This window comes from Anabrus simplex, chromosome 1 (genome assembly GCF_040414725.1).
Source record: "Anabrus simplex isolate iqAnaSimp1 chromosome 1, ASM4041472v1, whole genome shotgun sequence".
NCBI lineage: Eukaryota > Metazoa > Arthropoda > Insecta > Orthoptera > Tettigoniidae > Anabrus > Anabrus simplex.
The window spans coordinates 953,687,917-954,264,632 of NC_090265.1; the positions used below are offsets into that span (position 1 = coordinate 953,687,917).

General features: G+C 40.5%; 2 protein-coding genes across 2 annotated transcripts; both read right to left on the bottom strand.

The window, feature by feature from the left end:
- Positions 1 to 3,306: 3,306 nt before the first annotated feature.
- On the bottom strand, positions 3,307 to 82,993 carry LOC136857793 (vesicle-associated membrane protein 7). The gene is made up of 4 exons (XM_067136727.2): positions 82,612 to 82,993; positions 35,726 to 35,930; positions 14,415 to 14,570; positions 3,307 to 5,383 (listed from the first exon to the last, which is right to left on the bottom strand). The coding sequence occupies exons 1-4, from the start codon at positions 82,791 to 82,793 to the stop codon at positions 5,240 to 5,242; spliced, it is 687 nt and encodes a 228-aa protein (XP_066992828.1). The 5' UTR covers positions 82,794 to 82,993; the 3' UTR covers positions 3,307 to 5,239.
- Positions 82,994 to 154,036: 71,043 nt separating this feature from the next.
- Positions 154,037 to 431,694, bottom strand: LOC136857598 (pyrokinin-1 receptor-like). Its single transcript, XM_068225112.1, has 3 exons — positions 430,947 to 431,694; positions 183,281 to 183,501; positions 154,037 to 154,552 (listed from the first exon to the last, which is right to left on the bottom strand). Exons 1-3 carry the CDS (start codon positions 431,692 to 431,694, stop codon positions 154,037 to 154,039), a joined length of 1,485 nt encoding a protein of 494 aa, XP_068081213.1.
- Positions 431,695 to 576,716: the final 145,022 nt, after the last annotated feature.

The window sequence follows — 576,716 nt, forward strand, 5'->3', positions numbered from 1 at the left end:
TGTATGTTTTGAAGGTAATAGTTACATTATTTAGGTAAGATACACTAGTATATACAAAACATCCCAGCTACATTTAATTCAGTATAACAGTTTTCTTTGAAGTTATGTTGCAACTTGAACAAATCAAAGAAACAACTAAGAATATTTTCCCATTCTGTTTGTTTTGATGCTTAATACAACAGCTGAAGGCAAGATAATTCAGTCTTTGGCACTCTACAAATCACATCACATTAAGAAAACAACTTTGAGATGTTTGGCTGGGAAATGAAGACAGACATCTCAGTAAATATAACTGTAAATCACTTCTGTTCACGTCAGACTCCATCTATGATGTGCAAATATAAATTAAAACAGGGATGTGTCAGCATCACTATCTTCTCAGCAAGGTAGCCACTGAATGTAGGATTCTTAAAATGAAGTCATAACTCTATGATAAGGATTCCACATAAAATTGGAGGTCATCCATCAGCAGTCAGTTAACTATAAACTTGCCTGCTATTTTTTTGTTTGACTTAAAAATATAGGTCCCTGTTGCTCAACAACATTATTGAAATATTTCTGATTTTGTGGGTTATGTATAGAGAGGTCCAGAAAAATGTACACACTCTGATAGTTAATATCTTTGGAACAAAATGACATATCGTTGCATTTCTTGCACAGTAGCACGGTCCATTGTTTTCCCAACAGATGATGGTCACGTGAATGGCGCACGTTTTCCAGCAGATGACAGTGCAGCAATGAATGAAGTTAAGATTGCCGTTTGAGCAACGCAAGGCCATATTGAAGTGGTACTGGAAGTAAGAAAACATGATGGAGGTACAACGGCAATAATGTAATGTGTATGGAACTCAGCAACCAATACGTACAACAGTTCATCGTATTCGGGATAAATTTGAAGCCGACTGCCCTGTTCGGGATGTGCATAAGGAAAGGTCTGGTGGACCGAAAACACAAAGTCCAGCTTCCAGCGCTGCTGTGTTGCAACATTTTACCAGGTCACCTAAAAAGCTGTGAATCAGGGTGCATGAGAAAGTGGGTAAGCAGATCAACCGTACGATGAATTCTGAAGGCTGCAAAGTGTACATTCCAAGATTGCTGCATGCTATGAACGAGGACGACCTGGATCAAAGGATGGAATACTGCGAGTTGCTTCGTGAGGATGAACAGTTTGCAGGGATGGTTATCTAGTCTGATGAGGCGCAATTTAAACTGAACATTACTGTAAACCGCCACAACTGCATGTACTGGTCTCCTGAAAATACTCACGTTCACGTGGACAAACATGTTAATCTGCCCGGTGTTAATGTGTAGTGTGATCTCATCGTGCGGTTTGATTGGTCCAATCTTCTTTGAAGGTACCGTAACTGGTGAGGTGTATCTTTACATGCTGCAAAGATCGATTTTATCTGCCATCCAAGATGGTATTCTGCCTCACTACCACAGAGATGTCAGAGCCTACTTCGATGAAAATCTACCTGGACGATGGACAGGTCGAAGAGGAGCTGCTGAGTACCCACCATGGTCTCCAGACCTTACACCTCTCGACTTCTACCTATGAGGGACCTTGAAAAATTAAGTTTATCAATAGAAGCCAGCTACAATGAACGAGCTACAAGAAACCATCGAGGCGTCCGGTGTGGTTATCACACCAGCAACACTGACAGCTGTAGTTCGGTCAGCAATTCAGCGGCATCAACGTTGTTTGGCTGCTAATGGGGGTCACTTTGAACACATAAAATAACCTTCTCCCCTGTGTAAAAATTGTAACGGTGGGTCATTTTCTTCCATTAATATTGACTGTCAAAGAGTGTCTACATTTTTCTGGGCCCCTCTGTATTTGTACTATATCATTGCAATATATCTAGATTCTGGGTTTATGAATAGAAATGTATGAAATTTTAGTTATTTAGAGTTCAGAAAAGTTATCTATGCTCTTATTTATCATAAATACTGACTTGATCCATATCTGTGGAAAATGAATCTTTGTGCATATTACAGAGATAATGAAATATAATGCTAAAATCAGGGATAGTTGTATAATGAAGTGAGCCAGGTCCTCGGCCCACTTCCTCTGAAGATAGTTTTACTATCTCAGTGCCAGAAACCTATGAGATGTTATATCATTCTGTATGTTGTTCTATATGAGGTACAGAGACATATATATTTATTAAAGTAAAATTTATGACTCCACCTATTCAATACAATATACTTTTGTAATGCAGTTGCTTACATTACAGTTTAAACTTTATTTGGTATCAGTTTCGACCCTGTTTGGGGTCATCATCAGCTATAAACATTCAATTATACAATTCAGTCGAAAGGTCCTAAAACAATACATTTTTAACATGACATTTTAGTTAAAATAAACGATTATGACACTGTCAAGCTTAAAAGTTAGAAGATAATGAGGCACAGAGATGATAAAAGCACATGTGTTTTAGTATTATGGCAAATTTAATGCCGTTACAAATATGATAAAAGTTCATAAAATAAGTGCTTCCGAACATGCTGTTGGAGAAGTGTTCATGTATTTCTAGGTACTAATTGGTCCACTCCACACACCGCTATTGCTCTGCAATGAACTGAGAAATCTTCATCAAGCTTCTTACAACTTTTATTCGACCTTTACGCGCTTGCCTTCAGTATCTCAGACCTCTACTCGAAACTCGTCCAAGGATATGTTTCTAATTTGTTTACATTATATGTATGACTTATCTTTTTAGTGTCAGCAAGGCCATACAGCTGTTAGAACTTATTTAAAAACATTTAGCACCTAAAACCTATTGGTTTTTACTTTAGTGTCATAAAAATGCCATGCTCTGAAGTACTCGTGCTTGTTCACGTCATGTGCATAACTTAACAGCAAGGTCATATAATCACCAGAACTTACATAAAAGATACGTTTTTTTAGACCAATTAGTACCTAGAAATACATGAACACTTCTCCAACAGCATGTTCTGAAGCCCTTATTTTACAAACTCTTATCATATTTGTAACGGCATTAAATTTGCCATAATACTAAAACGTGTGCTTTTATCATCTCTGTGCCTCATTACCTTCTAACTTTTAAGCTTGACAATGTCATAATTGTTTATTGTAACTAAAATGTCATGTTAAAAATGTAGTGTTTTAGGACCTTTTGATTAAATTGTATAATTGAATATTCATGGCTACCAACGACCTCGAACAGGGTCGAAACAGGTACCAAATAAATTTCAAACTGTAATATAAAAAACTGCATTACAAAAGTATATTGTATTGAATAGGTGGAGTCATAAATTTTACTTTAATAAATATATATGTCAGTTCAATCAAAATGTAGTTTCTAACCCTTAATGAGGTACAGGGAGCCAAAGAATAACATTTTCTGTTCCTTATGACTTTCTTTTTTTCTTCAACATATAGCTTTTTTTTCTACATCAATTACTGCAAATAATGCAATCATTTTTAAAATGTGAACATTTTTGAGCACCACCATAATTACATATTTATCTTTTTTTGAATAACTGAGAATATTTAACAGAAATAACTTCTGAACATATTTTAATATTAGTTAAGGTACTTTGTGTTCCATAATTACAGTAATTTTTATGCAAAGAAATAGTGTCAATTTAAACTTTACCTAACACCCAACTGACAAAAGTTATATACGTATATACAGTAAATGGTAACTTAATGCAATCTGCAGAATTAAATAAAATGTCTAATCACCTGCAATATCATTTGTCATTGGTTATAACAGTAATTAATGGTTGAGAATGGCTCTCACAGTATTAATATCTGATAAGATGACACTGGTAGAATACTGGTAGAGGCTTAAAATATAAATGCTCAATGTTACTGTAAGTTCATATTAACACAAAACTACAACAGAAAAGAGAAGAAAATAAAGTTTTGTAAATGTAGATTTTCCAACACTGTCATTCTGACTTTGCATTAGTGGTCATATTAAAAATGAATAATAATAATAATAATAATAATAATAATAATAATAATAATAATAATAATAATAATAATAATAATAATAATAATAATGTGGAATTATGAACTTGGTCCCCTCTTCCTATTCATGATACTGGATATTTCAATCGAGAATCATGTTGTTCTGTTTAAGTCTCAACTAATGTTCCAAGTATGAGGCCTGTACACAAATTTACCAAACTTTGAAAATACTGAGTATTAAGTGGCACTGCATTGTGGTATCCTTCCTAAGTAACTAGCTATATGCTGTGCATTTCTGAAACAATTATTGCTCAGTAGCTGTTAGTTTGAGAGAATGCAATTGTTGAGATGTCTAAATATTACGAGCAGCGTATAGACATTCGGTACTGCTTCAAACTGGGGATAACATTCATGGAGACATAGCAAATAATGAAGATGAAAATTCAATCATCACAGTGGTGTGAAAAAATTTGCCGAGACCAAAGAAAGTGTGGTAGGTCAGATCATATGTGGAAGAGTTACTGATGTGTTTCTTTTTTTTCCATCAGCGGTGTTGTGCAATGAATTCCTACTTGAGGGTCAAATAGTGAACCACTGGTATTTTCTCGAAGTCTTGAGGCATTTGAGAGAAAATATCAGGACAAGAAGACCACACTTGTGGATAAACAACTCCTGGAACCTCCACCATAACAATGCACCAGCTTACATATCACTGTTGATTAGTGAATTTTTGATGAAGACAACTGTGCTTCCCCATCTATCCTTCTTACCTGAAATAGCCCTGGGAGACTTTTCTATTCCCCAAACTGAAATTCAACCTGAAATGATGACTTTTTCAGTCAATAGAAGAGATGAAAACTAAACTGCAGATGGAACTGAACGCGATCCCACAAATTACGTATCAGAACTGCTTCCATAAGTGGAAACAGGATTGGGAGCATTGTATTAATAGAGGAAGGGAGACTTCGAAGGTAACAATGCTAACTAGGCTGCAGGTTAGCCCCGAAGAGTAATTTTCAAAATTCGGCTATTTATAGAACAGGCTTTTTACATATTAGTTCGGCAAGAGCATTCTTAATATGTTGAAGTAAAAACTGTACAGTCCACATCAGTCACCTTCTCTTAAAAATGATATTTCCAGGAAAACAGTCCTCAGTTCAGAACACCAACTCCATTTTCTTAAAATAGATGAATAACGTAATAATAGTTGATTAAGCAATCATCAAATTAATGTTGAACTCTTTTACTGTTGGCAGTACTTCATCTCAGGAAAAAATATATTTCTCACTGTGTAGATCATAGAGGTATCACACCTGTAGCAATGAGGAGTGCAAAAGTTAAAATAATCCCTAAAAAACTACCGATAATCAGCCACATTTTAAGATTTTTGCATTTTGCTCTTGCGTGTACCTCCCTTGTCAGTTGTCGAAATCCTGATCCCTGCAAGAAAGAATTAGAATTTGGAAAAATCAATAAGAAAAGATAAAGAAAAGAAAAGATAAATGTACATAAATAAGAGTAAAACAGTAATGTAAGAATCAAGTAATACACAGACAGTTAACCCTCCAGCCCAGCCATTTTCTTTTCATTTCCTTGTAAGACCCAACAGCATTGGATGGACATGGTTTCTAGTACCTTCCTTCCATCTAATCTTGTGATAACTTAGTGTGCGTTTGCACTTCTATGAAGTTGGATCTGTCAGCAAGAAATTGAGACGAAGCTCCCTTCCCAAAAATTGACCAGCAATCAGCTTCAAAGTTCCGCATTAAACTCAATTTAGGGCACTTTAAGCAAGCTCAAAATAAATAACAGATTACCTGGAAGGAGTGAAAGAAATAACATTCAACAACAACTTGAACAGTGTCATGAAATCAATCATTTTTAAAACCTTTTAACCGGAAGACAGACAGACATATTTAATGTAACAAAGTGAAACTTTTAACAACTATTCCAATGGATAGACATAGTTTTTAAGCTGACCAACATGTAATCATCCAGTCTCATTTCATTAACCCGTTAACCCCACATTGTTTTAACATCATTTTAATTTAATTTGTATTAGGTAGTCTTTAAGAGAATCAATGTACTTGCAAATAACGTGTTCAAAAACTTAGCGATTCACCTAAGCTTAACAACAGCTGAAGATGTTCCCAAGTGAGAACGAAACATGTACTGTTTACAAATAAAACTTTGCTAAAAGGCAAATGAAAAGTATCAAAAAGGTGGAAGATTTATAATTATTGTAACTTTCTGTGATTAGATTTTGAAACAGAAAATGAAGCTGATTATTTGCAATTGGAATCATGGACTGTCGCACCCTTTCAAATACTCCCTGATGATGCTGAATAGTTTCGCAGAATTTCTTCATCTGGGTTGTCTTCTACATAAACCAATTGCTTATGGTGCCCCAGAGATTAAAAATCCAAAAGATTGAGTTTGGGGGAACATGCAGGCCATGGAACTGGTCCCCATCTACCTATTACCTATCTATTTGTCATGGTAGATACCAGCTCATGCATCTCGAACAATGAGCCTAAAACAAGCTGGAGCCCCATCATACATAAACCACATGTTTTTGTTATTTACAGTGGCATATCTTCTAATGTCTGGAAGAGAGGTTTGAGAGGTTTGAATAAAGTCCCTCTAGACATCACCTGTAAGACGGGCTGGGAGAAAGTGTGGACCTACAATTTCAGCCCACACATTAGTTCTAAACGGATGCTGATGTCTAGCCTGAACTGTAGCATGAAGATAAAATGACAAATGTAAACAATTCTCAATGGCAACATATCGCTATTTACAGAAGACACAATGACAGTAAATGAAGGTTTTCAAAGGTCCACCTATTCAATACAATGATATTTTATTGTGAGTCAATCACATGTCATAAGGGTACTAGTTTTGGCATCTATAATATGGCATCATCGGCCCTAGATGCAAATTGAACAATTCCATATACAGTAGAAGTACGTTATAGCGAGAATTATTAACAGAAAAAAATTTACTCGCTATAACGGACTGTCGTTATATCCGATTTTTGTATAAAAGTCGGAAAACCCTTCATGCACATTACAATCGGTATGAAACGGCAATCATTTTGTTCAAAACTTGTGTTTCCGCAGATGATATCCAAACTACGGCTTACTTGTTTGTTATTTTTCGTAATCCGATACTACGTGAAAGTGTATGTTTAATTTCATTCTAAAAAAAATATAGTACCGTATTTCTCCGAATCCAAGATGAACCCCATTTTTTTCCTTCAAAATTTAAATCAGGCTCAAAAATAAGTTTTTAGACTATTTTTAGACGCCGGACATTGATTTTCGTCACGCCGTATTTCTTGTTTTTTGTGGCTGCACAATTATTCTTTATTTTCGCGGGTTTAAGGACCATTAACTTAACATTGGCATCATAATACCGAAAAGAACTCGTTGAAAATACAACGACCCATCAGGAAATTATTCTTGCTGTCTACAAAACTTACTTTTACGCAGCGTCAGATATAACCGGCTACCGCTACACGCACGTCTCGCTTGCCGGGTTCGGCCAAATTCAGCGGCTAGCGATGTATAGGTCTAATCGCGAACGTTGAAAGTAAACGAACGAGTTTAATGCGCCACGGTATGGCCCTTCCGCCCTTGCGTTTTTCGTGCACATACCTCACAATTTCATCTTCGACTTCTTTAAAGCGTCCTTGTTGCGGACCACTAAATGCATTTTTTGTACAGTACGCAATTTTTTAGCTCTTTGTCTTCACGCTAACGCCAAATTCTGGCTTTAGTTAGGCCTATGCCGTACGTTCTTGCGGCTGCATATTTATTTTACATTTTCGAGTGTTTAATAAACATCAACTTAAAATTGGCATCATAATATCGACTAGAACCCGTTGAAAATTTGCCGGCAATACCTTTTCCACGTATCTTTACAATACGACTATCCATCACGTAAATATTCCTGCTGTCTATAAACCTTAATTTTACTAAGCGTCAAGTACAATAGACGCGTTATGACTCTGCCACTGAGTAGCCATGGCTTTTCTAAGAATTCGAAGGGTCGCATGGTTTGATGCCATTCTGCAGATTTGAGAAACACACAGCCACTGCACAACCGGTTGTCGCGGCTAGCGATGTGTAGTAAAGAGGTGGTCGTTTATTGTCAACGAGTTCTGTGCACGTGTGAAAAGAAGCAGCGTGGTTACCGCGGTAGTTGCCAGTGGTATCAATTAGCTTACTGTTCGGCCGCAAATGCAACAACCCTTGAGTTTTCGCATGATATTCTGAGGAAAAAAGTCTTGGATTCGGAAAAATACGGTATCACTCCAGAGATTTCTGTGGCAAACACCTCAGCTTTCTTCTTCAAACAGCGTCACCTAACCGTATATGTAGCCTATCATGAAAACATATTTAAACGCACGTAGAGAAATAACCTCCACGCGAAAAATGTACATGTAAATAGCCGTAACTAGACGCGAGAAGATATGAAATATCCTCTGAAATCAGTGATGTAGTCTGCCATATCTTGAGGTGTATCACATTCTTACTTAATTTCCGTATATTACATTAAAATGAAGATATCGTTTACTTCGGTATTTTTAACGAGTTAACAACTGCTATCGGCCACGTTATTTACGCACTTAATATGAAAACGTGTTATCCTCTTTCATTTCAATTTTCTTTAGAGAACAGCAGTCGATGGGCGTTACTAATCAACTCCAACATCGCCTTTGAATGTCAACAAGAGAGATCGCAAATGCACAAAGTGAGAAAACTATACCGTACCGCAGATGAACGATCGCATTTTGTTGCAAATGTTTCAGTTTTCTTATTCAAACAGCGTCACGTATCCTAACTTAACCGTACTATACGTATGATGAAAACACACTTCAAGCGCCAGTAGAGAAACTATAACTTTCTCGCTATAAATTTTCATAATAACCTTTCCGTAATTTAACCAGACACGACAAAATATAAACTAACCTCTGAAATCAATTAAGCACTCTACCATATCTCGAGGTTTATCCCATTCTTACTTAATTGCAGTATTTAGCCTCAAAATTAAGCGGTACCGGTAGTTTAGTCAGCCTTAATTTTTAACGAGTTAACAACCGTTATCGGACACGTTATTTAACTTACGCATTTATTACGAAAATATGTTCTCTTTCATTTCGAATTTTCTTTACGGAACAGCTGTCGGCGGGTATTACTAATTGACTCCGACATAGCCTTCGAATGTAGACGAGATAAATCGCTAGTGCACAACGCGAGGAAACGATGCCGAAGGTAATCTATCGCATGCAATATCATCGCTGAGGTGTATAAATATTGGTAACGGAAAAAATCACGCGCGCTTAATCGCTCGTAATAACGGATGCGCCAGTGATAGGGTTCTCGCTGTAACCGAAGAACGATACACAGTTTAATATAGGAATTTTGAAGGGACAGAAAAAAGTCGTCGCTATAACGGAGTTCTCGTTATATGCCGCACTTGCTATAGCGGACTTCTACTGTACATACTTAAATCAACCTAAAACACATTACTAGCATCTATAATGATGCATGAAATGAGTTAAAATTATGGTACAATTGAAATGTTGTGGTGTAAAATTCATAAAATTTTTATGTAATGTTGTGTAGTCCAGCCTGTGTATGTCCAGGTTAAGTGAAATCTATACTATTTTTATGTTGTCTATATGAGATGGCACTTCTTCACTTGAATTAGGTGGTTCCAAAGAAGTTTAATTGGTCATATGAAGATCGTAGTATGACTTGAGATTGAGATTCCCAGTTCAGTTTGAAACCTGAGGAAGAAAATATGAAGCCAAATTAGGCGGGGAAGATGGTGGAAGCAATGTATGGAAATGACTAGAACCATTAAGTGTTAACGATTAACTCACCTTGAGCAGCATGTTGAACGTATGTGTTAGACTGACGGAAGGAGCCGGAAAAATGTGTATAGTAGCTGAGGTGGGTAGTGGGAAGAGGCAAGGAAGCAAGGGGAAGGAAGGAGGCGGAGCACCTGCGGGGGGGATGGAACTATGGCAGGGCGGAAGGGTGGGGTAGTGGGGGTAATTAGCAGGAATGTGTATTACGGATGATTTGGAAGATCGAGTTGTTTTTCGATAGTTTGATGTTTTTAAGCCAGTTGATCAAAAGATCAAAAAGAATATTGGGTTTCTCATAGATTTCACTTAGGTTGTAACTGGGGTTGAAATACTGATCACAATTAATGTAACCACTTTCGATAATATTCATGATGGGTCCCTTATTTGCAGTTTGAAGAATTTCCATGTCTTGTTTGATGTCAGTGAATTTATGATTAAGTGTCATGCATATGTTGACCTATGGCGGAGAATTTATTGTACCTCATTGCATTGATTTGTTCTGAATGTCTAATCGTAAAGCTACGTCCTGTTTGACCTACATACGAGCTGCTGCATTCATTAAATTTGAGTCTGTATATTCCAGATTTGGAGTAAATGTTGGGGGTATTAATTGATGCAGATTTGTATAAAATTTCAGAGGTTCTGTTGTTAGTTCTGAATGAAACAAAAACAAAATGAAAGATTTTGGAACATATGTGTATGTGACCTTTTCTTCTTTCAGTGTAAGGAACCCATTCCCAAAATTTGTAAAGTATTTTAGAATCACCCTGTATCACCCTGTGAGGGTTTTTTTTTTTTCCATCACTTATGTTATGCTGTTGTATTCCTCTTTTCCTTTTGGCTTGTGCTCTGGCATAGCAAATTTGAATGTTGCGCCTGGAAGTAACAAAGTAACCTCATTTTCGCGGAAAAAAAAAATTCTCCGCCAATCTGATTGCACCATCGTTCTTAACACAAAGAGCATTTTTGATTTCTTTTGTCGGTATAGTTCTCACAAACCCTGTCCTCAGCAGGATTGAAAACCTTGACTGACATTTTACTTAAAGTTCCATTACTATCAACAGTTACTTTATATACTGAAGGATAGGAAGATGAAAAGGAACATGTAATAAGGTAAATATAATAGGTCACTGTGGGAACAGAGAGGTACAGAAAGAGGGTACAAGAACAAACGTTAATTCTGTAAGTGCCAAATATCACACTTGCGATGCATTGTGTTGTTGCTAGAATGCCATGCTGCAATTATATCCAGAATAATTTATTGTGTTGTTAATATTTAAGTAATTCATTCATACTGAATATGATTTGATAGCTGAAGGTTTAGGTTTTTCATACTTCATAATACTGTAACAGTAAATGAGCTGTGGGAGGCATGGTTAACCTGCACGGCCAGCTATTCTTTCATATCCTTCGGAGGTTGACAGTAACTGTGTAATAGTTCATAGCTTCCCATTTTCACACCACGCAAGTCGCTGGGGAAACTGCAGAGTCCACCAAGACATCCAGCACTCTTATGGCATCAATGATGAAACAGGAAACTTATTGGTTGATTGGAAGAAGGTAAGAGAGTGTTGGCGTAGCTACTTCGAGAAGATCTCAACTGAGGAATCCCCCCATCCACCAATCCCAGTCATTGCTGCTGTGGAAGGACCTGTCAGAGACATCGATATCGAAGAGGTCAAGACTGCTTTAAAAGAAATGAAGCCGGGAAAGTTACTGGGCCAGACGATCTTCCAGTAGAACTTTGGTACTCTCAACATTGGGATGCAGCAGGATGGTTAGCACAACTCTTCAAGCAGATCATTAAAGAGGATCGAACACCAAACAATTGGCAACGGAGCATCACCGTACCCATCTTCAAAATGAAGGGGAGCCCAACTGAATGTGCTGATTACCGATCGATCCGACTTTTGTGTCACGTGATGGTGTTCGAACGGGTTCTTGATAAAAGGATACGCAAGATCGTTAAGCTCTCCAGAAACCAAGCTGGATTTTTGAAGAATTGTGGCACAACCGATGTAATCCATGCTGCATAGCTCTTGGTTGTAAAGCATCGTGAGGAGAACAAACCGATCCATCTAGCTTTCCTGGATCTTGAGAAGGTTTTTGATCGCATACCATATGACCTCACATGGGTAGCACTGTGAGAGCATGACATACCAGAATACCTAGTCAACTGGGTTCAGCTGCTTTATGTAGACCCACGGAGCTATGTTCAGGCCGCCGCAGGAGCATCCAGTGACTTTCCCATCACCGTCGGTGTTCACCAAGGTTCAGCACTGTCACTGCTCTTGTTCATTCTAGTGATGGACACTGTAACAGCAGATCTGCACGGTTCTTTGCCATGGACACTTCTCTACGCAGATGATGGTCATGTTGGCCTCTGAGACCCAGGTTGATCTGTAATGCTAAACCCAAGAATGAAGCGATCGGTTGGCGCAATGCGGCTTGCGCCTAAATAAAAAGAAGACTGAATATATGACGTCAGATCCGCAAGCAATCGGAACCATTCAGGTAAATGGTAAGGACCTGCCGCGAGTGGCTCCATGACCACTGATGATCGACTTGAAGAGGTCGATGCAAGGATATCCGCAGCCTGGATGAAATGGAGAACAACAACCGACGTCACTCGCAACCGGAGGATGAAATATAATCTCAAATCAAAAATCTGTCATTCTGTCATCCGACCTGTTGCACTGTATGGTTGCGAATGTTGGCCGACTATGACTGCGAGCATCGACTGGGTGTCATGGAGACTAAGATGCTGAGATGGACAGCTGGCGTCATTAAACTGGATCGTATCTCCAATGAATCCATCAGGGAGAGATTTGGCGTTGCACCAATTCAAGAAAAAATGAGCGAGAGTCGCCTATGATGGCTTGGACATATACTAAAGGCAGATGCTGACTCTATGGCAAAGGCGGGTTACAAGTTAGAAGTCGCTAGAGGAGACGAAACGACCGAAACAGCGATTGGCTATACCCTTCACAAAGATATGAAGAGCATCAATCTCCACCCGGACATGGCCCAGGACAAAACTAAATGGAGACAGCGAATCCCTGTAGCGGACCCCACTAGCAGGACAGGCAAATGCTGAATTTAGAAAATATGTTACTAAATCATTGCAAAATCCTCTAGCATTGAGGGTAGTATACTTGGTATTCGCAGGGCAAAAACACTAAATGACAAGGACAGTCCACATCTTCACACACTGGTGTTTTGAAATAGATGGGCTCTCTCCTCAACATTCCAGTTATGTTTCATTATTTACATCAGTTATTTTATATATAGATGGTCAGGAACATTAAACTAAACATACAATAGAGCAAACTTATCCAACCACATCAAGACTGAAGATCAGTCAAGATGGCTCCTCAATGAATGTTGATGCCTGCCCTCCTGATGAAGCTGGGAAGCCGAAACAAGCTCGTCGGAGGCTGAGAAGAGATGGTTGTAGATGAACTGGGATTGATGAGGAGAGAGTCTATCTATTTGAAGATGGTAGTGTATGAAGATGTGGAGATTGTTCTTGTCCTGCTGTGTTTTCTTGTTTGTCATTGTCTCCTATTTCTTTTGGTCCCTCTTCCCACACTGATTTGCCATCGTGTTTGTCCTCCCTTCCTCTCTCTCTCTCTCTCTCTTTCTCTCTCTCTCCGAGAATTGTAATGGGATAATGGGAAGTTGAGACATTCCTCTGTGCACCAGAATGTTCCTTGGCTGATTTCCTTTTCCTATTAAAATGTGAGATGAATTATATCCAGAGTTGAGAAGTAATTTAGCACAAGTAATCAAATTACTTGTAACAAATACGTTTTTAGTAATTTTTACTTGTAATTGTTACGTTTCACAAAATGTAATTTTTAGTTGTAATTTATTTCTTGAAATAAAATTTTAATGGTTACATTCTAGTAATTGATATGCATCACATCAAGAGATTGGTAAAATTGCAGCCCCAGTAATACTCGCAAGACGTTACACCAGCCAAAGATACAGTTTTGTCATGAATTCATCCAGAATTGCCCAGCATTTGTTATTGAGTTTATGGTGGCAGATGATGATAGTGGAGCTAATATTCACTGGTGTAGTTTAAAGGATATGTATGGGAACGAGTGTGTATCACATACTACAGTGTTCAGATCATTTCATCACGGACAAGAAAGGACGTGCCAAAACCAGGTGAGGTGTAGGCCTAGTGGGGGGGGGGGGGGAAAGGATAAAGAGATGCCGGTTTGTAGAGACACTGTTCAAGAATGAATCCACTACCAATCATGGACGTTGATCTTTCAGGATATCCGTCATCAAGTGGCCACTTGGACACTAACTTGTTTGAACTAACAAAGTGACTATATTTAAGCAGATATATATCACTCATACATCACTCTTTACTTCTTGTATGTTCACATAATCCAAAAAATAAAACATTACAGGAACCAATAGAAGTTTCATTTTATTTGGGCAATTCTTATAAAATATTTCTTGGGTAACTAGAACTCAACCCAATTACTTTTATTTTGTTCATTTCCCATCAATAAGCATATCAGTATTCATGTGTTATGCTACTTTACCTACAAAATATAATTTGATACTTACATGAGCTTCTAAATCTTCAGTTTTGGAAAGCAAGTCTTCCAGTTTTTCTCCTCTGTCAATTATTTTTTCAACATTTTCCAGCATAACTTGCTTTACATCTTCTACTTGTGATTGAAGTAAAGACATTTTATCTCCTCGTCCACTGTTAAACTCATGCTAAAAAAATATCAAACACATGAAATAGAATATTCTGGTTATTTGATCTTGGATTAGGTAATTGTAAATAGAAGCAGCAAATACATTTTAGTAGCCCAAATACAGTAATATCAAGCACTAAAATATCAAGATTTCCCTGCTAACATGTAAGCATTTAGTCTATAAATTGCTTCTTAATTACCTTGAACAGAATGTGTTTTAGATGAATTAAGTTTAAACCTAATTCAACTACAGTAAAATAGAGTTTGTTCCATTCTTTCGAGGTAATGGAGACAAATGAATAAAAAATGAACTTCAAATTTGCTTTTTTTGCTCTTTCCTGTTTGCTTTGCTTTCACTAAAATCTTGAGGTTTCATATGATAAGTGAAGAACAGTTCCTTTCTTCACACACACACACACACTCTCTCTCTCTCTCTCTCTCTCTCTCTCTCTCTCTCAAACTAAAATGGATTAAAGGTTTCATCATAACACGGAAATGTTAATTCAGGTGTACCTCACCTTTTCTTCTTTTTGGCCGGCCCTATGATCTACTGGTAGCACACTGCCTCTTATCCAGAGGTCTTCAATTCAATTTCCAGTCAAGCCATGGAATTTTACCTGGATCTGAGGGCTGGTTTGAGGTCCGCTCGACCTACATGAGATCAATTGAGGATCTATGTGACAGTGAGATAGTGGCCTCGATCTAGAAAGCCAAGAATAATGGCTGAGCAGATTTGTTGCACTCACTGCACATCATCTCCTAATGTGCAGGCCTTGGACTAAGCAGCAGCCACTTGGCAGGCCAACACCCTCAGGGCTACAGTGCCACATTATTTTTTTAAAATATTAAGTTAGTACATATCTTTCTAAGATATAAAAGGCTTCATTTTATTTTCCTTTGTTTTTCAAATTTATTTGAGGTGGTAGTAACTATCAATTTGAAACTTGGCATGTTTGCTATCTGCTTTACGTCGCACTGACACAGATTAGATCTTGTGGCGACGATGGGACAGGAAAGGCCGAGGAATTGGAAGAAAGCAGCTATCAACTATCTCCCAGATGCGAGCTCACAGCTGCGCGCCCCTAACCCCATGGCCAACTCGCCCGGTAATAATGTTTGCAGATTGACTAGAGAGGTTGAGATGTATCATGGCTTAGCTCAGAGGCTTGCAGATTACAAGGTGACACATGTTCAGTGTGAGGAATCCTCTTGGTCAGTATTCTTGGCTTTCTAGGCCAGGGCCACTATCTCACCATGTGATAACCCCTCGATTACTCTCACGAAGGCTGAATGGATCTTGAACAAGCCCTCACATTGAAATAAAAATCCCTGACCTACGTGAGAATTAAACATGGGGTCTGCAGGTCAGAGGGAGGCTTATTACCCTGGACTATAGGGCTAGCTATAACACAATTGACTAAAATCAGAACCCCAAAAAGAAGTCCTACAGTGATCTTTATTTTCACAGGAAGTGTACAATGGACATTACCAAGCAATCCACCCACCCACCCACCCACCCACCCAGATGCGCAGGTCCCCCACGGCCGTCATATATAAAGATGAAAGATCTGCACTAGGCAAGCCGAACATGTTCTAGGACTCTCCTGGTATTAACCTTTCAAGTGGTACACATTTCTTTTGAGTAGCTACTAACACAGTGGCACATTTTCCATAAGGTACTGGGAAATAACATATACTGAGATACTCTTGTGTAGTATGGTATTTTTATCAGGTTCAAAAAGTACAGAATATGTATCAAGCTGTCAAAAACGATCATAGTACGAAGGGCAAGGCATGTGGCTCACTGAGGAAAGCAATGGGAACTTACAGTGAAATATTTTTAATTGGTCAGATATTTTCATCAGGTTGAAAAAAATAAAGTCTCACTTTCAAGCTATTAAAATGATTACCATACCAAGGGCAATTTCAACGTAAGTCTCACTATCAGGTGACACATCACTCTTCGAATTGTCACTGTGTAATAAATCAGACAGTTCTTCTTCTTGCGGATGTTTCCGAACTCCGCTTGCATCTGCCATAATGCACTATCTACCATTCTCACCAGCCTGGCGGCTGATACTGGCTGCCAGCTGGGTGCAGAACGAAAACATTTTGCCCGGTCACGTGGTTTTAGGAGAGTGCTGCTGTAGGCAAAGTTTGAAACAGACATACATGCACAAAGGAAAGTGATCTTGGATCCTATGATGGAATAAGTTGTCATACTCATCGCCAAAAGACATTTACAATGTGATGATGGAATATTCCGTCATGGCCACTTAGGAAGCCATACGGCTATGATGATTTATTCTGTCATTACTCCTTGAAAGGTTAAAAGATGTACAATAAGTAAATAGATAATAATGGGCATTACTGAGTAAATTATTAATATTTCAGTGTCCTACACTCCTAGTGCTTCATGATGGTAAGTGGAGAGGCCACCTTTGACATCTACAAACTGCTGTATATGTTGAGGGACTGAATCAAATAATGCCCAGTGACATAAGCATTCATCCACTCCCAAGATTTGCTGGTGGATAATTGTACCACTACACTCATCATCAGAACAAGTCGTAGACATTTTTAGTGGGAGATAAACTGGGTTATCTTGCAAGCTAGGGTGGTAGGGGTAGGCTGTTTTCATGGAAAAGGGCACACACACTGGCACTGCATTATGTGGTCTGGTGTTGCCTTACTGAAATATGGCTTCGAGGGAATCTTGAAGATATGGAAGGATGACCAGACCCAGAAGGATGTTAATGTAAGTGGCATTCTTCGCTATACTGTAGTGGTACTGAGTTGCACAGAAGGCGATCTACTATTGTACCCATTGGTACCCGAGACTAGAATGCCACATGTTGATGCAGTATGTCTGATGCAAATACATATGGCCAGATGTTTCTCTTTATCATCCGTGAACACACATCCTGCCATTGTTTTCACTAATTCATCAAGCGACTCGTGTAGTAACTTGCAGAGTGGCTGATATGCATTCAAGTCCAGACTATTATAAACAGCAATATATTGTAACTGCCGACATGGGAAAATGAGCAATAGCATGTGTCAACACCATTAATAGTGCTGCCCAATCGACCAAAGGCTGACAATCTCCCAGCATGGTCTGCTTCCAATGACCAGATCTGTTTATGTATTAGGCCTAACTTGGTACTATTCCCTACACATTCCGACTATGACACACATGCTGCATCATACCCATTGAGCAATGTCTCTGCAGGACGCGTTGCAGTTTCTTGTGCTGAGAATGTAACCTCTGTTGAAGTTGCTTATGTTCTTGTATGGTTGTTGCACTGGAACATTCTCACTGCCTGTTGACCATCAGCTGACCTTCCCAATGGGCCACATGACCCTTATCACAACAATGAAATGAAATAGCATATGGCTTTTAGTGCTGGGAGTGTCCGAGGACAAATTCAGCTCACAAGATGCAGGTCTTTTGATTTGACTCCCGTAGGCGACCTGCGCGTCGTGACGAGGATGAAATGATGAAGACAACACATACACCCAGCCCCCGTGCCAGCGAAATTAACCAATTAAGATTAAAATTCCTGAACCTGCCGGGAATCAAACCTGGGATCCCTGTGACCAAAGGCTAGCGCGCTAACCATTTAGCCATGGAGCCGGACATCACAACAATGACAAACAGCGATAGGTCCTTGATGCTATGTTGTCTAATAGACAGACTCAATATGCATGGACAGACTACACTGCAATGCCAATTAGTATTTCTTCAGTATTACCTACAGGCCGGTCTCCACTGATTAACATTTAACACCAACATGTTAAATTGAACATGTTACAATTGACATGTATAATGTGATTGCATCTTCCAATTGACTTTGCATGTTAACTCAGAATGTTGAGGTTACCACTTTTAACATGTTGGCGTGTTTTCTGCTCCAAGTCTGCACCATGTCAAGTCAATTCATTGTTTGTGAGATGTCGCCACAGCTTCGGCAACTTCCGTGCTGTTTCCATTCCAACGGATAGCCTAAACAATGCAAACGACGTACTTCTCGTGAAGTAGGATTGTAGTTACAACACTCCGCAACACTCATTTTCTTTGTTATAAGATACAAATACAGTAAGCACACATGTCATTCTCTCTGAACTATGTTGTTGTTGTTGTTGTTTGAGTCATCAGTCCATAGACTGGTTTGATGCAGCTCTCCATGCCACCCTATCCTGTCCTAACGTTTTCATTTCTACGTAACTATTGCATCCTACATCTGTTCTAATCTGCTTCTTATATTCATACCTTGGTCTACCCCTACCATTCTTACCACCTACACTTCCTTCAAAAACCAACTGAACAAGTCCTGGGTGTCTTAAGATGTGTCCTATCATTCTATCTCTTCTTCTGTCCAACTCGTTGGCTGAATGGTCAGCGTACTGGCCTTCGGTTCAGAGGGTCCAGGGTTTGATTCCCGGCCGGGTCGAGGATTTTAAGCTTAATTGGTTAATTCCAATGGCCCGGGGGCTGGGTGTTTGTGCTGTCCTCAACATCCCTGCAACTCACACACCACACATAACACTATCCTCCACCACAATAACACGCAGTTACCTACAAATGGCAGATGCCGCCCACCCTCATCGGAGGGTCTGCCTTAGAAGGGCTGCACTCGGCTAGAAATAGCCGCACAAAATTATTATCTCTTCTTCTCATCAAATTTAGCCAAATCGATCTCTTCTCACCAATTCGATTCAGTATCTCTTCATTCGTGATTCGATCTATCCATCTCACCTTCAGCATTCTTCTGTAACACCACATTTCAAAAGCTTCTATTCTCTTTCTTTCTGAGCTAGTTATCGTCCACTCTGCACTATACCGGTACTAAAATTTATAGTCAGAAATGGAGTGGAGCAAGGAGATTACTCTGGACTTAATGATATACAGAAAAAACTACTTGTAACTCAGAATTATTTAGAAATCAGACTTACACAATACATCACATATTTACTGAAAAACCAATGGAATAGATCTACATGTGTAAATCCTTGCAAATAATAAATACATTAAGACAGAAAATATTATTTTGAACTTGGTCCAGCCTTAAAAAATCAGATAGTTTGGCTTGTTTCACTTTTTTTGCATTAAGAGTATAAACTTCCTTTTGCAAACTTAGTAATGAATTCAAAGCATTTTCACTACAACTTTTTGCACTGATGTAACGCCCACACACATCAATTGCACTTAACACTTCACTCAGTTCAGGTGTTTCAAGATTCTAGTCATTATCTCCATCTCCATCACTGTCACTATCGCTTGTAGCTGGTCCATCACCACCGCGTTGTTGGCATACATCAGCAATAATCTCTTCATTCGGTAGTTCTCCACATACAGCCAGATTATCATCGAAATGCACAAAAGTATCGAATTCTACACCCTCCGGTAGCGTTAGCTCATTGCAAGACAAAACTTCGTCCCCATAATCATCATTAGAGGCAGCCTCTTCTAGTAACACACCAGCTTTGCAGAAACAGCTGCTGATTGTGAAGGATGACACCTGCTTCCAGGCAGCCGAAATAAAGTCCATGGCTTGTAGCAAATTAATGGAGAGGGGTTCATTTCCTGCATCACTCAGTATTATTAAATGTTGAACCAGCATTTTTCTACAATGCACTTTGAAATTTGCAATGATGTCCAAATCAAGCGATTGTAGAACACTGGTACAGTCAGCAAGGAAAAATTCCACTCGGACATTCTCTAGAACAATTTGAGGTGGATGTGTTGCACATTTATCCGTAAGAAAAAGGATCTTTTTCTGTTTCTTTTTCATTTTAATGTCCAGTTTTTTTTCAACCATTGTTCCATTAGAAACATAGTCATCCAAGAATTTCTGTTGAATTCATTTTCCATAGGTTCTGTTTTTGCACCCTTAAAACACCTCAGATTCTTTGATTTTCCTATCACAAGTGGAGGAAGTTTGTCAGATCCATCTACATTTATGGCAAGTAGTACTGTTATATGAATTTTACTTTTCTTCCCTCCATGGCATGAGTCACCTTTTTCAGCTAATGTTTTATTAGGAAGGAGATTGTAGAATAGGCCAGTCTCATCACAATTGTAGATGTTTTGAGGCTGATAATCGCTTATGATACCTGGAAGAACCTCTTCTTTCCAGTGTTGCACCATGACATCGTCCACAGCTTTTGCATCACCGCAAATTGTTCTCCCTGTGATTTCATAACTATCTTTAAATCCTTGCAACCATCCTGATGAAGCCTTGAAATCAGCAGTGATACTTATCATTTTAGCTAAATCTATCACCTTTGTTTTCAGCATGTCACCACTAATTGGTAGAGCTGCAGCCGCTTTTGCTGGAACCATGTGAAAAGTGCTTTCTCCAAATCTATGTACCTTCCTTCTTGCTGACGACTGCACTTTGCTGATTTTGAACCCAGTTTTAAGAACTAATCCAAAATAGTGTTTATTTTACTGATGACTGTATATAGCGTGGCATAAGCAATCCTTAAGTCTGAAGCAATTTCAGTTTTTGTTTTGCGTGGATTAGCGTCCATTTCTTGAATAAATTTTACTTTTACATCTACGGGTATAAGTTTTCCTTTTTCTGCTCTCCATGGCTAATCAAAAGCAACTGAATGACAAAACTACTGTTCAACAGTAAACACCAGATACTGGCAGCGTGGACATTTTACTTCTCCGTTGTTCCCACGAAAGGAATTCCCATATTCAAACAAATTTACTGTACATTTTTTTGTTTCTGCACCGAAACCGCCCACTTTGCTTGTAATGTATCTTAATCTTTGGTGGCATTGTGAAGGTCAAAAACGACGAAGGTAGAGGAGGAGTGAGATACAGAGTGAACGGGACTCGCTCGGTTGGCCTTTGTTTAGCCGCCAGTAAGTAAGGATCAACAATGTCACTCAGCGAAACTCTTCATGTTCTGTTTCAGCACCAAAACCTGACCACTCCACTTCCGCCTATGCCAACAAAGAGAAAACATCATAAATACAGTAGTTTCTTTTAAAAAAGCAAGTGATCATTACAACTACCCAAAACTCAGCTACATCACAGTCTAATATATACAGTTGCGAAACTCTGATGATATTTTTCATCTCATGCGACTACATCGCTCCAAGCGGCGAGGTAGAGGCAACTTGCTAGCAGACAACAGGGAACGAATTACCACTACAGACTAAAATGGTCATAACTTCTGAACCATTCATGCAAATAATGTCCTGACAAGGTTGTTGTAATCCTCATGAAATAGTGGAGGAGGTCAAATAAATTATTTCAATGAGGAATTCGAGGATAATATCGAAATATTTATTTAATCTTAAGGAGTTAATTTTTCTTTACCACGGACTATAACATAAAATCGCTTCTAGAGGAAAACCGGTTCGAAATAGGTATATACCATTGTGGACTTTTTTGTAGAGGTTTCTATGCTCTACAATTCTTATGCTTACTCTTGGGGTTTATCATTGACGGTTCACGCAGCGTAAGCCAAGAAAGCAAGCGACCGACCGACATCGAACCTGCCAAGTTGGGCTAAGAAGGCCAGCACTCTACCATGGTCGGTCACTTGCTTTCTTGGCTTATGCTGCCTGAACCGTCAATGATAGATCCCAAATGTAAGCATACGGATTGTGGAGCATAAAAACCTCTACAAAATAGTCCATGATGGTATATATCCATTTCAAATCGGTTGCCCTCTAGAAGCGATTTTATGTTATAGTCCGCAGTAAAAAAAGTAACTCCTTAAGATTAAATAAATATTTCGATATTATCCTCAAACTCCTCATCAAAATAAATTGTTTGAACTCCTCCACTATTGCATAAGGATTACAATAATCTTGTCAGGACATTACTGTAGTCACGTCCTAGTTCGTGAACCATGGGCAATGGCTGAGTGGCCTAGTAAGTGGTCCTGAGAGTCGGGATGCCAGTTGCTATGGAATGGGAGTGGGCATCTCGGACATATTCTGAGTCATGGCCCTCCTTGTGCTCAGGCGGCTAGGACTATACAATTCACCGGTGGTCCATAACCCGTTAGAGGAGAGATCCTCACTTGGACTATGTGCAAGTAGGGTAGCATCCTGCTTCATGAATTTACCGAGCTCAGAACATTTTAAGCAAGCCTCGGATCTATGGGAGTAATGGAGTCTCACTCCCATTTGACAGGCGAGGGGCTCCTTGGAAACAACTTGGCGAACGAAATGGAATTCGATGGGGAGCTATCAATATTAATGGGGATTATGGAAGAAAGAAGGTAGAACTGGCCGAGTCAGCAAAGAGGATGCATCTGGATGTGCTAGGAGCAAGTGATATTCAGGTAAGGGGAGATAATGAGGAAGAGATAGGAGATTATAAAGTATACTTGACGGGTGTTAGAAAGGGAAGGGCAGAGTCTAGGGTAGGGCTCTTTATCAGGAATACCATTGCACGCAACATAGTTTCTGTTAGGCACGTAAATGAGCGAATGATGTGGGTAGATTTGTCATTTGGAAGAATTAGGACAAGAATTGTGTCCGTGTATTCACCATGCGAGGGTGCAGATGAGGATGAAGTTGACAAGTTTCATGAAGCATTGAGTGACATCGTGGTCAGGGTCAACAGCAAGGATAGAATAGTGCTAATGGGCGATTTCAATGCGAGAGTTGGGAATAGAACTGAAGGATATGAAAGGGTGATTGGTAAATGTGGGGAAGATATGGAAGCTAATGGGAATGGGAAGCGTTTGCTGGACTTCTGTGCTAGTATGGGTTTAGCAGTTATGAACACATTCTTCAAGCATACGGCTATTCACCGCTACACATGGGAGGCTAGGGGTACCAGATACATAATAAACAATATCTTAACAGACTTTGAATTCAGGAAATCTGTTAGGAATGTATGAGTTTTTCGCAAATTTTTCGATGATACAGACCACTATCTGGTCTGTAGTGAACTAAGTATCTTTAGGCCTAGGGTAGAGAAAGTAAAATCTATCTGCAAACGAATAAGGGTAGAAAATCTCCAGGACAAGGACATTAGAAGTACATGGATATGATTAGTGAGAAGTTTCGAACAGTAGACAGTAAGCAGGTTCAGGATATAGAAAGTGAATGGGTGGCATACAGGGATGCTGTAGTAGAAACAGCAAGGGAATGCCTAGGAACAACTGTGTGTAAAGATGGGAAAAGGCGAACATCTTGGTGGAATGATGATGTAAATGTAAAAAGAAGGCTTATCAGAAATGGCTCCAAACAAGGGCCGAGGCAGACAGGGATTTGTATGTAGATGAAAGAAACAGAGCGAAACAAATAGTTGTTGAATCCAAAAAGAAGTCATGGGAAGATTTTGGTAATAACCTGGAAAGGCTAGGTCAAGCAGCAGGGAAACCTTTCTGGACAGTAATAAAGAATCTTAGGAAGGGAGGGAAAAAGGAAATTAACAGTGTTTTGAGTATTTCAGGTGAAGTCATAATAGATCCCAGGGAATCACTGGAGAGGTGGAGGGAATATTTTGAACATCATCTCAATGTAAAAGGAAATCATCCTGGTGGTGTTGCAAACAGGCCAAGCTCATGGGGAGGAGGAAAATGATGTTGGTGAAATTATGCTTGAGGAAGTGGAAAGGATGGTAAAAAAAACTCCATTGTCATAAGGCAGCAGGAATAGATGAAATTAGACCTGAAATGGTGAAGTATAGTGGGAAGGCAGGGATGAAATGGCTTCATAGAGTAATAAAATTAGCGTGGAGTGTTGGTAAGGTACCTTCAGATTGGACAAAAGCAGTAATTGCACCTATCTAAAAGCAAGGGAACAGGAAGGATTGCAACAACTATGGAGGTATCTCATTGATTAGTATACCCGGCAAAGTATTCACTGGCATCTTGGAAGGGAGGGTGCGATCAGTCGTCGTTGAGAGGAAGTTGGATGAAAACCAGTGTGGTTTCAGACCACAGAGAGGCTGTTAGGATCAGATTTTCAGTATGCGCCAGGTAACTGAAAAATGCTACGAGAGGAATAGGCAGTTGTGTTTATGTTTTGTAGATTTAGAGAAACGTTAAAATTGAATAAATGAAAAAGAGGTTCAACCTATTCAATACATAAGAGAAAGAAATGTAGTGATTACATTCTTATTTAATAGTAATTAGAAATGGGACTGGTTTCGACCCTAGTCCAGGTCATCGTCAGCCATTCAAAACAAAAAACATGAAAAACAATGCATATGAAAAAGAAAAAGATTAAGTGAACTCTGGATCGGTATAAGATGAAATATAAAATGATGATGGGGGTAGAAACTGTGAGTCACTTAAAAGAAAACAGTACGTAATATTATAAATGGTAGTACGGCACACACAATGATAGGTAAAGTCTCACAATGTTTATGAACAGTGGAAAACGGTCAAATGGGTCAGTTTTTACACACCGTCAGGTACAAAGTCACAACACTATCGAACAACATATGAAGATCTATAAATATGTTGAAGTCGAAGACGAATAGATTTATAGAAGCAAACTGCCAGTTCCCAGTGATCAGCGCAGCACACTCAAGGTCATGCGCTGTGGTCTCGAACGCCAAAGTAGAATGGAGAATATCCTGAAGATCCAGTGTTTGCCTTGGTTGTGGGAAGTTAAGTACGTATATATAGATATACACAACGCAATTCAGTATAATTGAATGAGTAATTGTGCTCCTGATGAGTTCTTGGAAAACAGTTGACTTGAAAAAAAAAATTGTAAAGAGAAAAAAATATAGTAAAAAGCGCAATATCAGAAAACAAATGAAAACATATATGCACAGTGCGCTATTTTTTAAAATGAAAAAATTTAGGTCATGATTGAAGTAGTCGAAGTTGGCGCAAGACAAGAGTTAAAATTTGAATGAGGAGAACCGAAATGAAGGTAGGTTTTTTTTTATTAGAAAAGGTAGAATAAATTAATAGAGGAAGAGTGATAGTGAAATAAGAGAAGAATAAAAGAAATTGAAGTTAAATGGTGTTGAGGAAGGATAAGATAGGGAAATGAAGGAGGGGAAGTTTAGGGTGGGTTAGGAGGGTGGGTTATTGGAGGTAGAAAATGTGGGTAGGAACTTTGTAAGGCATGGAAAATAGAATTGGGGTTTTGGAATTTGGAATTTTTGAGAAGAATTAGGAAGTCGAAAAGGATGTTGGGTTTTCAGAAATGTCGTTTAAATTGAAATTAGGGTTGAAGTACTGGTCAAGGTGGATAAAGCAATTTTCAGTAATGTTTAAGAGGGGGCCTTTGTTAATGATTTTAAGTATTTTCATGTCATTGTCAATATTGGTGAAACTATGCTTGGAGTCTTGTATGTGTTGTCCTATGGCGGAGAATCTGTTGTATTTAATGGCGTTGATATGTTCAGAGTATCTGATATTGAAGTTGCGGCCAGTCTGTCCGATGTAGGAGGAATTGCAGTTGTTGCATTTGAATCTGTATACACCAGATTTAGAAAAAGCATTAGACTTATTTAGAGATTTAGAGTTGTGTAAGATATCAAGATTTCTATTGTTAGTTCTAAAAGAAATTTTCATGTTATGCTTTTTAAAAATATTAGTTATTTTATAAACATCCTGAGTGAAAGTGAAGGTGGAAAAAGCAGTTGCTTTTATTGTGTCTTTAGATAAAGTGGTTTTTGGATGGTGTTTGAATTTGTTGATGGTGCGGTTTATGAAGGAGTTGTTAAAGCCATTGAATTTAGCGATGTTGCGGATAGTGTTTAATTCATTATTTAAATCTTTCTTGGACATAGGGGTGTTGAAGGCACGAAAAATTAAGCTGTTATAAGTAGCACGTTTATGAGCTTGAGGGTGCGAAGAATCTTGTCGTATTGTGGTTGCTGTTTGGGTTGGTTTTCTGAAAATTTTGTAAGATAAAGAAGAAGGATGTCCAGTGATAGTTAGGTCTAGAAAATTAAGAGTTTGGTTGTGTTCTGATTCGAGGGTGAATTTAATGTTGGAGTCTTAAGTTGTTGAGATGAAGAAGTGTAGAGGCTGCGTTGGTTGATTCCTCATTTAAAATTACTAATGTGTCATTGATATCTGGCCCAAAAGAGGATGTTGGAGAAATTATTATTATTATTAATTTTTGTGTTTTCTAAGAAGTCGAGGTAAATTTCAGCAAGAATGCCAGAAGCTGGTGAGCCCATAGCCAAGCCATCTTGTTGATAAATGGTGTTGTCAAAGGTAAAATAATTATTGTTGAGAACTAATTTTAAAATAGACATGAAGTCTTGAATTTCAAGTTTACTTAGGTTACTGAATTTGTTTAGGTTGTTGTTTATTATGGGGAATAATTTGGAAATAGGAATATTAGGGTACATGTTTACAATGTCAAAAGAATGAAGAGAAAAATTTGGTTGGATTTCAAAATTCTTTAATTTGTTGATTAGATCAGAAGTGTTTTTGATAGATTTGTTGGATAAAAATCGATAGTTTTTTAGTAAAAATGTTTGGATGAATTTAGAAGTGTTGTATAGGGGACTGGGTCTGTAATTGATTATTGGACGGATGGGAATGTTAGTTTTGTGAATTTTAGGGAGGGCTTTGGCAGTGGGTAGTCCTGGGTTCATGTTTATTAATTTAGTTTTTTCTTGATCTGTGAGGAGAAATGAAGCATTTTTTTAAAGTATGTTTGTGTAGGCGTTGGATTTTTGTGGTTGGGTCTTTTACTATAGAAAAAGAAGGGTCACTGAAAAATTTTTTGGTTTTATCTAAATAGTCAGTTTTTTCCATTATGACAGTAGTGTTGCCTTTATCAGATTTGGTGATAATGAGATTATTGTCATTGATTTTCTTTTTAAGATCTGAAATGATTTTATTATCATTAATTAAATTATTATTATTATTATTATTATGAGAAATGTTTGTTATTGTTAATGAAGTTTTTTTCGAGTTTTCTTTTTACTTCATATCTGATTTCATCTTGTTCACCTGTTGGCATTTTGTTAATGGCTATTTCAGATTCAATAATTAAATTGGTGGCTACATTGAAAGTGTTGAGATTGGGCCAATTGTGTTTGAGGCCCTTCGAAAGAATTGAGTTTTCAACATCACTCAGAGTTGTTTTAGATAGATTTACAATGGGAGGATGGAATTGTTCAATAGTTTTGGAGGGTGTGTTAAGGTTCTTAAACTGAAATTTATGTGAAGAAGAGTTGTTCTTAAGAATTTTGAGTTTTTTCTCTAGGGTTTGTTGTTTAATTGACAGTACATGAAATAATTTATTGTCTACTTGAGTTAGGAAGAGGTTCCATTGTACACTCGGGAGAAGATTAGTAATTTCTAGATGTGTTTCGTATAATCTGTTGTTTAAAAATGATTTTTTCTTGTATAAGAAACAAATTTCGTTTTTTAACCAAATTTTGTTGGTTATTCTTTGGGTATTTAACATGTGAGAAGAAATATTTTTTTCTGGTACAACTCTGAAGAAATTTGGGGGTAAGATTGTAGGATATGCATTGTTTCAGGAAGTCGATGTCTTTTCCTAATTTAGCGATCTTGATCTTAAGGCTCATATAAGAGAAGGCTTTTTGTTTAGCTTGGTTAGCCTGTGCATGTAAAGTCCAGGTCATCGTCAGCCATTCAAAACAAAAAACATGAAAAACAATGCATATGAAAAAGAAAAAGATTAAGTGAACTCTGGATCGGTATAAGATGAAATATAAAATGATGATGGGGGTAGAAACTGTGAGTCACTTAAAAGAAAACAGTACGTAATATTATAAATGGTAGTACAGCACACGCAATGATAGGTAAAGTCTCACAATGTTTATGAACAGTGGAAAACGGTCAAATGGGTCAGTTTTTACACACCGTCAGGTACAAAGTCACAACACTATCGAACAACATATGAAGATCTATAAATATGTTGAAGTCGAAGACGAATAGATTTATAGAAGCAAACTGCCAGCTCCCGGTGATCAGCGCAGCACACTCAAGGTCATGCGCATATGACAGGGTACCGAGGGAAGAGATGTTCACTGTACTGGGGGACTATGGAATTAAAGAAGGTATAACATGGCAGGGAGGGATTCAGTTAGGTGGAAATGTAGTAAGCAGTTTGGCCTATGCTGATGACTTGGTCTTAATGGCAGACTGTGCCGAAAGCCTGCATATCTTGGAACTTGAAAATAGGTGCAATGAGTATGGTGTGAAAATTAGCCTCTCCAAGACTAAATTGATGTCGGTAGGTAAGAAATTCAGCAGAATTGAATGTCAGATTGGCGATACAAAGCTAGAACAGGCGATAATTTATAATGTCCAATAACGGACCATTATATTGGTATTACAGATAGGTCTTACGGCGACGATGGGACAGGAAAGGGCTAGGAGTGGGAAGGAAGTGGCCGTGGCCTTAATTAAGGTACAGCCCCAGCATTTGCCTGGTGTGAAAATGGGAAACCACGGAAAACCATTTTCAGGGCTGCTGACAGTGGGGTTCGAACCTACTATCTCCTGAATACTGGATACTGGCCGCACTTAAGCGACTGCAGCTATCAAGCTCGGTGAATAAAACATTTATTAGCTTGTTAGAAATAGCAATAGGTCAAATCAGTTCATTCATATGAACTACTTTTCTCATTTATACTCTTTACTGTGAAGTGTTCAAATGAAGTAGTTAGTTCAGGGTCGGGATTTTAACCTTAATTGGTTAATTTCACTGACATGGGGACTGGGTGTATGTGCGGTCTTCATCAACATTTCATCCTTATCATGACGCGCAGGTCGCCTATGGGAGTCAAATCAAAAGACCTGCATCTGGTGAGCCAAACTTGTCCTCGGACACTCCCTTCTAGACACACCTTCTAGATAATAGTTGACAGGGTCAAAGATTAAGAGATAGGCTGTCTCATATGAAGAAGGAAATATGTGTAAGAACACAGTTGACAAGTAGGATGGGTCTGGGAATGAAGGGTTAATGGATGATGCAGATAGTAGGAGGGGGGAAGAAAGCGAGTAATAGACTAATCAAATGAATTGTGAATGTTATGAAGCGTGAGAACTATGAAGTGTTTGAACTACCAGTTCACTGAATTTGAGTGGTTAGTTCACACTTCATAAGAGTGAAGCATACATTCTGAACGACTCATTCACGAGCTACCCATCACTAGTAAGGAACACTTTTGTCAAAGTTCAGCCCTTTAGCTTTGTGGGAAGTGAGTGATTTATTGATATTATGTTAGGGTAGTTACTCCAATTTCATCAGGCGGCAGCCTCTCACGGCAGGGTTCCGTGGTTAAAATCCTGGTCACTCCATGTGAGATTTGTGCTGGACAAAGCAGAGGCGGTACAGGTTTTTTTCTGGGTATTCCGGTTTTCCCTGTCATCTTTCAATCCAGCAACACTCTCCAATATCATTTCATCTGTCAGTCATTAATCATTGCCCCAGAGGAGTGTGACAGGCCTCGGCAGCCGGCATAGTTCCTATCATCGCCGCCAGATGGGGCTTCATTCAATCCATCCCTGACCCGGTCTATAACTGGAAAACAGGTTGTAGGTTTTCATTTACTCCAATTTCATCCCTCTTTACCAGCAAACATCAGAATAAAACATTAACTCTCAGTAATTAGCTTGTAAGAAATTCTTGTGCCAAATTTCAGCCCTCTAGCTACATGGGAAGTGTAGGAATTAATGATACTGTAATTTGGGGAATTATTCAAGTTTCACCCCTTTAATCACATAACATCTTCACTTTTCCTAATTAGCTCATGAGAAACATCTGTGTGAATTGCAGCTCTCTTGTTTTATGAGAAACGAGTGATTAGTGACATTGTGTTTAGGGTAGTTACCCCAACTTCACCCCATTTTTACCAAAAAAAAAACTTTGGAATAAAACCCATTTGATTCTCCTGATTAGCTTATAAAGGAACACCTGTGCCAAATGATATCCCTCTAACATTGTGGGAAGTGTATAATTTAGTGATATCGTAATTAGGGTAGTTACCTCAATTTCACTTTCGTTTGCCACAAAATATCCAAATGAAACATTAATTAGCTTATAAGAAAAACTTATGTCAAATTTCAGCCCTTACCTTTGTGGGAAGTATGTGATTTAGTTATATTGTGATTAGGGTTTTTATCCCAATTTTTACCCCTTTCATCATTAAACATGGGATTAAACCTCTTTTCTTAATTACCTTATAAGAAAAACTTGTGCCAACATTTAGTCCGCTAGCTTTGCGTGAAGTGTGGAAATCAATAATATTGTAACTAGGGTAGTTGCATGAATTTCACTCCTTTAATGGAAAAAATCACAATGGGAACATTTTCACATTTCCTAATTGGCTTTTGAGGAACATCTCTGCCAAATTGCAGCCCTCTAGATTCATGGGAATTGTAAGAAATAAATATAGGGGAGTTAACCATTATTTTACTCCCCCTCCCTCCTATAATAAATAATCATAATGAAACATCCTTACTTTCCTTAATTACCTTACAAGGAACACCTATGCCAAATTTCTGCTCTCTAGCCTCGTGGGAAGTGTGAGCAATATTGACGAGTGAGCTAGTCAGGAACATTTTTATATATAGAGATAACCTGGGGTGGGTGTTTCAGGACGGATTCTATATGTTAGATGCAACATATGGCTGTAAGACACATGATAGCCATTGCTACAGGTTTTAAAGGCGCTAACCAGGTAAATAATAGGACAATGGATCTTTCTTTCCTTTTATTAGTGGATTTACCTTTCAGGGAAACCTCTCCACTAAGTTCTGGTATGCTGCTGACAAATATAATTTTCTCATTCTTGCTGTAGCATGGCAAAGAGTTAGTTTTGTAGGTCAAGTGGGTCTGGTACTCAAAGCTGCAGCTTGTCCCAGATTTTACCCTGTTAGAGTTTTACCCTATTAGGTTACAGTCAGGGCTTAGAGTAGGCTAGTTAAAGAGGTCTGCCTGATTTTCTGCTAATCATGGCATAGATGACCTTGCTTCACTGTAAGAAACATTATTGTGCTGGTATAGAAAAGGGCCTTCAATTTTCCTAATTAGCTTATGAGGACCATCTGGGGTGAAATGCAGCTTTCTCGTTTTGTAAGAATTAAATATTATATTTAGGGGAATCAATCCTATTTTACTCCCCTTAGTAAATGAACATGTTGCCTTGGTGCCACAGTGTGGGAAGTATGTTATTGATCAAAATGTCTGTACAGATACAATCAATTAAATGATCTCATAATGGAATCTTTCTTCGAATAGTGAAAAATTTATCACACAGAAATTCTAACAGTTACCAAAAGATTCTAATAGACATATTCTCGTTTTGGAAGATTCTCAAATATTAGATGTCTACCACAAACAATTGGTATCACAAAAGTAATTACAAAATCCCTGCAGTCAACCGCAGGTGTTGGAGATCTTCTTCACCAACAATACGAACAGGGGCTGGGCATGGAGCTATCAGATATGAATGCTGTTCTTCCACATTTAAACAGTCTGAAAGATATACATGACTAAGTATACACACATTCATTGCATAATCTGATATACTTGAGTTTAATTCCTATTGAGGATTTGAATGTGAGGCCTGTCAATGGGTGTAAAACTCCAGGGCATTGATGGACAAAATATTTTTCGGCCTTAAGCCTGTACATTTAGCTACGATTGCTACATAAATAATCCCTTTTCATCAGTTTACGAGTAACTGGCAAACTGTCGATTTCAATTATCAGCTTAGTTCTGGAAATAGTTCTGATGTACTTGTCAAGAGCAGCATGAATGACTCTCAATATGACATGAAGGAGCAGTGGCAAGGAAGGAGATAGGGGTGGCAATAGCGACAAAAAGAGTGGGAACTGGGCAGATATAAACACTGTTGAGGGGAAATGCTTTTCACGTTTAACCCTTAGCGGTTGAATAAGTCTGGCTGTATGCAAGTCTACTTGTCATTATTTGTCTGGAAATTTGTCACAAGGCTACAATATTTTTATACTAGGCTGAAACTGAAATAAAATATTTTAATTGATTACATGTTTGCTAGAAATATAGGATTCAGTTCTCTCACTTGTATTCTCTGTATAATACCAGGTGCTTACAATTAAACTTTCCCTACTTAACTATCTCTCTGTGTATCACATGAAGAGGACACGTAATGTGAATGTTACCAAAGCCGTAGGGAAGAGAAATAATCCTTTTGTCGCCATTGCCACCGCTATCTCCTTCCCTGCCACTGCTCCTTTATGTCATATTGTGAGTCGTTCATGCTGCTCTTGACAAGTACACCAGAACTATTTCCAGAACTAAGCTGATAACTGAAATAGACAATTTGCCAGTTACTTGTAAACTGATGAAAATGGATTATTTATGCAGCAATCATAGCTAAATGCACAGACTTAAGGCCAAAAAAATTTTTGTCCATCAATGCTCTGGAGTTTTACACCCATTAATAATCAATAAGCAGTTAAAATCTTTTAATGCATTGCCATATCATATAATAAGCCTGGATTTTGTGGACATAGCATCCATTACACTATAAAGTGTGCTCAAAATGGTGTCCATCTGTATCTATGACAGTCTGAAAGCATAGGATAGCTTGCTGCACAGTTGTTTAAAGCATCCCCTTGGGTATGTGCCAATGTTCCCCTGATAAATTCTGTCTTTCAGATAGTCTCAAACCAGAAATCACAGGACAGCCAATCATTTGGAAATGATCAGCTAAGAATTTAATCATACCAAATGTATTATGGAGAAGCTCTAAACTTGACAAATGATGCATGGTGCAGCCCCATACTGCATAAGAACAGTTTTGTTCAATGCATCTCTCTTGTAGGGCAGGTATCACATGTTGGTGAAGCACAATGCAGTAACATAGGCCAATCATACTTCACATCCTGGGACCTTGAGTGCCAGCCTCTTAAAAAAAAAAAAAAAAAAAACTATGAAGCCACACCATGCAGTAACATGTTCATAATGCAGAGGAATTTAATGTACATTTATTAGAGGCAAAGGTCTCCAACTCCGCAGTTCTGAGTGTTCACTTCTCCATTAAGAGAAAAATGTGCTTCGTCACTTCATAGATCATCCAAGGCCAGGTCTCTTCAACTTCAACCCTTACGAGAAAGCAATGAGTGAAGTCAACATGTTCCTGTGTGTCCTGTGGTGTCAGCTGTATGGTAAGAATGTGTGGATACCACTTAACAATGGGACACCTTTTGAACAGTGGATCATGGAACGTTCAGCTACTATGACAGTTTGGACTGCTTGATGATCATTGGTTAAGCTCAGCACTGTCTTCTAGAGCAACAGTGATTTCTTCAACCATCTGTTGTGCAACTGGTCGCTGGCTTCTTTCCAGAGTTACAGCCAGCTCTCCACTTCATTTGAATGCCTTCACCACGTTTCACAAAGCAGGAGTTGAAAGAGGGCTCCTCCGTAGTCCTTTCAAGTGGCGATATTCTTGAAGTCCAGCTGCAGTATTGTTGTTATCCTGATAACGGAGCTTCACGGAGAAAGCCCTGTTCTTGTCCAAGCCCATGTTGCTCTTTAACGACTGCAGTGCTTGCTGGTCCAAGAGGATATCAATACCGATGTGTAATAATGGCACCTGGTGGTTGGTCAGTCATGGTATTAAAGGAAGCAATGAACCATGCAAATCTTGTAGCCTATAATCTGTACATTATAACTGCTGAGTTTAGTATGAGGGTGGATTAAGTAGAGGAAATGTAATTGTAACCACCTGGTAGATCTCTATAGGTCAACGCCCCAAACAAATAGCATTTTTTTTTTTAAATCACCTGGTACAACTCAAAGCAAACACCTTCACTGGAGAGGTTTTGAAAAAAGTGGGTGTCCCTTTGTTACTACACTCAGAGCACATTTCCTTGGTCATTTTCTGTGTGTGGCTAGTTGGAATGATGCGTTCCATTTAGTGGCTCCTCGTCTCAGCACTATATCAAAGGCTATGAACTAGTATTTTATAGATGTGATATTGCCCAAGAGTTGCTAAAAGCTTATATGCTGCTGTTATTGGCTGCTACTTTTAGAATAAAGATACATAGGAAGAGGTCTGACATATTGGCACAAGAAACCGTGATGTTGAAACATGTATAACGTACAAGCGCAAAGGGTTAAACTCTCATAAACATAGATGATATTACCATTAAATTGTATTGTATGTTTAACCCTTGTCCTGCTTCTCTACAGGGTTGGGTATGAAGCGAGATGAATCTTCGTTGTGGGTTTTTATGACTGGATGCTCTTCCTGATGTTAACCTCAACAGAGGAGTTAACGAGATATATTATAGTAGGAACAGAAAGGGTGAAACCCAGTGCTGGCACATAGCCTACTCCTGTCGAATAACATGAAGGGGTCTGCTCAAGGCTTAACATCTTCATCCAACAGACGAATCACCATCAACAGTGTCATATGCTCTTACTCCATATGAACACTATGGAAAGGTTTGGAAATGAATCCAGTCTTTTGGCATGCAATCTAGACATCAGAAATAAATTATTCAGTGATAATCAGATCTGCAAACAATAAATTACAGAACAACAGTTTACATCAGACATGACCTACTCTTCACTTGACTGCAACAAATTGAACACCATGTGGAGTTAGTTTGCTCTCAAGCACAGGTCAGCCAATGGGAAGGCTGTGTGGGCAAATGAGAGAGCAAGTGATAGTTAAAAGAGTAATATGGTCATGACGTGAGAAGTGAGACCAAGCAATATTTGCTCAAATGCAGCCGTCATTTTGGCACTTGAAAAGTTTTTGAAATAATCTGCACTGTGTAGTGAATATATGTGCTGTCTCAAATGTGTGAAAGCCTTTGGACAGACACACACGAGGACACACCACAGATTTTATATAGAGAGATATCTTCTCTAATACTTTACATCAGGGCAAGATTGAGACAGAAAGATTCTGATATGGACACATGAAGAGAGAGTCAGAGAATAGAATACTCAGGACACATGAGATGGATATACAAGGAAAACAACCACGAGAAAAACCAAGGGACAGGTGGCGGAAAGATGTAGAAGAGAGTGTTCAGAAGAGAGGAGGGAACTGGACCAGTTTCATAACAGAGAGGTGTGGAAAGACAGGAAAGATGGAGCGGGCTAAGTTCCAAACAGACCCAGCCCATAAATGGAAACTATTCATGATGATGATGATGATGATGATGATGATGATGATGATGAGTTTAGTAATCTTTAATATTTAGGAAGTTTCTAAATGCTTACCATGAATGAAGCTAGGATGGGTCCAAAATCTCTATCAAATTCATTTTGTGCTGCAGTTGGACTCCTACTTAACAGGCTTGGAATTTCATAAAATTTACTCTTCACACTTTCAAGAAAATTAAATGCCAAGAGCTGACTCCCTTTTTCAGGGGTGATGCAGGTATATGTCCAAGAATCATTGTCAATCAACATGTGGATCTGTAATCTAAATATATACAAATACAGTTAGTTTCATACTGCACACCTGTAGGAGATAAGGTTTAGAATTAGCAGCACACACAGAACAAATATATACGGTAGGTCAATTTACAATCTGAATATGCAGACCACTGCTGTTTGTAACTTTATACAGGTGAAAGGAACTCTAGCACTGAATATTAAAGATATTTCTCCAGGAGAAATATTATTTAAAAATTTCATAGTACATAATAGAGTAAACATATTTCAGTTATTTTTGTGTATACTTATATGGTATTTGTACAGTTAATTTTAAAAGCTTTTTCTTGCAAATTCAAAAGATTTAAAATATCAGTTTATTGGCAGTTTGTGTTTGGAAGCATGACCACACCAGTGTTCCTATAATGATCCAAGACTGATTGGCCATGCAGGTAGTTTACTGGATAGCAGCTGGAACAGAACAGAATTTCATTACGGTTTTTCAAAAGTAGATAACTTTTTGATTAATGCTTTCATGGTCCAGCATAACAGACAGACTAAGCTTTTGCTGTGCAAAGGTAGTGCACTCCTTATGTTTTGTCAAGACTTTGCTCTACATCCTCAGAAGAGGAACTCGCCTAACCTAGACTATACGTCTTTTCACGAGAGTTTAATCCTGATGTAAACATGGTATGTCCACGCCTCCACCAAAGAAAGAGTTGTGATTCGCTGAGCATGTAGTACTGACCTCCACTCCACCAACGTCTCATGTTCGGACGTACAGGGCTGCGCATCACATACGATAACAGTGCGAAGATCTGAACTTCTGAATAAACAACTAAACCTGGATTCTGTTCACGTAGTTTATTGAACACATTCACAATGCACTGCCTATGGTCACTTCTGAGCGGTATTCCTCTTTTGTGCTTCACTACACGTGATGATCTTACCTCTTGCTCCATTTCTCTCACTATGAACAATAACACTGACTGCTGCTGCAAGATGCAACACCTTATCTCCACGATGTACAGCTTGGGACTTTCCCTCAATACGAGAAGACTTCCTGTATTACACCACGCCTTGTGCCTTCATTTCTCGTTATTTAATCACTATTTTATATTTAAAAAAACATTTATACTGGTATATATGACAACCATTTGATTACGTACTCTTCCAAACTCTCTAAATGTAATGAACTAAAATAAAATCAAATTAATGCCACGTACTACTTTCCTTCGAGCTCGCATACAGTCAAGTGAGTGCGACGGTTGCTTCTCCAATCAACTACGTCTATGTCCACGTGCAAAGGCAACTTGCTCTGCCTAGTTGTTTACACCAGGATTAAACTCTTGTGAAAAGACATTTCGACTGTTCTGTTCAAGTTATATTCCGAATAGAAACTATTTTTGCTTGCAATGCTTTTGGCAACAAAAATTCTACTCTGTACTCTTAACAACTAGCTGAAACCCATCAAGACACGACTGTCAATGGGGTAAATATTTATTGAATAATTTCCTTATCTGCAACTCTGCTTGTAATTTATATTTTTACAATTTTATGTTTTTAATTGGCATAGGACAGAACATATCAACAAGAACTACCCAATGCTTTTTAACATGTGAATTTTAATATCTTGTATACTTCATCTTACGATTATGGCTGAAGATGTCCCAATGGGATGAAACATGTTCTATTTTACTAAAATAATGTTATTCTGAACAGAATAAAAGCAAGTGTATTGTAAAGGTGGAATTTTTACTTGAAAATACCATAACTGCGATGACAAATGCAAACTGGCAACGTTCATTCTCCTCTGTGCCTCCATGCATAGATATGTCCATCATGATGCTGTACACAGAACTGAGATTCATCTGAAAAGATGATGCTACGCCACTCCTATGTCTATGGTCATCATTCAGTGCACCACTGTAGACACGCCCGTCTCTGTTGCCGTGTCAAGGGAAGCTCCAACGATGGTCGCAGAGCTGACAGTCCACGATGCTGTGGACGTCATTGCACTGTGCATGTGGACACTTGTCATGCTGAAAATGAGCCAAGTTCCTGACTCAGGGTACGTGACGTGGCTGTATGGTCCCACAACGCTGCGCGGACGATACGTTTGTCCTCTTGGGTGGCCGGTGAGATCCAGCATGGCATTCTGTATGGCTCTCCTGAATCCATCGATTCCATATTAGCATGACAGTCATCAGATCCTGACAAACGCGAGCAGCAATATCATGGAATGATGAACTGCAGTCCCAACAGGCCACGGTCACATTCTGACATGTGCTGGTCGGCATATATCTTTCTAATACGAGGCAAATGACCTTTACAAAAAAGAACCAGCGTTCAAATGAAACTTCTGACTGTAAAACCTGCTGTGCAATCTTCCCTTTTATACAGACTGTATATATGATCTGCTGTGCGGAAAGGGACCCAACGTCAGCAATGGAAATTTTACAGCAGAGCTGAACAAAAGTGTCTGGAGTGTAAAAATTGCATTTCTATATTTTGACTTCTTGTGCTACTTATGGGTCTTCTTAACAAACTAAGTTATGCAGCAGTTTGATCCTTTGCCACTCAATGTCATGAAAACTTTGTACAGTTAGTAAGAAAGTTAATGAAAGCTGTAGTTGCATTTTTCTCAAAATTCAGTTTTCTTAATAGCAACAGTCAATAATTAATATCTTCTGAAGAATTGCACCTAGAACCATGAAATCTTTTAAAAGGCTCAGTATCTTTTGCCAAATTTTGAACCAAGAAAACCTCAAAAATTAAAATTCCAACTTTAGGTCCCTTTCCGTGCAACAGGTCACATCATATGGCGTTCCTTTTACCTGCTTAGTGAACATGTGCTGAAATGTTGATCATTTGCATATCCCAGTATGTAGCCGGCACCGCAGTTTAGGGATACCATGCCTGCCTCTTACCTGGAGGCTGCGGGTTCGATTCCCGGCCAGGTCAGGAATTTTTTACTGGATATGAGGGCTGGTTCGAGGTCCACTCAGCCTATTTGATTAGAATTGAGGAGCTATCTGACTGTGAGATAGCAGCCCCAGTGTAGAAAGCCAAGAATAACGGCCAAAAGGATTAGTCGTGCTGACCACACAACACCTCGTAATCTGCAGGCCTTCGGGCTGAGCAGCGGTCATTTGGTAGGTCAAGGCCCTTCAAGGGCTGTAGTGCCATGAGATTAGTTTTACATTATTTTTATATCCCAGTATGTTGTAGCTTTCATGCAAATTTGATGTTTGTTGCATGCTGCCTTCATTGTGTAGCAATTTTAATGGTCAGCATTGTATCTAGAAGTGAAAAAAATATAAATTTTGATACGTGAAAAGGAGACATAGAAGGGTTGGGAACAAAAACATCTTTAATGGCTGGTAATCAGGTACCAATTACTTGACGGCCAGTGTCCTTGTTAAAATTAATTTCTTTTTGTGTGCATATTTCTGTCTATTATATATATAAAAGCCCAAAGACCCAGAAAGCAGAAATTAGAACACTGATTCATCTTTTGCCCTAAAAGTACATTAAGAAAGGATTTCTCAAAATTCAGCTTCTGTCCTAGATTTAGGCTCCTTGCCACAATAGCATAGGCCGATATTGTATAAAATCAAGTTTGTCATATGAGGACGATACAAAGATCATTTTAGTCCTATGACGTGAGGAAAAAATCTCGGAAAGTAGAGATATTGTCACCACACTGCCACTGCTCATCAAGTTCTGGAGAACAGATATTAACAGATTCACGAACAAGGTGATCAGAAGTATTACAACAACTGCTTGGGCAGATGGCGTAAGACATGCAGAAAGACTATATTCTGTGAGAGAAATTCATGGTGCTCACTGTCAGTTGTCTCATTTATAGCAATACGATCAGATGTGCTTCTTCGTGCTGCTGTCTCATTTACAGCAATGCAGTCAGATGTGCTTCTGGCATTCTATCAAACAGCTTTATGCTGTCCATTGAACTAACTTTTATTCTTCATACACATCTTTTCTTTGTCTATCTTCCAGGGTGTAAAAAAATCAAAATCAATGGTTTTTTATTTAAATCAAATGTTTTCAATTTTACTTTTTTACTAATATTTAATATTATTTTCAGATTCATGCTAGCATCATTGTTCATTAAGTACATAACATAATGAAGGATCAATGTTTTGATGTTTTGAATTGGGGTATGATATAATAAAATACATATTTTAAACCAGTTTTTCTGTCTCGTAATTTACTCTTTTAAATATAAAACAGAAAATAGAAACTATTCTTTTCATCAAGCCCATTTCTAAACTAGTTCATCTTCAGCCACATTTACAGCTTCCTTATTGAAGTGCTTATCCAAAAGCACCAGCTTAGAAGCTTTGTCTACAGAAAACCTGTTTCTTAACTTTGAATGGACACCACCAAACATAGAAAATACATGTTCTACACCTGCAGATGATGGTCTAACTGGTAAGAGTTGCATTACTTTGCCTATTGCCAATGACATTTTCTTGAGATTTCCACCACTGCAAAGCAGACACACCTGGCACCACTTCATCGGTGAGCATCGTCGGAAAGAATGGTTTAAATTTTGCTTTGATATTTCACAAGTATTGATAAAAATAAAGTTCTCCCATATTTTTCCTGGGCAAACTGAAATGTACACTCATGCTTGGATGGATGTGAAACATTCTGATTTGATTAATACTGAATGAACAATAAGAGTCAGAAAATCAGGTGCAGCCAATGCTTGATAATAACATTTTTCAAACATATTAGTATTTGTGTCATTAATTCCAGATCTCCTTAACACTTGTAATTCCTCCAAGTCATACTGCAGTATTTTATCACACTTGCACTGCTTGCCCAATGGTACAGTCACTTCTTTGGGTTACATCGAGAGCCAGTGTTAAAACTTTTTCAGCACTTTGCTTTAGTTGAAGATCATTAACCTTTCTTTTAAAGAAATCTTGAATCTTGTCTCTCCTTTCTTTACAAATCTTCACAAGAATTGGCCAGTTTTTAATGTAAGAATCTTCACAATTGGTGGCCAGTTCTTAATGTAAGATTGAAGGCAGTCAGACAAAGCATTCCACCAAACTTCCTCAAGCAGGATTAATAACTGTCCTCCTTCACTCCTAAATTTTGCATTGGAAAAATGATTATTGCAGAGGTATGTCACAATTTCTATTACATGTTCCTTTATGTTTTTGAGGTGTCCTAGGTAAGATTCTGGAAGAGAAGATTCAAAATATGAGCAGAACAGTCATATGTAATTCATTACATGAATATCTTCCCTTTCTTTCAGACCACTCTTTTTTGCCATATTGCTTGTCTGTAATGAAGCTTCTCACATTATACTTTAATTCTTTCTCACAACTTTTCACTGAATTTATTGAAACTTCAATTAAGTAGCCATGTGTATGGAGATAAACAGATGTATCAACTGTGTTGAACAGATGTACGTCCCCATTTTCACTGGTCTAAAGTGACCACACAATGGGCTCATAATGGCACATTTGACCGTCCAGCTAAGCTCATACAAACTGTATTATGAAATAAATCCTTAAAACATTTATCTCTCTCACTTTGATAAATTTCTTCAAGAAGAGGTCATCCTACCGTAGCAGATGATAGAGTATAGCCTGGTCGCAACATACTTGCAAGTCTTCTGAATTCTGAATGATTAATGGAGTGGAAGGAACTGTTTGTAACATAACATAATTTTGCAACCTGTTTATTAAAGTCCCCTTTTTGATTTTTCACTAGTTTAAACAACAAAGTGACTAATCTGACCTTGCTCAATTTTTAGAGATGGTCCCTCACTGGATAGCTGATTTGCAATTAATGATCTCTTCTGTATTGATGCTGAAAGTGAAACCACTGGATCTGTGTCTAAATTTTGATCTTCATTGTCAGATGCTGCAGTATCAACAGTTTTTCTTCAAAAAATGTACACTCATACTTGAATGGATGTAAAACATATTATGATTTGATTAATACTGAATGAACAATGAAGGCCAGAAAATGAAGTGCAGCCAATGCTTGATAATAACATTTTTCAAACATTTTCAACAATTCCAAACATGAGTGATTGGTACCAAACCACTACCCAATAGACCACAAGCAATAAAACAATAAGAAAGCAAACTGATTTTAAGTAGTTAATTTTCATATTAGTTTTGAACAATGGACAGCAGGTAATAAGATGAGAGTAAGTAAACCAACTGATTTTAATTTAAATAATCTCACCCTACTATTTTCTATCCTTTATTCTTAATACTTTTCACCTTTTCAGTCTCATTTTGGTCACAATGCTGTATATGTAACTTTATTCTAGCAACTAATCCCTGCATTTCTAAACCACATTATTTGCATTTAGCCTTCATGCCCTTTCCACTTGAAGTGAAAGTTTTTTAAATCCTCCCCATACTGAATCCAGTTTTCAGCCTGAATTATACTCATTTTAAGTTAAAAGCAAATTTCTTGCAACACTTTTACAAGTACAGTACAACACATTCAATATAGAGACTCTTCTATTAGAAAATTACTTAATTCTATGACAAATCAACTGGGAAACAAAGTAGGTAAACAAAAAACTTGGGAAATGAGTTCAGACAACTTACCTTTCCTCAAAGTACACAAATGTTTCATATGTGTAAAAGATACTTCCACATAAACATTACATGTTGTTGTTTGAGTCATCAGTCTATAGACTGGTTTGATGCAGCTATCCATGCCACCCTATCCTGTGCTAACCTTTTCATTTCTACGTAACTATTGCATCCTACATCTGCTCTAATCTGCTTGTCATATTCAAACCTTGGTCTACCCCTACTGTTCTTACCATCTACACTTCCTTCAAAGACCAACTGCACAAGTCCTGGGTGTCTTAAAATGTGTCCTATCATTCTATCCCTTCTTCTTGTCAAATTTAGCCAAATCGATCTCCTCTCACCAATTTGATTCAGTATCTCTTCATTCGTGATTCGATCTATCCATCTCACCTTCAGCATTCTTCTGTAACACCACATTTCAAAAGCTTCTATTCTCTTTCTTTCTGAGCTAGTTATTGTCCATGTTTCACTTCCATACAATGCCACGCTCCACACGAAAGTCTTCAAAAACCTCTTTCTAATTCCTATATCAATGTTTGAAGTGAGCAAATTTCTTTTCTTAAGAAAGCTCTTCTTTGCTTGTGCTAGTCTGCATTTTATGTCCTCCTTACTTCTGCCATCGTTTGTTATTTTACTATCCAAGTAACAATATTCATCTACTTCCTTTAAGACTTCATTTCCTAATCTAATATTTCCTGCATCACCTGCCTTCGTTCGACTGCACTCCATTACTTTTGTTTTGGACATTTATTTTCATCTTGCACTCCTTACTCAAGACTTTGTCCACACCATTCAGCAGCTTCTTGAGATCTTCTGCAATCTCAGATAAAATAACAATATCATTGGCAAATCTCAAGGTTTTGATTTCCTCTCCTTGGATTGTGATTCCCTTTCCAAATTCCTCTTTGATTTCCTTTATTGCCTGTTCTATGTAAACAATGAAAAGAACAAACTGCAGCCTTGCCTCACTCATTTCTGGATTGCTGCTTTTTTCCACTGCTTTTTTTCCAAAGTCATCGATTCTTATCACTGCAGACTGATTTTTATACAGATTGTCCTTCTTGATGCGATCCTCTAAGATCAGACGTAAAGTCAGGATTGCTTCACGTGTTCCTACATTTCTTCTGAAGCCAAATTGATCTTCTCCCAACTCAGCTTCAACTTGTTTTTCCATTCTTCTGTAAATAATACGTGTTAAAATTTTGCAGCCATGCGATACTAAACTAATGGTGCGGTAGTTTTCACACCTGTCAGCACCGGCTTTCTTGGGAATAGGTATAACAACATTCTGCTGAAAATCGGATGGGACTTCTCCTGTCTCGTACATCTTACACACTAAATGGAATAACCTTGCCATGCTGCATTCTCCTAAGGCAGTCAGTAATTCAGAAGGAATGTCATCAATTCCAGGTGCCTTGTTCCTATTTAGGTGTCTCACAGCTCTGTCAAACTCTGACCTCAAAATTGGGTCTCCCATTTCATCAACATCAACAGCCTTTTCTTGTTCCAGAATCAAATTATCTACATATTTACCTTGATACAACTGTTTGATATGTTCTTGCCATCTTTCTGCTTTGTCTTCTTTCCCTAGAAGTGGCTTTCCATCTGAGCTCTTAATATTCATACACCTAGATTTCCTTTCTCCAAAGGTTTCCTTGATTTTCCTGTATGCAGCACCTACCTTTCCCAGGACCATACAACCTTCAACATCCTTGCACTTCTCCTTCAGCCATTCTTTCTTAGCTACCTTGCACTTTCTATCCACTTCATTCTTTAATCGCCTGTATTCTTTTCTGCCCTCTTCATTTCTAGCATTCTTGTATTTTCGTCGTTCATCAATCAGGTCTAGTATCTCCTGAGTTATGCACTGATTCTTAGTTGATCTTTTCTTCCTTCCTAACATCTCTTCAGCAGCCCTACTGACTTCATTTTTCATGACTATCCACTTTTCCTCTATTGTGTTTCCTTCAGCCTTTTCATTTAGCCCTTGTGTCACATGTTCCTTGAAACAATCCCTCACACTCTTTTCTTTCAACTTGTCTAGATCCCATCTTTTTGCATTCTTTCCTTTCTTCAATTTCTTCAACTTCAGATGGCATTTCATGACCAACAAGTTGTGGTCAGAGTCCACGTCTGCTCCTGGGAAAGTTTTGCAATCCAACACCTGGTTTCTGAATCTCTGCCTAATCATAATGAAGTCTATTTGATATCTTCCAGTGTCTCCAGGTCTCGTCCACGTATACAGCCGTCATTTGTGGTGTATGAACCAAGTATTGACAAGGACTAAATTATGATCAGTGTAGAATTCAACCAGCCGACTTCCTCTTTCGTTCCTTTGTCCCAATCCGAATTCTCCTACTGTATTACCTTCTCCTCCTTGGCCTACCACCGCATTCCAGTCTCCCATCACAATTAGATTCTCGTCGCCTTTTACATATTGTATTAAATCTTCTATCTCTTCAGATATTCTTTCGATTTCCTCGTCCATCTGCTGAACTAGTAGGCATATAGACCTGCACTATTTTGGTGGGCATTGGTTTGGTGTCTTATCTTGACAACAATAATTCTTTCACTATGCTGGTCATAGTTGCTTACCCGCTGCCCTATTTTCTTATTCATTATTAAACCAACCCCTGCATTTCCCTTGTTTGATTTCGTGTTGATAATTCGGTAGTCACCTGACCAAAAATCCTGTTCTTCCTGCCAACGTACTTCACTTATACCAACTACATCTAACTTTAGTCTATCCATCTCCCTTTTCAGATTCTCTAACCTACCACAACGATTCAAACTTCTAACATTCCACGCTCCGACTTGCAGAATGTCAGTGTCCATCTTCCTGATGATCGCCCCCTCTCGTGTAGTCCCCACCCGGAGATCCGAATGGGGGACTAGTTTACCTCCGGAATATTTTACCTGGGAGGAAGCCATCATCAGTACATCATTCATACAGAGAGAGCTGCATGTCCTCGGGAGTTAGTTACGGCTATAGTTTTCCGTTGCTTTCAGCCTTGTAGCAGTATCAACACAGCTAAGCCATGTTGAGTATTATTACAAGGCCATATCAGTCAATCATCCAGACTGCCGCCCTTGCAACTTCCAAAAGGCTGCTACCCCGCTTTCGATGAACCATTCGTTAGTCTGGTCTCTCAACAGATATCCATCCGATATGGTTGCACCTTCGGCTCGGCTATCTGCGTCATTGGGACACACAAGCCTTCCCACCGCGGCAAGGTCACATGGTTCATAGAGGAGGACATTACATGTATGTCATGTAATACCATTTAGCTTCACTTTTCACTTCAAAAAGCAGTTAAGTTTCAATTTTTATCAATACTCGTGCATTAAAGGCAACCGCAGAAACAACCACGGCTACATTCATTTAGCTAACATCCGACCCACATGCCAGAAGAGCTCTATTTATATGTGATGGTATTCTTGCCGTGCCAGTGAATTTGGTTATTATTACGAGTTTCTTTCTTGCTAATATTTCGTAATTTAGCATTAATGAAATTGGTAGTCTTTGTTTTGGTGTTCAGGATGTAGTTAACTGTTGTAAGTGAAACATTTCATTTGCTTTTACTTTAAATTTCAAACTTATGTCTCGTAGCCAACCAGTGCAAAACTGACATACGTAATTTGCATACGTAATTTCCTTATGATTGGACAATGCCTTCCCGGTGCATCATTTCTTTTGTTATAGAGTGTCTTTTTACCAAGTTGGATGAAGGCATGCTATGATTTGGCGTTTCAAACTAGTGTCGTCGTTTCTGACTTAAGCACTGCTTGCACTTTAAGCTCTATTTACAGTATATCCATGCTAGTTCAATCTTTTTATCACACAGAATATTTAAGAATATTAAAGAGTCCTTCGGGGAAAAGGAAACATTTGATAATTACTCATCTGGGCAACGTTGTACGCTGTCTCACTTTCGAGTTTTCTACATAAGAGAATTTCTTGATATGGCAAGCATAAAGTTAGGATTTCTTTTCTTTGCTACTTAAAGTATCATAAACATAATTTTTCAACAATTCCAAACATGAGCGATAGGTACCAAAGCACTACCCAATAGACCACAAGCAATAAAACAATAAGAAAGCAAAATGATTTTAAGTAGTTAATGTTTATATTAGTTTTGAACAATGGACAGCAGATAAGATGAGAGTAAGTAAACCAACTGATTTTAATTTAAATAATCACACCCTGCTATCTTCTATCTTTTATTCTTAATACTTTCCACCTTTTCAGACTCATTTTGGTCACAATGCTGCAGTTGTTCTCCCAGGGCTTTCCTAGAGCTCCTGTATGCCGTAGTTCCTGTAATTCATAGCTGACTATTTTCCTTTTCTTTTTTTCCTATCTATCTCCTATACCTAGAAAAGCACAGACAAGATTCTGCGTGTAACTGTCTTATTTACAGGAGTACAATAAGATGTGCTTCTGCATTTTATCATACTGCTTTATTCAGCTCAATGAAGTAAGTAAATAAATAGGCTAATGTAATTTGCTTTACGTCCCACAAACTACTTTTTTTATGGTTTTGGGAGATGCCGAGGTGACAGAATTTAGTCCGACGGGAGTTCTTTTGGTAAATCTACCAACACGAGGCTGACTTATTTGAGCACCTTCAAATACCATTGGACTGAGCCAGGATCGAACCTGCCAAGTTGGGGTCAGAAGGCCAGCGCCTCAACCATCTGAGCCCCAGCCCGGCCCACTGAAGTAACTTATTCGTCATACACATCTTCATATTTTCTCTTCTTTTATTTTATTCTTAATACTTCCACCTTTTCAGACTCATTTTTGGTCACAACTCGATAGATATTCTACCACATTTTCCTTTCTGTTTATCTACAGCTCCTGTGTACTGTGGGTCCTTTCTCATAGCTCTATTTTTCTTTTCATTTCCATAACAGGATTCATTAAGCAAGGTGCATGCCTTTGCTGGCGAGATGTAGTGTTTACAGTGCACTATGTCTTCTGGTATGGGCTAGAATAAATTTGTTACTTTCATAGATCTGTCTCAGTCTCATCCTTGGCTTTGACAATATGAAAGTGACCAAGGTATGAGCGATGCTAGTAATACCATTTCTTGTACAGCCAGTCCCTGTTATGAATGGTGTGAAAATATCGCTCATAGGGTCGGTTGGTGTATGCATTTCAGTGGGCTTGGCAGACTGATATGTAATAGCAACAGCTGGCTTGGTGAGGAAAGCAAAGGGAAACTACCTCACTCCTCATTTCCCTAGTACGCCTCTTCAGTGATGCCTAGGCCATCTATGACAGCTAATGGTGGAGCTGTTGAGGATCCAACCAGCCTTAGGGCTGACGACTGAACATACATACAAGCAAGGTGCTCACTGCTATTGGCAGCGTAATTGTACCTCACTGTGTTGTATCTACAAAGGGAGATGGGTTCTCTTTTTTCTACTCCCTATCTTAGTGTATGGCACTGACTCGCTGGCACCTCAGATGCAGTTTAGTGTCGCACAGCACATTTTTAACAACTGGCAATGGTTTCAAAAGTGTTTTCTAATAATGTTATTTGTTTTACGTCCCACTAACTACTCTTACGGTTTTCGGAGACGCCGAGGTGCCGGAATTTAGTCCCGCAGGAGTTTTTACGTGCCAGTAAATCTACCGACACGAGGCTGACGTATTTGAGCATCTTCAAATACCACCGGACTGAGCCAGGATCGAACCTGCCAAGTTGGGGTCAGAAGGCCAGCGCCTTAACTGTCTGAGCTACTCAGCCCGGCTAAAGTGTTTTCTATGATGCTGTGTGGGAACATGTACAAAACCAAGGTTTAAGTACTAGGCTTACATGTCCCTTCCCACCTATCTCCCACTCACTGCAAAATTTTGACTGCTAATGATATATACCCTTACCATCTGGTGGTATTTCATGAAGGGAATGTGATAATACAGCCTGAAGAGCCTGTTGAGGGAAGGGCCATATTAAGTTTTAAATTTTCTGGTCGAATGATGCCATCGCATTTTGAACCACTCATGCCTCGATTCTTCTTCTTCAACAACAACCATCAGCTATCACTAGCCCTGTCCTTACATCACTTAATGTAATTCGCCCTGCAAGTTTCTTTGTCCAGTGCACTGCCAATGAATTTCCTTTCACAGCTTACCATCCTCTTCCTAAAAGCAAGTGTCTTCTGTTGTACTTGATGACTGAATTCTCTCTCTGACTCAAAAAAACAGTTCAAAAGTTCCATCATCCAATGAAAAACAAAGAAGAAATAAGCACCGTGCTAAATTGAGAAAATTTCATGGAGCTTAGCCTACTGACTGGCTGTAGGCCAGAACTTCCAAAGGTGAGTGTAGGCAAGAGAGCCTTCCATTATAATGAAAACACCCCAACTCGACTGTGACTGGCAGTAGGCAAGGGGGCCTGCCATTATAATCTAAACTCCCAAACTCGACTGTGACTGGCAGTAGGAAATGGGGCCTGCTATTGCAATGAAAACTCCCCAAACCGGAAATGATGTACAGTATAGCGACCTCCCTGTGATGTTTCTCAGATAACGCTAAGAACAATGCAATCTAATAAAATCTTCCTCAGAAGATGTCTATTGTTTTACCTAGAATTTCACAGCGAAGCATGGGTACACTTATATGGATTAACGGTTGGATCATCTCGGAACACCACACCATGACCAAAGATAAGGTTTGGCAAGCTCTTGCAGATTTGTCTGGGTGGTTAAGACTAATATTCCTTTTATGTCTGCAGATGTGAATCCTAATACACTGGCATGTCTGACCAAAGGACACCTTGCCAGAAGTGCAGGAAATTTGGTACATTCCAAGATGGTGCACTCTACACAACACAACTACATGAGCTATGCAATTACCCTGACATATCAGCAAGTAAACAGTCTGTTTATAATTTAAGGGTTTAATTTTAATTGTGAAGTTGTATAATACCAAAGTACTATGATGCACCATGAATGAATATATGTAGAAGTTTGAAAAACAAATGTGTGAATTTCCAGCCAGTTTGGAGCAAGCCATGGCTGCAGGTGTGACTAGTGCTGCCAACCCCGGCGACACTGTAATCAGTCTTGCATCAGACTTCCAGGACTTCAGAGAAATTATATCTGCGGAATTAAGTGAGATGAAGAAAGAGGTAGGCCGCCTACAAAAACGTCTAAGTCGCCAAGACATTGGACTTGACATGGCACTTTACAAAGGAAAAATTAAATGTTTCCTCGTAATTCAATACAAAACATAATTCCATCATTAGATGAAGCAGAAAAATTCAAACCGAGCCATCTTCAGTGAAATAAGGGGGAGGGGGGGGTTAAAGTAATCTACATAATACAAGCTAAAAATGTGCTAAAACAATCAAGGAACAAAAGAAAAACAAAAGAGACATGACAGAAATAAAAACAATAACAATATACAACATTTACATCACTAGATGGAGCAATAAATAACTCGCCAGAGACAAATTCAGTGAAAAAAGGCTTAATATAAAACATAATTGAATCCAAAAAGTGTGCTAACCATAAGAAAAGAAAAGAAAATAAAATAAATGATACGGACTGAAACAAAACAATAAGTGCTAATAGTGAGGTTGTGGATCTCTCAGTCTACACATTTTTTTGGTTTGATAACAATTCAAAAACAAGACAAAATCACTGTTTTGAAGCACCATCAGCACGAATGGCTAGGAGGGGAGTGAAAAAGCTTGAGAAACCAAGTGTGAGAGGAGACAGTGTGCCAGGTGAAATGTATATGTTAAGTGATGGAAAAATGCCGATGAATTTAAAATTTTAGAATAGAAGCATTCTCAGTTTCTTCTCAATTTAGTGGTCCCGTTCTCGAAGATTGTTTCCAATGTTGGCTAGTGTGTTTGCCTTATTTTAAATGGTCGGAAAGGCAGCGAGAAAATAGAGAAGCTGTGTTAGAGAGGTAACAGGTGCATGGTAAACTGTAAGTGACCATAGTGGAAACCGTCAATAAAGTTCCAATCTGTAATGGAAATGTGCGAGAAACTTGGGCTGATAAGTAAAAAATGTAAAATGGGTGTGAAGAAATATTTAAACTTATAGTACTTAAAAGGTGGTTGTCCTCTCGAACTGGCCTGGCCTTCTCGAAGTTAACGGTCCCGTTCGTACGATCGAGTCTATTGTTGGCACCGCTGTGTTTGCGAGGATGGGAGGAGCGGAGGGGGAAGGAGGTGCAGGGCTGGTGGGGAGAGGGTGGGGAGAGTGGTGGTGAGTTGGGGAGATGGAGGCAGGGTTTGTTTTTATTATAGAAGTTGTGACAAATATATGGAATGAATGTTTCAAGTAGAATGTTTTTTTTTTTTTTTCATTGATTTCATTTAAATTGTGAGAGGGGTTCATAAACTGATCTAAATCGATGTGGATGCTGTCGAGAACTTTATATCTTATAGATATAACAGGAGACACAAGATTACCCTAGAAAAAAATTCCGCTCCTAAAGAAAAGTTTTCCACGTTCACTTTCAATAATAGTAGCATTTACTAAATTTCTAACATAAAAAAAAAAAAACCATCAAAATAGCGATTAGAACCTCCCACACCAACTCCAAACTCATTTTCAATCCACACACTGTCAACAATAACAACATTAATAATAGATATTTGAACTCCAAAGTTTACAAAATCAGAACGCCAATCCTGTAATTCCAGCTACATAGGTCAAACAGGCTGCAATTTTGTCATAAGTTATGCCGAATATCGCAACGCTCTCAAATATAATAGTTTTTCAGCTATGAGTGAACATCATAAAACATCCAGCCACGAATGCGCATCAATAGATAACGATCTTAAGATGAGCAAAAAGGCACCTTATTCAACGTTCTCGAGAGCATCCACATCGATTTAGATCAGTTTATGAACACCTCTCACAATTTAAATGAAATCAACGAAGAAAAAAAAAAAAGTACTTGAAACATTCATTCCACATATTCATCAGAACTTCTATAATAAAAATAAACCCTTCCTCCATCTCTCCAGCTTGCCACCACTCCCCACCCCCTGCACCCCCCTTTCCCATCTGCTCCTCCCATCCTCGCAAACACAGCTGAGCCAACAATGGACTCAATCGTACGAACGGGACCGTTAACTTCAAGAAGGCCAGGCCAGTTCGAGAGGACAACCCCCTTTTAAGTACCGTTAAGTTTAAAGATTTATTCACACCCATTTTACATTTTTTACTTATCAGCCCAAGTTTCTCACACAACCTCATTTCTTCCATTACAGATTGGAACTTCATTGACGGTTTCCACTATGGTCACTTACAGTTTACCATGCACCTGTTACTTCTCTAACAGCTTCTCAATTTTGTCGCTGTCTTCCAGACCTTTTAAAATAAGGCAAACATACCTAGCCAACATTGGAAACTATCTTTGAAAACAAGACCGCTAAATTGAGAAGAAATTGAGAATGCTGCTATTCTAAAATTTTTAATTCATCGGCATTTTTTCATCACTTATCACCAGGGAACGGATTTATATGTACTAATAATTATTGAAATGTGTACATATATAGTTATTTTTATTGAAATATGGAATTATATATGGACTTAAAATTACACATACAACATTAATTTCTATTTAATATCAAAGTTCGAAGAAGCTAAACAAAGTAGATCTACATGCAACATAATGTTGCATTTCTCATTTTAATATATTTGAAGAACACACAATCCTTTATTCTCAATTACCAAAACAATGGATTACAAAATGTTCTTTTAAGTGCAGGAGAGTGAATCTTCTCCTATTATCTCTAAGGACAGATTTATGTTGAGTGAAACTGCGTTCAACATTGGAAGAGCTAATAGGGGCACAATTCACTTTCACAATATCTGCTGGGGTTAATTCCAATGTTAATTTTACACTTAAATCTCCACACAGCATTGCAGAAACCTTTGTCATTTCTTCATATCCAGGATTCTTTGAAAGTACAGTGGCCATCTTCATGTTTGCTACATCTGCAACTTTACCTGTACCACGATTTAGTTGTTCCACAGTTTTATTCACAATTTCACAACTTTCAGAAAGTGAGAGATGCGAGTTTTGGAGCCTTTTCAGTGTTTTTGTGATGCATGAAAAATTATGCTGAATGTAACATAAGTATTTCTCACACTTGTATCGCAGACAACTGTTTTCGCGGCTTCAAGTGAGGCTGCATCTTCAGAGTCCATGGCATGCAAAACGTTCTTAATACAGTCTATATATTCAACATAATATTCAACCGCTTGCAACCACGTACCCCACCTAGTTAGAATCGGCTTCGGTGGCAATGGAATCTCTGGGTACATTTCTTTCAAAAGATGAACTCTTCTGTGGGCTTTGAGAAAAACATTTTTCACTGAGTAAATCAATAAATCTACTTCGAGGTAACTGCCTCTTATCACTTCTGCCACACGATGAAAGGCATGTGCTACACATGTTAAATGAGTCATCTTAGGATATACAACACATAATGCTTCTCCGGCTTTTATCATATAAGGTGCGGCATTGCTAATAAAAAGTAACACTTTATCACACTTAACGCCCTGTGGCCAGGGGATACCCATAGCCTCATTGAACAGTTTTGCTATAGTTTTGTTATTGCACTTTTCTAGAACATCACAGTGTAAGAGAATCCGTTTACAATAATCTTCGCTTAACAAACCAATGATTACGTTGCCAATTAGCTTGCCTTCTTTGTCTGTTGTCTCATCAATGGAAACCCAAATTGGACCGTCTTTAATCTCTTGCCTTATCTTACGAACAGTTTCATCATATATGGCTGAACAGTACGTTTTTCTGAACGTTGACTCATCCAGGATGGATCGTTTAGTACATTTCTCGAGGAATTCCCTGAAGCACTGATTATTCAATTTGAAGAGAGGTACGTCAGCAGAGATGAGAGCACGGCAGAGATCGGTGTTGAACTCGGACGTTACACTGGAAGTTGCTGGTTGTGTCGGAAACAACTGTCTCTGCTTGGAATCTCGTTGTTTGTTAGCCTGGTGTTTACTGGTTGAAACGTGCTGTTGCACAAAGAACCTTTGAGTAGATGTCACTGTACAATGACACAAATTACAAAATAATATCTTACTGTCAGTTGATAAACCATCTTCTTTAAATTCTGATATATAACTTTTTAATTTTAAACTGGTTGACTGAGCTACTTTAGGCATATTGTAACAACGTTAATATCTTCTATGAATATCACTATACAACTGCACACACTTAACGTACAAGAACACTATGATCCATCTCACTGCTAATTCAAACTGTAAATGACTGGTAGTGAACTAGATGGAGTTATGAAGCAATCAAAGGAAATGCCAGAATTACGAACTAATCCGGAAACCACTAGCACATCGTCGATGAATGAGATTTCCCTAGTTACAAAATTACGTCACAGACACAGTCGATGTTATGTAATGCAGCTTATCAGGTAGTCACGGTACTGACCGGCTGATCTCCACCACTTCCGGGCTCAACCCCTCTCTTTCTTCGCACCGCTTATCAGCTTATTTTATCAGCCCAGACGTAGACATGCATGATAATGACCTCCACACCAGTTAAAATATAAATTTTTTGAATGTAGATTTTTAATTTATTTCTCCATTATTGAGAGGACTACTTTTTAGTCGAAATATGGACTATATTGATTTTAATGACGAAGAATATGGAACATATGTGCTAAACTCCAAAATATGGAAAAATATGGAAAATGAATACTCCATTTTTCAACTCCACTCGTCATGATTCGTAAAGAAAATGCAAAATATAATTAATTTTAGCTTCCTAAAGAGATATGTATTTACATATAAATCCGTTCCCTGCTTATCACATACATTTCACCTGGCACGTTGTCTCCTCTCAAACGTGGCTTTCAAGTTTTTTTCGCTCCCCTCCTAGCCATTCGTGGTTATGGTACTTCTACAAAGACAGACTGTCGGCCTGAATTTTCAACACAGTGATTTCATCTTGTTTTTGAATTATCAAACCAAAAAAATTGTAGATTAACAGGTCCGCAATCTCACTATTAGCACTTATTGTTTCGTTTCTGTCTGTATCATTTATTTTCTTAGGTTTAGCACACTTTTTGGATTCAATTATGTTTTATATTAACGCTTTTATCACTGAATTTGCCTCAGCGAGTTATTTATTACTTCATCTAGTGATGTAAATATTGTATATTGTTATTGTTTTTATTTCCGTCATGTCTCTTGTTTTTCTTTTGTTCCTTGATTATGTTTGAGCATATTTTTAGCTTTTATTATGTAGATTACTTTAATCCCCCCTTACTTCACTGAAGATGGCTCAAATGAGTCAAAACATGTTTGAATTTTATTGCTCCAACTAATGATGGAATTATGTTTTGTATTGGATTATGAGGATACATTTAATTTTTCCTTTGTAAAATGAAAACCATCAATACGGAATGATTGTAATTATCTTGTAATTGACAAGGCAGAACAATACAGCAGAAGGAACTCCCTCCACCTCCACAGTGTAAGCGAGACCCTAAGCGAGGATACCTATGCTGTGGTCTTAGAAACTTTGAAAAGCAAGCAACTAGATGAAACAGTTACGATGTGCCTTCTCAATTTTGTTTTTTATTAGATTTGTGTGTTTGCTTGTGTGTGTTTGTGTGATGTGTTAACTAGTCAGCAGTCTAGTTCATCTGGAAATCTAGGTAAGATTTCTGCCTTAGTTCAAGCATGTCCGTTAGCCAGTTAATTACGGGACCTCTCTGACAATGACCGTAGTTCTAACAATAGCACTTCATTCCAGCCCACAGATGCCAGCAGCTTTCTGAAACAAAAACTTTCACTGTATCCTCACACCCTACAGTGTTATCATTTGAAGAGCCTAAGCTTACTTGCACATTTGGATGAAATTAAGGGTATATTTAACGAAAATTGCATCCACATGATAAGTGTCGGTGAAAGTTTTTTGACTCCTCAATTCCAAATAGCATGGCGGACCTTGATGACTATAATCTCCATCGTCATGACCACACCAATAAGAGGGGTGGAGGTATTGTTCTTTACTGTAGAGACTACCTCAAGAGCAGTGTCATTTGTTCCTCATCGACTGGTGAGTTACCGAGGACAAGTTCATGTTCGTTGAAGTAACTGCGAGTGGACAGAACACACTTATTGGAATAGTTTATTGACCACCTAAAATATCTTATATCGTTAAATTTGAAACGTATCTCCTTAATTTGCTGCCAGCATATGAACACGATATAATATTAGGGGACTTCAACATAACACTAATTTACTTATCAAGATTATGATACTACAAAATTAGAAGACTAGTTTTCCTCATGTGACATGACCATCCTTCCCTCTCACTTGACTAACCAATTCTATACTGTCTTTCTTTATTGTAGACTCTACCTCAATACCTTAACTGACCTTAAAGTGACTACTAACTCTCAGAAAGATGTAATTTGTGGACAAATTTCGGTACTGGCGATGTCTACTCACGACATATTTCTCACTTATTTTCTTTGTATTCCAAAATATAAACCTAGATATGTAATATGCTGGAATATAAAAGATGAAAATGAAAATCCACAGCCTGTTTCCAGTCATTCGACCAGGTCAGGAATGGAATAAATGACGCCCCATCTAGCGGCAAGGATAGGAATTGTGCTGGCTACCGAAGCCTGTCGCACTCCTCTGGGGCAATGATTAATAAATGACAGATTAAATGAAATGATATTGGAGAGTGTCGCTGGAATGAAAATGACAGGGAAAACAGGAGTACCTGGAGAAAAACCTGTCCCGCCTCCAACTGACTATGAAAATTATAGAATAATTAGGAATAAAACAAAACAAATGATACTTAATCTTAAATATGTTCATGAATCAGTAAGTAACTTACATACGGCTAGTGCCTGGAAGCATCTCTAAGCTATGGGAATGAGGGAAAATAACCAGGTACTCAACATTCCACTTGACAAGCTGAATGGGTATTTCATGGAAGACAGTGTTCAGTCTAATCTGCTTAATAGACCACATGCAGATAACAGCCCATCACTTGTCCCTCAAAATCACCCCTGCTTTGCCTTTCGTACAGTCAGCACTACTGAAGTTAACGAAGTCTCATATGATATTCCTATCACTTTTACACATTTGTGCTGTTCTCCCCATTCTCACCCATATTTTCAATTATTGTCTGAAGCATGGCATGCTACCAACAATTTGGAAGTTAGCTAATGTAACCCCACTTCCTAAGAGTCCAGGTTTGAGACTCCTATTTGATTACCGTCCCATATCTATTTACCCTACTCTCTCAAAAACACTAAAACAATTGGTATAAGTTCAAATACAGGAATACCACCCTTCTAGATCTGCTGCAGTCTGGCTTTAAGAAGGGCTATAGTACAGCAAGTGCCTTGATCAAAGTGTCGAGGGCATCAGACAAGCAATGGATGAAAGACAAGTGACTATACTGACACTCCTCAACTTCAGCAGTATTTTTGAGACAAATATCCAGATATTGTTAAGAAGAATCATTTGGTACCGAAGTTTCAAAATTTTTCTGCTCATACCTAGCAGATCGTAAGCAATGTGTTATAGCTCATGATATTACTTCACAGTGGCAACTCACGAAGGCAGGAACTGTATAGGATTCTATCCTTGTCTCTCCTATTTGCCCTCTATATTGGTGATATATCCTCTAAAATAAAATATAATAGGTATCACCTTTATGCTGATGACCTCCAAATTTACTGCCACGTTAATGCAAAAAATATATCGAACGCAATAAGAGATATTAATTCCGACCTTCAACAAATCTGTGTGTAAGCCAGTAAAAGTTTCTTTTCAACCCTAAACAAACGCAATTATAATTGGTTCTCAGAAATTACCATGTATAAAAATGATACTATTCCCCCGGTGTCATTAAATACAACTGTAATCCCTTTCAACAAGGAAGTGAAGAACGCAGGTAGGACCCTTGACAAACTCTTGACTGGTCTACACATGTAAGAAATACGTGTAGAAAGATGCATGTTACACCTTTTCAAATGACATAAGGACATTTTTCCACAAGACTTAAAAATAAAACTTCTCCAAACTCTGATACTACCAATATTTGACTATTGCAACATTGTTCTCGATGTGACTCACGAACAAACTACGAAACTTAACAAGCATTGAACTCTCGTCTTTGATTTGCTTTTAACTAGAGTTATGATGATCATATAAGCCCTAGCTATACAGCTCTTTCCTAGCTGAAACCCGACAGGCAACGGAAGTTTCATATACTTAACGTTGATATAATGAACTCTAAATAAAAATCTTCCCCCAATACATTTTTTAAATAATTCCATTTCTTGTCCTCATTACATAATTGTAACGCTAGATCTTGCACTTCCTTCGCAATTCCCGTCAACCACTCTTCAATGTATAACAGATGCTTCGTTGGCTGGATCATCATCATCATTCTAAACCATCTTCAGTTTTCCGGGTGTGGTATATGAGCCTCCTCCATCTCATCCTGTCCTTGTACCATTCTTCCTCCACCAACTTGTCCCAATCATGACCTCTCAGCAGTACATCGTTCTTAACTAAATCTATCAATTTCCTTCGTGGCCTTCCCGCGGGTCGTCTTCCTTCTACTTTTCTGTCAAATTCCTTCCTTGCAGTTCTGTTTACTGGCATCCTCTTCATGTGACCAAACCACTTCAGTCTTGATATCTGAATCTTATTGAGGGTGATGACTTTGGAATTCATTTCCAGCTGCCGTCAGGAGTTCTAAGACAATATCAACATTTTAGACTGCATGCAGAGATTACCTGCTGAATATTGTATTACTACATTTATTATTTTTATTCTTATAGTGCAAATATACACAATTATGTATTGTGTTCTGTTTATATATTAGCTTTTATTTTTCAGTTGTATTTTACTTGTTTTTCAATATGATTTTTCTTTCTTTTTTATGCTACAGATTTCTTTTATTTGTTGAGCTTCGCTTTCTTTCTGTTTTATTTGTTCTCCAAATCTGTTATTTAGCTTAGTAATCTTTGATTTCTTTAATATATGTATTATTCTGTAATTTATCTGGTTAAATGTAAGAGAGGGCCATGAGCCCAAACTTCTCCATTGCTAAAGTCTATCTAACTAACTACGTAAATAAATAAATATATATAGTAGTAGGGACATTTTGTCCTTGTTTGAACCCAAACATTGTCAATATTTTAAGACAGTGCCAAAAACAGTTTTTACCTGTGCTTTTAACTCATATTATTAATTCAGTAGATGATATTATGAAGGGAGGCAGACAGTTCCCTTCACTTCCTCATTCTGTAATGGTTGCTTATACTTCCTCCTGGGATCCAGGACTCAAATTTGAACATTGTTGTAATCCTTACTTTTGAATGTCATTTTTAATGCATCCTCTTCCTGAATACCAGATGGCACTCAAATATGGTTTTGTACTGTGATGAGTGTTATGAGAATAGGTGTCCACTTTTGTGTTACTTGGTGATGAAAATCTGCAGAGAGATGATAATTTATCTGTTTATCCTTTAAAATCGAAAAAGGTTGATAGATTTATTTATTTATTTATTTATTTATTCCTGACTTACATTTGTGGCGAAGTTAGGGCTCACGGCCCTCTCTTACACTTAACCACTATAAACAGAATTTAAAAATGTAAACATAAAAGTTAGACATAGAAATTCTAAAAAGAAATAATACTACAAACAGATAATTCTAAGACTACCGGTAAGTTAGGCCTACATATCAGTACAGCAATTAATGTGATAATTACTAATAATAATCATAACAATATTAATAATAATAACAATATTAATATTAATAATAATAATAATAATAGTAAATGAAGAAAACCCATTCACACAACATACACACAATGACTCACACAACTCAGTTTTATGTTACCAGGAAAAACTTTCTGCAGGCAGATTTGAATTTATGAGAGGAAGTAAGGTGCCGAATGTCCATTGGGAGTGTATTCCAGAGTCTCGATGCGGTAACTAAAAAGGATTGATTGTAGGAATTGGTTCGACTTAGTGGAATTTCAAGTAAGGAACCAGAACGGGTACTAATTTCATGGAATGAGGAAAGGAAACGAAAATTAGAAGAGAGGTAAGTAGGAGTGTTCGTCGAGAGCACTTGGTAAACAAGTGTCATTAGGTGATAATTCCTTCGTTCATTTATGCGTAGCCATTCTAATGTTTTGAAATATGGTGTAACATGAGTGTCATGTCGCAGTTGGAAGGCATATCGTATGCATGAGTTTTGTGCTCGCTGAAGTCTCAAAGCTTGTTCAGCATTTAGATTGACTAGTACTGTATCACAGTAGTCTAAAATTGGGAATAGTAGTGCTTGGATTAATTTTAATTTAAGTTTTTGAGGAAAAGAATTCTTGTGATGTTTCAGGGGATATAGAGCTGCATGAACCTTTCTACATACATTTGTTACGTGTTCATTCCAGGTCAGATTCTCATTGATGGAGATTCCAAGATTAGTTACATTTTTAAGGTACGGTACAGCAATGTCATTGATTATGATTGGAGGAGGATTGATATTGCTTATTACATGTAATAATTTAGAGTTTCCTATGATAATACTTTGTGTTTTACGAGGATTTAGGAGTAAGTGGTTGTTTTTAGCATAGGCGGTAAGCCTTTCAATATCCGAATTAATGTGCTGAACTGTTTCATGTAAATTGTTTGTAGTGGTGTGTTTGTATATCTGCATATCATCAGCATATAAGTGGTAGTTGCAATACTGAAGTGTGGAAGATATGTCATTAATATGCAAGACGAACAGTAAGGGCCCTAGAACAGACCCTTGAGGGACACCGGATGATTTTACAGCCCATTGGGATCTTTGATTGTTTACCACTACGCACTGGCGACGATTTGTAAGGTACGACTCAAAAAAATTAAGGGCTATCGGGCCGATATGCAGAGAGCGTAGCTTGGATAATAGTATGTCTATATTTACCGTGTCGAACGCACTACTAAAGTCAAGGAGTGTCAGTATCGTCACCTGCCGTTTGTCCATTGCTAGTCTTATGTCATCTGTTACCCGAAGAAGTGCAGTCGTAGTACTGTGTCCCTTTCTGAAGCCAGATTGCAATGGGTCAAAAAGAGAATGCCTGGTTAAGAATTCTACTAGCTGCTCGTGTACAACTCGTTCAAGAACTTTCGAGAGAGGGGGAAGAATCGAAATAGGCCGGTAATCAGATGGCGCATTTGCTGTGGTACCGGTATGCTTTAATATTGGGGTTACTAGAGCATCCTTCCATGCAGTTGGAAACGTCCCGGTGGTGAGACAATGGTTTACAATGTGGGTAATAATTGGTAGGACCGCGCCAATAATGTTTTTTATAAAGCCTATTGGGATGTTATCTGCTCCTTTAGCTTGTGACTTAACTGAATTTAAAATACGCTTTACATCATTTACACTGACAGAGTGAAAAGAGAAATTATTTTCGTTTTCTGTAAGGTCACTGATTATTTTATTTAGATTGATATAATTTTGAGGTTGAGATTCCTTTATTGGGTTAGTTACGAAGTGAGAGTTAAGTGTATCGAGAGATATAGTTGGCATATGTGGCTCTTTGCATTTTCCAACACCCATAGCTCGAAGTTCATTCCAGGTTTCACGTGCATTTAAATTCCGTGTTACATTTTTAATGTGATTAAATTTGCTATTGCGAATTAATTGCTTTGTTCTGTTACGTAAAAGACGATATTGTTCGAAATCTAATTCATTATTTGTTTCCTTGTATCGGCGGAACATTGCGTCACGGCGAGCCATTGTTGCTGGTATAAATGATCATGAAGCTGTGTTTGTTGTAGTTAAAAATAAGTGATATAGAAAGGAAAGTTGTAAAAATAGGCCTAATAATAATAATAATAATAATAATAATAATAATAATAATAATAATGATTTTATGTCCCACTACTAATTTTACAATTTTCAGAGACACCAAGATGCTGGAATTTTCTCCTGCAGGAGTTCTTGAATGTTCCAGTAAATCTACTGACATGAGGCTGATGTATTTTAGCACCTTCAAAAACCACCAGACTGTGCCAGAATTGAACCTGCCAAGTTGGGCTCAGAAGGCCAGCGCTCTACTGTATGAGCTACTCAACCTGGCCAAAGTAGGACTATTAGGTAATACCATATGGTTGATAAGAAAGGCATGGGACATACAAAAAAAAATTAAAAAAAAAAAAGCAATTAAGATCAATGGAAAATAAAAATGTGAACACCCTACGGGATGGGTTCAAAGCAATTATTGACGAGTGTGAAAACAGGTATGTACTTTTAAAAGTGGGAAGGAATGCTAAGGACTTGTTACATTATAACAGGGAAATAAAGCAATTACGATGGGTGTGCAGATTAGAAAGAAACAGAGTCAGGAAGTCGCAGGAATAAGGATAGGCTGAAGGATTTTATTAGGAAATTGAATTTAACAAAAAAGCCAGTTAAGGATAACATGATGGCAACATAATTAGCAGCTAAGTGAATTTTAGGGAGCAATGGAAGGACATGTATAGATACTTTAAGGCAGAAACAGGTTCCAGGGAGGATATTCCAAAGTCGTTAATGGATAAGGAGAGTGTATGTGTGGGGACTTAGAGAAGGAAGAAGTATTCAGTCAGCAGTATGTAAAGGTACAGTAAAACCCCAATTAACCAAACTTCACTTAACCAAAACCTGGCTTAACCGAAATGCTCTGGCAAAACTTTATTTTAATATTATGTTTTTACCCTCTCGTTCTTAGCCATCAATATTAGTAATTCTCTCGCTATATGTACTGAGAGCTACTAGCCAAACCCTATTTTTATATTATGGCTTATGCTAGAATGCACGTGTAGCATAAAACAAAACAGTTTCTTACCCCCTGGTTTGTTCCATCATACATTTTTTCTTGAACAAGCAGGAATTTTTCTTACTGTATTATTATTATTATTATTATTATTATTATTATTATTGTATTTCCTTTCGTCTAGAAAACCAAGAATAACGACAGAGAGGATTCGTCGTGTTGACTACATGACACCTCGTAATCAGCAGGCCTTCGGGCTGAGCAGCGGTCACTTGGTAGGCCAAGGCCCTTCAGGGCTGTAGTGCGATGGGGTTAGGGTTTTTACTGAATTAGTCATCATTAAGATTATGTAAAAGACTCCGACCTTGATAATAGCAGTTCTGAGAATCGAGTTACAGCAGATGATTTATGTAATTCATTGGAGGTAAGATTGATTTCGAATTGTTATTAAAACGCTGTACCACATGCTTTAATTACAGTACTGTAATAAAATTACTCTATACAGTATTGAGTTCAGTAGTAACAAAAAATTGTTTAATTATTTCAGATTGCTTTGCAATTTGTTGCACAAAACAATGAATCTACACCAGCTGATGTACTGTTGATTAAACGGTGGTGCGACATAGCTGTACGACAGCGCTGCACCAAGAAAATTCAGAAGAAAATACGAGTGACATTATGTAAACATTTTAATGTTGATATACAGTATGCACCTTTGCTTAACAGAGATTATGCAATTTTATCTCGACATTTAACTTCCGAAAATATTTACCATGCGTCATCTGAAAAAACGCGTCAACCAAAATGGCTCCACCCCCTTTATTTAGGATAAACGGGGTTCTACTGTAGCTGGATGTAAGAATAATGTCCAGATGGAGAAGTCGATTAATACTGACGAATTAGTGAAATTTACCTATAATAATAAAGACATTTACAAAAAGATAAAAAAGTTGAAAGCTAGAAAGGTAGCTGGGATGGATACGATCTCTGGGGGTGAATATATGGGTTGGGATATAGTGTCATAACTGAAATACTTATTTGATTCCTCTTCGCATAAAGACGTGATACCAAATTAATGGAAAGTTGCAATAGTAGCCCCAGTGTACAAGTGATGAACATAAAGCAGATAATTACATGCCAGACAGCTTGACATGTGTTTATACGCTCTGGTAAAGCATTCTTTCAGATTATATAAAACACGTTTGCAAAATTAGGAACTGGTTTGATAGAAGGCAGTTCAGGTTTAGAAAAGGTTATTCCAGTAAAGCTTAACTTGTAGGATTCCAGCAAGATATAGCAAATATTTTAGATTCAGGAGGTCAAATGGACTATATCACTATTGACCTATCCAAGGCATTTGATACAGTAAATCATGGCAGATTATCGATGAAAATGAGGACTACTTGACTAGACAAAAGCATGGTTGAATTGGTGGCGAAATTTCTAGAAAATGGAACTCAAGAATTACAGTAGGTGAATTGTTATCTGATCCTGTAATGATTAAGAAGCGAACAGTGTTACTGGACCTTTATGTCCTCTTATATACATAAATGACTAGCTGACGTACCCGTGCTTCGCTACGGAATTCTCAGGCAGACACTCGCTCTCCACTTGCCTTTTTTACATCCTCAGAAAGACTGTCTTAGTGGTTTTCCCAACTGAAGTCAACATAGGTCATTACAATGTCAGTAGGAATGTAGTGATCGATTAAAAGCAATGTTATCATATAAAATACTTGATCAAACGAAAACCCGCACATATTCTCACTTTTAACGAACAGTACTATGGTGCTGATCTAACAGTCCAAAGTTCCAGTGCTGGAATGACCAGGCCACAGACACCCGCGAACACTCCTCTGCCATTATTCCGCATTATTCCGTTAAATGTGCACACTGTTCATTCCAATCAGTGCCTCAGAGTAAGGATTGAATAGCTGGAATGCTATGATGAACCAGTGTGTTACATACTAGTAGTATCAGAAAATTTATGAACCAGAGGAATGGCATGCTAAAGAAGAGAGAGACCAACCTTGATAGCTGCACTCACTTACATGCAGCCAGTATCCAGTATTCAGGAGATAGTGGGTTCGAGTCCCACCATCGGCAGCCCTGAAGATGGTTTTCCATTTTCACACCAGGCAAATGCTGGGGCTGTACCTTAATTAAGGACACAGCCGCTTCCTTCCCACCCTTTCCAGTTCCCGTCCCATCATCACCATAAGACCGAAGACCTATATGAGGTACGTTTCGAACTGTTAGTGGAGAGATGGTGTGGAATGGCATAAGTAGACAAATAGGCTGCTTTTAAAAAAAATCAACTGGCTTTATGTCGCACCAGCAAAGGTAGATCTTATGGCGACGATGGGAGAGGAAAAGGCTAAGAGTGGGAAGGAAGTGGCTGTGGCCCTAATTAAGGCACAGCCCCAGTATTTGCCTGGAGTGAAAATGGGAAAACATGGAAAAGCATCTTCAGGATTTCCAACAGTGGGGTTTGAACCCACTGTCTCCTGATTGCAAGTCCATAGCTGCTTGCCCCTAACCACATGGAAATGCTTTTGGTACGAATAAGCAGAGTTTTTAAAAGTAGGTAAGATTATAATATGAAGATAAAGTTGGAATGGACAAATGGGGACAAATATTCATTTATAGGATGAGTAGTTAGGGACTGGAACAAATTAACAAGGGATATGTTAAACACATTTCCAAGTTGTTTGAAAATGTTTAAGAAAAATCTAGGTAAACAACTGATAGGGTATCTGCCACCTGGGTGACAGAGCTGAATGCAAATCATTGAGGCTTGGTTGATTAATTGACTGAGGTACAAGCCAACTACTAACAGCAAACACAGTGTTTAGTGCATCCACATCAGCTTGGAGAATGTGTAATACACTTTTTAATATGTAAACTGTTAGTAATATGTAACACATTTTATTTTGTGATTGGCTAACCAGTGTGCCCTAATCCTGCACCTTTTCTTAATTATTTTCCTAGGGAGTGCCTTCTTGTTAGTTTGGCCTCAGTTCTTAACATACAGTAAGTGATCTTTGGGTTTACTGATGCTGTGAACTGAGATAGTCATAAGCAAAATAGCATACAAACAACTTATTTTGTGATGTACTGTTGTAATGGTGAAAATAGCTGATTTTGAATGTTCACTGGTTATTTTTTACTGAAACTGAATAGAGGGTATAGAATTTGTTTGGTCTAGATGCTTCATTTTATCCAATATACCAAGGTAATGGAACCATAATTATATTACATGTTTTGTAGTATTAGTAAGCATTTCTAAACGATGTGTATGGTTATGCATAATTGAATAATATAAGGGGCAGTCAAATGAAAACCAAACACCCATTTCGCGCAATCTGGTGACAACACTGTTGTTACCTATCGATACTGCCATCACTGTCGTAAGAACTGCATAGTGACAACTTACAGGTGGATGCAGTTGTTGGGTTATGTCTTTGTTGATGCGCTGACTGGTCTAGTGTGTTCGTCCAGATGTAGAAATGGAGGCAAGCAAAGAAGAGCAGAGAAGTGTGGTTCATTTTCTGAGTGGATTCCGCATCAATTGACGGAGGGACAAAAGATTGATAGAATGGAGTCATGTCCCGAGTGATCTGCAGCGGTACCACGAGGAAGAGTATGCATTTCAGTCCCGTATCGTCAGAGAGGACAAAATGCAGTGCCACTATTTCGAGCTCGAGAGGAAAGGGGAAAGCCAACAATGGAAACATAGCAATTCTCTCCCACCAAAGAAATCCAAAGCTATTCACACAAGTTCTGGTAGTCATGATGACCTCCTTTGACTGCAGGGGCCCTCTGCTTGTCGACTTCTGAGCATGGAATCACAATCAGTGCGCAGCGCTATGAAAACACTTTGCAGAAATTGCGACGCGCCATAGAATCAAAACTCCCTGAAATGCTGTCGGATGGAGTCATCCTGTTGCGTGATAATGCTTGCCCCATAATTCCAATCTGGCAGAAAATAAACTTCAGTGATTTGGGTGTTAAACACTTCAACATCCTCCATACATCCCTGATCTATCACCTTGTGATTTTCATATTTTTGGTGACCTGAAGCAAGACATTCGTGGACGTCAGTTTCATTTGGACAAGAAATTGCAAGAGTGGATGTGGATCTGTTAGCGAGCTACGTTTTTCTACAAAACTGGAATTGATTGTCTCGTTTCCCAGTGGAATAAATGTATTAACACTTTTCGTAATTACTTTTGAATAAAACCATTCCATGGTCACGTTGTAGCAGGGGTTCTGTTTTCATTTGACTGCCCCTTATAATTCAGAACTCAGGCAGTATGGTTTCAAGAACGTTTATAAGCATAAACGTTATGATTATGTTTCCATAGAAGATGGTATTTCATGTAATAACTGATGATATACCAATACTCGTAGTTACTAGGCCGTCAAGAACTGAAACATGGGATGATGATGATGCTTGTTGTTTAAAGGGGCCTAACATCTAAGGTCATCACCCCGCAACATGGGAGAATCGGTCTAGAACTTTGAGAATCTCAAGATCACTGCCCATCTCTAGTTTAAAGTTAAGAATCATTTAAAATACGGCAGAAGAGCTGAAAATGTAACTAGAAGAAGCTGAATGTATTGTTCTCTGAATGTGTGAGTTAATAGATTCTGCTAGGTCAGTCATCACATTTGAACATCAGCCTCAGCTCTTTTCAAGTTCAATTGGCTGGACACTGAAATAGTGTCTGCTTTTAAAGAAGCTGTCGTCTAGTCACTTCTGTGCCTCAAATTCAGTTTGAGTTTGCACCTAAATCCACTTGTATTACTAGATTCTGATCATGCCTTCGGAGATCTGCTACATCTACCGGTATCTTTTCTATGAAGAATATATTCCTTGCTTTATGAAATAAATCTACCCAGGGCAGGTTACAAGCAAAGTAAATGTTTCCAGTTAAGGGATTAACAATAACAATTTAAAAAGTTAGAAAGATTCTTTATATATGCTATCTTTATTTTAAAAGAATTACTAGAAAATGTTTAGGCTGCTGCTAGACTACAAGGCCTTTACATTTTTCAAGAAGATCCAGTTTTTAACAACTTCAGGAACTTAGAAATATTACTAATATAACTTATAGTCAAGACCTGTTTCTTACTGGTATAATTTCTCTGAAGACAGGATGCAAATTTAAAACAAAATACACAGAACATGTTAATGAGCATGTTCTAACTAAGGGGAGTAAGTACTAGAAATACATTTAAGAGAATAGTCTTAATAATGAACTCAAGTTACATAACATGAAGTACAAGGCAGTTTTTTATTTCACTGATCTCCATTTTTCATTCTTTCTTTCACGTGAACCACTGTTATGTCTTTTCCTTTCCTCCGTGTCAGAGCATGTTGTGCTGTTCTCACCAGAAGAATTGCAATTATTTCTGTTGACAGCAGAAGAGCTCTGAGTTCTTCCATCACTGAAGGATTTATCCCTCTGATTCAAGTCTGATTTTCTCAGTCCACTTGTACTAGATTCTGGTCTTGCCTTCGGAGATCTACTACGTCTACCGGTATCTTTGACACTACTCGAGGGCTTTTGTAGTCTTCTTTTATCCTTCTCCTTCTTGATTCTGTTGGCATGCAAAGTGTTTACTAGCATATTATTCAAGAAACGCTTATTGGTTGGTGCTAGAGGACACTTCTGCCAGCCTAATGCTCCCTGTACTGAAGCTCTAACTGCTCCTCTCTTGGCTTCATTAAGGAGTTCTTGCACGGCTATTTCATCCAGGTTTGTTGATTCACTCATGGCTGACACTCCCCCTCATAAATGAGAAAACTGGGAAAAGACAAACCAATATCACTTTTTTAAATCCAAATGTACTTCTAATTACAGTCAATTCATTTAAGAAAATGTACAGAATCAACAGGTTTCATTCATTCTAGACAGATCACTTAATGCATAGGGATGATTATAACCACAAAATATGTTCAACTCAATGATTAAAACTATACCTTGAAGTCATTATATAAACAAGCAGAATATTCACCTATGTGAAAAAGGTTTGAAGGTTAATATCACTTTGTACTAGGAACAAGTTATTTCCAAATATTACCACACGATTGTTTCTTAAATAAATTAAAAGTCTAAGTATATTAATTTCTCTGCTGTTAAGAATTCTTAGAATAGTTTCTAAAATAACATTTTTCTGACTTCAAAACACTATTAAAAGCAGGCAGCTTTCATAGTTCTCTCCTGAGATGGCCGCATTTCAATCAGCATTACCTACATACGAATAGTACAAATAATAATGCTGTATGGCCTCTGGAGAGGCCTGTGCAGGTCTTTTGAGTGGACTCCTTACAGGCAACCTGTGGGTCTGCAAAGATGGGGTACCTACTTATGATTAATTCTAATGTTAAAGACACGTGCGCACACACACCCAGCCCCAAAGGCATTGGAATTAACCAATGAGGGTAAAAATCCCCGACCCAGCTGGGAATCAAACCCAGGACCACCTGGACCAAAGGCCAGCATGATAACGATTTAGTCATGGAGCTGGACATAGCAATAGCTAAGTCATGCAAAAAAATGGTGTCCACTGCATGGACAATGTTGATGGTGCACAAACCCTACAAGCCTAGCAAGCATGTTCAGGCACTAGGTAAGGTACTAGGATGATTTGATAAAAGCAAATCATGTGCTGGGGGTGGGAGGATCTCTAGAAATAGTGCTGGGCAACGTAAGCTGTACAGCTCCTCGAAATCAAAAGCATATTTTATGATTATCAGTTGTGGCAATAGGTACACAAATTATCTGAAATAATGGCAGTGATCAGATACTGTACGTGATGTGCAAAGTAGAGAATCTACTAGCAGAATGGCGATGCCCAGCTTTGAAGTCACACTAACATCACAACAGAGGAGAAAAGGTACACAAGACCTGACAGGAAAATGACCTGCATTCCCCTCTACTTCCTCTCCACCACACAGCACATTGTATTTGTAGAAAAATACATTCAATTTTTATTCTTAAATACTTCCCAGAAATGAAACTGAAGCAAGATATTTGTAAATATAGGTTTCACTTTTCATCTAATGCCCTATCTCCATCCTTTACAGCATACTGTGAACTCATGGAGCTTAAAACCACCAGACAAAGTTTAACCAGACTCCATATACCAAATTTCACTCAAAACCGCCCAGCTGATTCCCCACAACAAGAAAGGCAGGCAGGCAGGCAGACTAACATTTTAAAAAAAAAATCAACTGAACCCCAATTCCAACTTTCTTGTGACTAAACTAATGTAAAAAGAAAGTGAGGACACAGATGGAAGTATTCAGGCAAAAATATAATTTTATTTATATGGTTAATAATAAAATTTTCAACCTTTATATTGCAAACTGTCAATGTTGAGTACAGTTGATCTCTACATCACTAGGTTTATCCAGAATCACAGAAAATTCACTGTGTTTCTTGGATGACAGCAGCTGCACAGTTTTATCTATGCCAGTTCACATAGAATTGTTTAATTTAGAAGAATTTCAACTTTCTCAGTCCTGTCAGTATCATCTCAGCTTTAAATGTTCAGAGAGAATTATGAACAAGATAACTAATGAGCTGTTGAAAACAATGGACTTCTCTAAGTGCCCTGCCACTTCTTGGTGAATTCAAGGCAATCCAGTTTATTTAATAATTGTGAGGACTTCAGATATCCAATTCTTCTTCTTCCAAATGTTTAAATGTCTCACCGACTCTGTTAGATCCTTTGGTGATGATCGGATAGGCAAAGGCTAGGACTGGGAAGGAAGCAGCCATGGTTGTGAAAATGGAAAACAATGGAAAAACATGTTCTGGGTAGCCGATAGTGGAGTTTGAACCCATAATTTCCTCACATACAAATTCACAGCTACATGATCCAAACCACCTAGCCAAGTTGCCTGGTTATCCAGATGTTATTAGCCTGAAATTATCTTTTAGTGAGATTTGTCTTCTTTGTGTGGTAGACCCATAAACACTGGACTTGGTATATTTAACTAGATGAATAAAAATTCATTGCCCTGTTTTATAACATGTATTTAAAATATGTCATTTTAGGATGTTTGTGTGTTTATATTAAGATTTTTGACCAATATTTTAATAAGCCGGTTATAAATAACACTGACCTGCAAATTCAAACGTTCCGATCATTGCATGAAGTTTACATAGTGATCTTTTATATTTCGGGCATGCTGATTCTGGAACCGAAGTCAGTTTTTCCCTATCACATCAGGATTTTGTGCAAATTCAAAATGAAAATTTGATAAATATGCAGCACGCACACATGCAAGATTACTATTATCACATGTAAAGAACGCTTCTTTTTTATTATTTTCACCCATCTGAACACTCCTATCTTACACTGGTATACTTATAAACATAATATAGAGATATGTAGTGTATTGTGTTAACAGATCTGTAGAAAAACACAGCCAAATGAACAAAAATTTACCACGCATTAAGCCTCATAACGTACTGCGAATGGTAATTCTGCGGTTACAATTTTAATAATAATAACTTCATTTGTTTTTACGTCCCACTAACTACTCTTTTACGGTTTTTGGAGACACCGAGGTGCCGGAATTTAGTCCCGCAGGAGTTCTTTTATGTGCCAGTAAATTTACCGACACGAGGCCGACGTATTTGAGCACCTTCAAATACCACCAGACTGAACCAGGATCGAACCTGCCAAGTTGGGGTCAGATGGCCAGCACCTTAACCACCTGAGCCACTCAACCCGGCAGGTTTCAATTTTATAATGTCCTAACTTAGTATAAGAAACTTCTTCACCTTGCTTTTCGTGTGTGAGGAGTAGTTGGACCTTCTCTCTTTAGTAACGAGCAGTAATCTGCCAGCATGTTTTTGTTCCATTTACCTTGATACCTGCGTTCCATTTCCTGTAGACCCTGATGGAATCTTTCTCCTTGCTCTTTGCTCAGCATTCCTAGGTTCTCAGAGAAATACTCCAGATGTGAATGTAACATGTACACTTTCAAGCTCATTTTGCAGCCTAAATCTTGGAAAGAAACAATCTATCCACCATTTGTTTGTAGTCTGAATCCTTTGTGTTTCCAAGAAAGTTTTTGACCACATTCCGGAATGCTGTCCATGCCGATCGCTCTGCAGCACACATAATGTCTTCAAAATTAGCATCGGAAAGGAGTTTCCTGACCTGTGAAAATACCCTCCTTGATTTAGGAATTTCTGATGCCTGGGAATCTATGACACAGGTGCTGAAAACATTCATCTTCATTGTTTAGGGCCTTAATGAATAACTGCTTCATAATCCCTAGTTTGATATGAAGCGGAGGTAAGAGTTTATTTTGCTTTTGTGAACAAGAGTTTCTTGTTTTATGGTTTTCGATCCTACAATCTATTGTCTACGTGGCCATTCTTTTTGAGTCCAGTGATGTAAACTTGCTCGACTGTCACACTCGCATAGAAAGCAGGAGTGCTTTGTGTAACCTCCTTGTAAATCTAACAGAATACCTATCACTTTGAAATCACCACACACTTGCCACTTGTGTTCCTGGTACTTCAGTTTACACAACAGTATTTCCAGATTTCCATGTGTTTCTCGCATAATAACTGAATGAGCAACGGGAATGGATGCAAGTTTGTTTAGAGAGTTTTAATGGATTTAACATCAATACCATCAATAAAATAATAGGAAAAATTGGTAAGAAACAAATGTTCCAAATTAGTTCCAGAATTACATATAAAAACCAAAACTCACAAAGTTTACTTATAATAATCCTAGCACCTATCAAATAACAAACTTGTTCAAGAAATAAGATTTCCAAATAGCTTTTTTTTGACCAGCAATACTAATCGCCAATTGTTCTTTTATCATCGTTCTGTTAATTCCAGAAATGATCGATTCTCTGACTCAGGCATTTATAGGCTTACCTGTAACCAATGTGAAGCTACCTACATTGATCAGACAGGAAGTAGCTTCACAACTCCGTGCCTTGAGCATGTTAACGCAAAAAAAGTACTGTAAATTTTCTTCTATGAGTAATCACATGAGCAAGGCCGACAATTCATTTATTTCAATTAATTAATCTTATGGAGGGTCAGTAAGGGCAACCTTATGTATGTACTGTATGTATGTGAAAACTTATTCATTTCCTTGGATTAATTGTATAACAACTTTAATCTGAATGATATTCCAGAAAAAAGAAGTCTGTTGTTTGTTCTAATACTTTTTTCTTTTCTAAAATTACTAGGCAGTAAGAAACTAAGAAACCTATTCCACATATTTCCCTTATGAGCGCCACTCTCCCTTCCCCTCTCTCTGCCCCTCCCACCCCACCCGTGCCTGACAAAGTCCCCATGCGAGGAATGACACGGCCACGTCACTTGAGGGGTATCAGCCGTAAGGAGTGACAAGAGGGTTAAGTGTACTACCTATATTGCCTGCGAACATTTTTAGAACCTCCTCCTCCTCCAGGCACATGTTTTTAAATACTGCATTTTATGCATTCCACAGCAGTCCAAGTTACCGGTACCTGTAATAATCCAATGTAAAATAGTTGTTTTTCCTTCAACTTTGAGGAATTCCCCCCTCTTAAATTAGGATCATCTGTCTCCACAAGTATATATGTGTTGTCAGCAAGAACAGCATGAATGTCATGAATAATGAGTTCATATTAATCAAATGCAAGGACAACTTTACCTTAAGGAAAGACTAAAGTTTATTTTAAACTAGCTGATGTACCCGTGCTTCGCTACGGAATTCTACATTGTATACAGAATTCTAGATTAGGTAGTGTGCATGTTGCAAGCATGATTGTATGAAATTTCATAGCTCTTAATGTTACCCTAGAAACGCGATGACTGAGCTCGATAGCTGCAGTCGCTTAAGTGCGGCCAGTATCCAGTAATCGGGAGATAGTGGGTTCGAGCCGCACTGTCGGCAGCCCTGAAGATGGCTTTCCGTGGTTTCCCATTTTCACGCCAGGCAAATGCCGGGGCTATACCTTAATTTTTTTTTTGCTAGGGGCTTTACGTCGCACCGACACAGATCGGTCTTATGGCGACGATGGGATAGGAAAGGCCTAGGAGTTGGAAGGAAGCGGCCGTGGCCTTAATTAAGGTACAGCCCCAGCATTTGCCTGGTGTGAAAATGGGAAACCACGGAAAACCATTTTCAGGGCTGCCGATAGTGGGATTCGAACCTACTATCTCCCGGATGCAAGCTCACAGCCGCGCGCCTCTACACGCACGACCAACTCGCCCGGTATATATATATATATATATATACCTTAATTAAGGCCACGGCCGCTTCCTTCCACTTCCTAGGCCTTTCCTATCCCATCGTCGCCATAAGACATATCTGTGCCCTGAAGATGGCTTTCCGTGGTTTCCCATTTTCACACCAGGCAAATGCCGGGGCTATACCTTAATTAAGGCCACGGCCGCTTCCTTCCACTTTCTAGGCCTTTCCTATCCCATCGTCGCCATAAGACATATCTGTGTCGGTGCGACGTAAAGCAAAATAGCAACAACAGAAACACGACGGGGAAGTCACCAAACATCTTTTCTCATATGAAGACTGAGTTAGGGAATTCTCACTGTAATGGTAGACCCGCTTGCATACCATCAGTCACAATCAGGTTGGGAAGTTTTCATTATAATGGTAGGAACTCACTCTCCACCTGCCTTTTTAAAATCCTCAGAAAGACTGTCTTAGTGGTTTTCCCTACTGAAATGAACATACATTACAATAACGTCAGTAGGAATGGTGCGATTGAAAGCAATGCTTTCATATGAAATACTTGATCAAATGAAAAACCATTTTCTCACTTTTAACGAACAGGACTAAGCTGCCGATCTAAAAGTCCAAAGTTCCAGAGCTGGAATGACCAAGGCGCAGACTGCCGTGAGCCGTGAACATTCTTCGTCCCTCTTCGGCGGGGAGGCGGTCGAATAGTGGCGACCCCCAGGGCAAAAACTATGCCCTTTTACTAATCTGTTTTCTTGGAGTACCCGATGAGTCGGAAAGTATCAATTCACTACACTGGCAGCGGAAAAATCTATCTGACTTGGAGGCAAATTTTTCCTCCAAGCCAGAAAAGAAAACCCTTCTTTGCTGCTAATTTCGAATAAAATTAATGTAGAATTAAATAAAAATGAAAAGGAAGAAGCGGCTCTTTTCAGGGTTGAGTTATGAGTATTTAGTGAATTATGGTGCTATAATTTGGAATAGCCCTAATTGTTATTCAAGACCAGTGCATACTACTACTACTACTACTACTACTACTACTACTACTACTACTACTACTACTCTACTAAGTGAGCCTCTGCCTTAAGAAGCTATGCCCACCTCTGCCTTAAGAAGCTATGCCCACTGCTCATTCAAAACAGCGCGTCAGAGTAGGGATCGAACAGCTGGAATACTATGATGAACCAGTGTGCTACGTACCAGCTGTATCAGAAAATGTATGAACCAAAGGAATAGCATGCTAAAGAAGAAAGTTTTCTAACTCCCTGGCTATTTCCCGCCAATATTCAGTCAGGCTATTATATTCACTACGCAGCAGTAATCCCATCTATCGGAGTTGAGAGGCAGAATAAGAGACAAAGAACATCACAACAAACAATGGTCAATGTAATGTTATTGTTGATCAATGTTATGAACTTTTGATATTGTAACCCTTCACATTTAGTTTTCTTTCGACTCTGAAATACCACTCTTATCATAGTCGGTACGTTAAAACTGAATAAAACATAAATGATTGGAAATTCTCTATAACCTTTGTTTATGTAGTACTTTTCGATAGAACCAATAACATAGGTATTTAACAATTACATTTTAGGTGCCTCCCCCTAACTACAGTTTCATCCACGGTGAATAAAATTCTTTATAACTTAGACTGTAGTTTCTTATTCCCTGACTCTATATACTGGTTTTCATTAAATTATGTTAACACATTTTCTCTTGACTCGGCGTTGATATGGACTTCACAACAAAAATACATATTCATGAATATCTGTGTTACCATAGCCGGTATGGTCGGAAATTTAATTCTATATAACTTTGGTTATGTAGTATTTATCGATACGACCACTAATAATATAAATATTTGAGAATTACATTTTAGGCCTTCCACTAAACTACCATTTCACTCAGGGTGAATTAAATGCTTTATAGTCTAGATTGCAGTGGCTCATTCTCAGACTTTGCATACCAATTTCCAATGAGTTAGGACCACTAATAATGCAAATATTTAAGAATTATTTTTAGGCCTTCCCCTAAACTACCATTTCACTCAGTGCGAATAAAATTAATGATAGCCTAGATTGTAGCGACTTATTGCCCGACCTTTCATACCAATTTTTATTACGATAGAACCACTAATACCATAAATAATTGAAAATTAACTTTTCAGCCTTCCCCTAAACTACCATTTCCATCAGTGTGAATAAAATTATTTATGGCCTAGATTGTAGCGACGTATTCTCCTACTTTGCATACCAATTTTCATTAAGTTCGCTTTATTCGTTTTCTAGTGATGTGTGTACATACAGACAGACAGACAGACCGACAGACATTACGCAAAAGTAAAAAGTGCATTTCCTTGTTACTATGGACATGACAGATACAGAAATACCATTCTTTTCAAATTCTGAGCAATGTACAGACAAAACTCTTATTTTCTATATATATATATATATATATATATATAGATGTAATATGAAATGGAGCCAATGGTGTTTTCCTGTTCTTCAGACTAATCATTACAGTAGTTCTGAACACATTAACAATTTTTTTTTTTTTTTTTTAACAAGCTGCTTTATGTTGCACTGACACAGATAGGTCTTATGGCTACAACAGGACAGGAAAGAGCTAGGAAAAGGGTAGGAAGCGGACATGACCTTAAGTAAGGTACAGCCCCAGCATTTGCCTGGTGTGAAAATGGGAAACTACGGAAAACCATCTTCAGGGCTGCCGACAGTGGGGCTCGAAACCACCATCTCCTGAATACGGAATACTGGCCACAATTAAGTGACTGCAGCTATCGAGCTTGGTAAACACAAATTTTTTTTTCAAGTGTACTCAGTGCAGGCTTGTTATGTTTTAGGAATTTTACATGTTTGACTATTCTGTATTATCTGTTAATGTCTGTTATGTCTACTTCAATTTAAACTATTAACAAGCAGCTGAAGATGTCTCTCATGAGATGAAACATGTACTGCAAATTTTTATCATGTAATTTAATCGCCAAGTGTGATCACACTTGTATTGGAAAGGTGGAAATCCTCAAGTCTTTTATTCTAGAGTATGTGGTATATTTTGAGATGTCAGTGGAGAGATGGGGTGGAATAATAATAATAGTAAATGAATAAGCTTGAGTGTAGCTTTTAAAAGTAGGAAAGATCATAAAATGAAAAGGAAAATGTGGGGGCAAATATTAATTTATAGGAGAAGGGACTGGAATGAATTGTCAAGGGAAATGTTTGATAAACATCCAAGTTCTTTGAAAACTTTCAAGAAAAAGCTAGGTAAACAACTGATGGGGAATCTGCCACCAGGACAATAGCCCTAAATGCAGATCATTGATGACTGACTGATCGACTGATACTAATGTTATCTGTTACCAACTGAACACAAAATTACCTATTCTATTTTGAATTTTTGTGTATTATTTGCATTTTGTTCTTTCAAATCTCATCTTTGTCAGAATTAAATGTTACAAATTTAGTGATAATGTAGTTCAATTCAAGAATGTTCACCTATTTGTCTGCAGAAATGAAAATGAATCATAGCTAAATCCTCAATATAACAATAAAAATTCCCTCTACAACAATACTTTCCTCTGGTTCGCCCAGTATTGTATCAAGATTTAACTATACTGAAGTAATACTGTTATTTGTTTAATGTCTGTTCTACCTGCCAATGGGCATAAACTCCAGAGGGCCGGTAGTTTGTATTTCAGGAGTTCAGTGTTGGAAGTCAATAACATGAAGTTATCACATTTAGAACTGGTATACACAGGGCCACTTACTGGCTAACACGCACCACAGCAGTTGTGCATGACAGCCACTAGAGTGCTTCTATGTTAGATGTCTGCCACATCCACGAGATTTGCTCCAGTTGAAGCAAATATGTCAACGACAGGAGCAGTTCAAGAAAGAACAAGTTAATGCTACCCCTATAATTTTTATTGCGAGCAGTAACTTGCAACAACTAACCAAATTCTGTTTAGCAAACCTTCCAAACTTATTAATAAATCATTTATAACTAACCAAATTCTATTTGCCATACCCCCCAAACTAATAAATCCCCTTGTTATCTGCAGAGAACTTACATGTCCATCTGTACAAACCTTGTTAGCACCGTTTGTGCTATGGGAGTTTTAGGTAGCTAAGGGGTAGGTGCAAGGGGGGGAATTTTGCAAGTGTGACTTTGCTTGCATATAGTATTGTGATGTGTATACACCATGACATTCCCCAACAGCTATGCTGCTACATTAAATTCATTTGATCTTGGACCTCAATTTTTCAAGGCACTCAACGAAGCAATACCAGGTCGTGCCAAACATCCCGTTCTGTAAAACTTCAACTGTTTTTCAACATTACAGCATTGTAGTAGGCCTACGATGACTTCATGTGGTAATGATATTTGCCACTGTTTTGCTTATCGTCCTCCTTGTAAAGTGCTTAACAAAACAGAAAAAAGCTTTTACAAGTGTATAGAGATGAATTTGAGAATTGGTTTCCAGTCACAAACCTTTTATGAAGGCTGTTACAGGAGAAGAGTTTAAGAGGCTCAGAAGACCAACACAAACACAAACAATTGTAATTTTAATAGGATTTTCAATGCTGAAAAAAGTGCAGTTGTGAGGTCAGGAATACTCTGGGTTTTTTTTCCCCGATGTGTTTTGATCAATTTGCTGTGAGCAAGGAAGAGAATGGATTATTTCTCCAAACAGGTGAATTGCATATTTCAGTTTTGAACAGTAAAATATTTAAAATATTTGTCAACTCAATAGGCAATATAGTTTGACTACCATTTAACATGTAATTTTGGTGCATTTTTGTGAAAGTAGTGTAAATTATTTTAATTGAAAGTATACAACCCCCTTGAGTCACTGGCCGGCAATGGTCAAGTAAGGATGACAAAGTTGTCCATGTTAAAATGTAGAAGTATTGTAAGGAAAGGAACATAATTAATTCTAATAAGAATGTAATCATGGCTAAGAAGTTGAGTTTGTTGATATGGCACAAACATTCTCTTGTTTCTGTGCTTCCCTGACAACCAAAAGGCCTTTGATTGTGTTTTGTGGATGAAGTTGTGTATTCTAGAGCAAATGGGAATTCTGTCTCATATCACTTCACTTATACAGTATACAGCTTGTACAGTAACAACTTGGGCAAAGTAAGAGTGGATCATCCAACTTTCAAAGTTTCTGCAGGTGTGAGACAAGGATGCATCTTATCACCTCAGCTGTTTAACATCTATGGTGAATATACCATGAGACATGCCCTAGACAACTGGGAAGGAGGATTCTCACCTTCTGGGAAGAGAATCGATAACCTACATTTTGAAGATGACACCGCACTTATAGCCAGTACGCTAGTGTACAAGAGCTTGCTGAGATAATTGATCGTGTACAACATGAAAGTCACAATCTTGGATGGAAGATTAATTGGAGCAAGACAAGACAATGATAAAAAGTAAACTAGTGTCCTCATCCTGAGGTGGTGCAGCTCTTTTCAGGAAGTGAAGTGCATGTCCATTTCATCCACATACCAGCCCTCCTGCTTCTTAAATTTCTGGCAGTACCGGGAATTGAACGCAGGCCACCGAGGACGGCAGCTAATAGTGCTAACCATTACGCTATGGAGGTGGACAAAACGACAGTCAACAAAGATGCAGAGATTAAGATACCACAGCATCTAATCAACCTTCAAAGAGTAATCAAGGATACAGGTAAGTTAACCGAGAAGAAGAAATTTAGCATTGCATCTTGCTGGAATGTATACCTACAGCAAAATTAAAGATGATCGGACAAGAGAGACCAATTACATTGAATATGAAGAAAAGACTAGTCCAATCACCTGTTTTCTCAATCTTCATGTATGGATGCAAAACTTACACCATGAAAGCTACACACAGAAACTAAAGCAATGCCTTCAAATGTGCTGCTGGAGAAAAAGTTTGCAAATACCATGGACAGTCAGGTGAACAATTGATTCAGTCATCCAGAAAAATGGAATACAAGACAGTCTAAGCCAAGCTGTGTACCAAAGAATCCTGCAATTCTGGTATCATTATGAGGAGAAAGGATGGCGACCTGGAAAAGATGATTGTCCACGAAAAAATTCACAGCAAAAGGTCTTGGTGAAGAGTCGTTAAAAGAAAGATGGGCTGATCAAATAAGAGAGTTCACTAACTTACCATAGAAAGAGAGAGAAAGAAAGAAAGAGAGTGTATATGTACCGCTGAACATTCTGCACTGAACAGAGTTGGCTATAGCTGCAAGCTTGCATTCAGGAGAGGTTGAATTTAAATCTCTCAGTCTGCGGTCCTGAAGATGGATTTCCATGGTTTTTCACACTAGACAAATGCTGGATCTCTACTTTCATTAAGGCCACACAGCACCCCGATGGTCTGGCACCTTGACGTGGTGGGGAGGCTTGCAGGTCTCTGTGATCCCAAGAGTGTCCTGGTGGAAGCTTCAGCTCCTGGCAAGGGTCACCCAAGCTGGTAAAGTCGAGGATGAGGGACCAGATTAAATGACACACTGCACCTATATTCGGCCCCTTGCCAGGGTTATGGTAAAGTCTTCAACAGCAGCTGCAGCAGATAAGGGGATCTTCAGAATTGTGTAGTTGGAGAAACAGGCACTCCACTCTCTTGGGGAAATAGAAACTGCTGCCTTGCAGAGAGGAGGGATCCTCTAACATTAAGGCAAAAAACCCTAACAGAAAATTAGCCTGCTTGGAAGCTTAGGTGGAAGCCCACCATCAATCTCAGGTGTTGTGGGCTAATAACTTACACACATTAAATTCAGTAATTAAAGAGACATTTATGAAGCATAGCTAGACTGATTCTAAGTTTATGATCTTTGGTCTGAAACATAAAACATGAATAGGATGTTGGAAAGTGACAATGTTGAGAGAGATTATGAAGATTAGTTTTCACACAGGTACGTTGATTTACAATAAATACTACAATGTTTTATTTACACTATGGTTTAATTTTACTGGTTTCTGTAGCACCAGATTTAAATGAAAATCCACAGCCTGTTTCCAGTCATTTGACCGGGTCAGGAATGGTATGAATGAAGCCCTCTTCTAGCGGCGAGGATGGGAACTGTGCTGGCTGCCGAGGCTTGTCACACTCCTGTGGGACAATGACTAATGAATGATTAATGAAATGAATTTATATTGGAGTGTGTTGCTAGAATGAAAGATGACAGAGGAAACTGAAGTACCCGGAGAAAAACCTGTCCCACCTCCGCTTTGTCCAGCATAAATCTCACAGAGTGACCGGGATTTGAACCCCGGAACCCAGCGGTGAGAGGCTGGCATGCTGCTGCCTCAGCCACGGAGGCTCGACTCCAGATTTAAAAAACTGTAATGATAATTTATAGGAATTTTCAATTAAATAAACTATATCAAAATTAATACTGGTGGTAGCAATAATTTTATAACAAAAAATTCCAAACAGATGAGTTAGGGGAAAGATGACAACTCTGTTTACTCTTATTCTTTGCCATGTACTTAGCAGGGGTGTGGGATGAGATAGCTTTTATTTAGCGTGATATTAAGACATATCGCTCACTATACTTTCCCAAGCCTAGCCCTAGCCTATTTCATTGCCATGGAAAAACCTCTACAAATTTGAGCAATGTTAAACTAATTTTTTATGGTATAAAAAAGTTCTGAAATGATGGACCAACAATATATGATGCAACAGTTTTGCTTTGCATGCAGGGAATGATCACGGAGGGCAAGCTTAAACTACATCCATGGTTTCTTCCAAAAGTCTTAAAAAATACATTCATTGACATAAGATAAACTTGCTTAGAGAATCATCTGAGATTTTACATCCTAGATCTTTTAAAAATTTATTTATTTAGACTTTCCCCAAATGGAGATGGCCCCTGAGGACAAAGTATAGCTACAGAAAGACAATATGAATATTAAAAGTAATTGTGAGTTGTTTAGCACATATGACATACTGTATGTTGTTGCATTAAAAAGTTTGGGAGATATGGTTCCTCAGGATTTGGACAGAAAATTTCAAGGCAGTCACTGAAATTTCTTTTATTAATGCCAGATTGAGGTTAAATGATTTGCAGAACTAGACGAGAAAGAGGAATGGTTCCTCTAGCACCAACCATTAATCCTATGACATCCATATCATCCAACTGGTATTGCCGTTGATAGAATTGGATGGTAGGTTCATAGGTTGTTTTCTTTTTCTCATGTACCTCATTGGGTTGTGTTTCGGATGTCTCAAATCCATATGCCTTTTTTTTTTTTTCTTTCAGAATTTTACATCATTTTCCATAGGCAAAAAAAATAGAAGTCTCAAAAGGATTCTCTAAAGCACATATGTAATAAAAAAATCAAGGTAGGTAGTAATCTAACCTACAAACAATACAATTTCCAACACACTGTATTGTAACATTTACAGGTACAAAAAAAAAACTGATCGAACCTATCAAAATAATTTGCACTGCATCGTTAATCAATTAGGCCAACACTCTCTTACCCAAAATAATTGCCTGAACTTTCTGAAGTGAAATTTTATTTAAAAGTCTAAGTGGGAGGGAGACCAGTGAACATTTCCAGTGAAGAACTTAACAAGAAAATAAAGCAAGTTTTTTTTTGACATATTACTACGAAGATAATTAGCCATAGGAGCAATCAGACTGGGATTTCTAATCAACATTAAAACTAAAAAACAAACTGTAATCTGTACGTACAACTTGACTGGATACAACAAAGAATAAGTTGCAATGGAACAACTAAACTTCAGAACACCCAACACCATAAAATTATTTTGATGGGTAGTAAAACAAGTCTTGTTAAAGGAAAATGAATGCTGAAGCAAAATAATCTTCCTCAAGCTAACATATTGATCTAAATGCAAGGAATGTTGTACACTAACCCTAGTATCCCAAGTGGAGACAACAAAAGGAGTAAATGCTAATTCAAACTGTGTCCATACCAATAAGGCGATTCCTCTGCATGAGAAAAGGTAGAATGGTTCAAGCTTATGAAGTACATGCCATTCCATGCCAAATATTCTAAACTGAGATAATGGTAATTTTACCTGTCAATTGGAAATGACAACTTCTTGTTCTTGGGGCCTTCACGAAGCTGTTCCGTTAATGCATATTGAAGGAAATACTGTATAGTATCAGTGAAATTATCCGTATCTATTTGATGTGAAACTAAAGTGTTGTCATTGTAATGAATACAAGCAAAAAGTATTTGAGTCCGTAATGTTCCCATTGCAGCTTTCTTTGTAGCATTGACAACAATAATCTGCTAAATTATACTGCACGCATTCAGAGCGGATACTTTCTGATAAACTTCTCCTAACCTTGGAAAGATACTGTCTATCATGATAACGTACGTCACGAGCGCTCCAAATTTAAATGGTGTACGGAACACATAAATTCGTGTTTCCCAGCCCTGTCAATCTGCTTAAACAGCTGATTCTAGCTACGGAGGTTCCAATGATCTCCGAATGAAGGCAGCACTTGTAACATTCTACTCACGGTCAACTAGATGCGTCGCTCTAGCTAGCTCCTTACAGGCCATGACAATCGGGTCCACGCACTGTAATCGGAGTAGTTACACAGCTCGACACGTAGCGCTGGCAGTAGAAATGCAAACTTCTTTATGGAAAAGATATTGACTTTGATTGCCGATTTATCGTAATTTAGAGTTATGGAGAATGTTACATAGGTTAATACTGTTCAAATGATTAATCTTAAAGGTTACTTACGTTGATATTTGCCAAAATAATGTCGTGAAATGAAACTGCGGAAAGATGGAGTACCGGTAGTCCAGCTGACGTTCTGATATTGGCTCTGATTGCCGATTTATCTTAATTTAGGGAATAAAGGAGTATGTTACATTGACTAATACGGTTAAAATGATTAATCATAAAGGCTGCTTTCATTGATATGTGACGTTCCTTAACTGCGAGGAATGATAGTAATCGTTTTTATTATCGTGGCATTTAGACATATAGCAGAACTTGCCTCAATACTTTTATCTTCTGATGTTAACCTTGAGATTAAGAGTCATTGTTCAATTACAGTTTTAAAATTCTTCAAGTGCTGCTCTCAGGAAGGGGGCTGGACAAAACTTAAAAATCCTACTTTTTTCTAAATTCGTTGTAGGCTATGGATAATGTTACCGTGTTTTTGTGGTAGTTATGCATGAAAGAAGGTGCTGGGTGGTGAATAGGTCTCAAGCTACTAAAGTGAAATTAATTTTAAAATTTAACAAGGTTATATTTTCTTTTCAAAATTAGGTAACAACAAATAGAACAGGTACTTAGTAGCCGAAACACGATTGAAAAATACATTTACATAGGTACCCCATTTGGGGCTTCAAAAGTCAGAAACATAATTCTTGAGCAATGAGCCCAACCTTACAATGAACACCATACAACAAAGGGGCCGAAAACCCCCAAACATGCCAGAAACATTTGCTTCCAATTACACCCAAAAGCCTCCTTGAGGCAGAAACACAATTTTCAAGAAAGGGCAACTTCCCCCTAAAATACAAGCCTATCATAGGCCACTCCGAACTCCACCTTTAAGCTGTCCTCAAAGGGCATATACACAGGGGTAAAATACCCAACCTACTGAGGTCTGTTAAATTACAAGAAGGTTAATACATGACCTCTAAAATACAATTTGAGAGGAGGCGAACTTGCACTCCTAATACACTTTGCTTAAGACCTACTTGGCACTAGGCCGTTAATACAAGGGCTAATCCCATACTACAGAGGTGACTTAATAGCAATTTACATTACATTACGGAAGAATTGGTTGAGAAAAATAAGTTCACCTCAAGACGATGTGAGTGGGAGCTCGAGAGGGTTAAGCACTCTCTATCCCGATATGTGGTTTTAAAAGAGAATATATGAAAAGAGTAGTTACATTTTAGGAAAAGGTTACATGGTTGAACGCTTAGAACCCGCCCCGAAAGTTAAACTGCTGAGCTAGCAAAGAAAGAAGTTATTAATCGGCCATTACCTTGTTGTTGACCGCTGCCGAAGAAAGAGGCGCTTCCCGCCCCCTGCTATGTACTTAACACACTGAAAGATGGAACAGAAGTGGCGCAGAGACCCAAAAATCAGCAGCTTATATCCTCTCGTGGAAGGTTCTAGGCGTTAGGGGAATGAAAACACCCGCCCACAATTATTTTATTGGCTAGGTTACAGAAACATATCCAAGTTGGGGGGAAATACATCGGATTGGTCGGAAATTACTAAAAGAAATTCGGGATTGGATAAATCTAAAACAAGGGGAAAAAGAGGGGTATACAGCCAACTTAAACAATAACAGAAAGAAATTTAACAAGAAACAAACATTTGAAATAAAAATTTCTCCAACAAAATAGTTCTTTGACTCCGCACTAGGGTGCACTATTGTTGATCTTCAGTAGTGTCCTCTAGGAGAGAAAGTTTACACTTCTTACTTCAGGCGAAACAAAAACACATCAAAAATGACACAGTTCAAAAACTCAAAATTTTCCACGTGGTGACATCTTCTGAGAAGGTAAAGAATTAACAGCGTAGATAAAGTTCAGCCCTCCTCCAGCAGAGGAGTTTCAACAGGCGCACATTTTAAATTAGCGGCGTGGAGGTGTACCGCCCGGTACAGACCTCCCCCCCAAAAGTTCCTCCAGGGGTGACACATGAAATTGTTTGAAACCAGGTCCAAGTTATGCTGTGGATATGAAGATTGATTGCAGAAGCATTTATAAGATTTCTTAATTTGGTTTGATTCAGTTTCAACATTTGTTGTTGCAGGTGAAGTACAGTCTTTATGTTTGTAGAAGTTGAGTTCTGAAGATAAACTTTTAATACTTAAAAGTGATGAAAAATTGTGCATAGTCCACCAAATATTGCAGTTAAATTCCCAAGTGTAGTCATTACTTATAGTAACTGTTCATGTAGTTGATGGTGATGAAGTGGGATGGCCAGACCGGCCGTTGCGGCTTGCGTCCAAAGGAGGCCGCTCGGACCCCTCAAGTACCCTGAGATACCGCTCGCCCGCACTATGAGGGGAGCAGAGGTGTTGAAGCACGCCGCGCCCGCGGTGAACATATACAGGCTGCGGGCAAGTAGCAGGTCGTGCGCCGCACATCAGCCTTGGCCGGGAGGAGAGCTCCGGCTCGCCGTGCACACGTCGTCCTCGCTGGGGCCGAGGGGGCCCGTCCTCGGACCCAGTTGCTGCACGGCGCCGCGCGGCTGCGGGGGCACTGAAACATTAAAGCTAGGCGGCAGAATATTGTTGGACCATCATCATTTTTTTTGAGGGCACAGGCTTGGTGAGGAGGTTGAGGGGTCAGCGGCGTGCAGATATCCATGGCATTTACTCAAATCAAGCCACAGTGTGTATTGAAGCAGGAGACGGGAGCGTGGTAATGGCCGAGGCAAGGACAGAATGGCAGTTTAACGGATCGGGGAAGGTTTTACACGAGGCTTACATATAAGACCAAAATATTATAGAAGGGGCAGAAAGCCTTAAAAGTTGAACTCAAAAAAAAATATAACCTTCATATTCCTTTCAAATTATATGAAGCAAGTTGACACAAAATTTACACTGGTTTCACCTGTGACAGGTGAACCCTAAATATCCTCTCGGTGGCTGGATTGCTTACTAACAACGTAACTGGCGTAAGAAAATCGAGAATGATACAAGGCCCATGAAATCTGGGGGCAAGCTTGCCCGCGGGAACAAAATTCTTGACCATCACCTGGTCACCTACCTTCAAAGTGGTGGGTCTCCGTCCACGATCATACTTTTCTCTAACCATTTCATGAGATACCTTAAGATTGGCTTTAGCCTTCTTCCAAAGATCTTTAATATTATCCGGATCTATTGTCTCGGGTAGAATGTCACTCAGAGACCAAAGGTTAGAGAGCGGCGTGTTGGGAATAAACTTGAACATCAAGGAAGCTGGAGTGAACTTATGAGATTCATGAACCGCCGAATTCAAAGCAAAAGCTAACCAATGCAGGGACGTGTCCCACCTGGAATGATCTTCATGATGATAGGCAATAAGTGCGGATCTGAGATTACGATTAACCCGTTCAGCCAGAGATGGTTGAGGGTAATAAGCAGAAGTAGTTACATGAGAGATGGATAAGTCAAAACAGAATTTACGAAATAAGTTAGATGTAAAAGCCTTAGCATTATCAGATACAATATATTGGCACGGACCAAAAGAAGCAAAAATAGAATTTAAGCAAGTAATGGTAGACTGAGCGGTAGCCAGCTTAGTCGGAAATAACCAAGAAAATCTGGTAAAACCATCTACACACACAAGGATGAACTTGTTGGCATTACCCTTTGACTGGGGGAATGGTCCTACGTAATCAATATACAGGCGTTCCAAGGGGCGCGACGCTTGCTGAGAAGACAAGAGGCCTACCTTGGTGGACATGGTTGGTTTACTAATCAAACAGGATTTACAAGCCTTTACTAGTTCACGGATTTCACCGTCCATACCTTTCCAGATGAACATTTCACGAATCTTTTCACGAGTTTTAAAAATTCCAAGATGCCCCCCTAATGGGGTCTCATGATAGTACTTGAAGATCATAGGCACAAGAACAGCTGGAACGACAACCTTCATCATCTTGTCATGCCTCGAAGGGCAACATAAAACACCATTCCTCAGAACATAAGGGACAACATGTTCCCCAGAAGAAAGGGTTTCCATTATCGGAGCCAGCGTCGGATCTTCATGTTGGTATTTCTCGATATCCCTATAGAGCATGGGGGCATCAGTTAAAATGGCATTAACATCAAATAGTGTGGACTCGGGAGGTGATGAACGGTCGACCGGTTCATGGTTCTCAACGTCGTTTGAAAACATACGGCTGAGTCCATCAGCAACAGCATTTTCAGTACCTCTGATATGCCTGACATCGAATTGGAAGGCAGAAATACGGATGGCCCAACGGGCTATACGACCAGTACGACGCGGCCTACCTAAGACCCAGCTTAAGGCTTGATTATCTGTCTCCAGGTCGAATTTAACATGTTCCAGATAGAGACGGAACTTCTCTAAGGCGAATAAGACTGCCAAACCTTCGAGCTCATAGATGGAATACTTGGCTTCTTGAGCCGACAAAGTCCTAGATGCATAGGCGATGGGTCGCCTCCCTAGTTCAGTCTCTTGAAGAAGGACTGCAGCTACTGCTGACGACGATGCGTCGGTTTGGACAATGAATTTCTTCGAGAAATCAGGCATAGCAAGTACAGGGGCATTACAAAGAGCTAATTTAAGGTCTTCAAAAGCGGCTTGTTGAGAAGGTCCCCACTCGAATTTGATGCCTTTCCTACGAAGAAGGTTTAAGGGCGCCGCTCTATTAGCGAAGTTAGGAATAAACTTCCTGAAGAAATTCACCATACCAATGAACCTGGCGATACCTTTAATGTCCTTGGGAGGTTTAAAATCACGAATGGCCTGTGTTCTAGAATGATCGACTGCTACACCATCAGGTGACACAATATGCCCTAGGAAAGACATAGAGGGTTTAGCAAAGGCAACCTTGGACAACTTAACCGTTAACCCAGCCTTACGAAGGCGATCGAGAACTTCTCGCAGATGATCTAGATGTTCTTCAAAAGTCTCTGAAAATACGACGACATCATCCAAGTAGTGATATAAGTACTCAAATTTGATGTCGGAGAAGACCCCATCTAGTAGCCTAGTGAGTACAGCTGCTCCGGTGGGGAGCCTGAAAGGCACGCGTTTGTATTCGTATAAATTCCAGTCCGTGGCAAACGCTGTAAGGTGTTTAGACTCTTCGGCAAGGGGAATTTGATTATAGGCCTGATTCAAGTCCAAGATGGTGAAGAACTTGGCTTTACGAAACCATGAAAAACAAGAATGAAGGTCAGGAAGGGGCACAGATTGCAACACCACCTTCCGATTGAGAGCCCTGTAATCAATGACAGGCCTGAAGCCTCCTTGGGGTTTCGGGACCAAAAAAATAGGCGAAGAATACGCTGACTTAGAGGGCCTAATAATACCGTCCTTCAACATCTGATCGATGATTTCTTTCAGAGCCTTCATTTTAGGTGGAGATAGCCTATAAGGTGGAAAACGGACAGGAATCGAATCCGTGACCTCAATTTTGTATTCAATAAGGTCAGTAACACCAAGAGTATCAGAGAACACCTCGGGAAATGACTGACACAGTTTGCGAATACTATCAGCCTGCTCCTCAGTTAGATGTCTAAGGTCTAACAACATCTCATCCTGGGTAGGCGAAATAGACGAACATGACACAGAATTACACTTTAATAGTGGGATTTTACAATTAGAAGCAAATTTGAATGTGCACGACCTAGACTGGAGATCGAGCACAAGACCAGTGTGAGAAATAAAGTCAGCTCCCAATATAATGGGGCAAGACAATTGCTTGGCCACAAACAATTTAACTTTCCATGTAAACTTAAAAATACGAATTTTGACCAGTAAGGAACCTAGAATTTCTAATGGAGATGAATTAGCCGATACGTATTGAACAGGAGAAGAGACATAGTCAGGAAGTTTACAAACCGTTTTCAATTTAGAATACCATTCAGCCGAAATAATCGAACAAACACTTCCTGAATCTAAGAGAGCTGTTATAGGCTCGTTATTTAACTCAATCTTAAGAAAAGGAACAGGTGCGGGGGTATCCGCCGCAATCCTAAGACATTCTTTAGGGCATTCAAAAGATGAATTTGAAGGCTGATCGTTCTCTGAATTTACAACCTGTTTACCAGGGGCTGAGTCTCGGGAAGATGGATTAGTCGACTCAGCCGAAGCCACTAGTCACTTTTTATTATTGGCATAGGTAGAATTTGCACCAGAAGTTGAGCAGGAGGGGGTGCTATTCGAGTTTGGGCAATTCTTGGCGATATGTGAGAAGGCCCCACATTTAAAACAGCCTTGTGCTGAACCAGCTCCATTATTTGCCCTACTACTTTTGACCAATGGACATTTATTGCGAAGATGGTCAGGCGACCCGCAAGCATAACATTTACGGGGTGTGACTGGTCGGCGAGGTGGAGGCCGAGTATTACTAAACGAAGGAGGGGGTTCTTTTGCCACACGCAAGGAATCGGCGTACCTAACTCCTTCCGCTGAGACGGCCAACGCTTCAAGTTCAGAGAAAGTTTGCGGGCACGCCGCGAAACACAAGTATGACCTATAAGATGGTGAAATGCCTTCTACAATAGCCTGTACAATCTGATCTTCAGGAAAATGAAGGGCAAACACCCTAGTGTAAAACTTAATGTCCTGTATGAAATCAGCCAAGTTTTCATCCAAGCGCTGTACACGATAATAGTACTTGTGAATAAGGGAGGACCTGGCCCTAGCCGGGATGAAATTAGCTAGCAAATGGGCATGGAAATCCTCAATAGATGATTGCTCGGCAATGGCTCTTACGATTTTACCTGAGAGAATACCAATAGCATACGGATAAATAATTTGCAAAATTTGACATGGAGAAAGAGAAAACACAAGGGCATGATCCTGAAATTCAACTAGAAATCTTAAAAATGAAATTACATCACTGGTGGTATTAACAGAAAACTTAGAAATACCTCTGAGCAACATTGCCAATGGATGAGGCAAGCTGCTAAACCCAGGTGACATAGTAGGTAAAGGTTTCAATGGCAATGAAGTTAATTCAGAACGGATGTTACTCAATGATGCACGACGTTCAGATTCGTTGTCCAATGGGGCAGGGATAGTTTGAGCAGCAACGGTTATCCTATTAACTTCTCCCTTGGGAGGCGCTTCCTCACCACCTGCATTCCCTATGGTGGGTTGATCAGATTTGGGAGGAACTTCCCCAGTCAACAATAGAGTGACCTTACTAGATAATTCGGAAATATTTTCCAGGAGCGTACTAGCTTCCTTCCTCTGAACGTCATTCAGTTTTAGAGACAACAGATCGTTAACCCTATTCGAAAAATGATATAGCCTGCCTTGCACACGCTTAATTTGATTAGGAGACGGATCATTTTCATCAAAAAAACTAACTACAGAAGCTAGCCCAGTAATATTCTCGACGATCGTGGAAAGAGAGTCATCAATTTCTTTCTCTCCCAAATTGGGGATGGAAATGGGCAAATCTAGGGACTCTCTAAGCTTGTTAGTGTCTACTGCAACCGTGCCTCCAGATTGCACATTTCTGATAGTTAATTCATAGATCAACTCCTCTTTGCGCAAATAATTAAGATGGAGAACATCGCGAGGGCCGGGCATGGTGACAGAACAATTTTGAAAAACTCAAAAAATTCCAGCAACTGGGAAAATAGTTAGAGTTCGGAACAAACAATATTTAGCCGTCAAAAGGGGCTAAATTGAGACCCATTCAACCACGCTCTGCTACCACTTGTTACCGTGTTTTTGTGGTAGTTATGCATGAAAGAAGGTGCTGGGTGGTGAATAGGTCTCAAGCTACTAAAGTGAAATTAATTTTAAAATTTAACAAGGTTATATTTTCTTTTCAAAATTAGGTAACAACAAATAGAACAGGTACTTAGTAGCCGAAACACGATTGAAAAATACATTTACATAGGTACCCCATTTGGGGCTTCAAAAGTCAGAAACATAATTCTTGAGCAATGAGCCCAACCTTACAATGAACACCATACAACAAAGGGGCCGAAAACCCCCAAACATGCCAGAAACATTTGCTTCCAATTACACCCAAAAGCCTCCTTGAGGCAGAAACACAATTTTCAAGAAAGGGCAACTTCCCCCTAAAATACAAGCCTATCATAGGCCACTCCGAACTCCACCTTTAAGCTGTCCTCAAAGGGCATATACACAGGGGTAAAATACCCAACCTACTGAGGTCTGTTAAATTACAAGAAGGTTAATACATGACCTCTAAAATACAATTTGAGAGGAGGCGAACTTGCACTCCTAATACACTTTGCTTAAGACCTACTTGGCACTAGGCCGTTAATACAAGGGCTAATCCCATACTACAGAGGTGACTTAATAGCAATTTACATTACATTACGGAAGAATTGGTTGAGAAAAATAAGTTCACCTCAAGACGATGCGAGTGGGAGCTCGAGAGGGTTAAGCACTCTCTATCCCGATATGTGGTTTTAAAAGAGAATATATGAAAAGAGTAGTTACATTTTAGGAAAAGGTTACATGGTTGAACGCTTAGAACCCGCCCCGAAAGTTAAACTGCTGAGCTAGCAAAGAAAGAAGTTATTAATCGGCCATTACCTTGTTGTTGACCGCTGCCGAAGAAAGAGGCGCTTCCCGCCCCCTGCTATGTACTTAACACACTGAAAGATGGAACAGAAGTGGCGCAGAGACCCAAAAATCAGCAGCTTATATCCTCTCGTGGAAGGTTCTAGGCGTTAGGGGAATGAAAACACCCGCCCACAATTATTTTATTGGCTAGGTTACAGAAACATATCCAAGTTGGGGGGAAATACATCGGATTGGTCGGAAATTACTAAAAGAAATTCGGGATTGGATAAATCTAAAACAAGGGGAAAAAGAGGGGTATACAGCCAACTTAAACAATAACAGAAAGAAATTTAACAAGAAACAAACATTTGAAATAAAAATTTCTCCAACAAAATAGTTCTTTGACTCCGCACTAGGGTGCACTATTGTTGATCTTCAGTAGTGTCCTCTAGGAGAGAAAGTTTACACTTCTTACTTCAGGCGAAACAAAAACACATCAAAAATGACACAGTTCAAAAACTCAAAATTTTCCACGTGGTGACATCTTCTGAGAAGGTAAAGAATTAACAGCGTAGATAAAGTTCAGCCCTCCTCCAGCAGAGGAGTTTCAACAGGCGCACATTTTAAATTAGCGGCGTGGAGGTGTACCGCCCGGTACAGATAACATAAGCATTTTAACTCAAACATCTTTAAATTTTAATTTCGATGTATATAGTTTCAGATTACATTTCATTCATATCCTTCACTAGAATTTTAAATACCGGGCGAGTTTTATTTCCAGTTTTATTTACAGTACAGTCTCGTTAATCCGATCTAATTGGGACCGGAGCCTGTTCAGATTACGAAATTTTCGAATTAAGCGGAAAATATTTTCTAATAATAATATTATTGTGTTTACCTCCCCTAATTACTTTTACGGTTTCCGGAGACGTCTAGGTGCCGGGATTATCTCCCGCAGGAGTTCTTTTACGTGCCAGTAATATTACTTACACGAGGCTGACGTATTTGAGCACCTTCAAATACCACCGGACTGAGTCAGGATCGAACCTGCCAAGTTGGGGTCAGAAGGCCAGCGCCTCAACCGTCTGAGGAAAATAGTTTCTACACTGTAATTTGAAATGTCCATTCTTTAGCGGTTACATTAACAAAATACTGTATATAATTACAGTAGGGTAGTCAGGGGCGAAACGTCAGGAGAGACAGGGTAGACAGCGTGTACCCTTAACATTTTGTGAACAAAATATTGTCTAGTTAATTCAATTACTTTTTAAAACATTAAACATTTCCAGATTCGTGACATTATTGTATTCCCTGCTTTACTTATTTTCGGCAATGCTAAGGCTCGCGTTAGTTACACCAAATACAGTAGAGACAATACGCGACACTTACGGACTTAGCCCTGTTAAAATGAGAGACAATTCGATGGTGGCGCTCCTAGTGACTTGACCTGAAAAGTCACGCTATATTCAAATATCAATGGAAATGCATATACAAAAATGGATAAATAAATTTAGTCTAGAAAGAAAGTATTATTGAGATATTAACTTCGAAGTTGCTAAATCAATTCTGGATAAATGGATGAATAATTATTTAAAAGGTTATTATTTAAAGACTGAACATAGACATATAAACAAGATGTGAAATGGACTGCTGTGAAATGGGTTGACCTTTCATTTATGCATTTTTTTTTGCTTTAGCATTCCTGCCTGAACTTTTACGGTTAGATTTGTCTTTTTTTCTCATTGTATCATCACATTAAGACACCCGTCAATAAAAATATCGGCACATTCCTTACACACATGATGCAATGAATTAACATTTAGAAGCAGGACAATTTTCCTCTTAATATGAAGCCTTCTAACAGAAAGAAAATCTATAAAATCCCGGCTTTGATCTGAGAAGAGGGATAAAAGAAAGGAAAGTATGAAAATGTTGTCGATAGTGATGCTTTGAGGATATTTACGTACAATTACAGTAAAAATATAACATACCCTTGGCTGTATAGTTTAGGATTTTTAAAGTCGCTGGCCTGGAAATGATCTGAACAGATCTTATAATTCTTATATAAGCGTAACTTCCGTTCTTTCTTGTACACCTTATCCAAATCACTTCTGTGACATTTCAAAACCCACAGATCACACCTACAACAACACATCGGTATTGAAGGTTAACTGCTGCACTATACAATAAAATATGCGTATTATATTTTAAGCCAGTTAAAATATGGGTCGAGCTGGTCAGAAGATTATGAAGTACTATAAAAATCTCTTTGTCACTGGAAGAATATATATGCAAACACAATAATACTTGCATTTTCTTGTCACGACTGTAGCGAAAGAAAGACCGCGCATTCTTCTCTACTTCATAGTTACTGCAGCCAAACACAGCACATACCCTTGCCCTCATGTTGAGAGGAGATATCAAGGAATGACACACGCTACTATTTAATTATGTCAACTCACTGAAAACGCATAAATAACACTAAAAACTTCACACACACATACACGTGCTCTTATGACAGAATCAGTAGTTCTCAGGTCTACCCGCTAGAGAGAGCTCTAATAGCTGTCCCCCGATATCTCGCTGAGTGTCGTGTATTGCTCTACTGTATTTGGTTATACGAAGTACGTAGGCGAAAGTAGACGCTGTCCATTCTGTGTATTTCCCTTTGATTTTCAAAGCTTTCAGATAAAGCAACACTAACGCTATATTGTACCGTACCCAAGGGTAAATACCCTCTAGGACGATGCCTCCATTCCTGTATGAACATCCGACTAACTCAGGGTTGGGCAGAGAGTGGGTTGGTTGTCGGTTGGGTCAGGATAAAAGTCGAAGTTCTACTCTACATATAACACTAATGAGAAACAATCATATGGGGTAAGATGAATTTATTTATAAATATCCCCAAATCATTCTACTTGAAAAATTAATAACATCAAATAATAAAATAGGATTATAAAATTTCAAAAAAAAATATCTGAACATTTACAACGTTAATTATTTAAAGAAAACAAAATTTAAAATAAAGTATCAAGCACAACATTGAATACTTGTATACTTTCAAACTGATCTTCTTCTAATTTGTCCATATTTCATGGGATATATGTTAATACGTGTACGCATACACTGCTATGTAGTTATTTCGCATGGAGTCACACTCTAACTCATCACAACGATACGGTTATGAATTTATTTTAACTCGAGAGTCGCCAGAAAAAAATTCTAACGTTAAAGAAAATTACAATAAAAAGAAAAGTTACGATGAAAAAGAAAAAACTAAGACGCTATGGGACGTGATATGAACTATGTAAAATACTAGTGGCATTTCCTACTCTATATTTACAACAAATTAAATAAGCGACACTAAACACATCTATTTACATCGGATAAAGAGAAAAGTCTTACGTGCTACACAGATTCTACGTGAATCGCGGTTCACCACAAAGGATCTAGTCAGAACTAGATTGACCACCAATGAAATTAAGCACTCGGGCTGTTCCCCACTAAAACAACGAGACAAGGTATTCAAACAACGGGATACAATATACAACATCATCCTGAAAGGGAAAAACATATAAATGGCCACCAATATCATGTAGAAAGCAATGGGCAGCATTGCCTCCTTCTGCTGCATTTGAGCGCTCAACAGCGCGATCATCCGTCATGTATTTCCGGATAGGCTGCGAGCTGAAAGGAAATGTTGAACTCAACACTGTACTAAAGTATGGATTCTGCCTCCCAAGATTGTCACAAGGAAATACCATCTCATTCGCGCCGTCTAATACAAACACGGCCAATATATCAGCTTGCAATGAGATAACGTCTTTCGTCGGCTATACGGAAAGTCACGTATAATCATTCCTTCCTAGCATGCTTTTACCATTTAACACACATCAGACTCATTAGTCTGGAATTAATTCCGTCAATTCTGATAACAATATACTCTCAGAAGACAATTGGCAGGTACATATCCACTGCACATTATTCTCTCACATATCAGGCATGCAATCGGCCTGCATAAACACTTTACCGGTATCATTCCGCATGCAATGTTATTTCTCATATCTCTTATGAATCACATTGGCCTTCTACATTATGAGATCCGGTTCGTTTCCTGTGCTAATCATTGGGCAAAAACAGATTCCAACCTAAATTCGAAAGATCCTATTCTTTCAACGTCGTTATGCAGCTCATTCGGACAGCTTCGGAAATACCATGCGTCATGCAATTAGCTACACCTGTCTCCCTGAATAACCAAAATAAAATGACGTAGTAAATGTATAACTTTAATCTTGGATGAACTTGTCAATCTAATTCTCCTAGCATTTATATATAAGGAAAACTCGGAATATGCATAACTGAACAACAAACTAATCCTAACAAATCCCTCATTATCCCAACTATCTAGTCATAAACCAGAATGAAAATGAAAAGTACATAGATTATTCTCTTATCCGTATATACAACAATATCAAAATGAATCAAACACATGCCGTCATGCTTACTTTGCATGAAATAAAAACCCTATCTAAACTGCCCTAGTACCTTAGCATAATTCATATAACATTCTATAATTAACACATGCATCCTATCTTAAATTCATGGCGACTCCCGGGATACAGCTTCAACATGTGGAAATGCACTTCCTTCTTCCATAAGCGAAGCCATCTTCTTGCTGAAAAGTTATTTACACTGGAACACAGAAAGCTTGGGATGAATATCTCTTCACCGCTCAATGCTACACGTGCCGAACAACCCTTTGTGACAAAATGATCCAAACACACTGACACATTAATAATGCAAACTTCCACTTTAAGGGTATATACACAGTTTTGAGAGCGGCACGCGGTACGCTACGATAGTTCCTCGCGAAACGCGGCCGATACGAAAATGTGAGACAATGGCACGTCTCTCCTGCACTTGCTCCACTGCGGCTAATTATCACCGTATATGTTGATTTTATATTATGAAATAATGTAATTTGCAATTTACTCTGGAACAGTTATATCTTCCAGCTGCACGACTGAAACACTTGTTTGAAATCATATACTGTTACTGGTATAACACTTCAATATCCGCGATCAGAATACACTTCTGCACTACCCAAGCTATTCGATCAAAATCAACTTCCACACTCTCCATACTATCCAGTCAGAGTGACGCTCTCCAGAGCTTGGGTACTGAGGAAACCTCGGTAACGCCGTTTCAACTTTGGGTTTCCCGGTTGTCTAAACAAACCACCAATCAGATGTATGATGACACAATATCAATTATAATATATTTATGAAACACAGTTCAAACAATAGCAAATCTCTTCCTCTAATTATTATATAGTATTTCTGATTATATTTTACTTCTAGACCTATGGAAAACCGATGAATGACAGAAATTAACTCAGGCAACTATACACGTTGGTCAACCTGGGAATTAAGACTTGGCGCGATGTAGACTCCATACTTGCCAAATCCTCACGTTCTCATTGGCCGAAATATTGCTTGGTCATCACCTTGTATACGTGCCGATCCTTCCCAACGCTTGGTTACGCTAAGCTATTCTCACGGTCACAAGGAAGTGTTAGGCAATATCCAGCGACTTGATGTCTCCATCGATTTCCTGTCTCAGCTATCTTGGGATTCAATACTTTAACATTTCTAACTGTAATTTATATGAATAAAAATGTATATATATTTTGTCAAATAATACTCTGAATATTTCTTATGAGCCGGCAGATTACGGCTCAATATGTAAGTGCTGACTGTGGAACTATGACTTTCCTCTAGCGAGATGTCTCCGCCCAGTAGACAGACTTACCAGCGTCTCTTCTTGCTCTCATTGGCTAGTATTTGGATCTCTCTTATAAAGGTGCTCTTATTGGCTACCATCTCAGACATGCTTTTAATGTTATTAATTTGAATTTACTTTATAATAAGACACGTCTAAAATAAATTAATAACATTTAAATACGAAGTATAGTAAACTTACACCTAATAAATGAATGAAAGCATCAAAACCCTTCAAGTACATGCATTTTCTTGCCTGCCAATATTAGTTGCGGTATTATAACCCCAATAACTATTGGCTTCCAGTCTTAATAAGATACTCCAGAGTACGCATACGAAAAAATTGCTTAACTTGATGCTGTATATTCCGTTAAAGCCAGTTTCTAGTGAACGCGCTATGAGTGCATTCAAATGAATTAAAACGTTTTTAGGAATTGGATGACCAACCAAAGACTGTCTAACTTGGGAACTCTAGCTATAGAGAAGACATTTCTGTGGAATCTTAGCAAGTCGCCTGACTTCAAGACGAGAGTAATAGATATATTTGCCGAAATGAAGGACAGGCGGATTAAACTCATTTACAAGAATATTGTTTAAGGTGACTTGTAAGAACAACTATTTATTTCTTATTTCTCTTATTAAATCTACATAACAATGAAATATATTGCTATTTTATTCTGAAAGTATGTTGTTATTTGACAACTCCCGTGGCCTATTTCGTCTATATTAAAAAGTAAAGCAAGTGCACGTAGGGTTATAGGTTGTTATAGTGTTTGTCTTATTTTCAGAGTCATTAATATAATACTGAATACAGATGTATGCGTCGAAAACAAAATTCCATATAATAATATGATTAAAACAGTTTAAATAAAAGAAATCTCTGTCTACCCCCTTACTTAGTTCACGCTTCGCCACTGAGGGTATTTAAGAACCCGTAGAGGAGAAAACGACTAAAACTGGGTTAAAACTTGTCTCCTAAAACTGTTGAAATACGGTAACAGGTTACACTTTTGCATTGTGCCTAGGATGCGAAGAGCTGCTTGTGATGTTTATTTAATAGTTCTGCCACTCTCTCAGTGGTAGTGCTGCAGAACGTGAACACGTGACTCACAGCAGCACGCCACAGTTGTGAATGTCTCTGGGTAGGGATGGGTCCAGTTAGTTCATTTGCTCGAACTAGTTCATTAGATACCGTTCATAGCCTTGAGCCGTTCAAATGAACTGGTTCAAGTGAACGAGGTAGTTCATGACGTGATATAGGTCAAGAAACAGCCCTCGCGGCATTTCGTTCAAATGAACGAGTTAGTTTATTATGAGTATGAACAGAAAACAGCTACACAATGCTTCCATCCGTCTGCCTAAGTAAAGAAATGGTAAGTAAGAGACAGAGAGACATATAAGCTTTCTAATTTTGTATAACTCCTTTTCCCCCAGTTGAGAAGTGTGAGTGATGTGCTGTTACGTGACCATTAACACGTCATGCCATTGGCCATCCTTGTGCGAGCTTATTTGTCGTTCAAATGAACGAGGTAGTTCATTTGTGCTGTCTGCATGGAAACATCTCTCGCGGCAATTCGTTCAGTGAACGAAGTCGTTAAAATGAACGAGGTAGATTATGATGAGCATCTTACAATGGAACATCGACAATGGTTAAGTCACCGATCGCGATGAAACTTGGAAAACACATTGAGGTACAAGTAAAAACGATGTCGGCATCAATTTTGGGTGCCAACATTCATTAGGGCGTTAACTACGGGACCTAAAAGTTGTGGCATTTCAAATTCCGCGTGATCAGCGACGAATACCTGCTGGCCAATGCTAAGCTGGCATACTGCGTGCCTGGAGACACGCCTCTGCACCCCCTCCCCTACACACCTCCGCCCCTCCTTCTGGTTCGCCACCGCATGATTACTTTCTCACCGCGCTTGCCGGCTGCTTAGCTGTTGAACGGGGCCGGCTCTATACTTTGCTTCTTTTTGTACTTTAATTATTGAAATCCTTTAAATAACGTTCCGTTTCACACATAATAATAATAAATAACCTAAACTAATACACCCATTTTTATTCAAATGTTATATTTTCATTCCTGCTAATTCCTGTGAATTGTCACATTCGTGGGTTGAACTCCGAGTTAAGTACCACCGGGCGTGGTCAAACGTGGGATGGGGTACCGCGTCCTACCTACGCTTACATTTACTTCTAAAACGCCTTAAAGCATTCGGTAGTGTCCTATAGAGTGGACATACATATGGAATTAAATTAAAATCACCCACCACTAAATAAATCTCCCACCTTTAAACAACGTTAAATACCATTTTATGTAAAGAAATTACGTGCTCGGGTAGAGGATCTCAATAAATGTAATGAGATTCGGTACCTCGGGATATCAAAACCTGGTTATAGGTCCGTATCTTCTTTTTATGTCCCCTTCCCCCCACCCATTTTGTGTACGCTATCAGTTGTGTCATAACGAAACGGCATCGCCGACGACAACAACAATAATTATAAACTCCGAGTTTGAAACTACTGGTATTTTCCGTAATGTGTACTCTGGTATAAGGAATAGGCCTATAGGTAGAATGTTTTTATTTGTGCCTTACTAAACGATTTATTTATGTTTTGCAGTGACAGGCACAGCACATTTCAATTGCAGCAACGGTTTTCGAATATAAATAAATTTAATGCATAGGCAACTTTGATATGAGTATGACATGGAATGTAGTAAAGTTTGACGTAATAAGAAAAGCCTTGAAGAATAAATACTTTAATTAAGGCCACGGCCGCTTCCTTCCAATTCCTAGGTCTTTCCCATCCCATCGTCTCCATAAGACATATCTGTGTCGGTGCGACGTAAAGCAAATAGCAAGCATACCTGTAGTCTTACTATACTGGTACTTTTGCGTTATAGCTGACGAAGGTGTATGTATTCAACAAATACCGATATTAAAGTATCACACTACAGTTTTCTGGGTATAATGGCAGTTACATACGCAAAAAGTTAAATGGCTATTGCATGATCTGGTGCAACAACAAACAATTACTAGGCAACACAATAAATGACTCCGTATACATTACATCGGGCAAACTCCCCGTCAATAACTGATAGTAAACAAAAACAGTCTTTGGTCTATTCGAAACGTTAAAAAATAGTGAAAAGAAAACTGAAACAAAACACAGTTAACAACAGGCACCATACTTTTTTTTTGCTAATTGCTTTACGTCGCACCGACACAGATAGGTCTTATGGCGACAGTGGGATAGGAAAGGTCTAGGAGTTGGAAGGAAGCGACCGTAGCCTTAATTAAGGTACAACCCCAGCATTAGCCTGGTGTGAAATTGGGAAATCACGGAAAACCATGTTCAGGGCTGCCGACAATGGGATTTGAACCCATTATCTCCCGAATGCAAGATCACAGCCGCGCGCCTCTAACCGCACGGCCAACTCGCCCGGTGCAAACGTTTTCATAAACATTTCAGAAAACCTAAACTGACTAATACAAGGTGGAAATTACAAAGGAGAGATATGAGGAAGGCTGATAGAGTACGCAAAGTGTAGCACCGGTTCTCTTCGACAGCTAAGAAGACGGGCAGGCGCGGGAAGAAGGGAAACGTGCGGTGGCGAACCAGAAGGTGGGACGGAGGTGTGTAGGGGAGGAGGTGCAGAGGCGTGTCTCCAAGCACGCAGTGTGCCGGCTTAGCATTGGCCAGCAGGTATTCATCGCTGATCGCGCGGAATTTGAAATGTCGCAACTTTTAGGCCCCGCAGTTAACGCTCTAATGAATGTTGGCACCCGAAATTGATGCCGACATCGTTTTTACGTGTACCTCAATGTGTTTTCCAAGTTTCATCGCGATCGGCGCCTTAACCATGGCCGATGTTCACTTGTTAGCAAAAGCATAGCGGCGCGAATTAGTACGGATATTTTACGATAAATGGTGCTTGCCTAGGTCTTCGTCCTACCTTAAAGCTTCTTTAAAGGTATTTAAAGCTCGGCGGTTAGAGGGGCGTATGAATCAGCTGTTTGAGAGAGAAGAAGCGATTTACCTGTTTTATCCACGGGAAAACATTTCTCTAAGATGTTAATTGTCATTTTTAGCTGTTAAAGACCTGGGGAAGACGATTCCTATGGAAACGTCCTGTTAAATAAGGAATGTTCCTGAATAACTAATATTACAATGTTAGATATAAGTCTATACAAGTATTTACTCTATAAAACCAGTGTTTTTCCTTATGCCTGACACTACACTAATCAGAGTGGGATGTGTCAGGCCCTACCCACTGACCCTAGGATGTATGCAGGTGTTTTATCAGAAGCCCGTTAACTTTTGATATGCTCTATTGGTGTGTAAAATCTAATTCCCTTAATATTTCAATTAATATTACATTGTAATAACGGGAGTAATGACTGAAATTATGATTTTCTATAGTTTTATGTCGATCACCACCTAATTTTAACCACTAGTACATTCATCTCATTTTAGACATCATTACACATGGGGCAGGACAGATAGTGACCGAGAATAAGAATCGTCTCACAGGAAAAAAGGGTTGAGTAATATCTGAACTGTTTTACGGCCCCCATTTATTGTTACGGTTTCCATGGACGTCGAGGTGCAGAAATTCTATTCCGCAGGAGTTCTTTTACGTGCCAGTAAATCTTCTGACAAGAGACTGTCGTATTTGGGCACTTTGAAATTTATGAGCGCTTTCTATGTGGTATGAACAATTTTAACATATGTTGTTACTTTAGTTGATTTTTCTTCTACGCAATACACTCATCTTAAGATAACCCATGCGTACTGAATACAATACCGTAGTCTCGTGTCGGTTACCATGTGATAATATGATTTTACTACTCTGTTCCAAGTGCGTGTGATTTCGTTATGCCTCATTTTGTTGACATTGATTATTTTATGTGTAGACAAAGTATTTATTTTCCAGTGCCCTTGTATAATTCCCACAACTGTCGTGTTTTATAGAACGCTTACAGTACGTAAGTGCCAGACTATAAACACGTTTTTAATTTTTTCGTAACGTTTTAAGAGGTAAACCAGCGATATTATCACCCCATTGTGTGTATTGTGGAGAGTATCTTGCATAAGACCGGACTCGAAATAACACGAGCTCATTTATAGCTAGCAGGCAAGTACCGGTACGACATTCTGCGAACGTGGAATTTGACTGTCGTCTTTCGGAGCTCCTAGCACGAACAGAAAACAAGTACCCAATGCACAGCGCCGCCGCCAGTTGAGAAGTGTGAGAGGAGATGTGCTGTCATGTGATCATTAACACGGCACGCCACTGGCCATTTACGTGCGAGCTTATTCAGTCGTTCAAATGAACGAGGTAGTTCATTTGTGCTGTCTTCATGGAATCAGCTCTCACGCCACTTCGTTCAATGAATGTTAGATATAAGTCTATACAAGTATTTACTCTATAAAACCAGTGCTTGCTTAGGTCTTCGTCCTCTTACATGCCGTATGCTTGCGTGAACGACCCGTTCAAATTATTAGCTGCTGGCTTTGTCTCAGCTTGTTAGAAGCGCTATACTGTGATAAATTCGATTAAGTCAAGGCTTGAAAATGGCAAGCAAACGAAAGCACAGGTCTTGTGCTCTTAAAGAAAAACTTGAAGTGCTGAAGCGGTTGGATAAGGGTGACAGTGCATCAAAATTATCTGTCGAGTTTGGTGTTGGAAAAGCTACGATTTCCGACTGGAAGAGAAACCGTTCTAAAAATCGAACAGTTTTGCACAGCATCGTCAACAGACATCCTTAAAATCCGCCAAACATCAAAAGTGTCCAAATTCGATAAACTTGATGAAGCGTTTTATTTATGGTTTTCACAGGAGAGGCAAAAAGGTACTCCGTTAAGTGGACCTATTGTTCAAGAAAAGGCGCGTCATTTAAATACATTAATGAATGGAGGTGTTTCATTCGCTGCCAGTACTGGATGGTTCGATAGATGGAAGACAAGGCATGGAATACGTCAGCTATTAATAACGGGAGAACAGTCATGAGGTGATCATGCCACTGCAGAAGATTACATCAGGGAATTTAATGACTTGGTAGCATCAGGAAATTATTCACCGCAACAAGTGTATAACGCCGATGAAACGGGTTTAAATTTCAAGGCCCTTCCCAGTAAACGCCTTGCGTCTGCGGAGGACTCTCGTGCACCTGGGTTTAAGATGAGTAAGGAACGTGTTACTGTATTAGCGTGTAGTAATGCTGCAGGAACAAATAAATTGCACCTAATGGTTATCGGCAAGTCAGCAAAACCAAGGGCATTTAAAAACTGTAACATGAACACTCTTCCGTTTACTACAGAAATCAAAGGAAGGCATGGATGAATGCACAAATTTTCAAGGAATGGTTTGAAAAACAGCTTGTTCCCTCAGTAAAAACTTTTAGTGTAAAAAGTGGTTTGCCTTCTCGGGCATTGCTTTTAATTGACAACGCTCCATCGCACCCAGCAGTGAGTGAATTAATTTGCAGTGAAATAAGAGCGATTTTCTTGCCTCCTAATGTTACGTCGATATTGCAGCCAATGAAAAATGTAAAACTTGTGTATAAACGGAAACTCTCAGGTACGTGATTGAGAATGACAGTTCACTTAGTATTCTTCAAAAACTGAATAACGTGAATGTAACGGACATGGTATACTGGGGAGCAGAGGCATGGGAGGGTGTCAGTGAGCAGTTCATGAGGAAAACGTGGAAGAAATTGTGGCCGAGTCTCGCATTTATCGAGAGTCCAGTGAAAACGTCTGCAAATGGCAATCTCCTTGAAATCGTTCAGCAACTTCCTGGGTGTGAGAAAGCCGATGAAAATGACATTAGCGAGTGGATAAAAGCTGACTGTAATCAATTACAGACGAAGAAATTGTAGCTATGGTGGAGAAACAATTTTTTTTTTTTTGCTGGTTGCTTTACGTCGCACCGACACAGATAGGTCTTATGGCGACGATGGGACAGGGAAGGGCTAGGAGTGGGAAGGAAGCGGCCGTGGCCTTAATTAAGGTACAGCCCCAGCATTTGCCTGGTGTGAAAATGGGAAACCACGGAAAACCATTTTCAGGGCTGCCGATAGTGGGGTTCGAACCTACTATCTCCCGAATACTGGATACTGGCCGCACTTAAGCGACTGCAGCTATCGAGCTCGGTGAGAAACAATTTGGAGTTGATGAGGAACAGAGTGACGACGGAGACCACAATGAACAACTAGTGTCACATTCAGATGCCGCGGCCGCCTTAGAACTTGCCGTACGCTATATCGAGCAATATTCCGCTGCTACGCTCACTGACGTGATGTTTATGATACGCTGGTTTAACACTGCATCTTCGAGTAGGTTCCAATCACTACAGCAAATGAAACGAACAGTCTTTGTAAAGATAAACGACCAGTGACTGATGGTTTATGATGTGTATTATGTTTACATTAAGTTATTCTAGTAAAATGTTACTAATAAAATACTAGTAACTCTTCATTCTATAATATGTTCTTTCATTTCAATAAGGAGATTTAAAAAAATGAATATTTCAGTTCGGATTAACCAGACTTTCGGATTAATGGGGTTCGGATTAACGGGACTCTAGTGTATATTGTTTTGCTGTCGTAAGTGTTGGCAATGTGTTCGCAATGAGGTGCTTATTGGCTTGATAATTTGAGCTGATAAGCCTAGTTACGCGCTAGTGAGTTTAATTTTTTATTGTGTAGTGTGGTGATTATTTTTTAGTTGTGTTTACAGCCCTTGGAATTTGTGATATTATTGTGCACCTTTTTGTACTTTAAGCAGAAATTTTCTACAAATAAGAACAAATGTAATGAGTGGCTCAAAGTGTTTTTTCGCTGTAACTTCGTCCTAAACAAGAATTTTAATTTATGCGCTAATTCGTATTTTTTAATGGTGTAGTGATTTGCTTTCCTTTAACTATGTTTGGAAATATTCGAATATGTATTTCTGTGTCCCTTTTTGTATTTCGAACAGAAAAAAAGAACAAAGGAACACTATCATTTCACGAATTCTCTGTAGATCAGGACAAAACTACGGAGTGGCTCAAAGCAGTTAGCACTTTCATCTTAGTTTTCCGTTTCTAATTCGGGTATTTATCTTCTTTCTTTCTTTCTTTCTTTCTTTCTTTCTTTCTTTCTTTCTTTCTTTCTTAATCTGTTTACCCCTCCAGAGTTGGCTTTTCCCTCGGACTCAGCGAGGGATCCCACTTCTACCACCTCAAGGGTAGTGTCCTGGAGCGTGAGACTTCGAGTCGGGGGATGAAAGTGTGAAGGGTGACCAGTATCTCGCCCAGGCGGCCGCAACAGCTATGCTGAGCAGGAGCCTTGTGTTGTGGATGGGAAGATTGGAAGAGATAGACAAGGAAGAGGGAAGGAAGCGGCCGTGGCCTTAAGTTAGGTACACAGCTTCCTGTCAGTGACTAGGAGGCCAGCGCTCCAACGGCATTATGGCGAAACTTTCCAATTACAGTTTATGCTGGGCTTCACAAGCGATTGTGAAGGCCGGTATACGGAGCGCAGCGAGGGATCCAGTCGGCCGTGATTCTACTAGTGTTGTATAATAGCGTAAGGAACGGTGTTACCATATCTTAATCTTACGACAAAGGCGATAAAACGTCCTTTTCCCCAGACCTACTTACAAGTTCTGGTAAGTGTGAGAAAGGTTGGAATTGGAGTTTAGGATTATTTCTCTTTCTTCCTATTACCTTCCTTTTCAGTAGGGGATGCTGCGATCAAGACGTGGGCTACCATTAGACTTAGGTTACCCCTTTTCGTCAAGCCTTCAGCGTTTTGAGCTGCAGCCAATAGCCTACGGAGAAGCTTGCTGTGTTGTTAAGGCTGCTTCACAAGCTACTGACCTGGTCCCTGCTACTGTCAATGAAATGAAATGGCGTATGGCTTTTAGTGCCGGGAGTGTCCGAGGACAAGTTCGGCTGGACAGATGCAGATCTTTTGATTTGACTCCCATAGGCGACCAACGCGTCATGATGAGGATGAAATGATGATGAAGACGACATATACACCCAGCCCCTGTGCCAGCGAAATTAACCAATTAAGGTTAAAAATCCCGACCCTGCTGGGAATCGAACCCTGGACCCCTGTGACCAAAGGCCAGCACGCTAACCATTTAGCCATGGAGCCGGGCTGCTCTGCCCCTAATCAGTGGAGATGGTAGCCTAAGGTTTAACAAATGAAAGTCCGGGTTCAGTTTTCAGAATCAATCCCATCATACTGCTAATTCTCTGGCTTGGGGACTGGGTGATTATGACGTCTCCGCCATTAAATGTATCTTGCCTTTACAATGTATGGCCGAGTCGTATCTTGGGAATCTAGGAAACAACGGGCAGTGTCATTGTCCTCAACGGATGCTGAATTTATGGCCTTGAGTGAGGCTTCTAAAGTGACAGTGCACTTACTAGGACTATCACGGGAGATAGGCATTAACAGCGTGTCGACTGTACAGCTATACAACGACAATATTGGAGCTCAGAAGCTTACTGGAAATTCTGTTTTCCACTCTCGGACTAAGCATATTGATGTGCGACATCATTTTGTACGGGAGGTTCTTTCACCTGGGGATATTCGTCTCGAATACTGAGAATATGCCTGCAGACAAATTAACCAAGGGACTACCGAAATATAAGCACTGGAAGTGCTTAGAATGTCTGCTTGTCAGAAGACTGAAACGTTGAAGCTGGAAACTGGTTCAGCTTTCGAGAGGGGTGTTGATAACGTCTACATACATTATGTTCATAAAAAACAGAACACCTTGAAAAACTAGAGATGGGAAGTTCATATTCACAGGACATGTTCTTTAGTGTGCTCTGCACAAACGATTTACATTTCAGTCACCTAGTTCAGCATATGTCCTGTTGCCTAGTAGGCACTGGGTCCTCCATGGTCACTGATAACTTATTCCAAGCGTGATTGCATCATGGGGTATAGCAATCCATGCTGCATTCACATGGTTCCACAGTTCATCTTCTGTGGTTGGTATTGGGTCAGAGTGCCGCAACCGTCGCGTCACCATATCTCACACGTTTTCGGTTGGTGACAAGTCCGGCGATCGGGCGGGCCAGGGCAACACTCTGACATCCTGTGACAACAAGAAGGCACGTGTTCGTGCAGCAACATGTGGTCGCGCCTTGTCCTGCTGAAATATGGTGCCTGGAGTGTCGTGCAGAAAGGGTATGGCTACGGGTCGCAGGGTGTCATTCACGTAGGTCAAACTGGTCACAGTGCCCTGGACACGCACCAACTGTGATTTGTGGGTGTACCCAATAGGACCCCGCCTTGAGTTGGCGCTGGATGTCTTGTGCGAATGCAGTCAATGTAATACCTCTCCGCCTGTCTGGACCGAACCAAAATGTGGCCTTCATTTTCAAACAAACATACCTGGATTCGTTCGAAAACACTATCTGCTGCCATTCCTATCCACAGTGACGTCGTTCCATACACCACTGCAGTCCAGCATGTTAATGTACATTAATCAAAGGTAGGTGGAGAAGTGGACGATGCGCTGGTAATCCAGACCGTAATAAAAGGCGATGGATTGTCATTCCTGATAGTGTACGACATGTTACACTGTTTCACTGATGAGCCAGAGCCTAGGAGGACACAGATCTGTCCTGCAATGCCATTCGGATGTGGTGTCGATCTTCTCGGGGGGGTGGTCTAGGTGGCGGAACCAGACCCATGTCGTCTTGTTCCACGGCCTTCTGTGAACAATTCTGTACCCACCCGTTGCACTGCCGACGCACTTCGTCCCACACGAGCAGCAATTTCCCGGATGGATGAATCACGTTCTCTTATGCCAATAATGCGCCCTCTTTCAAACTCACTCATTGGACGGTGCGGTTCTCGCAAACGTCTGAGAGGCATCCCGCACGTCTTCTCAAGTCACAATAGTTCATTACCTTCGGTTTATAGCGACAACGAGAGCCCTAGGCACATTTTACCAGTCGGTGGTAGTGCGCCGAGATATCGATGTGGACATTGAACCTGAGGGCCGACATGATTCAGTAATAATCATTCTTCAGAACGTACTAACGCACATGTCCTGTGAATAAGAACTTCCCAACTCTAGTCTTTCAAGGCGTTCTGTTTTTTATGAACATGAGTGTATATTCTTATGACTCTGGCTGAGCCACCATCAAGTTGCGCCACCTACACACTACGGTTTCTTTTTCCATTCTGACACGTCACGATTATAATCTCCATGTCTATTGTTTTCACTGTATCCATATGCGATTTGCGTATGTAATAAATAATGTCATTCTAATATAAACCCTGCTGACCTTATTACTTTCCGAAACATCGCGCCTTTTCTACCAAAAATTATGGCATATATCTGTTTCACAATGCTAATATTGCACCCTTTGAATACTTACAGCATGAGTGGGGTCTTGTTGATGTTACCTTGGTGCTCTTCTATACTTACAAAAATTGGTCCTTCCTCTTCACCTCAGGGCGCAGTATGTCCACACGTCAGTTCTTGGGTGCAAGAAGGGTCCTAATTACGGCTAAACTATAGAACTGAAATAGGCTCGTCTATTTTAATTATTCATTGAAGAGCTGGAAATTAGAGAGATAAAATGGGATAAATTAAAAATGGAAAACTATAACCTGTTTTCCAGTCAGTGAGCGAGTCAGGGATAGAATGAATGAAGCCCCCATCTTGCGGTGAGAATAGGAATTGTGCCGGCTGCCGAAGCCTGTCGCACTGCTCTGGGGCAATGATTAATGACTGAAAGATGAAATGAAATTATATTGGAGAGTGTTGCTGGAATGTAAGATGCCAGGGCAAAACGGAGTACCCGGAGAAAAACCTGTCCCGCCTCCACTTTGTCCAGCACAAATATCAAATGGAGTGACCGCGATTTGAACCACGGAACCCAGCGGTGAGAGGCCGACGCGCTGCCGCCTGAGCCACGGAGGCTTAAAATTAAAAATAATGAACTTAAAAAATAATGTCCGCAATAATATTTTCGGCAATTTAAGCATGACATTTCTTAAAAACTCAGAAATTCTGTAATTTGAATATAATAGAGTAATTCACAAGTACATTAATTGGAGTGGTACAGAGAGCGAGAGGGTTTGCTTCAAATGAAGTTCGAATTTTGTAAAAACTGTTTGTTTTATTGTGAAAATTCAAGTTCATGTCACCTCAGTAGAGAAGAAGATGAATTGGGCGTGACCTTTCTCCGTCTTGTGGCTGGCGATGTCTCACGTTGATCCGCTACTCTTCGTCCACACAATGGATCAGTCCTCGGCACCATGGAACCACGTGTCCTCCAGCGAAGGAAGCTCTAGTAGTTCTAGAAGTTCTGGATGTTATTGAAGATCTTGGGGGTCTAGGAGGTCTAGGAGTTCGGTTCGTCGAGATCACTCACTCGGAAGAGTAATGTGAACACACGTTTGTAAGCCGTTGGACGTTTTAATCTGAGGTGTAATTTCTGTACAGAGAAAATTAAATGCAACGATGAACTTGAAACAACTGTTTCTTTAAGACCAGTAAACTGTTCAGTTGGGAGAGTAGAGAAATTAACTTTTATGCGGTCGAATGTCAATGGAATTGAACTCGCAACTAGACTTTTCACTTGAAAAAAATAAAGCAGTAAACTTTCATACTGCCGAATGTCAATGGAATCGAACTCGCAAAATAAATTTGTCACTTGAAAAGTAAAGCAACTAACTTTTATGCGGTTGAATGTCAGTGGAATCGAACTCGCAATTAAATTTAAAGTACGTGACACTTGGCACAGAAAATAATTCACTTAAGTTTTCAAAGAATACAGCACAATTGTTTATAGAGTTCTACCGCTTGGCGATTATTTGTACAAGTATTTACACAGTTTATTTAACAGTGAATAGCAATGTTAGAAGAACTAAATGCTTTGCTTGTGAAATTAGTCTCGTTCACACGCACTGTCACGAATTATAATGCTGGAAAATACTTTGATAATGAAATTCTTTCTGTTCACAAACAGTGCTAGGTTTATTCAATCATTTAGAAGTAGTTAAGACTTGAGAAAACACAAGTCCTACTGCACTTGTTCCCTAGTCTAAGTTCCCTAGCTGCGGAAATATTCAATCACCTTGAAGTGTTTAACACTCGAGAAAATACAAGTCCTAATGTGCTGTTACAGAGTCTAAGTTCGCTACCTATAGAAATATTTCAATCACTTTGAAGTGTTTAACGCAGGAGAACCCCACTGTTCTGAGTTTAATAACTGCAGAAAAATATCAATCACTTCTCGTAATTTCGAAGACTGTCACATCGCGACGCGGACTTCCACTAGCCGACTGTGTGGCTAGACTGTGTTGTGGTATTTTCGGGGCGGGGGCGAAGCCCGCTTTCCCCGCGTGACCATCGACTCAATCTACATGCGTCCGACATGCTATTATTTCTAAGAAGAAAGAGAGCAGGGAAAGAGTGGGAAGTGATACAAGGAGTATCTGCCGGTTTCCGAGTGAACTCGCTACCACGGCAAGCCTGTTTGTACGTTAGACGCATTACTAGGCAAGGTTTATGTTGGTAAGGTGGTGTTAAGGTGTGGTATTGAAGGGCCAGGGGAAAACCACATAGGCAGAAAAGTGAAAGAGCCTACATGTAAAACTTGACATCTTTTGATAGCACATGCAAGGATGTGGGCTGGAAAAGTCCAGAGGTTGTGTTAGTTGAGAATAGGTATCATGCACCAGTCATGAACCGTAGTCTCGCCATTCCAGTCGTTAGGGGATCAGTCCGCCTGGGCATTGCCGTGTCCAGCGCGGGCCTTGCGTAAAGTATCACTAGGGCCCACCGCACAGCGCAACCTCCTTGGGGTCCCTCGTACCCAGTCTCCGATCCCGGAGAATGAGGCCAAGCCCGCCTGGAGGGGGTGGGTCATGACGCCGGACCTCCTTTCTCTCTGCCCGCGCCATGGCCCGGTAAACGGGCCAACTGCGGTGGGAGGCCGGGTGGCCCCCCGCACAGTTGGCGCACACCGGTGCCTCGTTACGTGCTGCACAGGACGTGTAGTGGTGATCACCCCCACAACGGTTGCACCTCACTACGAGCCCACATCTCTCCTGCCGATGGCCCCACCTCAGACAGCGGAAACTCTGCAAGAGCTGTTGAGGGGGACGTTTCAATCTCACCTGACTGCCGCTACCCGCTGAGGTCCTCTCCTGATTGGCTCCTCGGTAGACTGCTGTCCTGGAGCAGGCCTGGGTTGCGGCTGAGCGACCCTCTCCTGGTGGGGGCGTCGTCTTCTTCCTCATTGTCCGGGGGTGTCGTCCTCTTCCCGGGGGTGGGGTCTCTTCTTGGCAGGGGAAGAGGCCTCGTCCTGGTGGCCCTCCTCCCGGCCTGGTGACCCAGGGGTTGCTGGTGGTCCCACTGTAGAGACGGCGTCTTCCTCCTCCTGGCTGGTGGCGGTGGCGTCAGTATGTGCCGACACTCGACTGCGTTCCTTGTTCTGTGGGGCGCACATCGATGGCTGCACCTCCACTGAATCGCTGACGGGCCGGGCCTGGATAGCAGCTTCCGAACCTCAGGGGGCATCCTTCTCCACTGCTGTGCTGCCATCTGCCGTTCGGGGAGCTCTCCTGGATTGCGCCCGGGTGATAGGCCCTTCCTGGTAGGCCTTGGTATGCGTCCACTTCGAGAAGGCAGTCCATGGAGGAGCGATCTGCGTCCACTTCGCAGTGCCGTGCCGCTCGGCCTGGGTCGCACAGTCGCTGCGCCATGGGGTGGCATGCTCCGCCTCTTTGGTGGCGTCGCAGGTCTCCTGCTGGGTGGCTTGGACTAGGTCGGTGTTAACCGCCCTATACCTTAGCCTCCTCAGCGTCTGGGTGATGGCCTCCCTGGTCTCCGTCTCGGTTCTCCTCCTGAGGGCGCCGGCGTTCATCCCTGGCACGCCGTCCCTCCCTGGTAGACGGATGACCTGGAACAGAATAGAGAGCTCCTTCTCTGCGTCGCGCATCCGCTCCTGGTCGTGATGCCTGATGACGAGGCCTCCTGGTAGGAAGCTCTCGACGGACATGGTCGTCGAGATGATCCTGCCTCCGTGGTGAGGCCGCCGCATTCTGTCCAGGACCAGGCCCCGTTCAGAAGATACAGGACGCTCCGGTCTGTAGTACACGAGCAGCGCCTCGTACCCCGGGTTCGTGAATCCCTTGAAGAAGAAGCCGTTAGGGAGTGGGGGGTTGCACCCGTCCCTGTACGGCTCCGTCTCCACCTCGATCTCCGGCGCCTTCTGCTCCAGCTCTGGCTCAGGTACCGGCGTCTCCGGCTCCATGTTGCTCTCCTGTGCCGGTGGCACTCCGCTGAAGAAGCTTCGGACCATGAGCCCGAACTCCCTCGCAACTTCTTCGGGCGTCCTCTGCTCCATTTGTCTGCCTTCTCTGTTGTCCGCCGTGATCTTCCTGAAATAAATCTCCTGAAATAGAAGGTGAGCACTGAGAATTGCTCAGCTCAGACAAAAGCTCTTTCCGAAGTGTCTGTGTCGTGTTGAAATTCTGCTCCTCTTTTATACCCAGATCGCGGAGAGCAAAGCCAGGTTCAAAAATTTGTGGGCGGATATAGGGTCATGTAACTTTTCGTTGTGATGAAAGTGTCTATTGAGTATGAATTAAAAGTTACTGCGAGGTTTGGAAGTTAGACCATATATGTGTTTAAACATATGTGATTCAGTAGGATAGATTTTACTGCAATAACGATCATTAAGCACACTTCAAAACGTTCATGGAGTTTGGACATGCTTGTTCTGATCATCTTTAAAAAAAAGTAACTTTGAAGTATGGTAAGTGACTTAATGTGTTATAATGGATTAAAGCTTCAGTGTTTAGGAGACCCAAACCTTGAACGAGCGGATGGGGTTCTAACATCATAAGAAATCCTAGGTAAGAAATTCATTTGGTCCGGACCTGCTTGTTCGGTATTTATTACGATTTGTTGTTGTAATTTGAATTTGTTCTGTAATATTCTGTGAGAAGAGTAGCCATGCAGAAATTAAATGATCATACCGATGGGCTGACTTGAAGATGTTCTAACACATGTTGGAATTATTTCTACCCCGAAGTCTGGTGTGCCTTGACATACATTCAGGATAATTCGCAGAAATGTTACCAGACAGGAGAAAACAAACGGAGAATAAGATTGGCACGCAGCCCAATGTAAGCTAGTGTCAATCTCTTCAGATTTCTTGTGACATGAATAGTTCAATTTATGGGCTATATCTACAAACAGAAGAAGCAGATCTCATTGAGATGGAGGATCATTTTTTTTGTAATCTGATGTAATGGATATGAAGTAGAAAGAAATCAGGTTAGGAGGTTCTTACTTATGTTTCTTTGAACTGTTGGAACTAAGGAGAAAATGCAAAATAAAAATACGCAGCATCGAGTACATCGGAAAGTCGGGGGAATAATATCAACTATGAATATTGAAAGCTTTTCGACCAGTAGGTTACGATGAGGTTATCAATTTCATCTTCTTATTGACAGTAGCGAAGCTATTAGTTAATGAATGGGTAGGCAGGAAATCTTACCTTAAATTTTTTTGTAGGGTAGTTCCAAACTCGGTTGGCCCCGCGGTGTAGGGGTAGCATGCCTGCCTCTTACTCGGAGGCCCCGGATTCGATTCCCGGCCAGGTCAGGGATGTTTACCTGGATCTGAGGGCTGGTTCGAGGTCTACTCAGCCTACGTGATTACGATTGAGGAGCCATCTGACTGTGAGATGGAGGCCTCGGTCTAGAAAATCAAGTATAACGGCCGAAAGGATTCGTCGTGCTGACCACACGGCACCTCAATCTGCAGGCCTTCGGGCTGAGCAGCGGTTGCTTGGTAGGCCAAGGCTCTTCGGGGCTGTTGCGCCATAGAGTTTGGTTTTTAGTTTAAAACGTCAAGTTTCTTGATTGCAAAATGGTCAATCACACGGTCCTTCAATACTTGATCACTCATCAATTCCTTCACAAGCTTTTTCTCGATAGAAATGGTACTAAGACTGCTGACTTTCATTGTTCTTGTATTACGCAAGTATGTCTTTATCCTCTTCAGAGTGCTCATACTCCTTTCCAGAATATGAGCTCTTTTTGCGGATCTGATAAAATATGAATGAAACGCTGTCAGATTGTGAATGAGGAGCCTGACTGATTTTATTGTTTTGGAGCAATGCAGAAGAACGAGGTTTAACTTGTGGGCATAACAGTGTAGAAATATTGCCCTTGGGCAAACTTGTTTAACGCAATGCTCAACACCCCCATGCTTTCTTGGCATTGACATACGACCTCATCAATCACTCCCCACTTTCGCAGAATGTCGACAATTAATTCTGATAAGCCTGATGCGGTCTTATCAATCGAAATATCAAGCCTATGAATATTTCTGTGGGACCCTGTTTTGAGCAGAAGCGGAATATTACACTAACACATCTGTTTGATACTTTAAGGTCTCATCTGTCTGAATACGAATGAAATCACAAGAATCTAAATCTGCTTTGATTGTCTCCTGAATTATGGCAGTTTCAGACTCAATTCATTCTGTATTTCACTTGATCTGCCTTTAAAGCCCGATGTGGACTGGAGATGATTTCGAATGTACTGGTCCTCTTTCGAAAGAAGATCTAACAACTCTAGGTAATTGCCCCTGTTGATCGAGTCTTCCCCTTCAAAATGACCTCGAAACCCAAGCTCCTGTTTCCCAAGAAACACACAATGTCAACAAGTCTCTCAAGAAACCGATTTTGTTTCACGATTTCGTTATGTTTAACGGCTTGAATTCTTGCAATTTCAGATAAAGAATTTTCTATCCTCCCGCGCCCGGTAAACGGAATTTCTCTTCATTCTGAATACGTCTATTTGAATTTTGATGCTTCTCTGCTTTTCTAAGAAAGGTTTTTGTAACGATTACCCTATTTAAAGTCCATTCCTTTTAACCACCAAACAAAACACTCTTAGAACATAAAAGCTTCTTGCTTTCGGAATAGGCTGTTAATCATGAATATCGTGTATACCAAGGAAATTGAAATTTTCTCGCTACTTTACAGTCAAAATATACTTAATGTCCAAATTAGGCATACGACTTTTGTTTCTGGCTTCACACTTCTCTTCGTAAGTCCAAGATGAGAACGGTTTACGGTTTAAAGTGTTCAAAAGACTCGTTACGTTCCCGAAGGGGCCTACTTCACTCTAATGAGTTTCAACTTGAAGATGTTAGTCTTATTTTACACAACTAACAGTCCATGTCTGAATGATCACAAATAAAGCCAATAATGCATTGATTGCCTACTAATTCAAAAGAATAACGCACAATTAACAATACGGTATTTTACTGTCTCCTTCGAGCAGGGAGTTTCTGCACTCTCAAATAGCAGACGAGGCATGCCTCTCTGAGGTCTAGATCTTAAGCTGCGTTTACACTAGCGAAATTCCCTTGCTCAAGTGGCTCGGGTGTAACTTACTCGTTTCGAGTGAAATTTCGCACTACCCAAAATAGGGCGCAATTCAGAACGAAAAATAGCGCGAGTGGGGCTAGCCGCCTTCGACAAGTCTGAAAGCTTCAGTTCTAGTTTTGCAGCCAACATGGAAACTTGTTTTGTCTCTCGAGCCACTGCAGGCGCGTTTTAAATCATATCAGTGTCATTTTTGATCAAAAAAGGGAAGAAGGAAAACGGCGCCCTCGACTATGGTGGAGCAAACAATTATTCCTTGGAAGAAGTCAATATGGAAACAGCCTTATGACAGAAATGGTACAGGAACCCAATGATGATAAATTAAGAACTTCGACCGCATGAGTACTCAAGATTTTGAACAACTCGTTTCACTGATCAGTCAAAAAGTTGGAAAAAAAAGACACAACATTCAGAGAAGCAGTAACAGTGAGAGAAATGTTGGCGGTCACACTGCGTTTCTTAGCAACTGGTGATTCGTACACAAGTTTGCAGTATTTATAGAAATAGGAAAGTTTAGTTGAGAACTAATTTCCTTCCGCGCATCTTCTCTTTTATTGCGATTGAAATAGTTTTTTTTTCGGATTCCACATAAAATCTCAATTTTTGTAGAGCTCGATGAGCTGCAAGCACCGTTCTTGATTCATCGCTAGCGCAACTATGGGGACCACGTTTACACTGAGAGAAATTCGATGAGCGAAACAGTTTGATGCGCATATCAAAAAGAGATTATTGTTGATTTAACACAATAACAACAGCGGACAATTTTTTTACGATATTTATGTTTAATCGTATTTCTTAGGGTAGGCATTGCCTCAAATGACTCCAAGTAGTTTCGCCACTGCTTATTGGTTAAGTTTGATGATTTCATACAGCGTTATGTTATATGTTATATGTTATATGTTATATAAATGTCAGAAATTGTAAGGCAAATACGAGGCCGAAGTTTAAAGAACTCATACAGTATTTCAGTCCTGTAAGTGTTATAGACTATGTTTCTTCAGCTATTTTTTTAATTCATGAAAAGGAAATACGTAAGGAATGGAAACAGAATTTTCATACATTACTCTATGTTTTTTGATTTCCTTTGATTTTCTTTTGAATTAGCAATCCCAAACGTACTTCGAGCCGGCTCTTGCAGTTATGAGATTGTGCATTTTTCCCAAAGTCGTTTGAAGGGCGTCATTCGGCGCGACGGAAGGTGCGACAGAATCCATCGTTCAGGAAGGCCATGCTCATTTTGACGTATAACAGCCAAGGTGTTGTTGAGTACTACCACACATTTCCTCAGGGCCATCCACGGCAACATCCGGCACTGCTGAACGACGACGACGACGACGTATGCTTCCATGATAACACTGCAGCCTGCACTGCGGCTCTCATCAAGGACTTAGTACAGGAGTGGGGAGGGGAGTTTAAGAACACCTTCCTTATTCGCCAGACTTTGATCTCATTCCGGAACTGAGCAAGCAGTTGTGTGGGATGCGCTTTGCAGACAGAGTGGCCATCGTAACGGCATATCGGTGATAGGTTGTGCTCTTGACGCAACCAACACTGCCGATGGTACTGTATTTCAACGCCTTCCCCATCGATATAAACGATGGTAGACATCCTGTAGGACTATTTTGAAGGGTGCGGGCTGTTCGAAAAGCATGTCTGTGTTCAGTTTGTACTTAATAATATAGTACAACACTGCCTTCTTTGTATGTATATTTCGATAACCCCCCCGTCATTAGCTCCTGCATCCCGACCTCATTTGATGCTAGCATTGAGAAGCACATAGCCTTGCCCTCCTATGAACATTGCGGATTTCCCGTGTCGGAGCGTTATCGGACGATATAACACTTTTGCCATGACTTATGGAACGACCCTAATCATTTTAATTAAAAGTCTTCCATGATCCTTGCGATGAAGATGTTGTTGTTGCTTGATATAAGGGTCTTAACCTTTATGCTTTCAAGGTAACGATCTATCGGTACCCACGTTTCCTGCGAAAACTGACATGGTAACGATCCATCGTTACCGGCTTTGTTGTTTTTATTTCGTTATTTACATGCCAGATAGCAGCATTTTGCACGGAATAAGAAGAGCAAAGTTTTAACCCACGCTATACTCCGCGGGAACTGCCGACAATCCGTATTTATCGATATTCTTAGAGTTTAAAAGAAATGCTCACTGGAGTTCGGTGTCTTGTACGTCGTGGTTGGCGGCAAACATGCGAGTATTTCTCTCTGTTTTAGTTGATGATACTGATTATATAGTGAAATTAAGCAGTATCATATGCATTATATTTTGTTTACTTGCTAGTTCATTAATTAAATAGTTTTCTTAGGTAATTAGGTGCATATTGTAAGCGAAGTGTTAGAAATGCCGTGGTTACTAGAGAAATATCTAGAGAAATATGTATACGTACTTACGGGCTGTAGGCAGGACTCCCTTATGATGTATTCCGCTGTTCGTGCTGTCTTTTGTTTCTTTCTTGAGGTCCAGGGCTAGCACCAACGAATGGGAGTGCAATATCTGTGAATTCTCATTATCTTTGTCCATGTGAGTAGCGCGGGCAGTTCAAACAGCAAACCAATAAACCAATAAATATATTACTTTTTTGTTTAAAGGAAAATAGCATGATTCCTGGACCAATAAATACCATATCATTTAATGAATGAGTTAGGACACAAAACGAATGAGCAACATGAAGAAAACGACACCTAATTGATTGAAAGAACTTCAATGAGCAAAGATATCACACACAAAATTGTTAGACAAACAAAACACATACGGAAGCGCTGCGACGTAGCAGAAAAAATAGTTGTGAGGTAGTAAAGTATGTATCCATATTATTCTCTACAATTAAAATATTTCGTATTGTACTATTTCTTAATTTACCGCAGATTTTACACTTTATTTGAGTAAAAGCAATTATTATCTTCCATTTGCGGCGAATGTTACAGTGACATTTCCTAGATATCTTTGGTCTACATAACCCCTAGTCGGATATAGTTCATTTAGTTTAGGCCTAATTATTTATCGCGTTCGACATGGCGAAGAGTATTCATTTAGCTGATGATATCACTGAACATCTTGACAATTATGACAGTGATGATGTTTCTTTGTTCGAATCAGAAAGTGTAGATGACGATTAAAATCATCCAGCACCTCCAGTAAGAAATGTGTAATTTCAGTGATACATCACTTTACACAATTTAATCTATCCTTGGATCTAATGCACATAGAATCTTGATATATACCATGATAGTAAAAAATAATATGACCTTTCTAATAACATCAATCACAAACTTGTGCATTGAACACAAATTCTCAGAATTACTTCAACATTTTCAAAATCTGAAACTTGTAACTTTGTTTCCGCATTGTTATTTTCTTAAATTGAACCCTTCTGGTTTAGGGACATGACTTACATGCAGTGATAGTAAGTGATATATACTCTATAAGTTTACAAACTTTCATATTGATATCTTTATTGGTATGCCTTGCATGTAAGTTAATTTAAAAAGAAACGTGTTGGCAAGTTCGCATATTTGGTACTTGAAGCTGCTGAAATACGTCACCTTTGTGTCCGTAGATTTGCCTGCCCGTAAATAAACTCCTGCACCTCAGCTTCTCCGAAAACTGTAAAAATAGTTGGTAGGACGAAAAATCAATGTGTAATAGTTTTCACACATCCATTAGCTGAGAGGCTGAAAGTGAAAGGGTTAAGACCAACGAGCTAGACTCCTCTTTCTAGGTCGTTGGTTAAGACATAACCAGTGGGCCCTGCATATGTTTTCTTCATTTTTTTTCTGAGAGGTTGCAAATTTGATGACTAATTTTCTTAAAAAAGGAACTTAAAGAAAAATGCATGTAGATTACAATAAATATGGATAATAGTTCTTCAATTTCTATATAAGCTTCAAGTGATACTTTATTAACAGAATAGGCCTGTACAATGGCATAGTTAAATAATGTGATTCCATGTAACTTAAAGCCTGTACTTGGAACTTTGAAAGATTTGCTTACAAATTTTTAATTTTCTGGCACCACCAACAGAATAATCACCAGCAGCCAATGGAGGAACATAGGCCTACTTCATTTACACGGCAGTTCTTTCCGGTAGGTAAGCCCTCTGAGAACCACATTCTATCAGAGCACGCAGAGAGCACGCAAGAGTTTGTACCTTACCATTGTGTTCTAGTCTAACCCTACGAGTCTGCAAAAAAGAAACATTTTGATCTGCTGTTGCTTGTGTACCTACTGAGAGTTACAGCTCCATTTTTGCTTTAAATCTTCCTGTCATTAAGCTTCACGTCATCCTTTGTGTTTCTGTACACTGGGCACCTCAACATTGCTGTACAATTAATTGAGCGATGCCCATTTTTTAAACAAGCGAAACTAATTTTTTATCTGCTTGCCTCTCAGTCTCTTACGCTTGTAATCTAAATTCAATTATTGGTCGAAATGACGCTGCTTATTTTCATGACGTTTTCAAAATAAATGATACAATCTACTTTACTTCCCTCCAATTTGCTTGTAAACTAAACGTTAGCAGAAGGTAGCGGTTATCTTCAGACTTTCTAACGTTAAATTTATCAATGTCCGCCTCTGTGGTGTAGTGGTTAGTGTGATTAGCTGCCACCCCCGGAGGCCCGGGTTCGATTTCTGGCTCTGCCACGAAATTTGAAAAGTGGTACGAGGGCTGGAACGGGGTCCACTTAGCCTCGGGAAGTCAACTGAGTAGAGGTGGGTTCGATTCCCTCCTCAGCCATACTCGAAGTGGTTTTCCGTGATTTCCCACTTCTCATCCAGGCAAATGCCGGGATGGTACCTAACTTAAGGCCACGGCCGCTTCCTTCCCCCTTCCTTGTCTATCCCTTCCAGTCTTCCCATCTTCTCACAAGGGCCCTGTTCAGCATAGCAGGTAGGCCGCCTGGGCGAGGTACTGGTCATACTCCCCAGTTTTATCCCCCGACCCAAAGTCTGAAGCTCCAGGACACTGCCTTTGAGGTGGTAGAGGTGGGATCCCTCGCTGAGTCCGAGGGATAAACCAACCCTGGAGGGTAAACAGATTAAGAAAGAAAGAAAGAAAGAAAGAAAGAAAGAAAGAAAGAAATTTATCAATCTTCCTTCCTTGAGACAAATAAAAACCAATCTGGGAAATAGTTACTATTTTCTTCACCTTCCAGTTCCCATTTAAGGAAAACACGTAATGCTTCCTAATTTATCTGCATGGTTACCTATTGGTTCTGCTGTGACAGTCGACTGATTCCTCATCCAGACGCGCAGAACTCCCTCAAAGGAGCAAGACTCCACCAACGGAAAAACATAGTCCCATAATCGGTATCCTGCTCGAGCAATCGATCTAGTACTTTTTTTTACAACCTGCTTTACGTCGCACCGACACAGATAGGTCCTAATGGCGACGATGGCATAGGAAAAGGCTAGGAGTGGGAAGGTAGTGACCGTGGCCTCAGTTGAGGTACAGCCGCAGCATTTTCCTGGTGTGGAAATGGGAAACAACGGAAAACCACTTCGAGGTTGGGAATCGAACCCACCTCTACTCAGTTGACCTACCGAGGCTGAGTAGACCCCGTTCCAGCCCTCGTACCACTTTTCAAATTTCCTGCCCTGATCACCCCCCCCCCCCCTGGATAGCCCAACAGGCGTGTACGTTACTCGAGGAAATATCTGAACTAAACTCTGTATAATAGGCAGGAAGGAAGATGCACAGTTACTGGAAGGAGAACTAAGGTCTTCGTTGGTAAAATTCAATTTATTCACTGCGGCAAGGAGAAAGAAATAAGCGGAAAATATTACACAAGAACGAGGAAAATATTAGGGTCTAATGATCCTTCAATGATAACTTTACCGTTCACTTGCAATCGGGTAAGTTATTTGGAATGGAGTTGCAAATATGTACCTGTCATTGTAAGTTGGTCGTCCTGACCGTTTGGTATGTATTAACAATGTATAGAAGGATAATGCACCACACACATTTAATAATATTCCATAACATCGCGATTAACTAGCACACATAAAACACGAACATAAATCATATTTCCAAAAGTAACACTGTTTCTATATATGAGCAAAGTTACGATAAGAAAACGACGGAATCAGAACCTGCGACCACATATGTGAGACTCCTATTTGCTTTACGTCGCACCGACACAGATAGGGCTTATGGCGACAATGGGATACGAAAGGCCTAAGAATGGGAAGAAACCGACCATAGCCTTAATTAAGATACAGCCCCAGCATTTTCCTGGTGTGAAAATGGGAAACCATGGAAAACCAACTTCAGGGCTGCTGACACTGGGATTCGAACTCACTATCTCCCGAATGCAAGCTGATAGCTACGTGACCCAAACCACGCGGCCACCTGCTCGGTGCACCCTTTCCTCCAGCACCACTAGTGACACCAGTGGATTGTAATGCTTTCAACTTGGTCTCGAATTTGTCTTATAAAGCAGCAAAATCAGCGTGCGACTCGTTGGATGAATGGTCAGCGTACTCTCCTTCGGTTCATAGGGTCCCGGATTCGATTCCCGGCCGGGTCGGGGATTTTAACCTCATTGGAGGGTCTGCCTTAAAAGGGCTGCATCGGCTAGAAATAGCCACACGAAATTGTTATAACAAGGTCAGCCTTCTATTTCATGTCTGCGGCATTTTCAATGACAATATTTTAAAGCTCCCTCACACAATATTTAGTCTATAAATAATCTCGTCCAAATATATTCTGGACGAATTCTGCTGCCTTTCGGTAGTTTTCTACAGGCGGCCTCACCTGCTATGCTGAACGGCGGCCATGTGGGGGGATGGGAAGATTGGAAGGGATAGACAAGGAAGCGGGAAGGAAGGGGTTTTGGCTTTAAGTTAGGTATCATCCCGGCATTTACCAGGAAGAGAAGTGGGAAATCACGGAAAACCATTTCGAGGATGGCTGAGGGGGGAATCGAAAACCCCTCTACTCAGTTGACCTCCCGAGGCTGAGTGACCCAGTCATCCTACCACTTTTCAAATTTTGTCGCAGAGCCATGAATCGAACACGGGCCTCCAGGAGTGGCAGCTAACCACACTAACCACTATACCACAGGGGCGGACTTGCTGCGGTTTTCAACATTCCATAAAGCATTTTCTAGAAAGGTTTATATACCGGTTGAGTTCACTGCGCCTGACATTTTCTGATTTTAGGCATCCCAATTAACGTCACTGATGATGTGATGGTCGATTCTCCATTGCCGCACACCAAGCAACAGTCGCCGTAACCACGTACTACACCATGCGTCAGGTATTTACACAATGCATCAAACTGTCATACGGTTATGTAAAAAGTACGTGCCAATTATAAGCTTTCAGAAGGGTATGGAATGAACGCTAAAAGCGATGGCATACTGATAGAAAACGTATGCGCATTTGTGAAGCGGAAGTAGTAAGCTTTCTGTAAACTGCTGGCGGGAGTCACTGTGGTGTCATAGGGTAAGTGGGGCGCTGCTAATACAACTGCGGGTGGTTGGTGGGTTCGAATCCCACTTGAGCTTGATAATTTTATTTGCATTTTGTACTTCGAGAGTCATTCACAAAGCCAATGTGACCAAATACCCCCACGTCGTGGGTTATTTATTTATTTATTTATTTATTTACTTATTTATATATTTAGGTATTCTTGTTCTTAATCGATTTACCCTCCAGGTTCGGTTGTTCCCTCGGACTCAGCGAGGGATCCCACCTCTACCGCCTCAAGGGCATTGTCCTGGAGCTTCAGACTTTGGGTCGGGGGATACAACTGGGGAGAATGACCAGTACTTCGCCCAGGCGACCTCACCTGCTATGCTGAACAGGGGCCTTGTGGAGGGATGGGAAGATTGGATGGGACAGGCAAGGAAGAGGGAAGGAAGCGGCGTGGCCTTAAGTTAGGTACCATCCCGGCATTTGCCTGGAGAAGTGGGAAACCACGGAAAACCACTTTCAGGATGGCTGAGGTGGGAATCGAACCCACCTCTACTCAGTTGACTTCCCGAGGCTGAGTGGACCCCGTTCCAGCCCTCGTACCACTTTTCAAATTACGTGACAGAGCTGGGAATAGAACCCGGGCCTCTGCGGGTGGCAGCTAATCTTAAATGTCATTTACAATACGTTATTTTCATCTATACGTTCGGAGCTATCAACGGCTTTGGTCAGAAGCTAACGGTCAAGAAGAGTGGATGTGTTGCTAGTTTTCGCTATTAATACGATTAATCTTTTCTGTATTCCGTCCGTGAACATTTTGTTCCACAGTTTGTTTGGAGTTTCCGTGGTAATTTGATACACCTCGGCTTTTCTTCATTCAGTCTGTGAACATTTCGTTCCGCTGGCTACACAGTCGAGTTGATATTGTGGGATAGGATTGTTTTTAGTTTTTCTGTTAATTTTATGCACCTCGGCTTTTTAAAATTCCGTCTGTGAATATTTCGTTGCACATCAACGATGCAACAGGACACATAAACCACTTGGATCAGGGTAGGAATCTGTCATGAAATTCGTGATAACTGGCTCATTACATACAATTAAGCGGAATAGAAGGTGAATACAGCGAGTACATAATTAATGAAGAAATGTCCCACCAAAATTTGTTGTAGTTATATATTTTATAACAACAGAGAAATCGTTACAAATTATTGGGCCAAACTGAGGACAATGAAACCGCGGTGTTTATTTGCACTTCCCCGGTTTTTTTCAGCGAGCAAGATTGACGGGCAGATTAACAATTCGGTATCACAGAATTTTACGATTGGATCTGGGGCGCACATACAATATACGAAAAATTACGTTTGAGCCCAAAGATGAACTTGCACCATACCAGTGATTTTTAGGACCTCTGAAATGGTGGTGGTGATTATTGTTGTAGGTGGAAGTAAAATTGGGCAACCATCCTCTAATAACACTTATCAGAAGGAAAATCTAGAAGAGGTCTGACACTTCGAAAAATGAAGGTATCGGCTGAAGAAAGACAATGGCTCTGAAGGGCGTGAAAATGGCCCCTTAGGCCTCGACACCTAATACCGTCGGGGTCGAAAAAGAGCAAGTGTAGTCCAAGGGAGGTTGAATAGGATATATGAAAGTGAGGAGCCTGGCACTTGTAACTAGAAGCAATGCCAGGACTCAGCCAAGGACCCCGTGGTCTTCCGACAGGCAGGGGATACCATGGGCATAATTATAACGCCCCCACTCAGAGGGGTTGACCTTGAGAGTGGAGCTAAATTCCATGAATGTCTATCTCACTTGGACCACGTCGGCGCTTCCTCGATTTCACAAAAATGAGCTGCCGATTCAGCCCCAGCGTCGGTTTTCATTTTGTGCCTTAAGTGTGAGAGTACGTGTCGTTCACCGAGAGTCTTTGCTTGATACAAGAACTTTCGCTGTTTCAATATGAACGGTAAAAGAAGGTGTCGCATCAGAGGACAGAAATAGTTTCCAGAAAATGTATGGGAATTAAAGTTACAGAACTGTTAATTTGCTGAGTAGAAAATGTTAATTGACGGTCGCATGTAAGAACTTGGAACGCTGAGATAAACAGTTATAATAATCAGTGAACATAATTTGTCGCGATAGTATGAACTATATTCCAAAGAAGTTTTCAAGCGCATAAATATGCTTACCCGTACCAGCTGAATTAGGAATGCGGGTTCCATGTTCGAGGTCCATCCCATCATTAGTACTATTATTTCAATTCGGAAGTGCCGGAGTTGTTTTCACGGGAACGATCACTGACAAATACATTATTCTTGTGTAAGAGAGACATCGTACCAGTGCTGACGGAAGCAATCACTAGTATGGGGTTCGACGTCAACATAAATTTTAATTTCCAATATGGTGTACTAAACTGCTCGCAAGGTCCGTCATGAGGTGGGAGTCTCCGGGAATGGAGTTCTGATAAGTTCCAGTCATGTTTTACAGTAATTATGTTAAAAAGTAACGTCCGTACCAAACCTGTATATAGTTGTACATTAATGTAAATTTGCAAGATTATTTTATTTCTTTAGAGTGCCTTATTAGACAAATAGAGAGGTAATTTTGTGTGTAAATATAGCTATCACGTTAAGTTTACAGTAATGTGCGACTTTTCTTTAGTATTGATAATTTAGTTGGTTAATGTGATTATCTGTGTTAGTAGGGTCGCGAAGGCCTACCCTCAAAGTGAACTAGGGATCTTTGGGGAGATAGAAGGCACTCACATAAATAACGTATAGTGTACGTGATTTTTCTGGCGTGTGTGTGAAGAATTTAACGATCTGCTGAGCATGAAAATGAAACTTATGATTCCCTACAGGAATTAGTTAGAGACCTAGCTCGCTGAGTCTTCATTGTGATATTTGCGTGGTTATAGTTTCCTTTATTGAGGGCGTTGGGCCCATATTGTTAATTTAAAGCATCTGTGAAATGTCCGACTGCATGGATAAATGGTTAGCATACTGGCCTTCGGTACAGGCGATTCCAGGTTAGATTCCCGGCGGGGTCGGATATTTTAACCTTCATTCCATTGGCTCGGGGTACGGGTGTGTGTGACGTCTTCATCATTAGAATTAATCACAAGTAGGGTCCCATCCTCACAGACGCGCAGGTCGCCAATACGGCATCAACTCGAAAGACCAGTACCAGGCCTCTTCGGAAGTCTCACACTATTTTTTTTTCGATGAGATTTTGAGAGGGTAACATTAGATCTTAGAGCTTCGTAACCCGTGGAACCTATTTACGAGAATGAGAGAAATTTGAATGAAGGTGTAATACTGGCATGTATACGCTAGTGATTTGATGAAAAATTGAGATAAAGAAAATGAAGATTACTGGCCACGTGGTATTTCACTCGGAAGGATACTTCAGAGTAATTGGTCCGCTGTGAGAGCGATGAAGCTACCAGTTGAGTTATAAATAGTTAAAAGTAAAATTTTCGGTCAAGCGACATACAGCCAGGTAGCGAGGATGGGACTTCTTCCGTCGTAGCTACAGAGTTATGGTCTTGGTTGGGCGACATCTAGTCAACGCTCCAGACAAGGTTTCAGGTGGATCATTGCGTTTTTATTTCACGGTCATCTCTACAGGGGAAGAATGTGGAAATAATGTCATCCAAGTGCACAGCCACAGTTTCTTTAGTAGGGTTCCGAAGTAATTAGTAATGGTCCACCTGGCCGTAAGTTCGACCCCACCTGCTTCTTTATGGAGAGACACTGTTTTATATTTATGCCTGCCTTCTATTTCAGATTCCAGTGTGGTGTCATTTATGTGTTTTTATACTGCCTTACCATTCGTGTTTACATTTAGTGTGTTGTGTGTGTGTTTGTCCGTGGGCCCAGTCTCACATACCGGGCGAGTTGGCCGTTCGATTAGGGGCGCGCAACTGTGAGCTTGCATCCGGGAGATAGTGGGTTCGAACCCCACTGTCGACAGCCCTGAAGTTGGTTTTCCGTGGTTTCCCATTTTCACACCAGGAAAATGCTGGGGTTGTATTTTAATTAAGGCCATGGCCGGTTTCTTCCCATTCCTAGGCCTTTCCTATCCCATCGTCGCCATAAGAACTATCTGTGTCGGTGCGACGTAAAGCAAATAGTAGTCTCACAAATGTGGTCGCAGGTTCTGATTCCGTCGTTTTCTTATCGTGACTTTGCTCATATATTAGAAACAGTGTCATTTTTGGGAATATGCTTTATGTTTGTGTTTTATGTGTGCTAGTTAATCACGATGTTATGGAATATTATTAAATGTGTGTGGTGCATAATCTTTCTGTACATTGTTAATAGATGCCAAACGGTCAGGACGACCAACTTACAATGACAGGAACATATTTGCAACCCCATTCCAAATAACTTACCCGACTGCAAGTGAACGGTAAAGTTATCATGGAAAGATCATTAGACCCTAATATTTTACTCGTTCCTGTGTAATTTATTTTCTCGCTTATTTCTTTCTTCTTGCCACAGTAAATAAATTTTAGCAACGAAGACCTTAGTTCTCATTCCAGTAAATGTGATCTTCCTTCCTGCCTATTATACAGAGTTTAGTTCATATTATTTCCTCGAGTAACGTACACGCCTGTTGGGCTATCCAGGGGGGGGGGGTGATCAGGACAGGAAAGGGTGCAATACATACATACATACATACATACATACATACATACATACATACATACATACATACATACATACATAAATACATACTATCCGCACACTATCTTGGTGCATTTACATCCTAGTGCTGAATCGGTCGACCTCGGCGATCTTCGAGATTCATACTGGCAACCTTTGAAACACAAACTATGAATCGCTTAAGCATCGTTGTGCGACATCTGGCGTAAACTTTACGTACTGGTACTGTTGTTGTTTACACATCAAAGTCAAAGTATAGAATTCATGCTAGGAACAAGATTCGCATCGAGAGATATGTTTTATAATGTTATATAATGTGTATGTGACATAGTTGTTGGCTTAAGATGACAACGGTTTAGAAATTTCATATCGATCGATCATATTCTCGATTCAATTCAGATTTCATTTTCATTCAGTTGGCAGAACCAGGCAGCACTATCGATACCGGGACAGCTCCCTCCTTACTCCTCACCCCGTACACAAATGCATCAAGATAAAGTGTGCGGACAGTACATACATACATACATACATACATACATACATACATACATACATACATACATACATACATACATACATACATACATACATACATACATACATACATACATACATACTGAACCATACTGTTCATTGGCCAATAGTATAGATTTTAGTATTGGATATTGGGATTACATAAGACCACCCACGAAGTCATTGTCTTATAGTATATTTCATAAAAGAGTCCAGAAGAAGCGTTCTTCTGTGAAGTGAGCTAGAGCGTCATTATGAGAAATCTCCAGAACCTCATTAAAGGGAGTTATGTCCCAAGCCAAGCCTCTTAATGAAGATTGGGGACGCTTCCCGGATCCCGGCAAAACTTACATTAGGAGGGAAGAAAGAATTAAGTTAATATCTTTGGTTACGGAAGAGTTGCATTGGATTTGATACAAGAATTGCAACCTGCATAATTTCTGCTTTATTTTGATATGCATTAGGGCTGCAATCATAAATGCATTCGTTAATTAGAGTACTTGACGTGCGTTGTGCGGGAAAACTTCGAGTCGCGGGCGCGCGTATCCTGCACGCGATCAAGCGGCGTGGTTACGCTAAACTGGATTATAAAAACAAGGCCGCCTGGCATATCAGTCCCATTCTTTGACCAGAAGGCTGCTTGAACGAGTCGTCATACTGCGTGTTGGTACTGAGAACAACGCTTTGTCTTCGAGCTGCACATACAACTAGTACTTCTGTATCTGCGAGGAAGTAAGTAATCAACTTGAATATTCAGCTGAATTCTTGATTTTTCCTGTGTTGATATGCTATGGTGAGATGAGGTACTGCCTGTAAGAGACTGATGAACTAGTAGCTTCATATTTCTGTGAGGTCAAGTTGCAACTGACGTAAGGCTAGAATAAATATAGGCTCAGGGTAATTCAAGCTCTACATGTTGTCCGAGTGAAGGGATGAAATAACAGTGACTAAGAGTAGTGAAGAAACTATTGTGTACCAGGTTTAAAATTCTGAACAAGACTTGGTCAATGTAACGTGTGAGATACGATAGTAGTGGAAACAGGCATCGAGTTTGGACAGTCTGTAATAAATGAATTTGTTTTCAGTTACCCCTGCATCAAGTCAGAACGAGCTTTCACATCATCATTTCGAGGAAGCCACAACCGGAGCTGAAGCCAACACGACAACGGGCATCGATCGAGGAACGTTGGGAGTACGTGATCAGCGCGACGTCGAAGGGGACATCTTCCAACCATCTAAGGAGCTGTACGAAGGAGTCACGCAAGAAAGAATGTCTCCAAGTGGTCAACAGTATCTGATGCAAGCGCCGCAGTCTGTCATGATGTGGTAAATTCAGTGGTCCACAGGGAGGGCCGCTCCGTCATGTCATCAATCACATAAGGTCAGAGCTTTCCAATTCTGTTTCAAGCATGTCATTTAAATTTAGATAGGAATAGGGGGCCGTCAGTCAACAGATTAGTTATGGTAGGAATTTCTTGGTAATATAGAGCTAGGCCTCAAGCTCGAACCCCGTACATTAGGGTAGATGATTGTTTGTAGATTCGTTGTTGGTGTGTTTATATTTCCTTTGATAGTATTATATTAGCGTACGTGTTATCTTTATGGGTCAGGTCGAACTCCTTTGGTCATAGTAGTTAGTCTAACAGGCAGGCACTTTTTATTATGTCGCGTTCAGGCATTTGTCTCTGCAGACGTAGATGTGTATAGTTGTGACCAGGATGTAACCCGTAATTCACCTAGCTTCACTGATAGGGCGAGCGAGTCCGAATATTTGAGAGATATGAGCATTATGCATGTAGCTGACTGTATGTATGGATATGAGAAAGCCCAGCACAGTTGAGAGTATATTGGATGTATTGGAGATGCCTTATTATGGCCATGTGACTATCGCTTAGTGATTTGTGTTTTTGTAGTACCAAGGTTGAGCCCATGGGAGGCGGAAGTAAGATTTGTGATATTGCTGGTGATATTGAGATGAGGGCGGATAGCCCAGGTGTATTTAAAAGAGGGCTTTTAGCAGCAGATTACGTGAGGTGTTTTTGAAAGGCGAGATTTCTTAGCCTGCAGCCCAGCTGAGCTCGTAAATTATGTGGACTGTCGTTTGTGAAGTGGTCGGAGGGTGAGGGTTGTTGTGCCTGACGCTACAGTCTTGATACTGGGTTATATTGCCGTCTGCAGCTTGTCGAGTGTGTGAAGGGGAGGAGACGACCTTGATGTTTTGAAAGCAGGGAGAGATTTTTTTAATGTTCTATTTGTTGTACGTTAATTTTAACACTGGCCCGTTTGATATTGACACCTTGGATATGTTGGTTGTGTTCTTTTTATATTGATGGTATATAAATATTATACGCCTTACTCTTCGTGGGACTAGGGTTCGTAACCGAGTCAGGACACTGTACATTATGTGGTGATATTTGTTTGCACCGGGGTTCGATGGTACGAGGCATAGTAAATTTTATGGGAATTACTGTGAGATGTGTATTTCAGCAGATATCCGTTTTTCTAGATTTCGTTACTTACACAATTGTAACATGCTTGTTACAGCACCGCTGTTTCGTGAAGGCAGTGAACTGGTTGACATCGGCTCAACGTTATCTTTACCCACGCATTTTGAAAGCTCTTATATTTGTAAATAGATTCTGTTTGTGAAATAAACCCCTATTTGTTAAACTTTGAATGCAGCGATGTTTTCTGTTAGATGTTTTTATTTTAATTTAGCTGGTTCTTACCTGATTAGTCACATATCCTAGTGTTTTATCTTTATGTTGCCCATTGATCCCCATGTTATCCCTGAGAAGAGCGCTTGTATCCGGCTGAGTAAGGATGTGTGTTCAGGTAAGACTATGTGCACCAGCTCACGTTTGTGAGAGTTCTTTCACTACTGTACCCTGGGTTCGAGACCGGCTTTCGCCTGGCCGGAACTCTAGGGTCCTGTAGGGCACATAGTATTTATGGCGCAAGCCAACGTGTGGCTCGATAGTTCCGTAAATGAGGGCTACCCAGACATAGTAAATATAGCGCCATGGTGTTAATGACGCCGAGCAACTTGCGGCCCGATATTTCAGTAAAAGGGACCATAGCGAGATAGTAAACATGTCGCAAGACATCTGTGGGGCCTGATATTTCTGTAAATGAGGGTTACCCAATAATAGTGAACTTGGTGTGGCTAACTGAGGACCCGATATTGCAGTAATGTGGGTCATACAGCTTGTTTTATTATGCCGTCAGGTGATGCTTGATATTTGTGTAAACGAGCTCACACAGCCAAGTTGTATTTTGCTGATGTTCTCCGTAAATAGGGCTATAGGTCATAACTTGTGTCTATAAAGGCAGGACCTGATATTTCGGTAAATAAAGGTCGTGCAAGGCTTGATTTCAGGCAGATGTTATGGCAGCTGCATTCAATTATGTGTAGTGCAGGTATACCAAGTTTGGTCTTTGATCTGTACTGTTAGCTTAGTGATGTATTAGGAGTATCTTGTTGAGACATGTGATGTTGTATGACTGCCAGTTCAGAGAGGTATTTCGTGACTTATATGTCCATTGGTCTTACGATTAGAATATGGATATTGCAGGTGATGTTGATTAGCGAGGATGTGCTGATTTAGTGGTTACCGTGGAGTGATGGATGATATTCGTGTGGGGATTTGACCTGTAGGGTGTTGTGTTTAACAGGTGTATAATAATATAGCTTTGTTTTTGCATGTTGAAGTTTTTGCTGTTTTTGTGACATTTGTGGGAGAATTTTGTGTTTGTGTTGTATATATTTTGTATCATAGTGTTGTGCTGACGGTTACCCTATGTTTGAATGACATGATGTTATATTGAGGTAGCCTACTTAGGCTTTGGAAGTTCGAGAGTTTAGCAGTTAGGAACATTTTTGATAAATAAGAAATTGAGGGAAATTGATAGTACTTGAAATTTAATCGGTGACATACGGAGCGGTTTTTCCGCCGGACATTATGACGAGTGAGTGCTGAATGTCGGTAGACATAGATGAGGTGCTGAGGCACCTGAGCGACCAGATAAAGGTACAGTTAATGGCGATTAAAAAGGAACTTAGGGAGGATATAGGAGATATTAAAGGACAAGCGGATAGGACTAGTGAGCTATTAAATGAACAGGGTGCCAAAAGCGAGGTACAGTTTGTGGCGCTTGGTGAACGTTTGAACGAGCAAGTCAGTATAAAATTTAAAGAACAGGAAATTAGGAACTCGGAACAAGTAAAAGAACTTAAAGAACACTTAACCGAGCAACTTACGGAAAAATTCGCGGAGTCCGAAGAAAAGGTTACACAAACCATGACCAAGCAACTCACGGAAAAATTCGCGGAGTGCGAAGAAAAGGTGACCGAACAATTAGTACTCACAGAGACACGGGTAGCGAACCAAATAACTGAGCTAAAGGAACACACTAGCATTCGTTTGGAGCAATTGGCCTCTGAAAATGAAGCGACTAGGGAAACCATAGCAGAATTAGATACGGAAATAGAAAACGTACGTCTGTGCTGTGTCACCACGACCGAGAAGTTGAGTCAACAGGTTGAAGAATCGCACAGAACGGTAGAGAAGCAAATTCGTGAAGTAAAGGACAGTATCGAAGGAATAGAACAGCGTATGGAAGAAAAAGACAAGGAGACTCAGTCTGAACTAGGAACATTTAAAGAAAACCTGGTGGCAGTAGTAGTCCGTATGGACCATACCCAAGAAGAACTAATAAGAATAGAAGAAAAACTAGAGGCTAGGACTCAAGAAGTACTAGACAGATATGAGAAGACGACCGAAAAGAATAAGGCTAAGATTGCTGGACTAGAACTGAGTTTACAACAGACTAGGAAGGAAGTCAGCGCTGAGGTCCAGGGTTTGAAGAATTGCCGAGAGCGGGAACAACGGACAACTGAGAAGCGAATACAGGGGTTAGAGCATGAAATGGAGAATATGCGTGATAAGTTGGGCCAATTGAAACTCGAGGAGGAAAACGGAGTAAAGAAGCGGAAGCTGAGTAGGACTCACAGCCCGATAGAACGCCAGTATGGTGGTGACAGCCTGAATGAAAGTCAGGATGAGGGACATGAACTCTAGGGTCCTGTAGGGCACACTTGATACTGGGTTATATTGCCGTCTGCAGCTTGTCGAGTGTGTTAAGGGGAGGAGACGACCTTGATGTTTTGAAAGCAGGGAGAGATTTTTTTAATGTTCTATTTGTTCTACGTTAATTTTAACACTGGCCCGTTTGATATTGACACCTTGGATATGTTGGTTGTGTTCTTTTTATATTGATGGTATATAAATATTATACGCCTTACTCTTCATGGGACTAGGGTTCGTAACCGAGTCAGGACACTGTACATTATGTGGTGATATTTGTTTGCACCGGGGTTCGATGGTACGAGGCATAGTAAATTTTATGGAAATTACTGTGAGATGTGTATTTCAGCAGATATCCGTTTTTCTAGATTTCGTTACTTACACAATTGTAACATGCTTGTTACAGCAACGCCGTTTCGTGAAGGCAGTGAACTGGTTGACATCGGCTCAACGTTATCTTTACCCACGCATTTTGAAAGCTCTTATATTTGTAAATAGATTCTGTTTATGTAATAAATCCCTATTTGTTAAACTTTGAATGCAGCGATGTTTTCTGTTAGATGTTTTTATTTTAATTTAGCTGATTCTTACCTGATTAGTCACATATCCTAGTGTTTTATCTTTATGTTGCCCATTGATCCCCATGTTATCCCTGAGAAGAGCGCTTGTATCCGGCTGAGTAAGGATGTGTGTTCAGGTAAGACTATGTGCACCAGCTCACGTTTGTGAGAGTTCTTTCACTACTGTACCCTGGGTTCGAGACCGGCTTTCGCCTGGCCGGAACTCTAGGGTCCTGTAGGGCACACAAGACTGTGACGTCAGGCACAACAACCCTCACCCTTCGACCACTTCACAAGCGACAGTCCACGTAATTTACGAGCTCAGCTGGGCTGCAGGCTAAGAAATCTCGCCTCACGTAATCTACTGCTAAAAGCCCTCTTTTAAATACACCTGGGCTATCCGCCCTCATCTCAATATCACCAGCAATATCACAAATCTTACTTCCGCCTCCTATGGGCTCAACCTTGGTACTACAAAAACACAAATCACTAAGCGATATTCACATGGCCATAATAAGGCATCTCCAATACATCCAATATCCTCTCAACTGTGCTGGGCTTTCTCATATCCATACATACAGTCAGCTACATGCATAATGCTCATATCTCTCAAATATTCGGACTCGCTCGCCCTATCAGTGAAGCTAGGTGAATTACGGGTTACATCCTGGTCACAACTATACACATCTACGTCTGCAGAGACAAATGCCTGAACGCGACATAATAAAAAGTGCCTTTCTGTTAGACTAACTACTATGACCAAAGGAGTTCGACCTGACCCATAAAGATAACACGTACGCTAATATAATACTATCAAAGGAAATATAAACACACCAACAACGAATCTACAAACAATCATCTACCCTAATGTACGGGGTTCGAGCTTGAGGCCTAGCTCTATATTACCAAGAAATTCCTACCATAACTAATCTGTTGACTGACGGCACCCCTATTCCTATCTAAATTTAAATGACATGCTTGAAACAGAATTGGAAAGGTCTGACCTTATGTGATTGATGACATGACGGAGCGGCCCTCCCTGTGGACCACTGAATTTACCACATCATGACAGACTGCGGCGCTTGCATCAGATACTGTTGACCACTTGGAGACATTCTTTCTTGCGTGACTCCTTCGTACAGCTCCTTAGATGGTTGGAAGATGTCCCCTTCGACGTCGCGCTGATCACGTACTCCCAACGTTCCTGGATCGATGCCCGTTGTCGTGTTGGCTTCAGCTCCGGTTGTGGCTTCCTCGAAATGATGATATGAAAGCTCGTTCTGACTTGATGCAGGGGTAACTGAAAACACATTCATTTATTACAGACTGTCCAAACTCGATGCTGTTTCCACTAGTATCGTGTCTCACACGTTACATTGACCACGTCTTGTTCAGAATTTTAAACCTGGTACACAATAGTTTCTTCACTACTCTTAGTCACTGTTATTTCATCCCTTCACTCGGACAACTTGTAGAGCTTGAATTACCCTGAGCCTATATTTATTCTAGCCTTACGTCAGTTGCAACTTGACCTCACCTGACCTTCATCAGTCTCTTACAGGCAGTACCTCATCTCACCATAGCATATCAACACAGGAAAAATCAAGAATTCAGCTGAATATTCAAGTTGATTACTTACTTCCTCGCAGATACAGAAGTACTAGTTGTATGTGCAGCTCGAAGACAAAGCGTTGTTCTCAGTACCAACACGCAGTATGACGACTCGTTCAAGCAGCCTTCTGGTCAAAGAATGAGACTGATATGCCAGGCGGCCTTGTTTTTATAATCCAGTTTAGCGTAACCACGCCGCTTGATCGCGTGCAGGATACGCGCGCCCGCGACTCGAAGTTTTCCCGCACAACGCACGTCAAGTACTCTAATTAACGAATGCATTTATGATTGCAGCCCTAATGCATATCAAAATAAAGCAGAAATTATGCAGGTTGCAATTCTTGTATCAAATCCAATGCAACTCTTCCGTAACCAAAGATATTAATTTAATTCTTTCTTCCCTCCTAATGTAAGTTTTGCCGGGATCCGGGAAGCGTCCCCAATCTTCATTAAGAGGCTTGGCTTGGGACATAACTCCCTTTAATGAGGTTCTGGAGATTTCTCATAATGACGCTCTAGCTCACTTCACACAAGAACGCTTCTTCTGGACTCTTTTATGAAATATACTATAAGACAATGACTTCGTGGGTGGTCTTATGTAATCCCAATATCCAATACTAAAATCTATACTATTGGTCCATGAACAGTATGGTTCAATACATACATACATACATACAAGAGCGCTTCAAAAAATAAAGAAGAGCTCGCATGAAGAAATTTTAATTTATAGGCAGATACAAGGATACACATTAGTAAGACACTGCTGTTCAGCATAATCTCCATTCTGGCTTCTAACGCTACACCAAGGCATCAAGTGCTTTCTCAACGGAGCGAAGAGATGGACATTGCTGGGTGCCAGGTCGGGGCTGTAGGCGAGGACGGTCCAGATGGTTGATTTCCTCACCAGTGGAGTGACAGAAAATGCCGCCAATTACTGTGAGAGACTGGGGGTGTTTGCGGATAGCAATTAGCAGAAAACGACGTGAACTTCTCTCAACAGGCGTCGTGGTGCTGCACGACAACACTAGACCACACGCAGCCAACAGAACGAGTGAATTGTTATCGCTCTACTGGTTGGAGGTACTAGACCATGATCCTTATAATTCAAACCTGGCACTCAGTCATTTCGATATTTTCAGGCCGTTGAAGAAGCATCTGTGTGGTAAGCGATTCAACGACGATACGGCCGTTCAGCATACTGTCATGACGTGGTTTCGAAGACTGGACGCAGATTTCTTTCACAGCGAGATCGATGTCTTGGTGTACCGTTGTTCGGACAAAAACGGTGACTATGTTGAATAGTAATGCGCATCAGTGCCCTATTACTGTGTATCCTTTACAGCTGCACGTAAAAGGAGCTTTCTCTGTGCGAGCTCTTGTTGGCTTATAGTTTGAAGCTTCCTTAGACAGACAGACAGACAGACAGACAGACAGACAGACAGACAGACAGACAGACAGACAGACAGACAGACAGACAGACAGACAGACAGACAGACAGACAGACAGACAGACAGACAGACAGACAGACAGACAGACAGACAGACAGACAGACAGACAGACATTGAACTACTGTAGTGACCTCTAACATCATTATCCGTCGCATTACCAAACGGGGTATTCTGACTACCCCAGGGTGATCTTTTTCCCTGTAAAAATCTTATCTGAAGAGCTACATGTGGTTTCATGACTTTGTACTAAAATGACTAAAATTTAATTTACACTCATGACTGACCAAAAGACCGAGGCGGTAAAGGCGCGCTCGGTTCGCCCGGAAGGGCGTGGGTTCGAATCCCCGTCAGGAAGTCGTAACATTTAAGAAATGAGATTTCCACTTCCAGAGGTGCATATGGCCCTGAGGTTCACTCAGCCTAGACCAAAAATGAGTACCAGGTTAATTCCTGGGGGCAAAGGCGGCCGAGATAACGAATGGTGGAAGCCTTTACTTTCCACCCCTCCAAGGGCCTTCATGGCCTGTGCGGAGGTGACTTTGCTTTTTGACTGCCCAAAATGTTTTGTTTGGTTTTTAGTTATTACGGGATATATTGGTGGGGTTGTGAGACTTCCCCGCTTGGTGTGAAATGTCTTATCTCCTTCTTTGTCATAAATGGAAGTTTTACGAAATATTTATCTCTTCTTCTTCTTCTTCTCCTTTATCTGTTTACCCTCCAGGGTCGGTTTTTCCCTCGGACTCAGCGAGGGATCCCACCTCTACCGCCTCAAGGGCAGTGTCCTGGAGCTTCAGATTCTTGGTCGGGATATGCTGAACAAAGGCGTTGTGGGGGGGGGGGGGGAGATTGAAAGGGATAGACAAGGGAAGGAAGCGGCCGTGGCCTGAAGTTAGGTACCATCCCGGCATTTGCCTGGAGGAGAAGTGGGAAACCACGGAAATCTACTTCCAGGATGGCTGAGGTGGGAATCGAGGCCGAGTGGACCCCATACCCCTCGTACTACTTTTTAAATTTCGTGGCAGAGCCGGGAATCGAACCCGGGCCTCCGGGGATGGCAGCTAATCACACTAACCACTACACCACAGAGGCGGATAATATTTCTCTCCATCTTAGTTATTTAGTTTTTACATTGTTGAATTTTATTCTACACCCATTATTTAGCTCAAATACGTACAGTGTTATCTATTGTTTCCGTTACTGTGGTTGAGTTGAATTAGACGTTCGCTGTTGTGCTGAAATTATATTATTATAATAGGTTTCAACTGCAAGTAAGGATGCCGTAAAGATTATCTACAGAGGGGATTTTGAAAAGTCTAGACAATTCCGATGTCAGAGACAATACTAAATAAAGTTATTTATTTAAAATAACAGAATCTTAAAAAAGTACAGTAAATCACAAAATTGTACTGGGGTAGTCAAAATACCCCGCTTGGTAAAATAAAGGTGTCGAAAAGCTTGGTAAAGGGAGGTTTATACTGCATGGAAAGTCGTTTGGTCAAACAAAATTATCATTTTATAACATACAGAAAAAAAGTAACTTTCTTGAATAGGGAAATATTGATTTTTTGGGGGAAAATGAAACAAATTTAACATTTTGAGTTTTATAGTTTATTTAAATGCTCAAAAATATAAGTGATTACATTTATGGCACTAGTACAGAAATACGTATAATCACATGGTAATATTTAACAAAATGATTGCACTATATTTTACATGAATATGGTGGATGGAAATACCTTGTAATAGATGATGTCCAGTAAGACCGAGAATGGAGTAGAGAATGTGAAATGATTGTGTTCGTTTGCTTGAGAGAAGCACGTAGTTTGTGTATATCACAGCAGGTGTTTCTTTTATTTCCTATTGTGGTAAGCATTTTGTTATTCTCTTTGATAGTCGCCCTCTCTGAGGGTCGAGCACTTGGTTGTTGTCCAAAAGGTCGTGAGCTCGATAACTTGTACTCTTAGTCTTTGTAGGCGAACGTCCAATTTCGAGTTATTTGTAAGAGAGTATAGAATGTTTAACTGAGTGTGAAGCGACTCCTTATACAGCTATCTGAGGGCATAGATTAGAAACACAGTACACTGAGTGTACTTGAGTGTCCTTCGAAATAAATCTTTGGCCACTGTGAGCGTTATAATTCCTTTTCTTACCTAATGTGAATTTCAGTGAAAAATTGCTCACAGAGAAGGAATCTATGTTCGAAAGGTACTGTTGAAGATGGAATTGGTAAACGTGCGTAAGAAGATAATTCTTTGGCACATGGGGTGGTGGAAGCGGTAATTTTCGGATCGATTTTCCATTTTTTTCTCCATTTAAACTCTAGCAACATTTACTTTCTTTATAGTTTTATGACCACTATCTTATCATCATTTTAATACGCTGATTTACGAAGGATTCTTTATTGAACGTCATTTAGAGTTCAATTCTAAGCCTCCTCGGTATCATGTTAAAATATTGCTTGAGGCAGAAACTAAATATTTAGTCAAGTGCTCATAAAGAAGTTAGTTTATGGCAATGATCATCAGCTTTCCGTTTTTGTGTAAAAAACGCTCATGAGGAGGATACGATAGTACCAGGGAGGGAAGGTGTACATGTACCTTGTTTCAGAACCATTAACCCTTCTTTAAGCTTGTAGCATTTAGTTCAGAGTAAAATATTTTAATAACACATCAAGAGAAATTAAACTCAGATAATCCTGAATCATTTTTTGAAATACAAGTTTACAGCGATATATCTCAGGCAGAAAACACGACAGAGGAATGACTGTTACATAGTTGAAACAAACGGACTTGTTTTATCAAACACCAAATGCTAGCAATATTTAAGAAATGTTTCCCAAAATAATGAATGAATTTACCCGTTTATGATATTTATATTCCTGGTCTAGGAAGCCAAGAATAACGGCTGAGAGGATTCGTTGTTCCGACCACACGACACCTCGTAATCTGCAGGCCTTCGGGATGAGCAGCGTTCGCTTGGTAAGCCATGTCCCTTCGGGGCTGTTCCGCCATGGGGTTTGGTTTAGCTTTGTACGTTATTTATTCCTTTAGAAGGATGTTAGGATAATCTGGATTAACAGACACGGGAGGAAGAATATTTAGTAGACAGGGTTGTTCCGCTCCAGCGGTTTGCTTTTACGTTTGCATGTTGAAACCCCGAACCTATTGAGGTCTCTGAAGCTGAGCATCGTTGGACATCTAGCACAGGGGAGAGCTTAGGAGCGCTTAGGAGAGCTTTCCTGTTAGACTAGGACCGATCTCTGGATTGATCAATGAATGATAATGATTATTAACCTTTGGTACATACTCAAGGGGAATTTATTTACAAGTTTTCACTTAAGAAAATATATCTTGGAACAAATTTCTGAAAAGGACGTTGCAGAACCAGGCCAACGCTCAATTTTCAGCTTTGTTTCTCCCTCCATGCTGGTCACTGGATACCGTATTCAAAGAATACTTCAGTCCACTACATAATTCTTGAAATGAAAAGTGGTCCATTTCTTTATGTTCCATTGCCTCTCTTGTTATATAAGTTGGTCGTAATTTGATGTGCATCATTTTATGGACACGTTCCTTGTTGAATTCTACATCAATTTAAACCAACATCTTTGGTATAAATTTTAATACTTGTAGTTTATGAGATAGACAAATCTAAAGTTGGGGATTTAAGACGGCTTTTGTAATAGGAAATGTTAGTAGAGTCAAGTAACACTTGCCAATTAGGCCTATATCTAGACACGTAATTCGTCAGAAAATTAACAGCAGTCTGCGAAAATGGTGGAAATTTTATCTCTTGTTTAACCCTTAGAATGCTGTTCAAGAAACTGTTTGTCATTATCAACGCATTCTGCTGGTTACGGCGGTATCATCAGGACGCAGTCCTTAGAGTTAAACATATTCTCTTAGTGCATCTGAATGGCTGACAACTGAGCACACATTTCTTCCAGTAACATAATATTTTAATAATCTCCCATCTGACCGACTTGTTGAACTTCTAACTCAGAATCGAAAAGTGACTTTGAAGACATTCCCACTGGTCTAAGCACGTATGATACAGGATTCTTCATCGAAAATATATATATTTTTTACAGCTCTACACATTTCAAAATTCTCAGAAGACAAGAAAACTGTTATTCATTGAAAATATAAATAACCGTATATGACACTGAGCAGATGGCAGAGCGGTTTGGGTGACGTAGCTGTCAGTTTGCATTCGGGAGACAGAGGATTCGAACCCACTGTCGGTAGCGCTGAATATGATTTTTCGTATACTCCCATTTTCACACCAAGGAAATGCCGGGGCTGTACCTTAATTAAGGCCACGGCGGTCGCTTCCTTCCCACTCCTAACCCTTCCCTATCCCATCATCGCCACAAGAGGTATCTGTGTCGGTGCGGCGTAAATCAAATTTTAAAAAATGTTTATATGAGTCAAATGTAATTTCATATGTACAATATGGAGCTAATTCTTCCAGGCCTTTTCGTAATTGTCTTGGGACGGCACATTATGCGTATTTAATCCAGTGTTACTGTCGGGTTCCTTTCCCGACGTCAACCCTATGTGGAGGGAAGAATTCACCATTGCGTGTTGGTTTTGTAATGTAATGTGTTGTACGTAAATGGAGATGTGTATAAAGACGAACACAAACACCCAGCCTCCGAGGCAGGGAAATTAACCAGACGCGATTAAAATCCTCTATCTATCCGGTAATCGAATTTGAGACCCTCTGAACCAAAGGCCACTACCTGACCCTTCAGCCAAAGAGATGGACTTCATATAAAACATGGATCTACATAATCACACAATACAGTAGGATGGATTCAAATGACCCAAAGCCATGATCAGGTACAGAGGTGAGAACAATAATTCAGAATAGAAAATAATAATTCATAACAGACTTACCGCGTGTGTTAACGCGCTACGGTTATGGAGCCACGCTCTGTATTCGGTAGACGAGTGGGTTCGAACCCCACCGTTGACTATCCTGAGAATGGTTTTCAGTGGTTTCCCACATTCACTTCTAGTCAAATGTCGGGAAAATTCCTATTCGTTGGCTACAGCCGATTCCTTCCACCTTTTTACTCATTTTAATTCTATATCATTTCTTCTTTATTAGTTCAACTGAGGTTGGCACCAGGAAGGGCATCCGTCCGTAAAACATGTCATGTCATTTCTCCCGATCTCAGCCCCGACTACGTATCGGGAAACTGGACTAAGGATACGTAGAATTGTTTGCTAATCTGGAAATAATTGGCACTCAAAAGGTTAATGTTGTTGTAGCAAACTGAAAACTTGTGAAGACTTTTGTTAACATTTGTGTCTTTCATTCCAAGTTGCACTGATGCAGCCCGTTGCTGTTTCCCTAAAGTACGAGGGCTATAAATAAAGTAGCAGCAACGTAGCACAGACACTCGCAGATCGGCCATACGCAAATAGGATGTGGGAGCGGTCACGTGGCGCTGTTGTCGATGTGTACTGTACTATGCATTTGAGGGGCATCCCGTTGGGAGTGTTGTTGCTGTGTGGCGTTGAATTGAAGAGTGTCGATTTCACCGCTCTAAAGCATGTTTTCAAAAGGTGATCAGCGTTCGTGGATTAAAATCGAAGTTGCCTGCGGCAAAAGATGCATCAGAATGTTATCGAGGATTACATGAAACCTGTGACGAGAAAACGTTACCATATAAGATGGTTGCGCGATGGGTCTAGGCGTTTCGTGCGGGTCGGAATTAGACTGCAACGGTGGCACTGGGAGGTCTTGGAATACCCTCCGTACTCACCTGACATGAGTCCTTGTGACTTCGACATTTCCGAAGTTGAAGGAACCCCTCTGAGGCCGCCGATTTCCTGACGTGGGATCTCTACTCCACGAAATAGGGCGCTCCGTCGCTGTCATCAACAGATAACGCCTTGCCAACGGTCCCCAACGGCTTCCCGATATTTGGCAAAAGGTAATAGACATTGCGAGTGACTACATTAAAGAAATGTAATACAATTTTACTTTTTAGTTCATTAAATATTGCGTTCTATCAATATCGCCGCTATTTTATTTACATCCCTCGTGTCTCTATCTCCCGAGCCATCAGAATTTGTACTAAAGTACATTGAGTTAAGTAGATGTTGAATTCAATAGGAATATGTTATTACTATAATTAAAATGATGGCCATTTCTTGCATTCTGCATGAAGGACTCGATTTCACCATTCATAAAGTGTTAATAATAATAATAATAATAATAATAATAATAATAATAATAATAATAATAATAATAATAATAATAATAATAATAATAATATTATTAATCATTTATGGCCTCAGCTACCGCGTGCAGACATTTCAATTTGGCGCCATCTAGCTGCTGCTCGTCAATTTCGACGTTGCGTTTCACTCTAGGTCTACTAGATGGCAGACCGAGTAAACCGCAACCGCAACCGTCTATGGTTGAGATTTAATTAATTTTGTCGGGTAAACACCAAATGTGTCACCAGAGATCTTTAACATACCGACATCGTACGACGTGGAGTGTCGAATGGACTACCTCTGCCGGGTTTGAACCCGCTATCTTGGGATCCGGAGGCCGACACTCGACCACTGATCCACAGAGTGTTAAAACAAACCCAAGAACCACTTTTCATTTCGAAGAGCATATTTACTCTATAAAGTCATCAATATCCTGAATTTGGTAACATCTAGACGATGGTTTGAAGGCACAAAACTATATTCTATTAGTACGTTCACTCTTATTTTTAATCTCATTGACCAGGACAGTGCAGAATAGTAGCGGCAGCAGGCCCAATTGGAACTGGAAGGGATGTGCGATTGTTTGTTTGGTCTCTTTGGTGAAGATTTCTCGTCAGAAAACTGTGGAGGTTGTTTAGATGATTACTACTCTCTGTAACACTTAAATTCACCCCTTTCAGTGTTCTGAATGGCACTGCTTAGACTACTACGTATGTATAACCAATACATAAGCGAGAGATTCCTCCAGGAACAATGGAAATGTCTTACTTATAACCTACATGGTATTATTCTTATTCTTATTATCTGTGATTAGGTAACGCCTCTTCAATCACTACCGATCTTAACACAGACCAGAGTTACGGAATTTTGACATGAAAAAATATGACAGTATATCTACTCACACAGGTCTCGCGCACTTTTGTATATTAATCGACTGCGTTGGGATTCAATCTCACAAACCTTGGGAACAAGAGACGAGCACCTAACCACCGTATCTATGAAAATGGTCTCCTAAACATGTAATAATAATAATAATAATAATAATAATAATAATAATAATAATAATAATAATAATAATAATATGTTACCACTTGTGGATTTTAAAACATTTTTTATTAAATGTGTACAGCAATGGGTTCATCTCCTTTGCCAACCCACGCAGTGCTGCTCTGCTGACCACGATATGGTGCTTCTAAGTGAGTTCTTAACTTCCAATCATCATACCTTTCAGAAATTCACCTATATATTTTTCCTATCGGACTGATAAACTTTGCCTTCTTCTCTGGAGAAATCTTTCTGTCCTGCTATATATATTTCATATTCCTATATTACAGAGAAAAGTACTGCTGAATATGTGCTACTGGATTACTTGAAGTCAACCCCTGTAGAGAACAGTCTCACAAATTGTATTTCTTTACATTTAACATGAGCAACACAAATATGTAAACAGTGACACCGAATCATTAAATAAAGTTGGTGTCAACATGATTCAGTGTTACATGGAATAATTTCGGAGTGTAGGCGTACATAAATAGATGCGTAACTATGATTTTGACATAAATGGACTGCAAAACTGATCATGATCACGAAAATTACAAATAATGATTACACTTAAGCTCATTAAGTCTTTAGACATTTTCAATCGTGAAATTATCAGCATTTCGTCCCAATGATTACAGTACCGTACATAAAACTCACAAATGCAGTAAACATACGTCTTATTATTATAAACTTACTCAGTAGCGGCACCAACATTTTTCATTGTAGATCACGGTGGGGGAAGGTGGGGGTAACAAACATCAAGGAGAAGTGGTACTGACTATCCTTATCCATCTCCTGCTCTTAAAGGAGTGTTGCCTGAATGTATGAGTTCGATGAAACGAGTGAATTAAACATATATGGTTCAACTATATACGGTAAACTATTATACATAAATGTCTCTCACCTCGTTGGAGAAGATAGCTTAGAGATATATTACCAAGAAGACGCAATGAATACACATGCACACTATTAAACTCTTATGAAGCGTGACTGTCTTTAGGACTCTTTAAGGGACAATATCAATTAACGTTGCCAGATAATTCTGTATTGTCATATACCTAGGTTGTTTGTCTGTTAGGTCATCAGCCCAGAGGCTGGTTGGATCCTCAAATAACACCACCAAAGGTTATGCGGTTATAAGGAAACCCCAAAAAACCAATGGCAGCACCAAAATGAGGCGTACTAGGCAAGATGAGGAGTGAGGTAGTTTGCCATTGCTTTCCTTACTGGATCAGAAAGTAATATTGCAGCACGACTGACCCTATGAGCAGCACCTTTCATAACACTCAGATGCATTAGCCATGCTCTGAATGTCATTACTCAGCACTACCCATGCCCCAGCAACTTCCATAATGTCACAGCCATGGATGTTGACTGAGACTTCGATGGAAGCTACACTTTACTCTACCGGGCGAGTTGGCCGTGCGCGTAGAGGCACGCGGCTGTGAGCTTGCATCCGGGAGATAGTAAGTTCGAATCCCACTATCGGCATTAGCCATGCCATGCTCTGAATGTCATTACTCAGCACTACCCATGCCCCAGCAACTTCCATAATGTCACAGCCATGGATGTTGACTGAGACTTCGATGGAAGCTACACTTTACTCTACCGGGCGAGTTGGCCGTGCGCGTAGAGGCACGCGGCTGTGAGCTTGCATCCGGGAGATAGTAGGTTCGAATCCCACTATCGGCAGCCCTGAAAATGGTTTCCCATTTTCACACCAGGCAAATGCTGGGGCTGTACCTTACTTAAGGCCACGGCCGCTTCCTTGCAACTCCTAGGCCTTTCCTATCCCATCGTCGCCATAAGACCTATCTGTGTCGGTGCGACGTAAAGCCCCTAGCACAAAAAACAAAAAAACAAAACACACACACTTTACTCTGGCCTGTGCCAAGAGATGGATGCTATGTAACAGAAATATACAAAAACTCAATAAAATTAATATTAATATTAATAGTGCGACATTAAACAAGTAGCAAAAAATAATAACAGAAAAAATATTGAGATGTATTTAAATTTATACGGTGCTTTTTCATTATCTCACGAAAGAAGAAGAAGAAGAATAAGAATAAGAATAAGAAGAAGAAGAAGAAGAAGAAGAAGAAGAAGAAGAAGAAAGGGAAGACGGTCGAAGCACGATGACAAAGTAATCAAAGTTTAAAGGAATTCAGGGAATTATCTTCCTTTCTTTCTCTGAAAACAAAGTACCTGACAAATTTAAATAAAAATAAGTCTTTTTTTGGGCATACCTACGTCAGTAGCGCACGTATTCAAAGTCTTGCCTTGTTTAGAGTGTGTATGAGGGGACGAGTGATAGAAAAATGTGGGATGGATAAGGATAATTTTAATATAAATTACGTTCTTCAGCCTGTTGGAGCCTCTACTGTTTACATATACTTACTAAACTAGTAAATATATGGTTACATACTTTTATATAAATATATAACACATATAGCACATTATTAAATTAAAAGCATAATGGAGTAGACATGCAAAGCATTTAGGAAGGGAATATCACAAAGAAGGCAATTACTTGTTTATTATGGAGACGATAAAAATGTTCATAATCCAAGTAGTTGCTTTTCTCTGCCTTCCTATCATCACAAGCATATGATGAAGGTATCATAATAAAAAGCAATGTGATGTGCCTTCATCATTACTACATTAACTGCAAACTTAAATTTTATTTAAGTAATGCATAAATAAACATCTTACTGTAATTATCTTACTATCAACGAATCTGCAACATTTGTTTCCAGTCTTGAAAAATATACTTTCTTGATATTCTGGACTTTCTTTTTATCCGTACTCCTCTGTTATCTGACATTAAAGGTACACATATACGTAATTTTCATGTCAAGAACAACATTGAAAATAAAACTACAAGTTACAATAATAATCATCATAATTTTACAATTTGAAAAAGAGGAAAGTAAGACTCGGCCCATTCAAATATTTTTTCATCAACATTTTAGGCTGATGGCACTACTTCACATGAAATTGAGAGAACTGGGAGCATAGGAACATTTTGGACACTAAATTCAGTATTATATAATAAAATCATTTTAAGGAGACCAAAGAAACTCGTCTACAATTCCTTGTTTTACTGTATGGAGTAATACAAAGCAAACTCGTGTCCTCTTCCCAAGGTGTTGCAACTATTTTCAGGCACACCCCCTATTCAGGAGAGCTGCATGTTCCATTTTAGTCACATACTAGCCCTTATACCTTTCTTACATCTGTAGCAGTAACGGGCATCGGACCAAGGCCACAGAGAAAGACAGCGGAGGGGGATGCTGTGTGGATTAGAAGCATATACAATAAACAGTCAACAAGTGAACAAATTAATAGCCGAATAGATAGACTTTTGGAGATGAAGGGCTAGAAAATATAATATATACTTTATTGAGGAGGATTCCTAATAAACAAATGCATAAATAATACTAATAATAATAGGTTAGCACTAGTAAAATTTTGTATTGCCATATAGTCATTAATTTGTTTAGGTCATAAGCATGAGTTAAGCTGAAGGTCAGAAATGACATTTAATAATAACCAATGAGAATACGCCTATTCATGTTAACACATTTTTGGAAAAGAGATGAGTCAGTTTGTTAAAAAAAAAGAGGCTAAGTTGTCCTTACGACGGCTTAAACTGTACTTTCCTTTCATTAAATAAGTCAGGAGAAATGAAGAAATTTCGGAAAGGAGGCCGAAATTAGCCAGGGGATGCTTTTAACAAGTAAAAGTAGTTGCTTGGATTTTAAGTGCATGCTATTTTTCAGCAAGCTATGTTCAGTTCTGTTAGAGAGACCGGAAGGACTGATTTCAAGACATTCATGTCCTTCATAACCCGTTGTTCATGATTGTTCTAATGCAGTAAGCCCTACTGCGAAAACAACCAAGTAAGACCATCTTTGTACAGGCCATGAAGGTCGTTGGATGAGTGAAAAGTAAATACTTCCACTATCTGTAACCTTGGCTCTGAGTGGGATGGGGTAGTTGGCCCTGTGCACGACTGCCTTTGCTCCCAGGAATTAAACTGGTAGCCTACTTAGTTTTGGTGTTGGCTGAGTGATCCTTTCCAGAAGTGGACATCTCGCTTCTAAGTTCTTCAAATTCCTGACGGGCGTTGATTCCATATCTTTTCAGGTGAACCGAACACGCCTTTACAGCCTTGGCTAGCCAGCCTATATTATGGAATAATGGGCAATGTAAAATGTTCCTCAGAGAATACGCCACTGTGGTCTAGAGCGGAAATTTAAAACGAGTTGTTCGTTTCCTCTATGAATTAGAACGAAGGAATTTCTCAGGCTGATAACGAATTTTGAGTAACATTGTAATTACAATAGGCCTACTTGTAGATCAAGAATTTAAGTTTTGGAAGACGACAATCTAATTAAAATTATTAAAGACTGGGATTTTATTTAATATTGTCAGTTCTCAGTAAGAGTTTCCAGTTACATTTTATACAGGGAATGAAGCTGGAATACTTCCCATACTTTACTTGTCTATACTTGAGGTTTCTCCCTTAAGGACTGGGATCAACTCTGCATGCTCTAAAAGAAAACCCGAACAATAATATTTTAATAAAACATTGGTCTGTACTGAAAGAAATGGATGGCTTTTTTCATATCTGTGTCACGATTATCTGGATTTTACATGCTATGAAATCATTCTCGCTTTTGATGTAACGGAATAAGTCAGGCTACAGCGAAAGGAATACACCAGTTCGCCGAGGAATAAAGATGAGAAAGTATAATAACGTTTTAAGGCCTGACATTTTAAGATGCGTCTTCCTACCGAACATAATAGTTTCGGCCCCTTCATATAGTGTCAAGTATAATATATCAAAATATTAATTTTCGGAGATTAAAAGTTGATTTATGAGAAAAATATCTTTGGACTGCAATTCCCTCGTTTAAATCATATATTTTGTCTGAGAATTCCGTTTAAAATGGGGAGAAATGATGAATATTCTACACAAATATACAAAGTTAGGGTGGCCGAGCGTTGAGAGGCAAGTTCCGCGCTACTGGAGCTCCAGCAGAGCACATCTACTGCTCCAGCGGTAGAAAATGATTTGGAATTCATGTTTGTGAATACTGATTATTACCATGTTGCCATTGATGCTTTCACGATCCATACTTATAGACATGATACTGTCACCAGATGGCTCCCCGGACGTGGCACAGCGCTGAAGTCCTGCGCCTTTCCCTGCGTGGTGACGAAAGCGCATAATACGGAGTATGAAATATATACATGATAATATGCTTCTCCTAATAGCGCTGTGCTACGTCCGGGGAGCCATCTGGTGACGAATGAACGTACCATTTCCACTTCTATTGAAAAATGAACACCTACAACCTGTTTTCCAGTCATTGACCGGGTCAGGGATGGAATGAATGAAGCAGATATGGGCTATTAGTACGATGGGGTCGCCACTCCCAAAGTGATTTATTTATGACTGATAGAAATGAAAAAGGAGAGTGTTGCTGGAATGAAAGATGACAGGGAAAACCGGAGTACCCGGAGAAAAACCTGTCCCGCCTCCGCTTTGTCCAGCACAAATCTCACATGGAGTGACCGGGATTTGAACCACGGTATCCAGCGGTGAGAGGCCGACGCGCTGCCGTCTGAGCCACGGAGGCTCCTTCCACTTCTATTATAACGCCTAAATTTCAAAAAGTCATTGTTTAAGAAGCCTTTCTCGTGGACAGTCGAGATTTTCTTCTGATGACTCAGAGCACAGTTCTCTGCGAAACGTAAAGAATTTCACCTTATTTTCTTGGCACGGCATAAGCCCAAAAGCATATATATACAGTATCATGGTCATTACCATGATGATGATGAAGAGGTTCACCCCTTCATGTCACAGACCCATTTTACATCGACTTAACCTTGAAGATGTTTACATATGTATAGAATTAAAAGTGAAATATCAACAATAACACTTCAAACCTGTACTGACTAGATATTGACATAAATGTGTCTTATGGCCGGGGGACATCTGAAAATTAGCATACCGAGCTCGATAGCTGCAGTCGCTTAAGTGCGGCCAGTATCCAGTAATCGGGAGATAGTGGGTTCGAGTCCAGCCCCGAAGATGGTTTTCCGTGGTTTCCCATTTTCACACCAGGCAAATGTCGGGGCTGTACCTTAATTAAGGCCACGGCTGCTTCCTTCCATTTCCTAGGCCTTTCCTATCCCATCGTCGCCATAAGACATATCTGTGTCTGTGCGACGTAAAGCAAGTAGCACAAAAAAAAAAAGAAAAAAGAAAATTAGCATCACATGATGTGTAACGGATGTGTAACCGTAGCAACCGTGCAGGCTGTGATATTTAACGTATGGATTGATGGCCAAACAATGTTACCTAGCAACCATGCAGACAATGTCTTATAGCTGGTGGACATCTGAAATTAGCAGCCGTTGACGGATGGCCATGACCGAGAGATATGTTTATGATCAATTGAATGGATGAAAACCATAACGGTATAAGTGACATTTAAAAAAATGAGTTAAGTACAGGATGTAATTCCGGGAGGATGTATCTTTTCACCTGCAAAGCGATACAAGTGATAGCGGCAATATTCTGCGCTCTAGTGATGGGTTATATAACTACAAATAGCATGCTTTATATGAGGGTTAAGATGTTTAAATGCCTTTTTCTCTGAATGACCAACATGCTACTTACACCGATATGGTTTTCATCCATTCAATTGATATTCTTTTTTATTTCGACAAGATCTATCAAGTGGTACATATTCTACGTCAAAACTAGCAGCCATGACCCCGAAACAGCCCCGTTTGAATTTCTTCTAAACGATTCCATCATTATTCGAGTAGACATAACTCTTCGTCTTCCACCCCCTGTGGGTGGGGGCGGTAGAATAACACCCGCGGTATCCCCTGCATGTCGTAAGAGGCGACTGAAAGGGGCCTCAGGGGCTCTGAACTTTGAAGCGTGGGTTGGCGACCACGGGGCCCTCAGCTGAGTCCTGGCATTTCTTCCACTTACTTGTGCCAGACTCATCACTTTCATCTATCCTATCCGACCTCCCTTGGTCAACTCTTGTTCTTTTTCCAACCCCGACGCTATTAGGTTTGCGAGGGCTAGGGAGTCTCACATTTTCACGCCCTTCGTGGCCCTTGTCTTCCTTTGGCCGATACCTTCATTTTTTCGAAGTGTCGGACCCCTTACATTTTTTTTCTCTCTGATTAGTGTTATATAGAGGATAGTTGCCTAGTTGTACTTCCTCTTAAAACAATAACCTACCGAACTCGATAGCTGCAGTCGCTTAAGTGCGGCCAGTATCCAGTAATCGGGAGATAGTGGGTTCGAGCCCCACTGTCGGCAGCCCTGAAGATGGTTTTCCGTGGTTTCCTATTTTCACACCAGGCAAATGCCGGGGCTGTACCTTAATTAAGGCCACGGCCGCTTCCTTCCAATTCCTAGGCCTTTCCTATCCCATCGTCGCCATGAGACCAATCTGTGTCGGTGCGACGTAAAGCAAAAAAAAAAAAAAACCAATAACCACCACCACCATCTTCCTTCTTTGTTAACAAAGACCCATGAAATCAACAATACAAAATCTCGGGAAAAAAAAGACATTGCTGAAGAGGCACACTGCAGTATATCAGGAGGAAAATGAAAAGAAACTAATTGTAGTGATAAATACCTTTCCCTGCGTGGTGATGAAAGCGCATACTACGGAGTATGAAATGTATACACGATATTATGCTTCTCCCAACAATGTGAGATACAGAAAACAAATCAAATCTATGGCACTTACAGCCCATGGGGAGCCTTGGTCTGCTAAAACGACTGCTATCCAGCCAAATCACCAGCAGATATTGTACTGTCTCACCTCAGCTGTATTAGCTTGGCCATCTCAGTTACCTCTCCTATCAGACAACTTATAGTTGGTCTTATAAGGATGAATGAATCACGTTCTAGCTCTCAATACAGGATTAAAAACCTTGAACGACTAGAATCCAGGGCTTCGAGGTAAGATGCGAACAGCACGGGGTACATCCATACATCCGTATTTGAAAGATAAACCAATGTATAGTTTAGTGAATTTGAATACATTCTGAATTTTATATTCTACTTCTTATAGGAGGAGGTGATTTATACTTAGTAGAGATTTTTATCTGATAATAAAATGAGGTAGAGGTATTTCCGTATAGATTTCGAAGTTCCATGAAATGTTTTCTCGTAGGATTAGAATGTTCGGTGTCGGCCATTTTGGTACGACATGGTAGATTTAAAGATTGGTACCGCACTGAGTGATTCAACTGGTTCTCCTTCAAGACACGAGGCTATTGTTTCAGTTTAGAGATAGACTCAGTTTGAATGCATTTGAGTGTGGGTAAAAGTGTCAGCATGTAAGAGAAATACCACTGGACACTAGTAGCTAGGAAAGTTACTCTTGTTTGTTGGAAGACTGTCTGTTTCGGAGTTGTTGAAGGCTCTAATTTATTCTATATGTTCGTTTTCTTCAAATTATACGAAGTAGGATTATATTTCAGATAACTATTTTACGTAGAATACACTTTAAAAATAGGGATTTTGATCGTCTTGCACGTGTTTCTGATCCAGGTTATAGTAGGAAAGTTTTGAACGGAATATTCTTTCGTTTTTTTGCTAGGGGCTTTACGTCGCACCGACACAGATAGGTCTTACGGCGACGATGGGAGAGGAAAGGCTTAGGAGTTGGAAGGAAGCGGCCGCGGCCTTAATTAAGGTACAGCCCCAGCATTTTCCTGGTGTGAAAATGGGAAACCACGGAAAACCATTTTCAGGGCTACCGATAGTGGGATTCGAACCTACTATCTCCCGGATGCAAGCTCACAGCCGCGTGCCTCTACGCGCACGGCTAACTCGTCCGGTGAATATTCTTTTAGAAAGTATTCATTTCCTTAGATCTTCAGCACATCTCATACCCTATGATATATGGCTTTTAAACGTTGATTTATACGGCACTTAATTTTGGCGTGTACTGTACATCCATGAAATGACTTTCGACTAGATTTATGGCTAGCATAGTAAAATCTTGTTGTAGAAAATGAAGCAGTTAATTTATTTCAAAAGTAACTGTTCAGAGCTGCTCTCTTGTTGCTGTGCCCAATCACCAACAGCGAAGTGCGGATAAAATGGTCTTTGCTTCCTCCCAGATAATAGCGATTAAGTCCCAGACTTCATATGTCGGGAGACAATTTGAACTTGGGGCCCGAGAACTTCTACAAAAACCTCATCGGGGCTTGGTAAGCCTATGTTTCATAGTCCGGAATGAATTTTACTTCTGAGATCATTTTTCGTACCGGAGTTAGAGCTGCATCATTCCCAGGTGACTCCACTGTGCTCGGAGCTTATTTCTGAGGGATGAGGTACTACTCAAGTTAGAGATACCAAGAGGGCATCATGCCCTACACAACTCTATCTGTGCTGATTGAGTTCACCCATGTACAGTGCCAGCTCGGCGCCTACGAATTCCATTTCGTCGAGGTCTTGCAAACTGGAGTTGCTGATGGTGTTGGTACTCTTGGCACTGTCTATACTTCCGTGGCTTGCCCGGACTGGTGTCGAGTTCTGCACGGCCACGGTGCCATTGCGCTGGAACGCTTTAAGACGTCGGGCAAGTGCCTTGATAGCATCCCGACGCGGCTCCGGCGTAGGATCAGAGACGCTCGCACGACCCAGAGATGTGGTTGCAGTCGCCTGACTTGATTCAGAAGCGCCTCTCTGTCTAAAAAATGCATCGGAACGGTAAGGTGCTGGCTCCGAGTGGTAACGACGTCCAGGCAGCAACCGTGGGGCGGTGGGCAGCGTCATGGTGGAGAGGGGTCGGTGCTTCAGATGAGACTGTTTGGGCAGGGGACGAGACAATACGCTGTAAGTCCGGTGCTTCATCGAACTGCTTCGTCCAAACCCACAGTTGTCCATCAGAGTTTTCTGCAACATACACCGATAATTAGTTGAAAAACAGTACATCTCTTTCAAGAAAATCAAATCAAATCAAATCAAATCAAATCAAATCAAATCAAATCAAATCAAATCAAATCAAATCAAATCAAATCAAATCAAATCAAATCAAATCAAATCAAATCAAATCAAATCAAGAAAGCAAATCAATCTTCGTACTGGCCATGAAGGCCCCTGGAGGAGTGAAAGGTAAAGGCTTCCAGTACCCGAAATCTCAGGGTAGAACTTTTAACCCTGTTCTTGGCCACCTTTGCCTACAGGAGTACTCATATGTCGTGTGGGCTGCGTGAACCTCAGGACCATGTGCCTGGTCAGAAGTGAACATTTCTTAACTTCTAGACGGTAGAATCGAACTCATGCCCTTTCGACTGATCCAACCACGCTTTACCTTCCACTTGTCCAGGGGCTATCATAGTCTGTACAGACTAGCAGATGGCTTTGTCGGATGAATGGGGAACTTAATGGAGAGAGTTTGTTGAAAAAGTGTGAAATTATTTTGGATGAAGTAAGAAATAATAATAATAATAATAATAATAATAATAATAATAATAATAATAATAATAATAATAATAATAATAATAATAATAATAATAATAATAATATAATATACTACTACAAATACTACTACTAGCCTACTACTACTACTACTACTACTACTACTAATGTTATTGTCTTTACGTCCCACTAACTACTTTTACGGTTTTCGGAGACGCCGAGGTGCCGGAATTTAGTCCCACAGGAGTTCTTTTACGTACCAATACATCTACCGACACGAGGCTGACGTATTTGAGTACCTTCAAATACCACAGGACTGAGACAGGATTGAACCTGCCATGTTGGGGTCAGACGGCCAGCGCCCCAACCGTCTGAGCCACTGAGCCCGGCACCACTACTACTGATAATAATAATAATTTTCCGAGCTCGATAGCTGCAGTCGTTTAAGTGCGGCCAGTATCCAGTAATCGGGAGATAGTGGCTTCGAACCCCACTGTCTGCAACCCTGAAGATGGTTTTCCGTGGTTTCCCATTTTCACACCAGGCAAATGCTGGGGCTGTACCTTAATTAAGGCCACTCCTGCTTCCTTCCCATTCCTAGGCCTTTCCTATCCCATCGTCGCCATAAGACATATCTGTGTCGGTGCGACGTAAAGCAAATAGCAAAAAAAATTTAACGCCCAAAAGTATTATAAAATAAGAAAACAAATTCCATGGCACTACAGCCCCGAGGGGCTTTGGGCTGCCGAGCTACTCAGCTCGAAGGCCTGCAGTTTACAAGGTGGGTTTGCAAGAAGAACAAAACAGTCGTTTTACTTTCTTGATCAGTTCATAAGGGAGATATAATCAAGAACGGGGTTCGTGATTACTCTGTCGCAGCACCACGCTAGAGGTCAGAGGAACTACAGTATGTTACTTGGAAACTGGGAGAGTTTCGCCCAACTTCGGTCACGGAACTGTACCGTACAATACATTCGGAAATTGTTCTCATTTTGACTCGGTTTGGTTGAGATGTATCCTACTACATATTACTGCCATATGCTTCCGGAGAAAATACTATCTCGACTTGTCGTAATTAACCTGTGAATTGAGCTACGGAACTTCTGTAAATCATGGAGAAAACATATATTCCATTGCATAATGCCGTTTGAAGAACGAGTACAGATGCATGTTTTTAACCGTTATAGTGATCCGACTCGTTGACTGAATGGTCAGCGTACTGGCCTTCGGTTAATAGAGTCCCGGGCTCGATTCCCGGCCGGGTTGGGGATTTTAATCGCCTCTGATTCATTCTGCTGGCTCGGGAACCGGATGTATGTGTCCGTCCAATACTCTCCTCATCATATTCAGACAACACACTAAACTACTAACCACCACAGAAACAAGCAATAGTGATTACAGCCTTCGATATAAGGTTGGCGTCAGGAAGGGCATCCGGACGTAAAATAGGGCCAAATCAACATGTGTGACGCAGTTCGCACCCGTGACCCGACAGGTGTGGGAAAAAGCGGTAGCAAAAGAAGAAGAAGTGATGAAACCTCTGGCTTAGCATGCACGCGTGCGTAGCGCTCACTAAACCGGTAAGAATGGATCTTTTCACTCAACCCGTTGAGTTGTAAAAGGTGGAACTAAAAGTGGTTTTAAAACGTTCGAAAAAACCAATTTTCTTCCTTCCTTCTTTCTTTCTTAATTTTTTTTTTACCTCCTGGGTTGGTTTCTCCCTCGGACTCACCGAGGGATCCCTCCTCTATCGCCGTAAGGGCAGTGTCCTGGAGCGTGAGACATTGGGTCAGGGGATACAACTGAGGAGGAGGACCAGTACTTCGCCCAGGCGGCCTCACCTGCTATGCTGAACAAGGGCCTTGTGGAGGGATGGGAAGATCGGAAATGATTGATAAGGAGGAGGGAAGGAAGCGACCGTGCTCGTAAGTTAGATACCATCCCGGCATTTGCCTGGAGGAGAAGTGGTAAACTACGAAAACCACTTCCAGGATGGGTGAGGTGGGATTCGAACTGCCCTCTACTCAAGTTGACCCCCCGAGGCTGAGTGAACCCCGTTCCAGCTCTCGTACCACTTTTCAAATTTCGTGGCAGAGCCGGGAATCGAACCCGGACCTCCGGGGGTGGCAGCTAATCAGGCTAACCACTACACCACAGAGGCGGACTAAAATCAGTTGTATAATTTAAAATATAACGTTTTTATTTGCTCCAATGGTTTTTGTTTTTGGAATCCTCCCGAAAAATCCTGACCCGCTCGAAGAAAGATGCTGGGCACGACCTTATCTGAATATAGATTGAAGCAATGCATCACACCTATGATTGTTTTGGAAAATTGATTTAGATGTCATATCTCACTGTACTGAGTAATCACATCGTAAATCTAGTGTATATAACTGTATCGTACAGTCCTGATGCTGCTCAGCCCGAAGGCGTGCCGTTTACAAGGTGGAGGAACGAATTGGACCACCAGAAAATTGAGGTCAATGAAGAATATTAGGTTCAAGCAGCGATCAACTCTACACGGTGTGGAAGACTTTAAACCGGATGATTAGTGGGTGTGGACATTAATGGACATTTTAATGGCCATGTTACATTGGTGTAAACTGTTACAGGCTTAGTTTATGATTCATTACATTTTTTTGATTCCCAAATGGGGTACCTAAATTTATTTGTTTCTTTTTTCTGAAATAACCAAGGATTACTATATCGTCGTTGCCGGGACAAAACCTCCTATGTGCTAATATTTTTGGAGATATACTGACCCGCAGCACATACATTATGAAGAGCGAGAATGGCTTGACAGTAGGCACACAATATTTCTCCTTAGATAACAGTTCTAAGCTAAAATATTTCACATAGGAGGTATTGTCCCGGCAGCGACGATATTCTTTTTCCCATGCCGGGTTGAGTGGTTCAGGCGGTTGAGGCGCTGGCCTTCTGACCCCAACTTGGCAGGTTCGATTCCAGCTCAAATAGAGCCTCGTGTCGGTAGATTTACTGGCCCGTACAAGAACTCCAGCGGGATAAAATTCCCGCACCTCGGCATTTCCGAAAACTATCAAAAGTAGTTAGTGGGACGTAAAAACATTATTATTATTATTATTATTTCGTTTCGGCCAACTAAGGACCACGTCATTTCAACTGTTTCCCTTGAGCTTTAATGTTGGTCCAGTATTCCTTCATTCGTATACGGTGTTGCTCCTTTCGCTCCTCCGTCCATGCCTTTCCAGTTTTCATCTTCGGATTTGGTAGGAGATCCCAACCTCCTGCAGATCTTTCTGTACCTCACTGAACCATGCCCCCTTTGCCTTTTTCTCTTGGAGGAAAGTGAAAATGCGTTTGGTTAACCGTGTTGAATTCATTCGGGCCATGTGTCCATAAAAAGTAATCTTCCTTTTTCGCATCACATCAGTTATTTTCTCCACATGCGAGTACAACTCCTGGTTGTGCCGTCTCCTAAACTCGCCGTTGTCTTTGACTGGACCTAAGATTTTTCTCAAAATCTTTCTTTCCTTGACCTCCAATTTCTCCATCATGCCTTTTTTTTGTTCATGGCGAGACATTCCACTGCATATAGAGCCTCTGGCCGGATAACAGTGCAATAGTGTTTGCTTTTTGCATTCAGAGATATAGATCTTTTGTTATATACATTTTTAGTCAGATGGTAAACCAATTCCATTTTATTCATGCGTGAAGAAAAAGCTTCTTTTTCGGACAAGTTAGGTTCTATCCATTCATCAGGATACTTAAATTTTTCAACTCGCTTGACTTTTCCGTGAGTCCCTTCTAGCTCACTTGGCGCCAGTTTGATGTTTGTAATGAATTTCGTTTTCTCAAAGGAGAATTGGAGCCCCGCCTTAGCAGCTTGTGTTTGAAGCTGGTTGATCTGCTTCGTGGCCACATCCAAGGAATCAGCGAAAACCGCGAGATCGTCTGCAAATGCTAGACAGTCAATTGAAAGATTCTTGTTCTTGTGGCCTAGTCTGACTCCGCTTTCGACTGCTTCATAACTCATTTCTTTGCGCCATTCACGGATCACTTTCTCAAGAACGCAGTTGAACAACAGAGGTGAGAGACCATCTCCTTGTCTAACTCCTGTCCGCATTTTAAAGGCCTCTGAAATCTCTCCTCTAAACTTCACTTTTGAGATGGTGTTGGTGATAGTCTGTTGGATGATCACTCTTGTTTTACCGTCCAAGCCAAATTCCTTTAAGATCTGAAGTAGGGTAGTTGTATCAATTGAATCATAGGCCTTCTTAAAGTCGATGAACGTTACTACAAAAGGCTTGCTCCTTAGTTTAAGATATGAAAGGACAGATTTCAGATTCATAATCTGCTCCACACATGACCGTCCTTTCCTGAAACCTCCTTGGTAATCACCCAGCTCTGGATCTAGCTGTTCTTCTGCCCTGATTTGAAGAGCTTTCGAGAGAATTTTGTAGGTTATAAGTAGGAGGGAGATGTCGCGATAGTTGTTAACATCCAACTTGTCGCCTTTCTTATGAAGTGAGTGGATTAGGGCAGATGTCCAGTCACTTGGAAGTCTTTCAGTGTTCCAGATTTCATGTGTGATGTCCGTTAATTTTTCCACTGCATTGTCACTAGCAAACTTCCACAATTCAGCTATTATCGAATCTTCACCCGGCGCTTTATTATTCTTCAAGGATTGGATAATCTGTCTGACTTCCTCTTTCGTAGGTGGACCTGAATCTCGGTGGACTGTTGTTTTATCTTCAAATGTGAATCTGGACATTGGGGCCTCGCAGTTAAGAAGGGATTCGAAGTATTTTGCAAGGATACGGCAGTTTTCCTTGTCGTTATGGGCTAGGTTTCCATTGGAATCTCTGAACTGTAGGCTCGGTGGGTCGTATTTCCTCAAGTTGCTTTTAAATGTTTTATAAAAGTCACGTGTATTGTTCTTCTTGAAATCCTGCTCAATTTGAGCCAGCTGGTGTTTATCAAAAGCACGTTTAACGCTGCGGATGGTTTTTGCTGCACACTTTCTCTCATTCAAAAAGTTTGTCCAGTTGACTTGGTTCTTTAACGAGTTCCATTTCTGCCAGGCGAAATGTCTTTGCCTTATCGCTGCATCGCATTCACTGTTCCACCAAGCATGCTTTCTGGGGTTAGTAAGCTGAACCGTCTCTTTAGCTGTTTTGACCAGGGCCTCGCGCAGTTGTTCCCAGTTCTCTGCATCCACCGATTGTAGTTTCTGAGTGAACTCATGGTTAGATCCTAGTTTTTCTCTATCAAATCTTTCAATCATTTTGGCTCGAACTCTCATTATTATTATTATTATTATTATTATTATTATTATTATTATTATTATTATTATTATTATTATTATTATTTTCATATACGAAATACTATGGTCGTCTGACAAGAAGACACGTGGTTGCGGGATAAGAGGTGCGAGGGGTAAACATCGCTGCCGCATGTGCGCCTATCTCAAGTCTCAAGGACTGACAAAAAACATCTGTTCGTCCGCGGTGAATCTTGCGAAATGAGTTGCTATTCAGAAGGTTCAAAGTGGTAGTGCAATTGTGCTTTAGTTGCACATGTAGCCTACTATAATTATAAGTTCTGCATAAGAACAAATTAATAGTGAATATGCAAGTGTTTCAGAGAGTTCGAACTGCCTGTCACGACGAATGTTTGTAGCTTAGAGTGTAGTATCTGTTACTCGTGCCCGACTTCTCGTGGGAAGCTTATTAGCGTAGAGAAGTTCATATTCTGATTTACGTTTGGATCTCATTGTCCTATTCTTCTTCTGTTGTATATTTTCTCACTCCCTGGTATGTAGGAGAGTGAGGGATGTGCAGAACACGTGGACTTGGCCCAGTTCTACAGCCAGATGCCCTTCCTGATGTCAACCCCATGCGGAGGGTTATATTCACTATTGTGCGTTTCTGTGGTGGTTGGTAGTGTGTTTTGTTGTGTTGTGTGAATGAAGAAAATGTGCATTGAGACAGACATGAACAGAGCCAGAGGAATTAACCAGACGCTGCTCTAGTTGTACTTCCTCTTAAAATAATAATAATACCGAGCGAGTTAGCCATGCGGTTAGGGATGCGCAGCTGTGAGCTTGCATTCCGGAAATAGTGGGTTCGAACCACACTGTCGGCAGCCCTGAAGATGGTTTTCCGTGTTTTCCCATTTTCACACCAGGCAAATGCTGGCCACGGCCACTTCCTTCCCATTCCTATCTCATCCTCGCTATAGGACATCTGTGTTGGTGCGACGTAAAAGAGCTTGTAAATAATAATAATAATAATTAATGTTAGTATATCCGGCAGAAAAAAGGACGTTGAAGAGTGGCAGTCTTGCAACACTGTAACCACATGTAGGATAACTCTGTCAGCACACGGCACTCGTATTGTACAGTTGGTGCAGCGGATACAGTTTTGGGTTATTATGCAGGAGGTCGAGGGTTCGATCCTGGGTTGAGGCGTATGTTTTTCATTTCGTAAATGTAGTCCAGGTGGTACGGTATCTGGCATCTTAATCGTCAACAGCGATTGCATAGGGTCCTCTAGAAACCATTTGCACTTACATACTACGATCCTAGAAATGGACGAACAATCGTTTTCATTGGTCAGCTTTGAAAGACGCCCTTTCTACGTCGTGGGCGTGAATGTATTCGCTTGGCGATTAAGATACCAGATACCATACCACCTGGACTACATTTATGAAATAAAAAACATACTCCTCATCCCAGGATCGAACCCTCGACCTCCTGAATGCTAACCCAAAACCTTCTCCAATGCACCAACTGTATAGCACGACTAACGCGTGCTGACAGAGGTAGTTACCCTACATGTGGTTACAGTGTTGCCAGATTGCCACTCAACGTCCTTTTTCTGCCGGATATACTCGCAGTACGAACTTCTGTGTCAGACATTTTTTTATTGCTGGTATGTGAGGAGTCGCGCGAATTTCGCTTCACCCTGCATGTCGTCTGATTTCAGTGATTTACGCCATGGAGGCTATTATATGTCCGCCACTGTGGTGTAGTGGTTAGTGTGATTAGCTGCCACCCCCGGAGGTCCGGGTTCGATTCCCGGCTCTGCCACGAAATTTGAAAAGTGGTACGAGGGCTGGAACGGGGTCCACTCAGCCTCGGGAGGTCAACTGAGTAGAGGTGGGATCGATTCCCACTTCAGCCATCCTGGAAGTGGTTTTCCGTGGTTTCCCACTTCTCCTCCAGGCGAATGCCGGGATGGTACCTACCTTAAGGCCACGGCCGCTTCCTTCCCTCTTCCTTGCCTATCCCTTCCAATCTTCCCATCCCTCTACAAGGCCCCTGTTCAGCATAACAGCTGAGGCCGCCTGGGCGAGGCACTGCTCATTCTCCCCAGTTGTATCCCCGACCAAGAGTCTGAAGCTCCGGGACACTGCCCTTGAGGCGGTAGAGGTGGGATCCCTCGCTGAGTTCGAGGGAAAAAGCCAAACCTGGAGGGTAAACAGATGATGATGATGATGATGATGATGATGATGATGATATACTCTAATTGGTTTCGAGTATCACCTCCAAGATTCATTTATAGACTTAGCAATAGTTGGGAGTCATTTTAGAATAAATATAAAAATTCCAAAACAAGGCAGCATCGATTTTTGTGCGTTAATTTTTTTTTCAACCAGCGCTAAGATGGTCAATTTTTCCTTGTTCCTGTCATAGGTCTCAATGTGAGCTATCGGCATCAGAAATGTGTTCTTGGATGCCATCCGCAGGGTGCAAATGGGAAAATATCAGAGCCGGTGAGTTTGACGTCGATTGCTCGCCCTGAGACCTTGGGCCATACATGACAAAGACAAATACAATTCAACAATTTTGACTCTGGTTTGAAAAAATGAAACACGCAAGAAACCGTTGCCCCATATTTTCGGAATTTTTATATTTATACTAAAATGGCCTTCCGTTCGTTCGTTCGTAATCACCTGCTGTGCTGAACAGGGGCCTTGTGGGGGGATGGGAAGTTAGGAGGGATAGACAAGGAAGAGGGAAGAAAGCGGCCGTGGCCTTAAGTTACGTACCATCCCGGCATTTGCCTGGAGGAGAAGTGGGAAACCACGGAAAACCACTTCCAGGATGGCTGAGGAGGGAATTGATCCCCCCCTCTACTCAGTTGACCTACCGAGACTACTACCACTGTTGCCGACAGAATGTCGTCCCTATACTTTGGAGCTTTTAGTATGCCCTAAACAACCACAAGGGATGTACCATAATCTCGTGTAATGCTACCTCAGAACAACGAACCGCCACCTTTCTGTGCACGTCGGACACAGGTTTTGGGAGGTGAGGTATTACATGGTTCCCTCAAAAAAGTCTGCGATTTACTAGATTAGGAGATATGCGGCGTTCCTTAGAGAAAAGCACCCTGCGTCAGTCTTAGATAGTCGGTTCATCATGATGTATATCTTTGCGGAGTATATTCCGGCACTTCAGTGTCTACGAAAACCGTTAAAGTGGGACCCAAGACCAAAATTATTATTATTATTATTATGATTATTATTATTATTATTATTATTATTATTATTATTATTATTATTATTATTATTATTATTATTATTAAGTAAAGAGTAGTATCGTACAAACATTATATAGGCCTACTCTCTACAGTATATCTTACCATCCAATATTGGGAGGATGGAGATTTTTTGTTTGCATGTCTTAGACTCTATCTCCGAAATCCTTGCATATTAATAAGAGCATTTTATTTTATTTTGGATTTTCGGAATATTGCTTTAGTCCAAGATTATAGTATTTCTTCAGCTTGTGTCAGGTATTACTCAGCTCGCTAAAAATACTCTGGTTCATTTTGTGTTTTGGCCGGGGTTTTAAGATTGGATGTCCTTCCAGATTTCAGGTGATTTTTCGGGTAAAATGTTACAACGTCGTATTCAAATATCGCCAGTCTGTTGCAAATATACCAGCTAAGACCTCTCGCGGTGTGAAATTGATATATCGAGTATTAAAGATTGTCTAAATGTTGATGGCGATAAGAAGGAATTGAGTGAAATGTAGGATTGAGGAAGTAGTTTGTGATCATTGTTCTCGGAATGCTCGTGTTCCGGGAGCGCCTATTATTTGCTGTTTTCATGTGGCCTCATTACTCCTGGAGATGAATTTATTAGGTGTTTTACTCCTTGCGGCTACAAGAGAGTCAACAACGCGCCAGTTGTCATGGCGACGGTCACCAAGCAATAACGTGCTCACCCCAGCTAATCTAGATTAATTCCAGATAATTTCCTCCATCAGACTGTCTGTATCAATGAAGACAGACTTTCTCTCACTCAATTGAGCATCAATTACATTGGCGGAAGTGGCTGAGGGCAATGAGGTGCACTTGAGACAATCCAAGGGTAGGTAAGGGTCAGCAACTTAGTTTATCAATGGCCACACCACCAAACTGAGCTTGGATCTGAAGACGGCTGTGGACACAGCACAGGCTACTATGTCAGAACTTATTTTGTGTAAGTCTAAACGTAGGTTTCCATATCCAAGTCTTCAACCTTATTCTGATTCTAATTTGAAATAATAATAATAATAATAATAATAATAATAATAATAATAATAATAATAATAATAATAATCCGCCTCTGTGGTGTACTGGTTAGCGTGATTAGCTGCCACCCTCGGAGGTCCGGGCTCGATTCCCGGCTCTGCCACGAAATTTGAAAAGTGGTACAAGGGTTGGAACGGGGTCCACTCAGCCACGGGAGATCAACTGAGTAGAGGTAGGTTCGATTTCCACCTCAGCCATCCTCGAAGTGGTTTTTCTGTAGTTTCCCACTTCTCCCCCAGGCAAATGCCGGGATGGTACCTAACTAAAGGCCACGGCCACTTCCTTCCTTCTTCATTGCCTTTCTTTCCAATCTTTCCATCCCTGAACGAGGCCCCTATTCAGCATAACAAGTGAGGCCATCTGGGCGAGGTACTGGTGCTCTTCCCCAGTTGTGTCCTCCGAACCAAAGTCTCACGCTCCAGGACACTGCCCTTGAGGCGGTACAGGTGGGATTCCTCGCTGTGTCCGAGGGAAAACCAACCCTGGAGGGTAAACAGATAAAGAAATAATAATAATAATAATAATAATAATAATAATACCGGGCGAGTTGGCCATGCGGTTAGGGGTGCGTGGCTGTGAGCTTGCATCCGGGAGATAGTGGGTTAGAATCCCACTGTCAGCAGCGCTGAAGATGCTTTTCCGTGGTTTTCCATTTTCACACCAGGCAAACTGTAACTGTAACTTAATTAAGGCCACGGCCGCTTGCTTCCAACTCCTGGGCCTTTCCTTTCCCAAAGTCGCCATAAGACCTATCTGTGTTGGTGTGTCGTAAAGCCACTAGTAAAAAAACAAATAATAATAATAATAATAATAATAATAATAATAATAATAATAATAATAATAATAATAATAATAATCTTCGTTTGGCCTCAGCTACGGTATTTTAGATATTTTTATTTGACGCCATTGAGGCTTTTTGCGTTGTAACGGTTCAAATCCCGTTACAAGATGATATCTGTATTTTTATTATTGTATGATTTTATCTGTATTTTATTATTATTATTATTATTATTATTATTATTATTATGTCAGTATTATTATTATTTTATCTGTGATATTGTTACTATTATTGTAATTATCAGTTTTATTCAATTCGATTTTGCAATTGCCTGTTGCTTGCAAGATTGTACTTAGATGTATGCATATATACGTATGTGTAGAATAACACTCAATACCTGTACAGTGAGAATTGTTGTATATATCAGAGATTGGATGTGACGTTGGTGCATTGTGCAATATTGTTGGCGATTCTGCCAAGTCATCGCCACTCCATGGCTACGTCATCGTATTTATTTAGATATGCGCTCAGAGAGTCAGCCGCTCCGGGCTATTTCACCACTGTCTGTAATATCTGTCGCGTAGGTGGGAGTATGTCATTGTTATTTCTGGAGATTACGTAGCTGTGTCAACCAACGTCTATAAAAGGTGGGTGCATATTGTAGCGTCAGTCATTACTTAAACGGAAGCAGTACAGTGAAGAAGTCTACTAGATCAAGAGGCCTTAGTTGGTCAGTCAACGAGTGTGAACGAGAGATGGTGAAGACTCAGTGAGCCATTAATTATTGGTCATTGAGAGAGTGAGACCAAAAGGTTGGTCCGTCACTTAGTGGAAGACACGGACGCAAGGGCTTACCATGAAGTCAGAGAGGGCAACCCTGGACCTGCCAAGAGGTAATACCATATTGACTTACAAAGAAGTCAGATGATATGGAGAAGAAGCAGTCACAAGGATGTATCACCAAGTTAGGCGTGACACATCTACAGTAAACACCAGATCAAAGGATTACGTCGTAATTACACTAAAAGTGTTGAAGGTACAGTCAAGTGAATCAGTGAGGGAAATATTTCGTATAAATTGTTAAATGTCCGGTCAAGAAGAATTCAAATTCATGCCTAGTTTCTTTCAGTTGCAATGTCATAATTTCATATTCTCATCTGTTTTATCGCAACAAGACTCACTATTTTTTGATATATTATTTCAAGAATATATATTGTTCTATCAAACGAATTTATAGTTTCATTTCATTGACAGTAAAATATCTTAACCTCAAAATTAATGGGGAAACCGAACGCCAATCTCCTTTTCCCAGAACTTATATGGTATGTTGTCAAAAGTAAGCTTATTACCCCACACCCTAGAGATAGTCAAGAGTCTCATTCTATTATTGCTGCACTGAGTGGCAGCTGGCGCCCTTCAAATAACGTATGTGTAAGTAAGCAGGTAACAAGTAAGTGTGAATACAAGGTCCGACGAGTGTGTATTTTATTTAATGAATGTTAATTTCCATAATTTCCATATTAAATTCAGATTTATATGTTTCAAAAGCTAGTCACCAAGTTAGGAAGTACGTACAGCGTGTTAAGGGGATCTAGGTGACAAAAATGGCCATGATTATAACTGACGTTTAGAAGAACCCTTGCTGAACAGGAATGTGTATAGTTTATCTATACTAATACTGTATATAGAGAGACTGTGAGTTTGTGGCTATGTAACGGGAAATCTCAGAAACTACCCGACCGATTTTGAAATTTCTTTCACCGTTTGAAAGAGAATATCATTCCGGGTAACATAGGCTATGTATCATCCTGGAATATCGAAGGGTTCTTGTGAGAACCTTGATTTAAGGAGAAAATTGGCAGCAATAATAAATCTCGAAGTTTTTATATTTAACTGTCTGTTTCTTCACGTAAAATCTACTTGACTGCTGGATCTCCAATTTGGTAAGCTCATAACTGAAATGAAATGGCGTATGGCTTTTAGTGCTGGGATGTGTCCGAGGACTTCGGCTCGCCAGGTGCAGGTCTTTTGATTTGTCACCCGTAGGCGACCTGCGCGTCGTGATGAGGATGAAATGATGATGAAGACGACACATACGCCCAGTCCCCGTGCCAGAGGAATTAACCAATTATGTTTAAAATTCCCGACCCTACCGGGAATCGAACCCGGGACCCCTGTGGCCAAAGGCCAGCACTCTAACCATTTAGCCATGGAGCCGGACAGCTCATAACTGATATATTTGGTTAAAACATAGGCTACTTCATATCAGGCTATCTTTTAAGTGGGTCATGTAGCGAAAGAAAATGTGAAGCAAGCCAGAGGAAAGAGTACACTCGGAACCATTAAAACTGAATACGCTGCCTAAACGGTTAGTTCTATTGAATAATAAAGCGCACCATGCGTACCTGAAATTCGATTTCCCAGAAAATGTTTATATGAATTTTTTTCGTATCTCTAATAGTTTTCGAGAAAAACATGCTTTGCTGTTTTCCGGAGCACACTTTATCTTTGGTCTCTTTTTCTTGGTTTCTTTCAAGTAAAAACTATTTGACAGATCGTGCTAAAATTTGGCAAGCATACAACTGGATCCTTTGGATAAGATATAGTGTACTCATTATTACAGGGAAATAAAATGTAAAGCAAGTCATAGGAAAGTGTACGCCTAGGACCCTTAAAAATGAATAACCTGCTTAAAGTGTTAGTCCTATTGAATAATGGAGTCAGCGAGTGCACTTAAAATTTCCTATTAAACAGTTTCTAAGCATTCCCTTCGTAATTATAACAGTATTCCAGACAAATATGTTTTTCTGTGCTTTATTATCACACTCTCTTGAGCGGGCCATGTAGCGAAATAAAATGTGAAGCAAGTCAGAGGAAAATACTACGCCTGGGTTACTTAAAACGTGAATAAGCTGCATGAACGGTTAGTCCTATTAAACATTGGAGCAGAGCAGTATACTTAAAATTAGATTTGCCAGAACAAAGTTTATATGAATTTTCATCGTAACTCTAATAATGAACCTATATCGTCGCCATAAGACCTATCTATGCGCTGGGACATAAAGCGAATTGAAAAAATGAATAAATCTATACGGTATCTATCTATACTAATATATACGGTAAAGAGAGGCTGCGAGTTTGTTTATATGGAATAGGTAATTTTAGAAGCTACCGGGCCTATATCGAAATTCCTTTCACCATTTGAAGGATAATGTATGTCTGGGCAACACAAGTTATGAATCATCCCGGAATACCAAAAGGGTTCCCTGAGAACCGTGATTTAATGAAGAAGGTAGCAGCAATAATAAATCTCAAAGTTTGTATGTTTGCCAGTCTGTGTTTATTTACGTAAAAACTACTTGACTGCTGGATCTCCAATTTGACCAGCTTATAGCTTTGGTTAACACAGAGCCTACGTACTATCGAGCTATCTTTTAAGTGGGCCATGTCGCGGAAGAACATGCGAAGCAATTCATGGGAAAATATACCTAAAATACGCTACTTAAACGGTTCGTCCTATTGAGCAACGGAGCGCAACAGAAATTCGACTTGCACATTTTTTGGTCGATTTTTGTTCGTATCTAATAATTTCTTACAAAATAATGTTTCTGTTTTGGCGCATATTTATGAGGACTGGTCGAATAAAATAAGCCACAAAATAGCGGCGCCCACTAACCACCTGGTTTTTCTTTACTTTTTGCAGTAATAAAGTTTAATTAATTTCGTGTGGCTATTTCTAGCCGAGTGCAGCCCTTGTAAGGCAGACCCTCCGATGAGGGTGGGCGGCATCTGCCATGTGTTAACTGCGTGTTATTGTGGTTGAGGATAGTGTTATGTGTGGTGTGTGAGTTGCAGGGATGTTGGGGACAGCACAAACACCCAGCCCCCGGGCCATTGGAATTAACCAATAAAGGTTAAAATCCCCGACCCGGCCGGGAATCGAACCCGTGACCCTCTGAACCGAAGGCCAGTACGCTGACCATTCAGCCAACGAGTCGGACAGTAATAAAGTACAAACCATACACAACTGACCTGGCCGGGAGTCGAACCCGGGGCCTCCGGGTAAGAGGCAGGCACGCTACCCCTACACCACGGGGCCGGATTATAATATAGAATGAGTGTCTGCCATTATAAAGAAAACTGCCCTACTCGATTGTGACTGGCAGTAGGCTTCTATTTAAGGAGAGTACACTAGCGCCGAGTGTAAGTCTATCTTATTCTGAATGTCTTTGATTGACAAGGAACTTCAATAGATTAAACAAACCACGAACCAAAAACAGAAACACAGCTGGTCAGCCATCACGGCATGGAGATTCACTGCACGATAGCCTACTCCAGTAATATAATATAATATAATATAATATAATATAATATAATATAATATAATATAATATAATATAATATAATATAATATAATATACCAAACCAAACCCAAACCCCATGGCACTGCGGCCCTTGAAGAGCCTTGGCCTACCAAGCGACCGCTGCTCAGCCCAAAGGCCTGCAGATTACGAGGTGTCGTGTGGTCAGCACGACGATTCCTCTCAGCCGTTATTCTTCGCTTTCTAGACCGGGGCCGCCATCTCACCGTCAGATAGCTCCTCAATTCTAATCACGTAGGCTGATTGGACCTCGAACCAGCCCTGAGGTCCAGGTAAAAATCCCTGATCTGGCCGGGAGTCGAACCCGGGGCCTCCGGGTAAGAGGCAGGCACGCTACCCCTAAACCACGGGGCCGGCTTATAATATAGAATGAGTGTCTGCCATTATAAAGAAAACTGCCCTACTCGATTGTGACTGGCAGTAGGCAAGAGGGCTTGTCATCCTAATGAAAACTTTCCAACTCGGTTGTGCCTGGTGGTAGGGAAGATGGCCTGCCATTGCGATGAAAATTCCCTAATCCGGTTTTCACATGAGAAACGTCGTACGGCGAATTCTCCGTCGTGTTTCTGGGGTAACGCTAAGAGCTATGCGTTAGACTTACTCACAACGTGTACACTACTTCACCTAGAATTCTGTATACAGTGTATAATTCCGTAGTGAAGCACGGGTACATCAGGTAGTTTATATATAAAATATAAATTTCTCCCAAGTCCATTTAAATGGACCAGAAAGTGTTATTGCAGCACGACCCGCCTTTCACAACACCCAGACGCGTTCCAAATGTCATTACTCAGTACGACCCATGCCTCAGCAGCTTCCATTCTGTCACACCCAAAAATGAGAGTGAGACTGCAATGGAAGCTACCAATTTGGCTTCTGCCAAGAAACGATGCGAAGATTCTGCACCTATCCAGCATTTTCCTGGAGAGTGTCGAATACTTTCTTTCTTAATCTGCTTACCCTCCAGGGTTGGCTTTTCCCTCGGACTCAGCGAGGGATCCCACCTCTACCGCCTCAAGGGCAGTGTGCTGGAGCGTGTGACATTGGGTCGGGATACAACTGGGGAAGATTACCAGTATCTCGCCCAGGTGGCCTCACCTGCTATGCTGAACAGGGGCCTTGCGGGGGGATGGGAAGATTGGAAGGGATAGACAAGGAAGAGGGAAGGAAGCGGTCGTAGCCTTAAGTTAGGTACCATCCCGGCATTTGCCTGGAGGAGAAGTGGGAAACCACGGAAAACTACTTCCAGGATGGTGAGGTGGCAATCGAACCCACCTCTACTCATTTGACCTTCCGAGGCTGAGTGGATCACGTTTCAGCCTTCGTACCACTTTTCAAATTTCGTGGCAGAACCGAGAATCGAACCCGGGCCTCCGGGTGTGGCTGCTAATCACACTAACCACTACACCACAGAGGCGGACGTGTCGAATATTGCGGGAGAAAACTACACCCAATACAGTCACATTATTAAAGTATACGGTATTGGAGTAACTGAAGGAGGTCGAAACTAGACCCATTTCTTAATGATTTAAAGATTCAAGCTCTGGTGGCCCTTAATTTACTACTACTACTACTACTACTACTACTAGGTTGAAACTAAATGAGTTTAAATAGAGAAATAGAGAACTGTGAAGGCGCGTAGTCAATTCACAGACGCTTGTAGACTGAACACTGAAAGGCATAACAGTCTATGACGAAGATGTACGTTTACGTTCTTTGTCGACACCTAAGTATGAAAACCTTGTAGGCCCGATTTAACTAACTTTTCAGGAGAAGCAAAGAACTGCTTTTCTTTAGAGTTAAAAAGTCTCTCTTGGTAGTTCTTTTGGTAATTATGTCGCACAACATCTTAGAAACATGCATGTGTTGACAACTTACAAAATGTTTGCTTAATACTTCTATTACTGGACATAAGATATTTCCATACGTTCATGGTTGTGAGTTACTAGTTTTTTTTTTTTGCTAGTTGCTTTACGTCATAGGTCTTATGGCGACGATGAGACAGGAAAGGGCTAGGAGTGGGAAGGAAACGGCCATGGCCTTAATGAAGCATTTGCCTAGTGTGAAAATGGGAAACCACGGAAAACCATTTTCAGGGCTGCCAACAGTGGGGTTCGAACCTTACTAGGTTTTCATCAGACCTATACGTAAATACATTTTTAGAGACCCTAGTGTACTGCACACTAAACCCTGTCAACTCAGATATATGTCGTTTACGAACTAATCGGTGGAGGGCAGTTTAAATCTGTTTTCCTTTTTCATCATTGAGAGGCTTGGAAAGAAGGTTTTCACATTTTCGTCCAGATATTACTGTTTCAGAAAAAATCTGACTTACCATATTTTCATTCTTGTGTGTCGTCGTGTTTTACAATGAGAACAATATCAGAAACGATTTTGCGCATATATATCACAAATGGTTATTTTTGACTAAAAATGAGCTATACAACAGTGCTCAACATATTTTTCCTATACTTATGTTATAAATAAATTTTTACAATAAATTAAACTTTGTGGTAATATGGGTATAACACACTTTAAATTACTCTTCTGCGTAGGACAACTGTAATAAGTTCCATCCTAGTTCTCTCTTTAGCTTGCCTCATATTCAAATTCAACTTAAATGCCAATCACGCCAATAGATTTGACGTGCTACAGTACTTAGACAGACAGACAGACAGACAGACAGACAGACAGACAGACAGACAGACAGACAGACAGACAGACAGACAGACAGACAGACAGACGGACAGACAGACAGACAGACAGACAGACAGACAGACAAAACTGAAAGTGAAAATTTTGTAATATTATTTGAAGACTCTAAAACGTTAGAATACAGAAAAATCGTAGGTTAGCCCAGGATTTGAATCATTTTTTTAGCCTATGCCTGGTATTTCTGGGGTAACCGGAATTATACACATCATCCGAGATAAAAGTAAAGTCATCGGGCGAGTTGGCCGTGCGGTTAGGGGCGCGCAGCTCTGAGCTCGAATCTGGGAGATTGTGGGTTCGAACCCCACTATCGGCAGCCCTGAAGATAGTTTTCCGTGGTTTCCCCATTTTCACACCAAGCAAATGCTGGGACTGTAATTAAGGCCACGGTCACTTCCTTCCCAAGCCCTTTCTTGTCCCATCGTCGTCATAAGGGCTAACTGTGTAAATCAACTTGTAAAAAAAAAAAAAAAAAAAAAATTCCCTTCCTCTCCTTCCCATTTTCTAATTTACTCGTGGTCATCTCCAAAAGTGGGTTAAACCTAGTTTTACGGCCGGATTCCTTTCCTGACACCTGTCATGTGTTGAGAGATAACTCCTTGGTAGTCGTAGTTTGATTTATTGTGTGTAAATGGAGATATGTACAGTATTACGACCAACACAGACTCACAGACCTCAAGTCAGAGGAATTAGCCAGATGCGAATAACATTCCCTGTCCAGCTGGAACGAAATCCGAGCCCCTCTGAACCGAAGGCCATAACCACGTAGTACAATACAATGCAGTAGAAAAATAAGACTTAAGACCTGAAAAAAAAAACACGTTTAATAACGTCTTTTATTTGAGTATGCGGGGGCCTTCATCATGAAGGATGGAAGAACCCATTAATAGATTAATACGGTAACAGATTTGCAGCGCAGGGAGACAGCATCATTCCTTGAAGGGACTTCATGAGCAAAACGGAAATGTTATAGTTAGCGACGTTAACCTTTTATTAAAACCGCAACTAATCTTGGAGGGGGACTAAAAGATATAAACTGAAAAATAGGACTGTGAGAATGGGGTTAAAAATTCATCCTCCACAACATTAGATAGAATCTTTACAGCTGACGTGGTTTGGACGCGTGCATCGAATGCAGGAAGATTCTTAAGAAGATGTGGTACTCTAGACCAGAAGGGGGCTGATTAGAAGACCAAGACAAACGCATAAGGAATATGTAGAGAAAGCACCAAGATGAAGAGGACGTGATATGAATAAGACAAGAATTCTGTTCAGGGACCGTGTAAATTCGAAGGCCTTCGGTATAACCTCTACGCCTGACAGTAGGAGAGGACCAACTTAGCAAAGTACTGTATTTTCAATTCTTATGAGTCTTAACGTGTTTCTTTTTTTACAAGTTGCTTTACATCGTACCGACACAGATAGGTCTTATGGCGACGATGGAATAGGAAAGGGCTAGGGGTGAGAAGGAAGTGTCCTTGTTTAAGTTACAGCCCCAGTATTTACCTGGTGTAAACATGGGAAACCACCAAAAACTATCGTCAGGGCGACCGACAGTGGGGTTCGAACCCACGCACTTAAGTGACTGCAGCTACCGAGCTCGGTAACGTTTTATATACATTTATGTTAAGGACAAGACTACTGAAATATTGACCAAGAAAATAATAAAAGAGCAAAACAGGAAAACCAAACGAAAGTGAGATATATGTACCAGTAGATGCTTTAAAACATGGGACACATAGTGAGATCTTTCTTTTTTCATGTGTGGCCACGCCGGTGGTTTTGAAATGTAAAATGCACTGTTGTCATAATCACTGAAGAATATCTAAGGGCAGAAAAAACAAAATAGTTAAGTGCCCTCATTTATACACAGTAGAATTCCATTAGTCCGGCCTCCAACAGTCCGGAACGCCCGATGGTCCGGCACTATTCCAGGATTTTTTTTTTTTACATTTGTGACAGTTAAAGCGCACGGCACGGTTCGAAACCACCCTGAAGTATCCACTACGCGTCTGCTATTGTTAGACACAATCGGCTTTGTTGACTGTCACCACACACAGGTTCAGTTCATTGTTTTGATAGCGAGCCCTTTTCGCTACAGTATTTTTTCTTGCGATCTAGCCGCAGAGTCCCTAAATAAATTCATGACTTTCGCTGAGTGCAATACTAATTACAATGCCACTGAACTTATTGATTTACATATCATCAGAAATAACTTTTACGCCAAGATATTCGAGATTTTTAAAAGTTACACTAAAATATTGTAAACTGAATGTGTTGAATGAAAAGTTGGTGATGTCCTAATTTTGAGCTAAAGTTATTGAACTAATGATTCTGCTGATCAACATTTTACTGCAAAACGCCGTGTTGCAGCTGTTTTCGCTGTACGCCTTAACCTACATCGTAGTGAGAGGTACCGCCCGATGGTCCGGCATTTTCGGTAATCCGGCACCGGGCCGGTCCCGAACGTGCCGGACTATCGGACTTGTACTGTATTGAGAAGCGATGAGATGGGGCATCACACGTCAGTAATCTTAATTCTGAACTGTCAGAAATAATGTTAATGCGTATTCACCTTGCTGGTTGGATAACAACTGTGTTATCCACTATCTCTAGGACTTTCTATCTGACTTCGAAATGTCAGTAGATCTGTCGAGTAAATTGGCACTAACTGTGGTGGCATTCACTGTGCTGACTACTCAACCGCACTGTTCAATAAAATCAGCAGTCCGTGATGCATAGAATATAACGAGGAAAGTCTGAAGCTTACCGGATAGAACTGCAGCTGAAATTACCCTCAATGATCGGTTTATGTATGTGTATGTTTAGTCCTCAGCCCGAAGGCTGGTTGGATCCTCAACAGCTCCGCCATCAGCTGTCATAGATAGCCTAGGCATCACTGAAGAGGCGTACTAGGGAAATGAGGAGTGAGGTAGTTTCCCGTTGCTTTCCTCACCGAGCCAGAAGTTGCTATTACATATCAGTCTGCCAAGCCACTGAAATGCATGCAACAACCTACCCTAAGAGCGATATTTTCACACCATTCATAGCAGGGACTGGCTGCAGAAGGAATGGCATTACTAGCATCACTCATACCTCAGTCACTTTCATTTTGTCAAAGCCAAGGATAAAGCTGAGACAGATCAATGAAAGTAACAAGATTGCTCTAGCCCATACCAGAAGACGTAGTGCACTGTAAACACTAGGTCCTGCCAGCAAAGGCATGATATCAAAAATTAATTTTGTGCCTTACTAAGTAATACTCATACGACATGTTACTATAATGCAGGGCCTCTCAGGGTGCATGCGCTTGGTGCAAGCACTGTGCACGGTGCAAAAGATGACTGCGCTTGGTTGACCAGAGTGCAGACCCCGCTCGATTTGGAGCAATAGCGCTGTCTCTCTTTTTCCCCACGCCTGTCTCGCTCGCTCTCCTTGTCTCTCTTTTCCTCACTTGCTCCGTAGCGTTCCAAATCCGAGCCGAGTTGAGACGAGTTGAGCCGAGCTTAGCCGAGTAGCCCAGAGACGAAGCGTTGGTCCGAGCCGTGCCGAGCGGGAGCGATGTACAGTGCACGGAGCTCTTGTGCCTCCATTTGCACGCGTGAGATTTTGGGCGTTTGAGAGGCCCTGCGGTCTTAAAACCAAACCGTTGAGTGCTCTTCGTCAAAATGGCACGACCTATTCATAAAATACGAATGTCCAACCGTAGCGGACGACTATAATGTGTGTTTTTGGTCTCTGACTGAGGTATTTTTTTGGCTATCTAAAACATTACTGTATTAACAATATTGTTCTTGGCAGGTTCGATCCTGGCTCAGTCCGGTAGGTGCTCAAATACGTCAGCCTAGTGTCGGTAGATTTACTGGCACGTAAAAGAACTCCTGCGGGACAAAATTCCGGCAGCGTGGCGTCTCCGAAAACCGTAAAAGAGTAGTTAGTAGGACGTAAAACAAATAACATTATTAACAATATTGTTGTAGAAATGACAGTCTTGTTGTAGGCATAATTTTGTATTTAAAGGTATGTTTGGAATGTGAGAAATTTGATACTCTGTTGGCAATCCACAATGAAGTTAAGAGTGATAGTGGCAGCTCTCTGAAATGCAGACCTCAAAAACACAAGAAAAACAGGACTAAGGAAGGAAGACAGAACTACTTTGAATTATGGAGGTCCTTCAGGATATAATTCACGAGGTCACTACTTCAGATATTCATTACTTGCGCAATATTCCACTTAAAGTTTTGTACAAGTTAATTCTTGCTGAAAGACTGCAGTGCGCCGGCCTCTCATCCCTGGGTACCGTGGTTCAAATCCCGGTCACTCCATGTGAGATTTCTGCTGGACAAAGCGGAAGCGGGACAGGTTTTTCTCCGGGTACTTCGGTTTTCCCTGTCATCTTTCATTCCAGCAATACTCTCCATTATCTTTCCATAGCATTTATCAGTCATAACAATCATCTTGGGAGTAGCGAGCCCATTGTACTAATAGCTTATATCTGTTTCATGCATTACATCCCTGACCCGGTCAGAGACTGGAAAACGGGCTGTGGGTTTTCAATTCTTGCTGAATGTGGACCTGTATACTGAGAATAAGCAGTAGTGAATTATGGTAGTCTATTTACTGCTTCTAATGGTTTTTTTCTTGTCCGACTCGTTGGCTGAATGGTCAGCGTACTGGCCTTCGGTTCAGAGGGTCCCGGGTTCGATTCCCGGCCGGGTCGGGGATTTTAATCGCTTATGATTAATTATTCTGGCTCGGGGACTGGGTGTATATGTCCGTCCCAACACTCTCCTCATCATATTCAGACAACACACTACACTACCAACCACCACAGAAACATGCAATAGTGCTTACATCCCTCCATAGAGGGTTGGCGTCAGGAAGGGCATCCGGCCGTAAAACAGGGCCAAATCCACATGTGCGACGCACTTCGCACCCGCGACCCCACAGGTGTGGGAAAAAGCGGCAGGAAAAGAAGAAGAATAACGTTTTTTCTTATAGTTTTGCCTTATTTAAAGGATTGAGGAATGGAATTTTTCACGAGCTTGCTAAGTGTATTATGTACAGGAAAAGAGTGGCTGTTACGATAAACGTGCGTTGCACCGTTTATCTGTTTTGTGTACGTGTTGTCACACAAAATGATTTGATGACACGTTACGTGATAACAGGAAAAGGTGATCTTGGCAAGTCGTTCATTTAGGGTTCTATGTCAAGAAACTGAAAAAATTATACAGATGACCAAGTAAGCATTTATTATTATTATTATTATTATTATTATTATTATTATTATTATTATTATTATTATTATTATTATTATTATTATAATAGAAAAGTGAGCTTTCCAAAGAAATTATATTAATTCACATCGCTTCGTTTCCAGGCCAACTTCGCTGTACGGAAGTGAAATCTGGGTGGACTTACGACATCCTATTCATAAGTTGGAAGTAGCAGCCTTGAGATTAGCGAGAAATGATTGCTGGTGCAAGAAGGTTGGAGCAATGGCAGGAGGGTAGTCGTAATGAGGAGATAAAGATTAAGTTGAAAATGAATTAGATGGAATAATAATAATAATAATAATAATAATAATAATAATAATAATAATAATAATAATAATTCCGTTTAAATGTTAGTAGCTTGATGAAACCCGTGTACGGCAGAACCTGAGAAGGGGGTGGGCGGCGTCTGCCGTGTACAGTTAACTGTGTCTTAATGAGTGGAAGGTAGTGTGTGGTATGAGGAATATTGAGGATATCAAAAACACCCAGACCCCGAACTAAGGGAATTAACCGATCAAGAATAAAATTCCATTAAGCTATTAGACTGTAAGATAGAGCGAATTAGTGGTGAGTTTGACAGTAATTTAACCCTGAAATTCCATGACCCTGCTAAGAATCGAACCCGGGACCCCAATGACCGAAGATCAAGATGCTGATCAGTCAGTCACGGAGCAGGATAATTCGATAGATGAAGGTGAGCATATGACTACTGTTTGATAAACCATCCTCTTACCTTTACTTTAGGGATTATGTCTTTGCTTTTTACCTCGCAGACCCCGAGTTCGATACCCGACTCGCATAAAGACTTCAGCAACATTTATTTGAGAGCTGAAACGGGGTTCACTGTGTATCACAAATACAACTGAGGAAATATCCGTTATGAAAAGCAGTGAACTTGGTCGCATTTGCTGAGAGAGAGAGAGAGAGATCCCACTGACCACGTGTTACTACTGGGCAGATTTTATTCTTAATTTGGCCTTTTTAGGTCCTAAATAAAAATAATCCTACCATTATTCTTATCTGTTTGTATTAGCGGTTGCTTCCACCTTATACTGTACATGAAATATTCGAAGTCCAGCTAACTTTGTACAGAAAATCGTTAACAGCAACTGAAACAACCGTGTTCGTTCTTCCCAAGAAGGATAATGATAAGACATATTACTGGTGAGAAGTTGAATTTGTAGACCTGCTTGTAGCTGAGGGCGAGTCATGAACCCCCACTCTTGCAGTTTCCTCACTCTTGCAGTTTAAACTATATATACTGGACGCGAGATTTTATTGTCTCATCTATATACAAGAGCTGTTAACGGTAAATAGCCAGCATAAATTTATTGGACGATACTGTTCGTATATCAGCTCGCAGTCACATTAACATCTGATATGTGGCAGACTCTACAGAGAAATCGATAGACTGTCGGAAGATGTATGAATTGGTTGTACTGGACAATTCGAAAAACGATAAATGTTAGCAATTTGCACAGTACTGAGATCGGAACTTTAACACCCATTAAACCGTGAAATATAATCCTCTTATACTGTACATTGATACTCACGTATACATGAATAAATAACTAAATAACAAACAAAATAAATAACTAACTAAAAATAAAGAAATGAATAAATAAATACAAACTACATATATAACTGACTTTCTAATAAATAAATAAATAAATAAATAAATAAATAAATAAATAAATAAATAAATAAATAAATAAATAAATAAATAAATAAATAAATAAATACATAATACCTTGGAGCTGGAGAGATGCAGGAAGTATGATATGCAAATTATCATTTCAAGGACTTAAGTGATGACCGTTGGGAAGAAACCTAAGAGGCCTGAATCCCAGGTCGGGAATACAAAACTGGAACAGGTAGATCATTTCAAGTATTTATGATGTGTATTCTCTCAGAATGACAGTATACAAAGTCAAATTGAATCAAAGTGCAGAAAACCTAATACTTTGAGCTCGCAGAGTGATCTATGGTATTCTGTAAGACAGAAGTGAGTACTCGGCCGAAACTGTCTTTACATAGGTCTGTATTCAGATCAATTTTTATGTATGGGAGTGAAAGTCGGGTGGACTCAGGATGTCTTAATCATAAGTTTTTGTTTGTTATTTACTTTATGATGCACCAATACAGACAAGTTTTATGGTGTTGATGGGATAAGGACGGGTTTGGTTTGAGAAGGAAGTGACCGTGGCCTTAATTAAGGTAATTCGCCTGGTGTGAAAATGGGAAACCACAGAAAAACATCTTCAGGGCTGTCGACAGTGGGGCTCCAACCCACTATCTCCCGGTTGCAAGCTCACAGCTGCGGGCCCCTAACCGCACGGCCACTCATCCGATGATTACAGGAGGTTACCCTGATTGAAGAGATAAAGGGTGGGAATAACCACAATGGATTAAGTTGTACTCATAAATTGGCTCGGTTAGCGAGGTCATGTGAAGTGCCTAGGAGAATAACGGATTCAGTCATGGAGAGTAAGAAAACTGTAGGGAGACCAAGGCGACAATAATAGACTCAGTTTTAAATGATCGTATTATAAGAAGGGTGGAACTAAATGAGGCATCAGGGCTAATTTGAAATAGAAAATTGTGTGTATGAATAATAATAATAATAATAATAATAATAATAATAATAATAATAATAATCTATATCCATGTGGGGTTAATACAAAGGAACTGAATAGCTAAGGTTGTAGAAAGATAACAAAGAATTAAAGAAGTGCATATTGTCCTTTTATTTTGATTGAGAATGTTCTTGGATTTACTATCTGATATGTGCGTTACTGCACGATAATGTCACATGTAACCACAAAGGCCCTGAAGAACACGTGACATCAGCAACAATTTCTTTACTCATCATGAACAAACAGAAATGTGATATCAGTGGATTTAAAGATTTGTGAGTGACAATTTGGCCAAAGATGAAGATGTAGATTTCTAGAGCAGGAGTATGGAAAAGCTAATCGTGTGCCATGATAAATGAACACTTTCTGTAATTATGTGGCGATGTTTGGGTATGATAGATAAACAAGCCCACCTACGTTTAACCTGAAATGACATAAGCAAAGAGCGTAGCAAGGGTGTGCGGTGGCCAGTTTTTGCTTCACTGTCAGTAAGGATGGAAAATGGATAATTCATTATTTGAAAATAAAAAATAAAAAATAAAATCACACCATTTTCAGAAGAAAGCGAAAGATAATTACAAGATAATTTACAAAATGTAATGTTATCTTATGCAAGGTAAGGTAAGGGTTATTCTGCCCGAAGGCAGGTCGGAACCTCCGCAGAGGTGTTCCTGAGCTGGAGTTTACGTGCGGTAGGGTGGCCAGTTCCTTTCCGCTCCTCCATTCCCTTACCCTCCCCACCAACAGCGCGTGGCAACCCACCCAACTCCTGACCACGCCCAATGTTGCTTAACTTCGGAGATCTCACGGGATCCGGTGTTTCAACACGGCTACGGCCGTTGGCTATCTTATGCAAAGAGATATAATTTGTCATGTATAGCAAATCGGGAAGAGCCTGGATGAGTAATAACTTACTGTCAGACCGGATAGTAATCTCCTTCCAAATTTGCCTGCTGAAGAATGAAGTAACATTCTTTACAAACAATTAAATTACAGAATATCAAATATAGAAGGGGAAGTTTGGCAAAAGACGTTTTAGGTTGCAGGGAAAAACCATGCAAATCTTTTGTGCAATGTTGTTGTACGTTTTTTTTTACAGTTTGTTTTACGACGCAAAGACCGACACAGGTAGGTCTTATGGCGACGATGGGACAGAAATGGCCTATTAGTGGGAAGGAAGCGGCCGTGGCCTTAATTAAGGTACAGCCCCAGCATTTGCCTGATGTAAAAATGGGAAACCACGGAAAACTATCTTCAGGGCTGCCAACAGTGGGGTCCGAACCTACTACCTATCTCCCAGATGCAAGCTCACAGCTGCGCGCCCCTAACCGTACGGCCAACTCGCCCGGTTGTTATACTCTCCTATCGGCACTTACGTCTCCAGCTCGGTAATTTAATCTTCCAGCAGCTCACCTTATGAAGACTACTGGCATCAGTATTTAGGCAGGGCTATGCCAACCAGAACCATACTGCTGGTCATTGCCATCTGGAAGTCTGTTTAAAATCTCCCGGCTCCACGTCTTCCGATATGCGCTCGAAGCGACGTGGACGCGGGCCAACCCAGCAAATTAAACTTTACTCACCTCGAGTTTCAAATATCTGCCTCTCACCCTTTCTCTTTAATATTCTGAGGTTTCTGAGAACTCGGAAGGAGGAAAAGTGAGGAATTCTTGGTGGAGCTGAAAGAGATACAAGTCTGTTCTGTGTTTACTTGTGCACTGGAAGTTGTTGAGGTTGATAAAGATACAAGGCACGCCATGGCAATGTCCAAACGAAGTAAGATTTACTGAAGAAGAAAATTTCGTTCGAATACTAGAAATACGATTCTGAAGACAGTTGTGTTGGCCGTGACATTGTATGGAAGTGCAACACGAATGACTGTTTCAGAAACTTGGTAAAGATAACACAGGGCATTGAAACTTAATTTTACAGAAGAATGTTGAAGGTCAGCTTTAGAAACGAATGTGGGGGTGGGGCTGAAGGTGAGGGAGGCCATTAGATATGAGCTGATATAGGCTTCAACGGTAGCCTCTAGATAAAAAGATTCACTTAGTGTAGAGTGTCATGATTGGCTGTACATATACTAGTCTATGTTCTGACAACCGGAGCCAGGAATTTAATTCACTAAGTTAGAATATAAACGAGTAACCTCCGCGGCTCGGGTGGCAGTGCACCGGCCTCTCATCGCTGGGTTCCGTGGTTCAAATTCCGGTCATTCCATGTGAGATTTATGCTGGACAAAACGGAGGCGAGACAGGTTTTTCTTCGGGTACTCCGGTTTTCCTTATCATCTTTCATTCCAGCAACACTCTCCAGTTTCATCTGTCAGTCATTAATCATTACTCCAGAGGAGTGTGACAGGCTTCGGCAGCCGACACAATTGTTATCCTCGCCGCTAGATGGGGCTTAATACATTCCATTCCATTCCTGACCTGGTCGAATGACTGGAAACAGGCTGTGGATTTTCAAATTAGAATATAAACGAGTATTAGCTATCCTCTTGACGGTTTTGCTATGGCATTTGCATAGATATTTGCGATACGATCCGTGATGACTCCTGCAACTCTCCCTACAGAATCGTAGTGCGGTCAAGAAGGTACTTGATACTCGTTTATATTCCTTTTTTTTCTATTGGCTTTACGTCACACCGACACAGATTTGTTTTACGGCGACGACGGAATAGGAAAGGCCTAGGAAATGGAAGGAAGCGGCCGTGGCCTTAATTAAGGTACAGCCCCGGCATTTGCCTGGTGTGGCTCGAACCCACTATCTTTTACTGCATGAAATTCAAGGCACTAACTATGGCTCGGACTTTTTTTTACAAAAGCTTAATGACACTAACTAGCTACATACCTTGAACGCCTCACGAAACTTGTGTGACATAATGTGGTACAAGACTGGGTTGACAGTAGTTGACAAGTAGTAGAGCACTCCGGACACGTAGGTGAGGACGTGGTAGAGAGTGTCCACCACAGGGCTAGGCTTATTCGACTCGGACTGATCAAGGTAGATTGCTAGAAGGCGCTGAGCGTGGAACGGTGCCCAACAGATGAAGAAAGCGACCACTACAGCCACTGAAAACAGACACAAACACAGACCAACAATTTCAATATTTTTTTGTTTATTTTTTACATTCGTAACTAGAAGTCAGAATAGGCATTGTTCATACAACAGGTAGTGATAAATGTGATCGCTTTAGCCCTAATGCACAGCATTGCATACCTGCAAAGTAGAATTTACTTGTTTGTTTTTACGAGTTCAAGTGTGCAATTAGTTCTACCTTGCAGACCAAATCGCTAGGTGTCGCTAATTGTAATAAAGAAAGTGAAAAATCTTTTATTTTAGAATTTTTCTTGCTAAACAGCTGGAGTGGTGTAAACTTTAAACAACTAATGTAAAACAATCAAAATGTTGTTTACCTCAGAGAATTCGTGAGCAAGGACATCCCCAAGACTGAAATGTGACAGTGGCTACAGTGAACGTACACCTTTACATGATAAATTTATTTTGACAGGCCAATAAAGAATATTTTTCTGATAATAATGTAATACTTTTGAAATTACATCTTCGGATCCGTAACGACGCAAATATTTTTAAAAAACTTAATAATTTGCATATATATATATTGTGTTATTGTTCCCCTGTTCGATAAAATAAAATGTTACCACTTAAATTAAATGACCTATAATGTTTAGACAGGCCATATAATTCAAGTGGTAACACTTTACTGTATTGAACAGGTGGAAAATACATATGTACATTCTTATAAATGTATGTTAAAAATTCTTCATTACATAGAAACACTTCCTCGATTTAGAGGTTGCCTGAAACAACGTATACTTAATACTGTGTAATGGAGAAAATAAATTAAAGTCTAATGAATGAAGTGATAAATTGCGCCTTTAAGGGTTAGATATACATTAGATAAATATTCTTTTCGTATACAGCCTGACACTGTAAAATGAGAATATCCGGTCACACACAGTGAACCAGCATTCGTTATAAGTAGGTCAGATAACTCGGTTTGATATGCCTGCCCTAGTCATATTGTTTTCACTACTCTTTTCAATGGTTTTATGAATATTTAATAAGAAGCGCGTTATGGTAGGCCGCAGTTCGTATTCAGAATTCATCCATTCTGACGGCATGATGCTCTGTGGTAAAAATTCGCTTTTTTATCATGCATTTCTTGATATAAAGCTTGGTATTGTCGTAGAATGCAATGGCATTTTTAATCGCAGTGTTTCTATATAGAACGGCTGTCTTGTGAGCTCATAGGTTAGTCTCGAAGGATCGTTTTCGGCAGGTAGAGAACTTTTTATCCCCCTGTGGGCGGGGGCGCTAGAATAACACCCACGGTATCCCCTGCCTGTCGTAAGAGGCTACTAAAAGGGGCCCCAGGGGCTCTGAACTTTGGAGCGTGGGTTGGAGACCACGGGGCCCTTAGCTGAGTCCTAGCATTGCTTCCACTTACTTGTGACAGGCTCCTCACTTTCATCTATCCTATCCGACCTCTCTTGGTCAACTCTTGTTCTTTTCCGACCCTGACGCTATTAGTTTTGCGAGGGCTAGGGAGTCTTTCATTTTCACGCCCTTCGTGGCCCTTGTCTTTCTTTGACCGATATCTTCATTTCTCGAAGTGTCGGATCCCTTCAATTTTTCCCTCTGATTAGTGTTATATAGAGAATGGTTGTCTAGTTGTACTTCCTCTTAAAACAATAATCACCCCCACCAGATAACTTTTTAAGATACATGGCCTTCATTCTTTCTAGTGTACCTAGGTTATCTTTCGATAGGTGTTCCCAGATAATGTCTAAGTCGTATGTCATGATGGGGTCTGTTTGTACGTATATATTTTTTTCTTTTAGCTGCACGTAAGTTATTAGGAACGCTCTGCCATCTGTTGAATGTATTTGAAATCTGGGAAAGGTTAGAGAATCAGAGTATCTAGCAGGGAATAGTTTTCTTCCGTGATAAGAGGAAGTGTATTACTATCTGACTTGACAGGTAGTAATCAAACATGGCTGCATGCAATGACATTACTAAGATTGAAAATCATAAATATCAGAATATTAACGAAAGTGTTAGTCGCTTAGCAACCTGCTAAGTACAGAATGTATAGCGGGTTAGGGTAGCCTGCTCCTGCAATTAACGGAGTGATCGTTGAATGTTTTGATTTTATGATTACTCAAAGTTGACTCAACTTAGAGACCTATTAGTGTCTCATGATTCAACGGTAGGTAATTCCGGAGGGAATAAAACAAAAATGAAGCAAATCGGTCCAATAGAACGGACGGACGGATTTTCCAAAGCTGTTTTTAGTAAACTCTTTTAATATATATATTATAATATGTGCAGTGATTGGTAGTTTGATGTGCTGTATGCAAAAGAAAAGGAGTGTATTTAGACAAACAGCCGGATCCTGAACCGGAGAAATGAACTAGATGCGACTAAAATCCTCAGTAGCGAGCGAGTTAGCGCGCAGCTGTGGGCTTGCATTCGGGAGATAGTGGATCCGAACCCTACCGTTTTCCGTGGTTTCACATGTTTACACCAGGCAAATCCTGGGACTGTACCTTAATAAAGGTCACGGCCGCTTCCTTCCCACTCTTAGCCCTTTCCTCTCCCATCGTCACCACAAGACCTACCTCTGTCGGTGCGACGTAAAGCCAATTGTAAAAAATGAAAATCCTCAGCCTTGCCAGGAGTGGATCCCGGGTCCTGGGATGATCACTCAGGGAAGGAGCCCGACAGGAGTGAAGTAAACTCTTTATTTTGTATTAATTCAGGCTAGGAGGAACATATATATATAATACTCAGGAACATGTGGAACGTACGTAACAGGATATAATACTTACGTAAGTGATGGCCCATAAAGAGACATTTATAGTACACTTGAGCTGGCTAAAATTAGGTCTTAAAGCTCACGTTATGTTTTGTGCAAGAAAACTGCAGTAATTAAGCTCAACAGTTTATTTTCTCCACAATCTCACAGAGCTGAAGTTGTTAAACCTCATTTACATACAGTATGTTGTTTTTTTGACCTACAGACCTCAGTTCTTAAATAAATTAACGGTTTCAGAACTGTCCCCTTTTCCTGTAGTTCAGATTATTATGGATCCCTACACGACTTCTGCTACGGTTCTGGCAACTGTTGGGAGCATCACCAAACCAAAAGCAAACCACATGGCCCAACAGCCCCGAAGAGCCATGGCCTGCGAAGCGACCGCTGATCAGCCCGAAGGCCTGGAGATTACGAAGTGTCGTGTCGCCGGCACGACGAATCCTCTCGGCCGTTATTCTTGGCTTTCTAGACCAGAGCCGCTACTTCACGGTCAGATAGCTACTCATTTGTAATCACGTAGGCTGAGTGGACCTATAACTAGCCCTCAGATAGAGGTCAATATCCCTGACCTGGCTGGGAATCGAACCTGGGGCCTACGGGTACCCTTACACCACGATTCTGGCTAAAAAGTGCCTGAGCGTAACAGAGTTTCCTCAAAATCTCTTCATAATAAATAAATAAATAAATAAATAAATAAATAAATAAATAAATAAATAAATAAATAAATAAATAAATAAATAAATAAATAAATAAATAAATAAATAAATAAATAAATAAATAAATAGGTCTAAATACAAAAATACTGCATTAATATTTACTGTTATAAGTTATGACATATGGCTGTTCAGAATTCATGTGCATTTTTGTTTATAAATTAAGGTGTATATTTAACATTACACATTTCTGAAAATACGCTTGTATTTCCTTACAAATGTACAAGCTGCATATACGATACATGCATAATATGGCGCCCAATGTTACTTAGGTCATTAGAGCTCTGTTTAAGGTGATCGTGATTATTACGTAAGCTTGTAAATAGGTAGCTATTTTCAAATTGTAATTGTGTTGTCAGTTTCTTTAATTTTACTAACTTGGAGGCTCAAATTGATGGGAATAACGTTTTTATTAATCAAAACGATGTTGATGGGTTTAGGTTTAGTTTTTACCACGAATTGCTCCAATTCAGGTACACAAGTTGTGTTGACGTCTAACGTTCACTCTATAGAAAGCTGAAGATGACTTTGAATGAAGTTGGAACTCGATTATCTGAAATGGAGTATTTCATGATAAAAATTACATATAAAATCCGTCATTATGAACGAAAACCACAGAATGTCTGCTACAACCATTAAATTCAAACGATGCTGTTTATCTGCCGTAGTGCTTCGTGGAGTTAGTGTAGCTTTATCTTGCTGAGCTTTTTCATGTGTATGTGGTTACAAGTATTCCACAACTTAGACATCTCAACTCTGATGACTAGAACAAGATTTAATTGAAGACCACTGTCCTAGAGACTGCTCGATTACACTAATTAACTTATGCTCAAAGCAAGACGAGAGAAGCCTACTTAGTATTCTTGACTGTTGCCAGACGTGCTTGACATCGCCGAACAGGTATTTTAAAATTAATAGACGTGCTCTTCTTCCTTCCAAGTATGCATAAAGTATAAGACAAAGTTAAAACTTAGACCTAAGTCTTTCCTAATTATCTTACATGGTTCACTGAAATGGGAACATCATGAGGTTAGTTGATATTCGAGATGCTTTGCTGATGCCAGAGAGTTCAATAAGGTAATTATTTAAACTTCTTTACTCCTTAAGGTACTAGTATACACTAAAAGTAATTTTGTAACTTTTGTCAGGCATTTTCAGTATTTTAAAGACGATTAGGTCTAGACAACGTAGAATGATTTACTGTTTGCGAAACATGAAGATTTAAGGGTTAATTAGTTATTACTAAACTCATGAAAAAACAATTAGTATTTGCTCGCCTTGATGAACCTAATCCTAACACCCTTTTAAATGAACATTAATTGACATATTGTTCCTTGGGGATATTCTTTTATGTGACTACTTCTGGTTTTAAGATATTTAATTTTACTGTGTTAGAAGAAATATGTGAGAGAGAAATATAAATATCAAAATTAATACAATATTTATTATGCATATAAACAAATAAAATTGTGCAATTTTATTATCAATTAAATAATTTTGAAGTTCTATTAATATTGCATACATACATACATACATACATACATACATACATACATACATACATACATACATACATACATACATACATACATACATACATACATACATACATACATACATACATACATACATACATACATACATACATACATACATCCTGCCATTAATGTTTTCACGGCCCGTACTTATAGACATGATACTGTATAGCTTTTGGGCTTATGCCGTGTCAAGAAAATAAGGTGAAATTCTTAACGTTTCGCAGAGAACTGTGCCTTGCGTCCTCAGAAGAAATCTCGACTGCCCACGAGAAAGGCTTCTTAAACAATGACACCTGGTTGCCAGCCATTAAGAATTTACGTAGGTGGTTCCCTTCCCGGTCCCTTCACTATTGTTATTTCGTCTCAGTGTTTTCCAAATTCGTACGTTCCTCGTCGCTAGGTGTTTCATTCCAGGCTTGTGTTTATATCATACACTTGTCAGTGTCATATGTTACACAAACACGTTATGTGAACTGCTTAGACTGATTGTGATGGTTCTGTCAGCTTCCGCTTCGATCGCTAGCGTTGTGTTACGTCCTGGGGGCCATCTGGTGGCAATTGAATGCACCAGTTCCACTTCTATTATAACGTCCAAATTCAAAGTGTCATTGTTTAAGAAGCCTTTCTCGTGGACAGTCGAGATTTCTTCTGAGGACGCAGAGCACATTTCTCTGCGAAACGTTAAGAATTTCACCTTATTTTCTTGACATAGCATAAGCACAAAAGCCTATACAGTATCATGTCTATACATACATCTTCATTATAGAATGTTATGTCTTCCAGCGTTCAGTCTGCGATCCTCCGTGAATTAACTAAACGCCTTCAAAATCCTCTATTTCCACCTAGCTCTGTGGTTGCGTTTAGTTCCATACTTCTTATCTGTAAATCATTAGAAACTGAGTCTATCGTCGTCTTGGTCTCCCTCTACTTCCCTTACCTCCACGACCGAGTCCATTATTCTCCTAGGCAACCTATCTGCCTCCATTCGCCTCGCATGGTGGTACTACCTGAACCTGTTTATACGTACCATTTCATTCATCGAGTTCATCCCTTACTTAGCCTTTATCTCCTCATTCTGAGTACCTTCATGCCATTGTTTCCACCTGCTTGTACCAACAATCATTCTCACACCTTTCATATCTGTTACTTTTAATTTATGAATAAGATATCATGAGCCACCCAGCTTTCATTCCCGAACAACACTGTTTGTCTGAAGGCAAATTGGTGTAAAGATCGTTTCTTCCGGGAGCTGATTTCTTTCTTACAGAATATTGCTGACCATAACTGGGAGTTCACTACGTTAGCTTTGCTGCATCTTAATTGAATCTCACTTATTATACAGTACTACCATCCTGGGAGGATACAGATCCTAAATCATGAAATAATCTACCCGTTCCAGTTTTGTATTCCCAACCTGACATTCTGACCTCTTAGTATTCTTCCCTACTGACGTCACTTTAATCATGGAAAGGTTTATTTACATATCATACTCATTGCACTTATTTTCATGTTCCAAGATTAAATTGCAGACTTTCAGCACAGTCTATCATTAAGACTAAGTCATTGGCATAGGCCAAGCTGCTTACGACATTTCCACCTAATTAAATCTCTCCCTGAAACTTTATACCTTTCAGTAGAAGATCCATGTAAACTTTAAACAACCTTTGTCTAACCCTTGTAAGTACCTTGAACGAAGAACTCATTCTACCATCAATTCTCACAGTAGCCCAACTACTGTCAATTTGTACTGCATGCCTTTGATTGATATATCCTCATTCCCATAATCCCTCACTACTGATAACATATTTTCCCACGGTACTCTGCCTTATTCTTTCTTTAGATCTACGAAACATAAACATAACTGTTTATTCCTGTCGTAGTATTTTTAAATTACTTGGCGCATACCAAAAATTTGATCCTGAAAGCCTCTCTGTGGTCTGGAACCACACTGGTTTTCATCTAACTTACTCTAAACCTTTGATTCCAACCACCTTGCCAAAAATGCCAGTTAAAACCTTGCCTGGTATGTTGATCAATGAAATACCTCGGTACTTATAATCCTTCATGTTGCCTTGCTTATAGGTAGATGCAGTTACTCAGTGACGTGCATTGGGATGTAGCAAGGGAAACACTGCTTCAGTGCCCGATATTCCCTTGAAATTCGTCATTTTATATTAGTTATTTGTCATATTTCCTATTGTCTGAGCGCTCAGTTTTCGTCTCCTCCGCGAGTAGAAGCTCTGCTTCAGCTTGGGCTAGAGGTAACACAGAGAAGATATAGCGTGTACTCCTACAAGTCCTATACCCGCAAAGCATTGCCTGGTATTCAACAGTTCGAACTGAAGCATGCATCACCTCGTTTCCAAGACGTCCTAGTTCCTTTCGTCATAAAAAAGTAGCAGCAGACAGCAAGCACAGTCTGAGGGCGAGAACCCGAGAACAACACTGACTAGGGGGTGAGGAAACTTTCACTTCGAACCACATGAATAGGCCGCACCCCGTGACCCAACCACGGAGCGGACAACTACTGTAGTAGCAAGTTTATTCTGTGAGTGAGTGAACAGTAGTGATACAGTATCTGAAGCGTACAGTATTCATTTTGAATTTGTGAGCGTGTGTTATGTAAATCAATGGCCAATAGTAAGTGTTTGATTCAGGACCTAATAGCCCGACCATTTTCAACACGCTCATTCTCAGAAATAAAGTGAAATTATAAAAAAATGGTAGACCAACACGGAACTCCCCAATAATTGAGAAGTATAAAACATTCACGCGCCATCTTCCCGTAAATTCGTATGAGAAGCATGATTTGCTAGTTGGTAGTACATAATTAAATGCTGTTTTCTGGTGGAATTGTCTATTATTTGCAGCCGATAAGAACACAAGCTGGACAAATACTGGTTTCACGCATTTAGACAATTTAAAAAAATCTATAACAGGTCATAAAACGACAGTGGGACACTTAAGGGCATCCGTATCTCCAGCGACATTCGGAGAACTCCGAATAGAAACTGCATTAGATACGCTACTGGTTTCAGAAGACAATCGAAGGGTTATACAAAATCTCATCTTATTATTGCTGTCTGTTTTCTAGGGAAATAAGAGTCATCCTTTAGAGGTCACGATGAATCAGAATCATCATATAAATCGCGGCAACTACGTAGATTTACTTAAGTACACGGCAGAATATGACCCGTTGTTGGCAAACCATTTAGAAACAGCGTTAGTGTACAAACGAATTCCCAACAGAACTCAAAATGAACTGATTGACGCCATTGCATCTTCTTTGTTAGAATAAATTAAGTATGAACTAAAATCGGCAAATTTTGTAGCTGTGTTAGTAGACGAAACGACAGATGTTTCAAACAAGGCTCAAATGTCTCTTGTAATGAGATATTTGTATGAGGGTGAAGTAAAGGAACGATTCACAGGCTTCAATGATTTAAGCTTTGATCGCAGAGCTCCAGCAATAGCCGAGATCATTAAACTATCCTTAACGGATTTCTAAATGAATCACAAATTAGTTGCTCAGTCCGCCATGGCGTAATGTTTAAATGGGGTACACGCACTGATAAGAGAAACTCATCCCGATGCTTTATTGTTGCTTTATTCATTGTTATGCCCATGTTCTGTACTTGGTATGTCACAAAGTGTCCGTGTGATACCTGAATGTAAGGTACTTTTTAGTGCATTGAGTGGACTTGCTTCGTCTTTACGAGATCTCCAAAATGAGCAAAATTTCTCGATGAGTTTTTGAAGTGTAGGCTTCCAAGAGTTTCACCCACAAGGTGGAATTATTCTTCTAAACTCGTAAATACAGTGTCGAGGTACAAATATTAACTGTGTGATGTGCTCATTGCCATGCTAAATAATCCACAGAAGTATAACCTGATATTCTTGTGCCCGTAGCCGGTTTTCTCTCTTAATTAGAAGATTTTACTTTCTGTTTCTTAATATCTTCGACAAAATTTTTACTTTCACAGATTTCTTTCAGCATTCTTCAAAAACAGTCATTTGACAGTGTACTATAGGCAGAAAATCGCTGAAACTCATCACATTGCGAATCGTACCAACAAACTGTTTCTGATGTAGGAGATCCTTCTAAAAGAAGAAATATAAATTTCAGGCGGATCTTCTTCGAAATTTTTGAAAATATTGGTCATCATATTCAAACCCGATTCCAAGGTCATTATAATTTGCACTTTATAGACATTCTTTCCAAAGAAATTTTAGGACTACAGTAAAATGTTTCCTGAAAATGAATTTACAAGTCTGCTGAAATCATATGGCAAGCAATTTTATAGCATCCGGCTGAAAAATGAATTAATCGTGCTATATGACAGCAGTGAATTTCACCAAAACAAGGACTTTTTTTAATTGGCTAAGTTGATAAATAGCTTTCCTGCTTTGTGGTCAAGTTTCCCCCAAACCACCCTTCTTGTGCAATTAATATGCACAATTCCCGTGTCTAGAGCGACAGTGGAGCGATTCCTTTTTGCTATTAAAAGAATAACATTTTATTCAAGGAATACGACGGGGGAAAGAAGATTAACCTACCTAGCACTAATGTCAATCGAATCTTGACTGTTGGTGAAAATCGGACAATGTGGAAATTTCTTTGACAGAACTGTCAGCTTTTATGCCGGCAACTTCGTTAACGTTAGATGAGTTCACTTTTTTATTTATTTTTAGAAGATGATTTAAACTTAAAAAAAAAGCGTGGATGTAAATAATTTCATGTGGCTAATCCAGGGTGGTACAGTTTTTATAAGGTAGACCCTCGAAGAGTGTGGGCTGCATCTTTTAGTGAATATTCTGTCTGTAACTGTGATGGAAGGAAGTGTTTAGTGCTGTGTGTGACTTGTAGATAGGAGAAAAGATTTTCATGACGTCACAAACAAGTCCCCGAACGATGGGAATCAACCATTGAAGGGAAAATTCCATGGTCCGGCGGGAATCCAACCCAGGTCCCTTCACTCAGAAGGCTAACACACTAACTGCTCGGCCATTGCGCCGGACATCATAGAGGTGAACATATTGTGATTAAATGTCATCTATATATTGGATATCAACCGGAAATAGGATATACCACACTCACAGTAACCTTCTGTGAGTACAAGGGCCATGCTATCATCTCAGTTGGAAGATTTTTAAGCAAAAGCTGTTAAAAAAAGGATTCACAGGAAAATAGTTTTATCGCTCGCCGTAGTTTTATAGTAGGCAGTTTATGTCTTAACTTATTCTTTCATCACATTTTAAACAGATATATCCTAAAATTGTGGCATTGCACTGCATGGACGTGTCTTAACACATTGTTTTATTATATTAAAATTAATCACAATTGTTATTATAATAATTATTATACTATGCGTGCAGTACTGAATTGTACTGTTGTGAATACGACTTCAAAATATTTATTTTTAATGATTATTATTATCATTATTATTATAGTGGGTTGGGTTGTAACGGTTCAAATCCCGTTACAAGATGATATCTGTATTTTTTATTATTTTATCTGTATTATTATTATTATTATTATTATTATTATTATTATTATTATTATTATTATTATTATTATGTCCGTATTATTATGTTATCTGTGATATTGTTACTATTATTGTAATTATCCGTTTTATTCAATTCGATTTTGCAATTGCCTGTTGCTTGCAAGATTGTACTTAGATGTATGCATATATACGTATGTGTAGAATAACACTCAATACCTGTACAGTGAGAATTGTTGTATATATCAGAGATTGGAAGTGACGTTGTTATATTGCTATACCACTGGCGATTCTGCCAAGTCATCGCTACTTCATGGCTACGGCATCGTATTTATTTAGATATGCGCTCAGAGAGTCAGCCGCCCCCGGCTATTTCACCACTGGATGTAATATCTGTCGCGTAGGTGGGAGTATGTCATTGTTATTTCTGGAGATTACGTAGCTGTGTCAACCAACGTCTATATAAGGTGGGTGCATATTGTAGCGTCAGTCATTAGTTATACGGATGCAGTACAGTGAAGAAGTCTACTAGATCAAGAGGCCTTAGTTGGTCAGTCCACGAGTGTGAACGAGAGATGGTGAAGACTCAGTGAGCCATTAATTATTGGTCATTGAGAGAGTGAGACCAAATGGTTGGTCCGTCACTTAGTGGAAGACACGGACGCAAGGGCTTACCATGAAGTCAGAGAGGGCAACCCTGGACCTGCCAAGAGGTAATACCATATTGACTTACCAAGAAGTCAGATGATATGGAGAAGAAGCAGTCACAAGGATGTATCACCACATTAGGCGTGACACATCTACAGTAAACACCAGATCAAAGGAATACGTCGTAATTACACTAAAAGTGTTGAAGGTACAGTCAAGTGAATCAGTGAGGGAAATATTTCGTATAAATTGTTAAATGTCCGGTCAAGAAGAATTCAAATTCATGCCTAGTTTCTTTCAGTTGCAATGTTATAATTTCATATTCTCATCTGTTTTATCGCAACAAGACTCACTATTTTTTGATATATTATTTAAAGAATATATATTGTTCTATCAAACGAATTTATAGTTTCATTTCATTGACAGTAAAATATCTTAACCTCAAAATTAATGGGGAAACCGAACGCCAATCTCCTTTTCCCAGAACTTATATGGTATGTTGTCAAAAGTAAGCTTATTACCCCACACCCTAGAGATAGTCAAGAGTCTCATTCTATTATTGCTGTACTGAGTGACAGCTGGCGCCCTTCAAATAACGTATGTGTAAGTAAGCAGGTAACAAGTGTGAGTACAAGGTTCGACGAGTGTGTATTTTATTTAATGAATGTTAATTTTTATAATTTCCATTTTAAATGCAGATATTCAGATTTTACAAGTTAAATGCAAATTTTTATGTTTGTAAAATTAGTCAGACAGTTAGGAAACTCACAGGGTATCCAATTAGTTGTTTTTTAACGCTATTTATTAGGGGCGTCGACCCAAGAAGATCTTTTGACCCTACTTTGCACCATATATGTTCCGAATCTGCGTGTACTTGGAAATGGCGGAAGTGTAAAGTGTTGAATGTGAGGAAAGGAACTTTAAGGACGACACAAACACCCAGTCCTCAGGCCAGGGATATTAATAATTTACAATTAAAAACCACTGACCCGGCGGGTAATCGAACCCGGGGCCGCCGGCTGATCCAATTAGTACAGTGATTCACTAGTATCGAGCGTCACCGAAATCCACTGAAATTACTGCTTTCATCCAGTCAGAAAGTACTTTACTAACATTTAAGGCTAAGCCATTTCATCCCTACCTTCCTACTATATTTCACCATTTCGGTCAATTTTAGTCTATTCGAAATAATTTACGACAATGGAGTTTTTTAACCACACATTCCACTTCCTCAAGTGCCGAACAAGTGGCTGCTCGGTTTGCGTCACGTAGCTATAAGCTTGCATTCGGGAGATAGTGGGTTCGAATACCACTGTTGACAGCCCTAAAGATGGTTTCCCGTGGTTTTTCATTTTCACACCATGAAAATTCCGGAGCTGTACCTTAATCAAGGCCAAGATCTATTCCTTTCCACTCCTAGTCCTTTCTCCTTCCATCGTCGCCATACGATATATCTGTATATCTGTGACGTAAGGCAAGGGGTGAAAACAAAACAAAAAACATCTCCTCAAGCGTTTCCTAAAAATCATTGTCCTCCTCCCTATGAGCTCCGTTGTTCGCAACGTCAACAGAAAGGATTTCCTTTTACTTTCATAATATTTTTCAAAACATTCCTTCCACCTGTCCAGTGATTCCCTGTGATCTTCTATAAATTCACCTGATTGATCCAAAAAACTATTAATATACGATATTTCTAAGATTCTGGATTCTAAAATTCCAGAAAGGTTTACCCTGCCGCTTGACTACTGTAAGTCTTTCCGGTTTGTTACCGAAATCTTCCCATTACTTCTTCTTGGATTCAAGAATCATTTGTTTCGCTCTGTTTCTTTCATCTGCATACAATTCTCTGTCTGCATCAATACTTGCTTGGAGCCATTTCTGATACACCCTGTGTTTACGTTTAGAAGCTGCCCAAACTTTACCATTTCACCTAGATGTTCGCTGTTATCGATCATTACACACAGTTGTTTCTAGGGAATCCCTTCCTGTTCCTATTAAAGCATCCCTGTGTACCACCCATTCTCTATCTTTATCCTAAACCTGCTTACTGTCTGTTATTTGGCACTTTTCACTAATCATATCCATGTTATTGTGTCTACTTTCCTCGTCCCGGAGGTTATTTACACTCTTTCGTCTGCAGACATATTTCACTTTATCATATTAGGACTAAAGATACTTAACTACAAGTTCAGAAAATTAGCCGTATCATATAAAAATGCCGGATATACTCACACATACCAGCCAGATTACCTGAATGGGAGGTTGGTTATGATGTAATCTATTATGGATCTCGTGCCCCTTCCCTGCCGTGTGCAGCGGAGAATAATCTGATGCTTGAAGAATATATTCCTAACGGTTCATCCCATATTAGTACAGAAGCATAGTAAAGGCTTCCCATTCCTAGTAGCTTCCATTCCTTCTACACATGAATCCATCACCTTCTCATTTCCTCTACTTATGTTTTCAACTCTCGCATTGAATCGGCCATTAAAACTATCTTATCTTTGCTGTTGACCCTAACTATGATGTTACAGAGCGTTTAATAAATATTATCAATCCTCATTTGCATCCTCACCCCTGACGGTATGGGGTGGATTAGGTTATCGAGGAAAAGCAAATCGTTCTTTTCCCTCAGGCTGTACGAAATCCACAAACTATTCGTATCAGCAACTGGAGAGGAGATTGGTACGAGTCCCGGGTATTCCAACAAGGCAGTGAACCAATCCATCGAGCTAAATTCACCAAGTAGTGGTTTCATCACAAGCGTGTTAATGTAATTTTGTCCCGCGTCATTTTCCCAGACCTTAACCCTACGGTCCTTCGCAGGACTGTGTTGAAGGAGGTAAGCAGTGTGCTAATGTCAAGGAACTGAAGGTATCTTCATTTCTGTATGGAAGAAGATTATTATCTCTGTTATAGAACATTATGGAGAGTACAACTGGCCGTACATTTAAGGTAGCTGTGAAAAAATGTTGAATTTGCACTTATGAGCATTTGAATTGACGGCAACGATGCGGCCTGGCATGGACTATACAAGTTACCAGAAGCGCTGGGGAGACATACTAATCCATGGCCACTGCACAGCCTCCCATAATTCAAGAAGAATGGTATGAAAAGTGTCCAGGGCACGCACATCCATCTCGAAAGCATCCCAGATGTGCTTAATGGAATTGGAATTGAAGTGCTCATGAAACCAGTCAGTCACAGTTCGGGAGCGATGGGCTGGGACATGGGTTTGCTGTACGGACAAGTCACCTACAGGGTGCTGAAGGCAATCACAGGTTTGGACATGATCTGTCAGCAGGTTCCCGTAATGTTTGACGGCGAGGTACGTAGTCAGATGATTTCATCCCTCGTCAGACGGTTGAGGCGCTGGCCTTCTGACCCCAACTTGGCAGATTCGGTCCTGGTTCAGTCCGATGGTATTTGAAGGTGCTCAGATACGTCAGCCTTGTGTCGGTAGATTTTCCGGCACGTAAAAGAATTCCTGAAGGGCACAATTCTGCTATCTCGACGTCTCCGAAAACCGTCAAAAGTAGTTAGTGGAACGTAAAAAAGTAACAATTTTATCATCATCCACCACTACCACCACATGCCTGAACTGTACCCTGCTGGCAAGAATAATTTTTTACCTCGTGTGGATGACGATGCGCTCGTACCCGGCTATCGATATGTGCCAACTGGTACCTCGACTCTTCTGTCCAGGCGACCATTTTCCATATTTCGAGCGTCCAATGGCGGTGTTCCTTTCCCCATGTGAGTCGTAGTACCTTGTGTCGGGTGTTGAGCAGAAGTATCCTAGTTATTCTGTACCCCATGGCGATGAGATGATTCAGGATGATATGGCACCTCACACGTTGTTCACAGTTGAACGGACGAGTGATCTGCTGGACTGTGGCCCGTCTAGTCGCTCTTACAATCCGAGCTAGCGGACGGCGACCCCTGTCATCAACGCACGACAGCTTGCCCTGGAAGCGGTGGTTTTGCCAGAATCCACGTACTCACGGTACACTCTTGATACGGTGATCCTTGGAAAGTCCAATGGCTGCACGACTTCAGAAATAAGTGTGACGCCGACAATCAGGCCGCAATCGAATGCGCTGAGGTCTCGTGTCTTACCCGTCCTATAGACAGGTGTTACTCATACGGCCCGTACGAGGTCTCACGTCCTCGCTGTTGCAGGCCATGCCCTTCTATTACGTTCGCCGAGTCGAACTCAGCGCCTTTTCTCCACTACGGCAGGTATCTGTAATTCAATTGCCCATGACTGAGTGACCTTATCATTTTGTTTTCAGATTTATGCTAAAAGGTTATTCTACATTATTTAAGTGTCTTCTTAGGATTATAAACCTTTGTTACGAGGAAATTTACATATATTTTGTTTGTGGTTTCTTTTAATGAAAACATTGTCGTTAAATTATCTTATCATTTTTCAACACGTTGGTACCTTAAGATAATGTGAGAGCTTAGTGCTTCGACAGTTCATACATTAGCTTTCTGTTAGAGAGGAGCAAATTCTTATTCCCGATAGAGGCATGGTTTTTTCCCCCTATTACTTGGTTCAGTCAACTGTAAATATATACCCTGTAGGGATTTTCTTCATCCGATGAATTCCTCAGCGGTTAATAGCCGTTCAACACACTCGTTTGTTGCACGAAAACCCTCTGCGCGAGGGAGAGAAAATACATTCATGATATCCGCTACTAGCGGTAAGAGACGAGTAAATGGTCCAACCTCTCCCTCAGGAGTTCTCAAACGGTGACCACGGGACCGCTAACCGACGATTGCATTTAGTTGTACTAGGCTCCTCACTTTCTTCTTTCTTTCCAACCTCCTTTGGTTCTCTTTTGTCGTCGACAGTATTCGGACTAAGAGACGGAAGGAGTATTTCATTATCGTTATCCGCAAAAGAGAACGGAAAGGCCACAATTATTCGGCGGTAATATCCTGGTAGACAGCAGATGTATATCAGTCGGAGCTTTCGTTTGTAGAAGTTTCTCTGTACACGTTAAATGCTCGTCTAAGCCTTCTTGATATGACTTGCAAGAGATATTTCCATTTAATTAGATGAAACATGCCTTTGTTTTGTACGAGTATTTATTTACCGTCATGTTCCTTTGTGTGTTAGACCGCGGGCTATTTTTGCGTGCCGTCACTCTAAGAAACCCCTGTGGGTGTCGGTCTGACACATTGCGCGGGGTGCATCCATCTTCTGCTGTATATCTTAAGAGAGCAAAGCCATATATAAATCTGAATCATTTTCATCTCTTTATACACATATAGGGGAAGTATAATTGGAGAACGAATGACTTCGTTTCAATATGACTTTTAATAAAATACTGTTACGTGTTTAACACTGTTTTGGAGTGCCAATGACCTACGCGTGTTAATGTGTCTACCTAATACGACAGAACAGTGTATAAATCACAATGCTTCGATTAATTCTGTCACCTCAAAAGCAATGCAAATGCATCTTGGAGGAGTGCAAGGTGAAGGCTACCACTCACTACCTGTAACCTCGGTAGGCTTACTTAGCGGGACAGATGGTTAGCTCTACGACCGGCCAGCTTTTATTCCCAGAAATTAACCTAGCACTCATTTTGGGTGTAGGATGTATAAATCCCGTGGGACAAAATACCGGCATCTCGGCGTCTCCGAAAACCGCAAAAATAGTTAGTTGGACGTAAAGCAAATAACAATGAATTATTTTTTTCGCTAAAAGTTTCCTCTTGTTCTTCTTCTCCTTCTTGTACCATATCCTCGCACAAAGACATGAATTCATTTCCTCGTTTGAACTAGGTGTGTATTGAATAAATGCCAATTCTATTATTTCGTTTAACAGAGACACCGAGGTGCCGGAATTTTGACTCGCAGGAATTTTTTCACGTGCCAGTAAATCTAACAATATAAAGCTATTGCTTTTTTTTGCCGTTGGTTTTTACGTCACACCGACTCAGACAGGTCTTATGGTGATGACCGGAAAGGGCAGAGCATTAACTAGCGTGTGGAAATGGGAAACCACGGAAAACCATTTTCGGGATTGCCGACAGTGAGATGATGCGAGTTTCACCAATAGGACGAGTCCTCTCAGATTTAATTACTGCGTTGATGGGGTGAAAGTTTCTTATGGTGATCACTGTAAATACCTAGGTGTTAATATAAGGAAAGATCTTCATTGGGGTAATCACACAAATGGGATTGCAAATAAAAGGTACTGATCTCTGCTCATGATTATGGGGGTAGCAGACATTTGCACTCAAGTGGTTTAGGACAATGGACGCCATGTTAGAGGACACAAGGAGTAAAAATGACACTGAAATCAATCACTACTGATTTGCATTTAGGGCAGTCGCCCAGGTGACAGATTCCCTATCTATTTTTTATCCTTTTCTTAAATGTTTGCAAAGAAATTGGAAATTTATTGAACATCTCCCTTTGTAAGTTATTCCAATCCCTAACTCCCCTTTCTATAAACGAATATTTGCCCCAATTTGTCCTCTTGAATTCTAACTTTATCTTCATATTGTGATCTTTTGCTACTTTTAAAGACACCACTCAAAGTTATTCGTCTACTGATGTCCTCCCACGCCAGTTCTCCACTGACAGCTTGGAACATTTAAGGGTTGCAGTAAGGATGTAAAGAAAAGGGCATATAAATCTCTGGTAAGACCCCAACTAGAGTATGGTTTAGAGTCCTGCATTGTCGCGTTTCGCTCGAGAATGAGCAAGGGATCAGTTTGTTGGCTGGTACACCGCTAGATGGAAGGAGTGTGCGAGGATTTTTCACCCGCTAGCGAATTAGGAGCGAGTGACGTTCGTAACGAGCAAGGAACACTCGTGGTGATAGTTGCTCAGTCAACATGGAATGGGAAACTAAAGAGGTGGTGAAGGATAAACTCGGAAGTCAGGAATACAAATTAAGGAAGCCAGTAGGCTTCAAAAGTGATGTGTGGGAAAAGATTTCGATAACACTTAATCTTGATGGTAAGCAGGTAGACTATGTATCCGGTAAACAGTATTCTTCATTATCCTGGCCAGAGAGAAGGCGTAACCTTCTAGGTGGCCCGCCCCTGGGGAATGAAAACATCCCCCTTAGTCCTTAGTCTTCATTATGGACGTATAATGTTACAACACCACATCTGAGGTCACACGTTAGAGGGACGTAAATTCAGTAATATTACCATTGAGTTTACAAGTCTGTAAAGTACGTGTCGACAGAACACAGTGTACTGTACCACAAGCTGTTAAAAATTGCTTACGCAGAAATGTGTAAAAATGTGCACTTCTGATTGATGTCCTTTTAGTATCGTGTCGCGTGATGGCTTTCGTGAGATGTCCCAAGAACTAGTAAATATTGGTCCACAGTAGGGAGGAGTATATGCGGATGATATTCTACCCGTTCTAAAACCATCTCTCATAATAGAAACAAAGGCCGCTGAAATAAGTGCGAAGATGTTCATGAGGTTGATCCTAAATGAACAATGAAAAACCTTGTCTTAGTGACCGTTTTCCCAGCCAAGAGAATAAACTAGGGACAGTATCAGAGAGGAAATCAAAGACAATCTCATCTAACTGGGAATAGAGCCTAAACTTACACATCTGTTCCACGTCCGATCGAGGATCAAATATTTTCAAGGCCCTTGAATTTTACTTAGTGTAAGCATATTATTATTATTATTATTATTATTATTATTATTATTATTATTATTATTATTATTATTATTATTATTCTTATTTGAAATTTGTTTTACGTCGCACCGACACAGATAGGTTTTACGGCGACGATAGGAGACGAAAGGGTTAGGAGTGGGAAGGAAGCGGCCATGGCTTTAATTAAGTTAACAGTCCCAGAATTTGCCTTGTGTGAAAATGGGAAACCACGGAGAACCAGCCTCAGGGCTAACGACAGTGGGGTTTGAACCCACTATCCACCGAATACAAGCTCACAGCTGCGCGACCCCTAACCGCACGGCTAAATTGTCCGGTCAAATTATTTTTAAAAGTGCATTAATTCTTTATCAATGCTACTTTTTATCCTAGGGAATAATTTAATTTACGTTCGGTGTAGTGTACAAAAATAATAAAAACACTTTGGGTAACTTATATATATGTTTAAACAATTGCAATGCCAAACAGTATATAACAAAACTGAATTAACTGAACAGAAGGAACACAATTTACTATTTTATTTCGTTGTTCAGAGTTTTAATTCATATATATTTTATCCAGATGCATTGTTTAAAATTATAATTATTGTTGTTTACAAGATGAAAATTACCTATTTAATGTTCATTGATTCAGTATCTGTAATACGAAAATGGCACCGAGTATAAATTATCTATATAAATAAAGTTGTAGGGGTTCCGCTTGTAACTTTTTCGATGACTACTGATAAATAAATCATAATAAAAATATATAAATAAAATTACTCAAAAACTTAATAAAATTAATAAGCATAATTAACCGAAATGTCCGTAGTATGGGCGCCAGAGTTCACCAGAATGGATCCCTCGAATTTAGATAAGAGCATGATAGACTTTATATCCCAGGGCGTGTACATAATGCTGCGTACTGGTACATCTGCTGCAGGCCTTACCTAACCTCCTGAAAACGACTAATTAGATAGGAACTGCACCTAGGTTTATCAATAACACTGATTCTAAAATAGCTAACTATATTCTGAACAAATTCCGTGCATGAGCACCTCATCAACATACAACATTATACATATAATACACACATAAAATATTGCTGGAAGACTCCATATTTACAACAACAACAATAATGAAAACCGTGGGAAAACGAAAGCGAGAACTAAGCTACCATTTGTAGATGGTCCGATGAACAATGTACATGTATGAAGATAAACACCCTTCACTGTCTCTATATCAATTCGATTTACCGATTCACATAATCGGCAGTTATCACATCACACAGATACTGTACCTTGTACTACTGTGTTCACATATTTTAACACTTGTTGTAAAGATATATACACACGTCTGTCGATCCTCAACATATAAATTTATGGAAAGTCTGAGATAGCTTTCACCAACATATAATGCTAGGCCGCCACAAGTGCTACAATAGTTAATGCGTAAGCACTCTCCACAATCAGCCACTTTCCACAAACATAACAAGACTACGCTCCACGAACGTTTGAAGTCCAGTCCATTGCAGCCGTGTCACTCCAGTGCCGTGTATCAGCACCACTTCCTTCCCGTACAGTGCGTCAGTTGTAGTTGTAGTTATCTTCCTTCTCGTTCCTTTACAATCACCTCTACAATCACCCTTACAATGTCTCTTACCATGTCTCCCTGGTTGCTGCCGTATGATCAACCTTTATAGACATCAACATCCCCCTCCTCTCAGATGATACGTCTGGATTGGTGCTTGCCAGCCCATCATGGGTGGTCCTCTTCTCAAGCCCAAGCCCTGAACTACTTCTTCCTCCCAAGACAATAACAAACTCTCGGAAGTTTTACATGAATCACCAAACTTCCCTGGTACAACAACAAGCTCATCTCATCAGGCTGGGATATACACATGACTCATGAATTTTCCGACACAAGTACATCACAACAAGCACTGGGGCAGCCATATGACTCATTCAAATTACCAGAGTTATTAAAGCAATGTTTTCCCACTCATGCAAAACAAATTACTCATACCTACATATGTGGATATCTTCCAGCTTATAAATATAAATGACAAAACATACAAATGAAATACCGATAATAATAATAATAATAATAATAATAATAATAATAATAATAATAATAATAATAATAATAATAATAATAATAATAATAATAATAATAATAATAATAATAATAATAAATCGAATACTGACAATAATATCTCTACCTTCTACATATAATTCGGGGGTGTGATATATGTACTATCACATAACGCCCCCTTGGTGAATCGATGATATCATATATTATGATTCACCATAAAACAGAACTTCATACATAACCTTATAATGGCATAACTGAACACATAATTTACTGTAATAATGATATATACATTGCGTCTACTGCATTGTATTCGCACACACGAAATACAATTTGTCCAAACAATAATAATAATAATATGGCTATATACACACAACTCTGATTGTTTCATATACCATTGAACACAATCCCTTCTGGCTACTGTACACATAACTCATAATTGATAATATATACATCCAAGGTGCAGATCCTATCTCTTATATCTGCGAAGGCTATAGATATTAAATGTCCCAAGAACCTTATTTTCAGCGGTTAGGAGCCTATAAGCACACTTGCCTATACTACTGTCCACAGTATACGGACCCTGATATAAATGAAAAACTATACATAAACTTAACATTGGCATCGATAAGCGAGGAATGCGTACCGCAATAAAATCTAACTACGTCTAGAATACACTATCTCACACACAAACATTCATACCATCCAGTCACACAAGAATCATACAAACTTTCATTCGGAACATTCATAACCAAGAAATCCCTCTTTCTGAAATGCGCGGGAATCTCACTACGTTTACTCTTCCACAAAACCAAAATTAATGCAAGCAAACAAATCACATACTTTTTCACACATTCCACATCGATATCACTCAGCACGTCATTCACACAACTCTCAGAATTAAATAAAACATTACACACTCGCTTGGATAGACTTTCTTTCATCTCACGCACACTTCCATTCTCACACACGCTCACTCTATTACTGGAATTCTTACCATAATACACTTTGAATTTGCTATCATTACTACTTAATGACTCAACAATTAATCCATCTTCACCACCTTCCATATCAGCTCCTACTTGCACCACTTTCATGCCAACAACACTGCTACTTTCGACTTTCTTATCAGAAGTTTCATTAATCTCAAAGTCACCATTTTCACACATAATGGACCTAACTTTACTCTCCTCACATACACTTAAATCAACAAAAACATCCTCATGATGTATACTCCGTGAACACTTTTCACTCACAAAACAACCTTCATCAACTTCACAAAAAACTTCACTTTCAATTTCAGAAACTTCCACAAGATTATCGATCGCAACACCGCTATTACCATCACCACTAGTACAAAGTAAGACATCCGACACAGCTTCCTTACCTTCATCACGCCCCCTATTCTCAAAATCTCCCTGAACACAAAACACACGGTCATACAATAATTCCTCTTTCACGTCTACCTCGTAACTTACCTGTTTCGTCACGTGAATAGGAATTTCGGTATCGGACTGCCTATCTGACCCAACTAAGAAGTCCGATTCCGGTTTAAATTACTTGACGTGGACTGTTCACTATTATCATTTCTCGGCACTTGATCTGGAGGTCTTTGATCCGTACGCCCCCTACTTTCTGATTCCCCTTGATTAGGTCTTCTGCCAAAATATTCCTGGTGATTAACTCCCTGATTAGACTGTCTGTTTCCCCTTCCGGAATTAACACCCTGATTCTCTTGCCTAGAATGACTGAAATTCTGATTATTCCTATCTCCCGCTACCTGATTACCTTGTCTCCCATTATCCCCGTAATTTCTACCTTCACTTTGCCTAGTCCTCCCCTGCCCTTCCAAAGCATCAAACCTCTCTAACAGCTGCTCTAATTCCTTAATTGTAACAATATTCTGCATACATGCAGCTAATCCGACCTTCTCAGGAAAATGCCTCAACATCTGGCGGTCTGTATCTCTCTCCGATGCTAGACCTTCAATATTCTGGCTGATCAGAACATGCGCTAAGAAATACTCCGTCATAGATACACCTTCCTGAGGTTTATACTTGCCAAATAGCACGCGATCTCTTTCCCTTCCCTGAATAGCATCACTCCAAAATTTAGAACTAAATTTCTCCCTAAATTCCTCCAAACTCGAAATACCCTGTCTATAAACTTGAAACCAGGATCTCGCTTCTCCAACAAATGCAATATCCAACATCTCATCAACCATACTCCACTCGATCAAACCATCGTCAAGATTCTTTGAAAACCGTTTCTCCACCGTCTTCAAGAATTCCATCGCATTAAACTGCCGACCATTAAACTTGGGTAATTCAGAGTCCTTCGTACAAGATACGTACCTATTACATATGCTGCTACCTACTTGGATTTGACTGATCTCCTGCCTTAACTTTACATGACATGCTTTAATTCCTTCTTCAACTACCATTCTGGCATTTCCTTCTACTGACTTGAGATCTTTCTCCAATTTCTCAGTCTTTTCATCTATTCGCTTCGCTAAAACATTCTGGCTGGTTTTAATTCTATCTATTTCTTCGACTTTATCTTCTACTATTTTTATTCTCTTATCACATTCCTTGCTGTTTTCAACAAATTCCTTCCTAACAACATTAAATCGGCATTCGATTTTCTCAGTCAATTCCAAGCATTGAGATTCAACCTTATTATTGACTTCCTGAATTTCCCTGCTTTGATGGTCAAACTTCTGGTTCAATTCATCTATTCTACCATTCACAGCACTACTTAAACTATCAATTTTACTAGACAATTCAACACTCACTAAATTTAACTCCTTACTTTGATTCTCAATCTTACTGGACAGTTCCGTACTAACTGAATTTAATTCACTATTAATACTGTATATTTCATTACTTAAAAAACTCAATTCACTCTTCAACTCTTTACTCTGACTATCAATCTTGCTAGATAATTCAACCTTATTATTATCGATTTTACTGGACAATTCATCACTCTTACTATTAGAAACAACACTCTGATTATCGATTTTACTAGACAATTCAACATTATTATTATCGATTTTACTGGACAATTCACCCTTCAGCTCATTAAGTAGCGATTTAATCATACAGAGCATTGAAGACTCGCCTTGATCCCCTACATTCTGAGTTTGAGACGGATTACTCGGTTCCTCACCCATCGTTGCCAATAGATCCTTCCTATTATCAGCCATTATGCTACTCTCACTTAAATTAGATAAACTCAATGTGGTGGAATTCTTTTGCCTTCTCTTCTCCTGATTCTTAGTACCAGCAACTTTAGAAACCTCTCTACTTCTCAATTTTATAATACTGGACTCGCTACAACATTTCTTCATACTCCAAAATACACATGAAACATATAAAACACTTCACTGACATAGTTTGCAGAATTCCAACCACACCTGACAAGTGCACCTATGCTTATAAGCCTAACAGATGTACCAATCATTCAGCCACACGTTGGGAAGCCAATTGTAACTTTTTCGATGACTACTGATAAATAAATCATAATAAAAATATATAAATAAAATTACTCAAAAACTTAATAAAATTAATAAGCATAATTAACCGAAATGTCCGTAGTATGGGCGCCAGAGTTCACCAGAATGTATCCCTCGAATTTAGATAAGAGCATGATAGACTTTATATCCCAGGGCGTGTACATAATGCTGCGTACTGGTACATCTGCTGCAGGCCTTACCTAACCTCCTGAAAACGACTAATTAGATAGGAACTGCACCTAGGTTTATCAATAACACTGATTCTAAAATAGCTAACTATATTCTGAACAAATTCCGTGCATGAGCACCTCATCAACATACAACATTATACATATAATACACACATAAAATATTGCTGGAAGACTCCATATTTACAACAACAACAATAATGAAAACCGTGGGAAAACGAAAGCGAGAACTAAGCTACCATTTGTAGATGGTCCGATGAACAATGTACATGTATGAAGATAAACACCCTTCACTGTCTCTATATCAATTCGATTTACCGATTCACATAATCGGCAGTTATCACATCACACAGATACTGTACCTTGTACTACTGTGTTCACATATTTTAACACTTGTTGTAAAGATATATACACACGTCTGTCGATCCTCAACATATAAATTTATGGAAAGTCTGAGATAGCTTTCACCAACATATAATGCTAGGCCGCCACAAGTGCTACAATACTTAATGCGCAAGCACTCTCCACAATCAGCCACTTTCCACAAACATAACAAGACTACGCTCCACGAACGTTTGAAGTCCAGTCCATTGCAGCCGTGTCACTCCAGTGCCGTGTATCAGCACCACTTCCTTCCCGTACAGTGCGTCAGTTGTAGTTGTAGTTATCTTCCTTCTCGTTCCTTTACAATCACCTCTACAATCACCCTTACAATGTCTCTTACCATGTCTCCCTGGTTGCTGCCGTATGATCAACCTTTATAGACATCAACATCCCCCTCCTCTCAGATGATACGTCTGGATTGGTGCTTGCCAGCCCATCATGGGTGGTCCTCTTCTCAAGCCCAAGCCCTGAACTACTTCTTCCTCCCAAGACAATAACAAACTCTCGGAAGTTTTACATGAATCACCAAACTTCCCTGGTACAACAACAAGCTCATCTCATCAGGCTGGGATATACACATGACTCATGAATTTTCCGACACAAGTACATCACAACAAGCACTGGGGCAGCCATATGACTCATTCAAATTACCAGAGTTATTAAAGCAATGTTTTCCCACTCATGCAAAACAAATTACTCATACCTACATATGTGGATATCTTCCAGCTTATAAATATAAATGACAAAACATACAAATGAAGTACCGATAATAATAATAATAATAATAATAATAATAATAATAATAATAATAATAATAATAATAAATCGAATACTGACAATAATATCTCTACCTTCTACATATAATTCGGGGGTGTGATATATGTACTATCACACGCTGTCTGTAATTTCGTTTCTTTTGCCAACTTTCCAGATATTTATTAGTTTTATGTCAACTCAAGACCGGATCTGTGTTTTTCATTTTACGTGTCTGTTTGTCTGTTCCACCATTACGGCGAAACGACTGAATAGATCTCGACCAAACGTCACATTTAGAGTATATACATCCCGGGGAAGGTTTTGTTATGCATATAATTTTAATATATTTATAGGAAAACGGGAACAGTTTTCTGCCATTTTCTATTATAGGCCTACTATTAATTTTCTGTAAAATCCGTGGTCTGCATGTCAAACGCCTCTTCATTATAAACAACTTTTGTTATGTTCATAATTTAGCTCACTCTTCCAATGGCGGAGAAAATAACTACTTTTTGCGGGTTTCATGCTCTGCATTAAGTGACCGACAGACCGACAACGAACCTACAGGTTTCCATGGCAATGTCTCTGACCGCTTGCCAGCAGGGAAGTAACGTATTACCATTTTCGTCATCATTCCTGTAAACTCGTTGTTGTTCCTTGCATAGAAAGCAAGAGAGACGTCAATCCGCCATTCTGCGGCATATTGGCGGAATATCGTTGGAGGTTATAACCGTCCTCGAATAGCTTAAGTAATAACATTATTAGTAATCTTCTTATCTGTTTAACTAAGAATCCCTGCGCCTGATTTTTCCTCTGTTACCGCTTCATTATTATCCGTAACTCATACCTTCATAATTTATTGAGAGGTTCTTGATTTTCCAATACATCCACGTGGTATTTACATATTTGTCCTATCCGGCTGTCCTCAGATATAATCCTATTTTTATTGATTTCAACTTTCTTAACTGCATTAATTTATTCCTTAATTACTCCGTAGGCCTATGTATGGGAGTCCTAATCCTGAAGCCTGGGCACACTTTTATTTGAGGAAAAATTCCAAGCCATACAAACATATAATTTTCGGCCCCGGAAAATATCGAAATACGGATGTAATTTTAATGACGGTGCAGACCTTCATTTCGGGATAATTGGTGGCTAAACGGTAAGTCGTATTACAAAACAGATAGCACAATCCCCGTTCTATTTGGAGAGATCAACGACTTTGGTCTTATGACTTTATGGTCCTGCCTCGATTGTTGATACGTTAGATAGCACTTTATTTCTCGATTATAGTCAAATCTTTCGAACTCGATTGTGATTGGCAGTAGGAAATGTGGCCTTCCATTATCCTCAAAATATCCTCAATGCCTACCTTAAATCAGAAACATCGTATTCTGACCTTCCTGTTTTGTTTCTAGGATAGCGCTAAGTGGCATGCAATTTAATTTAATCTTACTCACTGCCTTTACAGCAATTTACGGAGGAATTCGTATACAATGTAGAATACCGTAACGAAGCACGGGTACATTTGCTAGTTAGTAATAAAAAGACAAATCAGGACAAACGTAAATGTTATGGCATTATTTTAACGCGATCTAATAAAATTTCAAATGGCTGTCTGTTGTTTCCTGCGATTGTCCCTCTCGCGAGCATACTTCGCTCGTCAACAGAGTTTCAAGCGCTCTCCGCTCGGGGGAAACCAGCTCGAGTCCGGGACCTTCGAACGAATACGAGCGAGTGAAAAACGTACGTAGACTACATTGCAGTGCTCTGGCATGGCTCTGGGACCCTCACCAGGATTACTTGATTCGAAAAATGGAAACAATCCCAAGAAAAGCAGCTCGATTTGTTCTGGGTGATTTCCAATAAAAGAGTAGCGTTACAAAACTGTTGCAAAGTTTGAAGAAGCTCATTCACGAATCTTAAAACAATTATGTTCTTAAAATTAGCGGAAACAATAAGGAGATGTGGAAATTGTTAACAAGTAATTGTTGCAACTCATCACCTAGCTTTTTCTACGCTAACGGTAAAGACACCCGTGAGGCCGACTGTTTTAGTGTTGAACATAACAGTATAATTGGTGTTGGACGTATTGTTTGATCCATGACTTCAAAGCATGGGGTGTCCGTCTCCATGGCTAAATTGTTAGCGTACTGGACTTTGGTCACAGGCAGGGTCGGGAATTTTAACCATCATTGGTTAATTTCGCTGGCTCGAGGGCTGGGTGTATGTGTCGTCTTCATCATCATTTCACCCCCATCATGACGCGCAGGTCGCTAACGGGAGTCAAATCAAAAGACCTGCACCTGGCGAGCCAAACATGTCCTCGGACACTCCCGGCACTAAAATTCACATGCCATTTCATTTCATTTCAACGCACGGGGTGAAATCAAATCTTTTTCCTTTTTTTTTGTCATTTCCTTGTCTGGGTTGGGTAGTGCACATTACATAGAAGTTGTCGACGTTTGGAAGACATTACTTTATTATTTATCTTTAGGGCCATTACAAGATTACAAACCAAACCAAACCCCATAGCGCAAGAGCTCCGAAGGGTCTTGGCCTACCAAGCGACCGCTGTTCAGCCGGAAGGACTGCAGATTATGAGGTGTCGTGTGCTCAGCACGACGAATCCTTTCGGCCGTTATTCTTGGCTTTCTAGAACGGGGCACGCCGTCTCACCGTCAGATAGCTCCTCAGTTGTAATCATGTAGGCTGAGAGGACCCCGAACCAGCCCTCAGATCCAGGTAAAAGTCCCTTACCTGGCCGGGAATTGAACCCGAGGCCTCCGGGTAAGAGGCAGGCACGCTACCCCTACACCGCAGGGTCGACATTACAAGATTAGGGCCTATAGCGAGTAGTAAATACAATGATGATACAAGTACGTTACTGAGTTAAAATACAGGTTTATAAAGTTGTTTTTTTAAACGAAAGTTCATTTCATAATACATACCACCAGGAATGAACTTTCGTTAAAAATACATTTGGGGCCGATGACCTAGATGTTAGGCCCCTTTAAACAACAATCATCATCATCGTCATCATCATCATCATCATACATACATACATACATACATACATACATACATACATACATACATACATACATACATACATACATACATACATTACAGCTTCGTAATTATAGACAATCTAATGTGTTCTGATACAAAAGGCGAGCAAACTATAGACCATATTATTTTCAAATCTAAAATAATAGCTGAAGAAAGAGACGTGTTAATTGGAGCAATAATGAGTGAAGAAACTGACGAGTAAATGAAAATAAACTTATAAGTAAATACAAGGACAAATTTTAAAAATTCATAACTAGTCACAGGGACAAAATTATATCTAATGAATAGCTTAGCATTATTTGTACATATCCCATCTTAGAATTATGTTAAGAGACATAGGTACAATATTTATGGAACATAGATTAATAAAATACCCCTACATGTAATATTACTGTTGTTATGGAGCATGTACAGTAGAATGAATTTCAATATTAAAAAATACACACATACTCTACATAACTATTATACATTTTTACAAGCAGTCCGAATTCATTGAATTCTATCTCTAGTAGCATATTTTCTCTCTTGCGTCCATTTACTGTTGGTTCCCGAGAACATTCTTCGAGTTGTTGATCTATAATTATTTTTAGAGTCTGAAGTGTCATTTCTATATTTTATCCGATAGAGTTTCTTTTAGATATACTTGAACCCCTTATTCGTAACTTGATTTTCTTGATAAGAAACCACTTTTAGTAAGATTTCCATATTGATAAGGTCAGTAATAAAACCCTAAAACTATCAAATTACTGATTGATGGATAGATAGATAGATTGATTGAATGATTGACTAATTGATGATTTTTGAGGTCATGGTCCAAGTGAATGACGAAGGAAGACTAATCATTTTGAATCCTCGAAGAAAGAGTTTCTCGTAAAGGAATGGAAGGATGACGTAATGCTTTGAAACGAAAAACTCCATTGATAAAACAAATTCATACGATCTGGGCGTAAGGTGAATCATGGACTCATCTACAGTTTTATCAGTGAATGTAAACACAAATATACAAATAATTTGTAGCAAAATAAGTGGAAAGAAAAACCAAAAAAGCATGTATGTGTATGTTTTACATGTTGATTGTAAAATGAATCTATGATGCAGCATGAACAAACTCTCTCTGCTCTAACTACCTTCATGGAATTTTAATAATTATTTTACTTTGCTATGAACCTTACAAAATTTAAAAAATGACAACATAAAAAATAATGCATTTAATAAGTGTAAATCGTAGATCATTGGGGTTACTGTAATTTTACGGAGACATTTTAAAACAACGATAGAAGGTAAATGAATAAAAAATACTATGTTTAATACCAGGTTATTTATACTGCGAGTACCTACTTTAATACGACACTCCGCTGTAGATCAATACTTTCTAAACCCTACATTCGCTAACCGATCAGAAGTGGCTATTCGTTCCAACCTTTTATGAAGTATAACAGAAATAGTGTATTATACACATGGTTTAACCCCAAAATCCTTGTCGTTCAAGACTCGGATAACCGATATTAATATTATATCCTTAACAATAAAGGTAGAAAAAACAGTGTTAAACAACCCATTACCGAACTCGATAGCTGCAGTCGCTTAAGTGTGGGCAGTATCCAGTATTCGGGAGATAGTAGGTTCGAACCCCACTGTCGGCAGCCCTGAAAATGGTTTTCCGTGGTTTCCCATTTTCACACCAGGCAAATGCTGGAGCTGTACCTTAATTAAGGCCACGGCCGCTTCCTTCCAACTCCTAGCCCTTCCTTACCCCATCGTCGCCATAAGACCTATCTGTGTCGGTGGGACGTAAAGCAACTAGAAAAATAAACAACCCATTATCGTTTCATATGTTTATAGAGTATTTTCTGCTTATTTCCCCCATCTGTGTATCTCCCCTGGGTTTCTGTAACTCGGTTCAGTTTTGGATAGGTACAGCATCTTCTTAATCAAGAGTTCATAGAACCGCTGTGGATCAACGGATAAGGATTTCTAAGTTTAACGAACTGACTGGATTTTTCTACTCCATCTTCCTCGGTGGAAAAATTGTATTTTTGCTACTTGTTTTTACTTCACACCGACACAGAGAGTTTTTTTTTACTATTTGCTTTACGTCGCACCGACAGAGATAGGTCTTAAGGCGACGAAGGGATAGGAAATGGCTAGGAGTGAGAAAGAAGCGGACATGGCTTTAATTAAGGTACAGCCCCAGCATTTGCCTGGTGTGAAGACAGGAAACACGGAAAACCATCTTCAGGGTTCAAACCCACTGTCCTTCGGATAAGACAAGGATACGACTGGGAAGAAAGTGACCAGAGCCTTAATTAAGATAGAGTTCCAGCATTTGTCTGGTGTGAAAATGGGCAACCACTAAAAACCATCCTCAGGGCTGCCGACAGCTTTGCAACAAATACATTATTTTATATTTGTAACTTTATTATTATTATTATTATTATTATTATTATTATTATTATTATTATTATTATTATTATTATTATTATTATTATTATTATTAACCCGATCTCATGCTGGGCCTGAGGATGAATTGACCTCGCTGTTTGTGCAGTAAATAAGAGCTCAATCCATCACTGTTATGGCTATCACGGTGTAAGACGTAGAGACCCGCCCAGTCATAAAGTGGACCGCTATTACTGCGTCGTGTTATGGGTCTTCCGCCCACTCGTCCTTCATCTCCTCAGGTCGCACGTCCAGCACAGTTGATAAACTCACTTATCACAATGTAATCGTAAAAGAGGAAGCAGCTCATTCCCGGAAAAGGTTTTTGGGAACGTTATCATGTTGTAAACATAATTAAACTCGACTATCTTTGAATTGTTTGCTTTGTTTGTTATTATCCTTGAATTGAAGACCTCTCCGGAACATGCATAAAACCAACAAATCAGTCATTTTTCAGGAGAAAGGAAAATTATATTTGGGGTTTATTTCATGGTACACACTACTTGCATATACAAGTGCATATACAAGTGAACAAATGAGTTCATCAATGAAAAACAATGTTTTGTTGTTATAACGTAAAGTTTAAACAGTAATGTATGAATAGGAATTGAGACAACTGAAAATAATCTGCAAGTATGTCTTACATTTGGATATAACAGAAGAAAAATCTTGTACATGCACCTGGAACACAAATTTTAGCGAATAATATCAGTGTAATAATAAATGTAGGATCATTAACACAAAAAATGTCAAGAAAATATTTCATAATGTAGATGTGATTTCGTCTATGGCCTTTATTTAAATAATCTATTACACCTGATGATGAACGAACACAACACAAGCACTGTTCACTGATGTTCGGTTCTCACACCACGGAGGACAAAGTTCTGCTAGCTGCAAACCAGTTTGAAGTTCAAATGTAAGAAATAAAATGACACCACAGCATATATGCGCGATGATACACCCTATTTCCATGGAAATATCATTTTTCATAAAAAAAAATGTTGGTTGGATTCTAATTTCGGGGAGGTCTTTACTTACAGTTCCGATTTACAACAAATTTCGGTCTGTACATTCTCGATAACAGTTTCGTTTATGAAATGTTTCATGATTACGAAAAAATATTTTAACGAATGTGGTGATGGTGATTTTTTGTTTTAAGAGGAAGAAAAACTAGGTAGCCATTCTAACTATGAAGGATTGTGTTCTTACCTACAGTACTTTATGGGATAGAGGCACAATAACGTGTGAAGAAAATGGAAATGAAGAGAATAAAAATAGATAGTCGGTTTGGGATAATGATTGTTGGAGTGTTGTTGGAGATAGGAGTTTGTAGCGAAAAGAAAGCCAACCATCCAAGAAACACACAGTGTGATGTACAGAGTGTAATGAAAAGAGTTAGAAAAACTTTAGGCATGGATTCCTCATAGGTACCCATGTTGATATAACCTTTCTATCTTTTCTTCATACGAGGAATCCATACTTAAAATTTTGCCCACTTTTCCGTTACGTTATGAATTGTTATGTTAGTCGTCAGACATATTTTCGTTTCAGATCAAAACTCAGGATCTCATACATTATGTTGTTATCGATGTTAGGTTAATGTAAACACACAGTGGCATGCCCGTCGTGCATATTTTCTTGAGCCTTGTTTGTAAAAATTGTGGTTTCTTTTTGCACACACTCATGTCCACATATTCTATTTGTTTAATTATTATGGTTGAAAATACTTTAGACCCATACTCTCCTTCATATGAACATCGCCTCGACAAATGTTAACATAGATGCTGAAATACAGTATCATTTGAGATGTACTTGTGCAACAGTTTAAACAAATGCTATTTGTTCGGGGCTTCGACCTATAGAGATCTTTTGCCCCTAGTGCAACAGTTAGTCGTCCCCTCAGGGGGGTCTTAGACAACCATGACCTCAGTGTCCAAAGGTCATGAAATGAAATTAAATGGCGTATGGCTTTTAGTGCCGAAAGTGTCCGAGGACAAGTTCGGCTCGCCAGATGCAAGTCTTTTGATCTGACTCCCGCAGGCGACCTGCTTGTCGTGATGAAGATGAATTGATGATGAAGAAACACATACACCCAGCCTCGTGCCAGCGAAATTAACCATTATGGTTAAAATTCATGGCTCAGCAGGGAATCGAACCCGGGGCCCCTGTGACCAAAGGCCAGCACGCTAACCATTTAGCCATGGAGCCCGACTGTGACAAACTAATACAAACACTTACTTATCGATGCGAGATTTCCAGTAACAGAGGACACATAAAATGACTGGAAAAGTACCAGAGGAATCTTATTCTACCTGGACTATTTTACCAATTTATTGCGATCTGCTTTTGTTGGGATAGTTTTTCGACCGCATGCCCCTCCTGACGCCAGCCCGATGTAGAGGAATGTACTCACTACTGTGTGTTTCTGTAGCGATTGGACGTCTGGTGTGTTGTATGTAGAAAAGAGTAATAAGACGAACACAAACACCCAGACCCCGAAAAAGAGCCACGAAATTTCTTATGAGGGTACTTACAATAAAATGGCGGGACCATATAACGAACATCAGTGTCTTGGATGAGGCCATTGAAGTGTTGATCATAATATATCAATTTCTATGGGTTTGCATGTCTAATACAAGCGTTCCAAAGTAAATTATTCATTCTTAATTGAGGAATAGGCAGCGTAATGAAGAAGAACAGCAAAAACGATCAAGGATGTTCCAAAATTTAATATGTAGATCGATAGATAGATAAATAGATAGATAGATGATGTCTTTATTTATGGCAAAATTAGGACTTTAGGTCCTCTTCTTCCACTTAACCACTGCATTTACAGTATACAGCATTAAAATTAATAATAAATAGCAACAAAACATGAAAATTAGTACGATAGTAGTACTATTGGTAAAATAGAGCTGGTAATAACAGAAATAATGATAAATCACTACGTTTAGAATATAAAACATTTCTAATTTGCTCATCACACAAGCCAGCCGGTTGCACACAGCAAGTGACTTTGGAGTGTTAAACTGACATAGAAGACTGGGAGAATGAAGCGTCTCATCGGCTAATGTGGCAACGCTTTGTCTGTGAGGGCTAATAACATTTTTGAAGAACAGTGACGAATGTATGAGTCTGATAAAGCACATCGTAGAAAAGAACGTGATAATCAGGGTCAACAAATTTTGGTAGATTTCATGTACCAGTGTTGCGACAGAGCTTGTGGCTCCGGTGTTGATTCCTTCGGCTATCTAAAAATCTTGGCCTTAATGCACTTGGTAGACATCATTGTACCCGCCAGCGAGTAAATGCCTGTGGTATTATTTGGTCTATTATCCTTTCTCCTCAGTCGTTTTACCCTCAGAAGCAGAGTTTCTAGTTGTTTTACGTCGCACCGACACAGATAGGTCTTATGGCGACGATGGGACAGGGAAGAGCTAGGAGTGGGAAGGAAGCGGCCGTGGCCTTAATTAAGGTACAGCCCCAGCATTTGCCTGGTGTGAAAATAGGAAACCACGGAAAACCATTTTCAGGGCTGCCGAATACTGGATACTGGCCGCACTTAAGCGACTGCAGCTATCGAGCTCGGTAAGCAGAGTTTCACCTTCGAGATAACTCGAGGAGTCCGTCCTTTGTCACTTGCAAGGAGCATTGTCTTGGAGGTTGACATTCAGTGAGAGATACGATTGAAGACGATGGTCAATCCACCGGATCTTTGTTCTTGAGAGGCCGATGACGATAGGAATTAGGATACGGTGATTAGGGAACTAGGATGTTGTCGCCAGTCTGGGAGGTACCACGTCTTTGTCTGTGGCTGAAATAAGAAAAACTAAGGAAACAGGTTTGGAGTTGGAAGGCAGATGGATTTAAACTCACATATTCTCTGCGTTCCGTACATAGAGGTGATTGCACGTACTGATTTCTCTTTGTTTATTATCTCTGAGTTATCTAAGAATTTTGTATGATTTGTTTCCCTATAGTACACTCTTTACTCCTTCTTTTTGTAAAATTTCATGGAACTTGGGTAGGATGAAAATGTATAAAATAACGTGAAAAACAAGCAAAAACAATTAAGTGAGGAGGATAAGTAAATTGGTAGCAGCTAGTTATACTCAGCTTTAAATGACAAATCTATCTATATATATATAAAATAAGAGTTTTGTCTGTACATTGCTCAGAATTTGAAAAGAATGGTATTTCTGCATCGGTCATGTCCACAGTAACCAGGAAATGCACTTTTTACTTTTCCGTAATTTCTGTCTGTCTGTCTATCTGTCTGTCTGTATGTATGTACACGCTTCACTAGAAAGCGGCCAGAGAGAATTTAATGAAAATCGGTATGCAAAGTCGGGGAATAAGTGGCTACAATCTAGGCCATAAATAATTTTATTCACGCTGATAGAAATGGTAGTTTAGGGGAGGGCCTAAAATTTAATTTTCAAATATTTATGTTTTAAGTTGTCCTTTCTTCATAAAAAGTGGTATGCAAAGTCTAGGGATACGTCGCTACAATCTAGCCTATGAATAATTTTATTCACCCTGAGTGAAATGGTAGTTTACGGTAAGGCCTAAAATTTAATTTTTAAATACTTACGTTATTAGTGGTCCTATTTCATTGAAAATTGGTATGCAGAGTCGGAGAATGAGCCACTACAATTTAAGCTATAAGTAATTTTTTTACGCTGAGTGAAATTGTAGTTTAGGGGAAGGCCTAAATGTAATTCTCAAATATTTATATTATTAATTGTCGTATCGATAAATACTACATAACCAAAGTTATAGAGAATTAAATTTCCGACCATTTACTTATACATTTTTACCGTACCGGCTATGGTAACACAGATATTCATGAATTTGTATTTTTGTTGCTAAGTCCATATCAACGCCGAGCCACGAGAAAATTGGTTAACAGAATTTAATGAAAATCGTTATATAGAGTCGGGGAATGAGAAACAACAGTCTAAGCTATAAACAATTTTATTCATCCTGGATGAAATTGTAGTTTAGGGGAAGGCGCCTAAAATGTAATTGTTAAATACCAATGTTATTGGTCCTATCGAAAAGTATTATATAAAAAAGTTATAGAGAATACAATTTCCGATCATTTATCTTTTATTCAGTTTTACCGTACCGACTATGATAAGAGTGGTATTTCAGAGTGGGAATAAAACGAAATGTGAAGGCCTATAATATCGAAAGTGCATAACATTGATCAACAATAACATTACATTGACCATTGTTTATTGTGATCTTCTTTGTCTCTAATGCTGCCTCTCAACTCCGATAGATGGGATTACTGCTGCATACTGAGTATAACAGTCTGACTGAACATTGGCGGGAAATAGCCGGGGAGTTGGAAAACTTTCTTCTTTAGCATCCCATTCCTCTGGTTTATACATTTTCTGATACAGCTGGTACGTAACACACTGGATCATCATAGTATTTCAGCTATTCGATCCCTACTCTGACGCGCTGTTTGGAATGAGCAGTGTGCATACTTAAGCCAGAGCCTCACTTAGTGGTAGTAGTAGTAGTAGTAGTAGTAGTAGTAGTAGTATGGCCTGGTCTAGAATAACAATATAGGCCCTTTCCAAATTATAGCACCACAATATTCACTAAATAACTCAAAATTCAACTCTGAAAATAGTCGTTTCTTTCTCTTCACTTTTATTAAATTCTACATTCAATTTATTCCAAACTAGCAGTGAAGAAGGGGTTTCTCTTCTGGCTTGGAGGAAAAATTTGCCTTCAAGTCAGATAGATTTTTCCGCCGCCAGTGTAGTGAATTGATATTTTCCGACTCATCGGGTTCTCCTAGGAAACAGAATAGTAACTGGGCATAGTTTTTGCCCCGGGAGTCTCCACTATTCGACCCTCTCCCCGCCGAAGAAAGCCGAAGAGTGTTCACGGATCACGGCTGTCTGCGGTTTGGTCATTCCAGGTCTGGAACTTTGGACTGTTATATAGACAGCGTAGTCCTGTTCGTTAAAAGTGAGAAAATGTGTGGTGTTTAATTTGAACAAGTATTTTGTTATATGAAAGCATTGCTTTTAATCGCGCCATTCCTATTGACGTCATTGTATGTTCATTTCAGTTGGGAAAGCCACTAAGACAGTCTTTCTGAGGATGTAAAAATGCATTATAATGAAAACATCCCAGCCTGATTGTGACTGATGGTATGAAATTGGGTCTAACATTACAGTGAAAATTCCCTCAGTCTTCATATGAGAAAATATGTTTGGTGACCTCCCGTCGCGTTTCTAGGGTAGCGTTAAGAGCTATACAATTTAAGACAATATTGTTCACAACGTGTACACTACCTAACCTAGAATTCTGTAGATTTCCGTAGCGAAGCACGGGTACATCAGCTAGTAAAAACTAAAGTAAAAGGTAATTAAATATAAAACCTAAGCAGTAAGCATTACATGAGAATATAAGAACAATTACGGATTGGTCCTTGTATCAAGCCTAGGTGCCTTCATATCAAATCTGGGACCGTAACATTGTATTTGTACTACTACGACTACTGCAGTTACCAAAATTACGAAGCTTATCCACTCTGTAAGAGAGGCAGGGCTGAGTGGTTCAGGCAGTAAAGCGCTGACCTCCTGATCCCAAGTTGGCAGGTCCGATTCCGGCTCATTCCGGTAGTATCTGAAGGTGCTGAAATACGCCGGTCTAGTGTCCGTAGATTTACCGGCACGTACTGTATAAGGAAAATAAGAGCACCTAGGTGTCTCTTCGTAAATCGTAAAAGTGGTAAGTGAAACGTAAAATTATTATTTATTATTATTATTATTATTATTATTATTATTATTATTATTATTATTGCCAGCCCCGTGGTGTAGGGGTAGCATGCCTGCCTCTCACCCGGCTGGTTCGAGGTCCACTCAGCCTACGTGATTAGAATTGAGGAGCTATCTGACGGTGAGATAGCGGCCCCGGTCTAGAAAGCCAAGAATAACGGCCGAGAGGATCCGTCTTGCCGACCACATACAATAATAAGATCAGCATGGAATGTTGGTTATGTACCTTCAGATTGGACAAAAGCAGTAATTGCACCCATCTATAAGCAAGGGAACAGGAAGGATTGCAACAACTATTGAGGTATCTCGTTGATTAGTGTACCAGGCAAAATATTCGCTGGCATCTTGGCAGGGAGGGTGCGATCAGTCGTTGAGAGGAAGTTGGATGAAAACCAGTGTGGTTTCAGACCACAGAGAGGCTGTCAGGATCAGATTTTCAATATGCGCCAGGTAATTGAAAAATGCAACGAGAGGAATAGAGGATTGATGGTAGAATGAGTTCTTGGTTCAGGGTACTTACAGGGGTTAGACAAAGCTGTAATCTTTCACCTTTGCTGTTCGTAGTTTACATGGATCATCTGCTGAAAGGTATAAAATGGCAGGGAGGAATTCAGTTAGGTGGAAATTTAAAGCAGTCTGGCCTATGCTAACGACTTGGTCTTAATGGCAGATTGTGCCGAAAGCCTGCAGTCTAATATCTTGCAACATGAAAATAGGTGCAATGAGTATGATATGAAAATTAGCCTTTCGAAGACTAAATTGATTTCAGTAGATAAGAAATTCAACAGAACTGAATGTCAGATTGGTGATAGAAAGCTGGAACAGGTAGATAATTTCAAGTATTTAGGATGTGTGTTCTCCCAGGAAGGTAATATAGTAAGTGAGATTGAATCAAGGTGCAGTAAAGCTAATGCAGTGAGCTCGCAGTTGCGATCAACAATATTCTGTACGAAGTAAGTGAGCTCCCGGACCAAATTATCTTTACATCGGTCTATTTTCGGCCAACTTTGCTTTACAGGAGCGAAAGCTGGGTGGACTCAGGATATCTTATTCACAAGTTAGAAGTAACAGACATGAAAGTAGCGAGAATGCTTGGTGGTAAAAACAGGTGGGATCAATGACAGGAGGGGACTGGGAATGAGGAGATAAAGGCTAAGTTAATAATAATAATAATAATAATAATAATAATAATAATAATAATAATAATAATAATAATAATAATAATCGTATGGCCTCAGCTACCGTGTGCAGACATTTCAATTTGACGCCATCTGGCTGTCTGCTCGTCAATTTCGACGTTCCGTTTTACTCTAAGCCCACTAGATGGCAGACCGAGTAAACCGAAACTCTCTTGGGCGTCTATGGCTGAGATTTAATGAATGTTGTCGGGTAAACACCAAATGTGTCACCAGAGATATTTTACATGCCGACATCGTACGAGATGAGGTGTCGAATGGACTTTTTTCCGCTCTTCAAAAATTCGACTACCTCTGCCGAGAGGCCGACACTCTACCACTGATCCAAAGAGGCAGCTAAGTTAGGAATGAACTCGATGGATGAAGCTGTACGCACAAACCGGCTTCGGTGGTGGGGCCATGTGAGGCGAATGGAGGATATGTTACCTAGGAGAATATTTGACTCTGTTATGGAGGGTAAGAGAAGTAGAGGGAGACCAAGACGACGATGGTTAGACTCAGTTTCTAACGATTTAAAGAAAAGAGGTATAGAACTAAATGAGACCACAGCACTAGTTGCAAATAGAGGATTGTGGCGACTTTTAGTCAATTCACAGAGGCTTGCAGACTGGACGATGAAAGGCATAACGGACTATAATGATGTATGTATGTTCTTGCTTGTTCTGTTGTATTATAATTATTTTGTATCGGAGGCGAGGGATATATGCCCATAGATTTTAAATGCGATTCTGTACAGTCACTGCCCTGGGATGAGAGTTGGAATATGTGGTGAAAAACACGAGGGAAACCTCATCAGGATAGCAGCTGCTAATGATGAAGATGTCAGGATGAGAATCTTGGATATCCGATCGGTACAGTTTCCAACTTGTCTGATGACGTAATTCACGTGAATGAACGTTTGAGAATGTCTTGAGGACTAGAATCTGTTCAGAAATTCAGTATTATTACTATCGAACTTTTAATTGGATATTTTTCATTGGGTGGTGTATGCTTTCCCTTCGTTCTCTTGACGGAGCAGATTGCCAGTTCAACTGAAGTGGTGGGGAAGGAGCTTGTTATTCAGCGAAGAAGGTAAAGAATTACAAACATGATCGCATGTGCATTAGCATGTACTGTTCTATTTGGTCTTATATCCGTAGCAAAACAACTGCTGTGTTAGGACTGGTATACAGCGAATATAAACAACTTATAACATATAAATGATCCCTAAATGTTTTTGTAAGTATAAAAACAATCATATATCTGTGTTACAGATGGTGCGTAATGGCTTATCCATTAGCCGGACGTATTCATTTTCTCCTCTGCGAGAAAGTTTTTGTAATATTAGGCTGGATGTTGTTATTGCCATTCCATTTCTCAGGTTTGAAATCAAGGACTTTCCGTTTACGAAGATTCTGTTCTTTCTTTCTTAATCCTTCTTCCGTCCACGGTTGGTTTTTCCCTCGGACTCAGCGAGGGATCCCACCTCTACCGCCTCAAGGGCAGTGTCGGTGGGGATACAATTGAGGATGAGGAGCAGTACCTAGCCCAGGCGGCCTCACCTGCTATGCTGAGCATGGGCCTTGTTGGGGGATGGGAAATTCGGAAGGGATATACAAGGAAGAGGGAAGGAAGCGTCCGTGGCCTTACGTTAGATTCCATCCCGGCATTTGCCTGAAGGAGAAGTGGGAAACCACGATAAACCACTTCGAGGATGGCTGAGGTGGGAAAGGAAAACCCCTCTACGCAATTGGCCTCCCGAGGCTGAGTGTACCCCGTTCCAATTTTCAAATTTCGTGGCAGAGTCTGGAATCAAATCCGGGCCTGGGGGGGTGGCAGCTAATCACATTAACCACTACAGCACAGAGACGGCCAGATTCTGTTGTTAAAAAATAAATTTGACGGTTCACTTAGAGTTCTGAGTTCTTCAGTTAATGAACGAGATGTCACCGGCAGTAGATGGGCGTACTGTGTGTTATCATGGAAACGTGGAGAATAAACGAATGATGAATAAAATAAAAGACCCGAAGTCTTTCGACATGGATTAGGGGTTGATAATTTAAGTTTTGTATAGGATTACCATTAATTTTAGTGGATCTTTGTGGCTCAAAATGTTAAATGCCAATCTTGAATCTTATTTAGATACCGGCCTGTCCTAGGAGATTAATTACAGTATACAATGAGGAGGCGAATTGTGTAAGTACCGGTATTTCCTTCCATTCCGATCCGTGATTTTATTAGCCCCAGAGTGCTTGCAAAGTATTACCAATCTTCACACTGTCTAGCACTTGCTACGGCTTAGTCAGCTCATCTGATGCCAGGCTGAAAAGGAAAGGAGTGGTCTACTACTGAAAAGGAAAACTATTTACATACAGACCGTGTAGGCCTTTGGAGGATCGGAATGTAAATACTTCCACTATCTCTAACCGTGTACTCATATTTTTCTTAGATGATTAAAAAACGTAGGGAAACTACATAAATAAATAAATAAATAAATAAATAAATAAATAAATAAATAAATAAATAAATAAATAAATACTGAAAACGCAAGTAGGCATGAATGAATTTCTAGTTAACTAAGTGAGTGAGTAGCGTAACGATGGTATAAAGATTATTTTACTCTGTGCTGTCGAGTTTCGCCCGTAAAGAGCAAAATAGCTGCACGCAAAGACGTATGGTTTTAGCTGATGGAAATCATAACAGTAACGAAATAGATGGAAGTGTAGTAAAATACTCAACACACTGAGTCAAAACTAAACTTTAATTTTACATCGCAATTATATCGTTATACACACATGTACAATACAGCTCACCTCTGCCGCCTTTCTCGCTCGGCAAAGATCGTCTATTTCCACTTTTGAATTTCAATCGACTCCACTAGGGGGCGGCCTATAGATACAAGAGTACTGAACAAAATTGAGCCCCTATCGGGGGTGCGAATAATCAAAGTACCACTTTGTATACTTTACCGATATACATAACGTTTTAATTTTGTTTCATATTTAGCTTTTTATAAATCTCGTATTAGGTATAAGAAAGTCGAATGTAGGTTCAGTTAAATTTTTGTCTATCTGTTAGATTGTATATCACGGGTAAACGGCTTACCAGAATTTCTCGAAACACGATATTTAAGTTCATGGGTAGCCGGGTTTGCACCAAGTTATGCATCATTTGATTATTACAAAGGTGCGTAGCAATTTTAATTTGCCAAACAGGTGAAAAGGTTATAATTACCATACGGATACACTCAGGGATAATTTATTTAGGCACCATTAGTTAGGGGTAGAGGGATAAGGTCCATTTTGGTCCTTGTTCCCGTGTTTTTCTTTACGCAAACAGCCGGCTAGCCAAATATTACTTAAGCCCAAACATGTTCAGCTTCTGAAATTAAAGAGGATCAGGTGTTTTAACACGACTGTACCGCAGGTCCTTCTGCGTAGAGCGAGGAGGAAATTTCTTCCGTCTCAGCCGTTTAAGGTAACACTCACACTTCCTCTAGAACAAGGCTGTATATACTCAAAAAGAAGGGAAGTGCTTGATTTATGTTGGTTTTGCTGTTCAAGAACACCGGAAACAAGTGTTAGTAAACATTGGTTTGTGGTGATAACTTAGTTGAAACGAATGGCGTAATATTTTGGCCAATTACCCAACTACACGGCGTCCGCCTCTGTGGTGTAGTGGTTAGTGTGATTACCTGCCACCCTCGGAGGTTAGGGTTCGATTAACGGCTCTGCCATGAAATTTCAAACGTAATACGACGAGTGGGAGGGGTCCACTGAGCCTCAGGAGGTCAATTAAGTAGTGGGGGTTCGATTTCCACCTTGGCCATCTGTTTTCCATGGTTTCCCACTTTTCCTCCCGGCAAATACCTAGCTTAAGGCCACGGCAGCTTCCTCCCCTCCTCATTGCCTGTTTCTTCCAATCTTCCCATCCCTCACAAGGCTGCTGTTCAGCATTGCAGATGAGGCCACCTGGGCAAGGTACTGGTCCTCCTCCTCAGTTGTATCCACGACCAAATGCCTCACGCTCCTAGACACTGCCTTTGAGGCGGTAGAAGTAATATTTCTCGTTGTGTCCCGAGGGGAAAACCAACCCTGGAAGTTAATCTGATTAAATAAATAACAAATAAATAAAATACAACTGCACGGTTCGACAATGGGAGACGACGTACAAGATTTTCAGTGGTCACTGACTGGAAGAAGTAAATAATTTAAGTGACAAGCGGGTTTTAAGAGTCGTCGGCGAAACTTTTTGAGCTGGTAAGGTGATTAGAGATAACAATCATATCTGAGATATTACACCTAACTTGCCCGGAGGAAACGCTCCATTGTAACAAAATAAAGCAATAAAATTAAGGAATAATGCAGACAGAAATAAAATAAATGAAGTGGAAACAGAAATTTTATCAATACTCCTTGAACTGTAGGATTTTTACTAGAATTGTCTACTGAGTGCTGTTTTGATATTCACTCTTCGCCGAATTATCTGATAGTGTTCATCAACAACGCCAGCTATTCAATTTATATCACTTTAGCGATGAAGTACGGAGGGAACCTGAGGGATGTTATGTCCACGGATGGAGTGGGAATAGATGACCGTGAAATTTAGATGTACTGAGGAAAAGACTGGAACAAAGTAAGATAATATTATTATTAGCATCGCTCATACCTCCGTCACTGGGACAGGTCAGTGAAAGTAACAAATTTGTTCTAGCCTGTACCATGTGATACAATTCAGTCTGCATACCGTAGCTCTTTTGAAATGGATCTAGGTCTATCGTCATCATCAACTTGATCATCACCACGATCATCATAATAGTCTTAAAACATTGATGTTGCTGCTTCATACCAGCAGACTGTGGTAACTTCGTGAACTAAGTCCATGGTCCTGTGTGCTCGTGGTTTCTGCACAGGTACTTGCATTAACTGCGGCTGGAGTTTGGGGAGTAGAGGAGTGGTAATAAGCGGGTTGAACACTTTCTTCTCATCAAGGCTGCCGTGATTCGAATTCCAGCTAAAGCAGATGGGAATTATGAAATAAAAAGTTACTTCCCTGTGGTCCGAATTCCAGCTAAAACTGGAGATCAAATATATATGATCGCCGATATCAACAGTCATGCAAAACTACAAACTGCGTTGTGAATTAAGTGACGGTGATTTGAATACTATGGTCTGGAGTTGAAGAAGGAAACCACGGAAATTCGCTTCTAAAGTGACCGGAAGTGAGATTTTAAACCCATTTCTCATTGGCCTCATTGCACCACGTTTAAACGCCCATAGTCAGGAATAGAACCTGAGAAATCAAGCTGGCACACAACTATGTCAACCCGAGACCACGGTGAAAATAAGCCAGATCCCTATTCTTTCGTCAGCAGATATTTATTTACTTGGTCGTAGCTGCTGTATGGAGAGAATCGTGTTTATTCCCGTCCGACGAAAGCCACTAACTCCAGGTTCGTTGTATGCTAATCAGCTACCGGACTAGTAAATCTATTCGCGGCCAGGCCAGTAAACATCTCAGGAAGTCCCTTGTCATCCAGTTTCGGATACGGTTTATTGAACGCACGCATTTTTATATCCCTCAATAAAATCACAGAGAATCTTCAGAGCAATGTAGGACGAGTTTAAGAGGAAAAAAGACGGAGTGGTTCCCACGTTAGCTGCAGATCTGCAGATCGAACTGCTAGGCGTAATATGCGTAGGATAAAAAACACAAATATTCCTCATTCCTCTGCGGGAACACTTCAGTGAACATGCTTTATTACATTAGTTTCACATTTTGCAGAATTTCCGTTTTAACAAATATTATTTTTTAATTTTTCCCCTTCGCCAAAGAGATCCAGGCACACTGGGACAGGGATGACACTAAGTCTCCACAACACTATTGTAAAATATATCTGTGGCTTGGTTCTAAAAGAGCCAGTGCCATTCTTTATCGAAATTTAGATATTAACTGATACAAACGCGTTTTATCTTGGCTTGCAACATGTTAAAAGGGCCAATGGCTCTGTTAAGTACTAAACGAACAGCTAATGTTTAATTAAATAAGCCAATAATGTTAGATTACCAATAAAGATTAGAGACCTGGCAATTTTTAAAGAATACGATAGAAAACATTAGCGTTTAATAAAGTGACTGCCACAAAGAAAGTATAAAGTTGTTTAAAGTTAGTTGTTGAAAAAAGTAATTGGAAAACTATAAGAAAATCTTCAAATGCTCAAAAACAGGTTTTTTTGACATTGGCCCTTTTAGAACCAAGCCACAGATATTTGAAGGTGAATTTCATTTTCATGATTTGTAAAATTACTTTTAAATATTACAAAAGTAGTTATGAATAGAGTCCACCTCTGTAGTGTAGTGGTTAGTGTGATTAGCTGCCACCCCCGGAGGTACGGGTTCGATTCCCGGCTCTGCCACGAAATTTGAAAAGTGGTACGAGGGCTGGAACGGGGTCCACTCAGCCTCGGGAGGTCAACTAAGTAGAGCCATCTTGGAAGTGGTTTTCCGTGGTTTCCCCACTTCTTCTCCAGGCAAATGCCGGGATGGTACCTAACTTAAGGCCACGGCCGCTTCCTTCCCTCTTCTTTGTCTATCCCTTCCAATCTTCCCATCCCCCGCAAGGCTCCTGTACGGTATAGCAGGCGAGGCCGCCTGGGCGAGGTACTGGTCATCATCCCCAGTTGTATCCCCCGAACCAGAGTCTGAAGCTCCAGGGCACTGCCCTTGAGGCGGTAGAGGTGGGATCCCTCGCTGAGTCCGAGGGAAAAGCCAACCCTGGAGGGTAAACAGATTAAGAAAGAAAGAAAGAAAGTTATGAATAGAAGAGACAATGTTCAATTTAGCTTAGTTGTTTGGGTTACCAGCCCATGGATTACTTTTATACAGTTCTCTAAGCCTCATTATCCTGTACATACTTATCTCGTTTGCGTTTCTTTCACGTAAAAACTATTTAACGGACCGTGTTCAAATTTGGCATGCATACGACTGGAACATTAGGTTAACATATAGGCTGCTTACTGTTGTAGTTTAACTTAAGGGGGCCGTGTAGGTAAATACAATGTGAAGTAAGTCATGGGAAAATGTACGCCTGGGACTCTTAAAAGAGAATACCCTGCCTAAACTGTTAGTCCTATTAAATAATGGAGTCAGCGAGTACAGTTAAAATTCGATTTCCTAGAAAAGTATACATTTTCTTAGTAATTTTAAAAGTATTCCAGAAAAATGCTTTTCAATGTTTTTACAACACTATCTCTTAAACGGGCCATTTATCGAAAGAACATGTGAAGCAAGGCAGAGGAAAACGTACGCCTGGAACCTTTAAAATGAATAAGCTGTCTGAACGGTTAGTCAGAGCAGGTGCACTTAAAATTTGACATGACAGAAAAAATGCATTTCCTCCGTAACTCTAATAATTTCCGAGAAAAAATGCTTTTCTGTGTTTTGGTGTATACTTTTGAGGTTTGGAGTATGACGTCGTTACTTTGAGCGAATAAAATTAGCCACAAACTGGTGGAAGCTGCGCCATTTAATTCGAGAACGTTATGCAAATTCGTGTGTGACTCGCGGCGTCCACTCAGCCTTTCTTAACTTTTCGCAGTAACCAAGTATAACTGACTCCTACTACAACCGCTTCGATTTAAGGACCGTACACTAGAGCCGCGTGTGATTATATCTTATTTTGAATGGATTAAAGAAATGACGAAACAAAAACAGCAACACACTCTGTCACCTATCACGGCATGATGATTCACTACGAGATGCTGCACTCATAGAATATAACAGAGATCGTTTTACCTCTCGCTCAGTCACAGCCTTCCTGATTCTTAACATTCTCTAAGGCTACATTTGCACTAGACAGTTCTTGCAGCGATTTACTTGCACAGAGCAACTTGATGCGCCAATTGCAAGTCTAAATTCCCCAGCAAGCTGACTTGCAGCTGTTAGCGATTTCTTGGACAAGAAGCTTGCAGCCAGTCTCGTGCAAGCAGTGTAAATGACATTTAGTGAGCTTCCGCAAGTTACCTGCACTGATAGAATCCAATCCTATTTTATGCATGTGGAAGGCGCAAGTTGGTAACTAGGTGATCACATTTCACACATTTGTTTCTGTGTATATTGCAATTTAATTTGGAAAACGTAGTTACATTCATGCAATCACCACACATATGCTCAAATTTATTTTTCAGAAATGTAGGAAAAGCGCGAATGGTCCAGGAAGGACACTAATAAATTGATACAAAAAATCGAGGGCTTCCCAGAAATTTGGGACGTTCACAGCAGTGCATTCAGAGACAGAAGTAAGAAATCCAATGCTTTCAGCACAATTGCGGAGGATTTTCACGTGTCACTGAAGGAAATACCGCGAAAATGGCACAACGTGAAAGCAGGAAGTGAAGAGTCTTGCAAATTTAAAAAAGTGGCTCCTCAGAGATACCGGCTGACTCTCGATGGACGCATGTCTCAGCGATGAAATTCGTAGAGAGGAGCGTAGTAACGACTTTGGCTAGAGTATGTTCCTTAGCAAAGGCATACCTATTTGTTTTCCTTTTCTTCTTTTTTGTATCTGAGAGCGAGGCTGTGGATCTTTTATTCTCTATTACAGAATATTAATTACAGTAGTAGCTTGTTTGGTTGTCAAAATACTGTGCATTGGATTTTGGGTTGTGATATTTGGAATTTCACGCCTGTGTTATTTAGGAGATGAAGTGAGTTTTGTTAGGGCAGGTCCCTAATTACGTTAATGTTTTAACTATCACGTAACGTGGCGGCATTTCGACAGGGATTTTCATAAGCCGCTTCATCGAAGCAGCAGCTGACTTCCCGGGTTAGGAAAATGTTGTGTACCGGGCGTTGGAACATTTTAGGCCTAGAGTGAATTAGTATCATATGGCGTAAATGTAGCCAACATGCAATGACTGTAAAGTTGCCAAAACGTAGTAATTTAAATAGTTGAATTAGAATCCAAATCAAACCCCACGGCACTTAACGCACTTGAAAGGGCCTTGGTCTGCCTAGGGAGTGCTGCTCAGCGTGACGGCCTGCAGATTACGAGGGGTCGTGTGGTCAGTACGACGCATCCTCTCGGCCGTTATTCTGGGCTTTCGAGAATGGGGCCGCCATCTCACCGTCAGATAGCTCCTCAATTCTAATCACGTAGGCTGAATGGACCTCGAACCAGATCTTAGGTCGAGAAAAAATCCCATGACGTCGCCGGGAATCGAACCCGGGGCCTCCGGGCGAGAGGCAGACACGCTACCACTACACCACGGGGCCAGCGATGAATTAGAATGCGAAATAATATTTTCTAGCAGTGTTTTACCAAACAGATTTGTAGCTCTTTTTCATTTACCGCGGGTACCGACTGGGCGGGCCAGTTTATTGTGAGTTTGAACTCTAGGAGAAAATCATACGGAACCTTTGTCAGGTACCACATTTCCACTTCGTTCGGATCTATTATGGGCTAAACATTATTAAGGAGAATATAAATTTAATGTTTTTCGCATTATAAAACTCCAGGAATCCTTATTTGAATCAACATTTGCACGTTTACTATTAAATACTACCCCATTCACAGCAGTATCACAAATTTAAAGAAATGTTACCCAATTGTCATCAGTACACTGTAAAGCTTGCTGGCGTAATTTGCACAGTCGGGCAGCATTTTTACCATAAATACACCAATTATGTATTTGCTCATATGATTCTTGTTCTTTATTAATAAGAATTAAGAAAACTGCAGCACATCTCATCTACCTGTATGTCGCCATTTTGGTTGACTAGCACTGCAAGCACATGTAAACAGTATCTGCAAGTTATTGCTGCAAGTTACCTGTGGGAAACCTGTACAAGTAACTTGCTTAGTTTTCTTGCGTGAAAGTATAAAGCCAGCAGCAAGTGCCTTCCAGGAATTTGCAGCAATAACTTGCACAAACTACTTCCTAGTGTAAACCTAGCCTAAGTTGTTATGACAAATTTTAGTGGTAAGTTTTGGAAACATACTGCTTTCTAGGGAACCATTACACGATATGTATATGCAACCCAATGATCTCATATATATTCCAATAATAAAACATTAATATTAATCGTTAATAATTTTTCCCTTGAATTTGTAGTTCAGATACGTATTAAAATCCCGCTTTATTGCATTTATGTTGCTGTAATATTGGTTTTCTGGCAGTTAGCAGATCCTTTAAGACTTTTGGGAAATAACCGAGGCAGTATTTCTGAGGATATAAAAAGACAGGTGCAGAGCGAGCGTCTGCCATTATAATGAAAACTGCCCAACTCGATTGTGACTGGCAGTAGGCAAGGGGGTCTGCATTACAATGAAAATTCCATAAACCGGTATTCACACGAGAAACGACGTATAGTGACCTCCCCACCATATTTCTTTTTTTAAATGTTGCTTTACATCGCACCGACACAGATAGGTATTATGGCGACGATGAGACAGGAAAGTGCTAGGAATGGGAAGGAAGAGGCCGTGGCCTTAATTAAGGTACAGCTCCAGCATTTACTTGGCGTGAAAATGGGAAACCACGGGAAAGGATCTTCAGGGCTGCGGACAGTGGGGTTCGAAGCCACTAACTCTCGAATACTGGATACTGGCCGCACTTAAGCGACTGCATCTATCGATCTCGGTCGTCGTGTTTCTGGGGTAAAGCTAAGAGCTATGCAATTTAATAAAATCTTACTCAGAATGTGAACACTAGAATTATGTATATAATGTAGAATTCTGTAGTGGAGCACGGCTACACCAGCTAGTTTTACATAAAGTAAACTGACAAAGCTTCGGCTAGAGGATGTGACAACTCTCATCTTACTCCCATAAAACAAGCTGACCATCCTGAGCTAGAGGATGTCGTAGCTCGCGTTTTACCCCCATAAAACAGCTTGACCGTGCCTCGGCTAAAGGAAGTCGTAAATTTAATTTTATCCCACCTTCAGAGAATTTCTCAGACTAATATATGTTTAGATATTGAAGGTCACTGAAACATTAAAGAATCACCGCGTACATTAAAGAAATGAATCTGTGGGTTGAACTTGTACCAAGTCCTCAGCCAAGAATGTAGCAGGAATTATTCTTCCTGCCTGTATGTACCGCTTCTGGTTGGAGCTTCCTCTAAATTCTTGTGTTAAATTTAGGTTTCTTTTGTAGAGGTGAATGGACTATTCATTAGTTACTTGCGGACTTTTTATTTCATCAACTCAGGTTGCATCTATTCAGAATACTTTAATTAGGTGAGCTAAGGCCATACATTATTATTATTATTATTATTATTATTATTATTATTATTATTATTATTATTATTATTATTATCTTCTGTATAAATAAAATCATAAAGACAGTCTGTATGTAAACTGACTATTTTGGCGAAATTTCCGTACAGTTATCTGTTTCAAGTGTAAAAAGGTGTCCCTTCGTCGGCCGTACAGTCCTGAATCGGGATGCCAATCAGGCAGATTCGCCATGGGCATTGGGGCACTCATCCCACTGTTGCATCCCACTGTTGTACCAGGTTAAAGATCCACGTGTGATAAAACACCGTGTCCTGCTGCGTGAAGATATCCGTAAGAGTCTGCTGCACATCCTCGTCCGACAGGAAGCGTCGACACTTCAAGGCTTTTTGAGGGGACCGAAGGTGTCATAATCACATAGGGAGAGTTCAGGATTATAGGGCGGGTACTCGCTTGTTGTCCGTAATGGATGAGTCTGGCCTCCCAGATCGACCGGCGTCGTGTGTCAAAACGTGACCCGCACGGAACTTGGTGCACCATTTCACAACAATGGTTTTGTACAGACATGCTGCCCTATATACAGTTTTCATTCTCCGATGGATGTCCACCGGTGTTTACCCTTCGGCAGCAAAGAACAGAATAACAGCACGTTGGTCCTGTTTGGACGCATTTGGTAATAACGTTTCCATAGCTCACGTGGCCGCATTTAACGCACACAGTCGGCACGACATAGCTGCCACACTAATCCCTTAGCCTACATGTCCGTGTTTAGGGCCTATATACCTGCACCGGAGTCGCGCTACGTTGCATGTCCGCTGCAGTAACACCCTCAAACAAAAACGGTTTGATCACACCGTATACAATTCCATGAGCTCATTCTTTTCTTGAGTGACTGACGATGATTTTTAAGTTGACGAGTCACCAGTTTGCAGGCAATGGTGACTATATAATTGATTATGCGATAAATAAAATTATTATTATTATTATTATTATTATTATTATTATTATTATTATTATTATTATTATTATTATTATTATTATTATTATTATTATTATTATTATTTGCAGGGGTAGCATGCCTGCCTTTTACCCGGTGGCCCCGTGTTCGATTCCCGGCTAAGTCAGAGATTTTTATTTGGATCTGAGGGCTGGTTCGAGGTCCATTCAGCCTACGTCATTACAATTTAGGAGCTACCTGACGTGAGATAGGGGCCTCAGTCAAGAAAGCCAAGAATAACGGCCGAGAGGATTCGTCGTGCCGATCACACGCCACCTCGTAATCTGCAGGCCTTTGGGATGAGCAGTGGTAGGTTGGTAGGCCAAGGACCTTGGGGGCTTGTGCGCCATTGGATTAGGTTTGGTTTGGTGTTATGTTGTTCACTGGTGACTAGCTCTAGCTGTGGCCAATTTACATGCTGGTTGGACGTAGGAAACCTGCACTAACTACTATAATATATTAATGGCGGTGTCTGAAATTTAAAAGAGAAGAATGTAACCAAGAAGGAACCTTAGGGCTGCATAAGCAGAACGCCTCGTCGGCCACTTAGTAATGCGTGAAGCGTAACTCGATCTAAAGGAAGTGAGTCAGCACTTCGCTACCAGAATTCAGCCTAGATATATTACAGAGATTCAAGACGATGTTCACGGTTACTGGCGTTTCTCCAGAGCTTTACATTTGCTAACTAGCTGTGTGTACAGTTGTGACCACAAAGTCCCACGACGGGAGAAATATTGCGACTATTTTAAAGTAGCTACACAGACAAGTTTCATGGACGGTGTATCACAGTCGGGTACTTCACTAGAGAAGAGCGTGATATGGACACCGCTCTTGTTACTGAGCAACAAGATACTGAATATTAATAATAATAATAATAATAATAATAATAATAATAATAATAATAATAATAATAATAATAATAATAATAATAATGGCTTTACGTCTCAGTGGCAACTTTTACGGTTTTCGGCGACGTCGAGGTGCCGGAATTTTGTCACACAGGAGTTATTTTTCGTGCCAGTAAATCTACCGACATGAGGCTGATGTATTGAGCACCTTCAAGTACCACCGGACTCAGCCAGGATCGAACATGCCAAGTTGGGCTCAGAAGGCCAGTGCTCTACCGTTCGAACTACTCAGCCGGAAATAATAATAACAATTTGTCTGTCTGCCAGGTTGGTTCGTTGGTTGGTTGGTTGGTTGGTTGGTTGGTTGGTTGGTTGGTTGGTTGGTTGGTTGGTTGGTTGGTTGGTTGGTTGAGTTCTCACCCCGAAGACTGGTTGCGTCCCAACAGCGCCAGCATCAGTTGTTATGGATATTCTAAGTGTTGCTAAAGAGGAGTGCTAGGGAAGTGAGGAGTGATACAATTTCCCGTTTCTTTCCTCGTTGTGTCAAAAGTGGTAGTATATGTCATAATACCAAATTCACTGAAATGCACACACCAACTGACCCTAAGACCGACGCTTGCACACCATTATTATAAATAAATAAATAAATAAATAAATAAATACATAAATAAATAAATAAATAAATAAATAAATAAATAAATAAATAAATAAATTAGCCGTGTGAATCCCCTAAGGGCCATGGCCTCCTGCAATGCAGGGACAGTGCTCAGTTTAGCTCATCAGGTGAGCAGGTCCTGAAGAGCATACACCATTAACACCATTATTAGCATTACCCATACGTAGGTCAATTTAATTATTTATTTTTTTACAGTTAGCTCTACAGATATACGTTACGGCGAAGATGGAACAGGAAAGGACTGGGAGAGGGAATGAAGTGGGTAGGTATAGCTCCAGCATTTTCATGGTGTGAAAATGGGAAATCACGGAAAATCATCTTCAGGGCTGCCGACAGTGGGTTTCGATCCCACTATCTCCCGAATGTAAGATCACAACAGCGCGCCAGTAACTGCACAGACAACTCGCTCGGTAGGTCACTTTCATATACTGGCAAAGTCAAAGATGAGACTAATGTTAGTAAAACTAACAAATTTGTTCTAGCCCATACCAGGACACATAGCCCACGGTCGACACAATGCAGAAAATTTGTTGCTTGTACAATTGATGGAGAGTCAATTAAGTTCCCCGCTAGGCTGTGTGCTATTCCCCATATCAATATAGAGAGTAAGTTCGGTTTGTCTTTCTGATGCAATTTTCTTAACACGTCAGGCACTTTCAGGTTTCAGTATGCAATGGCAGGAAACAGTATGATTCTTAATTTTTAAACAATGTGAAAGAGTGAAGCATTTTTTGTGTGGAGATATGATATGTCCTTTCCAGACAACACGATAGGCGCCTTCAATGAATGGCTATAGGCTACCCACTCTACTGCTGTGCATGTTTTTACAGCAGTCGTTAAGAATAATGCCTGGAGAATCCTTTCGTACATAATACCACTTCTGACAAAATTTTCGAAAACGAACAATAGAAGAGTTAAAAATACGATTGTTGTTGTTGTTGTTTAGATAATCAGCTATCCATGCTACCCTTTCTTGTGGTAACCTCTTCATTTCTACGAAACTACTACATCCTACATATCGTCGCTGCTGGGGACAAAATCTTCTATGTGAAATATTTTAGCTTAGAACTTTGGCCGGATAGGATCCGCCATCTAAGGTGAAATATTGTGTGAATACTGTTAAGGCATTATCGCTCTTCATAATGCATGTGCTGCGGGTCAGTATATCTCCAATATTTTTGTTTTGTTTTTTTACTAGTTGCTTTATGTTGCACCGACACAGATAGGTCTTATGGCGACGATGGGAAAGGGAAGGGCTAGGAGTTGGAAGGAAACGGCCGTGGCCTTAGTTAAGGTACAGCCCCAGCATTTGCCTGGTGTGAAAATGGCAAACCACGGAAAAACATCTTCAGGGCTGCCGACTGTGGGGTTTGAACCCACTATCTCCCGAATACTGGATACTGGGTGCACTTAAGCGACTGAAAATATCGAGCTCGGTAAGAAATATCGAGCACGGACATTCATTCACAATAACTAGCTCAGAAAGAAATATAATATAAGCTTTAATAATTTGGTGTTATAGCAAAATGGTGGTAGATCGAGTCACGAATAAAGAGATAGTGAATCGAATACACGAGAGGAGAATGATTTGGATAAATTTGACCAGAAGAAGAAATAGAATAACAGGTCACATGTTAGGACACCCAAGATTTGTTCAGTTTGTGAGGGAAGTATATGTAGTAAGAACGATAGAGTAGACCAAGGCCCGAATATGAAAAACAAATTAGAGTATATCGTCGTTGCCGAGACAAAATCTCCTATGTGATAATACTTTGGTCACCGAGCTCCTGTCCCATCGTCGCCATAAGACCTATCTGTGTCGGTGCGACGTAAAGCAACTAAGTTATTGTGAATGTTTCAATTCCATACAATGCTACGCTCCAGACGAAAGTCTTCCAAAATATCGTTCTAATTTGTATATCAATGTTTGAAGTGAGCAATTTATTTTCTTATGAAAGTAATTCCTTGCTTGTGATAGTCCTCATTTTATGTCCTACTTACTTCTGTCATCGTTAGTTATTATACTGTCTAAATAGAAATACTTGTCTACTTCCTTGACGTCTTCATTTCCTCGTCTAATATGACCTAATTCGACTGCATGCTCTTATTTTTGTTTTGTATTTATTTATTTATTTATTTTCATCTTGAACTTCTTCACCATGACTGTCCTCCTACCATCAAAAATTTCTCTAGTTTTGAAACTCAGATAAAATAACAACGTCATCGGAAAATCACAAAAATTTTGTTTCCTTTGATTTCATCTTGATTCCTTTCCAAAATTCCTCTTGTATTTCCTTTACGACCTGCTCTATTCGGAAACTGACCAGGAGAGGGAGCAAACTGCAGCCTGCCTCACTCCTTTCTGGATTGCTGCTTCTTTTTATAGCCACCGATTCTTATCACTGCAGAATGACTTTGTAGCGATTGTGGATAATCCTTCTTCCCCGGTATCTGATCGCGATTACCTTCAGAATCTCAATAGCTTGATCCAATGTCATTTCTAGATCTACAAATATACACTCAGCTGCACAAACATTGGCCGGCGAAGTAATATTCTTTTTACAAGTCGTTTTACGTCGCACAGGCGCAGATAAGTCTTATGGCGACGATGGGACACGAAAGAGCTAGGAGTGGGAAGGAAGCGGCTGTGGCCTTAATTAAGGTACAGCCCCAGAAAATGCCTGGTATGAAAATGGCAAACCACGGGAAACCATCTTCAGGGCTACCGACTGTGGGGTTTGAACCCACTATCTCCCGAATACTGGATACTGGCTGCACTTAAGCGACTGCAAATATCGAGCTCGGTAAGAAATATTTAATTTTACACATTATAGAAATGCGAGGATATGCGTAAACTGTGGACAGACGATGGCTGACGAGACGTTAACTGAAATCCTACCACCTGAACAATATGTTCTTCCTTTTTCAAACAAAAATATTTTGAAAGAAAGTCATCTTCGACGGCCAGTTTTTGTCCAATTAAGTGTTCATGAACTTGTCTGTCTTAATTCGATCTCCTAAGATCAGACGTAAAGTCAAGATTGATTCGCGTGTTCCTGCGGTCTTTATGAAGCCAAACTGATATTCTCCCTATTCAGCTTCAACTTATCTCCCCATTCTTCTGTAAATAATACGTGTCAAAAATTTTGCAAGCGTGAGATACTAAAATAATGGTGCAATAATGTTCACACTTATCAGTACCCGGTTCCTTCGGACTACGTACAACAACATTTTTTTTTTAAATCGGATGAAACTTTTCCTGTATCATACATATTACACGCTAAATGGAATAACCCCATCATGCCAATTTCGCCTAAGGCAGTCGGTAATTCCTATTTAGTTCTCTCAATTCTCTGTCGAATTCAGACCTCAAAAGTTTGTCGCCAGTTTCACGGGCACCAAAAGACTCTTGTTGTTCCGGAACCTTATTATAAACTTATTTCCCTTAATACAATTGCTACCGGGCTGAGTGGCTCAGACGGTTGAGGCGCTGGCCTTCTGACCCCAACTTGGCAGGTTCGATCCTGGTTCAGTCCGGTGGTATTTGAAGGTGCTCAAATACGTCAGATTTACTGCCATGTAAAACAACTCCTGCGGAACTAAATTTCGGAACCTCGGCGTCTCCGAACACCGTAAAAGTAGTTAGTGGGACGTAAAGCAAATAACGTTATTATTAATACAATTGTTGGATATTTTCTTGTCATCTTTTGGCCTCTTTCCCCATAAGTACTTGTCTCCCTGAACTCCTAATGTTCATACACCTAGTTTTCCTTTCTCCAAATGATTCCTTCATTTTTCTTTATCCAACATCTAGCTTTCCTACAATCAACATACTTATACTTTCTTTTCAGCCATTCGTTCCTAGCTATCCTACAATTTATATCTGCATTCTTTAGTCAACTGTATTATTTTCAGTCCTAATTTGTTTGCATTCTTGTATTTATTTCGTTCGTCGATCATGTCTAGTATCTCCTGAGTTCTCCAGTGATCTTTACTGCAGCAGCGCTAGTGATCTAATTCCTTACGACTGTCCACTATTCTTCTGTTGTGTTTGTTTCAGCCTTATCATTTCATTGTTGTGCAACATGTTCTGTGAACACATCCCTTACCCTCTTTTCCTTCAACTTGTCTACATCCGTCCTCCTTGAATTCCTTTCTTTAAGTTGTTATTCAGAAGGATATCATGACCAGAAAGTTGTGGTCAGAGTCCCCGTTTGCTCGTGGGAAGGTCTTGCAATCCTACACCTGAAGTCTATTTGATACCTTCCTTTATTTTTTGTTGTTACAATCTCCTTTACGCCGGACCGACACAGGTAGTTATTATGGCGACAATAGGATAGGAAAGGGATAGGAGTGGGAAGGATGCGACCATGGCTTTAATTAAGGTACAGCCCCAGCATTTGCCCGGTGTAAAAATAGGAAACCGCGATAACATATTCAGGACTGCCGACGGTGTGGTTCGGACCAACTACCTCCCGAATGCAGATTAATTTAAGGCTACGTATTTACCAACTTCTACTCCTCCTTCCACCGCGTTGCCGACACACTGGTTGGGTCACGAGTGTAAACTGTGACACACGTTTGGATTTGTCCCTGTTTGTGGTCGGATGCCCTTCTGGACGCCAACCCAATGCCGAGGGATGTATTCACTATTGCATGTTTGAGTGGTGTTTGGGTGCATTGTGTGTTGTGTGTATATGACGAGGAGTGCTCTGGGACAAACACAAACAACCAGTACCCAAGTTAGAGGAATTAACCAGACACAGTTGACATTCCCAACCAGAAATCGAACCCAGGACCCTTTGAATCGAGAATCGGACCAATGAACCGGACATGCATTTTATTTACACATATCATTCTAATAAATATATGATAACTGAGACTTCAAATATAAAAAACATAACATATACAAATGTATTAAGCTCGGTGCGTTTAAACGTGTACTCAATAGACTATACTAACTGTACCGGGCGGTACACCTCCACTCCGCTAATTTAAAATGTGCGCCAGTTGAAACTCCTCTGCTGGAGGAACTCTGAACTTTATCTACGCTATTAATTCTCTACTTTCTCAGAAGATGTCACCACGTGGAAAATTTTGAGTTTTTGAACTGTGTCATTTTTGATGTGGTTTTGTTTCACTTGAAGTAAGAAGTGTGAACTTTCTCTTCTAGAGGACACTACTGAAGATCAACAATAGTGCAACCTAGTGAGGAGTCAAAGAACTATTTTTTTTGGAGAAAATTTAATTTCAAGAGTTTGTTCTTTGTTAAATTTCTTTCTGTCATTGTTTAAGTTGGCAATATTTACCCCTTTCTTCCCCTTGTTATGAATGTAACCAATCCCGAATTTCTTTAATTAATTTCTGACCAATCAGGGGTATCTTCCCCCAACTTGAATCTGTTGCGGGGTCCTATCCAATAAAAATGTTGAGGGAGGGTGTTTTCATTCCCCTAACGCCTAGAACCTTCCGCGAGAGGATATAAACTGCTGATTTTAGGGTCTCCGGGCCACTTCGGTTCGATCTTTCAGTGTATTAAGTACATAGCAGGAGGCGGGAAGCGCCTCTTTCTTCGGCAGCGGTCAACAATAAGGTAATGGCCGATTAATAAATTCATTCTTTTCTTGCTCAGCAGTTTAACTTTCGGGGCGGGTGCGAAGCGTTCTACCATGTAACCTTTTCCTAAAATGTAACTACTCTTTTCCTCTATTCTCTGGTAAAGCTACATACTGGGATAGAGAGTGCTAACCCTCTCGAGCTCCCACTCATATTGTTTTGAGGTGAACTTATTTTTCTCAACCTATTCTTCGATAACGTAAAACAAATTGTTCTTTTCTAAGTCACCTCTGTAGTATGGGATTAGCCCTTGCATCAGTGGCCTAAGAGCCAAAGTAGGTCTTAAAATCAAAGTGTATTAGGAGTGCAAGTTCGCCTCCTCTCAAATTGTTTTAGAGGTCATTTAATTAAACCGCTTTTCATTTAATAGACCTCAGTAGATTGGGTATTTTACCCCTGTGTTTATGTCCGTTGAGGACAACTTGAAGGTGGAGTTTGGTGTGGCCTGGGAGAGGCTTAAATTAAAGAGCGAGTGGCTCTTTTGGAAACGGAGTGTTGTGTGCCTCGAGGAGGCTTTACTGTGTAATTTGGAGCAAGTGCTCCAGGGTTTGATTGGGGTCTTCTGCCCCTTTGTTAAAATTTGTATATCGGAAAGTTGGGCTAGTTGCTCAAGAATTGTCAACTCAGGGCTCGAAGCCCAAACTCTGTAACCCCTGTAATTGTACATTTCAAATTGTGTTTCGGCTACTAAGTACCTGTTCTTTGTTATTACTTAATCTTGAAAAGAAAATATAACCTTGTTAAATTTTACATTAACTTTGATTCCGTAGTTTGAGACCCATTCACGCCCGCACCTTCTTACACCTCTACCTACCACCAAAACACGGTAACAAGTGGTAGCAGAGCGTGGTTGATTGGGTCTCAATTTAGCCCCTTTTGACGGCTACACATTGTTTTGATCCGAACTCTAACCATTTTCTCAGTTGCTGGAATTTTTTTGACTTGTTCAAAATTGTTCTGTTATCATGCCAGGCCCTCGCGATGTTCTCCATCTTAATTATTTGCGCAAAGAGGAGTTGATCTATGAATTAACTATCAGAAATGTGCAATCTGGAGGCACGGTTGCAGTAGACACTAACAAGCTTAGAGAGTCCCTTGATTTGCCCATTTCCATCCCCAATTTGGGAGAGAAAGAAATTGATGACTCTCTTTCCACGATCGTCGAGAATATTACTGGGCTAGCTTCTGTAGTTAGTTTTTTTGATGAAAATGATCCGTCTCCTAATCAAATTAAGCGCGTGCAAGGCAGGCTATATCATTTTTCGAATAGGGTTAACGATCTGTTGTCTCTAAAACTGAATGACGTTCAGAGGAAGGAAGCTAGTACGCTCCTGGAAAATATTTCCGAATTATCTAGTAAGGTCACTCTATTGTTAACTGGGGAAGTTCCTCCCAAATCTGATCAACCCACCATAGTGAATGCAGGTAGTGAGGAAGCGCCTCCCAAGGGAGAAGTTAATAGGATAACCGTTGCTGCTCAAACTATCCCTGCCCCATTGGACAACGAATCTGAACGTCGTGCATCATTGAGTAACATCCGTTCTGAATTAACTTCCTTGCCACTTAAACCTTTACCCACTATGTCACCCGGATTCAGCAGCTTGCCTCATCCATTGGCAATGTTGCTCAGAGGTATATCCAAGTTTTCTGTTAATACCACCAGTGACGTAATTTCATTTTTAAGATTTCTAGTGGAATTTCAGGATCATGCCCTCGTGTTTTCTCTTTCTCCATGTCAAATTTTGCAAATCATCTATCCCTATGCAATTGGCATTCTCTCCGACAAAATAGTAAGAGCCATAGCTGAACAGTCATCCATCGAAGATTTTCATGCACATCTACTTGCAAATTTTATTCCTGCCCGCGCTAGGTCATCTCTGATTCAGAAATACTATTATCGAGTACAGAGGTTGGATGAAAACTTGGCTGATTTCATACAGGACATTAAGTTTTATACTAGGGTGTTTGCCCTTCATTTTCCTGAAGATCAAATTGTACAGGCTATTGTAGAGGGAATTTCACCTCCCTATAGGTCATATTTGTGTTTCGCGGCGTGCCCGCAAACTTTCTCTGAACTTGAAGCATTGGCCGTTTCAGCGGAAGGAGTTAGATACGCCGATTCTTTGCGTGTCGCGAAAGAACCCCCGCCTTCCTTTAGTAACACTCGGCCTCCACCTCGCCGACCAGTCAATCCCCGTAAATGTTATGCTTGCGGGTCGCCTGATCATCTGCGCAACAAGTGTCCACTGATCAAGTCAAGTGGGACGAGGAATGGAGCCGGGTCATCACCAGGCTGTTTTAAGTGTGGGGCCTTCTCACATATCGCCAAGAATTGCCCAAACTCGAATAGCACCCCCTCCTGCTCAACTTCTGGTGCAAATTCCACCTACGCCAATAACAAAAAGTGACTAGTGGCTTCGGCTGAGTCGACTAATCCATCTTCCCGAGACTCAGCCCCTGGTAAACAGGTTGTAAATTCAGAGGACGATCAGCCTTCAAATTCATCTTTTGAATGCCCTAAAGAATGTCTTAGGATTGCGGCGGATACCCCCGCACCTGTTCCTTTTCTTAAGATTGAGTTAAATAACGAGCCTATAACAGCTCTCTTAGATTCAGGCAGTGTTTGTTCGATTATTTCGGCTGAATGGTATTCTAAATTGAAAACGGTTTGTAAACTTCCTGACTATGTCTCTTCTCCTGTTCAATACGTTTCGGCTAATTCATCTCCATTAGAAATTCTAGGTTCCTTACTGGTCAAAATTCGTGTTTTTAAGTTTACATGGAAAGTTAAATTGTTTGTGGCCAAGCAATTGTCTTGCCCCATTATATTGGGAGCGGACTTTATTTCTCACACTGGTCTTGTGCTCGATCTCCAGTCTAGGTCGTGCACATTCAAATTTGCTTCTAATTGTAAAATCCCACTATTAAAGTGTAATTCTGTGTCATGTTCTTCTATTTCGCCTACCCAGGATGAGATGTTGTTAGACCTTAGACATCTACCTGAGGAGCAGGCTGATAGTATTCGCAAACTGTGTCAGTCGTTTCCCGAGGTGTTCTCTGATACTCTTGGTGTTACTGACCTTATTGAATACAAAATTGAGGTCACGGATTCGATTCCTGTCCGTTTTCCACCTTATAGGCTATCTCCTCCTAAAATGAAGGCTCTGAAAGAAATTATCGATCAGATGTTGAAGGATGGTATTATTAGGCCCTCTAAGTCGGCGTATTCATCGCCTATTTTTCTAGTCCCGAAACCCCAAGGAGGCTTCAGGCCTGTCATTGATTACAGGGCTCTCAATCGGAAGGTGGTGTTGCAATCTGTGCCCCTTCCTGACCTTCATTCTTGTTTTTCATGGTTTCGTAAGGCCAAGTTCTTCACCATCTTGGACTTGAATCAGGCCTATAATCAAATTCCCCTTGCTGAAGAGTCTAAACATCTTACAGCGTTTGCTACGGACTGGAATTTATACGAATACAACCGCGTGCCTTTCGGGCTCCCCACCGGAGCAGCTGTACTCACTAGGCTACTAGATAGGGTCTTCTCCGACATCAAATTTGAGTACTTATATCACTACTTGGATGATGTCGTCGTATTTTCAGAGACTTTTGAAGAACATCTAGATCATCTGCGAGAAGTTCTCGATCGCCTTCGTAAGGCTGGGTTAACGGTTAAGTTGTCCAAGGTTGCCTTTGCTAAGCCCTCTATGTCTTTCCTAGGGCATATTGTGTCACCTGATGGTGTAGCAGTCGATCATTCTAGAACACAGGCCATTCGTGATTTTAAACCTCCCAAGGACATTAAAGGTATCGCCAGGTTCATTGGTATGGTGAATTTCTTCAGGAAGTTTATTCCTAACTTCGCTAATAGAGCGGCGCCCTTAAACCTTCTTCGTAGGAAAGGCATCAAATTCGAGTGGGGACCCTCTCAACAAGCCGCTTTTGAAGACCTTAAATTAGCACTTTGTAATGCCCCTGTACTTGCTATGCCTGATTTCTCGAAGAAATTCATCGTCCAAACCGACGCATCGTCGTCAGCAGTAGCTGCAGTCCTTCTTCAAGAGACTGAACTAGGGAGGCGACCCATCGCCTATGCCTCTAGGACTTTGTCGGCTCAAGAAGCCAAGTATTCCATCTATGAGCTCGAAGGTTTGGCAGTCTTATTCGCCTTAGAGAAGTTCCGTCTCTATCTGGAACATGTTAAATTCGACCTGGAGACCGATAATCAAGCCTTAAGCTGGGTCTTAGGTAGGCCGCGTCGTACTGGTCGTATAGCCCGTTGGGCCATCCGTATTTCTGCCTTCCAATTCGATGTCAGGCATATCAGAGGTACTGAAAATGTTGTTGCTGATGGACTCAGCCGTATGTTTTCAGACGACGTTGATAACCATGAACAGGTCGACAGTTCATCACCTCCCGAGTCCATGCTATCTGAGGTTAATGCCATCCTAACAGATGCTCCCATGCTTTTTAGGGATATCGAGAAATACCAACGTGAAGATCCGACGCTGGCTCCGATAATGGAAACCCTTTCTTCTGGGGAACATGTTGTCCCTTATGTTCTGAGGAATGGTGTTTTATGTTGCCCTTCGAGGCATGACAAGATGATGAAAGTTGTCGTTCCAGCTGTTCTGGTGCCTATGATCTTCAAATACTATCATGAGACCCCATTGGGGGGGCATTTTGGAATCTTTAAAACCCGTGAAAAGATTCGTGAAAGGTTCATCTGGAAAGGTATGGACGGTGAAATTCGGGAACTTGTAAAAGCTTGTAAGTCGTGTTTGCTCAGTAAACCCACCATGTCCACTAAAGTAGGCCTTTTGTCTTCTCATCAAGCGTCGCGCCCCATGGAACGCCTGTATATTGATTATGTAGGACCCTTCCCCCAGTCGAAGGGAAATGCCAACAAATTCATCCTTGTATGTGTAGATGGTTTTACCAGATTTTCTTGGTTATTTCCGACTAAGCTGGCTACCGCTCAGTCCACCATTACCTGTCTAAATTCTATGTTTGCTTCTTTTGGTCCGTGCCAATATATTGTATCTGATAATGCTAAGGCGTTCACATCAAATCTTTTTCGTAAATTCTGTTTTGACTTGTCCATCTCTCATGTAACCACTTCTGCTTATTACCCTCAACCATCTCTGGCTGAACGGGTTAATCGTAATCTCAGGTCCGCACTTATCGCCTATCATCATGAAGATCCTTCCAGGTGGGACACGTCCCTGCATTGGTTAGCTTTTGCTTTGAATTCGGCGGTTCATGAATCTCATAAGTTCACTCCAGCTTCCTTGATGTTCAAGTTTGTTCCCAACACGCCGCTCTCTAACCTCTGGTCTCTGAGTGACATTCTACCCGAGACAATAGATCCGGATAATATCAAAGATCTTTGGAAGAAGGCTAAAGCCAATCTTATGGTATCTCATGAAAAGGTTAGGGAAAAGTATGATCGTGGACGGAGACCCTCCCCTTTGAAGGTAGGTGACCAGGTGATGGTCAAGAATTTTGTTCCCGCGGGCAAGCTTGCCCCCAGATTTCATGGGCCTTGTATCATTCTCGATTTTCTTACGCCAGTTACGTTGTTAGTAAGCAATCCAGCCACCGAGAGGATATTTAGGGTTCACCTGTCACAGGTGAAACCAGTGTAAATTTTGTGTCAACTTGCTTCATATAATTTGAAAGGAATATGAGGGTTATATTTTTTTTTTTGAGTTCCACTCTTAAGGCATTCTGCTCCTTCTATTTTATTTTATATGTAAGCATTTCTTGTAAACCTCCCCCGATTGTTAAACTGCCATCCTGTCCTTGTCACGGCCATTACCACGCTCCCGTCTCCTGCTCCACTACACACAGTGGCTGGCTTAGATGAAACGCCATGGATATCTCCACGCCGCTGGCCCCTCAATCTCTCTACATGCCTGTGCCCTCAAAAGATACATGATGGTCCAACACAATTCTGCCGCCTAGTTTTAATGTTTCAGTGCCCCCGCAGCCGCGCGGCGCCGTGCGGCAACTGGGCCCGAGGACGGGCCCCCTCGGCCCCAGCGAGGACGACATGTGCACGGCGAGCCGGAGCTCTCCTCCCGGCCAAGGCTGATGTGCGGCGCACGACCTGCTACTTGCCCGCAGCCTGTATATGTTCACCGCGGGCGCGGCGTGTTTCAACACCTCTGCTCCCCTCATAGTGCGGGCGAGCGGTATCTCAGGGTACTTGAGGGGTCCGAGCGGCTTCCTTTGGACGCAAGCTGTAACGGCCGGTCTGGCCATCCAACTTAGCCTACATCAACTACATAGACATTCCTGTTCAACCTTAATACCGTTTCATGGGAATTCAACAGCAATATTTGGTGGACATTGCAAAATTTTTCATCACTTTTAAGTATTAAAAGTTTATCCTCAGAATTCTACTTCTACAAACTTAAAAACTATTCTTCATCTGCAACAACAAAATTTTGAAGCTAGAACGAACCAAATTAAGTAAATATCATAAATGCTTCTGCAATCTATCTTCATATTCACATCATAACTTGGAACTTGTTTCAAACTGACTTCATGTGTCATCCCTGGAGGAACTTTTGGGGGGGGGAGGTCTGTACCGGGCGGTACACCTCCACTCCGCTAATTTAAAATGTGCGCCAGTTGAAACTCCTCTGCTGGAGGAACTCTGAACTTTATCTACGCTATTAATTCTCTACTTTCTCAGAAGATGTCACCACGTGGAAAATTTTGAGTTTTTGAACTGTGTCATTTTTGATGTGGTTTTGTTTCACTTGAAGTAAGAAGTGTGAACTTTCTCTTCTAGAGGACACTACTGAAGATCAACAATAGTGCAACCTAGTGAGGAGTCAAAGAACTATTTTTTTTGGAGAAAATTTAATTTCAAGAGTTTGTTCTTTGTTAAATTTCTTTCTGTCATTGTTTAAGTTGGCAATATTTACCCCTTTCTTCCCCTTGTTATGAATGTAACCAATCCCGAATTTCTTTAATTAATTTCTGACCAATCAGGGGTATCTTCCCCCAACTTGAATCTGTTGCGGGGTCCTATCCAATAAAAATGTTGAGGGAGGGTGTTTTCATTCCCCTAACGCCTAGAACCTTCCGCGAGAGGATATAAACTGCTGATTTTAGGGTCTCCGGGCCACTTCGGTTCGATCTTTCAGTGTATTAAGTACATAGCAGGAGGCGGGAAGCGCCTCTTTCTTCGGCAGCGGTCAACAATAAGGTAATGGCCGATTAATAAATTCATTCTTTTCTTGCTCAGCAGTTTAACTTTCGGGGCGGGTGCGAAGCGTTCTACCATGTAACCTTTTCCTAAAATGTAACTACTCTTTTCCTCTATTCTCTGGTAAAGCTACATACTGGGATAGAGAGTGCTAACCCTCTCGAGCTCCCACTCATATTGTTTTGAGGTGAACTTATTTTTCTCAACCTATTCTTCGATAACGTAAAACAAATTGTTCTTTTCTAAGTCACCTCTGTAGTATGGGATTAGCCCTTGCATCAGTGGCCTAAGAGCCAAAGTAGGTCTTAAAATCAAAGTGTATTAGGAGTGCAAGTTCGCCTCCTCTCAAATTGTTTTAGAGGTCATTTAATTAAACCGCTTTTCATTTAATAGACCTCAGTAGATTGGGTATTTTACCCCTGTGTTTATGTCCGTTGAGGACAACTTGAAGGTGGAGTTTGGTGTGGCCTGGGAGAGGCTTAAATTAAAGAGCGAGTGGCTCTTTTGGAAACGGAGTGTTGTGTGCCTCGAGGAGGCTTTACTGTGTAATTTGGAGCAAGTGCTCCAGGGTTTGATTGGGGTCTTCTGCCCCTTTGTTAAAATTTGTATATCGGAAAGTTGGGCTAGTTGCTCAAGAATTGTCAACTCAGGGCTCGAAGCCCAAACTCTGTAACCCCTGTAATTGTACATTTCAAATTGTGTTTCGGCTACTAAGTACCTGTTCTTTGTTATTACTTAATCTTGAAAAGAAAATATAACCTTGTTAAATTTTACATTAACTTTGATTCCGTAGTTTGAGACCCATTCACGCCCGCACCTTCTTACACCTCTACCTACCACCAAAACACGGTAACACTAACTATTACCCTCATGTTGTAATAAATAACTTTACATAATTATAATAATTAAGAAGTATATATAATTAAAAATAAGTGAAATAATTAAGATACATGTATAAAATAGGATATAATGAGATATGTACAATATAAATTTGCATGTGTGAATTCATTATGAGACAGTGAGTTACATTTTGACTTTTTATAAATTTAATTTTTAACGGCGAAAGAAAAGTCGTGACTTCTTTCTTATTTAGCCACACATGAACAATATTTCGTCTGATTTAAATGTATTGTATTTGTATTCTGTGATATCATGGTATTATTAGGAATTCAATTATTGAACGGAAGTGAAAAAAGTGAAGGAATTGTCATACACGGTAGATCTTGGCGTAGGAAAGGCTAGAAGGTTGGTATTGCGATTCGAGTATTTCTATCATGATATGAGGAAAGGTTTATTACCTTTAGATTGGATTAAATAGGCTACTTGATTAGCATTGCTGTAGGATCGGTCAGTTGAAAAAATGACCGTGCAAGATACCGCTGTTCGAACGTTTGTGTGAAGCAGACAGAAAGTGAACTAGAATATAACGGTAGTTAAAATCCTCGTTTTGGCAACATAGAGTTCCTTGTTTAAGTAGAAAACAAGCATGTTATCTGTCTGTAATACGAGTGGATCGTAGGTGAGTGAGAAACAAAACACAATGAAGTCATTTGAATACCTGTTGTTTCGCGGTGAGGTGATAGATTGCTCACCTTGTAATTTCTTTTTTGCTAGTTGCTTTACGTCGCACTGACACAGATAGGTCTTATGGCGACGATGGGACAGGAAAGGGCTAGGAGTTGGAAGTAAGCGGCCGTGGCCTTAATTAAGGTACAGCCCCAGCATTTGCCTGGTGTGAAAATGGGAAACCACGGAAAACCATCTTCAGGGCTGCCGACAGTGGGGTTCGAACCTACTATCTCCCGAATACTGGATACTGGCCGCACTTAAAACTTGTAATTTTACATTGGACAAAAACATTCGCGAAGCGTCACTTCTAACAATCATTTTCTCGGGAATTATTCAATTCTATGCACCTACTGCTTGACGGAGTGGAATGAGATGATTGCTCTTACTTCTGAGACGTACGGTAGACAATTGCTGTCAATAACAATGAAGAGAAAATCTAATCTATACTGAGACAAACATGACACAGATTATCTATGCTCTTCAATCGTAGTACGAACCAAATCTTATAGAAAACCTTGTATGTCATTTGTACCCTAATGATAAATGGGGATGTATATGAGAAAATGTTACATTTCATCTCTATTGCACGATATATGGTCAATTTGGTAAATTGGAGTCTACATTTCAACCGGCCTGTAGCCCCAGGGCCGATGGAAGAAATACCTCTGTTCGTCCAGCCGTCTGGAAAGTGTGGAACACTATTAAAACAACTGAGGTACTATCCTCGAAATATCCAATGGTAGAACGTAAAGAAATGCAAAGCCATTTCTGTACAGGCACTCGCCACAATATTTTGTTTTGTTCACAATTTGCTTTACGTCGCACCGACACAGATAAGTCTTATGATGACGATGGGTAGGAAAGGGCTAGGAGTGGGAAGGAAGCGGCGATGGTCTTTGTTACCGTGGTTTGGTGGCTTAGCAGAGGTGAAAGAAGGTGCGGGGGTGAACGGGCCTCAAAATACGAAATTAAAGTTAAGATAAAATTTAACAAGGTTATATTTTCTTAGCAAAATCCTGAAATAACAATAAAGGCATGTACAGAGTAGCAAGGTAACAAATTACAATTACAGTATTTTCAGGATTTGGGCTTCGAGCCCCGAACTCACAATTCTTGGGCAATTAGCCCAACTTTACCCCAAAACAAGTTTTAACAGAGGGGCAGAAAACCCCATTCATGCCCAGGAGCACTTGCTCCAAAATTACACAGTAAAGCCTCCTCGAGGCATACAACACTCAATTTTCAAGAAAGAGCCACTCGCTCTCAAACCTTAAGCCTATCAAAGGCCACACCAAACTCCACTTTCAAGTTGTCCTCCACGGACACGAAAACAGGGGTAAAATACCCAACCTACTGAGGCCTATTAAGAGAGAAAAGGTTAATTACATGGCCTCTAAAATACCAATTTGAGAGGAGGCAAGCAGCACTCCTAATACATTTTGTTTAAAACCTAAACTGGCTCTAGGCCGCTAATGCAAGGGCTAATCCCATACTAAAGAGGTGACTTTAGAAAGAAACAATTTACGTTAGGTTAAGGAAGAATCGGTTGAGAAAAATAAGTTCACCTCAAAACAATATGCGTGGGAGTTCAAGAGGGTTAAGCACTCTCTATCCCAAATTTTTAGTTTAAAAAGATAGAATTGAAACTAAGTGTCTTTACATTTTAGAGGAAAGTTACATGGTGAAAGGTTTCGGACCCGCCCCGAGAGTTAAACTGCTGAGCTAGCAAGAAAAGAAGTTATTAAACGGCCATTACCTTTTTGTTGAACTGCTGCCCGACGAAAGAGGCGCTTCCCGCCCCCTGCTATGTACTTTACACACTGAAAGATGGTACTGAAGTGGCCCGGAGACCCTAAAATCAGCAGTTTATATACTCTCGCGGAAAGTTCGAGGCGTTTGAGGAATGAGAACACCCTCCCACGAAAACTTTATTGGCTAGGGTTAAGCAATATATCCCCTTTGGGGAAGATACACCTGATTGGTTATAAATTAATTAAAGAAATTCGGGATTGGCTAAATTCAAAACAAGGGGAAAGAAAGGGTTATACAGCCAACTTAAACAATAACAGAAAGAAATTTAACAAGAAACAAACTTTTGAAATAAAAATTTCTCCAAGAAACAGTTCTTTCACTTCGCACTAGGGCGCACCATTGTAGTTCTTCAGTAGTGTCCTCTAGAAGAGAATGTTCACACTTCTTACTACAGGCAAAATAAAAATACATCGAAAACAACCCAGTTCAGAAACTTCAAAATTTCCAAGTAGTGACATCTTCTGAGAAACTTGAAAATTAATACATTAGATAAAGTTTCAGACTTCCTCCGGTAGGGGAGTTTCAACTGGCGCAAGGTTTGAATTAGCGGCGTGGAGGTGTACCGCCCGGTACAGACCTCCCCCCCCCCAAAATGTCCCTCCAGGGGTGACACATGAAATTTGTTTGAAAACAAGGTCCAAGTTATGCTGTTGATATGGCGATTAATTGCAGAAGCATTTATAAAAATTAACTAAATTTGGTTTGATCCAGTTTCAAAATTCTTGTAGTAACTGTTGAAGTAATGTCTTTATGTTTGTAGAAGTTGAATTCAGAAGGAAAAACTTTAAATTCTTGAAAGAGAAGAAAATTTTCTAAGTCCTCCAGATATTGCAGTAACATCCAAAAAGGTAATAATTGTTGATGTGAAACTTCCATGTAACTGACTAAATATATCAGTTGCCGATGTCTTTGACGGCCAGGCCAGCCGCCGCTGCTTGAGTCCAGAGGAGGCCGCTCGGACCCCTCAAGTACCCTGAGATACCGCTCGCCCGCACTATGAGAGGAGTAGTGGTGTTGAAGCACGCCGCGCCCGCGGCGAACATATACAGGCTGCGGGGAAGTAGCAGGTTGTGCGCCGCACATCAGCCTTGGCCGGGAGGAGGGCTCCGGCTCGCCGTGCACATGTCAACCTCGCTGGAGAAGAGGGGGCCCTTCCTCTATCCCAGTCGCGGCACGGCGCCGCGTGGCTGCGGGGGCACTGAAACATTAAAGCTAGGCGGCAGAATTTTGTTGGATCATCATCTTTTTTGAGGGCACAGGCTTTGTGGAGAGGTTGAGGGGCCAGCGGCGTGCAGATATTCATGGCATTTATAAGCCACTGTGTGTTGTGGAGCAGGAGACGGGAGCGTGGTAATGGCCGTGGCAAGGACAGGATGGCAGTTTAACTGTGCGGGGAAGGTTTACAATAAATAATTACACACAAACAAAACAGATTCCAAGAGCAGAAGGCCTTAAAAGCGAAGCCCCTCAGAAAAAAATATAACCTTCATATTTCTTTCAAAATTATATGAAGCAAGTTAACACAGAATTTACACCGGTTTCACCTGTGACAGGTGAATCCTAAATATCCTCTCGGTGGCTGGATTACTTAATAACAACGTAACCGGCGTAAGGAAATCTAGAATAGTACACGGCCCATGAAATCTGGGGGCAAGCTTGCCCGCGGGAACAAAATTCTTGACCATCACCTGGTCGCCTACCTTCAAATGGGTGGGTCTCCGTCCACGATCATATCTTTCCCTAACCTTTTCATGAGACACCTTAAGATTGGCTTTAGCCTTCTTCCAAAGATCTTTAATGTTATCTGGGTCTATTGTCTCAGGTAGAATGTCACTCAGAGACCAGAGGTTAGAGAGCGGCGTGTTGGGAACAAACTTGAACATCAAAGAAGATGGAGTAAACTTGTGAGATTCATGAACCGCCGAGTTCAAAGCAAAAGCTAACCAATGCAGGGACGTGTCCCACCTGGAATGATCTTCATGATGATAGGCAATAAGCGCGGACCTGAGATTACGATTAACCCATTCATCCAGAGATGGTTGAGGGTAATAAGCAGAAGTTGTCACATGAGAGATGGACAGGTCGAAGCAGAATTTACGAAATAAATTAGATGTGAAAGCCTTAGCATTATCAGACACAATATATTGACACGGACCAAAAGAAGCAAAGATAGAATTTAGACAAGTAATGGTGGACTGAGCGGTAGCCAGCTTAGTCGGAAATAACCAGGAAAATCTTGTAAAACCATCTACGCATACAAGGATGAACTTGTTGGCATTTCCCTTTGACTGGGGGAAGGGTCCTACATAATCAATATACAGGCGTTCCATGGGGCGCGACGCTTGATGAGAAGACAAAAGGCCTACCTTGGTGGACATGGTTGGTTTACTAAGCAAACAGGATTTACAAGCCTTTACTAGTTCACGGATTTCACCGTCCATACCTTTCCAGATGAACCTTTCACGAATCTTTTCACGAGTTTTAAAGATTACAAGATGCCCCCCCAATGGGGTCTCATGATAGTACTTGAAGATCATAGGTACAAGAACAGCTGGAACGACAACCTTCATCATCTTATCATGCCTCGAAGGGCAACATAAAACACCATTCCTCAGTACATAAGGGACGACATGTTCCCCAGAAGAAAGGGCTTCCATTATCGGAGCCAGCGTCGGATCTTCACGTTGGTATTTCTCGATATCCCTAAAGAGCATGGGAGCATCTGTTAAGATGGCATTAACATCAGATAGCATGGACTCGGGAGGAGATGAACTATCGACTGGTTCATGGGTCTCAACGTCGTTGGAAAACATACGGCTGAGTCCATCAGCAACGACATTTTCGGTACCTCTGATAGGCCTGACATCGAATTGGAAGGCAGAAATACGGATGGCCCAACGGGCTATACGACCAGTACGACGCGGCCTACCTAAGACCCAGCTTAAGGCTTGATTATCTGTCTCCAGGTCGAATTTGACATGTTCCAGATAGAGACGGAACTTTTCTAAGGCAAATAAGACTGCCAACCCTTCGAGCTCATAGATAGAATACTTGGCTTCTTGAGCCGATAGAGTCCTAGATGCATAGGCGATGGGTCGCCTCCCTAGTTCAGTCTCTTGAAGAAGGACTGCAGCTACCGCCGACGACGACGCGTTGGTTTGGACGATGAATTTCTTTGAGAAATCAGGCATAGCAAGGACAGGGTCATTACAGAGAGCTAATTTAAGATCTTCAAAAGCGGCTTGTTGAGAAGGTCCCCACTCGAATTTGATGCCTTTCCTACGAAGAAGGTTCAAGGGCGCCGCTCTATTAGCGAAGTTAGGAATAAACTTCCTGAAGAAATTCACCATTCCAATGAACCTGGCGATACCTTTGATGTCCTTAGGAGGTTTAAAATCACGGATGGCCTGTGTTCTAGAATGATCGACTGCAACACCATCAGGTGACACAATATGCCCTAGGAATGACATGGAGGGCTTAGCGAAGGCAACCTTGGACAACTTAACAGTTAACCCAGCCTTACGAAGGCGATTAAGAACTTCTCGCAGATGATCTAGATGTTCTTCAAAGGTCTCCGAAAATACGACGACATCATCCAGGTAGTGATACAAGTACTCAAATTTGATGTCGGAGAAGACCCTATCTAGCAGCCTAGTGAGTACAGCTGCTCCCGTGGGGAGCCCGAAAGGCACGCGGTTGTATTCATACAAATTCCAATCCGTGGCAAACGCTGTAAGATGTTTAGACTCTTCCGCTAGGGGAATTCGATTATAGGCCTGATTCAGGTCCAAGATAGTAAAGAACGTGGCCTTACGAAACCATGAAACGCAAGAATGAAGGTCAGGAAGGGGCACAGATTGTAACACCACCTTCCGATTGAGAGCCCTATAATCAATGACAGGCCTGAAGCCACCTTGGGGTTTCGGGACTAGAAAAATAAGCGAAGAATACGCCGACTTAGAGGGCCTAATAATACCATCCTTCAACATCTGATCGATGATTTCTTTCAGAGCCTTCATTTTAGGTGGAGATAGCCTATATGGTAGAAAACGGACAGGAATCGAATCCGTGACCTCAATTTTGTATTCAATAAGGTCAGTAACACCAAGAGTATCCGAGAACACCTCTGGAAACGACTGACACAGCTTACGAATACTATCAGCCTGCTCCTCAGGTAGATGTCTAAGGTCTAACAACATCTCATCCTGGGTAGGCGAAATAGATGAACATGATGCAGAATTACATTTCAATAATGGGATTTTACAATTAGATGCAAATTTGAAAGTGCACGACCTACTCTGAAGATCGAGCACAAGACCAGTGTGAGAAATGAAGTCGGCTCCCAATATAGTGGGGCAAGACAAGTGCTTAGCCACAAACAATTTGATTTTCCATGTAAATTTAAAAATGCGGATTTTGACATTTACAGAACCTAGAATTTCTAATGGAGATGAATTAGCCGAAACATATTGAACAGGAGATGACCCATAGTCAGGTAGTTTACAAACAGATTTCAATTTTGAATACCATTCAGCCGAAATAATCGAACACACACTGCCTGAATCTAATAGAGCTGTTACAGATTCATTATTTAACTCAATCTTAAGAAAAGGAACAGGTGCGGGGGTATCCGCCGCAATCCTAAGACACTCTTTGGGGCATTCAAAAGATGAATTTGAAGACTGAACGTTCCCTGAATTTTCGACCTGTTTACCCGGGGCTGAGCCTCGGGAAGATGGATTAATCGACTCAGCCGAAGCCGCTAGTCACTTATTATTGTTGACATTGGTGGAAGTTGCACCAGAAGTTGAGCAGGAGGGGGTGCTATTTGAATTTGGGCAATTCTTGGCGATATGTGAGAAAGCCCCACATTTAAAACAGCCTTGTGATGAGCCAGCTCCATTATTTGCCCTACTAGATTTTATTGATGGGCACTTGTTCCGAAGATGGTCAGGCGACCCGCAAGCTTAACATTTACGAGGTGTGACTGGTCGGCGAGGTGGAGGCCGAGGATTACCAAAAGAAGGAGGGGGTTCTTTCGCTACACGCAAGGAATCGGCGTATCTAACTCCTTCCGCTGAGACAGCCAATGCTTCAAGTTCAGAGAAAGTTTGCGGGCACGCCGCGAAACATAAATATGACCTATAGGATGGTGAGATACCTTCCACAATAGCTTGTACAATCTGATCCTCAGGAAAGTGAAGAGCAAACACCCTAGTATAGAACTTAATATATTGGATGAAGTCTGCCAAGTTTTCATCCAAGCGCTGTACACGATAATAGTACTTCTGAATAAGGGAGGACCTTGCCCTAGCCGGGATGAAGTTAGCTAGCAAGTGGGCGTGGAAGTCTTCAATAGATGATTGCTCGGCAATGGCTCTTACTATTTTGTCTGAGAGAATACCAATTGCATAGGGATAGATGATTTGCAGAATCTGACATGGGGAAAGAGAAAAAACAAGGGCATGATCCTGAAATTCAACTAAAAATCTTAAAAAAGAAATAACTTCACTGGTAGTGTTAACAGAAAACTTAGAGATACCTCTGAGCAACATTGCCAATGGATGAGGCAAGCTGCTGAACCCAGGTGACATAGTAGGTAAAGGTTTAAGTGGCAAGGACGTTAATTCAGAACGTACATTATTCAATGAGTTACGGCGTTCAGACTCGTTGTCCAATGGGGCAGAGGTTGTTTGAGCTGCAACGGTTTTCCTATTGACATCTCCCTTAGGAGGCTCTTCCTCGCTACCTACATTCACCGTGGTGGGTTGATCGATTTTGGGAGGAACTTCCCCAGTTAACAATTGGGTAACCTTACTAGATAATTCAGAAAGATTTTCAAGAACCATACTAGCTTCCTTCCTCTGAACGTCATTCAACTTCAGAGACAACAGATAATTAACTCTATTTGAAAAATGAAATAGCCTGGCTTGCACACGCTTAATTTGATTAGGAGAAGGATCATTTTCTTCAAAAAAACTAACTACAGATGCTAGCTCAGTAGTATTGTCAGTGATCGTGGAAAGAGAGTCGTCAATTTCTTTCTCTCCCAAAGTGGGGATGGAAATGGGCAAATCAAGGGACTCTCTAAGCTTATTTGTGTCTACCGCAACCGTGCCTCCAGATTGCACATTTCTAATAGTCAATTCATAGATCAACTCCTCCTTGCGCAAATAGTTAAGATGGAGAACATCGCGAGGGCCGGGTATGATGACAGAACAATTTTGAAAAAGGAAAAACTAAAAATTCCAGCAAGTGAGAAAATAGTTAGAGTTGTAATCAAAGCAATGTTTAGCCGTAAAAGGGGCTAAATTTAGACCCATTCAACCACGCTCTGCTACCACTTGTTACCGTGGTTTGGTGGCTTAGCAGAGGTGAAAGTAGGTGCGGGGGTGAACGGGCCTCAAAATACGAAATTAAAGTTAAGATAAAATTTAACAAGGTTATATTTTCTTAGCAAAATCCTGAAATAACAATAAAGGCATGTACAGAGTAGCAAGGTAACAAATTACAATTACAGTATTTTCAGGATTTGGGCTTCGAGCCCCGAACTCACAATTCTTGGGCAATTAGCCCAACTTTACCCCAAAACAAGTTTTAACAGAGGGGCAGAAAACCCCATTCATGCCCAGGAGCACTTGCTCCAAAATTACACAGTAAAGCCTCCTCGAGGCATACAACACTCAATTTTCAAGAAAGAGCCACTCGCTCTCAAACCTTAAGCCTATCAAAGGCCACACCAAACTCCACTTTCAAGTTGTCCTCCACGGACACGAAAACAGGGGTAAAATACCCAACCTACTGAGGCCTATTAAGAGAGAAAAGGTTAATTACATGGCCTCTAAAATACCAATTTGAGAGGAGGCAAGCAGCACTCCTAATACATTTTGTTTAAAACCTAAACTGGCTCTAGGCCGCTAATGCAAGGGCTAATCCCATACTAAAGAGGTGACTTTAGAAAGAAACAATTTACGTTAGGTTAAGGAAGAATCGGTTGAGAAAAATAAGTTCACCTCAAAACAACATGCGTGGGAGTTCAAGAGGGTTAAGCACACTCTATCCCAAATTTTTAGTTTAAAAAGATAGAATTGAAACTAAGTGTCTTTACATTTTAGAGGAAAGTTACATGGTGAAAGGTTTCGGACCCGCCCCGAGAGTTAAACTGCTGAGCTAGCAAGAAAAGAAGTTATTAAACGGCCATTACCTTTTTGTTGAACCGCTGCTCGACGAAAGAGGCGTTTCCCGCCCCCTGCTATGTACTTTACACACTGAAAGATGGTACTGAAGTGGCCCGGAGACCCTAAAATCAGCAGTTTATATACTCTCGCGGAAAGTTCGAGGCGTTTGAGGAATGAGAACACCCTCCCACAAAAACTTTATTGGCTAGGGTTAAGCAATATATCCCCTTTGGGGAAGATACACCTGATTGGTTATAAATTAATTAAAGAAATTCGGGATTGGCTAAATTCAAAACAAGGGGAAAGAAAGGGTTATACAGCCAACTTAAACAATAACAGAAAGAAATTTAACAAGAAACAAACTTTTAAAATAAAAATTTCTCCAAAAAACAGTTCTTTCACTTCGCACTAGGGCGCACCATTGTAGTTCTTCAGTAGTGTCCTCTAGAAGAGAATGTTCACACTTCTTACTACAGGCAAAATAAAAATACATCGAAAACAACCCAGTTCAGAAACTTCAAAATTTCCAAGTAGTGACATCTTCTGAGAAACTTGAAAATTAATACATTAGATAAAGTTTCAGACTTCCTCCGGTAGGGGAGTTTCAACTGGCGCAAGGTTTGAATTAGCGGCGTGGAGGTGTACCGCCCGGTACAGTCTTAATTAAGGTACAGCCTTATATGGTTGTCTGTAAGTCTTTACACTCAGATATTAACCTAGAATTCGTTTTTGGTCTGGGTCAGTGATCTTGACGACCATTTACCTCTCCAGAAGCGGGAGTCGTATTTCTAAACATATCGACTTCCAGACGGGGATTCGAACCCATGTTCTTCTCAATGAACCGAGCACGTTTTTCCTGCCTCGGTTAGGTAGAGGAATAGTTCCGAAAGTTCCTTTTTGTAGTGCTACTTTTGAACTTATGTATTACAGGAACTGTGACAAGAGTAATATTACGTATAATAATTAAATGTATCTGCCCAGTTTCCAGAGAAGAGGTAAGTAAATAAGACATAATGTAACACATTAAACGTATGCAAGAATATCAATAATGGAATAGTATTGTTTTGGATAAGCATCACCATATCTGTTTAAAAAGCCAGTCTCTATGTTGAATAATTAAGATATGAAATTAAGTCCGTTGAATTAGAGTGAGAGCGAATTTCGTTACTTGAATGAAGAATCTGGAAGGTAGAATGATGCTGGTGTGATGGTTGAAATAACAATAACAGTGAGATAGAAGTCATGTTTTATTTTCACTGTCAATTTTTGTGCAGATGATGTACTCCTAGGGGTATGGGTAACATTACTTGGAAGCCACTGCTGAGAGGTAGATAACTTTCCTCTGTGCAATTAGGAAAAAACAGGTTGAACATTTTCTTTTGATCTTATTTTCAATAAGGTTCCATAAAGCACGAGAAGGTGATAATAATTTGCGTTCATCATAAAAATTTTTGTGCTTAACGGGGTGTCCAGTTGACTGGACATTGGATTAAATGTGTTGTAGCTGGCATTCGGGATATAGTGGGTTCGAATCCCACTGTCAGCAACCATGAAGATGGTTTTCCGTGGTTTCCCATTTTCACACAAGGAAAATGCTGGAGTTATACCTTAATTAAGGCCACGGCCGCTTCCTTCCCATTCCTAGGCCTTTCCCGTCTCATCGTCGTCCTAAGACCTATCTGTATCGGTGCGACGAAAAGCAAAATAGCAAAAAAAGTGTTGTAATAGCAAATTGGATCAAAAGCAATAATTTTAATAATCTTATTCATCTGTCCTTGTTAGCAGCCTGTAAAAATATTTCCAGTCTTATTATTTTTAATTTTTTACAATTTTGCTTTACGTCGCACAGGGACAGATGGACATTACGACGAGGATAGGATAGGAACGGGTTAGGAGTGGGAAGAAAGCGGCCGTGGCCTTAATTAAGGTACATCCTGGTGTGGAAATGGGAAACCACGGGAAACCATCTTCAGGGTTGCCGAGAATGAGGTTCGAACACACTATCTCCTGAATGTAAGCTCACAGCTGTGCGACCCTAACCGTGCAGCCAACTTTCTCGGTATTTTTACTTTTATTTTATTTTGAAGCCTTACTTCTCTTCCCAGCTAAAGATGCCGTTATAATGAACATGTTTTCAGAACCGTAATATTCAGACGTAAAAGAATACTTGGCTGTATGGTCAGCGAACTGACCTTCAGTTCAGGGGGCCTAGGGTTAATTTATCGGCCGGATGGAGGATTTTAATTGCGTATCAGTAATGCTCCAGCTCGGGGACTGGGTAATTGTGTTCGTCTTTCTACACTTCTGTTCATATATATATACAATACGGACACTACTAACCACCACAGAAACACGCAATAATGAATATCTACATCCCTTCACATAGCGTTGGAGTCAGGACGGACATCTGGCCCTAAATCTGGGTCAAATCCACATCGACCGTTGACCCTAATATTACGAAAAAGACCAGAATAGCTAATTATTATTATTAATAATAATAATAATAATAATAATAATAATAATAATAATAATAATAATAATAATAATAATAATAATATGCATAGATATCAAGATTTCCTTGTGTTCGATTCTTTTGCATCCGCTGTGACAATTATGCATTTTCCTTTAAAATGAATACTTGTTTTGTGATAGTTTTTGTCATTATTGGTAGCCTGGAATAAATTGATGCAGCGCACTGGACAAAGGTACTCAGGCAGGGTTCTACGGTTCTACGATGGCTGTCCTTAATTTAACATATGAAAGTGAGATTTGGGTGAATTGAAATAACTTAAATAAATAAAATACAGTAATTTCAAATGCAATTTCATAGATCGGTGAAATGATATTCCCTCAATAAATAAATAAATAAATAAATAAATAAATAAATAAATAAATAAATAAATAAATAAATAAATAAATAAATAAATAAATAAATAAATAAATAAATAAATAAATAAATAAATAAATAAATAAATAAATAAATAAATAAATGGGAAACTTGATATGTTTTCTATAAAGGACAGCATTTTACATAATAAGACAAATAGGAAAGATACCATTTTTAAGAACGAAGGCTCATTAGAATACCAAAATTGCCCTTGGATACCATGCTGCTGGAAGTAGGGACATAGGTTGACCCATGAAAAGATGGTTTGAATTCTCATGTCGGAACAATTTTAATAACCTATCCATGAAGAGGAAATAAGTGACTACTTTCTGGTATAGGTTGACCGCATATCAGGATTAGGAAGTCGGAGTCTGGTTTTTTAAGTTTACCGAACAAGTCGCCAAGCTGTTTGGATCATGCAGCTATCAGCTTGCATTTGGGAGACAGTGGGTTCGAACCGCACTGACGGCCGCCCTGAAGATGGTTTTCTGTGATTTCCCATCTTCACACCAGGCAAAAGCTGGTGCTGTACCTTAATTAAGATCACGGTTGATTACTTCTCATTCGTAGCCATTTCCTATCCCATCCTCGCGACGTAAAGCAAATTGTACCAAAAAATATATATTTTTAAGTTTCTCGTCGTTCCGGAAGAACCTAGCTTGCCTTTGCTGTCTTGGTGGGTAGCCACAGCGCTGTAATAGTCCTTCATTTTATAGTTTTGTAGGAAAAGTTTAGTATGAAGTCACGCCATGTCGCTGGGCTGAGTGGCTCAGACGGTTGAGGCGCTGGCCTTTTGACCCAAACTTGGCAGGTTCGATCCTTGGATCAGTCTGGTGGTATTTGAAGGGAGTCAAATACGTCAACCTCGTGTCGGTAGATTTACTGCCACGTAAAAGTACTCCTGCGGGACTAAATTTCGGCACCTCGGCGTCTCCGAAAACCGTCAAAATAGTTAGTTGGACGTAAAGCCAATAACATTATTATAATTATTATCATTATTATGTCACGCTATGTCAGGGAATTGTAATATAACGATATATTTATATGCAATTAAAATAAATTAATACATTCTGTAAGTATCTTGACAGCAGTTGTCCTTCCCTTAGGTCACATTGATCGTTTGAAGGACTGTAAAATACTATAATCTATCAGCTTCATTGTCCGTATTGATAATTAGTTTTTAGTAATATTTTATGTACAATCGCTATTAAGCAGGTTCACCAACAGCTGATGATGACCTATTTACGGGTCGAAACCGGTACTGTAGATAATTTTAAACATTTTATAAATAAAGTATTGATTAGGTGGAAAACTCATCCTTCGGACTGTAAAATATCAGCAAGTAGATAATGACAGCACTTCGGTAGCAATGAAATGTAATCGGTCTGCGCAGTTAATTGTACGACATGTAAACAAGCTTCAGTAAGGTCCTTTGTTTCCTCTGAGTTCCAGTTTATCAACTAACACCCAACTCTGTAATCTTATAAAGTGCTGTCTTATTTCACATGGGACGTTGTCGATTGAGGAAGGGTCAAGTTGGATGTCTATCTTGAGAGAGACTCTATTCATTGCTAGTCATTCATGGAAACGAATATTTGTAGTTCTGCATTCACCAGCGTCCAAAACTGCTGCCGGAATTTTCCGTAGTCGCCAAACACAATATACATTCATAATAAAAGCAACGATGCGAATAGTTTTACAACTGTTGAACATCAAGTGAATTCTTTCTCGCCAGTTTCTAGGCCAACTTTCAGAGAAAAGGGACATTATAATTTTCTCACTTGTTATTTGATAGTCCCAGTGGGATATGATACTTAGCGGCGTAGTCACTAGATTCTCATCAAAGCGGCCTCGGTTCTAACTTTGATCAAAGCAAGTGAGAGTTTAAAAAATTCAATAACAACTGCCTGGTTCGGATTCCACATAAAACTGTAGGTTTCGTGCTGTATGATCACGATGAAATACGTATAATTGAGAAGACCGATGCAGGAATCCCGTTACCCTGATTTAATACCGTTTCTTTCATCATTGACGTTCTTTTATTCTCTACTATATGCAATGTGAAAATTTTACTACAAATGCAGTCCGTGGAATGGAGCATTGTTGTTGCGCATCGGTTAGGGGTTATCTAATGCAGCCGGTAGGGCACATTAACTTTAATGGCTAGGAAGAGAAGAGTATATTTTTACAGTACGATCCCGTAAAATATTAGCTGAAGTAACTTGGAAACATTTCTTTAAAATAACAAATTGAGTTTTAGTTCTTAAACAACTATCTGAAGTAGCTAGGGACCATTTTTTTAATTTATCAATTTAATTACTTTTTAAAAATATAATTTTGAACTTTATTTCTTGAACTATTGACAGAAGTAGCTTGGAACCATTTTATTTAGTTTAAAAATATGAAATAATTTTGTGTTTGTAAGGTAATGAGTTAAGGTGAAACCGTACCAATTGATTACTTTTAAATTAATTAAGTGTAATAACTATGTTATTACATTTAAATATGTTTTAATAAATGAAAAATCTAAGGATTTATTTGGAATGATTAAAATTGAATTTTACTGATGTATGTGCAAGAACTCCTTAACACGTCCATCTTAATTCATTAGTGTGGTTTAGAAGTGAAAATGGAGACAATTTATTTGTGTTATTATGTTACCTGTTACCGAGCTCGATAGCTGCAGTCGCTTAAGTGCGGCCAGTATCCAGTATTCGGGAGATAGTAGGTTCGAACCCCACTGTCGGCAGCCCTGAAGATGGTTTTCCGTGGTTTCCCCATTTTAACTCCAGGCAAATGCTGGGGTTGTACCTTAATTAAGGCCACGGCCGCTTTCTTCCCACTCCTAGCCCTTCCCTATCCCATCGTCGCCATAAGACCTATCTGTGTCGGTGTGACGTAAAGCAAGTAGCAAAAAAAATGTTCCCTGTTACTTTATGTTTTGTTACTAATTTGAGAGTTATAGTACGCCTATTTATAACATATTATTTAGTATCTGAAAACTTTATCCGTCAATATCTCTATTTCGTGTTTCCGGGGTTAGGAGGTTGTTGCTAAGTCCCCATTGTGTGCTTGGTTGTCCCTTCGGCGAAGACACTCAACGTGGTAGGCATTGTTGTCTTGCGGGCTGCATACAATCTGACACAATCGCGTTCGGCGGGTTTCCTAGCCAGACATGGGCTTTTCTTTTACTACCTGCCTTTTTTTTGCTAGTTGCTTTACGTCGCACCGACACAGATAGACCTTATGGCGACGGTGGGATAGGAAAGGACTGGGTGTGGGAAGGAAGCGGCCGTGGCCTTAATTAAGGTACAGCCCCAACATTTGCCTGGTGTGAAAATGGGAAACCACGGAAAACCATCTTCAGGGCTGCCGACAGTGGGGATCGAATCCACTATCTCCCGGATGCAAGCTCACAGCTGCACGCCCCTAACCGCACGGCCCACTCGCCCGGTTTGCTACCTGTTAACGTCGCGCTTACTGAGATAGATTTTCAGCAACGCTGGGACAAAAGAGAAGCTGCAGCAGGTTTGTAATTTTATGTGAGTGTTGATATCGTGATCATAACCACAGGACCTCTTGTTTTGAGTGGACTCCAATCTACTGGTACACTGACTTCTCATTTCAAAACTTTCCACACGTATTTGCGAGGATTCAAAGGTAGACTGCATTGGTGAGAAACTGGTGACAAAAGCTGCTCATCTATGGCGCCCTGTGATGGAAGAAGTGTATAACTTGGAAGGTAGTATCCGAACTCAGGTATAACCTGAAAATTTGCGTGATGTGGAAATGCGAAACTACAGAGAAACATCTTGAAAGCTTCGACGGTGGGGAACGAACCCATTATCTTATGAATTGAAGCTTACAGTTACACGACTTGTTATACGTAAGGAACGCGCTCAGTCTACAGTTGTTATCATTTATAACAATACATGGAACCTGTGTCGATGTGCTTTGCTCGAGGATAGCTGACTAGTTACTTTTATACCTTTACGTAGTACAATCATTAAGTTCTGAGACTGGCCGCATGTTGGTGCTGTGGTGCAGTATAGCGCATAGGTGGCGCCGTGGTATTGTACCATGTCAGTTAGTCTCTCGTCCCTGCAAGAGACAGTTGAGTGCATTCACTGGAAGCAGACGTACGGTCGTTGTTGTGACGGTGATCTGAATGCGTCAGTCGGACCTTGACATGTCACAGTTTGAGCAACGGGCAAACATCAATTTCTGCCAGGAATGAGGCAAAACCGCTACTAAAACGTTTGAAATGATGCAGCAGGTTTACGGTGAGGACGCATTGAGTCGCAGTGTTGTATTTAGGTGGCAGGTCGGTAGATGCAGAGTGGGTTGTTGTCCCATATGCTCTGTACTCTGACCGGCCAACCGAGCAGAGGAAAGGTGGTCGTGGCTCTACGCCTCTGCATTCGGGAGACGAGTCTGGGGCACAGTGTCGGACTACACACCTGCTCCCACCCGTCGGCTGTCCTGAGAATGGTTTTCCGTGGTTTTCCATTCTCCTGCACTAAGGCGAATGCCGGGACAGTTCGTAGTATAGGCCTCACCTTCTCCGCACATCTCCTTCACCGCAACAAATCTCCCGGCCTGAGAGACGGCATCACCGTCTAAGAGGCCCGCCTCCCCCTTCAGGGGAGGAATGAAAACATTTAGTAGTAGTAGTAGTAGTAGTAGTTAGGTGGCACCGACCTTTTGTGCAAGGACGGGGCAGTTTGGAAGATGATGTGCCTACTGGTCAGCCACAAACAGTTCGAACGGAACGCAAGATCCAAGAAGTTGATACACTGGTGCGTGCTAACCGCTCCAAATCGGAAGGCGATCTCGCAGCAGCAATAGGGGTCAGCCATTGTACTTGCCACAAAATTCTGTCGGATGACCTCGTGTTACCCAGCACAGTGTGCGACGAATCCTGTCGCAAGACCAACGTGATGATGACATGACGATTTGTGGTGGCCTCATCAGTAGTGCTGGCGATGATCCGAAGTTTCTCACCCGGATAATAACTGGAGACGAAACATGGTGTTTCCTTTCAGTGTTGCTTCCAGTAGCTATACCAACGTTGGCAAACGTGAATAACGGCCAAGGGTGACTATTTTGAGGGTGGGTGTGGTTCTATTTAAGTGGTTAACGGCCAACGGCGACTATTTTGAGGGTGGATGTGGATCTGTGTAGGTGTACGCCGTGTAATGCGGTATCATGTGCAACACACAGAGTCGTATGGGTGCCTATCCTCCAGGCGTCAAGTCTCAGAACTTAATGACTGTACTACGTGTATAATAATATACACAATGTATATTATATATTAATTATCATATACTTTTCTTGTTTTCATGTATTTCTTTTTTAATTCAACTTCTTTCGTTTTTATGCAAGTTCTTGTTTTGATATGATGTCATGTATACCTATTATTTTGTTTGCTGTTATGTTTTGGTGTTGTAACATTTACGATATCTTTTAACTTCGCTGCTGTAATACTGTAATCAGACATTACCACCACGAGATCATTCCAATTACAATGTATAACAATATTGTCTGTAGACCACTCTATAAAGAGGATGAAACAAGAATGTACAATATGCAGCTGATTCCATTATCACCCTAGCTTCCGGGAAACAATATTAGTTTCCTTTCAGATCTATCTCCTATCTACCTGTTGTGACGATGGAGGAAATGTGAAAATCGTGAGAACATATTATTTTATATAAAAGCATTTCAAGCTATGCAATGCGTATTACTGTTCTCCTGGAAGACGTTTAACACATGGTGCTCTCGTACAATAAACTGCAAGGATGGAATATTACTTAGTAAAATTATGGCCCTTACCCTACCTGAGAGAATCACAAGACCACGTTACCTCTGGGTCTAACAAGAGAAATTACTATCAACCCCTCCAAGATCTAACTTCGTTATCTAAATAGAAGTCATTGTCTAAATTTTTATCTAATTAGTTTTGTGTTTTAGTGCACAGTACTTGACAGTCCTTTACTAAACATTCACTTTTTTTTCTAATGCGTGTGCTCAAGCTGCTAAAAGAAGTTGCAGTCGCTGACGATCGGTCTTCAAACATTAGTCCAGACCGGCTGGGACAGAAACCATGATCTTTGGCACAAGACGTTAACTGATGATGGGGCGATTTTGTTTTAAGGGAAAACACAAATTGATTACCATCCCTTTAAGAAGTCAACTCGCGAAACACTCGCCTCCGGTGTCTATTCTTAAATGAATATCGAACGTGCGAAGATTCATTTCTGAGACCTTGAACTAAGAAGGCGTATGTCGCACAATTAGGGTTTTAGCAAATACTGTTTGACTAAGTTTTATAATGGAACATGTTAGAACCCACAGTCTAAAAAATCAGAACGTGTCTATAAACAACAATAAAAACTAAAGAAAACAGAAACAAACAAACAAACGCTGACGCAGTAGCCCATTGCAAGACTTGCCCCGCCAAGACGACTACTGCCCTACCAGAGGGCCTACAGTTATAGGAGTAACACGTCGACATCCTCAACCATATTGATTGATTATTGCGTCCGGGTCCGCTGCCCCTCATGTAAGTGAAGTAAATGGTTGTTCTCACAAGGCTGAACGAACACGGTTCTAGCTATCAGTCCAGAATTAAAATCCTTGTACTGACCGGGAATCGAAGCCGGTGCCTACAGGTAAGAGACAGGCAACTACATGATGGGGTGGCTCCTTGTGCATATTGAGCATTTATCTACTGAAGAACAAAATAACGTATAGAGGGGAGGTCTCTTACGAAATAACGTTCGAATTATTTTCAATTTTCTGTGCTGCGTCAGAAACGCTAGCTGGAGACCACGAAATGAATGGCAACTACTGCTGACAGTGGAACAAGGTAGTTTGGAAAACGTGTATTAATTCGTCAGATACCTACTCGATGAGCTACGACGTTATAGTGGTGTTGGTTGATTGACCATCCGTGGTGTTCACATGTAAATGTTACCTAACCTCACCCGCCTTTAGCTGCTGGCCCACTTCGAATGTAGCTCATGTGGCCGAGAAAAACACGTACACCAGAAACTGGATCACATATGTATTAGTTCAGTGCAGCTGGGTAGGATTGTAAGTATTGCTCTACGATCAGGAACTGAGCACCGCTGAGATTATTTTGGTCTAGTACAATTGATTGGTTCAGCCGGAAGGACATGAAGTCGACATATGGCAAATGGTGACTTCCTCCTCTGTAGAGACCTGTTACCTTAAGGTTCACTCGTACTACTACTACTACTACTACTACTACTACTACTACTACTACTACAGATATTGGACAAATGGTGACTTCCTCCTCTGTAGAGACCTGTTACCTTGAGGTTCACTCGTACTACTACTACTACTACTACTACTACTACTACTACTACTACAGATATTGGACAAATGGAGACTTCCTCCTCTGTAGAGACCTGTTAGCTTGAGGTTCACTCGTACTACTACTACTACTACTACTACTACTACTACTACTACTACTACTACTACTACTACAGGTATTGGACAAATGGTGACTTCCTCCTCTGTAGAGACCTGTTACCTTGAGGTTCACTCGTACTACTACTACTACTACTACTACTACTACTACTACAGGTATTGGACAAATGGTGATTTCCTCCTCTGTAGAGACCTGTTACCTTGAGGATCACTCGTACTACTACTACTACTACAGGTATTGGACAAATGGTGACTTCCTCCTCTGTAGAGACCTGCTACCTTGAGGTTCACTCGTACTACTACTACTACTACTACTACTACTACTACAGATATTGGACAAATGGTGACTTCCTCCTCTGTAGAGACCTGCTACCTTGAGGTTCACTCGTATTACTACTACTACTACTACAGATATTGGACAAATGGTGACTTCCTCCTCTGTGGAGACCTGTTACCTTGAGGTTCACTCGTACTACTACTACTACAACAACTACAACTACTACTGCTACAGATAATGGACAAATGGTCACTTCCTCCTCTGTAGAGACCTGTTACCTTGAAGTTCACTCGTACTACTACTACTACTTCTACTACTACTACTACTACTACAGATATTGGACAAATGGTGACTTCCTCCTCTGTACAGGGGCGCAGCTGTGAGCTCGCAACCGGGAGATAGTGGGTTCGAATCCCACTTTCGGCAGCCCTGAAGATGGTTTTCCATGGTTTCCCATTTTCATACCAGGCAAATGCTGGGGCTGTACCTTAAATAAGGCCACGGCCGCTTCCTTCCCATTCCTAGGCCTTTCCTGTCCCATCGTCGCCATAAGACCTATCTGTGTCGGTGAGACGTAAAGCAAATAGCAAAAAAGAAACTACTACTACTTCTACTACTACTACTACTACTACTGGTACAGATATTGGAGTAACGCGTCGAAATCCTAGCAGAAGGCTAAATGTAAACGTAGCAGCCTTCGGTTTGGAGAATCTCAGGTTCAAATCCCATTCAATCGGGAGTCTTAAGCCGTGTCTGGTTAATTACTCTGGCTCGAGGACTGGGAAGATGTGTTAGTCTTAATACACACTTCTTCATCTACAAATAACACACAACACTACCAACCACCACAGAACCTCGCAGTAGTGAATACATTCATTCACATAATAGCGTGATAACTAAGAGCCATTGTCTGTATTTTCATCAAGGCGTCTACGGTTCGAACCCCGCCCAGGGCAAGTTGCATGTTTGAAATAAAAAGTCAAAATCATGCCCGTAGGGCTCGAATCCCACGTAAACCTACTCCCTGTGGATGGGGGTGGTAGAATAACAGCCACGTTATCCCCTTCCTGTCGTAAGAGGCAATTAAAAGGGACCCCAAGGGCTCTAAACTTGGGAGCGTGGGTTGGCGTCCACGGGACCTTCAGCTGAGTCCTGGAATTGCTTCCACTTACTTGTACCAGGCTCCTCATTTTCATCTATCCTATCTGACCTTCCTTGGTCAACTCTTGTTCTTTTCCGACCCCGACTGTATTAGAGCTTTCGAGGCCTAGGGAGTCTTTCATTTTCACGCCCTTCCTGACCCTTGTCTTTCTTTGGCTGATACGTTCATATTTCGAAGTGGCGGGTGCCTTTCATTTTTCTTAAATTCTTCTTTGTCTTTATTTTCTTTGTATTTTGTTATTAGTTTTACTTGCATAGACCTGTGTATTTTATGTGTGTTAAGAAGGTATTTCTGCCTACTGCCTGTATACTTTTAACGATATAAATAAATAAATAAATAAATAAATAAATAAATAAATAAATAAATAAATAAATAAATAAATAAATAAATAAATAAATAAATAAATAAATAAATAAATAAATAAATAAATTTGATTCCCCGCAGCCTATTTGTTCAAAACTATTCCCTCAAGAAACAGCAGTGATGCTATTAGTGACATACGGAGCTCTGAATTATTCAACAAGTGCAGAGAGAAGCCAGCCGCTGTCACTTGACGAGAGTATTCTGATATTTTAAACATGAAAGTGACGGAAGTCCAGCACGCAAACAGCTGTGATCATGCGGAACTCGAAGATTCATCACCTTGAAAATACTGCCTCTGTTTTCTGGAATAAGGCTCAGCAATATTTTCTCTTCGGGTCCGTATCTTCGTCGTAGTGTCTCAAGTATGATGAACCTGGATGAAAATCCTGCCAATAGGCTATTTTAAGCAAATTCACACACATTCCTACCCAACTCCAAAAACTTGTATTTTCGGAGATTGTGTAAGTTCCAATAACTGCATATTGTACTTGAAATACAAGATCTTTCGCTAAATGTAATACTCTGAAGTGTTTCTGATACCGTAATTAATAATATTGTTGGTCTTACGTCCCAACGCTTACCATAGTACTTAAAAGGTTTTTGGAGACATCAAGGTGCCGGATTTTGTTCCGCAGGAGTTCCTTTACGTGCTGGTAAATCTACCAGAATGAGACCGACGTATTTGAACGCTTTCAAATACATGATGGAGCAAGGGTCGAAGCTGCCCATTTGAGCTCAGATGGCCAGCGCTCTACCATCTGAACTACTCAGCCCGGTAGTAGGTACTGAATTGAATTTAAGAAACTACTAGAAAAAGCTGGTGGTATTGAAATGATTAAAGCCGGGCTGAGTAGCTTAGACGGTAGAGAGCTGGCCTTCTGAGCACTCAGGTTCGATCCTGGCTCAGTCCGGTACTATTTGAAGGTGCTCAAATACGTCAGCCTCGTGTCAGTAGATTTACTGGCACGTAAAAGAACTACTGCGGGACTAAATACCGGCTCCTTGGCGTCTCCGAAAACAGAAAAAACAGTTAGTGCGACGTAAAATATTATTATTATTATTATTATTATTATTATTGTTACGGAGTTATCCGTGGAAGGCAGAGGTGAAAGAAGGTGCGGGCTGGAATGGGTCTAAGTACAAAGCTGAAAGATGAATTAAAATTTCAATAAAGGTTATATTTTCAATAGTAGAAAAACTTAACAAATTTCACATAGAATTTAAACAAATAACAACCTTCTCCGCGAACCATGTGACCTTGCCGCGGTGGGGAGGCTTGCGTGTCCCAATGATGCAGATAGCCGAGCCGCAGGTGCAACCATATCGGATGGGTATCTGTTGAGAGACCAGACTAATGAATGGTTCATCGAAAGGGGGGGGGGGGGAGTAGCAGCATTTCGGTAGTTGTAAGGGCGGCAGTCTAGATGATTGACTGATACGGCCTTGAAATAATACTCAACATGGCTTAGCTGTGTTGATACTGCTACACGGCTGAAAGCAACGGGAAACTACAGCCGTAACTACCTCCCGAGGACATGCAGCTCTCTCTGTATGAATGATGTACTGATGATGGTTTCCTCCCGGGTAAAATATTCCGGGGGTAAACTAGTCCCCCATTCGGATCTCTGGGTGGGGACTACACGAGAGGGGGCGATCATCAGGAAGATGGATACTGACATTCTGAGAGTCGGAGCGTGGAATGTTAGAAGTTCGAATCGTTGTGGTAGGTTAGAGAATCTGAAAAAGGAGATGGATAGGCTAAAGTTAGATGTAGTTGGTATAAGTGAAGTACGTTGGCAGGAAGAACAAGATTTTTGGTCAGGCGACTACCAAATTATCAACACAAAATCAAACAGGGGAAATGCAGGAGTTGGTTTAATAATGAATAAGAAAATAGGGCAGCGGGTAAGCTACTACGACCAGCATAGTGAAAGAATTATTGTCGTCAAGATAGACACCAAACCAATGCCCAGCACAATAGTGCAGGTCTATATGCCTACTAGTTCAGCGGATGATGAAGAAATCGAAAGAATATATGAGGAGATAGAAGATTTAACACAATATGTAAAAGGTGACGTGAATCTAATTGTGATGGGAGACTGGAATGCAGTGGTGGGCCAAGGAAGAGAAGGTAATCCAGTAGGAGCATTTGAATTGGGACAAAGGAACGAAAGAGGAAGTCGGCTGGTTGAATTCTGCACTGATCGTAATTTAGTCCTTGTCAATACTTGGTTCAAACACCACAAACGACGGCTGTATACGTGGACGAGACCTGGAGACACTGGAAGGTATCAAATAGACTTTATTATGATTATGCAGAGATTTAGAAACCAAATGTTCGATTGTAAAACTTTCTCAGGAGCAGGCGCGGACTCTGACCACAACTTGTTGGTCATGAAATGCCATCTGAAGTTGAAGAAATTGAAGAAAGGAAAGAATGAAAAAAGATGGGATCTAGAGAAGTTGAAAGAAAAGAGTGTGAGGGATTGTTTCAAGGAACATGTTGCAAAAGGACTGAATGAAAAGGCTGAAGGAAACACTATAGAGGAAGAGTGAAGAGTCATGAAAAATGAAGTCAGTAGGGCTGCTGAAGAAATGTTAGGAAGGAAGAAAAGATCAACTAAGAATCAGTGGATAACTCAGGAGATACTAGACCTGATTGATGAACGACGAAAATACAAGAATGCTAGAAATTAAGAGGGCAGAAAAGAATACAGGCGATTAAAGAATGAAGTGGATAGGAATTGCAAGGTAGCTAAGGAAGAATGGCTGAAGGAGAAGTGCAAGGATGTCGAAGGCTGTATGGTCCTGGGAAAGTTAGATGCTGCATATAGGAAAATCAAGGAAACCTTTGGAGAAAGGAAATCTAGGTGTATGAATATTAAGAGCTCAGATGGAAAGCCAGTTCTAGGGAAAGAAGACAAAGCAGAAAGATGGCAGGAGCATATCCAACAGTTGTATAAAGGTGTAGATAATTTGGTTCTGGAACATGAAGAGGCTGTTGATGCTGATGAAATGGGAGACCCAATTTTGAGGTCAGAGTTTGACAGAGCTGTGAGTGACCTCAATAGGAACAAGGCACCTGGAATTGATGACATTCCTTCTGAATTACTGACTGCCTTAGGAGAAACCAGCATGGCAAGGTTATTTCATTTAGTGTGCAAGATGTATGAAACAGGTGAAGTCCCATCCGATTTTCGGAAGAATGTTGTTATACCTATTCCCAAGAAAGCCGGTACTGACAGGTGTGAAAACTACCGCACCATTAGTTTAGTATCTCATGCCTACAAAATTTTAACACGTATTATTTCAGAAGAATGGAAAAACAAGTTGAAGCTGAGTTGGGAGAAGATCAATTTGGGTTCAGAAGAAATGTAGGAACACGTGAAGCAATCCTGACTACGTCTGATCTTAGAGGATCGAATCAAGAAGGACAAGCCCACGTATATGGCATTCGTAGATCTAGAAAAGGCATTCGATAATGTTGATTGGACCAAGCTATTTATGATTCTGAAGATGATAGGGGTCAGATACCGAGAACGAAGGATTATCTACAATCTGTATAAAAATCAGTCTGCAGTGATAAGAATCGAGGGCTTTGAAAAAGAAGCAGCAATCCAGAAAGGAGTGAGGCAAAGCTGCAGTTTGTCCCCTCTCCTTTCCAATGTTTATGTAGAACAGGCAGTAAAGGAAATCAAAGAGAAATTTGGAAAGGGAATCACAGTCCAAGGAGAGGAAATCAAAACCTTGAGATTTGCCGATGATATTGTTTTTTTATTTGAGACTGCAGAAGATCTCGAGAAGTTGCTGAATGGTATGGATGAAGTCTTGGGTAAGGAGTACAAGATGAAAATATATAAGTCCAAAACAAAAGTAATGGAGTGCAGTCGAACGAAGGCAGGTGATGTAGGTAATATTAGATTAGGAAATGAAGTCTTAAAGGAAGTAGATGAATATTGTTACTTGGGTAGTAAAATAACTAACGATGGCAGAAGTAAGGAGGACATAAAATGCAGACTAGCACAAGCAAGGAAGAGCTTTCTTAAGAAAAGAAATTTGCTCACTTCAAACATTGATATAGGAATTAGAAAGAGGTTTTTGAAGATTTTCGTGTGGAGCGTGGCATTGTATGGAAGTGAAACATGGACGATAACTAGCTCAGAATGAAGGAGAATAGAAGCTTTTGAAATGTGGTGTTACAGAAGAATGCTGAAGGTGAGATGGATAGATCGAATCACGAATGAAGAGATACTGAATCGAATTGGTGAGAGGAGATCGATTTGGCTAAATTTGATGAGAAGAAGAGATAAAATGATAGGACACATCTTAAGACACCCAGGACTTCTTCAGTTGGTTTTTGAAGGAAGTGTAGGTGGTAAGAACGGTAGGGGTAGACGAAGGTATGAATATGACAAGCAGATTAGAGCAGATGTAGAATGCAATAGTTACGTAGAAATGAAAAGTTTAGCACAGGATAGGGTGGCATGGAGAGCTGCATCAAACCAGTCTATGGACTGATGACTCAAACAACAACAACAACAACAACAACTCGACCGCTATCCACTAATCAGGTACAAGGAATAATTTTACAAACGAACGCCCGAGTTTCGGGGTCTTTACGAGTTCTGGGCTTCGAGCCCCAATTACACAATCCTGGAGCTACTAGCCCAACTTTACCAAGGGACACTCATTTGATCAAAGGGCATAAAACCCCTTCATTCAAGGAGCACTTGCTCCCACCTAGTAATGTCAAGCCTCCTAGAGGCACCTTTCAAAACATCAGAAAGAGCTGACCCGCTCTCAATCTTTCAAGCCTATTCAAGGAAATACCATACCTTACAATCACTTGCCATCAAGGCACAACTTACAAGAATTAAACAGGGGTATCTCGTACCCAGCCTACAGGGCCTTCGTAGAAAAAGAATAGGATAAGTAAATGGCCCAAAATACAAAGCAGAATGGAGGCGTGTACTTGCACTCCTACATGAACACTTGTTAAAACCTAAGGGGCACTAGGCCGATTAAACAGGGGCTATTCCCACACTAGGGAGGTGACTCGTATAAGAAAATTTTAATACATTAAGAGTAGAAAATCTGTTATGAAAACGTAGTCACCTTAAATCAAAAATGAAGGGGATCTCGAGAGGGTAAAGCACTGTCTATCCCCGATTTACAGTTAAAGTAATAAGAAAATTTTACATAAGCCGGCACTAAGTTACATTGAAAAGGTTTCGGACCTTCCCCGAGGGTTAAACTGCTGAGCTAGCAAGAAATAAAAATGTTAAAGGGCCATTACCTTTGTTGAAGAGCTGCTGCCCGAAGGAAGAGGCGCTACCCGCCCCCTGCTATACTTCCATACACTAAGCTAGATGTTGTTGAAGTGGAGGAGAGCCAGGAAAATCAGCAGTTTTATGCTCTCGGGGAAGATTCGAGACCTTTCATGAATAATTAAGACACACCCACAGTCGTTTATTGGGTAGCTTTCAGTTACACATCAAAATTGGAGAAGAAAGACACAATTGGCTAAAAATTAATGACAAATTATTGCCTGGCTAACTTCAAAACTGGCGGAAAGAAAAGATTTATATTGCCAACCCACAAATGAAAGAACGAAATTTAGTAAGGAACAAACTTATGAATACAAAATTTCTTCAAATAAAGTTCTACCACTTCGCACCAGGGTGCATGGTCATAGTTTTTGTAGAGACATCTATCAGAGAATGTCCATACTTCTTGATAATTAGTAAACAAAAGCAGTTCGAAATGAACACAGTGACATCGTCTGAGAAACTGTTGAGATAATTCAGTTTTTAAAGTTCAGAATTTCTGCTGTAGGGGAGTACTTTAAGGCGGAAAATTCAAAAGTGCGGCGTAGAGGTGTACCAACCGGTACAATTATTATTATTATTATTATTATTATTATTATTATTATTATTATTATTATCTTTTCGGTTTGGCCGACTATGGGCCACTTTAATTCGAATTCAGCTTCATCTGTTTCTGGGCTTTAATCCTCGTCCAGTACTCCAATCTGCAATCTCCTTCTTTCTTCTGGCCATGGCACTTGGGTACGAGATCTAACTTTTTCTTGACACCCCTTCGTGGCTTTCATCCTCGACTTGTAAGCATCCCTGTTGCTGATTTCTGTTCCTTGTATTCGCATTTTTCCTCGGTCCTTCCTTACCTCCTGCTACCAGCGCACTGTAGTTTTCCTAATATAACAAATCTTATCTGAATGGTCAGTCTTCCCGGGTTTATTCTGAAGATATGTCCGAAGAAAATGGCTCTCCTCTTCGGATGGTATCTGAGATCTTTTCCACCTTGAGATATATTCTTGGTTTCTTTCTGTATGACCCATCGTCTGTTCTTTGGGGTCTCAGTCTTCCTTAGATTCTTTCTCTCCACTAGTTCGAACTTCTTGACCAATCCTGTTTTTATCAGGTTAAAACATTCAGCTGCTTATAAAACCTCTGGTAGTGTCTAGGTTTTGCACCGATCCAGATATTCTTCTTGTTGTAAGTGTTAATAGTTTATATGCCAAGTCCACCTTATTGATTCTCGATAACAATGCCTCTCTTTCTGACAGGTCTTTATCTATCCACTCCCATATATATTTGTATTTCTCCACTTTCTCCACCGTCATCCATCTGAGTCCTGTTTTGATGCTGGTCATGTATAGTGTCTTCTCGAAGGAGATCCGTAGGCCTCCCTTACTTTCTTCTTCCTGAAGTTGGGCAATTTGGTTCTGTGCCTCCTCTATTGATTCTGAGAGAACCATAATGTCATCCGCAAAGGCTAAACGGTCCACTCCAATTCCTTTGTATTTGCATCCCATCCGTATACCGTCTATTCTTTGCATTTTGCGGCGTCACTCTCTAATCACTTTGTCAAGAATACAGTTGAATAGAACGGGAGATAGTTGATATCCCTGTCTGACACCTGTTTGAATACCAAAAGATTACGATAGTATCTCTCTGAACTTGATCTTGGATTATTATTATTATTATTGTTATTATTATTATTATTATTATTATTATTATTATTATTATTATTATTATTATTATTATTATTATTATTATTATTATTATGGAAATGATTAAAAGCTGTCAAAGTGCTCTCTGTCACATTTTAACATTGGAAGAATATTGACACCATATTTTTATAAATATCTTGGTTTTGAATAGATGGGAGGAAAAGGTGCCAGCTTCCCTTCTTCTATTCCCTGTAGTCCGCGGAATATCACATTGAACCAGGTATATTTGTTTCTTTTTATAGGTCTTTGGGATATTATCTTCCCACTTCGTATATACGTAACGGTTTTAGGGAAATTATCTTCCCAGCTGTTTCAGAGCATGCAGTTGCACTTGCTAGCGTAAGAGGACTGCACAGTTTCATTTCAAACTTAATAACCTGATCGCTACTGTCACCTAGATCACTAGATGGGAAGTATAGTCCGCGCACCTTTTAGCGATATTTATTTGTACGTGGTGAGGAGCAAGGAGGGAGATCTCCCGGTTCCGGTAATACTGCTAACTGAATGGAAATGAAATCTGAATTGAATCGATAATATGATCAATCGATATGAATTTTCTAAACCTTTATTATCTTAAGCCAACTACTGTGTCATACACACATTATATAACATTTCTCGATGCGAATCTTGTTCCTAGCATGAATTCTTTGGCTTTGCTGTGTCAACAACAATAGTACTAATACGTAAAGTGTACGCCAGATGTCGTACAGCGATGCATAAGCGATTCATAGTTTTTGTTTCAAAGGTTGCCAATATAAATCTCGAAGATACCCGAGGTCGACCAATTCAGCACTAGGGTGTCCATGTATCGCTAAAGGGTGCGCGTACTATATATATCCCAGTGGTTCCTAGCGCGCGAACAGTGGCAGTCTCATTGTGTTCAATTGCAGTGAAACGGTGTTTGTAGGAAGAAGGTGTGGAATACCGAAGACAGAAGATTTCTAAAGGTTAATATATACTTCAGAGATGCAGTTTATCATGTTTTATTCAAGGAGCAAATCTATTTGTGCCACGAATATACGTAATAATGATCCATCGGTTGTGTCATTCAGAATACTAATAACAGAATCAACGATAATTTCATAGTTTCTCTGTAAGATGCTATTTCAAAATTATTTACAAATTTTTCAAACTTACTATAGTTCATTATTCTATAACTGTTTTAAGTATCCCCTTACGACGACAGGCAAAGATGTTATAGTCATTTGCACTTAGTCAGAACTTGGGTTTTATGTAAGGTCTAGGCCTAATTTTGGTTGGACTGCATTTGTGCTATTTAGTCCTCCAGATAAGTGTTTTCAAATCATAAACATAGGTGAAGCATGTTTCCTCTAATAGTAGCTTGGTAATAATAATAATAATAATAATAATAATAATAATAATAATAATAATAATAATAATTGTAATACAGTATTATCTTGTAACTAATTGTAGGATGATTACTTCTGCTCTGAATATGGAAGCAACGATTGAAGCCTGGCTGGATGAAATATCGGAAGAACAAGCTGTGGACTCGGAGGAAGGTGGATACTCTGATGCTGAAGGCCATGTCCAATATTCTGGTAAGCAAAAAGAATGTTCAACCCACACAACCTATTATGTTTGGAATTCCTATACATAGTGTTTTATAGGTTCACCTTATCTTTTATTGGCAGGTCAAGAAGTCAATAATATGGTGGTTGAAGACTGTTTATTACTTCCCGGACAGTGTGATTGTCAATTCATGCATAGTGTACAAAGCGGAAATGAAAGAGAAGAAAACAAAAGGTACGTCACACCTGAAGCTTAGGTCACAACTTGTAAATGAACTGATACAGTCATTTTCGAGCAAGAAACGCCCTGGCTTTCCCCAGCGAACGGGCGTGGAAGTAAGAGAAACAGGTCTGATGGACAAGCAACGGACAAAAATACGGTGAGTTTATCAGATATCGGCAGCCATCTCTCTAGCTCAGCTAATAAAAACATATTATCGCTGTGCACAGTGTAGTACCAAGCAGAACGAGAAACGCAGTAACATGAAATGTTATTTTGCGTTATGTAAATCATGCCATGAACCATTTCACAAATCATAGACAGTATTTTCAAATTGTCCTACAACCAAAGTAAATTAGTTCTGAGAGGTTTCATTGGATTTCTTATTCCATATGCCATGTAGTATGTTATATTATTGCGTAATGGGCCCATTGTAACAAACATTTTTAAGTGGAAAATTATTATCCCACTCCCCACACAAGCATTACATATTCGGAACGGTCAGTGGGATAATAATTTCCCACCCCATATTTTATGAAATAAGGTGTAAATCCATAAACTAGTACAACCCTAGTCATACACATATTTCAAGTACAAATTAATCAGAAAATATATATTTTTAACACCCCCAGTCTTTTGCGCTATAAAGAGTTTTATTCTAAAAGCAATCTATCTATCTATCTATCTATCTATCTATCTATCTATCTATCTATCTATCTGTCTATAAAGTTAAAATATAAAGAGAAATAATTAAACTGGAATGTCCAGCTTCTACAACCAGTCTAGTCCACTTGGTGTAACTTCATACAAAGCCTGTATTCCATCCTTTAACGCTGGCTGTAGACAGTTCTCAGCAATATAGAGCAATGTCTGCTCCTCAGCATCACCCTCCCACGCAGCGCTTTCACGATATCCCTACTTTTTATCATATATCGGCATCTGCCGAGTCCTGTTCTGATCCGGTTGAGTTAAACCACTCGTGTTGAGGAAGAGGGAAACCTAGCACAAGCCCTGTACCTCATGTCGATACTTCGGCCATCATTCAGCTCATGAGTACTCTTCTTCAGCAAGTGTTTACTAGGGCACTTTTCTCCTGATTTAAACTCCTTAAGATCCATAAAATCGGCAAATAACACTGTCTAAAAGGCCACTGTCAGTGATCAGTTCTTCTCAAGTCTTCGGTCTGGACCTTTTTCTGTCTCTGTTTATCTGTTTGAAATCTGTAAATGTTATGAAAGAACTAAGTAAGAGCCATTAAAGCTATTTTTAGGTTTGAGGAACGCCAGAATGGAGAGGGATCTGCTTATGTTATTAGTCACGTTTATAAGCGGAAGATATGTTTCAAAATGAAAGGGCGTCCTATCTCCTCAATAGCAAAACCACGCATCACTTAATGCAAAGTTTTCAGCATTTCGGCTTAAATAAAAGGCTTTCCTTTCATTTCGGAGGTAACATTAACTTTTCAACAGAGTAAATAAATAGTCATTAACGTTAGCACACGGGATGTATAAATTTTCAAAGCGAACTAATTGAGCCTTGGGCGTCGCTTTGTCACTACGAACCTAATGAGCATGACAGGTTGCTGGTTAGAAATAAAGCTAGTTAAGTTTATTATCATTATTATTATTATTATTATTATTATTATTATTATTATTATTATTATTATTATTATTATTATTATTATTATGCCTTTGCTGGCAGGACGTAGTGTTTACAGTGCACTATGTCTTCTGGTATGGGCTAGAGCAATATTGTTACTTTCATTGATCTGTCTCAGCTTTATCCTTGGCTTTGACAATATGAAAGTGACTGAGGTATGAGTGATGCTAGTAATGATATTCCTTCTGCAGCGAGTCCCTGCTATGAATGGTGTGAAAACGTTGCTCATAGGGTCGGTTGGAGCATGCATTTCAGTGGGGTTGTCAGACTGATATGTAATAGCAACTTCTGGCTCGGTGAGGAAAGCAACGGGAAACTACATCACTCCTCATTTCCCTAGTACGCCTCTTCAGTGATGCCTAGGCCATTTATGACAGCTGATGGCGGAGCTGTTGAGGATCCAACCAGCCTTCGGGCTGAGGAATAAACATACATTATTATTATTATTATTATTATTATTATTATTATTATTATTATTATTATCATTATTATTATTGAATGAAAATCCACAGCCTGTTTCCAGTCATTCGACCGGGTCAGGAATGAAATGAATGGAGCCTCATCTAGTGGCGAGGATAGGAATTTTGCCGGCTGCCGAAGCCTGTCGCACTCCTCTGGGGCAATGATTAATGAATGACAGATGAAACGAAATGATATTGGAAAGTGTTGCTGGAATGAAATATGACAGGGAAAATCGGAGTACCCGGAGAAAAACCTGTCCCGCCTCCACTTTGTATAGCACAAATCCCACATGGAGTGACCGGATTTGAACCACGGAACCCACCAGTTAGAGGCCGGCGCGGTGCCACCTGAGCCACGGAGGCTTATTATTATTATTATTATTATTATTATTATTATTATTATTATTATTATTCACGGATTAAGCCGGTACAGTTTATGGTCTGACTCGGCCGCAGCATGGAAATTTTCTAGCCCATAATAAGTCGTCACTAGAGCTAGGAATTTTAGGTGCAAACGTTTGATTAAAAAGGTGCAAAAATGTTGCTTTAATGTAGTTGAAAGAGGTGCAAAAAAGGTGCAAATTTTAAATGTAAATGTTCATACAAACATCACCAAAACCAGTTTTCCGTGGTTTCCAATTTTCACACCAGACAAATGCTGGGGCTGTACCTTAATTAAGGCCACGGCCGCTTCCTTCCCATTCCTAAGCCTTTCCTATCCCATCGTCGCCATAAGACATATCTGTGTCGGTGCGACGCAAAAAAAAAAGAATACAAACAAACACAGTTTTACATCATATAAAGGGACACAAAATTCACTCATGTTTTTTTGGTACCAATTGTTATTGATATATCACAAACATTGCACTTGAGAACTGACCCGCTGCTCTGAATACCACCACCACTGAACTGTTTAACACTATCACGTATTTTCTCGGCGTTCATTTTCTGTTTCAGAGTACTTGATACTGACACTACCGTAATACTAAATAGTGTATTACTAAGCTATTTGTTAATAGGACAATGGCAGACATCACACACAGTCAAAGCGTATTCTGAACCGTCACCTACGTAATACTAACAAGGCCGGCAGATAAGCGGCTGACGAAGGCAAGCTCAACTATCACCAGGTTCGCACTTTAGCTTCTGTCCGACTCGTTGGCTGAATGGTCAGCGTACTGGACTTCTGTCCAGAGGGTCCCGGGTTCGATTCCGGGCCAGGTCGGGGATTTTAACCTTCAATGGTTAATTCCAATGGCCCGGGGACTGCGTGTTACTGCTGTCCCCAACATCCCTGCAACTCACACACCACACATAACACTATCCTCCACCACAATAACACGCAGTTACCTACACATGGCAGATGTCGCCCACCCTCATCGGAGGGTGTGTCTTACAAGGGCTGCACTCGGCTAGAAATAGCCACACGAAATTATTATTACTTTAGCTTCTGATTAGTGAAAGTATAGGCAGCCTAGATTCTACCGACCATCTGAGGAACTACACAGAACCAAGATTTACAGACGATATGTTCGACCTTTCTTGTTTAATTTCTTTAGGAATATAATGTGGCAAAAGAGCCAACAAAAAAGTATTAAACAAGTGGAAAAAGGTGCTGACATTAAGAAAAGGTGCAAAAAAGGTGCTAGCATTTGAGAAAAGGTGCAAAAAGTTGCAAGTAAAACACAGTTAAGGGTGTTCATTTTATGTTTTCCTTGCAAGACAAGCTAATCTTGGCATTTTAATCGCGAAAAAGAATTGAGGTGCGGCACCTAAAATGCCTAGCTCTAGTCGTCACACATGAATAATTTACATATAATCACACACACTTGGTCTTGGACTGGAATCATCTTTACACTGCTCACTGGATCCTCATGCTGGGGCAATGTGGCAGGTATTCATTAAGCAGCCTTTTGAAGCTCTGAAGAAGTGGATGTGTATATATTGAGTGTGTCTAATGAACTGTGCGGAATATAGAAATGTCGATAACTCTACATGTGTTTGGGAAATCTCTGAGAAATTTTAGTCTTCCTATTCATATCAACAAGGATGGCATCTGGTCTCTTATTACTGTTGGTGACATCCGTTGGAACATCTGTGCACCAAAAGAGATAGTAACTTGAGTTTTCAAGCACAGTACATTGAGTATTTTCAAATATATGATAATGAAGGAAGTGTATAGAGAATGACAAGTTTCTGGTGGATGATTGTTGATTTTTGATCGTGTCGATATTAGTAGTCTTTATTTTCTAGATCTGGACAACCTGATACCCTGTGATGAAATGACCTCGAGCAGTTGTCTTGATGCATTGGTTGAATTTTTAAAGGTTTTTTTCTCGTGTTTACAAGTGGCTATAACCTGATATTGTATACTGTATGTCCGAGACAAAGCCCGCAGTTTATAGGAAATGGGTAGAATGGGTTCGTCATGCGTTCGACGCCTACTAGTTGACTTGGGACTCTTCTAGCTCACGAAGAGTACTTTCCATTTAGAGTTTCTTTTTTCTCTTTAGTGATGATGGCTGTCCGCCTCTGTGGTGTAGTGGTTAGTGTGATTAGCTGCCACCCCCGGAGGCCCGGGTTCGATTCCCGGCTCTGCCACGAAATTTGAAAAGTGGTACGAGGGCTGGAACGGGGTCCACTCAGCCTCGGGAGGTCAACTGAGTAGAGGTAGGTTCGATTCCCACCTCAGCCATCCTGGAAGTGGTTTTCCGTGGTTTCCCACTTCTCCTCCAGGCGAATGCCGGGATGGTCCCTAACTTAAGGCCACGGCCGCTTCCTTCCCTCTTCCTTGCCTATCCCTTCCAATCTTCCCATCCCTCCACAAGGCCCCTGTTCACCATAGCAGGTGAGGCCGCCTGGGCGAGGTACTGGTCATACTCCCCAGTTGTATCCCCCGACCAAGAGTCTGAAGCTCCAGGACACTGCCCTTGAGGCGGTAGAGGTGGGATCCCTCGCTCAGTCCGAGGGAAAAACCGAACCTGGAGGGTAAACAGATGATGATGATGATGATGAGTGATGATGGCTTCCTTTCAAGCTGTATTAGGCAATGGTAATTCTGTTTATGACAAGTAGAGTAGTATATAGTTCAAATCCGCTTCGGAGACTGCTTTGTGGAGGTTTGTAATCTTTCTAGCGCGAAAGAACTCGAACAGACTTGAATCTAGTTATTGTGGAAGTTTACTGTGGATATAAAGACCCTTATTCCTTCCAATCTTAGATGTGTAAGGCGTTGTACTGTTGATTTTTGGGTGGTGTGTGGTTTCCCTGTAGGGGCTGCCTGGCCGGCGCGGTAAAGGCGTGCTCGGTTCTCCCGGAAGGACGTGGGTTCGAATCCCCGTCAGGAAGTCGTAAAATTTAAGAAACAAGATTTCCACTTCCGGAGGTGCATATGGCCCTGAGGTTCACTCAGTCTACACCAAAATGAGTACCAGGTTAATTCCTGGGGGGCAAAGGCGGCCGGGCGTAGAGCTAACCACTCTACACCATCACGTGCCGCGGTTAACAATGGTGGAAGCCTTTACCTTCCACTCCTCCAAGGGCCTTCATGGCCTGTATGGAAGTGTCTTTGTCTTGTCTTTGTGTGGCTTCCCTGTGAGCAGGATTGCCGTTTTTGCCTGTACTTGCTGAAGTTCAGTTTAAGACAATCTGATTATTCCAAAAACGTATTTAAGGTTGATATTAAGTGCCTTAACAAGAAATTAGGCGTGATTCTGAAGACAGAATTTTCTTGACGTGGATTTTATACAGCTCTCTTGAAAACAGGTATACACTTCTTAGCTAATCCGCCTCTCATGTAACGCTCAATCCATTGTAAATGGTAATATTAAGGTATTAAGGCATGTGTATGAACGTATTGTATTTACAATGGTAAGATAATAGTTAGTGCAAACATTTTGAAATACTTGAGGTACGTGCGAATTTGTATATGACAGAGTTGTAATGTTAAGCTAGTTTTAAGTTTTCTTCATTATCATACTACTGTAAGTAATCATTGCCACCGGATATTTTCCAATTGTGATGTATCTGATAATAATAATAATAATGATAATAATGATAATAATAAGCAGGGCCGAGTGGCTCAGACGGTTGAGGCGCGGGCCTTATGACCCCAACGTGGCAGGTTCGATCCTGGCTCAGTTGGGTGGTATTTGAAGCTGCTCAGTTACGTCAGCCTCGTGTCGGTAGATTTACTGGCACGTCAAATAACTCCTGCGGGACTAAATTTCGGCACCTCGGCGTCTCTAAAAACCGTAAAAGTAGTTAGTGGGACGTAAATAAAATAAAATAATTATTAAAATAATAATAATAATTGATAAAGCCAATCAATTGTGTGTAGAGCAATGCACAGACTAACTGTAAATCCACAAGCTGTAGTTTTTTCTCTCCTGTGAGATGAAAATGAAAATCCACAGCCTGTTTTCAGTCATTCGACAGGGTCAGGAATGGAATGAATGAAGCCCCTATCTAGCGGCAAGGATAGGAATTGTGCCGGCTGCCGATACCTGTCGCACTCCTCTAGGGCAATGGTTAATGAATGATAGATGAAATGAAATGATATGGAGTGTTTCTGGAATGAAATATGACAGGTAAAACCGGAGTACGCTGAGGCAAACCTGTCCCGCCTTCGCTTTGTCCAGCACAAATATCACATGGAGAGACCGGGATTTGAACCACGGAACCCAGTGGTGAGAGGCTGGCGCGCTGCCACCTGAGCCACGGAGGCTTTCTGTGGGATAGTGTTTACATAAGGGACATTTCTTAATTAAATTTGGCCACTGTTCCAAACATGTGTTTTGTCCACACTCCCCTCTGTTATAAATCTATTCACTTCCACCACATATTCTTGTACTTTCCGACGTATGCTATTAAATTCTTCTGTGTCCTTACGTGTGACGAACATACTAATATGTCCAGATAAAATGCCATATTCAGCCTTAAGATTGTTGGAAGCTCTGAAACTGTACAGGCCAACCATTTTAGACGTTTCTAGTGACCCCATTTGTACACATCAATAATGAACTATAGATCCATACGCCCTTGATCTATCAAAATGCGACATTACATGCTTTTTAAAGTTTGTAATTGTGACAGCCTGTCATCTTTGAAGTGAGCTCGTTGTTTTCTAGTCACGTAATTACATTTACTTGTAGTGCACATATAACGACTCATTGGTGTGCTATAGGACTTGGAGTTACGGTTGTAATAGTCTTCGTAAATATTCTCCAGTATTCTGCCAGCAATACCTTCTAACATACTGGGTCTCGACTTTTTGGATGGAGATAGTAGTTTGTACTCACTTCGACTCCTTAGCTCAAAGGTCAAATTGAGGCCTTCGGTTCAGCAGGTCCCGGGTTCTATTCCCGGCCGGGTTGGGGATTTTAATCGCTTTTGAATAATTCTTCTGACTCGGGGACTGGGTGTTTGTGCTGCTTGTCCCAACAGTTTTCTCTTCATATACAGCCAACACACGACCCTACTAATAAACAAGCAATAGTGATCACATACCTCCATGTAGGGTTGGGGTCAGGAAAGACATCCGGCTGTAAACCAGGGCCAAATCCACATGTGAGACATAGTTCTCAGCCGCGACCCCATAGTGTGTGTGGGAAAAGCTGTAGAAGATGAAGAAGAAGATAGTAGTTTGTGCTCCTTCGATTGAACGGTTCCTTATTGCTCTGGAGATTGAATGTTTGTACTGTTTGAACAGGTGCAGGCTCCTCCTCTCCTTCAAAATCGGTATATCTATACAGCATGACTTCATGTATTTCTGTGTCACCCCCATTTTATTTCTGCATTATTAGGCTGTACAACATATTCCAAATCCTCAACTCCGATGACAACATTAATGGAATTAATTCTCCACATGATGCCAATGTACACAATTTACGCTGTAACCCGCAACCGAACGCTCCAAGAGAACGGTGCTACTGAAGACACATACCACCGTCTTGCTAGAGATTGACAACGGCCCGGGAGTCTTTACCCGATGCGCGAGTCATCCTGCGTGAGAGCTTCATATTTCACTATGAAATGTGTCGGAATGAAATAATGTTGTGCAGGTGCTTCCAAACTCGGATATGTAGAGGTAGTGACCCTTCCGATATGTTAGTATTTGTATTGTGAGCGGATATGGAACATCATTAATCCCGTTCAAAAAGTGAGGTTCGCGAAGAGAGTTCTGCAAGGTCATCAAAATCGCTCTGAAAAACAAAGAACAGATGAAAGCAAAACTAAATGAAAATATTCATATTTTACGAAACGACTCAAATAGCTAAAGTTCAGTTGGGGTAGAGTTTTCCCAAATTGTGGATTCTCTGACAAATAAGTGCATTGATTATGTCCAATCTTTGCAATACTGAGTCATATTTACAACAGTAGTTCCATTCATCTCGCAAAAGACACACTTGTGCCAAATCCAGGTATTGTTGTACAAGAGAGGAAAACGCGATTAAGTCCGACAACCGGGATGCCATTCCCATCTTCAATAATGCAAATATTTCAGTTTTGAATCAGTGTGTTGGCTCTTTGTGTTTTGTGTTTTAGTAGCTATGAACACCGTGTATTGCTTATGATCGTTGCAATGTAATTTAATTTTCAAAACTGCCTTTCAACGAGATAGCCTCCATACGAATAGACCCACAAAGAGAAATTTTTTTAGGTACTACAGTTATACCAAATCGTAATCAATTACTCCGCTTAGAGAATTCCCTTTGCCGACGCTGCGCACTAGGTCAAGGCTAGTCTCTTCTTTTTATTCATATAACATCTATTAATTTCTTACCGTCTGCCAAACATTCTTTGACTTCTGCAGTGCGACACTTCACTATTAATGAAGTCACAGTCACATTCATTAGTTACCACGATGATAATTTTTTTACACGTGGACAGAATGCAATAACAGGCATGGCGCCAATAAAGTATAACCCTGTTCGTTACAGTTCATAACACACTATGTTGATTTTAAAGTGGACAGACTGCATAAATATACATAAGATAGATTTTCTTGCTGTAGGCTATAGGCTGTTGAGAAGCCTTTTTAACAAAAGGATGTAATGTGAATTATCAACAAGATCCTGAGATGTGAGGCAGCTGTGTCAGATGCATTTAGACTAATGCTTCCCAGTCAAGATCTACGGAGGGGAATAGATATATTTTCAAAACTGACTGCCTTGGTAGAGGCAGGATTGACATATTTGATTTTATCTTTATTGGAGGATAATACATACGACACAATATTTCTCAACAGAAGGCGTGAATTAAGAAAGAGGATGACATGGAATTAATTAGTTCACTATCCATGCAAGAATCGACTCTAGGCAGATACAACGAATTCAAGACAATTAATTGTCTTCAAGTGCTTTCTGCTACTTGATAGATCTGTGGCTAGGTTCTAAAAGGACCAATGTCAAAAAACCTGTTTTAGAGCTATGAGCATTTGAAGTTTTGCTTATAGTTTTCCAATTTTTTTTCAACAACTAACCTTAAATAACTTCATACTTTCTTTGTGGAAGTCACCTTATTAAACGCTAATTTTTTCTATCGTATTCTTTAAAAATTGCCAGGCCTCTAATCGTTATTGGTAATCTAACATTATTGGCAAGGGCTTATTTAATTAAACGTTGACTGTTCGTTTAGTACTTAACAGAGACATTGGCCCTTTTAACATTTTACGAGCCAGGATAAAACGCGTTTGTATCAGTTAATATCTTAGTTTTGATAAAAAAATGACATTGGCCCTTTTAGAACCAAGCCACAAAGATGTACTACCCTCTGTATACTCTGTAAAAAATTGAAGCTGTGTAGGAGTAGCTTGTCTGCCTCTTACCGGAAGATCCAGGTTACTATTTCCGGTTCGTCCAAGGAATGGGTACGTTCAGACAGTGTTGGCAGATCCTCCGAAATTTCGGAAGACCTTCCAACTTCAAAAAAAAAAAAAAAAAAAAAATCCATGAAATATTAAATTAGGTGGATAACTTTCGATTTGTTCATCCTCATTTATAGACAAAAACTACTAGGCAGGAGTACTTTACACGGCTGAACACCAGCACAATATTATGTGTTTAACTTCCCTTCAACTGCTATCAGTTTCAAGAAAATTTGGTGGGCGATACTGATTGAGAATGAGTTCTACAGTATAACTTGCCAGTGGTATGGGTCTCTCACATACAAGCGCTCTCAAATGACAGCCGACTGAACTGGAATGTCAATAAATGACCTATCACGTAATTCCTGGGGGCAATCGACGAGTAGAATCCTGCTAGGATTTCGGACATGGTATGGTCTAAGTCTGACAAAAAAAATCTATGAGGGCAAGGAAACCAGGATGATGGCCTACATGTTAAGCCCCTCTAAATAATTCGTTATCGCCATTATCAGAAAGAGGAAGACGAATGAATATATCCGTAAATGACACACCACCGGGCGAGTTGGCCGTGCGCGTAGAGGCGCGCGGCTGTGAGCTTGCATCCGGGAGATAGTAGGTTCGAATCCCACTATCGGCAGCCCTGAAAATGGTTTTCCGTGGTTTCCCATTTTCACACCACGCAAATGCTGGGGCTGTACCTTAATTAAGGCCACGGCCGCTTCCTTCCAACTCCTAGGCCTTTCCTATCCCATCGTCGCCATAAGACCTATCTGTGTCGGTGCGACGTAAAGCCCATAGCAAAAAAAAAAAAGGACACACCTACACAGTAAATTCTTTTTTTCTTGCTATTGGCTTTACGTCACACCGACACAGATATGTCTTATGGCGACGATTGGACAGGAAAGGGCTAGGACTGGGAAGGAAGCGGCAGTGGCCTTAATTAAGGTACAGCCCCAGCATTTGCCTGGTGTGAAAATGGGAAACCACGGAAAACCAGGTCTGCCGACAGTGGGGTTCGAACCTACTATCTCCCGAATACTGGATACTGGCTGCACTTAAGCGACTACAGCTATCGAGCTCGGTACTGTGTCTTCTAACAACGATATGTACAGACAGGAAGTTCTTTTTTTCACAAGTTGCTTTACGTCGCACCGACACAGATAGGAAAGGGGTAAGAGTGGGAGGGAAGTGGCCGTCGCCCTAACTAAGGTATATCCCCAACATTTGCCTGGTGCAAACATGGGAAACCATGGAAAACCATCTTCAAGGCTGCCGACAGTCAGGTTCGAACCCACCATCTCCCGAATGCAAGCTCACAGCTGCGCGCCCCTAACCGCACGGCCAGCTCACTCAGCCAGGCAGGAATAATAATAATAATAATAATAATAATAATAATAATAATAATAATAATAATAATAATACATCATGGCTTCATCTAACATGTGTAGGCATTTAATTTTATGCCGTCTAGGCTGCCTGTGTGTCAGTTTCGACGTTACGTTTTATTCTACCAGATGATAGAGAAATAGATCTGTTGAGCGATCTATAGCTGAGTTAGTTTTGTCGGGTAAACACCAAATGTATCACCAGAGATCTCTTAGGCCCTTAACACACGAGCGTTTTTTTGTCGTCGTTATCGACTGCAAAAATACGCACCTTTGTGGCCGGCTCAACCACTTCTGCAGTTCATTATGACCACATTTTGTGGCTGAGCCAGCGACAAAATGTGGTCCGGTCAGCTTCACCGCTGGGACAGTCGGCAAGTGAAACTTTTCTTTTGCTCATGCGAAGAAGCAGGGAAAGAAGGAAAACGCGGACAATGTAGTTACATCCAATAGTAGAAGTCCGGCAACAGCTGGGGGCAGTTTACTGCTTTATATCACGAACTCTGCAATTATCCGGAAAAGTTTTTCCAGTTCTTCAGAATGTCAAAAACGTCTTTCAATGAACTACTACAGGAAATAGGGCCAATTATTTCACGGACAGATACTGTGATGAGGAAGGCTATATCGCCAGAAGAAAGACTCGCAATAATTAAACATTTTGTAAATAAATATATGTAGATCTCACCTATTTCATTTTTCTCCTTCAAGTTTTGGAAGTTACTGTGTAAGACTTCACAGATCTTCTCCCATGTTCTGACCTTCTCAACTCGGTTGCTGTATGTATCACTAGCGTAGTTCCATACAGCATCGTACGGCATGGAAAGCCAAATGGATATTTTTCCGCTCTTCGGAAGTCGGACTACCTTTGTCGGGTCGGAATTCATGATCTTGGGATCCGGTGACCGACAATCTACCACTGATGCAGAGAGGGAGCTATTACCGTTTATCTACAGATCTAGCCGATGGTACATAAAGGAGGAATAGTTCTGTAACATGGCTTTCCAGCTTTATCTGATGTTACTTTGAAGGCTATTTAGGTGCTAATGAAACATCTGGCGGTCGAGCTGCGATAACTTGAGTCTGGTGTGTTTGTCCTGAACGAGCCATTAGCTCGCCAGACTGACTGGAATAGCGCCCACATCTGGCGTGCTTACTCGCTCTTACAGTTTGTTCGGTGTGTTTCGTTCTTTGCACGTCAACTGCGTTTGGCTAAGCTTAAATGTGCCAGTTCATTACAACAAAAGTGATAATCAGGGCCCGAATTGTCATGACCTAACAAATACTGAGAAGTGACCTAAAATGAGCGAGAAAATAACTTAAAATATGAAGGAAAACAAATGCAGTAGAACCTCATTTATCCGGATCCCATTAACCCGGACTTCGCTTAATCCGGACAGCCGTTTATTAATACGAGTAATGCATAACTCCAATTACGATTCCATATCCATGATATGCTATTTTGCATCTGCTGTCAATGATATAAACCATCAACTTTAATTAACTGGGGGATTAATTTTAATAAATGAAGAGGTTGAACCATATACGGCCGGATTGGAAACAGACAATTTTCACCATACCCTCCACCAAGGTGGTGAAAATTAAGCAACGGTGGAAGACACTGTTTTGGCTAAAAGCAGATGACGATGATCCAGGTTATCACATTATAACAGAGGAGGAGATCGTTGAAAGAGTGATCGCTGCTCTGAAATGGATGAATATGACCAGGGTGAAGCAGGTGATATTATTAACCTTAAGCAATAATTTAGTGAAATTAAAGACCATCTAAATATTGTCATTAAATACGATGAAGGTAACAAGGATGAAAACATATCTGCATATTACGAACATTTGAGGCATCTGCGTGAGTTAATTATTAAAGATATTAATGTCAAAGAAAAACAATAAAATATAAGCAGTTTCTTCAAACCAGTAAGCGTGTCAAGTGTGGTTAATGAAGGCGTGCCTTGATTGCCTTGTTCTAATTCTGTACTGCACTAGTTAGTCTGTATTTTGCAGGGTCTAATACTATATTGCATTTATCTTGTATACTAAATAACCCTTGTATTTCTTAAATTTAAAACACTCTAGTGTATACGTTCCTTTTACTGAACTGAGTGTTGAAATATGTACCTTAGCTCATTTCGTAGAAATTTTGTTTAATCCGGACTTCCATTAATTTGGGCAACGTAGAGCCCCAATTAGTCCGGGTTAATGAGGTTATACTGTATTTACCCAAAAGATGTGTATTTTCCACATTACCTGTAACTCGTAATGGAGTGACCACCATTATCAAGTGTCAAGAAGTAATAATAGTAATATTATAATAATATTATTATTAATTATTATTATTGCCAGCTGAAATAATCTGTAAACATTTATTATCCTACTCCAGGTCTCGAAACGATTCCTCCTTGGTTAGTGGAGATCGATACGGATCTTTTAAAGTATGGAATCACAGAAAACAGACAACTCCGAGCACCACTCAAATACAAACTTAGACAGGTTCATCAAGAAGGCCTCTTGCTTCCACTTACTTGTGCCGGGCTCCTCACTTTCATCTATGCTATCCGACCTCCCTTGGTCAAATCTTGTTATTTTCAAACCCCGAAGGTATTACGATTGGAGGCCTAGGGAGTCTTTCATGTTCATGCCCTTCGTGGCTCTTGTCTTCCTTTGGCCGATACCTTCATTTTTCGACGTGTCGGACCCCTTCCATTTTTTCTCCCTGATTAGTGTTATATAGAGGATTGTTGCCTAGTTGTACTTCCTCTTAAAACAATAATCACCACCAATACCACTTCATCAAGATGAAGTAACAACTCGACTGAAGCATGTCCATTCCGATGCGTGGAAGAAAGCACACTGCGAGAGGATGAAAACCTGGTGGTGCCGGGCTGAGTGGCTCAGACGGTTAAGGCGCTGGCCTTCTGACCCCAACTTGGTAGGTTCGATCCTGGCTCAGTCCGGTGGTATTTGAAGGTGCTCAAATACGACAGCCTCGTGTCGGTAGATTTACTGGCACGTAAAAGAATGCGGGACTAAAGTCTGGCACCTCGGCGTGTCCGAAAACCGTAAAAGAGTAGTTAGTGGGACGTAAAGCAAATAACATTATTATTATTATTATTATTATTATTATTATTACTATTATTAACCATCCTCAGGGCTGCCGACGGTGCAATTCGAACCCACATCTACCAATCATCACGGAACCGTGCAGTAGTGAATAAATCGTTCTGGTAGGATGGGCGCCAGGAAGGGCATCCGGCCCTTAGAAGGACGTGAGTTCCATTCCCTACCACGAAGTGACAACTAATAACGTGATTCTTTATGAAGCCTAGCATGATTTTCTAGAAATAGATTCATCGTTCCTTATGCAGCCTAGCCTGATTTTTCACAAATAATGCCATTCCTTATGATGTCTAGTCTGGTTTTCCAGAAATAACATAATTCCTTATGCAAACTAGCCTGATTTTCCAGAAATAGTAACACCATTTCTTATACAGCCTAGCCAGGTTTTACAGAAATAGTAACACCATTCCTAATGCAGCTTATCCTGGTTTTACAGAAATAGTAACACCATGGCTTATGCAGCTTATCCTGGTTTTACAGATATAGTAACACCATGGCTTATGCAGTTTAGCCCGGTTTTCCAGAAATAACAACGATATTCCTTATGACGTCTGTTGTAACCAAGGTTGAAGTTTACAGAACACAACTTTTATTGCTTCACTTTATGATATTTACATAAATAACTGAAATTTATTTTGAAGCAAAAAGGAATAGTGAATCTTGAGAAAAGTCTGTCTTGATACAATATGTACAGGTTTGCAGTCTTTATATACACTTCTATCTTGAAAAGATAGTCTTTGTGAATTGACACGTTGATAGTCGAAAACTATCTGGCACACTAACATAAATGTCTTTGAGAGTCCTTGTTTGTTGAAGTGCCTGAATTCCTAAAAAGCAAGTTCAATTGATTGAAGAAATTCCACCTAGCGAAACTAAGGGAGCTTGCATAAATTAGGGAATGAAAATGGCTTGTAAAAGAATTACGGAACATAGGCAGCGGAAACAGGTAAGGGAGCGGTGACCAGAGGTGAAACCTCGTACTGCCAGAAATTCAGTCCACCTGGTCGAAGCACATTTTCAAGAGGAGTAGCCTCCGTGCTCGACGTAGGGTGTATTCTGGAGCTGGACACCGGGGCAAGTGGGCAAGTGAGCAGGAAGGGAGCTCCTATATATAGTACACTCGATGGTCAGGCACGCGCACTGGGGGCTGCGCGTCGAAGCTAGCAGAATGATACACAGGCGCGCGTGCAGCTGGCTGACGGAGCGAGAAGTGAGCGCCGGACATACAACAACGTCCAGCCTGGTTTTCCAGAAATTGGAACACATTTTTATGAAGTCAAATCTGGTTTTCCAGATATAGTGACGTCATTCTTCATGAAGTCTAGCATGGTTTTCCAGAAATAGTAACACCAGCCTATACCAGTTTTCAAGAAAAGTAACATCATTCCTTACGCGGTTAGTCATTATGATGAATGATGTCAAAATATGGTGTAAAGTGTATATTGTTTTATTCGTTTCCATGGTCTTGGCATCATGATAGCCTTCCGATTCAGCGAGGAAAACATTGGGGAAAAACTTCATCACTCATTATTTTCGTTGCTCGTCTATTCAGAGACGCCAGAAATTTTTAATTTATGACAGGAGATGGTGCAAATGTACAATATCCAGTCAACTATGTATGTAGAATAAATGATAAAATTTCGTGTGAAAGACCCAAAAGGATCTCCATCATTAATATTTGAGAAAAACTGTCGCCAGATTTCGTCTCAGGAAGAAAGTGAAAAAAGTATGAAGTCCACGTCAAAGTCACTTATAGGAATATGAGGGCTGTGACATTGATCTATGATTACGCAGACTAGATTTCTTCCTACCTTGCTGAGCTAGGTTCTACCCTGGCTCTGTCATGGCAATTAAAATCCTACGATGAGGATTGGAGTAAAATACACTGAAACCCATGAGGACAATAAATTGACCATGCAAGAGGATTCAAATCCCAGTAGCGGCCATCCTCGATTTCTATAGTTTCGCCCTTAAACTCCTGTAGGATTTCATATGAGACTATCACATCCATTACTTATTAAAAAGAAATATTCCGACTTTGGGAGGGAAGAAAAGTTGTCTCCAGATGGATGTCTGAAATCTGTTCAGATGTGAAGAAAATTGTCATCAGGCAAGAAGATAGGAATCGTTTAAGGCGAACGGTGACACAGTTGAAGGCTTTCCGAAAGGAAGTTGGAACGAAACATCCAAAGATGTTATTTTCAGAACAAAGACGAAAGGACGAAAATAAGCGACCAAGCGAGTTGGTTACGCGGTTCGAATCATGTACCTGAGAGTTTGCATTCGAGAGATAGTAAGTTCGAATCGCGCCGTCGGCAGGCCAAAAGATGTTTTCTGTATTTTCACATTTTCACACCAGAAACATGCTCTGCCTGAACGTTAATTAGGTGCACGGTCCTTATATTCCCAATCATAGCCCTTCCTTCCTTGAGTCGCCGAAAACCTTCCATGCGTTAGTGTGCGACGTTAACCCCCCCCCCCACACACATATATACAGAGAGAGAGAGAGAGAGAGAGAGAGAGAGAGAGAGAAAGAGATAAAATAAAGGCATACAAGAGGAGCATCAAAGCCATTGGAGGAAGAAGATGAATTCAAATCCGCTGTCGTGAAGTTCTTACTTCGTGCTTCATAGTGGCTAGTATCACGCAGTAAATGAAAAGGAAAACCCTACCAAACAAACAGATTAGCAGGTATAGACCTACTGTAGTAACCTATTCTGATAACGGTTTACCGGGCGAGTTGGCCGTGCGGTTAGGAGCGCGGAGCTGTGATCTTGCATCCGGGAGGTAGTGGGTTTCGAATCCCGCTGTCGGCAGCCCTGAAAATGGTTTTACGTAGTTTCCCATTTTCACTCCAGGCAAATGTTGGGGCTGTACCTTAATTAAGCCCACGGCCGCTTCCTTCCAATTCCTAGCCCTTTCCTATCCCATCGTCGCCCATAAGACCTATCTGTGTCGATGCGACGAAAAGCCACTAGCTGGTAACGGTTTAATGTGCAATAGCATATATATTACCACAGGCAGTTGCTAGGAAGATTGTGGATGTTACCTTAATGAAGGCATTGTCCGGTGTGAAAATGCGATAGCACAGGTAACCGACGGTGGGTTAGAACCCACGATCTTTCGTATGCAAAGCTTATACCTACCTGTATACCTTCGCTACTGCAACAGATTACTTACATGCTTGTTTAATGAGATATCCCGTTCTAGATGTTTGTAACACTTCGAGGTATTTTGAGCCCGATTGGCAAGAACGATAGAGTAGCCCATGGTACTTCCTTCCCCGGTTCGAGACTCACGAGGAATCTATCTCACTTCAAATTTGGGATATCTTGAAAACGCTACACAAATTCTAGTTAACATGTTAACTGCAAATGCGAATGAGCATAATATCGTTCTCAGGACGAACTATGGGATGTTCGTCTTCGTCTGATGCTAAAATCATTTGCTTCTAAATAACAATGTAATATATAAGAGATCGCAGTGTTGTCACTTGCACTGAGAACAGTGAGTGAAGAATACTGTAGAATACACTGTAGTAGTAAACCATTCAGGACGGTCGTTTTGGACTGAGTGGAGATTCAATCTGTATCTGCCTGCTTGGCTGAATGCTCAAAGTACTGGCCTTCAGTTCAGAGAACCCCGGTTTCGATAACTGGTCGAGCTGCAGATTTTAACTGCGCATGGTTAATTGCTCTGCCTATAGAACTGGGTGTTTGTGTTCGTCTCAATACACGTATCTTCATGTACACACAGGACACCATAATAACAGCCACTACAGAAACATGAAATAGTGAATACATCCCTCCACATAAGGTTGGCATCAGGAAAGGCACCCGGCTGCAAAACTGGACCACATCCGCACTAAGTGTTCACCCCAATGAGTTGGCAAGAAGGCAAGGAGTTGTTACATATCTTGTTATTCTGAATGTTTTTCTACACACAAGGAGTTCGTTTCGGTGGAGTGAACAACTGTTATCAGTGTGGTAAATCTTTTCTCCATTCACTGCTTAAGATGCAACTTAAAGTATGCTTTGATCAATTTGTGTTCTCTGACGAAGTTCACTATTATTATGTAAATCCATCTCCGAAATAATAATAATAATAATAATAATAATAATAATAATAATAATAATAATAATAATAATAATAATAATGATAATAATAATAATAATAATAATGTTATTGTATTTACGTCCCACTAACTACATTTACGACCGAGAGAGTTGGCCGTGCGGTTAAAGGCAGGCAGCTGTTAGTTTACATTCGGGAGATAGTGAGCTCGGACCTCACTGTCGGCAGCTCTGAAGATGGACTTCCATGGTTTCCCATTTTCACACCAGGCAAATGCTGGGGATGTAACTTAATTAAAGTCAGAGTAACTTCTTTCCCACTCGTAGTCCTTAACTATTCCACGGTCGCCATACGACCTATCTGATTCGGTGTGACGTAAAGCAACTTCTAAAAAAACCTACTTTTCCGGTTTTCGGAGACACTTACGTGTTGGAATTTCGTCCCCCAGGAGTTCTTTTACTTGCCAGTAAATCTGCCGACACGAGGCTGACGTATTTGAGCACCTTCAGATACCACCGGGCTGAGCCAGGATCGAAGCCGCCAAGTTGGGGTCAGAAGGCCGGCGACTCAACCATCTCCGAAAGATCGTTCTCCTGTTCAGAGGCAGATGCTTTTACCTTCACCCAAAGGCGAATTTCCATCTTTCTACTGTCGAAAAGGTTTTCAGTTACCAGCCAATGCTACGCATGTGAACTAGACATTATTTGGCACTTTCAACAATACCAACAGCGTACATTCCTGATTTTTAAGTGCGATATGTTCCTCGCTAGTTAATTACTAGTACAGAGACAAGTGCAGTTGTCACACGCTCCAAGATGTCCACAATATCCCAAGCTTCTAATATGAACAACTCATCTCGGTCACCATATTCAGAAATATAAAGTCGCGACTAACATCGTGTAGCCACTTTCATCTGAATGATGGAGGCCATACGCACTTTCCTAACGGGGCGCACCTCCCAAAAAGGAGACTGCGATATAAGGCAACATCAGATCCTGTCCACTCGATCTCACCGGAACAAGTTACTGTGAAGAAGCTCCCCACGCACGTGGTCCAGGAATAGCGCGGTCGTAATGTTGCACGCATGAAGACCAACACGCTACACGCCCCTCAATGATATCGTTTCTGGCTTCTCATCAAGGCAGTCCCGGGTCGAATCGCGGGCAATTCACTTGGCTTTTATGAAATAGTATCTCACCTACCTGTAGGTTGGCTACCACATAAAACTCGAGACACCGCGGCTATGACTACTTCATGTTTACTATTTAACCAATCTTGTGAGAAAGAACATTCCAGTTGATAGAACAAAATGTATCATAAAAATAAATAAGAGCCAAAATGAAGTACGTAATTAAATACAAAATAGCATGCCCTGTCCTGTCATGTGGACATCTTCAGATTCCTACAATGACATCAAAAATCAAGGAAATCACATTGAAAATATTTTTGTCAGAACACTGAAGAAATGATCCTTAGTCATGGACAGACTGTAATGTGTTTCTTTTTTGTCAGTTAGACTTAAGTTCATCGTATAACTTCCAATATTTAATTGTTATTGATTCGACGTCCTATATCATGACTGTCCAGGCAAGAGAGATAATGATGTATGTCGGAAAAAAGTATTCCAGAAAAGTATGTGAAGATTGTAAAGGAAATATGTGACTGGACAACGACCCACGCATGTCGCTCCACGTAGGGTTGGCGTCAGGAAGGGTATCCGGCCGTAAAATACGGTCAAATCCATAACACTCGATGAAAGAGTAAAACTCTCTTATATATTTCATTTATCACCTTGATGTAAATTGCAATTGCGATAAATAATTTCAATTCTTATATTATTTGAACGACTTACAGAAGATCCGAATGTTAATATCATATAGAATTTGCATATACAATTTGCACCCGCAACCCCAAAGATGTGGGAAAGAAGAAGAAGAAGAAGAAGAAGAAGAAGAAGAAGAAAACAACAACAACAACGTCCCAATTAAGGCTAGTGTAAGAATACCATAAAGATTCAAGGCGGAAGTTGGTTTACACCAAGGATCAGTTCTCAACCCAAACCTTTTTGACCTAAAAATGGATGTGATTGTGAGTGATGCGAAGATGAAAGCACCATGGAGTATGATATTTGCAGAAGATATAGTCCTGTGCGGAGAATCCAGGAATAAGACAGAAGAAACGGAGAAATGGAGTAAAGTGTTGGAAGAGAGAGGTACGAGAATCAGCAGAACACAATCAGAGTACATGGCAGTGAAAGATCAATAAGATATGTCCATAAAAATCCAGGATGAGACGTTAAGTTCTGTAAATAAGTTCAAATATTTCAAATAGGATCCAATATTGCAAAATATGATGGGTTAGAGTCAGAAATACCGCAGAGAATACAGGCGACTGGATGTATTGGAGAAAATAAGTGGAGTGCTTTGAGACAAGAGTGTGAGCTGTAGCATGAAGGGTAAAATGCATAAAGCAGTGGTGATGTTGAATAGTTCATAGACATGGGCAATTACAAGGTCCAGAAAAAAAAGAAAATGGAAGTTGCAGAAATGAGGATGCTGAGATGAATGACTGGAGTAAAAAAGGAGGGACCAAATAAGGAATGAATGCATCCGAGGGAGAGTGTGTCCGATGAGCAGAAAGATACAGAAATGGAGGTTAAGGTGGTTTGAGCACGTAGAACAATGGAGTGCCAAATACATTAGAAAGATCGGAAAATTGGGAAAAGGAAGTGGGGAAGACCAAAAATGAAATGGAGAAACAAGGTAGAAGAGAATATCAGAGAGAAAGGCTGGAGAAAGAAGGAATGGTGGTGAAGAATTAAAGAAGAGAATGCTGAACCTATGTATAAATGAGAAAAGGCGAAGAGAAATAATAATAATAATAATAATAATAATAATAATAATAATAATAATATTTGATTTTACGTCTCACTGATCACTTTTACGGTTTTCAGAGACGTCGAGATGCCGGAAATTTTGTCCCGCGGGAGTTGATTTACGTGCCAGTAAATCTAAAGACGTAAGGCTGATATATTTGAACACCTTCAGATACCGCCGATCTGAGTCGGGACGAACCTGCACGGCATAGAATTTCTCTGCTTGATCTGTATGGGCACCCTGATTCTATTTGTGAGATTCATGTTCAAATTATACTTCTATTCACTGAAGGGGAATTAATTTCACATCGAAATTAACAACAGTGCAGTATTTACGATAACACTCGATGCACGAGTGAAACTCTCATATATTTCATTTAGCACCTTGATGTAAATTTCAATTGCGATAAATAATTTCAATTCATATATTATGTGAACGGCTTACTGAAGACCAGAAAATTAATCTCATATAGAAGCAATTTAGGGGCTGCCTGGCCGAGGCAGTAAAGGCGTGCTCGGTTAGCCCGGAAGGACGTGGGTTCGAATCCCCGTCAGGAAGTCGCAAAATTTAAGAAATGAGATTTCCACTTCCGGAGGTGCATATGGCCCTGAAGTTCACTCAGCCTACACCAAAAATGAGTACCCGGTTAATTCCTGGCAGCCGGGCGTAGAGTTAACCACTCTACCCCATCACGTGCCGAGGTTAACAATGGTGGAAGCCTTTACCTTCTACTCCTCCAAGGGCCTTCATGGCCTGTACGGAGGTGACTTCGCTATAGAAGCAATTTTGACGGGTATGTGCATTCTTTAACACCTGCAGTCTCTAGAGAACAACAGTTCTCACTATTATCTGGGCTTCTTGAACTGATTTCAAAAACCTTATGACTTTTGTTATTCAAATTTCATTATATCTAAGGATATTTCCGTAAGTATTTTTGATTACGAGATCGACCATAGCTAATAACAATCTTTCAAAAAATATATTTAGTATTCTTATAACTTGGATAATTCGAACCAGAAGAGCCCAGAAAAAATAGAATCCGACAATAACACACATCGTAACAAACTCCGTACTTACCCAAATCTCGAATTCAAATTGATCCCTAATTTTCAGTGGTTATTCGAACTTCAATGACAGCAGAATACGGCAAAACACAGTAACAGACTATAAAATTGTAAATGCCATTTTATCACAAAAAAAACCAACAAAGCAAAAAACCAACCAAACAGAAACAAAACCTTAAAAAGAAGAGTATGTCATCAATCCATTAAAATATTATTAATCCTTTAAAATATGTTTTAAAGGCTGGTAATTTTGCTTTGTGTCCGTGAACTTGATTGCCTAATACAGTAAGTGACACCTCCTCAAGCATATTTATTATTTGAAACCGGTAATTACTTCAATTTTGTTATCCCTCCGTAGAAAAGCAATGATGATGATGATGATGATGACGACTTACTTTGAAATATTATATATTAATTTCAGTAAATTCTATAATGTATAACAAATCATCACCTTTGGCATTGTCCCAGACAGTTTTTTGGCTTCACATCTGATTTTCCCCAATAAGACCTCGTGCACTTAATCTATCTACAATTAATGCCAGATATTTTTATCAACTGTCCCCATGCTCCATGTTCTAAGCCTTCGGTAGTCAGTGGAAAGACTCATTTCACCTGTTGTCAGCTTCCAGTCACTGTCACATGGGTTTACTACTAACGAGCAGACTTTCCCATTCACCGAAACTCAAACTTCGTTACCCAGAAGATTAATCAAGAAACTGTTTCTAAACAATGGGGATATTGTAGCAGGGTAACTGACGATAGGTAGAACTCACTTTGGTAGGCTAGACATATTGCTGTGAAAGCTGGTCGACGAAACAATGGTGGAGACGTCGGGGCTAGTATCAAGACACACCGAGCTCGATAGCTGCAGTCGCTTAAGCGCGGCCAGTATCCAGTATTCGGGAGAGAGTAGGTTCGAACCTCACTGTCGGCAGCCCTGAAAATGGTTTTCCGTGGTTTCCCATTTTCACACCAGACAAATGCTGGGGCTGTACCTTAATTAAGGCTACGGTCGCTTCCTTCCCACTCCTAGCCCTTCCCTGTCCCATCGTCGCCATAAGATCTATCTGTGTCGGTGCGACGTAAAGCAACTAGCAAAAAAAAAAAAAAAAAAAGTATCAAGACATACTCCCCGCTTCATAAAGCCAGTTGAGGTTACAAGGAAAGTGTCCGTTTACAAGTATGTAACCTTGGACGGCCACGAATAGAACCTGGAACCGCTGTATTCACGTAAGAACCAGGTTTCGAGGCAATTTATGAAAGTCTGCTTCCTATCCAGTGTTTCTGATAAAATTATTACATCCGTCCGTATATTTTTACAATATCGCACGTGCCTCAGTACAACAGACTGAAAACTTCACTGTTGCCGGCGCTACATGAAGTGGCTTTGTAACCTATTATATTTCAAACTTTCGCCCCCTATTTCATGATAATTAAGCACCTTCCAGTAAGTGTAGCTGTTGTGTACTTGATTCTGCTCAAAGCCTGTATTGGCTAAAACACGCATTAGTGATATCTACTTCCAAGTAGCCTGTACTTTTAATTTTCTGCTATAGGACATTTCTTTTCGATATAAAATTGTGACTATAGTCTTAAAGGTAACTACGACATTATCATCCCCTCTCAACTCCAATCCCAGAAGAGAAAGGCTGAGATCCGGCTATTCGAAGAGTGAAGGCGAGGCAGGGGACAGGTGAGCAACTGTCCTGCTGAGTTTTCATAACCACGTCATTCAACGCAGGTCTAACGTTCTCGTTATTATTTTACGTCGCACCGATAAGGACATGTCTTATGGCGACGGTTGGATAGGATAGGACTAGATTTGACAATGGGAATATATGGAAAGTCATCTTCAGGGTTTCCGACAGTGGGGTTCGAACCAATCCTCTCTCGAATGCAAGGTCACAGCTACACAACAATAATTGCGTTGCCAACTCGCTCGGTAGATCTGGCTGAGGGTGAAATGGAAGACATGTTGAACAGTCAATTCCATACCATTTTATTTATGAGTGCCCGATAATAACCACGGTAACAGACGAAATCTAGATTGTCGCATAGCGACTCGGATGGTATGCGTGAACCGAATCACTCCGTATCATTTCATTCAAGGCCGCGCGTTCGTGTGTGTAAGTTATGTGATTCTTCCTCTTCATCCACGTATTTAACTCAATCCGATCGAGTCTCTCATGATCCACATTTCCAGTTAAATGATACCCCAACTAATCCGGTCGGATCAATAGTTCCGGATTATAAGCCCCAATGTGAGCACATGATTTATTTACCCTAAGGTGCGAATGGATATAGCCTGATTTTAAAGCTGTTGTCACGTCAAAATACATTCAAATGAAAGATCTCTTAGACTCCACAAACCCAGTACTGTCGGCATCAGAGAAGAACATAAGTTAACCAAACGAGGTCGTTACTGGTTAAAGACCACCGTCGCCTTGTTAACCGTAGAAAGAAATGCGGGGCGTGATAGCCGAGTGATGCGGTCATTACCAGGCCTAGGATTTCGATAACATGTCATCTTCTAATTGTCCGACTCGTTGGCTGAATGGTCAGGGTACTGGCCTTCGGTTCAGACGGTCCCGGGTTCGATTCCCGGCCGGGTCGGGGATTTTAATCTTCATTGGTTCATTCCATTGGCCCGGGGGCTGGGTGTTTGTACTGTCCCCAACATCCCTGCAACTCACACACCACACACAACACTATCCTCCACCACAATAACTCGCAGTTACCTTCACATGGCAGATGCCGCCCACCCTCATCGGAGGGTCTGCCTTACAAGGGCTGCACTCGGCTGGAAATAGCCACACGAAATTATTATCTTTTAATTTGTTCATAACAGACATTGCTGACTTGTACAGAATTCCTGATCATAGTTCCTACATTGTCTTTTAAAATATTTTTTTTCTATTTTGCTTTACGTCGCACCGACACATATAGGTCTTATGGCGACAATGGGATAGGAAAGACCTAGGAATGGGAAGGAAGCGGCCGTGGCCTTAATTAAGGTACAGCCCCAGCATTTGCCTGGTGTGAAAATGGGAAACCACGGAAAACCGTCTTCAGGGCTGCCGACAGTGGGATTCGAACCCACTATCTCCCGGATGCGAGCTCATAGCTGCGCGCCTCTAACCGCACGGCCAACTCGCCCGCTTCCTACATTGTAGAAACGCTAATTTATTAGGGTTTTTTGTTATTTTTAGGTCATTTTCTAAAAATGTACGTCACTGTTTGGTCTTTTGTATTTGGTATTTTATACTTTTTGAGTCATTTTCTTAGATGTTTGAGGATTCTGAAGAATTTACGGGTGTGATATTGGATATTATAGCAACTTTTAATGAGGATGAATACAGAGACCTGAGAATCTTCACAACACTTTGTCAATCTGGGTACTAAAACATTTTTGTTCACTGCTTACTGCTTGGAAATGTCCACATTCTTGGACAGATACCTCCAGTTGGAGAAGTTTTTCTCGTGAACACGGGGCGAGTTGGCCGTGTGGTTAGAGGCGCGCGGCTGTGAGCTTGCATCCGGGAGATAGTGGGTTCGAATCACACTGTCGGCAGCCCTGAAGACGGTTTTCCGCGGTTTTCCATTTTCACACCAGGCAAATCCTGGGACTGTACCTTAATGAAGGCCACGGCCGCTTCCTTCCCACTCCTAGGCCTTCCCTTCCCATCGTCGCCATAAGACCTATCTGTGTCGGTGTGCGACGTAAACCCACTAGCAAAAAAAAAAAAAAAAAAAGCAAAATGGATTTTTGCTGTCATTTTATGGATCATTTTTGAAACTTTTTTCGGTCATCCAAATCCTGGCACTTATCATTACTTTCTTACTAACGCGGCTGCGTTCGAAACCTTGCCTATACACATGGACATTTTCGAATGAAGAAACCACATCCCTGCACATATTGATCAGATGCATCGTTAAATTGGAGTTCCCATGGATGTATAACGAAATCGACAGTCTAATAAAACTACACGGTTGCTTGCTTTGATGACTGAAGTTCGAAAACTAAAAAGCGAACTCCGTTGGTTCGGTAAATCATTCAGCACAATAAGGACGCTTATTGAATCACCACGCTATGCAAACATGATCATCAGGACACGGAAGGAATATTAAAACAAGTTCTCAATGTTGAGGAAAAGAGAGCGCAACTAATAGAAATTAAAATGAGGTCTACGTTCGTTCTTGTTTCACTTCTTTGCGCGACGCAATGGAGTTAGTTCGGCGAATGGCTCCAAGTTCTTTGGGAGACTTCACGTTATGACTTCCTATGAGTTTGACTGTCAAGTTCACAACTATATCAGGTACTTTCAGTAACTGTTTGAAAAGAAACGTAGTGATAAACAGAACACTCATCTTACGAACTTAGATTTTCATAAATAAAAAATTAAACATTTCCATCCTAATCGTAATGTTACAAACGTATTTATGTTTAAAAGTAACGTGTCATTACGAGAAATTCGGAAATACGATACAAATTTATTCTTTGACTGGAATCGCTTTAAAAATTAGCCCTACAATATACTATATTTATGTTTCTTCCTAATCTAGTTAGTTCATCTTCTTATTTGAATGGCCAGCGTAGTGGCTTTCGGTTCAGAAGGCCCCGGATTCACATCCCGCCCGGCTCGGAGACTTTAATCTTACTTGGTTAATTCCCTTGGCTACAACACCATCCTCCATCACAACAACACGCACTTCCTAAAACACCGCAATGCAACTCAAGGGTCTGCCGTTCAAGGGCTGCACTAGGCTCGAAATAGCCACATGAAATTATTTTTATTAAGCTATGATGATGATGATGATGATGATGATGATGATGATAATGATTATTATTACTATCTACATAAGTGCAGTTATAATATTGTCTGTACAATCCAAATTTTTTCCTCCTGTGAGCAAGTGGCTGCGGAGCCTGGGTTCGGGAGATAGTGGATTCGATCCCCACTGCCGGCAGCCCTGAAAATGATTTTCCATGGTTTCCCATTTTCACACCTGCTGGGGTTGTACCCCCATTAAGGCCTCGGTTGCTTCCTCCGCATCGTCCTTCCCATCGTCGCAATTTAAAAAACCCTCCTCTTACGGCATTATGGAAGAGGCTTCAAGGAATTTCTCGAAACTTGGTAGTGAAGTCGAAGGATAGCCGGGGTTAACATTGGGTTATATATTATTTGAGTTGTATACAGTGTCGCAAGAGCCTCCGTGGCTCAGGCGGAAGCGCCCCGTCCTCTCACCGCTGGGTTCCGTGGTTCAAATCCTAGTCACTCCATATGAGATTTGTGGTGGATAAAGCGGAGGCGGGACAGGTTTTTCCCCAGGGTACTCCGGTATTTCCTGTTAATTTTTGTTCCGGCAACACTCTTCAATATTATTTTCATTTCATTTGTCATTCATTAATCACTGCCCCAGAGGAGTGCGACAGGCTTCGGCAGCGGGCAAAATTCCTATCCTCGCCGCTAGATGGGGGCTTAATTTATTTTATTCCTGACCCGGTCGAATGAGTGGAAACAGGTTGTGGATTTTCACAGCGATGTAGCAATATTAAGAGTGCTGAAAGGGGATATTTCAAATTTCTCCGTTAATATTTTCGGTATTCTATGCACTGCATTAAGCTGAGATAAGTTGTGAAATCAATGCTAGTTGTCTATACTAATATTATAAAGAGGAAGAAATTGTTTGTTTGTAACGAATAGACTCAAAAAATACTGAAACGATTTTCAAATTCCTTCACCTATAGGAAGCTACATTGCGAGTGAATAACATGGGCTGTATTTTATTTTCAAAACAATTCGAAGTGGGGGGCACGGGGGGGGATATAAAAATAATAGGCTAATATAGGCAAAATATCGAATTTGTCGTATAAGGACGAGACAAAGCTCAATTTAATCCTCTTGACGCAAAGAACAATACTCAGTAAGCCCTACGGGCCCGAAAACCATGTTTTAAGGCCCTAAAACCAACCGTTACGGAGATATTGGCACCACTCTACCCCTGCTATAGGAATCGGTTAAAGAAACGAACTGCCGTAACCATGGCAACGTCTGCTCCACGATTCTACAGCAGCGAAATTGTCTACAATAAATCACAAAAACTTAACATGTTACAGGCATAAAAACTGATATTTGGAATCCTCTTTAAAAATAAAAGAACACAAATATTCGTTTTCAGAAAATCCACTTAAAGGGAGGGGGGGGGGTGAAAGAACGTGAGGAAGGAGTTGAATTATGTATATGAGGATACATATAACTCAAAAAAGAAGATGTTACAGACTTTAAAATTTGTACTTGGAATCTCCTCTTAGAAATGAACACACTCTTTTTGGAAAATCCACTTAAGGGAGTGAAAAGAATAAAAAAGCAGGTGAATTTTTAAAAAAATGATTATCTTCTTCTTCTATCGCTTTACCCACACCTGTGAGGTTGCGGGTGCGAACTGTGTCGCACATGTGGATTAAACCCTGTTTTACGGCTGGATGCCCTTCCTGACGGCAACCGTATGTGTAGGGATGTAATTTATTCTTCTATACTAATATTATAAAGAGGAAAAATTTGTATATTTTTTTGTAACGGATAGACTCAAACACTACTGAACCGATTTTAAAAATGACTTCACCTGTAGAAAGCTACATTGCCAGTGAGTAATATGGGCTGTAATTTATTTTCAAAATAATTTGAGGGGGGCGACGACGGGAGATATAAAACTATTAAAATAATAGGCTAATATAGGCGAAATATAATTTGTCGTACAATGACGAGACAAAGCTCATTTTAAGCCCCTTGACGCAAAGAACAAAACTCGGTAAAACTTTCGGGTTCAAAAACCATGTTTGAAGGCCCCAAAACCAACCGTTATGGAGATATTGGAACCATACTACCCCTGCTCTAGGAATCGGATAAAGAAACGAACGGCCGTAACCATGGCAACGTCAGCTCCAGAATTCTACAGCAGCGAGATTATGCATGTACGTTTGGGTATAGCTGCCAACCAAAATTGATACACATATGACATATTATGTAGAAAAAATAAACTGTTGTGTAAGACGTTCATAGTACTCCTTTGGGGTGGGGGTGGAAAGGGAGTGAAGTATAAAAATATTAGCCCCGGAGATCTCCGTAGTACAGCGACCAGCGGTTGCCGACGGGCCTCCGATTTTACGTACTGGCTTAGGTTTCAGCATTTTGCGGAGTCTGTTACCTATAGTTTAAACTATTTTCTATCAAATCATGGAGTAGTAGGACCACAAAAGTTATTAGTGCCGATATTTTGGTCCACTTTTACGATCAATGTAACCATGAAAATAACCTGTATACTGTACACAATTGTCAAGATGGTGCGCCAATGACTTGGGAAAATTTTTCAACATTTATACTCGTATTCATCATATGATGTGCGACATGAGTGACAAGGCCTGAGAATTATAATTCTCGATAATTATAGTAGTTTTTTTTTTTGCATCGCGTATTTCCTTGATCATTTCTAATAGTTACGAAATGTCGGATCAAACAAATTCATTCAGTATATTTATATTTGTGGTACTATCTATTGGAAGTATACTTACACTAAACGTGCAGCTTTGTGAAGGGAGCAGGTATATCTAGGTGGGAATGAAGGAAAAACATAGGTCGACGCTAATTAGGAACTAATATTTAGAGGCCCTCATGAAGAAAAGGAGAAGATATACTATAATTCCAAACATGACAAATAATTTCTACGTACTTAAATAAATACACCAGTGATATAAACATCTAATGAAGTCAGTCACACCGATAGTAACTAAAGCCGTTTCTGATAAGCCGTACGAAAAACGGGTACTTCTGCTAGTTAATAATAATAATAATAATAATAATAATAATAATAATAATAATAATAATAATAATAATAATAATAATAATAATAATAATAATAATAATAATAATAATAAGTTTACAAATAAAACAGTCTGTTTTATTGATCAAATTTAATTTAGGAAGATCCAATGAACACACACACACACACACACACACACACACACACACACACACACACACACACACACACACACACACACACACACACACACACACACACACACACACACACACACACACACACACACACACACACACACATACTTAAAGTTGAAAATGAATGGCAACAGTTCACTAATTAGTGGCTATTTACAAAATTGTAGTCCTCACAGCAGGACTCTACAGGGCAGTATTTCGCTGGAACGGGCGCTACTTCCGAAAGTTTGATCGACAGCTTTCACCTTACACTTGGCACGTACCAGAGTGACTTTACTTAGTAGCTGAATGCAGAGTGGTTCGAACAAAGGTCTGTTTATTATCACGCAATATGACGACTGTACACTTGGCTCGACTCTAGACAAAGCCGATAACTTTTACAATCAATTCACGTGACTACTCCGCACACTGAACTACTCAACACGTATCACTCGACAATAACACAGCACCAATTCAGCTACTCTCCAGCACTTTTTACGAGGACACTCCCAATACTCACAGCTCTGTTCCAACAACTCTCAGTAACGATAACTCAGCATTAATCCCCAACACACCACTCCAACACCACCAACAATCCAACAGTCCACTGACATTCTCTCTCCCGTGTTATAACGCTGTTAATGAAGTTCTGGTATATTCGGGGAGCGAAAGGAATGAGAAGTTTCGATTTTCGCCTTCCAGAGAGTTCACAGAGACATCAGAAGAAAAGCACAATGTAAGCAGATGCAGTCATATGCCCTCACGTCGGCTGGGAGGCCTCGGGTCTGACCCGCTCATCCCTTTCAGTTAAGTGGGCTTCCTGAGGGCTGGCAATCGCAAGGCCACGTAATAATAATAATAATAATAATAATAATAATAATAATAATAATAATAATAATAATAATAATAGTATAAGTAAAAATAATAATAATCTGCTTGGGCAAAGCCCAGTGAGTCCCATAATTTAAATACCTCGGTGAAACAATTCAGATAAAAGGAGATTAAAACAAAAGCCAAGGAACAGAAATGCTGACTCAAATATCTAGAATAAAAAATGCATTTCCAGACAAAAAGAAAAAAAAAAGAAACTGACACAGTGCAATATGGCCATTAAACCAGAATGTTCCCATGGATCGGAAACACTAATTTTGAAGAGGAAATCAGACATGGAAAACATTGCGAAGAAAATATCTAAGGAGAAAGTCACCGGGGAACAATACAGACTGAGAAACAAACAGGAATTCTAACAATACACATAATATATTCCCAGTAAAATTAGGTAAAACGCAGATTGATGTTTTACGAATACATCTAAAGAATGAACCCTGACAATCTCACAAAGGAATTAGTTGGATTCAAAGGAAACAGGAATAAAGTCAAAACTACACTATGAAATGGTGCGACCGGGCGAGTTGGCCGTGCGGTTAGGAGCGCACAGCTGTGAGCTCGCATGCGGGAGATAGTGGGTTCGAACCCCACTGTCGGCAGCCCTGAAGATGGTTTTCAATTTTCACACCAGGCAAATGCTGGGGCTGTACATTAATTAAGGCCACGGCCGCTTCTTTCCCATTCCTAGGCCTTTCCTGTCCCATCGTCCGACTCATTGGCTGAACGGTCAGCGTACTGGCCTTCGGTTCACAGGGTCCCGGGTTCGATTCCCGGCTGGGTCGGGGATTTTAACCTTAATTGGTTAATTCCAATGGCCCGGGGGCTGGGTGTATGTGTTGTCTTCATCATCATTTCATCCTCATCACGACGCGCAGGTCGCCTATAGGAGTCAAATAGATAGACCTGCACCTGGCGAGCCGAACCCATCCTAGGATATCCCGGCACTAAAATCCATACGACATTTCATTTCCTGTCCCATCGTCGCCATAAGACCTATCTGTGTCGGTGCGACGTAAAAGAAACTAGCAAAAGAAAAATGAAATGGTGCGGCGAAAGAAAAAATGGTCTTAAAGTGACAGGAATCGCATATGACATTATTCAAAACCGGAAGATCTTTGGATCCAAAATTCATAAATGGCAAGCTGATCAAGAGGACAAAACTAAGAGGGCAACCGGAACAACTTGGATCAGGGAGACGGGAAGCGCACAGCAAGAGAATAATAATTTCGTGTGGGGTATTTCCAGCCGAGTGCAGCCCTTGTAAGGCAGACCCTCCGATGAGGGAGGGCGGCATCTGCCATATGTAGGTAACTGCATGTTATTATGGTGGAGGATAGTGTTATGTGTGGTGTGCGAGTTGCAGGGATGTTGAGGACAGCAGAAATACCCAGCCCCCGGGCCAATGGAATTAACCAATGAAGGTTAAAATCCCCGACCAGGCCCGGAATCGAACCCTGGACCCTCTGAACCGAAGGTCAGTACGCTGACCATTCAGCCAACGAGTCGGACAGAAATAGAATGAAAGAAATATATGCGCAAAGTAAGGAAAATAAACGCCTCTAAGTAATCTTTGTAGTCTGAATGGGCTTATTCGCAACTATTGATAATAAAATGGTATGTTTCGTGTTTTCATAACTACCGGTGCCCTACAGAGACGCCGTATTCTATAATTTTTAAATGTCAAATAAAAGTTTTAATTCCCTAGTGTGTCTCATGTCGTGCATCTCTCGCATTTAATCTACCTTACTGTAAATGCCGACAGACTGTTTTGAAGCATAGCAGATGAACGCCTAGTCATCTATGTCGCATATCCGACTGGATGCCTAAAATATTGTGCAATAAGTTGTTCGAAATACAGACAAATTCTTCTTGTCTGCCTTGCTCTCTACTTTGAATTATGTCCTTCTGCCATCCGAGCTGCGGGTGCGAAATGGACTACGGTATTTAATTGCCAGACGTCTTGTGGAAGAGGCCACATGTTTTACGGACAGCTTGGAAGAATTAGCATTAATTTCGCTTCAGAAATACACACTTCCCACAAAAAGTTATGCTTCTGGAAGCTAGAAAGAAGGCAAGTAAATGTCGTTCCTTTTCGCTTCACCCACGCCATTCCTTCACCCAGGCAGGGTCGTCGTGGCTTTTGACTGGGACTATTTCCTGTTTATAGACTGGCAGCCCTCGCCGAATACTCAGCCTTTGTTTAACAGAATAGTCAAGGATGAAACAGTAAAATTATTTTTAAACAAGGAAACGAACACGGATATGATTTTAAAAGTAAATATTTAATTCTTACAGTGCGACGATGGGGTTAAGAGGAAGGTCGTTAGAAGTAGCATAAGTGAGTAAACCGTCTTTTGAATAATTTAAGCTGCTTTCTTCGGTAATACTACATGTTATTGCTGACATTCAGATAATAATAATAATAATAATAATAATAATAATAATAATAATAATAATAATAATAATAATAATAATAATAATAATGTCCGGCTCCATAGCCAAATGGTTAGCGTGCTGGCCTTTGGTCACAGGGGTCCCGGGTTCGATTCCCGGCAGGATCGTGAAAGTTAACCATCATTGGTTAATTTCGCTGGCACGGGGGCTGGGTGTATGTGTCGTCTTAATCATCATTTCATCCTCATCATGACACGCAGGTCGCCTACGGGTGTCAAATGAAAAGACATGCACCTGGCGAGCCGAACTTGTCCTCGGACATACGCCATTTCATTTAATAATAATAATAATAATAGTAATAATAATAATCATCATGCAAAAGACGAGTCGGAGCGTCTCGGTGTACCCCGAAGAGTCAAAAACTCAGGCCAAAATCTAAAACCTTTCAAGCAACTTTCAACATAAATTCATTTACACAAACTGACAAGCTGAAAACCCACACCAAAGCTCTTCACAAAAATCAGATATCCATAATGGCACTACAGGAAACAAGGTACCCAGATGAAGAGATTTTTGAATCCGAAGGCTACCGATTTTTCAAGAGCAAAGCGCAAAGAGGAATCCTCAATGGAGCTGTGATGCTTGGAACCGCGTTTGCTGTTAGAACCAAGATCCTTAAATCGGTTGCAAATTTCGAACCTGTGAATGACAGATTGTCTATACTCACAATGAAATGCGCGAACAAAACCTACTCCCTAGTTAACGCACATGCTCCTACAAACGATAAGAACAAGTCTGATCCAGACGTTGATAATTTCTGGGACCTACTAGATGAAAAATTAAACAAAATCACCAAACACCATGTCAAGCTTCTTTTGGGTTACTTCAATGCCCAACTAGGTCGTGAACAGAAGTACAAGAAAGTTATAGGAAATTACCCTGCTCACAAAAGAACCAATCCCAACGGCAAAAGACTGGTGTCCACTTGCGAAAATCACAACCTGCAGGTCATGTCAACCCACTTTTGCCATCTACCCAGAAAGCAAATGACTTGGCGTTCTCCTGTCCAAGCTCTCGGAGAGTTCAAAATTGATCATGTTGCAATCTCCAGGAGAAACAGCCCTGAGATTATGAACGTTAAGGTAAAGAAAGGTATCAATGTGGCCTCAGACCAAGGAAGACAACCAAACAGATCACACGCTTCGACAATGATAAACTTCGGCAAAGGGTCGAGGAGTTCCAGGAGAAGGCTAGGCCAAATGACTGTGACTTTAACAACGCCAAAAGTCTCCTTGTTGAGGCCGCCAAAGACGTTGCAGAAATCAAGAGAAGCAAAAAGCATGCCTGGTGTAATGGTACCTGCGAATCAGTCCTCCAAGAAAGACTCAATGCGTGGAAACAGTACTACTCTACGAAATCAGTAAATGATTGGGAAACCTACAAAATCCAACGTGCCCAAGCAGCTAGGGTGTTTAGAACTGAGAAACGTAAATACGAAAAATCTCTCATTGGAAGGATAGAACAAAACTTTAGGAAGAATGAAAGCAGAGAGTACTACAGAGGCTTCAAACGCAAACTCACTGGCTATAAACCACCATCTCTATGCTTTGAGCGAAAGGAAGGCACACTGGCGACGTCAAATGAAGAAAATGGCAGCATTCTGGCAGATTACTTCAAGAATTTACTTAATTGCTCTAAATCGCAAAGCGCCATTGAGACCAAGGAACCCTTACTCAGGTACCCAGATTCCCGACCACCCGTCAGAGATGAAATCAAGCGCCACATTGCCCGTCTCAAAAAAGCGCCGGGGGAAGACTCAGTAGTAGCAGAACTATGGAAATATGCCCCAGAGGAATCACTTGATATCTTGCAAAAGCAAATAGAAGAAATTTGGAAATTTGCAAAATTTACTTACAAAATTCTATCACTTGCCACCCTGGAGCGTTTGGAAGCATAAGTCGAACATCAAATAGGTGTATACCAAGGAGGGTTCAGAAAAGGTCGCTCAACAGCTGAACAGATCCAAAATCTCAAAACGATCATCAGATATTGTACACTAAGGTCCAAGCAGTATGTGTCTGTCTTTGTGGACTTTAAGAAAGCGTACGACTCCATTGACCGGGAAGTCCTGCTAAACATCTTAAATGAATTTGGAGTTGATTTGGAACTGCTGGCATTAATTAGAGCCACCCTGACCGATACAAAATACAAGGTGAAGTTCCACGGATGTCTCTCGCATTCCTTTGACATCAAAACAGGAGTCCGACAAGGTGATGGGCTATCCCCGATACTCTTCAACTGTGTTCTTGAAAAGATCATCAGAACCTGGCGGGTGAGATTACAGGAAACCAACTGCAGTCCATTGAGAATAGGAACCAAATCCAAGGGGATCGCAACAGACTGCTTAGCATTTACGATGATATTGCTGTTCTCTCAAACGACATAGAAACCGCTAGAGCTCAAGTTGAAATTTTAAAGGAAATTGCCGAACAAACTGGTTTGCAGATATCGTTTGAGAAAACAGAAGTAATGACTAACATCAAAGAAGCTCCACCAAAACTCCATAAAAAATACGGGGACATCACCCGAGTAGACAAATTCAAATACCTGGGTGAGATCATCATGAAAAATGGACTGGACAAAGAAGCACTTCAGGAGCGAGTACGCAAACTGGAAATAGCCTACCAAACATCCCGCACAATCTACAACAAAAAATGCCTTTCCAAATACACCAAGATACGTCACTATGAAACAGTTCTTAAGCCAGTAGTTCTATATGCAGCCGAAACCCTGTCTCTAAATGCCAACAAAGGACTCCTTGAAGAACTGGAGAAAAGAGAACGCAAAATTGTGAGAGGAATCTTGGGATCAAAGTACAGAAATGGAATCCATCAAAAGAGATCCAACAAGGAAGTCTACAGCAAAATAGAGAAAATTGCCGTCACAATCAGAAAAAGACGGGCACGATTTTACGGTCATCTGAAAAGAATGGACGGAAGAAAGTTAAGTAAAGAAATCTTTCACTTTTTTGATTCAAACCCCAAAACCACAATTCCCTGGTTTAGAAATACCAAAGAAGACCTGCAAATGTCACATATCTCAGCTGAAGACGCCCTTAACAGAGATCTCTTCCGCAAGAAAATATTGACGAACGGGCTAAACCGAGACGAGCAACCGAAGAGAAGACACGGTGCCCCTTTGACAGAGGAGCGTAAGCAGGCCCACTCACAAAGAATGAGGGAAATTTGGGCTCTAAAGAAGGCCAAGTTCAGTGTCAAATGCAACAAGACTTAACGTGGTCCTTGATGGCCCTAGCGAATTATATAATAATAATAATAATAATAATAATAATAATAATAATAATAATAATAATAATAATAATAATAATAATAATAATAATAATAATAATAATAATCACCGAGCGAGTTCGTTTCGAAGTACAGTTTGGGCAGATTTTTGTATTTGAGAGGCTGTAGGTTTGAACACAATTGTTGGCAGACATGGAGATAGTTTTCTGTGGATTTCCGTCTTCACACCAGGTTGCAACTTAATTAAGATTACGGCCACTACCTTGATAATCTTACACCTTTTATTCTCCAGCGTTGGCTAAATATTAACTATGTAAGTGTGACGTTCAGTAGATAACCAGGAAGTGTCCAAAAGCGATTCATTTTCATTCTCATTTGAATTGCATGAAACGAAATAAGGAAGTCAATTTATTTTGCGTTATTTGATTTAACAAATTCGCTCACGAAACAAGAAGAATTATGCAGGGATAATTAATAACTTCCTCTAAAATGATTTAGACATATAACTGGTTAGGTTAAATTCTGCATTTGGTCGTTTTCCCCTCGCTAGTTTGCGTAATATTTAAGATGGTTGTTTAACTGAAACAGAGACAGAGCTGTCAGCACTGTAAATAACTGACGGGACAGCCAAGAGTAGCAGCACTGCATGGCTTCATGTTTGTAATATCTGCTGAGAGCGGGGTCAGTCTGAGAAGCGAGTGCGCTAAATAGAGGAACAGGTTGCTACAACATTCGTGTTTAATGATTACGTCAATTTTCTTGTACAAGGAAGGTGGTTTGACCGGGAAAACTGTCATGAAGTGTGAGTCCGTTCCGCGGTAACGACCGTCTACATACTGGCAGCTCGGATGGATTACCCGCCTTACAGTGAAGATGTTTCCTCTCGCGTCAGTCACATCTTTGGTCTGCTAAAAGAAATCCTGAAAAATAAGCTCTTCACCACCGAACAAGCGGTTTCTGATTCTGTGGAACAGCTACTAGCAAGTGTGTGAATGATTATCTATAAACTCCCCCAAACTATCGTTTGTATACTGTCGTTTTGAAGTACTGTAGTGTATATTGTCTTATGCATATATATAGTAGGAGTTTCTAGACATAATTCTATATTTCAATTGAGCAACCCTTACATCTAAATGAAAATATTATCATTTCCGAGCAGTCATCCAGTTGCGCAGACACTTAAAGGGAGTCTTAGTAGGTCTAGTATTTGAACTAATTAGTCATGTAGAACTAGTTACGAACATTTTAACTAAAACTATTGATTGTAGAGTAGTAAATTATAATTCTCAAAGGTGATATGCACTCGTATATAATGTGAGTCCATCGAGTTGGATATATTCGATAATGTACTGGTTTCCACAGCTGAATGCAGTGAAGAGCGCTGTATCATCACTGCCTTCTCCTCAAGCTGACCGCGGTTCAAATCCCACACAATACATGTGGGAACTATGAAAAGAAAAATCAAGACACTGTGTTTCGGATTCCACGAAAAACTGAAGGTCAAGATGTCAAGAGTCACGTGAAACTGACCATTCTTTGCTTGTATCCAGTGACTTCAAAATCAGTTACTATCAACTCAAGTTCAGACTGTGACTCAGTGTAGCAAACGATTGGGCGCATTCGCCACGCAAGATGCATCTTTACTAAGCAACTTGGTCTCCGTGCTGCGTGACATTCAGTTGGTTTTCCAATTGATGCGCCTGTCCCACGCCCAATCTTTCGAAATTAACGCCAGCGATCCCATCGTTGGCCAGCAGACGTCTCCAAAATAGCTAATACATATCCGGGCATGTCTCTCTCGTGTGCTGGTCATGCTAGCGAAATGATCCATGCACCTGTCTGGAGAGCAGGGTACTTGATCTAGTCCAGAGGGAAGTAATATATAAAAGGACATCTTAGAATAACTTCCTTACTTGACAATAAAGCTTCATTATTTGGTGCAAAGCGATGTATATTCTTTTAACTGGTAGATGGTGCAAAAGCGAGTCGAAAGAAATTGGTCGACGAATATTGTAAGTGAATGGCAGAGAGTAGTTTAGTGCCTCAACTGCGGAGACAAGCGTTGAGAATGTCTGAAATGGTGTTGGACATTGATTACATTAAGTAGCATCTAATTTGTAAGCAAATGCCGCCATCTACGATCTTACTATAATTCTAAGTTTACTTGTTAATTTGTTGCTCTCCTGACATTTGTTCTCGTCCCTTTTGCTTTGATTGTTTATTATGTTTGGAAATTTAACAGCCATCGATCGGAGAGCTCCCTGTGAGTAGAAACATTACAAAGATTCACAGTCTGGCTCTTCGTCTAAATGGTCGGAATAGCAATCATCGGTTCAGAGGTACCCAGGTTCGGTTCCAAGTCGGGAATTTCAGCCGTATCTGGATAATCCTTTGGGTCGAGGACTGGGTATTTATGTTTGTCTTAATGTACACCTTTTCATATACATACAACATGTCATAAAAATGTAATAGTTAAATTCATTCATCCATGTAGGGTTGCCATCAGGAAAATCAAGAAGAGCATTCCGAATGTAAAACTGGGACAAGCGTACCTGTGCCACAGAGCTCACACACGCAACTCTTCCTGGGTATGAGAAAACTCACATATCGTCTTGCTGTAATTGGGAGAGACAACTCGGATATGTATTAGCTGTTTTGGAAACGTCTGCTAGCCAACGATCGGATTGCTAATGCTAATTTCGAAAGATTGGGCGTGGTACAGGAGCGTCAGTTGGAAAAGCAACTGAATGTCACGCAGCACGGAGACCAAGTTGCTTAGTAAAGATGCATCTTGCGTGGCGAATGCGCCCAATCGTTTGCTACACTGAGTCACAGCCTGAACTTGAGTCGATGGTAACTGATTTTGAAGTCACTGGATACAAGCAAAGAATGCTCAATTTTACGTGACTTTTGACATCTTGACCTCCAGTTTTACGTGGAATCCGAATCACAGTGTCCTGATTTTTCCTTTCAAAGTTCCCACGTGTATTACGTAGGATTTGAACCGCGGTCACCTTGAGAAGAAGCCAGTGACGATATAACGTTCTTCTCTGCATTGAGCCGTGCAAACCAGTACATTATCGAACATATCCAGCTCAATGGACTCACATCATATACGAGTGCATATCTCCTTTCGGGAATTATAAGTAACTATTCTACATTCAATAGTCTTAATTAAAATGTTCGTAAATACTCGCTCACAACTAATTATTTCCATTTTAGTGAACCAGGTACTAGACCTACAATATATCCCTCTTATTAATTGTCTGGGCAACTGGATGACCACTTGGAGATGATAATATTTTCATTTAGGTGTAAGGGTTGCTCGATTGAAACATAGACTGTTGTCTAGAAAATTCCACTATATGTATTGGACAATATACACTACACCAAAACAACAGTATACTAACGATAGTTTGAAATGAGGCCTCTTGACTCTTAATTCATCCATCTAACTGATGAACCATACTCCGTCCTTCTTCTCTATCCAAAGTCTTTAGTTGTGGTTACCCGGAGATTGTAAGAGGCCATTCTCCATGTCGAACCATCCTGTTGGTGCTCGTCCTTACAAGAATAGGCCTACATAGGAAGTTTAAAAACTGAAGATATATAGGAAGGACTCATAACGGCCAAGAGTAGTTTGATTGAAAATGAAGGAAAAATGCTGTTATTACTGAAACAGTTGCTTGTTCAAATTATATAACCAAACTTAAATACAACGTGAATGTAAAAGCAAATACATATTACTCTTGAAGATATAATTTTTAATTTTAAAAAATAATTTCCTATCATTTAAACCTTTGGAAGAGGGTATAATGTCTATGATAACGGAAAATACACTGACTGACAGAGCAAATGCAACACCAAGAAGGAGTGGTTCGAAAGGGATGAAAGTTGGGGAAAAAACAGAGACAGCACGGACGAATAATTGATGTTTATTTCAAACCGATATGCAGGTTACACAATGCGCACGGCATCGACTCAGTAGGATGTAGGACCACCGCGAGCGGCGATGCACGCAGAAACACGTCGAGGTACAGAGTCAATAAGAGTGCGGATGGTGTCCTGAGGGATGGTTCTCCATTCTCTGTCAACCATTTGCCACAGTTGGTCGTCCGTACGAGGCTGGGGCAGAGTTTTCAAACGGCGTCCAATGAGATCCCACACGTGTTCGATTGGTGAGAGATCCGGAGAGTACGCTGGCCACGGAAGCATCTGTACACCTCGTAGAGCCTGCTGGGAGATGCGAGCAGTGTGTGGGCGGGCATTATCCTGCTGAAACAGAGCATTGGGCAGCCCCTGAAGGTACGGGAGTGCCACCGGCCGCAGCACATGCTGCACGTAGCGGTGGGCATTTAACGTGCCTTGAATACGCACTAGAGGTGACGTGGAATCATACGCAATAGCGCCCCAAACCATGATGCCGCGTTGTCTAGCGGTAGGGCGCTCCACAGTTACTGCCGGATTTGACCTTTCTCCACGCCGACGCCACACTCGTCTGCGGTGACTATCACTGACAGAACAGAAGCGTGACTCATCGGAGAACACGACGTTCCGCCATTCCCTCATCCAAGTCGCTCTAGCCCGGCACCATGCCAGGCGTGCACGTCTATGCTGTGGAGTCAATGGTAGTCTTCTGAGCGGACGCCGGGAGTGCAGGCCTCCTTCAACCAATCGACGGGAAATTGTTCTGGTCGATATTGGAACAGCCAGGGTGTCTTGCACATGCTGAAGAATGGCGGTTGACGTGGCGTACGGGGCTGCCACCGCTTGGCGGCGGATGCGCCGATCCTCGCGTGCTGACGTCACTCGGGCTGCGCCTGGACCCCTCGCACGTGCCACATGTCCCTGCGCCAACCATCTTCGCCACAGGCGCTGCACCGTGGACACATCCCTATGGGTATCGGCTGCGATTTGACGAAGCGACCAACCTGCCCTTCTCAGCCCGATCACCATACCCCTCGTAAAGTCGTCTGTCTGCTGGAAATGCCTCCGTTGACGGCGGCCTGGCATTCTTAGCTATACACGTGTCCTGTGGCACACGACAACACGTTCTACAATGACTGTCGGCTGAGAAATCACGGTACGAAGTAGGCCATTCGCCAACGCCGTGTCCCATTTATCGTTCGCTACGTGCGCAGCACAGCGGCGCATTTCACATCATGAGCATACCTCAGTGACGTCAGTCTACCCTGCAATTGGCATAAAGTTCTGACCACTCCTTCTTGGTGTTGCATTTGCTCTGTCAGTCAGTGTATAATCAAGAAGCATATGTTTTTATTCGAGTGTTTATGAACGACCGACCAACCAACTTTCCTCGGAAGTTTCAGTACTTTGTACAGGAATATCCCTTGAAATGACCGTCTCCCACAAGAAGAGTCTTCAAAAAATCATATCTTCGACTTCTCGAGAATTCATTTAACAGCATTTCTTTTGTTTCACGAACAATGTCGTTAATCATTAAATTAGGTACCATCCCGGCATTTGCCTGGAGGAGAAGTGGGAAACCACGGAAAACCACTTCCAGGATGGCTGAGGTTGGAATTGAACCCAACTCTACTCAGTTGACCTCCCGGGGCTGAGTGGACCCTGTTCCAGCCCTCGTACCACTTTTCAAATTTCGTGGCAGAGCCGGGAATCGAACCCGGGCCTCCGGGGGTAGCAGCTAATCACACTAACCACTACACCACAGAGGCGGACGTCCGTTATCTAATTACCTAATTATGATCAGTTTTGATTACGTTTCGCAGGAGGGGTATACGGCCAAAGCGTTGCTGAAATACTCGCGGTCTGGCACACCTACATCAAGTCTACGAAATTTATGAGCATTTTTTCTTAATCGATGATCCAGTACGCCTGATACCGCTAAACTGGCAGGCGACACAGGGCACCAAATATGGAGCCGGTAAAAAAAAAAATGTCGTATGTAGGTCAAGGCTTTAGGGTGAGTCTTTTACCTTATAAGTGCGTTTGGTGACGCTGTAGCACATCAGTAACATTTTAGTCCGCTACTTTATGATTTTTGGGTGCTGTCCAATAAATAAATAGAGGAGTATTATGAGAAAAACAAACAACATAAATCAGGACCGGTTTATTGAGTTAGATAGCTCGTACAGAGAGCAACATAAACTTTCCTACAAGTTTCACTTTACGCCTGCCTGACTTTGACGGATTACACAAATGTCATGCTGCGAAACTAGGAAACTTCTACTTAACAGCTTATGGATCGTAGCACTGTATTTGTGTGTTCACTGGGTGAACATATCAAGCGCCATAAATACTCTGAATCAGTGGTTCTTAAACATTTTCTCTCTCCATCCCCACTCTCACTCGCTAACAAGATATAATAGCTTCAGGCCACGCTCCCCAGTAGGGATGGGACATAATGGTTAGTTTCCAGTATCATGTTCCTGCGTATCCGTTACACTGTAGTGTTAGGTAGCAGTATTCGGATACAGGGCGAGTTGGCCGTGCGTTTAGGGGCGCGCAGCTGTGAGCTTGCATCCGGGAGATAGTGAGTTCGAACCCCACTGTCGGCAGCCTGAAGATGGATTTTCGTAGTTTCCCATTTCACACGAGGAAAATGCTGGGGCTGTACCTTAATTAAAGTAACGGCCGCTTCCTTCCCACTCGTAGGCTTTTCCTATCCCATCGTCGACATAAGACCTATCTGTGTCGGTGATACGAAAAAAAAAAAAGAATGGAAAAAAATGGTATTAGGACCAGTAACCAAACGCAAGTTTTAGATCAGTTTACGGGTGGAACAGTCGCTATACCTCTAGCCCCTATAACCCAACCTTAGTGAGTACGTAAATAACAGTACTATATCTCCATCTTATAAGGCAGATACACCGACGAGGATGGGCTGCATCTGCCGTGTATAGAAAACTGCGTGTTATTGTGGTAGATAATAATGTTTTGTGTGGTGTACGAGTTGCAGGTAAGTTAACAACAGTACAAATACCCTGTCCCGGATCGAAGGAAATTAACCATTCAAGATTAAAACCTCCACCTCGGCCAGAAATCGAACCCGTAGCCCTCTAAACCGGAGGCAATTTCGTTGACCATTCAGCCAAGGAGCTAGACATTTGGTGCTAGGACTAACCAATTGTCCATTAATTCTGTTATTAGCGGTTAGAACATGCGCTACCGAGCTCGATAGCTATAGTCGCTTAAGTGCGGCCAATATCCAGTATTCGGGAGATAGTGGGTTCGAACCCCACTGTCGACAGCCCTGAAGATGGTTTTCCGTGGTTTCCCATTTTCACATTAGGCAAATGCTGGGGCTGTACCTTAATTAAGGCCACGGCCGCTTCCTTCTCAGACCTAGCCCTTTCCTGTCCCATCGTCGCCATAAGACCTATCTGTGTCGGTGCGGCGTAAAGCCAATAGCAAAAAAAGAAAAAAAAAAGTGGAAGTTCAGTAAATACCTGCATGTCAAAGGGAGCCATTTAGAAGAGGTTAATTACTGCAGTATTAGAATACGTTTTAATTGAGTATCCGAGGTACATCCGTACCAATTTTCAGCTCATTTGGTCTAGTAGTTTAGCCATGATTGAGTAAGAAATGAAGGGATCACCACTTTATTTTAACCCTTAAATGAGCTATTTTTTATGTATTTTAAATATCATGGGTTTTTATTCCAAAAGTAATGCGTTATTGTGAGAAAAATAATAACACTATAAAAATATTTATTTATTTATTTATTTATTTATTTATTTATTTATTTATTTATTTATTTATTTATTTATTTATTTATTTATTTATTTATTTATTTGGTTCAGTCAGTTTTGAATGTTTTTACGTACCGGTATATACAAAGCTGTACAATTACTGCAGCTACTGCCAAACTTTAATCTTACGGACGTCTTTGTTCACGAATTCTCTGAAGTAAACAACACTTTTTTACCTTAACTGTTCAAAGTTTACACTTCACTCCAGTTGATTAGCAAGAAAAAATCATAAAATAAAACGTTAATTTTTAATGCACTAGCGAGTTCGTCTGTAAGGTAGAAATAAATGCACAGTTTTAAAATCGTTAAGCACATATAACGAGCAAGTAAATTCTCCTTTGCACATGTGCAATGCTAAGAATTTCAGGGTTAAACTGTTTGGCGACTTTTAAAAATGATTTCGCAAATATTATACCTTTAGGTCCACATCTTGAAACAAAACACTACAGAATGAACCCGTCGAGTACTTCCACTTCTGTTATAATTATTACATAATTAAAAACTGAGCCTAACAACTGTCATCTTGGTCTCCCTTTATTCCTCTTACATTCTAAAGCGCAGTGCATTAGGTCTATTCTCCTAGGTAACCTCTTCACCTTACTACTTGATCCCACCACTGAAACCAGTATATACGCACAGCTTTATCTAACGAAGTGTTACTAATAGCCTTTATCCCCTCATTTCGAATACCCCCGAGACATTTTCCCACCTGTTTATACCAACAGCTGCCATGTTTGTTACTTCTGACTGATGGAACAGGATCAATCAATCAATCAATCAATCAATCAATCAATCAATCAATCAATCAATCAATCAATCAATCAATCAATCAATCAATCAATCAATCAATCAATCAATCAATCAATCAATCAATCAATCAATCAATCAATCAATCAATCAATCAATCAATCAATCAATCAATCAATCAATCAATCAATCAATCAATCAATCAATCAATCAATCAATCAATCAATCAATCAATCAATCAATCAATCAATCAATCAATCAATCAATCAATCAATCAATCAATCAATCAATCAATCAATCAATCAATCAATCAATCAATCAATCAATCAATCAATCAATCAATCAATCAATCATCTGCATTTAGGGCTGTCACCCAGTAGCATATTCCCTATCAGTTCTTTACCTATCATTTTCTTAAACGTTTTCAAAGAGCTTGCAAGTGTATTGAGCATTACCTTTGATTAATTTATTCCATTTCCTTACTCCTCGTCCTATTAATGAATATTTACCCCAATTTGACCTCTTGAATTCCAACTTAATCTTCATATTATGATCTCCCTTACTTTTAATAATAAATGTTATTTGCTTTACGTCCCACTAACTACTATTTTAAGGTCTTCGGAGACGCCGAGGTGCCGGAATTTAGTCCCGCGGGAGTTCTTTTTACGTGCCAGTAAATCTACCGACACGAGGCTGACGTATTTGAGCACCTTCAAATACCACCGGACTGAGTCAGGATCGAACCTGCCAAGTTGGGGTCAGAAGGCCAGCGCCTTAACCGTCTGAGCCACTCAGCCCGGCCCCTTACTTTTAAACGCTCCGCTCATGCACATGCTTTTTCCATCTGCGAATGTCATTCCACGTCATTTCTCCACTGACAGCTCGAAATATACCCCATGGTCGAGCATCTCGTCACGTTAATCCCAAGTCTAGCCCAAAGTTTGCTACGATTTCGTGACACTGCTCCTTTGTCGGAAATCACCCAGAACAAATAGTCCTGTTTTGCTTTAAATAATGTATAGTTCTCGTATCAACTAGTCCTGGTGTGACTCCCATACACTGGAACCATAATTGGGATATTAACAGAGACTTACACGCGTACTCCTTTGCATCCTTACTACAACCATTTTTCTCTCGACCTGAGGTCCACTCGGTCTACGTGATTAGAATTGAGGAGCTATCTGACGGTGAGATAGCGGCCCCGGTCTCAAAAGCCCAGAATGACGGCCGACCACACGACCCTCCGTAATCTGCAGGCCTTCGGGATGAGCAGCGGACGCCAAGTGCCGTGGGGTTTGAGTTTTGGATGGAAAGAACAGATGCTACATTTATACAGAAATGTTAGCTATATGTATATATAGGCCCCATTGAAACTTATGCTTTAAATCTGTCGGTCAGCGGTAATAGTGTTAGAGAAGTACCATTGTAATAATAATAATAATAATAATAATAATAATAATAATAATAATAATAATAATAATAATAATAATAATAATAATAATAATAATAATAATAATAATAATAATAATAATAATAATAATAATAATAATAATAATAATAATAATAATAATAATAATAATAATAATAATAATAATAATAATAACGTTTTATCAAATATGTATAAAACTGTGTTCACAACATATCGTCCATATCGATTGAATGTTAGTATGCTGTGCCTTGTGGCAACTAGATGAAAATCTAGCAGTATATTTGAAAAAATACATGTTTTTTTCGCTTCTTCCGACTCCTTGGCTGAATGTTCAGCCTAACAGTCTGCAGTTCAGAGAGATACGAATTTGATTTCCGATCGGATAGAGGATTTTAGCTACGTCTGGTGAATTATTCTGGAACAGGTGTTGAGCGCTTGTCATCGTCTTAATATACCCATCTTCATTTACATGCAACATATCAAACTACCATCCACCAGGGGAACATGCTATAGCTGAATACATCTCTCCACATAGGTTGGCGTAAAGAAGGGCATCCGGTTGTAAAACTCGGCTTAATTCATATAGTGCCGGCCCTAAAATACTGAGAAAAAGACCAGTAAAAGATTATATTCAGCTATTATGTGAAGAAATACACATTTAGAACATACCATATGTTTAGAAATGAGCAAAAGGCATGACACAATCTCAAAACGAACAAGGGGTTTCTGCTTTTCCACGTAATGGCTGTGGCAATTTAACTACTGTCACTCCGCAGTCCACTCCACCGGCCAAGTCATTTCAACTTTGTTTGTAATAAACATCCTGTGATATGGACATGCCTTGCGGATAAATTCATTCGCTTCGATCGGCTACTACCAGATGTATGCTTTTAATCGGTGTCAACGAGTTTCTTCGCGCAATGCCTCGTACTCCGGTCGTCGGACGGATGAAGGTCGCGTCGCATCAGTAATTCCACTCGAAGATGACACCATCTGACTTGTAAAGTAGATTGTCTGGCTGTTGTTGCGATATGGACTGTCATTTAAAGTCAATGTGCTAGGACATGGAGTGGATCAGGTCCAGCACGTGCTCACAGCAAGTCAACCCCGTACTTATTGGCAGCATGATAACAACATTAATTGTTTGACGATTCTTCAATTGCTATGGATTTTCAGGGACACTAGGGTGTCGGATGCTTGTCCCGCAGGTGTTCTTAATGTCAACTACATGGAATTTTTGCGGTGGTCATTATTAGGATTCGGACGTTTAGTGCTTAAAAATCACATTTTCCTTTAAAAAAGCTAAATGTGACCCAAAAATGGAAAATATGACCAAACATATACACTTCCAACGAATGATTTTGTCATTAGTTCTTTTATATTAAAGACTAGCAAATGTGCCCGTGCTTCGCTACGGTATTCGACATTGTATACGGATTTCTACGTAAATTGCTGTACGCGCGGTGATCGAGATTTTATTAAATTAGATGTGTCTTAGTGTTTTCGAAGAAATGCCATGGGGAGGTCAGCGTGTAAAGGGAAAGAATACTCTTCTCATTAATCCCCAAAATTAATATTTTTACACTAATCTATCTTCTGAATTATAAATATAAGAATCCTTATCTGCAATTTTCTTAATAGTTTAATCTTCGCTCAACTAGTCATCCTTTTGCTATAACCCTAATTATTATTGTACAAACATATATTTCTATAACTGTAGTTACACAGGAGTTGGAGAAGGACCCACTGCCTCCTGCCAGTCAAAGTAGATGTGAGGAGAATTGATTACAACGAGAGACGTCCCCATACTGATAGTCACTGTCAATTTGTAAAGTATTAATAATAATAATAATGAAAGTTACACTCCTTTTCTAAATCGCTACAAATCGACTTCAGTGAATATAGATTGATATACGAAGGTATATTCATTTACAGATTAACTGCTGCTTAACGGTACATCATATCGACAAACGGATTGCAAAATCAGACGCCTCTTTTAGCGATGTACATGGCTGATCCTATGGCATTTTCTCCTATCTTCTCTATTTATGGGATAGATTTAGAAAATTTGAATAGGGTGAAATTTCGGTACATTTTTAACACTTTGCATTATTTTTCGCATACTTATGTGGAAGCTAGAATTATGAAATTTGGCTCGCATATGGTCATCATTAGTTGTGTCAATGTGCGTGCCACATTCGATAACTCTATCTTTCCTATAAGTGTGCCAAACTATGAAATATAGGTGTAAAAATAACAAAAATTACGTACAACCGAGAAATAAAGCCAAATTTGACGTATAGGGGTAAGGGAGTGTGATACGACAAAAAGTTACAGGATCAAAGTTGTTGATCACTCCAAATTGAACCAAGATTGTGCAGTCAGTTTTGCGATACGACTTACCGTTTAGCGACCAAATACCTCGAAAGGAAGGTCTGCACCCTCATTAAAATTTCCTCTATATCACGATATTTTTCGGGGGTCAAAAGTGAAAAATTGTAACATCTTGGAATTTTTGCGTCGATTACAGGCTATAAGCTATAATTTCGCCAAATTTCAATTTTCTAGCACGTCTGGAAGATTGTGCCTCCATATTGATTTTGGGGGAAGGGGTGTAAAAATTAGGAATTTCCTGAAAGTTTTTAAGCTCAAGACACCTGTAGGTTATCGCTTTGGATAAATATATTCGACTGCATCCTTATACCGTGACAAACATTTGAAGCTTCCCAGCGTGCCCTCTCAGGTAATTTTTCTAGAGATTTTGAGGTCATCAGCTTCTTCGGTGCCAAGTTGTAAGTTTCTGAGATACGTGGAAGGGCCCTATTAATTCACGTCTATTTTCATTTTTATACCTTTGTACATAACTAGCTGAAGTACCCCTTCTTCGTACGGGTTATCAGAAACTGGCTTTAGTTACTCATACTATCGGTGTGACTGACTTCATTAGATATTTATATCAGTGGTGTATTTAATTAAGTACGTAGAAATTATTTCTCATGTTTGAAATTATAGTGTAAGTATACTGCCGCTAGATAGTACCACAAATATAAATATTGTTGAATGTATTTGTTTGATCCGACATTTCGTAACTATTATAAACGATCAAGAAAATACGCGATGGACGAAAGAAACTACTATATTTATTGAGAATTATAATTCTCAGGCCTTGTCACTCATGTCGCACATCATAATGAATCTCAGTATAAATGCTGAAATATTTTGTCAAGTCATGGGCGCGCCATCTTGACAATTTGTGTAAATAGGTCGTTTTCATGGTTACAATGATCGTAAAAGTGGACCAAAATATCGGCACTAATAACATCAGTGATCCTACTACTCCATGAGTTGATAGCAAATAGTTCAAACTATAGGTAACAGACTCCGCAAAATGCTGAAACCTAAGCCAGTACGTAAAAACGGAGACCCGTCGGCAACTGCTGGTCGCAGTACTACGGGGATCTCCGCGGCTATTATTTTTATACTTCACTCCCTTTCCATACCCGCCCAAAGGACTGCTATGAGCGTCTTACACAACAGTTTATTTTTGCCAGATAGTAAGTCATATGCGTATCAATTTTGGTTGGCAGCTATGCCAAACGTACGTGCATAATCTCGCTACTGTAGAATCCTGGAGCTGACGTTGCCATGATTACGACCGTTCGTTTCTTTACACGATTCCTAGAGCAGCGGTAGTGTGGTTCCAATATCATCATAACGGTTGGTTTTAGGGCCTTAAAACATGGTTTTCGGGCCCGTAGGGCTCACCTAGTTTTGTTCTTTGCGTCAAGGGGCTTAAAATGAGTTTTGTCTCGTCCTTGCACGACAAATTCGATTTCGCCTATATTAGCATATTATTTTTATATTTTTATATTTTTATATCTCCCCCCGTCGCCCCCCCCCCCTCGAATCGTTTTGAAAATAAAATACAGCCCATGTTACTCACTGGAAATGTAGCTTTCTATAGGTGAAGTAATTTTTAAAATCGGCTCAGTAGTTTTTGAGTCTATCGGTTACATACAAATATACACATTTTTCCTCTTTATAATATTAGTATAGATTATATAGATTGCTCCAGGCCGACTTGCTTTTATATAGACAGATAAAATTCGTTATATAATATTATTGCTCTACGAGTTCTTTTAATTAAATTAAATTATACTAGACTATATAACACATTAATGATCAATTATTAGTAAAGTGTGGGCAGTACCCGAACTGAATATACATTAATTAATTGCGTTCTTTCACAATGGTGACAGAAACTACGTCGCTGCTCCTGTAAACCAATGAAAATCGTATTTTTTTTGAAATTAAGAATGCACCGACTGTCGTCGTGGGCACTAAATATTTAACTGAACTAAAATATGGAAAAGTCATTTCTCTTATCTCCGATTCGTCTCAGTATTTTCGTGTCTAACAGCGTCATTATACCAAACCCAAACATCACGGTGCAATAGCTCGGAAGGTCTATGGCCTATCAAGCGACCACTGCTCAGCCCGAAGGCCTGCAGATTACGAAGTGTCCTGTGGTCAGCACGACGCATTCTTTCGGCCGTTATTCTTGGCTTTCCAGACTGAGGCCGCCAACTCACCGTCAGATGGCTCCTCAATTGTAATCACATAGGCTGAGTGGACCTCAAACCAGCCCTCAGATTCAGGTAAAAATTCCTGACCACGGCGTAAGACTCCGAAATGCTACCCCTACACCGAGGGGCTGGCTAGCCTCGCTATAGTGTTGGGCATTAAAATGGTTTATAGGACTTACTTAACTTCGCACACTTTGAGGATGAGGAATTTTCCTTCGATAGAGAAGCATTCTTCCGTGAACTCTTCAACGCAATATTTTAATTTAACGCTCACTTTGGGTATCTTTATGTCAGTTCTGTCACTGTTGATGTAACTATGAAGTCTCGAAAATTGTATCTGTTGAAACTTTTAAGAAAGTTGAGGGGAGGAAGATAATTTAGGTGCTCCCTGAAGTGGTCACGAGCTAGAAGTTCTAAGGTAGATAAGAACATAAGCCCTTGTAGTATTTCCTTGGAAAGAGGGTGACACTCCCGTGAACATATTGATGTAAACACTCGCAATGCAAATTTTACTCTATAGGAAGTTATTATAAAACTAGTGATATAATCTCGAGACGAGATATTATAAGCGTCAACTATTCAGCTTCGAGGCCCGAGATTCATGGTTCGTCACGATGCTACACACACATTTACACAAGCAATATCGGACATCGCATTCAAAATACAGTGCATTTATCTGTGCAAATTCTAACCAAAACATGACCTTAAACAACTATAATGACCAAAATATGACCAAAGCAATAACAAATGGTAAAATATGCATTTATATTCTCGATAAAATAGGATAAATATGCTCAGAAACGTTCAATTTTGACTTAATTCCAAGAAATAGCAAAACATGAAAACCGGGGTGAGGGGAGGAATATGACATTTCCTGAACATTCGAAACCTACCTAGTCATTATAGTTTTAAGGATAAGTACAAGTGAACAATCATTCTCTCTCAACGATAATTAGAGGAGAAAATGGAAGTGGTCCAACACTTCGAAGAATGAAGGTATCGGCAATAAAGATGGAAAGAACTACAAAGGACGTAAAAATAAGACTCCCTACACATCGCAAACCTAATACTGGCGAGGTCTAAAGAGAACAAGAGCTGACCAAGGGAGGTCGGACAGGAAAGATGAAAGCTAGGCCCCTGACGCAAGTAAGAGGGAACAGTATCATACTCAGCTAGGGGACTCGCGGTCGCCAATCCACACCCTAAAGGTCATAACCTTGGAGGTTACCTTTTCGGTCACTTCTTACGACAGGGTGGAGATGTCATGGATGCCACATGGGGAGACAGGAGTTGAGACTTTGGGTCGGGGATACAACTGGGGAGAATGACCAGTACCTCGCCCGAGCGGCCTCACTTGCTATGCTGAAGAGGGGCCTTGTGGGGAAAAGGGAAGATTGGAGGAGATAGACAAGCAGAAGGAAAGGAAGCGGCCGTGGCTTTAAGTTAGGTATCATCCCGCCATTTGTGTGGAGGAGAAGTGGGAAACCATGGAAAACCACTTCCAGGATGGCTGAAGTGGGAATCGAACCCTTCTCTACTCAGTTGATCTCCCGAGGCTGAGTGAACCGCGTTTCACCCCTCGTACCACTTTTCGAATTTCGTGGCAGAGTCGGGAATCGAACGGGGGCCTCCGGGGTTGGCAGCTTATCATGCTAACCACTACACCACAGAGGCGAGCTTTTCCGCACTTACTCCTAGATTTTCTAGAACCGGCAGATGCCGCCCACCCTCATCGTAGGGTATGCCTTACAGGAGCTGCACCCGGCCAGAAATAGCCACACGAAATAATAATAATAATAATAATAATAATAATAATAATAATAATAATAATAATAATAATAATAATAATAATAATAATATATTCCATTAAGAATTATTCAGGAAGGTTTTCTGTGCAGAAGTTAAATTATTGAAGACCTTGTGGAGGCACTAAGCACGAACCAGCTTCACACACCTTTAATCATAGCGTATTTATGTGCCATGTGCTACAGAACGAATCCAAGCAATATATTTTCTCCATTTCTAACCCAGAATGGCCTACTTTGAGATAATTTACGTTGTTTATTTTCTTCACGAGCGACTTGGTGTAACGAGCACGTTTTCCGTTGTCTACGGCGATAATTCAACTCCGTGTGTTCCTCAATAAAACTCTCTACATCCATTACAATTTGCTCGCAATGTTCAGAACGACTTCCTCCTTTAATTACTTCCAAACAATAATCTTCCCGCGGATTATTACCGTAATTAATAATAAAACTCACTATTGTCATAATATTTCTGAATAGTTTGCTTAATAATTATATTGTCCACCAACTTCCTGGCTTAACGCTCCAAATCACCCTGAACGGAAGGATACGAGGATCGAATCCAACATTGGAACTAGCTATTCTGAGTGCGTTTTTTTAACCATATATCTGTACCTCAAAAGTCAAGAATCGTAATTTCAGTTTGAGTGATTTTAAAATTTTCGTAATATCATAAGAATTGTTAGAAGATAACCTCTTCAAACGTTGTCCGTTTTCTGTTGTCTCCGACGATAATTCATCTCCGTGTGTTCCTCAATGAAACTCTCTACATCCATTACAATCCACATCCATTATAGTTTGTGAAAGGGAAGCCGTATCTCCCCTAAGCAGCTATATGTAAACGAGGCCCTAACTATGTGCCGGTAATAACAGCTTACGAAGAATGCAGATCCTTTCTCTCTTCTTACGAAAAACCTGAAAATTGCGAGTTACCACTCTTTACCTCCGAGGAAGCCTACATGTTTTTCGCACTCTTCTTCTTAATCTGCTTACCCTCCAGGGTTGGTTTTTCCTCGGACTCAGCGAGGGTTCCCACCTCTACCGCCTCAATGGCAGTGTCCTGCAGGGTGAGACATTGGGTCGGGGATACAACTCGGGAGGATGACCAGTACCTCCCTCAGGCGGCCTCACCTGCTATGCTGAACAGGGGCCTCGGTGAGGATGGGAAGATTGGAAGGGAAGGAAGCGGCCGTGGCCTTAAGTTAGGTACCATCCCGGTATTTGCCTGGAGGAGATGTGGAAAACTACGGAAGACCACTTCCAGGATGGCTGAGGTGGGAATCGAGCCCACCTCCACTCAGTTGACCTCCCGAGGCTGAGTGGAGTCCCTTCCAGCCCTCGTACCATTTTTCAAATTTCGCGGCAGAGCCGGGAATCGAACCCGGTCCTCCGGGGGTGGCAGCTAATCACACTAACCACTACACCACAGAGGCTAACCATCAAGAAATTGAGGACACTAATAATTTCTAGATAGACCCCAGCCCAAAAACATATCCATGTTAAAATATCGTAAATATTGCCCTTCATGCTCATTGTAGGATACATTTTTACTATGAATAAGAACAAAAACGTTATTTTTTACAATATTTGTTATGCAGCCCATTGCTAACGGAAATATTTGAGAATAAATCTTTAGAGATTTCCTTAAATTAATATTTCACCCAGCATTATTCAAATTATTTATAATGCAATCTGTAGTGCCCTTTATACTGATTTTCATTAAATTCTGTTCAGTCGTTTTTTCGCGATGCACTGAAAATTATGATACAGAGAGAAGAAAAGAGCATGACTTCGTTAAATGCACCTTTTGCAAGATTTACAGAAGACCAGAAAGCCGTTTTCGCTTAGCTCAGAGGGAAAATTACCGAAGTGTTAGCACATTTACCGTCTCCAAGGAGTTCGGAAGCCACCTTTGAGAAGTATTTGTATTTCCATCCAGAGCTTCATTGTGTGTTCAACGGACGATTGCGCACCGGAATGTCCGTGGTCAGGTGAGCATTAGTCCAGAAGGTCGTCATTTCGAGAACTTGCTTCATTAAATCCTATGCTGGTCGGATGTGACACGTGGAGTGAAGAGGTGAAGTGGCTCTACAGCTAAGGTTTGAAATGAAAAATGTAATTATGCGTGTTCATCTTGTCATAGTTAAAAGATATTCAACAAACCACGGGATTACTGCTGTATACTGTAAGTATGGTAAGATTATCATGCATAGTCACGAACACTTTAATTTCAATCTTAAACTTAACTTCAATCCGTTGAAGAGTCGAGGCATGTTAAACAAAGGGCTGTTCAGGTCACAATAACATCCATATAGTTTGATAATAAACCTATATATATGCTTCTGTTTGTAAGAAAGAAAAATGGTTGTAATCAACCGAACTTCTTCGTAAACTGAATCTCACACTTTGTTCATGTCTCCAGATGTACCGTCTTCTTCCCTTCTGAAGGTACTGACTTTACTATTGCGCCACTCTGAAGAAATTTTCACGTCCATCTGTTTTCTGGTCCTAAACTTGAAAAATCTTGGCACAACCTAACATTTTATTTTTCACATAAAGCCACTTTGTAATTTTTTTGATGACTACTGATAAATAAAATCATGAATAAAAATATATAAATAAAATTACTCAAAAACGTAATAAAATTAATAAGCATAATTAACCGAAATGTCCGTAGTATGGGCGCCAGAGTTCACCAGAATGGATCCCTCGAATTTAGATAAGAGCATGATAAACTTTATATCCCAGGGCGTGTACATAATGCTGCGTACTGGTACATCTGCTGCAGGCCTTACCTAACCTCCTGAAAACGACTAATTAGGTAGGAACTGCACCTAGGTTCATCAATAACACTGATTCTAAAATAGCTAACTATATTCTGAACAAATTCCGTGCATGAGCACCTCATCAACATACAACATTATACATATAATACACACATAAAATATTGCTGGAAGACTCCATATTTACAACAACAACAATAATAATGAAAATCGTGGGAAAACAAAAGCGAGAACTAAGTTACCATTTGTAAATAGTCCGATGAACAATGTACATGTATGAAGATAAATACCCTTCACTGTCTCTAGATCAATTCGATTTACCGATTCTCATAATCGGCAGTTATCACATCACACAGATACTGTACCTTGTACTACTGTGTTCACATATTTTAACACTTGTTGTAAAGATATATACACACGTCTGTCGATCCTCAACATATAAATTTATGGAAAGTCTGAGATAGCTTTCACCAACATATAATGCTAGGCCGCCACAAGTGCTACAATACTTAATGCGCAAGCACTCTCCACAATCAGCCACTTTCCACAAACATAACAATACTACGCTCCACGAACGTTTGAAGTCCAGTCCATTGCAGCCGTGTCACTCCAGTACCGTGTATCAGCACCACTTCCTTCCCGTACAGTGCGTCAGTTGTAGTTAAAGTTATCTTCCTTCTCGTTCCTATACAATCACCTTCACAATCACCCTTACAATGTTTCTCATACAATCTCTCATACAATCATCTGGTTGCCACCGTATGACCAACCTTTATAGACATCAACATCCCCCTCCTCTCAGATGAGACGTCTGGATTGGTGCTTGCCAGCCAATCATGAGTGATCTCAAATTAAGACCAAGCCCTGAACTACTTCTTCCTCCCAAGACAATAACAAACTCTGGGGAGTTTTCATGAATCACCAAACTTTCCTGGTACAACAACAAGCTTATCTTATCAGGCTGGGATATATACACGAGTAATGGAATTTCCTGACACAAGTACATCATAACAGACACTGGGGTAGCCAGATGACTCATTCAAATTACCAGAGTTATTACAGCAATGTTTTCCCACTCGTGCAAAACAAATTACTCATACCTACATATGTGGATATCTTCCAGCTTACCAATATAAATGACAAAACATACAAATGAAATACTGATAATAATAATAATAATACTGATAATAATAATAATAATAATAATAAATCGAATACTGACAATAATATCTCTAACTTCTACATATAATTCGGGGGTGTGATATATGTACTATCACATAACGCCCCCTTGGTGAATCGATGATATCATATATTATGATTCACCATAAAACAGAACTTCATACATAACCTTATAATGGCATAACTGAACACATAATTTACTGTAATAATGATATATACATTGCGTCTACTGCATTGTATTCGCACACACGAAATACAATTTGTCCAAACAATAATAATAATAATAGGGCTATATATACACAACTCTGATTGTTTCATATACCATTGAACACAATCCCTACTTGCTACTGTACACATAACTCATAATTGATAATATACACACCCAAGGTGCAGATCCTATTTCTTATATCTGCGAAGGCTATAGATATTAAATGTTCCAAGAACCTTGTTGTCAGTGGTTAGGAGCCTATAAGCACACTTGCCTATTCTACTGTCCACAGTATACGGACCCTGATACAATTGAAAAAACTTATGCATAGTTTTCTGATCGGCATTCGACAAATGAGGAACTCTGAGAAGCACCTCGTCTCCCACCTCAAACTCGTCCTGTACTTTCCCCTTTTGCTGGCGAATTCTCCTATTACCTGCCTTAATTAAATTTTCCCTAGCCAGCTGGATACAGATATCCCTGGGTACCGCCTCTCCTGTAGCTAAACCTAGTATTCTAGCGAGTTCGTTGGTAGGCTTCCTACCTAATTGAACCTCAATCGGAGAATGTCCAGTACTGTCGTGCTTAGTGACGTTAAACCACCGCTCAATATCGTCCAGGCGATTAAACCATGAGCTGTGTTTCTCGCTCACATACGACCTGAACATCCTGCCGAGTTCTCTCATGACTCTTTCAGACATATTCCCTTGCGGATATCGTATCGACGAATAAATATGCTGGATCCCAATTTCCGCCAATTTGGTTCTCCAGATTTTTGAGGAAAATTGTGATCCATGGTCTGATAGTATCCTGAGTGGCTTACCAAACTCAGGCACATACTTGTCAATGATCTGATTGACACACCCTCTCCCTGTGGCTTTCCTCAGGGGATACAACTTGACGTATTTGCTGAAGGCATCTAATACGACAAATATAAACTGGTATCCATACCGAGAAGACACTAACGGTCCATACAGATCCACGCATACAAGCTCTCCAGGCGCCTGCGTCGAAACTACCTGTCTAGGACCCTCTAAATGCCTGTTGGGGTGCTTGCAGCGCTGACACAAGTCACAAGTCGCTAGAATTTTCCTAACGTCCCTTCCCATGTTCTTCCAAATGAAATTGTACTGAAGAGCACATAAAACCTTGTCTGGACCGAAATGGCCCAACTCCTTGTGATAAAACCAAACAATGTCTTCTGTCAAAGACTTGGGGACTATCACACACCACACATCGTTATAACACTTCTTAGCCAGTAAATCACCTTGTAGTCGGTACCACGTGTTACCTTTCTGAATCTGAGTATCCGGCTCACTAGCCTCCAATTCACCAATTATCTGAATGAGGTCAACATCCTTCCTCTGTTCCAGATTAATCTTACGCAAACGTAACTTCTCCTCCTTACGATCATAAAATTTAGCAGTACATACTAAAATTCCTCCTGACTGTTCGGTGACAATGTCTTCACGAGATACCTGAGGGTTTCTACTCAAGAAATCTGCTAAGACATTGTCTGCCCCTTTGACATGAGATATGTCAAAGTCGTACTCTTGTAAGGCCAGTATCCAACGGGACATACGATTAGATGTTAACTTACACGTCTGCATAAAAATCAGAGCATTGTGATCAGTCATAATCTTAAATTTAGTTCCTAACACGTACGTTCTAAATTTACCCAAGGAGTACACAATGGCAAGCAACTCTAATTCGGTAACAGTATACCTCTTCTCAGCTAAACTAAGTCCCCTACTAGCTAGAGACACAATCCCAAGGTTACCCTCATCATCCTCTTGAAATAACACCCCCGCAATCCCCTTATCGCTAGCATCAGTCATAACTAAGTATGCACGGTCTGATCTAGGATATTTTAGCATGACAGCTTCTCGAAAACCTAACTTAAGTTGTGTGAAAGCTGTATCATGCTCCGGACCCCAGTTCCACCTAGCATTACTCTTAAGGAGTTCCCTAAATGGCTCTACAAGAAATGAATATCTAATTACAAACCTCCTAAAATAATTGCAAACTCCCAAAAAGGACCGAAGTTGTTTGACGTTACGTGGTGTCCTGGTGTTGAAAATGTGTTCTAATTTCATCTGTTCTGGAGTTACACCCTGCTGCGTGATAGTGTGACCTAGAAATGTTATGTGTTGTGCACAAAATGTAGATTTATACAATTTCAAGGTGAAACCTCCATCCCTCAACTTACGAAAAACAATCTCTAAGTGTCTCATGTGTTCCTCGAATGTATGTGACGCAACGACCAGATCATCAACATAACTGGTGGTGAAATCCTCCGTTTCATGTCCCAACACAATGTCTAAAGCCCTGATAAGTGCGGCAGATGATGTTTTTGTGCCAAAAGGGACGCGTGTGAACTGAAATAACTTATTCTTATAAAGAAATGCGGTGAACTGCCGATCTTCCTTTCTTAAGGGAACTTGCCAGAAACTAGAGCTTAAATCAACCGCCGTGAGCCATTTCCTACCATCGAAACGTTGGATTAGGTCTTCGGTAGTCTCAGGTCGTTGTTGATCGGGTGCAATGCGTCTGTTCATCTGTCTGGCATCCAAGCACACACGAACACTCCCATCCTTCTTGGCTACAACCACTAAAGGGTTCACATATTGACTACTTGATGGTTCAATGATCCCATCCTCCAACATTTTCGATATAACCTCATCTACAGCTCTGGCATGAACATGTGGAATAGGGTACCGCGGTCCCACAAAACTCGAGCGATCAGTGATGTCAAACTTATGTTCATAAAGGTGAGTTTTTCCAGGCTTACCACTAAAAACGTCGCTATACTCTACTAACAAAGAAAATAAGCAATCCTTCTGCTCCTGTACTAAATTCGTTCTGTCCACAGCCTCGAGGAACTGGTCTTCCTGACCAGTCTCCACAGACATGTGACACAGATTTACCTGTGACTCTCTATCACAAACTTCATTTACTTCAACATCGTAAGCCACCTGGATACAACTCAACTCATGAACAAAAATTCCCTCATCGATCTTGTACTCCAATTTCATCAAATCACGAGAACTACCCCAAAAGAATCGAACCGTCGCACTATCATAATCCAACTTAACACCTTGACTACCCAACCAATCAGCCCCAAAAATCACCGGATATACTAAATTAGGCACTAATAAACATACCTGAAAAACAGTCTCATTGCCTATCTTAACTGGAATAGCCACTTGACTCTTAATTCTATGTGATTTGCTGCCTACCGCAGACAAGATGAAAGTGTTACTAACAGGAATTTCCTCTATGACATGTCCTTTTCTCTTAGCATCATCATAAAACTTAAGATTAATACAAGACTTCTCACTACCTGAATCTAATAAAGCCTTGACCTTATTCTCCCAAATCTCAACTTCAATCACAGGCGTAATCATAATAGCTTCAGATTCCTCCTGATCACAAAACACTTGGTCATTCAATAATTCCTCTTTCACGTCTAAATCATAACTTACCTGTTTCATCACGTGAATAGGAATTTCGGTATCGGACTGCCTATCTGACCCAACTAAGAAGTCCGATTCCGGTTTAAATTACTTGACGTGGACTGTTCACTATTATCATGTCTCTGCACTTGATCTGGAGGTCTTTGATCCGTACGCCCCCTACTTTCTGATTCCCCTTGATTAGGTCTTCTGCCATAATATTCATGGTGATTAACTCCCTGATTAGACTGTCTGTTTCCCCTTCCGGAATTACCACCCTGATTCCCTTGCCTAGAATGACTGAAATTCTGATTATTCCTATCTCCCGCTACCTGATTACCTTGTCTCCCATTATCCCCGTAATTTCTACCTTCACTTTGCCTAGTCCTCCCCTGCCCTTCCAAAGCATCAAACCTCTCTAAAAGCTGCTCTAATTCTTTAATCGTAACAATATTCTGCATACATGCAGCTAATCCGACCTTCTCAGGAAAATGCCTCAACATCTGGCGGACTGTATCTCTCTCCGATGCTAGACCTTCAATATTCTGGCTGATCAGAACATGCGCCAAGAAATATTCCGTCATAGATACACCTTCCTGAGGTTTATACTTGCCAAATAGCACGCGATCTCTTTCCCTTCCCTGAATAGCTTCACTCCAAAATTTAGAACTAAATTTCTCCCTAAATTCCTCCAAACTCGAAATACCCTGTCTATAAACTTGAAACCAGGATCTCGCTTCTCCAACAAATGCAATATCCAACATCTCATCAACCATACTCCACTCGATCAAACCATCGTCAAGATTCTTAGAAAACCGTTTCTCCACCGTTTTCAAGAATTCCATCGGATTAAACTGCCGACCATTAAACTTGGGTAATTCAGAGTCCTTCGTACAAGATACGTACCTATTACATATATTGCTACCTACTTGGATTTGACTGATCTCCTGCCTTAATTTCACATGACATGATTTAATTCCTTCTTCCACTATCATTCTGGCATTTCCTTCTACTGACTTGAGGTCATCTTTTACCGACTTAAGGTCTTTCTCCAATTTCTCATTCTTTTCATCTATACGCTTCGCTAAAACGTTCTGATTGGATTTAATTCTATCTATTTCTTCTACTTTATCTTCCACTATTTTTATTCTCTTATCACATTCCTTGCTGTTTTCAACAAATTCTTTCCTAACTACATTAAATCGGCATTCAATTTTCTCAGTCAATTCCAAGCTTTGAGCTTCTACCTTATTACTGACTTCCTGAATTTCCCTGCTTTGATGGTCGAACTTCTGGTTCAATTCATCTATTCTACCATTCACAGCACTACTTAAACTATCAATTTTACTAGACAATTCAACACTCACTAAATTTAACTCCTTACTTTGATTCTCAATCTTACTGGACAATTCCGTACTAACTGAATTTAATTCACTATTAATACTGTATATTTCATTACTTAAAAAACTCAATTCACTCTTCAACTCTTTACTCTGACTATCAATCTTGCTAGACAATTCAACATTATTATTATCAATTTTACTGGACAATTCAACATTATTATTATCGATTTTACTGGACAATTCACCCTTCAACTCTTCATTTTGGATAAGAATCAACTGTAGCATACTACGAATGGAGGCCTCCTCTAAATCCCCTACATTCTGAGTTTTAGACGGATTGCTCGGTTCCTCACCCATCGTTGCCAATAGATCCTTCCTACTATCAGCCATTTTGCCACTCTCACTTAAATTAGATAAACTCAATGTGGTGGAATTCTTTTGCCTTCTCTTCTCCTGATTCTTAGTACCAGCAACTTTAACAACCTCTCTACTTCTCAATTTTATAATACTCGACTCGCTATAACATTTCTTCATACTCCAACATACATATCACGTACATATAAAACACTTCACTGACATAGTTTGTAGAATTCCATCTACACCTGACAAGTGCACCTACGCTTATAAGCCTAACAGATGTACCAATCATTCAGCCACACGTTGGGAAGCCAATTGTAATTTTTTTGATGACTACTGATAAATAAAATCATGAATAAAAATATATAAATAAAATTACTCAAAAACGTAATAAAATTAATAAGCATAATTAACCGAAATGTCCGTAGTATGGGCGCCAGAGTTCACCAGAATGGATCCCTCGAATTTAGATAAGAGCATGATAAACTTTATATCCCAGGGCGTGTACATAATGCTGCGTACTGGTACATCTGCTGCAGGCCTTACCTAACCTCCTGAAAACGACTAATTAGGTAGGAACTGCACCTAGGTTCATCAATAACACTGATTCTAAAATAGCTAACTATATTCTGAACAAATTCCGTGCATGAGCACCTCATCAACATACAACATTATACATATAATACACACATAAAATATTGCTGGAAGACTCCATATTTACAACAACAACAATAATAATGAAAATCGTGGGAAAACAAAAGCGAGAACTAAGTTACCATTTGTAAATAGTCCGATGAACAATGTACATGTATGAAGATAAATACCCTTCACTGTCTCTAGATCAATTCGATTTACCGATTCTCATAATCGGCAGTTATCACATCACACAGATACTGTACCTTGTACTACTGTGTTCACATATTTTAACACTTGTTGTAAAGATATATACACACGTCTGTCGATCCTCAACATATAAATTTATGGAAAGTCTGAGATAGCTTTCACCAACATATAATGCTAGGCCGCCACAAGTGCTACAATACTTAATGCGCAAGCACTCTCCACAATCAGCCACTTTCCACAAACATAACAATACTACGCTCCACGAACGTTTGAAGTCCAGTCCATTGCAGCCGTGTCACTCCAGTACCGTGTATCAGCACCACTTCCTTCCCGTACAGTGCGTCAGTTGTAGTTAAAGTTATCTTCCTTCTCGTTCCTATACAATCACCTTCACAATCACCCTTGCAATGTTTCTCATACAATCTCTCATACAATCATCTGGTTGCCGCCGTATGACCAACCTTTATAGACATCAACATCCCCCTCCTCTCAGATGAGACGTCTGGATTGGTGCTTGCCAGCCAATCATGAGTGATCTCAAATTAAGACCAAGCCCTGAACTACTTCTTCCTCCCAAGACAATAACAAACTCTGGGGAGTTTTCATGAATCACCAAACTTTCCTGGTACAACAACAAGCTTATCTTATCAGGCTGGGATATATACACGAGTAATGGAATTTCCTGACACAAGTACATCATAACAGACACTGGGGTAGCCAGATGACTCATTCAAATTACCAGAGTTATTACAGCAATGTTTTCCCACTCGTGCAAAACAAATTACTCATACCTACATATGTGGATATCTTCCAGCTTACCAATATAAATGACAAAACATACAAATGAAATACTGATAATAATAATAATAATACTGATAATAATAATAATAATAATAATAAATCGAATACTGACAATAATATCTCTAACTTCTACATATAATTCGGGGGTGTGATATATGTACTATCACAACTTGTTTCTCTGGAAGAAGTCATTTTTAGGAGGTAATATCCAACAATGGTGCCCATCATGGTCAGAATGATTTCCCTCTTGAACTGCAGTAATTCTACTGGTACTTGCGATGGTTTCTTCACATTCACTTGAATGACTGTTTACAGGTTCATTGCGAACAGTACAAGATAATTATTTTTATTCATTTCATTTCTCTGACCTGTGAACCACGTGCAGCACTTACTCTACTAAAGAACTATAAACTCAGTTTCCTCGCTAGAACAAAACAGTGTTTTTTTCCAAATTATTTAAAAAACAACGAAAGCAGTTAAATTCAAAATTACATTAACTCCAAATTAACTATGGCGGTTAGCTATTTAGTAGTTGTTTGCTGCTACGCTGGTGGTATTAACGGCACTTGGTGCAATACGGATACCGCTAGACTGTTCTTAACAAGAACAGTTCGTGTACTGAAGTGTGAGAAAACCAAACCCCTACTCTATTGTATTCCAATACCCAAAAAATGTGGAAAGATAACAAGTAACAAGACGAAGATTATCTTTTTTTCTTTAACTCCTAACTGACCACAGGAGATGGTTAATTGGACAAGAACGATAACAAGAACGGCAGTTTACAGAAACTTCAATCATGTGCTAGTAAAAAGGTAACAGAAACAGCCGAACGAGATTTATTTTAAGACATAAGACAACAAACACTTCATAGAAAATATGATAGGTATATTCCGGGTAATATCCAATTAACTTTTTTGTTTTTTTCGAGCAAAAGGTGCCGGTACTGCGTACCGTTGCGTACCGCCAAATAAAAGCGCTGCCTATATTGTATGAAATCTGTACATAGTCTCAGTGTATATATCAGTTGTTCTCACCAAATAGAGTTTTACATGTTCATTCATTGGCGATACGTACATTACTTGGTATGTTATTCGTCTTGTTCGCGAAGTGTAGGCCTACATCCGAATATATGCATGTCACGTATTATCTCTTGCGTATCTCACTGACCGAAGCTTTCATGTTGCACTATGAATGGTGGGTTGCCTAAAATTACAAAGTAAGAGGTGGCAGACTCACCTGGTTTAGGTCATTCATTTGAATTCATTTGAAAGTAGAAAGTCCAACATTGACGTTGCTCATAATTTCCTTATCTGAACTTCCGTCTAACGGCTTCCTTCTGTCTACCTTCCAGCAATGTTACGCATAGCACTCACGACTGATTGATGGTTCTAGCAAATTTTGTTTTAAATCTCAATATTTATTATCTTCGTAATATATCATTTTTCCGGTGCTAGTGTTCTGGCTAGAATACTCTAACCTTTCATGCGCCAATTTTGTAATAGACCCAGATTTATGAAACATAAGGAATCCACCTACATTAAAAGTTTTCTATTCGATAGTTTTACTTTCAATGCCATAATTATTAAACACGATCGCGGGCAAAGTACAGTACACCCTATTAGTGGATTGTTCTTTAAGTTAGAACGATAGGCTATAAAAGTGAGCCTTTTCTCTCGGAAGTGACTGGGGCAATGACAAGGGGGATAATAAGCCAAGAAGTACGGTCCAATACACCAGTAATGTTTGTTAATTACAGTTGGAGGAGAACGCACTTCGTGTTGCGTTTCCTCTAGCAAGCGAGACATGCCGCTGAAGTCACTTCCAGCAACTGCTAAGACGTTTTCTCTGGCACGGCCCAGCATAGGCTCTGTTACACGAGGCGCATTCATCAACAGTCCGACCACAGATTACAGTAAAAAAATGTCACGTACATTCCCACTGTTCACACTTGCACTTAAACTGAGTGTGTTATGAGTCGCTAAGGATTATACATTTCTCAAGCGTCATCAGATGCAGGCCTGGATGTGCAATTGCTATCTTAGCAGCACACGGTTGGAGTACAAAAACGGTAGCAATATGTATTGTATATTTAATTTTGTTATTTTATCACATCTCGAATCATATTCTTGCTTTTTGTCATAGAGGAGAGACTCTCCCTATATATGCGTTGGTTTCGTTGAGCTAAAGTGGATCAAATGTCAGACATCAAGGAAAATAAGGTCTGTGGTCGGACACTGTGTCATATCCGCTCAGATATCTGTAGTGTGGCTTTCTCGTGTTCCTCCCCTTTTTTAACCACTTCAGAAATATAGTGTCCTATTCTCAAATAATTACAGTACCATCCATGAGTATAATAATAATAATAATAATAATAATAATAATAATAATAATAATAATAATAATAATAATAATAATAATAATAATAATAATAATAATAAATTTTCATGCTATTCTCAGCGATATCTGGATCACGAAAAAGATTTCTGAGGACTGGAAATGTGCACTAATTCACCCACTGCACAAAAAATAAAACTGACATCAACAACTATGGAGGTATCTCTCTGGTATCAGTTACCTATAAAATTTTCTCCAAAGTTCTAGTGAGTAGACTTGAAAGACAAACAGATCACCTCATTGGGGAATACCAGGCAGGTTTCAGAAAGGGCAGATCATATACAGAACAAATACTCTTATCTCAAAACTATCTTACAAATGCCCAAAACCAGACAAACAGTGATCACCTTCGTAGACTTTAGAAAAGCATATGACTCCATAGAGCGACAGACACTTTTCAAAGTACTTGAAGGATTTAAGGTAGATAGAAACACAAGAGAATTGATCAGACAAACATTAACTGACATTACTTCCAAAGTTAAATTCTTAGGAGAAATATCTGAGTCTTTTGATGTCAACACAGAGGTTCGACAAGGAGATGGACTGTCACCTCTCTTGTTCAATCTTGTTCTAGAAAAAGTAATCAGAACCTGGGAAAAAGAAGTTCAAGGAATAACTCTTGGAAGACAACTGAAAAACAGAATTCACGTGTGGTGTCTAACGTTTGAAGACGACCTGGCAATTATTTCTATTAATAGGCAAGAAGCAATCCACTCCCTCGAAAACCAACATGAAATTGCAGCCTAAACAGGACTTCAAATATCATATGATAAAAAACAGTACATGGAAGGAGCCTCTCATTTTCTAGATGGGCAACCTATGCTGACTAAATTTGGACATATTTTCCAGGTAAATAAATTCAAATACTTTGGAGAAGTCATTCAACCTTCTGGATTAAATCGTGAAGGAAAATAAGGAGAGAATTACTAAATTACAGAAAGCATATCGAATCACTTGGAACACATATAAGAAGAACTCAGTATTTCGGAAAACAAAACTAAGACATTATGATATAGTAATAAAACCTGAAGGATTATGCGCATCGGCGGTAGACCACTCATACAAGATATAGAAAAGCAAAAAAGAAACAATTTTACAAAAAATTTTCGGCGCAGTCTGCACAGAGGGAGTATAGATGAAAAGGAAATCCCATGAAATTTATTGCCATACTGGAAAAATGTCGGACACTATCAAGAAAAGGAGGTTTAAATTCTATGGTTACATTCTCGGAATGAACAATGATAGACTGACCAAAATAATTCTAAATCTTGCCCTCACACTGAAAGTCTAGAAGAACTGGCTAAATGAAATAGAATCATATCTTCAGGAAATCAACATCAACCAAGAAACTGTGAAGAACCGATCTGCTTTCAGAGCACTGATTAATAATTATTGTTTCGCGGAGCCAAAAGCTAGAACTAATAAAATATGGACAGAAGAACGTAAGAAGAATTTTAGTGAGAGGATGAAGAGATTCTCGGAAGAGAAGAAAGCAAAATAAGCAGCTGAATAATTTCAAGTGTGCTCCTCAGTTGGGCATAACGATGTGAAAAAGTAATAATAATATACCAGGCAAGTTGACCGTGCGGTTACGGGCGCACAGCTGTGAGCTTGTATCCGGGATACAGTGGGTTTGAGCCCCACTGTCGGCAGCCCTGAAGATAGTTTTCCGTGGTTTCCCATTTTAACATCAGGCAAATTCTGGGGCTGTACCTTAACTAAGGCCACGGCCGCTTCCTTCCCATTCCTAGGCCTTTCCTACTCTATAGTCGCCATAAGACCTATCTGTATCGGTGCGACGTAAAGCTAACTACTACTACTACTACTACTACTACTACTACTACTACTACTACTAATGCTTTCGCGTTACTAATACAAGCCTGTTGCAGCCCTTGTAAGACAGAACCTCCGAGAGCGTGAGTGTCTACAATGTATAGAAAAAATACGTGTTAATGTGGTGGAAGAATGTGTTGTATGCGGTGTATGAGTTGCAGAAAAGTTGGGGGCACAAATAGCCAGTTCTGGAGCCAAGTAAATTAGCCATTTGAAGTTAAAATCCTCGACCCGGCCGTGAATTGGACGTGAGACTGCGAGGAACGAAGGCCAATACACTGAACACTCATTCATGGAGTCAGACACTAGAGCAATTAAAGGAATGAGTCGGGTTATGAGGCTATTACACACGCATAAATACATGGAAGCCTATTATGAACCACAACGTCAATAGCCTTTATGTGTTTGTAATCAAGCCCAGGTGGCAATTTGGGGAAGGTGGGTATGCGTGTCGATATACCTTCCTTCTCAACCAAGTAACTTGGCTTCGAATCCAGGTGATTTTGAGCAGGATTTTCAAAAGGACCAACGCGTAGCAATAGTCTGGCGTTAAAAAATCCAGTCAAATCCCGAATTGAGCGTTTCAGTTTTCTTTTTTCTCTAGAGTGCCACGAATTAGTGGACAAAGTGACGACCTCGGGAACCTAGTTGAGTCTGGCACTGCTTGTACTTCTTTGGACCAGGGACGTTGAAAAGCGATGTATGGAGGAAGTTGTTTGCCGCATGGAAAGAAAACCTGTTGTTTTTCTATTTCAGGGTCTTGGGACCTGATGGTAAATCACCATGAGTATAAATATTTCCTAATATCTTACGTAACTGTGAAGTCTGTTGTCGGTCGTGAATAGTTAGTAATAGTACATCCGATTAGAACTAGAAGTTTGCTTGCTTGATATTCAATTAAAATGCATGCTCCTTCAGCTTGGAAAACATTGTTTCCACTATGATCAGAGAAAGTCCAACAGGACTGCAGAAGAGGGAAAATCATGCTGGAGGTTTTCTTTATTCGCAGTGAATTTTGTTCTTTCGGAATTCATACCCGAGGGAAAAACAATAAATACGGAGTTGTATTTGCAAGAGTCCATCCTTTGTGTAAGTGGACTGAGATGTGGCAAAGTGGACGATAGTAGACTACCTCCTACAGGACAATATGTCTGCTCCTTACTTCTACTGGTACCGGGCGAGTTGGCCGTGCGCGTAGAGGCACGCGGCTGTGAGCTTGCATCGGGGAGATAGTAGGTTCGAATCCCACTATCGGCAGCCCTAAGATGCTTTTCCGTGGTTTCCCATTTTCACACCAGGCAAATGCTGCGGCTGTACCTTAATTAAGGCCACGGCCGCTTCCTTCAAACTCCTAGGCCTTTCCTATCCCATCGTCGCCATAAGACCTATCTGTGTCGGTGCGACGTAAAGCCCCTAGCAAAAAAAAAAAACTTCTATTGGTCTCAGAGATTTTCACCATCCATGGAACTTCTATTCCCAGTGCACACTCTGCGCCTATTACATCTTCCAAATGAAGAAAATACATCTGAAGGACTCATTTTGGATCAGTAAATGAGGTAATGTGGGGGGCGTGAAGATTTAGACCCTTCGAAGAATAAATGTAACAGTAAAAATAAAAAAGGCAAAAGTCCCCGAAGGGGGTGAAAATGAAAAGGTACCGTAGGCGTAGCGAATATAATATCATCGGGGTTAGACGAGAACTAGAGTTGACAAAGGGAGGTCGGATAGGAGAAATGAATGTGAAGGACCAGACACAAGTACGTTGAAGCGATGTAAGACTCAGATAAAGGAGCCGTGGTCTCAAGTTGAGAGCCCCTGGGAGTTATATCTTACACTCAACATCCTATGACAGACAGACAATACCGCGGATATATTCTGCAGCCCCCAAAGGAGGAGTAAAGAAGATAGAAGTAGCCGTTGTAAGGTAGACTCTCCTATTGGCTTTACGTCGCACCGACATAGATATGTCTTATGGCGACGGTGGGACAGGAAAGGGCTAGGACTGGGAAGGAAGCGGCCGTAGCCTTAATTAAGGTACAGCCCCAGCATTTGCCTGGTGTGAAAATGGGAAACCACGGAAAGCCATCTTCAGGGCTGCCGACAGTGGGGTTCGAACCTACTATCTCCCTAATACTGGATACTAGCCGCACTTAAGCGACTGGAGCTATGGAGCTCGGTGGTAGACTCTCCGACAAGCATGCCTAGTGTCTGCCGTGTATAGAAAACTGTGTGTTGGTGTAGTGTATGTGCTTTACGAGGTGAAGGAAAGTTGGGGGACACGAAAATTCCCTGGTCACGATTCAAGTTTCGAAAGATGGCTCTCAGATGCCTTATTAACGCTGCCGAAAGTGTGTAATACTCGCTCAACGAGATTACCTTGAAGGGGTTTTAAAGTATTTACGGTGAAGAACGACAGTATAGATTTATTTACGGTATTTATTTATACGGTGGTTCTTCACGGTAAATACTTTAATTATACGCGAAGTCTTAGAACGTTTGAATCCTACTTCTTAGAATTTTCCTCGAAGTCTTCGAACATTTGTATCCTACTTCTTAGAATTTTTCTGGATTTGAAGGATGACCGATGGTGGGACTGAACAGAATTATCTCCGACGTCATGCACACATTGATCTTCTCTGGTTGCTCAGGTAGTAGAGTTGTGTTGTATCTATTGTAGGGTTTCATCACAAAAGGAGATGTCAGTGACCCTTTGCCAACAGTGACATCTGTCAACCTTGTTTTACGAGCTGGTAATTTGACTCCGCACTTTATGGGCAGCTCGTAGATACATTTCATGACGGTAACATGTTCTGTGTCAGCAGGTGTTCTGAATGAGGAAGACTCTCATCCGGATATCAGCATGCTAAGACACTTTCTATTGTTGACTGATATTCATGGTTGTGAAGCTTTAATTGCAATGAGAACTGAACACTGAATTATAATTTGAGAGAATTACCATTACCTACTCATGATATCAATGAGGATGACTTAGGTTCCGAATTTTATGTAACATTGTCTTAAAATATGTGCATAAATAAATTACAAGGAACCTCAAAATATATGTTAAACATATAATACCAAAATTGCACTCAAAAGGAAAATGGTTTTTCATTAAAATATTATAACAATATTAATTTCATACAAACTATATATTTCTACGGGCGAATGTAAACTCGATCGAAGAAAATCGATACTTAGAATCTCACATGTATACTTGTCCGCGTTCACAAATACAGGGTCTTTGTTTATGCTTGGCAAGGACTTTCTCGCTCGACCTTGGCCGCCAGTGACGGTTCAGTTGCCGGACACCGCGCGTGCGTATGTACGGCAGAATAGGGTGCTCAAAATCATTATCATGCATTTCATTCACCATGTTTACAGTTTATGCTCAAAATAATTATCATGCATTATCATGCATTTTACTCAGCATTATGCTGAAAATGTTCCCCATGCGCTGCCAAACATAATCGGCATCTCCTAATGAAGTTTCCGGTTACTCTAACAAGTTCTTCAACACTGATGGATGCAATTGCAGCTCTTACATTGTCTTTAAGTTTATCTAGTGTGAGAGGGTTGTTCCCATAAACTAAATTTTATAACATTTCCCACAAATAAAAATCACATGCCGTTAAATCTGGGCTACGAGGGGGGCACAGATTTTTGCTTATGATCCTCATACCAAACACGCTTCAGTAAGGAGATAACGACCTTTACGTCTATTTTTATTGTTTACTGAACCTGTAGGTTTGAATCTCTTGGCCAGTTGTTTTATTGTCCGATTAATAGGAATGGGTCTCCCTGGAAATTTCGCTCGAAACTTTTGTCTTGTCCTAGCGCACGATTTTCTGCACTTAATGTAAGTATTGTGCAGATATACACGTTCACTTAACGAATATTTAACATATATTACAGCACTATACACAATCACAATAAAACACTATACAATATGGCATACAGTACGCAGTAGCTTCATTGAACACCCCACAATCTCGGAGATCAGCTCTCAGCAATGCAGGAGGTGCCGGAAAACCGCGCGCGTCAGCGGCCGGTAGCGGCCTGTCATCGGCGGCCAAGGTCGAGCGAGAAAGTCCTTGTCAAGCATAAATAAAGACCATGTAGCTTCTTACAGCGACGATTTAATTTCGTCCGGATGCAAAAGAAATTCCGGACAATATTATTTCCAGATTTAGGTCTGGCAGCTTATACGGTATATGAAAACTATGTCCTTAAGTCGGTACATTTTCTAGTTTGGTTCGTAGCATTTTCGTCGATGTGACAAACATGTCCACCACAGCTTTTCATTTCATTGTTGCCAATAACGCATTTCATTGTTGGGACCACTGTTGCCAACCTCAGAAGATAAGATGCGAAAACCGCATGGGGAGATAAAAATTGACAATATTTCCACCCAGGGACCGTACCGCACAATCGAATTTATTATGCAATAGTTTTTTTTGCTAGTGGCTTTAACGTCGCACCGACACAGATAGGTCTTATCGTGACGATGGAAGAAGAAAGGCCTAGGAGTTGGAAGGAAGCGGCCGTGGTCTTAATTAAGGTACAGCCCTAGCATTTGCCTGGTGTGAAAATTGGAAACCACGGAAATCCATCTTAAGGGTTGGCGACAGTAGGATTCGAATCCAGTATCTCTCGGATGCAAGCTCACAGCCGCACGCCCCTAACCGCATGGCCAACTCGTCCGGTGTTTATTTTTAAAAAATAAGTACGATTATTTTCACTCTTCACAAATTATTTTGCCTACACCTTTACTTGTAACAATTTACAAGATTGCAACAAAAAAGTGAAAATTCACCGATTATCCTGTCATTAAATGCAAAGTTGTCAGTTTCATCCTGAAAAGGGTCGTTGTCACTTTCTGCCGCTTGTGATCTTATATAGAACTGTATAGAGAATTTTTCTCATGGAGTTCAACATATTTTGAATTAGTACGGAAGTCTTCAATGCGGATCCATCATTTTGTACAAACTAACTGGTGAGATCGTATGCATTAATTGTCGAGGTAATTAGTTTAGTTCGGTATTTCACTTGAAATAGATTATTACTGAATATACGCTCACATTCGACAGTGGAGTGTGGTAAAGATAAGACAGAGGGAGAACATTGAGGGAATCTCGTTAGAACTGTATTTTGAACTTCAGCAAGTGATCCAAAAATTTGTCTAGTTCAGTACAGGAGCTAATTTCTGCTGCCAGTTGGATAGTGGTACGGTGAAATCAACGCACATGTAACGCACGAAACGTACAGACATGGCGAAAACTGTAATAAGCAAAAATCACGCAGATAACTAGTAGAGAAAATAAATTCTCTCCAATTCAGAGGAGTAAAATCATAAAAAATTAATGGCATTAGCAATGAGGGGAAATGGAAGATAGAAACACATTATAAACCCCTCTCTTCCATTATATTCCTCTAGGATTATTCTACTTTAACAATGCATTTCATTGCAAAATTATAGCACCGAGATCGATAGCTGCAGTCGCTTAAATGCGGCCAGTATCCAGTATTCGGAGATAGTAGGTTCGAACCTCACTGTCGGCAGCCCTGAAAATGGTTTTCCGTGGTTTCCCATTTTCACACCAGGCAAATGCTGGGGCTGTAACTTAATTAAGGCCACGGGCGCTTCCTTCCCACTCCTAGCCCTTCCCTGTCCCATCGTCGCCATAAGACCTATCTGCGTCGGTGCGACGTAAAGCAACTAGCAAAAAAAAAAAAAAAAATATATATATATATATAGAAAGACGGTACATAATGCGCTTGGTTCATGAGTCGAACCGGATACCGTACGGGAAGGGCAGAACACCATATTTGTACGGTCTAGACCATACGGTTGGTAACGTTGGTTGGGACAGGGGGTGGGCGAGTATGCGCAACATTCTTCAGACATACTACAGTATGTTATCTTTTACAACTGTATATAAACTGGCCAGACATTTGGAATTGGCTCTACATTTCCAGTTTTTCTCCATTGGACAATTCCGAATTAAAAACAAAAAATTGTAATGCCTACTGTCAGTTGAAATGCTTGCTTACACACGACACCGTTGCTACTCACACGGTCACCAAGAAGGTGGTTAATGAATGACATTCGCTTGGCGGGCGAGATTGCCTTACTTTTGAAATGCGATGCATTCGCCGGTTTTCGCATGAGATTACAATCCGCCGTTTCAATAAGTTTTGTTGCGATTCTCAAATTAATGACACGCTACCACTACACTAGCCGCTAATGGCCTTAGTATACACCCAGAGGTCGTATTTGTGCCGTAGAGAAATTACTGAACGCGTCAGAAGCCAATGACATGAATTTGTCGCACTTAAACAATCTTCAGTGCAACTGATATTAGAGCTACGGATCCCAAAACCGGCCGAGGTAGTCGGATTTTTGAGGGGTGGTAAAATGTCTATTCGACACTCCATGTCGTACGATGCCGGCATGTAAAAGATTTCTGGCCACACATTTGTTGTTCATCCGACAAAAATCATTAAAACTCAGTCATAGACGCCCAAGAGAGATGCGATTTATTCTGCCGTCTAGTAGGCCTATAGTAAAACGAAACGTCGAAATTGACAAACAGGCAGTCAGATGACGTCAAATTAAAATATCTGCACACTGTAGGTGAGGATATAGATTCTTCTTCTTATTACTAGTCGATACTGAATCCACAATCTCGGAAACTGGAGGCAAACGGCAAACCGACGGTGCCATTAAGATGGATGCTGTAGATTTTGATCAATACGCCACAGTACTATATTAGGAATTTCTCAAATTATCTTCAAACGTAGTGATGTGGCTGGTGAATCCGATGACACCAGAACTGATATTCGTGAGTGAGATCGACATTAAACTTTATCACTTGAACACGTAATTTAACCCACTGTAGAATGTGATCAATATATTGAACGTCACCACATTAGTGTAGAAAAAATTGAAGAACCGCATTTAGTAATACTGTCATACAACATTTAGCAACAAGAAAAAACCGTCAGCTACTTCCTGCGTTTTGTAATGGCGGTAGGACACACAATAGAAGCCAATCTGCAACATTACTGCAGAGTAGCTTACAGTGAAATTACCACGCATCAGTCAGAAATGCAATCCTTTTTTTGCTGCAGGATTTTTGGTAAATTTGTCTTTAATATCACACATTTATACTTTATTTATTTAATTCGTTTACCCTCCAGGGTTGTTTTTTCCCCACACTCACCGAGGGATCTCACCTCTACCACCTTAAGGGTAGTGACCTAGAGCATGAGACATTTGGTCGGGGATAAAACTGGGAAGGAGGACCAGTACCTTTCTCAGGCGGTCTCACCTGTTATGCTTAGGGGCATGGAAATGTAGAAAGCAATAGGCGAGGTAGAAGGAAGGAAGTTGTCGTGGCCTTAAGTTAGATAACATCCCGTCATTTGCGGAGAAGAGGTGGGAAACCACGGAAAACCACTTCCAGCATGGCAGAGGTGGGAATCGAAACCCTCTACTCAGTTGATCTCCCGAGACTGAGTAAACCACGTTCCAATCCTCGAACCATCTTTAAAACTACGTGGCAGAGCCTGGAATCGAACCCGGGTCTCTGAAGGAGCTAGCTAATCCCGCTAACTACTACAGAGGCGGACAATATTACACAAATTTTCATGAAATATTCCCAGTTAATAAATATAACGATTTATTTTGTTTTAAATTATTTTCTCGCTAGTCGCTTAACGTCGCACTGCCTCAGGTTCTCAGCGACGATGGGATAGGAAAGAGCAAGGAATGAAAAGGAAATGGCCGTGTTTTTAATTAAAGTAAAAAACACACAACGTCATCTTCAGAGCTACCTGTGTTGGGGTTTAAACACAACTTCACCCCAATTGCAGCCTTCCCGCGTAGCCAACTCACTCGAAAAATCCCTTTTACTGACCACTCTCCTCTAATCAGTGTATGAAACTAATAATTGTAATTGGGCTTAATTGCAATATTCGATGAATAAAATAAATAAATAAATAAATAAATAAATAAATAAATAAATAAATAAATAAATAAATAAATAAATAAATAAATAAATAAATAAATAAATAAATAAATAAATAAACAAATAAATAAATAAATAAATAAATAAATAAATAAATAAATAAATAAATAAAATTGTAATTAATACTGTCATGTGGCAAGATCGTTTCCCAACAGACTGACCGACCACCTATTCACCTTTTGGTGAAACAAAAAGTCCGTACCACCTGGATGACGGAAATGGAGTAGGACATAAAGAATTGGGGCTCAGAGAATGATAAAACAGACAGGCCGTGAGACAGATTCTGAAGAAAGTCCGTGGTTTTCAGGAAAAAACCTCTGGAGAAGAGGCAAGAAAAGGGTTACAATGGGGAAAGACGAGACAATACCGATCAAAGATTAGAGCCCATTCTAACTCCACTGTCGGCAGCGACTGTACCCCTTAATTTAGGTCACGGTTGCTTCCTTTTCACTCCTAGGCCTTTCCCAACTTCGCCATAAGATATACACGTAATGAGTCGGTGCGACGCAAAAAATAAGAATAAGAAAATGAATAAGTCAAATAATCCGGAGAATGCGATTACTTGCTCAGCTACAGTTTCCATTTGTTACGGCAAGTGACCGTTTCAAAATTTGAAGCTAGATATCTACTTTTTATAACTTATGCCAGGCTAAGTAAGTTTCTGAGCCCAGGTTAGTGGGTTCGATCCTAGCTCAATGTTATTTGAAGGTGCTGAAATACGCGAGCCTCGTGTCGGTAGATTTATCACGGCACTAATGTATCTCCGAAAACCATAATCGATGGAAGTGGAATGTAAAACTAAAAGTATAATATACTTTAAAATGACATAAACCGGGTGAGTTGGCCGTGCGGTTAGGAGCGCGCAGCTGTGAGCTCGCACCCGGGAGATAGTGGGTTCGACCCCCACTGTAGGCAGCCCTAAAGATGGTTTTCCGTGGTTTCCCATTTTCACACCAGGCAAATGCCGGGCTGTACCTTAATTAAGGCCACGGCCGGTTTCTTCCCATTCCTAGGCCTTTTCTGCCCCATCGTCGCCATAAGACCTATCTGTGTCGGTGCGACGTAAAACAAGAAAAAAAGACATAAAAATGGCCGATACTGGAGATCGTGGTAGCTGAGTAGCATAGTCACGTGCTTCTCACCAAGGTGGTACATTTAGAATCCCGGCCAAAGCATGCACGATTTTTGAAGTGAAAATTCACTACCGTGTAGTTAGAATTATACGTAAAATTGGAGGTCCCGTGGCTACAAACACGATATTAAAAGTCACGTAAAACTACCAGCACAGCAAAGCCCACTTCGCTTAGGTCATGAAGGTTCGAGGAGGAGTGACTGAGTGGAATAGAGTGGTTGGTTAGCTCTGTACTCGGCTACCTTTGCTTCCAGGAATTAACATGGCATACAAGTTTGCTGTAGGCTGAGTGCTAGTTGCTTTACGTCGCACCGACACACATAGGTTTTATGGCAACGATGGGACAGGAAAGGGCTAGGAGAGGGAAGGAAGCGGCCGTGGCCTTAATTAAGGTACAGCCCCAGCATTTTCCTGGTATGAAAATGGGAAACCTCGGAAAACCATTTTCAGGGCTGTCGACAGTGGGGTTCGAACCTACTATCTCCCGAATACTGGATACTGGCCGCACTTAAGCGACTGCAGCTATCGAGCTCGGTAGGCTGAGTAAACCTGAAGGTCAAATGCCTCTCCCGAAGTAGAAATTTCATTTCTAATTTTTTTCATTACCGAGCTCGATAGCTGCAGTCGTTTAAGTGCGGCCAGTATCCAGTATTCGGGAGATAGTAGGTTCGAACCCCACTGTCGGCAGCCCTGAAAATGGTTTTCCGTGGTTTTCCATTTCCACACCAGGCAAATGCTGGGGCTGTACCTTAATTAAGGCCACGGGCGCTTCCTTCCCACTCCTAGCCCTTTCCTGTCCCATCGTCGCCGTAAGACCTATCTGTGTCGGAGCGACGTAAAACAACTAGCAAAAAAAAAAAAAATCGTCTTCCTGATGGGGATATCAAGCGCTTGAGTGAATGGGGGCAATTTTACCTTGGAGTGGATATTAAAGGCTCGGCTAAGAGGCAGAGAGAAATATTACTTGAAGATTTTATTTCATTAGCTTTCGTCCTGTAGTGGAAAGCAAACAGCTGCAATGTGAAAGAAGTTATACCAAACTTCACTACATCCACAGTGTTTACTGCACTTCTCTGGCACAGTCACTCCCATTTTGTGAAATGACAAATTACCGGTATGTGTGGAGGATGTTTGTGATTTATAACCGGCCTATGGAAAGTACATGTTGGAGTAAAAGTTTATATCAAGGATATGTCATATAGGCCACTTAAAATAGAAAAAAATAGATAAATTACTTGCATTTAGACGTCTGGCTCCCTGGTAGAATCGTCAGCGTAGTGGCCTGGATTCGGAAAGTCTCAGGTTAAAATGTTGGTTTTAATACACATCTTAATTTACATGCAAACCACTACATAAACATATAATAGTGAATAAATCCCTCTATAGTTACTTGGGTTAGATCTTTCCCCGCGTTTCTTGTATACAGAGCAGATGATATCTTCTTGCCATGATTTAGGGAATCTTCCTCCCTCAAACATCTTGTTTGTTTTGGCAATACTTACTGTTCTTGCCTGCTTGATTCCAGAATTCATTGTTTATACCTGAAATTGATCCTGATTTCCCCTTCTGCCCTTTCTATAATAATTACTTTACTTCGTCAACTGAAATTTCCTTATCTAAATCAGGCAGGGTTCACTCCAATCACCCCGAGAACCCCACATCTTCTCTATATCCTCTTTCGAATGATCCTCACCACTTAACAGTTTTTAAAAGTGTTTTAAAGTATTCTATCGATTCTCCTTGATTTATATTTACCTGGCTTACATTTTTAATATCTCTACAAATTTGATTTATTCTATACCTTACCTTCTTAACATGTTTATTCTTACCATGTCTATTTAAGTTGTCAATTTGTTTCTCTTGCCACAAGTCTTTTGTTTTCACCAATAATTCTTTGTATTCTTTTCTTTTGCTACATAATGCAATTCTTGATTCATGCTCACCTACTGTTATAAATGTATCTAGTGCTTTCATTAATTCGGTAATTTTTATTCTGCATTCTTCATTGTACTACCTATTATTTTTTGTGTTCTTATCCCCTATACCCGCATCTTATGCCCTGCTATCAATACTGTGTTTTATGTTAGCTTTATATTATCTTTATTGCCGCATCTACTTCGTTTCCTTCAGTCGCGATCTTTATTCCTGTCTTAATTATTTCAAAAGACCTCCATTCAAAATATTTCTTGAATTCTGTGCTAAGGTCTTTTCTCCATATAAACTTGGGCACTTATCTCTAAAATTCCTTTGATAATACCCTCCCCCTCCTAATATATTCCGTACTTACATGACTTTTAATTATGGATAAGTGATGAGATTCTCCTCAACCATTAATATTTACCCTCTTTATGACTGGTGAGGCCTCCTTAGAACATAATACCACCGGGCGAGTTGGCCGTGCGCGTAGAGGCGCGCGGCTGTGAGCTTGCATCCGGGAGATAGTAGGTTCGAATCCCACTATCGGCAGCCCTGAAGATAGTTTTCCGTGGTTTCCCATTTTCACACCAGGCAAATGCTGGGGCTGTACCTTAATTAAGGCCACGGCCGCTTCCTTCCAACTCCTAGGCCTTTCCTCTCCAATCGTCGCCATAAGACCTATCTGTGTCGGTGCGACGTAAAGCAAATAGCAAAAAAAAAAAAAAAAAAAAAAAAAGAACATAATACTAAATCAATAGCCCTACCTCCGTTTCAGCAGTAAGAGCTATAGAGGAATGGCATCTCTCTACATAGGGTTGGCGTCACGAAAGGCATCCGGGCGTAAATCTGGACCTAATACTAACCTAATGCCGACCAGAAGTAATAGAGGAAAGGCCACGAGGAAGAAGAAGACGATGACGAAGATGACTAGATTTAGATATTGATGGGTTGAAAAATAAGGTGCCTGGGTCAATGAGTCCTGCAAGAATGGTCGCTGCAAATACGAGTTTCATCCATGACTAACCATGCACTGGTTTCAGAGTTTGGAACGGGTGACTCACAGCTCCGTGGGAGCTTGTTCAGAAATGGAGCTGGTGTAGACTTGCTTGCTTCACTCTGAAGGACGTAATTCGATTCCCCTTCGGGAAGTGAAAACATTAAGAAACGAGATTTGCCCTTCTGTAAGGGCACGTGATCCTGCTGTTCAATCAACCTACGCCAGAAATGGGTGTCAGGTTAATTTATACAGACAACAACAGCCGAGTAACCACTCTAATCCACTTAATGTCGAGTGTATGGGTAGTGGAAGCCTTTATCTTCCACTCCTCCGTGTTTTTTAGGGGGTCTAGAAGTAGCGCGTGCAATTTATCTCGGAATGTTTTATGAGACTTAAAATTATGAAATACCACGGAATTTATTTGGAATTAGAGTTGACGAACTGGGTGAAATATCTCATTCAGAATAGTGGCTGTCAGTGCAGCGATGATTTTTTTTCTCTAAACTGGACAGTTCTCCAGTCTAACAGTGGAGCATGCGTTAACGCGTTTATCTACGAAGATAACAGTTTTCTTTCGGAGCTTTTAAATGTCCAGGAAACCATAGCGGGATGCCGATGTAGGATAACATTATGCAGTTCGTCCAAATGAGATTGCTCCTTTGAAGGAGAGTTAGACAAACTGAGACATTATTTTAAGCTCTATTTGACCCCATCTTATCCGGATTCCTGGCGTCCCCCATCTGTTCTCTAAGGGGCAGTCAAATTAAAACAGAGCACTCGCCATAACACACATTGCACGCGAAAGATGGCAACACTGTTGTTACGTATCGATACTGTCATCGCTGTGGTAGGAGAACTGCAATGTGACAACTCACAGGTGGATGCAGTTGTTGGTTTATGTCTTTGTTGGTGCGCGGACTGGTCTAGAGTGTTCGTCCAGGTGTAGAAATGGAGGCAAGCAAAGAAGAGCAGAGAAGTGTGGTTCGTTTCCTCGTCCCTGAGGGTGCTGGAGTACGCGAAACTCATCGTCGCATGTCTGCTGTGAATGGCGAACACTGCACGTCCATGATGAGTGTGCAAGAGTGACATAGGAGATTCTGTGAAGGGGGAACATCACTGCGAGGCATCCTCCATACAGCATGGATCTTTCACCTCGTGATTTTCACATTTTTGGTGACCTGAAGAAAGATATTCGTTGACGCCAGTTTGATTCAGACGAGGAAGTGCAAGAATGGGTGCGGTTGTGGATCCGTCAGCGACCTACCTCTTTCTACAAAACTGGAATTGATCGTCTCGTCTCCCAGTGAGAGAAATGTAGTAATGCTTTTGGTAATTACTTTTGAATATAAACATGTCATGGTTATGTAGTGACGGGTGTTCCGGTTTTTATTTGACTTTTGGAAAAGTAGAACCACTAGTAAATAACTCCACGCAGGGTGCAGGGGCTAGTGAAGTGTGCACCAGGCATTTTTCCCTCACCATCCGAACGAACAGCATTGTCAGTGTTACTTGTGAAGTGGGGGGAGTTGCATCTCTTTTTAGAAACAGAACGAAAATCTAGATCATGGCCTCTCAAACGCCCAAAATCTCACGCGTGGAAACAGCGACGCAAGGTTCCTGTGCACAGCGCATCGGTCCCGCTCGGCTCGGCTCGAACCAACGCTTCGTCTCTGAGCTACTCGGCTAAGCTCGGCTCAAATCTGCTCAACTCGGCTCAACTCAGCTCGGATTTGGAGCGCTACGGAGCAAGTGGGGAAGAGGGAGACAGGGGGAGCGAGCGAGACAGGCGTGGGGGTGGGGGTCTGCACTCTGGTCAACCAAGCGAAGTCGCCTTTTGCACCGTGCACAGTGCATGCACCAGGCGCATGCACATTGAGAGGCCCCGATCTAGAAGGTAGGTACAGGGGATAGTGGAGCGCGCATCAAACATATTTCTTTAATAATCCAATAGAACAATATTGTAATTGCCACTTGTGAAGTAGGCAAGTAGTCTATCTTTTCAAAACAGAACTATAATATCTAGATTCCAGGTATAATATCATTCACAGCAGGACGTATTAGATATTTCTTATGCTCCAAAGTACTTGTGAGGGTTCGCAAATGCGATGTAGAGCCAGCCCTCCCACTTCACATACCCTCTTGTGTGTTACAGATATTATAAAATCGCGTCTATGGGCGTAAACATCGAGCAAAATCGTCATTGGTTTCTCATCAACGCCGCCGTGGTTCGAGTTACGGTATATATATCGCACCTTGGGAAGAAGAGGGCCACAAATGCAAAAATGATATTTCATATCATTGCAGTTTATGAATGTAAATATATAATTTTATATATAAAATATTAAAAACTGAATTTATTAGACCTTTTTAAATCTTACGTTGCAATTATATGAGAAGTATCATTTTGCACTTGTGGCCCTCTTCTTCCCAAGGTGCGAAATGTCAACATTTTTGCAAATGAAAACTTACCTCCATGTGGTTCGTATTTGTGTAAAACTACAGTATAAATCGTTAGACTATGATTACGATAATCACGTAAATTAGAACGTGACTTTTAGTATCCCGTCACACGTGCACTAGCAGCCACCGGGTTCTGTCGACTCGTGCTTAATTATCATTTGTTTTCTGGATGCAACAAATTATTGTATCTAAGAGCGCGCGTGCTTTTCAGTTAGATCCTCTGATGTGCAGGCTGGTGACTGGAATGTGTACACGTTTAGAGTGAACGACTAAGGAAGGAGGTAGCTGGAAGCAATAAAACTGCCTTCATCAGGCAACCTTGTGAAGAGAGATGTGATCTGTGGTATCTGGTACTAGAGTGATCGAGGTTACAACCTTACACAGACTTGTTTTTGCCTATACATGGTTAAGATATACCAAGACTAAAATAACTGATGGTGTTCTTGAGGATCTTGAGATTCCTTTTCATTATTTCCTAACGCTGATGCTTGTCTTAAGCCAAGGATTATGTTAAATAAATGCGGAACGTTTTTCGAATATTTCTCTTTTATCTCTTATTAGGTATAATAAATCGGAGGCAGGTTCAGGTCAATTCTTGCCCATGTCTCTGTTTGTTTGTTATGGGGAAACAGTTTAAGAGAAATTCTCGTAACTCAGTACTGGATAGATGAGTTTTTCACTGGGTTTTAAGCTATGTTACTTGATTAGTATTCTGTGACGTAGTAATATTAAGGGGGACAAATCAAGAAGTGTCAAATTTCTCAGTTAATATTAGCTCTACCGAACAATTTTACACAATAAAATTTGTGTAAAATATAATTTCCTATATTTTATGTTCCTACAAGGAGTAATAATTGAGATATTCGTGATTACACTGGTGTCCGGCTGGCCATTTTTGTTCTGTACTTAACATCTCTTCAACACGTACTACATGTACGTAACACGACCTAATATGTTGAAAGTCTGTTTCAATTGTTGTGAATTGTTTAATAATCCGTCAGCAGCTTGTGTATACTTATAATTCTCAATATTTCTTGGTAGATCACTCCATTAACAACTTCGTTCGCCAAAGAGGATATATTTTTATACTAGTACTACCGGGAGATCCCTGGTTAGAGTTTTGGTCCTCTCATGTATTTAATCCGGTTCGTGGATATTCATTCTGAAAAACATTTGAGTTTCTAACGAGACAGCGAGGACACTGAGATATGTCACACTTCTTCTATGTTTTTTGCATGTGATTTGTTACTTTATGTGTTAATGGTTGTAACCAGTGTGTCTTATTTATGCTTGGAAAATTCATTTTGATAATGTAAGATAATGATGACCAATGTCGTGATTTTTCACCCCCTCTCACGTGTGACTAAATTACTTTTGGAAACAGGTTTGTGAATCTCTATCTATAAAATCAAAAGTAGGTTACCGTACCCAGTTCGTTATGCAAATTTACACGCCTTCACTGATGAGAACCAAAATTTGTACCAAGGCTCATGAGACACTCAGACGGGTCGTAGAGGTAGTTATATCGGCAACGATTTAAGAAAATAAAGTTGGTCATAATATGTGATATTCGGGTAGACTATTTTATGTGTTCACGTCGGAAACTTCGACCGTCGGATAAGCGGTAACATGTGTTCTCTTATTTGGAATCCCTATTTCACTGAGCGAAGTTTCTAGCAAATGGGGTTGTTACGCTTGGCGGGTTCCCCTCGTCAGACTAGCAGATCAAGGTACGATGCTAATGTTTTCGGTTAGATGTATAGGCTTGTCTTTGTTGGTCTCTCCCGTAAACCAGTGGCGTTCCCAGGCTTTCACATAGTTAGCAAAAAGTTTAAAACAGCATTACAACTGTAGTAGAAATTAAGTTGCATACCTAGTTATGAAATAAAAGGACCAGCGCCCATTTAAATATAAGATTATTTTGTGCGTTCATACATTTTTTGTAGTTTATGAAATCATGTAACGTGTGGTGTGGTCAAGCAAAAAAGAGAAAATTGTTTGGCAGCTTGGCCAAATGGTCAGCGTAGTATCGTTTGGGTCATATGGTCTCGGGTTCGATTCTCGGCTTGGGATTTTAGCAGAGTCTGGTTAATTCTTCTAGCTCGGGGATTGGATGTTACACCATGTCGCTACTGTCAAAGGCTCCTGTCTTCTGCTGCCCACTTCAGCTCTGCATAACTTCTGAAATCCATCATCCCGCGTTTTCTTTCTCGGTATTCTCCTGCCCATAATTCCCATAACTTTTACTTCTACAGTACTTAATTCTTCTTCTTCTTCTTCCTGGCACCTTCTCTGTTACATAGGGTAGGCACTACATGTGAAATAATAATAATAATAATAATAATAATAATAATAATAATAATAATGTTATTGGCTTTACGTCCACCAACCACTTTATGGTTTCCGGAGACGCCGAGGTGCCGGAATTTAGTCACGAATGAGTTCTTTTAAGTGCCATTAAATCTACCCTCACGAGGCTGACGTATTTGAGCACCTTCAAATACCACCGGACTGAGCTAGGATCGAATCTGCCAAGTTGGGGCCAGAAGGCCAGCGCCTCAACCGCCTGAGCCACTCAGCCGGGCTACATGTGGATTAAGCCCAGTTCCCTGACATCGACCCAACGTAGAGGGATGTGTTTACTATCACGTGATTCTGTGATGTTTAGCAGTGTAATATTTTGTGTGCAAACGAAGATGCGTATTAAGAAAAACACAGAAACTCAACCCCGAGCTAAAGAAATGAATGAAACATGGCTTAAATATACGGCCCGGCCGAGAATTGAAACCCGAAACAACTTTTGCTACTTGCTTTACGTCGCACCGACACAGATAGGTCTTATGGCGACGATGGGACAGAGAAGGGCTAGGAGTGGGAAGGAAGCGGCCGTGGCTTTAATTAATGTACAGCCCCAGCATTTGCCTGGTGTGAAAATGGGAAACCACGGAAAACCATTTTCAGGGCTGCCGACAGTGGGGTTCGAACCTACTATCTCCCGAATCCGAAACAACTAGGCTGACCATTAATCCAAACAGATGAATCGATTACGATTTAAAATTTAAGGGTATGACAATAGGGATGATATAATAATAATAATAATAATAATAATAATAATAATAATAATAATAATAATAATAATAATATTTAAAAAAATAATGAAATACTCCAAAAAAAGATAGTACATCATTTTCCGTCTACCTGAGTAGCATCGTCCAGTCCCACATATATCAGGATACTGAGAATTTCCGTTTGATTTTCCAGATCAAGTAGAGTGAAAAGAGGAACTTGTAATGTGACGACTGCTCTGAAGATACATCTTATCAAAACTAGCTTTACTAGTTTTATATTGTCCCGGAATATTTGTAGATAAACCGTTCTGGAAGCACAGAGCAAGCTCGCAATATAAATTGGCGAGCGGCAAGTGTTGATAAGAAGCCGTATTTCACACAGTAATTGAAGTTGAAAGCGAACATTTATTATTACCTCGTCATCGTAACATGATAATACGACGAAATGTACTTAGAAGTTTACTTACTCTTATCTGCAATGTTTCACTCAATGTAAGCTTTTACATTCACATGCTCAGTGAAGTTGCTCACGACAGCACAAATTATGTCTTTGGCACACTTCCTGTATCGGTCTGCGCAAGGAGATCCCTCCTTCTTCAAATACTCAACATGCCCGCTTACAATAGGATAATTTATTCAATACGTTGTCTTCTATGATCAGTTATATAAAGCTGCATTTTTCATTTGGGTAGTTTTTGTGAAATAATGTGCTTAAAGTTCCAAGACAACATTCTTATTATTGTTTGAAAGCACTTGTTTTAGAATTATTTGTGTATCTGAGAAGGGAAATAGACCTAGCGAGTTGGCTGCGCGCTTTGGTTCATGTATCTGAGGTATCGTATACGGGAGACGGTGGGTTCGAACACCACAGTTCAGCAGCTCCGGAGATGGTTTGCATGTTTTCCCATTTTCACGGCGGGAAAAAGCTGGTCTTGTTCCTTTTTTAATCCGTTTACCTTCCTGCGAGGGATGCCACCTCTACCGCCTGAAGGAAAGTGTCCAGGAGTGTGAGACGTTGAGTCGGGGGATACAGCTGGGGAGGAGGACCAGTACCTCGCCCCGGCGGCCTCGTCTGCTGTGCTGAACAAGGGCCTTGTGTGGTAATTGGAACGAAGAGGGGAGGATTAGATACCGTCCCGGCATTTTCTTGGAGGAGAAGTGAGAAACCACGGAAGAACACTTCTAGGATGGCTGAGGAGGGAATCGAAACACCCTCTACTCAGGTGACCTCCCGAGGCTCAGTAGGCCCCGTTACAGCCCTCGTGCCACTTTTTGAACTTCGTGGCAGAGCTGAGAATCGAAACTGGGTCTTCAGGGATGGCAGCTAATCACACTAACCTGTACACCTTAGAGGCGAACGAAAAAGCTGGTGCTGCGTCTTAGTTAAGGCCACGGTCACTTCTTTCCCATTCCTAGCGCTGATCAATCCCATAGGACGTATTATAATTGTTATCTCGGTAAATGCTACATAACCATAGAGATTTCGTAATGGCAATATATTCCATACTAAAGACATCAAGGCAATACTACTGAGAAATCAGTAGCACTGGCTTCTACTCTTGCAGTTCCTCATTCCGATGTTTTTCAATTCTGTAATATCCTCTTCGGTAGCGTAACGGTTAGTGCTATTAGTTTCCGTCCTTGGAGGCCTGAGTTAGATTCCTGGTACTGCCAAAAATTTAAGAATAGTAGGATGTTAAAACAGTACTTGCCTCTCACTTCCATTCTGGGTGTACCCAAAAAGAGCTGTACCGGTGTAGGACGAGGGCACAGTTTATTTTTTAAATTCTGAAATATGCTGGAGGCCGAGACATATTTGTTATTTCTCCACCTACTTCCAACGCCGATACGAGCAGAAGTCATTCAGTTGATCTTGATGAACGTAAACATTGTTAGTGGAGTAACTTTCATTGCATTTTTCCAAACCAAAACTCGCTTTTAAACATCTCTTAAAGTTTGTTTGGAAATTTCGTATCTCAGTTAGTTTTATTTACGCGTTATACTTGAAATGCTGTTAGAATGAAAGCACTGTGTCAGCAATATATGTTATAGTGCTGAAGTTACTCGGGTATCCATTCGTATCTTCCTATACCGGCACCAGATAAGTTTGCTTCAAGACCTGAATGTAATTGCTACTGGCTAACACACTATTTGTCGACTCCGCGGTCGAGGGGTTACGCGCTTGCCTCTTCCCTGGAGTTCCCGGATTCGATTCCCGGCCATGTCAGGGATTTTTACCTAGATCTGAGGGCTGATTCGAGGATCACTTAGCCTACGTGATTACAATCTGACGGTGAGATAGCGGCCCCGGTCTAGAAAGCCAAGAATAATGGCTGACCAGACGAGACGTAGTAATTTGCAGGTCTTCAGGCTGATCAGTGGTCATTTGGTAGGCCATAGCCCTTCGGGACTATTGTGTCATGGAGTTTGTTTTGTTTTGTCACATTATTTATTACGTTATTCACCCCCTGTTATGTTTTTCTCCGACAAGGTTTGTTAAATGGAACTGGAGATTATTCCATCCAATATAATACATTTCTACTCAAAAGGGTAGTATGTCTGTCTCTTAACCAGAGGATTTTAATCCTTGATGAAAGTTTGAACGAAGTTTACTCAGCCTAGTGAGGAGAGCTAAGAATTTTAGGTTCTTAATTCTTTTTCGCTACTGAAATGCCAAAATTAGCTTGTCCTGCAAAGAAAACATAAAATGAACACTCCTGTCTGTGTTCTGTTGCCCCTTTTCTCAACGCTAGCACATTTTTGCACCTTTTTCTTAATGTCACCATCTTTTTACAATTGTTTAATACTTATTTTGGCTCCTCCATTGCATTTTATTCCTATAGAAATTAAACAAAAAAAAACCTATAATTTCCTTTGTAAAGCTTGCTTCATTGTTCTATGCAGTTCCTCAGTTTGTCGCTAGAATCTTAGGGAACCTATACTGCATTAATCGGGAGCTTAAGTTCGAACCTGGTGATTGTTGAGCTATTAGCTTGCTGCCCTTCATCAGCTGCTTATCTTCCGGCCTTGTTGTTAGGTGAAGGTTCAGAATACTCTTTGACTGTGTGTGGTGTCTGATTAGCAAATAGCTTAATATTACGCTATTTGGTGTTACTGTAGCATCAGTATCAAGTATGATTTTAATAACATTGTGTTCTGGGACTTGTTTTGGGCATATCCTTATGGGATGCTAACACGAGTGAAATTTGTGTCCTTTTATACGACGTAAAATTGGTTTTGGTGATATTTGTATGAATATTTACAATTGGTATTTGCTTTTTCGACTACATTAAAGCACCTTTCTTGCACTTTTTAAACTGAAATTTTGCACCAAAATTCCTAACTCTACTAATGAATTTACCTAGCAGCTATCTGATGTAAACGACAACGGACTAATTCACGAAACTCAGTCACTACAACAGGGATGCCGTTACGCTGACCATGTGATTCTCCAATATCTGCAGGCTATCTGAGATCCCCTGTGGGTGGAGAAAGCAGACCAACAATAAACCCACGGTATCTCTTGCCTGTCGTAATAAAAAGCCAAAAAGCAAAGGAACCGCCGTACTGGCCATGAAGGCCCTTGGAGGAGTGGAAGGTAAAGGCTTCCACCATTGTTAACCTCGGCCCGTGTTGGGGTAGAGTGGTCAGCTCTACGCCGGGCCGCCTTTGTCCCCAGGAATTAACCTGGTACTCATTTTTGTTGTAGGCTGAGTGAACCTCAGGGCCATATGCACCTCTGGAAGTGGAAATCTCGTTTCTTAAATTTTACGACTTCCTGACGGAGATTCGAACTCACGTGCTTCGGGGCGAACCGAGCACGCCTTTACCGCCACGGCCAGGCAGCCCCTTGCCTGTCGTAAGAGGCGAATAAAATGGGTCACCGAGGGATGATGAAATTAAAACCATAAGACTACTTGTGATTAGTACCATTACGTGAGGAACACCATGGGTCGATGCTACTTGCGATTAGTATCACCATGTGAGGAACACAATGGATCTATGTTGCCTAGGAATACCACAGACATACGTTGCCTGCGAGTGGTGCCATCTTGTGTGACATACCATGGGTCTGCGTTACCTGGTAACTAGTACCACCATGCGAGAAACACCATGAGTCTACGTTGTCTGAGATCAGTACCACTACAGGAGGAACACCATGGTTCTGCTTTACCAGTGATTATTACTATTATGAGTGACCCGGATTTTGGACCCAGTTTTATAACGAGCAGCATCTCAGGAAAGAAGGCATTGTGAATTGGATCCACTGACTGTATTGGATTCATGGTCATTTTTCGTCATCATTCCTTTTATACTTTAGTCAGTGGATGCATTTTGAAGTTTGAATTATCGTTTCATTTCATTGCAGCTCGTACCATTAGAGGCCGACGACCGAGATGTTAGGCGTCTTTAAACGACAATCATCATCATCATCATCATCATCATCATCATCATCATCATCATCATCATCATCATCATCATCATCTAACTGAGCAGCTTACCAAGGTTCTCAACGGGCAGAATATATTAGCGATAAAGTTACTCAGACCTCAGTTGGTTTCTTGAGATACTGGCGCCAAGTGAGCTTGATTCAATAACTGAGGTAATCGCTAGCTCGAAATTGGTTTAGGTTCAGGTTTTAAAATTTTAAACCTTCAGGTCGGCTCAAATAGATTTTTATCGAGTTGTTGAATTGTGTTTCGATGAGTAAAGGGAGTGTCCTCGCTGATCAACATTGACTGTGTAATGTCGAAAAGAAAGGATCGAGTGGTAAATCAAGCGTATGTCGGCAATGTAATGAGGGTTGTTTTATTGTGTATGAGAAGGTATACCACGATGGGACAAACTTCTACCTGAATTGTGGGTTGTATGCTGCAGGAGAGAGAGGAATGGGTGTGAGAATAATTTCTGCCGTGAGTTTCCTTTTTTCCTGCTAATGGTTTAATGTCGTACGAATATGTCGACGGTTTTCGGCGATGGAATGACGGAAAAGGGCTAGGATTGAGAAGGTACCGGCCATGACTTTAATTAAGGTATAGTCCTATTATTTACCTGGTGTGAAATTGAGAAACCACGGAAAACCATCTTCAGGCCCGACGATGGGATTCGAACGCTCTATTTCCCGAATGTAAGCTCAAAGCTGCACGAGAAACTAACTCTACGGCCAACTCACTCGGTCTGGCGTGAATAGGGGGTTGCATATTGTATGGCAAAAAGATTAAATGGAGGAATAATGATACTGGTTCAAGAATCCCCTAACTACTTTCATGGTCGAGGTGCAAGAATTTTTTACTTTGTTCTTTTATGTACTGGGTAATCCACCAAAGCGATGCCACCATATTACGCTCAGACTACTGAGTCTGGCTTGTTGAATAATAGAACAAGCTACTGAAAGACCAATACGGACTATATACTGGAGGGTGAAAAGATTGGATGACAGGAAAAGCTTCTGCCCTGGAATTCAGCGTTATATGCTGTAGGACAGAGAGAATTATTGTGCGACAGAATTTCTGCCATGAAGTGCGGGTTGCATGCTGTAAGTCCTAGAGAATTGTACGGCGCGGCGGTTCAATTTTCTCTTGTGCAATGCGGGTTGTATACAGTTGGTGCGAGCGAATTGCACGCCAGGAAAAGTTTCTGCTGTGCAACGCGGGCTGCTTGTAGTAGGAGTGGGAGAAGTGCACTATAGGACACGTTTCTACTCTACAAGGTGGGTTATATGTGATAAGAGTAAGAGAATTGTAAGGCAGGACAAGTTACAGTATATCGAAAACAATGTCATGTTGGGTTACCAGCAGCAACCAATGCGAGATCTGGATTACCCTGATTTGTGCCGTACTTCTTATTTTAATAGATGAATTTAAAGTTTTCTGTTATCCTATTAAGCTTATACACGTGACTAAAATCTGTTTCCTGTTGGTGTTCACACCGTTGCTTTCATTTATCGTTTCATTCCAGGGTTGGATACATCGTAGTCACTGGGCATGTACACTTACACGAGTATAATTCACTGTAATCTGTATCATTATACCAGTACGGTGGACGCAGTAAACTGGGAATACTATTTTCGGAAAGTAACATTATTACTCCAAGAGAGAAGATATCTGAATCAAGGAGTCACCGGTAGTCACCGTTACGCAGGATCCAGTCACGTAACTCTGGTTTCTTATTCTTCATACTTTACAAAAAAGGGAAAAAATGAAATAAGAAAGAGGAAAACACACACACTCACTCCTCTCGTTCATATTTTACACAAACACAATATTTATTGATCTTTCATGGAAGTGACTTAGGCATAGTCGTATAATACACTACGTACTTAGTGTGTGTGAAGCCCATCTGATTAGCGTGCTGTGTGGCAATAGTGATTTTGACAATATTTTATTTTATTTTATTTTATTTTATTTTATTTTATTTTATTTTATGTAGAAGAAAATTTTACGTCCTCTTTCACAGGTATCGGTCACCACCTGAGTGAAACAATAAAAAGCACTTCTATTATTGTTAAGAGGATTTCAAGCTACTCCCCTCTTGAGTGACAACTACTAGGCTGAGTGCACCTCGACCAGGTTCCTAAAATTTCTAATTCTAGTGTTAAGTCTTCAGTATGGAAGCTGGTTGGATCCTCAAATATTTCTACGAAATGCTATGTGGCTAAGGAAAAAAAATCGATGGTGGCAGTATTATGAAGCATACACGGAATGATGCGAGAGATGGCTTGCCACTGATTTCCTCACTGAGCAGAAGGTGCTATTTTATCAAGAGTGACCCTATGAGTAGCACTTTTCAATGCACTGAATATCACTACTCATTGCCGCTCTTACCTCAGCAGCTTCCATACTGTCACAGCCAGATATGAGATTGACATCATTATCATCCTCCAAAAGTTTTCATTCCCTCCCTGAAGGGGAGGTCCCCTAGTAGGTTACGCCTACTCTCTGGCCAGGATAAGACTGAGACTTCGGTGACAGCCACAGTTTGTTGTGGCTGTTGATCTTCTTGGACTCAGTTATTACTTATACTTAGAGTTGAGCTTGGGCAGCCTAATGTTATTTGGCCATGGGATTCGCCAAACAATTAAGGCTAGTCACCTCCATTCGTCCTGGACTATGAGACATTTTAAGATAAATAGTGTATAAACTGTGGAGTTTACTTCGTCGAGGTTTTTGTTTCTCACTAACTATGCAGGCGTGTGACACTAAAAGCACTGCAGAGGCGTTCTAGTCATAATTTGATTTTCACTTGAAATATATAACATACAATATTTATGTGCATGCATGTGTTCTGAGTTTGAAAATCTTGTGAACTTTATTCGGACTTGTCGCTCACGACATTATACTGTGGGACAGTCATTTAGAAAGTTCTCTTAATTTACTTGAACATGGTTATTTTACAAATTTATCATTATCACGAAGTACTCTTGTCATTTGGATTTGGTCCAAATATTGAACTTTGTGGAAAGTGAACCTTGTAAATTTTCATTCTTCTGAAATTCCCAGTTCTATAATTAAATGTAAATGGGTATAACAGCCCTCTGGCGTTTTGGCAAAACTTCTGATAAGAAATCCCTCATATCCGCGGAACATTCAAAAGTATTGCATCATGGTTATTTCATTGCATGTAGTTTTTTTAATTAATAGTGTTTTTTAGGGTTTATTCTGGAACTGGTAGTGTTGTTTGTAGATCGTGTATTTATCGTTGTGTGTGGCATTTGTGCAAAAATATTATTATTATTATTATTATTATTATTATTATTATTATTATTATTATTATTATTATTTGTGCTACTGGACTCTTTGTTAACTCCCTAAATTCGTGTCTACATTTTGTAATTACTGAAATTTGTTACCTTTCTATTATTCCAAGATATGAAGGAAAATAAATTAGGGGAGGAAAATGTATACTGTGTGTAGTATATGACTCTTCCGTATGGTTTATCCTTTCTATCCTAGATTAAACGAGGCCTTTACCCTGGGGGATTTTTGTAACCACTTAGCTCGCGGAGTGATACAATTCAGGTTGAACACGTTTGATAGATATTCTATTTCCTACTCTTATCCTCATCCACGTTAGTCTCTATTGGGCCGTTAGCTTCCTGATATACTCTAAGATGTTCTCTATTTACATAACGGAAGTCAGTTTTCTTTTCATACTCATGACAAAGCCTTTCCTTTGTATAAATATTTTAAGCCTGGCGTTTAACTCTGGTATGGCAACTGTAGCTCTCCGGTCATATTTTTTTGGGCTGTCACTTCCGCTGGCCAATCTGGGTAGGTAATTGGTACAAGCTTGTTTCATTTCACCGTATTGCTCTTACCTCAACATATATTTGTTCTCTCTTCTTATTTCTCTATGACCGAGCGATTGGCTGCGCGGTTTGATTCACGTTGCTGTCGGCCTGCATTCGGGAGATTGTTGGTTCGAACCTCACTGTCGGCAGTCCTGAAAATAACTTTCGGTGGTTTCCCATTTTCACACCAGGCAAATGCTGGGGCTGTACCCTAATGAAGGCCACAGTTGCTTCCTTCTTACTCCTAGCCCTTTCCTATATCATCGTTGCCATAAGAACTATTTGTGCCGGTGCGACGTAACGAAAGCTGAAAAATGTTCTATTCCTCTAAATCGAGCTTGCACGCTCCAAGATTTATTGCATTAAGCAATGGAACTTTTCACGGTGAGTACGTGATACTCAGCACTGACCAAAAGAAGGTAGTCATCTCTACTATCATTCAAGCAGTTATTAAAAATACATGGCTTATTATTTGTGTTACGTGTGTGTTGCCATTTCTTAATGGTTGGAGTGTTTTGAATCTGTCCCTTGGCAGAGACCAGGAAAGGATCTAGCTTTTCATTCTCATTTATGGCTGTGAGGGTTCGTAAACTGGCGAGATGTGATTTGTGCTGAGTAATGCTATTCATAGCATGAATAGTGCATTTCGATGCTAAGGAAGTCTTACTCACTGCGCCAGTCGTGTTGCAATAGTACTTTATCGCTCAGTAAGGAAAGCAATGGCTAATTGACTCACTCCTCATGGGGCGCGATAGCCGAGTGGCGTAGTACTGTCTTAATCCTTCTACGTTTATATCTCCGGTCAATGAAAATTAAATGAAAATCCACAGCCAGTTTCCAGTCATTGGACCGGGTCAGGAATGGACTGAATGAAGGCCCCATCTAGCGGCGAGGATAGGAACTGTGCCGGCTGCCGAAACCTGTCGCACTCCTCTGGGGCAATGATTAATGAATGACAGATGAAATGGAATGGTAATGTAAAGTGTTGCTGGAATGAAAGATGACAGGGAAAACCGGAGTACCCAGAGAAAAACCTGTCCCGCCTCCGCTTTGTCCAGCACAAATCTCATATGGAGTGACCGGGATTTGAACCACGGAATCCAGTGGTGAGAGGCCGGCGCGCTGCCGTCTGAGCCAGGGAGGCTGTATGCCTGGTCAATGCATCTGGGATTTTTGAAATAAAAAAATTATGTCCCTGTGGTTTGGATTCCACATAAAAGTGCAGGTTCTGTGGCTATGACCATGCTATCAAATGTCACATTAAACTGTAACCTGGTGCGCTTCACTGCGATCTGCCAGCAGATTTTTTTATGTTTACCTGTAACGGAATAAATCTTCGGCTGTGTTAATTGAAAATACAACCAGCCACTGCGCTGATGAATTGACAGAAAGGGGATGAGGTCTTTGAACCATAACAAAAGTAACGTGGACCGTACCGTTTGAGGGGCCGTGCGGTTAGGAGCGCGCAGTTGTGAGCTCGCATCCGGGAGATAGTAGGTTCGAACGCCACTATCGATAGCCCTGAAGATGGTTTTCCTTGGTTTCCCATTTTTACATCAGACAAATGCTGGGGCTGTACCTTAATTAAGGCCACGGCCGCTTCCTTACCATTCCTAGGCCATTCCTGCCCCATCCTCACCATAAGACCTATCTGTGTCGGTGCGACGTAAAGAAATAACAAAAAAAATCCGTTTGATGTAGAGGAAAATGTACAACGTAATTGTCTGTCCATCTCTGCACAGACTACATTCCTTATATTTCTCCAGTACTTGTTGAAGGCCATTGGTACAAGTCATAGATATTGTGCCAGGTGGTAAATACTTTATATCTTAAGTGAGGGCACTAAGCTGAATTTTGATGGAGGAGGATGCTCTTCAGTTTATTGGCAGCCAGCCATGCAATGAAACGTGCGATGTTGAAGGATGTGAAGTGAGTGATTTCATTCTAGAAATAGTCCCCTTTACTACCCTTGGACGCACACACGAGTTCTATGTCAAATATGCTGAACTTCGCACTATAGACCTATACCAAACAGAGCTGCCTGTGACAGCAAGTTATATGATTACGACACTTGTCTAATGAAAGAAATAACTTCGGAAAGAACTCAACAAATTATATAGGTCAAATAGAATATTGTTCATGCTGATTGCTGAAGTGTAACGTAATTTACTTCACAACGGAATACACGCTCCCCTGGTAGTACTTTACTAACGGGAGTGCATGTTTAGGAATGAGAAAACATGTAAACATGATGTTAAACGATATCTGAAGCTGCAGAGAGGAGATATCCTTCCTTTTTACTTGCAAGGAACCCTCCAACCTGCCGCAGGAAGTATTCTTACTTGTTTAGAAACCTTAAAACGAAGAAAATGTAAATGTGATAATTCTAACTATTTTCTGTGTTCTTATTGGCGGGCTGTGATAAAGAACAGTTTAATATTAAGTCCCATAGAGCTCGCACGATTTCTGGCTGCAGGCCTGCCACATTCCGTGAAAATAATGAAACCGTGAAGTTTGAAACTGTCACGGCGCGTGCCGAATGCGTTTCGCGACGTCTTCAATAATTCAAGTTTCGTCCACTCTCGAACGCATAATGCACTGCTTTCGCAGGGGTATTCTAGAGGCCTGTAGACCGCTTTCTGGCTGTAACCTGAGGCTTACGTCCATAGATCCCTTTACCTTAACCCAAGGCCAATTGTCTTGCCTAGCCAATGATCTAACCAATGGCTTGTCAGTAGCTGGATCTAAGTTGGGAGCCTTAACGTGTTGTGACGTCGTTCAAGCTACGCCATGTTGGTTTCATAACGTCTCTTCTGCAACCGCGTTAGTAAATGTTTGCCATTTTCCTGATAAGGAGTGATGACTATAGTTAACTACATTGGCACACATGTTAGTGAGAATGGAAAATCGAAATTGTCGCCAAAATGCCGTCAGCTCAAAAAACTTAAATTTGGACAGCTGAGGCCATATTATTATTATTATTATTATTATTATTATTATTATTATTATTATTATTAGATCTCGATTGCTTTAATAATTTACGACAAAAGTAACACTTGCGAGTCTCGAATGGAGACTTTCATTGGTAATGATCTATTCGGAAGATTGCATCATGCTCCAGACCTGCTGTAGACTAAAGTTCCAACTAGTCCAGCGATAGACAGTAGCATTAAATTGCGTAATTGAGTAAAAAACTGTGTTACACTGAAGTGTTATTTTTAAAACGAACTTTTCTTCTGGTTGATGAATTGTGACCGTTCTAAAGTATGGGGCAAATTGTAATTGGTCAAAGACTTTTGAAACAATTAAAAGCATGCCCAGGTGGATCGCATACGCAATATCTTCAGGAAATCTATTAATGAAGCCAAGTAGGAGTTGAATTTCTTATACTAGTCAGTGGAGAGAATAGGAGATTTTTTAAAGCGTAAGGGATATATTAAAAATTAACTGTTTTGGTCAAAATAAACGTATAAATAAGGAGCCATAATGTGACTGGATTACTTAAGGAGACTAATGGAAATGGAGTGGAGCAGCATGTAGAACTATTCCAGGGTAAATTTAAAAACGCTCAGATCCTTTGACAGAGAATACCGAAGGAACGGTTTGTAATTATATTACATGCTAATGAAATGTCTTGAACTTTGAGAAGAAATTGGTACTGTGAAGCAGTGGAAACTACACGTGTTTTGTTATTGATATATCAATTAAAAATAATACTGTAAACAAGAGATGAGGTATACTATCTTCTCTTCGGAAATTTTCTTAAATTAAAAACTTTGAAGAGTGTGCATAAATAAGAATTCAGCTACAGAAGAGAAAAATGTGAATACTTGACAGTTTTCTAATACCTTGAAAATGATATTTCTCATTTTAAATCTGTCTCCTTTTCTGAGAGCATTGTGAAGAATAGACGGCTATTAGCTCCTCGTGATAAAAAAATTAGAGAGATTAGACGTAACCTTTACTTGGAATATTATTTTTAGGCTTCTATGACTACTGTGGTATTGTTGTAAAATAAACAAAGTTCCATGTGGACTAAATACAGAATAGGGATTTAAAACGCATTGTGGTATTAAAATATTAAAACCAAATCAAACCAAACCCCATCACGCAGCAGCCCAGAAGAGCCATGGCTTACCAAGCGACCGCTCTCATCCCGCAGGCCTGTGGTCAGCACGACGAATCCTCTCGGCCGTTATTCTTGGGTTTCTAGACCGGGACCGCCGTCTCACTGTCAGACAGCTGTTCAATTGTTCGGGTGAACCTCGAACCAGCTCTCATATCCAAGCGAAAATCCCTGACCTGGCCGGAAATCGAACCCGGGGCCTTCGGGTAAGAGGCAGGTACGCTATCCCTACATAGCGGGGCCGGCAAAATATTGAAAGTAGAAATGAAATCATAAAGTTTAATACAGAGGAAGTCCATAATTTGAGACTGAAACTGGAAATGCTGAAGGAGATGAGAAACGCTGTGAGATCTACCCGCGTCATCAGCTCCGATGAAAAAGCAAATAAGCTTCTGGTTTTACGTGACCACTGACATCGTAATCATAGCCAGTTTTACGGGAATCTGACCCATACAAAAGTGACTATGTGAGAAATCCTTGGGGATAGGATTCTGATATAATACACAGGATTATAATCCTGATCTGAGGCTTGGAACGCTATTCATTCAGCGTAATAAGGCCCACTGATGATCTGTTTGAAATGGGAGACGCGAATACAACGAATAAAGACAAGTGATACGATTAGCGAATTGTTACGTTGACCACGTTCTCTCCAATATATATGGGTCATCAGGCTAGGTAACAGTTGTCTTGGTAGACCTGAGCTTTGTAGATCATAGTTATATTTTATATATTTTTTATTTTTTTTTTGCTAGTGGCTTTACGTCGCACCGACACAGATAGGTCTTATGACGACGATGGGATTGGAAAGGCCTAGGGGTTGGAAGGAAGCGGCCGTGGCCTTAATTAAGGTACAGCCCCAGAATTTGTCTGGTGTGAAAATGGAAAGCACGGAAAATCATCTTCAGAACTGCCGACAGTGGGATTCGAACCCACTATCTCCCGGATTTTATATTTTATGAATATCATACAAGTGATACTCGGTTGTTATAAACAATGTCTGAGGACGAAGAAAATACCGGAAGATAACATTTGTTTTTACACATGAAGTATATAAATCCCACTGTTAGTCAAAGCGCGTGCCACGAAGTTGGACAGTTTAGTGACGGAGAAGTTGGATTTCTGCCCATAGTTCACTTGTATTGCTGCAATGCATTTACTGGGTTGAACAGTATTGTAACATTACTGAGAAATTATTTGGCATGCTAAAACAGAGTCTCACACTAACTACTTCGTCACTGGCAAAGGAGAAATCCAGTGTCTTACATAATGAAATGAGTGTAATCAATTCTCCGATCTACCGTGAGTCATAACACGAAGATATCTACTGGTAGCAGGCTAAATGTGCTATTGTACGCACTGTATTATTCAGAGTGAGAACCAACTGTAGCGACTTGCTGCGAACATAGAATTTGTGGCGTAGGTCACTATAGTCACGTCCTAGTTCGTGAACTATGGACCACGTCTGAGTAGTCTACAGTACTTAGTGGTATTGAGAGTTACTATGGAATTGGAGTGGGTATCTTCGACATATTCTGAGTCGTAGCTCTCATTGTGCTAAGGTGGCTAGGACTATCCAATCTACAGTTGGCCCCTAAATCGTTACAGTGAAGACCCTCATCAGGACTATGTGTAAGGCTAGTACCCTACTTCATTGAAATCAGTGAGTGCGCTCAGAATGGTTTAAGCAAGCTTTCCACCTATGGGAGTGACCTAGTCCCACTTCCGTTTGACAGACCAGGGACTCCTTGCAAAAATATTGGTGGACGAAACGGAATTCTGTGGGGTGCCATCAGTATTAATGGCCTTATAAAAAAGAAAGAAACAAACAAACAGAGAAAGAAAGAAAGAAAGAAAGAAAGAAAGAAAGAAAGAAAGAAAGAAAGAAGAAATTGGCTAAGTCAGGAAAGAGGATACGTCTGGAAACTGAGGAAGAGATTATTAAGTGTTCTTAACAGATTTTAGACGTATTTTTGTTAGCTATGTAAAGGAAAGAATGATGTGGACAATTTTGCTGCTGCTGGAATTTGGATGAGAATTGTCTCAGTTTATTCATCACTAGCAAATGCGCTACGGTATTCTACCTTGTATACGGATTTCTACGTAAATTACTGTACATGCAGTGAGTAAGATTGTATTAAATTGCATGTCTCATAGCGCTATCCAAGAAACAAAATGGGGTGGACCCCATACGTTTTTCCGATGTAATTTGCGTATTGGGGGAGTTTTAATGATAATGGCAAGCCACATTTCCTACTGCCATTACCAATCGAGTTCGGGAGTTTCTGCTATAACGGCAGGCTCACTTGCCAACTGCCATTCACAATAGAGATGGAGAGTTTTCATTGTAATTACAGGCCCCATTTCCTAATGCCAGTCACAATCGAGTTGGAGAGATTTGATTATAGTCGAGAAATACAGCGCTATCTGACGTATGAAGAATCAAGATACAAGTTATAGAACCAAATTTGAAGATCTCTCCAAATTGAGCAGGTATTGTGTAATCTACTTTATGAAATGACTTACAGTTTAGCCAGCAGTTACCCGAAACGAAGGTCAGCACCGTCATTGAAATAGCCTCCACTTGTCTATATTCTCCGGAGCTAAAATGTTATACATTTCAACAGCTTCGAAATATTCCTCAAAGGAAAGAGTGTCCAGTGATAAGGGGAGCAGACGAGGGGACACACTTCCGAATTTCTACCAACTTTAAAGGAAAGATTAGCTATGTGAAGTGAACAATGTGAGACCATGTTCTTTAGATTATACGTGATAGTTTATCCACGTATATCATATCTTTTATTCAATGCAAATTATTTGAGTCAACCATTTGCGCAAATTTGAGTCATATTTGAAAACGGGTAAGTAGCGAGTGAAACAGACCACGTCTGGCGTAGAGCAGTGCACGAAAGAGGTTTGGAGTTGGGTACAAGATTAATGGAACAAGATCTGCTTCTTGTGGAATGACGGGCATGAACTTGAAATATAGTGTAGGCTGACTGCGTAGATCAGTGGATTAGAAACTCGCCTCATTTCTTCAAAGTTGCTCGATCGAATTCCCACTTAGATGGTTTGCACTTAAGAGTACAGTAAGGAATACTCGTTAGAAACATGGCCTTTAACAAAAATAGATATACGGATGTAGAACACACTGGAGAGGAAATTCGTGAGAGGGGTAGTTAGTTCAGTGCGTGATAACGACCGATTGAGAACGCGATATAATGTGGAACTGTTATCCATGTCCATACATCAGTAACAATATTCATTAAGCCAGATAAGCTGAGGTGAGGAGGATGTTTCAAGTAATGAAGAAACTCCTGTTTGGCAACTATGGAGGATAGCGTGAAGAGCGAGCCAAAGTCAGACATCTGGAAAACCTATAGAAGCTGTGTTGTCAGGGAGACTGCAGCATGTTATCGTGTCAGACGATGGAAGTTCGTTGAAGAGGCCTTGATCCACCATGGACTGTAGAAGAAGAAGAAGAAGAAGAAGAAGAAGAAGAAGAAGGTATGCCCTAGTCCGTGACAATAGATTTACTGGAACGTCAAAGGTTCACTTTTCGCTCCCAATGCTCCTGCGTCTCATCACCCTGATAGTAATTGAAGGAACATTAGAGAACACTTAGCGTAATGATAGCACTTAAAGTAACGAGTTAAAAACTTCTGCGCTAACCTCAGTCGTTCTTCTCTGGGTATAATGAATCAGAAACGCGAGGCGTACATGGATGATGTGGGTGTCAGAACTAAAAACTCTATTTTAGTAACATGCAGAGATTATTTGTTCAATGAGAGCTTTAACAATACGGTAGAACTGTCCAAGAAGCGAAGTTGGATCACTTAGAACAGATCATTGCTTTGTGTAATTGTACGCGAAACCCAGAGATTGGATATTTTTTTAAGGTGAATATAAGAACTAAACTGATCCACCTGAGCATTATTAGCGCAAGTGAATGTGATTAGTTATATTTACTGCTGTCTGTGTAACGCCGCATTTAGCACAGTTAAGTTTTGGGCGACGTTGCGTTAGCAAAGGGATTGGACTAGTAAGTTAGTAAACGCATTTTCATGAAGGTACAGCCAACCATAGTGCGGTTTAGACTCACTGACTCCAGGATTCAAACATACGAACACACGACCACTACAAAGAAGACAATACGTTCGGTTATAAAATATAGGACTATTTCCTCTGAAAATAATAAGGAAGAAGCGATTATTTAGGTAGGTTATAAGGACCACCATATATTTAGGCCCAAAGGCAAGTGGCCTTTACCCAATGACATGGGAACGGTTTTACGACTAGATGCCCTTGCTGACGTTAAATTTATTGTGGGTTTCGTGATGGTCGGCAGCGAGATGTGTTCGGTATAAATGAAGCAGGGAGTAGTGAGATGAATTTATATTAAGGCCTTCTCAAGCGAAGACCAATACGCTGAACATACAGTCAAAGAGAACGGCAAATATAATTGTTCATTTTTATTTAATACAGCAATAATGATTAACTCGGTGCTATTTTCGGTCATATTGTGATCATAATCACGAAACTCAGTTTTACGTGGAATCCATACCACAGAGACGTACATTTTCATTTCAAAAATTCTACGTGTATTCGCTGGGATTTGAACTGCGGTCAGCTTGGAGAGAAGCCAGTGACTATCTCACTCCACTACAGCAACCCCCGCATATTTAAGAAGAAACACACGAAAATCGGCATGTTAATTTATTTACCGTTCTTCTATCTCCCTCAGCTTGTTTAATTCATCAGTTCATTGGCAAGGGGAGGAACAGACCTTCAGGACACCGATTTGTTTTTAACGTCACACAATATGTCCTAAGGATCCTCCACACGTGTGTGAAGTTTAACAGAAATCGGTGTTCTGAAGGTCTGATCCTTTCTTTGCGAACGAAAATTGTTTGAAATGCCATTTCACTTGTGCGGACAACTCTAGTCTAATGACCAGCATTATTGTCGGTTATATCTGCGCGTCTAGAATATTGATGTGAGATCCTGAGTACAACAGGAAGTTTAAAACTGACGCTAACAGTAGAAACGAGGCGTACTAGGCAAGATGGGGAGTGAAGTAATTTGACATTGCTTTCCTCACTGAGCCGGAAAGCTCTATTGGAACAACACTGGCCCTGTATATAATAGCTTCCATAGCACCCATATACAATAATCATGCGCTGGGTGTTATTATTCAGCATCATGCATCGCTCAGCAACTTCCATATTGTCACAGCCTAAATGAGACTGAGACCTCAGTGGAAGCTGCATTTTGCTTTGCCTTGTGCCAAGAAACAGATGGAAAAGTACTGCATAAGTGAAGAAATAGCAACAGGTTGATGTTTGTGCAATATCCTAATTTTATTCACTCATTAGTTAACTCTATGTGCTTTCTATTTATTTATTTATTTATTTATTTATTTATTTATTTATTTATTTATTCACGAAGCACAAGATACAGGTACACTGAGCACTTGTACTGTCAACAGGCTAACAAATATAACAAAAGATTATAAGCTCAGGTACACAGTCTATTAATAACAACTGTCCAAATTGAAAACCAAGATGATGTCCATGTCCATAGCGAAGTCGTCGTGAGTCAAGATGCCGGTATAACAACTTCACATCAACTTATCCTTAAGATATTACGAGGGTTGGGCAAGAGTCACGGCAACTATTTCTTTTCTTGAAGATACCAGTCCGGTTAGAAAATGTGACAAATATAGACGGAAGGACAAGGTGTTAACTACATGTGTGGACAATGAATAGTACTGAAATATCGTATCACACTAATTTATTACGGTAGTATACAGGGCAATATGGCCTTCGCGGTGCAAAAGAATGTCTACACAGTACACATAAAGTTGACATGGCAAACCTGGGCCTAAAGACCCTCAAAGTATTCCCCTGCTACTAACACCACACGCTGCCAACGATGTGGGATGCGCTGAATACCATCTGCCTCAGCATTTGCCGCACCATGTGTGAATCGGGTCACCTGTTGGCGCACAGCATTAGCAATGTCCTCTCGTATTGCAAACCACCTACCACGTAGTGGTTCCAATCTTTCGAATGTGATCAAAGTCACAGGGGGAAATGTCGGGAGAGTACGGTGGGTGCTCAACACAGGTTACTTCCATCTCGCACGACACTCAACAACTGACTGATTTCACAGCCCTCGCTGCGCTACTACCAGCTATCACAGTGCCATCTGTTGTTATGCATACACACTATGCATGCAGAACTTCCACACGACACATATACGTTTGTGATCCGTTCACATATCTACAAGAAAAAAAATAGTTGCCATAAATTTTGCCCCAATCCTCGTATTTACACTCCTCTGGAATATACTTTTAATCGATGCTGTGTCAAGCTCTTTTCTCCTATTGATAGTGTTAAAGAGAGTTGGGAGGCGGATTATAAAAAGCGTTGAGTTATTGAGTGCTGAGTGTGGGGAATATGGAGAAGTTCCTTGACTCTGGTGGAGCGGGAAGGAAAGCGAAGAGAGGACTGGGACAAGATGTTCCGAGCGGTAGTGCCCATTTAAGAATCCGTGGAGGAAACTCAGGTCAGTTGCCTGTCGCCTGATCTGCAGCGGTGACACATTCATTGCCGTTAAAAGTCTGCACACACCAACGCGCGACGCGGGAGCGATCCCTTCGCGAATAGCGGGATATGAATCAACTCACACCGGAGCGTCACTCTCCTGCCTACATGGCGGGATTGCAGCGAACCATTTTCATTTCGCTGCATGCAGCGTTTCCCGCGTCCCGTGTTCATCGTGAACAATAGCAATGGCGACTGAACTGTTGGTAGAGTGCATTTAGAAACTTATAGTGCTTTACGACATAAGTAATGAAGATTTTAAGCTTGTAAGGAAGCAAGATATGTTGAGGGATGAAATAGGAAAATAACTGAATATGCCTGGTAAGTATCAATTATTTAATTATCATTGTCTGTTTGTGACTTATTTTTAGTTCACATTCTCTGTTCGTAAACGTACGTGTAACATGTACGCTAAAACTATGTATACAGTGTTGTTATGCATACCAAAGAACTGCACAAATTTTTCACGATCAGTGAAAGCTACAGTGGGTGCTCGTCGTGCTTCATTGTTAATATTTTCAAAGGATCCAAGTTCTGATTCCAGTTGATCTAAATCTTCGTAATATGGTGAATTTTCCGTCAGGTAGTTATGCAGAATGCACATTGTTCTTTTGGTAAGGTTAGTTGTGTCCACATTAACTTCCATGGGTCTGTAATAAATTCTTCATTTCTGTGCTAATATGCCGAAGGCATTTTCTGCGACCCTTCTTGCTCTACACAACCGATGTTGTATTTAATTTTCTTTGCGCTTGACTCCATTTGCTTGCCTGTATGGAAACGGTCTCATTACGTACCTTTTCAGAGGAAATTCTTCGTCGCCGATTATGACATAAGGCGCAGGCACATTCTATCCAGGAAGAGTTTTGTTTTTCGGAACACCAAGAGCACCCCCTTCTAACCGTTGTCCCATTGCAGAGTTCTGGAAAATACCACCATCACTGTTTTTTCCCATACCCTCCGATATCCGCTATCCGATATCTGGACCAACAATTAATAACAGCACAATAGTGAATTTCTTCAGGTAACACAAATAATTTGGTCCATTGTTCCTCGGACATTTTATAGTAACGTGCTTTCCATCGATACTACTAATACAGTTTAGGAATTGCCACATTCTATAATATTCTTGATCTGATTCTATCCATTTTTCGGTAGATGGTTCTGGTATGTATATTCCTTGCATTCTGTCACATATAGGTTGACAAACATCTCGCCAGGGAGTAAACAATACAGACAGCTAGATGCCCGTTACACTACTCTCTATAGCTATCGCTTGAAGCCAACGGCCATGCCCCCACGTAGAGCAAAACATGGCAGTTCTTACGTTGTGAACATACACAAACTAAGACATTTTCTCGGAAGTAGGGGAACTTCGAATGGCATAATTATGTACAATCGATTTCAAAATAACACGACGATTAACTGTAACAAAATTATCTGACCAACAGACCTAATGATTTATTACTAAGCTCTACAAAGAGTTTTGGACGACTCGCAGGGTTAATAGGGGCTGTCTGGCCGAGACGGTAAAGGCGTGCTCGGTTCGCCAGGAAGGACGAGGGTTCGAATCCCCGTCGGGAAGTCGTTAAATTTAAGAAACGAGATTTCCACTTCCGGAGGTGCACATGGCCCTGAGCTTCACTCAGCCTACACCAAAAGTGAGTACCAGGTTAATTCCTGGGGGCATAGGTGGCCGGGCGTAGAGCTAACCACTCCACACCATCACCTGCCGAGGTTACGAATGGTGGAAGCCTTTACCTTCCACCACTCCAAGAGCCTTCATGGCGTGTACGGAGACGACTATTTTTTTTTTGCAGGCTTAAATCCACTCTCTCGACAGTTGACTATCGCTGCTATAAAATGGGTAGCTTGAAAATAGGGTATGTAAATCTTCACCAGATGTCGGTAAAAACAGCATACCGTAATCTGAATGCTTGAGATGAATGTCCAATATATCACCAAACTGGATTTAGCAACATTGTTTACGGTATTACATATTTTAGATTAGTGGTGATTATTGTTTTCATAGGACGTACAACCATCAAGTAAAACATCCTCTATTACCACTAATCAGAGGGGAAGAAATGGAAGGGGTCCAATACTTCGAAAAATGAAGGTATTTACTAAAGGAAGACTAGGGCCGCAAAGGGCGTGAAAATGAGACTCCCTATGCCTCCACATATAATACCATCTGGATCGTACAAGAACACGAGTTGGCCAAGAGAGGCTGGTTAGGATAGATGAAAGCAAGGAACCTGACACAAGTGGAAGCAATGCAGGACTCAACTAAGGGACCTATGGTCGCCAAACCACACTCCTAAGTTAAGAGCCGATTGGGCCCATTTTAGTCACCTTTTACGACAGACAGGTGATACCGTGGGTTTTTTCTACCGCTACCACCCACAATGGGATACATATTTCAGAGGTGGTAAGTAAGTCTAACCTAAAAATTCTAACGAAATGTGGACGGTGCTACTGGGACTCCGAAATACTAGCGCAATAACAAAGGAGGTAGGCTAATAAAATATATTGTACTTCATATTATAAGCCACACTTAGAATCTTAGCTGTGAAATGTTATTCCAGGAATATTTTTGGTTTTTCGATTCTTGCAACGGTACACACAACACGACGTTATAATAGCCACAGCACCAACTTGATATTAGCATCTCTTTTACGTTTTAGTGCGTGTTACAGTGTTCACGTCTGAAAATTCACGCAATTACAACTTGCGTTCACCGTATTCACTTAAGTGAACAGTGATGGGTTTGACTGTCGAAAAGCAACTTCTCGCGCCCATATATGACCACGCTCTCTATGTAGAGCACTCTCAGAGCTCCAAGGCATCTCCCTGTATTCTTTACTCCCTGGATCTTGCATAAAAGCACCAACTGTTGTGAATTCGACACGGAAACTGTGAACAATTGTAGAATAGGAATCTCCAGAAGCCAGAAATCTGAAAGGAAAATTACGTACAGTAGATTTTCGGAAATCCGATGCTCCGTTAAATCCGAGCGTAATTTAAATTTTTCTTTTCGCGAATTAAAAATAATTTTTCTATAGCATTTCTTTCCCTGCTTATTCCCGCCATGTCGTCATACTGTGGCTTCCCTCTACTGAGACCACGCGCGTTTGTGTCGTGCCTGACGTTAAAACATTTTTGAGAAAGAAGGGTCTGCCTATTATAGCAGTTTCTGTAGGGTCACAGAAATAACCTACTGGGATAAGCTGAAGAAAGTAGTAGTAATTAATAATAATTCGAACCTGCGGTCATCATCCTCCGCAACTGCTAGAAGCAGAAGCATTTCCAAATCAGACGAATTCATTTCAGCTACTGTATGCCGCGCCAGTGTGAAGACAAGGCCGAATTTCCTAACCACCGCAGGATTGTAGGTTTCGCTCCCGCTCCCGCTTCCAGCGTCCCGCATTGGTGTGTGTGTGTGTGTGTGTGTGTGTGTGTGTGTGTATACTTGTTGCGTAGACATATTTCTGAGCTTGGCGTTTCGTTCCTTACAATTGCAGCAAAGAAGGACACTGCTCTGTCTAACTGGTTAATATTGGAGGGGGAGGCTGTTCTTCAAATAGGAGAGCAGCAGTTCAAGTGGTTGAATGATCGTGAGGAAGAAGTGGCCAAGAACAGTGCGATCAGAATGCCTAGTAATTTCATACCCTTGGTTGGATATGTTTGTATGTGGTGATTTTGTGTCGAATATTACACCTAAATCACGCTGTTGCGTAACTACGGTGATGGGATTATAGAGTAGGTAATATGATGCCGATAGAGAAGATTTACCTTGAGTTATGGCCATGTGGCTACATTTTGTGGATTAGGAATGGGGGATATTCTGATTAATGAACACCAACCATGACATAAATAGCCGATACACAAAATCTACACTTCACATTCCAATACATCGTACTGTAAAATACAATAGATCTTTCCTCTGCAGAACATCACACCGTTTTTAATTTTTTTTTTAATCTTCACCAATTTATACATTCTGCAAACATCACCTCTCTCAAAAAATACTTAGCGATCTGCTTCCTGGTTGAATGAAACAAAAATGCATTAATTAATACAGAATTCATTTGGGTAGTGTGTTCACTAAATCATCTTATTTTCCAGACGCAATTATTATTATTATTATTATTATTATTATTATTATTATTATTATTATTATTACGTTTTAATCTTAGTAATGCCATTCCCCTGTAAATCGATTCCTTTCTTTTGGCAGCATTTCAGATAATTACACTAATTCCTTGTTAATCATCATCATCAGCATAGCTTCTTATTACAACAATGTTAACCAACTTCAGTTCTTGTAAAACTAAAGGTTACCGAGTGAGTTGGCCGTGCTGTTAGGGGCTTGCAGCTGTGAGCTTGCATCCGGGAGATAGTGGGTTCGAACCCCACTGTCGGCAACCATGAAGATGGTTTTCCGTGGTTTCTCATTTTCACAACACGCAAATGCTGGGGCTGTACCTTAATTAAGGCCACAGCCGCTTCCTTCCCATCCCTAGGCCTTTCCTATCCCTTCGTCGCCATGAGACCTATCTGTGTCGCTGCGACGTAAAGCAACTAGAAAAAAAGAACAACTTAAGGTTAACCATTGTGTATTATTTTTATGTAGTTGATGTTTATAATGTTTAGGTGTATGCTCTTCAGATTTCAGTTTAATTTTTCCTTTTTCTCTCTGTAATATTGCTTTTGTGTAGATGCTTCCTAAATGGGCTCATTAGCCTCAGTGGCATTTATAACCAATAAATTCAATTAAATTCAAATAAATTCCAAATATAAATTAGTCTTATTACGGCCTCGTCCTGGTCCTTGGCTGATTGGGCAGCGTCGCAGCCATCGATTCCCGGCCAGATTGAGGATGTGGGCGCGTCCGGGTAATTCCTCTGGCTCGGGGACTGGGTATTTGTGTTTGTCTCAATTCACACCTCATTCACACACAACATACCTACCATCCATCACAAGTACTGGAATAGTGAATATATTCGTCAATACAGTTTTGGCATCCGACTGAAAAACTGTCGCGTGTCACGTCTATATACAGTAGAGCCTCGTTAATCCGAACTAATTGGGACCGGAGTCTGTTCGGATTACGAAATTTTCGGATTAACCGGAAGACATTTTCTAATAATGTTATTGTTTTTACGCCCCGCTAACTACTTTCACAGTTTCCGGAGATGCCTAGGTGCCGGGATTTTCTCCCGCAGGAGTTCTTTTACATGCCAGTAAATCTACTTACACGAGGCTGACGTATTTGAGCACCTCCAAGTACCACTGGACTGAGCCAGGATCGAACCTGCCAAGTTGAGGTCAGAAGGCCAGCGCCTCAACCGGCTGAGGAAAATAGTTTCTACAATACAGTACAGTACAACTAGCATCACATTCGGATCACTTGCCATACGCTACACTCCGCTGCTACGCCCACTGATGTGATGTTCTGAGACGTTAGTTTAACACTGCATCTTCGAGCAAGTTCCAATCACTGCGGCAAAATAAACTAACAGACTTTGTAAAGATAAAAGACCAGTGATTGATGGTTTATGATGTGTAATTATGTTATTCTGTCCGCCTCTATGGTGTAGTGGTTAGCGTGATTAGCTGCCACCCCCGGAGGTCCGGGTTCGATTCCCGGCTCTGCCACGAAATTTGAAAAGTGGTACGAGGGCTGGAACGGGGTCCACTCAGCCTCGGGAGGTCAACTGAGTAGAGGTGGGTTCGATTCCCACCTCAGCCATCCTGGAAGTGGTTTTCCGTGGTTTCCCACTTCTCCTCCAGGCGAATGCCGGGATGGTACCTAACTTAAGGCCACGGCCGCTTCCTTCCCTCTTCCTTGCCTATCCTTTCCAATCTTCCCATCACTCCACAAGGCCCCTGTTCAGCATAGCAGGTGAGGCCGCCTGGGCGAGGTACTGGTCATACTCCACAGTTGTATCCCCGACCAAGAGTCTGAAGCTCCAGGACACTGCCCTTGTGGCGGTAGAGGTGGGATCCCTCGCTAAGTCCGAGGGAAAAACCGAACCTGGAGGGTAAACAGATGATGATGATGATGATGATGATGATTATGTTATTCTAGTAAAATATGACTAATAAATTGCAAGTAAATCTTCATTCTATAATATGTTCTTTCATTTCTATAAGGAGAATTTTTAAAAATTGAATATTTCAGTTCGGATTAACGGGACTCTAGTGTACTTCGCACCCGCTACCCCAACAGAGTCTGAAAGAAGAAATCATTCATGTTAAGGGGTTATTCCTTTACCGTTTTATATCGATGTTTGTTGTGTTATGTTTAACTGACTTAGGTGAAGCATTTTGGCAAATGTACTATGATTGAAAATTTCACACTTTTTCAGCATTTTCGTGGATGTGAAGGAGGACTTGGAGAACGGCCATCGATTCACCATGGCTTGGATTCAAAGCTCCCTACTTGTGGCTATGAAATTAGGTGGACCGAGCTCGATAGCCAGTATCCAGTATTTGGGAGATAGTAGGTTCGAACCCCACTGTCGGCAGCCCTGAAAATGGTTTTCCGTGGTTTCCCATTTTCACACCAGGCAAATGCTGGGGCTGTACCTTAATTAAGGCCACGGCCGCTTCCTTCCCACTCCTAGCCCTTTCCTGTCCCATCATCGCCGTAAGACCTATCTGTGTCGGTGCGACATAAAACAACTAGCAAAAAAAAAAAAAATAGGCGGGCACTATTTTGAAGGAGATGATCATACTCCACGAGTGGACCGAAACCAAGACGCGCTACCTCTCCCAGATTGTGTCATGCAGCAAGCGGTCGCGAGTCATATAAGGACACAGCGGGTCCGCCGACAGAGTCAATGTCAATGGCGTAACCATTCAATAATTCAAACACACACACACACACACCGCTGCTAGTTCTTGCTTGCTCGGCAAATGTTTACCTTCGTTGTACAATATTTCCCTCCTCTAAGATGACTGGCTTGAGTTTTTAATTCTAATTGCCGGACGGTTAACTACAGGAGAAGCTTAAAGCTAACATTTCACCTGGAGGGTAGGTTAAAGACAGTCTGACACTGATATTAATTTACCGCATTTACCACTGGTCTCCATTTATGACTGTCTCAAGTTGGCAGATTCCCTGCCAATTGTTTACCTAGACTTTTCTTAAATGATTTCAAAGAAGTTGAAAATTAGTCGAACATCTCCCTTCGTAAATTATTCCAATCCCCAATTCCTCTTCCCATGAACAAATACTTGCCCCAATTTTTAAATTTTTGAATTCTAAGTTTATCTTCATATTACGATTTTTCCTAGTTTTGAAAACTTCACCCATGCTTATTCGCCATCTCTCCACTGATAGCTCAGAACAGAGAGCTTAATCGAGCAGCTCGTCACAAGTCTTCCCCGCCCAAAGATTGTAACATTTTGGTAACACTGCTCATTTGTCAGAAATCACCCAGAACAAATCATGCTGCTTTTGTTTGGATCTTTTCTTCCTTCGAAAAATATTCAACGGGTCTCTCCGGACGCCACACGCCATCATCATCATCATCATCATCATCATCATCATCATCATCATCATCATCATCACAATTCACTATACCTACCTCTGCAACGCGTAAATGTTAGCTCTATTAGCTAACATCCTCGAAGGTCAAGATTCGATTTCCGGCCTTACAAGTATGTTTTTGGTTGACATTTACAAGGTACAGTACAATGCAGTACAGTACATGTGCCTCATCTCTGTTGGAAGCTCTTTCTGTGAATCAGTGGCATAGTGTCAGTCACCGGATCACGGTATCTTGGTTTCAAACCCGTCACAAATAGTCGGATTTTCTGAAGACGGATAAAAGCCCATTCGGCACTCCATGTCGTACGGTGTCATCATGTCAAAGATCTCTGGCGACACATTCGGTATTTACCCTACGCATTCAATTAAAACTCAGATAGGTCACCAAACAATGCTCTGGTTTCTCCGTCATCTGCTTCAATTATCCTCCTGACATTTTCTCCAACTTTTTGAGGTCGGCATTTGATGTGGGTTTGGCCCATTAACGAAGGGTTTCTCCACCATTTTGTAGCTGAAATTGTGAGAGACCGATGCATGCATCTGGCGGAATATATGTTCACAGTCAAATGGTTGCGCTTAGGCGGTAAGAGGAAACAGGGGAGACCACAAGAATTATGGCGTCGAACATTCAGCATCAGATGGGAGGACATAAAAGTTGCTGGTTCAGACTGGACTCACTGGAGGAAGCTTGCTGCGTGAAAAGATTTGATGACGACGATGAACACATTATTTATTCAGACACAGTCATGTCATCCTTCTATGAAACTATTACACTTCTTGGTTCCGATAATGATTTGCCACTTGATTGTGATACACCCTTCCTTTCTCTGCACCGGGCAGGGTAGATCAGATCGTCTGAGTTCAACTTGGCAGGCTCGATCATCACTCCCTCCAGTGGTATTTGAAGGTGCTAAAATACGTCAGCCTCGTATCGATAGATTTACTAGCAAACTTCCGTGGGAAAACATTCTGGCACCCCGGTGTTTCAGATAATCTTAAAAATATAGTTAGAGGGACATAAAACTCTCTTAAAACTTTAAAAATCTCTTTTCCACGAGAATAACTTTCTTGTTGTGCGTTCTGCTAAGCTTGAAGCTAAGCCCATTGGTACAGAAATGAGTATTTTTGCTCCAACTTCAGAGAAGAATTACAACTAGGGATGAGGAAGAAGCTGTCTCCCATTCCCCGGTCAGTGACCTCGTGGTTAATGTGTGAAAAACGTGACAAGAAATTCCATTTTACGTAAGCTTTGAAACATGTTAAAGCACAAAGAAAAACTGACGGATCATTTTCCTTAATCTCAGGGAAAGACACATCTAATTCCCACTTACGACATCACTTCAACGACTTAGGACATACAAGTGGCGGGGACATTTTCGAGTGGTTTTCTACTATTGGGAAATTCGTAATTCCTACAATACCTGATCAAATGTAATGAAATTCGACGAATTCACATGCATTAGGTGCACAAGGCTATTCGTTATGATGTTACAAGCTGCTCATGTGAGGCACGACCCGAAATCTATCTTCACCATTTATATTAAAGAAACCAAGGAATATTTTTAACGTTGATCCATTTTACAGAGCCTTGGAATTCGCGATTGATAGTGGATTGATGCAGGTTTCGAGGCAGGAACTTGGGGAATACAACCAAACTGGGACGAGGCTACGTACTAATTGTTCTACTTTACCGGAATTAGTGATTCAAATCAGCTCAGTGGGTTCCCACTGACTGAGGTCGAAAGTAAGGGTAACAAGATTATTGACTTACTTCAAAGACGTTCTCCTTTTCTGTCCCACATCCTGACTGTTTTAGCGCCAATTCTTAAAATACGATTTCTGAAAACAATGCCTTGCTCTGAGCTTTGTACGCAAATGGAACTCACCTTGAATGGGAAGGTTAGGAACCTGACTACCTCTCGTCAACTGTCCACTCAATTTGGAGCAAACTTCTCCGCGGCACTGACTTAAGGAGAGTTGGAATGTCTTTCCTTTTTTGTGCTACTGGCTTCACGTCGCAGCGACACACATAGGTCTTATGGTGACGATGGAATAGGAAAGGGCTAGGAGTGGGAAGGAAGCGGTGGTGACTTTAATTGAGGTACAGCCCCATCATTTGCCTGCTGTGAAAATGGGAAACCACGGAAAACCAAACCATCTTCAGGGCTGCCGACAATGGGATTCGAACCCACTATCTGCCGGATGCAAGCTCACAGCTGCGCGCCCCTAACCGCACGGCCAACTCGTCCGGTAGTTGGAATGTCTAACTTCATATACTGTATCTTGCTTGAGAATGGAGATCTCAGATATAACAAAATAATGATTTTACAAGTGCCGTGTGGTTAAAAATGGGGAAAAAATGTTCGAATTCCAAAATATTATAATAATCATATTGGTTAGTGTCAAACATTAATTTTGTTATTTTAAGATGTTACTGCATGTCTGTAGACATGGGTCACAATATACGAATGCGAGGTGGCGTGTTGGTTCATTTTAAGCAACTCTGTTGAATATTTTATTACGCGGTCTCCACATAACGATCCAGAGGCTTTGTATAGTCACAGGGAAATAATAAAACGATATTTAGAAAAAAAATGGACATACGAGACCTCTTAAAATAGCCAAATACATGTCCTGTTTATGTAAATATACCAATACTCCAAGTTCCACGGGTAGGCCTACGACTAACACTCCACATTCTACAGACTTCCAACGACGGCAAATGCTTTACATGAAATTAGTGTCTTCATTCTATGCGATCTCTTAAGTCTCCAAGGCTCAGGTGGCAGCACGTCGGCCTTTCACCGCTGGGTTCCGTGGTTCAAATCCCGGTCACTCCATGTAAGTTTTGTGCTTGACAAAGCTGAGGCGGGACTGATGATTCTCAAGGTACTCCGGTTATCTCTATCACATTTCATTCCAGCAATTCTCTCTAATACCATTTCATTTCATATGCCACTCATTAATCATTGTTCCAGAGGAGTGCGATAGGCTACGGCAGCCGGCACATTACCTATCCTCGCCGTTAGATGGCGGCTTCATTCATTCCATTCCTGACCCGGTCAAATGACTGGAAACTGCTAAGGATATTTATTCTCTGTGATATTTTCAAAAACAAACTGAAATATTTATTAATTTAACCTCCCTCGATTGTCTGTTGAAGATAACGTTACTAATGATATGGAGATGATTATACCTGTTTTTCCTTCCTTCTTTTTTCTGAAGAACTCGTTACTATTATGTTTCCTCCTTGCCATTGTTTGTTTACCCATTGTTAATATTTTAATTGGGGCCGATGGCCTTCGATGTTAGGCCCCTTAAAACAACAAGAATCATCATCATAATCATCATCATCATCATCAATATTTAAATTGTTATACAATCAGTGAAAAGTGGTGTACTTCGTGCCTGTATTTGATTAACTTACTGTTACTAAACGAATACAATTAATAAATGAACAGCCCCTCAACTATAATTTGAATTAGAATGAAGAGAACTTCATGATTGGAATACGTTATACGATATTATTTCATTTGAAGTAATTTTAGAGAATAACACATATATAAGAGTATCTCATTCAGGAAGTGAGAATAGTTTTGCTAAGATTTGGAAGGCGCCTTGCCCGTAAGGAAATCGAACAATTTAGAAACGAGATTTCCACTTCTGGAAAAGGCAGATGGTTCTGAAGTTCATTCGATCTACGCGCAAAATGAATACTAGGTCATTTCCTGGGGGAAAAGGCGGGCGAGGATAGAGCTAACCACTACATTCTAGCTGATGCTAAGGTTACGTGTAATGGAAGTCTTTACCTTCCACTGTACGGCTTTGCTTGCCGTTCACTAGTCTGAGGTGTGTTTCCGTGGTTTCCCTTTTTCACACAAGGCAAATGCTGGGACTGTGCCTTAATTAAGGCCACTGCCACTACCTTCTCCAATTCTAACCTTTTCCCTTCCTTCCATCACCGAAAACCATCGAAAAGTCCTAATACATTGTTTCATGAACACTCTTCCTGTAAAACCAACCGCATCAGAGAGTTTTATGAATTTTGCTTATTGTACACCATTACATTTTTCTTTCAATTCAATATTTCACAAGAAATGTCATCAAAGAATGTTCAGCATTGTTGAACGTTTGACAAGATTTGAAAATATTCGGCAAGTTTTGATCTTTTGTTTTACCATGGAGGAAAGGCAAACAGCAGGTGTGGTTCTTACTTAAACTAGCAATGGGATACATTCTTAAGTAGAGAAACGCGCAATTTGCATGGGGAAAATATTAATTTGCTTATCTTCAACATATTGTATTTGCTGCCATAGCATCGTTTCTGAAGGTTTTGTCGTATTGCATTTACTCACATTAATTGAATAAAAATGCAGTCGCTTAAGTGCGGCCAATATCCAGTATTCGGGAGATAGTAGGTTCGAACCCCAATGTCGGCAGCCCTGAAAATGGTTTTCCGTGGTTTCCCATTTTCACACCAGGCAAATGCTGGGGCTGTACCTTAATTATGGCCACGGCCGCTTCCTTCCCATTCCTAGCCCTTTCCTGTCCCATCGTCGCCAGAAGACCTATCTCTGTCGGTGCGACGTAAAGCAACTAACAAAAAAAATGAATAAAAATCATAACAAATGCAACGGAAATTCATATCTTATTACATGCAACCATTTTAGGAATTCAATAATAATAATAATAATAATAATAATAATAATAATAATAATAATAATAATAATAATAATAATAATAATAATATGCGAATATCGTAATAAATTGATCACTGCTGACAGTGTTTACTTACAGGATATCGTCCGGCTCCATGGCTAAATGGTTAGCGTGCTGGCATTTGGTCACAGGGGCCCGGGTTCGATTTCCGGCAGGGTCGGAAATTTTAACCATAATTGGTTAATTTCGTTGGCACGGGGGATGGGTGTGTCGTCTTCATCATCACTTTATCTTCATCACGACGCGCAGGGGTCGCCTACAGGAGTCAAATCAAAAGACCTGTATCTGGTGAGCCGAACTTTTTCTCAGACACTGCCGGCACTAAACGCTATACGCCATTTCATTTCATTTATAGGATACCGTACGGTAATAAACATATAGAGATATTTGTCTTGCAATCTCCTCGTACGCTACCGTTTTATTAGTTTTGTTATGGTACTCTAGAAAGTCCACTGAATATAGACAGGGATGTGCCTCACACTTCGCAATTAATACACACAACATCCCTCGGTCGTGAAGGCGAAGCAGTCTTAGTTGTTTTGATTCTCGTCCTAACAATTCCAGCCTGCATAGCGGCATAGCGCGCATCGTTAATACTCGAATTCCATTGTTCAATACTGTCAAATATTTTGGGCAATGTTTTATCGATTAGAAAATGTTCTAATTCACTTTCAGGACTTTTGTTCTCAAGATTTGTCAAGTATTGCAAGTGATTTGACAAGTAAACTTGTGAAGTAATGAATTTGAAAAAAATCTTAAGGTACAGCCCCAGCATTTTTCTGGTGTGAAAATGGGAAACCACGGAAAACCATCTTCAGGGTGCCTACAGTGGGGTTCGAACCCACTATCTCCCGGATGCGAGCTCACAGTTGCGCGCTCCTAACCGCACGGCCAACTCACCAGGTATCGTGCACAGTAAAACAGGCTTTAGGCTCCCTCTGAAGTCCTTTCTCTTGCTGAATTTATTTTCAACAGCTAATTCGGTAGTTCAGTTCCTACTCGCCCTTATCCTAAACTTAATGAACAAGATTCATAAAAATCCACCTATCACTTTTCATGTGGTTTTTGTACCAGATAAACAAATATGTAAACGAACCTGGCATAGGCCATTGCTTCTTATTTCGGGTATAATATCAAGTTGACCTTCCAGGTTAGTGTTCAGAGAGCAGGCACAGAAGGACAATTTTATATATAGCCTATAGATGATAGACTCCACCAGAAATTTTCGTAATAAATAAAGGTCATCCGGCAGGAACTTACAACAACTTTGAAAACCTTAACACTGTTGGCAACACAAGCTAAATCGCGTTGTTATGTTTGACAAGGGTATAAAGTACGCCTATGAAATTGATGGTACAGTAGTCTTTTCTAATGATATAGGGTGTTTACGGATATTGTTAGAAAACAATGTGGGTGCACGTCCGAATAACTTTTTTCCACGTGTGTGTATAGTTCGTGGTTATGCCGTCTTTTCCATTCGATTATTAACATTGTTATTATTATTATTATTATTATTATTATTATTATTATTATTATTATTATTATTATTATTATTATTATTATTATTATTATTATTATTATTATTAATGTTCTGGGAAGTATTAGAGAGGTAAGAAAGTTCTTCATCCACCACTGATCGGTGTGGGATGAAAACAAGTGTGGACCGAGAGTGGTCTCGTAGGAAGTATGAAAGGCAGGAACAGTGTGAGACTTCGGTGGGAGCTGTGAGAAGAACTGCAGCTAGCTAGAGGTTGTTTTAATGTTCAATAACTTCACCACTAGCACAGAGATACAACACCGAGAACGACGGCACGTAAAATGTCAGCGCGGCAGTTAAACTGAGTCATTACCCACGAACATCCCGGCCTGAGCATCTCAAACTGTGTTACTAGCACACCAACGAAAGAGGCGCAAAGGCATTGTACCCAGTTCAGGGCTGATGGGATTATAGCATCAATAAGTACTGAAATTCCTGTATCTGCCACATATGAGGTTAGTGCAGTGGAGGAGATTGTTGTGTGTGGTGTGCGAGTTGCAGGAGCCGGCTGAGTAGCTTCGACGTTAGAACGCTGGCCTTCTGAATCCAAGTTGCCAGGTTCGATCCTGGCTCAGCCCGGTGGTATTTGAAGGTGATCAAATACGCCAGCCTCGTGTCGGTAGATTTACCTACAGGTAAAGAACTCTTGCGGGACAACGTTCGGGCACCTCCGCGTCTCCGAAAACCGTAGGGAGTACAGTAGTAAGTGGGATGAAAAATTATTATTATTATTATTATTATTATTATTATTATTATTATTATTATTAAGAGTTGCAGGCATGTTGGAGGCAACACGAACATCAGTCCTCAAGCCAAAGGAATTGATGATTATATACGATTAAATCTCTCGACCAGGCTGGGAATTGTACCCAGGGGCCCGAGAACCGAAGGCCAAGACGCTGACGACTGAGCCCTGGTGCCGAAAATGATGTTGGATGTGTTGCCAGTATGGAAGACTTAAGGTCAAGGTAACAGTTTAGTAATGACACCATTTAGATATACGCCCACTTGGTAGCCGCGATTGTTTAGCCGTCAAGTCCTTATAGTGTGCCACTGTAGTTAGCCGGTTCAAGTCCAGTTGGTGGAAATAATTTTAACCATGTGAATGTTCGCCGGTATGGTAGGAGAAGTGGCGGAATACAATTCTTAATTATTACATTGCATTCGGGTTTCAGATCCAAACCTCTCCTCAGAGCTCAAGTGAAGAGAAAGCATCTCTTAATGGTGATTCGTCCATCGGATGGAGATATTAAGCATTGAGCAGGCCCCCTGATGTTTTTCGACAGGAGTATCTCATTGTTAGGGCTTGGATTCCTATGTAGTTACATATTATATTCCTTTACTTGTAGAAAACTCAAAATGACCGACTTCGATAGCTGCAATCGCTTAAGTGCGGCTAGTATCCAGTATTCGGTAGATAGTGGGTTCGAACTCCACTGTCGGCAGCCATGAAGATGGTTTTCCGTGGTTTCCTATTTTCACACCAGACAAATGTTGGGGCTGTACCTTAATTAAGACCACGGCCGCTTCCTTCCCACTGCTCTTTCCTACACCATCGTCGTCACAAGACGTATCTGCGTCGGTGCGACATAAAGCACCGTAAAAAAAGAAAAAGAAAAGACAACTGAAAACGAAAAACGTCGGCGAATTGTGGTTCTGATATGGTTATACTCTGTTTCACTTTACATATTTCTACTTTCATTCATTTCGTACCCTAGAGCCAAGGCCTTGTAGCTGCAACCATATTTGTCTCTCCCCTGCTGCACGTTTCAGGTCTATACTTTTACATATTCTTAGTAATATTACATATTTGTACATATTGTATGAAGAAAGTACTTTTTATTATATCGTTTGTTCGTAATCTGTTTACCCTCCAGGGTCGGTTTTTCCCTCGGACTCAGCGAGGGATACCACCTCTACCGCCTCAAGGGCAGTATCCTGGAGATTCAGACTTTTGGTCGGGGATACAACTGGGAGAATGACCAGTACCTCGCCCACGCGGCATCGCCTGCTATGCTGAACAGGGGCCTTGTGGAGGGATGGGAAAATTGGATGGGACAGGCAAGGAAGAGGGAAGGAAGCGGCCGTGGCCTTAAGATAGGTACCATCCCGGCATTTGCCTGGAGGAGAAGTGGGAAACCACGGAAAACCACTTCCAGGATGGCTGAGGTGGGAATAGAACCCACCTCTACTCAGTTGACCTCCCGAGGCTGAGTGGACCCCGTTCCAGCCCTCGTACCACTTTTCAAATTTCGTGGCAGAGCCGGGAATCGAACCCGGACCTCCGGGGGTGGCAGCTAATCACGCTAACCACTACACAATAGAGGCGGACACTATTTTGTGGTATATCTAGCCAATTAATCAAAAAATAAAAAATTGTGTCGGTTCGTTTAATTTTCAGACTATAGTAAAACAATTGACGAATTTCATCTCATATGGTATATTTCAATTCCTAAATTTGGTTTTAAAATACCTTTAAAATCGCGAGTTCCAACCCTTTTTGAAGTACAGTAGGTCCGAGTGCCAAAACTACATACAACAGCATTAATCCTTTCTCAAAATCCGGCGTGACTTTCATTGGTCAGAGTTCCTAACAAAGCTCTCTATCTTGTTAAAAGAACATTAGTGACGAACAAGAAGAGTCCCCGAAATATATTTCACCCAGCTCGCTTTACGTTTACGCTTTACGGGATAGGAAAGAGCTAGGAGTGGGAAGGAAGCGGCGTGGCCTTAATTAAGATACATCTGAGTGTGTGCTTGGTGTGAAAATGGGAAACTACGGAAAACCACCTTCAGAGCCGCTGACAGTGGGGTTCGAACCAACTATCCCCCGGATGCAAGCTCCCACCTGCGCGCCCCTAACGGCACGGCAAACTCGTGCGATAGTTTTATCTTTTAAAATATGCACCGATAACTTGATGCAATGGTCCTTCACAGCCTACAAGAGAATTGTACCGAATCAGTGCCAAAACATCACAATGGAAAACATGGGGAAGTAGCTGGTGACACACTGCGCGTCACGATAAATGAAAGTTACCGTACTATTTGTGTTCTTTAATAGGGCATGGAGGTAACAGGAAATTATCTATAACAATACGTTGTGTAATGTACTCCGCAATATACAGTGAATATTATTATTTTCGCCGGCCCCGTGATGTAGGGGCAGCGTGGCTGCCTCTTACCCGGAGTTCTCGGGTTCGATTCCCGGCCAGGTCAGGGATTTTTACCTGGATCTGAGGGCTGGTTCGAGGTCCAATCAGCCTACGTGATTAGAACTGATGGTGACATAGCGGCCCTAGTTTAGAAACCCAAGAACTAACGGCCGAGAGAATTCGTCGTGCTCACCACACGACACCTCGAAATCTGCAGATCTTCGGGCTGAGCAGCGGTCGCTTGGTAGACCAAGGCCCTTCAAGGCTGTACTGCCATGGGATTAGGTTTATTATTATTTTGAAATATTTGAAATATTTTGAATATGCTCTTAATTTGATTATTTAATACTGTCAACATTAGAAAGCAGTAGACTGTATAAATTATCTAAAGCAACAGCGATGATCTTTTCGTAAAACATGGAAGTATTCATATCATAACCATAAGTCGTGATAAAAGGAATATACGAACCTTTTCTAAAAAAATTAGTGCATTCATACTGTTACAGGAGAGTCTCCGTGCCTCAGGCGGCAGCGCGCCGGCCTCTCACCGCTGGGTTCCGTGGTTCAAATCCCGGTCACTCCATGTGAGATTTGTGTTGGACAAAGCGGAGGTGGGACAGGTTTTTCTCCGGGTACTCTGGTTTTCCCTGTAATATTTCATTCCAGCAACACTCTCCAATATTATTTCATTTCATCTGTCATTCGTTTATCATTGGCCCAGAGGAGTGCGACAGGCTTCGGCAGCCGGCACAGTTCCTACGCTCGCCGCTAGATGGGGGCTTCATTCATTCCACTCCTGACCCGGTCGAATGACGGAAACAGGCTGAGGATTTTCATTTCAATGCTGTTACAAATTCTATGAATATTTCATATGAATGGATGAAAGCCATAACGGTACAAGTGACATTAAAAACAAATGAGTTAAGTGTAGGATGTAACTCCGGGAGGATGTATCCTTTCACCAGCAAAGAGATACAAGTGATAGCGGTAATATTCTGCGCTCTAGTGATGGGTGGTATAACTACAAATAGCATGCTTTATATGAGTGTTAAGATGTTTAAATGCCTTTTTCTCTGAATGAACAAAATGCTAGTTATACCGTTATGGTTTTCATCCATTCATATTTAATTTTATATTTCACCGATACTTACTACATGTTCCACACATTGATATTACATAAAAATGCGGGCCTTACTCATTCCAATCATTCAAATACTACACAACACGTAACATCACACTGGACTCAGAAACACGTACAGACTTGTAATGATCTTCGCCTCTCAAGCAAGGAGTAACTTACTTCGTGCAAATTGTACAAATAAACGAAGATCGCAATGCTCCGATCAACGTGACAAATTTATTTTAACCAAGTGAGCCTCGTATTTCTTCCATTTAATGGTGCTGGCTCCTACTCTTCACCCATCCGATCACACCTAATCAATTCTTGCTGTCTTCCGAGACCGCCGGTATTGGGTTTGCCATATTTGAAAAGTCTTTCAAAAACTCTTATTCTTCTTATTATTCCCGGCCTTTTCCCCAATTTACTGCGGTCGTCAGTTGTTGCCCTTGCTGACGTGAACGCCATGTGGAGGGATGCATTGACTGCCGTGCATTTTTTGGCAGTTTGGTGTGTTGTATGTAGATGAGGAAATGTGTATTAAAAACACACATACCCAGTCCCCGAGTGAGATCAAGGAATCATTCGTAGTTAAAATCGCCATCCAGCACGGTCCGGTCACGAAACGAGAATTGAAACGCTTTGAATCAAAGACCATTCATTCAAGAAGCCTGAGTGTCTTTCGAACACTTTTTCTTTCCTGGCCGCGTATGTGGCCATTAATCAGAGAGTATTCCCTTCGGCTTGATGTCTGCGCCACTGGTATGTCGTTTTTCACCATTTTCGGTTATTCTCCACCTCGTTGCTGTAGGTCGTTCTCGTCCTCTCTTTGGTTCCGCGATGGCAAGAGCTTGCTGTACGAGATAATCTTTATCTTGACGTTGTACGTGCCCATACCAGCGCAACTACCGCTCTTCCAGTTTCCTACTGACAAGGGCAGTATTAAATGACCATCGCACGTGATCATTGCGCAATCGATCACACAGAGTGAGACCTGCTGACCATCGCATCATCCGCATCTCCGTGACGTGCATTTGCTGATCGTAATTCTTCTGCCTTGCCCAACAATCAGAGCCGTACATGAGGACAGGGCCGTCAGCCTTTCAAACACTATTTGACAGTCCTTGACAATATTTGGGAGTTTTTTTATAAAATTTCCGGTCCCGCAGTTTAGGGATAGCGTGCCTGCCTCTTATCCCCGGCCAGGTCAGGAATTTTTACCTGGATCTGAGGGCTGCTTCCAAGTCCACTCAGCCTACGTGATTAAAATTGAGGAGCTATCTGACGGTGAGATAGCGGCCCCGGTCTAGAAAACCAAGAATAACGGCCGAGAGGATTCGTCGTGCTGACTGCATGATACTTCATAATCTGCAGGCCTTAGGGCTGAGCAGCGGTCGCTTGGTAGGCCATGACCCTTCGGGGGCTGTTGCGCCATGGAGTTTGGTTTTGGTTTTCCTTGTGAGATGAGTTGAAGAACTATTTTATACGAGACGTATAAATAGGTCACGAAGACCATCATTTACAGAAATGAGATTCGTTATGGTGTCAACTACTGCGTCAAGAGACGTAGTAATTGCTTGATGGGCTTTAATCCTGCTGCTAATTTCTTTGTTTTGTTTGTATGAAAGGAAGAAGCTTATGCAGCAGTTTCCGAGTTTGTTGAGAATGATTTCCAACACTGTACAATGTGCTGTACAATGTGCTGAGCATGTATCCTCGACAGGAACTTCCTTAGCGACTCACAGTTTATGGAACGCTGACAAAGTGAGTCTGCAGGGTGGTAAACATCGACTTCATTCATCTTTCGCGAGGTTAGTCTACATTAGTACAAAACCAATATCTATTAGGAAGTTTCCTCAAGTGAGCTCTAATTTTTGAGATTTTAGCGTTTCAGTTTTCAAACTCCATGTGCAGTATAAGGCTTCATACAAGCCACCGTTGTAAGAAGCCTTCTTACAGCATTGTTGTCAAGATGTGCGTTACGTAACGTAAGGTGCACAGGTTCAAGTTGCCATAAGACCCTGCGTTTTATATTCTTCCACTTCTCTGTATCTCCTTAAAAATATTTCTTAACTTTTAAATTACCGGTAGTCTATGTTATTTTCGTCACGATACGTGAAAATGAAAACCTGCAACCTGTTTTTCCAGTCATTGACCGGGTCAGGGATGGAATGAATGAAGCAGATATAGGCTATTAGTACGATGGGGTCGCCACTCCCAAAGTGATTTATTAATGACTGTTAGATGCTATGAAATGAGAATGGAGAGTGTTGCTGGAATTAAAGATGACAGGGAAAACCGGAGTACCCGGAAAAAAACCTGTCCCGCCTCCGCTTTGTCCAGCACAAATCTCACATGGAGTGACCGGGATTCGAACCACGGTATCCAGCAGTGAGAGGCCGACGCGCTGCCGTCTGAGCCACGGAGGCTTCGTCACGATACGTCTTGTAGTAAAAAAATGCTACTTTAGTAAAATAATGTACCACAATATTTCTCCTTAAGGGGGGCTCCGGTCATTGAAGATGATGTTATGTAATACTAAATAAATAAATAAATAAATAAATAAATAAATAAATAAATAAATAAATAAATAAATAATGTTATTTGCTTTACGTCCCACAAATTGATTTTTGTACGGTTTTCGGAGTCACCGAGTTGCCGGAATATAGTCCCGCAGGAGTTCTTTGACGTGCCAGTAAATCAACCGACACGAGGCTGACGAATTTGAGCACCTTCAGATACCACCGGACTGAGCCAGGATCGAACCTGCCAAGTTGCGGTCAGAAGGCGAGCACCTCAACCGTCTTAGCCATATAAAACATATAAAACATTCAGTCATAAACAACAACAGGTACCTAATTTAAAATGAAATAACTCGAACCCGTCCACCTTTCTTTACAAAGCTAGCGCCTTGATTACTTGAACACTTCTTTGACAGTTTACAATTTATATTTGAAAAATGAAAACCTAAATTCTCTAAAATTGAAGCCCATTAAATACCGCGAGTATTTGATTCTTCCCATGTAAATTAACCTTTCGAAAAGGCTCGTCAGAATCGGTGTTCTTTCCTTGTGAGTCTTACATGGGTTAACTTTCATCTGCTTTTGCAATTTTTAGAGTGACCAATTCAATTCAACATTTATAAAGTTTTGACCGATTGAAAAGTCAGCGTAATATATGAAGTGAAATGAGGAAACATTCGAAGTTAATATTTCTGAACAAACCATGAGATAAAGGACCTCACGATCTCCTGTTTAGTGTGATTTCAGCTTGGTACAAGAGATGGGCGCTGCCGGAAGGGAACTCGAGTATTTAACACTGCAAAGAATGGGGTTATCCCATTATTTTATTTTAGTCCTGTCATGTTTTTGAACCACTTGCTGCATGAAATGCATGTTGCTTGGCAACAAAGCTATTTGTCTGGCCCAATAGCAGATGTCAGAATGGCAATACTAGAACATTCTTATTATTAGCAACGGATTGTACGACAGATCCAGGTCTACAAACGACTATAGCCTAGAAATTATACAGAAATTTACACAGTAGAATTCAACCGTGGAGAATAATGTGTAAAACTACTGTTTGTTGGGACGGAAGTATAAATCATTTCAAGAGGGAAGTGTTGAATAGTTATGCAGTCTTAGGCGTGTGTGTGTGTGGGTGCGTATTTGGTCTGTCACCTGAACGGTACCAGTGTAGATTGTTATGAAGTGAAGTAAGAATGTAATACACTTCATACGGTCGTCTGTTATCTTCCTCGGGTCATTGTGCTGTACAGAGCTTTCCAGTTCAAAAATATTATGATGATTCAGGACTTGGATACGCGCCGTGGAGATTTACTTGGAACCTAAACAAGTGAAATTCCTGAAAGTTCTTCATAAAATGCAAGATAGAAGAGAAACATGAATAAGGATCGGTAAAATTATCGAGGATGCGAAATCTCCGACAGTGATTCGACATCCATGATACGGCATATCTGATACGGGAAACGCAAAATAGGAAAAATTACTCCGAAATGAATGTATGGTCAGCATGGTGACTTTCGGTTCAGAGGTACCAGATTTCGATTCTCGACGGGTCGGGGATTATAACTGTGTCTAGTTCATTCCTAATGTTCGGGGGCTGGGTGTTCGTGCTCGGCTAAATACAAATGTACATACAACACAAAAGAAACACGCAATAGTGAATACGTCCCTTCACGTAGTGTTGGTGTCAGGACAGGCATCCAGTCGTAAAACTGAGCTAAATCCATAGAATGTCGATACCGGGCTATTGGGAAAGGACCAGATGGTCGCCATGGTCAGCCGGTCAAAATGGGACGGGAAGGACTGCACGGTAGATTTTTACTGTATTCTCAGACTGTAAATCGTGTTTTGGGTACAGGGGTATCCGTAATCCGTGTATCGGGAGAGTACAAAAACACCTGGATGAACAGGGATATTCGCTGAACGCTATACGCTTAGAACTCATGCGTAGGCGAACACAAAAGTTTATACAGTAGTCTACATGGATAATGCGAGATAGTAGAGTAGCCGAGAGGCACCACATCCCCTTCTCAGTCGGGTGATAAAGAGTACGATTTTTGCTGATAACAATTAATCTGCAATAAAAAAACACGTTTTTAAACATTCTGGGATTTTTCGATATTGCTTGAACTTTGGATGTGGTGGGTTTTAATCGCATCATCGTCAGCCCTGAAGATTGTTTTCAGAGATTTTCCATTTTCGCAACGGAAAAATGCTGGAGCTGTACCTTAATTAAGGTCACGGCCGTTACCTTCCCAATCCTAGCCTTTCCCAACCTTGCGTTTCTGAAAACCTCCAATGTGTTGGGGTGACGTTAAACCTCTAGCAAAAAAGAATTCAGATAAAATAAAAAATAATAAACTCATAGTTTTTATTCTTCTAACTTCTTTATGGTTTTTGAAGACGTCCAGGTACCGAGATTTTAGCTGGTATTAAATTTAATTACGCACTATCTGCAGGCACTCAATAATGACGTATAGTGTGTGAACCTAATTAATTTCCTTAATTTCTTTAATAATTTCTTTATCTTCTTTTGATTTCTTTAATAATTAATTCTTCCGTGGTTTCCCATTTTCACACCAGGCAAATGCTGGGGCTGTACCTTAATTAAGGCCACGGTCGCTTCCTTCCAACTCCTAGGCCTTTCCTATCCCATCGTCGCCATAAGACCAATCTGTGTCGGTGCGACGTAAAGCCCCTAGCAAAAAAAAAAAAAAAAAAAAAAAATTAATTCACGCAGATGCCTCAAATATTCGTAATAAGCAGTTATGTTTTCATCGTTGTTATCTTCAACGTATTTAACGTATTTAATATCAATGTTTAGATGGTCTTTAATTTCACTAAGTTTTTCTTGGTTAATAATATCACCTGCTTCATCCTGGTCATATTCATCCGTTTCAGAGTATTCTGCAGCGATCGCGCCTTCAACGATCTCCTCCTTTGCGTAGAGTACAACATTGCGTTCGTAACTCAGCTTTATACTGTAATAATAGCATTTATGTATTATTATTATATGGCTGTTCGGATTAAGAGAAGTCCGGAGTAATGGGGCCAGGTTAATGAGGTTCTATTGTACTTCTGTTTCAACCTCTTCATAATCGACATCATAACTGAAGAATGTACAACTCGTGACGGTGGATATGAAGGTGAAACCGAGCTCGACAGCTGCAGTCGCTTAAGTGCGGCCAGTATCCAATAATCGGGAGATAGTGGGTTCGAGCCCCACTGTCGGCAGCCCTGAAGATGGTTTTCCGTGGTTTCCTATTTTCATACCAGGCAAATGCAGGGGCTGAACCTTAATTAAGGCCACGGCCGCTTCCTTCCATTTCCTAGGCCTTTCCTATCCCATTGTCGCCATAAGACCTATCTGTGTCGGTGCAACGTAAAGAAAATAGCAAAAAAATAAAATAAATAATAATAAAAATGAAGGTAAAATTACAGTGTGATTCCAAGTTCCTTCGGAGGACTATTCGTTATTATTTTGATATATATATATATAACAAAACCAAACCAAACCCCATGGCACTACAGCCCTTGAAGGGTCTTGGCCTACCCAGCGATCGCTGCTCAGCCCGGAGGCCTGCAGATTACGAGGTGTCGTGTGGTCAGCACGACGAATCCTCTCGGCCGTTATTCTTGGCTTTCGAGACCGGGGCTGCTATCTCACCGTCAGATGGCTCCTCAATTCTTATCACGTAGGCTGAGTGGACCTCGAACCAGCCCTCAGGTCCAAATAAAAATCCCTGACCTGGCCGGAAATCGAACCTGGGGCCTCCGGGTACGAGGCAGGCACGCTACCTCTACACCACGGGGCCGGCCTGAGATATATATATATAATAACAACGTCATATAGAGGACCTATAGATAGCTCAACACGGACCATTAACACTTTGCGGTCTGTATCCCCCACTAATAGCTCGATTCGGAGTACTTTACAACCTTATATGATACAGCGCAGAAACGTTTTCTTCTTCAAAATGGATTTTTATTTTTGTAGCAACTACAGAGATCGGAAATTTTAGAAACGTTGCTTAATTGAAATGAAATGTCGTATGGCTTTTAGTGCCGGGATATCCCAGAACGGGTTCGGCTCGCCAGGTGCAGGTCTTTCTATTTGACTCCCGTAGGCGACCTGCGCGTCATGATGAGGAGGAAATGATGATGAAGACAACACATGCACCCAGCCCCCGTGCCATTAGAATTAACCAATTAAGGTTAAAATCCCCGACCCGGCCGGGAATGGAAGTCGGGACCCTCTGAACCGAAGGCCAGTACGCTGACCGTTCAGCCAACGAGTCGGACGTTGCTTAATTACAACGTTCTTACAGAAATATAGGAAGAAAAGAGATCACAGTAACTGGGAGACGAATATAACAGTTGCAATAAAAACACGCTTTTCAAACCGTGGCTGAATGTGTAATTTTTTTTTAACAAGGTGCTTTACATCGCACTGACACAGACAGGTTTTATGGTGACGATGGGATAGGAAAGGGTTAGGAGTGGGAAGGAAATGGCCGTGGCGTTACTTACGGTACCGTACAGCCCCAGCATTTTCCTGGTGTGAAATGGGAAACCACGGAAAACCATCTACAGGGCTTCCGACAGTGGGGTTCGAGCCATGTGTAAAAGTAAACGTGCAACCGTTTACCCTGGTTTTTACGGATATATGTAATTGAGAAACGGTCACTTATTAGCAAACACTCAGCCAACCCAACAGACATCCTTCTCTCCGCCATCTGGCAGCCTAAATGACGCCATATCAAAATGTCTGCAGACGGTATCTCAGAACGTGCTATTATTATTATTATTATTATTATGATTATTATTATTATTATTATTATTATTATTATTATTATTGCCGGGATGAGTGGCTCAGACTGTTGAAGCGCTGGCCTTTTGATTCCAACTAGCCAGGTTCGATCCTGTCTCAGTCCGGTGGTATTTGGAAGTGCTCAGATACGTCAGCCTCGTTTCGTTAGATTTATTGGCACGTAAAAGAACTCCTGCGGGACTTAATTCCGGCACCTAGGCGTCTCCGAAAACAGTAGTAGTAGTAGTTAGTGGAACGTAAACGTTATTATTATTATTATTATTATTATTATTATTATTATTATTATTATTATAGATCATGTAGATTTCTTTCGGAATCTTAGGCCCAGTTAACTATAAATATCCGCACAAATGGGGAAAATACGTCAATTTAGTACACGGAATCAAGTATACGGCAATATCTGAAACACCTTATAGCCTATACTCACTCACCCTCCTGGCACTACAGCCCATGAAGGACCCTTGCCTCCTCAATAGCTTTCGCCCACTCCTTTCGGTCCAGAGCTCTCCTTCTCCACCCCTGGATCCCTATCAACTCCAAATCTCTGGAGACGTTGTCCAGCCATCTTGTCCTTGGTCTCCCGCGTCTTCGTTGGACGCCAGGATGTTGGTCAAGGACCATCTTCATTGCCCGGTCCTGGTCGATTCTTACGATGTGTCCGAGATACCGAAGTCTCCCCTTTTTGCCCTCTGCGACTATCTCGGGGTCACCATACATGGCATAGACTTCTTCATTGGTCTTGATGCGGCACTCTCCTTGATCTTGAACCGCGCCTAAAATCTTCCTCAAGATCTTTCTCTCCCACACCCGTAGAGAGTTCTTGTCGCACTCATTTAGTGTCCACGTCTCGCACGCATACTTTACTACTGGACGGATTATAACCCGGTACATGGTGAGTTTTAATCTTCTGGACAGCGTTGCAGTCTTCAGTAACTTCTGGAAAGCGAAGTAACACACTAGTATACAGATGAACTTCGCTGGTACGTTAACGTAAAAAAAGATCTCGAAGAAATGGGTCTACAACCAGATGATGCGCACAAACGAAACCTTTTCAGAACAAGCATAGTGACTTTTGGGACTTTCCGGGATTCGAAGTGGACAACTGGTGCAAAGTGGTCGTAGACATAGCCTATAGGGTAATAATAATAATAATAATAATAATAATAATAATAATAATAATAATAATAATAATAATAATAATAATAATAATTTCTCGTGGCTATTTCAAGCCGGGTGCAGCCCTTGTATGAAGGTGGGCGGCATCTGCCATGTGTGGGTAACTGCCTGTTATTGTGGTGGAGGATAGTGTTATGTGTGATATGTGAGTTGCAGTGATGTTATGGACAGCACAAACATCCAGCCCTCGAGCCACTGGAATTAACCAATGAAGGTTAAAATCCCCGACCCGGCCGGGAATCGAACCCGGGACCCTCTTAACCGAAGGCCAGTACGCTGACCATTCGGTCAACGAGTAGGACATCCTGTAAGATTATCAGATGGAATTCCCGGGGCCGATGACATCTCAGCCTGAAAACTGGGACAAACTACTGTAGGATAGCAAGATTAAATAATAAAAATGTGTCCCATGCCTACGGTATAACAGTGTAGTTATTGAAACATTTTTCACATGTAGTAACAGTAAGAATGTCGGAGAGTAAATTTAACATTTAATCGTTGCTATACTTTCCTAACTTGTCCATCATTGCAATTAGTTGAGCATTTCCTGGAAGATATTTATGAAAACATATTCTGAAAGTAATGTCGCAAAAGAAAAGTATTCTTGATGATGTCAAAAAAGAGATGATTTCGTTCTTTTGTTCACTGGCTCTGTATGAAGGAGAATTCATATGTGCTCCGTTGTGCTGAAATTTAGTTTCGTAATTAGAAAAATAAAAATTAATGATCTGCTTGGATTTAAGATGCATCACTGCCAGTTATAATAAATAAATAAATAAATAAATAAATAAATAAATAAATAAATAAATAAATAAATAAATAAATAAATAAATAAATAAATAAATAAATAACTGTTTTTGCTAGTTGCTTTACGTCGCACCGATACAGATAGGTCTTATGGCGACGATGGGATAGGTAAGGCCCAGGAGTTGGAAGGAAGCAGCCGTGGCCTTAATTAAGGTACAGCCCCAGCATTTGCCTGGTGTGAAAATGGGAAACCACGGAAAACCATCTACAGGGCTGCCGATAGTGGGATCCGAAAAATAAATAAATAAATACATAAATAAATAAATAAATAAATAAATAAATAAATAAATAAATAAATAAATAAATAAATACATATTTTTATATAATCAACTTATCGTCCAGGTTTGGTTCTCCCCCGGAATCGGTGAGGGATCTCACCTCTACGCCTCACAGTGTCCTGGAGCGTGAGACGTTTAGTGGGGAGGAGGACCAATACTTCTTCCAGGTGGTCTCACCTGATATGCTGAACATGGGCCTTGCGGGTAATGGGGGAGATCGGAAGGGATAGGCAAGGAAGAGGGAAGGAAGGAGAGGTGACCGTAAGTCAAGTACCATCCCAGCATTTGCCTGGAGGAGAAGTGGGGAAACTACGGAAAACCACTCCGAGAATGGCTGATGTGGGAATCGAGCCTCCTCTACTCAGCTGACCTCCGGAGACTGAATGGACCCCGTTCCAATCCTCGTACCACTTCACGAACTTCGTGGCAGAGCCGGTAATCGAACCCAGGCCTCCGAAGATGGCATATAATCACACCTACAGTACTACTGCACCACAGAGGCGGACCATTAAATACAGCCATCCATAAATACACAAAAACCCCTACAAGAAACAACGTCAGGCAGTGAGATCCCAGAAATAATTCGATCGATTGTTTAGATCTTTTTAATTTTCGTGAAATTCGAGAGATTGTTGTAAACGTTTGTGACACCGACTTCTCTACCTAGAAAACAAATATAAAAAACCCACAATCTATATCCTAGTATGAAAGTACGATTATAGTGTTTCCCGGAAGTGTGTGAGTGTTTTAAAATGCAATTTTAATAAGATACCTGGGCAATTTAGAAGATCCCCCAGCCTCTCCTGGACGTCGCCGCGCGCAGCCCTACCTTACACGAAGGAACAACTACAAATCTTCACCAAGGCGTCAGCTGATCGACGCCCACTGCCAGACAGCGATGTGACACTAAACATAGCCTTGGAGATCACACAACTACTTTCTCTAATGTGAGAGAGTTAACGGAGCGCTGACTTGATTTCAGTTACCGTACAATGAATAATGCAAATGTTATCAGTGACATTAATCCTACGCTCAAGATGAATAGATGCTGGCGAGTCGCTCCTCAAGGTCGACCACCAAATCAAGTTCCTGTGGCGAAGACCTCTTAAAATGAGCGGCATAGTCCGTGAGTCAGCTAGCACTGACCACACACACGTTCGGAAGTTTAACGGGATCGTTTCAGCCAGAAATTCCGAAGTAAAAGTGACCTCATTCAAACAGTTGGACTTACTTGAATCTATGGTCGACCCTTTGGTAGTGGGCTACTGTCTTAGTCTATATCTCCTTCTTCATCCCAGAGGTTGGCTGGATCCTCAAAATAGCACCACCACCACCACAGGTTACGTAGTCGTAGGGAAACCGCAAACTCCGACAGCAGTTCCATAATGCGACGCACAAGGCATAACGAGGAAGGAGGCACAGGGTGACTAAAAATTCGTTAACATTTGACGAGGCAATATTTCTCAGAATACTGGCGGTAGAGAGGTAATGATTGACACATATGATTGGCATGACATGGGGTTTTATTGACATCAAAATAAAGTACGCAAAATGACTAACAGATGGCGCTGGACAGCAGCACGTCAGTGATGCCGCATGAGACCCGTGCCTGGTATAAAAGGAACTGTCGTGAGAGAGGGCGTCAGATGCGCCTGCAATCGCGGCATGTTAACGTTACCAGAAAAGGCACTGTTTGTGAACGAGCTATTAGGTCACCCTGTACTTTGCCACTGCTTACTTTACTGCGCCAGAAAGTGCCTTTACAGCATGATTGACCTTATGAGTAGCACATTTCAAAACATGGCATTAACGAGCAAATTGGCCGTGCGGTTAGAGGCGCGCGGCTGTGAGATTGCATCCGGGAGATAGTGGGTTCGAATCCCACTGTCGGCAGCTCTGAAGATAGTTTTCCGTGGTTTTCTATTTTCACACCACGCTGTACATTAATTAAGGCCACGGACGCTTCCTTCCAACTCCTAGGCCTTTCCTAACCCATCGTCGTCATAAGACCTATCTGAGTCGGTGCGACGTAAGGCCAATAGTAAAAAAAAAACCATGGCATTACACTACCCACACCTCAACAGTTTCCATACTGTCAAAGCCATAAATTAGACTGGAACTTCGGTGGAAGCTACATTTTGCTCTGGTCTGTGCCAGAGATGAAAAAATATCCGTCAATAAATAGCAAGAGGTGCCATGTTTAGTATATGTACTGTAGATTAATTTCTAACATGGTTGGGCAGTTTCCCACGCTCAGCACTGACATTCTCGATTTAAGGCGACACTCCGCAGATAAAAATCGATATTTTGGTAATTTTGGTGAAATTTTAAAATTTTTAATGACTGAAATTGAAAGTATTGAGTTTCTTTTTCCTTGTCACGAAGTTATTCCGTTGAATTCAAACAATTTATCACTGAAATAATGCTTTGTTTGCCAATTGTAATTTTACATTTAAATCCCAGTTTTCTCTCATAATATTCTGCCAAATATAACAAAATTTGTATGGTTATTGTATCACAGCTATATTAAGAATCATGCGTATGGAATTTTTTATTGCAGAATTTTTTCAAGTAGTAGGGATTTTAAGTCCAAAATTTTAGAGCGTAAAAATTACATAAACTTTAGTACAATATATCTCCTTACATAAATTATGTACAGAAAAATCGATACGTAGTGCTTTTAGGAGAAGTATTATCTACCTAATTACGAATTTACATTAACATATTAATTAAATTTCATGAAGGAAATGGAATAATATATCTTCTTACATAAATTATGTACAAAACATTCAATACGTAGTGCTTTTAAAAGAAGTATTATCTACCTAATTACGATTTTACATATTAATCAAATTTAATGAAGAAAATTGAATTAAAAATTTCAAAAAAGTATTCTGGAAAAACTATTAATTGTATATGAAAGAAATGTTCGTGATATCTCTACTTTTCTGTAGGTGACATTCCCACAAGGTTTCGTGAAAATCCATGCATTAGGTAAAAATATTTTTTGTCTCCGGAGTCAATAATCGGGAGATAGTGGGTTCGAACCCCACTGTCGGCAGAGCTGAAGATGGTTTTCCGTGGTTTCCCATTTTCACACCAGGCAAATGCTGGTGCTGTACCTTAATTAAGGCCACGGCCGCTTCCTTCCCATTCATATTCCTTTCCTATCCCATCGTCGCCATAAGACATATCTGTGTCGGTGCGACGTAAAGCAAAAAAAAAAAAAAAAAAAAAAAAAAAAAGAAAAAGAAAAGTATCTTCGGAGTGTCGCCTTAACAAATAATAAGAGCGCTCAAACAGGCATCACTCAGACCAAAGAAATCAACTGAAGAGGTGACCTGTTATGAGAAGCGGCGAACACAGTCATGAATAAGGAGTTGTTACACTGACCATGTGCCCTGCTGGTCATCTGCTCCCTTGGCAGATGTATGTTCCCTTAAGCTGCGGTTCTTTTGAGAACCATCCTCCTATTATCATTGGCCGTAAACAATACCGACCTCGGGCAATTGAGTCATGTTATACTTCTTTTCCCATTTTTTACTTTTTGTATGGTACAAGTATTGAGATGTTCTTTAGGGGGTTAAATCTCATGTCCATCTCTAGTTTGGTATGCAATATTAAATCTCCCTCTCCAAGAAAGAGCTATTATTTATGATTGTCAAATAGTCTGTTAAGTATTGGTTTGCTGCAATTTTTATAACGTTGAAAAATAACATTTCCTTTAAGTTTCCTGAAACATATGAATGCTCTTAACTTCTCCTACTGTCTTTCGTCGAGAGACCTAGTGTTAACAGTGTACTCTGTCTTCTGGTATAGGCTAGAACAAATTTGTAACGTTCGTTGAGCTGTCTCGGTCTCGTATGGAAGTGACTGAGGGATGAGCGATGCTAGTAATGCTATTCCTTATGCAGCCAGTCCCTGTGGTGAATGGTGTGAAAACGGCACTCTTAGAGTCGGTTGACGCGTGTTTGTAGTGACCTTGGCAGACATATGCAATAGCAACTTCTGGCTCGGTGTGGAAAGCTACGGGTAACTGCGTCCTCATTTATGTGACATCTATCACAGCTGATAATAGAGCTGTTGAGAATCAAACTAGCCTTGGGGTTGAATACTCTACATGCATTTTCTTCTAGAAGATATTCTATAAAGAGTGAGTTGGTTGCACGGTTTGAGCTACGAAGCTGTTGACTCGCAAATGATGTGGTTGTAGCCACCGTCGCTTCCTTTCGAATCCTAACACTTTCCTATTCTATCATCATCATAAGGCCCACCTGTGTCGATGTAACTTGAAACAAATAGCAAAAATTTAGTTCACAGATAGCCGGCAGTAGCCTACTCTGATAAACAGGCATAGTTAGGAATTTAACACTTAATGTTGTTTATTGGCATTGATGGATTTTGGAAACAGGGAATCGAATCTGCGTGCTTCTGTGTGAACCAAGATCGCCCTTACCACTTCGGCTAGTCAGCCTCTAATAATAATAATAATAATAATAATAATAATAATAATAATAATAATAATAATAATAATAATAATAATAATAATTGTACCGGGTACACCTCCACGCCGCTAATTTAAAAATTGCGCCAGGTGAAACTCCTCTGCTGGAGGAAGTTTGAACTTTATCTACGCTGTTAATTCTTTACCTTCTCAGAAGATGTCACCACGTGGAAAATTTTGAGTTTTTGAACTGTGTCATTTTTGATGTGTTTTTGTTTCGCTTGAAGTAAGAAGTGTAAACTTTCTCTCCTAGAGGACACTACTGAAGATCAACAATAGTGCACCCTAGTGCGGAGTCAAAGAACTATTTTGTTGGAGAAATTTTTATTTCAAATGTTTGTTTCTTGTTAAATTTCCTTCTGTTATTGTTTAAGTTGGCTGTATACCCCTCTTTTTCCCCTTGTTTTAGGTTTATCCAATCCCGAATTTCTTTTAGTAATTTCCGACCAATCCGATGTATTTTCCCCCAACTTGGATATGTTTCTGTACCCTAGCCAATAAAATTATTGTGGACGGGTGTTTTCATTCCCCTAACGCCTAGGACCTTCCGCGAGAGGATATAAACTGCTGATTTTTGGGTCTCTGCGCCACTTCTGTTCCATCTTTCAGTGTGTTAAGTACATAGCAGGGGGCGGGAAGCGCCTCTTTCTTCGGCAGCGGTCAACAACAAGGTAATGGCCGATTAATAACTTCTTTCTTTGCTAGCTCAGCAGTTTAACTTTCGGGGCGGGTTCTAAGCGTTCAACCATGTAACCTTTTCCTAAAATGTAACTACTCTTTTCATATATTCTCTTTTAAAACGACATATCGGGATAGAGAGTGCTTAACCCTCTCGAGTTCCCACTCACATCGTCTTGAGGTGAACTTATTTTTCTCAACCAATTCTTCCGTAATGTAATGTAAATTGCTACTAAGTCACCTCTGTAGTATGGGATTAGCCCTTGTATTAACGGCCTAGTGCCAAGTAGGTCTTAAGCAAAGTGTATTAGGAGTGCAAATTCGCCTCCTCTCAAATTGTATTTTAGAGGTCATGTATTAACTTTCTTGTCATTTAACAGACCTCAGTAGGTTGGGTATTTTACCCCTGTGTATACGTCCTTGGAGGACAGCTTAAAAGTGGAGTTTGGAGTGGCCTATGATAGGCTTGGATTTTAAGGGGAAATTGCCCTTTATTGAAAATTGTGTCTCTGCCTCAAGGAGGCTTTTGGGTGTAATTGGAAGCAAATGTTTCTGGCATGTTTGGGGGTTTTCGGCCCCTTTGTTGTATGGTGTTCATTGTAAGGTTGGGCTCATTGCTCAAGAATTATGTTTCTGACTTTTGAATCCCCAAATGGGGTACCTATGTAAATGTATTTTTCAATCGTGTTTCGGCTACTAAGTACCTGTTCTATTTGTTGTTACCTAATTTTGCAAAGAAAATATAACCTTGTTAAATTTTAAAATTAATTTCACTTTAGTAGCTTGAGACCTATTCACCACCCAGCACCTTCTTTCATGCATAACTACCACCAAAACACGGTAACAACAATAATAATAATAATAATAATAATAATAATAATAATAATAAAATGAAATGAAATGAAATGAAATGAAATGAAATGGCGTATGGCTTTTAGTGCCGGGAGTGTCCGAGGATATGTTCGGCTCGCCAGGTGCAGGTCTCTTGACCTGACTGCCGTAGGCGACCTGCGCGTCGTGATGAGGATGAAATGATAATGAAGACGACGACACACACACACCCAGCCCTCGTGCCAGCGAAATTAACCAATGATGGTTAAATTCCCGACCCAGCCGGGAATCGAACCCATGATCCCTGTGACCAAAGGCCAGCGCGACAACCATTTAGCCATGGAGCCGGACAATAATAATAATCCATTACCACCTTTGGGTAAGAACCCATAATACTTCGGTTGCACTCCTTAATAGAGAAGATTTCAGGTATCAATTTGAAAATTTCAAGCATAGCCTAACAATATTAAATCATTGTAGCAGTTATAGATTAATTTGCCCCCAGTATATAATGAGTATAATAATCCTGAGAACAGTCAACTAATGAACGTTCTTTGATATGTTCTACCTCTGCAAATAAAAATAGAGTTGGAGTTTAATCAGAATGCCCTACAGTTATTTTTGGGCGGGTTCTTGCAGTCATTATGTGTCCAAACAGACGTCCTATTCAAAAGCCAGGCGCCAGCTGGAAAGCAGACGCGATCTCTCTACCCAGCGTCTTCCTTGAGGATATTGTGGACACAGAGTTTGAGATCTGCTTTTAGTCTCCTATCGCACTGTGGTATGGCACGCAACATGGGCCATGTTCACCTTGAGAACCATCTCTGGCTTCCTTGTTTCACTTTTCTAAAACTTGCAAAGTAATTGTTGATTAGTATTGTATTATTACAAGATAATTGCGACTGATGTAAGGCAATAGTAGAGATAATAATTAAAGTACTTCACAAACACTAAAAAAGTATGTAATAAATACGTACAGTGGGGTCTCTCTAGTCGAGTTGGGAGAGGCGAGTTCAGTTCACTCGGAAGGGCGAGGGTTCGTAACCCTGCCAAGAAACACTGGGGACTATCTAGCCAAGGCGGCGAAGGTGAGTATAGTTCTTCCGGAAGCTCGGGGCTCGTTATGCTACAAAAAAATCGGCGAAATAGAAAGGAACCTGGAAAGCTGTTCCGAGTTCTGGATACTACTTTTTGTCCAGGAATAATCTATATAAATACAGTAAAATCATAACGACCGTGTGTCCGTACGTTGACTATTTTTGGCGAAATTATCATTCAGTTGTCTGTTTCATGTGTAATAATGACCATCTGCATAGTTTTTAGCTTTAGTGTCTGTCTGTTTGTTTGTTTGTCTGAGTTTTTATAACTTGAAAATTACTGGATATATTTTCACCAAACTTCATATTTAGAATCCACCTGTCCTTGGGTAGGTTTTAGAGCCAATATTCTTTCTAAATCCCTGAAATGACTGGGGGTTTATACTAAACCAAAACAGCAATTTTGCATTCCCCCAAAATATACATAACCAGACTTAATGGGAATCTACCTACCTTAATGGAAATCAATTTATAAACGTTTTTTCTCATGTGGATCATTTCGATACGAGGATTAATAAGGGGGATATCATTAACGGACCGTTTTTCAGAACAAAGCCCACCGGACTTAACTCAAGAGCGGGTACGTGTAAAGCGTATTCCTTATAAATTGAAAACTACTGGAGATATTTCAGCCAAACTTCATATTTTGCATCCACCTGTCCAAAGGTAGGTTTTTAGGTCCATACCATGTCAAATTCCCGTAGTGGACTGGGGGTTTATAGGGAATCGAAACTGTGGTTTTACTCTCCCACAATATATAGAAGACCAAATCAAACCAAACCCCATGGCACTACAGCCCTTGAAGGGCCTTGGCCTACCAAGCGACCGCTGCTCAGCCGAAGGCCTGCATATTACGGGGTGTCGTGTGGTCAGCACGACGAATCCTCTCGGACGCTATTCTTTGCTTTCGAGACCGGGGCCGTTATCTCACCGTCAGATAGCTCCTCAATTCTAATCACGTAGGCTGAGTGCACCTCGAACCAATATACAAGACCAAGCTGACTGGAAATTGACCAGCCTTGATGGAAATACATTTCTAAAACTATTTTCTCATTTCCTTTTTTTTTCGATAGGAGGATTAATAAGGGAGATATCATTAACGGACCGTTTTTCAGTACAAGTCCCACTGAACTTAACTCAAGAGCGGGTGCGTGTAAAGAATCTTATGAATTGAAAACCACTGGAGATATTTCAACCAAACTTCATATTTAGCATCCATCTCTCCAAAGGTAGGTTTTTAAGCCCATACCATGTCAAATTCGCGGATTGGACTGGGAGTTTATAGGGAAACGAAACAGTGATTTTACTCTCCCACAATATATACAAGACCAACCTGACTGGAAATCGACCAGCCTTGATGGAAATCCATTTCTAATTTTTTCTCAAGTGGAGTTTTTCGATAAGAGGTTTAATAAGGGAAATATCATGAGCGGTTGGTTTTGCAGGCTAAGTTCAGAGGACATAGCCCAATAGGTGTTGTACATGGAGCAGATTCCTTATCTATATAAATAAAATCGTAACGACCGTGTGTCTGTACACAGACCCTTTTTGGCGAAATTTTCGTTCAGTTATCCGTTTCAGCTGTAATAATGACCATGCGCATATTTGTTAAGTTTAGTTTACTGAAGGTTCTCATTTTACACCCTCCCCCCAAGGCAAGATTGCGGCACAATCTGCCAGACGAGCTAGAATATTGAAATATGTCAAAATTATATGCATTAGCCTATAATCGACGGAAATCTTCCAAGATCTTTAAATATTTCACTTTCTGCCCCCGAAGAATATCGTAATATTGAGGCAATTTCAATATCGGCGCAGATATTTAGTATTTCGATTAAACGGGAAGTCGTATTACGAAACGGACGGCACAATCTGTCTTTAATTTGGAGCGATCTACAACTTTGGTCCTATGACGTTTTTTCGTATCTCTATTCCTTACATGTTAGATTTGTCTCTTTCTGGATTGTACGTACATTTTGCACTTTGTAGAAATGTAATTCGTAGTTTTAATAACTTATACGAAAGTTAGAATCATCTAATTGGCCCACCCAGTATCCACATGTGAGCCAAATTCTATGTTTGTAGCTGTCACATAAGTATCCAAAAGTAACGCACTTTGGAGAAACCTTACCCAAATTTCACCGTATTCAACGAATCTAACTCAATCTTACCCATAAATAGATGAGATAGGAATAAATATCGTAAGACGAGACATTTAGACTTTTAAATAGGGTGTCTTATGGTACAATCCGTTTGTCGATATGATGTATCGTTTAGCAGCAGTTGATCTGTAAATTTAGGTTTGCAAAATTGTAAACATGCATATACTTCCTATGTCGATCTATATATATTCATTGAAGTCGATTTGTAGCGATGTAGAAAGGGTGTGTCTGCCATTATAACTAATAATAACTAATATCTTACAAATCGATAGTGACTTCCAGCAGGAGGGCGTCTGCTATTGTAATCATTACTCTCCACATCAACTTTGGCAGTAGGAATGGGGCCCTTCTCCAACTCCTCTGTACTAGCATTAGTAAGGAGGGACTACCATAGTAATTAATAATTCCCTTCTCGATTTGACTCGCAGAAGTCAAGGGAGCATGCAATTTTGTTCAAAACTCCCTTAACCGATTGCGTTTTGGAGTAGGCAGCTGTGCCCGCCATTATAAACATATTTACCCATCTGAAATGTGGCTCGCATTAGGCATAGTGGCCTGCTATTATAATGGAAACTCGCGAACTCTGTGTGATTGACATTAAGAAAAGGGGCCTGTCATTATAACGATAACAGCACAACTCAATTTGACTGACAGTAAGGAAGGTGCCTGCTATTATAATAAAAACTTCTCTACTGTATTTTTTGGAAGTATTAAAGGGGGCCTGCAATTGTAACGAAAACTTCCCAAATAGATTGTGACCGCGCAGTAGGTAATGAGGCTTGGCATTATAATGAACACTTCCCTACTAGATTGTGAATCTCGTCGCCATAAGACCTATCTGTGTCGGTGCGACGTAAAGCACCTAGCAAAAAAAAAAAAAGATTGTGAATGGCAGTAGGCAAGTGCGCCTGCCGTTATCATCACAACTCCGCAACTCGCACTTTACATTGAAAACAACGTATGGGAATCTCATCCTGCTGTTTCTGGTTAACGCTAAGATACATGCAATTAAAAATAACTTTTTCACTGCAAGTACAGTAATTTACTTCGATATCAGTATACAATGTAGAATACCGTAGCGAAGCACGGGTACATTTGCTAATAATAATAATAATAATATGAATCCATCAAACTTAACACAGGGGCCGATGACCTTAGATGTTAGGCCCCTTTAAACAACAAGCAGCATCATCATCATCATCAAACTTAACACAGGTCATGAAATCCCTTGGAGGAGTGAAAGGTAAAGACTTCCACTATTTGAAACTAACGGGATAGGACGGTTAGCTCCATCCCCGTTCACCTTGGCCTTCAGGAATTAACATGGCACTCAGTGTAGCCTGAATGAACCTCAAGGTTATGTGCCTCTTCAGAAGTAGACATTTCGTTTCTGAATCTTTTGACTTTTTAAAGAGGAATCGAACCCCGATCCTCCAAAGTGAACTGAGCACGTTTTCTTACATCTATAATAATTTTAAATTACTTGTTATGGAATTACTGTCATTCTAATGACAAAAACTGATCAATATTTCCGCCATCACTATTTCTACTACTACTACTTGCTTTTTAAACTCTGAACTGTTTTCCGTTTATACTTTAATGATACATAGATGCGAATCTCAGTCGTCCGGGTCGACTGCTAACCCACTGCGCTAACCACGCCGCAGGAATTCTAATGATTATGTGATGACGTTAATAATAATAATAATAATAATAATAATAATAATAATAATAATAATAATAATAATAATGAAACCAAACCCCATGCCACTACAGCCCTTGAAAGACCTTGACTTACCAAGCGACCGCTGCTCAGCCCGAAGGCCTGGAGATTACGAGGTGTCGTGTGGTCAGCACGACAAATCCTCTCGGCTGTTATTCTTGGCTTTCTAGACCGGGGTCGCTATCTTACCGTTAGATCGCTCCTCAATTCTAATCACGTAGGCTGAGTGGACCTCGAACCAGCCCTCAGGTCCAGGTAAAAATCCCTGACCTGGCCGGGAATCGAACCCGGGGCCTCCGGGTAAGAAGCAGGCACGCTATCCCTAATAACGGGGCCGGCAATAATAATAATAATAATAATAATAATAATAATAATAATAATAATAATAATAATAATAATGGAATGGCCTCAGCTACCGTTTGCAGGCATTTTGATTTGGACTCCAATTAGGCTGCCTGATGTCAGAGTTCTATTTTCCCTTTAAATATATATACATTTGACTAATGCGAAAATGACAAACTACGGAAAACCTCTTCAGAACTGCCGATGGTGGGTTTTGAAGCCGAAACCAAACTTACAGCTACGTGGGCCGTACTTTGCCGCCAGCTCACTCGGAATAATATAATAAAAATGAACAATAATAATTATTATTATTATTATTTTGCGACTTATCCCGCACACTGGTGGGGTCGCGGGTACGGAAAATGCCATACATTGGACTTGGCCCTGTTTTACGGTCAGATACCCTTCTGACACCAAGCTTATGTGGAGAAATGTGTTCGCTATTGCATGTTTCTCTGCTGATTGGTAGTGTGGTGCGTTGCGTGAATGAGCAAACGTGTGAACTGAGACAAACCCAGTCCTAGAGTAAGATGAGTTAACCAAACGTGGCTAAAATCCCCGAGTCGAACGGGAATCTAACCCAGAACCTCCTGAGCCGAAGGGAATGACGCTGACAATTCAGATACGGAGCAGGACGCTTTTATTATTATTCTGCTTCTTATTTATACTGATATTATTAATGTTACTGGTTTTACGCTTGATTAACAGCTTTCTTTACTGTTCTCATACACACCGAGCTGTCGGAATTTTTTTTTTTTTTGCTAGTGGCTTTACGTCGCACCGACACAGATAGGTCTTATGGCGACGATGGGATAGGAAAGGCCTAGGAGTTGGAAGGAAGCGGCCGTGGCCTTAATTAAGGTACAGCCCCAGCATTTGCCTGGTGTGAAAATGGGAAACCACGGAAAACCATCTTCAGGGCTGCCGATAGTGGGATTCGAACCTATTATCTCCCGGATGCAAGCTCACAGCCGCGCGCCTCTACGCGCATGGCCAACTCGCCCGGTTGTCGGAATTTTATCCCACAGGAGAATTTTTACATGCCGGTATATCTACCACACGAGCCTGACGTTTGAGCACCTTCAAATACCGTCAGAATGAGTCGGGATTGAATCCACCAACTTCGGTTGAGAATGCTAACGATTTGCGGTCTGAGTTACCCATCCAGATGTCTTCTTCTTCTTATTCTTAATACTGTCATTATTTTATATTTTTCATTTCATGTGTTGTAAGTACACTGACCAGGATTAGAATTGAGACTGGAAGCCAGTGCCAAATCACTGAAACATCATGTGTCTTACTGAAGAAATACAGACTCACAGACACCAGCTCCCATCTGTAGTGCAATACAACTGCTCGCCATTACGAGAGGTTACAAATTATCTCTGATTCATGATTTAATATCATGCGTCTGTTCTAATGTATGTCGTAATTCTTTGAGGCCAAGGATATGGAATTAACACTCGGACCTCGAATTAAGGTTGCATCTGAGAATTTGTTACACCTCAGTGTGTAAATATCCACAAGAGATGCTTAGTCAGAGGGACGGCTGAATGTAGCCGTACACTGATTACAATCATTCGTCAGTGTCATCCTAATTCTCTCTTTGAACGTGAATTATTTGCTTACTTAGGGATTGGATGGTTGTAAGTTTGTGGTAATTAATTTGCCGACCAAGTGAGCTACAAGTTGTGTAGTTGTGATCTTACATTCAATAGGGGGTTGGTTTGGGCCCTACCTGATGACCTCAATGCGCAGCCAATTAAGTGACATCGTTCTGTTCCCAATATAGCGGGTTCGATCCTGGCTTAGGTTGGTGGTGTGTGAAGGTGTTTAAAGAAATCCAGCAAAATGAAATGTTGACACCTCAGGGCCTCTTAGGGCATATAGAAAAAAAATACACTATATATTATTAATGTACGATACAACGATTTTACCAGAGGACCTACTCGGTCACCAGCGACACACAAACAACGTTATAAACAACGCATGTGTTTACTCTGCCGTGGCCATGATTACCATAAACTATTGTTATCGGATGGTGGTGGTGGTGATTATTGTTTTAAGAGGAAGTACAACTAGGCAACCATCCTCTATATAACACTAATCAGAGGGAAAAAATGGAAGGGGTCCGACACTTCGAAAAATGAAGATATCGGCCAAAGGAAGAAAAGGGCCACGAAGGGCGTGAAAATGAAAGACTCCCTAGCCCTCGCAAACTTAATAGCGTCGGGGTCGGAAAATAACAAGAGTTGACCAAGGGAGGTCAAATAGGATAGATGAAAGTGAGGAGCCTGGCACAAGTAAGTGGAAGCAATGCCAGGACTCAGCTGAGGGCCCCGTGGTCGCCAACCCACGCTCCAAAGTTCAGAGCCCCTGGGGGTATTGTTATCGGAGTCTAAAAATTAATCCTATTTATTCGTTCAATTATTTGTGTACTTTAAGCACTTTGAGGGCAAATAATTTTTGTATATTAAACTAAAATGTTAATAGTAAACACATTCTAAGTAGTTACGTACTATTAATAAAAATAACGTTCGACATTAACTCTTGGTGGTTGATACTTGGATAAGTGAATGTTTCTCTAAAAGGTAGTGAATTAAGTCAGAGAGTAAAACATTATCAATAACATTTTTATTCGCGTGTCTGCGTCGTTTCGTTGTTATAAAAACTGCATTCTACGCTTATAATAATAATAATAATAATAATAATAATAATAATAATAATGGCCGTCTCTGTGGTGTAGTGGTTAGTGTGATTAACTGCTACCCCCGGAGGCTCGGGTTCGATTCCCGGCTCTGCCCCGAAATTTGAAAAAGGTACGAGGGCTGGAACGGGTTCCACTAAGCCTCGAGAGGTCAACTGAGTAGAGCTGGGTTTGATTCCCTCCTCAGCCATCCTCGAAGTGGTTTTCCGTGGTTTCTCACTTCTCCTCCAGGTAAATGCAGGGATGGTGCCTAACTTAAGGCAACGGCCGCATCCTTTCCTCTTCCTTGTCTATTCCTTCTAATCTTCCCATCCTCTACACGGCATAGCAGGTGAGGCTGCCTGGGCAAGGTACTTGTCCTCCTGCCGAGTTGTATCTTCCGAACCAACGTGTGGCCTCCGGACGGGCCTGGTGCAGGTCTTTCGAGCTGACACGTGATAGGCGACCTGCCCCCAAATATTGGAATTAACCAATTAAGATTAAAATCCCTGACCCGAACGTGAATCGAACTCGGTAACCTTGGACCAAAGGCCAGTACACTAAACATTTATCCATGGAGCCGGATTATGCTCTAATTAATTACGATTTGTTTCTTTCCATTCACAGCCCTTTATTCTTCCAGCTAGCGAAAATGTACCTGTATTAGTGCAAAATTAACAAGAAGGAGAACTAAAGGGTGAAATAGAAACAGTGTCACTAAAGTGTAGTTTCTTAGTAAACTGAGAGAGATCGGGAGAGTTGGCTGTGCTGTTAGGGGCGCGCAGCTGTGAGCTTGCAGTCGGTAGATAGTGGGTTCGAACCCCACTGTCGGCAGTCCTGAAGATGGTTTTCGTGGTTCCCTGTTTCCACACCAGGCAAACGCTGGGGCCGTACCTTAATTAAGACCACGGCCGCTTCCTTCAGACTTCTAGCCCTTTTCTATCCCATCGTCGCCATAAGACCTATCTGTGTTGGTGAGACGTAAAGCACCGGGTGAGTTGGCCATGCGGTTAGGGACGCGCAGCTATGAGCTTGCATCCGGGAGATAGTGGGTTCGAGCCCCACTGTCGGCAGCCCTGAAGATGCTTTTCCGTGGTTTCCCATTTTCACACCAGGCAAATGCTGGGGCTGTACCTTAATTAAGGCCACGGCCGCTTCCTCTCCATTCCTAGGCCTTTCCTGTCCCATCCTCGCCATAAGACCTATCTGTGTCGGTGCGACGTAAAGCAAATAGCAAAAAAAAAAAGGAAGTAAAGAAAATTGTAAAACAATAAAAAATACAAAATCTGAGAGATGGAGGGAGTAAGTGTGTGTGTAATTCTGATCCCATGTTGGCAAGTTCGATCTCAGCTCAGTCCAGTGGTATTTGAAGGTACTCAAATACGCCAGCCTTGTGTCCGTAGAATTACTGAAACATGAAACTCGTATGGGAGTAAGTTCAAGTGTCTCGCCGTCTCCGAAAACCGTGAAAAAAGTAATGAGTTGTCAATCAATCATCATCATCATCATCATCTGTTTACCCTCCAGGTTCGGTTTTCCCCCCGGACTTAGCGAGGGATCCCACCTCTACCGCCTGTCAATCAATAATCTTGTTAAATAATTCGCGAGAGAAAGGTTCACTTATGATATCCAGTATCCAAACAGAGTCTCCGCTATTAAGTTAACGCATCTTTCCAACTGAGAAATCATGACTTACAAGGAGAAAATGGACGAGGGACAAATCATGTTCATTTAATTTTGAATAGTTAAAAGTGTATTTCTTTTAAAGTGATAGTAAAATATTCTAGTATTGAAAACGGTGGCCTCTTCTCAATTTCACTTGAGTACTACATCAATACGGATGTAAAAAAAAAAGTAAGTTCATTACATGCAATCATTCAATAGAAGTTGACCTGTACCTCTCTGAATCAGCTCAAAAAAGGAATTAAATATGTGATGAAATACTTTTCATGTAAAAACAAGCAAAGCAAAGCAAAGCAAAGTCACCTCCGTACAGGCCATGAAGGCCCTTGGAGGAGTGGAAGGTAAAGGCTTCCACCATTGTTAACCTCGGCACGTGATGGGGTAAAGTGGTTAGCTTTACGCCTGGCCATCTTTGCCCCCAGGAATTAACCTGGTACTCATTTTTTGGTGTAGGCTTAGTGAACCTCAGGGCCATATGCACCTCCGGAAGTGGAAATATCGTTTCTTAAATTTTACAACTTCCTGACGGGGATTCGAACCCACGTCTTTCCGGGCGAAGAGAGCACGCCTTTATCGCCTTGGCCAGGCAGCCCCTACTTTTCATGAACTCAATAAAAATAATCTCTAAGTTTTTACTGTCAAACAAAAGAAAGCGAATTTATAGAACACTAGTAGACCGCCTCTGTGGTATAGTGGTCAGTGTAATTAGCTGCCATCCCCGGAGGCCCGGGTTCGTTTCCCCGCTATGCCACGAAATTTGAAAAGTGGTACAAGGGCTGGAACTGGGTCCACTCAGCCTCGGAAGGTCAGCCGAGTATAGGGGTGTTCGATTTCTCCCTCACCCATCCTGAAACGGGTTTTCCACTTCTCCAGGCAAATGCCGAGATGGTACCTAACTTAAGGCTACGGCCAATTCCTTCCCTCTTCCTTATGTACTCCTTCCGAGTTTCCCATCCCCGCTCCGCACAAGGCCTCTGTTCAACATAGCAGGTGAGACTACCTGGGCGAGGTACTGAGTTCTCCTCCCTAGTTGTATCCCCCGTCCTAATGTGTCACGCTCCAGGATGCTGGAGGCGGTAGAGCTAGGATCCCTCGCTAAATCCGAGGGAAAATCCAACCTTAGAGGTTAAACGGATTAAGAAAGAAAAACACGGGTACATACCGGATTACTTAATGATATTATTTCTTTCCATAAAACATACTCAGATTATTTCAAATCAGTAATCTGTTATTTAAAAATAATCTAAGGATGCACTTATCGAAAGAAACATGCCACTGTAATATTAATGTGTTTTTCAGGTAAGTACTAGTGTTTTATCATTTTATTATCTTGTGACAGGTAGACTGAAAAAAAGGTTATTTTGACTTGGTCAACACTGATTTCATTTTAGCTAACAACAGATAAATATTAGGCAGTAATATTTTTGTATTTATACTAGAATATTGAGTACAGAAGTTGATGATTGACAAGTTTAGTAACTCACCCAGCATTCTAATGACGTAAGTCTGCTGTGGGACGATGGGTCGGAACTCGGGCGCTCCCATGCGCTCTACCATAGCACTGCTGGTGATGGAGCCGCGCTTGGCGTCGGTGAGAATCCGAGAACGTCGTAGTTTGATGCCAATGAGGATATACAGGACGGTGATGACGCTCATCGGGACCACGAAGAAAACAAATGTAGAGATTTCGAAGGCATGGTCGATTAAGTCCCATTTGATGGTACAAAAAGTTACCCCTTCCAATGGCTGTCCATCGTTCGTCTCCATCTGCTTGACACCGAACTGACTGGCTTGAGGGATGGCCAAAAGCAGTGCCAGCAGCCAGATGGCCAGGACGAACCGCACTGCTCGAGATAACCGTGACATAGCGTGGGCCTGGAACGGGTGACAGATCGCCACATAACGTTCCACTGTGAACGCCGTAATGGTGAGGACGGTGGCATTGGCTGAAGTCTCTGCTGCGAATCCCTGAAGGATGCAGAAAGCTTCCCCAAAGACATAGGGATACCTAGACCATATGTAGTACATCTCAGGGGGTAGTCCGGCCAACAGAAGCAGGAGATCGGACACCGCGAGGCTGAAGAGGTAATAATTGGTGGCTGTGTGGAGGTGGCGGTTCCGAGCGATCACCACACACGTACTCACGTTCCCCAGCAGTCCCGCCACGAAAATGGCGCCGTACAGCGCCGTCACGGGGACCACCACATAAAGCGAGTCGCGGACACTTAACATGTCGTCTGTCGCCGCCGAGGAGACGTTTAGCGTCGCATTTAGCGTGGAGTTGCTCGCGTCGGTCGCCATGCACTCTGCTCACCACGCGATCCCGCGTCCTACTGCCGGACCAGCGCGCACTGGAGTACTTCTGCGGCGCGCACGCCACCACGTGACACTTGGCACGCGATAAATCCTATCGCTAATTGTCCGTCACTCGGCGCTCATCTTGCTTATGATGAATTACTCAAGGCATTGCGGCATTGCGTATATGGCAGGGGCAGTATGTCTCCTGCAGGAACGTCTTCATTCACTCTCACTATCTATGAGTGTGTTCAGTAGTTTGAAAGCCACTGATCGCCCTAGCAGCTCAGAGCTCAGAACAGTTAAGTTCTAATACCACTACCAGACATACCGGAAATTGTTTCGGATTTTTAATCTAAACACTCTAGAAAACCATCGTATTGAGGTAATTGAGATGGTTTTGTTGTCCGTTCATTATTATTATTATTATTATTATTATTATTATTATTATTATTATTATTATTATTATTATTATTGCTAGTTGCTTAAAGTCGCACTGACACAGATAGGTCTTATGGCGACGATGGGAGAGGAAATGGCTGGGAGTGGGAAGGAAGGGGTCGTGGCCTTAATTAGGGTACAGCCCCAGCATTTGCCTGGTGTGAAAATGGGAAACCACGGAAAACCATCTTCAGGGCTGCCGACAGTGGGGTTCGAACCTACTATCTCCCGAATACTGAATACTGGCCGCACTTAAGCGACTGCAGCTATCGAGCTCGGTATTATTATTATTATTATTATTATTATTATTATTATTATTATTATTATTATTATTATTATTATTATTCTTGCGTTCCGGCCTTCTAAGGACCACGTTACAATTTCAATTGTTCCTCCTTAGTTGTTCTTTCCTTTTCTTCCAGTATTCTTTCATTGTTTCACTGTGTTTCTTTTCCCTGTCTTTAGTCCACTTTGTGCCTGTTTTCTTTTCCTTCCTCCCTTGGAATCCTTGCATTTGTAAGACTTTCTTCCTAAAAATATTTCTTTCCAATAATTCTTCTTCTCGTATGTTGTTTCTTTCCAGGTCTTTCTTGACTTCTTGAATCCAGGTGGTAGTTGATTTCTTTTCCCAAAGGTACTTGAAGATTCGTTTAGTTAGTCTATTGTCGTCCATTCTGTAAATGTGTCCAAGAAATAGCAATCTCCTTTTTATTATTGTTTCTGATATGTTTTCTACGTTCTGGTAAATTTCATTGTTACTTCTTAATTTCCAAAACTCTGCAATTCTTGGAGGACCTAATATTTTCCTTATAATTCTTCTTTGTAATATTTCTAATTTATCAAGCTTGTAGTTCAGTGCTAGACATTCGCTGGCATAAAGGCATTCTGGTTTCACTACTGTGTTGTAGTGCTTTATTTTAAGTTTTCTTGATAAGCACTTTTTGTTGTAAGTATTCTTAGTTATACCGTACGCTCTTTCCATCTTTTGTATCCTCTCCTCTATAGCAGATTTTTCTAAACCATTTTCTTGAATTGTCTCACCCAAATATTTGAATTTCTTTACCTTTTCTATTCGACCAATATCCGTTGCTAAAAACTTTGGGACACTTTTTATATTCGTCAAAAATTTATTTTTCTCGGCAGAGATTCTCAAGCCTGTCATGTTGGCTGTCTTTTCAAGGAGATTGACTTGCATTGCTGCATCTGTAAGGCTTTCTGAAAGTATGGCAAAGTCATCTGCAAATGCTAGGCAATTTATTGCAACACCTTTGTTCTTCTTCCCCAGCATGAGTGGCAATATTTTAGATTCTTTCAGTTTTTCATTCCAAATTCTTACAATTTTCTCCATGGCACAATTGAAAAGGAGGGGAGATAGACTATCGCCCTGCCTGACACCTGTATTTATTTTGAAAGGTCGAGATACTTCACCCATAAATTTTACTTTCTGTAAGTGTTTCACGAATTAGGTTTGCTAATTTAGTTTTAACTCCAAATTCACGGATTACTTTATCTAGGGTTTCCCTATCAACAGAGTCAAAGGCTTTTTTAAAGTCAATAAATGTTACAACTATGTCTTTGGAGTTTATTAATCTGTGTCGAATTATAGATTTCAGGTTGAAAATCTGTTCGGAGCAAGATCTTCCTTCTCTAAATCCACCTTGATATTCACCCAATTGACTGTCCAGTGTCGATTTTACTCTATTTAGTAGTATTGTTGAGAATATCTTGTAAGCAACTGGCAAGAGAGATATACCTCTGTAGTTGTTGACATCCTGCTTGTTACCCTTCTTGTGTAATGGGTGTATTAGAGCCACTTTCCAATCCTCTGGGATCTTCTCTGTTTCCCAAATTTCTTCAAAGATTATTTGTAGATCTTCTATAATTTTTGGTTCAGCCCATTTTAAAAGTTCAGCTGTTATGGAGTCTTCCACACTAGCTTTGTTATTTTTAAGATTTTTTATTGCTTCCTTTATTTCTTCCGCTGTTGGAGGTGAATCAACGTCTAGATTTTCCTGAATTTCTGAAAATTCTAATTTATGATTTGGCTCAGGGCAGTTCAGCAGGTGTTCGAAGTGTTTTGCCAGAATCTCACAATTCTCGGCATTGTTAAGGCCAATATTACCATTTGCATCTCTGAAGAAAATGCTCCGGGATTGATAACCTTTCATTATTATTATTATTATTATTATTATTATTATTATTATTATTATTATTATTATTATTGTTGTCACATACATTTCATACTAGTTAGTGTAAACTAACATTAGCCCGGCACCTTGGCTGAAAGGTCAGCGTTGAGGCTTTCGATTCAGAGGGTCCTGGTTTTGATTCTTGCTAGGGTCAGGGGATTTTAGCCATGCCTAGTCAATTTCTCTAACCCGTGGACTGTGTGTTTGTGTTTGTCTCAATACACTCCTCTTCATATACTCACAACACATCACAGAAAGAACAAGGAAGAGTGAATACATGCCTCCGCCTAGGGTTCACATCCGGAAGGATATCCTGCCGTGAAACACGACCAAGTCCACATGCGGGACAATGTTCGCCGTTGCGACCCCACGAGCGTGTGAGGAATGTGGCAGAAGAACAAGACGAATAATTCTACGGTATCATTAACCAAGACCGGATGAAATGAGGTAGTCACCCTACCAATAACCATGCATTCGGGAATAGTGAGTTCATATCATGAGCCTTAAAATGGCTGTCCGCTGTTTATAACGTATACACCCTGAAAAAAGTATACACCCTAAAAAAAAGAGCGATGTTCAGGTCACGCAGCTGCGAGCTTGTTTTCGGAGGAAGGCGGGTTTGAATCCCACCACTAAGCGAGTTGGCCTTGCGCTTAGGGGCGCGTAGCTGTGAGCTTGTATCCAGGAGATAGTAGGTTCAAACCACACTGTCGGTAGCCCTGAAGATGTTTTTCCGTATTTTCCCATTTCGCACCACGCAAATACTGCTACTGTACCTTAATTAAGGCCACGGCCACTTCTTTTCCACTCTTAGTTCTTTCCTACCCCATCGTTACCATAAGACCTACCTGTGTTGGTACGACATAAAGCCAATTGTAAAAAATAAAAAATAAAATGAACGTGATTTTCCATGATTTTCCATTTTCACAGCAGGTAAATGCTGGAACTGTACCCTGTACATGAATTAAGGCCAATGCCACTATATTCCCAATCTTAGCCTTTTCTTTCGTCGTCGAAAACTTTCGATTTGTTTATACGATGTTAAGTCACTAGCAAAGAAGAATAAACCCTCGGAAATGCCCAGCCTGTTCCTTAATAAAGAACACCGTCACTACTTTCCTCATTCCTAGTGGGTTCCTATCCCAGCGCACCTTGTGTTAGTATGATATTAACTTGGTAGAAAAATTGAAAATATTATTTCCTTACTTTGCTCTTTTTTTAAACATTGCATTGGAGTTTTAGAATTTCTTTACAGTACTGTAAACTGAGGAGAGCCTCCATGGATCAGGCGGCAGCACGCCGGCCTCTCACCGCTGGGTTCCGTGGTTCAAATCCCGGTCACTCCATGTGCGACTTGTGCTGGACAAAGCGGAGGCGGGACAGGTTTCTCTCCGGGTATTCCGGTTTTCCCTTGTCATGTTTCATTCCAGCAACACTCTCCAATATCATTTCATCTGGCATTCATTAATCATTGCCCCAGAGGAGTGCGACAGGCTACGACAGCCGGGACAATTCCAATCCTCGTCACTAGATGGGGGCTTCATTCATTCCATTCCTGACCGGGTCAGTGACTGGAAACAGGCTGTGGAATTTTTTACTGTATACTGAGGATCTAACCAGCATTTGAGATTGTGACATAGGCCAATCAATCAATCAATCAATCAATCAATCAATCAATCAATCAATCAATCAATCAATCAATCAATCAATCAATCAATCAATCAATCAATCAATCAATCAATCAATCAATCAATCAATCAATCAATCAATCAATCAATCAATCAATCAATCAATCAATCAAAGGCTAGAAATGTACTCTTCTCATCTGTTTGTAAGACCTTGCCGAGGTTCAAATATTTACATTTCAGAAAGGTTTCACTGACTTGTATGAAGTACACTACGCTGATGGCCATAATGTCCCAAGCCGCTATGTTGAACAACACAATCGTGGTTAGCTACGCTACTTATTCAGAATGTCATTATTTGATGTTGGAGAATGCTATACTATATATCCACTCTGTGTGGATCAGTGGTAAAGTGTCGGTCTCCGGATGCCTAGATCACGGGTTCAGACCCTGACGAGTTAGTTGGGATTTTGAAGGGTGGGTAAAGGACAATTTTTCACCCCATGTCAGTATGTAAAAGACCTCACGTGACACATTTGGCATTTACCGACAAAATTAATCAAACTTCATCGGATTCAGTCACGAGAGCCAGGCGGTACAACTGAGAACGTCGTTACGCTGACCACGTGACTCTCCAGTATATATAAATCATCTGACGGGGCAGTAATCGTCCTGGTAAGCCAACATTAAAAATTGGATGTAGACCTATGTGCCACGAAGTTATTTAAGGAAAGAAATTACTGTAGAGTAGATTTTAAGTACTCATAAATGAGTGCCTTATTCAATAGACAATATATGGACAATGCCAATTGTAAACATAATAATAATAATAATAATAATAACAATTGTTTAACAACTAAGGGTCTTAGCGGAGATAGAGTTATCGGAATTTGATCCCGAAGGAATTCTTTAGTGTGCTGGAAGCGAAATAGAAATAACTATTCAAACACATGTAAAGATACCATAAATATTCAAAATCTATATGGGGTTTGTTCAGTTTGAAGATTAGGGTATCTGCACGAAATATATTTCTTTGTAAGTAATAATTCTTTTTATCAAAATGTTAGCATCTTCAATATCAATTAGACCGGGCGAGTTGGCCGTGCGGTTAGGAGCGCGCAGCTGTGAGCTCGCATCCGGGAGATAATGGGTTCGAGCCCCACTGTTGGCAGCCGTGAAGATGGTTTTCCGTGGTTTCCCATTTTCACACTAAGCAAATGCTGGGGCTGTACCTTAATTAAGGCCAAGGCCACTTCCTTCCCATTTCTAGCCCTTTCCTGTCCTATCGTCGCCATGAGACCTATCTGTGTCGGTGCGACGTAAAGCAACTAGCAAAAAAAATTAATTAGGTCAAAATACATGCTTAATGCCAACCACCTACCTGCCATAGGTCGCCGGTTGCACAAAAGGCTTCCACCTACAAGTGGCTACGGCTAGTTCGCAGTGTTGCCAGGTCTCCCGAAATATCAGGAGATCTCCCGATTTTTTTGCAACACACCAGAAAACCAGAAAAACTAACAAAATCCCGAAATTTCGTCTAATCCAGATTTAAGGGAAATGAATAATATTGATTAATGCTGCATGATATATTTGTGTCGAAAAGCTCTTTCCTTGTCTCACCGCGTGACGTTTTATCGGTAACATCACCCGTTGGGTACTTCCCCGCATTCACTTTAGGCTCGAATTACGTATTACCCCCCTCTTATTGAACTCAAAACTCACGCTTGACTGCATCATTCAAAGGTAAATCACCGACCCGCATATAGAATACAAAATCTGCATCCTGTTACGACTTCAAAATTGGCATACAGTTTCTACGCCTGATGAATAACTACATCTACGGGAAGATTAAGGAGAAAGAGAAGAAGACGAGAGTGGCAAGAGAGTACGGGAGAGTGAAATTGTATATTTTTCTCATAATAACTTCAAATGACTATTTCATTTTTTAATTTAGTTATAACATTTCAGTGTACAAGAAACTACCAAAATTTTCATTAAAATTCTCGCAATTTTTACGTACAATCTACCGATTTTTTATTTGTAGGCCTGGCAACACTGCTGGTCCGTAGTCCGACAGCTCTGCACTTTGACCGACCAGCTGAGCAGAGGACGGGTGGCCACGACTCTACTCTGGCTCTTCATCTCTGTATTCGGAAGACGGAGAGGGTCTTGTCCCCACCATCGGCTGCCTTAAGAATAGTTTTCTGTGGTTTTCCACTCCTGCGCTAAGACAAATGCCGGGGCAGTTCCTAGAATAGGGCACGGCCACCAAGCTTCTCCAAGCATCTCCATCACCACAAATCTCCCGGTCTGAAAGCCAGCGTCACCGCCTAAAGAGGCCCGCCTCCCGCTTCAGGGATGCAACGAAAACAATTCAGTAGTAGTAGCAGGCCTATCTGTCTTAGTTCATCACAGATAAACGAAAAATCACGTCATTTGAAAGTTATAATTTCTGCCATAATGTATGGTACAATTTTTACGAAAGATATTTCTTTGTAATTCATAATTCTTTCAATGCAAGTTAGTACCACCAGTACTTACAATAAAAGCATAGCTCTACACGTGTATCCTGAAACTACTTTATCCTTTTTTTTTTTTTTTTTTTTTTACAATTGGCTTTACGTCGCATCGACACAGACAGGTCTTATGGGGACAATAGGATAGGTAAAAACTAGGCGTGGGAAGGAAGCGGCCGTGGTCTTAACTAAGGCACAGTCCTAGCAATTGCCTGGTGTGAAAAAGGGAAACCACGGAAAACCATCTTCAGCTTTATCCTATTCAAATGAGCTCTACACATCTACGCGGTAAAGCAATGTTGCTGTTGTTGCTTTATGTAGGGCGGGAGATTGACATAATTAATTGAATTCTTCCCTAAAAATTAAGAGGGGGTTAATGTCATTAAATATTTCAGATAAATATATACTTTTGTAAGCTTTTTGTAGCTTTTAGGCAATTCAGGAAGTTTACTGAGTTTGTCCTGAGGAAAATGTACTTACTTTTTGTCTAAATAGGTCTTAGAGCTGTGGGTCTTCCGAAAATTTGTGTAACGAAATAGTGTTATGTAATACTGTAGAATGTGTGACGTTACCTAGCAACAGTACCATGAGAGCTTCACAAGCCGCGGAACTGTATGTCATGGCCATCCACCATTACATCACACTACAGCCCGAATGGTTGGTGGTGGTGATTATTGATTCTTTTTTGCTATTTGCTTTACGTCGTACCGACACAGATAGCCTAGGTTTTATGGCAACGATGGGATAGGAAAGGCTTAGAAATGAGAAGGAAGCGGCCGTGGCCTTAATTAAGGTACATCACCAGCATTTGCCTGGTGTGAAAATGGGAAACTACGGAAAAACAATTTTGAGAGCTGCCGACAGTGGGGTTCGAACCTACTATCTCCCGGAAGCGAGCTCACAGCTGCGCGCTCCTAACCGCACGGCCTACTCGCCTGGTGATTATTGTTTTAAGAGGGAAAATGGAAGGGATACGCCACTTCGGGAAATAAACATATAGACCAAAGGAAAAGCCACGAAGGGCGTGAGTATGAAAGACTCCCGAGGCCTCGAATGTTCTAATACCGTTGGCTAGTAAAAGACCAAGAGTTGACCACGGGAGGTTGATACACAATTTTTTTAAATATCACTTTTGGAAATGTAATGTTAGCAAACAGCTGAGATTTAAACAGATACTTTTGCTGGAGGAACACACACATATTGTAATTCAGGGAAGCTTACTCTATTCAAAGAAGAGAAAAATCAAACCATAATTTCTGATGACATTAAATATTTAGTTGCAGAGTGTATTCTCGGTGATATGAGAAATGAGCCTTGACATTTTACTCATGACTCACTGGCCGTTCGGTAAACGTAGAGCGGAAACATAAACCCTGTCTTATTGCTCCATTGTATTACTGTTTTGTTTCCTGTCCTATTCCTGTTGGTTGCGAACGCATCTTGTCCGATGAGTGGTTGCTGCTGACAGAATCATTGAGGCAGCTACACAGTAAAACAGTGTTGCTGTAGTTGCATCATGTAGGGAGTGAGATAGACATAATTTCGTTAGCTACGCCGTATACGTTACTTAGAGCTTGAATAAAGTGTACGATAACACGTTGTGAAGCTATGTCGTAAATTTGTAATTGATGAATTCTCTGCCAGAATCCCGTAGCCCTGCGATCCTTTACGTCGCGTCGACACAGATAGGTCTTAGGGCGACGTTGGAGCAGGAAAAGACTGAGTGGGATGGAAGCGACCGTGGACTTAAGTAAGGCACAACCTGGTGTGAAAATGGGAAACCACAGAAAACCATCTTCAGCGCTGCCGACAGTGGGATTCGAACCCACTATCTCCCGAATACTTTCCGATCTTTGATGACCTATTATACCCTATAGTGTCCGCATAAAGTGAGAAAATTATATTATTAGTAAAATGAAATGAAATGAAATGAAATGGCCTATGGCTTTTAGTGCCGGGAGTGATCGAGGACAGCCAGGTGCAGGTCTTTTGATTTGACACCCGTAGGCGACCTGCGCGCAATAATGAGGATAAAATGATGATGCCGGCATATACATCCAGCCCCCGTGCCAATGATGGATAAAATTCCCGATCCTACCGTGAATCGATCCCAGGGCTCTTGTGGCACAGCACGCTAACCATTTAGCCATGGAGCCGGACTATTATTAGTATACACCACGGAATGGGACAATATAATTGCCGAACACTCGGGGTGGGGGTGGGGTTAATCCATGCACCAGACAGGACGTTTTAAATTCAGTGGCTAGCGAGATAAGATTATTTGTCTACGAAACGATTCCATTCATAAACTATTATCTGAAGAAGCTTCGAATAATTTTACTTTTTTCCTTTAAATATTAAATTCGCGTTTGCAAAATATTGTTTGAATGAGCGTGGAACTTTTTCACCTACCGTGTGCAGGCATTTTGGTTTGATTTGAGTGTCAAGTGAAAGTAAAATCCTATTGAGCTCTCTGGCACTTAGTTTGAAATACTTTTTTGTGGTGTAGTGGTTTGTATGATTAGCTGCCACCTCCGGAGGAACGGGTTTGATTCCCGGCTCTACCACGAAATTTGGAAAGTGGTACGAGGGCTGCAATGAAGTCCACTCAGCCTCGGGGGTTCAATTGAGTAGCGGTGGGGAGGGGGATGAGGGAATTCGATTCCTACCTCAGCCATCTTCGAAGCGGTTTTCCATGGTTTCCCACTTCCCCTCCAGGCACATGCCGGAATGGTACCTAACTTATGGCTACGGCCGCTTCCTTCTCTCTTCCTTGTCTATCCTTTCTGATCTTCCCATCCCCCCCATAAGGTCGCTGTTCAGCATAGCAGGTGAAGCCATCTGGGTGAAGCACTGGTCCTCTTTACCAGTTGTATTCTCCGACCCAAAGTCTCACTCTCCAGGATACTGCCCTTGAGGCGGTAGAGGTGGGATCTCTCGCTGAGTCCGAGGAAAAAAGCCACCCTGGAGGGTAAACGGATTAAGAAAATAATTAAAGAAAGAAAGAAAGAAAGAAAGAAAGAAAGAAAGAAAGAAAGAAAGAAAGAAAGAAAACACTGAACGTATCGTCACCAGAAAACTTTTACTTGCCTACCTCCAACGAAATGGGGGTATTTCCTACTTCCTCTGCCCGGTTTAAACTTGTGCTCTTGAGATCTGGATACCGACTACATGCCACTAATCCTCCGAGGGAGCTACTTCTTAGCTGGTCGCCGTAAGACCTATCTGTGTCGGTGCGACGTAAAAAAAAAATAAAAAAACCCCTTCTGATAGCACTAACATGATGCTGTGACATTCTCTTTCCCATAAAGGATTCCATTCTAATGTTAAAATATTCTTTTAGGTTTGCTATTGGCGTTGTAAGCAGTATCATACACTGTTTCCTTAGTTCAGGAAATAGACCTAAAGACATAACACAGGGGTATAATAATTTCGTGTGGCTATTTCTAGCCGAGCAGCCCTTGTAAGGCAGACCCTCCGACGAGGGTGGGCGGCATCTGCCATGTGTAGGTAACTGCGTGTTATTGTCTTGGAGGATAGTGTTGTGTGTGGTGTGTGAGTTGCAGGGATGTTGGGGACAGCACAAACACCCAGCCTCCGAGCCACTGGAATTAATCAATGAAGGTTAAAATCCCCGACCCGGCCGGGAATCGAACCCGGGACCCTCTGAACCGAAGGCCAGTACGCTGACCATTCAGCCAACGAGTAAACACAGGGGTGAAACAGGACCAATAGTGGTTAAAATAATTTTATTTTTTGGACAGAGCATGAGAGCGGTGGCCTCAGTTTATACTTTATTAGAATTAATTGACTCTGAATAGAAAATTTAAGTTCTCTTTCCGGGACTTGTTTGCAAAAAAAATACATTTAAATGAATTTTTCATATCACTATGGTCCACTGACCCGAAATGTTAACGAGGCTCTTTGTTGGCTACCGATGGTACTCACACGGCGTTCTCAGAGCTCATCATGTAGTACCATTATGCACCACCTCATGTGTCACTGGTGGTAAACACATGTTGTTTTCGGTGGCCATTGTGTACCACCGGTAGTACACGTTTACATATTGATTCATATCTCTCTGTTTTCTCAGTAGATTAGCGAGGAATTCAGTTATTGTCGTACGGCTCCAGGACGGATCATGCGGTATGAGACGTAAAACGACGGGAAATAAATGAGTATATAAATCTCAGTAATCTTACTGTTAATGATCCTCATATCGATTAATGCTCCTAAAAAACTGGACTATCATTCGAGAGAGTCTGAACGAGAAAAGGAGATCGTGCGTGTACCACTGATGGTACATGTTCGACTTCCCTCAGTATCGTCGTGTTCCACTGATGTCATATCAAAAATAGGTGGAAATGCACCATAAATACACTGTCAGTGCCCTTGAAAGGATGCATCTTTCGAATATCTACAAGGAGAAAATGGAAAACGAAATGGCAGATACGAGGACATTTATTATTGAACACTGTAGCTGAAGTGTTCGTTTGTCACATGACTCTTTAGATTAATGGTTTTCCGTGGTTTCTTACTTCATTTTTTGGTACATTCCTTCCCGCACATATCCTTTTCCTATCCCATCGTCGCCATAAGACCTATCTGTATCGGTGGGACGTAAAGAAAATTCAAAAGAAGAAGAAAAATGTAGTATCGATCCATGTTAGTATCACTTTCAACATGTGTAGAATTCACAGCCATCGGAAGTACCGAATTCTAGCACCGTACTTCAATTTTAGTGGTGTACCACTCGGAGACGTCAGTAGTGGTGTTTCTTGCCGATCGTGGAGTTTTATGTGCTCGCTCTCAGCGATTTATAGGTTGATTGTTTCTATACACCCCGAGTGTCTTCTCTATGAAAATATTCAACTATCAACAAAACAGAAGCCAATATGTTCCAACATTACTAAAATATTGGGCGCAATTTCATACAGTTTTTAGTGTTTGCTTCTAGAAACGGACACAACATTGCTTTGAACGCGTGAGAAGCCACCGTGAAAAGATAGTGTAAACAAATATAATAGGCCTACATTTTATTTTTTTATTTCTTTCTTAATCCGTTTACCCTCCAGGGTTGTCTTTTCCCTCAGACTCAGCGAGAGATCCCATCTTTATCGCCTCAAGGGTAGTGTCCTGGAACGCGAGACTTTAGGTCGGGAATACAAATGGGGTGGAGGATCATTACCACGCCCAGGCGGCCTCACCTGCTGTGCTGAATAGGGACGTTGTGGGAAGACTGGAACATTTTCAAAGAATGGACAAGGAAGAGTGAAGGAAGTGGCCGTCGTCTTAAGCTAGGTACCGTTCTGGCATTTGCCTGGAGGATAAGTGGGAAACCACGGAAAACAACTTCAAGATGGCTGAGGCTGAGTGGACCACGTTCCAATCCTCGTACCACTTTTCAAATTCGTGGCAGAGCCTGGAATCGAACTCGGGCCTCCAAGGGTGGCAGCTAATCACACTAACCACTGAACCACAGAGGCAGACATATATTTTCTTAATGAGGAAAATTTTCTCTACACATTGGTGATAAAATTTGAAAAAAAAAGGTTATTTTGTCATTTTGTGATGTCCAGGTCCCCTTAAAGTTTTAGGGCTACGTAAGCAACATTACCCACTATCAAGCCTACAAAGCAAATATTAATCTGCTTCCCCTCACCAAGTGAACCAGCGTAACAAGAACTGATTTCTGTGCCAGTCCGCATATCTTCCAGAAAGACAGCCGATTTTATTTCATACTAATTATGAAGTCTAAACTCAGCAGTTACTACTTTCTTATATTAATTGGTTATTTCTGGTTCAGCGCTGTTATTAGAGACACATGTGTCGAAGTGACATTTCCAGAAAGTTGATCTACGAGGACATGTATTGCCCCACAACTAGTTCACTTTCGTAATAGCAGAATTAGCGGGGTATATATGGGAAGCGGTTATGGCTCCAATTTCGGCAGCCTTAGTTATTCCAAGTGCCGGACGTGAGTTGTTTAATAAATGCCGCGGATCCTGTGCAAGCATACTCAGGATGATGATGAACTTCTCTTGTTTACCTCAAACAAACAAGTGCTATATTTTCTCTCATTGTCGTTTCAGTATCCCAAGGGCTAAGTTAGAACAAATTTCTGAGAATATTAGAGCTATGTGAAGCGGAAATCCTTTTAAAGCAGTAGTATTAGAGATTTTATTTTTATTTATTTGGCATTAGATAGGTGTCAGACCATACACCCATCTGGATATTGCAAAATGAATGCTGATTTGAACTTTACAGTTCATAACAATTCCGTACAATTCATTGACATGGATTGGAATATAAATAAAATACATATATATTATAAAAGTTTCACATTATAATTATATAAATATCCATATAAAATCATTCGAATTTAATAGTCCCACTGACTACTGTTACGGTTTTCGGAGACGTCGAGGTGCTGCAATTTAGTCCCGCAGGAGGCTGACGTATTTGAGTACCTTCAAATACTACCGGACTGAGCCAGGATCGAACCTGCCAAGTTGAGTTCAAAAGGCCAGCGCCTCAACCGTCTGAGCCCCTCAGTCATTCGAACTTGTAGGCGAGTTTCTGTTAAATAGTTCCTAATGATTGTATACACTTTTTTGTCTTTAGTTGACAGTGGTGTAGTGATGAAGGATGGTAACTATTGCTTAGTGTGGATCAGAGATATAATCAAGACATTCAAAAAAATCAGATGATTTAGGTCCTGAATCGACTGGCCATCACATGTACAGTATGGTGTGTCCACTACACTGATACAATAAAGGCGACTTCTAAAACTTCAGTGATTGAATCGTATTTGAGTGATTGTGACATGAATAGTATGGGAGTTGTTGCGTAACCAAGACTGGGTATTTCCTTTCCACCTGAGTAATTAAAATGCATTTTATTCTGCAGTAAATTATAAAATTGAGCCCATTGATTTTTAATTAATGTTATTTGCTTTACGTCCCACTAACTACTTTTACGGTCTTCGGAGACCAATGATTTTTAAATTCACATATAAATTAATTGTGATCCTGGGTATTTCTGATTTGTAATGTAACTACTGTATTCGTATTCACAATTCAGGCTTGGTTTCTCCCTCGGACTCAGCGAGAGATTCCACCTCTATCGCCTCAAAGGAGTGTCCTGGAGCGTGAGATTTGGGTCGGATGATACAACTGTGGAGGAGGACCAGTATCTCGCCCAGGCGGCCTCGCCTTCTATGTTTAACAGGAGCCTTGTAGGGGGAGGGCGGAAGACATGAAGGGATAGATAAGGAAGAGGGAAGGAAGCGGCCGTGGCCTTAATTAATTAAGGTACAGCTCCAGTATTTGTCCGGTGTGAACACGAAAAATCACGGAGAAACATTTTCAGGGCTGCCGACGGTGGAATTCGAGCCCACCATATCCGGAATGCAAGCTCACAGCTACGCGATACTAACCGCACGACCAACATGCTCGGTGTTTTATACGATTAATCATTCATAAACATAGATACGAAACACGGAACCATTCACTTTCACTTGTCTGCATCGGCTCTTGCTTGTTTTTCGAAATTTAAAGAAATTAATATTATATCTAGATATTCTGTAAATGTTTTTTGTTTGTTGTGTGTTTAGATATCCAATTATAAATAATTTCCTTGCTTATTATTTACTATGATACTACATATTGAACCCCACAGGGGCATGATCCAAGGACCTTTGGTTGATATTGATCTTCGTAATTACGCACGCAATGCTATTTAAGGGAAACAATGCTGAAATTGATTAATATTCATATCATTAATAGATGTAATACCGAAACTAATTAATATTCATATCATTAAGATAGATAAATTGAGTTATTTTACGAGAGTTCTTTGTTTGCGCCATATTGTCCTTTGTGTAGCGGGGGCCCGCAGCGGAACGCAAGCTCATCTAGACCCGGGAGGGGTTATGAATGGGGATTCCCCGTGACATCACTCGAGAGAAGACATCCCTCCTCAAGACTCAGAGAATGAGGGGAAACCAACTTTTTCGAAACGAAATATAGGAGCCATCTTGGATTCGGACTAGCCAACTTAATTATCTACGATCTAGAAAATTAATGAAACTCGAATTATGGAGCCGTCTCCCGATTTAAAAGGGATAAATGTCACTGGGACATTTATTTAGAGTGTCTAATGTCCCCTTTCTTGATAACTTTCAGATGAAGAAAGAGTACTGTGTTGTTTCTGTGTGGAAAAGTACTGGGGCCATCTGTTTATTCTCATGACACGTCCTCGACGGAGGGAGTTCACCCCGCATGGTAGGGGAAGCCGGACAGATTTTAATTAATTGAAGGAGATCCATCGAAGGATAATTGAATGGTTATGTCTCAATCGCATCAACTAAATATTGGTCACCGATTAGCCGTACTATTACACCTCGAGTATGCCGTGAATAGGCAATACGCAAATTAGTGGAAGGGGTATCGCTCCCTTGTAAAAACCACTGCAGTAAAGGACGAGCGTCACTCGGGACTCGCGGCTCATCGACGGCGAAGCTATGCTTGGTTAAGCCCTCGTTAGTTCTTTGTTCAAGTGAAGTTAACTCCCATTTCAAGTGAAATAATAGAATTCGCATAAACAGTGTATAGTTTTGGTCTCTGTGACGCCAGTGTTAACTTTTTATAAAACCGTGATGTGTAAAGTAATATTATTATCATTACTATAGCACGATAGTATTACGTAGCGGCAGACTGAATAGTGGCCGAGAGATAGACGGGATTCGGTACTAAACCGCGGACTACGTAGTCGTATCCGAGATCGTGACCGGACGTTCACAGTGAACGCTGTTAAACAGAGTGTGGAATTAAACAGTGACGTGTTTGTGTACAGGATTTACGGCGAGCGGCTCCACCAGCAAGGAACCATGGACTCTCAACTTCAAGGTGGTATGGAAATGCAAGTAATCACCGCGGTGCCCATGGACCAGGAGTAAGCCCAGGATGGACCTCCTGAGCTGACGAAGGTGTCATCATGTGATAGAGATGAGTACTAATTTTCAATATCTGGCATGCCTAGTGGGGATGGGAAATGTTTATCGTAAGCTGACGCTATAAAAGATTAAAGATGTAGTCCAGTTGAAATAGAGCGCCAAAATGGGCGCGTAGTTGCTAATTCTTAGTTTAGGAAACCGACGACAGGTCTGAGTCATCGATTGTAAATAATTTAGGGAATATAATACTTTAGTTTTGCATGTGGTAGAGATTTATTCAATTATTTTATCTTGGGAGATTTGTTTGATTATTTGCGTCAGAAGACCGGTAGTAATGAGTTTAGGGGAGTGCAGAGAGAGTAGTTATTAATTAGAGTAATTATTATTCTGATAAGTGCATGGCAAGTAAAAATGGTAAGTACTATAGTGTGTAAGGCACGTAACTCCGAGACTCAGCGGCGAAACTGACAACCAACCCCCCCCCTTGAAATACTTAGATAGGGAGCGTTATGATTTAAATTGATTATGTGATTAAATTTATCAGGAAGTGATCATAATGCGAGTGTCAAATATCAATCCGTGTGAATATTAATTAATTAATTAATGTATTGCCGTGTGACGATAAAGTAACCAAGTGCTGACCATCGATTAATTAGCAGTCAGTAATCAGATGTTAATTGCCGTGCGAGTACGTAATTGTGTTGTAATTGCTGAATAGATTCCGCACGATGACCATGTATGATTAATGCAGGGGGTAAGTCATGTAGAATGGCAATAATAATAATAATAATAATAATAATAATAATAATAATAATAATAATAATAATAATACTAATACTAATAATAATAATAATAATAATAATAATAATAATAATAATAATAATAATCGGGCAAATATTAGCATTGTAATACCGGAGCCGCCTTGTGAAAGTGACGTGATACTGTTGGGAAAATATGTGTTGAATTCGAGGTGATTTGCGCGAGTCTTTGAGACCTCAGTTTATTGTAGACGTACTTCCGAGTGAAGCTGTCTTGTGTCCTTATGAAAGGAAACGTTACGCCTATTAATGGTGGGGTTGTTGACCGCATGTGGAAAGGGGAACATTTCGTCTGACCCGCCACTAGTCGTGTTTTTGTGTGTGTCCCAGCTGTGTGAAAAGCAAGGGCTTTTAAATTAAAGAGAAAGAGGCCTGTTTGACGGCTAAATATGTGATTTATTCAACACGCCAGAGTAGTGTATTTATTAACAAGTGGCCCGGCCGATAATGCTAATGTTTGCTAGTGAATAATTGTTAATTGTTCGAGTATAATATAGATAGGGATTACAGGACCCTGTCTTCATCGCAAGAGGTTGTCAGTTCGATGCTCAACGTAGACATTGGAGGTTTACGGCGTCTGAAGGAAGATCAAAGTGTCTCACGTATTTTGCTGCATATCATTTACGATTTTATGTGTTCTTTGTGTCATGTGTGATTGTAAATAAGGTCAGTGGTGGTTCTGTCCATCAGCCTGGCAATGTCTATACTAGCGAGGGTCGGTTCGAACCCAGGTGTTGTTTCATATGTGTGCATTTTTCTTTTACGTCATTTCATTGGGAAATCTAGGTCTTCATTAGAGTAGAGATTGCTCAGACATGTTGTCGGTGCATGTTAGTTTTATGTGTTAGTAATAATATAGCCTCAGTGTTATGATAAAATTTTCCATTCGCTCCATGTCACGATACATCGCTTCGCGATAAACGTACTCATTTCTATCAAGCATAATGGACAGACGTCCACATAATAATTCACAACAAGTATGTGTATTAATGTAGTTCATTAGTGTATCTTAATGCGCCATTTCCCATCATCATTAAGGTTGAATAAACCGGTTTGTGAGTTAAATTTTTAATTCGAATGTGTTCTCATTTTAGTTAAGTATGACCCGCTTTCTCCTCCCCTGTACGCCTTTAAGATTACTTTAGTTCAGCGCCTATTTATTTTTTAATTTTTTCTTGACCCACGTGCGACCCTGTAGATTCAATGCCGGTGCCTTTTAGGGAGGGGGCGGGTGCAATATAATTTGTTAACATATTTTATTACTCGGTCCATGAGCTCGAGTGCAATATTGATTCATTGTTTCTACATTGTTTTAATAATCATTTTGTCATTTAATACATCACGTTAATTATCAAATATAGCCTATGTGTTACGCTAATTAACTGGAAATTATACATCATAGGTGATTATTATATTATAACCACCGGCGATAGTGGTAAATGTAATTAATACTGATTAATTCTTCACTTTTATTAGTTATTTGATACTAGCAAATGTTCCCGTGCTTCGCTACGGTATTTTACGTTGTGTACGGATTTCTACGTAAATTACTGTACACGCAGTGAGTTTGTATTAAATTGCATGTCTCATAGCGATATCCGAGAAACAAAACGAGGAGGACTCCTTACGTTGTTTCCGATGTAAAGTGAGCATTGGGGAAGTTTTGATGATAATGGCAGGCCACATTTCCTACTGCCATTCCCAATCGAGTTCGGGAGTTTCTACTATTACAGCAGGCTTACTTGCCAACTGCCTTTCACAAAGGAGATGAAGAGCTTTCATTATAAAGGCACGCCCCTTTTCCTAATGACAGTTACAATCGAGATGGAGAGATCTGACTATAATCGAGAAATGCAGCGCTGTCTAACGCATAAAGAATTGTGATACGACTATTAGTTATAGGACCAAAGTTGAAGATCTCTCCAAATTGAGCAGCGATTGTGTATTATGCTTTGTGAAATGACTTACCGTTTAGCCAGCAGTCACCGCGAAACGAAGATCTGCACCGCCATTGAAATTGCCTGCATATTTCGATATTTTCCGGGCCCAAAAATGTGTATATTTGAACAGCTTTGAACTTTTCCAAAAAAGGAAAGAGTGCCCAGTGAGCAAGCGAAATGATGTACATAACAAAAGTTGTTTAATATGAAGGGACATTTCACATATAGTCTACGGATTTTGCAGAAAATAAATTAGTATAAGAGAAAATGGATTAAACCTGTTGAGGTTTTCTTGGAAACCCCCAGGCTATTGAGTGATTTTTTAATCATATGTATATCAAAACCTTCCCCTGTATGAGTATACCATAAATATGAAGTTCAGTCGAGATCTATCCTGCCGTTTCGCCGTGATGGTGGAACAGACGGACAGACAGACACGAAAGCTAAAAATCACTGATAGGGTCTTGAGTTGACCTAAATCGGATAAATATCTGAAAAATTGGCAAAACAAACAAAATTACAGACGCGGACCCCCTACAACTTTGTTTATATAGATAAGCATGGGCACGTTTGTATGCCCGGTCTAAAAAGCTAAGAATAATGGTCGAGAGAATTAGTCGTGCTGACCACACGACACCTCGTAATCTGCAGGTCTTCGGGCTGTACAGCGGTCGCTTGGTAGGCCAAGGCCCTTTAAGGCTGTAGTGTTATGGGGTTGGTTGGTTTACGTTTGTAAGTGCAGATCTTCATTTCGAGATTTACTACTTTTAAACGGTATGTCATATCGAAAAACGGATTCCGCCTTCAGACGCCTCTTTTAGTGTTCTTCATGGTTAGTACTATGACATTTTCTCGTATTCCCAATATATTTATGGGTTAGATTGAGTTAGAAACAATGAATAGCATGAAATTTGGATACAGTTTTCACATAATATTTTATTTTTCGGATACTTATGTGGCAACTGGAATAAAAAACTTTGGCTAACATACTACCACTAGTCGTGTCAATGTGAGTACCGATCTTAATGATTCTATCTTTCTTATAAGTGTGTCAAACGACAACATGTATGCATAAAACGTACAGAACCATCTTAAAATTAAGAAATGCAACTCTATCTAACGTATAAGCGGTGAGAGACGGGCGCGTTGCCGCCTGAGCCACGGAGGCTCCGTCGTAATATTATTATGACTATTTCGAGCCTCTAAATTGTACACCAATAAAACTGGTCTCATTAGAACATATCTGGGATAAGAGTTACGGGTCCGAGTGTAAGGGAATTCAATTTTAAAATCTCAGAGAAGCAGTAAATAGGAAAGACTAAATCTCTTAGTGCGTGCACATGCGAAGGATATTAAAGAGTGAAGCTCGAATGGATTTATATTCTACACAGCGAGCAGAATATTAAAAAAAAGTGCCAAGCACAGCGGCTATAGTTAACAAGGGACCAACAGTGGATATGAGCATGGTATCGGTGACCCGCGAGGGAAGTCACAAGTGTTTGTTCTCTTCTCTCTCGCTGCAAGGCGGTGTTCCCCAGCCTAAAATGTTATTTCTCAACTCCTACCAAATAGACCGAAATAAAACCAAGTGTAGGTAAATTCTGGATCTTGTATTTGAATATTGGTTAGTTTAATTAAAAGTGGATTAGCAGTTTTGCACTTATTCAATTGAAACTGACTGACTGACAGACAGCCAAGCCAAGCCAAGCCAAGCCCCTTGGCACTACAGCCCTTGAAGGACCTTGGCCTACCAAGCGACCACTGCTCAGCCCGAAGGCCTGCAGATTACGAGGTGTCGTGTGGTCAGCACGACAAATCCTCTCGGCCGTTATTCTTGGCTTTCGAGACCGAGGCCGCTATCTCACCGTCAGATAGCTCCTCAATTCTAATCACGTAGGCTGAGTGGACCTCGAACCAGCGCTCAGGTCCAGGTAAAGTCCCTGGCCTGGCCGGGAATCGAACCCGGGGCCTCCGGGTAAGAGGCAGGCACGCTACCCCTACACCACGGGGCAGGCGACTGACAGACAGAGGCAGACGAAACTTTCAGAAATGATGGATATTGAGGGGTCGGTGGATACAGGGACATGGTTGTTCCATGGTCCGACAGCTCTGCACTCCGACAGACCAACCGAGCAGAGGAGGGCTGGCCGCGGCTCTGCCATGGTTCTATGCTTCTGCATTCGGAGGAAAGAGAGGCGCCGTCTTGAGAATGTTTCTCCGTGGTTTTCTATCATTCTCCTGTACTAATATGAATGCCGGGAGAGTATCTAGTATAGCTCACGGTCGCCAACTCCCTCACCTTCTCCGAATATCTCCTTCACTGTATCACATCTCCCTTGCCTGATAGACGGCGTTACAGTCTTGGAGGACCACCGTCCCCTTCAGGGGCGGTATGAAAACGTTTTAGTAGTAGTAGTAGTAGTAGTAGTATTAGTAGTAGTGGATATCACCTTCTATATACTGTACTATAATTCGTTTCAAAATTTCAACAAAAAAGACGAATATGCACACTGCACTCGTATTACTGTATATTCGTCAGAAGTCTATTTATATAGCTTTATGGTGTCAACTACTAATAAATTCATTCTTGTTTTGCTGAAAAAATGATATTTTGCTAATTATGGTGAATCTATCCACCAAATTATTTCAGAAAATGTGATAGCAACTTTCTTTTAGCAGGGATGATACTGGCATTTGACATTTGAAGTACCAAAATTAATTGGGTTCATTAAACATATTTCATTATTTTGCAAAATATTTGTGAACAATTTGCAAAACTGTTCGGTTATAAAGATAAAAATGAATTTTTGCATGATTTATGGTTCTGAACCTATAAAAATAGTAAGGTGAAAATATATGCAGAATTGGCGTACCAGCTGTTCTGGAATATTTTGTTTCTTGACCAATTCTGCCAATGGTCTTTCCACGCAGCTCTTGGTCTTCCATTACCGGGCTTGCGCTTGTTCATTTGTGAAGGCTTGATGGACCATATGGTCTTAATTTCTACACTGAACATGACTATAATTATCATTTTAGTTGCTCAGTATTCATTTTCCCGATGATATCAGCGACGCCCAAATTCACAGTCCCTGTTGGTGATACTGTTCAGTTTTATGAGCGTGTATATGGGACTGGGTGTACGATAGGACTAAGTGACGGGGGTAATAATAATAATAATAATAATAATAATAATAATAATAATAATAATAATAATAATCTATATATAAAATAAGAGTTTTGTCTGTACATTCCTCAGAGTTTAAAAAGGATGGTATTTCTGTATCAGTCGTGCCCACAGTAACAAGGAAATGCATTTTTTAATTTTCCGTAATTTCTGTCTGTCTGTCTATATGTATGTATGTACACACATCACGAGAAAACGGCAGAAGAGAATTTAATGAATATCGGTATACAAAGTCGGGTAATAAGTCGCTATAATCTAAGCCATAAATAATTTAATTCACGCTGACTGAAATGGTAGTTTAGGGGAAGCCCCAAAATGTAATTCTCAAATATTTATGTTATTAGTGGTCATATCTTGGAATCGGTATGCAAAGTTGGGGAATAAGTCGCTATAATCTAGGCCATAAATAATTTTACTCAAGCTGAGTGAAATGGTAGTAATTTAATTCTCAAATATTTGTTATTAATGATCGTATCTTAACGAAATTCGGTAGGGAAAGTCGAGGAATAAGTCGCTACGATCTAGGCCATAAATAATTGCATTCATGCTGAGAAAAATTAAAGTTTATGGGAAGGCTTACAATGGAATTCTCAAATATTTATGTTATTAGTGGTCCTATCTTAATGAAAATCGGTATGTAAAGTCGGAGAATAGTCGCTATAATCTAGGATATAAATAATTTTATTCACGCTGAATGAAATGGTAGTTTAGGGGTAAGCCTAAAATTTAATTCCCAAATAATTATGTTATTAGTGATCGTATCGATAAATACTACATAAAAGTGATTTAGTATTATATTTCCGATCATTTATGTCGTATACATTGTTACAATACCGGCTATGATCAGAGATATTCGTGAATTTGGATTTTTGTTACTAAGTCCTTATCAGCGCCGAGTAACGTGAAAATGGGTAAACAGGATTTAATGAAAATCGGTATGTAAAGTCGGAGAATAAGTAACTACAGTCTACGCTATAAATAATTTTATAAGATGCCCTAATATCACAGAGTCGAAAGAAAACTAAATGTGAAGGCCTACAATATAGAAAGCTCATAAAATTGATCAACCATAACATTACATAGACCATTGTTTGTTGTTATGTGCTTTGTCTTCTGTTGCCACTCATCTCCTATAGATAGGATTACTGCTGCGTACCGAGTATTTTTTTTAAATTTGCCTTACGTCGCACCGACACAGTTAGGTCTTATGGCGACGATGGGATAGGAAAGGGCTATGAGTGTTAAGGAAGCGGCCTTGGCCTTAATTGAGGTACAGCCCCAGCATTTGCCCTGTGTGAAAATGGGAGAGAATCCACGGAATAACATCTTCAGCGCTGCCGATAGTGGGGTTCGAATCTACTATCTCCCGGATGCAAGCTCACAGCTGCACGCCCCTGACCACACGGCCAACTCGCCCAGTCATACGAGTGTAACATTGTACTTAAATATTGCCGGGAAGTAGCTGGGGAGTTAGGTAACTTTCTTCTTTAACGTGCCATTCCTCTGTTTCATTTTCCGATACTACTGGTACGTAACACACTGGTTCATCATAGCATTCGAGCTAATCAATCCCTACTCTGAGGCACTGATTGGAATGAGAAGTGTGCATTTTTAACGGAATAATGTCAGAAGAGTGTTAACGGCTGTTTGCGGCCTGGTAATTCCAGCTCTGGATCTTTGGACTGTTAGATCAGCACCGTAGTACTGTTCGTTAAAAGCGAGAAAATGTGCAGTTTCTCATTTGATGGAGTATTTTATTTGATAACATAGCTTTTAATCGCTACATTCCTAATGACGTTTTTGTAAAGATCTATGTAGACTTCAGTTAGGAAAACCACAAAGTTAGTCTTTCTGAAAATCCCGTAGCGAAGCATGGGTACATCAGCTAATAATAATAATAATAATAATAATAATAATAATAATAATAATAATAATAATAATAATAATAATAATCTATTGGCTCTGCTACAGTGCGCAGGCATTTTGATACCACGCTATTCAAGTAACCTGAGTGTTCCATTTGACTTGCAATTTTCCTTTGACAAATAGCAGAGAAAGTAGAAACCAATTTATAAGAAATATTTACTTTCCATTTCATTGTGACTGTTATTACTGCTCAAATTACTATTACGTCTATAATTAATGATAATTGGTCTATTATTATTATTATTATTAAAATCCGGGAATTTTGATTCCCGTAGAGACAGCAATAATCATAGTGGCTGAAGTGAAATAAGCCCGTGTGTCTAATTCCTACGGTAAATATGCGGTGAGCCCATATTACAAACCCTAGGAGGCCAATTGCTTTTATAGCATTAATTATACCAAGTGTACCAAAAGCTTCCTTTTTTCCACTTTTCTGGCTAAAAATGTGTGATACTATCCCAAATCCTGGGAGAATTAAAATTCTGAGTGTCCAAAGAATCAGAAGAGAAGTTTATAAAAAAATTGGGTCTCCGCCTCCAGCAGGGTCAAATAATGAGGTGTTTAAGTTTCGGTCAGTGAGTAACACAGTAATAGTTACCTTTATGTCATGCGCTAGTTCTTGAAAATATTTCCTACTTAAAATGTATGTTTCATGTAACTTAAATTTTGACCTTGGTTTAGTGTAACAGAAGGCTTTATAACATTTACTAGGTAAAGCAAAGGAAGGCAAATAAATAAATAAATAAATAAATAAATAAATAAATAAATAAATAAATAAATAAATAAATAAATAAATAAATAAATAAATACCGGGCGAGTTGGTTGTGCGTTCAGAGGCACGCGGCTGTGAGCTTGCATCTGGGAGATAGTGGGTTCGAATCGCACTGTCGGCAGCCCTGAAGATGGTTTTCCGTGGTTTCCCATTTTCACGCCTGGCAAATGCTGGGGCTGTACCTTAATTAAGGCCACGGCCGCTTCCTTCCATCTCCTAGGCCTTTCCTATCCCATCGTCCCCATAAGACCTATCTAAGACCTATCTGTGTCGGTGCGACATAACGCATTTAGCAAAAATAAATAAATAAATAAATAAATAAATAAATAAATAAATAAATAAATAAATAAATAAATAAATAAATAAATAAATAAATAAATAAATAAATAAATAAATACATTATCATTATAGACTGTTATGCCTTTCAGCGTTCAGTCTGCAAGCCTCTGAGAATTTACTAAGCCCCATTAATATTGATAGCTCCCATCGAATTCCATTTCGTTCGCGAAGTTGTTTCCAAGGAGTCCCTCGCCTGTCAAATGGGAGTGGGACTCCATTACTCCCATAGGTCCGAGGCTTACTTAAAGTGTTCTGAGCTCGGTAAATTCATGAAGCAGGATGCTGCCCTACTTGCACATAGTCCAAGTGAGGATCTCTCCTCTAACGGGTTATGGACCACCGGTGAATTTTATAGTCCTAGCCGCCTGAGCACAAGGAGGGCCACGACTCAGAATATGTCCGAGATGCCCACTCCCATTCCATAGCAACTGGTATCCCGACTCTCAGGACCACTTACTAGGCCACTTAGCCGTTGCCCATGGTTCACGAACTAGGACGTGACTACAGTAACCAACAAACATGAAACATAATAAATAAATAAATAAATAAATAAATAAATAAATAAATAAATAAATAAATAAATAAATAAATTTATTGCCTCTGTGGTTCGTGGTTAGTGTGAATAGCTGCCACAACTGGAGGCCCGGGTTCGATTTCCGGCTCTTCAAAGTAAAAAGTGGTACGAGGGCTGGAAAGGGGTCCACTCAGCCTCGGGAGGTCAACTGAGTAGAGGAGGTTTCGATCTCCTCCTCAGCCACTCCTGAAGTGGTTTTCCGTGGTTTACCACTGCCGGGGTGGTAACCTAACTTAAGGCCACAGCCACTTCCTTCCCTCTTACTTGTCTTTCCGTTCCAAACTTCTCCTTCCCCTACAAGGCTCCTGTTCAGCATAGCAGGTGAGGCCGCCTGGGTGAGGTACTGGTCCTCCTTCCGAATTGTAACCACCGACCCAAAGTGTCACGCTCCAGCACACTGCCCTTGAGGCGGTAGAGGTGGAATCCCTCGCCGAGTCTGAAGGAAAATCCAAGTATGGAGGGTGAACGTATTCAGAATTAAATAAATAAATAAATAAATAAATAAATAAATAAATAAATAAATAAATAAATAAATAAATAAATAAATAAATAAATAAATAAATAAATAAATAAATAAATAAATAAATAAGATTGTTTAAACTTCTTCACTTTCCGGCTCCGTGGCTAACTAAATAGCATGCTGTTCTTTGATCCAAGGGGCTCTGGATTCGATTCGATTTCCCACTGGATCGGAGATTTTGACGTTCATTAGTCAGTTCCTCTGGTTCAGGATTTGTGCTATCTTCAACATTAGATTTCACCGGGACCCATCCTCATAGGCGTGAAAGTCATCCACGGGCATCAATTAGAAATACCTCTACCAGGTCTCTCCGGCGACCAGGCACCACTATTTTTACTCCCTCACTATGTAACTCACTGAATGCGCCATCAGTTTTGGCGGGCATCAAGTAATTTATTCCTGTGAGCGTAGCACGCAATAATGACAACAGAACGGAGTTAAGTACCCCGCATTAGTAACAGGACGATAGAAGTCTTGGGATCTGACTATCCTAAGAGTGGAAAACGTTCCCATCTCATTCAGGGAGAGAGGATTAGATTCCCCGTAAGGAAGCCGAGAAATATTGAAAAATAAATCTGTTTCTGGAGAGTCAATAATCATGTTAATAATGTCATTATTTTGATTCCAGCTGCGTTGAGGATTTATAGAGACGCCGCGGTAATGGAGTTTTGTCCACGTAAGTTATTTTTTTTTTAGAAGGAATTTACCGACACGAGGCTTTTGTATTTGAACACCTTCAAACACTACCGGACTGACCCAGGAACAAACCCGCCAGATTGGGCTCAGAAGGGCAGCGCTCCTACTGTCCGAGCTACTCAAATCTGGCTAAATGATCAGTTAAAGTTGTTAGTTCCCTATAAGTAAAAAAAAACCAACCATGGCACTACAGCCCTTGAAAGGCCTTGGCCTACCAAGTGACCGCTGCTCAGCTCGAAGGCCTGCAGATTACGAGGTGTCGTGTGGTCAGCACGACGAATCCTCTTGGCCGTCCCTATAAGTGATTACATCATATTATCGTCACATAAATCGAAAAACCACATGTTGACCAAGAAGTGATACAATAATTTAGAGTACATGGATTTTCTCCATTCTAAAACTGAGATGGAATAGTGCGTGATGCCACACTATGTAAATATTTTGGCTATTATTACTCTGTAGATATTTCATCATTACTTAGCATGTAGACCTTACTGTAGGGGGCAATAGGTGTAAATATTAGTTGATATTGAAATCGCAGAGAGGGAGATATTTTTTCTTTCCATGTGTCCTTGCCATGTGTCTGACTTACGGTGCTTACGTTCTATTAGTTTTAATCGTCTACGCTGTTTATGAACTTCCAGGGTTGCTCATTTGATTTTTGTCTTCTAGAGAAAGAGCTAAATAGTTTCACTTTAATTGAATTGACTACGAGATTTAAAAGTAATAGATTAATTTCTGAACAGATATTTAGTCCATGTGTTGATTTAATTTGAATAAAGAAGCACTTGCAGAATTGATTTCAGAAAATTTCAAATTGACTTTGATGCCATGATTACTGCCAACAGAATTAATATTTAAATTTCGTCTTAAAGCGTTCGATCTTTTCCAGATTTGTACCAGAGTATTTTCGACTGTAACAACGAGCATTTCCTACAAAGTCACATGGGCCCGGTGTTCATTGGGTCAATGTGTATCAGGTCGATTCCTAGGATAAAAGCCAGATGGCGTGCAGGTACTAGAGTACTATATGGTCAGCGTGACGATATCTTCATGGCTTTCTTAGCTGTGTCTGCTGCCTTTTGTATTAGACTGCCCCTCATTTGGCATCACTAGGCTGAGCGAACCCCAGTTACAATCCTTAGTCCAAAAATGAAATCCCTGTACTGACTGGTGATGTTACCAGGGGTCTTCATTTAAGAGGTGAGCTCGCTACTTCTTCACCACGGAACTGGTCCAGTCATGCAAATCAGCCCTAAATTCGTAAAAGAGCTGATAATTGAACCCAGGTGAAGCAAGTTAAACACTTTATAACATTATTAACTTATTAATAGGCTTGCCCCGCGTTGTAGGGGTAGCGTGCTTGCCTCTTACCCGGAGACGCCGGGTTCATTCCCGGCCAGGTCAGGGACTTTTACCTGCATCTGAGGGCTGGTTCGAGGTCCACTCAGCCTACGTGATTACAATTGAGGAGCTATCAGACGGTGAGAAGGCGGCCCCGGTCTAGAAAGCCAAGGATAACGGCCGAGAGGATCCGTCGTGCTGACCACACGACACTTCGTAATCTGCAGGTCTTCGGGCTGAGCAGCGGTAGCTTGGTAGGCCATAGCCCTTCGGGGCTGTTGAGCCATGGGGTTTGGTTTTTCATGTTTTATTAACAAGCAAACAAAAATCATAAAAAACATTAACAAAAACAAAGAAACAAAAACAAGTGAACAGATAGACTCATAAACAAAGAAAGAAACAACGAAACAAATAAGTAGACACAAACAAACAAAAACAAACAAACAAACAAAAAAGCGGATAGACAAACAAATAACAAAAATACGTAAGCACATAGACAAAGGAAAGGAGAAAGAAAGAAAGAAAGAAAGAAAGAGAGAAAGAAAGAAAGAAAAACAAGTAAGCAAATACAAACAAACAAACAAACAAACAAACAAACAAACAAACAAACAAACAAACAAACAAACAAACAAACAAACAAACAAAACAAGTATCAGATAGGCAAACAAACGAAAAACCATAAATAAACAAACAAACAAACAAACAAACAAACAAACAAACAAAAAACATATTAACGGTCCTCTGTCTTGTCTGCTCTTTGCTTTTAGGCGGATCTTGGTGACGATTTATAAGACATCTGGGAAGTTTGCTTACATAAACCTATACTAATATAAACACATTTATTATTAGTTAATTCTTATTGTACATCACAACATGGATGTAAGGGCTGATAGTGAAGATGTTACAAAGAAGTCGATGTGATGCACCCTGGGAGAATAATGGGAATAACCAGGTTTGTATACTACTGATAATAATAATTTCATGTGGCTATTTCTAGCCGAGTGTAGCCCTTGTAAGGCAGACCTTCCGATGAGGGTGGGCGGCATTAGCCATGTGTGGGTAACTGCGTGTTATTGTGGTGGAGGATGTTGTTATGTGTGGCGTGTGAGTTGCAAGGATGTTGGGGACAACACAAACACACATCCTCCGAGCCACTGGAATTAACCAATGAAGGTTAAAATCCCCGACCAGCCGGGAATCTAACCCGTGACCCTCTGAACCGAAGGCCAGTACGCTGACCATTCAGCCAACGAGTCGGACAAACTGCTGATGAACAAGTAGATATGTTAACAGAAATTGTGATAAGAAGGAAGATAGACAGATGTTGTTTCTGTTGTTCATCTTAGTCAACATACTTGCGAACTTAAGGCGTGTAAGAAGTTTCGCCTGATAACCTGTGCGGCTGTGGTGTGTGTACTTATGATTTATTGAGTTATGGCTCTAATGGTGGAGCACTGGCCTTCGGAGCTCAGATTAATTTTTTCTAGCTTATCAGTCCTGCTCTATTCGTCTGACATGATTCAGTCATCGAAGCAGACTTAAGGGTACTTCATCCATATAGTTTGTTTGTAACTTAGCCTTTATCGTCTCATTCCGAATACCCTCCTGTAATGGTTCCCAGCTGTTTGTAACAGGTATCATTTTCGTTACTTTCATGTCTGTTACTTCTGGCTTATGAATAAGGTAGCAAAGACCGATTTACAGATAGTTTCGTTCGGGAGCTGACTTCTTTCTTTCAGAATACCATTGATCTCACCTGTACACTCGATTACCTTTGCTGCACCTTGATTCAATTCCACTTAGTATATACATACTACCATCATGAGAGAAGACAAACTTGAAGTGATCCACCTCTCCTAGTTTCATTCCCCTTAGATTTCCTTCCCACTGACATTACTTTCGTCTTGGAAATGCTAGTTTTCATATCATACTCGCTACAGTTCCTTTGAAGTTCAAAGATTAACACATTATACATTTAATGGTTAGGTCGCGCAGCTGTCAACATGCATTAAAATGGGCTGCTCATATCTCGGTATGAGTTCTGCCTATATCGTTATACATGGTCTTCAGAATGACCACGTTAGACCTGAAGTAAATGTAATGAAAGCGTAGAACTGATTTCCAACGTAAAAACGATATGATCCTGTTTCAGGAAAAAACAAATGGTGAAGGACACGGTGAGTTTAACTGATGACCTCCTGGTAGCATGCAAAGAAAAAGATGTAAAGAATCTAGAAGATGAATGTTTTTTTCAGTAGTTTAGCGTCGCACCGCCAGATTTAGTAGCCCAGACGGTGGAACGCTGGTTTTCAGGTCTCAGATTGGCGGGTTCGATTCCGGCTCAGTCCAGTGATATTTCAAGCTCCTTAAATACGTCAGCCTTGTGTTGGTAGATTTCCCGGCGTATAAATAATTCCTATGGGACAAAATTCCGTCATCTCGACTTCTCTGAAAACCGCGGAAGTGTCAGTGAGATATAAAAAAATATTATTGTTTCTTCTTCTTCTTCCTATTTTGTTAGCTCTTTAACATCGTATTAACATACAAATATTCGGCCAGAATGGGATGGAAAAGGACTACGATTAGAAAGATAATGGTCGTGATTTAACTAACGTACAGTGACGACCATGGGGTTCGAATACACTGTATTCCGAACTCAACCTTTCATCCGCAGAACGTATGCCGCGTAGCCAAATTACTTATTATTATTATTATTATTATTATTATTATTATTATTATTATTATTATAACTAATCGTTTACAATTAAAATTCCACAACCCAGCCGGGAATCAATCCCCAGGCTTCCAGGCTCCGAGGCGAAGACTGTAAACACCAGCCATGGAGACGGAATAATAACAGGTATGGAATAGGTCCTATTGGGCCATGGAAAATTCGGAACATGCCCTGACAATTTTCGTGAAGTAAATATATTGTCTGACAAATTCCACTATTCGTTCCCGTTGTGTTTCTGTAACATCGTTTAGTGCAGCTAACATAGATAGATATTATACCATATCGGTTTCTAAAATTCAATTTCAGCAAGAAACGAGACACCACCATCATAAATGACAGTCAGGTAACTCAGAAATTAAGCATTTCCCCACCCTGTCCTTCTTTCCAAATCTACTAAATTATAACGTAATATATCTGCACAAAAGTACTGTAATTGTGGTTAAGTGTAAGAGAGGACCATACGATCTAATTACGCCACTGAAAGAAAAATAAATAAATAAATAAATAAATAAATAAATAAATAAATAAATAAATAAATAAATAAATAAATAAATAAATATTAAATAAATAAACAAATAAATAAATAAATAAATAAGATTGTTTAAACTTCTTCACTTTCCGGCTCCGTGGCTAACTAAATAGCATGCTGTTCTTTGATCCAAGGGGCTCTGGATTCGATTCGATTTCCCACTGGATCGGAGATTTTGACGTTCATTAGTCAGTTCCTCTGGTTCAGGATTTGTGCTATCTTCAACATTAGATTTCACCGGGACCCATCCTCATAGGCGTGAAAGTCATCCACGGGCATCAATTAGAAATACCTCTACCAGGTCTCTCCGGCGACCAGGCACCACTATTTTTACTCCCTCACTATGTAACTCACTGAATGCGCCATCAGTTTTGGCGGGCATCAAGTAATTTATTCCTGTGAGCGTAGCACGCAATAATGACAACAGAACGGAGTTAAGTACCCCGCATTAGTAACAGGACGATAGAAGTCTTGGGATCTGACTATCCTAAGAGTGGAAAACGTTCCCATCTCATTCAGGGAGAGAGGATTAGATTCCCCGTAAGGAAGCCGAGAAATATTGAAAAATAAATCTGTTTCTGGAGAGTCAATAATCATGTTAATAATGTCATTATTTTGATTCCAGCTGCGTTGAGGATTTATAGAGACGCCGCGGTAATGGAGTTTTGTCCACGTAAGTTATTTTTTTTTTAGAAGGAATTTACCGACACGAGGCTTTTGTATTTGAACACCTTCAAACACTACCGGACTGACCCAGGAACAAACCCGCCAGATTGGGCTCAGAAGGGCAGCGCTCCTACTGTCCGAGCTACTCAAATCTGGCTAAATGATCAGTTAAAGTTGTTAGTTCCCTATAAGTAAAAAAAACCAACCATGGCACTACAGCCCTTGAAAGGCCTTGGCCTACCAAGTGACCGCTGCTCAGCTCGAAGGCCTGCAGATTACGAGGTGTCGTGTGGTCAGCACGACGAATCCTCTTGGCCGTCCCTATAAGTGATTACATCATATTATCGTCACATAAATCGAAAAACCACATGTTGACCAAGAAGTGATACAATAATTTAGAGTACATGGATTTTCTCCATTCTAAAACTGAGATGGAATAGTGCGTGATGCCACACTATGTAAATATTTTGGCTATTATTACTCTGTAGATATTTCATCATTACTTAGCATGTAGACCTTACTGTAGGGGGCAATAGGTGTAAATATTAGTTGATATTGAAATCGCAGAGAGGGAGATATTTTTTCTTTCCATGTGTCCTTGCCATGTGTCTGACTTACGGTGCTTACGTTCTATTAGTTTTAATCGTCTACGCTGTTTATGAACTTCCAGGGTTGCTCATTTGATTTTTGTCTTCTAGAGAAAGAGCTAAATAGTTTCACTTTAATTGAATTGACTACGAGATTTAAAAGTAATAGATTAATTTCTGAACAGATATTTAGTCCATGTGTTGATTTAATTTGAATAAAGAAGCACTTGCAGAATTGATTTCAGAAAATTTCAAATTGACTTTGATGCCATGATTACTGCCAACAGAATTAATATTTAAATTTCGTCTTAAAGCGTTCGATCTTTTCCAGATTTGTACCAGAGTATTTTCGACTGTAACAACGAGCATTTCCTACAAAGTCACATGGGCCCGGTGTTCATTGGGTCAATGTGTATCAGGTCGATTCCTAGGATAAAAGCCAGATGGCGTGCAGGTACTAGAGTACTATATGGTCAGCGTGACGATATCTTCATGGCTTTCTTAGCTGTGTCTGCTGCCTTTTGTATTAGACTGCCCCTCATTTGGCATCACTAGGCTGAGCGAACCCCAGTTACAATCCTTAGTCCAAAAATGAAATCCCTGTACTGACTGGTGATGTTACCAGGGGTCTTCATTTAAGAGGTGAGCTCGCTACTTCTTCACCACGGAACTGGTCCAGTCATGCAAATCAGCCCTAAATTCGTAAAAGAGCTGATAATTGAACCCAGGTGAAGCAAGTTAAACACTTTATAACATTATTAACTTATTAATAGGCTTGCCCCGCGTTGTAGGGGTAGCGTGCTTGCCTCTTACCCGGAGACGCCGGGTTCATTCCCGGCCAGGTCAGGGACTTTTACCTGCATCTGAGGGCTGGTTCGAGGTCCACTCAGCCTACGTGATTACAATTGAGGAGCTATCAGACGGTGAGAAGGCGGCCCCGGTCTAGAAAGCCAAGGATAACGGCCGAGAGGATCCGTCGTGCTGACCACACGACACTTCGTAATCTGCAGGTCTTCGGGCTGAGCAGCGGTAGCTTGGTAGGCCATAGCCCTTCGGGGCTGTTGAGCCATGGGGTTTGGTTTTTCATGTTTTATTAACAAGCAAACAAAAATCATAAAAAACATTAACAAAAACAAAGAAACAAAAACAAGTGAACAGATAGACTCATAAACAAAGAAAGAAACAACGAAACAAATAAGTAGACACAAACAAACAAAAACAAACAAACAAACAAAAAAGCGGATAGACAAACAAATAACAAAAATACGTAAGCACATAGACAAAGGAAAGGAGAAAGAAAGAAAGAAAGAAAGAAAGAAAGAGAGAAAGAAAGAAAGAAAAACAAGTAAGCAAATACAAACAAACAAACAAACAAACAAACAAACAAACAAACAAACAAACAAACAAACAAACAAACAAACAAACAAACAAAACAAGTATCAGATAGGCAAACAAACGAAAAACCATAAACAAACAAACAAACAAACAAACAAACAAACAAACAAACAAACAAACAAACAAACAAAAAACATATTAACGGTCCTCTGTCTTGTCTGCTCTTTGCTTTTAGGCGGATCTTGGTGACGATTTATAAGACATCTGGGAAGTTTGCTTACATAAACCTATACTAATATAAACACATTTATTATTAGTTAATTCTTATTGTACATCACAACATGGATGTAAGGGCTGATAGTGAAGATGTTACAAAGAAGTCGATGTGATGCACCCTGGGAGAATAATGGGAATAACCAGGTTTGTATACTACTGATAATAATAATTTCATGTGGCTATTTCTAGCCGAGTGTAGCCCTTGTAAGGCAGACCTTCCGATGAGGGTGGGCGGCATTAGCCATGTGTGGGTAACTGCGTGTTATTGTGGTGGAGGATGTTGTTATGTGTGGCGTGTGAGTTGCAAGGATGTTGGGGACAACACAAACACACATCCTCCGAGCCACTGGAATTAACCAATGAAGGTTAAAATCCCCGACCAGCCGGGAATCTAACCCGTGACCCTCTGAACCGAAGGCCAGTACGCTGACCATTCAGCCAACGAGTCGGACAAACTGCTGATGAACAAGTAGATATGTTAACAGAAATTGTGATAAGAAGGAAGATAGACAGATGTTGTTTCTGTTGTTCATCTTAGTCAACATACTTGCGAACTTAAGGCGTGTAAGAAGTTTCGCCTGATAACCTGTGCGGCTGTGGTGTGTGTACTTATGATTTATTGAGTTATGGCTCTAATGGTGGAGCACTGGCCTTCGGAGCTCAGATTAATTTTTTCTAGCTTATCAGTCCTGCTCTATTCGTCTGACATGATTCAGTCATCGAAGCAGACTTAAGGGTACTTCATCCATATAGTTTGTTTGTAACTTAGCCTTTATCGTCTCATTCCGAATACCCTCCTGTAATGGTTCCCAGCTGTTTGTAACAGGTATCATTTTCGTTACTTTCATGTCTGTTACTTCTGGCTTATGAATAAGGTAGCAAAGACCGATTTACAGATAGTTTCGTTCGGGAGCTGACTTCTTTCTTTCAGAATACCATTGATCTCACCTGTACACTCGATTACCTTTGCTGCACCTTGATTCAATTCCACTTAGTATATACATACTACCATCATGAGAGAAGACAAACTTGAAGTGATCCACCTCTCCTAGTTTCATTCCCCTTAGATTTCCTTCCCACTGACATTACTTTCGTCTTGGAAATGCTAGTTTTCATATCATACTCGCTACAGTTCCTTTGAAGTTCAAAGATTAACACATTATACATTTAATGGTTAGGTCGCGCAGCTGTCAACATGCATTAAAATGGGCTGCTCATATCTCGGTATGAGTTCTGCCTATATCGTTATACATGGTCTTCAGAATGACCACGTTAGACCTGAAGTAAATGTAATGAAAGCGTAGAACTGATTTCCAACGTAAAAACGATATGATCCTGTTTCAGGAAAAAACAAATGGTGAAGGACACGGTGAGTTTAACTGATGACCTCCTGGTAGCATGCAAAGAAAAAGATGTAAAGAATCTAGAAGATGAATGTTTTTTTCAGTAGTTTAGCGTCGCACCGCCAGATTTAGTAGCCCAGACGGTGGAACGCTGGTTTTCAGGTCTCAGATTGGCGGGTTCGATTCCGGCTCAGTCCAGTGATATTTCAAGCTCCTTAAATACGTCAGCCTTGTGTTGGTAGATTTCCCGGCGTATAAATAATTCCTATGGGACAAAATTCCGTCATCTCGACTTCTCTGAAAACCGCGGAAGTGTCAGTGAGATATAAAAAAATATTATTGTTTCTTCTTCTTCTTCCTATTTTGTTAGCTCTTTAACATCGTATTAACATACAAATATTCGGCCAGAATGGGATGGAAAAGGACTACGATTAGAAAGATAATGGTCGTGATTTAACTAACGTACAGTGACGACCATGGGGTTCGAATACACTGTATTCCGAACTCAACCTTTCATCCGCAGAACGTATGCCGCGTAGCCAAATTACTTATTATTATTATTATTATTATTATTATTATTATTATTATTATTATTATTATAACTAATCGTTTACAATTAAAATTCCACAACCCAGCCGGGAATCAATCCCCAGGCTTCCAGGCTCCGAGGCGAAGACTGTAAACACCAGCCATGGAGACGGAATAATAACAGGTATGGAATAGGTCCTATTGGGCCATGGAAAATTCGGAACATGCCCTGACAATTTTCGTGAAGTAAATATATTGTCTGACAAATTCCACTATTCGTTCCCGTTGTGTTTCTGTAACATCGTTTAGTGCAGCTAACATAGATAGATATTATACCATATCGGTTTCTAAAATTCAATTTCAGCAAGAAACGAGACACCACCATCATAAATGACAGTCAGGTAACTCAGAAATTAAGCATTTCCCCACCCTGTCCTTCTTTCCAAATCTACTAAATTATAACGTAATATATCTGCACAAAAGTACTGTAATTGTGGTTAAGTGTAAGAGAGGACCATACGATCTAATTACGCCACTGAAAGAAAAATAAATAAATAAATAAATAAATAAATAAATAAATAAATAAATAAATAAATAAATAAATAAATAAATAAATAAATAAATAAATAAATAAATAAATAAATAAATAAATATTAAATAAATAAACAAATAAATAAATAAATAAATAAGATTGTTTAAACTTCTTCACTTTCCGGCTCCGTGGCTAACTAAATAGCATGCTGTTCTTTGATCCAAGGGGCTCTGGATTCGATTCGATTTCCCACTGGATCGGAGATTTTGACGTTCATTAGTCAGTTCCTCTGGTTCAGGATTTGTGCTATCTTCAACATTAGATTTCACCGGGACCCATCCTCATAGGCGTGAAAGTCATCCACGGGCATCAATTAGAAATACCTCTACCAGGTCTCTCCGGCGACCAGGCACCACTATTTTTACTCCCTCACTATGTAACTCACTGAATGCGCCATCAGTTTTGGCGGGCATCAAGTAATTTATTCCTGTGAGCGTAGCACGCAATAATGACAACAGAACGGAGTTAAGTACCCCGCATTAGTAACAGGACGATAGAAGTCTTGGGATCTGACTATCCTAAGAGTGGAAAACGTTCCCATCTCATTCAGGGAGAGAGGATTAGATTCCCCGTAAGGAAGCCGAGAAATATTGAAAAATAAATCTGTTTCTGGAGAGTCAATAATCATGTTAATAATGTCATTATTTTGATTCCAGCTGCGTTGAGGATTTATAGAGACGCCGCGGTAATGGAGTTTTGTCCACGTAAGTTATTTTTTTTTTAGAAGGAATTTACCGACACGAGGCTTTTGTATTTGAACACCTTCAAACACTACCGGACTGACCCAGGAACAAACCCGCCAGATTGGGCTCAGAAGGGCAGCGCTCCTACTGTCCGAGCTACTCAAATCTGGCTAAATGATCAGTTAAAGTTGTTAGTTCCCTATAAGTAAAAAAAACCAACCATGGCACTACAGCCCTTGAAAGGCCTTGGCCTACCAAGTGACCGCTGCTCAGCTCGAAGGCCTGCAGATTACGAGGTGTCGTGTGGTCAGCACGACGAATCCTCTTGGCCGTCCCTATAAGTGATTACATCATATTATCGTCACATAAATCGAAAAACCACATGTTGACCAAGAAGTGATACAATAATTTAGAGTACATGGATTTTCTCCATTCTAAAACTGAGATGGAATAGTGCGTGATGCCACACTATGTAAATATTTTGGCTATTATTACTCTGTAGATATTTCATCATTACTTAGCATGTAGACCTTACTGTAGGGGGCAATAGGTGTAAATATTAGTTGATATTGAAATCGCAGAGAGGGAGATATTTTTTCTTTCCATGTGTCCTTGCCATGTGTCTGACTTACGGTGCTTACGTTCTATTAGTTTTAATCGTCTACGCTGTTTATGAACTTCCAGGGTTGCTCATTTGATTTTTGTCTTCTAGAGAAAGAGCTAAATAGTTTCACTTTAATTGAATTGACTACGAGATTTAAAAGTAATAGATTAATTTCTGAACAGATATTTAGTCCATGTGTTGATTTAATTTGAATAAAGAAGCACTTGCAGAATTGATTTCAGAAAATTTCAAATTGACTTTGATGCCATGATTACTGCCAACAGAATTAATATTTAAATTTCGTCTTAAAGCGTTCGATCTTTTCCAGATTTGTACCAGAGTATTTTCGACTGTAACAACGAGCATTTCCTACAAAGTCACATGGGCCCGGTGTTCATTGGGTCAATGTGTATCAGGTCGATTCCTAGGATAAAAGCCAGATGGCGTGCAGGTACTAGAGTACTATATGGTCAGCGTGACGATATCTTCATGGCTTTCTTAGCTGTGTCTGCTGCCTTTTGTATTAGACTGCCCCTCATTTGGCATCACTAGGCTGAGCGAACCCCAGTTACAATCCTTAGTCCAAAAATGAAATCCCTGTACTGACTGGTGATGTTACCAGGGGTCTTCATTTAAGAGGTGAGCTCGCTACTTCTTCACCACGGAACTGGTCCAGTCATGCAAATCAGCCCTAAATTCGTAAAAGAGCTGATAATTGAACCCAGGTGAAGCAAGTTAAACACTTTATAACATTATTAACTTATTAATAGGCTTGCCCCGCGTTGTAGGGGTAGCGTGCTTGCCTCTTACCCGGAGACGCCGGGTTCATTCCCGGCCAGGTCAGGGACTTTTACCTGCATCTGAGGGCTGGTTCGAGGTCCACTCAGCCTACGTGATTACAATTGAGGAGCTATCAGACGGTGAGAAGGCGGCCCCGGTCTAGAAAGCCAAGGATAACGGCCGAGAGGATCCGTCGTGCTGACCACACGACACTTCGTAATCTGCAGGTCTTCGGGCTGAGCAGCGGTAGCTTGGTAGGCCATAGCCCTTCGGGGCTGTTGAGCCATGGGGTTTGGTTTTTCATGTTTTATTAACAAGCAAACAAAAATCATAAAAAACATTAACAAAAACAAAGAAACAAAAACAAGTGAACAGATAGACTCATAAACAAAGAAAGAAACAACGAAACAAATAAGTAGACACAAACAAACAAAAACAAACAAACAAACAAAAAAGCGGATAGACAAACAAATAACAAAAATACGTAAGCACATAGACAAAGGAAAGGAGAAAGAAAGAAAGAAAGAAAGAAAGAAAGAGAGAAAGAAAGAAAGAAAAACAAGTAAGCAAATACAAACAAACAAACAAACAAACAAACAAACAAACAAACAAACAAACAAACAAACAAACAAACAAACAAACAAACAAACAAACAAAACAAGTATCAGATAGGCAAACAAACGAAAAACCATAAACAAACAAACAAACAAACAAACAAACAAACAAACAAACAAAAAACATATTAACGGTCCTCTGTCTTGTCTGCTCTTTGCTTTTAGGCGGATCTTGGTGACGATTTATAAGACATCTGGGAAGTTTGCTTACATAAACCTATACTAATATAAACACATTTATTATTAGTTAATTCTTATTGTACATCACAACATGGATGTAAGGGCTGATAGTGAAGATGTTACAAAGAAGTCGATGTGATGCACCCTGGGAGAATAATGGGAATAACCAGGTTTGTATACTACTGATAATAATAATTTCATGTGGCTATTTCTAGCCGAGTGTAGCCCTTGTAAGGCAGACCTTCCGATGAGGGTGGGCGGCATTAGCCATGTGTGGGTAACTGCGTGTTATTGTGGTGGAGGATGTTGTTATGTGTGGCGTGTGAGTTGCAAGGATGTTGGGGACAACACAAACACACATCCTCCGAGCCACTGGAATTAACCAATGAAGGTTAAAATCCCCGACCAGCCGGGAATCTAACCCGTGACCCTCTGAACCGAAGGCCAGTACGCTGACCATTCAGCCAACGAGTCGGACAAACTGCTGATGAACAAGTAGATATGTTAACAGAAATTGTGATAAGAAGGAAGATAGACAGATGTTGTTTCTGTTGTTCATCTTAGTCAACATACTTGCGAACTTAAGGCGTGTAAGAAGTTTCGCCTGATAACCTGTGCGGCTGTGGTGTGTGTACTTATGATTTATTGAGTTATGGCTCTAATGGTGGAGCACTGGCCTTCGGAGCTCAGATTAATTTTTTCTAGCTTATCAGTCCTGCTCTATTCGTCTGACATGATTCAGTCATCGAAGCAGACTTAAGGGTACTTCATCCATATAGTTTGTTTGTAACTTAGCCTTTATCGTCTCATTCCGAATACCCTCCTGTAATGGTTCCCAGCTGTTTGTAACAGGTATCATTTTCGTTACTTTCATGTCTGTTACTTCTGGCTTATGAATAAGGTAGCAAAGACCGATTTACAGATAGTTTCGTTCGGGAGCTGACTTCTTTCTTTCAGAATACCATTGATCTCACCTGTACACTCGATTACCTTTGCTGCACCTTGATTCAATTCCACTTAGTATATACATACTACCATCATGAGAGAAGACAAACTTGAAGTGATCCACCTCTCCTAGTTTCATTCCCCTTAGATTTCCTTCCCACTGACATTACTTTCGTCTTGGAAATGCTAGTTTTCATATCATACTCGCTACAGTTCCTTTGAAGTTCAAAGATTAACACATTATACATTTAATGGTTAGGTCGCGCAGCTGTCAACATGCATTAAAATGGGCTGCTCATATCTCGGTATGAGTTCTGCCTATATCGTTATACATGGTCTTCAGAATGACCACGTTAGACCTGAAGTAAATGTAATGAAAGCGTAGAACTGATTTCCAACGTAAAAACGATATGATCCTGTTTCAGGAAAAAACAAATGGTGAAGGACACGGTGAGTTTAACTGATGACCTCCTGGTAGCATGCAAAGAAAAAGATGTAAAGAATCTAGAAGATGAATGTTTTTTTCAGTAGTTTAGCGTCGCACCGCCAGATTTAGTAGCCCAGACGGTGGAACGCTGGTTTTCAGGTCTCAGATTGGCGGGTTCGATTCCGGCTCAGTCCAGTGATATTTCAAGCTCCTTAAATACGTCAGCCTTGTGTTGGTAGATTTCCCGGCGTATAAATAATTCCTATGGGACAAAATTCCGTCATCTCGACTTCTCTGAAAACCGCGGAAGTGTCAGTGAGATATAAAAAAATATTATTGTTTCTTCTTCTTCTTCCTATTTTGTTAGCTCTTTAACATCGTATTAACATACAAATATTCGGCCAGAATGGGATGGAAAAGGACTACGATTAGAAAGATAATGGTCGTGATTTAACTAACGTACAGTGACGACCATGGGGTTCGAATACACTGTATTCCGAACTCAACCTTTCATCCGCAGAACGTATGCCGCGTAGCCAAATTACTTATTATTATTATTATTATTATTATTATTATTATTATTATTATTATAACTAATCGTTTACAATTAAAATTCCACAACCCAGCCGGGAATCAATCCCCAGGCTTCCAGGCTCCGAGGCGAAGACTGTAAACACCAGCCATGGAGACGGAATAATAACAGGTATGGAATAGGTCCTATTGGGCCATGGAAAATTCGGAACATGCCCTGACAATTTTCGTGAAGTAAATATATTGTCTGACAAATTCCACTATTCGTTCCCGTTGTGTTTCTGTAACATCGTTTAGTGCAGCTAACATAGATAGATATTATACCATATCGGTTTCTAAAATTCAATTTCAGCAAGAAACGAGACACCACCATCATAAATGACAGTCAGGTAACTCAGAAATTAAGCATTTCCCCACCCTGTCCTTCTTTCCAAATCTACTAAATTATAACGTAATATATCTGCACAAAAGTACTGTAATTGTGGTTAAGTGTAAGAGAGGACCATACGATCTAATTACGCCACTGAAAGAAAAATAAATAAATAAATAAATAAATAAATAAATAAATAAATAAATAAATAAATAAATAAATAAATAAATAAATAAATAAATAAATAAATAAATAAATAAATAAATAAATAAATAAATAAATAAATAAATATTAAATAAATAAACAAATAAATAAATAAATAAATAAATAAATAAAATAAATAAATAAGTAATTAGATAAGTAAATAAATACATAAATGAAGAATACATACAATATTATTGGGAATATATTGCTGAAATATTGTCGCATTTTTCTCTTCCAATCTTAGTCATATGGCTTGACAGTCAACTTGTCACTGTTCGCTGAACTTTTCAGGCGAGAATGATAGGATATTGCTGATTTGTATTCGATGGAAATGTCACAGAACTTAAAAATCGAACTCATTTTGCCACGACCACGAAGTATACTGATTACCAGGCATCAAGGATAATTGATAAAGAGTTTCGTTGTGTCTACACAGGACTTTATTACAGTGACCATTTGTTGTAAAATCTGGGACTTGACTTGAGATTGAGACAGAGTTTTTGTGACTAGTTCCGCTTCCCTCCTGTTCCTCCTCCAAACGTTACAGTGACAGAGAGTCACCTGTACTGCACTCTGTACTTACAGCGCCGGAAAAGAAGGGAGAGTTTTGAAAATGCTGTGTTAAATTCAAACAGTGTGCATATATCAGCTATGGAATTTTTTCAGAAAATTTTCGTTTAGTATTTTTGACTCCAAATAATTTTAATAACATATTCATCCCAGAGCTTTATTAGGTGTGTGATCACTGATCATCCAGCTGTTGCATTTGTTAGAAAGGGATGGATATCCCAGGCATGTGGGACGAAGTCTAGGCTAGGCGGTTAACGGCGTGCTTGGTTCACATGCAAGGGCGTAGATTCCATTTCCCACCGCGGAGTCGAAACATTTGTAAACGAAACCTCCACTTGTGCGTTCACTCAGTTTACAGCGGAAATGAGCACCAGTAAAGTGGACGAAAATACTCCGAAAATAAAGGCATTCCTATGGACCTTGGTCAGATGACTGCTGTCCTACCAGATGGCCTAAACATATTTCATGTGGCCAGTGGGAAGAAACTATCTGATCACCACAAGAATCATTCTTGAACACTATTTTGTCTGTCAATCACAAATATTAACAGTCTGTAAGTTAATGTTTAGTAAGTCGATATTTTCCTGAACGTCTCTATGTGTAGAGTATGTGTAGAGTTGAATAAAGTCAGCGTACATATGGTATTTGTAGTGTCTTAAATTCGATGATATGTCATTCACAAAGAGTGCGAAAAGAAGAGGACCAAGTACAAAGCCTTGAGGGACTCCTCTTATCTCGTGTCGCCACGAGGAAACGATTCCATTGTTACCTTTCATACATTGTTGACGTCCGTGAAGATAAGAATGCATCCAAGCAATGTAGAGCCTTCAGTTTTACAAGTAAAATATCCATGTCTACGCTGTCGAACGCTTTACTGTAATCTAGTAAAATCTGAACTGTGAATTGTCCTCTGTATATTGCTTCTCTAACGTTCTCAGTCACTTTGAGTAAGGCTGTAGTTGTACTATGACCTTGTCAGAAACCGGACTGGAGACGATTAAGAAGATTGTGTTTTTGAAGGTACTCAGACATTTATGTATGGAGTACTTAATAATATCCTGTAATTACGGAATGTCTGTATAAAATTATGTATATATTTTTAAAAACACGGAGACGAAGGAACAAGAAATACTCCACAACTAATGTGTTTACAACAGTTCAACAATCACTACATGTTAAAGTTTGTACAAGTTTTGGACGACAACGGAAATGACAAATTGATACTGCCCAAGAATTGCTGCAATGATTGAAAGAGGAAGGAATTGGCGGTAGGCTGTCACTATTGTAACGGCCGCAGGGTTTTGAGGGTTTCGAATACTTATTTATTAGAAATAGAAGACAAATCCTAATCAAATCTTTCTTTTCCATTATTCAAATTTATTATTCTATACAACTGACCACGATGTATTCACAACGACAGCTAACCTCCAGCTGAGTCAACACAGCGCCATCTTATAACAGAGTATCCGTGTGACGTCACATTTTTAGCAAAACTGTATCCTTACTTTGAAGTGCTATTTCATGAAAACTACTGCATAAGCTGGTTGAAACTAGTTTCACCTTCGACTGGTCATCGAGCATAATGTGGCTGTTGTACTCAGCCAAACATTTCATAGAGGACCGGTCTTGCCCCCTGAGTATACTATCGCTTAAGACACAACGCAACGTACAGTAACTAGCAAAGTGCAGCCGAATTCAGCAGTTCAGTATCGCGTAACTAACATGGAAATATATGTACAGAAATAATGTTTTTGATATAAGTACCCCGGCGAAAAATGAAATCCCAAAGCCAAGAATGACTTGTACTTGATAAACGAAATTCGGGAGGCGTGTGTGCACAACCAAAAGATGACGCCTATTCAAACATGCACGCTAGAAGACAAAGAGTAGTGCTAGTAGTGCCACCATGACCTTGCACAGCAAGTTTGGTTTAAACACGCGCTGTACGCTTTATGGGTGTTGGTTATCGTCAGATGTTGACGTTGTTTGGTAGGTGTGAGTGAAATATGCCTTGAAGCAAACGAAGAAGGCAGTACCAGCAGCTTAGGGAGTTTGAACAAGGCCGTTTAATAGGGCTGCGAGAAGGTGGATGTTCTTTCCGCCATATTGCAAAAAGACTCGGCAGGGATGTATCCACAGTACACCTGTGCTGGCAACAATGGTCACAGGCTGGCACTGTCTCAAGAATACCCGAGTCCGAGCCCACATGGGCCACTAAGGAAAGGGAAGAACACCCTATTCATCGCATGGCTGTGGTGGATCATCGTACTGCATCTGCAGCAGCGGTTACAGCTTCAGTTGGTCCCAGAGTCCTGTAGCGGTCATGGCACTAACCCCGACTGCGACTTCAGAGGTGGCAAGCAAGAGCTCAGAGCTAGAGCTGGAGCTCATTGGATGGCGGAGCGGCGATCTGTTGTGTTCTCAGATGAGAGCCGTTTCTGTCTGGTGCCAATGATGGCCGTAGGCTGGTTAGACAGAGGCCAGTTGAGTGCTTGGAACCAAACTGTCTGCGTCGTCAACGCACTGGACCGACACCAGGAGTTAAGGTCTGGGGAGCGATTTCCTTTGACAGCAGGAGCACTCTAGTCATTATCCCAAGATCCTTGACAGCGGAATTGTATATCATATTTGTCAAGGGGTGTTTTACAACTGGATAAAGCTTATCCTCATATCGCTGCTGTCAACCAACGTGCTCTACAGATTGTTGACAGTTACCTTGGCCTGAGAGATAATTAGATCTTTTCTCTTCTTTCCTTTTGTTGTCAAATTAAAATTGTATCCTTACTTGGTACTGGTTCTTCAGCGACGCTGTAGATAGTGTTAGTAGGAATTTGTCATTCCTAATTTGTTACTGTAGGATTATTGTTATCATTAGAACTCGCGTGTTTGGGTAGTTATAGGTTAGAATGCAATCTTACTGAAGCGAATTACAAGAATACTCTAGCCTGGACAACAGTTCTGCTGTGATATTTGTATAAACATTAGGGGCCCGGCCTATTAGAACTCCTAGAAGTTATGTTACTCTTGCAACTATAATTGCTTACTTAACGACAAACATTACGAAGTTATGTGCCTCTCCTTTGCTGAAACCGGATGAAAATATATCCATTATCAAACAGTAGTCTATATATGGCCCTCTTCAATACAATCCACTAACTAAAATCAAAAATAGCTTTGTGAAAGATTTTGGTAAGTTGTTAAAAGGTGCAGTCAAAGAAATTACTGTTATCCCTCATGACTGTCCATTGGAATAATCTATGCTCCAAAGCAGTTCCGAAGCTTAGGCCTTATGTGAGCCAAGTACAAAACTTCAATACCTGCAGCCTTCTTCGTCTCAGAGACGATTACCTTCACGCTATCAGAGACTTACGGGAAGAAAAGAAGTCAATATTGGAGAAGGTAGATATTGATGATACTAATAATCCATTGACTGGTCGACGCATTCTTAAACTACTACGGGAACAAAGCTTCCGCACTTGAATACTACATTCTTTAAGATCACCCTAAAGCAAACTTCTAGATAAATAACCGGAAAGGACTATCAAACTCCGAATGGCCAAATACTCTCAAAATGACGTGAAAATCTCAGCTGTTCGAGCATTTCCTGGTAAATGTCCTGGCATACTCCGCTGCCTTCATCCAGGCTGTGGCGAGAATGAAACTCTTAGTCATGTGTCAGGATACTTCCTCAGGGAATACTTGCTAAGGAACACCCGTCGACACAGAGTAACAGCAATCTTAGTTTCTGCACTGAGAGATTTGAAGTGGAGAGTTTATGAAGAATACACTGTATCTCTTCCACGGGTCTGACAGAAGAGTAGATATTGTTGTTATTCACCACCATACTCGAACAGTTGTTAATAGGTTGTTATTCGGTTCGAAAGAGACTTATCCCAGGCCAAGGAACTTGACCAGGAGCAAAAGAGCATTAACAAACCAACATTCGCCCAGAAAACTGATCCGTGATGGGTCTGCTATTTGACGCAGAAGTAGTGTTCCGAAGCATACGTGAGAAATCTACAAAAAGGTTCGAAACAACCTCACGACGATGGAAAATTTATAGTGGACATTTTAAAAGATTCAGTGACTAATTTCAATCATCACTTTTACTATTCCTAATGATAAATCGTTTAGTGTTTTGTTTCTTTACAATATATTAAATATTTTCGATTATCGTCGTTTATTGGGGATCCTTGTGGTCATACACGGTTTTTGTCTTTTGAAAATGCTACTACTCCAGCTACATTACGGAAATGTTGGGTAGACAACATTTTCTCATAGCCACATTAGGAGCTCTAGACCGTAGGGATATATTCTTCGTCTAAATGAGTTAAATAATGCTCTCCTTGTATTCTCACTGTGCTAATTAAGTAATTATTAACTAGCAAATGTACCCGTGCTCTGCTACGATATTCTACCAAGTATACGGATTTCTACGTAATTTACTGTACACGCAATGAGAAAAATTACATTAAATTGCATATCTATTAGCGCTATCCGAGAAACAAAACAGGAAGGACGCCATACGTTGTTACCTATGTAAGGTGGGCATTGGGGAAGTTTTGATGATAATGACAGACCACACTTCCTACTCTCATTCCCAATCGAGATCGGGAGTTTCAGCTACAACGGCAGGCCCACTTGCCAACTGTGATTCGAAATAGAGATGGATAGTTTTCATTCTAAATAGAGACCCCTTTTCCTAATGACAATCACAATCGAGTTGGGGAAATTTGATTACAATCGAGAAATGCAGCGCTATCTAACGTATAAATAATCGATATAGGACAAAGAGTCATAGCCCCAAAGTTGAAGATCTATAAAAACAGAGCGGCGATTGTGTAATCTGTTCTGTGATACGACTTACCGTTAGGTCAGTAGTTGTCCTGAAACGAAGGTCTTCAAACATCATTAAAATTGCCTCCAAATTTCGATATTTCAGGGGCCAAAAAGTTATAGCCTACATTTGAACAGCTTGGAATTTTACCTCAAAGGAAAGAGTATCCAGGTTTTGCGATTAGCACTCCTATACATAAGGAGTAATTAAGGAAGAAAGTAAAATTAACACAGTTAAGAAAGATGAAATTAATAGAAAATGGAATTATAACTGAGGACAGCCGAATAGGAGAAATATGTAAATACCAAGTGGATGTATTGGAAAATGAAGTGTCTATCACTACATTGTGAAGATATGAGTTACGGATGTAAGAAGGCGGTAACAGGGGAGAAATTTAGGAGCAGAGATTCTTAGGTAAACAGATGAGAAGAAGAATTATGGTGTTATTACTTAAAACTAAAGAGGCAAGGACGAGGCAAGAAATTAAAGCGGAAAACAGAAGTAGAATAGAAATACAGTAAACGTTAGAGCAAATACCAGAAAACACTTAACTGTGTGAAATAATGGACTACACTCCACGGCCCCTAAGTGCTATTCGAGGACGATTATGTCCTCCAACGGTATTCCGCCAATATCCCACAGAATGGTCCATTGATATCTCTCTTGCTTTCTACCCAAGGAACAACCACAAGTTTGCACGAATGATGACTAAAATGGCAATGTGTTACTTCCGTGCTGGCAAGCAGCCAGAGACGTTGCCATGGTAACTTGTAGGTTCGTTGTCGCTCTGTCGGTCACTCAATGCAGAGCATGAGATCCGCTGAAAATAGTAATTTCCTCTTTAATTTGAAGACTAAGAAAAATTATGAATATAACAAAAGTTGTTTATAATGAAGGGATGTTTTACACATAGTAAACGGATTTTACAGGAAATCAATAGTATAGAGAAAGTGGAAGAAAACTGTTGTAGTTTTCCTATAAAACCTCCGTCTATTTGGAGATTGTATAATGATATACATTTCAAAACCTTCCCCAGGATGAGTATACTCTAAATATGAAGTTTGGTCGAGATCTATCCAGCCGTTTAGCCGTGATGATGGAAGAAAGAGACAAACAGACACGAAAAATAAAAACCATTGATACGGTCTTGAGTTGACCCAAAACGGATAAATGTCTGGAAAATTGGCAAAACAGACGAAAGTACAGACAGCGGACCCCCTACAACTTTATTTATATAGATAGATGACCAGTGTATAAGAAGTGAAGCAAAATTATTTCTTGCTCGTAATAGGAATTAAAATACAACTATGCCGTATGCCAGTGTTGGTGGTGGTACGATGAATTTTTACCTGAAGGGACAGATTTAACGCGGACAAAAATTCTGAACATAAGCTAATTCGTCTGGATCTTTCATACTCGGTTTTAGTATACAATATTTTCACAGATGTTTGGTGGTATGCCGATATACCAAAGGGTTAGGTTATTGCATTTAACGTATAGTCTTCATAATTGATCATACAGGGCTCTAGTAGAGAACCTTGGCTTTCTGAACCTAAGTTGACGGGTTCGAATTCGTCTCAGTTTAGTGTTATTTTATGGTTGCTAAAATACGCAAGCCTCATGTCAGAATAGGTTTATTGGCACGTAAAAGATCTTCTGCAGGACAAAATTCCCGACCCCTCTGCGTCTCCAAAAATTGTAAACGTACTTCGTCGGATGGGAGTTCAATGTATTTATTTTTGTGCTACTTGTGCGTAAAGCGGACCTTCTTGTATGAGCGGAAATATTTAAGCACGAGACGTTAGCCAAGTGTTTAAATTACACTAGTACAAAATGGCTCACGCCGCATAATTTACACATATAATTTTATCAATTACCATAATAAAAATATCATTTCTGTTGCTTTACTTCGTACCGATAGAGACCAATCTTATGGCGACGTTGGGACAGGAAAGGCCTAGGAGTGGGGAGGAAGCGGCCGTGGCCTCAATTAAGGTACAGCCCCAGCATTTGCCTTGTGTGGAAATGGGAAAAAACGGAAAAACGTCTTCAGGGCTGCCGACAATGGGGTTTGAACCCACTATTTCACGGATACAAGGTCACAGCTGCGTGCTCGTAACCGCACGGCCAAGTCGCCCGGTAAAATAAAAATTTTAGGGGAGTAAACAAATTAAAGAGGAGTAAGATTACAATTGTTGGGATTTTTTCGTTTAGGTTGCAATGGTAAGTACGTACGCTGTGTTATGTATCATAATTACGTGTCTTTTGAAGCACTTGGCTATGGTGTATTTATTATTCGACTACTGGGACGCTCAAGACTCAAAAACTGAGTGTAAAGTAATGAGGAAGATAGAACGCAACTGAGTCAGCGATCCGCCTAACCATTATCTTCCTTCGTTACCTTGTTTGTTCTCGTGCTATGGTAGAGTGAATATTTTACTTATTGTGATAGTTTATTTATTGAACATGGAGACATAAAATAAACTACTACAGCAAATGAAGGGGATGGCAAAATTATTTGAAAGTCAAATACATACTGAAGACCATGTTTGAGGTAGAATGAAAACCGGTCACTTGGGATTCCAGAACTGAAGCTTACGCTGACAAAATAGAAACACTGAATTCTTGGAACAACATTTTAAAGAACATTATTCCAGAATTCGAAGCAAAACACGTAGGTGAGAAGAATACTCTAGGTGAGTATTATAAAACGTTTGCTACTCTTATATGGAAATAAATACCCATAAAAATCCTATAATCGTTTACATTTACAAGCACCATTGATCCATTATATGGCTATATTAGTGAATTATAGCTCAGCTGGGGAACACTTGTTATTCCTCTTTTATGTAGCCGAGCAATTCGTTAAATGACAACTTTGACATGCGCAGGTAATTGAAAAAATTACTGTCATCCTCATTTAGATCGCCAAACAATGTATAATATAATACTCTAATCAGTCGAGAAACAAATATAGGACGTTTCCGCATTTTCCTGGGGCCGATGGCCTTCGATATTAGGCCCCTTAAAACAACAAGCAGCAAGCAAGCATTTTACTAATCCTTCGGTTTTTCCTTCTTAATAGAAGAGCAAGATGAATAAGTTCTTCGTAGGACGCCATTCTCTGAACTGACTATTCCCCGGTATGAACCGAGCAATTATTCACAAGTTGCGCCACTGATCGCCCGGTACGTAAATCCTCTGGCAACTAGTGGCGCAACCAGTAGCCCACGGCTAATAGCGGCCTTACCTATTAGTTTAACGTTGCATTAAGAAAGAAATGTTCACGGTGACCCTGAGGTTGGAAAAGACTAGAACTAGGAAAGAAGCAGCCATAGCCTCAGCACAGTCTCAACATTTTTCTGGCATGAAAATGAGAAACTACGAAATACCACGGAGTGTCATATTTATATAAATGCAAAGGTATTAAGTTTACAATAAAATTAAAGTTCCAACTGTAGTTGGTGAATTTACTGAATAGCTTCGTTATTCATGAGGTAGATTTCTGCCATATTGCATTGGAAAGCTCGTTGAGGACACTAGAACGCTGTGAGATTCATAGTTCGTAGTTGGTAACCCACAGTCACGACTTGGTGAAGTCGGCCGTCCCCATTTGTTGAGAAAAGCACCACATCTACCTTGACCTAGGGTGGCCAAACATCCTAGTTTACCCAGGATAGTCCTAATTTTGGCAGAAAAGCTTTGTAAAGGTCACGGGAAAAGTAAATGTAAAGCCCTGCGTCCAAGTTGTCATTTCCTCGGGATACCAGAATACCTGATTTTAGATATTATAAATGTTTATCGCTAGAGTAAACTATTAATATATAGCAACGTCACACTGACTGATGATTTTTCAGTCATTATTACTTTACACTCAGTTTTTGAGTCTTGAGTGTCCCAGTAGTCGGATAATAAATATAATATGTTAAATGTGCCTCCTATTTTGACATGGGGTCTGGGGTCTCCGGTGGAAGAAACTATGTGACGCTTTTTATGCAAAGCAAAAAGTGCTCATAGCTCTAAAAGTATTACATACACTAGAATGGTATATATATTATTTTAAAGTAGAGAATGAGTGCACAAACGTGACCACGGTAGCTGACATATTGCTTGTGATTTAACGTCGCATTAACACATCAAAGATTTTCGGCGACGCAAAGATAGCAAATGACTAGATTTGGGATGGTTGTGGCCGTGGTTTCCCATTTTCACACCAGGCAAATGTTGGGTCTGTAACTTAATTAATGCCACGGTCGCTTCCATCTCACTCCTAGCCCTTTCCTATTCCATCGTTGAAATAAGACGTAGCTGTCTCGGTGCGACGTAAAGCAACTTGTAAAAAGAAAAGAATGCGTCTTTAGTGACAAACATGCTAACAAAGTACGTTTCTCTGAATTTAAATGCTTACTGGTCTCATTTTCTCAGTTGTTATTGTCAATTCAGTTTCTCTGGGGAGTAGATCAGTGAATATTAAACCATGTTAAAAGGTAATATAAGTGAACGTCAAAGAAGATAAATGCGTGATAAAAGAGCGTAAAGTTACAGAATCGAATGGCGTATCAGAGTCTGAAGTCTCAAATAATAAGCTGACTTATTACCGGGGAGAAATTCCAGCCATTGCAGGGTAAGTAAGAGTTGAAAGTCAAAAGTGGGAGATTTGTGCAATAGCCCAATCGTTGGGTGCATAAATGAAGCGAGATTTCAAAAGTAAATCCGCCTTGGCTTTCATCAAACAGTATCGGCGGGGTTATATGATCGTACTGTTCAGAAATTCAAAATCACGGTACGGTACACTGAAATGTCGTATGGCTTTTAGTGCCGGGATATCCCAGGACGGGTTCGGCTCGCCAGGTGCAGGTCTTTCTATTTGACTCCTGTAGGCGACCTGCGCGTCATGATGAGGATGAAATGATGATGAAGACAACACTTACGCCCAGCCCCCGTGCCATTGGAATTAACCAATTAAGGTTAAAATCCCCGTCCCGGCCGGGAATTGAACCCGGGACCCTCTGAACCGAAGGCCAGTACGCTGACCGTTCAGCCAACGAGTCGGACTACGGTACACTTGAAGACGGTAAAATGCCTATTGACCAAAGTTTTATCATGGGATTGAATATGAGCAGGTTCACTGGTATTATGATATTTATTGTTACTTTTATACGTTACTAGCAAATATACCCGTGCTTCACTATGGTATTCTACATTGTATACGGATATCGAAGTAAATTACTGTACATGAAGTGAATAAGATTTTTTAAATTGCATGTGTCTTGGCGTTATCCGAGAAAGAGCATAGGGTGGTCCGCATACGTTGTTTCCAAAGTAAAGTGCGAGTTGCGGAGTTGTGATGATAACGACAGGTCCATTTGTCTACTGCAATTCACTATGCGTAACGTCAGTCACATTTTGATGAGTAAATATGTTTATAATCGGGGGCACCCTTGCAAGGGGCACCTTTGCCTAATGACAAAAAGAATAATGTAAAGGAGTTTTGAAAAAAAATGCACGCTCCCTTGCCTTCTGCTAGTCAAATCGAGAAGGGAATTATTCATTACAATGGTACACAGGAGTTGGACGAGGACCCCATTCTTACTGCCAGTTAAAGTCGATGTGGTGCTACTGATAACAATAGCAGACGCCCTCCTGCTGACAGCCGCTATTGATTTGTAAAGTATTAATTACAATGGCAGACACACCCCTTCTAGATCGCTACAGATCGACTTCAATGAATAAATATAGATCGACATGTGGAAGTATATGCATGTTCTCCTTCATTTACAGAATAACTGCCGCTAAATAGTGCATCATATCGAAAAACGGATTGTACGAAAAGACGCCTCTGGCCTCATTTAGCGATCTAAATGGCTGGTACTATGATATTTCCTCGTATCTCATCTATTTAATGGTAAGATTGTTTTAGAAACGTTGAATAGGGTGAAATTTGTGTAAGGTTTTCACATAGTGAATTACTTTTCAGATACTTATGTGACAGCTTGAAACATAGAATTTGGCTCACATTTGGTTACTGGGTGGGTCAATATTCGTGTAGAATTTGATGATCCTATCTTTCCTATAAGCGATTAGAACCATCAATTATACGTGTACAAAGTGCAAAAGTTAGGCAAATCCAGACTTCGATCCATATTTAACTTATAAGGGATAGAGATACGACAAAAAGTGATAGAACCAAAGTTGTATATCACTCCAAATTGAACTGAGATAGTGCCATCCGTTTTGTGATACGACTCACCGTTCAGCCACCAAATACCTCGAAAGGAAGGTCTGCACCGTCATTAAAATTGCCTCCATATTTCGATATTTTTCTGGGGTAAACAATAAACATCTCGTAAATTTTCCGTCGATTACAGGCTAATATCTTGGAACATGAAAAGAGGTGCAATGAGCATGGTATGAAAATTAGCCTCTCGAAGACTAAATTGATATCAGTAGGTAAGAAATTCAACAGAATCGAATGTCAGATTGGTGATACAAAGCTAGAACAGGTCGATAATTTCAAGTAGTTAGGTTGTGTGTTCTCCCAGGATGGTAACATACTAAGTGAGATTGAATCAAGGTGTAGTAAAGCTAATGCAGTGAGCTCGCAGTTGCGATCAGCAGTATTCTGTAAGAAGGAAGTCAGCTCCCAGACGAAACTATCTTTACATCGGTCCGTTTTCAGACCAACAGCGAAAGCTAGGTGGACTCAGGTCATCTTATTCATAAGTTAGAAGTAACAGACATGAAAGTAGCAAGAATGATTTCTGGTACAAATAGGTGGAAACAATGGCAGGAGGGTACTCGAAATGAGGAGATAAAGGCTAATTTAGGAATGAACTCGATGGATGAAGCTGTACGCATAAACCGTCTTCGGTGGTGGGGTCATGTGAGGCGAATGGAGGAGGATAGGTTACCTAGGAGAATAATGGACTCTGCTATAGAGGGTAAGAGAAGTAGAGGGAGACCAAGACGACGATGGTTAGACTCGGTTTCTAACGATTTAAGGATAAGAGGTATAGAACTGAATGAGGCCACAACACTAGTTGCAAATCGAGGATTGTGGCGACGTTTAGTCAATTCACAGAGGCTTGCAGACTGAACGCTGAAAGGCATAACAGTCTATAATGATAATGTATGTATGTACAGGCTAAAAGCTATAACTTTGCCAAATTTTAATTTTCTAACTCGTCTGGCAGATTGTGCCTTCATCTTGATATGGGAGATGGGGTTAAAAATTAAGACTTTTATGCAGATTTGAAACTCCCAGCGTGTCCCCCTCAGAGAATTTTGAGAAATTTCGATTTTTCTAGGGATCTTGAAATCATCAGCTTGTCTGGTACCAAGTTTTTAAGTTTCTAAGATGCCTGGAATTGTCTCATTAATTCACGTCTGTTTCTACTTTTACGCGCTAATATATATATAGATCGCCCCAAACTGACTTCCATTTGTTAATATGGATTATATTTAACTAGCTTCTCTAGTGGTTCTAGAGGCGTCATACTTCCACAGTGTTTCTTCCAGGTAGTAAGTCAAACGTGTAAGTCATACTGGAACATACACACGTCCATTATGTCGGTCATTTTGGACGATTTACGTTTTCACCCTTTCTCACGACCTATGCCAAAGGGGGATGAAGTTGGACTTTAAGAAATCCGGAAAGTTACTATTCATCTCAGCGACCCGGAAAACTATGGTTTCGACACTATTTTCGATTATTTTTAAATCTCACTCCCGCCTTCCCCACCCTAATGGAGGCTAAACTTTGAGCTTTCAAAAATCGGGAGTGGTACTATTCATCTCAGCGACCCGGAAAACTATGGATTCGGCACAATTTTCGATTATTTATATATCTCAATACTCCCTCGCCCCCACCCCAAAAGGGGGATGAACTTGGACATGTAAAACAACCGGAGACTCACTATTTATCTCAGAAACCCCGACAACTACGGATTCGACCCTATTTTCGATTATTTTTATATATCATTCTCCCATCGCCCCGCACGCCGAAGGGGGGTGAACTTGCAATTTAAAAAATTCCTGAGTGTTACTATTCATTTCAGCGAGCTCGGAACGTATGGATTTGACACTACTTTCGATGATTTTTATATCTTACCCACTCGCCTCCAACCGCCCCTAAGGATCCTGGGGTTTATTACCCCCACGCGGTTTATCTCCTGATACTAAAAATCCTAAGTGCACAATTCATCTTAGCGACTTCGAAAACTATGGATTCGACACTATTTTCGATTATTTTTATATATCACACTCCCATCGCCCCCCACCCCGGAGGGGCTGAACTTGGACTTTAAAAAATTCTGGAGTATTACTTTTCATCTCAGCGATCCCGAAAACTATAAATTCGACACTATTTTAGATTATTTTTATACCTAACCCCCCTGATCCCCCTCCCTTAAGGGCGCTGGATGGCTTACCTCCACAGTGCTCGTCTCCCGATAGTAAGTAATACGTGTACCAAGTTTCGTTGAAATTGCTCCAGTGGTTGAGGAGGAGATGTGTCATTTACACACACACACGCACACACACACACACACACACACACACACACACACACACACACACACACACACACACACACACACACACACATACATACATTCATTTTTATATATAGTAAGATTATGCGCAATTATGTTAGTGGACCTATATTGCCCATTACATGTAATTGCCAATCTCACCTCAACAAACAATTGTCCCGAACCTTGAACTGTACTCGCGTACGAAGGTGAGTTCAAGCAGAGTTAGAACAGAAGGCTGAAACTAAATTTGGAACAAGGTTACCGGTGATATTGTCCATGCTTCTATCTCGGAGCGAGATATACATCTTAAAGCAAATGTCGATGGTGTATGTGAGACGATAAACCGAATCAATTCCTATAATGAGTGCTTTTGGTTGATACAGCGTCCGGATTGTGGGAGGTGTGATTTCTAGTTTGTTGTATACGGAGGAAACATTAAATTCATTCTCACATCTGGTAGTGGCAGGGTTAGATCTGGGCATCTTGTTACTAAATTATTTTTGAAGAAGAGCATCTATTCTATGACATTGGACTCGCATTTCGTCAACATCTATCAACTGTTTATTGTACTGGTATTGGAGGATGGAGGAGACTAACTAGCTAACACTTTAAAAGAAATCACAGTAGAAAATGAAACTTAAGGTTTAAAGCTTTTACGGACAGTAGCACATTTTCTTAACAAGTTATTTTGACAAGAAAAAATATGTAAATCTCCTTTTCCAGTGAGGTATAGTGTTTACAGTGTGCTGTGTCTTCTGATATGGGTTAAACAAATTTGTTCCATTCCTTTATTTTTTTGCTAGTGGTTTAAAGTCACACTTATACATCGAAGGTTTTCGGTGATGTAAAGATGAGAAAGGGGACTGGGGTCTTAGCCGTCAGAAATTATCCAGAACAAATCGAGCTGCTTTTCTTTGGTTTTTTCCAGTTCTTGGATGGCGAGGGTCCCGTTAGAGGGTAGCGTTACAAAAATGTTGCAAAGCTTGGGCTGGAGAGAATTGGGAGAAAGGAGACAAGATGCTCATCTAAGTGATATTTTCCGAGCTGTCAGCTGAGAGATGGCGTGGAATGACATCAGTAGACGAATAAGTTTGAGTGGTATCTTTAAAAGTAGGAAAGATCAAAAAATGAAGATAAAGTTCGAATTCAAGAGGACAAATTGGGGCAAATATTTGTTTATAGGAGAGGGAGTTACGGATTGTAATAACTTACCAAGGGAGATATTCAATAAATTTTCAGTTTCTTTGCAAACGATCAAGAAAAGGGTAGAACAACAACAGACAGGGAATCTGCCACCTGGGCGACTGCCCTAAATGCAGATCAGTAGTGACTGAAATACACTGGAACCATACTATAATGGGGTCTTACCAGAGACTAATAAACCCTATCTTTTACACCCTTAAATACCCTTCCTGAGTTTGATGTTCACGTAGAGGGAGAATTAGTGAATTAAAATTTGAACGTTACCGTTGTTAATAATTCTGTGGCTTGGTTCTAAAAGGGCCAATGTCATTTTTTATCGAAATTGAGATATTAACTGATACAACGCGTTTTATCCTGGCTTGCAACATGTTAAAAGGGCCAAGGTCTCTGTTAAGTACTAAACGAACAGTTAACGTTTAATTAAATAAGCCCTTGCCAATAATCTTAGATTACCAATAAAGATTAGAGACCTGGCAATTTTTAAAGCATACGATGGAAAAAATTAGCGTTTAATAAGGTGACTTTCACAAAGAAAGTATAAAGTTATTTAAAGTTAGTTGTTGAAAAAAATAATTGGAAAACTATAAGCAAAACTTCAAATGCTCATAGCTCAAAAACAGGTTTTTTGACATTGGCCCTTTTAGAACCAAGCCACAGAATTATGTCAAACATTTGGAGGAATAAAATACCGAAAAGGGAAAGTGAGAATATTTTGCTGCACGGAAATAATAATAAAGGGGCTGCCTGGCCGAGACGGTAAAGGCGTGCTCTGCTCGCCCGATAGGACGTGGGTTCGAATCCCCGTCAGGAAGTCGTAAAATTTAAGGAACGAGATTTCCACTTCCGGAGGTGCATATGGCCTTCATGGCCTGTACGGAGGTGTCTTTGTCTTTGGAAATAATAAACATAGGAAAAGTATGGATGTATCCCTACAATTTTCGGTAGAAGGCAGATCCACGTCGTGTTATAATGAAAATTGCGTGTCTTAACGATAGTGACTCCGCACCGAGGTTTCGAGAAGATATGATAGGCTATGGTGAGCGGCAAATCCACGGATCGTTTAAATCGGTACATAACGGTTTTATAAGCGCTTAGAACGTTTTTGAATGTTCCAAGTAATTTCGATCTTCAGTTGTGTAGACGTTTGATGGCAGTTCAACTTGAAGCCAGGTCTTAAACGTTGACGTTCCGTGCAGAAGCATTCAAGCATTTTATGGTTCATTAACGAATTAGTTACTGTAATTCAGTCTAAATCAATTAGCTGAAGGTTCTTTGAATGGTGAATGAAGGAACATGTCTGGTATCTAAGCACAGCGTGTAGTCTTTGTGTTCAGTTCAGGGATATGTAAAACTGTTTACATACGAATACAGTGGAAAGGTCGAATACAAGTCTTTTCAAGAAGTCCTTTAAGATTTCTATCTAATATCTGAATAAGTATAAAGCCGCATTAAGCCATTCAATACTGCTTTAAATTATTTCATGGTCGAATGAACTCCCGTAATTCATCTGTGGTTGATTCGCACTGAGCTTAATTCACAGGTCTACTGCAGTGAATTTGTTAAATTTATAATTTAAACAATAAAACTTTCGTCAGATGAAGTAGAGCCATAATTCCCAGGGTGATGTTGAAATTTAGTGTTTAGGATGAGAATATTACGGCTAAGCTTTTGTGCCCAATAATGTAAAAGTAGGCTACTTGGAAACTACCCACGTCACTCACGGGACCGGGTCAGGGGTCGCATAATCCGAGATACACATAAAACCATTTATAACCCAGAAAGTAATATAAAACAGTTCTACAATAACTAAAAACTAAATTTCACATAACGCTTGACTGTAATAACAGTAAAGTCTCATACTTGACGATTACTCTTCCGTGAAATGAACATGAAAAAAAGTAAGATATCCCGAGGTCGGATTTAAAATAAAATAGTCTACGGTTGAAAGAGCCTATGGAGACCCATTCTGAGTAACTGCAGGTCATTGTCGACTTCGATGACGACCACATTTCGGAAGCTGGCACGAATCTCGTCCCAATGATGTCATTTTCTGAAATATCTCCAAGATTGCCAAGCTGCAGAAGAAGGTGACATTACATAGTTAAAGGTCGATAAAATAAATCAAGGTTATAGGCAAGAAAGTGAAGAGATGATGCAGATAATGAGAATGGTAGGGCACGAAACTAATTAAAGGTACTCTCATAGACTTAATGAAGATATAGTATATAATCAGCTAAATGTATTCTTCATACTAGCTGTTGTGTATCCATTCGTGACGGGTTAGTTTTCGTAATGTCATCTAGTGAAGGTGCGTGGCAGCAGAAGAGACCTCAACGAACAATAATAGCCAGTCAGTGTAATGTTATTGTTGGTATGTTTCAGTAGCTTAGGACACCGAGTGCCATAACATTTTGCTTTCTTCCAGCTCTATGATATTGGGGCCTTCGACGCCTAGACTTTCAAATCACTTTCACCATCCTGTTCTTCTAAAGATTGTTTCCTCAAGCCTTCTTCTCATTTCTACAGTATTCTTCATTATCTTCGTTATAAGCAGAGGCTAATTACACCCAAGATATCCCCTGCCTGTTGTATGAGGCGACTAAAAGGAGCCTCAAGGCTCTTACCTTGGGAGCGTGGGTTGGCGACCACGGCGTCCTTAGCTGGGCCCTGTCATTGCTTGCACTTACTAGTGCCAGGCTACTCACTTTCATGTATCCTATCCGACCTTCCTTAGTCAACTCTTGGTATTTCATTTTCACGCCCTTCGTGGCCCTTGTCTGTCTTTGGGCAATACCTTCATTTTTCGAAGTATCGGATCGCATTTTTTCTTTCTGGTTAGTTTTAATAGAGGATGGTTGCGTCATAAAACAATAATCACCAGCACCACTAATGGATACACAATCACAACCATTACCGTCAGTCAGTTCGTTACCATTACAACTGAGCAATATTTCCACGTCAGCGATACTCAGCCTTGATGAAATTAGCAATGAAAACGTTCATTTGTGAATATCTCCGTTAATATAGCTCGTACGGGAAAACTATATCGGATATAAAGACTAAAACATAGTTTCTATTTTTTTTCTATAAATTTTAGATAGAAATAACATTTTTGGAGATATTGTATTTGTAAGTTAGTGAAAATGTAGGGCACAAGATCTCTGTAGGTCCACGTCCCGAACAAATAGCATTTAAAAAAGTGAAAATGTAATAATCGTGAATATATTATTATCCTCGTATGATGAATGCATATGAAGCATAAGAGATCGAGAATTTTACAATGCGAAACTTTTAATTTTCACACGTTTGCGACACAGCTAATATTAATGCAGAAGTGTGGCATTTCCTGTTCCGGCCTCCTAAAGGTTCCTACGCCACTGTACGCTAATGAATCCTAGCCTCACCTTGACTATCCTTGATCTTAATTTACGGTGCTGTGTTTCGTAAAATTCTGTTCACCCATTTTCTCGTGATGTGACGAACAAACGACCGTACAGACAGACAGACAGACAGACAGACAGACAGACAGACAGACAGACAGACAGACAGACAGACAGACAGACAGACAGACAGACAGACAGACAGACAGACAGACAGACAGACAGACAGACAGACAGACAGACAGACAGACAGACATTGAACTGAACCTAATTTCAAAATTTGTATGCCGAATCCAAGATAAAACAGAATTTTGAATCAAAATCTTGAGGTGGATAGATGAAGTTATAATTTTATTTATGCACTTACTTTACAGCACTCCGGTGATGTTAACACACGTTTGTCTTCCATGATCATCGCAAAGATCATTCATTTACAAATGCTGTTTACATGAGAAATTTGCGATTTAAAATCAGAAATAGTACCCTAAAAACAGAAACATGTAAATAAAGATGAGAGATTCCTTGTTCTTGTTAAGTCTAATGGACACTGTAGTCTTACTGGCCTTGTTACCAATTGTCTGGGATTGGCACTAATGTGGATTGAGCACAGTTTTAGTCCTTGGCCCTTCCTGGAGTAGTCACACAAACGGTATAGTAAATTAAGGATACAGATCTCTGCGCATGGTTATAAGTGTATTTAGGGGTTGTAGTAAGGATGTAAAGGAGAGGGCATATAAGCCACTGGTAAGACTTCAAGTAGAGTACGGCTCCAGTGTATGAGACCCCTCACCAGAATTACTTGATTCGAGAACTGGAAAAAAAAAATACAAAGAAAAGCAGCTCGATTTGTTCTGGACGATTTCCGACAAAATAGCAGCGTTATGAAAATGCTGCAATGTTTGGGCTGGGAAGACTTGGGAGAAAGGAGATGAGTTACTCGACTAAGTGGTATGTTCCGAGCTGTCAGTGGAGAGATAGCGTGGAATGACATTAGGAGACGAATAAGTCTTTACAAGTAGAAAAGATCACAATATAAAGATAAAGTTAGAATTCAAGAGGAAGGATTGGGGTAAATATTCGTTTATAGGAAGGGGAGTTAGGGATTGGAATAATTTACCCGGGGAGACATTCAGTAAATTTCCAAATTCTTTGCAATTGTTTAAGGAAAGACTAGGTAAATAACAGATAGGGAATCTGCCACCTGGGCGATTACCCTAAATGCAGATCAGTAGTGATTGATTGATTTGTTGATTTTTGATTGATTGATTGATTGATTGATTGATTGATTGACCATATATGAAGAAATGTATTTATTATTGTGAGTTTCTGTGGTGGTTGGTAGTGTGTTAAGATGAACACAAACATCATTCCCTGAGTCAGAGGAATTAGCCAGACGAGGCTTAAATATCCGGACTGGCTGAGAATCGAACCCGGAATCCTATGAAGAGAGGGCCACAACGCTGACCATTCAACCAAAGAGCCGGGTGGAAGAGTACTGTGTTATATTGCGGAATGTTGCGTTTCATATTTTTAAGACGTTATCGTAGGCGTACAAGTACGTAAACCTGTCTTCGACAGTCGACATCATATGTACGTGGAGTGCTCAGCCCGGAGGCTGGTTTGATCATCAACAGCTCCGTCCTCAGCTGTCATACATGGCCTAGGCGTCACTGAAGGGGTGTCTTAGGGAAACCAGGAGTGAGGTAGTTTGCCGTTGCTTTCCTCACTGAACCAGAAGTTGCCATTACATCTCAATCTGCCAAGCTCATCGAAATGGCCACAACAGCCGACCCTAAGAGTGATATTTCCACACCATTCATAACAGGGACTGGCTTCATAAGGAATGGCATTTCTAGCATCACTCATACCTCGCTCGGCCACTTTCATGTTGTCAAAACCAAGGATGAGACTGAGGCAGGTCAATGAAATAAATTTGTTATAGCCCGAACCAGAAGAATAGTGTACTCTAGCACTAGGTCCTGCCAGCAAAGACATAAATTACCATGTGTTAAGTAATTGGAAATATGAAATGAACATGTTAATGTATCTTATGAATAGAACTTACACAAGATCGACGGCCGTAATTACTAAGAAGTAACTGAAAAATTTAAATAGACTATTAATAGATGCCCGGTCTAGAAAGCCAAGAATAACGGCCGAGAGGAATCGTCGTGCTGACCACACGACACCTCGTAATCTGCAGGCCTTCGGGCTGAGCAGCGGTCGCTTGGTAGGCCAAGGCCCTTCAAGGGCTGTAGTGCCATGGGGTTTGGTTTTTTTTTTTTATTAATAGATGTTATGAATAACCGTTACACTTTCCTTATTTCATAGATACGGTATTTGAATGGAATCAGAACAGTACAGTATTGTAGTATTTTCTTACAAACCATATCGTGTGTACTGTAGTTGTACCGAGCTCGATAGCTGCAATCGCTTAAGTGCGGCCAGTATCCAGTATTCGGGAGATAGTAGGTTCGAACTCCACTGTCGGCAGCCCTGAAATGGTTTTCCGTGGTTTCCCATTTTCACACCAAGCAAATGCTGGGGCTGTACCTTAATTAAGGCCACGGCCGCTTCCTTCCCACTCCCAGCCCTTCCCTGTCCCATCGTCGCTATAAGACCTACCTGTGTCGGCACGACGTAAAGCAACTGAAAAAAAAAAAACACCCTGTAGTTGTAGGTGAAACTCTAGTTTGACGTTTATAGATCTGTGTACTCTTGAGAAAGCTGTATGCGCTTGTCCATGACTAAACACCGGATTGGAAAGGTTAATCCTCCGTTTAAGAACGAACGGTACATGGAGATTATCAGCTGCTAAATCTATTCTCGGAATAAAATACTTTTTTCTTGAAACTGAGCCCGTTAGAATTTCTGCATGAACGATACTTTTGTATAGCTTCAGTACAGTCAGTCTTGTCCACTCTACGGAGCCAGTGAAATGAAATGGCATATGGCTTTTAGTGCCGGGAGTGTCCGAGGACAAGTTCGGCTCACCAGATGGAGGTCTTTTGATTTAACACCCGTAGGAGACCTGCGCGTCGTGATGAGGATGAAATGATGATGAAGACGACACATACACCCAGCCCCCATGCCAGCGAAATTAACCAATTGAGGTTAAAATTCCCGACCCTGATGGGAATCGAACCCGGGACCCCTGTGACCAAAGGCCAGCACGCTAACCATTTAGCCATGGAGCCGGACTACGGAGCCAGTGCTAATGTAACATTACTTGGTCATCTATCAAATTATTCAGAACCTGTTGGTTGATGACATTAACTTGTTCGTTTGTTGAGCACAATATTTCTCCTTTTTGAAAATGTATGAAATTAATCCCGTACAATATTTTTTTGAAATTGGCTTTATGGAATCTCGATAATGCATTTTTGACCTAGTTCTCTCTTGTCAAGTTTTAAGAGCCATTCGCTGAAGTTAGCCCTACAGCTCTTATAATCTTTTTCAATTTAAATATATTCGGGCTATAGTATGTAATATTTTAAACTTGACAGGACAACAGCTGCTCTGCGACTGTGACGAATAACTGACAGGCACTGTCGGAAGTCTCCGCCGAGCAAGATCACTTTTCATTATATTTTGCAGTAGCTGATCTATTGCTAAAAGAACTTAATAGGGAGCCATGATTACCTCATCCCATACGATTAACTCAGCCTTTGTCTGCACCTTCTCATGTACTTCTCAAGCGAGACGTAGGCGTATGCAAAATGAGAATATTGTCTCTCTCTTTTTCCTCTGACTTAAGTTTACTCAGTTCATCTGTCTGCAGACGTACCGTTTTAGGTTCAGTGGCTCCTCTCTGTAACAATGGTTTTCTAAGCTTGTCACTTTCACCTTTATTTACTCCTTTTGATCTTGCTCGGGGAGTTTTAGCACATGGATGGTCGGATCTTAAAAAAATTATCGATTTAACACAGGGAATTCATACAAACTCTGACGATCAAATATTCGTTTCAAGTGAGACCTCATGCCTTCATGGATGTAATGTTTTGCCGGCGAATTTCTGCAGAAGATGACATATGTGGCAAAAGTGATGGCGTTTACTCCACAGCCATGGAAGGCTAACGATCTACAACATGATAAACATTGCGACAAGAATCGTAAACAGCTTAGATATGAAATCCTGCTGTCCTGGAAATAAAGTGTTTTCGGTAGTGATTAAACAATCGTAAATGTTTATATTGAAGCCATCATGGTAAACACATATTCAGTGCGTGACATAATGAGTGTTTTCGATATTTTTGCTAATTACATGTAGGATACGTGTACGTACGACCTACTAGGTGAACTCCAGAGATTCATTGAGAAAAAATTGTTTCCTGGACACAATATCGTGGAAAAAATTATCGACATAATCTCCCGATAATAATCACCAGATTCTAATTCACTCATTAGATCAGTGTGATGTCTACTACGCTCCATTTCTACTACTAAAACGTTTTCATTCGATCCCTAAAGGGGACGGTGGGCCTCGCAGACGGTAACGTCGTCTATCAGGCCAGAGAGGTTTGATACGGAGATGATCGGAGAAGGTGAAGGAGATACTAGATACTGTCTTGGCATTCGCCTTAGTGCAGGAGAATGGAAACTGCGGAAAACCATTCTGAGGGCAGCTGACGGTGGGGACCAGTCCTTGTAGGGGCGTAGAGCCACGGTTGGCCGGTCGAAGTGCAGAGCTGTCGGACCACGGACCAGCCGTAGCCACTTGTGGGCCGTGACCCACTCTGCATCCGTCGAACTACGCAGCAACTTAAATGCACAGAACATAAACATATTGAATGATTATCACGTGATATCGCTCTCTGTAATGCGAATACTTCAAAGCTAACAGCAGGACTTGATTCAGTTTAGCCAATAGATGACATTAATGTCTTTAATTACGTGCGGCAAAATGGCAATCTCGCCTTGCTGAATGGAAACCACGGAAAACCACCTTCGGGGTTGCCGACAATGGCGTTCAAACCCACTATATCCCGAACGCAAGCTGATAGCTAACGCGCAACCACTTTCTCGTCACGTGACGAATGAGGAAAAGTGAATAGAAACATGTAGTTCCAAAATTGAGTTAACGTTAACACGTCTCAAATATTGCTATTTTACGTCTGGTCCGCATAATTCTGCCACAGCAGACTAGGGATGTACTTACTGTAGTTGCTAGAGTGTATCGAAGCTCATTCGTCCTTAGCTCACAGCACTAAATTGCTTTAAACTTTAGAAGGGAAGAGTCTCTCCACTCACCAAACACACTACAGTATGTAGTTCCACAGCCAGGAAGCGTGCAACTGTACTGACACGTGCAACAGTATCTAGAAGTCGTACCAAATTGTATATCACTGAATTATGCATAAACTTTCTTCTTACAGGAGTCAGCACGGGAACACCGTCGGTCTAAGCCAAGAAAAATACCTTAAAATGCACATTTCTTGTACATTAAATGCTCTATTACAAACGAAGGTACTGAAAGTAGAAGTACTGTAGACATCCATTGGCAAAAGCGGATTAACGTGTCTACGACGTCAGCTATCGCTCAGAAGGAAGTGGGCAGCAGGTATTCCTCTTCCTTCCATAACAAATCTACCAGATCGTACAGCACAGTCGCGTAGTTTTCACTGATGTAGGGGACGCTTAACATGTCTTACGAGAAGTCGAAATCTTTTAATGCAGGAAGAATCGGAATCGATTTTCACAGGGAGATCAGAGATGTCTCTTAGGCTCCAAATGATTACTTTTGGGGCTTTGCAGATTAAGTGTTGAGAGAAATTATGACATTTTTGGCTAGTGGTTTAACTGCGCAATAACACACAGGAAATTTTTGCTGACACTGTGACGGGAATGGGCTAGGATTGGAAAGGTAGTGGACTGGCATTGGTCAACTTACATTAGCCAAGTTTCAAACTTCAACCGCCTTCGAGATTGCTTCACCTTTATACGAGCTATGCAGAACCTTGGAAGTGCAGAAAATATTTCCACTGTCTACAACGTCGGCACCGTGCAGAATAGAGTGTTTAGCTCTATGCCCTGCCACCTTTGCGCTCAAGAATGAACCTGGTACTCACTTGTTGTGTAGGCTGAGTGAGCTTTAGGATCATTTAACCGTCGAGAAGTGGATATCTAGTTTCTAAAATTTTTGACTCCATGACGGGGAAGGAACTCATATCGTTCGGGGTGAACCACCTCGGCTAGGAAGGCCTTCCTCCATGATTTTCTTAGTTACTTATTTTAAAAATGGATAATAGCTGTGGTGGATGAGTGGGCAAGGATACTAGATCTAAAATGTCACAAACATTATGTTAGTTTACCTTTGTAAAGTAATTGGAAAGTTTGTCAAACGCAAGCGAGATATATTTCAGAATTAAAGCAGAAATAAAGTAACGTTTTTATACCTCTAGATCTCCCGTAACATTCCTCCAATGAGACGGTACATTTATTGTGACCATCAGAAGGATTGAACGAAAATCAAAATAAGCAACTCGTCTGTTCCTTTACTTCAAGAGTTGAGACTTTTATTGCAATTGGCAACCTTGCAGTTCTTCCTCAACAATTTTACGACACCGCAGCTGCGTAGCGCCGAACGCTAGACGCGGTCTGCTGTAGTTATCAGACACATTCATAAACTCACAAACTCTGTAAAACTCTGTCTCTTAAAGATATTCATGGAGGCCAGCTCTCCTATTGAACTACTTTTATGGGGTGTTTTTTTGCTTTACTGAGACTTGGGACATTGTGGTCTTCGTATTCGTTAATTCTGAATGGGAATCATATGGGTTATCAGAGGTACTGTAGAGTCTATGCCTAAAAGGTCCACTGTAAAAAAATGTCCAGCATGTGGCAACGTCCACACATGAAATATGTCCATTATCCCAAAACTTGCTTGTACAGTAATGTTCATCATTAATATATCGTCACAAAATGATGATCCCTTAAATAAAATGCCCATTGAACAAAATTCCACATTTCAAATGCCCAAAAGGTTAAGAACGATAATGTTGGAAGAATGGAAGAATGTTATTCAAATTATAATTGCAAATTTTTATTTTATATCGTTAGGAAGTTCTTCTTGAGGATCGCTATGAACGCCAGGTGATTGTGAAATAGATCTCAAATGGCGAGGTATATAATTCTCACCTATATATCGTCGGTACTTTCCGACAGCATCATTATCCAAGCTCAAATATTTTGTGCACCGTGTATTACAGCTATTTCAATCGAGACATCTCTAGTATTTCTGGATTCCTCACCGACTGTCTAAATGATGATATAAGTTATGAACGTGTAACCAGGGATGGGATCTGTATTTAAATGCGTATTGTTTTTTCATTGGCTACAGTTGAAATTCTGTCAAAGGTACTGAAAGCAGAAGTAGTGTACACATCCATTGGGGCTCGAACCCACTATCTCCCGGATGCAAGCTCACAGCCGCGCGCCTCTAACCGCAAAGCCAACTAGCCCGATCCTTCACTTCTTGGGCGTTGCGGTCAGTATTATGCCACTTTTCATGTTCTTGACCTGTGAGGTCCACCTGAGCTGTTTTAAAATACAACCAAGCTTTTAGCTCTACGTAACTCTTCATATTGTGATAATAGCCACCCCAGCTTTGCCTGAAATTCGAACAGCAAGGACATGAATTTTAATTTAAGATATCTCACATGCATCGACCGGGATCGCCTTGGTGACAAGCCAGTGACAATGTCACTCGACTATCACCTCCCTAGTTCTAGAGTGTTAAGAACGGTGTATATTTGAAAATTCGTATATTAGTGTTGAAGACTGTATATTCGTATGTAATAAGAAAAGGCAAGGTCCATGAGTTGTATGAGTGCTCATTTCAGTACATTATACGCCTATGTTAAACAAAATGCATTTCTAATAGCAATTTCGGTTATCGAACTCAGGACTTCTATTGTATTTGTCGCAGGATTAGCCTGCTGAGGATGGCTGTATTCACCGCAGAAAGAACACCAATGACGTGGCTTGCTTCCCTTCGAAATATTTTAAAAGTAGGTAAAATTAAATGTATCTGATGCAAATAGTCATCAATATTTAAATAAATGTGAAGTAACTGTGAAGAAAATGCGATTATTATTATTATTATTATTATTATTATTATTATTATTATTATTATTATTATTATTATTATTATTATTATTTATATACATGTTATTGTTCCCACCTGTTTGTACCGTAAGTTGTTCTCATTACTGTCATTCATGTCTGTCACTTCCAATTTATGAAATTCTGAGTCATCTCGCCCAGAAAACTAGTCTGGAAACGGACCGATGTAAAGGGTGTCGTCCTGATTGCGAAAAGTCCAGATTGCGAACAAGTGGGTACCTGAAGGAGATGTTTTGGGTTTGAAACACATTAATGAGCCCAGATTGCGAACAAGTGGGAAATACCAAGTTGCCCAACGCACTTGACTAGAAATGTTGACTTGGATACGAACAAAATTCTAATTTGACGGGCTGCAGAAAAATTAACCTCAGTTGGTACACCAAGTTCTGGTACACACAATTGGAATACTGGGTAATACACAAAAAAAGTTTTCAGCATGTAAGATAAAACCCACTTGTTTCCAAATAAACTATTTCACTTAAGTGTTATTTTGAATAATAATAATAATATTAATATTAATAATAATAATAATAATAATAATAATAATAATAATAATAATAATAATAATAATAATCAATATTCTAAAGGCTAATGCCTTGTCGATGCAACCACTTACTTCTTTAATTAGCATAACGTCCGACTCGTTGGCTGAATGGTCAGCGTACTGGCCTTCGGTCCAGAGGGTCCCGGGTTCGATTCCCGGTCGTGTCGGGGATTTTAACCTTAATTGGTTAATTCCAATGGCCCGAGGGCTGGGTGTTTGTGCTGTTCCCAACATCCCTGCAACTCACACACCACACATAACACTACCCTCCACCACAATAACACGCAGTTCCCTACACATGGCAGATGCCTCCCACCCTCATCGGAGGGTCTGCCTTACAAGGGCTGCACTCGGCTAGAAATAGCCACACGAAATTATTATTAGCATAATAATAATACCGGGCGAGTTGGCCGTGCGGGTAGGAGCCCGCAGCTGTGAGCTTGCATCCGGGAGATAGTGTGTTCGAATCCCACTGTCGGCAGCCCTGAAGATGATTTTCCGTGGTTTCCCATTTTCACACCAGGCAAGTGCTGGGGCTGTACCTTAATTAAGGCCACGGCCGCTTCCTTCCAACTCCTAGGCCTTTCTTATCCCATCGTCCCCATGAGACCTATCTGTGTTGGTGCGACGTAAAGACACTAGCAAAATAATAATAATAATAATAATAATAATAATAATAATAATAATAATAATAATAATAATAATAATAATAATAATAATACAAAATTCACCTTGACTGCTTAGCTTTCGCAGATGACCTTGCGATCCTTTCAAACAACAGACAAGAAGCAATCCAATCCATAGAAAAGTTGAATGAAATAGCCGCAAAAACCGGACTTCAAATTTCATTTGAAAAGACGCAGTTTATGGAAGGAACTAAATCAAGATTCGACAATCAACCATTAATCACCAACTGTGGAATAATTTCCCAAGTAGACAAATTCAAATATCTAGGTGAAATTATTCAGCCAGCAGGGTTAAATCAGGAAGCTAACAAAGAAAGAACTGCTAAACTGCAAAGGGCTTACAAAATCACATGGAACAGATACAACAAAAGATGTGTATCAAAAAATGCAAAATTACGACACTACAATACAGTCATCAAACCAGAGGCACTTTATGCATCTGAAACACTGATCATTGGCGGCAGGTCACAAATTCACAAATGAAAAGCATTGAGAAACAAGAGAGGAAAATTCTCAGAAAAATCCTAGGACCAAAGTTCGAAAATGGAATTTGGATGAAAAAGAAACCACACGAAATTTTTCAATTCACAGAAAAAATCACAGATACCATCAGAAAGAGACGACTAAAATTCTACGGACACCTACACAGAATGGATAACAACAGGCTGACAAAGAAAATTCTAAATCTAGCTCTAACCCTGAAAATCCGCAACAATTGGTTAGCAGAAATTCATGAAGATCTACAAGAAATGGGTATTGAGGACGAAACCATTCAAGATAGAATGAAATTTAGAAGCTTAGTAAACAAACATAAATTTGCAGAGAAACCATCAAGAAAAAATACAGGCTGGACAGAAACACGCAGAAAGGAACACAGTGAAAAAATGAAGAAATATTGGGAAGAAAAGAAGAAGAAACATTGTGCAAAATAAGTTCAAACGCGCTCCACAGCTGGGCACAACGAATCAAAATAATAATAATAATAATAATAATAATAATAATAATAATAATAATAATAATAATAATAATAATAATAATAATAATAATAATAATAATAATAATAATAATAATAATAATAATAATAATCTATTAATAGTACTACTCTCACTAATCCACCATAAATAACTACCCGTCTAGTTATGTTATACAATACAAAAGATAATCTTCTAAATGGTAAGATTACCTCAAGCTGAATTATTTAACATTTTCAATAAAACATATTTTTTTTAAATATGGTTAGGTTATCTAAAACATCCCAATGTACCAGGTAGTGTTAATACTACTAGAACAAAAATTACATATGAGACTGTTTTGTAAATAGTATCTGTTTTATGTATCTCACGTCAACACTACTCTCTTGTTCGCAATCTGGACAGGGTATATTTAGTTGTTCGGAATCTGGACGGTTTTTGCCTTGTTCGCAATCTGGACTGTTCGCAACCCAGACACAACCGATGTAAAGATAATTTCGCCCAAGAACTTGCTTCTTTTTTACAGAACATTGAAGCCGGTTCATACGTTCAGCATCATCCACAAAGTTCATTCCTAACTTAACTCTAATCTCCTCATTTCAAGGTGTAGCTAAGATGATATTATTCTTATTTTAATTCTTCGTCTTCTCCTTCACCTTCTTACCGCATTGGCTATTTTCGGGTTTATTCATGTACTGATTTTACATCTCCCTTCTCACTTACCTTCCCATGCAGAATAACTCTGAGATTCACTCTATGACGTTAATAGTGCTCTTTGTATATGTGGACCGTAATTGCGAAAAGGGAAGTAAGGAAATTTGTTTAGCATGCAAATGGCCTCTCTGTTCCGAAGCTCCCAAGACTTAACTCCCAACATCAGCATGCATACACTATAATATTTCTTACGGAAAAATGCATTGCCTGACAAATATCCGTACCTTCATCGCACATTTCCTCCTGAATGACCCTTGTGTTGAAATAGCCGGTATCTTGTCTTGAGGACTGGGCACCAGTCAAAACACAAGGATGGAAGTAATGAGGTCTTAAATTTTCTGAAGAACCTCCTAGCTAACTTATGCCAATGCTACATCATACACTGGGAGCGTGCCAGGATATCATAAATAGTTTCTTTCCGTTTCCAAGGTCTTTGTGTACAACTGTGACTGTCAGATATTTTACATGAACGCGAAACAAATATTCCAGTTCACAAGTTATGATGTGTTAAGGGCCACATCAGAAGGTATAGGATTGTTCTCTTCAAATTTTGTCATAGACAAGTACTCGCCCCCACCACGTATGACGAGGAAATAATAATAATAATAATAATAATAATAATAATAATAATAATAATAATAATAATAATAATAATAATAATAATAATAATAATAATTGTACCGGGCGGTACACCCCTACGCCGCAGTTTTAAATCTTGCGCCAATAAATCCTCCTCTGCAGGAGAAACTCTGAAGTTTAAAAACTGGATCAACTCATAAGTTTCTCAGAAGATGTCACTACCGAAAATTTTGTGATTATGAAGTTGTCAATACTGTGTGGATTTCAACTTGTTTTGTTTTCCATTGATCAAGAAGTATGGACATTCTCTTATAGATGTCTCTACCAAAAAAAACTATGATCATGCACCCTGGTGCGAAGTGAAGGAACTTTTTTGAAGAAATTTTGTATTCATAAGTTTTCTTATTACTAAATTTCGTTCTTTCATTTGTGGGTTGGCAATATTTATCTTTTCTTTCTGCCAGTTTTGAATTGAGCCAATCCAGAATTTCTGTAATTAATTTTTGACCAATCGTGTCTTTCTTCTTCGATTTTGATGTGTAACTTTTAGCTAGCCAATAAAAGCCTGTGGGTGTGGCTGTTTTATTCATGAAAGGTTTCGAATTTTCCTCGAGGGTATAAAATCTGCTGATTTTCATGTCTCTCGGCCACATCATCACCATCTAACTTAGTGTATGGACGTATAGCGGGAGGCGGGAAGCGCCTCTTTCTTCAGGCAGCAGATCTTCAGTAAGGTAATGGCCGCTTAACATCTTTATTTCTTGCTAGCTCAGCAGTTTAACCCGCGGGGAAGGTCCGAAACCTTTAACATGTAACCTATCTCTTAAACATGTAGAATTCTGTAAAAACTTCATATATCTCTAACTGTAAATCGGGGATAGAGAGTGCTTTACCCTCTCGAGCTCCCCTTCATTTTTGGATTTGAGGTGACTACGTTTTTGTAACCGTGTTTCTACTCTTCCTTAATGTGTAAAATTTATTCTGTATACGAGTCACCTCCATAGCTTGGGAATAGCCCCTGTTTCATCGGCCTAGTGCCTTTTAGGTTTTAAAATGTGTGTTTAGGAGGGCAAGTTCACGCCTCCATTCATTTTGCATTTTGGGCCATTAACTTAACCTGTTATTTTTCTACTAAGACACAGTAGGTTGGGTACAAGATACCCCTGTTTCTTTGTAAGTGTGCCTTGAAGGCAGTTAATGGTAAAGTTTGTTGTGGCCTTTGATAGGCTCAGAAAATTGAGAGCGGGTCAGCTCTTTTATATGTGGCAGAAGTGCCTCTAGGAGGCCTGATATGGTTTTTGGTGCAAAGGATCCTTGAATGAAGGGGTTTTCTGCCCTTTGGACAAGAATGTACCTTGGTAAAGTTGAGCTGAGAGCTCAGGAATTGTAAAAATTAGGGCTTGGGACCCAGATTGTTAAATTGTCTCTAAATCTTGCCTTTCCTGGTCTTGTACCTGATTTGACTTGTTGTTATTTGTTAAAGTTTGAAATTTTATGTGAAAATTGTTAAGTTTTGCTATTTTCGAAAATATAACCTTTAATGCAATTTTAATTCGTATCTCGGCCTTGTAGTTAGACCCATTCCCACACCTTCTTTCACCTCTGCATTCCACTGGTATCCCCGTAACAACAACAATAATAATAATAATAATAATAATAATAATAATAAATAAATTATTATTATTATTATTATTATTATTATTATTATTATTATTATTATTATTATTATTATTATTATTATTATTATTATTATTATTATTATTATTATTATAATATTCACAGTGACAAGTAGGGGAAAGGCTTCCAGGACCAAGTGGATCACCTCAGTAAAATCAGACATAAAGAAACTGTATATCCCGTTAGAGACTACAGAGAACCGATCTCAGTACAGGCCATCCGATAGGGAGTCTTTCCACTGTCCCCCACAAGCAACAAGAGTACAGAGAACACCAGACCTAAGTGGACGGATGGAAGGAAGGATCATCAGGAAATGGACTGCCACATTGTCATCAAAAGCAGGACTGAAGGAAGCTTGGGTACAAGAAAGACAACCTCAGTGTACCCTGTCTAGCCTTTGCTGATGATCTCACCCTGCTGGCCAATGGCATGGAGGAGGCTACTCACCAACTACAGTGCCTCTAAAGTATTGGAGCAAAAACTGGCCTGAAGGTCAACCTAATATATAGCAGGCTCCTTCTACAATCCCACTAGGAAACAACAACATAAGTAAAATTACTGCAGTGAGGTACTTAGGAGAATGGATCTCAGCAAGCGAGAGCAAAACTTTGGCCATAGTCACCAGGTGCACCAAGTTAGAGATGTTTAAGATGTAACAATGAGGGCACCCTACCATTCCTGTAAGAACATCTACACCTCCAAGAACCTCTATGAGAATCTAAAGCTGAAGCACTACAACTCAGTAGTGAGACCTCAGTTCTCTACGTCTCTTAGTGCCTCTAGATGAATCGAAAGGGCCCACTCAGGAAACTAGAACTTAGGAAGATTTTGAGGAGGATACTAGGACCCATAAAAGATGAGGATGGCACCTAAAGGATCAGGCACAACAGTGAGCTCTACGAACACGAGGAATACATAGTCACGAGTATAAGGAAAAGGCGACTGAGCCGCGTGAAACTCTGCAGGCTCCCGTGGTTCCTAGTAGGCCAAAACTAACCAAAAATAAAACAAAACAAAAAATAAATAATGATATGCTAACTGTTTAATAAAGCCTCCGTGGCTCAGGCGGCAGCGCGCCGGCCTCTCACCGATGGATCCCGTGGTTCAAATCCCCGTCACTCCATGTGAGATTTGTGCTGGGCAACTGGACAAAGCGGAGGCGGGACAGGTTTTTCTCCGGGTACTCCGGTTTTCCCTGTCATATTTCATTCCAGTAACACTCTCTAATATCATTTCATCTGTCATTCATTAGTCATTGTCCCAGGGGAGTGCGACAGACTTCGGCAGCCGGTACAATTCCCATCCTCGCCGCTAGATGGGGCTTCATTCATTCGAATGACTGGAAACAGGCTGTGGACTTTCATTTTTCATTTTCATTAATGGTTTAACGTCACACTAATTGCAATAGGATTTCGGTGATGTAAGGGTGAGGACTGGGATAGAAGCAACCATGACCTGAGTTAAGGTACAGCCCCAAAATTTGCCTAGTGTGGAAATGGAACCGGCCGCGCGGTGTAGGGATAGCGTCCCTGCCTCTTAGAGGGAGGGTCCTGGTTCTACTCCTGGCCAGGTCACAGACTTTTACCTGGATCTTGGTTCGAGGTCCACTCAGCCTACGTGATTACAATTGAGGAGCTACCTGATGGTGAAATGGCGACCATGTTAAATCTGTATTATGTTTCATTGCTAGATTCTGTGACAGCTATATCAGTGTTGGTGACATTACCCGCTTCAAGCACTTCTTCTTTCGAAGTTCTCACTAGAAGCCATTTACGTCATTGCAAATATTTCAAGACAATGTGTGTGTCCAACTCTTCTCTATGGGGTCGGGTATCGAGTGAGATAAATATTCGTAGAGAATTTTTACTACCGGTTGCTCTTTTGAAATCAACCTCACAAAGGAGTTGATGGGATGAACGAATGACGTGATATATGACAGTATAAGAAGAGAAGGGTGAAACCTGGTGCCGTCACATAGCCTTGTTCTGTCCAATAGCAATAACGAACCTGCTGAAGGCTTAACGTCCCCATCTGAAGGACTAATCACCATCAACAGCGTCATATGCTCTCACGCTATACGAACACCGCAGAGAGGTGATTAGAGTGATTAGAAATTGTAAACTATCACCTCCGCTTCCCTACCGGCCAGCATTCTGACGAGGAAAGTTTTTTAATACCAATATAAATACCAATATAAATGGCCCGTGGAGATAAGCCTCACGCACAACAGATGAACTGTAATTTATACTGGCCCGGATAATAATAATAATTATTAATATTAATATTTAACAAGTGCCATCTATGTGGCCCGTATATCAATTTCTACATTTAAATATTTGTGCTGGTGCATGTTATTTATTTATTTATTTATATATATATATATATTTATTTATTTATTTATTTATTTATTTATTTATTTACTGCGCACTACAGGATTTCTAATCCCAATTACAGCGGCATATGTTTACATGTGTTTTTAAATTTTTCAATCAGTCTATTAAGCTAATATCTACACTGTCCGACTCGTTGGCTGAATGGTCAGCGTACTGGCCTTCGGTTCAGAGGGTCCCGGGTTCGATTCCCGGCCGGGTCGGGGATTTTAACCTTCATTGGTTAATTCCACTGGCCCGGGGGCTGGGTGTTTGTGCTGTCCCCAACATCCCTGCAACGCACACACCACACATAACACTATCCTCCACCACAATAACACGCAGTTACCTACAAATGGCAGATGCCGCCCACCCTCATCGGAGGGTCTGCCTTACAAGGGCTGCACTCGGCTAGAAATAGCCACACGAAATTATTATTATTATATCTAAACTATTCTTATATTATATTTACAATGAGAAAGAAACAGTATTTCACATCTAATGTAATTTAATCTTTACAAGAAAGAGTTCTTCTAGTTCTGACACTTATAATTACTTTTATGGGATAGGGCTTAATGTAGAATGTTTATAATACAGTTTGTGGTTCAAATCAACATTACAAATTAGAGAGTTTTCACGGGGATGGGGAATTGTTTTAAAAACAGGTCTAGGGGTGTACAGAAGTCTAAAGAATTATTTTCCTGAACTGCACTGTTGTAGACATTGCATAGCCTGTACAGTGGAGAATTTTTGTGAGCGGTTGTTTTGATTTTTTTATTATGAAAAGTTACATTTGCCCTCGCATTAAAGCGGGGCACGTGAAAGCTCAAGAGGCATATTAACGAAAGCAGATTTCAATTGGACAATACCTATGACTGAATTAATTTAATTTTGTTGGGTACCTCTGAGTGTGCCATCAGAGAACTTTAACATGCGAACAACAATGACATGGTGTGTCAGGATTTTTGACTGTCCTTCAAAAATAGACTATCTCATCCGGGATCGAAGCCGTGAATTTAGAATCATGGATCGAACACTCTACCACTGAGGCACCGAGGCAGCTTGTTCTACGTTTAAAAGGTGCTCTATAAAATCCTCCTATAACACTACATACCCATAATATTCCTTTTCAGGTCCGAACTCCATGAATATGATTTTCCATGGTTTTCCATTTTCATACCGGGCATATGATGGGGCTGTACCTTAGTTAAGATGATGGCCAATTTCTTTCCTCCGACAGAGATGACTGCGCGTTAGGATCGCGTGGCTGTGAGCTTGCATTCGAGAAATGGTGAGTTCGAACCCCTCTGTCGACAGCCCTGAAGACGGTTTTATCCTTGGTTTCTCACCTTCACAGCAGTAAAATGCCGGGGCTGTACCTTAATTAAGGCCACGGTCCCTTCCATTCCAGTCCTAGCCCTTCTATATCCTATTTTCACCAAATATTTGCCTGATTTGGTGTGATGTTGAGCTAAGAGCAAATAATACTTTTTCCTAGTGGGCTACATTCTATTATAAACGAGGAAAGACCCTGGTGTTCCTTTTGTATAGTTTAACAATATCGTACTAATGAGTTGCTCGATGAAACTAAACCATGGTTTTAAAATGGAAAGTTAGTATTGTTATTCAGGAGTTTGTTCTGAGGCAGAGAATTGTTCTAGTAGTACTACTCCAACTTGGTTACAAGTACAGAGAATTTCTATTATTACATATGTAGCATTCACAATATGGTCTGCATCATTTACATCTGTCGGACAAACCACTGTGTACTTAATGAAGATTTTCACTCAAACGAACAATGTTTCTGAAGAATCTATCCAGTAAGAATGTAGTACAGTAAATCTAATGTTGGTCAGAATGACGTATCAGCTTTTGTTGATATATCCGTTATATTCTAGCAATTTATCTATCCTACAGACTCAAGTAACTGATCAAATAACCAAAAATTTGATCTAATCTCAATAATAGAATATTCTAGGACAAATTAGAGTACAAGCAGATAATATTTATTTATTTAGCGTATGGATAACACATCACATTATATATAAATACAATAGTAATACCTAATTTTTACAGTCTGACGTATTTACAGGTTCAAATTCGACCACCATGTTGAGACATTTTGATTAGACGCCATTTAAGATACCTGCGTGTCAATTTCGGCGTTCTGTTTTGCTACAACAGATGGCAGAGGAACTGGAACTCATCTGGGCGATATATGATTGTGGTTTAATATATTTCACGTGCATGAAAGAGAACAAGATGAAAATGAATGAATGCAATGTCAAAAAGATATCTGCTTAGGAAACATTGTCTGAAAGGTAACACATAGGTAACACATTTATATTACTGTTTGAGTAGGATGAAATGTAAACCTACAACCTGTTTTCCAGTCAATGACTGGGTCACGGATGGAATGAATGAATGAATGAATGAATCCCCCATCTTGCGGCGAGGATATGAATTGTGCCGGCTGCCGAAGCCTGTCGCACTCGTATGGGGCAATGATTAATGACTGACAGATGAAATAAAGTTATAGTGGAGAGTGTTGCTGGAATGAAAGATGACAGGGAAAACAGGAGTACCCAGTGAAAAACCTGTACCTCCTCCGCCTTTTCCAGCACAAATCGCACATGGAGTGACCGAGATTTGAACCACGGAATCCAGTTGTGAGAGGCCGACGCTCTGCCGTCTGAGGCACGGAGGCTACACTGTTTGAGTAGGATATTAAACAGAATTGTGGATGGTATACATTTAGATTAATCGAAGAAAGGAATATTTTCATGAGGACGGGAAATTTAGGCTACCCAGATACACATGTGTATACTAAAGAGAGATTTGTAAAGACGGTTGTATGTCACGCGGTATTGTACGGAAGTGAAGCATGAACAATAAGAGAATAGAACTGAAATGTGGTGTTGTGGAATATTTTTTAGTTATACTGGTCAGTAAACGAGATAAGACAAATTTGATGAAATTTGACCTCAAATGGTGATAGACTGATAGGTCACACCTGGAGACATTCGAGACTTGTGAATTAAACCCCGAAGGGAAGTGTAGAAGGTAAGATCCGTAAAGGAGGACGAAGCTTAAATATGACAAACATATTACAACAGATTTCAGTTACAATAATTGAGTTCAGATGGAAATCATAGGATGGGTTAGGATAATACGGAGTATGTGGGTTAATGACCCAAACAACAAATAGGACTGTCTAGACTCCTTTCTGGACATAATCTTAGTGATGAAAGCCAAATTGCGTTTAGTGCATTGGAAAAGCTAGAGTAATGATTGTCTATAGTCGACACACACACTGCACAGTAATGGACGAGTTCAATCAGCACGATTCAATATTTAGAGGTCGTTAACTCTACAGAGGTCCGCCTCTGTGGTGTAGTGGTTAGTGTGATAAGCTGCCACCCCCAGAGGCCCGGGTTCGATTCCCGGCTCTGCCACGAAATTTGAAAAGTGGTACGAGGGCTGGAACGGGGTCCACTCAGCCTCGGGAGGTCAACTGAGTAGAGGGGTGATCCTGGAGGTGGTTTTCCGTGTTTTCCCACTTCTCCTCCAGGCAAATGCCGGGATGGTACCTAACTTAAGGCCACGGCCGCTTCCTTCCCTCTTCCTTGTCTATCCTTTCCAAACTTCCCATCCCCCCACAAGGCCCCTGTTCAGCATAGCAGGTGAGGCCGCCTGGGCGATGTACTGGTCATCCTCCCCAGTTGTATCCCCAGACCCAGAGTCTGAAGCTCCAGGACACTGCCCTTGAGGCGGGAGAGGTGGGATCCCTCGCTGAGTCCGAGGGAAAAACCGACCCTGGAGGGAAAGCAGATTACGAACGAACTCTACAGAGTTTTTCAATCAAACTCCTGTCCAAGAAAGATGGATACATCAATGTGGTATTCTGTAAAGCTTTGAAAATAGCAACAAAATAAAGCGGACACGTAGCTTTCGTCAGCAACACAAGGTTGTGTTCAAGCTTTCCACAATCTCCGATTTAAACCGAGATAGTGGGATCTCCATGGATAATCAATCAATCAATCAATCAATCAATCAATCAATCAATCAATCAATCAATCAATCAATCAATCAATCAATCAATCAATCAATCAATCAATCAATCAATCAATCAATCAATCAATCAATCAATCAATCAATCAATCAATCAATCAATCAATCAATCAATCAATCAATCAATCAATCAATCAATCAATCAATCAATCAATCATCAATCAATCAATCAATCAATCAATCAATCAATCAATCAATCAATCAATCAAACAAAACAAACTCATTAACTAAATTACTTACTTACTTTGTGGGTTATACAGCCCGTTAAGGGCTGTGACATGCCAACACGACTGATACCTAGCCAGAGACTGGAGTGTTACATAGCGTAGGGACATCTCAGCCATACGTTGATTGACTTTCATATATCAGAGAAATTCCCACCAATCATCAGCCCTGGATTAAAATCCTTGTACGAGTTGATAATCGAAACCAGAACCTTTGGTTCTGAGACTATGCAAATAAAGTCTAGGATCCATTTCTGGTGAGGCATGGCTCTTATAGAGCACATTGTCTTTTCGTATGGGTTAGAACACATTTTTTTACTTCCTTGACCTGTCTCTGTCTAATTCTTGACACTGACTATATGAAATCGACTGAATATGAGTGATGTCTGACTCCTTGGTTGAATTATCAGAGTTCTGATCTTCGGCTAGGTTTGATTCAGCGCCGGACCGAACATTTTAACTGTGTATAGTTATTTCTGTGAGACTGGGTGTTTGTGTTCGACTCAATACACTTCTCTTCATCTACAAACAACTCACCAGAGTACCAACCTCCACAGAAACACGCAATAGTCAGTACATCGCTTGACATAAGTTCGGGGTCAAGAAGGACACCTACCGGGCGAGTTGACCGTGCGGTTAGAGGCACACGGCTGCGAGCTTGCATTCGGGAGATAGTGGGTTCGAATCACACTGTCGACAGCCCTGAAGATGGTTTTCCGTGATTTCCCATTTTCACACCAGGCAAATGATGGGACTGTACCTTAATTAAGGCCACGGCCGCTTCCTTCCGACTCCTAGGCCTTTCCTATGCCATCGTCGCCATAAGACCTATCTGTGTCGGTGCGACGTAAAGCAACTAGCAAAAAAGAAAAAAAAAAGAAAAAAGGACACCAGGGCGCAAACCTGGCCCAATTCCATACTAGTGTTGACCCCAGTAAGCTGGCAAACAAGTTAGGAAGAAGATAAAGGGTAAGAAAAATATTTCCTTTTTGCTTAGTACGTCGCACTAACATATCAAAGGTTTTCGGCGACGCAATATTGGGGAAAGGAATAGGATTGGGAAGGTAGCGGTTGTGGCCTTAATTAAGGCGTGAAATCTTCAGTGTTGCTGACGGTGGGGTTCGAACCTACTTCCTCCCGAATTCAAGCTCGCAGCTACGCGAATGCAACTCCACGGCCAATTCACTCGCAAGTTTTTTGCAAGTTGCTTGACTTCGCACCGACACAGATAGGTCTTATGGCGACGATGGGACAGGAAAGGGCTAGGAGTGGGAAGGAAGCGGCCGTGGCCTTAATTAAGGTACAGCTCCAGCATTTGCCTGGTGTGAAAATGGGAAACCAGGGAAAACCATCTTCAGGGCTGCCGACAGTGGGGTTCGAAACCACTATTTGCCGAATACTAGATTCTGGCCGCACTTAAGCGACTGCAGCTATTGAGCTCGGTCTGATCACTCGAGAATAAGAATAATAATAAGAATAAGAATAAGTAACGCTAGTAACACTTCTTTCTATGCAGATTGGTGTCACTTACAGGGTCGGCTAGTACGGATATTTCAGTAGAATTGGCAGACTCAAATGTGTTAGCAGTATCTGGCTTAGTGAGGAAAGGAACGGAAAACTACCTCGCTTGCACTCCATGTCCTTAGTAGACTTCCTTAGTGGTGGAGCTATTGAGGATCCAAACAGCCTTCGGGCTGAGTAGAATTCTAGGAATTTTAATAGACTATTGTATGATAATGTGAAGCTCTATACCTTGATAGCGAATTATAGGCCCAAAAGAAGATATTTTAAGTAGTGTTTTGGAAATAATGTATTAATGTTATTAAATTGGATATTTCACCATATTTTTGTGTTTCAAAAATGTAAGTGTATGTCTTAAACTTATGTTACTGTAAGTTTTGTCAATCTAGGCAACCTCCGATTATGAGGAAAGTAGAATGAAGTTCATTCAAAATAATAATCATTATTAAAAATCATATACCGTAAGTAAATCATTATTGAAAGTTATACCTTGAGATACAGTTAGTAAACATCGTGTTCTAATTATGCTCTTCAATTTACCTCACCTCGCATGTTCCACAAGTACACAAAATATGCTGCAACACGAAAATGTTATCTCTATATCGGGCAAGGTAAAGAACTGACCCTCCTCTGCGAACCATGTGACCTTGCCGCGGTGGGGAGGCTTGCGTGTCCCAATGATGCAGATAGCCGAGCCGCAGGTGCAGATGGGTATCTGTTGAGAGACCAGACTAACGAATGGTTCATCGAAAGGGCGGTAGCAGCCTTTCGGTAGTTGCAAGGGCGGCAGTCTGGATGATTGACTGATACGGCCTTGTAATAATACTCAACATGGCTTAGCTGTGTTGATACTGCTACACGGCTGAAAGCAACGGGAAACTACAGCCGTAACTAACTCCCGAGGACATGCAGCTCTCTCTGTATGAATGATGTACTGATGATGGCCTCCTCCCGGGTAAAATATTCCGAAGGTAAACTAGTCCCCCATTCGGATCTCCGGGTGGGGACTACACGAGAGGGGGCGATCATCAGGAAGATGGATACTGACATTCTACGAGTCGGAGCGTGGAATGTTAGAAGTTTGAATCGTTGTGGTAGGTTAGAGAATCTGAAAAGGGAGATAGATTGGCTAAAGTTAGATGTAGTTGGCATAAGTGAAGTACGTTGGCAGGAAGAAAAAGATTTTTGGTCAGGCGACTACCGAATTATCAACACAAAATCAAACAGAGGAAATGCAGGAGTTGGTTTAATAATGAATAAGAAAATAGGGCAGCGGGTAAGCTACTACGACCAGCATAGTGAAAGAATTATTGTTGTCAAGATAGACACCAAACCAATGCCCACCACAATAGTGCAGGTCTATATGCCTACTAGTTCAGCGGATGATGAAGAAATCGAAAGGATATATGAGGAGATAGAAGATTTCATACAATATGTAAAAGGTGACGAGAATCTAATTGTGATGGGAGACTGGAATGCAGTGGTAGGCCAAGGAGGAGAAGGTAGTACAGTAGGAGAATTTGGATTGGGACAAAGGAACGAAAGAGGAAGTCGTCTGGTTGAATTCTGCACTGATCATAATTTAGTCCTTGCCAATACTTGGTTCAAACATCACAAACGACGGCTGTATACGTGGACGAGACCTGGAGACACTGGAAGGTATCAAATAGACTTCATTATGATTAGGAAGAGATTCAGAAACCAGGTGTTGGATTGCAAAACTTTCCCAGGAGCAGGCGTGGACTCTGACCACAACTTGTTGGTCATGAAATGCCATCTGAAGTTGAAGAAATTGAAGAAAGGAAAGAATGCAAAAAGATGGGATCTAGACAAGTTGAAAGAAAAGAGTGTGAGGGATTGTTTCAAGGAACATGTTGCACAAGGACTAAATGAAAAGGCTGAAGGAAACACTATAGAGGAAGAGTGGAGAGTCATGAAAAATGAAGTCAGTAGGGCTGCTGAAGAAATGTTAGGAAGGAAGAAAAGATCAACTAAGAATCAGTGGATAACTCAGGAGATACTAGACCTGATTGATGAACGACGAAAATACAAGAATGCTAGAAATGAAGAGGGCAGAAAAGAATACAGGCGATTAAAGAATGAAGTGGATAGAAAGTGCAAGGTACCTAAGGAGGAATGGCTGAAGGAGAAATGCAAGGATGTCGAAGGTGTATGGTCCTGGGAAAGGTAGATGCTGCATACAGGAAAATCAAGGAAACCTTTGGAGAAAGGAAATCTAGGTGTATGAATATTAAGAGCTCAGATGGAAAACCACTTCTAGGGAAAGAAGACAAGGCAGAAAGATGGCAGGAGCATATCCAACAGTTGTATCAAGGTAAAGATGTAGATAATTTCGTTCTGGAACATGAAGAGGCTGTTGATGCTGATGAAATGGGAGACCCAATTTTGAGGTCAGAGTTTGACAGAGCTGTGAGTGACCTCAATAGGAACAAGGCACCTGGAATTGATGACATTCCCTCTGAATTACTGACTGCGTTAGGAGAAACCAGCATGGCAAGGTTATTTCATTTAGTGTGCAAGATGTATGAGACAGGAGAAGTCCCATCCGATTTTCGGAAGAATGTTGTTATACCTATTCCCAAGAAAGCCGGTGCTGACAGGTGTGAAAACTACCGCACCATTAGTTTAGTATCTCATGCCTGCAAAATTTTAACACGTATTATTTACAGAAGAATTGAAAAACAAGTTGAAGCTGAGTTGGGAGAAGATCAGTTTGGCTTCAGAGGAAATGTAGGAACACGTGAAGCTATCCTGACTTTACGTCTGATCTTAGAGGATCGAATCAAGAAGGACAAGCCCACGTACATGGCATTCGTAGATCTAGAAAAGGCATTCGATAATGTTGATTGGACCAAGCTATTTATGATTCTGAAGATGATAGGGATCAGATACCGAGAACGAAGAATTATCTACAATCTGTATAAAAATCAGTCTGCAGTGATAAGAATCGAGGGCTTTGAAAAAGAAGCAGCAATGCAGAAAGGAGTGAGACAAGGCTGCAGTTTGTCCCCTCTCCTTTTCAATGTTTACATAGAACAGGCAGTAAAGGAAATCAAAGAGAAATTTGGGAAGGGAATCACAGTCCAAGGAGAAGAAATCAAAACCTTGAGATTTGCCGATGATATTGTTATTTTATCTGAGACTGCAGAAGATCTCGAGAAGTTGCTGAATGGTATGGATGAAGTCTTGGGTAAGGAGTACCAGATGAAAATAAATAAGTCCAACACAAAAGTAATGGAGTGCAGTCGAACGAAGGCAGGTGATGCAGGAAATATTAGATTAGGAAATTAAGTCTTAAAGGAAGTAGATGAATATTGTTACTTGGGTAGTAAAATAACTAACGATGGCAGAAGTAAGGAGGACATAAAATGCAGACTAGCACAAGCAAGGAGGAGCTTTCTTAAGAAAAGAAATTTGCTCACTTCAAACATTGATATCGGAATTAGAAATATGTTTTTGAAGACTTTCGTGTGGAGCGTGGCATTGTATGGAAGTGAAACATGGACGATAACTGGCTCAGAAAGAAAGAGAATAGAAGCTATTGAAATGTGGTGTTACAGAAGAATGCTGAAGGTGAGATGGATAGATCAAATCACGAATGAAGAGATACTGAATCGAATTGGTGAGAGGAGATCAATTTGGCTAAATTTGACGAGAAGAAGAGATAGAATGATAGGACACATCTTAAGACACCCAGGACTTGTTCAGTTGGTTTTTGAAGGAAGTGTAGGGGGTAAGAACGGTAGGGGTAGACCAAGATATGAATATGACAAGCAGATTAGAGCAGATGTAGGATGCAATAGTTACGTAGAAATGAAAAGGTTAGCACAGGATAGGGTGGCATGGAAAGCTGCATCACGCCAGTCTATGGACTGATGACTCAAACAACACAAGGAACTGACGTGGGCCGATGACCTAGATGTGAGGCCCCTTTCATCAACAAGTATCGTCGTCAAGGAACTGATGACTGTGAATATCATTGTAACATTAAAGATGGATAGATAAAGAGAGAGATTTATGATTTGAAAACTTAATTCTTCCTTTAGACCATCAGCTGATGTGTATTTGACCTTGAGGATATTGTTTAATAAAGAACTAAACATTCTTAAAGTAGCGTGTTTGGACGTGGAAGTTAAACGTAATACGCGCCAAGTTTCTGAGGGCACTTCATGGAGACAACAAGAGGATTTTCTCCGACCAGCTTGAAACTTATCATCCTCAGTGGAGGAATATGTTTATGAGTTCATGTGCTCAGATAACACAAACACGAGAATTATTATGTCCATATGTATTTGATTACATCCGAATGGCTTAGCCTATACTGTCTTGAACGTCTGGTGTGATACACCTTCCCAGAATATGGATGTAAGCAACAAATTGTGACTTCCCCTCTTGGAGAACAATAATTGAACGAGAAATGCAACCATGCAAGCTAAGGGCGCCAATCTTTAAGTTGATGACTTAAAGATAAAAATTTATAATCAAGCTTGGACGGACTCTTATCACAGGGATGGGGTGATAGTGCACTAATCATTAAGCAGGAGAATTAGAAATCAAAAGGCTAATTAAGGCAGATTGATTAAAGTAAACTAGGAAAATACTATTTATTATATTGAATATAAATGACGACGGTTTAACGAGAACTGAATTTAAAATAGGAAATGAATTTAACAAAATGTTGAATGACTCTACTTCGTGAAAACTTGCAATATTTTTAACTCGCTTGCTCACCATGTAGTCTTGTTCTGCTGGTCCTTGGAAAGCTTCCATCCTTGTAGCTGGGACATCACCGGTCGTCTTTGAGATATCTTCATCTGCAGCTAAGTACCATTCCTGCCTTGCAAATTGCATCAACCACTAATTGGATGATGGCTTTGAAACTATCACTCCCTGTTATGCTCTATCCCATATATTGGAGATGAGCCCTAAGTCATAGTTAGAAAAACCTCCTTGGGTTATGTGGAGAGGATACTCAATTAATAATCCTTCCAACTTTACTGAAAATGTGCACTGAAGTTTCATTTCTATCTAGTTTAATACTACCTATTGTCTTAGACTGGTATAAACTGGTCTAATACAGAGCTGTTCGTACTTCCTGATGAGAGTGGCTATACGCCCATCATTCAGAAATTCCTAAGTACCACGTCGTGGTAACGAAGTAATGAATGTAGAAGTGATAAACTATCACACCAGTCCACTATGGTACAACACCCATAAGACAAGTTATCAGACCTAAAGCGAAATACAAGATAGAAGAATCAAGAAGAATAATGATGCCAAGAGCTCCAACACGCCCTTTTATAACCTTTTCTGGCTCTAATTACAGGTCGCTACACGTGGTCCAATCAGTTGACACGTCTCTCCCCACTCCAGATATTAGAGTTGATGGGTCCCAACCAAGATATCAACTGTTCTTCTATTAGCCCTTTCACTCAGTATCCATGGCAACATGACGCTCCTTTGAAAATATAGGCGGTGATCAGTTTGAATTATTCTGGTCGAAATACAATAGCTGTCGTTACAACGCTTGACCAAGTGCTCGCTTTTTCCAGAATTTGATGTCTAAATTTGTCCTTCCTTCTTCCTCGGTGATGTGGCAAGATAGAGGAAAATCTACTGCAAGTTAAATTTAAACGAATGTCGCAAGAATCTAAGTTAATATTAGGATATTCAGCCCTCGTTTACAAGTCGTAGTTACAAAGTAATGAAATGATAGTGAGCAAATGATCAAACATGAATCATAATAAAATTACATACCAAGATAAATATCATGACGTTAAATTCCTGAATTAATTACACATAATAAAATTAACATAATTACACTGTGACGTCTGGAACGTTACATACGCCCCCATGAGTTCTCAACAAATATCACATGAGTTGAGAACTCACACACTTACTCCCACATTGACTTGAAATACCTCTATTACCTGCCCATTACGAGCGACATTATTTTCATACAATTAATTATATCTCACTGTCTCCATATCACTCTTAGACTACTTACCATTGCGAATGTCTGTTATTTCAGTTCATCTTGAGGTTTAGATACTAAATTATGCCCAACATGAGCAACTTTCCATTTTTAAAACAAGATTATCTTTGAGAATATAACATAATATATATACAATTCAGATTACAAACTCTCCCGAGTGTCTATTAGTCCTTTTACTCTCCATCTTTCCGACATTCTTTGCTAGATAGCAGTAACACGTTCTCTTCCAATCTTTTACATTAAAACCATGGAAAACAAATGATACAACCAATTTACACCTTAATCACTCTCTCGAATGTTTCAACCTTATCTTGAAGCAGGATGCAATACACTTCACACGAATACACACGCGATTTAAGCTCACGGTAAAATTATTGCAAGTTAGAAATGCACATACGAGAAAATTAATTATTTGCCGTCGTCAGCTTTAATTAGCCTTCGGTAACATCTCAGAAAACAGATAAGATATAAAATTTCATGGCCTCACATTCAGAAAACAGATGATCTGGCAATGAACGAGCGTAACTCTACCGCTACACACAAACACCTCCCTTGTTTACAAACACAACTAGGAAATACCACCACAATGAGAGGCAAACTCATTCCGCTCGTAGTCTGACATAACAGGTAGCAACTTCCCCGTGTTACTGACTTATCTCTCACAATCCGGTTCAGCCACCTCACACGACAGGTATCTCCGTAAACTATTAATGTTATATGAACCATTCATTACGCTCTCGCCATCCGCTAACTTGTAAGCACAGGGTCCTAGTTTTCTATGTACTTTATAAGGACCTTGATATAAAAGAAAAAATTTCTTTGTTACCTTATCCTCACTGTTTGACAACATGGGAACTCTCACCAAAACCAGATCACCTACCTCAAACTTATCAAGTACCTTACGTTTCTGCTGCCTTTTACGTTTATCTCCAGATTTAATCAGGTTCTCCCGTGCCAGTCGGACGTAAAATTCAGCATTACGAGGTGGTTCCTCAGGCAAACCTAACACTCTAACTAGTTCATTCTGGGGCTTACGACCAAAATGAACTTGTGACGGCGTCAATCTAGTGCTTTCATGTTGAACTGCATTGATCCATGTCTCTATACGGGATAAATGAGCCACCCAGGCTGTATGCTTATCGAACACTAAGCATCTAAACATGCGAGATAACTCTTTCATAACGCGCTCACACATATTGCCCTGAGGGTACCTAATGGATGAATGAACCTGTGTAATACCTAGCTCTCTAATTATGGACTTCCATTTCCTCGAAATAAACTGCGGTCCACTGTCTGATAAGATTCTAAGAGGAGTACCTAATTTAGGGATATACTTCTCTTGGATTATACGACTACAAGATTTTCCAGTGGCTTTTCTCATACCGTATAATCTGACCAACTTCGAGAAGGCATCAATAATGACTAAAATATATTGGAAGCCGAACTGTCCCTTTACCACAGGTCCAAACAGATCAGTACACACCAAGTCACCAGGTCTTTCTGAGATTACTGCCTGACGAGGTCCTGCTAAATAGCGGTTAGGAACTTTGCTACGCTGACACAGATCGCAAGTGGAAAGAATTTTTCTTATATCTCTTCCCATCTTGTCCCATATAAAATTCTGTCGGATCTCATACAGAACTTTATTAGCTCCATAATGTCCTAATTCCTTGTGGATAAACCAAATCAATTCCACACGTAGCGCTTTGGGTACACAAATCCCCCAGAGATCCTCGCCACATTTCCTGGCTAGAAACCCGTTAACCAGTTTGTACGTGTGCCTACCATGCGACATAGTGAGCTGCTCTCCTCCCTGAAGTACAGACAATGGTTCCCGACATTCCTCGTCTACCGACTGTTCAACCAATAGGTTACGTAGTCTATCTAGAGCAGTTTCATTTTCCTTAGACAGACATGTACATATAATAATGCCCTCACGTGGCTCTAGAAGGCTACCTTCTTCGCACAACTTCGGATCACGTGACAATAAATCAGCAAGGACATTATTCTTTCCCTTAATGTGAGTTACCTTAAAATCATACTCTTGTAGGGCGAGTATCCATCTACTAACTCTGTTAGATGATAATTTACACTTGGATACAAAAGAAAGAGCATGAAGGTCCGTCCTAATTTCAAATTCGGTACATAAAACATACATCCTAAATTTACTTTGAGAGTATACGATAGCTAGGAATTCAAGTTCCGTTATAGAATAACGCTTTTCAGCAGCACTTAAACCTCTGGAAGCTAAAGACACAATCCCTAAATTACCATCATCATCTACTTGACATAGTGCACCAGCGATACCACAGTGAGATGCGTCCGTCAGCAACACATACTTCCTATCGGGCATGGGGTATCTCAAAACAACCGCCTGCCTGAATCCTTCTTTCAACTTTAGGAAAGCTCGATCATGACCTTGTGTCCATTCCCACTTACTGCCAGCTTTCAATAGTTCTCTAAATGGCTCTAGTAAGTTACCAAATCTCACTACAAATCGTCTGAAAAAATTACATACACCAATATACGATCTGAGCTCCTTAATATTTCTAGGTGTCGTAGTATTCAATATTTTTTCAATTCTTGTGCTCTCAGGCGTCACTCCCATTGCCGATACACGGTGCCCCAAAAAAGTCACCTCTCGTCTACTGAAAACACACTTGTCAAGTTTCAGAGTAAAACCAGCATACTCTAATTTAGAAAAAACCCTCTCCAAGTGGTCCAAGTGCTCTTCAAAGGTACTAGATGCTATAACCAAGTCATCGATATAAATCGTAGCATAATCTCCAGTATCATCTCCCAAGGCAATACTTAGTGCGCGAATTAGAGCTGCCGAGCTCGTACGGGTCCTAGAAGGAACACGCCTAAATTGATACAAACTATGCTTATAGCTGAAAGCAGTAAGAGGCCTGTCTTCTGATCTCAAAGGTATTTGCCAAAAACTACTCCTAAGATCTAACGTAGAAAACCAACTCTTACCCTGAAAACTCTGTATCAACTCTTCAATGGTTTGTGATCTCAACTGATCAGCACCAATACGTTTGTTCATTTCCCTGCCATCAATACACAAACGTACTGATCCATCAGACTTAGGCACGACAATTAAGGGATTAACGTATTGACTGTTTGATAATTCAATCACACCGTCTGCTAACATAGCTTGAATTTGATCCTCTACGGCTATGGCATATTTGTGTGGTATCGGATACCGCGGTCCGCTGAATGGACTCTTATCCAGCACAGAAAAAGAATGCTCGTACAGATGGGTAACACCAGGTTTCTCAGAGAATATCTCCATGTGTTCATATAACACTTCACATAACTTGTCCTTCTGGACTTCATTTAACTGATTTCTACCTACGGCTTCTTTCAAGCCACATATTTTATTCTCATTAATCCACAACTGGCACAACTTCAGGCCCTCACTAGCCTCTTCATTAACTTTAGAAACCTCTCTCATTCTCCACACTGTACTAACTTCCTTTTTCCTCTGAATTTCCTCCTCAAACTTGACCTTGATATCCTCATTATTCCACCTCAAATTTAGCACTGAATCATTGTAATTTAACTGAGCCAATTTTAACGTTAACCAGTCAGATCCCAAGATAAGATCAAATATCAAATGCGGAATTACCAAACATATCTGAACGCTAATAAAATTATTAATACAGATCGGAACAGCTACTTGTTTACAAATTTGCTTAGACCTCTTTCCAACAGCCGTAATGATGAAAGTAGACTTAACAGGCATTTCCTCCAACTGAATACCCTGTTTCACTAATGACTCATACCACTGAGAACTAATACATGATATTTGGCTACCAGAATCAATAAAAACTTTAACCCACGCCCCCCAAACTTTCAATTTAACAACGGGATTGACTACTTCATTACTTGAATCTCCATTATTCTGCTCGGATTCATACAACAAATCGTCTCTAACATCTAGGTCATATGGTAACACTTTCATGACAAGACACTTCGCTACCTTCGTACTAGGCTGGAATTCTGACCTAAGATTACAGCCTCTAGTTAGTTTAAAGGTTCCCTTTGTGTATTGACGTTGGACTCATTAGTACATTGCTCTGGCCCCCGTTGGGAATTTCCTGTCCTATATTCAGGTGCTCCGCTCCTACTGTTATGCTGAGGTCTGAACTGATTGCGAGCTTCGTGATTCTGTGTTCTTCCGTTATGTCTCATTCCGTTGTGATGACTAAAGCTCTGAATATTCTCCGTTCTACTCCTAAGGTTACCTAAAGCATCAAAACTGCCTAGTAGGTTCTCCATCTCCTGAATAGTACCAACTCTTTGCATGCAGGCCGCTTCTCTCACCCTGTCCGGAAAATGTCTCAAAAGTAGTCTAACTACATCAGACCCCTCGGTTATACCATCTAAGTTCTGACAAATCATGACATGGGCCAGGAAGTATTCGGTCATAGTGACTCCCTCATGCTGTTTGTACCTCCCAAATACCACCCTTTCTCTCTCCCGAGCTTGTATCGCTTCATTCCAGAATTTCTCTCTAAACTTATTTCTGAATTCTTTCAGGTTCGTCATCGTTTGCCTATATACCATGAACCAAGACCGAGTTTCTCCTACAAAAGCATGGTCAATATTTTCCATAACGTCTTCCCAGTCCATAGACCCTTCCTCTAGACGCTTTTCAAACCGTTTTTCTATCATCTTAAGGAAATCTAGCGGGTTCCTTTGTTTCCCATTAAATTTAGGTAGTTCAATTTCCCTAATGTAGCTATTTCCTAGACATTGCTTTCCCGTGAAAACCTGTTTATCCTTTGCCACCTGTTTTAACTGATTTTCTGCTTTCTCCATCCGGCATTCTACATCTTTGTCTCTCCTATCAATTTCGCTCTCCAAATTAACCTGCTTCTCTTTCAGTGTCCTAATTTTAATCTTATTCTCTTCAGCTATCGCAAATCTTTCTTCACTTGCCCGGGTCTCATCTTCTATTCTAAGCTTTACTGTGTCAATTTCTTGTTGGACGTGGTCTTTAAATACCCGTATTTCCCCTTTTTGAGTCTCAACTCTCTTATCAATACTAGTGACCTGCCTCATTACTTCCTCCCTAGTAGAGTTGCATTCCTTTCCCATTAATTCCAGGAATTTACTTCTCTGCTCCGCAACTTTTCTTCTACCTCTTTCCCTTGCCGTTCACATTCACTTTTCTGTTCCTCTAATCGCTTATTAAAATGTTCATTTTTTACCACCAGATCGCGTAACTGCCTACTGTGTTCGTCCATTCTCCGATTCGCTTCCTCCTTATTTTCCCTCATCTCCCTGCTTAATTCAGCTTTAGTTTGCTCTAACTGTTCTTTAAGTTCATATTTAATATTCTCAATTTTAGTGTTAGTTTGTTCTAATTCACTTTTAAGCTCAGATTTAGTTTGTTCCAATTCATTTTTTATTTCAGATTTACTGTCCTCTATCTTACTCAACATTAACTGCATCATTCCCATTAACTGATCATTATTATTACTTTCATTGTTAGTGTTTACTTCCGCTTCGCCCCCCATCCTACTATCATCTGACTCCATACTGACTTCTTTATGCTTGCCTTCACTCTCCATACTACTTACACTTCTATCTTCAATTTCCTCTACTAGACTACACAACTCTTCCTCTGAACTCAATACGTTATTGCCTTTTATCGCCCGTCCACTGCGCAACATCCTCTCCTCTTTCGTCTGATCAGCCATGACCCTCCCCACAATCAAACACTCCCAATGCAACGTGGATATCCAAATTTTATCTATAATACGAATTCTGATATCGTTACTGTCATTAACTGCTCCGTACTTAATGATTTTCTCGCCCTACGTTGGAGCGGCATTTATGTGACTTCCCCTCTTGGAGAACAATAATTGAACGAGAAATGCAACCATGCAAGCTAAGGGCGCCAATCTTTAAGTTGATGACTTAAAGATAAAAATTTATAATCAAGCTTGGACGGACTCTTATCACAGGGATGGGGTGATAGTGCACTAATCATTAAGCAGGAGAATTAGAAATCAAAAGGCTAATTAAGGCAGATTGATTAAAGTAAACTAGGAAAATACTATTTATTATATTGAATATAAATGACGACGGTTTAACGAGAACTGAATTTAAAATAGGAAATGAATTTAACAAAATGTTGAATGACTCTACTTCGCGAAAACTTGCAATATTTTTAACTCGCTTGCTCACCATGTAGTCTTGTTCTGCTGGTCCTTGGAAAGCTTCCATCCTTGTAGCTGGGACATCACCGGTCGTCTTTGAGATATCTTCATCTGCAGCTAAGTACCATTCCTGCCTTGCAAATTGCATCAACCACTAATTGGATGATGGCTTTGAAACTATCACTCCCTGTTATGCTCTATCCCATATATTGGAGATGAGCCCTAAGTCATAGTTAGAAAAACCTCCTTGGGTTATGTGGAGAGGATACTCAATTAATAATCCTTCCAACTTTACTGAAAATGTGCACTGAAGTTTCATTTCTATCTAGTTTAATACTACCTATTGTCTTAGACTGGTATAAACTGGTCTAATACAGAGCTGTTCGTACTTCCTGATGAGAGTGGCTATACACCCATCATTCAGAAATTCCTAAGTACCACGTCGTGGTACGAAGTAATGAATGTAGAAGTGATAAACTATCACACTAGTCCACTATGGTACAACACCCATAAGACAAGTTATCAGACCTAAAGCGAAATACAAGGTAGAAGAATCAAGAATAATGATGCCAAGAGCTCCAACACGCCCTTTTATAACCTTTTCTGGCTCTAATTACAGGTCGCTACACGTGGTCCAATCAGTTGACACGTCTCTCCCCACTCCAGATATTAGAGTTGATGGGTCCCAACCAAGATATCAACTGTTCTTCTATTAGCCCTTTCACTCAGTATCCATGGCAACATGACGCTCCTTTGAAAATATAGGCGGTGATCAGTTTGAATTATTCTGGTCGAAATACAATAGCTGTCGTTACAACGCTTGACCAAGTGCTCGCTTTTCCCAGAATTTGATGTCTAAATTTGTCCTTCCTTCTTCCTCGGTGATGTGGTAAGATAGAGGAAAATCTACTGCAAGTTAAATTTAAACGAATGTCGCAAGAATCTAAGTTAATATTAGGATATTCAGCCCTCGTTTACAAGTCGTAGTTACAAAGTAATGAAATGATAGTGAGCAAATGATCAAACATGAATTATAATAAAATTACATACCAAGATAAATATCATGACGTTAAATTCCTGAATTAATTACACATAATAAAATTAACATAATTACACTGTGACGTCTGGAACGTTACAAAATCAGTCATTTTCCAGGAGAGAGGAAAATTATGTTTTGGGTTTATTTCATGGTACACACTACTTGAAACAATTGCATATGCAAGTGTGCAAATGAAATGTTATTTGTTGCCAAACGGCAACAGTATGCAGTAGAGAGTTAACGTAATAATAAAAATAACAACAATAAAAATAAAATGTCAAGAAAATATTTCAAAGTACCATATATATGTACCTTCGGCTATGGCCTTTATTTAAATTATCTGTTTTAGCTGGTGGTTAACCGACACAAGAACTGCCCACCGTCTTGACTGATGTTCCATCCTCACACCACGGAGGACAAAGTTCTGCAGGGTGTAAACCAATTTGAAGTTCAAATGTAAGAAATAAGATGACAACAAAGCTTATAGGCGTGAAGATACACCCTATTTCCACTGAAATCTCACTTTTCAAAAATTTGTTGGTTACATCCTCTTCCGGGATGGTCTTCGATATTGTTGACGTACAACTGGGCTACCGTCCTGGCCCAACACTAATCAGACGAGAAAAAGGAAGAGATCGTATTCTTCGAAGAATCAAACGATGTTAAAGGGAAGTAGCATAAAGGCCACGAAAATCAAAGACTCCCTAGTACTCGCAAACCAAATTCCGTCAGTTCGGAAGAGAACAATGGTTGACCAATGCAGGTTGGGTAGGAAAAAGAAAGTGATGAGCCTGGCACAAGTGGAAGCAGTGCCAGAACCAGTCAGGTTCATCTGATTAAATTGTAGTAACCTTGCTATTCTTTCATGATAGTTTTTAATCATTTGAAATATGATTATATAGCACTTCTGTTACGAGGTCGTGGCTAGTTGGAGAAGCTGTACACCCCAATAATTATTGAGTATATGGTACAGCTTAAAATGTTGGATATACTGACAAGGAAACTCTTCGAAGTGTAAGTCTGCGATCTGATTGAGATTTGGTTCAACGACTTCAGTAAGAATGTTTTATTCAGCCATATCAACATTAAATGTCCAACCATATATTTAGCACCCGTTTTGGGGTGTCAAAGTCTGCTCATTTGAGCATCGTATAGACAGGAGAAGCAGGTAGAGGCGGCGTGATTGGCCAGTTCATCTGCCACGCTGTCACTCCTCTCTCGCACACCCATTACTTCCCTAGCCTCGGCTTCTCGCCACTCACAGATCGGAGAAGTGGCGTATGCTGGGATCAAGACGTGAGCTACCATTAGACTTACGTTACCCCTTTTCGATGATTGGTTTAGTGAACGTGAAGGCTTCAGCGTTTTGAGCTGCAGCCAATAGCCAACGGAGAAGCCTGCTGTGATGTCAAGGCTGCTTCACAAACTACTGCCCTGGCCTCTGCTACTGCCAATGCTCAATCCCTTATCAGTGGAAATGAAAGCCTAAGGTTAGCAAATTAAAGTCCTGCTTTGTGGCTAAATGGTTGGAATGCTTGTCTTTGGTCCGATGGTGCCGGTTCAGTTCTCAGAATAAACCCCGTCGTACTCTTAATTCACCTGACTTTAGTTTAGGACTGTGTGTATGACGTCATCGCCATTCATTTTATCCTCAGTAGGTCACCACTAAGTCTATACAGATTCATTGTACCATTAACATTATTATTACATAAAATTTTGAATTTTACAGTGGGCGTACCCATCGTTCACTTGTTAATTAGCCTGCTCGAGAGGCCAGTGGTGGTGTCTGACCCATGATCACAGATTCGATTCCAAGCAACATAAGAGAACACTGTATCTGAAAGATTGCATTTAATTCTTAGAAGATCTACTTATAAAAAGGAAGCTATATTACTCCTATAACAGCAGCCCTGCAGTGTCTTCCGACAAGGATGTAGGAGTAAACGGGTATGAAATACCAACACTCTGTTATCTATATAATTAAGTCAGAAGTATGAAGTGAAGAAGTACATAGGCCTACGATGAGTAACGCATGGTTGATAGTTAACAGTGGCGATCTGATGTACCAAAGCCTAGCACACCTATCACCCCAGTCCTTGCTCCTATCCTATATACAGCAACAAGCCGTGCGAGGTCAGTCGAGGGGGAGGGATGAGAGTCTGGGCTGCAATATCAGTCTCCGATGCCTTGCTCTCAGAAATACGTGCGACGTTTTTGTCGTTTCTTTCAAGTTTTGCAAATGGAACAATTTGTCAGATGCTTGTATTATAATGTGCTTTAAACTTCCATCATTCTCAATTGAGGTTTGTGCTTCACTGAAAGTCTTGATAGCCCTCAGTATTCGTCACTGGATCGGAGACTTACAGATGAAAGGGATTCCTTGAGTCACACCACATACCTCATACTGCCACGTCGTCTCTTTCCTTTTCTTCTTTAAACAAATAGCAGCTGTTGGTGTGACCCTCGTGGGAAAGTGTCTGTCTCCACTTTCACTTTGTAGATGCCACCCAAAGCTTTAGGTATCAGAGGAGTGATTTAGTTGTCCAGAACTCATTCCATTGCATTATTAGCCACTTTCTGACAATGCGTGTAACTCGCCTATCAGTACGGTTATGGTACTATAAGTAGAGTAGAGCCCTGCGCGGATATACAAAATAATATCCTCATCCGCACCCGCATCCGCCTCCGCGAATGGTTATCTGCATCCGCAAATGATTATCCGAAGATATTAATATTTAACTACAGTACAGTATATTACATCCAATGTACTGAAACGGACAGACCTGTTAACATTGTACAACAGGCCTGACACCTGGCACCAGAACTCCTACACTCGCAGGTTTATGAGGGATTTTATCTTGCGACAACTACTGATGTATTGGCCTTTGTTCCTTCCTTCCATTAATTGCGGGCAGGAGCCAATTAGGCTTAGGTCAGATTTACGGCTTTATGATCTCAGCAAAAGTAAGAGTATACCTGAGTGAAAATCAATAAACATCATTATTTAGAAATTATCAGCTAAATAATCCGCACTGCCATGCAGTTTGTATCTGCCAAGACACTAACTTCTCGGATATCCGCATTCGTTCAGGGCTCTAACTATAAGCTAGGCATAGCACGCAAAAAAAATACACTTACGGACGCGAATGGGTTAAATCATGTATCCAGCCCTGTCCAACGCGGCGCCCGAGGCGCCCTTTTATGGCGCCCTTCGCAATTAATTTCCAAATTAAATTTTACTTAATATTTGAAAACGATACTTTTGCATTTCAATAAATATTCTTACTTTTCTCTTAAAAATACCGTCCTCAGTCAGGAAATTTGTTATATCCGTACCTCCAAATACAGAAAGAGCTTTGAGTAAGCCATAAATGTGATCTAGGCCTAACTGACTCGTGTCCGCAATTAGTGAAGAGATAGAAGAAAGGTTCAGAAAGAGAGCTATTCGACATGTAAGTACTTGCGACAAAGGGAAATCCTCCACAAACCTCTCACTGTGTGGGGGCTAGCGCCAGGTATAAGGCCATCTCTAATCACGGAGCCAAATATAGCCGCATATTTATTCTGCCAAACAGAACCGCTTCCTTATGATTCACTTGATTGCAATGCCATAAACTACCTACCATGACAGAGTTTCACCAGGACGACAATGGGACACCCAATTTGCCCACAAAGTAACTTTAATCCCAACAAAGCTGTGCCGTTAAAAATGAACAAACGATTTATGAAAGTCTTGCAATTGGGATGTTCCCAGTTCCTAGCTTTCAGGCGAACATTCTGTATTACTTGTGAGCTTATGCAGGGCTTATGGAATACGTTTTGAGTGCCTTGTGTTGTGATAAGTTGTACATTCAACATGTTTCGTGTGCTTTTCTTCATTACTATTTAAACTTTAAATTATTCACTTTATAATCAGTTATATTTCATTAATCATAACTCTTCTTAAGATGGCTAAAATGCAAAGAAATTATAACTTCAACAGTGAATGGGAGGACCAGTATTGCTTTATTGAAAACAAAGGAAAGTCTGTGTGTTTATTGTGTAATGCTAGCGTGTCTGTTCCTAAAAGAAGTAATGTACAGCGACATTTTTTGACTAATCACAAGAAATTTGACAGTGAGTTTCCTGTTAATTCTACTCGTTGGCTGAACGGTCAGCGTACTGGCCTTCGGTTCAGAGGGTCCCGGGTTCGATTCCCGGCCGGGTCGTGGATTTTAACCTTAATTGGTTAATTCCAATGGCACGGGGGCTGGGTGTATGTGTTGTCTTCATCATCATTTCATCCTTATCACGACGCGCAGGTCGCCTACGGGAGTCAGATAGAAAGACCTTCACCTGGTGAGCCGAACCCTTCCTGGGATATCCCGGCACTAAAAGCCATACGACATTTCATTTCATTTTTCCTGTTAATTCTGAACTAAGAGAACACAAAGTGAAAGACCTAAAATCTAAATTAGCATTGCAACAATGTGCGTTTAAGAAGCCAGTTCAGCAAACGCGTAACGTGACAATAGCTTCTTACAAAGTTTGTTACGTCCTAGCTAAAAGGAAAAAAGCTTTTAGTGATGGTGAACTAGTGAAAGAAGCTATGCTAAATGCCGCTGAATCTCTGTTCGAATCCCACAAAGATAAATCTGAATTGATATCTTCAATCAAAGGACTTCAGTTGTCTCACCAAACTGTTGCTTGGCGGGTTGAACAGATTTCTAATAATATGGAATCTCAATTACATCAGGATTTGAAATCTGTGAACATTTTTCGCTCCAGTTTGATGAAGGTGCTGATATGTCTAACACTGCTGGGTTGTGTGTATTTGCTACAATGGTTTTTAAATATTTTACGGTAAAGGAAGAATTTGTCAAGCTATTGCCACTTCATGGACGTACTAAGGTAGAAGACATATTTAATGCTTTCGTTAAATTCACCAAAGAGAGTAACTAACCATTGTCAAAGCTTATTGCTATAACAACAGATGGGGCACCGTCTATGACTGGTAGAAATAATGGATTTCTTTCTCTTTGCGCTAAGGATGAATCATTTCCAAAATTTATTTCTTATCATTGTGTTATTCACCAAGAAGCTTTATGCGCAAAGGTTTTAAAGTTAGATCATGTCATGAAAATTGTTACTCATGTCGTGAATTATATAAGATCGTCGTCTACTCGTCATCTATTGTTCAGAAATATTTTAAGTATGTCGGAGTATGGTGACGTCATCCTTCATGCAGACGTAAGGTGGCTTTGTAGGGGGAAAACACTCGGACGGTTTTGCTGCCTGTTGGATGAGATACGAGACTTTATGAAATCATCTCCTGGGAAATATTATCACGATCTTGATGATATATCTTGGCTAATCGAATTAGCATTCTTGGCAGACATCACCTCAAAATTAAATGAGTTAAATCTCGAATTGCAAGGAAAAGATCATAATATTTCATGTATGATAAGTATTGTCAATGCATTTGAAAAGAAACTTAAGGTATGGATTGTCCATTTAAATAGAAATTCCCTTTCACATTTTCCAAATTTGAAATCTTTGGCAGATACAGTAAATGGCGGCAAGCGTGATTTTTCATCTCTTGCGAAACATCTTGAAATTCTTGGGTCCGAATTTGGTAGCAGATTTAGCCAGTTTTCAGTGCTTGAACCAGTGATCATGTTTGTCAATAATCCCTTCGCTTCTGTTGACATTTGTGAGCTTGGAGGGAGGGTGTGTAAATATTCGAAAATTATAATCCTGAAGAATTAGAAATGAAAATTTTAAGCCTTCAGTCAGACCTTTCTTTGAAATCTTCCTACGCAACATGTGGCAATTTCTGGACTCTGGTGGGCGGTAAAAAATATCCCATTACCCGCAGTGTTGCTCTGAAGATGCAATCTTGTTTCGGTTCAACATATCTTTGTGAAGTCGCGTTTTCGACTATGAACATAATAAAAAACAAATACCGATCCTGCCTGACACACTTACACCTGGATGACATGTGAAGAGCAGTCTGTTCTAGTTATACACCAAACCTTCCTCAACTTGCAGCGAGCATGCAGTGCCAGATTTCACATTAATTATGTGAGTAAATATATTTTCATATAATTTTTAATTCTAGATTTATTATTATTATTATTATTATTATTATTATTATTATTATTATTATTATTATTATTATTATTATTATATAGTCGTTGTAGTACCGATAACAGTAGTCGAATTAGTGGAATCGTACCTGGCGCCCGCATACCCTTCGTTATCATGTGAATGTGCTCGCGTAGAAACGAACGTTGGACAGCCCTGATGTATACCAACATCATCACCAGAATGTGAATAGATCAACAATTCATGAATATACACGAGCATAGCCGTGGGCGATAGACGATTATGATAGAAAATCATGGCGGTTCAAACGGTTTCAACATACAGAGGAAATTGATTTATCTATTTCTAATCACGCTTCACTGCACACAAATCCCAAGACTGAATGTGAAAATAAAAATCCACAAGCCTGTTTCCATTCATTCGACTGGGTCAGGATTGCCCCATCCAACGGCGAGCATAGGGATTGTGCCGGCTGACGAAGCCTGTCGCACCCAAGACTGAATGTGTAAAATAAAATTATTTTATAATGAAATTAAAGAAATTAAACACATTAAGTTAAACAATTTGTCTCTTCCCAATTTACCGTGGTCGTCACTTGATGAGGATTTGGCCCACTTTTGCGGTCGGATGCAATCCTTGACACCAGCCCTGTGTGGAGGAATGTTTGCGTGTTTCTATGGCAGTTGTTAGTGCAATTGGGGCAAACTTCAACACCCAGTCCCCGAGTGAGGGATATGAACTGTACACAGTAAATATCCACAGTCAGGACGGGAACGGAAGCCCGGGATACTATGTTGACTATTCAGACATGGAGCCGGACAAATAAATAAACAATAAAGTTATATATCGTCGCTTAAGAAGCAATGTCACCTATCTGACAAAGCTCTTCCTATCAATTATGTTTCTTAAGACTGGTCACACCTTACAACCACATATGGGTATGCAACTATGTTGCTCGTAAAATTATCGATAAAATCTGGAGCTCTCGTCATATTCCCCATGGCTATTTACCTCATCCGCCACGCATTGCATACTGACCAAACCAATTTACAGTTCTGCCAGTTTCAACCAATCACAGTCCACTATCATTGAAATATGATCGAAATGAGATTATCGCACTGTGGTCTGGAGCGTTATTCCTAGATCTTTGAAGGAAGGTACTATTTCTAGGCCAGAGTACCCGCGTGTAAAATGGTCTCGTTTGGAGATTTTCCCTCCTCCTCTGATTTTTGGTTATGAAATACAGGAAGAAGAACTTCTCGTCTGTCGATTCTGTCAGACCGTTATATACTCTTTGTAAATCTGAGAGACACTTAGGCCATTTGCATACTTGAAGAGTTCTGTATTCTCAGAGTAAACCTCATGTACGATAGTTCAAGAATATTGAAATTTAATTTATACTGCCACAAGTGAACTTGGTGTCATGCTACGTACTGATGTGTCCCAACGAAGGATGATCTTTCAGGACCAGAAGGCAGATAATGGGACAAAAGGCACCGTCTGGCAGACTTAACGACTGAGCATGACTGACATTGAAAATGTGAAAATAAATTCTCCGAATTCCAATGGTGTGTTTTATGTCAATGTTGAGGGGAAGACAAGCAAACAGGATGTCCCTCTTAACGTCCTTAGAGAACAGCCATGTTAGTGGCTCTGGTGATAAGAATTTTAGTTTATGATCGCCGGTCTTGGTGACGACTGTCTGCTAACGTCACTCTGAGTTCTGGTTGAGATAGCACGCATGGTCCTTCTCTCATTTATTGGTAATCACTGGAAGGCAATGTATGGCGCAACACGCATTTTCTGCCTACGATAGAGTAGAATGACAGCTTCCGGTACACCACAGTAAGCTTTTGCAACTCCAGATCTGGCTGTGGTGTTTACTAGGCACAGTTTTTTCTGATAAGGACTACAAGTTCACCTGTCCCATTCTCATCCTTGGCATTTACATTATGAAATTCCCTGTGGGTGAGGGTGGTAGAACACATGAACGGTATGCCCTTCCTGTCGTAAGAGACGACTGAAAAGAATGGCCATGTGATTCCTAGACGAGTATGGCACTGTTTCCACTTACTGTGCAAGAATCCTCTCTTTCATTGTAGTTATCAGATCTTCAACTCTAGTTTTCTTCCGACTCCGTCAGAATTAGGCTTGCGAGGTGCAGGAACCTTTCATCTTTACATCCTTCTCGCACCCCCCCCCCCCCCCCTACCTTTTGCACCCATACTCTCATCCTTCGAAGAGTCAGAACTCTTCCATGGTTTCCTCTGAATAGTATTAATGGGAGATGGTTGCCTGTTTGCACTCCCCCTTAAAACAATCTTCGACGGTATGAAAATAACAGACGGTTTAACACCGCTGGTAATACTGTTTCCTGTGATGAATTGCATGAAAATGTCTCTCACACTCAGTTGGTGTGTACATTTCAGTATGGTTCTTAGATAAATATAAAAATAGAACCTTAAGGCATGATGAATAAACCAATAGAAAATTAAGTCACTCCTTGTTTCCATAATATCTCGTTTACATGACACCTAGATCATCTTATTTCCCTTGATTGTTCCCCATTCACATGCGGTTTGTACATATGTAAGTTAAGTCCAGTTTTACGGTCGGATGTCCTTCTCTACGCGAACTCTACGTTGAGGGATGAATTTATTATCGACTGTTTTCTGTAGTGGTTGGTAGCGTGATGTGAATAGCATCCATCCTGTCCGGTCAGTGAGTTAAGAGTGTTGTTCATGGTGTTTTATTACTGATACATTAGAATATGGAAATTATGAGGTATCCATGGTTATGATGGGTAAATAAAACGTTCGACAAAGTTTTCTGACTGAAGATGTATATTAAGACGAACCAAAACCTCCAAACAGACGTGGCTGAAATTCCCCCGGACCGTCATCGAACCTGCGGTTCCCTGAATTGAGACTTGCTGAGCTAACTTTTCAGCGGAGGTGCCAAACCTCGACAGTTGACTATCTGCGATAAATAATTGTGAAACTGTTAGGGATCCGACATGACTTAGGGCTGAGCTCCCAATACACCTAGTTTAACTTCTTTTAATTGCCATCATATGTTGTCTTGATGTCCATTTTACTTAATACGGAATCCATCCTGAGTGGTCAGTCAGTCAAGAGTTCTTCATGTTTTTTTTTAAAAATTTGCTCTTATGTCGCCCCGACGCAGATTGGTTTTATGGCGACAATGGGGAAGGAAAAGGCTAGGAGTGGGAAGGAAGCGAGCGTGGCCGTAGCTAAGATGCAGCCCCAGTATTTGCCTGGTGTGAAAATGGAAAAACACAGAAAACCATCTTCAGTGTTTTAAATAAATTTACTTAGACTGAAATCTTGAAAACCGTTTCCAGCATATCCAATTATTTACAGCACCTTCACTATAAAGAGCACAACACTTTCTCTGAGTTTGTACAGCGATTTTGCCCTTGCGATAGGAAAATAATGTAAGGTATCTAAAACGCCACTCTTAACTTTCCATATTGACATAAAATAATGTAAGGTATCTAAAATGCCACTCTCAACTTTCCATATTGACATAAAATAATGCAAAGTATCTAAAATGCCACTCTAAACTTTCCATATTGACATAAAATAATGTAAGGTATCTAAAATGCCACTCTAAACTTTCCATATTGACATAGAATAATGTAAGGTATCTAAAATGCCACTCTAAACTTTCCATTTTGACATAAAGTAATACTGTTTTAATATAAGATTTTGTAATGTGCCGCAATCTGAACATCAACATAATTCACTTGTATCAGTGTCCTTATAATGGCAAGTCTTGCATACTCGCACCACAAACGCACAAGCACCTTCATTATGTTCGATAATCATTTTGGAAATATAATACCCTGCTCCCCCATCGGCCACTACTGCAGGTATCTATTAAACTTTTGTTGCTTTCCTGTTTGTCTACATGAAAAGCTTAGAGGAGCATTTTAAACACCTTACACCATTTTGCTGTAAGGTCGATTGGGTCAAAAAAATATATTTTTCTTATTTTGACTGTTCTACAGGGATAGGAATGTTCATTTTACAATCTAAAATAAAAATTTCGAGGCCTCTTAGAAAATAGATTCAACAGATCTGTTAGTTCTACAATTATGTCTCTGAATGTTTAGTTTATTGTCAGTATCTGTTTATTCTCTTTTTGTAAGATTTCCATGCCGGGGGGTGGGGGGCGTGCTTTAAGTCCCAGTAAACCCCCACCCGGCTATGCCCCTGGATACTTTCTATAAGTCATATTGTAAAACGCAGCTTCCTGCACCAGAAAACAGTCTCTCATTTAGAGGATGGTTGCCCAATTATATTTCTACTTGAAACAATAACCAGAACTACTACCACCACCACCATAATCAGGAACTCAATTTACTGAAACGCCGGGCTGAGTGGCTCAGACGGTTGAAGCGCTGGCCTTCTGACTCCAACTTGGCAGGTTCGATCCTGGCTCAGTCCGGTGGCATTTGAAGGTGCTCAAATACGTCAGCCTCGTGTCTGTAGATTTACTGGCACGAGAAAGAACTCCTGCGGGACTAAATTCCGGCACCTCGGCGTCTCCGAAAACCGCAAAAGTAGTTAGTGAGACGTTAAGCAAATAACATTATTAATTTACTGAAACGCCAAGTGAGGGCTCTGTGCATTGCTCATGGAAGAAATAGCTCTAGCACATTTCTATTGCCCATTGGTATGGACAGCAATTGAACGACCATATCATACGAATTACGAACTTGTGGATATCGATGGCCGAGAATGAGAGTGTTACAATTAAAAATCCATGATTTTTCAGGTGGAGAGATTAAAATTTTATCAGTTTACATGATAGCTTCTGAAATATACACTTGTTACACAACTTTTATGAAAATTGCTGTGTACATAGTTCATACACCATTTATTATAATCTGAAAAAGAGTTACAACTCATAAGGTAATTCCGAATAATGTTAGAACGTTGAAGACTGTTAGACGTGCTTTCTGGCATTAATACATCAGATTTCGTGTTGTAACAATTTCGGAGGTCCGCCTCTGTGGTGTAGTGGTTAGTGTGATTAGCTGCCACCCTGGAGGCCCGGGTTCGATTCCCGGCTCTGCCACGAAGTTTGAAAAGTGGCACGAGGACTGGAATGGGGTCCACTCGGCCTCGGGAGGGCAACTGAACAGAGGTGGGTTCGATTCCCACTTCGCCCATCCTCGAAGTGGTTTTCCGTGGTTTCTCTCTTCTCCTCCAGGCAAATGCCGAGATGGTACCTAACTTACGGCCACGTTCGCAACAACTTTTCGCCTCCTTCTCTCTTCCTTGTCTATCCCTTTCCATCGTCCTATCCCCCGACAAGGCCCCTGTTCAGCATAGCAGGTGAGGCTGCCTGGGCGAGGTACTAGTCGTTCACCCCACTTGTATCCCCGACCCAGAGACTGAACCTCCACTACACTGCCCTTGAGGCGGTAGAGGTGGGATCCCTCGCTGAGTCCGAGGGAAAAACCAAATATGGAGGGTAAACAGATGGAGTAAGTAAGTAACAATGTCGGAGGTTGTAAAAGTCGAAATAAGCTATACATTGATGATAAAATCACAAGGAAAGCATTTTTGAGTTGTAACCCTTTCGTTCTCAGGCATCAGAATAATGCTTATATTTATAGAGCAGGCTATCATCACAATTAACAACAAACAACTGCACTTTCTGCACAGAAATATCCAGACAGATAAGGTTCAGTTCCTGGTTTCCGGAATTCAGAGAAGACACTACGTCAGCTTAGTATGTTACATGTGACAACTCGTCCATCGAAGTAACGGCAGAGAAATCTGGAAGAAGTGAATATAGCGAGTGAATGTGGACAGAACCTCATACATGTACTAGAGCTGAGGCATACACACTGGGAATACATCATATTAAAGGACATGAAATTATTAAGCACTAGTTAAACACAATCTCAATGGTACCCGTTCGATCAGTACACAACTCAGCGCCTGCAACTGTATGACCATGCCAGAGACGAAGCTTTCTGCGAGAGGATAGTTGAGTTAGTGAGTATGGCACACCTAAGCATAATTATGCTGTTACTTTAATGCCGTAAATGTATATACATAGTGTTTCGTGTTGTTTTGGTTTGCCAGCAGTGGCGGCGATAAGGACCCCGCAGACCCCGCCAATGGCTTGTGAGGGGTCCATGACTGTTTCTTAGTTCAGTAGCTGAAGAGTGATTTTACAAATTGATAAAGCTACGGCACACAGCACAGTATTATTTGTATTACAGAGGGTTATTCCTAACTTTGGCCGTCGTAGTGCAGAGCTTCTTTCGTCAATAAGAGTACGGAAGTTATTTCTGAAAGAATGTGGGTTGTTCTAATAATAAGCATCCCTTGCTGCCACTCACGACAATTAACAAGGCTTTTGAAGTAATTAGCCATTTCCAAAAACCCAGTGGTCAGCGAAGATGCGATAACAAAGACATCCTCCTTATCTAAACTCTAAACAAAGTTTCGAGCCTGTTTATAAGTCTCGGCAGTCAGTGTAGTTAAGTGGGTCTACGGTGAACGGTTGAGTTGTAAATTATTTCTTAATATTATGATGGTCAGCGTGTTTTGGTTGCTATAATTGGAATATGGATTTCTTGTGTGGTGTGTGTGTGTGTGTGTGTGTGTGTGTTGGTACCATGTAAGTGTATTACATTAATTCCTTCGGATGTGAAAACTAAATTGTGTAACTTATTATTATCATTGTCGTTGCTGTTCATTGCAATTGTACTACGAAACAAACTTATAACGTTTCTTATCAGGAACCGAGGGGCCATATTTTCAATTATTGCGGGGAGGGGGGCAAGCTTCTTAGCCCTGCTACTGTTTACCAGGTTACGCTGGATGATGAACGAGATGATGTCCTCTTAAGAAGTATCCTCTGAATGGACGAATGTGTATACGGGAGCAATAGATGTATTAATCAATGCAACGAGCACAGCTATTCTGGTGAAAATCTCAATGTCCCCAAGAAGGAGCTCAGGAAAGGTCGCATATCCGCTAATGTTTGGATCCTACAATATATTGAGGTCGGGAATCTCAACGCTGAAACGTATTCGGAGATTTTGAACAATGCTTGATGTGATGAAACGTGCAATAATATTCATGCAAATTGTGAATTTCCTTTTAATACGAATGCACCTTCAATATGCGGCAACCCAACATACGGTGAGTATGTATCTGAAGCACACTAACGACACGGGCCAATCCGGACGAAGAACGTACCAGTAGGTCTTTACTGTAGACGAGGAAACTAGACTATTTTTTTTTTTTTTTGATATTTTGTTTTACGTCGCACCGACACAGATATGTCTTATGGCGACGATGGGAGAGGAAATACCTAGGAAGTGGAAGGAAGCAGCCGTGGCCTTAATTAAGGTACAGCCCCGGCATTTGCCTGGTGTGAAAACGGGAAACCACGGAAAACCATCTTCAGGACTGCCGACAGTGGGGCACGAACTCACTATCTCCCGATTACTGGGACTAATTCTTTACAGAACATCTTGTTGTTTGGTGAATTATACAGAAACTGGCATGACAGTCTCAGTAGCCATGCTCCTGATTGTCAATAAATTATCTCTAACATGAGGAGCGAGTTGGGATTACCAACTAATATTCCTAAGCAGATACAGTTGGTATGCCATTCTCAGTATATATTAATAAACATTCGCGTGATTAACGCTGCTACAAATATCTGCTCCTCCAACTCTTTCAACTAACCAAACATGCAATAAAAATGATGAACTGACTGTTTACTGATGTCAGCATCGCACTCTATTTTGATTTTACTCATAATATATGTCTAGCACAACCAGGTGGGAAACTTTTTGCGTCTTAGTTTCGTGATATCCATTTCCAAAATAAGTGTTGCAATATTAAGACAGCAAATCTGTGACTGGGTGAGAAGAGTGTTTATTCATTTATTCATGCACTAACACACTTCAATCATGAAATCATTCATTCACCAATTCGTGCAGTAATTCATTAAATTCATTCATAATGTAAGTTGTAATTGCAGGATAATTCTATAAACTTAAAGGTTTGTGACACAAAGGCAAGCACTAATTCAACTTAGGAAGGGTGAGATACATGTTATCCTAGTCTATATAACACTGTCAACATCAACGAGAGTCCGTCTCTGTGGTGCAGTGGTTAGCGCGATTAGCTGCCACTCCCGAGAGCTCGGGTTCGATTCCTGTCTTTACCACGAAATTTGAAAAGTTGTACGAGGGCTGAAACGGGGTCCTCTTAGCCTTGGGAGCTCAACTGAGTATAAGGGGTTCGATTCCCTCCTCAGCCATCCTCGAAATGGTTTTAGGTGTTTTCCCACTTCTCCTAGGCAAAGGCCGGAATGGTAGACCCTAACTTAAGGCCACGGCCGCTTTCTTCCCTCTTCCTTGTCTACCCCTTCCAATCTTCTCATCCCCTCACAAGGTCCCTGTTCAGCATAGCAGGTGAGGCCACCTGGGCGAGGTACTTGTCCTCATCCCAGTTGTATATCTCGACCCAATATCTCATGCTCCAGGACACTTCTTTTGAGGCGATGGAGGTGGGATCCCTCGCTGGAAGGTCAACAGATTAAGGAAATAAAAGGAAGAATAAAGAAGAACATCAAGGACAAAATAAATAAATAAATAAATAAATAAATAAATAAATAAATAAATAAATAAATAAATAAATTGAACAAACCTACAATTCAGTGGAAAAAATTAATAAGTTCAATTGTACACTAGTGTCCAAGAGTTAAGCATAAGTTACGAGTAAGCAGGTCACCATGAAATAGACCGCAAATCGCACGACATATGCTCCTACCAACCTTACGTGCTCGCTCTGTATAGGAAAGGAATGCTCCCTACTTTGACTAGCGGTGTAACCGCAAGGTAAACACAGCCAGTGCCTGTACCCCATATTCTCTCAGTCGTGTTTGCCCTGTTATACTGTGCAGAGTGTAGCCTCGTGGTGAACGTGACAACATCCTGTATCCATGAATGTGCCACATAGTGTCATTTCCAGACTTTGGAGACGATTTCGAGACACAGGAGATGTTAGTCGTAGGCCAGTACCAGGTCGACCAAGTGTAATCACCCCACAGTAGGACCGATATCTGGCCTCAACCGTACCTGCAAGACAATTGTCGGCGGAGTTTGCAGTCGTCTCAGGGGTTGCCGTTTCCCAGCAAACTGTGTATCGGAGACTCAGAACAGCAGGGCTGCTTGCCCGACGTCCAGCGGTGTGTGTCCCGCTCACTCCAGCACAGAGACGGGTCCGTTTACTGTGGAGTCGTCAACATTGAAACTGGACCATGAATGAATGGAGGCATGTGCTCTTCACAGATGAATCCTGCTTCAGTTTGCAGAACGATTCCCGTCGCACATTAATATGGTGAAAACCGGGTAGCCGATACAACCACAGGAACATCGTGGTTGTGGTGGCGTCATGTGTGGGGCGGCATCATGTTGAATGGACGTACGGACCTGCACATCTTCATGGGTGGTCCGAGGAACACTCATAACGCTCGGAGATACAGGGGTGAGGTACTGAGACCACATGTTCGACTCTTCAGAGGTACGGTTGGTCCAGACTTCCTCTTAATGGACGATAATTCCAGACCGCACCGTGATGCTCTGGTGGATGAATTTCTGGCTGGGAAAGACATTCACCGCATGGACTGGCCAGCGATGTCTGCGGATCTGAATCCTATAGATCATGCCTGGGATGCGAGGTGAATTGCATCCCGTCAGCCTCCACCAGGAACCCTCGAAGACCTTCGCACTGCCCTTTCGGAGGATGGGGATCGACTGCCATAAGAGCTCTTGAACCTTCTGATAGAGAGCATGCCACGTCGCTGGGAAGCATGTGTGGCCGTTGGGAGTAACCATACACCCTATTATCAACATAAATGTTGTTGTGGAAGACATCGCCAAGTTTTGTTAGTTGTTCTGAGACGGTTTTCTTGGGCAAGTTGTGTGATAAATGGTGTGTGATTCAGCTTCCGTTTGTTCAGCAATCCTTCTGACATTCCTATCAGGCGGTATGGCATGGCATCGTTTAGTGCTTAACTGTCGGACACTAGAGCACTATTCAATGTAGTAATAAATAAAAAATAATAGTAAGGAAAATAATGCATGTATCGGATTACATTAAATGATTACTCTCTCCCCACTTTCAGGTGATCCGAAACTGGGGGTGTTTGAGCATTCTCTTCTCTTGCCTTCTATTCTATTCTATTCTATTCTATTCTATTCTATTCTATTCTATTAACACAGCAAGAGGATTGCTCGATACATTCTGAGAGTCTGGTCTGTTTTCTCCTCTCGTGCCCGTACCATAATATGAATCTTCTTTTCAACATCTTTTCGGGAATGGGGGCCATTCTCATAATTTCCATGGTCTTCTCGTTTAGTATTTCGACTCCTATGGACCATCTTAGCATCTTCATTTCCATCGTGTGTAATTTTCTGGTTATGGTCTTAGTAATCGGCCAGCTACTGGCTTTACGATACTGCGATATATTACGGGCTTAAGTTTCACAATGATCTGTTTATCACACAGTATTCCTGTGAGATCTCTCCAATCTCTCCAAGCAGCCTTTTGCCTCTTCTTTCAGGGATCCATCACATTAATGTTGGATCCTAGGTACGTGAATGAGATTGATCTCTGTTTAAAGGTTCACCATCAATTTGGAAATAATAATAATAATAATAATAATAATAATAATAATAATAATAATAATAATAATAATAATAATAATAATAATAATAATAATAATAATAATAAAGCAAAAGCCTCGCCCAAAATCCATAAAATTCTAGAGAATGGAAATATGCACTTATCTATCCACTACACAAGAAAGGGGATAAAACCGACTTCAATAACAACACAGGGGTTTCTTTGATACCAGTTAATTACAAAATTATCCACAAAGCCCTAATTACAAGACTTGAAAGACAAACAGGTCATCAGACAGGTGGATATCAGGCAGGTTTTAGAAAGGGCAGATCCTGTACAAAATAAATTTTGAATTTCAAAATTATATTACAAATATTTCAAACCAGACAAACAGTGATCACTTTGTAGATTTCAGAAAGCTGTATGACCCTATAGACCGACGTACACTTTTCAGTATACTAGAAAAATTCAATGTAAATAGAAAACAAGGGAACTGATCAGAAAAACACTAACTGACACTACTTCGGAAATTAAATTTCTAGGTGAAATATCTGAGCCTTTTACTGTTAACACAAGGGTCCGACAAGGATGGACTATCCACTCTCCTATTCAATCTTGTACAGGAAAAAAGAGCCATAACCCAGGAAAAAGAAATTAATATAGAGGCCCTTTACTGATGGCTTATCAGTTCTTTCCAGTAATAGTCAACAAGCAATTAATTTCAAAAACTCCATGAAACTGCCATCAAAAAAAAGAGTTCAAATATCGTACAAGAAAACTCAATACTTGGACGGAGCCCCGTTGATAACTCAGTTCGGCAACAACTCTCAAGAAAACAAGTTTAAATACGTAGGAGAACTTATTCAACCCTCCGGGTTAAAGTCGTGACGCAAATAAAGAGAGAATCTCTAAATTACAAAAAGCTTACCGAATCACCTGGATTCACATAATGAGAAATCTAGGAAAGCAAAACTAAGGCATTATAATATAGTAATCATACCCGAAGCATTATATGCAGCGTAAACTTTAATCATGGGTGGTAGATCATTAATAAAAGACGTGGAAAAGCAAAGAAGGAGACTTATACGGAAAGTCTTCGGACCAGTTTGTAGAGCTGGTATCTGGATAAGAAGGAAATCTCAGGAAATATATTTTCATGACGAAAAAGTCTCGCACACCTTCAGAAAAAGGCGATTGAAATCCTATGGGCATATTCTCGGTATGAGCGAGGGTAGAATAATAATAGACTAATAATAATAATAATAATAATAATAATAATAATAATAATAATAATAATAATAATAATAATAATAATAATAACGTTATTGACTTTACGTCCCACTAACTACTTTTTTGGTTTCTCGGAAACACCGAGGTGCCGGAATTTAGCCCCGCAGGAATCCTTTTGCTCGTCAATAAATCTACCGACTCAAGGCTGACGTCTTTGAGCACCTTCAAATACCACCGGACTGAGCCAGGATCGAACCTCCTAAGTTGGGATCAGAAAGCCAGCACCTCAACCGTCTGAGCCACTCAGACCGGCAGGATAGAATGTCCAAAATAATTTTCAACCTTGCCCTTTCATTAAGAAACAAGAACAACTGGCTTAGCAAAATTCAAACAGATCTCCAGGAAATCAAATTACATGGGATAGATATAAATTCTGAACACACATCAATAATTACCAATTTGCAGACAAAACGAACACCAGTTTCACTAATACTTGACAGAAGAACGCAGAAAAATCTTAGAGGATGAAGAGATTTTGGGAGAAGAAGAAACCAAAACCATCAGCTAAATTAGTTCAACCTCGCTCGTTATTCGGGCATAACGATGTACAAAAAAAAAAAAAAAAAAAAAAAAATATACATTCCACAAAACTGTGGTTTAAAATTGAAGACTGATTGAACAGTTCAGACATTGTCACATTCTACAGGATTCGCTGTTTATGTGAATACATTATCATTATCATCCGTTTATTTCTTCTTCTAATGTGTTTACATCTTACATACCCATGTTTATATTTTCGAACAAATAATGATGTACTCAGTGATTATGTAGTGCGCACTGTATACGGAGTGTTTAACCCTATAACCCCACCTATCCATTTGCTGTGAAAAGGGGAATTTATGAAAGGACATACAAAATCAGTCAGTAATCTTGCTTTAGGCGCCAGATCACATAACCCTTACATTACACACATGATATTGTAGAGTTCGTTTCAGGAGTAAGTGCATGTTGAAAAGAACCCATGGCACGTACAGGCCATTGCGAGTCAGCTTATCGAGATGACTACTTCCCAGCCAAATGGGCTGGATAATTACTGATTTCACCTCTCACTAACTACTTTATCCGCCTCTGTGGTGTAGTGGTTAGCGTGATTAGCTGCCACCTCCGGAGGTCCGGGTTCGATTCCCGGCTCTGCCACGAAATTTGAAAAGTGGTACGAGGGCTGGAACGGGGTCCACTCAGCCTCGGGAGATCAACTGAGTAGAGGTGGATTCGATTCCCACCTCAGCCATCCTGGAAGTGGTTTTCCGTGGTTTCCCACTTCTCCTCCAGGCAAATGCCGGGATGGTACCTCACTTAGGGCCACGGCCGCTTCCTTCCCTCTTCCTTGCCTGTCCCATCCAATCTTCCTATCCCTCCACAAGGCCCCTGCTCAGCATAGCATTCTCCCCAGTTGTATCCCGACCCAAAGTCTGAAGCTCCAGGACACCGCCCTTGAGGCGGTAGAGGTGGGATCCCTCGCTGAGTCCGAGGAAAAAGCCAACCCTGGAGGGTAAACAGATTAAGATAAATAGAAGACTATCTACTTTTACGGTTTTTGGAGTCTCCGAGGTGCCGGAATTTTGTCCAGCGGGTAAATCCACCCATAAGTGGCATCCTCATACACTACTAAACTGAGCCGGGATAGAATCCGTTAATTTGGGCTCTACCGTCTGAGTTGCTCAAACCGTCTGGCCTGCAGATATTGCCCCGTGGCCAGTGTGGCAATGTGTTGCTTGGCTTTCGTGAAGAGGTCTACTGCATCTAGGATTTTTTTTGTTCCTACTTATTTAACGTCGCAGTAACACATCGAAGGTTTTCGGTGACGGAAGGATGAGCTAGGATAGGACTGGAAAGGTAGCGGCCGTGGCCTTAATTAAGGTACAGCCCCAGAATTTGCCTGGGGTGAAAATGGGAAACCACGGAAAATCATCTTCAGGGCTGCCGACGATGGGATTCGAACCTGCTATCTCTCAAATACAAGCACATAGTTGCGTGACCCTAACCGCACAGCCAAATCGCTCGGGACACTAGGATCAGATAACTCCTCAGTTGGCTTCCTCACGAGGCTGAGTGACTTCACGATTAAAATCTCTGAATTGGCCGGGAATCGAATCAGAGGCTTCGGCGTAAGAGACTGGGAGCCTACCCTCGAACCACGGGACTGGCAAATGCATATCATTCAATCAGTATTATAGCCTTAAATGCGAAGAAACATCCGTCAAATATATATATGGCTGGAGATGTGAAATATGGGTTCTGCCGGCGAACAACCAAGGTTTCATACTATATGCTGTCTGGGGAGAGGATAAGTTTAGGCAAGAGTATTTAAATATTCGACGCATTGTATTATGACTGCTATGAAGCAGTTCCTGTGCGTGTAATATACAAGTTTGCCCAGTGGTGCACTGTGCTGGAACAAAGTAAACAGTTCCACTCAACATTGCTGCAAACGAAGCAGTAACAGAACATACTGGGTAGGAGCTTCCCTTGAATGAACTGAAACACTGCTATTGGATTTCCTTTTGACACGCGACCATCTATAGGAGGACTCGAGCGCCGTTCGTTCAAGGTTCAGTTTTAAGATATCATTCCGGGACGGCACGTCTGCCCATTCACGATTTGAAGAGTCAGCGATCAACATCCACTCTTAATCAGAAATGAATTATACATGACTTTCCGATTAATGACTTGATTCTACCGATTTCGTACAAATTTTGAATTAAATCCCAAAAATGTGTGTTTATTTGATTTAGCAATCCAAAGCCACTCATTTTATTAAAACAATTAATTTAAGGAGATTTTAACCCTGCATTGACACCTATTTTTTTTTTTTTTTGCTACAAATACTACACGCTGTGGTCTCACGAACCTGAGTTTTTCCAAATATTATAAATGTTGTAGCACGGATTTCTAATTGAGAAGTTTGTTTATTTTCATGGAAAGATATTTCTTTCTTTCTTTCTTAATCCGTTTACCCTCCAGGGTTGGCTGTTCCCTCGGAAATGAAATGGCATATGGCTTTTAGAGCCGGGAGTGTCCGAGGAAATTTTCGGCTCCCCAGGTGCAGGTCTTTTGATTGACTCCCGCAGGCGACCTGCGTGCCGTGATGAGGATGAAGACGATACATATACCCAGTCCCCGTTCCAGCGGAATTAACCAATGTTTGTTAAAATTCCCTACCTCCCAGTTATCGAACCCGGGACCCCTGTGACCAAAGAGCAGCACACTAACCATTTAGCCATGGAGCCGAACGTTCATCGGACTCAGCGAGGGCTCACACCTTAAGGGCAGTGACCTGAAGTGTAAGACTTTTGGAGGGGTGTGAAACTGGAGAGGAGGACCAGTACCTCGCCCAGGCCCCATCATCTGCTATGCCTTGTGGGGGATGGGAAGATTGGAAGGGATACACAAGGAAGAGGGAAGGAAGCGGCCGTAGCCTTAAGTACCATCCCGGCATTTACCTGGGGGAGAAGTGGGAAACCACGGAAAGCCACTTTAATGATAGCTGAGGTGGGAATCGAACCCCCCAACCACTCTACTCAGTTGAACTGTGGAGGCTGAGTGGACCCCATTCCAGTCCTCGTACCACTTTTCAAATTTCGTGGCAGAGCCGGGAATCGGCAGCTAATCACACTAAACACTACAACACAGAGGTGGACTTATTGGAAGATACTTATTTTCCTACGAAGGAAAAACGTTTCCAGGCAGGACACTGCCCTTGAGGCGGTAGAGGTGGGATCCCTCGCTCAGTCCGAGGGAAAAACCGACCCTGGAGTGTAAGCAGATTAAGAAAGAAAAGGAAAAACGGTCACATTGCAATAATTGATATTATGAATAAAAGTTAGTTTAACAGACAATGTATGAATAAATTATTGGTTCATACTTGTATGTCATGAGATGAATCTTTATAAGATTTTTACTCCTTATGTACTACACAAAATGTCTAGGAGCTGCCTAGCCGAGGCGGTAAAGGCGTCCTCGGTTCGCCCGGAAGGACGTGGGTTCGAATCCCCGTCAGGAAGTCGTAAAATTTAAGAAACGAGATTTCCACTTCCGGAGGTGCATATGGCCCTGAGGTTCACTCAGCCTACACCAAAAATGAGTACCGGTTTAATTCCTGGGGGCAAAGGCGGACGGGCGTAGAGCTAACCACTCGACCCCATCACGTGCCGAGGTTAACAATGGTGGAAGCCTTTACCTTCCACTCCTCCAAGGGCCTTCGTGGCCTGTACGGAGGTGACTTTGCTTTTGTTACACAAAATGTCTCGGCACACTCAATTTCATCATAGCTCTTCTGTCCAGTGATTGTATCCTCGGCTAAGTATTAGTGACTGTTGATATCGTAATGACAACCATGGGACATCGTATATGTCACGGTATTTTACGTGAAATCCGCACAACTGAGACCTGATTTCTCATTTCAAAAATCCTTATACTTGGCTAGAATTCGGGTCAGGGCCGCCTAGGTGAGAATCCGGTGTCTATAACAGTCGGCTTAAAATTGTATATTATTATTATATATTAAATTATATTATATATTAAATTACATAAACTATTGTTCTGCATCGTATTAATTGAATCATTAACTTGTTTATACTTTCTGTCAGTATTTCCCAGAATAATATAGTGGAGATTTGATCTCTGAGTCTACATTTTTCGAGATGCTGCAGAGACTAGGTGAGTCAATGTAGAGAAGTGAGTCCTTGATTCTTTCGTGTTTCCTTTACTGGAAATCTGGTTTTTCATATAAGGACGCTGCTAACCTCAGGAAGTTGTCTGCGGCAGACTCCTCGGTGTGGTCTTGTTAGTCTTAAAGTCTCCTCCCAGCCCGTTCGTCTGAAGGTCATGTCACTTACGAAACTGCAGAGATTTTCCTTCAAAATGCAACGTCGCTTGTACCCCGTTCCATATTTTCAAAACAAGATGTATTTTTGTCACTTTGAAGAAACTGCCTGAGCTCCAGAAATAACACATATTTTAGGTTAAATTCGGTGCAATAAATAACCTTGTCACGAGGAAGATTCATAGTAGCACAGGTAATTGGGATTAGGAGAATTCATGGAGTAATTATGTACAATATATATAAGAAGGTCTGGCATAAGTCTTACTAACAACTTCCTTGCCAAGTAAATCTTTATTAAGCAACAGTGGTTGATACTGTGTGAAGAATGTATTCTTAATTAATTACCTTCTCAATAGCCATGACACTTTAGTGCTTCGTAAATCTTTGGCAGTCGCTGTCAGGCAATGCAAAGAAGTAGGCTCTTTCGCAGACTTAAATTTCCCACGGAAAATACTGTCGCATATCACTGTAAGTGCATGAACAAATGACAGAATGGAGAAATGGCATGTGAGCACATGAATGAGCGAATGACTGAATGTTTGAAATTAAAGTTGTTCGAAGGATGTGAGATTAATAATAATGTACTTGATTTTACATTTCACTGACCACTTTTACGGTTTTCGGAGTCACCGAGGAGCCAGATTTTTTCCCGTAGGAGTTCCTTTATGTGCCACTAAAAATCTACCGAATAGAGACTGGAGTATTTGAGCACCTTCTAATGCCATCGGACTGAGGTGGGATTGGAAAACGAGTGCTCTATTGCCAGCGCTACACAGACTGGTGGACCGATGATTATAAACAGATTGATTCAGAGGAGGAATATATTTTATACAACATTTATTTACTGTAAATTATTCATGCCGGTCCCGTGGTGTAGGGGTAGCGTGCCTGCCTCTTACCCGGAGGCCCCGGGTTCGATTCCCGGCCAGGTCAGGGATTCTTACCTGGACCTGAGGGCTGGTTCGAGGTCCACTCACCCTACGTGATTAGAATTGAGGAGCTATATGACGGTGAGATAGCGGCCCCGGTCTAGAAAGCCCAGAATAACGGCCGATAGGATTCGTCGTGTTGACAACACGACCACTCGTAATCTGCAGACCTTCGGGCTGAGCAGCGGTCGCCTGGTAGGCCAAGGCCCTTCAAGGGCTGTAGTGCCATGGGGTTTGGTTTTGGTTTGGTAAAGTATTTATTCATTTAGTAAATTATTCAAATACTGTAAGTAATATCTAGCGGTATGCTTGGCCTAGTAAATATTTCTGAATATTTGTGTGGATTGTGCTATTGAACTAGAATTTTCATATTTATGCTGTCAGAACTGCAGAAAATGAATAATAATAATAATAATAATAATAATAATAATAATAATAATAATAATAATAATAATAATAATAATAATAATAATAATAATAGTAATAAAACCTGTGGCGCAACAGCCCATTAAAGACCTTGACTTGCCAAACCAGCTGCTGCCAGGTAGGATGAACAGCAGAAACCGCAGTACCATGTTGTCAGCTTTACAATATTCTGAGCTGTATTGTCTGGTTTTCTTGACCGTGACTGGCGGCTCTAGAGCCAACCTCCTCTGTTGATCTGACAATATTGCGTGAACCCCTTTAAAGCTCCTCAGTATAGATTTGAAATCACTGAACTGGCTTGCAATCGAACCCGGGGCGTCCGGTTAACAGGCAGAGAATCTACGCCCACACCATGTTTCGTTATGCCCATTCATAGAGTGCATTGGAGGTTGTTCATTGGCTTGACGACTGTCACCTTTCTGTTTTTCCAAAATCTCTTCATGAACTCACTGTTGCCTCTTCCGTTCTTCTGACCAATTTGTACCAGTCTTGTTGCTAGATTTCACCACAAAGGTGTGTTTGTTTACTGAGATCGGGAAGGCTTTGCGATATTTCATTATGTATTTCCTGATATTGAATTCAGTCAGGTCCCTTCTTGTTTGCTCTAGCCAATTTATTCTCCTGTTTTGGGAATTCATTGCATTTAACAATTTTTTTGTGGATGTATTATTAACCATCCGAAAAATGTGTCCAAAATTTTTCAAACGTCTCCTGCGTACGGTATTGTTGAAACTAGTGTGTGACTGTAGAGGTTTGCATTTCGTCTTTTGATCCAAATTCCATTTTCTTGTGTGGGGCCGAAAATTTTCCTAAGAATATTACGTTCTTGTTTTTTAATATCTGCAATTTTAGAATGACCTCCTAAAGTTTTCTGTTTGCTAGTTGTTTTACGTCGCACCGACACAGATAGGTCTTATGGCGACGATGGGGCAGGGAAGGGCTAGGAGTGGGAAGGAAGCGGCCGTGGCCTTAATTAAGGTACAGCCCCAGTATTTGCCTGGTGTGAAAATGGGAAACCACGGAAAACCATCTTCAGGGCTGCCGACAGTGAGGCTCGAACCTACTATCTCCCGAATACTGGATACTGGCCGCACTTAAGCGACTGCAGCTATCGAGCTCGGTCCTCCTAAAGTTAAGGTTTCTGATGCATATAGAGCTTCTGGTAGAATAATTGCTTGTAATGTTTTAATTTAGCATTACGTGACATTACTCGTTCATTGTAGTGATCTCATGTTAGTCTAAATGACCTCTAAGAATTTTGAGGCCCTTTATGTATTGGCCAAACTGTCCAATCCTGAAGCAAAAATTATTTCTCCAAGGTATCTAATTAAGCAGTAGCGTAGCCAGGATTTCAGTTTGGGAGGGGGGCATTCATCCAGAATTTTATTTTGATAGGTGTCCAAACTTCCATAGTTTAGGTGGTGTAGAATACCGAAAAAGGAAATGAGTGTCCTTGGATCCAAGTAAGAGTGGTGGATTCGTGCGGATTCCGGAAGCTAATAGTAATTTCCTTCTTCTTCCCCACTTTTCCCACATCTGTGGGGTCGCGGGTGCGAAATGTGTCGCACATGTGGATTTGGCCCTGTTTTACGGCCGGATGTCCTTCCCGACGCCAACCCTATATAGAGGGATGTAATCAGTGTTGTGTGTTTATTTGGTGGTTGGTAATGTAGTATGATGTCTGAATATGAATATGTTGGGACAAACACCCACTCCCAGCCAGAAGAATTATTCAGACGCGATTAAAATCCCCGACCCAGCCGGGAATCGAACCCGGAACCGTCTGAACCGAAGGCCTCAACACTGATCATTCAGCCAATGAGTCGGACTCCGGAAGCTAATATTAATGCACATTATATATAAAATGCTCAATAAAAGAACTTTCGTTAAAACTCCTGGGGTGTCTGGACTCCTTGGACGACAACCCCCCGGTCCCCCAGCTATCTCTGTTACTCCCATCCCAACATAACTGCAGCATTTCATATATTCCGCGTAGAAGTGAAATGAATGCAAGAATAAACACTTTGAGTAAGGATGCAATATTCTGGTTTAGAACAAATACGGTAATGTTATAATAATAATGGTCATGTGATAAGCAATAAAGAAGTGACATTTTATACAAATAATGCGGCAAAGATACACACACAAATACACACGCGTCGAATACAGGTTTCTCGTCCTTCTTGTCCATGGCTAGATGATGAAGGCAAGAGAATGATGGCCCACCGTGACTCGTTATTTCGACATTATAAACAAACCCTAGATGACACAGACTTCGAATCTAACCGCATCTTAAGAAATCACACAAAGCAGTTAATCAGAAATCTTAAAAATGCATATATTTTCGGATTTTAGCTAACAACTTAAATTCTAATCACGCATGGGACCAACTTAGAGCTCTGGGAATAGGAAAACATCAACAGAGACAGACAACTCCTGACATTCCACTTGACGAACTGAACGATTACTTTAGTAGAATAAATATTCAACCTACCCAAATTAACTGCACCGACTCACCGCCCTCCCCTCCAGCCAATCCGCCATTCACATTTCACAGTGTCACAGAAAATCAGGTTAAAATGCTTTGTACTCGATTAAATCAAAGACTACAGGTGTATATGATATTCCTATTACTTTTATACATAACATTATGGGTGCTATCTCGCCTATACTGTCGCACATACTGATCTACTGTTTACTAAACGGAACTTTCCCTACTGTATGGAAAACAGCCAATATTATATCGGTACCTAAGAGTTTAGATCCACAATCACCCTCTGACTATCGTCATATGTCCGTACTCCCTGTGCTTTCTAAAGACTTTGAACGTTTAGTATACGAGGACGTTCTGGAATACCTAAATAAAAATGCTCCTTTGGACCCTTTGCAATCTGGATTTGAGAAGGGTCACAGTACCGCGACAGCACTTTTGAAGGTTACCGAAGACATTAGAAACGCTATGGACAAACGACTGCTCACTATACGTATCCTTCTTGACTTCAGTAGCGCCTTTGACACTGTACTAATTCCGACTATGATACAGAAAATGGAACTGCTAAATTTCGACCTGGCTGCACTTAAGGTTTTTAGTTCTTATTTGAGTAACCGTCAACAGCGTGTAACAGTAAACGACAAGGCCTCTAAATGGAAAATGAAACTTAGTGTTGCCCCACCGGGCAGTATTCTACGGCCCCTAAGTTTCTGTATTTATATCAATGACCTACCATCTGTGACAGGAAATAACACACATGACCTCTGTGCTGACGATCTTTAAATAGGCTATATCGACACTGCAAGACAAGATATTAACAGGGACCTCCGACGACTCAGTGTATATGCACAACGAAGCTCTCTTATACTAAACTGCAAAAAAAAACTCAGACAATTATAATTGGATCACGAAAATTACTGAGCTTCTCAAACAATGTCGCAATCCCGCCTATCCTACTGAATGGTAACATTATTCCCTACAGTAAAACGGTTAAAAATCACGGCGTAATGATGAATGTAACAGTTGATTGGTCTGATCAAACGAAAGAAATACGTAAAAAGATTTTTGGAGTTCTTCACCCTCTTAAACGACAGAGGAATGTATTTCCATTTGAGCTACAGGCCAAACTAATACAGACACTCATTCTCCCTATTCTTGATTATTGTGACGTTGTTTTAGTTGACATGATGAGAGAAGAAACACTTAAACTTCAACGAGCACTGAATTCCTGCCTGCGATTTATTTACAATATCGGGTACGATGTTCATATCACCCCATACTATCAGGCTGTCTCATGGCTGATGTCTGATAAACGTCGGCAGCTACACACTTTAACGATGGTGATCAGAGTGGTAGCTGAAAGTCAGCCAATGTATATTTCTTCTAAATTCATCTTTTTATCATCATTTCACAACTTAAATACACGTTCTAGATTCATTCCTTTTATTCCACTGCACCGCACAAATAAAATTATTAGATCATTTGTGTTGACTGTCGCCAGATTATGGAATTCCCTGCCAGTTCAGGTCAGAGAAACTAGCTTTTTTAAATCACGATTTAAGGTCACCTGCCGAGACTACCTGCTGAGGACAGCTGACTGAATGGTTGAAGTATGAATATGTGCGTTCCTGAGGATTAGCCATGTTTAAGAGTTTTTAATATTAATTAGTTCTAATATTAATTTAGTACGTAATTTATTTAATTTTTTTTGAATTATATTAATTTATGTAGTTTTAACTATTTTAAGAATCTCAGTATTTTATATAAGATTTTGATTAGTATGTGGTTAAGTGTACTAGAGGGCCTGGAGCCGTAACTTCGCCACTGTACTGAAGGCACTAATAAATAAATAAATAAATAAATAAGTAAATAAATAAATAAATAAATAAATAAATAAATAAATAAATAAATAAATAAATAAATAAATAAATAAATAAATAAATAAATAATGTAAAGCGTATGGGTATAGATATTTTGTTAGCTGGTAAAGAAAAATACACGTTACAACAAATGCTATGTAGGGTTTACCTTGTCCTGTTAATTTCCAACGCGGTTAGGGCCACGCAGCTGTGAGCTTGCATCCGGGAGATAGTGGATTCGAACCCCACTGTCGGCAGCCCTGAAAATGTTTTCCCGTGGTTTCCCATTTTCACACCAAGAAAATGCTGGGGCCGTACCTTAATTAAGGCCACGGCCGCTTCCTTCCCACTCCTAGGCATTTCCTATCCCGACGTCGCCATAAGACCTATCTATGTCGGTGTGACGTAAAGTAAATTGTTAATTACTTTTCCACGCAAGTCTGGGATACAGAATATAGTAGTATAAAGTTAGAGCTTCGTGACGCTAATATTCGTATCTATAATTTTTATTAACGTGCCAGAAATCAACGACACTGATCTGTTGCCATTTCAACACCGTTTTAAGGGTTACCGATCCAATCCGGGATTTGAATCTGCGAACTCAGACTCAGAAGGACAGCGACTCAACCAACTGAGCCACATGAAAAGGAGGCGTTTGTGATTATTGTTATAAATAGATGCAGCTAGTATTTTTACAAATGTTTTATGAGGAGCATTTATTAAGGCGTACGTTTTTTTACTCTCCTAAACGCACGAGGCCGGGCAGAAGAACTAGCTGGAAGCTAAGGAGCCTTGCAGGGGTGTCGCTTCTTTTTCTGTTCACTTTTCCAAATCAAACTCCATGACCTAACAGCTCTGAAGCGCCATCGCCTACCAAGCGACGGCTGTTCAGCCCGGAGGCCTGCAGATTACGAGGTGTTGTGTGGTCAGCACGACGAATCCTCTCCGCTGTTATTCCTGGCTTTCTAGACCGGGGCCGCCATCTCACCGTCAGATAGCTCCTCAATTATAAACACATGGGCTGAGTGTACCTCGAACCAGCCCTCAGATCCAGGTAAAAGTCCCTGACCTGGCCGGGAATAGAACCCGGGGCCTCCGGTAAGAGGCAGGCACGCTACCCGTACACTGTGGGGCCGGCTGGTACTTTTAGGTCTCCTTATTTTCGAATTTGACTTAAGACATCCTGCATTCGATTTCCGGCACTGACAGAGTGAAGAAAGGCATGGGATGGGGAGGATACAGCCTTGTTTTTGGGTGCAGTAGAGTTTCCCTTGAGTCTCTCGTAATCGAAATATATACGGCCTGGAAGGTAGTCACCTTCACGGGGTGTAGTACCAAAGTGGTTCCTTTTTTTTAAGAAGACAAATTAAATGAAGATTCTACTTCCTCACAAACGAAGAACGATATTATCAATTTTACGAACAGTTTCAATAATGCAGCCGGTTTATGTTAAGAGTACAAAAGCTATGATTGTACATGGTAACAATCAAAACCAACAATATCTACTGAAGATTCGTCACCGCACTCGGTAGGACCGGCTTTCTTTTCATATTCACCGGGCGAGTTGGCCGTGCAGTTAGGGGCGCTCAGCTGTGTGCTTGCATCCGGGAGATAGTGGGTTCAAACACCACTATCGGCAGCCCTAAATATGGTTTTCTGTGGTTTCCCATTTTCACACCAGGCAAATGCTGGGGCTGTGCCTTAATTAAGGCCACGGCCGCTCCTTTCCACTCTCAGCCCTTTCCTTTCCCATCGTCGCCATTGACGACCTACGGTGCGACGTAAAGCAAATTCTAATTAAAGAATAAAAAATATTTTCACAACCCCTTCCAAGGAAAAGTTGTATCCACACTACTGGCCTGGATACTGAAATTATTTTGTGGGTACGCCACTGCATCCACTCACCATTTAAGGTACAAGGTAAGTCCGAAGAATGGTTGGATACTCAAAATACACCACCATAAATGATGCGGTTCTGGCTCAAAAGTATAAAGAAAGGTAAGGGACGGGATCTAGTGTTTTAAGTAGAATCCGTATCAATAGAACGTGACTACCCATTTTAAAAATGTTTCATGCATCGACTGCGATTCAAGCCTGGGCCGTCCTGATGAGAAGATAGAAGCATTGGAACTGAGTTATCACGCCCGCCAATTACAAAGTATTTACCCGCACTTTTGATGGTTTCATTTGAGGTTCCAATCAGTCCCCGGGCATTTGACAAAATATATAGGCCTACCTATCGAACTTAGGCTCGCATCCGCGATTGTCTTGGCACTGTAAGAATAAAAAAAAAAAACTTTTTCATAACTTACCGAGGATGCACATAGTGTTGGCTTTTCAGTGACAAAACTGTCCCTCTTCAAAAAATGTTACTTATATGGCACAAAATGAGGAACTAACGTGCAGATCACAATCCTGTCACAGTCTTCCCAACGCTGCAACTCAAACACAGCACATCTCTCAACCACGGTGCAACCCGAAGATCCCTAGGATATTGTTGTTTCCTGGAACCGATCTGCAAAAGTTGACACGATGTTATAAGCTTGCAGCTGTTTTTGGACGTGGCCCCCGTTATCTCGGTGGTCACGTTCCGGCCCCCTACTGAGTAATCCCTTGCTAATTGGCCCTTTCTTCATGTCTTGACATTTGTCAATACACGGTTTCATTCCCAATACTGAGGCCTCTACAGGGAAATATCCTCGCGCATCACAATCCTAAGTGTCTTCCTTTCATTCAAGCAGTACAAATATGGAGAATTATGTATGTCCCTATTGAGCCCTACTAATAGATTCTTGTCGCTACGTTAATTTAACATTTTGGCGTACGTTTTTAAGTTGTTCGTACCGTACGTAAAACAACGGCTAATCCTCGCTCTAGTTTCAGGAAATATTTTGGGGGGGGGCCCGGCCCCCTTGGCCCCCCCCTGGCTACGCCAGTGTAATTAAGACATATCTGTGAAATTGTCCCTTATGCCGTTTCAATTTTATCCTTCTTACACTTGTACTTTTTCTGAATTCAGCATATATTCTACTTGGTTTTCTTGAATGACATCTGAAGGTCTGGCTGTGATGCTATTCTGTGTAATGAGTATTTCTATTATTATTATTATTGTTATGATTATTATTAGTAGTAGTAGTAGTAGCTGCAGCGAATTCTACCAATACTGGAAGATGTTTAGCGAATAACTCAATCAATTCTTCTGTGGGTTCTTCTTGTTTTTCCAATAGGTTTTATTTATTTCTTTCCGAGAAGACTGGTTTACATTCTTCCGACAACTTTGGTATGTGCTGTTTTTGTTATATTCGCTCTGATGTAGCGTCCCAATTGTTTTTCATGTGTCGAAAGATGTATCTTTGTAGAATGTCTGTTGAACTTATGTCTGCGTTTTTGAGATCCTATCGAAGTTCATTAAGTTAGGGTGTTGAGTTCTTAAGTGACGTTACATTTTAACCTGCTATCCTTTTTGTCAATCGATTTTCTGGTAGTCTAGTGAGATGACCTAAGAATTTAATTCATCTTTTCCCAATGCCAATTATTATTATTATAATCAGTAATAGACCTCGTACCCATCTTGGATGTGGTATGCTAAACAACCACTTCTTCTTTTGGTACGATTTGATGACGCAGGGTGAATCATAGTTTGTCCAATTAATGAAGCCAGGAGGATAGTAGTTATCATCAATACATCACTTTGTTGGTCGTTGAAGGCAGTCGAATACTTGATGATATGAGTGACAGTGGGTGAAGGTCACCGTGACGGTGATGGATGAAGTGAAGGTTTTCTGTACGTTAGTAAAAAGAACCACACACAAGGTACAACACGAGAACGTTGAAGATACACTTTAAAGGAAACTGGATTTTTATTTCCACTATCCTTCATGTTAGTGAAGGTCGCAGCAATGGTTTTGAGGCTAATGCGGTAAACTCCATGCAAGACTAGATTCGATACCCTCCCCTGTCTTGAATTTGATACTGGTTTAAGGGTCTAAAAGAAGCCTCGAGCACACAACCAAGAATACCACTTTAGGTCATGCTATAAATATTTCTTGGTTCTTCCTACTATATCTCTGGGTAGATGCTGATTCTGACAAAACCCTATGCTGTGTTGTAGTCTAGCTGATCTAAAATCTTTCTCTGCCATCTATGACGACGCATTTACGTTGGACTAAAAGCTTTGAAACCATATCTAATCTAATTCTGCTCTAGTTTTCCTCGAGAAGGCACTTTAAAATAGCCTGATGGTGCTTCGTTTCTTTTCTTCCAGCACACTTCGAAGTGTGAATAACTTCGATCAGTATATGCTTCTTCATATATATTATTACTAAGGTTCGGATGTTAAGGAAAAGTCATATTTTTTCTGAGCTCATTTTATGCGAAATCTGAAAAATAAGTTTGAATGACGGGTCCCTGACCACGTTTAAAGCAATTTGATGTTGCCTATAAATGCATATTTTGGCCAATTTTGTTGTTTTGGTCATAGTTCTCTCATTGTAGTGATACAAGGTCATATTTGGTTATAATTTCAGCATTTTTGTTTAAATTGAGGCGTCGTCAACAAGGTAGGTACGTGTTATCTGCGTTGATTTTCAAACGCAGGATTTCCGAATAGTGTAGTAGATATAGTTTTCTTTCTTTTCCCGAAACAGGCAGGCAGCAGGTTTAGAAGACCAGATTCCAAGAAGGCGCTCCTTTACGGATGTCTTTTAGTACATCTTTCTGGACAAGTTAGATTGCGACACTGTACGCGTGAGGTCATGGAACCTGACGATAGTGTGTTTCTGCCTTTCAATGAGATGTCACTCCAGTAGATCTATTTAGCTCAGAAGCAATTAGCAAGCAAGGAAATGACATGTTATATCTCGCCCAGTTCTTCCTTCCAGGGTCGAGTTAAAGCTCCCTTGCTCCTTCACTACCAACGGATTTCAACAGATTGGTCACATTTGTAGTACTGCCGTGAACCCCATCATGCCGAAAGTGAAGTGTAGTGAAGCTGTAAAGTTAGAAAAGTATGCGAAAGAGTTCGGCGAAGAGACGTAGTACTGACGGAACAATTCTTAAGCGCTACGGCTAAGCACAAAAGCTATGAGAATCGAACGTCTTCTGAACAGAGCAAGCAGGCTCTTTTGTTTGATACAGCGAAATATTCGCAACCAAATGTTCCGATTTCTCGAAAAACCTGTGCGAAATGTTCGTATCTACCAATATTCCGCTTAACAAAGTGAACAACGAATACTTCCGAAAATTCTTTACTAAATGCCCAACACAGTCGACCCCGGACGAGGCAACATTGCGAAAAAGTTATTTGCCTTCCTGTTGTGAAGACGCACTTCGAAAAATTAGAATTAGTGTAGGCAACAGTAGCGTCTGGGTATCCGTTGATGAAACTATGGATGTTTGTGGTAGGTATGCTGCGAATGTTATAATTGGCACGCTTCTCGTGGATAGTACGGGCGATGCATATTTATTTCATTCCACAATTGCAATACTTTTTGCGAATGCCATGAAGCTTTTGTGGGATCGTGAAGTTAAGCGATGCTGCACCATACATGGTGAAATTGTGGTGGTGGTGATTATTGTTTTAAGAGGAAGTACAACTAGGCAACCATCCTCTACATGGTGAAAGGGGACTTAAGGTACTTTATTCAAAAACTGGTCCATTCAACGTGTCTTGCTCACGGATTGCACAGAGTTGCTGAAGAAATACGGCAGAATTTTCCAGATGTTGACAGGTTAGTATCAAACGTCAAGAGGGTGGCAAAATTCAAAGATCACGCGCCTTCGCTTTCTCTTCCTCCTCAGCTAGTGCCCACCCGATGGGGAACGTAGCTCAACTCAGTAGAGTACTACTGTGAACACTACGAAACTGTGCAAGAAATTATTTCTACTTTGACAGTAGTGAGCCATCGTCAAAATTGCACAGGAGCTGTTTTCCAATGATTTGTCGGGACAGTTAATATATATTCCTTTAAATTATAGAGATCTATCGAAAACAATCTCTCGCCTAGAAACTGCTGGTTTAGAATTATGTGAGAGTTTGGGAATACTAAAGGACATGGTATCGAAAGTAGAACAAGCAAGAGGTACAGTGTCAGTTGCGGTGAAGAACAAAGTAAGGTGCTGAGTGCAAATAAAGGGTACGCAATAATATGCAGAATTTGTGTCATTTTCAAGGGTAATTGTTGTAACCAAGGTTGAGATTTACAAAACACAACTTTATTATTCGCTTCAAATGCAAAATACACTATTTACACAAATAAAAATGAAATTTAACTTGAAGCAAAATGAATTAGGAATCTTGAGAAAGAGTCTATCTTTTGTACACTATATACAAGTTTACAGTATTTACATCCACTTCTATCTCGAAAAGATAGTCCTTGATATGAAAAGTTGATAGTCGAAAACTATCATAAATGTTTTGGAAAGTCCTTCCTTGCTGAGTTCATAAAAGCAAGTTCAATGTTGGAAGAATTCTTACTTGGCGAAACCAAGGGAGCTTGCACAAATTAGGGAAATATGACGGTATGTAATAATATGACTGGATATGGGCAGCGGAATGGGTAAGAGGAGCGGTGACCAGAGGTGAGACCTCGTACTGCCAGAAATTCAGTCCACCTGGCCGAAGCACATTTTCAAGAGGAGTAGCCTCCGTGCTCGACGTAGGGTGTATTCTGGAGCTGGACACCGGGGCAAGTGGGCATCTGGACAGGCTGGGAGTTCCTCTTTATAGTACACACGATGGTTCAGGCACGCGCACTGAGGGCTGCGCGTCGAGGCTAGAAGAATGACACTTGGCGCGCGTGTAGCTGGCTGGCGGAGCGAGAAGGGAGCGCCGGACATACAACAGTAATGGATCTGGTTTGGGCAGAAACGACCCGTAGCTAAGCACCAGTAAAGTGACTATATTTAAATACGCTCCTGTGACATAATATGACGTAGAAAGGAGCTTCTCCCAGTAGAAAAAATACTGAGCGACCTTCGAAGGAGATTTCTTTTCGACCGGCTGAGAATCCATTTGGTCGTGATGTGCAGTGCTGGCAAAGAAGAAGATTAAGAGGTATGTACGATTATGAACTCAATAAACTTCCTCTTAGGTAGTGTCCTCTAACTTACGCCGACAGATATCATAAAGCATGCTAATACTTCGTTTTTTTGTTTTCTTTTAGGAAAATCGTGCAAGAACTGCATCTCAAGGCTATGATACTGAATGAATGTTGAAAATTTTAATGTACTGTATCTCTCTGTTAGTTTGCATGATTAAATGTGTGTGGTGTACTATCACTGATCACGTTTTGGCACTTAAGACGGTTTACTGTTTGTTAGTGATACTCTACCTATCCCAAACATTCATGTCATATTTTTTAGATTTTAGGTCATAATTTATAGTTTATAGGTCATATTTAGCTACTTTTAGGGCATATTTGCTTGCAAATTTTGTATTCCTTAGGTCTTAAACTTCCGAACCTCATTATTACGAATTTGCCTATATTGCTGTACCGGGAGGTACACCTCATCCCCGTGCGTTTGAATGAAGCGCCTTGAAGAACGCTATCAAACATACAAAACTTGAAACAACTAGTGCAAGAAGTTGGGACGTTGATCAAAAATGTCACTACTAAAGCGACAGAGTAATGTGTCACAGTGAACCGAAAACCATTACGATGACCATTCAGCCAAGGAGCCGGACTATGGTGATGATGACCTTTCATTCAAATTTTACGATTGGACAGAATTGTGAATGTTTTTCTACCTTTAAAAATCCCGCAGTTTTGGAGAATTCTCTAGGCAGGAAGCTTAATACCCACAAAGACAAGTTCAGAGAACACTTAAAAAAAATTATTCCGTTAAACTCATTGAAAATTGTGATTCTCTTTAGTAAGTGTTAGTAGGTTACATACCACATTGACATTAGAGACCTTACGTGTTTCGGAATCTACAGAAAACTTGTATATGGTGTCGTACCAGATGCGCTGAATGGTACTTGCGCCTAGACCACAAATATTACTGTAGAGCCTGATTACCGAGACAAAACAGATGAGTATTATTTGCGCCTAGACCACAAATATTACTGTAGAGCCTGATTAACGAGACAAAAGAGATGAGCGTTACTTGCGAATATACCACAAATATTACTGTAGAGCCTGATTACCGAGACAAAACAGATGAGCGTTACTTGCGAAAATACCACAAATATTACTGTAGATCCTGATTACCGAGACAAAAGAAATGAGCGTTATTTGTGCCTAGACCACAAATATTATTGTAGAGGCTGATTACCGAGACAAAACAGATGATTGTTATTTGCGTCTAGACCGCAAATATTACTGTAGAGCCTGATTACTGAGACAAAAGAGATGAGCGTTACTTGCGCCTAGACCACAAATATTACTGTAGAACCTGATTACTGAGACAAAAGAGATGAGCGTTACTTGCGCCTAGACCACAAATATTACTGTAGAGCCTGATTAACGAGACAAAAGAGATGAGTGTTATTTGCGCCTAGACCACAAATATTACTGTAGAGCCTGATTACCGAGACAAAACAGATGAGCGTTATTTGCGCCTAGACCACAAATATTACTGTAAAGCCTGATTACCGAGACAAAACAGATGAGCGTTACTTGCGCCTAGACCACAGTTATTACTGTAGAGCCTGATTACCGAGACAAACCAGATGAGTGTTATTTGCGCCTAGACCACAAATATTACTGTAGAGCCTGATTACCGAGACAAAAGGGATGAGCGTTATTTGCGCCTAGACCACAAATATTACTGTAGAGCCTGATTACCGAGACAAAAGAAATGAGTGTTATTTGCGCCTAGACCACAAATATTACTGTAGAGCCTGATTACCGAGACAAAAGGGATGAGCGTTATTTGCGCCTAGACCACAAATATACTATAGAGCCTGATTACCGAGACAAACCAGATGAGTGTTACTTGCGAATATACCACAAATATTACTGTAGAGCCTGATTACTGAGACAAAAGGGATGAGCGTTATTTGCGCCTAGACCACAAATATACTCTAGAGCCTGATTACCGAGACAAACCAGATGAGTGTTATTTGCGCCTAGACCACAAATATTACTGTAAAGCCTGATTACTGAGACAAAAGAGATGAGCGTTACTTGCGCCTAGACCACAAATATTACTGTAGAGCCTGATTACTGAGACAAAAGAGATGAGCGTTACTTGCGCCTAGACCACAAATATTACTGTAGAGCCTGATTACTGAGACAAAAGAGATGAGCGTTATTTGCGCCTAGACCACAAATATTACTGTAGAGCCTGATTACTGAGACAAAAGGGATGAGCGTTATTTGTGCCTAGACCACAAATATTACTGTAGAGCCTGATTACCGAGACAAAAGAGATGAGCGTTACTTGCGCCTAGACCACAAATATTACTGTAGAGCCTGATTACTGAGACAAAAGAGATGAGCGTTACTTGCGAATATATCATAAATATTACTGTAGAGCCTGATTACCGAGACAAAACAGATGAGCGTTATTTGCGCCTAGACCACAAATATTACTGTAGAGCCTGATTACCGAGACAAAACAGATGAGTGTTATTTGCGCCTAGACCACAAATATTACTGTAGAGCCTGATTACCGAGACAAACCAGATGAGCGTTACTTGCGCCTAGACCACAAATATTACTGTAGAGCCTGATTACTGAGACAAAAGAGATGAGCGTTACTTGCGAATATATCATAAATATTACTGTAGAGCCTGATTACCGAGACAAAACAGATGAGCGTTATTTGCGCCTAGACCACAAATATTACTGTAGAGCCTGATTACCGAGACAAAAGGAATGAGCGTTATTAGCGCCTAGACCACAAATATTACTGTAGAGCCTGATTACCGAGACAAAAGAAATGAGCGTTATTTGTGCCTAGACCACAAATATTACTGTAGAGCCTGATTACCGAGACAAAAGGGATGATTGTTACTTGCGCCTAGACCACAAATATTACTGTAGAGCCTGATTACCGAGACAAACCAGATGAGTGTTATTTGCGCCTAGACCACAAATATTACTGTAGAGCCTGATTACCGAGACAAAACAGATGAGTGTTATTTGCGCCTAGACCACAAATATTACTGCAGAGCCTGATTACCGAGACAAAAGAGATGAGCGTTATTAGCGCCTAGACCACAAATATTACTGTAGAGCCTGATTACCGAGACAAACCAGATGAGTGTTATTTGCGCCTAGACCACATATATTACCGTAGAGCCTGATTACCGAGACAAACCAGATGAGTGTTATTTGCGCCTAGACCACAAATATTACTGTAGAGCCTGTTTACCGAGACAAAAGGAATGAGCGTTATTTGCGCCTAGACCACAAATATTATTGTAGAGCCTGATTACCGAGACAAAACAGATGAGCGTTATTTGTGCCTAGACCACAAATATTACTGTAGAGCCTGATTACCGAGACAAAAGAAATGAACGTTATTTGTGCCTAGACCACAAATATTACCGTAGAGCCTGATTACCGAGACAAAACAGATGAGCGTTATTTGCGCCTAGACCACAAATATTACTGTAGAGCCTGATTACCGAGACAAAAGAAATGAGCGTTATTTGTGCCTAGACCACAAATATTACTGTAGAGCCTGATTACCGAGACAAGAGAAATGAGCGTTATTTGCGCCTAGACCACAAATATTACTGTAGAGCCTGATTACCGAGACAAGACAGATGAGCGTTACTTGCGCTTAGACCACAAATATTACTGTAGCCTGATTACCGAGACAAAAGAAATGAGCGTTATTTGCGCCTAGACCACAAATATTACTGTAGAGCCTGATTACCGAGACAAGACAGATGAGCGTTACTTGCGCTTAGACCACAAATATTACCGTAGAGCCTGATTACCGAGACAAAAGAGATGAGCGTTACTTGCGAATATACAACAAATATTACTGTAGAGCCTGATTACCGAGACAAAAGAAATGAGCGTTATTTGCGCCTAGACCACAAATATTACTGTAGAGCCTGATTACCGAGACAAAAGAGATGAGCGTTATTTGCGCCTAGACCACAAATATTACTGTAGAGCCTGATTACCGAGACAAAAGGAATGAGCGTTATTTGTGCCTAGACCACAAATATTACTGTAGAGCCTGATTACCGAGACAAAAGGAATGAGTGTTACTTGCGAATATACCACAAATATTACTGTAGAGCCTGATTACCGAGACAAAAGACATGAGCGTTATTTGTGCCTAGACCACAAATATTACTGTAGAGCCTGATTACCGAGACAAAAGAAATGAGCGTTATTTGCGCCTAGACCACAAATATTACTGTAGAGCCTGATTACCGAGACAAAAGAAATGAGCGTTATTTGCGCCTAGACCACAAATATTACTGTAGAGCCTGATTACCGAGACAAAAGAAATGAGCGTTATTTGTGCCTAGACCACAAATATTACTGTAGAGCCTGATTACCGAGACAAAAGAGATGAGCGTTATTTGTGCCTAGACCACAAATATTACTGTAGAGCCTGATTACCGAGACAAAAGAAATGAGCGTTATTTGTGCCTAGACCACAAATATTACTGTAGAGCCTGATTACCGAGACAAAAGAAATGAGCGTTATTTGCGCCTAGACCACAAATATTACTGTAGAGCCTGATTACCGAGACAAAAGGGATGATTGTTACTTGCGAATATACCACAAATATTACTGTAGAGCCTGATTACCGAGACAAAAGAAATGAGCGTTATTTGTGCCTAGACCACAAATATTACTGTAGAGCCTGATTACCGAGACAAAAGAGATGAGCGTTACTTGCGCCTAGACCACAAATATTACTGTAGAGCCTGATTAACGAGACAAAAGAGATGAGTGTTATTTGCGCCTAGACCACAAATATTACTGTAGAGCCTGATTACCGAGACAAAAGGAATGAGTGTTATTTTTGCCTAGACCACAAATATTACTGTAGAGCCTGATTACCGAGACAAAAGAAATGAGCGTTATTTGCGAATATACCACAAATATTACTGTAGAGCCTGATTACCGAGACAAAACAGATGAGCGTTATTTGCGCCTAGACCACAAATATTACTGTAGAGCCTGATTACCGAGACAAAAGGAATGAGTGTTATTTTTGCCTAGACCACAAATATTACTGTAGAGCCTGATTACCGAGACAAAAGGGATGATTGTTACTTGCGAATATACCACAAATATTACTGTAGAGCCTGATTACCGAGACAAAAGAAATGAGCGTTATTTGTGCCTAGACCACAAATATTACTGTAGAGCCTGATTACCGAGACAAAAGAGATGAGCGTTACTTGCGCCTAGACCACAAATATTACTGTAGAGCCTGATTAACGAGACAAAAGAGATGAGTGTTATTTGCGCCTAGACCACAAATATTACTGTAGAGCCTGATTACCGAGACAAAAGGAATGAGTGTTATTTTTGCCTAGACCACAAATATTACTGTAGAGCCTGATTACCGAGACAAAAGAAATGAGCGTTATTTGCGAATATACCACAAATATTACTGTAGAGCCTGATTACCGAGACAAAACAGATGAGCGTTATTTGCGCCTAGACCACAAATATTACTGTAGAGCCTGATTACCGAGACAAAACAGATGAGTGTTATTTGCGCCTAGACCACAAATATTACTGTAGAGCCTGATTACCGAGACAAAAGGAATGAGCGTTATTAGCGCCTAGACCACAAATATTACTGTAGAGCCTGATTACCGAGACAAAAGGGATGAGCGTTATTTGTGCCTAGACCACAAATATTACTGTAGAGCCTGATTACCGAGACAAACCAGATGAGCGTTACTTGCGCCTAGACCACAAATATTACTGTAGAGCCTGATTACTGAGACAAAAGAGATGAGCGTTACTTGCGCCTAGACCACAAATATTACTGTAGAGCCTGATTACCGAGACAAAAGGGATGAGCGTTATTAGCGCCTAGACCACAAATATTACTGTAGAGCCTGATTACCGAGACAAAAGAAATGAGCGTTATTTGCGAATATACCACAAATATTACTGTAGAGCCTGATTACCGAGACAAAACAGATGAGCGTTATTTGCGCCTAGACCACAAATATTACTGTAGAGCCTGATTACCGAGACAAAACAGATGAGTGTTATTTGCGCCTAGACCACAAATATTACTGTAGAGCCTGATTACCGAGACAAAAGGAATGAGCGTTATTAGCGCCTAGACCACAAATATTACTGTAGAGCCTGATTACCGAGACAAAACAGATGAGTGTTATTTGCGCCTAGACCACAAATATTACTGTAGAGCCTGATTACCGAGACAAAACAGATGAGCGTTATTAGCGCCTAGACCACAAATATTACTGTAGAGCCTGATTACCGAGACAAAACAGATGAGCGTTATTAGCGCCTAGACCACAAATATTACTGTAGAGCCTGATTACCGAGACAAAAGAAATGAGCGTTATTTGTGCCTAGACCACAAATATTACTGTAGAGCCTGATTACCGAGACAAACCAGATGAGCGTTACTTGCGCCTAGACCACAAATATTACTGTAGAGCCTGATTACTGAGACAAAAGAGATGAGCGTTATTTGCGCCTAGACCACAAATATACTATAGAGCCTGATTACCGAGACAAGAGAAATGAGCGTTATTTGCGCCTAGACCACAAATATTACTGTAGAGCCTGATTACCGAGACAAGACAGATGAGTGTTACTTGCGAATATACCACAAATATTACTGTAGAGCCTGATTACCGAGACAAAAGGGATGAGCGTTATTTGTGCCTAGACCACAAATATTACTGTAGAGCCTGATTACCGAGACAAAAGAGATGAGCGTTACTTGCGCCTAGACCACAAATATTACTGTAGAGCCTGATTACCGAGACAAAAGAGATGAGCGTTACTTGCGCCTAGACCACAAATATTACTGTAGAGCCTGATTACTGAGACAAAAGGGATGAGCGTTATTTGCGCCTAGACCACAAATATTACTGTAGAGCCTGATTACCGAGACAAAAGAGATGAGCGTTACTTGCGCCTAGACCACAAATATTACTGTAGAGCCTGATTACTGAGACAAAAGGGATGAGCGTTATTTGCGCCTAGACCACAAATATTACTGTAGAGCCTGATTACTGAGACAAAAGAGATGAGTGTTACTTGCGAATATACCACAAATATTACTGTAGAGCCTGATTACTGAGACAAAAGAGATGAGCGTTACTTGCGCCTAGACCACAAATATTACTGTAGAGCCTGATTACTGAGACAAAAGAGATGAGCGTTACTTGCGCCTAGACCACAAATATTACTGTAGAGCCTGATTACTGAGACAAAAGAGATGAGTGTTACTTGCGAATATACCACAAATATTACTGTAGAGCCTGATTACTGAGACAAAAGAGATGAGCGTTACTTGCGCCTAGACCACAAATATTACTGTAGAGCCTGATTACTGAGACAAAAGAGATGAGCGTTACTTGCGCCTAGACCACAAATATTACTGTAGAGCCTGATTACTGAGACAAAAGAGATGAGCGTTACTTGCGCCTAGACCACAAATATTACTGTAGAGCCTGATTACTGAGACAAAAGGGATGAGCGTTATTTGCGCCTAGACCACAAATATTACTGTAGAGCCTGATTACCGAGACAAAAGAAATGAGCGTTATTTGTGCCTAGACCACAAATATTACTGTAGAGCCTGATTACCGAGACAAAAGAAATGAGCGTTATTTGCGCCTAGACCACAAATATTACTGTAGAGCCTGATTACCGAGACAAGACAGATGAGCGTTACTTGCGAATATACCACAAATATTACTGTAGAGCCTGATTACTGAGACAAAAGAGATGAGTGTTACTTGCGAATATACCACAAATATTACTGTAGAGCCTGATTACTGAGACAAAAGAGATGAGTGTTACTTGCGAATATACCACAAATATTACTGTAGAGCCTGATTACTGAGACAAAACAGATGAGCGTTACTTGCGCCTAGACCACAAATATTACTGTAGAGCCTGATTACCGAGACAAACCAGATGAGCGTTATTTGTGCCTAGACCACAAATATTACTGTAGAGCCTGATTACCGAGACAAAAGGAATGAGCGTTATTAGCGCCTAGACCACAAATATTACTGTAGAGCCTGATTACCGAGACAAGACAGATGAGTGTTACTTGCGAATATACCACAAATATTACTGTAGAGCCTGATTACCGAGACAAAAGGAATGAGCGTTATTTGTGCCTAGACCACAAATATTACTGTAGAGCCTGATTACCGAGACAAAACAGATGAGTGTTACTTGCGAATATACCACAAATATTACTGTAGAGCCTGATTACCGAGACAAAACAGATGAGTGTTACTTGCGAATATACCACAAATATTACTGTAGAGCCTGATTACCGAGACAAAAGGAATGAGCGTTATTTGTGCCTAGACCACAAATATTACTGTAGAGCCTGATTACCGAGACAAAACAGATGAGTGTTACTTGCGAATATACCACAAATATTACTGTAGAGCCTGATTACCGAGACAAAAGAGATGAGTGTTATTTGCGCCTAGACCACAAATATTACTGTAGAGCCTGATTACCGAGACAAAAGAGATGAGTGTTATTTGCGCCTAGACCACAAATATTACTGTAGAGCCTGATTACCGAGACAAAAGAAATGAGTGTTACTTGCGAATATACCACAAATATTATGGTAGAGCCTGATTACCGAGACAAAAACTTACGCCACGTATACACACATACACTTTTCAATCTACGACGAAACTATAAACTATAATCTAACATTTCTAGAGTTTTATATCTTCCCTGGGATATGCCCGTGAGCCGTGGTCCTTTCCCAGCTTTTATTAATTTGACGAAGTTTATTAATTGTTACAAGGGGCGTTTCCTTCTGGCCTTCAATACCAAAAAAAGAAAAACCTTCGTAATATCAGAGTTTACCCCACGGTGTAGGTGCAGCGTGCCTGCCTCTCACCTGGAGGCCCCCGGGTTCGACTCCCAGGCTGGTCGGTTTTTTTTACCGGGATCTGACGGCCACTCACCCTACGTGATTACAATAATTGAGGATCCGTCTGACGGCGAGATAGCGGCACAGGTCTAGAAAACCAAGAATAACGGCCTAGAGGATTCGTCGTGCCGACCTCCTCCGCGATGAGCAGCGGTCGCTTGGTAGCTATGGCCCTTCGGGGCTGTTGCGCCACAGGGTTTGGCTTGGTTTTCGTAATATCTACAGTTTTCAATTTGTAAACAATTTTACTCTATTTAACTACTTCATATCATTTTACACGTACTAATTTAAGTGTGTGGGTAAATACAAATTCAGATTTCTGTATTTATTGAAGAGCGATGTTCTCTTTACCAAATAGTAATGTGCATGCAACTGATTTGGAACACACACATTTTAAAAGTTTACATTAACTTTGTTTTTAACTTTCTATCTTCTTTTTCTTCTGCTTCTTTATCTGTTTATCCTCCAGGGACGGTTTTTTCTTCGGACTCAGCGAGGGATTCCACCTCTACCGCCTCAAGGGCAGTGTCCTGGAGCTTTAGACTCTGGGTTGGGGGATACAACTGGGAAGGATGACCTATACCTCGCTCAGGCGGCCTCAATTGCTATGCTGAACAGGGGCATTGCGGGGGGGGGGATGGGAGTATTGGAAGGGATAGACAAGGAACAGGGAAGGAAGTGGCCGTGGCCTTAAGTTAGGTACCATCCCGGCATTTGCCTGGAAAACCACTTCCAGGATGGCCGAGGTGGGAATAGGACCCACCTCTACTCAGTTGTCCTCCAGAGGCTGAGTGGACCCCGTTCCAGCCCTCGCACCACGATTCAAATTTCGTGGCAGATCCGGTAATCGAACCCGGGCCTCCGTGGGTGGCAGCTAATCACACTAACCACTACACCACAGAGGTGGACTCAGTTTCTCTCTACTGCTGTCTTTATTTCTTTCATATAATCAGTCTTCGTTTTTAAAAGCTTTTAAACCGAAATGAACTTCCCGTTAATCGAGTGTTTAACATTTTCCAGTATTTTATGTCAAGTTGTTTAATAACGACATGGTGTACAGGCAAGGTGGTGAGTTCAAATGATCATGTGATTAGTTTGAATGTGTTCCGAAGGAAATCGCCGTGGATATGTGTGCTATAGTCTCGAGAGCGAGGAAAAACTGGATGAAGAGATGTCAACTTTTCAATTCCTCACGTAAAAGTTGATTTCTTTTTAACTATTACAATTACGGATTATGTGTACATTTTTATATCTGTTAACTCTCTCTTATTAAAATTTAACAATTTTTTGTTGCAATGTTTGGTTACATTGAATTATGTTATGGATTATGACAGGCCTAAGGATGGTTAATTTTTATCCTCCTTTTCACGCAACATGCTACGAAGTGGGATGAAAACCGAGCAAGCTGGGCGTGCGGTTATGGTCTCGCAGCTGTGAGTTTGTATTCGGGCCATATTGGGTTCGTATCCCACTGTCGGCAACCCAGAAGATGCTTTTCTGTGGTTTCCCATTTTCAAATCAGGTAAATGCTGGAGCTGTACCATAATTAAGGCCACGGCCGCTTCCTTCCTACTCTTAGGCCTTTCCTACCCCATCCTTGCCATAAGACCTATCTGTGTCGGTGCGACGTCAAGCAACTTGCAAACAAAAGAAAAACTGGTATGAAGTCTGAATTAATTTCAATTTATATTTTGAGGTGGGTGAAAATTGAATATTGAAAACTGTCATTTTTTCAGATATTCAAGGACGAATTTCAGGTTCTCCAGGACAAAGGGTACGAGTTTGTCGCAGAAATGCCTCAATATTACTTTAAAAGGAAATTGTACTCATAACGAAAGGAAAAAAGGAATCTTCAGAACGTTTAGAAAATGCATGTTTCGATAAATATGTCTTAAAACGTCATGGTATGAAATGAAATCCCAATATCTAGGTACGCCTTGGTTTAATGTGGTGTTGGATGAAGAGTAGAAACACAGTCCATATACTTCATACATATCGTCCATCAAATGAAGTGAGAATCTAGATTTCATCACCACAACATCGTATTCATTATACGTATGCAGGTATTTTCAACGAAAGAGTTCGAAAGTGATCGAGTTTAAAAGCAAGTGTGGGAAAAATAGCACAGAAATATGGCCAACTTCCCCTATCCTCTTCAGATTAAAACTAAATGTTTTCAAACAACATTACTCCGGTTTAAGAAAACCATTGCAATTATTTCATATCTGCTTAAGAATCATTATTACTTCTTCATCTAGAATACTTCATTTCCGACGTTAATCTCAGAGAAGTCAGGCTTCCAAGTGGTTCGTTTCTAACTCTCCACAAGGACGTAATAATTGAATGATGACATTATCACTTGTCTCCCACCAAAGTGACCACGGTGCAAATCGTGATCATTGTAGTTTCAATTATTGAAAGCAATAGTTTCGTTTCTTCTGTTCAAATTCCACATACTGTTCCTTTTACATTATGCTTTATGTCGCACCGACACATATAGGTATAATGGGCGACGGTGGAATAGGAAAAGACTAGGAATGGGAAGGAATCGTCCCTGGTCTTAATTGAGGTACAGTCCCAGAATTTTCCTGGTGAGAAAATGAGAAACTACGAAAAACCATCTTCAAGGCTGCCGATAGTGGTGTTCGAGCCCACTAACTCCCGAATGCAAGTTGATAGCTACTTATCGGTTTTCCACATAAAGGTGGATGTCCTGTGACTATGATAACGTTATCAACAGCCGCGTACAATTACAAGTTCTCTTAATCTTTTTCCCTCTACTAACGGTTTCTTTTTTTTCTAGTTGCTTTACGTCGCACAGACACAGATATGTCTTATGGCAACGATGGGGCTGGAAAGGCTTAGGAGTTGGAAGGAAGCGGCCATGGACTTAATTAAGGTACAGGCCCAGCATTTGCCTGGTGTGAAAATGGGAAACCACGGAAAACCATTTTCAGGGCTGCCGACAGTGGGGTTCGAACCTACTATCTCCCGAATACTGGATACTGGCCGCACTTAAGCGACTGCAGCTATCGAGCTCGGTCTAACGGTTTCCAGAACGTCTGGAAACTATAGGTTTTCAAAACTATAACTCTATTTTGTGAGTGGGGTAAGATTTGTCAACGGGGTTACGAATTACTTCCATTTTAAGTAGCTGAAAAAAAAAGTGCTACTTAATGACGCGATAAAAATATCGGCACTTATGGGACACTGGGGACTAAAATCACATCCTGTAAGAGACGCGTAATACAGTCTGTTCTTTATTAGTCCACGTACATAAAGCGATGAAGTTGGCGCCACGCATTAAGATAATACTTTATTAGTGTTGTGTGGGAGCCAAGATCTTCTGTTCCTCTATGGGCACCAGTATGACGGGTACGCCGACAGCCATGGTTCTGTATGTGGAGACTTCCTCATTTTATGTACATTAATGACACTTGTGAAATGAACATTAATAGTTTATATTTCTGTCACAATATTTAGGGTTCTCCCTGGGGATTATAACATGTACATGTGGAGTGGTGATCGTGGGTCCTTAAGCGAATCTGAAAGTATTTCCAGGTGATAACGAGGGGGACCGTCAATTGTAACAGCCCGATTTGCCAGAAGGAGGGTCAAAATAAGAGAACACATATTTCGTAGACGGCAATTATTCAACCAATATGGTTAATAGAAGAATAAGCTATTCGTTTTCGTAGGGAACTTTGGTTTAATCCACCTAATTGACTTTTAAGTATTTATAAATATAATGATATATTATTTATAAAATGAAAATGTATTGTTTTATTTAAACTATATAAACTGAGAAATGTTAATGGAATTAAACCATTAAAATAAAAAGTTAGCAGCTTTAATTTGATCAACACATTTCTTTAATTGGAAATAAATTTCAATAATATTATTAACAGCCACTCGATCATTTCCGAGAAAATGACGGTGGGAGTTTCGGACGTACTTTACGTGCCTTTTAGAGCGTAACGAGCTGAACTGACGTGGTGGCGCAGCGGCTGTCGTCGCAGCTTCACACTTTGGCGCCCTGTGTTCAAATCTCGATGATATATTTCTGTTTGTTTCACTTATCTACTGTCCGACTCGTTGGCTGAATGGTCAGCGTACTGGTCTTCGGTTCAGAGGGTCCCGGGTTCAATTCCCTGTCGGGTAGGGGATTTTAACCTTCATTGGTTCATTCCAGTGGCTCGTTTGTGCTGTCCCCAACATCCCTGCAACTCACACACCACACATAACACTATCCTCCACCACATTAACACGCAGTTACCTACATATGGCAGATGCCGCCCACCCTCATTGGAAGGTCTGCCTTACAAGGGCTGCACTCGGCTAGAAATAGGCACACGAAATTAATTATTATTATTTATCTACTTATGTCCGTTGACAATTACGACACAAATGTTTCTTATCAAGTTAAATGATACAAGATTATTTAATAATAGGCCTATATATGGTATTTTTCTGGGATTACAATGTTTTGAAAGTTCATTCTTATATTAACGCTTCAGGGAGATACTGTACGTTCCCTTGGATGATACTGAATATATGAATATTCTAAACATACAGTAGAAATTTCGCACACCACTACCATCACTTGAAGGCATGATTGCCACAATTACATTTCTGGGTGGGAAAGTCACTCGGGAAAGAAACGTCGTTAGCATTATTGAAGATTTCACGTGTTGTTTGCGACAAACAACACATAACCGATCATTTTTCAAATACTGGCGCTTGAAATTGGTTATGAATCAATGCGTGGATTTTTATTACATCGCGTCTAGTCGTGACATTCTTTTGCTGTGCAATGAGGGTAGAACAATTGATGTTATAAAATTTATTTACCAGCCAGAACATTAATAGGCGGAAAAAGGACAGCGATATTTCAACATTCATTGAACAAAACAGTTCGTGTAATAATCGTCAATGGACAAAAGTAAATAAATATATAAAAATCATCGTTATTTGAACACGGAGCGCAAAAGTGCGAGGTCGCGGCTTATGTTACTGCATCACATTTAAAGGCATGTAAACTAAGTCGGAACCTTCAACCGCCATTTTCTCGGAAAGTCTCGAGTGTCTACGGATAAGCCGAAAAATGTATTGGCTTATTTCCTTCACTGAGCGAAGTTTCTGGCAAATCAGGTTGTTACGGTTGGCGAGTTCCGCTCGTACTGTAAGTCAGAGAAATACTTATCACTAGGGCCCGGATGTTTATGCAGTAATAGGTTAGAATGCAAACTTACTGAAGAGAGTGACAAGAAGAGTCTACCTGAACGACGGCAGTGCAAT

What these genes read in the sequence shown, in the direction of transcription:
- LOC136857793 (XM_067136727.2), bottom strand. Translation starts at nt 82,793, where the DNA reads ATGGGAACATTACGGACTCAAATACTTTTTGCTTGTATTCATTACAAT. An exon ending in TTGTCATTTCCAATTGACAG is followed by an intron (nt 35,931 to 82,611) that starts GTAAAATTACCA and finishes GTATATATTTAG; the next exon opens with ATTACAGATCCACATGTTGA. An exon ending in CTGAAGATTTAGAAGCTCAT is followed by an intron (nt 5,384 to 14,414) that starts GTAAGTATCAAA and finishes TCTTTCTTGCAG; the next exon opens with GGATCAGGATTTCGACAACT.
- LOC136857598 (XM_068225112.1), bottom strand. Translation starts at nt 431,694, where the DNA reads ATGTTAAGTGTCCGCGACTCGCTTTATGTGGTGGTCCCCGTGACGGCG. An exon ending in TTACGTCATTAGAATGCTGG is followed by an intron (nt 183,502 to 430,946) that starts GTGAGTTACTAA and finishes GTCTGTTTTCAG; the next exon opens with TGGCTGTAGTGGTCGCTTTC. An exon ending in AGTTTCGTGAGGCGTTCAAG is followed by an intron (nt 154,553 to 183,280) that starts GTATGTAGCTAG and finishes TGTATGTTGCAG; the next exon opens with AAAACTCTGATGGACAACTG.